Below are 515,757 nucleotides of genomic sequence, written 5' to 3'. Positions count from 1 at the left end.
GGGAGGGGGGGTGGGAAGGGGGGTGGGGTGGGAATACTGGGGAATGGTGGGTGGTGGGGGTGGGTTTGGAGCATACGCTCGAGCAACTACTTCCTGCTATATAGAGAGCGGGTGTATACCAATCGAATCGTCGAAGTCAAGCGGCTCATGTTCGGCGGAGTCAAGCGTTCCGCCGCCGTCATCACTATTACCTATATTACCCATTTCCCGCAGCTGAACACCGTCGGTTGGAGCGATGTCCATTATCTACCCCCGTTAATCCCGACCAGCTCGATTGTGATATACGGTACCAGATGCCCCACTCCCGTTCCCCAAGCCCAGGGAGTAGGTATCCCACCCGGTACCGCCGCCTAGACACTCAGATTCCGGGCATGCCACCCTGATGTCTAGTGCTAGCCACCGGTTATCCGTCCATAGGCCGATGTACTCGTCTTTGCCTTGAATTTGTATCCCAATGATCGACATGACCGAGTGCCACCCAGTGACGCTATCACATCCGCCCGCAACAGAAGTGCCTTGACCCAGTATCCATTGAATATTGTACACCAGCCCCATCCATCCAACCATTCATTTATTTCTGCGCCACCGGCACCTTCTGCTTGCCCGCCATGCCCTTCTGCTTGCCCGCCACGTCCTTCACCGCGCCCTCCACCTTCACCGCGCCCTTCACCTTCCCCGCGTCCTTCACCTTCGCCGCGGCCTCCGCAAGCTCCGCCCTGGCGGCCCTCCTCTCGACCCTCTTACTCTCCTGCTTCATCATCTCCCTGCGCTTAACCCATCCATCTACGCCCTCGGGCAGCTTTCGCTCCTCGCCCGTGCGCACAGCCGACACGAACGCGTCCACCACGTGGCGCTTGCTCTTGCTCGTGCGCAGGCCGCTGGCGATCGTGACGATGTCCCCCGGTACGCACGCGAGCGCGTGGTCGTCGCAAAGGTAGGAGGTATGGCGTGTGTAGTTCTACTCGTGCGTGTTAGTGGGTGGGGTGGGGGGAGGAGGGGCAGGGGGAGGAAGGACACACCTTCCGCAGGTGCGCGTTCCACACTTGTTTTGCGACGCGGACTTTGACGGTCGACATGCACTTATGGGCGGCGGTGACGACGCCCATGGCCGTGGAGATGGCTTGTGCCGGTTTTGACATTGCGGCGCCGGATGTGCTGGTGGTGGGGGGTGTACAACGGGAAAGCTCGAGTTCGGAGGTCGGGGCCGGAGGAGGGAGATACAATTTTCGGTCGGTTGCGGGAGGCGCGCGTGGGTGTGTGGTGTGGATGGATGGGTGGGTGGCCGGCCGTGCGGGGGCCGGGTAAGTACACTCAACCCCGCTATGAGGGGCGCACAGGGAGGGAGCGAGGGTCACGGTTTCTGGCTCGGGTTGGATGGGTCGTGAGTGGACTTTGAGGCCAGACATAAGGCGGTGATTGAAATCGTGAAGATTCTTCCGTCCGTCCCGCGGTCTACATGATTATCCCACCGTCCCACCGTCCCACCGTCCTACCGTCAGCCACCCATTGTGCCTGCCCCTGCCAAATCTATATACCTCTAAGACACCACCACTCCCCTCGTCCGTCCAAAAGGAACCTCTCCCACTCCGACTCATGAATCATGACCGCCCCCTCCCCCTCCCCGACACCAGACAGAACACATCACGCCCGCAAAGGAAACTTCAAGTATCTATAACCGCCCGTATTCCCCTTATTCCCCGTATTCGCCACGCCCACGCCCCGCTAAGCCGAACGAAAAACAAAACCGCAGTAAAAAACGAGGAAAAGAGGAAAAGAGGGAAAAACGCAGACCCAGACCCCCCTGAAAACCCCGAATTGCGATAGTAGTAGACAAAGATGAAACCAAGCAGGTAGTAATATAGGTAGGGAAGAGAGACAATGATGATGGGCTTTTGTACACACATGCAAGGAAAATGGAACTTTTTGCTTGAACAAGAGAGGACAGGACTGAAGAAAGAAAGAAAGCCAATCCCCCCACCCCTCGGCCCAACTAGTAAAAACACACAAACAGACAAAACCAAAGCCTCCCATAACAGATACCAATTCTCGTCGCAGGAACCAAGGGAGAAGAAAGGTACGCTTGTAATGATGCTGATCTAGAAAGCTGAAGTTGTAGTAAGTGCTCACAGGGGAAAGGTGGTTAGCAATGGTATCGTATCGTCATCTAGGAGGCTCTGGAAGACTCCGCGCTGTTCCGTATCAGGTAGAACTTCGCCATCTCGTAGGCAGTCCTGTATTCACAATGAGCATTTCCCCACGTCACTCGTCACCCGGGGAGAAACAAAAAACTCACCAGCAGATCGCAGTGGACGGCATAGTAGTGACGATGCGAGGCTGAAGTCCCCTCATGAAGCCACGCATCCCCTCGCGTTCATGGATGATTTTGGCGGCGTCAAAGAGTCCTTTACAGTTCCGGATGCGCTCGTCCCTAGCAGTCCCGCGGGTCTGCAGGAGGGTCTTGATGACATCCAAGGGAGTCGTGACGGATGCAGCGACAGCGCCAGCGAGTCCTCCGGAAAGACAGTGAGACATGGGATCGTATCCCCTGCGGGGGTTGAAGAACTTGCTGAGGGAGTCATATGCCGCAAATTGTATCGCGGTGAATGGGATGGTCATAGCAAGCGTTGTCGGATACGAAATGTAAAAGGCTTTCAGTCCCTCGAGGCGGTACACCGTCTTGGCACAATCACCGATAGACTTGTATGTAGATCCGTGGACCTGCATCCGCTGCTTCACGACGTCGAACGGATTCATGAGGGCATCGCTCGCGGTAGTAGCGCAAGCGCCGGCAAAACCAGCGACGAAGGGGTGATGCTCATTTCCGATGTTGCCTCCCAAGTTATGCTTGACGCTCTCGTAAGTAGCGAAGTAGATTGCGTGGGCGGGACCTGCGGCAGAAACATTAGATTAGTCGATCCATCTGATAAAGCGGGAGTCTCTAATCGCCGATCTTGAGGCGGGGGCGGGGACGAGGGACGGGGAAGCAGGGAAGCATCAAGACTTACCCGCACCGACCGCAACACTTGCGATGCCGCGCCACAACGATCTCACTCCCTCGGTCGCCGAGATCTTTCCCGCAGCGTGGGCGATGCCGTTGTACATCGCGCTCGGTGACGGGTTCATGATTTGCATCCTGGTCTGCACACAAACGATGTCAACCATCCATCACGAACTCACAACTCACAACCCACCACACACTCAATCCACAACTCCGACTCGATTGAGCGCCAGGGAAGAACGGAAGCACATACCTTGATAGCGTCAATCGGGTACATAACCGTATGTTCCTACTCACAGCGTCAGCCAACAACACCGACAACAACATCCAAGTGCGCCGAGCTGCATGCCGCATACCATGATGCCCGCGAAGGCTCCAGCCAACAGGTTCGACACGAGACTGCCTCCTCCGAGACTCTCGTAGTCGATTTCGTCCAACTCAACCGCTGGTATGTGTTCCGGCATTCTGGGGAAGCCCGGGATCTGGGGTGACGCCGTGGTTGTTTCTTGAGTACCGCCAAGTGGGCGGTGTGTGTACGTTTGTTTGGGAGGAAGCCGGAAGCTTCGGTCGCTGTCGGTCGCTTGTCGTGGGGGGGCGGGGAATTGGGTGCGACACCGGAGGTATGGCTATCTCTGGTGTTGCGGGGGAGGAATGGGGGGAGAGGAGTGCAGAGTGAAAGAAGCGGAGAGAGGAGGGAGGGGACGGAGGGGACACAGAGGGGAAGGGTGGGAAGGGCGGCCGAGAAAGAAGGGCGGGCTAGAAGGAAGGGCGGGCTAGAAGGAAGGGCGGGCAAGAACGAGGCGGGGTGACTTGTCGTATTGCGAGGCTCTTTGTGTCTCGACGGATCAAAGATTTCTCGTCGACAACAGCGCAGGAGAACACGGCGGAAGAAGTGTTGAAGCGTACGTTACAGGACGGCGGCGGTGGCTAGAAGACGTCGGTATGCGCACATGTGAGCAATGGTCTCGGCAGCATTCTTAAGTAGATGATTAGGAACAGCAATACTAACGAGTGGGTACGGGGCCGGGAGCCACAAGGCAGGTTGATGAGCTGTCGGGGAGGGGAACAAGTGGTGATTGATGAGGATGGGGAGTCCAGCCAAAAAGTCCAATGCCCGGTGGTTTTGCAGCAACAAATCCCGGTCCCGCGTATTTGAAGAGACCGTCGATGGTGACGGAGTTAGTGTTTGCTTGTGGGTGCAGGGGTGGGGAAGGTAGGGGACGGACAATCGAACCAGCCTCCGTGCGGCCATGGGGGCAGTGTGTTACGTGACGATGGTTGGACGTGGAAATGTCCATTCGAGAGCGGTCGAATTGAGTCCGAGTGGACGAGATTCCCACGGTGATCTTCCCCGAAACTCAGAAACATTACAAAAGGTTACCATTTACGAGGCTTCACGGCCATTTATCACATCGCCACAGCCAACCCACGACTGCCCTTCGCGATCGTGATCTATGTAGATATGCTGGGAGCCTAGGGAATCGTGGGCCTGGAAATCTGCACAGGTGGACCCGGACTACCTGGATCATCACGGTGGTGGCTCACATCAGATCGGAGGTAACGAACTCCTCTCTCTCGACCTTCTCCGCGGCTGGGAGGTCAGCTATCTCCGGGCCAGGAGTGAGGAAAGTATTGCAAGTCCGCGGCGGTCGAACTTTTCTGGCAGAGGGGGTGGGTGGTGGGGGTGGGCATCTGATTCTTGAGATAATCATTTTCCCGGCAATTTTTATCAGATGGGCCGAGGGTTGACAGTTGGGCCTGGGGAGGGGACTGCATAAAGTGTGGCGCCAACTCTAATAGTTTAAGCCCCAAGCCAGCCCCCAAGATATTGAGGGGGGAGGGGGGGCGGGGGCATGGCGGGGGTGGGGGTAGTGGCCACACGGGTGTCCGGGGCGAGTTGATTGATAGGTATGCGGAGTATGCAGAGTATCTTGCACCAACGGAAGGAGAGGATAAGGAAGAAACATCTCAGCTTTGGCCGAGTGAAATTGAATTTGCTCGCCTTGGGTCAGAATCCTCCACAGAGAGTCGCTCAAGCGATAGCAGCGAGAACCTTCTCCGCCGCGCTCACATCGACTCCCGTATTGTCCGGCTCGGGGAATACCTTCTTGACCGTGCCGTTCTCCACGTACATTGCGTACCTCTTGGACCTCTTGTTTCCGAAGATCTTCTCGCTGTCGAATTCCATCCCGAGAGCGGCGGTGAGCGAGCCGTCGGAGTCGGCAAGGAATCGGAATTCGCCCGGAGTGGAGTCCTTGACGAGGGTGTCCTTCCACGCCTGTGCCATCATGCGGTCAGCACTCTACATACGACGTGCTAGACGGAGAGGAAGGAAGGGAAAGGAAGGGAGAGGAGAGGAACCTTCATCACGAACGGGTCGTTGACGGAAACGACGTAGGTCGGCACGCCGGATTTCGCGCTGACATAGCCGGGAATGTGGGTGGCCGAGCAAGCAGGGGAGAACGCTACGGATGCGAGTTCAGCAAATCGAACCGATTATCACGTCGAGATTATTGGAGCTCGGGCTATACCAGCGGGAACGCCAATGACGAGAGCCTTGCCGTGCTTGTTCAGTAGCTGTGCGAGGGACACCTTGTTTCCAGGGCTTCAATCGTCAATTCCAAATGTCAGTCGAGTTGCGTTGCGTGCACGACGGGTGGCAGACAGCGTCCGGGGTTGCGAGCGGGTACGTGCCTGTCCTCCATCAGCTCGACGTCGGGAAACGCGTCGCCGGCTTTGACAGAGAGGATGCTGGAGCGGTGGAACGAGCGCTTGGCATTGGCGGTGATGGCCGTACGGAGGAGGGGCGAGATACGGTGTAACATTGTGATGGGTGGTGGTGGTGGTGATGGAGGTGGTGGAGGAGGTGGTGGTGGTTGTGGACGGTGTCTTTTTTGCCTGCTTGTGGTGTTAGTTACGGCTGAGTAGGAATTTGTGGTACATCGGAAAAGGCTCATGGCCATGCTACCACTGCTCTATCATAGTAGGTACTCGGGATATATCAACCGTAACAAGTTCCATTCCTTCCATTCTTTCCCTTCCCTCCCCTCCCCTCCCGCTCCCCCTCCCCTCCAATTCCCCACACGCATGACATCAACGGTGTGATGGTGGTGGTGGAGAGATGTCGCGGATGGCCGCTGGCATAACGTATGACCCAATGACAGCGTTAATCGATCAGGTTGCTACCGTTACGGTACTATACAGTAGAAAGAATTGAACGGAAGAGGCTGCAAATGGCACCGGTTCCTTCCCGTTGAGCTCTCGAGGTTTGCGAGAGTATACCTATTCGGACATATATTCGGATACCCACTCTAGCTGGTGCAGAGGCAGAATCACATCGAGTAATTATTATTCTGATGGATATCCGCCAGCCGTGTTGACGTTGTACACACGCAAGTCCACCACCGCTGCTGGTTGATGGTGTATCGTAGGTACCGTGGGGTCAGTACCAGGTACCTACTTTTTATGTATGGAGATAAGATGATTGGATAGGTATCTCCGTCCCCGTCCCCGTCTCTCCCTTCCGCGCACGCGGGGGTTCGTCGAGTTTGCTTTTTTTTATGCGTAGGCATGGTTGAATACGGTGCTCCGGCCAGAACGAAACGGAGCGGAGCCGTATGTATCGTCAGCGGTGAGGCGCGCACATGAGGCCGATTCTCATGTGCGCGCTATTGGGCTGGTCTCGCGATCCATAGCAGTGCTTACCTTATACCGCCATCATGAGAGTGGGAGAGATTGAGAGAGGGCGAGATAGATTGAGAGATTGCGAGAGAGAGTGAGATGGATAGGTACCGTCACGACGTGAATTAGTTAACATTAATTGATCGCATTCTATCAGCCCTAGTACGGTACTTAAGTAAGGAAGCTCTACCAACGGCGATAGTCTTCGCGACATGACCATTTGAATTTATTTGTTAAGACGAGGACGGGCGCGGGCGCGGGCGTGTCGACTCGCAAAGGCAAAGGGCAAAAGCCTGTCCGAATTGACTTCGAAATATTATCTAAGGCCGATGGCTGATGGCTGGTGACGGAGGTGCTTGCTTTCATTCAAACTTGCAAAAGTTACATACAAACTTACAAATGACTTCCTTCTCCGCTTGACAGTTAGCATCCTGTTCGCTCCATTCACTCGGGTCGATGGTGTCCGTGAACTTCACGATGTTTATTCCTCCAATGAAGTTCGTTCCCATTGAGTTCGTACGGTATGTGCAACATGCATATTCCGCAGGAAGCTGTGCCAAGTTTCTTTTGGAGTACTTGGTAAGTTGGGTGAGTCCTCTTTCCCTTCTTCGTTCTCGTGATTGATATTATTCATACTGCCCACATATACCTATCATACATACAAACTGACCGAATAGGTAGTCTGCCAGTAAAGTATTCACTATACACACACGGTACATACCTCCTGGAAATGATTTACCCACTCTGCTCCAGCAGGTATTCTACATACGATACGAGTCGAATCTCCCCCACTCCTGCCTAGCTGTCCGCGGTGTGTTCGGATCTGTCGTCTGGTCCGGTGGGCTGCACTGCAAGTATCTACTGCAAGTACTGCAAGTACTGCAAGTTCAACTGCGTCGTGCAGAACGATCGACACACACATGCACGGCAGCCACCCAGAACGGGCCAGTGTGGGTGCTGCTGTGCAGCGAAACAACGACTAGAGACTCTTCATGCTAGTGGTTACTCTAGCAACTGGTGACTGGCAGGCTGGCGGCATACTTGCATACACACATTCATACATACGCCTCCCTCTGCGTGCTGCGAAGTCAGACCGGGCTGGGCTCCGAGCGAGGTCTGGAGTTTGGAGATAGGTACTTGGGGACTTGGTCTTCCAGTAAATACAGACTTACATACATACCATCGTGTGGATGCATAGGATGCATACATGTCCTGATGGCATTGCAGACACGATTTCCGCGTCTAGATTACATCCACGGCATCTATGGATGCCGAGTGACCGAGACTCGGATCGTCCAGCCGTGAGCGCTAATCGACGGGCCACCATTATACGGCTGCGGCGTCTACGAATGTGGTACTATATTACCGTTAAACTCTAGCTCACTCACGAGGTCCGAGGCTGAGCATGAAGGGGAATTTCATCATACATAGCCTCAAAGTTTTAGAGTTGACGGGACCGAAATTTTATTTACACTCGGCCAGAGGGGGTTCCCCAAGGGTTCCCACAGGCTTCAATGGAGTTAATCATTCTGGCTGCTATTGTCCGATGTCGGTGTACAAGTATTCGGCCCAATGGCTGGACATCGCAGCTCTAACTATCCTCGGGCCTCAACAGAGTCACGTCTGCGTATTTCGTCCGGCATCTTTCCGTCCAGCATCTTTTTGTACGGCATCTTTTTGTTCAACATCTTTTTGTCCTTTTTGTCTAACATCTTTTCGTCCAGAACCTTTTCGTTCCGTCTGTCCGGCCCGTCGATTAATTTATCCCGGCCCAGGGAAAAAAAACCGAAGACCATAGAGAAAGACGGTAGGTGATGGTGGTGATGGAGATAGTGGTGGTGATACATAACATATCACAACCAACGGATCCCCTGGTCTTTCAGTCCCCCAGATAATGCGTTTCTTCCGGGCGGGAGAAGGCGGCCATCGCCAGCCAGTGCTCTCTCGCAACCAGTAAGCCAGCCCTGACGCGCATTCTGCCATATTGGAGAGCGTACGGCCATTGTTGCCGTTCGACGATACTCATATCAAAGGTAGACTGACGATCCGACCCTAGGAACGTTGATACAAAAGACAGGCACGGACCACCCGCCTCGAAAAACTCGTCCGCCGTCCCGTTGGACGTGTCGAAGCCCACGATCTCTCCACGAGTGACGTGAGCCATATTGAGAGTGATAGATACTGATAGTGAGTGTGGGTATTCACTGTGAATGTGAGAGTGTGAGACAGTGGGTGTGAGAGCGTGTGGGATAAGGGAAGAAGAAGAGGAACAAGAGCAAGAAAAAGGACGAGAAGAAGAAGAAGGAGAAGAAGAAGGAGAAGAAGGAGAAACTGACTGATCAGTATCTAGCCAGCATTGTACGGCTACTATCCTTGTGGGCCCCGTTCCTCTCCAGCCTGCTGCTTCTCCTCCTCCTCATCCGCTTCTGCCCCTCCTCCTCCTCTTTCTTCTCCTTCCCGTCTTCACTATCGCTACTTACGTTAGGTATGTGTATGCACCGTTGTTCTGCGTCGCTCTCTCACTTTTCTTCATAGAAGGTCTCATCTACTTTACGGTCAAGTACCCAGCCTCCTGGCCTCCCGCGATCGCGCCGCAGCTAAAATCGCCACCACCACCACCACCACCACCACCCTCGTTGTCTCCCGCTTCACCTGTGCCAATCCCGCTAACTAGTCTTATCCTGCCCTCTCCTCCGACGACCGTCCGCCGCAGAAAACATCGACGTTCTCCTCCCTCCCTTTTTGACCGTCCCCGTCCCTCCTCCCCCCTCCGTCCACTCCGTCCGTCCGTTCGTTCCGCCCCATCTGCCTGCCAGGTTCACCTTTCGCCGTCGCCAGTCAGCCAGTCATAATCCGAGTCCGCGGGCTTTCGCGACTTCCAAAGATAGACTAGGGGGGGCCAGAGCTGCTACTCTATTGGATGATCTCTGATCGACCACCGAACTGCGACGACGACAACAACGACACCGACACCACCGACGACGACGAAGAAGACCAGAAGAGGCTCTGTACTCGGCGACAGCCCTTCCTCCGCCACCCCTTCCCCCGATATCGATAGCGAGACATACCCAGAGCCCGTCCGCCACCGCGCCCCCCGCTCCGCGCTGTCTGGTGCGATCGAGAAAAACGCACGCACTCCCGCTCCTACACTCCCAAAACCGGATGCAGGGATCCATTGCGACTCGCTCTGCTGGGTACAACATCATCTGTCGATACCCCACGAGTCCACGAATCTAGATCACCAACCACTTCTACCGACTGAATAAGCGACACTTCCGATTCCCGTCGGCGGCTGGTGGAACCCCTGTTCGTGTCGCGAACCTCAATTCACTATACGAACCGAATCGTCGTCTGTTCGACTAGAACGACGTCCCGTTCTCGAGATCCCCTCCCCGCCTCCCCGCCTCCCCCCGTCTCCTTGTGGCTGGATATGGAACCGAGTAGCTCTGCAGGCGGTGGGGGAGCTGGAGGTGGTAGTCAGAGCAGTAGCGACTTCGTGAGTTTTGCCTTCCTTTCCCGCTCCCCTTGCTCGAGCGCGCCGCCGAGGTGCTGTTTGATCCGGCAGTCGTCAATTTCTGTGGAATGACCATTCTAACGGCGTGTGCGTGCGCGCGCGTTGACATCTCTAGGTTCGCAAGCTTTATAAGTACGTTCACTCTCACTGCCGCGATTCACGCCTCAATTTGCTTCTTCTTCCTCTTCTTCCTCCTCTTCTTCTCTTCTCTTCTCTTCTTCCTCGTTCTTTACCTCTCCTGCCTCTACCCGACCTCCGCGAATGAAAGCTCGCTCTGACAGGATGTTGCCCGAAAACGCAGAATGCTCGAGGATCCTACACACAGCAACGTTGTTCGGTGGAGTCACTCAGGAGACAGTTTCATTGTGGTGGATGTACGTTTAGTGATGCGGATGCTTAATTCTCGAAACCCCTTTGGCAGAGCTACATACCGCCCTCGTGTCGCGCGCGCGAAAGGCTAACTTTCACACTCTTTAGACCAACGACTTCACCAAGAACATCCTACCGCAGCACTTCAAACATAGCAACTTTGCGAGCTTCGTCCGCCAACTTAACAAGTCCGATTCTACACGTTCTGACATTCTGGAACAACGGCTGACTCGGTGCCAGATATGATTTCCACAAGATAAAAAACACGGACGAGGGTGCGGGCAGTGGAGAGGTGGGCACCTTACTTCTCGGACGTGCCGGACGCGATGGGCACTGACCGTCCGTGTAGGGTTGGCAGTTCAAGCATCCCGAATTCACCAAGGATAGCAAGGACAACCTCGACAACATCCGTCGGAAAGCTCCGGCTTCGCGGAAACAACAAACGCAGTTCGATGAATCGGGCTCGCAGCAGATAGAGCAACTCCAAGGAGAATTCCGACAAGTCAGGGAGTCGCAGCAGGTCCTCAACGAGCGGATGCAAAAGTTCCACGAACAGACGGGAAATGCGTACCAGGATATGCAACTAGCCATCAGCTCGCAGGCGGTATACATACACCAGCACGAGGAGATAATCAAGAGGTTACTCTCGGTACTGTCGGATCTCAGCGCCCAAGTCCGGTCGTTGAAGCAGGATTATGGCAGGAACAATAGTCACGGCCAAGAGATTCTCCACGATGACCCGGTGTCGCCCGGTCAGACTGGCGGTATGGGTTCCTCGGCTACATCCCCGGCCAACCACCAGCAGGCGCCCGGCAGTAATGGATCGCCGTTGCAGCAAGCACAGCGTCTCATGGAAGGATACCGAAACCTCCAAAGACCTAGCATACAGGCCGGCATCGACCAGTTCCCAATGGCCCACCAGGATCAACACGATGGAGGGTATGGCGGGGGTTACCAGAATGGTCAGATGATGAATGTCGTGAACGGAACGGAACAATCCGGGGAGCATATGTTCCCGGGGATCAATCACCCGTTCAACAATAATGGCCATCCTCCAGGTCAACTGCCATGGCAACATCCACATCAAGAGACTCCTCCTCCTCCGCAAGGCAGCTCCGGTAGTGTGGTCGGTGGCAACTCTGGCCGACCCACGCCGAATCGAAAGAGAAGCACGCCCCAAACGCCACACTGGAGGTCGCCGCCAAGAGTGTTGCTCGTCGAGGATGATCCTACTTGTCGGCGAATCGGAAGCAAGTTTCTAACGAGTGCACAGTGTATGGTTGATGTTGCGGTTAGTACCGTCCGTACGGTGGTGCTTGTATTTGGCGCTGATGAAGGTGTTTTTTAGGACGATGGTTTGATCGCCGTCAACAAGATGGGTCGGAAAACATATGACCTCGTGCTTATGGATATCATGATGCCCAACCTGGATGGTTGCTCTGCCGCCGCTCTTATACGACAGTTCAACACCGATACGCCCATCATTGCCATGACGTCAAACATTCGCCGCGACGATATAAACAATTACTTTAATAATGGTAAGGGCTACTTTCCCTTCGTTGTTTGTTGTTCTGGGGATGTTGCCTGATAAAAATAGGCATGAATGACGTATTACCTAAACCCTTCACCAAAGAAGGTCTTCTGCAGATGCTTGAGCACCAACTCGTGCACCTCACTCGGCCGAAGGGAGGGCAACAACCTCAGCAACAACCCCAGCAGCAGCAGCCGTCGCATGGCCAGATGTCGCAGGGATCCATACCTACGCAGCTCAACTTCAATAATCCTCAGCACGGCATGCACCACGACCAGCTAGCGGATCCCCCCAACACTGGCAACGGCTTGAAGTACTCGGTCTCTCCTGCGCCGTCAAAGAGCCCCGGAACTGCCGGAATGTACAGCACCGGTCGAAGCCCGACAGATATGGCCGAAGATGTTCCGCAACAAGTGCAACCGCAGGGGGGCATGGAGGAGCCCGGAGGAGGATACATGGGGATGATGGGAGGTTACATGCCCGACGATGCGTCAGCGCATGGACATTCGTATCAGAGTCCTGCCCAAGGGCAAAGAAGACTTGCGGAGGATGACATGTATGGTCCCATCAAGAAGCAGCAGCGGTACTAAAGATTCTTCGTTCTCATGAACCGGTTTTTGGCGCACAATCCCGCCGTCTCGAGTTTTCATTCCATGTTTATCATATTTCCTTCTGGGTTTAATGGGGGTTTCTTTTCTATCCCCTCTAAATGTGAATTTTGGTTCTTTTTTAGTGTTGATCTTTCATTCGGGTCACGCGTGTGGGGTCTCTCTAGGTTTTTCTTCGTCGCTTCGTCTGTTTTATTGAGGAGGCAAAACGCGGCGTGCTATGGGTCATTCTTGGCTTTTCTTTCCTTTTCCTTTTCCTTTTTCCTTTTCATTATTTTTTTCTTCCTTTTTTGGAATTTGGGGCGATCAACCAATTTTTTACCAAATTTCTCTCACCTGGTTTTTTTTTTTTAACAAACCAACCTTTCCCCGTTTATGCAGTGAAGTGGGCGGGCAAAACGGTTTCCTCTGAATTCTCTGAATTATGTGTGTGTCTTGCACCGAGAAAAAATGTACGAGTTTGACGTTTTTTTCTGCTGTACTTCGATATGGCACATGCCTCCATGTTCGCCTATCCGCCCAACTCAACTTATCTTGTTTGTTTGGTTTAGGGGTTTAGGGGGGGCGAGTGGATGTTCTATTGTTGTTGTTGTCGGTAACAAAGGAGCGTCTGTTGCAATGGGATGCATTGTATTGAGGGTTACTTAATCATCGTACTGCGCTGTTTGTGCTAGATGTGGTGAATGTGGTGGATGTGGTGAGTGGATGCCGATGTCCCTGCATGTGAGATCACTCGGCCTGTGGGATTCTGACGGAGAAATGCGCGGGATTCAGGGCACTGATACCCTAGAGTTCCTCTATTCCATTGATGTGGGCAGATGGATTCTACAGGTCACGGAGGAAGATGCAGCGAGTGAGGTATCCGAGTGGGAGCTCAGGGAGCGGGAGGAAAGGGAGGCGGACATGAGGCGAGAGGAGGAGGAGGAGGGTGCTGAGGTTGAGAAGCCGGGGCCACGCCCGCTATTTCTTCCTACACCTTCCTTCATGGCATCTCCTGATGAAGAGGCAGGAGGCGGCGACAAGGACTAGTGACTTGCGGTGAGGCAAGGACGAGTCGAGGGAGTGGAAGTTGTCTTTTCCCAGTGTCATTTCTTTGGTCATACATCGTTGGGACAGGCCACGGCGAGGGCAGGGAAAGCCACATCGGGCCGCCTGATGAAAGTTGGGTTGGACAGTGGCGGGAAACGGGGGGCGAACGGGTAGATATTACCATGATCTAGATAGGTCGCACGCAATCAATGAATGAACAAAAAAAAGAATAGATTGATGTGCTCTCTTTCAGGCCACTGATTCTAGGGGGATAGGTCCTAGGGAAGGCTGCGCCTGTATATTCTGCATATCGTCCCAAGGGTGTAGGTTTACGGGTATATCCATATTGCACACTTTGGAACTGTGGAATTCGGATGAGATTATGCACAGAATGTTGCATTGCCGGGGGTGACGGCGATAAGCACATTAGGTCATAGTTACTGGTACTTACTCCATAGAACTACCAGTAGCCGCGAAGGTTCATCCCGCGTAGATGGAAGCGAGTAACTTTACTTTGAGTTTTACATGGTCGGTGGAGTATCAAAGTAAATATGTGTGAGTGTTTAGGTACATAAGGCATCACCGCTTGGCTGGCCGCTGGGCGAGGCAGTGCTGCCACATGTAGGTTCAAATGCTCACCGAGAACTCGAGTTGCAGTCATTTCTGAGTCATGCAAGTAGCCTGTGAGTCAGCACATGACAGCGCGCGATGCCAAGCCCGGGAATAATATTTACAGTCGGTGCTCAGTGAGCAAGTGCTCTCTTTTTCCCCGATTGGGAATTTAAGTCGGAAACCACTCTATGCGCTCACTTGCTCGAGGTGCTTGCCGCTTGCCTTCGATCTCTCGCTTCTACACCTATTCCAGCACATTCATCGCCAGTTCTAACCCAGCAACGCTTCTAACCTTGTCCCCCACTGCTTCGCCCTCTTGTTCTCTTCTTCCTCCCGCTTCGACTTTGCTGTCGACAACATTCGTTCTCTTGTCTAACTCGACCCGCCCCCCTTGATCGTCCTGTTACTCTTCGACATCCCCACCGACTACATATAGGTTCTCCTCCTCCCTCTCCACCACGCCGGCCCTCCGTTGTTTGGTAGCGATCCAAGCAACGCAGCCACCTCGATAGCCTTCAACACGGTCTCCTCCAGCAGAAAACGAAAGGTTCAAGACCCGTCCGACGACGACCCGGCAGCCAAGCGTGTTGCCACCTCTCCCGCCGTCGACGAAACTACTCCCTCCGTCACCACGGCCATGTCCAGCGATGAAGACATGTCCGACCGCATGTCGGAGGACGACTACGACAACGATAGCTTGGGCGAGCTAGGTATGCATGCAGTTTCCCCATCTTCCCCGCTTCGCTTCCTCTACCATCTTGTTTGGTGCTCTCGGAACGTTCCCCACGCTCTTTCTAGGACCTAAGTTTCCCCGCGCGCCCCTCCCTCAAGGCTAAACTAAGCTTGTCGCGTGCTCATACCCTCCACGATGCCTACGATTTACTCCCCGTGTGCTACCCACCACACCAGACACTGACTGTGCGGACAGACTCGGAGTTCGATGATGACGATAACGATCAGTTCCTCGACGACGTGAAGGACGAGAAACCGCAGAAGAAGGCGTACGAAGTTGATTTCAAAACGTTATCGTCGGGCGAGGTGCGGGCGGAACAGGTCTCGCAAGTCACAGAACTATCGGACCTCTTCGGGTTGTCGTCGGAGCAGTGTGGGATCCTCCTGCGCCATTTCAAATGGCAGAAGGAACGGTTGATCGAGCGATACATGGACAACATGGAGCGGGTCCTGGAGGAGGCTGGGCTCGGCTCGGAGTACGCAATCACCCCGGTGCTCGAGAAGATCCCCGGGTTTTCGTGCGATATCTGCTGCGATGAGGGCCGGAGGCTGTTGACCTACTCGATGAAGTGTGATCACCGGTATTGTGCAAACTGCTACCGGCAATACCTGGAATCGAAGATCAAGGATGAGGGGGAAGCTGCACGCATACAATGTCCGTCGGAAGGGTGCACGCGGATCGTGGATTCGAAGACGACGAAGCTTCTGATTGCGCCCGAGGTCTACAAACGGTGAGTCACATCGATCGGACTATGCGGGTTACTTGATTCTTATGATCCGGTGGTAGCTACGAGGAGCTCTTGAACCGAACATATGTCGACGACAAACAGAACCTCCGGTGGTGCCCTGCGCCCGAATGCGAGTTTGCTATAGACTGTCCTGTGCGGTCAACAGAACTCCACAAGATAGTACCTACGGTCACATGCAACTGCGGGAACCGGTTCTGCTTCGGGTGTGGACAGAGTGACCACCAGCCGTGTCCGTGCTCACTGATCAAGAAGTGGCTCAAGAAGTGTGAGGACGATTCGGAAACGTCGAACTGGATATCAGCACACACCAAAGAGTGCCCGAAGTGCGTGTCGACGATCGAGAAGAATGGTGGCTGTAACCACATGACTTGGTAAGTCACGTGCAACCTCGCGTGGCCCGAAGAAGCATATGCTGACCCTGGTTTGAATAGTCGGAAGTGTAAGCACGAATTCTGTTGGGTGTGTATGGGGCCTTGGAACGAGCATGGCACGAGCTGGTACAACTGCAACCGATACGAGGAGAAGAGTGGGTCGGAAGCACGGGACAACCAGGCAAAGTCTCGGGCATCTCTGGAGCGTTATCTCCATTACTATAACCGTTATGCCAACCACGACCACTCGGCAAAGCTCGACAAGGATCTCTTCATCAAGACGGAGAAGAAGATGACGATGCTGCAATCCGCGTCGGGGATGTCCTGGATCGAAGTGCAGTACCTCGCTCAGGCGTCGTCGGTCTTACAGCAGTGCCGCCAAACCCTCAAGTGGACGTATGCCTTTGCGTTTTACCTCGAGAGAAACAACAACACGTACATCTTCGAAGACAACCAGAAGGATCTAGAGATGGCGGTTGAACAGCTTAGTGAGCTCTTTGAGAAACCCCCGGATCAGCTCCGCGAGAGCAAGAAGGAGATGATGGATCGTACCGCATACGTCAACAATCGTCGCCGGATCCTGCTGGAGGATACGGCGCAGGGTCTCAAGAATGAACGGTATGCACTCTCTGTTCCTCGCACCCTCCCCGTTTACCAAACATACTAACACCAAACCAGATGGGCGTTCACGGTCGACGTGTAGATGGAGGTCAACCTAGCTAACTCTGCAGTGCGTTTTTACTCGGTTCATTCTGCCGGATAATAGGATGTGTAGACATTGGTTGTTTTATTTATTTCTCAGTCTACGAACCTATTTTAGCTTTTGTCTTTAGTTTTTTTTCTCGATTGGCTCGGTTTGGTGCTGGATGGATGTTTTCTCTTTTCTTGCTTTTTTGCTTTTTTCTATATTCTTTTTCTCTTTCCTATTTCTAGCGTGGGAAGACGGGACGGCGGGGACGGCGAAGTGGGGGATTGGACACGGGGGATTGGACATCGGGGATTGGACACGGACAGGGGGATTGACGGTGAATTCTATACTACCTATACTGCTACCACTTTACTACTCTACCTACCTTACCTACTCACCTACCTACTTTACTACCTATTACCCCCGTTGGAGCGCTATATGGACTACTGGACTACTACTCTTGTTTAGCATGCGTGTTGCGCTTACTTTTTCTTTTCTTTATGTTTAGTTTTACTTGGGGGTCTGATTTGTTATTTGTTTTTTACGTGTGTGCATTTGTCTTTCGTGTGTGCATTTGTCTTTCGTGTGTGCATTTCATGTGGTTTTGAACTTGGTATTCGTAGTGAGAGACTGGGGGTTTGCATTGCTTGCGTTGCGTTGCGTTGCTTGCGGGGTGGGGTTAGTTTGGTGGGGGGTATTGTTTTCGAGGATGTAGGATGGTGGGGGATTATTGTTTTTCGAGGTTGTTGTTTTTCGAGGATGTAGGATGGTGGTTGCTTCTATGGCATATAGAGGGTGGAATTGGTGAATTGCGTTTGTCGAATTGTCTTTGTGAATTGTGCTTGTTGAATTGTTGAATTGTCTTGTCATGTTTGTCTAGTCATCCATATGGATTTATTGCGAATTTGGAGTTTAATCGAGTTAGGTTGAGGACTCGGGAGTCGTGGGGAGGCGAATGAGATTATGTGATTGTGTGATTGTGAGGTGATTGTGGTTGTGGTTCTATCGGCGGTTGTGGTTGACGGAAATACCTACTGCAGTAACCTACAGTACCATAGTGGAGCACTCGCAACGGTTAGGGGGGGGGGGGGGGGGGGGGGGTGGAGGGGGGAGATAGAATAGGAATAATGTGAATGGCAATGGCAATGGCAATGTGAATATGAATGTGAATGGCAATGGGAGGTCGTTACACTTTGGATGTATCTACTGGTGAATACGCAGTAGATCCAGAGTAACTAGATCCAGATACTAGCTAGTAGGTAGCTCGCTACTGAGCACCGAAATGATTTAGGTTACCAAATCCACAATAAGGAAATTGTATATACGGAGGAACCCGGAATACTTCTGCCTTTTGTGGTTTCTCACTGACTAGAATGCCGCCGTCGAGGACAAAGGTGATTGAGCCGAGAAAGTCGTCGGGTATCCATGCCATGTCTATATTTGCAAGACTGGCCACTGGAAGAGGTGTGATGGATAGTCTTCAAGCTTCACCAAGCTCGGCAACGGTTGAATGCAGTAGGTACCATATATACGGCGAAACAAAACAAAACAACAGCAACAGCCAAAAGGGCAACCAAAAAAGACCGAACTAAGACCATATGTAAATCCAAGACCATATGTAAATTCAAGACCATATGTAAATCCAAAATCCAAAATCCACAGAAAAATACAGAAAAAATCCAAAAATCCAAACCGCAGGCATATCCAAAACAAAAACATAACATGTACACAAGCTGTAGGTATCATACCATATAGGTTCCAAAACAAAACAAATAACACCCCAAGAAATCAGAAAAGAAAAGGAAACTCCCAACTCACCCCGAACCTCGAACCCGACTACACCCGATCATTAACCATGGTCCCATAGCCCATTGTCGTCTCCTCCTCCTCCTCCTCCTCCTCCTCCGTATCCTCGCTCGGCACCAGGTCCATAACATCCTTCGTCCTCGGGCCGGTATATACGCTACCACACCCACACCGTCAGTAAGAGATCCCAAGAACACGCCGGATGTGGAAACATACTCTCTCGCGCCGGCCCACCACCATCCGACCGCAAACACGACCATGAACGCGGCTACACAAATGGCATAGTTCATATTCTCTGGTGTGACGGGCTTCCTAGGCGGGAAGAACAGTACGACGCTGATGAAGCAGACCCAAGTAATCGCGGTCCAATTGAGTGCGCGGCCGTACTTACCGAGGGTAAACGGCCCATCAATGAATTTAATCTCGTCCGAGTACCAAATGCGGGCAAAGATGACGGCGACGTAGGAGAGGTCCAGCGCAGGGGCGGTGATGTTAAAGATCCCCACAATCGTCTGCGTGCTGCCCAGTCCGATCAGGTCGAGACACACGCAGCAGCCCACGACGAGCCACACGCTGTTGATGGGCGTGTGCGTTTTTGCGTTGATGCGCGACCAGAACGAGGAGAACGGGAATGCGCCGTCCCGCGAGAACGCATATGCCATCCGTGTGCATGCCAGCATCGCGGAAATGCCGGTGAAGAATTGGATCAGGATTACGAACGACCACATGATAGTGGCCCCGCGCACGCCCGCCGCGTTCAGGAAGATCTGCGCCACTGGCATACCAGTGGGCGAAGCGATCGTCGACTCCAGGTCCCCCAGGCAGAAGCAGAAGGTTATCGTCAGCATCCAGCCGATCAGCCCGCTGGTTACGACGGCGGTGTTGATCGCGACGGGGCCGCGGATCGCGGCGTCGTGCGTTTCCTCCGACATGCTGGGCGGCGTTAATGAAGTGTCGCGAATGAGTGGAGAGGACGACTTACTGCGTGGTCCCGTCGTAGTCCGTCATGGTCCAGGCAACCGACAGGAATCTGCATTCACATTGGCATCAGCATCCAGTCTCGCGGCATCCCTAATCCATCTCGATGCATCCCATACCCGAGTAGAAACGAGAAGGCCTTACTACCCCAGCCCGAGCCATCAGTCGTATCTATCCGCCGACCTCCACGTCAGCAACAGCAACAGCAACAGCAACAGCGGACGAATCTGGGTGGTGCCAACATACGAGTGAAGACCCACTTGGCATCGTGCTTATTGGGTGTCATGACCAGCAGCGTGATGCAAATCCCAATCGAAGCGAGCACTAATGTAATGCGCGTCAGACCCCGCGCATAAAAACAAGCGCTGTTGGGAGAGCAGAGCACAACACACGACGAGTCACGAACCATTAATTGGCGCGAACCATATCACGATTTTGTGTAAGCTGCGGGTGGTGAGCGAGCAAACGCAGCCCATGGCGCAGAGAAGCGCGAGGGCTAGGAGCACGGTCTGCAGTGCCGTCCTGAAAGAGGGTCAATACCGATGACTGATATGTAGGAGGGGGAGACGCACGGAGAGAAGGCATATTTGTCGCCATCGAACTGAGAGTGCATGCTGATCATAGCCAAAAGCATCTGCGAGATCGAGTATGCCAATGACGAAACTGGGCATCCCTCAGCATCCGACCTCTGTCCGGGATAGATATTGAAGCCTTACCACCAGCCGCCTGTCCGAGAAAATTGCACCAGCCCACGATCCACGACCATATCGGGACGTGCCGTTCCGGTACCACTTGCTTGGTGACAAAATACATCCCACCAGCAGTAGGATACGCCGAGACCAACTCGGAAACTGCCATCCCACCTGGTTAGAATAGAGCTTCGTCGGCGGCAGTAGTAGTGATGGTGGATGCGAACCTGAAGCTGCTATACACATAGCCATGCAACTACCAAAGAACCAGCACCAAACGGCTGTAGCCGGGCCTCCAGAAGCAATCGGAACATTGAAGGTGGCAGGGACTGAGCCCAACACGCCCAGGATCGAGATGGCGTACGAAACCGTTGACCACCGAGTGAACTCGCGGCGCAATTCCTATCAAGCGTCAACACCAGGACCCGGGATTACGAAGGGAGGGAGTGGCTGGCTTACCTGCTTGTAGCCGATACGCATGAGCATCCGCTCGTCGTCATCTTGGATGGTTGCCATCCTTCGTAACCGCCGCTCGGCGATCGATGTGCCGAGTGTTTTTGCTTCAAAGTCTGCTGGGAATACTTCTGAGGAGGGCGAGGGTGGTGATACTGCCTTCTCTGGACGCTGGGGTAATCTTGAGATTGCCATGTTAGTCGGTTGTAACTGGATCTATTGCGAGGCAATGCAAGGCGGGGCAGTCAATTGCGAGGAGAATGAGGCCCTTCAGGTCAAGCCGGGGAGGTATGGGGGAGAAGATATGGCTGGCTGGCTGGCTGGCTAAGTAGGGAAGGCGAGCGGAGGAGGACGGAAGGGTGGAATATATAAGGATGGACCACATAATGGCAGAATCCATATGAATAAGGTCCAAAGACCCGGAGTGTCCAACACAGAGGCCCCCATGGATGCTCCTCGAGAAAAGGGAACAGTGGAACCTACAACCAAGCCTACGGTACGGTACGGTGTCCGGCGGGCAAGCAGGCAAGCAGATCTGGACCCGATATGTTTGTACCGCCTGTGCACTCAAAGAACGCACCAGCACTTCTCTGGGAAACCCGACTCTTGAGCAGAGTAGCTGCCGCTGATAGACTTCTCCCCTGCAAGTCGACTGTTGTTGCTGCCTGGGGCCAATTGATTCGTACAGTCTAGTCCCACAGTCAACGAGTCCGTTTGCATCCGACCTCGAAGGGAAGGCTGAGGTATGTACAGGTGGGGTTCAAGTGGAGATACGAGTGTGTACGCTGCGTGTACGGCGTGGCGCGGGGGGGATCTTCTGTGCGGGGGATGAGTGCGTGCGTGCGTGCGTGCCTTCTGCTTTGCTTTGCTCTCCCGGTGGCTTTTGTCGGGACTTTTTTTTTTCTCTTTCCACGTAGGTATTAGTTACCCCAAGTTGCAAGGCACCGGTACTCGGATCCGATATCGCTGATAGTCCAGATCTGCAGATAGACCACTGTCAGTGCCGTCAGATTGACCAGAATGTGTTTTAACTTTCTTGCTACTGCAAGTTGCGTCCTGCTCGCAGATAGGTACTGCGGGTTTGTTTGAAGGCCTAGGGACAGAGTGCATATGTCAGGCCACGCAGCTGCTGCGTGGTAGGTAGTGTATGTACTCTAGGTGGTGGTGGAGTCGAGTGGACCAGCCATTGTCGAGTGGGCTTCTCGGCTCTAGGATGTCCCACTCGACTCGAAGTCACAATCACACCCGAGACATATATATCCAACAAATCATCGGGTTCTCACCCACGGGTTCGGCCTAGCACGGGGATGGATGCACGGCGCTCAAGATACTCGCCTCACAACGAGGCCAAACAGCCGACGTACGAAGACAGGCAGGCATCTGTGAGCCGAAAAGAAGCGGTGAAAAAGGAAAGAAAGAAAAGAAAGAAAAAAACAGCTGTATTCACCATGGCGATCCTTGCGGTACCGCTTGATAATCCGAGACAGCAACAAGAATAACAGTCTGAACCGTCTCTCTCCTGTGCGACAATTGCTGCGGGCCGAGGAAGCAATGGGTAGGGAAAGGGAGGAAAAAGGAATGAGAGTGCTCGAAAAAGAAGCAAGAAAAAAGAAAAACGACCTATGTGTACCTACTTTCTTTACTAGGGCATGCGCACCGATGAAGTCCTCAACAGATTCCAGAAATCGGAAAAGTCTCGAAGGCAAAAGTAGGGCGGTGGATACGTTATGCGGGCGCCCGGCGTGACGTCGTCAGGTAGGATCGAGAATGCGAACTACTCTAGCAACGTAGGTGAATGGATACTTGGGTGGTAATTACGGCTCCTTCTTGCCGGTCTGTACTATGGAGCAGTCAGTTGCGGTAATGTTATGTGGTAACTGTGAGGACTCGGTTCGTAGATGACCCTACCTATAGTAGAGTACCTATTTGGTCTCGATGGGTCATTCGGGGGCGGGGTATATTCGTTGTAGTTCCGAGTATCGGGAGGGAGAATGACGGAGAGCTCTGATGATTTCTCTGCGCGTGAGTTTGATACCCGTAAAGAAGTGTCCCGAACGGAGAAATCCGTGATGTGAAGTGGTTACTGATCTGACCTGTCTTTCAGCCCACGCCCGCCCCGCCGATTTCGCAGCACGTGTCGAGAGATCGTCGGTAGTTCTCGACAAGCAAGTGGAGGCGGGTTCCAAGACCTTGACGGCGAGAGCTGTATTTTCTTTTCTTTTCCTTTCTTTTCCGGGATGGTGAATGAGACTCGTCAGTCGATGGGCGGGGGGGGGAAGCAAGCTCGTGGGTGGGCGTGTCTGTGCAGCGAGAGACAGAGTATGGTTCGTTTGAAGGAGGGAGAGGGGGGAGGCGATAGACACTTCCCAAGCTCCTCGTGGATTTCGGGGGGGGGGGGGAGGAGCACCTGCATGATGCGTCTCCACCACCACCGCTTTCGTCAGACTTTGGGTTCGTCTCGTCCGTCGTCCGCACTTGCGAGCCAACCCGCCTAACTAAGCGGAGCTGCTGCAAGGATGGATGGCCATGTTGTTGCTGGCGGGAGCCGCCAAGGGAGGGAGTGGTTAAGAAAAAGCATGGTCGGGCGATCAGCACCGGCACTCGCGGAGACACTTCACTCTGCGCCGATGATGCTTCACTTCGCACGTCGGATCCTGCCGATTTGCGGGTTGCAATTTACGGTGTGCGGTGTGCGATTTGCGGTTTGCGGTTTGCAATTGCCATTGTGGTTTGCGGTTTGCGGTTTGCGGTTTGCACTTTAGTTGATCGAGTGGTGCACTTGCTGCATGCCGCAGAATAATTACCGATGCGGATCGACTTCACTTCAGCTGCTGCTGCTGCTGCGGAGAAAACGATTGCGATCGCCGAGAGCGCAGGTTCGGCCCGGCTTAACTAACCATGCGGAGGACGTGATGTGAGGATAAAGTTCCTTATCGTAGCACGCTTCCGTGCTGGCGTCCCAAGCAAGCCCTGTAACTACTACGGTAACTAGCACTCCACCTACCTACTACTATATGCGTAGGCCGTCCAACACACCGCGCTCGACCAAGAGAAAAAACTTCCGTGGAAATGCTCCTGTACTCTACTATTGCGATACTAGGTATGCTACGGCCTACGGGCATTTTGTCTATACCAAGAAACATCAGCAGATCGGGCGTGTACCTACCGAAAGCGAATACAAACCTACGACTTTACAGCCCTAGCACGGGCCGGGAGGAACGAACGAAGACCACCGCTGCCAGTCGGAATGGCCGGCATTGTCACGGTCTGATTGTCCAACTGGAACTTTGACGGGATCTGCCGTAGAGGTGTGGCCGACTACTGACTGACCAGCTGGAGGAGAACATATCATACCACAAGTTGGAGACTGCCTGCCTACTAGCTGCCAGTCCGTCGTGTTTTCCAGAAATGGTTCGAGACCGCATCTTCTCTTCTCTTCTCTTCGGAACAGTCCGCCCACCCTGGCGGCCGTGGAGGACTCAAAGGACCGGACGAACATCCTGCACGCCGACGTCACTCTGCTCCAGCGGAGCATCTGTCGGAGGTTCCGAAACATCCTACATATCCTCCCGCAACCGCAACTGCAGCATGTTTCCCCGCTCGGCCATATGTGCTCTACAAATTGTGAGTTGTGAAATGTGAGATCAACCAACCAACCGTACGAATTGGATCGTGCAGTCCCGCAGCAGGCACGAAATGAAGTCCAGATCTATCTTATGGGGTAGAGGAGACGCTCCGGCACAATAAACCCCGCAGCAACCCCCTCTTTGTACGCTCGCCGCAGTGTTTAATAAACATGTATCTGCCTACCACCGCGGCCGGCGAGTGGTCATGTTTGAGGATTTTGCACGACAACATCGCCACCACCACCACCACCCCCACCACCACCATGTGTGTGCATCGTGTTTGGGACACGAGGGTCTGGTCAGCATCATCATCACCCGCCAGCATCATAATCGGCAGCATAAGTAGCGGCAGTATTAAAAGCTTGTATCGAAGCGTCCAGTCAAGTCAAACTCATGTCCGCCTTGCCTACCAGCGGATGGCTAATAGGTACCGATGCAGTGCCCGATATGCTAGGTTGACGGTACACAGTGAATAGTCCGATGTGCTCACTGCGAGGTACACTTTACACGGTAGACAGTGCACAGTGAATGGTGTACAGTCCAATGTACAATACACGGTAGGCCGTTTCCATCCGTCTCGGAGAACTTTACCGACCCGACACCGCTTGCGGCCGGATGGAAATGTCTGGAATGTCTGAAAGGTCTGAAATGTTTGACCAGCGGGCGGGCTCGGGCTGTCTTGGGCTGTCTCGGGGTGTGTGGACATCCCGTGGGAGAGGAGATCGCCACTTCTACTAGTATCTACCTACCGTACGCTTGGGTAGTTACAGGGCTAATATTTGGAAATAGGGGGACGGCAAGCTCGAGGTCTTAAATCCCGCATTCGAACATCAACTACCGCGGAAGTGTTCGATCGAAGGCTACCTACTAACTATACATAGGTGAACATAAGTATGCATAACTTTACCCTGGACTCGACAACTGAGACTTCATAGAGCCCGTCTCTGCCATCCTCTAAAGTGGGCATATAGGTATATACCTAGTATCTAGGCACTCCACATCGGGGGACCTCTCATCCCGAATTGGCCACCAGCGAAAGCCCCCACTTCCCCTTCGGTGCCTCATGCGCACGCACTCGTACTAGATATTCCGAGTCCGGACTCTCAAGCTCCCCAATGCAGTCAGTGCAGATAGTTGTACCCACTGTTCAGTTCGCCCCGCCCACCCGCCGAGAGAGGACCCGAGACGTACAAACCAGTGAGTACGCCTGCCCGACGAAGGACCCAGGACCTAGGACCTACATACCTAGAACACTCCCCCACTCCCACAAGGGCGGCAACCACGCAAAGCCACATGCCAGACTTTTGCCAGACTTTCTTCACCGCCGCCACCAGCAGGCAAGCGGGCAGACAGACTGCGCTTGCACCCCCTCGGCGCCCCACTCCCCAGAACTCCCGCCCCACTCCCGCCCCCACACCGAACCACACTGACCATGTTGAACCACACTGAACTACGCTGAACCATACTGAACCACACACTGAACCACGCCGTCTACACCGACTACACCGTCTATGCTGACCGCGCATAGCAGCGCATGGCAAGAAAAGGCGAGAAAAGGCGACGGATGGCAAAAGACGAGGGTTGGGGAGTATGCATGCAAGGTAATGCGGCTGGGCAACGGCCAGCGATTCAGCGATGCAGCGATTCGGAGACCGGAGACCGCGTAGTTCCCCGGACCGGAGCTTTCGTCCTCGACTGTACGATTCGGCATGGCGTGGAGGTATTATTATACCTACTACCTAGTGCTATGGATAGGTTCTCCGTGAATCTACTATGGATAGCGTGGTCCTCCTTCAATCCATATTCGATACATCTTGCGAGTGCCCCTTCCCCTTCCGGACGATGTAGTTATTGGCATTCAGTGCGATCACTCGCTCGCTGGGCTCCTCCTCCTCCCCAAGAACTTGCATTTCTTTTCACTTTTCACGAAGGCTTACGGCTTCGTCGTTAATGATCTACTGAGTCTACTCCGTCACCCATCCTGCCTTGTTACTCTCTCATCGATCGATTAATCTATCACTCTATACTATGGTATATCCTCGCCGAGACCGAACGTCGCCATTATTCTGAGCGCCATGTAACCAAAGAAGTGCCATTCTCAGTCACCGATGCATGATATCCCCAAACAAATGTCACTACATCTCCAAATCCCCGGGCTGTTCCACTCCCACCACCACCACTAAATTCTCCTCACTCCTCACTCCTCCCCCCGCCTCTCCCCCTCCTCCTCACTGCTCCGCCCCCTCTTCCCCGCCCAGTCCACGCCCTTAACGCCCAATCTCCCCTCCTCCTCCCCCGTCCCCACCCACCCAGTGCCATCAACCCTTTCCTCAACCAACACCCCGGAGTTCCTATTCGGATCCGCGTCGACACTCTGCGCCTCCTCCTCATCCTCATGGACGGTCATAACCGGCAGGGCGGGGGCAGCCGCGACCCTAGCCTGTGGCAGAAGGGCCTCGACGATCTGCGTATCTGGCGCCTCCACCTCCCCCAGCTTCCCGCGCGGCTCGATCCTAATCTCGCTGGTCCACTTCTCGATCAGATATCTCTTGCAGCGATTCCACTGGCCGATCGGCTGGTCGTCAGCCGTATCAGCGCCCGCAGCGCGCGGAATCGCGTCGCCCGTCGTCCACCGCTTTATGAGCGCCCACTTCCAGCGGCTCGCGCGGCCGCGCGGGAGGATGTACTCCCGTGGGCCCTGCCGCGTCCAGATGTCGGGGCGGCGGGATTGCAGCGACGTAAATAGCGCCTCGTAAGCCCCGCGTTGTAAGGGCTGTTGTCGAGATTTGGCGAACCAGTGTTTTAGTGCGTACCAGAGGATCAATACGAGGATCATGAAGGGGACCGCCGTGATGAAGTACCATGCTATGCTGGGGTTTGAGGCGAAGGTGTCCACGTTCATGCCGAAGAAGGAGACGAGGAAGGTGCTGCGGTTGTTAGTGGTGGTTCTTTCTAGGGGGGGGAAAGGGACGGACGTACAGTGGGAGGAAGATGAAGGTGATCCACGACACTAGAAGATGGGGTTAGCAAATCCGAGTGGGCGAATGGGCTTGCTGTGGATACTCACATCGCCACATGCTTGCGCCTAGTCGCAGTGATTCCCTTGAGTCGCGGATGCCTACGGATTTATACATCTATATACGGGTTAGTGAGTGGAATAATCGCCATAGGGAACGATGGGAGTACATACGAGCTCGGATAGGTTGTTGGTGCGTTTAGCCAGATCATCATCGATGAGTGCGCCCAACCTGACAAAGTCGACGGGCGTATCCTTAAGCCACTGTCCTTCATCGCCAGTATCGCCGTCGAGCTCGGCGAGGTATTTCCTCATGTCGTTGACGACGTCCTGGTGGCCATACATGAGTTTTTCGTACACCACTACCAGCCGTCAGCAGTCGTCTCGAAAATTCGGACAGAAAGCCACGCACGCCACTTTGCCGCATTCTTCCACAGCTCGCCGGCCCGCGACTCGTCCGCCGGGTTCTCGTAGATCTTGTCCTCGAGGATGCTCACGTGATCCCAGCTGGCGTCCAGCAGCTCGTCCCAGTTCTCCGCGACGGCCTTGAAGAAGTCCTGGGTGATGGTGCGCATGCAGTCGCCGGTCATCTGCTCCTCGGACTGCTCGGGGTCCGGGAGGAGCGTGTTGATGTAGAACGGCAGGCGGCGCCACCGCGACTCCCACTCCCCGCGCGCGGCGATCAGCGTGTCGTAGATGCTGTGCGAGTCCGAGTTGTCGAAGATGATGATGGTGTTGCCGTTGTCGAAGCGCTCGGGGATGTTGGGGCCATAGGGACTAACCAGTTCCGGGCCGGGGGTCTGCAGGATCGTGTGCGAGTACTGCACGTAGATGGCGGTGCGCTGCGCGAACACGTTCGAGTGCAGCACGGGCTGGTCCTCGGCGTCGAACCCCATCAGCCCCGTCACGCACGTCGGCTTCTCCGTCTCCATCTGCGGGTTGTCGAGATCCCCGCACGGATACCGCTTCATGATGTCCAGGCCCGCCGCGCATTTCGTGACGCGTCTCCACGGATCACTCGAGACCTTCCAGGCCTTGGCCGCGAGCAGCGGCTTTCCCGCGCGCCGTCGCGGCTTCTTCTGCAGGATCCACTCGGCCAGGCCCGGCTGGCCTGTCAGCGCCTCGTCGTCGTCGAGCCGGAACTTGCGGATCATGAATTGTGCGGCCTGCGGCCAGTTCTGCACGTGGAATAGCCGCAGGTCCGTCTCCTCGTTTCTGCCGCCCTGCTGTTTCCGCTCAACGCCAACCCCACATCCCCCTCGGCTGCCGGACCAGAGTAACTTACCCGCGAATACACCCCCTTCAGTGCCGCCATGTCCTGGATCTCTTCCGCGATGACCTTCCGCGTCCTGCCCCCCGCCTCTGTTGCCAGCCATCAGCCACCCCCCTTGGCAATCCACACACGCACACATACGCACGCCGCAACAACGTACCTTTCCGCACGTAATCAACCATCAAGCATCGCGGCCCCTTACACGTTGCAGGCGTGTACTCTCTATGCCACTGGAGCCCTGGACTGCGATCGCGTCCGACTACACCCCATTATTTAGCCCAGCCCACACCGCAGCCACACATCGGGGGAGGGAGACCCACGTTTCGTCGGTAACGACAGCCTTGGCTTGACGCCGCCCATATCTGCCTGCTGTCAGCGGTGCAGCTCACCTAGATTCGGGGGATCTGGGGGGTTTAGCTCGGTGAGCCATACCGACAGTGCTGCGAGTCGCGAAGGAGCTGGTGCGCGACAGTCCGCCTCCGCCGGCGCCGCCGGGGCCGTCGAGCGTGTTGCCGGTGCTGGTGCGGGTGTGCATCGTGTATCGTGTCCGGAACAACAGGAGTCAACGTCGTCGTGTGCGTGTGCGTCTGTGTGCGTGGGTTGCGACCGACGGATGAGGATGGACGGAGACTCGGAGGGGGTGCGGGTTTTGTCCTGCGTTCTCTCTCGGTCACGCACGCGACTACTTCTATGTATTACTTCTACGACTACTGCTGTGCCTCTCCGTCCGCGGATAGCATAGGTAGGCAACCATCAACGTGAGCCTCACGAACCCTGAAGGCGCGGCGCGGCGCGGCGCGGCATGCATATCGTTACGGTTTTTGGGGAGTGGTGAGCGGGCGTCATGCAGGGTCGGCAGGGATGCGGGGCACTGGGCAGGGTGCGAAGAAGGCTTTTGTGTTGCTTGTCTGCCTTTCGCGTCATGGGATGGGAAGTTTGGATGACGGGTCCGGTGAGGATAACCGGGGGAGAGGGGCCATTACGTAGTATTGAGGCGTAGATGGGATGGGGTGGGATGGGATCGGACGGCGGGTATATTGACGGTAAATACTCTGCTTGGATGTGGAGTGGTTATGGGACGCAAGGGCCGGGAAGCAACATCGATAGAATCTAGATAGGCGAGGAGCAGCCGGAGCAGCAGGAGGTAGGTAGTTGTCGCGGCTGTTTGGGGGTACATGCGAAAGCGCAGTAGTGACAATAACTACCGGTACTATTGTCAAAGCTTCCGGCCGTGATTCCAGAAGTCGCAGATGTGCAGTAACCAGTTGCCAGTGACAATCTATAGTATTTGCACTCTCACATGATACCTTCCTATATAACCATGGTACAGCGAAGAAAAGACCACCGTAATCGTACAGCCTCCACAATGAAAACATAACCTCATAACCTATCATTCTCTACATATTCAGACGGTGTATTTATATCTCGGCCTAGACATCAACCCATTAGCACTCTGGATCCTCCCCAGATCTCGATAGACAGCGAGCAGGTAGACGTACGACTCATCACCCATCTCCGCGACCTCCTCCCACGTCTTCCCCTCGAGCTTCCAGTCCTCCTTCCCTTGTTCGCGGTCACGATTCAACTTCGCGAGCGCCGCCCATAGGATGGAATACATGACTGCGGCGAACCCGACCATGGCCAGGCTCACCGCGTGGCCCTTTGTGAATCTTGGGCCGTCGGTATTCGGATATAGGAACGGGGCCATGACGCCGGCGGCGTTGCCGCACGTGAGCTGGAACCCCGTGGCGGCCGTACGCTTTCCGTACCGTGGGGAGTTGTTCGGCAGCCAGGCGAGCGGCAGGCCGACAGCTACGTACAGCCCCATGGCGACGAGGAAGCAGCCGAAGTAGTGGACGCCGGCGGAGGCGTCGGCGAGGAGGACGCCGTAGCCGATCATGGAAACTGCCGCGAAGATGATGGTGTATAGCCCGCGCTTTTGGTGGCGGTCGGAAAGCCGCGCGACGATCAGGTAGGTGATTGCGCCCAGGGCGTAGCAGGGGATGGTCAGCGCTTGCACTTGCGCGTTGCTCCAGGCGGTGCCGCCGATGCTCTTGATGATGGTTGGGAGGAAGGTGGAGTAGCCGTAGAGCATCGTGTCCATGCCGAACAGGGCCGCGGCGAAGAAGTACGTTTTCCAGTCGGTGAAGCACTTCCTGACGTCGGTCCAGTGGAATTGGCGGGCGCTCGCGGTGGCTTCGGCCTCGCGGCCCAGGCGCTTGATGCAGAATTGGCGCTCCTCTTCCGTCAGGTACCAGGCCGTGTCCGGGTCGTCGGCGAGGATGAAGAACGTCACCACCCCCATGATCACCGTGGGAATCCCCTCGATGATCAGGATCCATCTCCAGCCGCGCATTCCGGCTGTACCGTCCATGAAACCGATGGCGTACGCGAGGAGGCCGCCACAGGCTCCGGCGAGCGCGGCCGAGACGAAGAGGTAGCCTATGCGTAGCGCCAGCTCACCCTTCGTGTAGAAGAGCGTTAGGTACACTGCCAGGCCCGGGAAGAGCGACGCTTCGACGACGCCTAGCAGGAGACGACAGGCAAGCAGTCCGCCGTAGGACTGTACGAGGCCTGTGAAGGTTGCGATTGTTCCCCATGATAACGTGATGAACGTGACTGCCGCAGCATGTCAGCCATAGCATCTACTGCACGGCGGCGGAGGGGAGTAATAGGGGACGGCACTGTAATATCTCGGTGTGAACTTTTTGAGCACGAGGTTGCCAGGAAGCTCACAGGCCTACATTCTCGCTGTCAACTTCTCGCAGTCAGACCAAGCCGAGGGACCGGTAAACCCACCAAGTAAGTTACGAAGAGAATCGAAACAGCCTACAATGCGGCCCAAGCCCAAGTCAATTAAGTTCCGATCAGCCGCCGCCACCACCGCCGCCGCCTAAACTTCCCTCACCCTCTCGCTCGTTCGAAGTCAATCTCACCAACTGATACTGATTCCCGACCAATCCCAGGTCCTCCTCGAGGCCATACAACCTAGCCGAGCCAATATTGACCCTTCCGTTCCGCGCATCCCGTCAGCGCCCCATTCCCCCCACCCCAAAGCGCAGTCTCCCAGGTCCCGGCCACTCACCGATCCAGGAACGACAGCAGATACAGCAACATAACGACCGGGACGATGTTCATATCGAGCTTGCGGACGAGCTTGCGTTCGTACTCTTCGTCCTCCATTCCGCCGCCGACACTGGCAGCTGTATCCGTATCCATCGTCGTCGGCGTGGCCGTCTCGTCTCGCGCGTGTTCTTCCGGCATCGCGACTCGGCTCGGCTCGGAAGCTCTCCGGTTTAAAGTTTAAAAAAGTATATCGCGATATCGCTATATCGAGTCGAGGGTTGTATAGATGTATATATGTGGCGCGTGCGTCGATTCCGCGTGCGGCGTGCGGGAAAAAAAGAAGCGAGCTATGGGCCTATGTACCTTATGCTTAGATATGCTTGCTTACGCCTTCTCGCACTCCACCGACACTGACACTGACGAAATCCCGCAGGGGCTGCAGATTATTGATTTGTATAGGTATGGAGATAGTGATGTAGGTAGTACGGATATAGCGGATCGATAGATACGGTATCGGAATCCGGATATCCTGAGATTCCTGCCCTGGCCTGGTCTGGTCTCAGTGGTCTGTCGCACGAAAGATTTTCGTCTCGGTCTCGGCTCTCGAGTCTTGAGTGGCTGCATGGGGTGGTTGGAGATCTTTCTCTTTCTTTCTCGCCGAGCTCACGCGATGCACGAGCTAGTTGCTGCTCTGCAGTCCCGTTTTGTCATCTTAGCACCGGCACAGGCATCGGCACCGCGCGGGCCGATGCCAAGCCAGCCTCCGCGGCCGGGGGCAGGGGCAATGATCTCGGCCCGAATAGGTACGGTAGAACCGTAGAAGCGCTTCCTCGGGGAGATGGTCGGAACGGGCGTAGTCAATCGTTAGATACATCTACAGAGTAACGGAGTTGAATCACCGAGGATATATGCCTACCTGGTACTCATGTATGATGTATATACTCTAGTAGCACACGGCACCGTGGTGGACTCGTGGTACCCCACGCGATAAGAGTAAAGTATAATCCCACCAGCTTATCATACTGGTGACTGAACCCAGACACGGTCCTCACACCGTCCATACGAGGATGCAGTCCACCCCAGGCCTTATCTAGAGTACCTTTTCCATCAGAGCGACATCCCCGCCCCGACCCGGGCCGTTGACTGCGGCGCATCCCCCATCTCGGCCCGAAGACCAAACCTCCGGAACGGGCGTGATCAATTGCCGATGGAGCTGGATCCCCGGGATACACGGCACGGCAGCGTTGGGGTCCCCACATGGTGAAGGTATGTACTCTGGTACATACACACCTTCCATCACGAGCAGTTCCCTCGGTATTTCACAGCTGCACTGGGCTGATGCATCATCCGCATCCAGCAACACATGTCACAGCCCCACTCACTCCTCACTTTTTCGATCTGGAAACGGCTTGAATCAATCTCCGAGCACCTAGGTAGCAGAGAAGAGAAGAACACACACACAGAGAGAGAGAGAGAGAGAGAAAAGGGCAAGTGGAGTAGGTACTTTCGAAGCACCTCCTCTGCGCCAGAAGTGCGGCGGACTAGCTGCGTTCACAAACTCCATGCGAAGAGTCCCCCCCTACTCCGAAAACAATGACGGACATGTCATAGTAAAAGGACAGACAGAAGCCAAATAAGGAAATAGGTACTAAAGAAACAGAAACAGAAAACTCCATAGCCCAACCATAAGTTTAAGAAGGAAACCCAAGAGAACGAAAGAAAGAAAACAATCCTGAAACCATGAAATCAAAACCCAATTCACAATTTACTGAAGAAATAACCTCCATCAAACAAAAAAGCAATCATGTCCCTACACGGTTGTAAAACACACATACAGGAAATACTGCTGCTGTTGCGCTGGTTCTGGTTATATCGGGAGACAGCCATCCAGATTAGGAACGTAACTTCTTCGCAGTTCGTCCACCTTCCTCTGTAAATTCTGTAGGTCTACCAGAATATCGTTCGACGCCATCGCCTCGCGTTCCTTTTCTTCACCTAGCACCGGCAAGTGCACATCGGGCCTCTGTGCACTTTCGGATCCATCCATCGAGCTTCTGGATCTTCGGTGAGGTGGTGGTGGAGGCGGCGGGGATTGGGTTGGGGATTGAGTCGGGGATTGTCCGTCCTTAACACTTGCCCCGACGGTGGTGCGCACCGAAACGCTCTTTGCCCTCCTCATGGGAGGAGGAGGTGGTGGTGGTGGCAATGGTGTTGACGATCTAGGTGTCTTAATGCCCTCACTTTTCTCCGCTGCGGCAGGTGATCGCCGCTGAACAGACTGTCGTCTGGACAGCGGTGGTGGTGGTGGGAGCGGGGATGGAGGTGCGTGTCTCTTCTCCGCTTCAGCGGGCCCCGTGGAGGACAGAAGCGGCGGTGGTGGAGGTGGCAACGGTGCTGGCAGATGAGGCCTGTCAGGCTCTTTGAATGAAGAGGGCCGATTGGTGGTGGCGGTGGGGGACGATGGAGTCGTCTGGGAGGGAGATGTGGATGTTGACAGCGAAGACTTCCCACCGGAACGGGTTCGCGGTTTTGGTGGCGGCGGTTTCACTCGAGTAGACGAAGATCTCGAGAGAGATCCTGGCGTTGCCATACCAGGGGTCGATTCAGCAATCACAGCAGTCTCATCGCGTTTGGCCCCCTCCACTATGGGTTCAGAAACAGATCGCCGGCTATCAAGAGACACATTGGAGCTGCTGCTACCGTTGACGGTAGCTATTGGTGGAGCCTGCATGATCTGCCCCGTCAACATCAACCGTTTGAAAGCATCCACATCCAAGGACTGCCGATTCCGGCGATCGGTTGTTTCGTGTGCTCTGTTGGCCACGGAGTTCGAGTGGGCTTCTGTCATCGGTAGCATATCCGACGACCTCCTCGATTGGCTCACCGACTTGGCTCGGTGCAGGAAGGGGTTCGGGAAAGCCGATACGATTTCCTTCTGCATTTCTGGCTCGTCATCCTCCTCGCCATTGAATGGGTCTACCAGCTCGACTGGTAGTGGCGGTGGTGGTGCAGGGCTATGCGGTGCGGAGGTAGTGGTAGTGGTAGCATCGGGAGTATTGGCGACGGCTGTGAGAGGTTCGATGCGAGAAGCGCGTTTTCGGGGGTTGACAACGGGCGGCGGCGGTTTCGACGACCGTGCACGGTTTGGCGGCTTGAGGGTGGAAGGAGTAGATGAGGGTTTCTCTGATTCTGCAACTGGTACAGGAGCTACAGCTGAAGCTGCTTGTGCGAAGACTGTACCGATCAGGGTTCCGTCGTCAGCAGAGGAATCACTAGCGGCAACGACTCCCTCAAGTGATTACCGTCGTCGTCGACTCCGGCCAACGGGCCGCCAGCGTCCACCACCATACCACCAACACCACCAACACCAACAGCAGCACCAGCAGCACCAGCAGCACCAGCAGCACCAGCAGCACCAGCAGCACCAGCAGCATCAGCAGCACCAGCACCAGCGGCGCTACTACTCTGGTTTATCCAAGATAAAGGCGACCCCGCAATTTCATTCTCCAGTGAGCGGCGGGCATGATCGACTAGCGGCGGCGGTGGTAGAGGTGTCTGTTGCCTTCTAAAAGGATTGGAGGGTGCGGGCACCATTATTGCGGGGTAAATCACTCTTTCTCTCTCTCTCTTTGTCTCATACAAGGCCGACGTGCGGAGGTCTTGGTCGTCGTCGGGGACAGGCCGGAGTCGCGGGCGGAATTACCTGGCCAAACAGACGAAACGCGGCACCCGGGAGTTTAATTACTGTGGAAACGGTAAGAGGTACGGATGCAGAGATGATGCGATGGAGAAAAGACGATTGGTAGCTATGGCTAACGGGGGTGGTGGGTTGGATGGGTTGGGTGGGTATGCGGTTGGGTGGTGGGGTGCAGTAGAGTACCAGGTACGGGATGCGTAGATAATGGCGTGCTGGGGGTGGGCTTGGGTGGTTGAGGTAGAGGAGGAGTATGAAGAGGAGGAGGTGGTGGTGGAGGTGGTGGTGGTGGAGGTGGTGTTGCAAGACGATGAAGGGATCAACAAGAGTGAACGCGAGGGCGAAGGGAGACAAGTACCCCACGGGTACGATGTCAGCCATAATAATAGCCCGTTATAGTCACAATAATCCCTGCAATAATCCCCCATAATTCTACCGAAACGAGAGCAATAGGTACCCAAGTAAGTAACTTGTACTCAGATAGGTAAGTAGCATGGAAGATAAAGCAGCGCCGGCCGAGGCTGTGCGAATCGCGGGACTGCATGATGTTGTGAGTCTGTAAGTGAGTAAAGACGGTAGGTACTTGGATACCGTAGTTCGACCGCGCGCATGTCTTTTTTTTGTTTGGCTTGTTCTGATTGATCGAAATGGAGGGGTGGTGGCATGTGGGGCAGGGCAGGGCAGGGCGGAGAAAGCAAAAGACGGCTGCACCAAACACCCGGTTCCGAGGCGCTATGGAGCTTGAGCTATCCGGGCGTCACGTATGTAGAGTGAGATGTGCATACATAAATGCTACCTACTGTATACTCTACATAGGATTTGCAAGCACGCACTCTACGTGCTATATACTACAGTATTTACGGATTTCCAGAGTGTGCTATGGTTAAAGGTGTTTCTGCTTTACGCTGAGCATTATCATGTATGTGGAGTATGTACCTCGGAGGAAGCCGTCGGGGAATCCGCTAGTTAACCACTGGCCGTGACTCGTGAGCTCGAGACGGGCCAGAAGGATCGGCCCCCGAACGGGCTGACATTCGGGCTGGCGATTCGGCTGGCAGTCTCGACCACTCGGACCAGCTCCGGCGCACGCAATGGCGCGACAACTCGTGTGCATACCATTCAGTGTTTCGCTTTGGCTGGTATCCTGTACATAACTAGAGGCATAGGTAAAAGGTAGGTATCTACCTTCTTAGGTAAGTCCTTGGGTAATAATCCACTCGGTGCTGGCACATCGATTCTCCACAGGGGGTTTTATCTCCAGTGACGGGAGATGCTTTCGGCCTGCAACTTTGCTTCGTTTTTCTGCTGCGGGAACACCCTCTTCACTGGCCCTTCCCCCCTTCCCCCCTTCCCTTGAAGGTCCGTAAGGATGGCGATTAACTACTTACCAAACTTACCTAGTATACGGTAGATTCACCGCATGTTGAAACTTGAAACAGCACGTTGACCGTTGTCCACCATGCTGAAACACTCAAGATCCTCATCCGATCGATCGTCGACCTTTTTCTAGCAACAGTGCAGTACCGTAGCACTGTATGTAGCACACGGTGCTTGAATTGGGGAGAAATCACTCCCCTTCCCAGTGGAAGATCTACTTTGCGATCTTACATACATGGGGGGATTGGAGTCTTGCAACTGGGGCCGTCACCCACCGGCCGTCTGACTGCAGCACATGTACTATACAGTACTGTATGTACTATTGTGTGTACTAGGTACTATATACGCATTACTTATGTGTACCTACTATATTGTTAACTAGTATGTGGTTAGGTACCTTGATATCCGCTTCCACGTATTCCCTCCCATGTATAGTACGGTATGGGGTTGCTGCCGTGTACATGCTATACACGGCTCTCCCCTGATCGGTGTGTCCACGAGTGCGAGCTGCTCTTAGGCCGGGTGCCAATTGGTGGGACGGTCAGTCTGCAGCCGATTCGGTGGGACAACTTCCGAGCTACACACGGCCGGAAAGGATCGAGGAAGGATGTACATGATGGCCTCGGTGTCAGCGAGGTGTTCGGGTATGTAGACGAGGCGTGTGGCGAACTAACTACTAACTTCCACCTAAGTATAGGTGCTGTAGTAGGTAGAGCATATATGTATCTAGTACCTAGGCCGCCAGAAGGCCGGTGCCAAGGTGAGGCAGTTAACCTATGGTATGTAGAGTACCGAGGAGGAAGATGGATGCTAGATTCCTAGTACTTTACCTGAACCTCTACCCCAAACCTTCCCGGCTGTTCGACGAATACAATATTCCCCGCATTGAAGTTCTTGACATGTATCTTATCCTATGTATCCACCTACGGAATACCGGTCGGAGTAGTCAATAAGTACGTACTCTATCCGACATTAGTACATGCATACACCAGGCACTCACTCGAGCCCGTGACTCGTGCAGAGCTCCTTGGTCCGTAGGTACTAACCATTCCTCTAGTTAGGCCACCGGTACTCTAATAGGTACCTAGGTCGAGTACCCATGGTATATATCATACGAAACATTTCGACCAACCCTTCATCCTGGAGATATTCATCCTATCTCGACACACCGCTTAGTAGTATGACTAACGGGCAATGCTGAGTACATATTCGCAGCACACGAGCCTGCCAAATGGGATGGCGGTCCTGCCAATCGAATCCAGGCCTTCCGATGCCCTATCTGCTTCCCATATTGCGGACTTCACATCTCTCACCGCAAGCCAGAAACACCATCAGGAAACAATGGAGAGGACAGCAATTTCCTGTCCGACGGGTCGGACGATTACGGGGGAGAATTGACACCTTCATCCACCGGATCGACTTCCAGTGACGACTTGCTGCGAGAGAACAGCTGTCCGCTGGTACAGCTTCCTCCGCATGGGCAGCAGCTGAGCGTGGGTCCGCTCCGATCGTTACCTACACATCGAACGCCCGATGACCAAAAGTCGGTGAGGAGCCGACTATTGGGGGCCTTCGCAAAATCCTATCTGGCATCAATTCCTCCCAACCCCCCTCCGCCAGCGTGAGCAAACGGCCCCTTCAGGAGATCGGTGTTACTGCTGGAGCCTATGGTGCATCAGACTTCTCGATTCCTCCTCGTGGTTCACGGGGCAACCTTCTCTCACCGCTGTAGCTGGCAATTCATTCTCGTGGTGAGCATACTGCACCACTCCGCCGCTCCACCGCTCCCCACCACTCTACCTGTGGTTCGGGAAAAAGGATCGCTGTGTCCTCAGTCAACACGTAGCCGGCAGTGGCCAGCTGAGGACAGAACGAGCAAGATTCCAAAAGTTGGGTCCGATGTACCGAGATGCAAGCGTTCGGTGAGATGGCTGCAGCAACAACAGCTGTGCCTAACGTTACTCCACTAGGCGGTGGTTAATGAATGAATGCCAGCTTTTTTTTTAGATGTTGGAACGGCCACTGGGGCGAGATGTCCTGCAGCCAACGGTTTCGTCCCGGTGGGCGTGCTCGTGTGTCTGTAGCTCGACGCTCGTCGCTCGTCAACCTCGTTGTTGCTTTTTTTCTCTGCAGGATGCAGCAGTGGTTAGTGAGCCAAGTGCAGCAGCAGCAGAAGCAGCAGCAGCAGCAGCAGCAACCCACTGCACATCTTCCAACTACTCAATCGCAGAGTCGACGGTCGGTATCGTCCCACCCACCGCCACTCACCACCACCATCACCACCCAACCTTGCATCTACCTCTACCTAAACTACTTGCCGTGATCAACATGCACTTCTCGCTTCACCGTCGGCTCGAATGTGACGTCGACGACGTGAGCAGCAGGACGGAAGAGCGAAAAGTCGCGGCAGAGCCTCAATCGACACGTGCTGCGGAATCTCCCCTGAACACGCACTCTGCACGCCTCAACCCTACAGCGCATACGGCAATTGGCTCGGGATTGCTTGGGATTGCTTGGGATTGCTTGGGATTGCCCACGATGGTCGGTCGCAGGGCTCCATGCCGCATCCCCGAGGCCGAATGTCGCCTGTGCAACAGCAACATGAAAATAACAACGACAACAACAACTACAACAACTACGATTACTACTACCAATTACTACTAACTACAGCACCAGACCAGAACTAGCAATAATAACACCAACAGCAACAATAACACTAACGGCGACAATACCACTAACAGCAAACTGCCCTGCGGAGGAGGAGGGGAGGTCAATTGTCCGGCCCATGGTAACCAATGGCCATACTCCGGGGCCTGGTTGGCGATCACCCACTCGCACAACATGCTGGATTTCTCCGGCAGTCCGGAAAATGTCAGTGTCGTCTTAGCTCAATTGCACCGTCAGAACCGCGCTAGTTGCTCTACTGACATGGACACTACTCTTCGTGGCAGTTTTCGCTTTCCCTTCCCTTCCCTTCCCCTTCACGCTGCGCACTTCCCAATCGAACAGCCACTCACTCTACTCTACTCTACTTTACTCTACATGCTCTGCTTTAATCTGCTCTAATCCACTCCACTCGAATCCACTCTACTCTATTCTACATCATGGTGGCCTGTAAATCGCGAACCGCCCTTGCGGATCTGACTGAGTTTGCAGGGACGTGGTTTGCAATGCATGAAGACAGCTCATGCGGCCTAGAACGCCTACTTCCACTGCAAGTGATGTGGCCCAGTCCGAGCTACGATATTCTTCGCCCCGAAGCAGACAATTGTCAACGATGCTGCATTTTTTATGACTGGCCCCCCCTCAAGCTTACCATTGGCCGAGGGGCAACGCCTCATGTGTCTCTCCGTCTCTGCCCTCCGAGGCCCAGGGCATCGGTTCGCTAGTGCCGTCGTCGTTGTCGATAAACGCTCAGGAAACAAGCTGTTTCACCGTTTGGCAATTGTCAGAGCGGCGTTGTTCACTTCTAAACTCCATCCGTCCTGTGCATATTCATCTGTTTACTGCAATGCGCCGCGCACGACAGAGTTGCTGTATCATCTGTCACTGCAGCTCGCAGCACGCAGCAGGGCAAGCAGCAGGGCAGGCAGAAGCAGAAGCAGAAGCAGAAGCAAAGCAGAGAAAAGCAGCGCAGAGCAAGGAAATGCTCGAGGAGCGATGGCCCTACCGCCTTGGACGGAGGGCAGCGGGGATATTGCCTGGCGAGCCGCCTAACGATTGGTGTCGATAGCGAGCGCCCCACCCCCCCCCCCCCCCCCCCACTCAGGCCGATGGAGCAGCTTAAACCTCACCCATTATTGAGGGGGGGCACAGTACGGAGGTCCCGGAAGGAAAGCCACCATCTTTTTTTTTGTTTGCAATGTCGTAACGGCTTTAATCCTATTGAGCTTGGGCCAATATCGAAAAAACACGCCAGCACGCAGGCCCTTAGGTGGGAGGGAGGAGAGCGCAAAGAAGGATGGATCCACTGCCTGGCTCTCGCTTTCCTCTCGACGAGCGAGCAGAGCTCTAGGGCCAGCTCTCTGCCATGATGGGGTGTCTGTTAGGCCTACCGAGAAGGCGGGGTTAGCGTCGCATCTGGCAGCAGCAGCAGCAGCAGCAGCATCAGCCAGAGTGCTGCTGTTTCCGTGATGATGGATGGCCAGCTCCCATGGCTTCGCTGTGGGAGTGTTCCTCTATATATTCGGAGTTGAACGCTCACATTTCAGTCTGGACCAAAGCATTCCGAACACACAAACCAGACCGACCTGCAATACACCAGTACAGCAACCCACCACACGCCAATTCCCCACCAACCTTTTGCTCCAAATCTTATATTGATCAACCCACCATCCCTCCCTCACTCCTAAATACACCCCCCCCTCCCTACCCATATATATCATATCACATTCTCTGCCGATATGCAGTCCGTGCTTGATATCGTCAACTATGAGCATCTGAGAAGCGTGCAGGGGAACCACCCTCGGGCTCTCATCATGGTCTACGTCTACAAGAATGGGATTGCACAGGGGACCCTCGAGTAAGTTACTCTATCTCATCCATGCCTCGCATGAAGAGGATCCCGAATCAAAATCCCAAGGATGGGAACAATGGGAAAAGAAGAAGAAGAAAAAAAAGACTGATAGTCCTCGGCAGCCTGTACAGGAACATCGCCTCGTCTCCGCGCGCGGCGAGCTTCGGGCCGCGCCCCATCATCTTTACGCGCAACTCGATTGAGCCGGACGCCTCGATACAGCACGTGGGAAATGTGCTCAACGTTCCCTCGCTGCTGTTCTTCATGGATGGCCGGCTGGTCAGGAAGCTCGAGGATCTCTCGGAGCACATGGTCTGGAAGTACATCGAGAGGCACGCCATGCAGGAGGCTCGCCACTGATGGCAGCGGTGGCGGCTTTCCTCTTTCAGGTTCGTGGTGTTGTTGGGGCGGCGGCGGCAGTTTGCGCGGGTGGCAGTTTTTTTTCTTTTCTTTCTTCTTTTCTTCTTTACCTTCCATACGGTACTTCATTCACACCATCCTTCTTGAGACGCTCGAGGTTACGACAGATTGTTGCTTTTTTTTTCTCCATGATTTTGCTTTCTTTTTTGCGTACTAGTTAGTGGGGGATTCCCATCCGGAGCGACGAGTCACAGCATGGCATTGCATTTGTTCGGATTGATTGATTGATTGCTTGCTTGCTTGCGACTTTGATTGCTTGTTTGCCTGCTTGCTTGCTTATTTTTGTCTTTTATTTTCTTTACTTCTGCTTTTTCGCACACGTTGCTGTAACTGCGCATCTGTTAGTTTTTTTTTTTTTTGCTTTTTTGCTTCTTTCGCAAGGGCGTTCTTTTCCCTGGGTTGAGGGATCTCCGGTCGTTTTATTGTTCTGGCATTGCATCCTTCCCTTCATTCAATTCATCATTGCATCTTCTCTGAAAAAAGCCCCTCATGTAATCGCACTACCTGTGTTTTTCGTCTGGTGGTTGTTTTTCTCTTCCTCTTCCTCGTTCTCTTCAGCGTCCGTCCAGCGTTTTTTTGCGTTCTTGGCCTGCACTGCACCGCATTCGTCATTCTCTTCTCTTAGTATAACTCTGCTTCGGAATCAATGCTATTGGCTCGACAGAATGCGGGATTTGTGAGTTGACACGGAGAATGTGATTGGTGATCGGTAACTGGGGGCGGGGGGGAAGGGGGGGAAGCCCGCCGCTATTGGACGCCGTGATGTTCATCCGAAGGCGAGGGCGTATACAGAGGACGTTTCTACAGATGTGATGTGATGTGATGTTGTGATGTTTGTGATGTGATATGAGAATGCTCCACCGGGAGCCACGACGGGTACATATGGTAGAGATGATGGGTGGACGGCTCGAATTCCCGCTCCGAGCGAGACATACGGACTCTGCGTGTCGTGAGACGGGAGCCCTACCCTACCGCCGTGTCTCTCGGGCTCGCCGGCTCGGACCTCGGTGCGGTGCGAATCAATCTCTACTATATCTACGTGTCGATAAGTATCTGTGTCCTCCCAAGCCGGAGCAGAACGATGTCTCACGATCCTGCCTCCCCGCACGGGACTGCCCAGCCACGGAGGGGAGTGAAAACCAAGATCGTCCGTCGTCGTCGGCGGCGGCGGCGGCATTACCATGGCATCATTGGTATGTGTGTGGCTACGCTACTAGTGGTGGTGGTGGTTCCGGTGAGGTGGTGCGCGTGGTGTGTGTGGCAGTGGTAACCAGAAGTGTGTGTGGTGGTGAAGGTGGGTAGTTCGCATGAGTTGTCGTCTGCATGCATGCAGTGGTGGTGGACCGGTGATGGTGGTGGTGGTGGTGGTGAGGGTGGTTCGCAAGGGTACTTACTCTAACTACGAGTACATGGATGCCGCCTCTTTTCCTCGCACCCCTCGCACGGTCGTCCCCACCCCTCCCATGTCTGTGTGGTGGCATGCAGATATCATGCGGCCTAGTACAAAGCTGGGTGGGCACTTGGTTACTTGGTTACTTGGTTACCTGCTTGGTTACTACGAATCTACATACGATAGGATGTGTGCCGACCAAACGAATCAACCGCAGTGGCTACATATCATACTTCCTATATACATCCATATCATATGTACTGTAAATACATCCAGAGCACATCCAGAGCACCCACCTAATACCTCCCCAGTACCTACCTACCTAGCTAGACAAGGGACTGTAGAGTAGCTGCGGAACAACTGTCACGGGAAGCAACACCCCGTTTCTGTACATACATGGAGTTGAAAAAAGCAGGTGTTGATGATGTTCCCGCCCGCATCCGCCCCCACTCCCGCCAACTCTACTTTTCCCCGGCGCACGCCGCACGAACACGAGGGGTGGAACGGGAGGGAGGGACGGGGGGACAAACACTCCCGCGACTGACCGACCCTGTTGCTATACCTGGGCAGTTAGTAGGGATAGGTAGTAGGGATATTTCACCTATGTACTGGATGTACCCTGGCGCTGGCGCACCACCACCACTATAAACCTACTGACAACTGGAGAGTTTCAGCTTCTGGGCCGACAGCGAAGAGCGAAGAGGAAGCCAGCCAGCCAGCCACCGCCACCGGATGACACCGCATCTTCATCCAGACTATCCAATTGACCGGGGGTGAGGGCATGGCTGTTTCGTCCTGGCCACACCACAGTTCCGGATCCGTCGCCGCCGCCAGCAGTGGTGCCTGGCGAGTGACGAGCCATGAGCTCGGCAGATATGTTTCGTGGGCTCTAGGTTCTGGGTTCGGGGTTCGTCGTCGCATGGCAAGATGACAGGAGCCCAATCCCAGGTAAGTAATCCCTAGGTAATCCCTAGGTAATCCCCAGGGCCAACCGGTTGTTAGCCTCCCTCCCTCCGCCTCCGCCTCCGCCTCCGGACTCCACATTGCGACCTGTCGTTTCTCCCACTCCTGCCAATTCCTGGCCAGCTCAGCGCAACAAGCTTACGCTTACTTCCACAAGCTTACCTCAGACTCGCATCGTATCGTATCCATGATAGATACATTGTGCGGGCGGAAAATCCGGGGCAAAACCCCCCGGCTCTGAAAAACAAATAACAAAAACAAAAAACGATAAAACGATAAAACGATAAAACGATAAAACACCAAAAACGATGCAGACACATCACTATGCTATTTAACGCACTACCGTAGTGAACTATGTACCTAGTGGCCAGACATTTCCAGGCAACGCAGCGGTTCATCCCGCTTCGCTGTGTGGTGGTTGGTTGCTAGGTAAGTATGTAGCATACCACAGGCACAAGCACAAGTGGAACCGTTTGTTTGTCGTTTGTTTACGGCATGGTGCGATCGAGTCCGGCGGAGTTGTCAGCAGGCATACCGTATATGGAGGTAGGGTAGGTAGCCTCCTCGAATCTCTTCGAATCTCCCCACCCGTTCGTGAATACGCCAGCGGCCACTGGCTAATTATGTATTAGGTAGGTAGTTATTCCGAACCGGCCCGCCAGGCCTCCAGAGGTATAGCTACTACGTGGCCTGGGACCTGGGTAGCTCTGTCTCAGCGTGGGGAACCGCGAGGGGAAACGGCTGGCTGGATGGATGACTGGATGGCTGGTGGGTGGGAAACATGTGAGCCCGCCGGTTAACTACTCTACACACATGCACGGTGAGTCGGTGACCACGGAATAGCTGTTTATGTATGTATGATAGCCTGTGGAGAAGCAGCTCCCCGCAGATCACCTGCAAATCATAGTGCTGGGGGAAACATCACCTCCCTCTCACCGCCCTGGGATATTTTCCTATGGGCTGCAAGATAGGTACAAAGTACAAAGCTTAGGCTGCATAAGCCAGTGGATAGTGAGGTACACGGAGTAGGCAGCTTTGTTTTTTGTTTAATCAGTAATTGCTTGCGACCTATGTAGATCATGGCAATATACGGAGTAGGCAGCCATACAATTGCCAATCCCGAGAGTGAGTGAGTGGCTCGTGAGTGAGTGAGTGAGCAGGAGGCCCCACTGCCCCACTGCCCCAGATCTCCGCAGACTAGCTAACCTCAAGGTAGAATTCCGACCAATAACTTCCCGCTGGTACTATACATTAGTTATGTACGTATGGTACGCAGTATGGCACGCAGCAGTTGGGTATGTACATACTACGACACAGACAACTACATAGGTAGTTTTGGAGCTACGGGTTCGGCCTATGCGCACCACACACACCGAACCAGCTGGCGGAAAGTCTGCGTTCGTACGTACATAAGCACGCTTAGTCCTTGGTCGTCCTTGGCCGACTTGGAGGAGCCTACTCCACACTCAGCGTGCTCCTCCGGTAGAGTACCTACATACCTCCTACCTACCTTCCTACCTGCTACTACTACTGGTGCTGCACACATCGTACTGCACACATCGTACCTACCTCTTATGTAGGTATGTAGGTATACTTTAAATACCCCCTCGGAACCAAAGCCCTGGGAGCAAACAGCCCCCCCTTCACCTCCCCCCTCCCCCCTCCCAGGGGCTGCCCCGGTATTGTAGACTGCATTCTGTATGTATGTATATCACTCATGATCAGCAGATACTATCTACCTACCCACTGCTACTGCAGAGGCACGTTAGAGTTTCGCGTGCTACATAGAGTGGGAGGGATGGATGGGAAGCGGTAGGCACATATGGCAACCACAGTGCACAGTGATCAATCTGATCGGCGAGACAGAAGTCGGCGGGTGTGTGTGTGGAGGGGTGGCGGTCGTGTGGGTAGGTGTTCGTCCGGGAACCCCGGGCGAGTGAGCGAGTGATTGATGTGTATTGATGTGTCAGGCGGGCCTGCCTACATACATTTTCTGGAGAAAGAATGGCCAACCACGAAGTTAAACGTGCACATACATTATACCTATGTACATACCTACGTACCTACATACCTATCCCCGGAGACCCCCGGAGAAGCAGTTCCCAGAACTCGAGGAGGAGGATGCTTTGGGCAATGATAGCCTCATAGGCCGATAACTAGCTAGCATATGTACAGAGGGTGATGGATGGCTGGCTGGATAGACTGGCTGGATGGATGAATAAACGGGGTGAGCGGCCGGCCGTTTCATCTCGATTCGTTTCATCTCGTTTGTCGTTTTCCGGGACTGTCTGCCTGACTGCCTGACTGCTCTCCGTTGCAATTGGGGGCACAAGGACGGAGACGAGGATGAGGGAGGACCGGACCGGTGCGGTTGGAAACTACAGTCTATAAGTATGTGGTTACAGCTGGCCCGGCGAGATTGGTGAGATTGGTGAGATTGGTGAGTGAGCTGCTCGCGGGACGTATAGGAGGAGAGGGGGAATATGCTCCTCCTCCTCCTCCTCCTCCTCTCCTCTCCCCCCGGGGCCGTGAGGGACGGGCCGAGGGAGGGACGGAGGGAGGTATATATAATCCAGACTATGGTTTGTGCTCACTGCCCACTGCCACTTTTTCCGTGTGCACTGTGCGAGTGTTTAAATACCGGCATGGAATTCCCACATACCTACTTAGACCGATGGCCCAGTGGCGGGCAGGACCTGAATGATTCCGTGCTGGCCAATTCTGAGGAGACTGGCGGAGTAACTTTTAACTATCCGTGAGTGTCCACCTATTCCTTCGGTTCGTCCGTAGTTAAAGCCAAGTATAGGGCTTGTTTTGAGGGGACCTTTTAGGTAGGCACTGAGAGACCCCGACTAGTACGGGAAACTGGTGAGACTGATTCATTTGACTAGAAAGCAACAAGAAAAGAAAGCAGCCTGTGTTCTCCAGGCCCAACAACCTCAAAGTACCTCTGCGGTGTTGATAATAATGTCTACGGTGGTAGATAATGTCTGATGTGTTGAACAAGAGCCATGACACCTTTGTCCCACAGTACCGAGTACCGAGTGGTTCTGCGCTATACCCGTCGGACCCGATGTGATTTTCCCCCGTACCCGACAGGGGGTGGGTATACCAGCACGGGATGCCGGTACTGCTCGCAGGAACAGTAAAACAACAGTCTAGGTGAGTACCGAGCGGTTCCGCGCTTTATTGTGATTGACCACCTGCCCTCCGGTACCGGAGTCATGGGGAGGTAGGCTGGTCTTCCCCTACTCTAGAACCCGGCCGCGGCCGCTGGCGGATCCGAGGCGAGAACACCGGGAGACTCGGTGATCTCCCTCTCTCTCGGAAATACCGAATTGCGAGCTGTTAGCTGTGAGCTGAGCGGTGCCGGGGATGCATCACCGGAGACTACCGTATTCGAAGCGCAGGCATCGGACAGGTACTCAAAATTCACAGCCGTTCTGAGATTAAAACATGTCCGTTGCTGGCGGACCTTCGATTGTACATGCATTGTATGGCGGCGTATCCAACAAAGCTTCGTGGATTGCGAAGTGAAACATGTCATGTTTCCCGCGCCTCAATGAGTATGTTTTCTCAGAGCTTGGCGTACGTCAAGCGGTGTGAGGGGTTGCCGTTGCTGCAGTCCACCCCACCCTACATATCGGCATTAACCACCTCAGAATCGAAACCTCGATTCTCGAACCATGTGCATCTCCACATCCACATCCACATCCCCGTCCACAGAATGAACACCGCCCTCCGCACCCCCCTAGTCCGCACCGTCGTGAGCGCCATCCAACGGCTGTAAGCCCCGCCCCCTAAGCCCACAGTACTCCCTTCCTGACGCCTGCCATAGCTACCCTCTCGCGCTCGCCGACAAATCCTGGGACAACACCGGGCTTCTCCTGGAGGCACCGCATCGATTCGACCTCGCCGCCTCACGTCCGTCAAAGCACGTAGTCCTGCTAACGATCGACCTGACGCGTGCGGTGGCGGAGGAGGCGATCGCTCTGCGCTCCTCGTTCGTCGTTACGTACCACCCGATCATCTTCCGGCCGCTCAAGAGCCTTACATTCGCCGACCCGCAGCAGGAGAGCCTGCTGTGGCTCGCGCAGGAGGGGATCAGTGTGTACTCGCCGCATACGGCGGTTGATGCTACGATAGGTGGAGTCAACGATTGGTTGGCCGATGGGATCTCGGGTGGCACTGCGTGCGAGACGGCGAGGAAGGTGATCCAGAAGGTGGACGGCCCGGAGGGGTTCGAGGACAGTGGCATGGGGAGGGTGCTGGTGCTTAAGGAGCCGGTGACGTTGGGCGTGTTGGTGGATAGGGTCAAGAAGCAGCTGGGGATGGAGAGGTTGATGGTTGCTGATGGGAGTGGCGGGAGGAAGATTGAGAGGATCGCGCTGTGTGCGGGCAGTGGAGGGAGTATGTTGAAGGGCCTCGATGTGGACCTGTACTATACTGGGGAGCTGAGCCATCATGAGGCACTGGCGGCGAAGGAGATCGGGATCAGTGTCATCAGCTGTGAGTTGCCGCCACCGTCGAGTTGTGTATCCCTGCTTGGCTAACCGGACGTAGGCTTCCACACGAACACTGAGAGAGGGTTCCTGACTGCCGTCATGAAGCAGAAGCTCGGCGATGCGTTGGCTCGGGAATGGGAGCAGGTGGCAGAGGCGGAGAGGGAAGGGAAGGAAGGCTTTGAGGTGGTTGTGAGCAAGAAGGACAGCGATCCGTACAATATCGTATAGATCTTCGTCACACACAGACGATTTGTACATGTCCTGGGTAATAGTCTAGAGTACCGAACGAATACATGGTACATACCAGTCCTTGACTCACAGCGGGTCACTCATCTCATGGCGCATGGAGGCGGCGCTTGTCAGGATCGGCTAGCGTGGGGTAAAGATGGTTCCTGCAAGTGTCACCAAAAACTTTCTTTGAAGCAAAAGCCCAGAAGAAGCACTTCGCGCGACCGACGTGAAACCCCCAGCAATCGCGCAATCTCTCCCCACGACACGAGGCTCGGAAAACCAGATATAAATGGCGCCCTCGCAAGCACTCAAGACCACGTTCAAGCCCGCACGGGTCATCCAGCCGTATTACAGCGGAGGTGCTGGCTGCGTTGCGCTCGACCGCTCCGGACGTCTGCTCGTCACCGCGTACGGCGATGAAGCCGTAATCACCGATATTGAGAGCGGGTCGGAGGTGGCCCGTATCGGCGGGGTACGTTCGCCACATCTTCACCATCATCGCAGGGAGAGCACAAGCACTGACATCCCGTTGCCGCGGCCCACAGCTCGAAGACGAGATCTCGACGCTCGCCCTGACACCCGACGGCTCGCACCTGATCCTCGGGATCTCCAAGTCCTACCAGATGCACACGTACACGCTGTCGCCGGATTTCTCCGCGTCGCCCATCACCGTGACACCCGAGCGCGAGCGCTCGGTGCGGCAGACAACGCCCATCATCGTCTCTGCGGCCGATCCCACCGGAACACTGGTCGCCACTGGGGGCGCGGACGGCATCGTCAAGGTGTGGGATATCCGGAAGGGTTTCGTGACACATAACCTGCGTGGACATGGCGGATTGGTGTCGGCGCTGGCGTTCTACATGGCCGAGGGCGAGACGGATGTCGCGATGGATGGGAAGATGAAGAAGGGGAGTGCGAAGAAGGGCGGCATGGGCAGGTTCATGTTGGCGACTGGGGGTGAGGATACGACGATTCGTGTGTGGGACCTCGAGACGACGAGGAATGTGGCTACCCTCCAGAAGCATGGGAGTGTGGTGAGGGGATTGGATTGGAGTCCGGATGGGAGGAGGCTGCTCAGTGGTGGTAGAGACGGTGTCATGTGTCTCTTCGATACGACGACTTGGAATGCTGTTATAACGCCTGCTGGTGAAGAGGTGGAGGTGGTTGGGTTCGTTGCTCCCGGCATGTTTGTGAGGGAGGATGGTGAACAGGTAGATAAGCTTGTGTTTGCGGCGGGAAGGCAGGACAGAGTGCGGATATGGGATCTGGCAGCGGGAGAGGAGATCACCAAGCAGGCGAAGATTGATGAGGATGAGGAGAAGGGAGTTATCCAGATAATGTCTGTATCATCCAGCGATGAGTGGAACGAAGGGGAATGGTTACTGACGGTCCTACAGATACCACAAGAACCTGCCGTCGTTACTCTCCATCCACCACGACTACACCCTCCAGATTCACAACCTTCACCTACCCTCGCCCGCACCGACTTCCCTCCCTACAAGCCGGCACATCACCACCAACTACGACCAGATCCTCGACATTCAGTACCTCCCTCCAGACTCATCCCTGATCGCCATCGCCACGAACTCGGAGAACGTGAGCCTTGTCTCTTCATCCACCTTCCACGACGTGGCCATACTTCGCGGGCACACGGAAACAGTCCTCGCTCTCGACGTTGACTGGTCTGGGAAATGGCTAGCTACAGCTGGCAAAGATAATGATGCACGGCTATGGAAGATCGACCCAGAGAACAACTCCTTTACATGTGCCGCGGTTTTCACCGGTCACGCAGAAAGTGTAGCAGCGCTCTCCCTGCCGCGCCAAAGGCCCCAAGAGGGCTCAAAGGCGGCGACAGAGAAGCTGCCACCGAAGTTCATGCTCACCGGAGGTGCTGACCGTACGATCAAGAAGTGGAATGTCTCGGTGGAATCGGGCAAGAAGCCACGGGCCGTCTGGACCAAACGTGCCCATGAGAAGGATATCAACGCCATTGACGTCTCGCCGGACGACGTCCTTTTTGCTTCCGCATCCCAGGACAGACTCGTCAAGATTTGGTCGGTCGAGGAAGGCGAGACTATCGGTGTGTTGCGCGGCCACCGTCGTGCTGTGTGGTCCGTTAAATTCGCACCTTCCACTGTCACTGCGAGCGCGGTCGGCGGAGAAGCTGGGATGAAGGGCGGTAGGATGGTCGTCACTGGGTCGACAGACAAGACGGTCAAGCTGTGGAGTTTGGTGGATTACACCTGTCTCAAGACGTTCGAGGGACACACCAACTCGATTCAGAGGGCGCTGTGGATTTCGGGAGGACTGCAGGTGATCAGTGGTGGAAACGATGGCCTCGTCAAAGTGTGGGACGTCAAGAGTGGAGAGTGTTCCGTCACCTTGGACAATCACGAGCAGCGGGTATGTAACTTTCCGGTCCCTCGAATCGCATGGCTCAACAGAGACTGACAAGTGCTAGATTTGGGCGCTGGCCACACGTCCCGACGAAGAAGATACCGGTACGACTATCGCCTCGGCCGATGCCGAGGGTGTCATCACTTTCTGGCAGGACGCAACCAGCGCCACCATCGCTGAGGCCGACGCCAAAGAGCAGGCCCTCGTCGAGGAGGAACAGAAGTTGCAGAACTACATTGCCGTCAACGACTACCGCTCGGCGATCTCCCTGGCCCTATCGCTGAACCATCCCGGACGCCTGCTCAACCTGCTGACATCCGTCACGGCGACCTCGCCAGCCGAAGCCGACTCACTCTCCGGCATCGCCGCTGTAGACGAAGTCCTCGCCTCGCTCTCGGACTCCCAGCTCTCGGTACTGCTGTGCCGAATCCGCGACTGGAACACCAATGCGCGCACCGCGGTAGTTTCACAGAGGGTATTGCACGTGCTGCTAAAGAGCTACAGTGCGCAGCGTCTGGTCGAGCTGCGCGGTGTCGGTAGGGATGTCTGGGATGCGCTGAGCAGCTACACGGATAGACACTACAAGCGGATGGAGGATCTCGTGGAGCAGAGCTTCATGGTCGAGTACACGCTGCGCGAGATGGAGCAGGTTATGGGCGCCGTCGACGGTATGGAGATTGAAGTCGTGTAGGTAGGTGTGATGTTCCTAGGCAGTTGCTCCGATTATGTTGTATGTATCTTTCTGGTCTTTTGGATGGCGTTAGGTATACGAAAAAGTTCTGTTTAAGTAATAGAATGAGGGGCCTTTGCGAGCCGAGCTGAGTCGAAACATGTATTAAAGCACTAAAGCTCGCAACGGTGTTACGGTATTACGGTGCTGCTTCCTCACCTTGTATGCCGATTTTTTCGTGGGTTATGTGATCCATCGGTTGAGAAGTAACCTTTTGGTTGGTTGGTATTTCAGTAACGAGTCAATCCGTTTTAATGACAAGCCCCTAGATTAGGTGTGTCCATAACATGTAGCGAGTCAGTAGCTTTTATGTCTACCTCAAGCGCAAATTCCACTCATCTGGTCTGCGCAGTCCTCAACGCACGACTAGAGACCAGTGCTCCCGATAATCCAGTCCGGAATGCATCAGTCCAGTCCAATCCATCCCGTCCGGACCCATGGAAGGGAATATATAGACGACGGTGGATCTAGAGCATCGAGAAAAAATCATCCAGTCCGTCCGGAGGTGTCTGGTGGACGGACGGGTTGATTATCACGTGTTTGTGTCACAGTGTATCACTCGCTTGATCACTGCTTGTCAGTCGTTTGGTTTACTGGCATGTTCTGCTATGTGCCTTGCGTCTATAAAAGTACGCTCTTTTGCATTCTTGTATCCTTCCTTCCACCAGTGCACCTATCAACTTCAAGACCACTTTCCTCTACCTATGTCCCCTCGGACCTCCAGACCGCACTTCTTTTCCACGGACATCTGTACCTGTCCTTTCCGCCTCTTCATCTTAACTGATACCTCGGCTGGTCGGTTTGTCGTGCGAACACTGTACATACAACGAAACGGAACAACAAGACCACTTCGGTTCCATCCCCCCGAGACTATCACAAAATGTCACTTGACAGAACCCGATGTTCGCGAATAGGTACCTTCCATAAGTACTGTCGCCGGTCGAGTGATCTGCAGACTGCTACCGGACACTGATTGGCTAAAGGACGGGGGTTCCAGATGCGGGGTTTTTAACCCCCGTTCGCCACGTCATGCACAGAAGTCGAACGCGAACATCGACTTCTGCTAATTGACATCTACCGCGAACGCGACCACACTCTTCGACCGGGCAGTTACTATAGTTACCCTTCATCGAGCAATCTTTAAGCCCCACTGGACGCACATCCCATATCCCGTCGCCAATGGCAAAATTCTTACGGGCCATTGACCAAGGCGCGAGTAAAGTCGGGCGGCTGATCGCCGCGAACCCTCTTGCCATCAGCAGCGCCATCAGCGGCGCGACCATTGCGCTGTATCCCGATCTCACTCTCGGGACGCTCCTCCAGCCGCTCGGATTCACCGCCGATGGCGTAGCTGCAGGTAGGTAACCTACTTCCCTACCTACCTACTCCAACCACACCACCGCTGACAGCGGCCGGGGGGCGGCGCGTACTATACAGGCAGTCTTGCGGCGTCGGCACAGTCCGCCCTCGGAAACGTAGGCGCCGGCGGGATCTTCGCGTTCTGCCAGAGTGCTGCCAGCGGGGGGTCCGCGACATCGACGGTTGCGGCGTCGGCGGGTGCTGCGGTCGCCACTGCTTTCCGCGTGGTGGCTGCTATGCGGAAAGAGTCCGCCAACCAGGAGGAGGAGGAGGAGCAGGAGGAGGAGCCTGCCAACGTCGACTATGAGGCCGAGTTCCGCAGGGAGCGCTCGGCCAGCCCGTCACCGCCTGCGCAGGCGGCGGCGGCTTCTAGAACGGAGGGCCGCGGAGGTTGGGGCCCAGGCGGTCACAGCCCTATATTTATTGATCACAGTAAAGTGTGCTGGCTGTGTCGGCTGAGGTGGGGTCCTGAGTGTCCGGATCTGCCAAAAACCACCTGGGCATGCGAACGCTGTGACACGCCGTTATGTCTCAGCGGTGAGCGCAACTGTTTTCGAGAATTCCACGATCACTAGGTAGGGAGATGATCTTGGTGGCTGGAGGAGGGGAGCTGCCCAGGAGGCGGTGAAGTCGAACAAGCACTGTTTGCTGGAGAATGTGGTGGGAGGGTTGGTATGTACTGCATGCGGAGCATTCCTTGGTTGCGTTGCGGGTTTTATGATTGAATTGCATTTGCTTTGTGCTTGTTCCCCTGTTTGTATATTGGAAATTATTGATGGTCCGACTCAGAGAATAGGTTGAATCTCAGATTGTTGCCGCTTGGATCTCCGGAAAGCCCGCGTCTGATTCTTTCTCTACATACCTTTCTTTCTTTAAGATCTACTCTTCTTCGATTTGGGTTTGTGTTGGTTTTGTTATCGTTTGTCATTGTGTTTGTAGGTACCTATTCGGCCAGTTATGACAACATTAAACACATCATGATCCCTCGTTGGGGCGCCTCCGTCATCCTCCCAAATTCACACCGAAAGGGGACGTCCCACGCAACATGAGCACTAAACATGAACCGACTCCAGCCTGCCGTTCTCCTTTCGCACCTCTCCTGAGTCCTCCTCCGCCGAGCTCTTCGCGAGTCGTCGCTCCGTCCTGCCACCCTCCCAAATGGCAAGACTATCCTTCCGCCATTTACGTCTCCTCGAAACTCCAGACCGCACTTCTTTACCGTAGATACTCTACCGTAGTGCGTATCTAATACCGAGTGCCCGGCACATTTACTTCAGCTCTCGATAACCCACCACTAGTAGGAGTGGCTGAGACCCCCAATGCTTCATTGCAAGAAGCAGCAAGGACATCTTCACCTTTTATAGATTGCGCTACCTACTACCTACTACCTACTACCTACTACCTACTACCTGTATATTCCGATTCCCCCCCACCGCGCTTCTCCCCACCACGAGTGACATCCCATGCGCCAAGCACATCCGTTTACCGACGCAACCTGCCATCCCGTATGTGTGTGCGCAGCGCAGCGGCGATCACCGCCGTGGGGCGTGGGTGCACTGGCTCACTGGCTCACTGGGCAGTGGGTGCACCGTAGGAACTTGGAAGTCGGCGACGTCCCCTAAATAACTAAATAACCAAGTATGCACGGAGCACCTCCTCCGTCACCTCCTCCATCACCTCGTCCGTGTGGTGTGTGTCTATGGGTGTGTGTCCGTGTGTGCGGGGAAAGCGAGCGGTGCTCTGCAGTATAAATATTCAACGATGCCTTGCCTTTGCCTTCCATAACGATGCACTATCTACCTATTGCGTGCCCGGTGCGATGCGATGCTACACAAACGACTGTGACTCCGACTCCGACTGCGACGTCACAGCAGACACGATGACGACGACGGAACAAAACAGAACAGAACAGATACATCATACCGATATAGGGTTGTATCAATTCCTACTCGCACGCTCAAACAGTCAAACCAAACTCCTCCCGCTACAGCAAAAAAAACAAAAAACAGAAACAAACAAAACTCCAAGCCCAGCGCAACGAAACGACATCTAGTCTAGTCCAGCCGTACGCGACCCGACTCATTACTTCTTATTGAGCAGCAGCTGTCCCTGCGGCCCCTTCCGCTCGAAGCCCTCGTCGGTCGAGTAAATACGGCGGCCGCGGAGCCACGTCTCGCATACGCGGCCGCGAAGGGTCTTGCCTTCGTACGGCGTCACTTTGTTCTTGAAGTGCATGTCTCTAGTCGTGACCTGTTCCGATGTTAGGATGTGCGAGGAGCGAGGAGCGAAGGAGGGGGAGGGGGGGACATACAGTGAACGAAGCCTCAGGATCAAAGACGCAGAAGTCCGCATCCCAGCCCTGGACGAGGCCACCCTTAGTGCCGAGGAGTCCGACCTGCTTAGAAGTTTTCCACGCGGTCCACTCGGCCATGGTTGCGAGGTCGACGCCGCGCTTGGAGCCCTCGGTCCAGAGCACCGAGAGGCCCAGGCCGACGGTGGAAACGCCGCCCCACGCCTCGAAGAAGTCGCCGTCGCCGCCGTTTTCGGCGAGCATCTTGAGATTGGGCGTGCAGGGCGAGTGGTCGGACACGACCGTCTCGATCAGCCCATCCTTGAGCGCGTCCCAGAGGTAGTCGCGGTTGGCGCCCTCGCGGATCGGCGGACAGCACTTGTGGCGCGTGTCGCCGTCCGCTATGTCTTCGGCCGCGAGGGTGAGGTAGTGGAAGCAGGTTTCGGCGGTGAGCTTGACGCCGGCTTCTTGCGCTTTCTTGACGAGGGGGATGCCCTCCGCCGCGGAGAGGTGGACGATGTGCAGGCGCAGATCGGGGGCGATGTGGGCTTGCTCGAGGATACTCTCGATGGCGTACGTCTCGAAGGCGACAGGACGGGAGTCGAGGAAGGTCTTGTACGAGTTGACAGGGCCGGTGGGCGCCAGAGGAGCCTCACCATGGAGGACATAGTCGCCAACAGACTTGGTGATTGGGGGGAGCATCTCAGCGTGGAACATTAGCAGCGTTGGGGAATCCTTCAGCTTCTCCATTGCCTTGGAGATGTCGGCGGCTGTCACAGCGGGGAACTCTTCAACCTGAAGAAAGATGTCAGTTTCACCAGTCATGACGTCGGTGGTGGTGGAGGAGGGCGGGAAGAACATACACCACTGTTGATCAGGAAGCACTTGAAGCCACGGACACCAGCTTCCACTAGCGGAACGAGGTCATCCTCATTGCCGGGAATGACACCACCATAGAAACCGACATCGACATAGCACTGGCCTTCAGCCGCCTTGACCTTAGCGTTCAAGTTCTCAACCGTGGTGGTGGGCGGGATGGCGTTTAACGGCATATCGATCAGCGTCGTCACACCACCAAAGGCGGCAGCCCTGGTTCCCGTCTCGAAACCTTCCCACTCGGTACGCCAGCCTGGCTCGTTCAGGTGGACATGAGCATCGACCAGTCCGGGCATCAGATACTTGGGCGAGACATCGTGGTACTCGGTGCCAGGCGGGAAGGTCGAGGCGGGAAGGATCTCAGCAAAGATATGGATGATCTTTCCGGAGGTCGGAGAGACTACAATGGTTGCCGGTGTGCATCGCCGTCCCGGGAGGATGGTGTTGATGGAGCAGAGAACCGTGGGCAGCTCCTCCGGAGGGGTATATGGCTGCTCAGGGAGAGTGAATGGTTGCTCAGGGAGAGTGTGGAGCTGGACGATAGGAGTTTCCAACAGAGGAGCCATGGCCGATTGTCGTGTGGTAGGATGTGAATGGGATCCGGGGTGGCTTCAACGAACAGTGGAATGTGTGGGGGTTCTGGGGTATCGGTATTAGGTTTAGAGAATGGAAGGCTGTGAGTGAATGGAAGATTGCGAGAAAGAGCGGAGTCCCAGATGAGATGAGATGAGGGGAGAGGAAGACGGTTCAAAGAGCGGTGGGAAGAGTGGGAGGGACTACTCTATGTATAGGCCAAGGGAAAGCATCTAGATACCGGACAGGATGGCAGTTTCGGAGGAAGCGGAATGGACCGATAAGACCCGATAAGCCTTCAGACAAGCTACCTGCATACATACACACTTGCGCCAACAGCTACCACTGCTGCCACTGCCATCGAAAAAGAAGACAGGTTAAGAAAGTTGAGTCGGCCGGAATGCGTATGCGTAAGCGGCACAGAAAAGGGGAAGGTGGCGGGATCCAGAGGGAAGCGGGAACTCGATGATCCAAGTGAAGTTCTAGTGCGGAGTGCTGTTTAGTGTCGGATGGTCTACATACTAGTGACTAAGGCCTCTCGACGGCGGGACTACGGACCATTTGGCAGAAATCCGGGGTAACTATGGGACATCGGATTTTTGTTGGTTTTGGTTTTGGTTTTGGGCAGACCCTTATCAGCGCCATGTGTATCTAGAGCAGATATGATACAGAGAAGTCGATGGATAGCCGCACTTTACTGTGCTGTGTCGGCACACAACCAGGGTCCACTTTCAGCCTATCTAGACAACCGGTACCGGTATGGCCCACTGCGACGGAGCGCTCCCGTGTGCCTATATGATAGTATGCAGGTATCTATTGCGAGCTCCTTCCAATGGTAGCGATTGGAGCTGAGATGGATATATAGCTGTATATCTCCCGGGGTTTGGCAGATCGGTCCGATGCTTTACTTTGCTGCCTACCTGCCACGCCTGACCATCGCATAGGTTTCTTTTCTTTTCTTTCCCAAAGAGGTTTTTTCTTCTTTTTTTCTTTTCTTCGGGTGCCTGGCATGACGAGGGATGGATGGATGGATGGATGGGACCGATGGGGCCGTTGGGGCCGCAGGCTGCGTGCGCATAGTCTGATAGGTGCGCTAATCCGCAGGGTCCGATTTTCGCGGGAAAAGCCGGTTCGTCGGAAGAGGGGGGGCCAGGCGTGGCTGACAAAGGCTCGCGCAGGGGCTTTCTTCTTCTCCCTAGAGTTCGAGAGAGCTCCGAAGCTTCCACGACAGCTTCCAGAACGATTCCCTGTGCTAGTTAAGACCAAGCGAAAGTCTCGGGAGTACAAATCTGGACTCCACGAAGGGGTTCCCGAGACAGCGCTTCGTCTTCCCGTTGCTTCTCCGCCTCCTGCTCCTCCTCCGCCTCCTGCTCCTCCAGCTCCTCCATCCTGCCGCCTTGTGGGTACATAGAGTACCATGTCGCCCATGCGCCGAGCTGCCGACCGTGCTGAAAGAACCCTCCCCTCCCCCTCCCCGTGGCGTTGTGTGCGCTGTATATGCTGTAGATAACTGCTTTCCATTACTCGACCAAAACTCCCCTCGCCGCATTATTACTCGATAGGAAGTGCAACACGCCTGCACCCAACCCAACCCAACACAACACGACGCATACATCTACCTACCTAGGCCTTCGTTATTACTCGATCAGAACCGAGAATCCGGTATGTTGTCGCGCGCCCGTCGCCCCGCCGCCCCCGCTGCCCCAGCGCCTTCTACGAACTTCGATCTGGTGCATCGATTCCTTTTTTTCTTCTTTCGCGGGCACGTGGATCGATGGGAGAGGAAGGCGAAAGAAAGAGAAAGAAAAAAACAGTTGGGGTTTTCTTTCGAAGGCGGCGTTTCGTTTCGCTGGGGATGGAACGGATTTGAAATGTCTCTGGGTAGCTTGTCCCGACCGCGGCGCGTGCGGCAAACCGGAGACGGCCGACCAGCCGACCGCCTGGCTGACTGGACGCTCATCTGCTGTCACTCGGCTGTTGTGCAGAATCTCAACGGAATCTCGGCGGATGCAGAGAAAAAACAGCGGCACTCGGCGGAGGCGTCAGGTTGGTGTCAGGTTCGTCGAGCCTTGCCAGCACAGCACATAAAAGCACAGCGCAGCGCACGGTCGAGCCTCCTCCGAAGTTCGAAGCACTCCCAATGGCGCCGTAGAGGAGTGCTATTACTCGATCGAAGTAAAGAAACCTGAACACGTTGGCCAACGTTAACACTGGTGACTGCAGACATTACATTTTTGCAGCTGACCTTTCTTTCTTTCATCCTCAACTCTGAGGAGTGGCCAGTAGCCTGGCACGTAGGAATTTCGTAATAGCAGCCCGTTTAGCCCCGGGAAAGGAGGGGGCCGCCGGGAGCCGGGCGGAAGCGGCCTGCGCGTGGTCATTGGTCGCTGGTCAACTGGTCGCTGGTCAACTGGTCAGGTGTGTTCGCTCCAGTACATAGCCAGGGTTGCGATTGCGATTTCTGGATTCGGTCGGCAGTCGATGTGGCTTCGTTTCGTGCGCGGGGAGGGAACTACCTATAATACACAAGTCAGAGTAGGTATTTAGAGTACAAAGTGAAGCCACTCCCGACGGACGGAGTGATGTCCCCGAACGAGTGCGTGGACGTGCACCTACGGACTCTGGAGCGCGAGAACCGAACCGAGACATAGCAGATGGGATGGGATGGAATGGGAGGCGAAGTCTCGGCTGCAACTGCGACTGCGACGGCGACGGCGACTTTTTCCGAGCGTGCATGCTGATTGGCTGCACCGAACACATTATGCATACCGTATGTCGTCGTTCGGCGGGGTGGACGAGTCCTCCTCCTCCTCCTCCTCATTCCGCCGATTCAGCTCAACTCAACTCAACTCAACTCGAGTCGACAAAGCCCGCCCGCGAGAGTGAATGTCCAGACCGACCTTCGATCGAAACTGGAGCGCATCAATTAACTGCATGTGAATAGGAAACCTAATAGGAAACCGAATAGGAGCGTGAAACGCTTCGTCGAACTGAACCGGTTCGGCCGTTTATAGTGGTTAGCGCGCAGTACGATGACTCCAAGTCCCGGCGGCGAAGCCACGGAGGTTTTTGCTACCCCGGAGGCTCCCAGAGGGACGCATGCAGTGGCTCCCGGGAGACAAAATAACAGTCTGCAGGGCGTGCCGCGTCTCACGATCCGACGTGTGATAGATAGCCGGGGCCGGGAGAGTCGAGAGCGTACCTGCGACGCTAGTGGTTGTATGAAGGGATGAAAGGCATAACGCGAGTGAGTGAGAAGTACTTCATACTGCCCACAGCTAGGCTGCAATTACCTAACTTTTTCGAACACCGGGAAAAACGTCAGTTCAAACAGTACACTCAGCTCACCAGCTCACCAGTTTATGGCAGTTCAATAACCAATCGAAGAATTGAGAAAACTGCACCAATTGCCTTGCCCTTTCATGTCCCCGAGTTCCAACCCAATCGAGCTGCCGAACGAACAACTGCAAAAAACAAACCGGTCGGCGTCTACCCGGTTAGGTACTTATCTGCACGTCTGGTCAGTGGTCTGTGGTCAGTGATCAACGGTGACAGCAGGCGGCAGGCCCCCCATACATGTCAACCTAGGTAGGTAGGTAGACGGCGTCTGTGTGTACGTACATAACATACGAACCGTAAAACAGCGGTTCATATTAGTTATGGCCGAGAAGAAGAAGAAACGGAATAAGTACCGTATTCGAGATCGGGGACGGGTACATCGGGTACGGGGACGGGGAGCCCATCGCAGCAGCAGCATCAGCAGCAAAGTGGAGCTGGCTTGAGGTATATACCAGGAGCAGCCAATAAGTCGTGCCTCACCACAATGCCGAACTCTAAGCGCAAGGTGAGGCACCACTTACTATAAGTGCGTTATTGCCAGTATGTGAATGCGCGAATTCTGCTCAAGCCTTTTACTCGCAGCCTCGCAGGTGACATAAAGTGCGGTAGCGTTAGGTAACAGCGCTTAAGGTGCAAAAGACATGATTACTCACAGCGGTCTCAGATTACGGCGAAGTTGGTACCAGAATGCGCCTAATTTTCAGAACCGCTCTGAGTCGCATATATATGACGTATCATACAATGCGCAGAGTCGATGAACACACGCGCACAATGCGCAACGCATATATACATACTACACACGCGCAGCCGTCTTAGAATACGGGGCAGTGTAGGTACTACATACGGCGGCGAATGCGCCTATCACGCAGCAGCATCTTACTTAAGCTTGCAGCCGTCTCAGAATGTGGCAGAGTCGGCGAATGCGTCTAATCTGCAGCTGCTTCTCCCTTGCAGCCGATACAACGTGCGGTAGAGTTGTTTTGTTTAATCATCATAGCATTCGACCTTATCAGATCATGGCTGTACAGACGTCCAGACGTGCGGTAGAGTCAATCAGTTTTGGAGATGTACTACCTAGTAGCCGCGCCAGTGATGGTGATAAAGAATGCAGCAAACTCTCGCAGCGCCATAAGTCGCATGTGTAGGTGAGTGACGCATGTACAAAGTACTCATGTCAGTAAGCGCGGGGAACGTGCAAACAAAGAAAACGTAGTGCCTAGACGCAGACCACTCCGTTTAGCCCAAACGTTTGTGTCGGAAACGTTCAGGACTGAACCAGTGGGGATGGAGCGAGCTTGAGAGGCTGTCCGAGAGGCCTCTTCTCCCCCTCCCCCCCTCTCTCTCCCTCTCTCATCATCATCATCATCTACAGAATAGACAATCAACCTCTACCTCCTCTCTCTCTCCAGTCTCCACTGTAACGAGAGTGCCATATCCACGGCGAGAACAGTTTTGCGAGAGCTCTCTGCCAACTTTGCCTCTATAGGTCGACAAGCGTGGCGAGGAAGGGAGCAAACACAGAAGAAAGAGCGGAGATTGGAGGTTAGAGATGACGATCAAGAAAGAAGAAGAAAACCCACGGGTGCCAGCTTAAGTCCCCCCTCCTTCGTCAGTGGTCGACCGTAGGCCCCGCCATGCCCACCAACGTCGATGTCACTACTAACCACATTTATTTCCTCCCGCCGACTGCTCCTCCTTCACTCTGTCACAACAGTGTGCAATCGGCGGCGAGGCAGGCCTGATACTGTGGGACGGCATAAGAGGACAATGCGTACCGACTGTAGCCTGTAGGAAGACCAGGGGCTGCCAGACGGTGAAGGACGGTGAAGGACGACGATACCTACCGGCTGTAACTTGCAGAACGAGCGCGGGCTGTAGGACTCGGACCGGCTATCGACGGCGAGGTCAGCGGCTTGGTTGTGGGGAGGAGAGTGTGGTAGGTATCTGCGGGGAGGACTCCAGCAGCTGCTAGTCAGTCACGCGGTCAATCGGCAAAACACGATGCACATAGGCAACACAACAGCTAATGGCAGGTCGGAGGATAAACTGAGGGTGTGCTTCACCGCGAACCTGAGGGGTTGAGGTTGAGGGGCTACTGCTTGGTCGGTCTGCACTTGCTAGAGTTATTCGCTGTGGGGATACTCTAGGGCCGGTCTTATTTCACGGTGGGATACTGCGGGGCCAGTCTTTCTACGGTGATACTGCAGGGCCGGTCTTTCAGTATGAGGATAGTACTGCATGATCGGTCTTTCAGTATGAGGATAGTACTGCATGGTCGGTCTGAACATGCTGGAGCCATTTTCGCCGTGGGGATACTGCGGGGCCGGTATTTTACCATGGTGATACTGCGGGGCTGGGCTTTCACCTGCTGGTGTCATTCACTGTGTGGATACTGCGGGGCCGGTCAGCACTTGCTCGAGTATTTCACTTTGGTGATACTGTAAGGCCGGTCAGCATTTGCTGGAGTCTTTCACTATGGTGATACTGCATGGTCGGTCTGAACCTGCTGGAGGTTTTCACTGTGGGGATTGTTGGAAGGACTCGTGGAGGTGATTCGCTGGAGCGATAGATGGACTCTGGAGAGAAGTGGAGTGGTATGTTCGGGTGTAGGAGGCACTGGTACAAGAGAAAGAGAAAGAGAAAGATACCAAGCTTGGACCCGCTACCGCACCGAATATTCCAACCCCCACCATCGGTCCTCCGGACGGCTAGTGGATGGCTTACCAGAAACACACTCTTTTCCACGGGGATACTGCAGGGCTGGTATTTCAGTATGAGGATAGTACTGCATGGCCGGTATCTCACTTGCTGGTGTCATTCGCTGTGGGGATATTACTGCATAGCTAGTCTTTCACTTGCTGATGCCATTGGCTGTGGGATAGTACTGCATGATCGGTCTGAACTCACTGGAGTCTTTCATTATGTGGATCATGCGGGGATGGTCTTTCACCTGCTGGAGTCTTTCACTGAGGGCATACCGTGGGGGCGGTCTTGCACTTACTCGAGTCTTTCACTTTGGTGATACTGCATGGTCGGTCTCAGCTTGCTGGAGGCGTTCACTATGTGGATAGTACTGCATGGCCGGTCTCTCACTTGCCGGTATCATTCGCTGTGGGGATAGTACTGCATGGCTGGTCTGCATTTGCTGGAATCTTTCACTTTGGTGATACTGCAGGGCCGGTCTGCATTTGCTGAAATCCTTCACTGTTGTAATACTGCATGGTCGGTCTGCATTTTCTGGAATCTTTCACTGCAGAGATACCGCGGGGCTGGTCTGAACTTGCTGAAGTCTTTCACTATGGGGGTACAGCATGATCGGTCCGCATTTTCTGGTGTCATTCGCTGTGGGGATACTGCAAGGCCGGTCCTTCAGTATGAGGATAGTACTGCATGGTCGGTCTGAACTTGCTGAAGTTATTCACTGTGGTGATACTGCAGGGCCGGTCTGCATTTGCTGAAATCCTTCACTGTTGTAATACTGCATGGTTGGTCTGCATTTTCTGGAATCTTTCACTGCAGAGATACCGCGGGGCTGGTCTGAACTTGCTGAAGTCTTTCACTATGGGGGTACAGCATGATCGGTCCGCATTTTCTGGTGTCATTCGCTGTGGGGATACTGCAAGGCCGGTCCTTCAGTATGAGGATAGTACTGCATGGTCGGTCTGAACTTGCTGAAGTTATTCACTGTGGTGATACTGCATGGCCGGTCTACATCTGCTGGAACCTTTCACTGTAGGGATACTGCGGGGCCGGTCTTTCACATGCTGATGTCATTCGCTGTGGGGATACTGCATGATCGGCGTGCATTTTCTGGAGACTTTCACTATGGTGATACTGAATGGTTGGTCTGAACTTGCTGGAGTCTTTCACTATGAAGATACTGCGGGGCTGGTCTTCAACTTACCGGAGCCTTTCACTTTGGCGATACCCACTGTATGGCCGGTCTGCATCTGCCGGACTATGCTGAAACTGCATGGTCGGTCTGAACTTGCTGGAGTCTTTTGCTGTTGATACTGCATGACCGGTTTTTTAGTTACTAAAGTCTGTCACTATGAGGATTTGCATGCAGCGTCAGACTGCCGACGATGGGTGCCCATCGTGATCCGAGATTGAGCGGTTGGTCGGGGTTTTTTTGCGCTATTTGCCGCTGCTAATTGAAATAACTCGTCCCACCAGCAAGACGAATGGCATTGAAGGTGCTCCGGCCTCCAACACGAACAAGACGGTGTTCCTATCGACTAACTGGTGAGAGCCTGGCCTACTGCTCGAATCAATTAGCATAGCCGCTCGGCATGATGGATGTAGGCAGGGTGGTACCGTATGCAGAGGAGGAGGGCAACAACCACTTTCTCTGCCGTGGGGATATCGGATGGGGACATCTCGGTCTTGGACTCTTGGTCCCTCTTGCCAAATCCCGGCGGTAGGGAGGACTCCAGCCAGCCAGCAAGTCCAGACCTACATAGACCCAACGCTGAATGTCAATCTGCAAGGGAGGGAGCCGTCGATCTGCGGGGAAGAGGGAGGGGGGTAGACATCGCCATGTCGGAACAACTACATTGGTCCTCGATTCCAAGCGTCACCGGCCTAGGCTTCGGCAGTACGATCCCGAATCCGAACCGAATCCCCGCGGTACGACGATGATGATAATTATGTAGGCGTTTGGTGACGGCAATGCGCTGGCAACACTCTCGTAGGCTCTTGGACCCTGGAGTCCGGACCGAGTCTTCGGGTCGGGGAGGTGGAATGGGAGCTGCTGGACTCTTACAAGCTTGGACCTAAACCGTGTGGTGGAGTCGGTATGCGTCGCGTCGGTCGGTTGAAGAAGTCGACGAGGTAATGATGATGTTTCAGTCGGTACAAACGCGGATCATGTCCGTAGCTTTTCATGCTGGCCTTATTCACTCACCGGGCCACGGGCCCCCCCTCCCGGCGCCGAGTCCGAATCGACTCCTTCCGGCGGTTTTCGGTGATGAATCCGAAGAGGCCTGGATCCGATCCGGATCCACCTTCACCACTATCATCTCCACTACCATCATCACCACTACCACCACTATGTACCACCATCACGCACTGATACATACTCACGGGTTAAAGGGGAAAGGCGTCCACAATCGGCCCCAAATATAGTAACTAGCACCTACCTAAGTACCTACATACGTCTTCGGTACGTCCCGCGCCGCCCCGCCGCGCCCCGCCGCGCCTCCAGTTTTCTAGAATCCGAAAGAAGACAGGCCACGTTTTTTTGTTTTGCTTTTTCCAAATCCAAAATTCGGGTCTATGCTGATCCGCAGATTTGTGGTTGGTTTTTTCCAGAAAGGCTAACTCAACTAGCGACGGCCCGAACGACGATATGGTTTCACAGGACATCACTCGCATCCACCCATCCTCGCTCGTCGTGAGCGCCCATGAACCGGGTGGGGGTTCGTAGCATGTGCGTATCCGAGCATGTACGGCGGTTGGAGCAGAGCTGGAATTCAGCGTCGACTTTGTTGGTTACGGTCATTTGAGGCCGGAAAGTAGATTTTTCCCCGGTGGGGGGAGGGAAGCGTACGGCGCCTCGCGCGACGATGTTGTTGTTGCAGCCGGCGTAGACGTGGATTTTGCGCCATAGACATCTCTGGGGATGGGGGGAGTCCCATGAGCTCCATCACCGGCTTACTCAGGTTTCAATACGCCCTCAGCCCGGTCTCTAACGCTTCATCAATGCTGTATGCTGTACTCTAGATGCAATCGAGCAAGTGTGGGCTCTGACCAGCCTCAGCCAGCCAGACAGCCAGACAGCCCAGTCGTTGTGGGCCTGGGCGGGCCCTCTGGGTGGCCCTGTCCTTTCTTCTTCTCATCATATGTATCTAGCTGTCTAAATATGAGTGTCGATTGTCGGATAAGGGGGATGGGGTACTGGATCGGTCCCCACTTTTCCCTCTTTCCCCCCCGGCAAGGTGCCTGCCTGCCTGCCTGCCGCTAGTTTTTCTGGGAACTGGAATTTGTGGGAGAAAGTCAGGCCACTTTGTTTATTTTTATTTGCTTTTTTTCTCTGGGGAGTATCGGAGGAAATCTGGGTCTGTGACGATCCGCAGATTATTCGATGTTTGGAATTTCCCCGATGCACGTGGTGGTGGTGGTGGGAGATTTGGGGGGTGGGGAGGGGATGGGATATTTCGTTTCTTCACGCGCAGTCATTCGGGGGGGGGGGAGGCGTGACTACTAACACCCCGGATAACGGATTTTTTGGTCCGCAATTGATGTTCACCAATTTTTGTGGACGGGGGGTGGCTTGTTGTGGCGCTGGCATGGCGCTGGCTTGCGCCAAATCCGATGTTTGACGTTCAATGTCCAAACATTCGGTAAATAGCGGTTGGTAGTACGATAACCCGAAGGCTGAATGCTGGAGCCGGACTTCTGTACTTCCGTAGGGCCAGCGGTATAGTAGGGGGAGGCTCATACCTTACAAATGTCTCCCCTGATTATCACGGCCCCCGACTAACTACCATACATACACTGTGACGAAAACCACTCTAACCCCCCGTCCCCCGTCCCCCGTCCCGTCCTCTAGTTACCATGCTACCGTTACCCCCGCTACTCGTCACGGAGGATCAGAGTAGCTACTACACTAGTTATACTAGTAGTAGGCTGTTCTTTCTAGCATCGCACGATCCATCCACTCGCTTAACGGAAAAACACTCCATACCGTCCTGGCGGGACCATAAACCCTCCCTCACCCACCCCCCCGCCCCCCGCCTCCCGGCACCACCACCCACCACTACCACCCACAACCCACCACCCTCCCCCGCCTCCCCGCCCCCCCGCCTCCTCCTACCCCTACTTACAGATTTCCGGCATCCATGGTCGAGGAATGGAGGGAAGGGAATGCCGGTAGGTAGGAAGGTAGGTAGGTAGATTGGTAGGTAGGCAGGCAGGTAGACAGCTAACCCCTCCGATTCCCCGTGGGGTGTCCACAGGTGACAGTGACAGGTCCACCATTACCATTGCCGGATTCTGGACGGGGTGTTTCTTGTTTCCGGTATCATGTATGTAGCCTGTAGGAATGTAGAGTAGGTGTTTTGTTTGGCTGCAAGGTGACTGGCTGGAGGCACTCAGTCACACACTCTCACTTTCAACTCTATTTCGAGAGAGAGAGAGGGATCGCTGGTATGTAAGCAATAGAATGATGCACCTGATGTACGGCTAAGTCTGCTGTCTGGTGTCTCTGTCTGGTGTCTCTGTCTCTGTCTCTGTCTAGTCTCTGGTGTCTGATTTCTAGTGTCTGTCTGATGTCTGGTGTCTGATGTCTGGTTTCTTTTGTCTGTCGGGTGTCTGTCTGGTGTCTGGGTGAGCACTGGCCACAGGGCGCGGCGGTGCAATCTTATAATGACCCGCATCGAGGACCACCCGCGTGCTGACTGGTTCCGCCGGTTCGGCCGGTTCGGGTGCGGTTATCCCTTGCATATTGCATGAATGATGTTTCGCTGTAAATAATGCACCGGTAGTTAGTTAGGTAGGTGGGTAGTTTATTTAGCTAGGTAGGCAGCTGGGGTAGCTGGGGTAGCTGGGAGGGGGGGGTGGGGGGCAGCAAATCGCCGAACGAAATGAAACGGATGGATGGACGGACGGATTGCGATTGCGAATGCGATGGATGGGTGGATGGATGGATGTCGGTTGTGTGTGTCTGTCTGTGTGTGTGTGTGTGTGTGTGTGTGTGTGTGTGTGTGTCTGTGTGCATGATGGTCTGCTGTGATATGATGATATGATAGCTCGCTGCTGCGGGGAGGTTGATATTGATATCACTGCCGCGCACCCCCACCACCACGACCACGACAGCTGCGTCATAGATTATCACCATCACCACCACCCCCCGACACACATATCACATATCAGCGGAAAAAATACCAACAAACTCGCTCGATTGTATATTGTAAATCGTAGAGTACATGCACACTTTAATTTAAACCCCGGAGCCGAGCCGAACCGTATCGTATCGTATCGTATCGTATCGTATCGTATCGTAGCGGACCAACATAAGGAAACCAACCAACCAGCCAACCAAGTACATACCAGCCTAATAAATAAGGAGTCGTAAAAAAAAAAAAAAAAAAAAAAAAAAAACAGACAGAGATAAAAACCATGACCACCCGTGTGTATGACGCCCGTGAACCCATTAACAGCAAACAATCCAAAAGCCCAGCAAAAACCGACCAACGAACGAACGGCAAAATCCAGCGGAAAAAAGTAGAAAACCCCGTCCTCCCAAACAGAAATGAAAGAGAAAGGGAAAAAAAACAATGAGACATGGTGTGATGTGTAAGTACTCATGTCATGTACCCGGTGTACAACAGCGCGGTACCGATCTACTCTAACTAACGGCGGTCGGTGGAGAAATCACAGCTGCACGGATGTGTTAAAGACTGGTTGGAACAGTGGTATGGGGAATCCTGCAGCTTACCCAAAGTATTTCCTGAACTCTCTCTGGCCGCCGCCCTCACCGCCACTGACGGCAAACACGGCGTTGGCAAAGTAGCCCCGGAACTCCGGGTCATCGAACAGCAGTTCCTTCCACAGCTTGCAGACGTCCTTCAGGGGGTTCTTGTAAGCGCTGGTAGTCGCCGAAAGCGCCTGACTCCTTGGCGGCGTGTGGTGGTGATCCGCGCCGTAGCCGTGGTTGCCGGTCAAGTAACCATCAGCGCCGATACCGATGCGGCAGGATCCGATGCCGGGCCCGCACGACCCGAACCCGCCCAGCACCAAGTTGATATGTCCGTTCTGCGCCGCGATGCGCAGCACCGTCTTCATCTTCTCCTTCTGCAGCTCCTTCTCCTCGGCGAAGCTATAGCGCATGCCGGTCTCGTCCACCTTTGGCCTGCGCACCGCCGCGGCCGATATCACGCTGATCACCGTCCAGTCCCGCTCGTCATACAGCGCGTAGTCCTTCTCGTGGCCGCCGCGCAGCACGACCGTGCTGGGCGAGTAAATCCCGCCGGTCTGCGGCAGCGGGTAGTAGCTCGTGAGCTGCTGATTCCTTGGATCCGTGGCGGTGAGGCACTGCACGAGGTTGGAACGGCGGGCAAGCGACTCCTCCGCGCCCAGCCCCAGGAACCCGCCCTCCCAGTCGCCGCCCGCCTTCTTCTCCGAGCACGTATTCAGCACGACGATGCGCTTGGTGGGCGCCCCGCCGCTGGCGCTCTTGAAGAAGCAGGGCGGCGCGCGCTCGCCCGCAGTCGTCCCCGCCGCGTCCGGGAACATGTAGCTTTGCCAGTCCAGCGCGATGTCGAAGGGGTCGCCCTCCAGCACTGCGGAGCGCAGGTGGAAGCGCGCGTTCTCGGGCATCCGCGGGAGCGGCGCAGTGAATGGATAGAAGTAGCTGGTGGGATCCGTCCCGCTCAAGTGCGGGATAGACGGGAACAGCGCACGGGTTTCCGCGGCTGCGGCCGCGGCTTTCTGGCGGTGCGTGGGCATCGGGCCGGATTGTTGGTCGGCGCTGACGGCGGATGTGGTGCTCGGGCCGGCTCGGGAAACGGCAGTGTTGTTGCTGCTGGGACCGGATGGATCGGCGGCAATGCTACTGCTGCTCGGGCCGGATTGGGAGGAGGAGGATGCGAATGGATCCAGGGCTGGGAAGCTTTGGGGAAGTGCGTGTGAGGATTGGCTGGTAGGTTCGTCTACGTATTTATGTATCGGGACGATGCTACTACTACGTACCGTGCAAGAGTGCCACGGGGGAGTGCAGGACCAAAACTGCCGCTGCAAGGGGAGACTGGGTGGACTAGTAGGTAGTCCGAGGGTGATGTGATGGGCAGGAGAGCTGGTGGATGAATGATTCGAAGCAGAGACTGGGCGAGGGAGATTTCCAGGAACAGCTGAGGCAGATGAGGAAGATATGTAGATGAGGAAGAGGGAGAGGAAGAGGATGAGTATCAGTATGGGGAAGACTATGAGGATGAGGAGGAGGATGATGAGCTGCTGTTGAATTCTGCTCGACATGATTGGAACCTGGACGGGATATATATACACACTGATGAAGCCGGCGAGTCGCGACCCACCATCCCACCTAACCCGATTCTAATTCGACTCCCTCTCTCCCTCTCGCTAGTTGGGGAGCGGATCGTGGTCAGGCAAACTCCCATAGATCTGATCCCACGGCGTGCCCCTCCCTCCCTCCCTCCCTCCCTCCGTCCCTCCCTCCCTCCCTCTCCCTCTCTCCAAGCGTCCTAGCCCTCTCTCCTCACTGCATCCCCATCCCCATTCTCATCCCCGAGCCCCGAGCCCCAATCGACTCCTCGGACAAGAAGCGCTGCGATCTACACTGTGAAACCAGTCAAAAAAAGCAAAGCACCAAGGATCGATATGTAGAGAGGAAGGCGAGCGAGCTTGCGTGCGTGCGAGAGAGAGAGAGAGAGAGAGGTGCAAGAGAGAGTCCGCAAAGGCTAAAGTAAAGACCCTTTTTCCCTAGGGTGGTCCGTAGTAGCGGGCACATGAGGAAATCGGAGGTTGTTACACTGAAGGCTTTCCTCCGCTGGATGTTCCAATCTCCAATTAACGTCGTTTCGTCGTCTACGTCAGCAACTGGGCTGTGACCCCTAGGAAAGGGCATGGTCCGACGGTAGACCCCCTCCGAGCGATTTTGCCGGCCACATGGCTGACATGTTCTAGATCTGCCCTTACGTTTTGTTTTGCAGCCATCGGGACGTTGTTTTCTATTTTTCGGTGTTTATTTTTTTCTGCTTTTCTATTTTTCATTTTATTCTTCGTCGTCGTATGTGCTGAGTACACTCGTAGGGTCGGCCGGAGACGTCAGATGGGCAGATGGGGACCGCCACCATCGACGTCGAAACATCCCTGGACGAAGCAGCAGCAGCGGCGGCGGATCCGTCTTCCCGGGCAGCCATGTCGGACGGGATTGTTCGCGGGACGACGACGACGACGACGACGTTCACGGTTCACCGCCATCGACCGCTATCCGCCGCAAAGGGAAGACGACGATGCGTACCTGGGTATCATGTACTTGCCTATCGACCGAATGCTCCAGGGTTTTCTTCTTCTTCCCTTTTCTTTTCTTTTCCTTTCTCTTCTCTTCTTTTCCTTTCTCTTCTCTTCTCTTCGTTTCTTTTCCTTTCTTTCTTTCTTTCTTTCTTTTCTTTTGCAATCGAACCAGCAACGGTGCCGGTCCGTCATACGGGGCAAGAAGGACAGAGAAGGCCGCATGCGGCAAGTCACGGGCCGGTCCATGCGTGATCCCATAGGAAGTGATGTTAAGGGCACGGGAGTGTCGATGTTGTTGGTGGGGCACTGGAGGAGGGGCTGGGTCCTCCCGAATCGTGACTCTCGACGCAGCCGTTCACGCCGGCAATCTACACGGCTTGTTCCTTTTTTTTTTTTTTTTTTTTTTTTTTTTTTTTTTTTTTTTTTTTTTTTTTGCTTTCGCGAGGATGGATGGAGGATGGATGGAGGATGGATGGAGGATGGATGAAGGTGTGTGTCATCCGGGGTCCCGGTAAACAGATAAGCGAAGAGACAACATGAGATGTGACGGCGGGTAGCCGTGCTGTAACTGTGGGAGCCAGTTCCGATGAGAGGGAGGGGGGGTGGTGGTGGTGGTGGAGGAGGGTTCGCGAGGACGAGGGGGCGGAAGGGACGTACCTAGGCGGTTTCGGTGGGGTTGTGAGAGGGATGGGGGGCTTTGGGGGCTTTGGGGGTTTGGGTTAGGGGTCTGGGACATGGTTACCTCATTTCACGAGGCCAGGCAGCGCTTCTGGCCCTAGTTGCAGAGTAGTGTTCCCGATCGCCATGGAGAATCCACTTCGTCGGTGATCAGGACCCAAGACTGGGGCGGTGGGGAGGTCCTTTTGGTTGTCTGTGTCGGGGGAGATTTGGAGGGTGAGAGGGAGGAGGAGGGGAGAGCGAGGAAGCGAGGAAGCGAGGAAGCGAGGACACACAACGGAAGTTGTTTCCGGGGAAGAAAAAAGCAACTGGAGGGGGAGGGGGGAACCAGGAGCCAGTCCATTACCGATTCGGATGTGCTGGTTTCCATCTCAGCGGCGGCGGGCTGGGGGGGTGGAAGCGGAGGGGGAGGGTGGCAGAGGCAGGCAGAGTGAGGCAGAGTGAGGCACAGGGAGGAGGGCCAAGGTCTTGGTCGGATGTGCAGCTTCACTGCTTCAGACTTCAGTGCTAACTTAGTCAGTGTGTAGTAAGCTGCTTCAAATTCAAAGTCCACGCCTAAGCAACAGTCTGACACCAGGGAGAGTCGCGGACAGTCTCGAAATAGCGTGACCAATCGCACATGCAGCCAAGCCCGCCGAAATGCCATGTTCGACCCAGCGCATCGCCAAGCCCGAGATTGGCTGTGCTTCCGTGGTGGGCGATGTGCATGGGCTGGTGAGACTCCGAACTGCCGGGATGTGCACCGTGAGTGGGTGAGTCGGCGAACGAGTGCAAGTCCGGAACACCCCCCCGCGGGATGCGCTGAGTGCTCAGCTGTGGAGGAGTGTCGATGTGTCCGAGGTGTGTGTGTGTGTGTCTCTGTGTATGTCTGTGTGTCTGTGTGTCTTCGTGTCTTTGTGTGTGATGCGTCCGATGTGTGATGCGTGTGTGATGCGTGATGTTGTGATGCGTCGGATGGATGTGTGATGCGTGATGTGTGATGCGTGATGTGTGATGCGTGATGTGTGAGGCGTCTGATGTGTGTGTGTGTCTGATGTGTGTGTGTGTCTGATGCGGCCGCGTCCGATGTGTCTGATGTGTCGGCATTGTGGCTCTCCAGCTATGATACAGTCTCTACATACAACTCATCCGTCCCCCCGATTGTAGCGACCAGTGGGGACCCGGCATGGTATCGGCCCCACGCCGGACGCCAACCCGCCTTCTCTGGTCGCGCCGTCGTTGTTGGTGTGCATGAAGTCGATGATGCTGATGATGCTGATGATTACCCATGGTGTTTGTTGGTGCCGTTGTGATGCGATACCTACTTTCCTAAGGTATCCATTATGTGATGAACTTGAACGGATTCGGGTGCATAGGACGGGAGCGGTGAGTCATGAGGTCGGAGGGTGCTCTGCGCGTCAAGGGCACTCCATGCGGACTGTCCGAGTGGGCCACGGCCGAAGCCGTGCCAGTGCGTGGATGGGCCTTTGCGCTCTTGACCGCCTCGAGATGCGTCTTCGGCGTATTTGCGGCTACATACTCTGGCGGGCCTGGTCGGGCTTGGAAACCCACGGACGACCGGGTGGAGCATTCAGTCGCAGCCAACCGATTGGCACGGCACCGTCGACAGGAGGGAAGATTGGATGGACGGGAGAGAGAATGCACTCGATATTCTATCACATAGATACGGCACCATCGACAGGAGAGAGGATTGGATGAACGGGTACACTCGATATGCCATCACATAGGTATTATACCGCCACTATACCATCGGCAGGAGAGAGTATGAGATGAACGGGTACACTCGATATGCCATCACATAGGTATTATACCGCCACTATACCATCGACAGGAGAGAGTATGAGATGGACGGGGGCACTCGGTATGCCATCACATAAGTACAGTATCGTCGACAAGAGAGAAGATGTGATGGACGGGGGAAAGGATGCACTCGATATGCCATCACATAGATATGGCACTATCGACAGGAGAGAAGATGGGATCGACGGGGCGGCGGGTGGATTTGACATACCTATGCTATGCTGGATGGAATATCACGACAGCGGACATCCGAATACTCTTACCGCCTCTTGTCCTTTCCTTTTCCTCTTCGGTACGGGACGGGCCCTCTGTGGAGCCAGTGCGAACCCGTACAGGTTCATGGAGCGAACGAGTCTGCGCGGCAATCGTTTGCCTGTGGTTGAATGCTCTATTACGAAGTCCGTGGCGGCCGCAGTGGACTCGGCCGCCTCTGAGCAGTTTGCTCGAAGGTCAAACTGCTCTCGCGGTCCTGATGCAGAAAGTTAATGCCGCAGTGGACTCGGCCGCCTCTGAGCAGTTTGCTCGAAGGTCAAACTGCTCTCGCGGTCCTGATGCAGAAAGTTAATGCCGCGGCCGACTCGGCTACCTCTGAAGAGTTTACTCGAAGGCTAAACTGCTCTTGCGGTCCCGACGTGGGAGCGCGGTGGACTCGGCTACCTCTGAAGAGTTTACTCGAAGGCTAAACTGCTCTTGCGGTCCCGACGTGGGAGCGCGGTGGACTCGGCTGCCTTTGAAGAGTTTACTTGAAGCCCAAACTGCTCTCGCGGTCCTGATGCAGAGATTTGGTGCCGATCGCGAATTGTCGGATTGAGCTTGTGCTCGCATAGACCCCTGGCCCATTTACGTAACTCGCATCTCCTCGGGTTTGCGCCGAGGATATGTATCGGAAATAAGGGATAGCAGTCGTTCCCGTGTTTTGGGGCGGTGACTGCGCTGCCTTGAGGTTGGCTTGATCGTGACCATGTCTAGTACCGTCGGCCTCGACATGGCTCGGCCGCTATGATTGGCTGGGCCACTGAGACATCCCAACGTCAAATCCTTTTGGCCTGTGCCCTTCCTTTCTTCCCCACCAACCCTGCTCGGCTCCGCGAACGACCCCCGCTGCGTGCCTCCCTCCACGCTCCCTCGCTCCCTCCTCCCTCGCTCCCTCCTCCCGTCCCCACCGCTCGCCATGCCGATGTGCGCGCGTGCTGCTAGGCTCTCGGTCCCGTCCACACGGCAATTCCTCTGCAGTCGCGCTTGCCCGCCGTCGTCGCGGCGCCCAATCATCAACCCGCGTTTCTCGTCATCATTACCAACGCCATCGTCTGCGTCGGCCCCGTCCCACTCCAGTCCGGCGCCTGAGCAGCAACTCCCACGGACCATCGCGTCCCTTCTACACCCTGGTTCCGCTGCCAACACCACCACCACCACCACCACCACCACCACCACCTCCACCTCCACCGTCACCACCTCCACAACCGACGCAAGAAGTGATCAGCCGGACATTGGCATTGACGTTGGCACCGGCACTGGGACTGGGACTGGCAATGGCATTGGGGCGGATAGCACCAACGTAACGGTGCACGGATGGATAAAGTCGGTCAGACGTATGGGGAAAGTCAGTTTCGCAAGCGTCACCGACGGTACCACATCTACGCCCCTACAGGCTGTTCTGGCGAAGCCTCAAGTAGCAGGGTGAGTGCGTTGGATTATACCCGGCTATCTCGGAGCGATGCGATATATCGAGTAGATACCATGTCCGTCCACCTGTAGACGTTCCAGAGTACATTGTGTGGCGGACGGAGCGCGCGCGGTGGGGGGAGGGACACGGGTTTATGCGGTGGACCCTGGTAAACATGGCTGACGTCTCTCTGCTGGGTGGAAAAAAGGTTATCGACAGGTTCTAGCGTGCGGATCTCCGGGGAATGGAAGCAATCTAGATCGGGCACTGTACAGCAGAACGAGCTCGTTGCTGCGGATGTCCAGCTGCTCGGAGGGGCAGATCCTGCAGTATGTTGAAGTTACCCCCGCTCTCTCCCGCGGAGCTACCCCCGCTTGAGAACTTGTCGAGCTAACCGATCCCCGTGTAGACATACCCACTCCAGAAGAAGTACCAAACCACCGAGTACCTTCGGACTCTCCCTCATCTGCGCCCGAGGATACCCTTCAACGCCGCAGTGCTGCAGTTGCGGTCGTTCATGTCCCAGACTCTGACATCTTTCTTTGCGGAAAACGAATTCGTGCAATGTTATCCTCCCATCATCACTTCATCGGACTGTGAAGGCGCTGGAGAAGTCTTCACGGTTTCGTCCAACGAAAAAGGCAATGGTCATTTCTTCAGGACGCCAAAATACCTCACTGTTTCATCTCAGCTTCACCTGGAGGCGTTGGCTGCGGCCTTACCGCGAGTGTGGACTCTGTCGCCCACGTTCAGGGCAGAGAAATCCGATACGTCCCGTCATCTGAGCGAATTTTACATGCTCGAGGCGGAGTTGTCGTTCATTGAGACGCTGGACCCCCTGTTAAATGTGACTGAAGATATGATACGTCGATTGGTATCCGCCCTGAAGACATCAAGGATTGGCCAGGATATACTGGCGCTCTCGGGCGACATGATGCCGGAACTAGAAGCACGGTGGGAGGGGCTAGTCCAGCCGGGAGGATGGAAGAGGTTGACGTACTTGTCCGCCATCGAGGTTCTCCAAGCGGCAGAGGAGCAGGGCAAAGTCGAGTTTCAGTTTCCAGCGCGATGGGGCGAGAGTCTCCAGAGCGAGCACGAGAAATATCTGGCGGGCCGATACGGCCCTGTATTCGTCACCGATTACCCCCGCGAAATCAAGCCGTTCTACATGCTGCCGTCGCATGGCGACGCTAGGACTGTTGCATGCTTCGATCTGCTGTTCCCGGTCGTCGGCGAGCTAATCGGCGGCTCGCTCAGGGAGCATCGCTACGAAGAGTTGGTGCAGAATATGCGATCGCACGGGTTAATATCCGGTGACGGCGACGCCGGCATCGAGCAGTCCGGGTTGCGATGGTACACGGATCTTCGCAAATATGGCAGCTCGCCTCATGGCGGCTTTGGTATGGGCATGGATAGACTGATCTGCTACCTCAGCGGTGTGGGAAACATCCGAGACGTGGTAGCTTTTCCGCGGTGGGTGGGGAGGTGTGATGCCTAGGCTGGGTTTGGCACCCTTTGGATCGCCGGGAGACGGAAGCACGGCTATCTGCCTCAGTCGACTCTCCCAAGAATGCATCCGATTTGTAGAGATCCGTAATCTGGGATAGGCAGACAAGTGCAGTGTTGCGGCAGCTGAGCATCAAGTGAACCGCCCGCCAACCACGGGATGCCCCCCACCACCACCATCACCACCACCACCACCACCACCACCACTTGAATGTGCATATCTGTGGCGGATGGTTAGTGAAAGTCACCTTCTCCAACCGGGATCGGATGCGACAGCCTCAGCTTCACTGGTTGAATTGGCATATTCCATTTGCACCGCTTTCCCGATAACTGACAAATGCCGTCCACTGCAAACCCGGGCCGGATCACATACTCAAAGAGGCCTTTCCTCTCGCACGCACGCATGCACGCCCCATTGCGAATACGAGCAGTAGTCCAGCCTCATTTCATTCGTTGCGATCGTGGGAGGATTGCTTGGCGAGCCACGGTCCTTGCCTCTGAGTCTCCCCTTCTCTTTCGCTGTCCTAGCGGCCGTCGCTCGCTTTCCCCCCAAGCCTCCAAGCCTCCTCCAAGCGTTGACAGGATGGCGGTCGGCTTGTTCCGCAACTCCAAGCCTTTCGTATAAGCGAGCCCAAACAAACTTTGGAAGTGCGCGGCTTTAGTGACAGCCGTTGGTCAAGCCCAATGAGGCGTGGAGAGACATCCGTCCGATGAGGAGTGGACGAGGGGGCTAAGGACCGATGGCTTGCCGTCTCACGGCAACGATATGCACCTCCAGCGGACATGCCAGAGTGTGGATGCATAGGTGGAGTACTTTACGTAGAGGAAAGATGCAGGTGCATCCCGGCGTGGGGCGGGACCAGCACAACTCGACGCATCGACGCAACTTATGCACTGGGGGTGGCACTGCCTCGCTGCGCGTTGCTCGCTGCTCGCTGGTCGCAGCAGTGGCGCTGTGGCGAAAGCAACCGGCTGGGCCACAGCTAATCCAACCCCCTCCCTCTGATGCATAACCCCAACCCCAGCCCCAACAAAACCCGTCGATCGCGCGTCCATACTCACCATCGGCTTCAGCCCCAGCCTGCCCTGGACGATCCGCGCTGCATAACCCACGACCCCAGTCCATAACTCCCATGGTTACATACTATACTTGCACAGCGCAGCGCTCACCGCCGCCGACGCCGTCGACCACGACGACCACGACACCGCCTGGCAATCGAAGCCCCCCCAAATTGGCGTTCTCGATCCGGCCGGGTGCGGGAATGAGACATGCATTGGCGTGCATTGCCGCACGGTGTAACCTTCGCTAGTTTTTTAAGACCCCTCCACCTCCACGAGACGGACTGGACTGGACGACTGGGCGGGACTGGACGGGACTGGACGACGACGACGGTGGCTTGCTTGCTTGGGCACCCTTCCTTGCCCTTGCCCTTGCGACAGACAGACAGACAGGGGCCCGGCGGTGAGAAGCTCCCGACCCGACGCCGCTCGGTCGCTTGCCAATTGCTTTTTTTTTGGGTTCTGTTCGTCTGTTTCAACTTTCCCCGGACTACATAACACCCTAGAGTATTCTACATACTTTGTTGGAAACCCCAAACCCAGCATTAACCCAAACTACTGGTCCGCGGGTGGAGATGAATGACGAGGCGGCGTTTTGCGTGGCTCATTTCACCGTGTTTCTGCACGCATATTTGTTTTTGCTTTTGTTTGTTTTGTTTTTTTTCTGCCTTCCGACCGGTCACTGCCGAAACGTACACAGAGTACAGCATCTAACTACAGCATCTACTATCTATAGTATAGCAGCCACTACTACAAAGAGTAGGCCTTCCCCTCCCGCCGCCGGTCCGCCCAGATGGATGGACGATGCATCTGCGGCACTTGAGATGCGTGTCCCGAGCAGTCTCGATGCTTCTAGCGCAAGAACGAACGAGGGCCGTAGAACGAATGAATGAATGAATGAATGAACGAATGAACGAACCTGCGGCGCGGCGCGCCTCCCGCCCCCTCCTCTTTCTCCCGTAGTTGTAGTTACATAGCCGTAGTTACATATGTAATTCTGTGTAATTCGAGGGCTTCGCGGTGGCTTGCCAAGGGCTCGTCACGGCTTGGAGGAAGGGCTTGGGGTAGGGGCTTGTCAGTTGTCAGGGCTTGGAATATGGGCTTGTCAGGACTTGTCAGGGCTCGCCAATGCTCGTCAGGGCTCGTGTCCAGCGTCCAGCATCTCTCACCGCTCCGCTATGTGTGTACGCTCGGCGCTCGCCATGCCCATGGCCATGACGTCAGGCAGGAGTGTTGCCTGTTACCTGCCTACCTGTGCAGACACCTACCCACCTAGCAGCTGCCTGCTGGGGATGACAGTGGAGGGATGACAGTGGAGAGATGACAGTGGAGTGGAGGCCGATGAGCGGGTGAACCTCGAACCCGCTGGATCGGTGCGCAGGTGCATGGTACCTACCTACCTGGGTGCCTGGGCTCTACCTAGATACGTGGTGCACACGGGTATCGTAGAGATCTTGCTGGCATCTACTCTACCATGCCTCTACCATGCCGCTGCAGTCTGCAGTGCTGCAACGCGGGGCGGACGGGGAGGGGGGGCGGAGGACCGGGGGGGGGTGGGGGGACGGGAGGACGGGGGGCGGAGAGGCGCCGGAGAGAGGAGCCGGTGTGCAGGGCCTGCAGTGGAGTGTTGTGGAGGAGTGCAGTGAACTGGAGGGGGGCTGGATGGCTGGCATGCAGGGCGTGCGTAGGTGTACTCGTTGGTGGGTGCGTAGGTGTGTGGTGGATGCGTGGCTGCTTGGGTGCGGGTGCGTGGGTGCGCGGGTGCGTGGACACTGGAGGGCAGGTAGGTACCTATACTATACACCATCACTACCCATCACTCGCCACCCAAGTCCAAATCCACCAGTGGGACCACGGATATACGCAGATATCCGTTGCAGATCCTCAGGTCGCAGACATATCCGAGACATATATAGTAGGGTGAAGACTTCATGCTCTACGTAGCTTTTATACACTATATCTACACTAGGTATATCTACACTATCATCTACACCATATATACACCATATATACACCATATCGTAGCGGATCTAGGACTAGATCTGGGGTAGGGAGGGGGGCCGGGAGGGGGCTGGCTCACCGACGGTCCTCCTGCTCACCCCCAGAGCCCCCAGAGCGGGGAGTGGGGCGGACGGGGCGGACGGGGGAACGGGGGGGGGGGCAGGGGGAAGGAGCGTTCGTGAATGGTGACAACATGATGATGATGAGCATGATGAGCATGATGATGAGCATGATGAGGATGAAACGAAGCCTGCAGCTGGTGGCCGTGGATGGTTGGATGGTGCATGTGGGGCTCGTGGGGTTCGTGAAGTTCCTGGAAGTGCGGGATGCACGCAGGCCTGAGGCACGCACGCACGTGCGGTATGGATCTCCGGGGAGGATGAGGGGGGGATCAGCTGTTTCCCGGTTCCCCGGTGCCAGTGCGGGTGCAGGTGCGGGTGAGGGATCGTGGACTATACCATCATGCCTACCTACCTGGTATGCTGGTAAGCTGGTATGCAGATACCCAGTAGATATCCCAGATCCCAGGTTGCATCTTGTGCTTGTGCTATGCTATGATGTATGTAAGATTCCCATGGGATGCCACAGTCTGGGATCTGGTCTGGTCTAGGATCTGCTCTGGGGGCCGCGTCTGCGCTTTCGTAAGTGTCGTAAGCGGCACTCGAGTGGTACTTGATCCAAGACACGATTTACAATGCGGAGGATGGGGGATGGGGGATTGGGAAGGGGAGGAGGGGGTGCGAGGGGGAATGGAGGGGGGAGGGGATGCGTATGCTGCTTGCCGTTGGTGTTGGTTGGTCACTCGTGTGCTGTCACTTATAAGTTGGGTACGGACGGTATTGGTATTGGTGCATGAGGTGTCACTCGAGCTACTCCGGCCGACAGGTGGATAGTGGACGGTTGACCGTTGGCTATTCGTGTGGAGCGGTCCGCTGAGGAAGAGGCAGAAAGTACAGCGTCCTTGTGGGAGTGGGAAGATTGACATCCTACGGACGCTGAGGTCGACTCACCCGAGTTACTCCCTCCTCCTTCATAGCATCTCCCGATGAAGATGAAGACGCAGAGTTGGAATGTGTGAACAAGTATTGTAGGTATTGTGAGAGTCTGAAAGCCTCGAGAGAAGACGGAAAAGAGTGGTGGTAGGCGGCCAGTGCTTCTCGCCGTCATGGCCGGATAAGCGACTAAGCAACGAAACGAGTGAGATATTATAATAGGCAGGAAGGAGACGCGGCCGAGTGACGAGGCCTACATTCTTTCCCAGGCTCTACTATACCTGTTTCATTAGTGCTCTACATGCGTACGTGTGTCTCTGGGAAAGGCCATGGTGGAACGTCGGATTGGATAGTGGACAGTGGACAGGAAACGGAGTGTTGGGTAGGTAGATATCGCCATGATAGGTACAGATAAGGTACCTCGGTCGTAAGCAAACAATGAGTAAACAAAAAACCCCTCAGCTGTGTGGAGTGGAGTGGGGGGGAAAGCTGAGAGCTCATTCGGTTTGGGCAGTAAATGGAGAACTTCACCACACTACACTACACCCTTCCCGAGTCCCTTCCGAGGTGTGTATTGATATAGGTAATAGGTATTTGCTTTATTGCGATAAGATGAACTCGCTCCATTCTAACGGTTAACCAATCCAGGCAAAGGATAATCGGGTTGGCCTCAATAGCAGGATGATATGTGCATGGTGTGATACTTAGTGTCGCAAACCATACCGGTAAACGTCTAAATGCCAGTTTTTTCGACGTTTCAAACCCACCACCACTCAAACCCACCATCACTCAAAAACCCATCTCCTCTACCGGTACTCAAGGAATTTTTCCATATGCGAAAATAGCTGCTACGCAGAGTTCTTCCGAGCAGAGTTCCTCAGAGCACAATTACTCCGCGCATAAACCCCAAAAACCAAAAACCAAAAACCAAAGGCAATCACCAAGGCAGCGTGGCAGCTCGAATGGAGAATACCTACCTAGATACCTACACGCTGAGCAAGGCAGAGTAGGTATTTGGGCTTTTAACTGGATGCCTAAGGTAGTCATCCTTCATAGAACCATAGAATCATAGGTGGAAGCTGGCTATCAAACAGAAGTTCGACGTGTTGAGCATCTACCTCAGCTGAGATGGAGTACCGTAGGGGAGGACCGCGTGGAGCAGTACATATCAGCAGCTATGTACCAGACTGGATATACCTGTCGACTAAGGGCTACGAATCTGAACACCGCCTATACGGTTGTATGTACGTGACCCTGAGACCAGGCGACTCCAACGTATTCTCATCTGTCCCTTCACATGTTCTCTAGCATTTCGATATTTGCGTGGGCTTATGGCAGTCGGTGGCACATTCATGCTTCATAAGGGGGAGAGGTGCTATTACTATAGGCACCTGCTGACCGTCCTGCAGTAACTTAGGTACAAAAACATACAGTCGAAGAAACTATGGAGACCTTTTCCCGAAACTCTGGTATTTCAGACTAGGTACAGGGCCAAAAACAGGTAGTATAAATAGGTCTATCCAAAGATTGGGCACATCTACTCACAAGCAGCATGAGCCAGAATCGAAAAGAAAGCAAACCCAGGAAAACTCCAACCGCTACCGCTGCCCCTCCCCTACATGTAGAGCACGATCTTGCCACTCGCAGTGCCACCCGCAACCCACGGACGACTCGGGTGCATCTTTGCGGCCGAAGGGACAGCGGTGATGCGGTCGTCCGACAGATGAGCCAGCTGCACGCCGTCCTCGCCGTAGACGTCGATGCCCCTGTTCATGTTGGCGATGACTAGCTTCTGCACGCCGTCGTCGGGCTTGTCCTGCCAGTTCGCCTTGAGAATCGTCACCCACCGGCCCGTCTGGTTGTTGTGGCGGATGACATGCTCGGGCTGCATTTCCTGGATCGTGGCGCCGTCCCCTTCCTCGGTCTTGATTTGCTGGAAGGTGACATCCTCATCCTCGTTCTTGATTTCGTTCTTGATCTTGACACTCTTGGTCTTGACGTTTTCGGTCTTGACGCTGGTCTTGAACGGGAGGGTCGGGTTGTAAATCTTGACCGTGTCGTCGTAACTAGTGGTTGCGAGTTTGCCCGTGGGACTCCACATAGCCGAGGAGACCGAGAGTCGCGAGCCGTGCTGAGCCACCGGACGGTCCATTGCGCGGATATCCCAGATTTTCACCGTGCGGTCGAGCGACGCAGTAGAAAAGTAGTTCATATCCTTGGGGAATACATGGCATCCGCCGATTTTCTTCTCGGAGCACTCCCAGGTATCCGCCGGCATCTTGGCGCGAGTATCGATGCGGCCGACTGTGCCGTCCAGCGTCGCGAACAGCAACGTCTGGCAGCCCTCATCCAGCGCATTGATAGCGGAGAACTCCACCTCGTCGGGATGCACGTAGATCTCAACGCTCTTGCCCGAGTTGAGATCCAGCTGGCGGATCGAGCAGTCGTAGGAGGCTGTGTATAGCGTCTCCGGCGCCGAGGGTGATACGAAGAAATTGGTGATTGTACGAGCATGCGGTTTGAACTGAGTGATATCCGGCACATCGCCTTCATCTGTGGCATTGAGGATTCCGAAGTTGCCAGTCTTATCGGCCGCGAAAACGAGCGGTTTATCTGGGCTGGGATGAAATTCGAGGTAGTAGATTCGCTCCGGGGTGATTTTGAGCTCTGCACGGTTAGCATGTTTCATGGAACACCGGATGGACGAGACAAACCGTTCGGCTCAAACTTCTCCCACAGCTTCAATCCCATCATCTTCTTCCTGACCTCTTTTAACCCGCCATCTGCCGTCTTGTCGACATCCTCCTTCGTGAACGTCTCCGTATCCCAGCTCTTGCCCGCAAACAGTCCCCTCTTAATCTCAAAGCTCAAATCGCCCGCGACCCTCTGGCGCTTCGCCTTCTCAGCCTCCGCGACCTTCTCGTAGCTCCAACCCTCGGCCTTCCTCTTCCCTCCGGCGTCGTCGTCAAGATTAGCAGGAATTCCAGCAAGCCTCGACGAAGTCCGAAGCGGCACACGCGGCTCGTCTTTAGACTTCTTTTCCCTTTTTGTGCGCGGCGCTCGAGCTTTAGAGGGGGTGCTCTCTGCGGCCTTGCGAAATGTCGCGCCGATTGTGTCGAGTTCGAGCGACTTCAGAAGCTCTTGGTTCTGACGGATGTTCTCGAGGCGTCGAAGCTCGTATTCAGACGGTTCTTCATCCATTGTTGGTGATGTTGGAGTGGGGATTGCTCTGGGAGTGCTCTGGGAGTATACGGTGGTAGTTGGCTAGTGAGTGATGGTATTTTGTAGATGACGTGACAAAGCTCCGACGGATCGTGTTAACGTTAGATGAGAGAACGCGATCTACATACGCGCCACACATAAAGTACTGTAAAGCACGCGTACAATCATTAGCGCGAAGGTACAGAATGCCCGCCGTGGAGCTAAAAAGTTAGCCGAGCCCTTAACTTTACAGTACGCGATGCTCTCACCAGCCACAGAAATGCTGCAGAAAAGATGGTACATCTTGCAACGAAGACAATGTAACATGACAGAAATTGAGGGAGAAAAAGAATACGCCTCGGAATATTGTAGTACCTACTATCATCGAAGTAATTTTACTGAGGATTTGCTGGCATTTCATGATTGTGGAATGGCCAATTTGTCTCCAGCAATGCCTCCGATAGGCAGTCCAGTCCAGTCTATTTTTCGACATTTTTCGGACTGGAATTGTAGTCAGTCTTAAGGCTTGGACTGGACTGGGCAGTTTGCGCGGCTGGTAGCAGGACTGGACGGACGGCAGTCGACTGCCGAATGTCTAAAAAAATAATGACAGAAACAATAACAAAACCAAACCGAAAGCCAAATCGAAGAAGATAGAGAAAGGATCAAAGGCCCAAGCTGCAGCATTCTGAGATTTGACCTGTTCTCTGAGTCGGACCATCATCAATAATTTCCAATATACGGTGTACATATAAACAGGAGAACAAGCAGAAAGCAAATGCAATTCATTCATAAAACCCGCAACGCAACCAAGGAATGCTCTGCAGTACATACAAACCCTCACACAAACATTCTCCAGCAAACAGTGCTCGACTTCATCGCCTCCTGAGCAGCCCCCCCTCCTCCAGCCACCAATATCATCTCCCTAGTGGTCGTGGAATTCCCGAAAACAGTTGCGCTCACCGCTGAGACATAACGGTGTGTCACACCGTTCGCAGGCCCAGGTGGTTTTTGGTAGATCTGGACACTCGGGTCCCCACTTCAGACGACACAGCCAGCACACTTTGCTGTGATCTATGAATATGGGGCTGTGTCCACCCGGGCCCCATCCTCCGCGCCCATCCGTTCTAGAAGCAGCAGCAGGAGGAGGAGGCGGGCTGGACGAGCGCTCGCTGCGAAACTCCTCCTCGTAGTCGTGGGCAGGCTCCTCCTCCTCCTCCTCCTCCTTGTTGGCGGCCTCCTTCCTCATAGCAGCCACCATCCGGAACGCAGTGGCGACCGCAGCACCCGTGGCCGCCGCAACCGTCGATGTCTCGATCCCCCCGCTGGCGATACTCTGGCAGAAATCGAAAATCCTGCCAGCGCCTACATTTCCGAGCGCCAATTGCGCCGACGCGGCAAGACTGCCTGTACCCGCCGCCCCGCCCGCTGTCAGCGGTGTGGTTGGAGTGGGGTAGGTAGACGTGTGGGTTACCTGCAACTACGCCATCGGCCGTGAATCCGAGCGGCTCGAGGAGAGTCCCGAGAGTGAGATCGGGATAAAGCGCGATGGTGGCGCCGCTGATGGCGCTGCTGATGACAAGAGGGTTCGCGGCGATCAGCCTGCCGACTTTACTGGCGCCCTGGTCAATTTCCCGCAACATTTTTGCCATTGGCGACGGGATATAGGATGTGCGCTCAGTGAGGCTTAAAGAATGCGCGATGAAGGGTAACTGCCCGGTCGAAAAGTGTGATCTCGTTCGCGGTAGATGTTGGTAGAAGTCGATGTTCGCGTTCTTCTGTGCATGACGTGGCGAATGGGGGTTAAAACCCCTCATCTGGAACCGCCGTTCTTTGGCCAATCAGTATCAAGTAACAGATCACTCGACCGGCGACAGTACTTATGGAAGGTATTTGCGAACATCGGGTTCTGTCGAGTGACATTTTGTGATAGTCTCGGGATGAAACCGAGGTGGTCCATCGGTTATGTAGATTATCAAACCAACTCTAAATCCATACTAGGTAGGTCTTGACAGCCCAGAATGTGGCCAATTGTCCGTGCGAAGGATGATAAATCCAACCGGGCCAGAGTTGCCACACACGTGACTACGCGTCTGAGTCACCCCTCATGCTTCCATTTGCTCTATCTTCCTCACGTCCACAACATTATTCCCCGCTTCAAGCTCACCAATTTCCCATTTTTTATATCAACACAAATCACCCCGATGATTCGCCCCCGTGGCACTGCAACTCCCACTCCCAAGAAATCCGACCCTCTCGCGCGTCTCTCCACACCCTTCAAGTGCCCCGGCTCCGCCGCGCCCATACGCAAAACGGTCCTCCCACCGCGTAAACGCCGCAAAGTATCGTACAAAGACGCGGACGCGGACGACTGCGACGATGATGGCGGCTTCAAGCCGGACGGCGACGGCGAGGACCGCGAGGTCTTTGGCAATCTCCAGGTGAACAAGGCGTTTCCCGTGTTCAAGCCCAAGGATAAGGATACGGTGTTCCGGGCCCGGTTTGCCGTTCCCCTCGCGGACAAGAATGCTGGTGGATACAATCCGCATCGCCCTGCGCCGGCCCTGGGTATGCGTAAGAGTGTTAACTTCATTGCGCGGCCGCTCCATGATCCCAGTGGCGAGTTCGCCATCGTCCTGTACGATCCGACTGTCGACGATAAGAAGATCGAGATCATCGAGCAGGATGGTGAGGCGCCGAAGCTGGAGGTCAAGCCCATCAGTAAGGTTCACAGGAGCTTGAAGGAGATTTTGGGCCTGGATCAGGCGAAGGAAAAGGAGGTGCCAAAGGTGCCGGTGGTTATCGATCCCAGGCTGGCGAAGGTCTTGCGGCCACATCAGATCGAGGGTGTCAAATTCCTCTATAGGTGTACGACAGGTCTCGTGGATAGTGATGCTAAAGGGTGCATCATGGCTGACGAGATGGGTCTCGGAAAAACAGTAAGCCCCCCCTCCCCCCGCGCTTGCATGGGCATCATTAGCTTGAGCTGTAGCTGATTGACTCGATGATAGCTTCAATGCATTGCCCTCATGTGGACACTGCTCAAGCAGTCACCGGAACCCGGGAAATCTACCATTCAGAAATGTGTCATTGCTTGTCCTTCGTCACTCGTTCGCAATTGGGCCAACGAGTTGGTGAAATGGTTGGGCAAGGACGCGATAATCCCTTTCGCCATCGACGGCAAAGCTACGAAGGCGGAACTCACTTCTCAGCTCAAACAGTGGGCCATCTCGTCGGGCAGGAGTGTGATCAGACCAGTGATCATTGTCTCCTACGAAACGTTGCGGCTATACTCGGAGGAGCTGAGGGATGTGCACATCGGGCTTCTACTCTGCGATGAGGGTCATCGCCTCAAGAACGCCGAATCCCAAACCTACCAGGCTCTGAACGAGCTGAAAGTTGATAGAAGGGTTATCCTGTCCGGAACACCTATTCAGAACGACCTCACCGAGTACTTCTCGCTTCTCAGTTTTGCAAATCCTGGTCTACTCGGTACCAGACTGGATTTCCGCAAGAAGTATGAGAATCCCATTCTCAAGGGTCGCGATTCGCTGGGATCAAGCCAGGACCGCGAAAAGGGTGACACCTGTCTGAAGGAACTTCTTGGCATAGTCAACAAGTTCATCATCCGACGGACGAACGACATCCTTTCGAAATATCTTCCGGTGAAGTACGAGCACGTTGTCTTTTGCAAGCCTGCTCCGTTCCAGGATGCTCTGTATCGCTATTTCATCTCCTCGCCCGAAATCAAGTCTCTCCTTCGAGGGAAGGGCTCGCAGCCGCTCAAAGCCATCGGTATGCTCAAGAAACTCTGCAATCACCCGGATCTCCTCAACCTTCCCGACGACCTCCCAGGTTGTGAGCAATTCTTCCCCGAGGATTTTGTTCCCAAGGATGCCAGAGGCAGTCGAAACCGTGAGGTCAATACCTGGTATTCCGGCAAGATGCAGGTCCTCGATCGCATGTTGGCCCGCATCCGTCAGGACACGAACGACAAGATCGTCCTGATCAGCAATTTCACGCAGACCCTGGATGTGTTCGAGAAGCTGTGCAGATCGAGGGGCTACGGCAATCTACGCCTTGACGGAACGATGAATGTCAACAAGCGTCAGAAGCTCGTCGACAAATTCAACGATCCCGAGGGATCCGAGTTCATTTTCCTTCTGTCCTCCAAGGCCGGAGGCTGCGGTCTCAATCTCATCGGCGCCAACCGACTGGTCCTCTTCGATCCCGACTGGAATCCCGCCGCCGATCAGCAAGCTCTAGCTCGTGTCTGGCGTGACGGGCAGAAGAAGGACTGCTTCGTCTACCGATTCATCACCACCGGCTCGATCGAAGAGAAGATCTTCCAGCGTCAATCGCACAAGCAGTCGCTTTCCTCTTGCGTCGTGGACTCGGCCGAAGATGTCGAGCGCCATTTCAACGGAGAGGACTTGAGGAAGTTGTTTGAGTACGTACCGGAAACCAACAGCGATACGCATGATACCTTCAAGTGTAAGCGCTGCAAAGATGGGAAACAGATCATCCGCGCGCCTGCTATCCTATACGGTGATACTAGTACTTGGAATCATTTTACGAACAAGAAGGGAGGGGGACTGGGTAACATTCAGGATCTGCTGTTGCGGCAGGAGAGCGGGCAGGACATTGTCAGTGCTGTTTTCCAGTACATTTCGCATTAGAGGGGCATTTTGATTTTGCGGTTAAACTCTGACCCTTGATATTTCTTCTTTTTCGTTTTATGAGCGTTGATTATATGGTTATATGTGGATTGCGGGAGTTATTGGCATGCGGATGGATGGTATTATTGCTGTGAGTTGGATTGGTATTATGGAGTTAACTATTAAGGGCTTTTGTTTATTTCTAAGGGCTTTTCGTGTACCTTCGCGAGTAACTATAGCGACCAGAATAGATGACTAAACGGCCGGTGATGAATCAGAATCAATGACATCGGCATCGATACCCGATAATCAGAGTGATAATCTGTGATGTCTAGCGTGCATTCTAGCCCGCTCTAGGCGTCTTGGCATTCAGCCGACGACGGTTTTTTCTCCACACCGCACAAACCCACTCTTTCCATCGCCGTGTCATCACGTCTTCATCATTACCCTCCACTTCACACCCGCGCGCCCCGTCGAGAAACAACCCAACACCTCCACCTACCCTACCATCACACACCCCCGCCCACCCCCCCGGCGCGGTCATAAAAAAAAAATCGACAACGCCGGAAATTCGGTTACCCGCCTTTCACGGACGAAAAAAGACAAAAGCCACACGCTCGCGCTCACTTTTCGTGCGACAGACTCCAGAGAAATTTATAAGCGAGTGCCGAATGGACGGCGACGTCGCGTCCCTGGGCCAGTTTGTCTCTGATATGGGCAATAACGAGTCGCGGGAATCCGAGCATGAGTATAACGGGGAAGAGGAAGAAGAGGAGGAGGAGGAGGAGGACGTTGGGGGGGAGCGGGAGGACAGTGTAAGAGGTGACGAAGATCACGATCATGTACCTGCAGGACTAGTCGTCGATGAGCTGGAGGTTATACATTATGCTGCGGCGGCCGAACAGTTGCTCGCATCCAATGCTGCCGCTGCGTCTGAGCCTCCCCCTCCTTCCCCTCCTCCTCCGGCGGTGTCGAGGAAGGCTAGGGGGAATAAGAGCATGCCTAGGGAGGAACTTCAAGTGTCTTCGCCAGCCCTGCCGATTGTTTCCCAGCCTCCACAGGAGATGTCGGTCGCTTCGGCGGTTGCTGCGGCTGCGGCGGCGTTGAAGGCTAGGATGGCGAGAGCGGAGGAGACGGCTGCAGTGGTGGTTGCGGCTAGTCCGACTATCCCACCAACGCAGATGGAAGTGGAGCTCCCCGCAGCGGCGACGGAAGTCACAGAGAAAGGGAAGAAACGACGGAAGAAGAAACAGCGACAGACCAGCCAGGAGGAGGAGAGTGCGCAGGCGCTTCTAGCATTGAATAAGGGAGGATTGGGATCCGGAGGTGTCGAAAACGAGCACGCCGTCGTGGACGACGACGAGGATGCGCCAACGGCGGTCGACTCGGTGACTCCAACGAAGAAGGGAAAGGCCAAGAGAAAGACAAGATCGAAGAAGGCCACGGTCGAGGAGGTGACGGAGGAGGATCAAGCGAATCAGTCGTTACTCTCTCTGGATGAGAGCTCGAGTGCTGACCACGACCTGACCGACGCCTTCACCAATTCCATGGTTGCTGCAGCCGGCATACTACCTTCTTCTGATCCTCCGATTATAAGTCTCAACGAAAATGCAACCGCAGCTACTGCAACCGTGGACCAGACTGGACTACCCCAGCCGGACATTCCGGACCAGCGGATCCTCACGGAGCATTTGGCTGCCCACATGGCGAAGCTTCCACCACCACCACCACCAGAGGCTGAGGAGGAGGATATGATGGTGGTCGAACAGCGACTCATGACCGAGTTGCAGAGCATCCACCCGCCTATTCTAGGAGCTGAAGGCTTTACAGCTGTGAACCAGAACAGCGAGGGTGACCATCATCACCAGATGCTGGGCGGTCCTATCCCTATCAACCAGAAGCCGGCTCGGGGGAAGCGCAAGCGCCAGGGTGATGTTTCCAACGCGATCACCAATGATAACGAAAACATGCCCATGAACGGACTGGTCGATCCGCAGCTAATGCAGCTCGACGAAGCCGCAGCTCAGATCGCCGGAGAAGTTGGGGGAGATCAGAGCATGAAGTCCAAGAAGCGCCGCCGCGTACCGAATCCGAATATTCCCGAAGCAGAAGAGATCCCCATCGACGAATCCGAAGGGAAGCAGCAGCAGTCCGTAGTCCGCCGCGAACAGAAGATGAGTTGGGGAACCACGCCAGTCTCTGGCATGGGTGAGTCCATTAACGGAGGCACTTTTTCACTCGATGAGCGCTTCGCCATCGATAAGGCTCTTCAAGACTATTGCCGGGTTCAGAGCATGACGATGGAGGAGCTCAAGGATCGCGTGTGGGGTAATAACCGCCGCAAAGATGAGTTCTGGGATTCCATCTGCAGTGCTGTTCCGAACCGCAGTCGCGCCTCTGTCTACAAGCATGTTCGACGATCCTGCCACATCTTCCAGCAGCGCGCCAAGTGGACTGCCGAGGAGGATGCGGAATTGGCGGAACTGGTCAAGTCCAAGGGCAACAAGTGGAAGGACATAGGAGAAGCTATGGGGAGGATGGGCGAAGACTGTCGTGACCGTTACCGCAACTACGTCAAATGTGGCGATAGTCGTGGAACCGATCGTTGGACCGAAGAGGAGGAGGAGTTGCTCAAGAGGACGGTTCGGGAGCACAAGGAGCAGAACAGACAGCTTATCCTCCAGCAGGGCAAGCCGAATCCTGCGCCAGAAGAGGAAGACAACATCCTCATCAACTGGACCACGGTTTCGGAGCAGATGGAGAATAGACGGTCGCGGATTCAGTGCCGATACAAGTGGAAGAAGATGTTGGCCCAGAAGGAGAAGGTCAAGCAGGCCCCGATTGGAGTTACGTATGTGGGCGGAAAGAAGAAGCGTATCAGTTTCGACATCAAGGATATGCTGCCTGGTGATGAGCAGTGGCTACTTTTCTTGTGAGTCCTTTCGTAATCGCCCCGGTCGACGTTGGAGGCCGACACTAATGCCGATGAACAGGATTCGTGACTGCGGTGCTACCCAGGAGAATGAGATACCGTGGGACCAGTTCGCCAAAAACGATAAGGACGTTGGAATCTGGTAAGTTCTCCGCGCATCACCCAGCACGACACATACTGACCCGTCACCAGGACCCACAAGGATCTCAAGAGCGCCTACAAAGAGTTCCGCAAGCACATACCGCACAAGCGGCGCCCGCTCCGCGAGATCATAAAGCAGCTCCTCATAGAGATCCAAGAGAAGTACACGGTCGAGCAACGCAGCATACGTTTCATCCCGAGCCAAAACGCCGACGGCCAGCCGATCGACGCCGCCTCAATCGCCTCGCACAACACCATCAGCACGCACTCCCCCGCCGCGCCCCACGCCCAGCAGCCCCAACAACAACAACAACAACAACACCCGCCACCCCAGGAATTCGTGCACCACCTGTACACGCTCACGCCGGACCCGTCGCTGCCCATCGCGCCCATCGCGAGCATGGGCCCAATCCCGATGGCCGCGCAGCTCTCCGTGCAGCCGCCAGCACCCACTCCCAGCCACAACAACGCCGTCAACGCCGCCGCCGCTGCCGCTAGCAACGCCATGGTCGACCCCGAGCTGATGGGCCAGGGCATGGACGAGGAGCTGCAAAAGATGGCGGGCGAGGCGATCGCGCACTCCACCGCTATGCACGCGCACGCACACTCGCAGCAGGGCGAGGACGAGAACGAGCGCGAGCTGCGCACGCGCCTGGGTGGCTTCATTGGTGGTATTGGCGGTGGTGGCGCCGCCGGAATGATGCATCAGGGTGCCGCTTAGGAGAACGCACCCCCACAATTGCTGGCTGTTGATTACCGCTACTATCCCTATCACTACGGCTACGCTTATGGATATCCCTACGGATATCCTTACGGCTACGGATATGGATATGGATACGACTACGACTATCGCTGGCAGGCGTTGATGTGATGTGAGGATGGTGATTGGCAGCGCTTTTGGTGAATAGTGTCTCTGTCTGTGTACGATGGGGAGGGGAGGGGAGGGACGTCTGTGCTTTTCGCTTTTTGCGTCATTCTGGGTTTTGGGTTGGAGTAGGTTGGGTTCGAGTGGTTTGGATGGGTTTGGTGGTAACTCCTACATCTACTACTTCTAGGTAGTTCACATAGATACATAGTAGGCTTTTGTAGTAAATCAATCCAATCACACCCAACTACCGTAGACACCCAGTCCAGCCACGATCAAGTCCAGTCCATATCGAATGATCATTTCTTCTAAGTAGCAAGTAACAAGTATCAAGTAGCAGCACAGCACAGAAACTAGAGTAAAGTAAAGCAGCGAGTAGGAAAAAAAGTACAATAACACAACACGAGCAAGCAGCAGCGCAGCAAACGGCACTATCATACATACAAAGATACAACAATTCGAAGAAGAAGAACAGTACAGCAATGAAATCAAAACACAAGAACACAAGAACACAAGAAAGCAAAATTCCAAACCATATGAAGAGAAAACGAAGAAAAACGAAAGAAAAGAAAAAGATGTTCCAGCCAAGATACAATTCGGGGGGGAAGTACAAGGAAAGAACGGGAGAGGGTATAGTATGCCAAAGTATGCCAAAAATGGGATGCATTGAGAAGAATTGAGAGAAGAAGTGAGGATGACTTTGGAAAAAACAGGACATAAGAGAGTTTTTCAATCCCGTGTTTGGGGTTGTTGTTGAGCTCGGTTGGGAGCAAGAGCAAGAAATAAAGGAAAAAAAAAGGAAGAATAATAAAGTAAAGAGGGGGGGGAGAAAAGAAAATAGGAAAATATCCGGTAATGATTGTTAGCTATGATATAAAAAAAAACGCAACAAAGACGGAAAGACAGGAATGAGAAGAAGAAGTTAAGAAAAGACACACACAAACAGCACCCCCCCAACTACAAACCACACGCCGCCGCCACAGCCGCACTACCCACTAACTGTCGTCACCCTGATTGCCATCTCCTCGGTGTCCGTCCGCTTCCTGACTGCAGTATTCCTCTTTTGAAACATCCCCGCGCGTTCGTCCCCGCCGTGGCCACCGTTACCGCCATGGCTCTCATCGCTGCTGCTGCTTCCTTCTCTCCCGCCCAGGCCAGAGTCGTTCTTCACCATCGGTGCGCCACCACGGTAGCTCTCGACGCTGCGGGCACTACCGTTGCGACTACTGCCCTCGCCCGCCTCCTCGACGACGGGCAGGATAGTTCCTGTGGCACCACCGGTGCGCTCGGCGCTGGGAGATCGTACGGCGGCGATGGTTCGGTTGGGAAGTTGATCTTCGCCTCGGGCTGTTCGATCGGTCCGCTCGGCCTCGCCGGCTACGGCCGCGTCAGACACTCCTGTGCCTTGGTTTCGTGTCTCCTTGTCCCTTGCCGCTTCTTCGGGCGATTTGACGATGCTCGTGATGAAGGTGCGGAACCGTTCGCCGTAACCGTGCGGTGGGATCGCGGACACCTGGTCTTTAGGATGCGAGAGACCTCGCCAGAAATGTTCCAGACGTTTGATGAAGCCGTACTATCATGATGTTAGCGCACTACCTATCACTCGGAAGAGGTACACCTACGTGAGTCAAGCAATCTATTATCCCTAGATAATAGATCACTTCGCCAGGCTCATCGGTCTCATGAGTAGCCCGGAACCCCCCATCGTCACCGTAGAAGATGGTATTCTTTTGTCTATTAAAGGTTAGCACCGAATGCCTCGTGTAATAGCAAGTTGTGAGGAATAAGTACTCTAAGAACTCTTCCGGTAATCTGTTCGCAACACTACGATCCAATGATATCGGAACCTCGTTGTTGATGACCCGCCTCAGCTCCCTCGCTTGCCGTGCCTTCTCCATCTTACTCGGCGTCCGCTGCAGCGCATGGCCGTGTATGTCGTCGCTTTCGGTACCCCCAGGTTGGAACACTTTCAGCGCACTATTCCGAATGTCGTCGCGATTCCCTCGTGTCAGATCGTGAATTCCCAACAGCAGCGAGTAATCCATAATCTCCAGCCTCTGGAGCAGAGCCACATCCCGTTCCACCTGTTGTATGAACAGATTCTTCTTGTGTGGGCCAAAGTGAAGGTGCATATCCCTCCGCAGCCAGTTCAGATCCTTCAGTGTGGCCCGCGGGTTCTCGCTGAGGTTGTCTTCCTTGTAATCGCGACCGATAGTTGACCCCTTTAGATCGAAAGTCTGGTGGATATCGCGGTGCGGTGGGAACAGGTTGTTCATGACCACAAAGTGAATCTTCCTGCCGAACGGGGTCTTGACGCGGTGGAGGCCATAGAACTGCGAGATCAGTGTGTTGGGGTTGTCCTCAATGTGCTTGTAGTAATCTCGCAATATGTGCCTCAGAAAACGGTGCTCGCCATGGTGAATGGTCTTGATGATGTACTTGTAGTCCCTCGAAAAATAGAAGAAACTGCCACTCTTTCCAGGCGACCCCAGCTCCGACAAGATGTACTTGCTCGTCAACGACATCAGGTAGTCGGCCGGATCCAATCCGAACTTTGTCCGCAAATGTCGAAACACCCAGGGCGAATAGTCCTTAAACTTGAAATCGTATTTTGCCGAAGGTGTGAGCTCATTGCCGGTACTATACGTATGCGCCGTCAGACGAACGTTCCACTTCACTTCACTTCTACCGCCACTGCAACACAACTCACATGTCAAACGAAAACTTGTGCTTCGCATCAAAGTCGGCATCCGTCAAGGGCCGATCCATCTTTGCATTGATCCGGGACACACAGAAGCGAATTCCAGTAAGCATGTTGTAGGCGGTGACCCAGTTGGCGTGGTTGTGATCGACTTTGGTGCCCACCACCACCTTATCGTCATCAATCTCCTCTTCCTTCCGTTTCTTAACCGCCCTCTTCGCCTTGATAGCCTCCGTCCACCTCGCAGCATCCTCATCCGGAGGCACTTCTTCCATGTGGTTATCTGAATGTATCGAACGCGTCGGCCGTCGGCCCATAGATATGGAGTGGCGCCGTGGCGTCGTCGACGACGACGTCGGTGAGAACCGACCACTCGCGACCACTTCGGAACCACTTGTCGCCGTTGAAGTTCTACTTCCTTGTGACCCCTTTGGAACCTGCAGTGTATGCCGTTGTCGCAGAGACCCCGGTTGTGGTGGTGATAGATTTGGTGGTGGTAGAAGCTGCGAACCGGGCCCAGCCCCTGTTGTTGTTTGAGGTGCCATACGGGGCGATAGACGCGGCGAGGATGAGGACAATGTAGGTATAGGAGTATGTTCGGCGGGTTTCGTCGATGTAACGGACACTGGAATCGACGAGGGTTTCACGATGCTTGGAGCGTTGTTGAAGTTGTTGTTATTGTTGTTGTTAGTAGTGGTAGTGGAGGTAGTGGTCGAGCCGTTCGAGTATGGAGGGAAATAGGACCCGTCATCCTGCGGCTGCGCCTGGTACATCGCTTCCTTTGCACTCGGCCGGATGTCCCGATCGGGAGAGGGCGTGTTCAGACTTCTCTTCAGCTTTGGCGGCACTGGTGGTCTTCCCCCGTTCGCGCCGTCAGCAGCCTTTGGTCCCTGCAGTACACCGTTGGGCCCGATGTGTCCACCGACAAAGCCACCTCCGCCACTTCCGTTCGATAGCCCGTTCGACAGCGTATGGCTACTATGCATGGACGACGCGGAACCGGGCGGGGGATGCGGTCTCGAGAAATTGTAGGGGGCGGACGGAGTCGCGGCGGCGGCGGCGGGAGCGGGTTGGTAATGCGGCGAGCCGGTGGAGGTAGTGGAGTCGTCTCTAACGGGGGGCAGGGTCATAACAGCGGTACCACCAGAAGATCGCAACATGTATGCGTGTGTAGTATTTATCCGCACACTTTTCCGTCCACTATCTCTTTCTTTTTTTTTCTCTCTCTGAGCGAGCGTCGGTCTCCGATCGTGAGGGTGAGGAGGGGGGGGGGGGGGGAGGTTTGGGTGGTAGATTTGGCCCAAGGGCGACGGCGACGACGCGGGTTTAGTGCAGAGACGGGAAATAATGGGGCGGTGTGCTCAGCCCTTTTTTTTTCTTCCTTCTCTCACTCTCTCTTTTCCAAAGTACCTTGAATTTGAGCAACCCGGACAACAAATGAGTTTCTGACAACACCCCCCTTCTTCTTCTTCTATGGGAGCTTGTTTTTTTTCGCTTTTCAGCCTGCAGATTTCTCGGCGGTGGGCTCGGCGGCGGCGCAGGCGGCGACGGCGGTGGTGGTGGGCGGTAAAGTATGCGTGATATCGGCAGACACCGTAGCGAAGGAGGAGGAGGAGGAGGAGAAGGAGATGTACGAGCGCAGTAGGTACGTGTATGTAAGTGAGTAAGTACGTGAGTCGGTATGTAGGTAAGTGGATGTATGTATGTGCTATGAGTATGTGCTAGAGTGAGGTAGGATGGTGTGCGGAGGAGGAATTCGCGGGGGGGGGGGGGGGGGGGGGGGGGTGGAGATTAGGATGGGGGGTGCTGAGCGGTGTGAGGTGAGTAGAGTAGAGTGTGCGTGAGGGGGGCTGGCTCGTGCTCGGCTGCTGTTGGGGACTGACGACGACGACTGGGCGGGTAGGCTTGGGAGGAAGGGGAGCAGCCAGCAATTAGGCGTGTAAGCGTGGAAATCTTGTGCTTCGACTCAGCTATGTTTCGGCCTGCGAAGAAAAGGACAAACGAGTGTTGGGGGAGTGGGGGAGGTGGTGGTGGGGAGGATCGGAGGGAAGAGGGAATTGGTAGAGAGCGACGGCGGTTGGGAGGGTGTAGTGATGTAGTTGGGAGGTAGTTGGAAGTTGGTGGTGGTGGTGGTGGTGTTGGACGCGGAGAAGGAGAGAGGGAGGGCGACAGACAGTGGCCAAGGCGCTCAGCCAGAGTTGCGGTTACAAAGAATCAGCCGTCCCGTTCATCCATTCACCATTCATTCAGCTGCAGTCCGCGGAGAGACGATTACGGTATTCGGGACGGGTTTATTTTATTATTATCATTGTCGACGCTTGCGATTACGGTATTCTTACAGCTATTCGCGGCATCAGCAGCATCGAGCAACAATCGCAACACAAAGGGGGTTGAGCATTGAGGACACTCTGGGTACATGCGGTACTATAATATTCAGGGGAGGGGAGGGCAGGCCAGGGCCGGGGCGGATGTTCACCTCTTCCGCACAGCAACCGTGATCCTCTGAGGCGCAGCAAATAGCCAAGTACCTACTCTACTGCGTACCAAGATTGTGGGAGTCTTGGAATCATCAGCCAGCTTCCGTTCCCTGCAGAAGGGGAACAACGTTCGAAGCTCTCCACGTCTAGCGCGGACAGGGCCAGCTACTGTAGAGCCTAGAGTAGAGTAACTATTCTGAGTTATGGATGTCTCGTGGAGCGGGTGCGGGAGTTGGCTTGGCTATGGCGCGTGATATGCGGTGATGCTGCCTCCGATCGCTCGTTCGTCGGTGCTGTTACCGGTACAATTCGCGCGACAATCAACTTCAAGACGAAGTAACATGGGTGGTGCCAGCGGAGATGCTCTCCATCACTAGTTGCGGCCTTCGTAGCGTCCAGCCTCGAAGAAACGACCGGTGGTCAAGATGCCGACTCCATCCCCATCCAGAATCCATCGGCTTTGCTCCGAACCGATCGAAGATCGTCGGCGTTGGCTGCAGACAATCCCCCCCGCTTTTCGAATCTGACAACCGGCAGACAAGCCCTTCAGACGTCGCAGACATCGCAGGAGAAGATGGGTACATCATAGTAGGTAGGTATGTACCGCCGTACCGCAACCCTGCACCGATCCGCCGCCGCTGCCGTCGCCGGAAGCAACCCAGCCAAGCAGAATATGTACATGTACACATCATATGTACCGGATCACGAGACGATCCACCGCTACCTAAGCACCTAAGCACCTACCTAAGCACCTACCTGCCTACCGTACTCGTGTGGGGCGGGAAGACCTCCGGGCTCAAGGGATAGGGGATAGGCATAGGGATGGGCATAGGGATAGGCATACTTGCCTACCCGTAACAGATCCCCCCGATTGTTCGGTCCCGGATCTTACTGGGGAGCCGCGAATCCGAGTACTTGCCAACTCTATGTACCAGTACCTGCCTGTCGATGATTCGATGACGGTTGCCGCAGGCTCCAGCTCTAACTCCAGCACAGCCCGCAATGTGAGACATCCCGCACGTGCTGACAGAAACTCGGCGTGCCGGATTGCCATGGTTCGCTGACGTCGTACTAGGTATCATATTAGGACGGTATCGTACAGGAAACAGGAGTCTCCCACCCCGCCCGAGCCGAGTCGCTGAATTTTCCTCCGAAAGGCGACAGACCGCCAGTACTCTACTCTAAAAGTAGAGAGTAGATCTGTTTGGCTCCACCCATTACTCTACATACATACAGGGTCGCAGCCGCCGCGCCGCGCCGGGGCGCTCCGGAAGCTGGTGGTCCGCTGCTGGACCGTACCTACCGTACCCTACCAACATGGAACCCGGTATTTCTGCACGCATACGGTAGGTATACCTAGTACCCCTTCCAGGCTTCCCTATTTACACGGACGTCGGCACGAGAGCAGCTACCTACTCTAGGCAGATGTAAGTAGAGTAAGCAAGCACCGATTGTCCGGCGCACACTCGCGTGCACTACAGGTCTGCGACTGCGACTGATCCTCCTGAAGTGATTTCCCCGAAAATACTACCTACTACGGTACTACAGTATGGCGACATGAGTCAGTTGTGAGGATTACTACTATATAGTTTGTGAGCACTGAGGATACCGGTATGAAATAGACACTTAGGCATGAGGTAGGTATTCAGGCCCGCTTCCGATCCCAAGTTTTGGTATGTATGGCCATGAAGGCCCACCTGCTCCCACCAAAACCTCGCTGGCGAGAGCATTGCACTGTTCTTCGCGATGGTAGCAAACCCGCCGGATAGGTACCGGTATGTACTCATATGTACCAATGCGCGGGCGATCAAGATAATCATGGAGAAGATCACGGCTCCAAAGATGCAGTTACGGTGGGCTTCTGTCGCGGCGTTGTCGACGACTGCTTCTACTTGTTCGGATTTGCACGATTTGCACACGGTGGTGTTGATATGCACCTACTTCCTGTGTACCCCGATTGCAATCCCTAGTACGGATATATAATACGAGTTACCTACTACGAACAATAATGGCGTCTTCTTTTTGCATACGATATTTTGTCGCGATACTTCGCTTTGCAGCATCTCCTCCTCCTCACCGCCCGGAGACGACCATGAAAGGTCCAAACTCGACGTTTCTCTCAGTTCCTCAGCAAGCCCACTCCTAGGTACATACCGTACTTGATGTGCATTGTTTACTAGAATTCCTCCCAGGGTACATAACTTGAACTCCTGATTCCTGAAGCCCAAGGCTGAAGCTGAGGAAAAGTCAACTTCAAGCTCCATCATCGAGTCAAGCCCTTCCATCTCGCAGTCCAAGGATATGAACGCTTTCCCGCTTACATATGAACGGCTCCCTTCTCGTTTCTGTACGTTCATACTGCCGCTGCTGCCGCTGCGGCACTGGCAATTAATGCACCGTGTAGATGGCGCTGTTTCCCACTCTGAGGTTCACCCTTGCGCCGTCTATGCCCTCTGAGACTTTGAGCATGGGAGGTAACCACCTACTAGCAACTGAGCCCGAGGAAAGGAAATTCAAGTCAAGTCAAGTCAGCGGGATTGACGATCTCACGTATATTCTCATCCATCAACGCTGATACCGGTATGTACAGCACAGTCACCCGCTTGGATGGATGCGTTTCATGTATGATGTATGAAATAGGCAAGTACTTACTTACCCACCGGCACTTCAACGGCCGTTAACCCGGAAACGGCAATCGAATACTTACAGGCTACAGGCTACAACCTTTGCAACACACACCCATGGTCTATCATGGGCAAGCACTCGTTAGTCGTGGCTGAGAGCGCCCGGCTTGTGTACATACGGGACTCTTGGTATCGGACCGAACAGTCATGGGGTCAGCTGACAGGCCGCAGAGTTCACTGAGAGTTCTAAAGTGGGGGAGTCTTTGTGGCGAAGAGTGAGAAGGTATGAATGTACATACCGTACTTATGAGTGGAAATGGCGTCTCCAAGGCTCCACTTAGTCTTTACGGCAAGATTCACACAGGGCCGGGCAATGGAACGCTCCCAGGCCACCGAAAGACCAATCGGCAGATACCCACAGTACCTACGGCACCCAACCTGACTCCAAGTCATTGCCATCGAGTTCGGTCATCGATTTGCACCTGCCCACCGTACCGCGTGATCCAAGTCTGATCCGTCGGCCCCCAGGTCCCTACATACCAAGAAGTACTTACCATAGTACCGTGGTAGTGTAACCTTAAACCCAGGACATTGTTTCCATACTTACTTAGGTGATGTCATCGCCGGATTCATGAACCGTGTAGGGTGGCGGGTTTTGGGCTGCTGTTCGCCCTGCCAGGTGCCTGTTTGTTCACGACTGATCCGGCGGAGGAGAGGGGGAGGAGAGGGCTGCTGGTTGCAAAATATTGGAATTTGGCGTCGACCGTGTCGAGCTTTGAGCAATGAGGAGGTGTCGGATACCTACAGGCTACGGTACTGAAGTATCTATGCTTAGCGTTCCCGAGCATCCCGACTCCTGAGCGCGACATGCGACATGCGACATGCGACATGCGCCCTATATATATGGTCACGACTTTGCACTTCCCATGCATAGCTCGTGATGAACGTGGAGTGCATAGAGTATCTTCGCTTGATAACGCAGCACTCGAGCTAACATCGTTTCGGAAACGGAGTAAGTACTAGTAAACGTTGATACATGCCGACAGCCCTGCATTGAAAAATAGGTACAAGGGAGAGCTCCGAAGCCTTACCAGTAGCTCACCTGCTCAGATACTGGTATGTATCCGTAGTCTAGTTTAATAGAGTGCCTCCTTATCGGAAAGGAGTTGAGTGTGAGTGCGACGGCAGGCCGGAGTTCTCGCCTTCCACGAGTATCCCGAGCATCCCGACTCTCTCACTTCTCCTTCCATCCAACGAACCGGCGGAACCCGATCAAAGCCGTGAGCAGCCCGCGCGGCAGGCCATCCCACGTCTACCAATGGCCGTATCATACATGGATCCTACCAAAGCCTCCAACCGCAAAGAGCCAAACAGCCTACCTAGGTACATACCTACTCTACATAGCCGTCGCCATCTCCTGCAGGCTGATGTAGGATATATGTTTTGTGGGAAAGAACGCAGCACATAACCACCGAGATACTCTAGGTATGGTATCATCGCACGCTGCTGCTGCTGAGTTTGCCGTGATGCCTACCGAATCCAATCGCCGGTCCGGCACTCTCCGGCTCCACCGCCGAAACAACCACCGCCCGGCGCCGAAACCGCCGCCGGATACCCTCGGCGCAGAGCCTCTGCGCCCAACCGGGCCAACCCGCCATGCCACGGCCTCGGCGCAGGAACTTGGAGCGAGCACGCCGATACGCCCGTCGCCAGCACACCGCGAAGCCATCCGCACCGCAGTCACCGGAGGAGGACACGCAAGCCCGAGTCCGACAAGAAGCGAACAATATCCGCCACGGAGTGCATGGAAGGAATCCCAGCCATCGCAGCGGACAGCGAGTGGCAGGCTAGAGTGCACGAATTCCTCGAGAAGCCGGCTGCTGGTGGAAGATATCGCCACGATCCGCGAGATGGGAGATGCGGATATCAGTGTTGCATTGGCGTTCGCCGTTCGCTGCTGGCCGATTCCACACCCCCGCCCCCCTCCGATTCCGATCCCGATCCCGAATCGCCACTGTGTTGTAGCGATGAGCCCCTCCGTGTCGGTGCATGGCCAGCCCTCCGAAGTCTCCAGCACACACGCCAGCAGAATCCGCCAGCTCATCCCCGGACCTCGTACTCTTACCCCATTTGCTCGCTTCGGCCATCAATCGCACTTCCCCATCAATTGCAGAGCACTCTGCTTCCCCCTCCCCCACCAATAACGTTCCAATCGGAGTATGGTACGTCAGAGCTAGTACCTACCGTATGCATAGCTTGGTTGTCACGTTCACGTTCGCTTTCCCCTGCCTACCTTCGCAAGCGAGCACCGCTCTGTTCCAGCTCCAGTTCCCGCGTACCGTGCCGTACCTAGGGTAACGTTGCTCCCACTTCTCCTCCCGGTTCCAGCCTCAGGAGCAACCTCACCTCACGATTTATGAGATCACCAGTCACAGCGCATCACGCGAATATCGAGTCAACTTTTCGCAATAGTGAAAAAAACCTACAATTGAACCGCCGACCTGTAGCAAAGAAACAATACAACGAAGAAAAAAAGACAGTAGACCCTACGCGTTGATGAAAAAATAACACCCACTTAAAGAGGAAAACAAAACACCCAGCAAAACATTGAAAAGAAGAAAAAATGAAACCCCATAGACCCGAAGAAAAACTCCCAAACAATAGAAAAAGATATTGTGCCTCTCTCGCGCGCGTGTGTCTGGGTGGCATGGAAGATGGTGAGACAGGTAATTCAGGACAGAGTGAACCAAACTTCCAATTAACCAAGAGAAAGAGGAGGAAAAAATGTGAACTTAGAACCAACCCGTTTAAAGAAATGCAACCCAGTACGTAAACCTCGTAGAAAACAAGAGCTCCAAATCGCCGCGCTGTACAGAAGAACCAGCGAGGAGGTGATTAACGATGAGCTTAAGCAGAGGTAGCTGCAGCCTCCTCCTTCTTCGCCTTCTTGGGGGTGGCCTTCTTCTTAGGAGCGGCAGCAGCCTTCGCCTTCTTGGGGGCAGCGGCCTTAGCGGGCTTGGGGGCCGGCGCCTTGGTCACACGTCCGGACTTGGTCTTGGTGAGGACAGTAGCCTTCTCGACGACAGCAGGAGCGGCAGCGGGCTCCTTGCGGGGCTTCTTGGCGTTGGCCTTTGGCTTCGCGGCGGCGGCCTTCTTGGGCACGGGCTTCTCGGCTTTCTCGGCAGCTGCAGCAGCCTTGGGCTTAGCTGCGGCCTTCTTGGGAGCGGCCTTCTTGGTGGTGGTCTCCTTCTTAGCAGCGGTCTCCTTCTTGGCGACAGGCTTCTGTGCGCCATGTTAGACATCTGCGCGACTCGCGAGGGTGAAAGAAAAAATAGTCGCGTACCTTAGCGGTAGCCGGCTTGGGCGCAGGCTCCTTCTTGACGAGCTTGACGGTTCCCGAAGGTCCCTTAGGGAAAGAGAACTCCTTAAGCTCTCCACCCTTCTTGATCGCAGCGTTGAAAAGACGGTCGAACTGAGCGCCATCGACACCCTTGTAGTTGGCCTTGATGTATTTCTTCAAAGCGGGACGGCTAAAGGAAGAACGTTAGCTGCGAATCCAAGTGGCAGTTGATCGGGCAGAAAGGGTGGTTGGGGGCTGGGGGGTATTGTGCGCGACCGAGCTTGGACGCGGCGCGCACGGTAGCGATGCTATCGTACCTGGAACCATTGCGATCCTTCAACTATATTGCGCAGAACAATTAGACACAATTCCCTCGGTGATAGAAACGCAGCGAGAGAGTGAGCTTACAGAAAGAATAGCCTCCTTGACCATCTCCTTGTAGGGAGGGTGCTCCGGGGGAGAAGACTTCTTCGCAGCAGCAGGCTTGCTGGCGACGGGGGTGGAGGTGAAAGCTTTGGGGGCCATTTCTGCTGTTTTGTTTTTTGGGTGGTGATAAGGTTTCGTGTGGGGAGAAGTTGTTGGTTCGAGGGAGAACGAGCGCCGGAAGGTGAATGTAACAGAGGAAGAGTGCGGGACAGGTGGGTTGGTTGTGATAAGGAAGAGGGAGCGGGAAAACAAGAGCGGGAGGGTGGGAGAGGTGGGGAGGGCGACCTTTTAGAGCGGCAGCGTCTGAAGCGTGGATCATGCCGACCAGGGTGGGCAGGGTGTGTGGGCAGTCGACACTGGAGGGTGTCCGATCCATTCCCTCTCACTCTGCGCCCTCTCCCAACTCTGATGCTCCCTCCCCGAGCCACCCCACCCCTGCCGGATGGCTGTCTTTTCAGAGTTCTGTCCGTCCCTCCCTTCCGCAAATCCAGCACACCCCCAGCGCCAAAAAAAAAAAGCGAGCGAGCGGACCCAACGCACCGCGCCAAAATCTCATGGTGTGATGCCATACCAACTGGAGAATCCCTAACCCAGCAACAAAACTCCCCCCGTCGCCCACTTCTCTTTCTCTTCTCTTTCCTCTCCGCCGTCCGCGCAACGCTACAATTTCCCACATTCTCCGAATTCCTCATGGCCAGAAGGAAAGGCCGCTGGCAGTAGACCATCTTGACCGTGCAAGTCTCTGATTTTTATTGTCGCTGTGGGCGTAATTACAGCGCAGAAAAGAACGCGAGGAGAGCAAAACCCGTCGCGGTCGCAGACTCCCGTCCGCCCTCCCCCATCCCCCACCACAGCACCATATCGCAATCGATATCCTCCCGGCGGCAACCGGAAGGACCAGACCATGGCCGCAGCCTGTTTTCTCTAGCCATCACTCACTCTGTCATGCTGTCGGCTCGTGTTGCAGGCCCGGAAATCCTTCCCCTCACTCACTCTTGCTTCGGGGCCTTGTTTTGATTTTCCCACCTTCCACCTCCCCCCGTCCACAACAGAACCGCAAATCTCAGGCCTCTTCCTCGGCCAAGTCGGGTGGTCGGACTCATCTTGCGTTCTATTGCGCTCTCTCTCTCGCTCTCTCTCGCTCTCAGTCGTAGCCGAGCTTCACTTCCGCTGAGTGAGTGAGAGAGTGAGTGATTTCAAGTTTGTTTTCATTTGATCACTTGACGTTCCGTCGTCAGTCGTACCCCCGCCGCCCGCCCGCCCATCCACATCGACTATTCAAACGATTCAAACGATTCTCACTCCCCACTACAAAGTCTTCACTACATCGCATTTGCTCTCGCGTAAAGACAAAAAAAATCCCATTCAAATGAAACCCATCAATGCGCAGGTAAAGTAAAGCGGCTACCGTATATCTTCTCTCGCGTGCGGTGCGTTGTCGAAAAGGGAAGAGGAAAAGGAAAAAACAGGCAAACTACATGTGAAGCAACAACTGCGAACTACGCACCACCCAACTTCGGTTTCTTGCCACCACCGCCCTTCTTCGTCTCGGCTGTGGACTTGGCCTTTCTCTTTTTCTCGGCTGCCTTTGTTTCGTTCTTTTTCTTCAAGGCCTCCAATTCCTCCGCAGTCTTGGGGATCGGTTTGAAGAAGTCGCCGAGACGAGCTTTGTGGAACCCCGCGTGTCAGCATTGCACAGAAAGCGGCGAGTGGTGGGACTATTGCTCACCCTGGGTCGATGTCTTCAAGCCCTTCGTCAATCTTGCAGCACCGCTCCTAACACGGTCCTCGTTGAAGCCCTTATCTACGACCAAGAACTTGACTAGAGCCTCGATATCCGGAGCCTCCCACTTGTAGTCGAGATCTTTCGGATCGGTCACGGAAGGTTTGTGGAAGAGCGCACGCGCATCGAGATACGGCCAGTTCTCGGGGACGGTGTATTTCTCGCCCAGGTTCTCAATGACTTTCTCGAGCGACTTGTGTTCACGTATCATCTTCAGCGCCGTTGTAGGCCCGATTTTCGGGATCGTGTCGCAGTAGTCGCAGCCGAGGAGAATACACATGTCGATGAACTGGCGATGCATGTTAGTCTAGCTCTCCTCTTCCGTGACGTGTTGATTTCGCTCCATGCGGGGGCATATGTATGTGTATGTACCTGGTCGTATGTGAACTCCAATCCGGCGAGAGCTTTGTCCAGATGGATCTCCTGGATGGGTTCCTTCCTCTGCTCGCTGAACGTGAGATGTCTCAACAAAATCGGAGACCTGAAGCAGAGCGTGTCCATATCCTCGGAAGCCGCAGCGAAGACCTACGCACGTCAGCCAACCAGCGCCTACCCCACCGCCCCCCGCTCTGTCGGCCACTCACCGAACCCTCTCTCGCAAGCGTGGCGCATTGAGCCTCAGCCTCACACGGCGCCTCGACATACGGAATGCCCATGAGCTTGAGCAGCATCTTACAGTCGTCGTTCTGCTCCCTGGTCACCCTAACCGTGCGTCTCGCGTACTTCTCCATTTCCTCGGCATTGCCGGACTCCTTCGCCTCCGCGAACCCGGCCTCGGCCTGCGCCTTCCGAGCCACACGCTTCGCCAGCTCCCCCGACTTCAGCATCGGCGGCTTTCCATCGAAGACATACAGCGGCCTTTTTCCCACACACACACACACCGATCAGCCCGCCCAGCCCCCTTCCCGATTACCCAAGGAACAACTCACTTTATGCCATTGTCGACCATGCGGAGCGTGCGATAGAACATGCCCATGAGGTGCGAGGTAGTCTCGCCACTGTCGGACATGAGTTGCTGGCCCTCTGAGCGCACAGCGATCAGGAATTGGTAGATGCTCATGGACGCGTCGATGGCGACCTTGCGGCCGAAGTGCTGCTTGATGTCGCTGTTGCGGACGGCATTTGGAGCGTTGTCCGAGATGATCTGGAAGAGGCCTGCGGGTTACGGGGGAGACATTGCGTTAGGAGAGACCCCGAATAGGAGAGGAAACGGGGGGGGGAGTGTACTGTACCTTTAATACCCATCTTGAGAGCTTGCTTGTCGCTTTTTTCGTGCGGGTTTTGGGGCGTTGTGGTTGCGGTGCTGAATTCGCCGGCAACGTTCCTTGCAGGCAATGATAGGTTTCGAGAAAGATGGAGGGATGACGCGACGTGAGGTGCACTGCTCACATTCGCGTCGGCCAATCAGAGTGCACCATTGGAAAACTCCCACTTTTCTGTAAAGATCTCATTGAATGGCTACTGCATCATTGAGAAAAGTAAACTGCTACGCTTTTGGGGCAAATTTATGTATTTTCCATAGATTCCTACTAGAGTCTCGCGCTACGTATTCATGAGGATGCACTCGTTTTCACGAATTGGGAAGAAATCGCCGTTTACAGCGAGTTGTGGAACGTATAAGACTCGAGTATATGCAGGACGTACAATGCCAGCTCCCGGGGCTATGGCCGGCCATTTCTCGGCTTCCCAACGTAATCTTGTCAACCACAGTGACTTTCTCCAGAACTCAACCATCCATTCAATGACATGATCCACATCTCACCCCTCAAACGCAACACCAATACTCAACCCAAGCGCAGGCCACCCAACTACACCCACAACATCCCATTCGCATCCATACCAACTCGTGTACAAAACCCCACCCTCCCACCGCGTCCCAACGCCTCAAAATCCCCCACCCTGAGATCACATCCTCACAGCTCCTCACTCGCTAAAATCCCGTGTGCGATCCCATGACGCACCCACCCCTCCCCGCCCCGCCCACCCCCCCACCTCGCACCACACAACCACCACACCACACCCACAACTTCCTCCAGCAGGTAGATGTGTGGATGGGGTGGTGGGTGGATGGGTGGTGGGTTCGATAAGCGACCCGGTTCCTTTCCTTTGCTGGGCTGGACCCATCCACCCACCGCCCATCCATATCCATCGCGACGGATCCGGCTGTTTCCTCTCGCAGCTCAAACGGCCGGGACAGGGAAGGAGCTGGCGGGGGATAGGCACACAACTTACCAACATATGACGTGAGGGATTTTTCTTTCTTTCCCACACCACCACACGCAGAGTGCCGATATCTTCCAGTGCTGCGGGGTAGCTAGCGACGTTACACCACACCGCTCTGTGGCGTGTGCGTGTGTGCCGGTTCGGGCGGGCGGTCGGATTTCGGACTTCGGGGTTCAAGAGGAGTTAGAGTAGGTGCCGAATAGGTAGAGTAATCGACCGGACGTGTGGGGCTGGGTTGGCTCGCGTGGCACATGTGGGATCACTCGAGTTCTTGGAGCTCGGAGATGAAATCTCCTGTGTAATGCCGACGAATGTAACTGGTAATGCTTGGCCATGTTGAAGAGCTCCGTCGACAGTTACTAGGGTACCGAATGCCAGGTCATTCACTCCGAAACTTTGTAACCGTAGTCCCCTCGTGATTACAAGTTGACAGTGAAAAGTATGTACGTGAAAATAAGACACAAACCTTGATCGAGACAGTCCGAGAAAAAGGAAATGCAAGCGCCATGAACTTACACTGTATTCTCTGACAGAAGTAAATACTAAGACCGGGATAGACCCAGACTCAGCAAGAAAAGGCACCGATACCCAGGCCGTGACTGTGCAGAGTACGGCGTCATGGTGATAGTCGTTCAACCACAACTCATCACTCGAATTCTCAACCGCAGATCCCCACTCCCGCGTCCCCACTCCCAGGGACAAAGCATACCGATATCCCATAATACCCCACAAGGCTTGTTTCAACTTCCTGGTCTTGTCTGTAGAGCGTTTCATATCCTAGCCGCGCGGGTCGTAGACTTCCAGCATCTGAACCAGAACAGAGTTCTGACTTGGTGATGTCTACTAAACCCTGATATTTGTATGAATGAGAGCAGTCTTGATATCTTCAGTGAACTCAACCCCTAAACGCCTCATTAAACTGATCGTCTAGATTACTGCTATCGTGCGCGGCCTTATCCCTCATTCCCAAAGATAGGATCTCCAAATTCGCAGTCATCTGGCCGCACAACACAACACGACAAATCACTCGCTTTCCCCAGCTTCAGGCCTCTTTCAACGTTTCGGATTCTAACACTTGATCCACAAAGTTATCAATGACTTTTCGCACACAAATTTGTATGCACTCGCGATCACCAAATTTCCTGAAGAAGTTGAAAGAAATGACTTGACCGTGGGCGCGACGCAAGGGGGTTTTGTTCACCACCCCACCACAGGATCGCTTCCGCAGACCACAAACGACAAACGGGCGGTAAGGCAAGCAAACAAGCAGACGCCGTTTATGCGACAAGCAATGGGATTAGACAGACACGTGGGAGTCGCGTGCAAGACGCGCTCGACGTCAACGACAAGGACACGCATCACATCGCATCCGCGGGGAAAAAGTTAAGCCAAGCCAAGTCAATCAAAAGGTGATGACAACTTCTCATTGTCAAACAGGCAGCGAAAATTCTGACTCCGGGAAGTTATTGTACATGATGCAGAAAGAAGAAAAAAAGAACATTTAAGAAAGAAAAGGAAGAGAACAAAAAAACAAACAGAAACGAACCGAAACCCCGACCAAGAGAAAACCGCATTTAATTCGTCACCAATCCGGAAACAAAATTACCGAAACCGCGATCACCCAAGTTGCTGCGTTAAAAGGAAACCCGAAAGAAACAAAAGCGCGAGAAAAAAGAGCAACCATCAAATTCGAACCCCATTTGCCCCGAAACACGCCATGAGGCCACAAGATTGAGCAGCTGTCGACTTTTTTCCTTTTTCTTACAACTCTTGGGAAGCACCGGCCTTTCCGGCCTTGCCAGACTTCTTGGGCAGAAGGTTCTGGTGAATGTTGGGCAGGACACCGCCCTGGGCGATGGTGACGTGACCGAGAAGCTTGTTCAGTTCCTCATCGTTGCCTGGTATTGAAGTCAGAATCCGGTGAACCTGGATGTGAAATGCGATTCGGAAAAACTTACGGATGGCGAGCTGCAAGTGACGGGGAATGATACGGGTCTTCTTGTTGTCACGGGCGGCGTTACCAGCCAACTCGAGGATCTCGGCGGCGAGGTACTCGAGGACGGCGGCGAGGTAGACGGGCGCACCGGCACCGACACGCTGAGCGTAGTTGCCCTTTCTCAACAGACGGTGGACACGTCCGACGGGGAACGCGAGACCGGCCTTGGACGAACGGCTATCGAAAAGAGTCAGAAACAGATTTTCAAACACAAAAACATGCGATCCGAAAACATGCGACCAAAGAAGTCGAAATTCAAAAGTCGAAAACAGGATTCGAGTCGATTGTTTGATGGATGTGGGTGATGGATCTCGATCGCGACCGACAGACGAGGGGAATCAAGTTGCAAACTAACCTCTGCGACGGCTTTCCGCTGGCAGCCTTTCCACCCTTTCCTCCGGAAGACATTGTTTGATTTGGTTTGGGGGGTTGAAAAAGTGGGAGAGGTGAGGGGGTGCGAGGGTCGAGTTTGTGGTGGTTGAGAGTGGTGGTGGTGGTTTGGACGGGTTGTTGGTAGATGAAGAGGAGGAGAAGGTAGAACAGCGTCGGGTGGTGGGAGCAGCTTGGTCTTTATACGAGCGATGGTAACGAACGCGACTTCGCATCAACAGGCTTGGCTTCTTTTCAGGGCGTTGGGGGCAGCAGCCAGGGTTAGGGGTTACTGGTGTTGAACAGAAAACACTTTGATTTTCACGACTAGCCGAGCAGCAGCTAGCAGGCCCATTAGTGGCAGAGAATCCGAGAGGAAGGCGCTGCCACCAGTCTGGCCATCTGCAATCACGCGTCGTCGTCGGCTCAGAGCGAATACGCAGCACGCAGCAGACAGCACGCCGCACGCCCGACTCCTCTGGTCTCCCAGCGGCGACGCGTAAGGGACAGATGGCCAACATCACGACAGGTCTTGCTGCTGCGAGGAACGGTGGATCCGTGTAGCGTCGAGCAGAGTAGCGGGTTCGTACTTGGAGTAGCAGCGTACAACAAGAGGCTGGGAATGGCGGCTGCTAGAGCAGTTAGAGGGAGGTTGTAGGGATGGAAGAGCAGAGAACAACAACAACGCGTTGCGACCAGCCCCAGCTAACCCACCCCGGATGTTTTATCAGCCCCCTCCCCCGAATCCCAGCCGCACCACCCCAATACGGCAAATGCACGTAAATTCCGAAAGAAAACCCTACCAGCAAACCCGCGACGCTTGGCTGGCGTACTCCCTAGTACGCTGCGCACTTCCCAGCACGCACAATCGCGCTGCGTGATGCGACTCCGAGCCCGTTGACACTATAAGAGGGACTGGTCTCCCACGTCGCCCTTTCTCTCCCACCTCCACTACCACAAACTTCTGCCATCCACTCCACCACATCAACCACCACCACAACCACATCCAACCTCAATACCTCCGCAAACCACCCACTTTCAATCCCCAATCCTCACCACCAAAATGCCTCCCAAGCAAGCCGACAAGAAGCCCGCCGTCGCTGGCAAGACCCCGGCTGCTTCCAAGACTACCGAGAAGAAGGTACGATTTCTCCCCCAATCATAACAAACACTTCCGATCTCGACACGTCTCATCAAAATCGAATCCAATTTTTCGCTCACACTTTTCTCGTCTAGGAGTCCAAGAAGCCCGCTGCCACTGGCGAGAAGAAGAAGCGCACCAAGACCAGAAAGGAGACCTACTCTTCCTACATCTACAAAGTCCTCAAGCAGGTTCACCCCGACACCGGTATCTCCAACCGTGCCATGTCGATCTTGAACTCCTTCGTCAACGGTATGCGATTCCGATTCCTTTTGGCCCGAACTCGATAACTGATGGTTTCCAGACATCTTCGAGCGTGTCGCTACCGAGGCCTCCAAGTTGGCTGCGTACAACAAGAAGTCGACCATCTCCTCCCGCGAGATCCAGACCTCCGTCCGCCTCATCCTCCCCGGAGAGCTTGCTAAGCACGCCGTTTCTGAGGGAACAAAGGTACGTTTCTCGCCATTCTGACTCGGATTTTCGCACAAAAACAATTCGGTTTCCGAGTGGTTTTTTGTCGGAATTTTCTGGGCTCCACATCCGATCATGACTAATTCTTTTTCCTTGATAGGCTGTTACCAAGTACTCCTCTTCCACCAAATAAACGATCAACTTTCCGCTCTGATGTACGGCACTTTCGCCTTTTGTTCTCACATTTCTATACGCGTTTGATCGCGTATTGATTTGGGAAATGAACGAAGTAGGTTGTGTTGGGCTGCAAAGTTTTAATGTTTTCGGGTCTTGGATGGAGGTTTCTGTTTTGCTGTGCATTCATTCATGATTTTTGTGTGCGTGTCCAACGAACTAAAACCTTTCTTTTACCTTTACCTTTTTGCGGTTTTTGTTCCTTTTCCGGTTTCTTCACGGTTTCCTGCTCTTTTTTTTGTTTTTTTTTTGTTCACGGGGTCAACGTCGTTCTTCCTTCATTGTACTATAACGGATTGCTGGGTTCGAATTTGAGGGAGTTTTTCTTTATTATTTTGTCTACCGCTCGCTATACTGTCGGTATCGGATAAATTACTAAAAAGGCGCCCTTTATACCACGGCACACATGCCCATTGGGGTTTTCTCGACGCGTCGCGTGAAGACAGACAGGTACATAGATTACGCGTGCTCATGCTTTGCTGATTCGGTGATGGTGCGGCGTGAACGCGCGCTTCGTTTATCGATTGCGATTGCGATTGAGATTACCGTGCTGTTGGTGTTGGTGGTCGGACTTGACCTTCTGACGTGCCTACTGCGGCGATCAGTCGCTAGAGTACGGTAGATGAAGACGTTGCTTCTTGGGGTCTTGGGATTGCGATTCGGGCGGGTTTATTATTTTATTTTACGAATGAAATATGACATAGCGTTGGTGATCTTGCACTGTTTGGAGTTCTTTTCGGCGTTTTCGGCGTTTTACTCCAGTACTTGCAGTTTTTTTGCTCGATTTTAACCGACCGGAGTCTTTTTTGATTTTTTTTTGGGGGAGAAAATAATCCTCGAGAAAATAGAGAAAAGATTGCGGTCTCTGCAGCACGAGCGACGGGTGATTCTCGTGTCACCTGTCCCTTGCAGAGTGCGTCAGACTGGGCTCAACAGTTCTGATGGGTTTTTTATTTCTGCATTTGATCAGTGCTTGCCATGGCAGCTCTTGACCTTACCATACCTTTAACCAGGTATTCCGTTGCAGTTCTCAAATTTTTTGTGGTGATCGCAGAAACAATCTCTGCGGAACGAGCGACGAGTGACCTACCGTGTCCTTGTCCCTCCCTCGCTCGCAGACAGACAGTTTCTGGAGCTGCGGACTTCGTATATAGGGGAGTCTACAGTGGCAGTTGCGGTCTCTGCGGAACGAGCGACGAGTCTGAAGTTTCCCCCCCGAAACCCAGACTTGTCCCTCGCAGAGGAGGAGTTGTGGACTGGACTCGTCTGGCTCCAGGCTCCTCGGCGATAGTTAACGAGGCCCTGGTTGGGAGACTGAAAGTTTAAAGTTTGAACTTGCGGTCTCTGCGGAATGTGCGACGAGTGATCTGTAGGTAACGCCCTTCTCGCCCAATTCGCACCTCCGCTCAAGCTTACAGTCGAGTTTTACTCTAGACGTCACTTGTCCCTCGCAGAGGAGGAGTGGTGGACTGGACTGGCTCCGGGCTCCTCGGCGATAACGAGCATCAAGAAACGCCGGAGTTGGGAGCAGCGTGCTGGGGGAGCCACAGTATAGTTGTGTGGTGGGATCGATCTCGAGACTGCGTGGTTTCTTTGTATATTCTCAAATGTATAGTACAAAGACAGCCCTGGCTTGGAGACTTGGAGTTTGAAGTTTGAGTTTCAACCTGCGGTCTCTGCGGAATGCGCGACGAGTGATCTGTAGGTAACGCCATTACAGCCCAATTCGCACTCTGCTCAAGCTCACAGTCGAGTTTTACTCTATGTAGATGTCACTTGTCCCTCGCAGAGGGGGTCTTAATCACCCCGGCGATTGTACTGAGTAGAAGGGGGTCTTGGATGGATGTATGTACGAGGCTGCGTACCTATCGTCTCTGTGGATGATGCTCATGTCTGGATGAGCCGTTAGGTACTCTGAACTTGAAATTGTGGTCTCCGCGGTACCCTATGAGCGACGAGTGATCTGAATGTAAGTAACGGCCACCCCGTCGATTTACCCCCATCCCCGGCTGTTCGCTCACAACCGCTGCTTATAGTAGATATCACTCGACCCTCACAGAGTGGTAGTTAGTGGTGGGTCTGGTTCCTCAGCACCAACAGCTAACGGCAGGACGTCGAGCTTGCCGTACTAAGTGCAGGAAAATATCGAGGGTGTTTGGTGGTTGTAGGGGAGCAATGCCGAAACAAAGAACACCGCGCACGAGACAGTATCGATTTCAATCACGAGGACGAGAACGAGGATCACTGCCGACGTTTATATAGTAGAAGGGGCTTGGTTTCACCGTACTATTACTATCACTTTCATCGTAAGGTCGCTCAGGTTCTGTGTTCATAGCATATCATTCATGTATCGAGTGACGAGCAAGCAACAATTCCATCACAACATTTTTTTCTTCTTCGTCCAGTAAAGTGACGCACAGCGGTGGTGGTGTCGATGCCATTGTGCACGTAACTAAATTCATCATCGTATGAGTTTTCAACTCCATCACCAAGCCTGATACCTACACCTATGGTATGATGAACCAAAAGCCGGTACCTTACTGCCCGCCCGCCACAGCATACCGTACGATTGCCGATGTCACAGTCACCAAGTACGGAACACCTCAAGGCTTAAGATACTTCTGCATCCACCAGTGTAAATTCTCGTAAGTAAAGCAGCCCGCTAAATAACAACATTTGTGCGCCCAGTCTCCCAGTAGTTCTCCCGAGTCTCAAACGAATCGCACTGTACTGTACTAAAGGTACTCCCGAACCGAATCCCGCTTGCTTGCATGGCTGCGTATCGAACCCAAGCAATTAGAGAAAAGACAAGTAAAAGACAAGTAAAAGACAAGTAAAAGACAAGTAAAAGACAAGTAAAAGACAAGTAAACGCAGAAGAAACGCAGAAAGTAAAGTGCTCAAGTGAAAAGAAAAGAAAAGAAAAGAAAAGAAAAGAAAAGAAAAGAAAAGAAAAGAAAAGAAAAGAAAAGAAAAGAAAAGAAAAGAAAAGAAAAGAAAAGAAAAGAAAAGAAAAGAAAAGAAAAGAAAAGTAAAGTGGGATGGAAAGGTAAACCCCATCCTGTCCTGATCATCGACAAAATGCAAGCAGAAATCAGCGCGCGCGCTCTCTCTTTCTGTGTGTCTCTCACACACTATCCCGCAGAGTAATCGCACATTACTCCTCCTCATCCGAAAACTCATAACTAACCACCTTCTTAGTCTTCGCCTTCGCCTTAGTCTCCGTCTTGGTCTCCTTCTTGGTCTCCATCTTCTCCCCCGTCTTCTTCTGCACACTCTTCACCGGCTCCTCCACGACATTCGGCGCAATGTTTGGGGCAATGGCGTTAGTCCGACCGCTGACCCTGCGCCCACTCTTGCCGTCCCACACGCTTCCATGCGACGCCAATATCTCGCTCGGAATATTGTACAGCCCGTCCTTACCCTCCCAACTACCCGTCGACCTGCGCGGGATACGAGATTTAGTCGACTTCTCTTTTGGGGGTGGGGGTGGGGGTGGGGGGGTTTCGGCCGGCGGAGGATGCGAAAGCGGCGAGAGGACCAGGCTGCGGCGGGGACGGCCTGCGGCGGGAGTTGTAGTTGAAGTTGCAGTCGCGGGGATGGGGCTTTGGATGACGACTGTTGGCTTCGTACTGCTGGTGGCGGTAGTCTTCTTGCTGGAGCGGGAGGTGGGGATCTTGGAGGTGGTGGGGGTGGTGGTGTTGGCTGCCGGAGTTTCTGGGATTTCATCTTCAGCAACAGCGACAGCAGTTTTCTTGCCGCCGGAAGAGCGGGTTTGACGTGCTGGTTTGCTGGTGGCCGGGGTGGCAGCGTCAACTTCGACCTTGGTGACTTTACGCCGAGTGGAGGTGGTGCGCTGTAATATCGCTTTCCTGGCAGCAGGTGTCATCGTGGAGGGAGGAGGTAGTAGTTCCGGTGATGCTATTCTTTGGGGTGTCCCTTGCACCTCATCCCCTCCCACGACGGCGACGGCTTTGAGCTTTCTACGCCGGGGCGAGGTAGTGGTCGGCAGTGGCGGAGACCTCCTCGTGGCTGCAGTTTTGGTAGCTGGCAGCCCAGGAGATCCCGGGGTCTCAGGTATCTCTTGGTTCTTGTCCACGGCTGTGCGGCGAGACGAATTGGTGCGTCGTGGAAGTGATTTCTTGGGAGTCGGAGTCTTGGAAACTACTGGCTCCAGGATATCTGGATGCATTTCATCCTCCTCGACCGTTTTGTTCTTTATTCGACGAGAATAGGAGCTGGTCTTCTTCAAATTTGGCGTCTCTTCAACCTCCGAAGCCTCCGATGTCTCGATGACCGCCCTACCGGCTTTACGAAGCGACGATGGGCTACCCGGTGGTAGCAATGTCTTCCGCGAAGTTGCAGCTTTGATTTTAGTAGCAGTAGGAACTGGAGTGTCATGGTTGACACTCTTCGTCAAACGTGGCTCGGCCGGAGTCTTCTTCTGGGCCGTCGAGCTCTTCACGGCAGAAGCGATGGGAGCAATGGCAGGAGTTTCCGGAATCTCTGGCGCACCCCTCGTCTTCCTAGTGGTACGTGGGGACGTGACGGGAACTGGAAGCGACTTCTTTTGCGGAGGAGACACGGGTTCGACATCGACAAAGTTGTAGATATCTGTTTCATCGAGGGTCTCTTCACCCCGGTTTCTCTTCCGGGAAGATGTAGCGGGCTCCGGTGGTGGAGGCTTCTTCTGAGTGGAGGTCTTCGAGGTGGACGTTGGGATCTTCGAGTTTGAAGCTGGAGATTTCATTGTGGTAACCGGGGAGGACCTTGAGCTCGACTTGAGTCGAGAAGATGATCGTGTTTCGGGCAGTGCAGTCCCCATCGTTGGAGTGTCGTATGTAGTTGATGCTTGCTTCGCGGACCTGGTAGCAGGAGTCTCTTCCGTAGCTTGGGTCGGTCTCGCAGATCTCGCAGATGGGGTTCTCGTGGTGCTCGATCCTGTAGCTCTTGACAGGTAGGGTGCTCTTGAAGTGATTTTCGGAGTCTCCGCCGGCGCTGTGTTGGCATTCGTCTTTCTCCGCTTCTCTGGCGGCGGAGCTGATTGGATTTCCTGTTGAGCCGCGTCGACGTCCTCCATTTGCGCATGCACACCTGCATCTGCTGACAGAGGCACGTCGATATCCATTGACGACGACTCGGGCAACGACAATTTCTCATGCTGCTCCATTGCTTGCCCAAGAAGCGACTTTCTCTTCTTAGCGGATGGTAGCTTCTCTGTCACGACCTTCTTCATCTCGGGCGCAGCGGTGATGGGTTCTTCCTCACGAGCACGTTTTGCAGTAGCTCTAGCTTCTCCTTCCTCCGTCTCCCTCTCCAATTGAGCAGCCGCCGGCTCGCCAACAAACGTCTTCCTCACCATCTCCCGTCCCTTCTCCTCTACCTTCGGCGGCAGCAGCACATGTCTCTGTAGTATCGGAACCGGCCTCGGCAGCGCAGTCGTCGTAGACCCAGCACCGAATCCGGAGAGCACACTATACCCACCGACGGGTTTCTTTGCCTGGGGACGCGAAGACTCGTAAGCAGCCGTGATCGTGCGCGGAACGGGCGAGGTGTGCAGGAGCTTGTCGAATGCGGCGTTTGGTTTGAAGCGTGGGGCGGGGGGACCAGGAGGTCGAGGAGGTGGCTGCATGGAGCAGAGGTTTTTGTTGGGGTTGTGCGAGGTCGAGGAGTTGGTCGAGGTGCTGGGTGAGAATGGTGATGCGGAGGAGGAGCGGCCGACGAGCGGGATTGGTGGGCTGAGGGTGTCGAAGGCGCTGCGGAGGGGGGCGGGGGTCGGCATTCTTGGATGCGGGTGCGACAGGCCTCGGCGGGGAGAACGTTTCGAGGGGGGGTCGTGGTGCCGCGACGTCGTTCTTTATGATCGTTCTGGCCGTGGCTGTTGTCGTGCGACGCGGAGAGTGCTAGCATGTTCTGGTATGTAGCGCCTCGCGAGGGTTGTGGGCGAGGCTCTCCTCCACCACACTACTATACACCCCGGGTTGATCCGAACGAGCACGTACAACAAATTCATATCTCACTCGACGTGTGGAAGAAGACGATATCTAGAGGAAGGAAGAACAAGATCAAAGATTGGTTGTAATTCTCCATTGCTGGCAACCAGTTTGCGAGTGCTATGTAGTATATACACCAGCGCATCCACTCTCCTACAGTCCTCACCTAGAGCGCATCGACCATCTCCTTGGGCGGAGGGGTAAAGAATGGCGCCGGCATGTTTCGCTCGTACTTGGAGCCTGTGGCGCAAATATGCATGTTAGATCGAGAACCCCCGCGCGTTGGTGTTTGGGAGGCGGAGTAGGAGGGGAGAGGGATGGCGAGAGCGTACCTCCGGGAGCTGTCGGGGCAACGTAGGGGTCGGGGTGCTTCCACTTCTGGAGCGTCTTCTCGGTCTCTTGGAGGAGTTTCTGGGAGCAGAGTCGAGTGTCAACGGATGTCCGACGGGAACGCAGAGGACGGGGCGGGGAGGGCTACGCTGAGCTGGCGAGGATCGGTCACGTCCCGGTTGGCCTCGAACATGTCGCGGATGTTCAGCGCCTGCACACGCCAAAGGTCGCGACGAACGGTCCAGTGCAGCGACGTGTTGAGTGCCCGCCGGTAGAGCGACCTGTCGAGCCCGCACCCGTGAGATTAGCATCGCTTCGCTGGAGGCACGGCTGCAGGATTGGGATGCGATGTATACATCACGGCAGATCGTGTAGCGGACATCTTGCGGGTCGGCGTGGTCGTAGGTGTGATCGTAGGTGTGGCGAGTGATAGCTTTAGCTGGACGGGGGGTTGGAGGGGGGTCTTGATTCTTGACGGGATCTAGCAGCAGTGACGATTGGAGATTGTTGCGGCTCTTTCTCTCGTCTAGTTACGCTTGGCTCGGCTGTCACAGGGTGGCCTGGCTGAGTAATGCCTTGATGCACAGCTCTCCCCACCTGCCCGCGATCATCAGGGTCATGCGGAATGTCTATCCAGCAGACAGAGTCTGCCCAACAACAACTGTTTTTGAGATTGAATGAAGTCAGAACAGCAGCCGAGTGAGCGGCCATGCTCTTCCGTTCCGCTCCCCTCTTCGGGGCATTCTCTTTGATTTTCTTGACGTCTCCCTCATCATCGGCTGCAACTCGGCATCATCGGGTAGTTGATCCGCGATATTTTTTCCGGTGAACCCAGCACTGCCAGCCTACCCAGCACCGCCAGCCAACCCAGCGCTGCCAGCCAACCCAGCTTTGCCTGTTTCAACGGCGTCTATAAGCCTCATCTCAACCTCTCCCGTATCCCCGTAGCCATTCGCTCCCGCATCATACAAACACCCCATCCCCCACCCTCCCACACACCCTACCATTAAACCACCACCGCCACCCCGAAAACCACCTCCACACCGCAAGCAATCATGGCCTCTAGACTCGCCGTGCGACGTCTTCCTACAATCAGCACTCGCTGTCTGAGCTCGCGGGCAGTAGCTCCGGCCGTCCGCTCGTTCTCGAATGTTGCCGTCCGCTCTCCTTCAAGCACACTGATCTCTGCGGTCTCGAGGTAACTTTCGCTGATCCCCCTCGCCATCACTCACTCATTTCCCTTCCATTTACTAACACCTCACACAGGAAATCGGAACGCTTCGTCAGCGCCGCCTCGATCCTGCGTGTCCAGACTCGGTCGTATGGTACGCAAAACGAAAACATCCGCAACCCTGCCTGACGACCCAAGCTAACATGCACTTTGCGCACACGCAGCCGAAACAATCGTTAAGGTCCCCCAGATGGCCGAGTCCATCTCGGAGGGCACCCTGAAGCAGTTCTCAAAGAGTTTGTTTTGCCCTGTTCCGACAGTGGGTATGCGGGATTTATGCTGACGGGCTTGTCTTCACTACAGAGGTTGGAGAGTTCGTGGAGCAAGATGAGGAGATTGCTACTATTGAGACCGACAAGGTGCGTTTTCTGTGGAACTTTGATACTTGCTTGCTTGCTCCCGCGGAGTGGCCGCTAACTGATGATGATGATGGTACAGATCGACGTCGCCGTGAACTCCCCCGAGGCCGGTGTCATCCTTGAGTTTTTGGCGAACGAGGAGGACACAGTAGTTGTCGGGCAGGACCTTGTCAAGATCCAGCCTGGCGGCCGCCCCGAGGGAGGCGAAAAGCCCGCCGTCGAGGCAAAGGAGGAGGTCAAGGGACCCGCCGAGCCCAAGAAGGACTCTGCCCCCGCACCCAAGAAAGAAGAATCGGCACCCCCGGCGCCCAAGCAGCAGCAGCAGCAGCAGCAGCAGCAGTCCAAGCCTGCCGCGCCGGCACCCAAGGCCGCCGCACCCGTCCCCACCTCCAGCGGCGACAAGCCCTTCGGCAACCGCGAAGAGCGCCGCGTAAAGATGAACCGCATGCGGCTGCGCATCGCCGAGCGCCTGAAGGAGTCGCAGAACACGGCGGCGTCGCTCACCACCTTCAACGAGATCGACATGTCGGCGCTCATGGAGATGCGGAAACTGTACAAGGACGCGGTCCTCGAGAAGACCGGCGTCAAGCTCGGCTTCATGAGTGCCTTCTCGCGCGCCGTCATCAAGGCTATGGAGGACGTCCCCGCCGTCAATGCCTCCATTGAGGGCCCTAACGGCGGCGACACTATCGTCTACCGCGACTACGTCGATATCTCCGTCGCTGTCGCGACCCCGAAGGGTCTCGTCACCCCCATCGTCCGCAACGCTGAGGGCCTCGACATGATCGGCATCGAGGCGGCGATCGCCGAGCTCGGAAAGAAGGCGCGCGAAGGAAAGCTCACCATCGAGGACATGGCCGGCGGAACGTTTACCATTTCCAACGGAGGCGTCTTTGGGTAAGCCTCCTCCCCCCCTCCCCCCCTCCCCCAGTTTCACCCCCCCTCCCCCCAGTCTCACTAACAACCGACCCCAGCTCCCTCTTCGGAACACCCATCATCAACCTCCCGCAGACGGCGGTGCTGGGGCTGCACACGATCAAGGAGAAGCCCGTAGCCATCAACGGCGAAGTCAAAATCCGTCCGATCATGGTTGTCGCGCTTACCTACGACCACCGTCTGCTCGACGGAAAGGAGGCCGTCACGTTCCTCGTCAAGATCAAGAACTACATTGAGGACCCCCGGCGGTTGTTGCTCGGTGTTTAAGTTATTTCTACTTCAGGGGACGGGGAGGAGGGGGGGAATGAAGGGGGAATGAAAGGAGGAGGGGGGTGAAGGGGGTTTGATTTTTGCTATGTTGCATTTTCTTTTTTTTTTCTCGTTCTCGGTTGGGTTCGACTGGGTGTTGTTGTATTACCAGCGGTGTTTGGTATAGGTACAGGGCAAGCATGGCAATGGTATTGAGATGAGATGAGATGAGATGAGGTGAAGAAAGATGTGCGTGGGCGAGGGGAGGGGAGGGGAGGGGAGGTGTACTTTAGGTGTGGTGTGAAGTGTTGATGATGGGGGGAAGGTTGCGTTTTGATTTGTTTTCACGCACGATGCCTGAAGGATACATATCAGATGTGTAGGTTAGGTGTATGGCGGTCGGACGGTCCCGTTCCATTCATCATCATACCCATACCCATACCCTATCCATTCATCATCATACCCATACCCATACCCCATCCATTCCATCCATTCCATTCCAATCCATTGAAGTAGAGTACCTAGCGGTTAAGGGGAAAAGAAGAACAATTTCAACGAACGTTAAAAGCACAGCCAGCGGAGTAGTAAACAGCACACAAATTGAACGCCCGCACAAATCCCCTCCAGATTCCCCTTCCCCTGCCCACGCCATATCCAGATCTAGGTAGCTGGTTTACTTAGTAAGGACTATCAACGATCGCATTTCTATTCCTCAGCTGCCTTACGGGGGTGCTGATGCTCTCGCGCGACGGCTTTGAGAACGTCTGTTTGCGGACCATGTCGACCTCGTTGGCGAAGGCGACGACGACGGACTTATCGGAGCCAAAGCGGAAGTTGTCAGCCTTGACCTCCTCCTGGTAGCGTTTGATCTGGTAGGGATCGCGCTTTCCGGCCAGGGCGCGCTTGAGGTTCCAGGTGACGACGAAGGGCCCGGTAGAGGTGATGATTGCCGTCTCGTTGGCGTCTACGCCCGTGTTGAACTTGGCGGTGGTGAAGGAGAGCGGCGATTTGGTTTCCGCTTGCATTTGCGCCACGTGCATGGGGTTGAGGGTGAGGCGGCGCGGCTTGGGCTTCTCGTCTTTCGGGAAGGCTTTTTGGAAGCCGAGCTTGCCCTCGTTTTTACCGGTCTGGAGGGTGTCGATGAGGAGGAGGTAGGTTTTGCAGGTGGCGAGGACGTAGCGGCCGTTCTTGGAGACGTCGAGGCCATCGATAGCCTCACCGAGGGCAGGAAGGAGCGTCTTTGCGTTGATGCCCAGGCGGTCGAAGAGACGGATATCACCCTTGTTGGAGGCAACTGCGATGTAGCCGTTTTCGGTTGTGGCGGCGGCGGAGAAGTCATTCTTGGTGACGTATTGCTTGAGCTCGGAATCGACAAGTTTGTCGCCGGAAAGACGTGGGTCGATGCGGAAGAGGGCGTTGTTGGATAGTCCGAGGAATGTCTTCTCACCTGTCATCTGAGAGAACTTTTTCTCTGGTGCGAAGACTTTGACTGGGATGTCGTCGTGAATCTTCCAATCGTCGACGACCTTGCCGTACTCGAGGTCCATACGGTATAGATTGTGAGGGTTCGTCTCGTCCTGCATGATCATGCTGCTGTCGCCCTCGTGAAGCATCACCTGAAAGAAATATGCATTAGACGACGATCACTATTGCTACACAGCTGGTTGCTGAACTCACCTTGGAAGGCACAAATCCCTTGCCCTTGGGCGTTTTAACACTGTTGATGGTGGTGGAAAACTCTAAACCGTTATCACCAACGTGCTTGAAAACGCCAATCTTGTTTCCACGGACGACAAAGCTCCGATCATGCTTGAACCCGACGGCCAACTGGCTGTTCTCGTCCCCATCGTCATTGATGTTGCGCACATGCTTATCGTCCTCATCCTCGTCAGTGTCGTACTCCTCGCTCCGACTGCCTTCATCGTCCTGAAGCTGCTCTTCGTCCTCATTCTCATACTCATAGAACTCGTCTTCATCGGCCTCTTGCGGCGCATCGTCCATGGTGAGATCGTTGAACGCATCCATGACGTACTCGCGGTCCTGGTCTTTGAATTTGGCCCACTTCTGCTCGTTCAGCTGTTCCCAGAGCGCGCGCATCAAGCCCTCCTGGAAGCGCTCCTCAGTCTCGTAATCCTTGAAGCGGAGAAGCCACGAGAAGGCGGAGCCATTCTCGAAGTCGTACTGGTTGAAGATGAACGATAGGTATTCGAAGTTGAACACAGGGTTGATGTCTGCGATCACGGGTATTCCAACATGAGCCTGCTCAGGACCCTCAATCTGTAACCAATCTAGAATCCACTCGTCAGTTGGAACGATCGAGTTTGCTCCAGACAGAATAGCTTACACTGCCACTTCCCCACCTCGCTGACAACCGCTGTAGCCTCGGAGTCTTGGAGCACGAAGGTTCCGCTTGCAAGATCAAAGAGATGCAACTCCGCCTTCTCCGTACAGAACACATCCAAGGCCTCAGGGGCGGACTTTGTCTTCGGGGTGACTGTGGCGACAACCTCGGGAGTCACCGTTTCCGGTTGCTTCGGTCTCCTAGTGTTCCTAGCGGGAGCAACGGGGGCAGCGGGGGCAGCGGGAACTTTGGATGCACCAACGGGCGACCCAGCATTTGAGGTATTGGGCGGAGTGGCCACCGGTGAAGCTGGGGGAATCGGACTATCCCTAATGGATCAACCACACCGTCAGTTCCCATCATCCACGCCGAGTAGTGTCTCGAGTTGGTAGCACAAACGTGAAGATGAACTGGTTCAACTCCTTCTCGGTGGCGGTCTCGTAGCTGCGCTTGTACTTGCGCTCGAACTGGCACTGCATGGAAACAACCTCGAATGTCTGGATCGAGCTCGGCTGAACGGTCGTATCGCAAACGAACTCGTAGACGTCGCCTGGGTCCTGCAGACACGATCAGCACCAATGCCTCCGGTATCAGCTCGCTATTTTTCTTACACCGCTCAAGTCTCGCCATGCGAACACAGCGTGGCCGTCCCTCACGGCCGATCTCATGTGCAGACTCTCGTCCAACAAGAAGGTCTTTTCGTCCCTGGTGTCATCCGAGTCCTCGGCATCATCGATCAACTGCTCCTCACCCTCTTCGAAGGCGCGCTGGATGACAAGCTGGTAGTGATACTGGGTCGACGTCCGTCGGATGGTGGCTTGCGCATCTTTGAATCTGTATCGTAGGCGCAAAACACATCAGTCACGTAGGGTTTGGGGGAAGAGACATCACCAATACTAGAATATTGTATTCCACTTACATGCACTCGCTATATCCCTTCACGGAATGCGGCCGGACAATATACAGCTGTCCCTGGTCGAGCTGTATGATATCCTGCTTCGTCGAGTCGCCAAAGACGAACTTCCCCAGATTCCTGAGGACGAACATGGCTTCGCTTTACGGTGTCTTTCTGTATGTCTGGGAAGGTTCGTACGCGTATGGAGGAGAAGAGGGGTCGAGGTGAAGTGGATTGGTTTGGGTCTCAGAGTGGCTCTTTGTAGTTGGGCGGTTTGATGCGGTGCAGACAGACGCGGGGCAAGCGAAGCGATCACAACAAAGGTTAGCACATACCTCTAAAATTGCGCCACAAACGTCAGTGGTTGCTGGTGGGTGGGTGTGGCTGGCGAACTCGAGTGAGCCACTGTCTCAAGTCTCTGGCTCCTTGTGGCCAATCGAATGGCTTCAACTTTAACCGGCCACCGTACCAATAGAGTTATAATATCTCCAGGATTCTCAGTGTATGACTCTTTCTCCATCTCCGAATTACTCATATCTCCCCTGTCCCGTCTTAGAGTTACCGGAATACTGTTGGTGTGTTTCGGACCGGGCAGGCTGCCGCGCAGTACGGTACCTAGGGCACGGTGAATGCGCTTCAGCCATGGATCTAATCTTTGATCCAATCACCTGGCTAGTGGACAGTGCTGTGGACCACGGCGGCGCCCACGACGGCCGCTCATCTCGATGTCGGCTCTCGGACACATGCTGGAACTAGCTCCTACCCAGCATCCGTCGTGTCGCAATACCGTAGACATTCACCATGATTGGATTTCGCTGTACCAGGTGAAACGATGATGGCTCCCGCCACAGTTTTCACGGTTGATCGCGACGGTATTATAAGGACAATCACGTCGTTCGCTCGCTCGGCCTTAGCGGAATATCGAATGACTGTACTTAGAGTAGTTATCGGTCGACAGGATGCGTCCAATGGCATAGGTATCCTCTCATCCGATGGTCCATAGTACAGTACCTAATTTGTTTGCAGTGAGGAACTCCGCGCCACAGTGTGGCGCTATGCGGCGCTTTTGACGGGGCCCAGAATCACCGCCGCGGAGTCCAGCAGAAAGGTGACCGCCCCAGATCAACAGCCCGAGGGAGCAGAGATGCCTGCTCGATCCCGTCGGCTGGAGCTCCGCAGAGACACCTCCCCCGCTCAGCGATCCCTTGTGCTCCGATCCGGCCTTGCGCAGCGCAATAGTCTCCGCTCAAAGTCTCAAGCTCGCCAACCCCTGCAACCCATCCTATTGGGCTCCGCACGCGTGTTGTCCCGCTTTTGAAAGTCTTCTCCACTTCTCTGACCCCACCCCCCCCATAACTCGCGTCTCCCGGAAAGCTGCCAACTCGAACCCGCCAACTGCCTCCCACGCAAACCGAACCCCCTGGAATCACCAATCGCCATCCATCGCGCTTCATTCCTTCATCCCTTGATTCTTCACAAAAAGGAAAAAAAATACCCATTCACCCCGAACCCGCGCATCCCGTCATTAATCGTCAGAAATCCGAAGCCGCCGCCGCCAAAGCTCTAGAACCTATAAACAGCGCCGTGCTCAGTGCAACCCCACTCGACCAGCCCCACTCAACCCCCCATCTTGCCCCGTGCCTAGGTCGCTTTACGTTCTCCGCGTCGTACCCTTTTTCCGTCACAAAAGAATCCCGCCCTTCTCTCGATACCATGAACGGTGGTGGTGGTGCATCTGCTGCGCCAACGACGGAAAACGGTGCCGGAGGTCAACAGTCGCAGCCCCTACACCAGCTCAAGCAAGCCTTACATATCGTCTACAGCCCGCAGTCGAGCAACGATGACCGGAAGCAGGCTGGAGCCTTCCTAGAGGCTGCAAAGAGCGAAAAGGAAGCGCCGTTCCATGGCTTCAAACTCGCGCACGATAAAACCCTGGAACCGGTAGTGAGACATTTCGGCCTGCTGCTACTGGAGAATGCGATCCGGTACTCCTGGCCTGACTACACTGTCACCGAGAGCATTACGGTTAGAAACTGGATCTTGTCCCTGGCCGAGAATATCGACAACAACGACCCAGTCTACCTGAGGAACAAGATCGCGCAACTCTGGGTGGAGGTGGCCAAGCGGATGTGGGATAATGAATGGCTGGATATGGACGAGTTGCTGGTGAGACTTTGGGACAATGCCGCAAGACAACCAAATGCTGCACAGAGGGACCTCGTACTATTCATTCTGGAAACGTTGGTAGATGATGTCTTCAACCGTGAGGATTCGGTAGCTGGGTTGAGGAATACACCGTTGAGCAAAGCCTGTTTTGACGTCTTCACGCCTCTGAGTGTCTTCGATACTTATTATCCTCAGAGAGAACCAAGCACCGTGACACGCCGCGGAGACGATGGTTGGCTCGTGAGACTTGTCCGTCTGCTGGATGAAGCCCTCGAGGCGGGTGTGAACAAGGATTCCGAGGCGGAAGCATGCTCCATCAAGATTCTGAGCGTACTGAAGGCTTGCATGGGATGGTCCATACCAAAGTGCGCATGCGCCACCCCTGACCGTCTTTTCCTGTGAATTTACCCATAGCTGACCATGAGATTGCTTTCCCTAGGGCTGTATCCGCATCTAAAGTCGTCGAAACCGTCGGGAGATCACTGATGGTTGAGAGTACGGCAGTACAGATGGTAGATACCCGGCTCACCTAGTCCACCATCTCCTTTTCTCCTCCGCACTTCAAAAGCTGATGGTACAGATCGCCACAGAGTGTCTTCACACGCTTTTTTCAAAGCCTTTTTTCGAGGATGATGACTTTCAGAGCCTTGTCTGCCCAATGTATCATTCTCAGACTGTAGACCTTCTAAAAAACATCTTCAATTGGGTACGAGTTGATGCAAGCGACATTGACGAAGAACGGTATCTGTTCCTGAAGAAATTTTCCGAGGTAGACAGTTCCATGTGATTGCGACTGTCGTGGTGGAAGAGCAGATGAGGAAGTCCCAGAGAAAGCTGACCTGGTAACTTTTCTCACAGATGATTGCCAACCTCGGGGGTTTTATTGAGGATCGGGCTAACTCGCTACCAAATGAGCTCGATTTGCCTGGTTTCCTCAACTTAGCCTTCCTGATCTCCAGCCACGACAGTCTTGCGATATCTATCCCGGCATTGAATCTCTGGACTAAGATCCTTAGGTCGGAGACTCTAGGCCAGATTGATGTCGTACAGCCTTTCACCGCTCAGCTATTGGAACTGGCAACTTCCAGGCTGATCAGGGTGTGTATTTTATTCCTCGCCCTCAAGATCGCGAAAATATTAAACACAACATTGCTGATTGGTGACATTTCAGTACGAAAATATGGAAGAAGACAGCAAGATTCCCAGTGTAGTATTCCTCAATGAAGACCTGGACACGATTCCGGAGCGCCATGCATTCCTAGGGAACTACAGACGCTTCTGCAGTAGTATAGTGGAGAGCATCACTAGACGGAGACCCTTCGAAGCGTTCCCTTTCATAATGGGCAATGTCGATAACACTCTCGGCTCGCTTTATGCATCGGAACCACCGTTTGCCTGTAAGATACGCAATTCTACAACGTATGGCTGTCGTCTAATCTGTTTCATTATGTAGTTGACCGGTACAAGAAGAACTCTATGGAATTCCTACGGGTGGATTCTCAGTTTTCTGTTGTTGAGGCTGCACTCAAAGGCTACATGAAATGGGCTGACAATAATGCGCTCGAGCCCGTACTGGTAAGTTTGATCGAAACGTATGTACTTCCTTTGGACTTTAGTGGGTTAACCTGCCGTATAGGACAACAACAAGGAGCCCCTGGAACGGAACCTGGAAACCTGGTGTGAACAGCTTCTGGCCAAAATTTTTGAGGATCCAATGATAAAACGACGAGTTATCCAATTGATGGTTACCTTTTCCACAACAGCCCTTGATAACAGGCCAGATCTCATGCTGAAGATTCTTGAGCACATTCTGCTGACACGACCGGCCGAGTACCCTGCTAACCATGGTTACACGGATGCGCTCAAAGAACTCATGAACATCTGCACGACGGAGATTCAACGGTTAGCGATGAAGATGCCAGATCATCTCATGGTCGTTTACGATCAGCTGCAGAGCAAGATCAACGAGATTGCTGCGGGTGATGGCGTCGACGACCGGACGAAGATCGCTTTTCATACATTCCTCTTCACTATCAAGTAGGTGGGATTTTGTCACTGCCGGAAATCGCGCTGACAGAAGTCATAGCCATCGCACAAAGAACATAGACCCGGAAATACGGAAACAAAGACTCGAAAGTTACATCGTGCCAGTGAAACAAGGCTGGTCAGATCCTAACTTGACGGAGGCTTTGCGGTCTTTCCAAGGGTTCTGTCAACTACTGGGGTTGGACAAAGTTCAGGAATATCTGATATCACGGCGGGTGCATGAGATTCCCGACTTTTCGAACCATCCACTAGATACTGAAGGCCAGGCACTGCAGAACGAGCTCACAGAGAAGTTCAAGGTATGGCTTCACCACCATGTATTCAAAAATAGTTGGTGTGCTTACAATGATAGACACTTCCGATCCGCGCTACAAAGGCATTCATCGCTGTATCCACGGAGAAACTGAAACGCCCGTCAAACGCCTACAATATCTCTTGCAGCTTGTGGCATGATGCGATCCCTATGATCTTGCCGAACTTGTTGAGTTTCATGAGGTTAGTTTCCTTCGATCCTATTGCGTGAGGCGATGTTGACTTGGGCAACAGTAATGCACATGGATTCCATAACCCCCAAAATTGGCAAGGCCTTCCTCTAGAACTTCAGCCAGTCGTGAAGAAGATCCTTACCGATCGGTTTTGGCAAGCCGGTATCTCAACCGGCAGCAGAGACGACTTCTACGAGAATGTAACAAAGACCAAAACAACCATGGAAGGTCTTGCGTCCTCTATCAGGGGCGCCATTCGCATGGTTCGTGAATCGTGTTACTCAATTCTCTGGTGTATGTCGCGGCTTGACGTGCATTTCTACGGGTTGGAGGAGCTTCCCGGGCCTCTTGCTATGGCTCTATTCTCCGATGCGCATGCGCTGAGCTCGCACCAAATGTCGATTTTGCTCAACATGACGCGATACATCATCGATGACTGTCCTGTACCTTATCGACAGCACTTCCTGACACCCCTACTCGCCAGTCTCTTCACCCAAGTTGACGCAAAAGTGAGCGGGGAGTGGAATGAGTTGATCGAGAAAGGACAAATATCGCAAGGTGGAGAGGCGCAGCTGGCCGAGGAGATGAAAGAGGAGAGTATCCTGCGGCAACTCACCTACACGGCGGTATTGATCGTGGCAGGATTGCTGGATCCTCAGCGGCCTGGGGAAACGAACCTCGCAAACGCGAATATGCTGCCCCACCTTGCGCTACCGGAAATGGAGGCGAGCCAGTCAGGAGAACCAACTATGCGGGAATTCATCCTCTCCAGTGATGTTGTCTTGGAGCCGCTCATCCTGTTTTGCACCCACGCCCTGCGCATGCGCGATTCAAGATGTTGTGGTATCATCATTCGCGTCTTTAGGTCTATCGTGCCAGAATTCCGCGCGGACCGTGCGGATATCCGAGAGTTTATCTGCCGTGAAGTGCTGATGGCGGCTGTAGACGTGAGCCCACCTTCCCCCACCTTGCATTTCGACAGAAGCTAATAGCCCCGTTTCATAGTCACTCCATGAAGATTACTTCGTCGATGTCCAAAAGGACCTCGCGCAGTTGATTTCCACCATTTGTCTCCTCTACTCCCCCGCATCACAGACACCCAGGAATCTCCTACTCTCCCTCCCGGGCATCACAGAATCTAAAGTGGACTCCTGTTTTAAGCGCCTAGCGGTAGCACAGAGCACGCGCCACCAGCGAGCGCTATTCTTGGAACTACTGGATGGCCTCCGCGGTGTGCCAATGAGCGAGAAGGGGAAGCTGCCTCGGGCCAGCAAACAACGCGCTGCGGTGGAGAAGGAGAGGAGGTCTCAGCAGCAGCAGCAGCAGCAGAGGTATGCCGAGGAGAGACAGAAGAGCCCAGATTTGGGAGGCGTCGCGGATATGTTCGCGTGATATAGATTTCATGTGTGATTGATTGTTTTCTGTACATTTTCATTTTCCAGGGGTAGTTGGCTGGTAGGGACTGATCACAGACAGCCTTCATAAAGCATACTCCCCCCTATCCTCTTGATTTTTTTTCCTTTTCCTTTTCCATTTGTCGTTTTCCATTTTCAGTTTGTTGAGTTGATGGACATCATGGGCGGATACCTATCACGGGTGATCATAATTGTTGGAGAATGGTAGGGTACTATTATGTTGATGATTATTGTGTACTTTTATAGTAGGGATCTGCTTTGGTCGTAATGGCAATGGCAATGGCAATGGTACTTTCTACCGTGTGTGAAGAATTCGTCATCCAGTGATAATTTATCTATGGTTGGGCGATATTCATTTTGAGTGGCCAAAGCAACGCTAGTGTTTGTGTATCAGTATAGGTATACGCATTTGAACTACCTATCTACATAGACTGCGACCACAGCCCACAGCACTTCCCCACAGCGCTTCTCCCCAACCGTGGGTCCGTGACAGAACAACCATCCCCCTGCGCTTACCTACATACATACACACAACCATCACCTGGTATATATATCCATAGCTATCCTCTCATCTTACCAGTGATACACCAGTAGCTAACTCTATCAAAGTTCCAAAGCCTGTACTCGCCGTCTCGGCCCCCGTACTCTAAACGGTATCTATTGAACTCGTCGTCTCGAGCTCATTCCTCGTCGCATCGCCGCTGCAATCCGACACGATCTGAAACTGCAACTGCAACTGCAGCAATGGCACGCGCAAAGAGTCTGAAGCGTATGATAGAGCTTGGTCGTGCAAGGGCTGCAAGGAGGGCAAGGGCGAAGGAACTAAAAGAGAAGAGAGCTGCTCTTGAGGCCGCAAAATTGGCCGCTTCTTTACCTGCGAGGACTGGCAATGAGGGTGGAGAGGGGGCACAGCTTGCGGGTTCCGGGAATAGTGCTCACCGCCAGAGTGATGGCGTCAAGAAGGGGGGGAGGACGAAAGGGAGCAGCATCAGGTGCCCGGTAAACGCAGATCGAGCAGGATAGCACAAAAGCAGAAAGAACTGAAGGTGGATGCTGTTGGCACTGCGATAAACCGCTAATATAAACGTGGTGAGGCGGTTCTGGAGGCCGATTCGGATGGAGTGGTACATGGAACTCAAGAGCTCACGGAAGGTGTGTAAAGGACATCGACAGGTTGCAGATAAGAATAGAGAGGACATGCAGTAGTCGAAGGCGGTTGGAAGTGTTTTTGTGGATCTCATCTTTTTTTTTGTGCATTCATTGATTGAATGCGAATTTGTGGATCTCCTACTGCTGAGATGTGGTTGTGGAGTGATATTGGATGCAGCCATATGTTGTGTAAATTGTAATAGTTAGCACCGGTCACGCCAATCATGTCAGATGGGCGTTTCAATCGCCAGCGGTCAGTGATGTGAGGCCTGATACGGCTACTGTTTACCCGTGAACTGTGTAGGTATTCGCCAGACTAGTAACATTCCATGATGCCTTCTATGATACGACCAAGGGTACTGGGTATCCCCAAAAGTAAAGTACATCCAAAAGGACCAAAGGACCAAAAACCCAAAAAGTCAACCCCCTACGCAACGCCAAAAGAATCTAAGTTTCCAAACCCAAAAAACCGATGACATCCAACAAGAGACAGTCAGTCCTGCTCCACATAGACTAACCAGCCCTCCCCCCTCTCTCCCTTATCCTCTGTCTCGTCTGTCTCTGCCTTCTCCTTTCCGTTCTCCTTATTCCCATGGACCTCCCTCAACTCCCCCCACCACCCCCTCGCCAACGCCGCACCACTCTCAGTGGGCTGGCTAAACGCAACCAACTCCCGGCCCACCTTCAAACCATAGACAAACTCCTGCCTTGCCTCCTCGAGCAACCTCCTCGCGACGCCCCGCCTCCTCCACTCCCCCGCAGTCCAAATCCTACATACGCCCAGCAGCGCCGGCCTCTCCTCCCCCATGACCACAGCGCCGGACGCGCCTCCGCGCGCCACATAGCCGCGCTGGATCCTCTCCGCGAGGAGAAACCCGACGACCCTACGCGACGAGGAAAAGAGGTATGCCTTCCATCTGCCAGCGCGCCACAGCGCGTCATCTGTGATCTCCGCAGCGCCAAGCTCCGAATCCACGATCTGCAGCATCTCACGGACCTTCCTCTTTTCCGCCGGCGCCGACTCGCCCGTGACCACCGCGACAGAGTCATCCCCCGTCGCCGCCGGCGCCGCGCCCCGCCAGATCACGCGCGAGAACAGCGATGCTGGCGCTTCCACGCCCGCGAGCGACGCGCGGTGGAACCGCGTGTGCACACGCACGTCGTCCGGCGACGACGGGTGGTACGACATCTTGCAGAGCGCGCAGGTGTGGCGGAGCCGCTGTCCGAGGTCGAGGGTGAGCTGGGTTAGTTTTTTGGGCGGGGCGGCAGCGGCGGGGCGGCGCCGCCGGGTGCTGGTCGCGCGCGAGGCTTGCGTGCTGGTCGGCTTGCTGGTTATTACGAAGGGGTGGGGAGGTGCGGGATGTGCGGCTGCGGCGGTGGGAGGCGGCGTGGACTCCGGCGGCTCCGAGGACGGCTCTTCAGAGGGCGAGGCAAGCCGGCGGCGTTTACTCGGAGTGTGTGAGTACGGAGTGGTTTTGCGGGAGTATGTGGTTGGCGCACGACTGGCGACGGATTAGCTGGTGATACCGAGACGTTCGGAAGAGGAACATACCGTCGGGGCTGGATCGGCATTGTGGAGCGCCGTATTCGTATGATACAGTGGGGTATGTGGGGTATAGTAGAATAGAGGCAGGAGGAACGCGTCCAAAAAGCAAAGTGATGTGGATAGAGTTTCTAAAGTGGTTGGGAAGACGCGTCGCGTCGTGGGGTTATTGATGTTACATGGTGGGAGATGCCGTGTTCACGTGCCCTAGTGAGCGTTTTAGTGGGCGCCCTCTCAGTCTCATGTGTGGTTGGGGACTCCTTATACCGACACTTTTGAGACACTTTTGAGACCCAATTTGACCCCGGGCTCTTCTTAACCACAACAGCTATGCAAATCTAAGAGCGAACGTAGGAAGGTATAGCAGCCCTTAAAGTAGGTCGTGACAGTGCTCAAAAAACAGTATTGATCGTGGTTAATTAGTATGGGAGGCTTTAGACGGGCATTTTGTGACTTTTGTGTACTAGCCCAGAGGGGTAATATTTTTTCCTGTGGAAAAAGCTGAGTGCTCAACTATGATTTGCCACCACCAAAAACCAAAATATACCATTGAGAGACCTTCGACGGGTACGGGCAACTGGTGAGAGTAATTCAATTGACTAGAAAGCAACAAGAAAAGAAAGGTAGCCTATGTCCATCAGGCTGAACAATCTCAAAGTATATCTGTGGTGATGATAATAATGTCTGCGGTGGTGATAATGTCTGAAGTCTCTTGTGTTGAACAAGAGACCGGCCGACTAGACAAACATAAAAGCAGCAACAGAGAACATCTCAACATTGAGGTGACCGCATCGGATCTGGTCCCCGAATCTCATACCATTTAACTAGAGAGGACGTATTGAAACCTCTATGAATCCCGACTTAAGGAGCTCGTTTCAGAGATCCAGATTCTCACGAGAAGACAATCGTCAGGTTTCATGCCCCGTGTTCCGCGCGAGTCTCTATATGAAGCCCGCCCAGACCTAACTATATGTTTAGTTGCTGGTGACCGACAGCTCGCAAGACTGCCACCTTACTTATACATATCCCGCTTATAGAAAGTCTTGCTATTGTTCTTCTTAACTGCGACTGGGAAGCGGAGATCGCGCATGACCACCGGCATTCCAGCACAAACGTAACCACCAAGTGACAAGAATCGCAAGTCCACCACAGTTCAAGCTCGCCACAGTCCAAGCTCGCCACAGTCCAAGCTCGCCAGAACGCAGTCATATGGCCCAAAGTACAGGATTTCCTTTGGCGGAGCGGCTGGTGGTACTTGGAAGTTAACGGTAGGTACCATCAATTGACAATAATCGCAAGCCCGCTACAGTCCAAGCCCGCTACAGTCCAAGCCCGCCGCAGTCCAAGCCAGCCAGAACGCAGCAAGATGACCCAAAGTACCAGATTTACTTTGGCGGAGCAGCTGTTGGCCAAGCCCAGAAACCACGATTATCCCAAACACCATGAATCACGATGGAAACTTCACTTGAAGATGCGTCTGGACTCTGGATAGAGGAATGTTGTGTATAAAGGACGAGCGTATCCTCCCGGTTTCCAGATCCCCATCCAGCCAACCAGCAATCCGCCTTCAAGACCAATACAAACCACATACATACAACACTTTCCTCGCTATCCTACCTACCTAGGTGCCTCAGTCAATATGCAGCAATCATCCATCAAGATCGCCTCCACTGCTGCCCACGAGGAATTCAACACTCCCGTCAACTACGAAAATGAAAACTGTTGGTTACCTTTCCTCGCTCCTTCCCTCCTTCCCTCAATGGTCCCGATCAATAGAGTAGTAACTGACGACTGATAATATATAGTCCACATGTGCATCATCTGCTAGGTAGTTAAGTGCCCGCTGGATCCTTATATAGTGCGCCGGCTCAGGTTCCACCTTCGACATTCCCTCTCTACAATCCACCCACATTATTATCGCTTTTCCTTCGAGTTTCCAACGACTTTCCAACGACTTTCTCTCGGGGGTAGTGAGGTACATAGGAGGAGGTTGTGTCGTTGGTGATCCGATCAAGTGGGCTGGGATGTGCTAATCTGGGGGTTTTATGTGTTGAAGGGTTATGTGAGACGGATTAACGTACTTTGTTTTTTCTTTATGCTTTATGTCGCGGTTATGGGGTTGGCAGCAATGATGGGATTGTGTATAACCACCTCTATCACCATTCCAAATTCTGTATATAGAGGACCTCCGGACCGGACCGGAGAGACTGGAAAAATAAGAGAACATTAGGTGTCAGCCAATACGGTAGATCTTCTTCGATCTGACATCATGTAACTCACTCGGTTCGAGACTCGTCATTCCCGTGAATCCGTGATATCCGTAACTCTGGAGAGCTTCCAGCCCACGTACCTACGTCAGATCCCACTGATAGATACATGATCTCCTGTATGGCCCGGAGTATATGATATATCCGCCTAAACAGTTGGAGTAATCGCTCCGGCAGAAGATGGTGCCACCACTGCCTATGCCCCTCGATGAGCGTGCACGGGACCCTCACAAGCTCTTACAGCGAGAGTCGTGATGACCGCGAGGATCGGTCTATATGAAGCAAGACTAACCGTCTCTTGTTAGATGTCATCGTATTGGAAGGGTTTGGATACTTAGATTCTTTTGGCGTTGCGTGGGGGTTGGTTCTTTGGTTCTTTGGTCCTTTGAGATGTATTGTACTTTAATTTTGGGATACCTAGTACCCTTAGCCGTATCATAGAAGGCATCATGGAGTGTTACTTGTCTGGCAAATATTTACACAGTTCACGGGCAAATAGTGGCCGTACAGGCCTCACATCACTGACCGCTAGTGATGGACATGCCCATCTGACATTATTGGCGTGACCGGTGCTATTACACGACATGGCTGTATCCGATATAATCCCCAGATGCTCCCGCACAACCACATCTAAGCAGGAGGAGCTCCGCCAAAGCCCCTGGCCATCTTTTTGGCGTGTCCCTCCCGCCTATTATGGTTGCCCACTCTTCCCTTATTATGCTCCTTCTTCGCCCTTCCTCTGCCCTCACCACCAGGTGGACCCTGTTGGCCACCCTCACCTCCGGTTCCACTTGTGCCCGGGGCACCTCCAGCCCTGTCCATACCGCCCCTGCCCCGGCCCCGACCCCGGCCCCGACCCCTTCCTCTGCCCCGTTCCGTCTCCGTATCTCCTGCGGTCCACCTCGTCCGTTCCAGTTGCACCTGCTGTCGGCCCGTGGCCATTTCCTGATCCACAAAGCGCTTCTCGAGCCTGCGCTGTCTATCTGGTTCGCGGTGCAACATGCTCGCCCAGCCTTCCAGGTCCTCGTCGGTCTTCGCCGTGCTCTCCTTCAGAGCCTTCCTTGCATTTCCGCCTCTCGCCTCACGGGAGAAGACTTCCGGAGAGCGTTTGTAGACCATCCACATTTCCATATCCACGTCGTCCCGAGTGTTGATCTCGCCGGTCTTTCCACTCGCCTCGCGGGAGAAGCCTTCCTTTTCTACCTCGTCCCGAGTGTTGATCTCTTCGGCATCTCTATCCACTGCGCCACCAATATCGGCAGAATCGTATGTATCGTCGCGCTCGTCATCGTCTGCATCAAAAGCGCTGAGAGCGGACAAGATATTGGATTTGTATTCACTCGCACCCTTGGCGATGAGAGCGTCGGCAGTGGTGTTGTTGTTGCGGCGGCCGGTGGTGAGTTTTGAGACGGTGGAGGATTTAAGACGGTCAAATTCGTCGTTGTCGTAGATGTTCTTGCGTTGGGGCTGGGGTGTGGTCGATCGAGTGTGGGTGGCTGGAGTGACCGAGGGGCGTGCGAACTGTGTCTCACTGGGGATGCTGCTTGGTGTTAGCCTGCGATCACTATTGAGGGAAGATCGATGAACATACTATTCCTCGTTCCGGTCAACGCCGTCCAACCCCGCCGGCAAGTTTCCATCCAATAGGGCCATGGTGACAGCTTCCGTATCTCCGTCCATTGCCTTCAAGCACTTCCGCAGGAAGCCAGTGCCAAAGTCTGGGAGTAGATCTCGAATGGTATCTACCTTGCTCGCAATTTCCGCCTCCTCATGGCTATGGGGAGTTACTGCCGCCTTGCCCTTACCTTTCGTGTCCCTCTTCTTCCTCTTCACTGGGGCCCTCCCGAATGGCTGTAGCTTCTCCACTGCACCGGCAACCCGGCCTTCATAGTCCGTTCCTACTGCTAGCTGCTCGAGCTTAGCCCCTACCCCCAATCCCATCAGCTTCTCCAGGAGCGCCTTCTCCTTGCTGCCACCGCTTGGCGAAGTGAGCGAATATATCCCATCAATAACGACGCTCCAATTGACTCTCGCGGCCTCACACCAAGCCTTAGCAAACAGCTTCACTGTGGCCTCACCGCCATCCATAGCAACCTCGACAAACTCATCACCCGCAAGAAATGTCGCCGCAACCTTCGGCGACGCTTGAAAGAGCTTTCCCAGCTCCGCCGCATCATCATAGCTGATCGCCGCCTTCTGAAACACCGGCAAGTGTGTAGTCTTCAGCGCCTTAACCGCCGCCTCCATCTCCACCTCACGGCTCTTCCACAGCTCGTCGAGCAGCCGCTGCGCCTCCGCGACACGGGCGTACACGCGGGCGAAAGCCGTCAGGAAGCCGGGGGTGGTCAACAGCGCCGTCTTCGGGTGCTCCGACAGCACGCGGTGGATAGTCAGGAAGACATTCTTGCGCAGCGATATCTGCGGCGCGTCCGTGGCGAGGCCCGAGCCGGCGAGGTAACTGAGCAGGAAATTGGTGGTGTTTTCGGAGCTGCCGGCAACGGCAAACTTGCTGGCTGGGAGCTGGAGGAGCACGGAGAGTGCCGCGCTCCAGCTGCTGACGATTGCGGACCATTCGGGCGGTGGGATCGAGGCGCGTAGAGCGCTGGATGGGTACGGCGCGAGAGGTATGGAGGACATTGCTGGGCAGCGGGTGATTGTACTCGCGGAAGGGTGGACGAGGTGGACGGGTGTTGGTGAACACTCGGGAAGTTCTTTGAGCTTCATTGCGGCTTAGTGCGGGGCACTCTATGTAATGCAGGGATGATGATTCATGTCGGCTACAACGTCATTTCAAGTAGAGTATGAGTAGCTTCCAATCCAACCCATTCAATCCACTCCACTGTAAACGAAGAGCGATCTTCAATGCTCGATTACTCTATTTCTTTGGTAATGACTCGTACTGACATGAGTGATGGTCGATGCAAGCCCCACACCGTCCAATCCATCTCTATGTGAATAAGCATGTGTCTACGTGTGTGGATCTACCCAAGCCACACGTGACATTGAGGGGCTTGTCATTGATGCACCGGTGGTCTTTGCTGGCCCGGCTTCCCCTCTCCACACCTCAGGCATCAGCGCCAGCCGCAATGCGAAGAAAGATGCGCATCTCGGGTATCCTGCATATCGCCGGGGCACTTGTGCCGACCGTTTCACGGAAACCACACACCCAGAACCTCGGCCCGTAGGCCGGTAGCGGGACAGCAGTGCACACGTTATGTCTCAAATACTGGGACCATGGAATTCCCTAGTCAGGAAGCCGGCATACCTGCTATCACGGAGAACTGGGGTCGACCAACCCAGTTCTTCCCCCCTCTCTGCCTCCGGCAAAAGAACGTCTCGTCTCCCCAGTTCTCGGACTTCCTAATGAGCTCTTCCTCAAAACCCTCCAAAACCCCCCCGTCATTCGGCGACAGAAACGCCCTACCTACATGTTACTCCGTAGCAGTCGTCGTTCCTACAATATTCTAAACCGGATACCTGTTGGAAGCCGGCCTCACGTTCGATCCTGAGCTTCGAAGGGATTAGTCGTGGTATTGCTGTCTACTCCCCTCCAAAGAGTGTCCATGGTATCGGCTAAAGACGGTAATGGAGGATATAGGCTTGTGTTTGGGCCTTCGTAGCTGGAGGAACTGCAGTTGGGCAGAGTGCGATAATCGATTTAGTGGGGGTAATTGTAATCAGGAGTGTGCCCACTGCCATGGTTCCGGAGAGTCGGAGAGTCGGAGACTCTAGACTCTAGACTCCAGAGCACGAAGGTTACCTATTTTTATACTGGCAAATCACAAATCACAGTTCCCCGAATTCCCGTGTATCAAGTATCCAAGCCACACGGATCTCTTTGGCTTGCGATTTGCGGGTCCGAAATAATCGAGAGGGGCAGCCAGAACAAATCGCAATTCAGGGCCCATACTGTCCACGCGATGGTGGTTTGTGCCCCGCTGATTCGTAGCGAACCGGTAGATGGCGACATACCATACATCGTTTGCTAAACTTCTATGGCTGTTCGCCACTAGAATATGCACACTGCTGGTGCCTTCTTACTGCGCAGCAAGGACTGTTCTGGATTCTGGAATACGATGATGGAGGTATCAATATATCTACAGGCTACCGTATCCCGAGCTCTGCTGCCCTCTCCCCCTCCCCGCCGTGAACGAAAGTAGGTGAGTCCTCCCGGGAGCTGGCTATCATAGTTATCACTGGTCGTGGGACAAAGCCCGTGCCTATCACTACCTGGTATCTGCACGGTCGTTGCTGGAATACGAACACAGTCGTTGGAACACGATGATCCCTCCATGGGGATTGGTAGGTAGTTTAACGAATCTCACGTTTGCCGAGAATTCCCTTGACCTGACATCCAGAGATGATGCGTTGTTCTCACGGTGGTTCTAGATTTCCAATACTGCCACCGCATGAACGATTTGGTTGGAGAATGGGGATATCTCTGGTAAAGCACTCACTGGCCCCCCACTGCTAGTGCTCTGTCATTGCATCAATTGTCACTTACCTAGGAGTCTGCGGGGGGATGCAAGACGCCATCCACGCCGCTCACGCAGTCTCACTCGCGGCCTGAAACATGTGGCACCAGTGCACCCAATTTTACTCGCTCGTAGCCTGGGGGCTCGGTAAAGATACTCTACGCAGTCAGTTGACTGGGACTGCACTCCGGCTCACGGACTTCGCGCTCGAAATAGTTGACTGGTTGGAGCAGCGGGGCAGCGGGGCAGTGGAGCGGCTGAACAGAGACTCTTGTGGCGTCCAATGGGCTCCTCCCACCCACCCACCTAGGGACCCTTGGATTCACTACTATGACTGAATACGAAGTGCGAGTCGCGACAGTTGCTTGGTATCGTACCGTATACGATGGGGACTTCGTTCTGCGTTATCTACCGCATAAAGGCATATAGGGAGAGGGAGTATATAACCCCCCCTCTTACCCGCTCCCATTCGTCCCCTTATCCTCCTCCCCCCAGATCATCAACAAAATGACCCGCCTCACCCTCCCCCTCACGATCGCGCTCACCCTGCTTTTGGCTGTGGCCTCTTTGGCCGCCCCGGTCCCCGCCGCCATCCCAGCCGCCGTCCCCGCCGCCGTCCCCGCTCCGGTGCCAGGCTGCTCAGACGGTATGCCATGATCCCCCCCCCTCCTCTCCTCCTCTCCGACCCGTGGGCCGTGGTGAATCTGGACTTACTCTCTGTGGGTGCGTGGGAATAGGACTCTGCGAGCGCGACTACAAGCCGCCGTACAAGCCAACTTCGGGGGGGTATAAGCCGCCGTACAAGCCCACTTCGGGGTATAAGCCGCCTGTTAAGTATTATACCTAAGCCATCAAAGGACATATGGGAGACGGTGCGGTGGTGCATAATGAGGGGGGGTGGGGATGGTTGGAAGTTGGGTTCGGAGAGAACAGAACAGAATGGACTGATGCAAAGATGCAAAAATACTGGTGTGGATGATGTTCCGAGTGATCTCATGTGTATATTTGAAGCGTGATTCAAATGGAATGAAATGGGTATTTCCGCCTTCTCAATTCAGCCGCCCCTAAATTCTAGCCAACCCCACCCCCTCTGTTGCGATAGTCGCAAATCCGACCCTCCTCTTCTCAAAATCAAAGACGGTGACGATATTATCGAGAAATATCCCGCCAACAATCCACATCTGTTCCCTCCCCCTGAACACCTCCCTCCCCTCATCCCCGGGGATCTGCACAATGCTCGCGCACATCCTATTACCAGCCTCACCGACCCTGATCTGTCCGAGCCCAAAGTCCTGCCGCCGCAGCTGCATGCTGCGCCCGCCAAAGACGAACTCGACACTGCGCAGGCTCGCCGAGGGGAACGAGAACATCGCGCTCTGCTTCTGCTTCCCCTTCCGCTTCTCCAGGTCCTTCTCCACGATATCCTCAGCCCCCGGAATCGCCGCCTTGACGGCCCTAAACGCCGGCTGGCTGGCAACGATATACGCCGTGCCCGTATCGATGAGCGCCTGCTGCCCCGTGGCGACCGTGTGGCCATTAACCCTGATCTCATCCAGCCTCACGAGCCACATCTCCCTGCCTCCTTGAAACACCACGGGACACCACGCGATCTCACCGGTATAAAACCTCCTCTCCACAGTGCCGAGAACAAGGCTCCCCCGTGGCTGCAGCGTGCGCTCACGATCAATCACCTCCGCGAGCTTCGGATCGTTGCGCGGGCCAATGAGCGCGATCGCCGCGTGCCGCAGCTGGCCCTGCGACTTGAGTGTTTGCACGAGATTTTTCCGGCCGAAGTCGCCCAGCCCCAGGATCCCGTGGCTCGCCCCGCCCAGGAACGCGCCGCTGATGTTGTGGGTCGCCGCGGCGCCGAGGGGCTGCGAGAGCGCGCGGAGCGTCCCCACCTGCACGACGTCTGTAAACAGCGAGGCGATTAGGCTGCTGCCGTCGGCGTAGGTTACCTTTGTGCGGGAGTTTTGTGAGAGTGAGGTGAGCGAGCGGGTGGGGTCGTAGGCCGGCTGCGTGGGGAGAGGGAGGTCGGTAATGGGCGACAGGACCGATTGGAGCCAGAGAAGCGAGGAGCCAGTGTCGAGGTCTACGGTGAACGGGACGGGAGGCGTGCCGATGTGGATTTGCGCGTGCTGGTGTGGGAGTGGGTGTGTTAGAGCAGTGCGGACGGAAATGCAACGTGCGTAAAGTGCGTACGTAGTTTATCGGCTCAGAGCCGTTCCACACATCGGAGATGAGGTCTATGACTGTCGACGGCGACGGCGACGGTTGGGCTTGCGCTGGCTCGGTGACGCTGGTGACGCTGGTCTCCGTGGTGATGCCTACGGAGTTCGTTTGGAACTTGATGGGTACCGGTATGGCAGCCCATGGATCCTCGACCGTCTCCGGCTCCAGCGCGAGGAGGTGCAGCAGTCGTCGACATCGCGGCGCGATATCGTGCTGGATTGTGGCCGCAACAAGGTCTGTGTCGCAGATGCCATCGTGGCAGATGAATTTCGGCTCCGTGCAGTTGGCCATGGTGGATACCTACCTTCCTATGCTAGGACTCGAGTTCTGCCCGGTACTCGAGTTCTGCACGGTAGTCGCGGATACTTAAGTCCCGCCGACGAATCGACGAGGCGGCATGTCTTGCTTCGCCTCAACCAGTCGCCAGTCACCTGGAGTATGTAGATATGCATGTAGAGTGCCATGACTTCAGCTCAGCTGACGGTGACACCAACAAGCTTTTTACCGAGCTCTACGCCGTCGATTCCCGGTTCAGCCTTACGACATCCTCGACATCCGCCCCAAACCGGACAAGCCCCTGGAGGTATTCATAGGAACTCGAGCCGCACACCCGTCAGCTATTGTGAGTGGGTGGATGCCTGGGGCGGGACACCCGGACCAACTGCATATCAAGCTGAGGAATATAATGCATGACATCGAGTCGGGTCGTGTTCGTGTGTGCGCCCGCGCGCGATCGTAAGTGGAGATTCGAGTCCGAGTCGCCTTAAATACGCGGCGAAGCCCAAGTTTTGCAGCTGGGTGTTTTTGCCAGCCAGAAGTTCACCTGTCAGCAACAATGGCAGATACGCAGCGCAGATTCAGCGGGGTGCGCAACCCTATCAAGTTCGAAAGTGCGTGGATCAGGTCCTGTCAGTATGTGGATATGGGCTGCGTTTGCTGATTTCCCGCGCAGCGCTCGAGCACGCGTCCATCGGCGACTCGCTCACTGTCACCGCCGCGACGGGCGCAGTCGGGGATGCGGCAAAATACGTTCTCAAGACGGTAGCGGGCGTGGAGTTGACGATCGGCCAGGTGATCGGGTTGGCCGGGGACTACTATACCGGCCCGGGGAACCATGCGATCACTGGCGACTACGGGAAGCCGACCCCGTCGTTCGAGGAGGTGAAGAGGAATGCGAAGGCGGCGGCAGACACGCTGAGTGGGAATGCAGGCGGGTATCTGAAGGCGATCAATGGGCTGTTCTTGAAGGAGGAGGAGGCGATCAAGAAGGCGTTGGAGGAGGGAGAGGCGGTGTCGGTTGCGGTATGATCCTGCTGCTGTCCGCTCGTGAAAGGAGATGCGGAAATGCTGATTGGATGGCAGTACGGGAAACATATCAAGGGTTGGCGGTTCTTAAATGCCATTGTGCCATCACGCCAATCTGACGTGTGGACTAGGACTACCAACGGATGCCGACTACTCCCTGGCGACATGGCTATACTACCCCCGGATTGCATGGAACAACTTCGATCACTTCGGTTCGGCCCACCCATGGCTAGCTGCGTAGGGACATCCATGCTGATTTCAACCGCCATGTAGGAACCGACGCGCGCGCAGCATACACGGCCTGCCACGCGGTAGCACTCGACCTGGCGGCGGCAGCCGACGGCAACGAAGAAGCTCTCAAAGCGGCCTACCTGGTGGATGCTTTCGGGCTGCACTTCTTGACCGATACCTTCAGCAGTGGACATCTGCGCGCCCCGAGAAGGGCTCTGCATGACGGTAGTGCGTGGTCAGCGTTTCCTTGTGAGCGAATACCCCCTGCGGGAGTGTGGCTTCACTGATGAATGACTCTGCAGCTGGCATCGTGGGTGCGCCGGTGTGGGACACGCAGTCGAGATACATGCATGACGAGGACTCGGCATGCGGATTATGGGTGCAGAATGAAGAAGGACAGGAATGGATTGCGTACGGAGACAAGCAGTTATTCGATGGACACTGCCGTATAAATCGCGTGCGCTGGTGGGCTCCTCACTTGTCACTACTTGTATCCTGGCTGAACATCATCTAGCATACAAGCATGCCAAAGCAGTATAAACGAAGTCTATGACGCATTCGCCTCCAAGAGCGTCCCCGAGGTATCATCCTACTCGGCAGTGAAGCAGGCTCCAAAGCCACAGATGGCACTCGTCTCACCTTCCGGCCCAGGCTGGACTCACGACAACTTTGCGCCGCTGTGGGTGCACGATCCATCCGCTCCCAAGGACGCCCGCTTCACCATCCGCAAAGCTCTCAACGACCACTCGAAGCACGAGCGTGCGGTTGCATATCCCGGCTACATCCCGCTGCAATGGCCACCTCTCACGCCGTCCAAGGAGGCAGCAGCGGTCAAAAAATCGGTGTACAAAGCTATTGGCGAATTTCCGCTCTCGATCCCCATGGAACCGCGCTCGGGCGGATTCGTCCAGATCCAGGAGTATGCCGGAGACACAGACGGGAGACGTGTCACTTCCGCGAACGTATGGGGCCCCATAACCGTCGACATCCCGAACCTGGGCCCACGGTACACCTTCACACTGCGCAACCGCTTCCGTAACATCACCGAGAACCTACCACCGGACCGTACATTGCACTGGAGCAGCCACTTCGACGCCACCAGCGGGAAAACCTCACTCGTCCGGTTCAACCTCAAGGGCGACGGCGTAGTCGAAATCGACGGCTGGAGCTTCACGCTTCACCAACCCGACACGTCCTCGCAGCTAGTCGACTTCTTCGACCTCGACGCCTCCCCGCTCGTGCTCAGCAGCGACTTCTCCCGCGTCACGCTGCTGCAAGACTTCCGCGGCCACGGCCTCTCCAGCGCCCGCTTCTTCATAGCCCCGTGGCTCAACCCCTCCCCCTCCTCAAACCCCGACGTCATCTCCGTCACCTTCGACCCGACCACCTGGCAACCGCGCATCACCGCGCTGACCTCAACCGCCCTCACCCCCCCGTTCACCAGCAAACTCGACTTCACGGACACCACCGCGCCCAAGGTGGCATGGTCAACCGTCAAGCTCCTCTTCGGCCGCCTGCTCCTGGCAGGCAGCGTCACAACCCCCGACCGTGCCATATCCCTGCACCTCCGCGACTACACCTTTCCCCCCACATCCCCACCCACCCTATCAGTCCACGAAACCATCCTCGCCCTCCCGGGCGTCGCGGGACAGACACTGCAAATCCTTATCGGCGACGTCCTATCCACAGGCGCAGAAATTCTCGTTGTCGTGATCGGCGCGAGGGTGCAGTTATACACCGTCACTGGTGACCAAGATGGGGGGCTGGCGTACTCCCCCGCCGTCACACCCGCCGCCACCGCCGCCACCGAGCCGGATCGGAATCATATCCTGACCGCGCTGGTCCCCTCGTCTTCCCCGGATGAAGGTGAAGGTGGTGAAGGTGGAGGTGAAGGTGGCGGCGAAGGTGGCGGCGAAGGTGGTGAAGAAGGCGGCAGCGGGGGACTGGATATACTAAGCATCCACGCGCCCGTGGGCACGCCGCCTAACGCGCGGACGCTCGAGTTTACGCTGTCTACGCGGGGCGGGCCGGGGGTGGTACATACCGTTGCAGACCCTTTGGCGTCAGCGTCAGCGTCGGAGGGCTACGTCTCGCTCGGATGGCACCGCGCCAGCTGGAGACATACGGACAACGCCGTGTTGCAGGTGTTTAGCTGGTTTGGGATGCTGGGGGGGAGGGTTTTTGCTCAGGTACCCGCTGAGGAGGGGGTGGGGGAGGGGGAGGGGGGGAAGGGGATGTGGGCTGTTGTGGGGTTGGCGGCGAGTTTAGGGCAGCCTGCGCTAGGGGCGGGGCTGGGGACGGCGGGGGTGCTGTCTTGGGGACCAGCGGAGGGGTGGGTCGATGTGGTTGAGGGGTATGAGCCGCGGCCGGAGATGTAGGATGTAGGGGGGTGTATGTAGGGGGTGTAGGGGGAGGTGGAAAGAGGTGGAAAGAGGGTGGTGGGAGGCAGATGGTAATGGTAAGAGTTATTTAGGTTACTTCCGTATGATGAAAGCAATGATAGCATGATGCCCACATGGCACAGCATACCCTCAAAAAGAGCTTCAAGTCAGTTCAATCGCCATCATTCGCAATATGTACAATCCAACCAAAAGGTATATGTAGTGAGCACACCAGCCTCACGCCAAAAAGACACCCCAACGCCGTCCCAACCCAACCCATCCCACGTCATCCGTCTATATACACCCCCACCCGTTTCCGTACCATTAAACAACCCCCCAAAGTGGCCTCTCCCCCGTATCCCACTCCACCTTCTCCTTTCCCAGGCTGAACTCCATCGTCCCGCCATGTTTAAAGACATCATCCCATTCCACCCAGCTCCTATCCCACAGCCTTCCATTCACTTTCAATGACTGCACGAACCAGCCTCCCCCCTCCTCATCCGCGCCTCTCGCTTTCACCTCAAACGTCCTGCCCTGTCCAAGATCAATAGCTAAATAACTGATCTGCGGCGACCCGACCAGGAACGTAGTCGTGCCCGTGATGGGATAGAGGCCGATCAGCGCCCACAGCAGCCAGCTCTGCATCGCGCCGGCGTCGGAGTTCCCGGGCAGGCCCTTTTTTCCGGAGTTGAAGTAGTCCCGCGAGACCTGCCGGCTCCGTGCGACTGACCGCCACTGGCTGCCAGGCACGAAGTTGTACAGGTACGGCGAGGCGAAGGAGGGCTCGTTGCCGGGGTTGAAGATAGTCTTTCCGAAGCGCTTGTCGCCGGCGGGGTTGGCGCCCGGGGAGAACAGCTTGTCCAGGCGGGCGACGAAGGCGCGGTCGCCGCCGCACAGGGAGATGAGCGTGCGCATGTCGTGGTGCGCGGAGAAGCTGTACTCGAAGGGGAGCGCTTGGTAGTAGGGATCCGACCAGTAGCAGCCGCCGCAGCTGAGCGGGTTGTGCGGTGTCGCGGGGAAGGAGCCGGAGGGCTCGATGGGCGACAGGAAGCCGGAAAACCCGTATACGCTCATCCGCGCGTCCCAGTGGTTGCGCCAGTTGCGGGAGCGGTTGAGGTACTTCTCTGTGTCGTCGAGCGTGCCGAGGGAGCGGGCGACCTGTGCGACGGCGAAGTCGTTGGCGGCGTACTCGACGGCGCGCGAGACCGACCGCGAGTATTTGCGCGTGATGAAGCCCCTCTCGAGCCAGTCCGGGAGCGCGCCGCGGCCCTCGCGCGTAGAGCTGTCGCGGTTGGATTGTGCGTCGTGGTTGTTGGGCGGGACCTCCTCGGCGTTGGTCAGCATCGCGGCGTAGGCGGCGTCCCAGTTGACACCTGTCACCCCCTTGACTCGGGCGTCGGCGAGAACGTTGTCGGCGTTGCTGCCGCCTTGCACTCGCCCGTTGTAGTTGGAGCTGCGCCCGTCCGGCAGCCAGCCGTCGTGCCGCCAGGTGTCGACGAGTGACCGCAGGAAATCGACGTAGCGCTGCGGTTGCAGGATGTGGAACAGCGGGGTGTGGCTGCGGAATGTGTCCCACAAGGTAAAGATATCATCGTACTGTAGCACTCATTAGGATATGTGCAGAGGAGAAAATAGGTGCAGGGCACACACGTAAGGCTCCGTCGAGTTACACCCCGGATTTTCCCCCGTGCGATCCGACGGAATGAGGAACATGCCATATATCGAAGTGTACAGCAGCCTGAGCTTGGACTCATCATTCTCCCTGACCGCAACCCTGGCGAAGACTTCCCGATTCCACGTTTCCTGGACGGAGTCGACGACCTGCTCAAAGCTCTCGCTATCCGGAATCTCGCTGTCGATGAACCCGCACGCCTTCTCGGGTGAGATCCAGGAAATGCCTATTCTGGACTCGACCACGAACTTGGCACCGGATCGGCCCATCACTCGGCTCGACGATCCAGGAGCGAAGCTGAAGAGGGCCCCTACCCTTTTGCGGCCGGAGATTTCTTGCTTTTCGCCGAAGGACTCAAGGTTTTCTCCGGTTCCCTCGAAGGCAGCGGCCGAGTGCGGCGCCGAGAACTTCCCGCAGAAGAAAATCTTCCAGTCGATACCTTCCCCGTCCCCGAAAAATTAACGATAGTCCAGCAGAGCGGACGCTAGTTAGAGAGCATACCATAATTCCACCCGCCATTATAAACTCCATACCCCGAGTACCTCCCATCGTCATGCAATTTGATCCCGCCCTCGACATAGTTCTGCTCGATGCCAATACCCCTCGAAGACGGCAGGAAATGCGAGACATCGACCAGGACATGTTTTCCCTTCGCATCGTTCGGAAACGAGTGCCGCATGATGCCCGAGTGCCGGCCGGCGGTGAGTTCCACCGTGATCCCGCCCTTCAGACTGGACTTGTACCAGCCCAGCGCGGCCGTATCTTCGCGTTCTCGCGGTAAGGCCCAGTCGGCCAAAGGATTCTCGACATCGCCCGCCACGGGCATCTGTGAGACCACTCCGTATTTTGGCGCTCCGCCAGTGCCTAGGTGAGAAACGTTTAGACGGCTAGAAGATGGATATCGAATGCGTGTGCTTCACGACGGCGGATGCTTACCGGACTCGTGCATCATCGAGAAGCCGGTGACCTTTCCTGACGGGTGGTAGCCAGAGTATGGGTCGCCCTGGCCTGGTGGAGGCCTTAAGTCGACGCCTATCTTGACCACGCCGAAGGGCATGGTCACGCCGGGGAACATGTTCCCGCCATTCTCGGTGCCCATACTGTAGTTTGCATTGTATCAGAGATGTACCTATCTCGAAGCAAAAGAAGAAGAAGAAGTTACTTACAAAGGGTTGACATAGGCCGCCGGCCCGCCAGGAAGCATCGCTCTGGGTTGCAGCCAAAACATAACGCCAAACAAGACGGAGAAGACTACCGCGAGCGGGATCAGGAAGTAGTAATACCGCAGCTTGTTCATTGTGTATTTAAAAAGCCTTTCTCACGGCCGGAAGCCGGCCTGGTCTTATACCACACCATCCCTCCCACCCCCCCCTCGCCCACAAGTTCTTGACTGGCCTGAACCACTGACCCACCCTGGTAACGACAGGAGTCCCCGATGGCAAGTGCGGGTTATGCACATATGTAGTACTTTTGGCTGTGGCACCAGACCACAACAGGCAGCGGCACGTCTCCGGAGCTTTTCTTCCTCACGGCGGTTGGCCCGCAGAGATACATACGCCTTCGCCTTCCCGCGTGCATCCGCTCGGGCGGGCGTCATTGGTGTCCGTTGGCAGCCCGCCCGCCGCTGGCTGGCTGGGCTGAGGCGCCAACCTTAGTTATGACGAGTGGGCTGAGTCCCGCCCAGCAGCTAGAGCTGTTAGGTGCATCTTTGGCCATGGTTTCGAGGCCGATCTGCGGCTGTGTGATGGCATGGCAACATACTACAACAACCTCTTGCCGGTTTTGTTTCCGCGCGAAGCAAGCTGGGCGATGAAGAGATCGGTCGGTGCATACGTCGGGGAGGTGTGTGTGTGGCGTACCTGCGTCTCTTTTGTTGTTGCTGCTGCTGCTGCTGTCGCTGTTGTCGCTGCTGTCGTCGTTGTCGTTGCATACCCGGTGGTTGGATGGGCTGGATGGGCTGGATGGGCTGGATGTTCAGCTGCACAAGTCTGCGCCGGCTGCCACTGCACGAGAATTTCCACGCCCTGTGATTGGACGTCGCGCGACCAGGGATTCGTTCCGTCTCACATGGCTCCTCCGATAATCGATTCCCCCGCATGTGTGTAGAGTACTCTACGCCCACGTGCGGGCATCCGATACACACCTGAGCAGTGAGAGCATCGGGTCCTCTGTTCTTGTTCTTGGTCGTTCGGCGCCGGGCTGGAGGGTTTCTGTTGGGGGAGGATGTATGTGCACGCACGATTCCGTTGGATGATGGATTTAAGTTAGAGTTGTATGCACCTGCACAGTGCATGGGGGCCAAAATAGCAACCCCGACCCTGGCCGGATACTCTGACTTTGACTCTCGACACTTGACGTTCAGCTGAGCTCTGTCAGGGAAGTCGCGCTCTCTCTGTGCGATGCATGCGACACACGTGCATCTGCCAGGGCAGGATCCGCACCCCCGGTCCACCGGCGCGACCCCGTGACCCGTGGCCCCGTCAGCTCAGATCAGATCACAGCGACTGCTGAGTCGCTGACATGGCCCGGCGCCGGCCATAGTGTAGGTGATTAGTGTCAGGCATCCAGCCGCCGCGACTCGCGATAGTTAAAGGGAATAGATGCGTCTATGAGGTATGTAGTATGAGGGTCAGCTTACTACAGACTCACCAAAGCTTCATTTCCACAGCAGCCACAGCAGCCACATCTGGTATGTAGTACCTGATCTTGCATCCGGACGCTTTGCTTTGGAAGTCATCTGGTACATACCTCATACGGTACATAGAACACCACACCCGAGTTGTGCCCATTTGTCCGTCCCCTCGAAACAGCAGACACGAGCCAACTCTGCTTCTTGGTGTGTATGGACAAGCCGCTCGGCATTGAAGCACTAGGACCGGGGAGACCCTTTGGCAACTTTGGTGATAGCTAGCTCGAGAGGACCGATTGTATTTCACGAGAGAGGAAACGCCACGTAAAGAGAGAGAGCCTCCTGTGTTCTTCGGGAGATCCTAGAACCTCGCGAGTTGAATAGGTAGCGAGATCGGGACAAATAACAACGAAAAGCACACTGATGAGAACGATATCTAACGAACAGATGATAGAGAACGATGAGACAGACAGACGACGAACAGACAGACGGACTGGCCGACAAAGTATACAAGAGCTTTCTGAACGTTTAACCCCACCGAATCTGGTCTAGCCAGGTCGGCGAAATTTCACCGCTCGTGCATCTGCCATGCCCGCCGTTTCCACTGTGTCCCACAGCATCTATGTGGACATCAAGAAGAGTACATGGCATCCGATGATCCCAGTCCAATAACTGGTCTTAGTCATCGTCAAGACGGATGCCGAGGCTTGGAGGCTGCGAGACGTTGTTTCCCTGCAGCTGGCTGTGCAAACACTACCGTGCCAGCGGTCATCCAAGACATCCAAGCCATCCAAGCCATCCAAGCTCGGGGAGACGAAAAGGCCAGGAATCCAAGAACCAAAGAACGAAAGAACGAAAGAATCTAATCCAAGAATCCAAGAATCCAAGAACGAAAGAACCCAAGGATCCAAGAAGCGAGAACCCAACCTCCCAAGATCAATCCAAGATCAATCCAAGAACCCAAAATCCCAAGATCCCAAGATCCCAAGATCCCAAGAAGCCGAGAAACCAAGAAGCCGAACCACGATCGATGGAAAGTCGGAACCGTTAGATAACTAAACGCATCCCTGCGTCCGGCCCATCTCGGATCGGATCACTTAGAATAGGTAGTATTGCATAAGTAACCATTCCTGCGCTATCCACAGATCCGATACCCCGAGTCCACACAAGTACATAATCGCCCACAGCACTCGTCACAATCTTTCCAATTGTGATAAGCTTCGCTAAGATGTTGGTGCACGGCCCGAGTGCAGTCGCGGCGCAAGGCGCAAGAGGCGGAAACTCGTGGATACATACAGGGTGGAGTGATGCACGTGACCCCATACCACTTCATCACTCGCTATGGGAGTGATTGCTCATGTCTAACATCTTCGCAGCATACCAAATATTGATCGAGAAGGCTTGATTCTTATCTTTCCTTTTCATCCTCAGAATCTCTCCGATGGCTAGTAGCATATGGGAGCGAATAGGTATAGTAGCAAAAAGTGGGGTGCGACTCCTTCCGCAGGTCATGAGTAGAACCACCGTAAAGGTAGAAACCTAGCAGTTTTCCGAAAATACAGATGTATTTTGAAATTTCTTTCTTCCCATAGTCCCAACTCTACGGTATCGAAAATCTTTACATAGAATTGTAAAGATATGCATACCAAAGAGTAGGAAGAACCACTGCAGTTCTTCTAGACGCAAAATCTTACGTGGTGTCGGGAATACCAGAGACATACCAGAAAACTACCTTGTATTCACAACAACGTAGTGCAGAGAGCACCGTTGTAATGTCAATCGAATGGTTTCTGGACTGCAGTAAAACTACAACCACAAGGGATCTACGGAAGAAATGCGTAGAAACCCTCTGGCTTCAAAAAAATACGTACTGTGAGTAAGACGTTGTACGCAAGCAAAAATGCACGACATTCTGGCAGTTTTCAGGTATTACTAGTACTATTACTACTGCTACTACTACTACTACTACTACTACTACACTACTACTACTACTACTACTACTACTACTACTACTACTACTACTACTACTACTACTACTACTACTACTACTACTACTACTACTACTACTACTACACTACTACTACTACTACTGTAGGCGGCTCGTGCTTCCAATCCAGGCACCCTGCCACCGGTGCCCTTCTTACACTGTCTGTGGGCAGGTTGCAGTGGTGTCGGCAAGATAAAGAGAAACTGTTAGCGAGGAGTAGTTATTAGTGAGGAGTACTTGTTTGCAAGAGGAGGAGCTATTGGCTAGAAGGTGGAGGAGTTGACAGCGAGAAGAGCTACTAGCGAAAAGGATGAGTGGCCAGTGAGGAGGACTTGTCAGTGGGGAGGAGTGGTTAGCGAGGAGGAGTGCTAGGGAGGAGGACTTACCAGCGAGGGGGAGCTATCAGTGAGAAGGAGAAGCTGTCTTCGAGATGAAGAGGAACTGTCGGCGGGGGGTAGTAGTTGCGGCAGGAGTGGAAGCTATATGAGATATGAGCTATCAAGTGGAATAGAGTTGTGGCAGGAGGGAGATAGCAATTGCAGCGGGAGTAGCAGTTATGGCGAGAGCAGGAGATACGGCAGGAGTAGAAGCTATATCAGAAGGGAGGTATCAGCGGATGTAGTAGTTGCGGTGGGGGAGAAGTTGTGGTGGGGGAGTAGTTGTAGTGAGAGAGGAGTTGCGGCGGGAGAAGGGGGAGGAGTTGCGGGGCGGACTTAAGTACTTCTCCGCACTTGGTCGACCCCGCCATGCCCGCCAACGTTGAAGCCCACTACTAATCACATTCGATTTCACCCGCCGACCCCCTCCCACTGCAATGGAGGCAGTACTGGTGTCGCCCAGGAGACCCCCCCCCCTCACCCTCCGCGTGCGGCCATACAGGTAATACTGGCGCCGATGACTAGTCATTTCTAGGTGCCTAGAGTCATTCCCACTCGGTTGCTAGAGTCATTCCCATTCATTGACTAGTCATTCCCACTCGGTTTCTAGAGTCATTCCCATTCGGTGGCTAGAGTCATTCCCACTTTGGTGACTAGTCATTCCTGCTCGGTGACGAGTCATTCTCCCATCCTGTCTCCCATCACTCTGCAATGGAGCCGTCTGCAAATCCGTTGTTCTGCTGCAGATACCCAACCCTATGATACTCCAGAAGATCGCATTGTACGGGCCCTAAGGGTAGTGGTGAGCACCGGCTTTTGCAAGCACGGAAGTCTTTTGGTAGATATATCGCAGACATCTGGTGAACATCACGTAGTACCATCGGAAGTAACCCAACACGCAATTTTGTTTACCATATGGTTCTACAACTATGCAGGGTTTATAACTACGTGGTATACTGCAAATGTACTGCAACGCTGTATAACTCTCGTTGTCTGTAGCAGACGTATTTTTTTGATACGTGGTGTGGGAAAGATGGCAGCCCTTTTTTCTATGTGAAAATACGTGCCGTCTGGTTCTTTTTGAAGAGAAAAAATACGGGTTAAGTAAAAATCTGATAGTTCTTTGGTATTGCGATAACCCTGGTATTTTTCAGGTAGTAATCGCACCCCACTTTTTGCTACTGTACTTAAGTAGTCATAGCTAATGCTCGGAACCAATCCACGCTAGGTACTATGTACTGGACAGTATTGCCGCCTCCCAATATTACCTTTCTAGAGTACATTGCGACAGCACCTGGCCAATATAGAAGGCTGTCGGCGGAAGAATTTATCTCTATCCCCATATGTGAGGTTTTATATACTCGCCCATGGTCTGGCAGATTGAAATTGCAATTCACCATGGGTAAATCTATTGATCCCGTGCTTTGTAACGTTAAACAACAACCGAGACATTGATAATCACTGAGTAATTTTTCGGTACGCATCCTACAGCTACATACACCCGACCCTTCACAAATACCTTACGTACGACCAATCCAGGCTATGGCACACTCAACAGCCGAGTGCCCCATCGCAACGAAAGTGCAGGTAAACACACCGAGTGCAATTCTGTGACGAAAGCCAACAATGTTATCTATGTCCCGAGAAAGAACGACTACTCTTGCGTCCAGTACTTCCTGCGACCCAAGAGAAGGGCAGACTAGTAAGTTGATCGTATTTAGCCGGGAAAGAAATCACCAGGAAATCGTTCGGTTAGTTTCTGAACCGGATATTTTCGTGATATAACACGCCGTGCGGAATATCCATTTTTTCCAACAAGTCTTCTAATACAGTACACAGCCTCTCCGCCACCGTCCTAAAACTACACCGAGCACCCCCTCCCCTGCCCTCTCAACCAACCCTCATTCCCAGCAACCCCCTACTTAAGAAGGAGGAGCACCACCGGGACCACCAGCACCACCGGGGCCACCAGCACCAGAGTTGGCGTTCGCAACGCCTCCATTCTCCGTCAACGTAGACGCAGAGCTGACCTCATACTCAGCGGTGGCATCGATACCAATGGTGATCCAACCGAGGAGTCCATCGGCAATATCGTCACCAAGGAGGACATACTCCATGACAGGATCCATGGACGCCGCCTCCTGGGAGAGGATGCTATCCTGCGCGTTCGTCGTGAGCGCCTGCGAGTTGCCCGTGTACGGCGCGACCGTGTCGACCTCCGCGATCAAGCTCTGGTCGAAGAAGAGCTGGCCGACGTGGGAGACCGTACCGCCGGTCAGGGTGTTGTTTGCTTGTACCGTGGCGTCCTGTGTCGCCAGGATGTGCACGTGTGTTGCGCGCCCGGTGTAGTGCCCAGGGAAGATCGTCGTCAGCTGAGCGACGCCGGAGTCGTCCGTGTTGATCAAACCGCGCAGGAAGGTCGCGTCGATGTTGCTGGCGTCGCCGCTGTTGCCGTTGCCGCTGGCTACGACTCCGGAGTAACTAAGAGTGGGTCAGTGATTGTTGGGTTGGAAAATAGGTGGGGATGGACTTACACTCCGGTGCTGTTGCAGTGCCAGAAGTCGAGGTAGACGTTCGGCATCACCGTGCAGGTGTTGACGTCAATGAGCTGGACGTCGGCGTACAGATCGATACCGGGCTGGTCCTCGCGCATATCCGCGCGGATGAGCTCACCATCGACGTCTATTTAATCCCGTCAGCAAAAGCACCAGCCAAAGGGCGCATCATAACCACTCACAGTACGGGCCCTGGGTAACCTCCGGCTGGAGGACACACTTCAGGTCACCAGTGAAGAGGACGCTCGGATCACTGCTCGCCGTGAGTCCGGTCAAGCTCGACTTATGATCTGTGTTCAAGACGTCGTCGACATCGCGGCGGACACGGTTGTATCCGGCCCTCTTCTTGATCTCGCGCTTCTCGCGGAGCGAGTCGGCCAGCGCCTGGCGACGGGCAATGGCCGCAGCCTCGATCCCCCGCGTTTTCAGCTGCTCGGAGCAGTCCGCCAGGGACCGCTTGGCGTTGCCGAGGAACGCGGTGCGCTTCGCAATGTCGTGCCCCTCGTGCGCTCCCGGGTGCGACAGCGAACTGCCAACCACCGAGAGGAGGAATAGGATCTGGGAGAATTGCATGGTAATTGCGAGGGGTGTAAACTGAAGATTGGATCTGAAAAGATGGATTGAGGGAAAGGAGGCCGGCTTCTGCTGGTTGAGTGAGTGAGTGAGTGGGTGTGTGAGTGAGTGATGGTGGTTGAGGATATGGAAGCAGTTGAGGGGATACACCCAGAATCTTATATATCCCGATTTCTCGAGCTCCATCAAGCCCATGATCAGTATCCTCCGCAGTAACTACAGTACGACGGGCTGTTCTCGCTAGCAAGCAAGCAGGCATGTACCTACTATACTCCACGTAGAACGCGAATACCTCTTCGTCACTTTTCCCTCGAGGGCCAGTGCCAATCTCCATCCTGGCACCTGGCTCCTACTCACCTACATACCAGCCACAGTTAGAACTTGGCAGCGGCGCAGGGGGGAGTTGAATCTACATACATAGAGAACATACGCGTCTCCACAGTTGCTCGATATATTCTCCCGGCCCCGGTAACTTCCAGACAGACAGACAGACGGACATATCCCAATGTAACCGTCAATCCCGCCCCTAACTAACGAACAGCAAAGCAAGGCAGGAGGGATCCTCATCGAAGAAATCTTTACACAGCAGCATGTGCATAGATGTCCAGGTTCTCCAGTAAGCAAGCAAGTGGCCTTTCGAAATTCCGCTTGCTTTCCTGCTTGCTTGCTTGCCCGCTTGCTTGTAACAAGTATGATATGCATGACATGCAACCAGGCAACGTTGGTCCTCTGGAGCAAGTCTTCCTCCCTTCCTCGACAGAACTTTAGTCTTTACCCAGATTATGGCCCGCAGCTGCATGCATCTACATACCATCATCTTCCCCCGTCCATAGTAAAAAACAGAGTTCCCTCGACTCGACGTCGAGCCAGCCAATAGGACGTTTCACTTTAGACAGCAGCAGTGCATTGCCGCGTAAGCCTCCGTCAACTTTGTACTCTATTCCCCGCAGCCTTATATTCCATGCATGCATCGGTTGCCCCCATACCCTGCCCTCGGGAACCAAATCCCACCAGGGGTCCTCCCTCCCTCGCGCGGCTAAGATCTCGAAGCCACGCGTATCTAACCTTGTGTTCTGGACCCGGGCCCGGGCCGGCCTACCTACCTGCCTACCGTTCTGCGTTCTGGCGGAGAATTCGGGAGCAGCGCGCTCCGGACGAATCACAGGTGCGCAATTGCATTCAAAGCGAGAAGCTCATGGCTCTGGACGACGATCAATACCCTAATACCCCCCGCCCCACAAACAAACACACACCACGCCCCCAGTCGCTCCCCCAGTCGCATCTTAACACGACCGCCGTTATGTGTTGACGTGGACTTCTCCGGCGCTAGGTAGGTAGGTAGGTAGGTAGGTAGGTAGTTGGACGTGGGAGCGCATGCGTACATACTCAGGTATGTAGTAGCAGGTAGCAGTGTAGTAGCAGGTAGCAGGTACATACCTGCTCAAAACTCCGAAAGCACGATCCCGGTGCGGTGTATGTGGTATAAGATGGTTCCTGCATTCCTGCATACCGTTCTCTTGGCAGAGATGTATTTACCAACTTTCATACCTAGGACTCTAGGAGGCAGCTCGAGAAATCCGGTACGCACCTCCTACCTCTTGCCTACCCTACTAACCTCCCCTACAGACAGACGAATCCACCGCGCTCAAACCACCAGTCGAGGAGGCGGATTGTGGGTGGTGGCCCGGAGTGTCCGTCGGACCGCTGAGCGGAGGTGGGAGGCGGGAGACGCGTGGTCTACTCTAACCACCGTGCATACCTACTTTTACTTGCTACCTAACAGTAGGTAGCTACTTCCCGCATTGATATCATTGATATCGAGTATTGGCGATGCTTGTTTTGCTGCCAAGAGCCAAGAGTTGCTGGAGGAATCTTCGGATTCGATTTCCCCGGTGGCCGGTGGGGAGTGGACACTGTAGGTGGTGAATACTTCCTACATAGAGTATTATTATTCTTCTCTCCCAGTGCGGTTTTTACCCACCACATCTCTCCGTCCGGTTAAAACACGCCAAAGTCCCCAACTCCCCGATACATACAACATACAACATACAACATACAACATAGGTCCATAGGGTATAGAGCGGCCGCTATGAGTCTATGACCGCGCGGGGGGGAAGGGAGTCATCTCGATGGATGGGTACATTGTAGGTGTGTAGGTACAAGCTACTTATCAAGTTCATATCAAGCCTCGCTTGCATCCTCCAAGCGATGTGTGCACTTTCGGGAAGGGGGGAAGGGAAAGGAAAAGACTTTTCCCGCCACTGGGAATGTCAATCGTGATGATTGATCTCGGCTCTGTCCGTGAGTGAGCTCGAGCATGTGCCCCCCCGCCGATGAGTAGAGTAGCTCTCTCGATGCCATGTCTGAAGGGAAAGGAAGGAGGCGAGTCTACCGTCTAGTTACGTGCTCCACCTATGATACCTACACATTTATCAGCCGCCAGACAGGTAGACCTCTTCACATATCCTACCCCAGCGAAGCTCAGTTTCCGCAAGGGTTGCCTGTCAATTCACCAGCACCAGCACCATCACCAGCACCAACCACCCACTAACTAACTCCAGTCTCCATATGAAAATTATACCCAATACCGTACCCTAACTATACTTACGTACGTACGTACAATCCCGTCTCGTCCTCAAGGCTCGGAGGTCTCCACCGCGTACAACTTCTTCTCGAGTTCGCCTACTACCTTGTACCGTATACTACAGTTACTGGTAGAGTGCGGTCAAACGGGCCGGAGGGGGGGGGGGGGGGGGGGGGCTTGGGGGAGACCGCCTCGATTGAACGAAAACGGGAGCAATGGCTGCCCGGGAATACCCTTCCCTTCCCTTCCCTTCCGCTCGGTTGAATAACGTAATGGTCGGGCGGGCAGGCGGGAAGCTACCTACCTACCGGAGTACTCAATACTACCTACTCCCATGAAACAAAGTCTTGGTGCTTCCTGGCCGTATGTACCCGACGGCGAAGCTCAATACTCCATGCTTCTTCCTACCATCCTACGTACGTATTATCGGCGGTCCTATCAACCGATGGATAGTTGGATGGTTAGATCTAGATCACATAACCAACCAAACATTCGCGTGGAGAAGGAGAAGCAGACGGAGACGGTTCTCCTCTCCGGAGTCCGTATGGGCAGCAGATGTGCATGTGATGGGTGACGGTGTGCGTGGCCCGTGGTCTCGGAGGCCATGCAATCTGTGCTCGTTTATACCTGTATGTACATTAAGTAAGTATGTTAATGGAGGGTAGTTAAAGGAGTCTTCAATCGATCCTCGTCAAGTCGTCGTCGTCAACGACGACATTGGGCTCTTGGCAACCGTGGACGTGGAATTCTCGAATAATTTTCCGGGTGGTATGTACTTAATGTAAACCTGATTTACAGCTGTATAGGAGATTCCCTTCCTTGTGAGTTGTAACTTCCTCGAGCAGAGCAAAGCAGGTCCGGACACTTGCCCGAGTGAGTGGCAAGTGGAGCCCGCTCAACAGATAGCTGGTAGGTATCGGGATTCCCCACCACGATTCTCGCTGGTGGAGTAGCCTGTTTTTCTGAGTGACATGGCTACGGGGGGAGGGGGGTTTCTGCTATGGCTACCAGTCTGGGGGAGCTTCGGCAGCGTTACATAACAGGTAGTTAGGATCTGATGATGTCCAGAGTCCGAACGCCACAAAGACAAGCAGCTGTCGGGAATTTCGTATATACTGTACAATATACCGCCAAGATCCGAAGATACGTACGTACGTAGGTATTACCTTCATATGTAACGCCTTCTTCGCCGCCCTGGACATGACCCTGCGAACAGGTATGTAACTCTATATACCTGAGTGACATAGCTACCAGTCTGTGTGAGCTCCGGCAGCGTCTGTTGATGCCGGGACGCCACGAATACGAGCGGCCGTCGGGAATCCCGCACATACCGCCAAGATCTAAAGATACGTAACGCATTCTTCACCGCCCTGGATAAGGTCCTACGAGCAGGTATGTGCTCTCAGTACATGTACACCTGCTACTACTCTACCTATGATACCTATGCCTGCAATATGTGGATGTGGGAACATACGTGGCGAGCTTCCTGACTAGTAATCTACATATCGAAGTCCATCGCGGCGGTTTATGCGTTGCAGCTGGTGGCGAACTGGCTCTATGGTTATTGAAACTTGATCGTCTTTTGGTAATCGTGTAGATAGGTAGTTCGAGGCCATCTTTCTCGACTGGCAAATAACATGGCTGTTCGCCGGATTTGACGGATTCCATACCCAGCGCGGTCACGCTGTGAACTGGCCCGCACAGTGTACAATAACAGAGCCGGTTCGAACATCGGCCAGATCGAACTTCGGCCAGATGACCGAGTAGACACTGAAAACCTGATCTGCAGCCTGCGGGATGTGGGATGTGGGATGTAGAGGCCGTTGGCTACGATGAACGGTGTGGCATGATTAATTACCTATGATCTGGTGGGCCGGTGGTGAAGCCTGGCAGAAGGAAGCAGCGGTGGTAAACTACTCGGGTATAGCAAGGAGGATTTAGCCCGAGGATCTAATCATCACGATTCACGACGACTCGAACGAACGAACACTGGTTGGTGAAGTTCATTCTTGTAGGTACCGTATCCAAGTATCTATCCAACCTCCACCAAATACCTACCAGCAAGAACACAAATTACCTAAGTATCAAGTATCTGTCCCACGGGCTTCATATCCCATCAACCCACATGAATAATCACATACACTCGGTAGTCCACAAAGCACATACATACGATTGACCCATCAGTCTGTTTCACCAAACAATGACAATCCTCTATGAGGTAGGTACAACATTCCGCCGCCGAATATGTCTGTATGTAGCAAACACGAACAACCCGCGAAAATCCAGTACCCAAATCCCCAAATTCCACACCCGCCCGCCTTTCCGCTCATCGACTCGTTACTAGAGTACCAATCATGATGAACCAGAGATAAAAAGTAAAGTAAAGCACATTAGCAACTCAAAATCAACCAAGTCTCAGCACGTAAATTCGAGTTTCCACGCAGAAAGAAAAGAAAAAAGAAAAAAGAAAAACCGCCAGACCAGCGAGATAAAACAGAAAAAAACTTTTTGTTGCCCCCATAGAGTGAAAAGAAATGGCAACATGTAAAAAAAAGAAAAAGGGAAAAAAAAAGAAAGAAAAAAGCAGAAAACACAAACAGGTAAACGCCCCCAACCACACGCCCCCTCCAAGTAGTCGCCTGTAACGCCCGCCTCATCCGAAAGAGATGTGGCTTGTAGGTATCGCCGAAGGAATGAGAAAGGAAAATATGCCCAACGCCAACCGACATATTTGAAGAGATAACGCCGTTAAAGAAATGCCAGTCCCTGGTCCGTCTATTCAGCCTTTCGCTTGACGCCCGCGAGCAGAGGTGGGAATCCCATTGCCTTGATGCGCTTCTCGTCTTCTCCGCTCTTAGGTCTCGCGGGGAGAGGGATAAGAGGGAGCGGCGAGGGAATCGGCGCACTGCTTGCCGAATGCGTGCTTCTAGGGGTTCCACCACCAGGTCTGTATGGCGGGGGCTTCATGGCCATCAATCGCCGGTTCATGTCCTCGGTGTTGCCAAAGCTCGCGACGTACGCAGGCGAAAGTGGCGTTGGAGTTGGCGAGGGACGGATGATGTTGGCACTGCTCTGGACGATTCCCTGAAGTTGGTTGACCGCGCTAGGGGCAACAACGTTGGGAGATGGACCGCGCGGACGCTTGGCAGGCGGAGGAGGAACATATGAAGCTGACGACGGACGCTTAAGAGAACGTGGCATCTCTTGTCGAGCTGGTACGAGCGGGATGCCAATGCCACCGAGGACAACCGTCAGGATGGCGCGAAGGTTCTCGTTTGTATATCCCCCAAAGTTATCCCTCGCTGACGACGGAGCCGCCACTTCCTGCGGTGTCTGTGTAAAGACTCGATTCTCGAACGGCTGTTCAAGGGGGGCGATATTGACGCTGGGGCCTTCGGATTCCGAACTAAGCTTCTGCAGGAGAGCGTCGATGTCGTCTACCGACATGTTTTCGGTTATCTCGGGACTCAAATCCTCGATCTGCTCATTCTGTTCGCTCTGCTTGGCCCCCTCTCCAGTAACGTTGGTGAGGATGGCGTCAAGATTCATCAGCTGCTCATCGGTTAAAGTCCCGAGAGCCACACTCGTCGGATCGAATCCGCACTCCTTGATAATCCTCTCAAGTGCCTCTTCTGTCATCTCGTCTTCGTTTTCTTCCGAAGCCGCCAACTTTCCGTTGCTTTCTTCTGAGGCCGCCAGCTCTCCGAGCAGCGCCTCCACATCCACGCCATCGTCCGCTATGGACTCATCGTCAGCCAGGGGTTCATCGACCACTGCTGTATCAGCCACGAATTCATCGGAGATGGAATGTTCTTCCATGCCGTAGCCGTTAAGGATTTCTTCCAGGATTCCAGCGTGTTCGTCATTATCTTCGCCAGCTGCCGCGAGAGCTGCAAGGAGCTCGTCGACGTTGACATCAGCAAGTTCGCCACCGGTTTCTTCGGGAGATCCTGCGCGAGATCCTGTGGTCTCGGCTTGAAGTGTGGACTCCTGGGTCGCGGATGATTCTACAGCCCCAAGTATCGGTGCAGATCCTGGTACTTCAGGAGGTCCCGGGTTCTCGGCAAGAAGCGTCGGCTCTGGAGCCACGGAAGCTTGTCTGGTCTCAACCAAGGATGGCGGTTCAGAAGTCGCAGGTGTCGATTCTGTCACAATCGATGATGGCTCTCCAGATGATTCGGGCTTGGGCACGGCTTCGGATTGAAGTTCGGTGGGAACTGGCTCAGGTGTGAATTGGGACTGGTGCCCGGTTTGTGACTCGAGCCGAGACTCGGGTTGGGGCTGGGCGATTTCCTTGGTCTGTGCCTTGGGTACTTGCTGAGACTGCAATTGGGTCATCGGCTGGTGCTGAGTGATTTCCTCGGTCTGTGCCTGGGGTACTTTCTGAGACTGCAATTGGGTCATCGGCTGGGTCTGTAATCGAGGTTCGGGCTGTGGCTGGGGTTCGGGCTGTGCTTCCTGCTCAACCTCTGGAGTGGACTTTTCTGGCTCTGCCGCCAACTCGGCAAGCAGCAGGTCGAAGCCTTCGGGAACTTCACCTCCAGCAACAAGACCTTGGAGAACGCCCTCCAGTGTAGTAACAGCCGGCTCGGGCTCTGGTTGGGGAAGGGGAGCGGGAACGGAGCCGGGGGCCGTGTCAAAGGATCGGCCGTGCATTGTTGGTGGAGGTGGTGGAGGAGGAGAATGAACATGCGGTGTGTATGACGGCTGTTGCTGATACGATGAAGCTGGAGGTATCTGGGATGACGTCGGGTTCCGTGATTGTTGCCCCATCCGGCTCCGTCCTAGTGGTAGTTGAGTTCCAGTGATGTCGTTCGCAACTTGATGAAGCTCGGCGACAAGCTCTGGTGGAGCTTTCGCCAGTAATTCGACGAGGCTTTCCATCGTGATTTCATCTCCGCACCCACGGATCACTCCACTATGGTCGCCAGAGCCTGCGAACGCATGTGGTTGAGAGGATGCGAACACACTAGACAAGTTCAGACCGTCTCCTCCTTTGGTCTTCTCCTTCTGTTCTCTCTTCTGTTTCCTTTTGTTGAATTCCGCTGCGACCCATGCAGTCTTCGTTGCAGAGGATCCCAAACCGAAGAGCCTAGCTGCCCGTTTGGTGACTCGACATCTCAGATCATTGTCCTTGTCTAGATATTGTCAGTCAATACTCCATAGAATCAAGCATTGTATCACTCACTTCGATCTTGGTTTACTTCGCGCCATCGCTTCTTTCTTTCTCGATTCTCTTCTCGAATTCTCTCGCGCTCCGCATGCTTGGAGGCATCGTCGTAGTCTCCCATCTGCATACTCGCGTCCTCCTCACCGATTTCGGGGGAGTAGCTCTCGCCCCTGGTATCTCCATTCTGCTGACGATACATCTCATTGGAAATGAGAAGCCCAACTTGTTCCTGGCGCTGCAACAGCATTGACAGAGTAGCGTTCCCCTGAGCCTGGGGCTCTGGGGATTGGCCTGTCGGTGTAGAATCCGAAGAAACATTATGATTATTGCTGTGTCCATCTTCCTTGAAAGCCTTCTGTAGAGCGTTGATGAGCTGGTGTTCACTGCTGTCCTCCTTCGCTCCCCCGGGCGCACTAGTCGCTCCTACGGCGTCACCTCCGCGAAGAGCCCGTGCAATCTCCTCAAGCACAGACGGATCGAGGCGCAACTCGTCCGCACCCGAAAACTGCTCGGTCTCGCCAGTCGGTACGGAAGGAGAGAGGGGATGATCCGGTTCACCGTCCTGTGGCTGCTGCAATTGAGCGAGCAACGAGTTAAGATCCTCTTCACCCAATTCTACGACCTCGGGGTCGCCTTCGACGGGATCCGTCGTAACTTGTTCAATTTGCCCAACGGGCGGGGCACAGTCTTCTTCTTGAGTTTCAACGACAGACCCAAGGGCCGCCTTGAGCATGCGCAGCTCCTCTTCATTCATCTACAGTAAACATCCGCGCAGTCGTCGACAACTCTTGTCGCACTAACCCCTCCCCTCTCTCCTCATGGGGGGAGATGGTGGGGGGTCAATGACGACGCGAGAGCGACGACGATGGGCGCGACAGGAGCTTAGCGATATTCAATTCCACAAGAGCCACACTCATTCAATCAAGGGAAAGAGTGAAGCGTTGTTGGGGTTGATGAATTGTGTATCACCAACCTCCAATATGGGGGGGTTGGGGGGGAAGCGGATCACGAACCTTTGGTGTTGCCCTGGTGGGGGTGGATGGAAGGGCTTTGTGACTGCGATGGAGTGCCAGAATGATTGTGCGAAGTGGGAGGGTTGGGTTGGTCGAATAAAAAAGTGTCTGCGCTAGCTGCAATAGTCGGTGTGGCGCAAGCTTCCTTAGCGTGAAGTGTAACCGAAGGCTGTGTGGCTGTGCGGTCTAGTGGCGAGGGGAAACCAGTGGTGTCGTACGGTACCTACTCAAGAATGGAGGATCACTCGCTTCGATCCGGATCAAAGGCAGGTATGCAGAAAGGATGGATGAAGGGTATTGATAGAAGGAAGGACGGTATTGATAGAAAGGAAGGACGGTAGATGTTGATCTGCAAAGCATTGCGAGTTACTGGTGCTGGTTACGGTCCAATCTTGGAGAACTTTGAGGTTGGAGAAACACCGACCAGCGTCAACAGGTACTCGAAAGCGGTGCGAGGCGATGTTTGCTCGCAGCTCGGCTGAGGCACTGTGCACTGTGCGATGGTTTTCCGGCTAAGTATGTGCTGAGATAGCGCTGCACGCTTACGATCGGAACGTGATAGGTAGACCACGATTCGGCACGGGAGCTTCGAGGTCAGGTCGAGTTCGGGCCTCCGGCATTCGGAGCTGAATCCGCAAATCTACACCCTCGTAACAAGGCAAGCACGAGCTCCGTATACACTATCCAAGATATCTCGAGTCCCGAGTCCACCCGGTGTCATACCACTCTGTCAGAAGCTACTAGAGTAGGAAGTGCGTCGTAAGCCTTTGTCGTCAAAAGCATGGGACCGTTTATACTTCGGTTGGGCCCCAACTGATTGCCTAAAGAACTTAAACTACCTAGACACTCGACGCTCGTCGTGGTCATAAACTCGACGGTAATCGTTGACTGAATTTGGAAAGGGGCATCACATTGGTTATCCTAACCTGCTCTATTTACAGGCCTTTCGGCGTCTCTGCTCTCGCTGTTTGGAATTCTGTCCAAACAGGAAAGCAGCTGAAGTCCTTTACATATGCTTGGCCATTACTTTTGCCGCGCTTATGCGTGTAGAGCACGGATCGCGTGGTACTAACAACCGCCAAGGTACGGTGGATTGAGGCGCGACGTCATCAAACTACCAAGCCGTAGCTACGTTGATCTCGCCCGCCCGGTATCACCAGCATCACCGAACCTCATCATCAACAACAACGCTTACGAACAATGGCATTCCGACTCTTTGCGCCTCCCATTTCCGTTCTCGGTGCCGCCGCCGGCCTCGGGTATCTCAGTCACGGTGGCAATAGGCCGTCGAGTCTGTTTGCGACGTACCGATGCGAAGCTCCCAGCTCGGCCTTCGGCGGATTCGGATTACCCTGGGGGACGAGCCGCAAGCCTATGGCCCCACCACCAAGGAACCGGAACGGATACAATCCAGCGATCTATCGGCAGATCTCGACGGGCAGTTTCGTGGGCATGGGGCTAGGCCTGTGTGTCTCCCGTTTCGGGAAGACGCTGTGCTTGATTCTTGGGGCGTTGATGTTGATAGTTGAGGTGGGTTTCCTTCGGCGATCCCCGCGAGGGGTCAACCAACATTCACACAAGACCCGAGATTGCCACAACGGGGATCATGACTGACTTTGATGTGCCCGGTAGACTCTCGCACGGCAAGGAATCGATCTCGTGCCTGCTGGGAAGCTTAGGCGTTGGGCGGAGGAGGTGGATGTGAGAGGATTGATAATGAAGAACACTGCATTCAAGTGGGCCCCCTTATTTCGTTTGGATTCGCCATGCCCTCTGATTCCTCGTCGGTGGAAACCCTCTTGGAGCATCGATGATACAGAAGCCCGCTTGGTTTGTATTGATGGCATTATTGATGAAACTTCAACTCTCGGATTCTGTGCATTACATGAATGGCGTTGAATGCTGCTATGCAACACGCAATTTTGGGACAAAACACCGCCTCACTTCCACTATCATTCTAGTCACAGAGACGCTTGTTCTTCGCAAATTTGAACAGGATGACATTAACTGACTGCTTGGTGCTGCTGAGTAGGGTGTCTTTCGGAACCGCCTTCATTCTGGCTTCCATATACGGTTAGATGATGGAGTTGGTGACGGGGCGGGCCCAACTTCAATGGTATCGAGATGTTGGTGTTGCTCGACGCTTGTGGTTTTCAATAGCATCGATGGAAATATCAGGACTTCCACATTCTTCGACTTTGGATGCCCCGGACTGTGATGATCCGCGTGAGGTGCAAGACCACCTGTGCAATATCGCCTCCTAGGGAGGGAGAGCAGGACGAACACTTTGAAAGACCACTTTAGCCTGGCACTGGTGGACAGTCTCATCGCCAACGCCGGTGGCGACGGACGGCGCGGCGGGGATTGCGATCGAGAGGAGTTCTTCGCCTATTGGAGTCGAGATGGGGGCCAAGTTACGAGGCTGCAGTTGAGATGGTTCTCGCCAGCTTGGCCCTATCGCAGGAGTGAATCTGGAATCCACCATATTCAAAGCCTCTGCCACATTGCAAACGCTATACCGAGAATGCACTGTGAATGAGCAAACCAAAATACATCCGCCTGCCTCTCCTCACATCGCATGTAATCAACACTCTTTCGTTTCTCGAACGCCGTCACCCTACTTCTCTCACCTCATCGAGAGATAGTAAATTGATCTATGGCGCGACGGGGTGCGCCATAGACGGCCTCTCGCTTAGCTACACAGATAGAGTATCTTTACCTCTCCATACCCGTCCAGCCGAAGCTATCCACACGGCGTGGGAACCATACGTTACACTGTGCGTGATAGTCAACGAAATCTTACCTGTTGGCTTCAGCGTTTGCCTCATGACCTTACATGTTTTAGGTAGGCGGAACAAAGAAGTTGCCATCACCAAGGACGTCGGAAGCGCCGGAATTGAGTTCTGGCACTTCGTTCAGACCCCGTTTGGGAGTTAGCGTATACATTTTTGCTGGAAATGACGAATCATAAATTGTGTCCCCTCAGCACAGAGAAACACACTAATCCTAATAGGGGTCTGAATGGAATCATGAAGGAGTCCCACATGCGTACCATCCACCTCCTCAATTTTCTTCGGCGCATCTAAGCGGAAGCGAGCGTTACGCCGCGATGCAAAAGGACTTTTAAGCACGATGGCTATACGTATCTCATGGCTAAGAACCTTCCAGAACGGACATTCCAGACGGGCGTGTCCGGACTAGGGCCTCAAAACTTGGTGGCGGCGGCCATCCTCTGGACGGTGAAGAGAGCACTAGATTTCACCCTTTTAGCGCCTGACCTAAGATACGATGTCAAGCTCATGGAGATCCTCGTCCTCCCTACCGCTTTCGTTGGGTTTTATTTTTCGGTGAGGGCGGCAAAAGGGTGGTGTTGACGCCACCACGAGTGATGTCAAGTGATTGTGTGGGACCTTGGACGCTCCATTCAAACGGCCCGCCCGTGGAGATCACGAATGTCCATTAACAGACAGGCAGGCCGACACCCACACTGCTCCTTACATGAGAACAGTTATACCACATGGCCCACCGTTTCCCTCCCACCTTCACCACGGTGTTTCCCTTGAAAAGTACTCATCCCTCCCAACTGGAAACTTTATCCTATAAAGACAGAAGATATCCGACCTTCTACTCACATTCCTCACCAGCAACATTCCTCAGTCTTTCACTCTAAAGACACAGACCATCTTCCTCCGGCGCTCATCTTCGGCAATTCATACCGACCGCATTCATTGCTCTCTCCGATTCGTCTCCGATTTCACACTCGATAACGGCCGTTCCTTACACCCGACAAACCATCGTTTCAGCATGCGGCCTGAGGTATTGCTTCTCGCTCTGTCCTGTGCCCCTGGCATTTTAGCTCTGCCCGCCGCAGAGCCCGGCTGGATCACATCAGTCGGCAAGCCCCCGAAGCGTGAGGCCGCCCCCGAGCCTGGGTGGATTTCCACAATTGGCAAGCCCCCGAAGCGTGAGGCCGCTCCCGAGCCTGGGTGGATTAGCACCATCGGCAAGCCCCCGAAGCGTGAGGCCGCTCCCGAGCCTGGGTGGATTTCCACAATCGGCAAGCCCCCGAAGCGTGAGGCCGCTCCCGAGCCTGGGTGGATTTCCACAATCGGCAAACCACCCAAGCGTGAGGCCGCTCCCGAGCCTGGGTGGATTTCCACAATCGGCAAACCTCCCAAGCGTGAGGCCGCTCCCGAGCCTGGGTGGATTTCCACAATCGGCAAACCACCCAAGCGTGAGGCCGCTCCCGAGCCTGGGTGGATTTCCACAATCGGCAAGCCCCCGAAGCGCGAGGCCGCTCCCGAGCCTGGGTGGATTAGCACCATCGGCAAGCCCCCGAAGCGTGAGGCCGCTCCTGAGCCTGGGTGGATTTCCGCAATCGGCAAACCTCCCAAGCGTGAGGCCGCTCCCGAGCCTGGGTGGATTTCCACAATCGGCAAACCACCCAAGCGTGAGGCCGCTCCCGAGCCTGGGTGGATTTCCACAATCGGCAAGCCCCCGAAGCGTGAGGCCGCTCCCGAGCCTGGGTGGATTTCCACAATCGGCAAACCACCCAAGCGTGAGGCCGCTCCCGAGCCTGGGTGGATTTCCACAATCGGCAAGCCCCCGAAGCGTGAGGCCGCTCCCGAGCCTGGGTGGATTAGCACCATCGGCAAGCCCCCGAAGCGTGAGGCCGCTCCCGCCCCTGGCTGGATCACCTCTGTTGGCAAGCCCCCGAAGCGTGAGGCCACTCCCGAGCCTGGGTGGATCCCCTCCGTCGGCAAGCCCCCAAAGCGTGAGGCCGCTCCCGAGCCTGACTGGATCCCCTCCGTTGGCAAGCCTCCCCGCAATTAGACCGATCAATACCGACCAACGAGTAAGTTTATTCTCTTCCCCACTCGCTTCCAATCTAGTTACAACCGATTAACCCCCAGCCCTTCCAGTACACCTAGCGGACCGACGAATCGACTACCATGAACGAATATTTTCTTTCCCTCTTCCACGGCTATTACCATACCTCGATATATCTAAACGGCGACCGAATCCCCTCCGGCAACGCAACACACAGCAATTTCGGGCCGTTTCCAGTATCGAGATCGACCGACTAAATATTCGATCCATGTCCTTATTTTTTGGGTAGTTTTTGAAATCGGTTGACTTTGTAATGCATTTTTTTCTTTTCTTTTCCATGTATCATTAAGTACTACTTTAAGTACATACCATCGCTGTGTTGTATACGGAATGGGTGCTGCCTACCTTCATTTCCGGCAGTCGATGGTCTTACAACTTTCTTTTTCTTTTCTTCTACTTCAGGGTGTAATCTACTATGGTACTTAACTTACATGGACATGAGGGGTTGCCTTTTTCTTGTATTTTACTTTACTTTTTGAAGTAACGGGTGACGGAACTACCTACTGGGACAGACTGGCAAAAGGAGGGGGTTTTGCCGGTTTTTCTTTTCTTCAATGCATCTGTAACATTCTTTAAACATCTTTTGTATCATCATTCTCACTCACTACGTCGGTGTGCTGTGTGTACGTACTTTGTGGAGTTACATGGCGGCTTCACTTATAGAAAGTATCATACTTCGTTCCGGTTCCTTGTAGACATCGTCGTATCATCAGTGTTTTACCTCCAGATGGGCCAAAACACCATTGTTCCCCAGGTTGCCAACCCACAGCGACTCCAGTATTCACTCGCCGTATCCAATCCTGCCAGCCCCTCTCCCTCCAGCCCCTCCAGTCCCTCTAGCTCCAGCCAGCCAGCACCCAGAAACCAGTTGCTCCCCTCCCTCCCTTCCTTCCCTCCTAGTTCCTTCCTAGTTCCCTTATGAAACCCCTTCGACGGGGCTGGAATGTTGCATCCACGTTTCCAACATTCCTGATACCTGCTCGTCACGAGTGACACAACATCATCGAGATCGCAGTACGCACAGCACCGGCTTTTGATTCCCGGCGGTGGGGGGACTGAGGGACCGACCGATAGGGTGGCGTGGGATGGCGTGGGATGGCGTGGGGTGGGGTGGGACAGGGTGGGATAACTACCCGCCTACATACGCCGCTACGCAGTGTGCAGGTACGCGGAGTGCAGGTACGCGGAGTGCAGGTTTTGCGGGTCGACGTGAGGGGGCGGGGTGGGGGGGTGATAGCTGTGGTGACTGAGAGGGGCGTGGGGGCGATGGGATCAAGGCAACAAAGGAACGGCGAACAACCAATCTGGTGATCGCTGGGAGGTCGCGGGGGGGAAGGCCGGTGCACGGCTGGGTGGTTAAAACTTAAAACGTGGTTGATGGCCGGATGTCTGAAGCTTAATACTCCGCCCACTGGGTAGGTCACACGCCCGTAGGTATTGGGCCTTCGGCATTTCCTCCGATGTCACATACATCATACATTCTTCTGTTGTGATAGGTACATACGACTCTATATCATTCGGGTGCTTAGCATGGAATTTAAAAGATTTAAGAAAGTACAGTACGTTATAATAGTTGCTGCTATCCCATGAATGGAGGCGCGCTGGAGTTCCAATTTCCAAAATCGCCTCAGAAACGGCCACTCCTCCACCCAGCCGGACCCACCACAAACACCCGGATTAAGACTATGGCTACTTGGATAGAGTTGTTCTTTAGGTGCTAATGAAGGGTTTTGATTTATATCATGGTGGTTCTAATGATGGTTTAAGGCACACTTTCCTCCAGCAGTACAAATTTGTCAATGTCGCCTTCTAGCGAGTGATATCCTGTGTCACTGCCCTTTTTCATGCGTATTTTGTCTTTCGAGGAGCTAGTGACGCCAGATAGCTTCTACTATGTATACCATATCTTTACTCTCCGAAGTCTCCACGATGTAGAATACTGTTATTGCGCTGAACCAACCAGCTTTCTGTCGGCAATTTGGGCTCGCCGGAACGCGAGAGTCCCGCTGACCTCATGCCTCGTTTCTTTTATGAAACCAGCCAGAAGGGTGGAGACTTCTAGATCGCACCATAATGTGGCCAGGAGGTAGAAGAAAACCCTCTCCTTAAACTCTCGGGGCTTATGCGGCCTACGTTTCGAGATTGCGTACCTAGTCGTTTTGGAACTCTGAGTCTATAGTAAACTTACGAAGTTACGATCCATGGGCCATCATAGAGATCATGGTGGCGTATGTACCTGCAATTTTCCACGTCCTTCCCACAGTTCAAACCACTGGCTCGGTGTATTAGCCCGTACCCCACCTAGACCCTGCGTCTTGGGCAGTTGAAAGGCAGTTGAAAGGCAAAGCAAATCCCTCGACGAAATCCCCCGGCAAACTCATCGGGCCCGTGCGAGTGCGAGTGCCACTCCATGACCCCATCAACAGAAGCTCACCACGCTAACTTTGTAGGTACGCTAACTAAACCAAAAGCACACATCCCTGTGTCAATCCCCAAAAATTCCCAATCCGATTTAAACTTCCACCACCTCTGCGCAGTGCCATCCCACCTTCCCGCTTTCCACGGCTGCTCCTCCTCCACCTCCACACACAGACACACAGACACACAGACACACGCACACACCCAACCATGGCCACCCCACCCGCCCCCTCCTCCGCCGCACCCCCCGACCTCCTCACCCACCTCAGCACCCTCGCGGCCTCGCTCAGCAGCACGCACACCTCCCTCCCGTCCACCTCAGACAGCGCCCTGATCTCCGCGCCACGCAACGGGATCTCCCTCCTCGACGTCAAGAACGACGTCCTCCTCTCGTATCTGCAGCACCTCGTCTTCCTCTCGCTGCTGCGGCTGCGCTCCGCGCCGCTGCAAGGCTCACCCGCCGTCGACGCGCTGGTCAAGCTAAGGCTGCTGCTGGAGCGCGCCGTCAGGCCGCTGGAAATGAAGCTCAAGTATCAGATCGATAAGGTCGTTGTGGCGGCGGGGAGGGGTGAGCGTGGGGAGGGCGAGGGCGAGGATGGAGAGGAGGAGGGCGGGGAAGAAAGTGATTCCGGCGACGAGAGCGCAGGGTCGGAAGACGAGGGTGCGGGGCGTAAGGCGCTGCTCGCCACGGCGGCCGCTACCGCGCCCGCGGATCTGGCACACCGACCGAACCCGTCTTCGCTGCTGCGGGCTGGCGGGAAGGCTGGTGCCGCCGCCGACGACGAGAAGGCTGCGGACGGAGTCGGAGTGTACCGGCCGCCACGCATCGCGGCCACGAGCATGCCTACGACCGTGGGGCGCGAGAAGAAGGCGGAGCGTTTGCCGCGGGCGCACCTCCTCGACGACTTCGTCACCGACGAGCTGAGCACGGCGCCACTGGCGCAGCCGTCGATTGGCACGACGATCGTGGATGGTGGTCGTGGCGGACATAAGTCGGCGCGCGATAAGCGGGTGGAGCATGAGCGCCAGGAGTTCGAGGAGGCGAATCTGGTGCGGTTGCCGAAGCCGAGCAAGAAGGAGGCTCGTGCGGGTAGGCAGAAGGGCATGCTTGCGGCCGCGGATAAGTTTGGTGGTGAGGATTGGAGGGGCTTCGCGGGTGATCTGGATAGGATCACCGCTAGGGTCGGAAGGAGTGGGCGCGGTGAGAAGGCGCTCGACAAGAGTAGGAAGCGGCAGAGTGGCGAGGGCGAGGGGAAGAATATCGGTGAGCATTACGAGGGCAGGAAGGGCATGGCCGCCAAGAGGAGGAAGATGTGAGCTGTGGGCGAGAGGGATATCAAAAAAAAGTTGTTTTTTCGGTCTCTGGAGGAGTTACTGGAATTTGTATATAATGCTATCAAAGACACTATTCTGCGAGATGGCCGTTTTGTGCTCTCGTTCTGCAGTTGAGAATGCGAGTATTCAGAAATGCAAAGAGTTGATTCCATTGTGAGTGATGGCCGATGCAAGTCATTTCCACAATTCTCACCCGCCCAGACTGAGAAGACGAAAGTATGAAAAGGTGTAAATTCAGAGCCACGCCGAGTCTACTGCCCCACCCAACCCCATAAAAAGCCAGCCTTGAACACCAATCAAGTACATGTAACCAGCCAAATGAAAGAAAGACCTCCGCTCATCCCGCATCCGCAACTTTTTTTCTATCACACGAGCAATCCAGAAGCGTCGAGGCGTTTACATGAAGTCGTCACTACCATGAGTCAGTCTCAAAGTTCTGGGACTACGTGGCTGGAAGTGGGATAAAAGAAACTCACAAATCGTCGTAGGCATCAGCGTAAGACCTAGTATCCGCCGTGTCCATGGATTTTCCAGACGCCGCCAGAGCCGCCTTTTTGGGCGCCACCTTCTTCTTGCCGCCCTTCTGCGCATCCTTCTCCTCCTTCTGCTTCTCATTCGACAGGACCGTGAGCTTGCTAGCAACAAGTCTGATCTGCTCACTGTTCATGTCCTTTGCCAGAGCCTTCGCAAACTCCTGCAGGAACATGCTGTAGTGGCCCTTCTTAACATTCTGGGCTATCAGCGGCGTGATGACCTCCCTCAGCGCATCGAACTGCAATTTCGTCGTAGGCTTGAAGATCTCCAAGCTCGAGAGATCGACCACCTTGGTCGGATCCTTGGGATCGACAATCGCGGCGGTCTTAACCTCTCTTCCACTCCCCGCACCAATGCCCACAGCACCAAACAGATCCTCAGCGTGCGCAAGGTCCGCCTCGATTTCGCGCGCCTGCATGCGCGCGCGCTTCTCGGCCGGCGTCTCGTTCTCGAGCGCGTCGCGCGCCGCCTCCTCCGCCGCCCGCTGCACCGCCGTCATAGCCTTCTTCTCCGCCAGCCGCTCCGCAGTGCTCTTCTTGTTCGCGAGCGCGTCGGCGGCGGCCGCCGCGGCCGCAGAAGCCTTCTTGTCCGCCTTCTTCCGCTCCTCTTCGGAGTCGTCTGCTGCGTCCCAGGAATCAATTACCTAAGGAAGGAAGAGTGCGTTAGCAGGAGCAGGAGCAGGAGTGGGAGCGGGGGGAGGGGGCGCCAACGTCGTCGTCGGATTCCTCGTCGTCCCACTTCTTTTTCGAGCCCAGTGCGACGGTCTTGCTGGCTTTCTCTTCCTCCTCGGAGGACTCGTCCTCCTCGTCCTCTGTCCGTGTCGTCAGTCATCACCATCACCATCGCCGTGGAGTCACAGAGGAGGGACACACCCCAGGTCTTTGGCGGCGGCACCATGATTTTCCTGTGCTTTATTTTTTTCTTTTTCTTTTCGGCGAAAGGAACGCTGGGGCTGGGCGGCGCGGGGCGGGGTATCGACAGTGGTGGTGGTGGTGGTGGTGGTGGTGGACGTGGAAGCGAAGGTGGGAAATATGGCGGACGGACGAGGCGATGTAGGTACTTATCGGGAGAAGTGGTGGTGGTGGGGCAGATGGCGGGGCTTGTATTTGGGGGTCACGGGGACTGGGGACTAAAAGAATCACGTGCAATTATATGTAGTTCTAACTTCTTAGCCGCCACTTCTTTTGGCGAATAAACTTGTGCAAGTACATAGAAAGGCTGGACTTGAATTGAATTGAAGCCTCCGCCCCGCCCCCATCCAGGTCCCGACTTCCCGACTTCCCGACTTCCAGGTGCAAAACCTGATCGCTCACGGTAATAATTTACATAGCACCACCCACCACTACTAGTACTCGACAACCTCCAGCCATTCGTCCATAGCAATAACTGCTGTCACACTACATACACACATCCGCATTCCCAAGCCAGCCAGCACTCAGTCAGCCAGTCATCCAGCCAGCTAGCCAGCAGAAAAGTCGGTCGGTCGGTCAGTCGGCACGCTGCTCTTCCGTCCGCAACCCAACCCAACCCAACCCCGCAAAGCCGAGGATCCGTTCCGTGCTGACCTGGGCACTCTCGCGATCGGTCAATCAAACAATCAATCATACTCATAACATCGTATCTCGTTTTTGCGCAACCCGATTTCCAGCAAACCAGGAAGGGAAAAGAAAAGAAAAGAAAAGAAAGAAAGAAAGAAAAAACAGGAATACGCCCCCGCCGACCAAAGCCCCTCGACCCGACCCGATGCTAATCAGCCCCAAAAAAAAACTCCATGCCCCGCCCTCCCAAAGCCAAAGTCAAAGTCAAAAGTCCAATCCCACCCACATCCATAAAAAAAATAGTAAAATAGTAAAATCGTGGGCCGAACGAGTGGTGGCGGTGGTGATGGTTTGTATCATATCATCAATCCCGCGATTAGCACGCTCGCCCCGCCGATGAACAGCGTGACGTAGATCGGGCTGATGGAGTATTTGACCGCGCTCTCGGAGTGGGTGTGTACCGAAAAGCGGAAGGAGGGGGCTGACGATGCTGCTGCGCGTTAGCCTATGTGTCTGCGGGTGATGGGGAGACTGTGAAGGAATGCGTACTTTGTCGCTTCTCAGCTGTCTGCGAAGTTGCGCTGGCAAGGCTGATGTACATTGTCAGGCCGAGCAGGACCAGGAGGAAGATGAACGCGGTCTGGCGCGGAAGACGGATCGACATTTTGTGGATGGTGGACGGTGGACGGACGGGTGGTGCTTCGGGATGGCTCGTGAATGGACGAGAAGGAGGGACGGAGGACTTATGAGCGCTCGAAGTGCGTGGTCGGTCGAGTTGAAGCGCGTACGTTTGTTCGATGTTGGTCTGCTGGGTAGGAGGTAGGCTACGATCGAGTGGGGTAGAGGCGATATGGTATGGTATGTCCGACAGTGAGGCGGATAGTTGTTTGTACGTCTGTTGTTTGTAACGGGCTGTAGGACGCGGTGGTGGTAGCGGTGGTTCGTAGAGTGTCGTCGAGGGTCTATCGGTGTCAATTGTTATTTCTCCTCACACGGGCCGAGTGGGGGAGGGAGGGAGAGGGTCGTAGAAGTACCTTTATGTATGCCGCCTTTCTTGTCGGTGTCGCGGTCTTGTATGTATGGCGTTAGGTAAGGTCCAAGACAAAAAGTTGAAAGTTGAAAGTTAGAGTAGATGCAGGCAGGATGGGCTCGTCATCACGCGCCCGATCTGAGCCAAACCACATGTAGGTAGAGTTCGAGTACGCAGAGGTGGTTGCTGGCACCCTGCAGGCTTTAGATGTCTGATGGGTGGTGGTGGGAGGGTGTGTATGGATGGCGGGTTTCGCCAGCCGCTGACTTCATGGCACCTGGGCCTGCACAGGGGGAATCGGGATTCCGGTTGCTATTGATGATTGGCTGGAGTTGGGATCACCAGATGCTGTAACTCCGGCAGCGCTGCCTCTAAAGTTCCAAACCTGACTTCTCGTGAATCGTTCCCTTTCCCTTTCCTTTTTTCCCTTTCACATTCTCTGTCCCTCCCCCTCGCTCGCTTCTCATTGCCCATCTGCCCCTCTCCGTCTCCGTCCCCGTCTCCGTCTCCTTCAAAGTTCACACCATGTCTCGACTCTGAGCCTCGGACCCTCGAACCCTCGAACCCTCGAACTGATCCGTACCTATTTTTATCTTGCACGCATTCGCTCGCTCGCTCGGCACTACTGAGCACTCCATGGTTCAACAAGGAAAAGGAAACCAGAGTCCAGACGGCCCGGGAGCGCGAGCGAGCGAGCGACCTTCGCACTTCGGACGTCCCAACCCCAGCCCGGTCTTTTTCTGCTTCCCCGCACAACTAGGTACCGTGTGTATCCGACGGTCTCGCCCCGCCCGCTAACTATCATACCCTAGTTGCTAGGTGGTAGTTCGCATGTATCCAAGTATCGAGTACTCTTATCCAAGTATTCATCCAAGACTTCAAGTGACTGAGACTCAAGTGCCCAAGTGCCCAAGTGCCCAAGTGCCCGAGAGTCTGAGACTTCACAGCGCACCGCCGCTGCACCACCGCCGCACCACCTCCGCACCCATCGGCGACGGTGGGACTGGGCAGGACTGGGCGGGCGGCCACGTTATCAGAACACCCAGGATCAGCGCCGACGATCGAGAAGATTAAAGCTCTCCATACATACGTCCACATACATACACCCGCTTCAATCGGCGCTGCATTGAGTCAACCTAGAGTGCATCACCGCGCTCATCGGCTTACCATACTCGATTCTCGCGGTCCCGCAGGCTGCAGGCACGATGAAGTCCGGGTCTACTACCCTATACGTGCAGCAGCAGCAGGCGGACTCCGTCGTCTCTTGGGATTAGGACAGGACAGGACAGGACGGCCTCATCACGCGACGAAGGGGAGCGGCGAGCCCATCCAGGTCCGGCGGGCATGAAGGGTTCCTGTATGGTAGCATCGGCGCTGGCTGGCTGGTCGACGCGTCTATAGGCCGCAGACTCACTTAACTACTTCGTACATAGACGAGAATGATTTCACGCGAGAGCTACCAATCTCAGTACTGCTTCGTAGGTACATAGTCGGTGTTCTCGCGGGACCTCGGTGAACAACCACCCCAAAACGCCATCCATTCATTCCACTTAACTACATACACAACCAACCTGCACGCACAACCCGCAAACATAGGTACATAACATGACGCCCTCCCCGTCCCGCTCCTTCCCATGCCAATTCCAATTCGCAATGAACAAGATGTATAAAAGAAAAAAAGTAAAAGAAAATCTAACGTACACGTACTTCACGTACAGAAGCCACCACCGCACAGCACGGCAGCACACCTTTAGACCAGGTACCCAGAATACCTACAAAACCCACAATAACGGAAAAGGTATAACAAAAACTTCGTATGTAATTAGAAAAACAATTCGCCCCATTCCCCCTCCCACTCTCACTCTCACTCGATAAAAAAAAAGCCCCCTCTTCCTAATAATCAAACGGCGCCAACCTGCACCCACTGGCACCGGTATACACCGCGCACGGCGCCATCTCATCCTCGTCCTCGTAGCCCATATCGCCTCCGTAGTAATCATTGCACCACTCACTCCGACTTGGCACGTTGTTGTTGCTGCTCCTCTTCGCCGCAGCCAGCATCTCCATAGCACTACAGTTCTCGCTCAGAGCCACGGCCCCTCCCCCTCCGGAAGAACCCATGAGCACCTGGTGGCGCCGCGCGTTCTCTTCGAGCTGCGAGCGGTGCGTGTAGGATTCCAGCGAGCGCTGGTACTCGACGGGGGAGATTATTTCGTGCGCAAGCGCGATCTCGAGTTCGTTGAGCGAGTTGGGGGAGCTGAGGTCCGAGGACATCAGGTACTCGGCGTATTCGCGGTCCGAGGACTTGACCTGCTGCTGGTGGTGGTAGTAGGATTGCTGGTGCTCATGCAGCAGCTGCGCCGATGCGTCGTCGGCCATCTCGTCGTCGTAGGTGGCGGTGGTGGCTGGCGGCGAGGGCGGCGAGGGCGGCGGCTGCACCACCGCCGGGTGCGACGAGTGGTGGTAGTGCCGCGATATCGAAAATGTGGCGGCTACGGGGCTGGTGAGGGGAGGTGTGGGCGGCGAGGCCGCCGGTGGGTGGCTGAAGAATAGGTTGCGGTTGAAGAGCGCGACGAAGTCGTCGTCTGCGCTGGACATTTGCGGCGGTGGCGGCGGGGCAGGCGTCGGTGTGGATGTGGGTGTCGGCCCCGAGAGGGGACCTTCGGGGACGAGGCTGTTGGTCGAGGCGCACTGGGGGATCTATTAGCTGTGGATAACGAGCTGGAGGAGCTCGGGGGGATGTGCCTGTGAGCAAAATGGGACCTGGTCGTAGCTGAGCCGCGGGAAGGTGTCGAGGTTGTGGCAGTTCAGACAGCGGACCGAGAGGAAATGCATGATGCGTATGTAATGTGTATAATTGTTGGAGCTATGTACCTATCGACAACGTACGGACGGCAAAATCAGCAGGCGGACAGGCATGGAGGATGAGATATATACGGAACAGCAGAGGGAGAAAAAAGAGAATGGGGAAACTGGGAATGAGATCAAATGACGCCAGGTGCGTGCCATCTGTCCACTCGTGGGCAGGTAGGTAGCATAGCATGCATCCGGCTTCCAGGTCGTCACTCCTCCCTCATTCCCTCCTCCGTCCTCTTCAGATTCTCCACACCCACAGACCGAGGTGAAGAAGGGAAATACGTACTAGCTGTAGAATTCCAAGTCGCTGTGAATAATAACGCTCCGAACGCCGACGCTGCTGTTTACTGAATCCTGAAGCTCGGGGAGGAGGAGGGTAGCAGCTGTACTTGTACTGAGTTGTCTGGTGATACCTGTGACTTCGCAAACATTTCTTACCGCGGCGGAGGGCGGGGTAGGTAGTAGAGGTAGGTATGATGCACCTGCATCCCTGAGCTGCAGCTGCTGTGAGTGCTTATTTCTCCCCCAGGGTGATACCTTTGGTAGGTAGAGTATCCGAGCCATGCGATGGCGGGAAGGCCATAGGTATGATAGAGTACTCTACCTTCGCATCTAGAGCACCGATCATCGGCATCACCATAGGTATTTCATGACTCGAAGGCATGAATTCACTCATCCATCGCCGCCGCAGCGCTGGTTTCCGCGCGCCCAATCACCACCGAGCATTCTCCCCATTCTCCTCAAAGAAAAAACACCGCAACGCTCCCCCCCTCTCCCTCTCCCTCTTCCCCCTCTTCCCCGACTCCTCGGACAAAACAACAACAACAACACAACATCGCGTTTAGCGCCACCTCCCCCGCCCCCTCCATCTCTGCAAACTAGTATGTAGCACGGCCACGCATCGAACACTGATAGGTCTCACGCCCACTAGTTCCCGGTGCCCGCGAGGTATGCATACATATATCGGAAAGAAAGAAAAAAACTTCTTGGTTACATACCGATGGTGGTGGTTGTCATGCGGGCACATAGTTACTCTATACTCTAGGCGGGGTACCAGGTAGGAATTCACCGAGGTCGGACGGAGCGTGCGAGATCTGATTAGATAGGTAGATTAGATATGTAAATACTGATGGTCGCCGCATGGCGTGTCACTCGGATTTGAGTGGGAAACGGTGATGGATATGGCTGTGCAATGTTGAGAGATATGTTGCTTTGTAACAGGTGCGGGCGCGAGTGCGGGCGCGGGGGCGATATATTTTTGGGAAAGGCCACGACGGGGGCAGGGAAAGCCACATCGGGACGCCTGACGAAAGTTAGGTTTGGACAGTGGCGTGGAAACGGAGGGGTGACGGGGTGATATTGCCATGATCTAAATAGGTCGCACGCAATCAATAAATGAAAAAAATTTGCGAGATTGGTTGCTTTGTAGGTACTATAGATGGAGAGAAGAAGGCTGAGCGCCCCCGAGGGTGGAGAGTAGGAGACACCACTAGGTATATGGTAACTGAATGCGAGTATGTACCGATGATTTGACCAAAAAAACCCAGTGCCCTTCAACGTAAAGGCCTACAAACTGATTAACGCATGGCTGGCTGAGTTTGAACATGATTCCCAGAGCCTCTGTCCACTACACAGGTTCTCCACGGTTGGTAGAAGGTCCTTCTCCACCAGTAACACAACTCCCACCTCGAGACCGTACAAGCCGTGCCATCACGGTATCGATAAGGATCCTACGGGCCATCCGCATCACAGTACATCACACCGCATCAACCACATCATAGCACAACCCAATTCACCACGAGTAAGGAAGTATGCATAACGAAAAACGAGTATACATGTATTCTACACAGATACCACAATTCCCCACAATTCCCCACAATTCCTCTCATAAACCTCACCACAATCCTCACCATAATCCTCACCATAATCCTCACCAAAACCCACACCCACACCATACACAAGAGAAAAACCACAAAAGAAAAAAACCACATTCGCACGAAGAAGAAAAACACAATGGGCGATTAAGTAAGTAAAAGCGGTAAGAAAAGAAGAAGTAGTAGTATGTAAGGTCCGCCTCCATCCCTCCTCCCCCCAAAGAAGAAGAAGAAGAAGAAAAGAAGAAGCCGGGAATCGAAAATTATCTGGGCTGCCCCCCCACCACTACTTCTTGTTGACGAGCGTAACCACGACCGCGATGACGACGATGATGATGATGATGAGCACTATAAGGTTGATTAATACCATTACATTTTGCCATCAAGTAGAGTAGATGCCGTGGAGTGCCGGCGAACAGGCATCGAACAGGAACGGAGAAGGGCGCCTCGGCATGGTACCAAAGGAGGCCAAATCAACGACAAGAAAACCAGGGAGTACTCACGAGCGATCAACAAGCACCACCACTTCTTTCTCCTAGCGGAGCGGGCCTTTTCGACGGCACCACCGATCTCCTCCTGGGCCTTATCGACGTTGTGGGTGATCTCCTCGCCGCGCTGGTCAATAACCTGCACCATCTCGTCCTGCTCCGTGACCATCTGCTCCATCTCGCTGAACAGCTGTGCCAGCTCGATGATGGTCTTTTCGATCCGCTGAATCTCCGTGTGGCGCGCCTGGACTTCTCGCAGCGCCGAACGGGCTTCGCCGCGGCGGTTGCCGGAGAGGAGCTGTATGTGTCCGTCAGTACGGTTTCGGGTGGTGGTCGAGCGGAGCTGAGCGCGATATACTCACAGCCTGAGAGAAGACCTGCTGTCCCTGCGAATCCTCACACGCCTGTCGCACTTCATCCTCGGAAGCGTCGGGCTTGACAATCCTGTACTGCCTAGCCATCTGCTCCCTCGTCCGATCGGCAAAGCTCTTCTCGACGAGCTGGTACTTCCTCAAGGAATCCTTGAAATTCCGATCCAACACACCGACCTGAGGGGCCTTGGTGGGATCCCTCGAAGCCTTCCCCTTGAGGGCCTTGATCCTGGTGGCCAGGTTGGTGTTCAACGCGCTCGTCTCTGTAACCAGCGCCTCGAGGCGATTAGTCGTCATCTGCTGCGCGGCCTCGTCGATATCGTTCAGCGAGCGCTGGTGCAGGCTCTCGATCTGCGCGATATTGGCATTGACGGATTCGATGCCACCACGGATCTGGTCGACCTCGGCGTAGAAGTCCTGGACATTGTCTTGCGGCGGTGGCGCGGTGTATCCTCCTCCGCCATTCAGGTTGCCCATCTCATAGTTTCCTGAATTCAGAGGCGAGTACGGTTCAACTTTAGTCTCTGAAGCAACAATTACACGGTGAAAAACAGGATCAACCTCTCTCCGTACAACTGACTGGGAGGGGAGAGAGTGATGGGTTGGAGGGGGGGGAGCGAACCTGCGGGCTCTTGGTTGTAGGCTGTGGTTTGTCCGCCGCCATATGGGTTGTAGCTGTCTTGCTGCTGCGCATACGGGTTCGACGACGCCGCGTGGTTACTGTTGCGATCGGGTCAGTTGAGCGCGAGTGGACGTGCGGTGCGAATTGCGGATCGAACATACCCGTAACCTCCCTGTTCAGCGCACGGAGTTTAGCTGCTGGACCGAACGCGCCCGGCCGGGGAAGGGGAAGGGGGAGCAACATACACTCATTGTGATTTATCTGGTCTGTAAATATCGCCTGGAGAAGGTGTAGAGAAGTATTGACTTTAAGTAGTGTTCGCGCGCTCAAAAGTGGGTTTGCCAGGTGGTAGTTGGTATTGAAGTATGTAGGGTGATGGGTGAGTTGTGAGGCGATGCAAGCGAGGATGTCTGGTAGGGAGGAAGCGAACGAAGAAGCAGGAGGCGGCGGCGGCTTCGTTTACTATGCAGATGATGGTCGAGGTGCTAATGCGCCACCACAGAAGAACGGCGGCTACAAACAACAACAAATGAACAATAACAAATGAACGGGCAAAAGAGTGAGGGAATGACGGTGGGTTTTGGGTATGAAGTACGAAAAATGGCTGGGCAGGAGTGCAGAGAAGAAGAAGAAGAAGAAGAAGAAGAAGAAGAAGAAGAAGCAGTGCAGTTGAAAGAAGAAGAGGAAGGCAAGCAGGGGACTGAGCAGGCAGCTTAGAAAGTGGAATGAATTTAGGGGTTGTGATTATGATGTGACAAGGGGGATGTCGGAGACGGGGGGGTTTCTCGCTAGTTTCAGACAAGTGACAAGTGGGAAGTTCTGCAGCTGTGTCTGCGTCAAGAGCGAAGAATCTCGAGAGCAGTCTGAGGATGAAGTCGAAATCGTGAAGAGATGATGTTCGCTCGTTCTATGTAAGACGGCTCTCGCGGACTCGCACATGTTCACTTGGCCCGCCCAGCCCGAGAAGAGTCGGTCTTGGGTGTGCATGATGCTCCGCGCGCCGCGCAACACGTTAAGGATCTGCCCCGCCACTGCCCGGTTCAAAAATAGTGGTCAGCATCTCTGCAATCGCTTGGCCTTAAAGCTGATGCGAGCCAGCTTCGAGAGTGACCCCAGGCGGCAGCGGCTCAACATGCAGCCGCATTTCATACGGAGGAGAGTGCGGAGGCCAATCCGCGAGATGGCGTCCTACACTCGGAAGCTGCGGGACTCTTCAAAGGTAACGACTGCAGAAAGCCGCGTATGCTACGCTTTAGCTGTCGAAGAAGCCTTGATTCTTGAGAGATCGTCTTCGGAAGCGTGTTTGTCCGGAGTTCGCGATGGATGGTCATGGCTGTGCACTATATGTAGACGTACGAATACGACTGCCGTGGCGGGATAGCGGGAATATCAGGTGACATCTCCCGGTCGAATCTGCACTCTTCAGCCCCGACTGTGTGGAAGTTGGTGGCTGCGGGTAAAGATTGACGACAAGCTGAAGCCCAGATGCATCTGCACACACCTTTGCGTTAGGTAGTAGGTTACGATGCCGCTCCTCGGCCGGCTCTGCGGCGACGGCGACGACGACGTAAGCCAACTAAGCAAGCACATACGACCCAGGAGCCGAGTGCTCCGCCATGGGGCACGCCAGTGCCATCGAGCCAGCGAGCAAGCCAGCGAGCCGCGTCGGCCAAAAAAACCCTTCGTCTTGGCGTCCATCCCCGCCAGCTATAAAAGCCCCTCCTCCCCCACACCCCACTTTCTTCGTTACGAAACAACGCAAAATATCACATCACCACCCATTCTCAGCAGGAAACCAAGTTTCGGGACAACCGGTGCGAGACCGACCGTGGCAACACGCGTTGGAGTCCACGACCCACGGGATGTCCAACCATTCCTGCGTGATCGCGGTGGTGACGGAGAATAAAGACAGGATCTTGGGTGCAGTAGGGGGAGTTTTTTATACTCGTTCTCAGCAGCGTCGAAAGACGACTGGGTGAGCCCGACTGCAAGGATCGCGTCGACATTTTTTTGAGAAGTTCATTTTGGTGTGATATTGGATGTTCCGCTATACGTCGTGACCGCATGTGGTGGATGGATGTCTCTTTGATGTCCAACACCATGATCCATCAACCCTCATCCCCATCATATCATCTATCGGGGTTATGTAGATACCCCCCTTCCCCTCCGCTCCCCCGTGCGGATCCATACTTCACGCAGGTCCTCGAACGTGCGGTACTTATCTAGAGTACATCCATCCCCGATAGATACTCCAATAGCGCTGTCACCAGTAGCTTTCGAGTCCGTGTACGGTGGAGAACTGAGACCTTTGAAATTGTGTGCTTGCCGGATAAGTTTCCCTTCCTGGCCCACCACCAGTCAAGTCAATCCAAGTCAACACACGGACCTTGGACATTGTTTTATTTGTGGGTTGGTTGGTTGGTCGGGTGTACGACGGTGGTGATGATGGCAGTAATGGTGATGATGGCAGTGATGCTCCAATGCATCCATCCATCTACCTATGCGACAGACTTCGTCTGGAAAACTCTCGCCCTACAGAATTGCCCGAGGGCAACATTCCGTGCAGTGTAGATAGAGTGTACCCATCATATGTACCGACGCATATATAACATCCATTATCTGTTCCATCGGAACCATCCCGCCGTCTTCACGCTCGTAGGCTGTACCTATGCCATATGGTGCATGTGCCCGCCCGCACAACTCCGACTCCCCGACTCCGAGTTCTTCGGAATATTTCTCCCGCCAGCAGCCAGCCAGCAACTATAGTATACATAGTACTATACACACGTGCCCGCAGATGCACAGCGGCTGCAAGCTTCTAGAAACTAGAACTGTCCATTAGCTACCAAATGACTCCTACCAAAGATCCTATGATACCAAAGACGACGGTGTACGTTGGGCGGCGATAACGATATTCCAGTGGATGATGATACAAATACATTCATTAGCGTACCGTACCGTACTCCTATCCCCCGTGTCCACGGCGCCGTGTCCACCGCCTAGTGCCCATCTGCATCAGCCAGCGATAATAATACACTCCCGTCCAGTCCAGTCTGTCCGTCCAGTACCATAAACGCAGAGCAAAAGTAAGTGAAGTGAAGTGAAAAAAAAACCTTTATAGTTACCGGGGAAAGAAGCGAAAAGTAAAGTAAAGAACCATGAAATGAACAGAGCAAACAGCAACACACACACACAGAAAATCGCATCGCACCTTTGCTGCTGCAAGAAGAAGAAAGGAAGCAGGAGCCACACAGAAAATCAAAGCAAACAAACAAACACCCAGTGTAATAATGTCAAAACAGTGAAAAAATCTACTCCATATCGACATCGCCGTCCTCATCGCTCTCCTCTTCCTGTTCGACCGGCACCTCGGGCGGCGCGTCCCCCTCCTCCTCGTCCCACACCCCCTCGTCTCCCTCAGCGTCGGCGTCAGCGTCAGCGTCGGCATCGGCATCAGACACTTCCTCGCCGACCTCGTGGCGGGCATCAACAAGCTCCCAGCGTTCGAGCCGACGTTTGGTCCTCCTGATGGCGGCGGCGATGCTCATAGCCTCTTCGCCGAAATCGTCGACGTCGTTGGCGAGCTCTTCGTCCTTTCGTGGTATGAGGCCGGCCGGGCCACGCATGTATATGGTGGTGCGGTGTGTGAGTTTCGAGCGCTTGCTGGGATGTGTGTCGTCGTCGCCATTAGTGTTTGCGTCATCGACGACGATTTCGGCGGTATGCTTGAGCGGGTGTTCGTCGTCATCGGACATCTGCAGTGGGTCTTCGATATCCTTGATACGGGACCAGGCGCGGATGAAAGCTCCCTGCTTGAGACGCTGCCGTTTTTTCCGCGCGTCCAGACGCTGCATCTTGCGGTCTATAACGTGGTTGACGCGGTCTTTGCGGTTTTGTTGCACCGCAAGCTGGTGGGATGTCATGCGTTGGCGGGGGCCGGTGCTGACTTGGACGGGGCTGGAGCGGTCCATGGATTGGAGACGGCCGACGTTCAGGTTTTCGGGGGTTGCGAGGGGGCGGCCGCCTTTGGTGAGAACGATGCGTTGAGCGAGCGGCTTCAGTTCGCCGTCGTACGTGCGCTTGGCGGCGTTTCTGGGTCGTCCACCTTTATTCTTTGGTGTTTCGATGGGTGACATGGCATTCTCGCCGTTGAAGATGCTGGTGAGTTTGATGATATTTCGACGAGCGGATTTGTTGCCAGCGGGCGTGGTGTACTGGCTTTCTGGCGAGACGGAGCGGGTGCGAGTGTCCGATTCATACTCGTAGTGGAAGCGCGTACCACCTCTTCGTGCCGAACCTGATCATCAAACATCAGCCATGTCGCTTCTAGTGATCTCCGCATAGGATATGACTCGTACCTCCAGGAGAAACGTTGGGCGATTGTGTGTCCGGAGAAGCTGCTGTAGCCACTACAGACGCATGAGTTAGAAACCATTCGAACATTGTACTGAAGGGTGATTGTATCGGACTTACAGCTCTTCCTTCCACGTCCTCTCCCTTGAGGTACCGGGCCATTATGTATCTCACCGAGCAAACCTGTAAACTTACTGTTAGTATCCTGTGGGTTCCCGCGTGGGCTGTTCCTTGTTCCAGCTGCATGGCAATGATACATACGCTTTCTCTCCTCACGCTTGGCCTCTCCAAACGCTTTCTCCTCTTCAGTGTCAACATTCTCCCTCTGCGCTTGCTCTTCGGTCAGGTACTCGAACTCCGGGACGCACATTGGCTTCGACTTGTCTCTGCCAAACTTCCCTTTTCCGAACGGATTCTCAAGGCACTCCTGGTCCGTGAAATCGCTCTCGAGGTACAACCACATCAACCAGAGGAACGCCTTTGCTCTACTCTTGGACGACAGCGTCGTCCTCATAACCAGATCGTAAAAGTCCATGTTCTCCGGAAAGTGCGTTTCCGACACCTTCGGCGCGTAGGTGGATAGGACAAAGACGAGATTGATCGGATTAGTTCTTGGTAGCGGCGCGTTCATGATCTGTTCCAACGTCTGGGGTTCTTGGCGGTCCTCGCATGCTCCTTTCAGGATCGACTTGAGACGCGGCGCATCTTGGAGCTGCTTGTAGGCGTTGCTGTCGGTATGCGCTTGTAGCGACGGGATCGCGTGGTAGGTTCTTAGCTGGGCCTTCATCTCTGGGAAGACTAACATCGCGACGTCAATCAGCATAGCTCTTTAAGCACCCAAGAACGCAAAACGACATACAGTTAAGTGTGGTATTCATCCTGCCGACATTGACCAGTAAACACACCATCGCCATGTTCAGCGCATTCTCCCTCTCCGACAGCAACTTGTCTCTCAAGATCTTGCTCGTCTTACTACTCCTCGCCATTGCATCGATGTATATATCCGCGAACGAATGTCCCTTCTCCTTGGTATATGCATTCGTGAACACCGGATCCTTATTGTGGAACACCGCGCGAAGGAACTCGAACTGGATATCGTTTCGCCACAGTGGGATACCATCAGCTTTCTTGAGATGCTTGATCTTACTTCCCGAGAAGAAGCTCTGCGGCCCCTTCTTCGCCGACAGTGGCGCGAACGCCGCCGGTATCGTCTGTCCCCCACCAGCACCACCACCACCTCCTCCACTTCCTCCCGCATGACTGTTCCCCCCCGACACACTCGAGGATCCCGATACCGTGGCACTCGGTCCATCTTTCGCACCATTCTTGTCCCTATCCTCGTCTGCCGACGAGGCTCGCGTACCTGCATCGGGGGCAGCGAGGAGGCCTCCGCCGTTCTGTGAGCGCTCGGGACTAGCAGATGTGACGGACGAATCCGGGGGTGCGGCGGCGGTGATGGCGGCGGTGGCCGTGAATCGGGAGGTATTTACTTCCGTCATTGTATCGCAACCGACTCCGACTCCGACGACAGGAAGGGCGTGAGGTAGTAGGGGGAAAGGTAGACTGCACTATTATAGCGAGCAAGTGGGTTGTTGCTCGTGATTATTTCTTCTTTTGGACCCGTCGTCTTCCTCGTGCCCTTTCTTTGTTTCTTCTTTCGCAGCTTGAGTGGGCGAGCTGGTGCTCGGATCGGTTCGGCGCAGATGGGGCTTCGTGATCGTAGGCTGCGGCTTCGTTCGTCCGGTTCGGTCTTGTGGTTTGGGGGGGTGTTGGGGGAGTGACGGTGTGTAGTTGGTGTCCAATGACGAGCGACAAGCGAAATCCCATAAAGAAACTTCGGTTGAGCTATCGCCGTTGAGGTGTTCGCATTGTTCGTCCGTACTCGTTCGTGTAGGAGTGGATTCGGTTGTGCCGGGGGCGCAGGACGAAACGACACGCACACACCAAGGCGCTGGCAAGAACGACGCTTTTTAAAAGATTTCTTGTTGTGTTGTTGTTGCTTGCTGCTTGCTGCTGCTGACTAGGGGCAGTGAGTTGTTTCGTTTGTTCGCGATAGTTGTGGGCGAGGTGTGGGAAAAAGGGGAGAAGAAGAGTTTTTCCCCCGCTGCGGTGAGATATGTGCTGGGTGTGAGTTTCTTTTTGGGATGCGGCGGGTGACGGGTTGAAGCTTGTCAGTTGCGTTGCTCGAGGCTTTCGGTTCAAGGTATCGTTCAATTTAGAGGTTGTGGAGTACAGTGCTGGTGGTGGCGGTGAAGATATGGTGTGGTGTGTGGTGGTGGTGTTCAAGATAGGTACGCACTCCACCCAATTTGGATCTACGCTTTCTACAGTATGACGATTAGAATTCCTCTGCTCGGAGGAATCGTATGCGATTGTAGGCGCATCATGTGCCGACCTGCTCCGAATGCTGAAGCCGTCCGCAACGATCAAGCACGCAACAATCACGTCGATTCCTCTTTCTCGTTCTCTAGCCTCGCGTCGCGCGTCACTTTCAAGGGGCTGCCATAAGAGCCTCATAACTACTTGTATGGATGCCCTCGAGTCGCATCCGATCGAGTGCCCTTCCCTGTCAGAAATGGCAGCACTCAATCCGGTCGACGGTTTGGCGATCACGAAGGTGGATATTCCTAGCGCATTAACCAGCGAGGAGTGATACCTTGTGGAGGCCGAGTCGAAACTCCGAGTCCTGATTCGCTTTTGGACCGATCGAATTCTCGCAGCAGAAAGATGCTTCCTTCAAGCGACTTTTGGCTTTAACTACTAACATTGTTCGTCCGTCTGTTTCTCCGTTGATAGCATGTAGCCCATTGAGACTATGGCGATACTCTATACACCTTCTTCCTAATCCTATCTGCGGTCCAGATACCTGGCTCGATGTAGCAATCTAACTACAGACACCGTTAAATCGGAATGGTGGGTGCAAGAACAGGAAACTCAAAGAACCAGCCAAATTGCCAAGTTATCCAAGAACAGATCAATGGCTATTATCTCATTTTACTGGGTACACCATCGTAAGGATGCTTCAACAGCAGGCACCACTATGTCAAGCTACTGCCAGCGAGATCTATTCACTACGAAATTCATTCATCCACTACATGATCTCAAATACGAGTTACGGTTCATGACCATCTTCACATGGTATCACCCGCCAAAACTTGAGGGCATACCCATTCCCCTCCACAGTTTCAGTAACCTGCATCGACACTCGCGCTGCGGTACAGATGAGTAACCATAGCATTGACAAGCCCCACACCAGTTCCACCTTTGTATGGCATATCCTATCCTATCCCCATAGCAATCCGTCCTACCGGTCACCGTACCCGTCACTTCACCCATTTTCACAAACCATCCGATCGAATACACTTCCATTCTCATTCTCACCTCCGTCCCTAACCTGATCTCTGGAATAGATACTATGAACAAACATACCCGGTACTAGTACCTATGACCGTCCGCCCTACGTCGCCCCCAGCCGAACCGCTTTTTGTATCATCTACCTTGCTTCCCACCTCTCCCCGCCACGGACATCGAGGCAAGCACAACACAACACATGAACACGACACACAAATCGAAAAAAATAAATAAGAAGTAGGTATTTTCGGTAGAGCCTTCGAAGTTTTCGTTCATACGGTAACTCCGACTACTCCTAGAACGACGAGAGAAGAAAGAAAAGAAAAAAGAAAGAAAAGACAGGCAGGCAGACGGATAGGTGGACAGGAAGCAGACAGCGCGGCAGAAGGGAAGGGCTAGAGTAGTGAATCCAATCTCGTAAATACGTTCAATACCGCCGCCACGACCTGTTCATGTATCGTTAGTGGATGGAAGGGGAAAGAGATGGATGGGGTTTTCAAACACACCTCTAGTTGCAATTCCTTGTCCTTATTGTCACCCACTTCCTCCGCTGTAACTTGTCCTAGATTTTGCCCCACACCAGAGGTCATATTCCTCCTTGCAAACGGCCACTGCGAGAACTCATTGAGTAGTTCGTCGACGTTGGCAAATGCGCGCTCTCGCGCCTCGTGACCGAGCGTACTAAGCGCGTTCTCGAGGACGTTGGCAGCGTAGGCTGCGCATACCATCGCCAGTGTCCGAAGGTATCGGTACTCCATGTCTTCGGGGAGGAAGGGGTTTGCCGGCAGGACCACAGTGCGAGAGGTGAGTACGTTGCGTACTCGGCGACGTATCTCGTCTTTGGCACCACCATCGACTACCGGGTGGGTCGCCATGTCGAAGAGCAAGAAATTGCGCTTTTCGGTGCGCAGGATGCCTTTGTCGACTAGGCCCTTTGCTAAGCGCTCGCGTACTTGTTTGAGCTGGTAGCCGATCTTCATCAGGTTCCATGTCTCGCCTGGATTGATGTCAGTGCGGAAAGGGCGGGAGGGCGTGGTGGTGCGACATACCACTCATCAGGTCAATCCATGCGCTAACGCTCATCTTCTCACTGGTCTTCATCATCTTCAGCGCCTCATCCAGTAGCACTTCGCCAGTCAACGTGTCATCCACCACCTCGATAACGCGGTCGGCGAGCGGGTACCGGCGCCGCGACGAATCCTTCTGCATGCTTATACGGCCACGGAAGGCGAGTTCGAGGACGATGCAGCCGCGAAGGGCGTAACTGATGTTTTCGTTCCAGAAAGAGAGGTAGCCCTATTTCCCGTTAGTCAGACAACCGACAGCTCGCACAAGTAGCAGCAGTTCGCACCTGCTTATCCTTCAAGCCTAGCAACAATATTTCCTCCATAAGCGTCAACTTGGGCAACTTGTTCCTCTCCTGGTTTTCGCTGATATCTCTAGGATCGTACGCTGTACTCGATAGCAATCAGTCCCATGCTCGTTGTCTCACATCTCCACCCCCCCCCCCCCTCCACCCCCTCCCCCCTTCCCCGTAGGTGTAGCGGAGGTGATTGTGGTGGAAGTGGTGGCTCACCAATCTTGTGTCCATTCTCGGTGGTGTACGCCGTCTCTCCGGTTCCTATACTGTCGCGCTGTTGCGGCCGGGGGGCAGCAGGACTGCTACTCCTTTCTCCGTCTTCCGTCGCATCGGCACCACCGCCGCCACCTCCTCCTCGTCGCCGCGTCAATCCGGCCGTCGATGCCATCTCGTGAAGGGTGCGTGTGTAGTGAGGGTTGTGCGAGGGTTGTGGTGTTAGGTGGTGGGTTGTTGCGGTTGAGGCGTGAAGCTAGGGGTAGATAGAGTAGAGGCGTTGGTGGTGTTCTTGGTTGAGGTGCTTGGGTGCGGTTGCTAGGTACTCTCGCTAGGAGAATTGAACAGTTTATACCTGGGTAGACGCGCGGAACCCAGTGCTAGTAACTCCGGATGTCGCTCTCTCTTTTCTTCTCTCTTTCTCTCGTCGATCAACGTGAGCGTTGTTGTAGGTTGATGGAGATCGTAAAAAAGAAGGTTAGCTTTAAAGGTGTCCAACTCCAACGAAGGGGCGATGTCTGGCCAGTCAGCTGGCTTCGGGAGTGAACGGCTGGGTGCGTGGCTGAGTGGTGCAGCGCATTCAGGCATTCAGGTGTCTGGCGTCCACCGGTAAGAAGTACCTGATGAGCCCATGTATTTCACACACGTGGGGGGGGCTTGATCTCCACCAAGTCGGAATTCGGTTTGATTGGGGAGAAAGAGAGAGCGTTGATACAAATACGATCACCACGATATTTGACCATGCATATACGTCTGAGACAAGCAGAGCAGAGCAGCAACATCGCCGGCGTTTCACAGATCATATACAAGTTGCTGGAATACAAGTTATTTTCCCCACCCAACCATTTTCCCCTCTATGTGTGGCACGCATACATCCCGTAATCCCGACAATGGACGATGCAATTAGTGGGCTGGCAAAGAAAGAAGGAAGAAATGTTAGCCACACCGTTCCCGGTACGGAATCAAGAGTCGGGAAACTGACCATCAGGCTGCGACAGGATGTACTTGACAGCTTGCTCGACGCTGTGGATGTTGTCGGCGTCCTTGTCGGGGATCTCAATGCTGAACTCCTACGAAAAAGTCAATATTGAGCTCCTCACCGCCTCACTCCGCTCCGCTGAAGCCATTATACACATACCTCCTCGATGGCCATCACAACCTCAACAGTGTCCAGACTGTCCAGACCGAGATCCTTGGAGAAGTGGGCATTGCCGGTAACCTGCCGCCAGCAATCAACATCAATACCCGCCGCAGCTGCCTGCGTGTTTGGCCGAAAACAATCTACGAACCTTGGCCTCGTCGGTAACCTACAATCGCCACTCGTCAGTCTATGATCCTGTCCTGCCCAAAGCGGCCATGGAAACCCACCTTGTCGAAGCCCTTCAAAAGGTCCTTTATTCTTCCCTCGACCTCCTCCTTTGACAGCGAAGCCGGGGCGGAGTAGTAGCGGACACCCATGGGGTAGGCGGTCTTCGCCGGGGCGACAGCGGCAAGTCGGGGAAGAGCCATGGGGTGGATGGCAGCGGGGCGAATGGCGCGGGACGCGCGGAGGACAACCGTTCTGAACATTGCGTGTAGGTGGGTGATTTGTTGATGGGCGGAGCGGTGGTGGGGTTGAACTGGTGGTGGTGGGTGGATGTTGGATATGATCGGTGACGATTTGAGTTCCCAGCAGAAGTTGGTGCGCCGGGAAAGATTTGAGACCCGAGGGTGCCGATGCTGACACCGCCACCAGAAAAATGTATGGAATCCTTCAATCTTCTGGAAATACGATGGGTCTGATTTGAGAACTCTAAATTCCAAATAATACTTCTATCTTCCCGTTGGTTCCGGTTTTGCTCTGTTTCTTGCTGTCTCGGCCGTGCGGCTCTGCCTTCGCTATCCCCGCTATCCCTTTCGTCGGCCACCGCTTCTTCACGAAGCATCACCAGGTGCCACACACTAGGACTTGCAGCTTCACTCGGGAATCTCTCGTGGCAGAAGCTCTTTCCGACTGCCGGGAGGAAAATGTATTGTCATTTGAACTCCAATTCAACTCCTGAATCTTAGGTCTGTACTGGCCCCTACATACTTATCCAACTGGACATTTCAAAGCTCCGTGGAAGGTAGAGTGCCACAGTTCTCCAAGTGAAGGAGTGGCCAAGAATCAAGTTGTGTTCCCTTCATCGATCCGCTGTGTAAACTGCTTGGCCGTATGCTTATTCACTGCTGTCCATGACAACAATTTTCGCGACTAACTTACTGCTTCCTAATATTGTCACGGGATTAAATGGATCAAGTGACTTCCCGTCTCGTCTTACTTGATCTCGGATTGTTTGGTATTATTTCGTGTTTGCGGTTAACGTCGTCACAACTTTTCTTCCTCGCGGTAAACGGGTGTGGCCAATAGCAGTCGAGTATTATAAGCAACCTTCTTAGCCGCAAGGTGCAGCCACCAAGCAACCCACCAGACCCCAACACCTCCACCACCACACGCCCTCACCTCCACCATCGACGTCAACCTTACGGCCACCACAGCAGACACAATGGCGACGTCCCTCCGCACGCTGCAACTCCGCGCCGCCCCCAGCGCACGCCTCGTCGCGCCCCGAGTCGCCGCATTCTCCACCACCTCCCGCACGCTGCAGGCCCTCCCGCGGACACCCCGCATCGGCGCCGCCACAACCTGGGAGAATGGCGAGTCTGCGCTCGACAAGGCCGGCAAATTCTTCCTCATGACGGAGATGTTCCGAGGAATGTACGTCGTCATCGAGCAGTTCTTCCGACCACCGTACACGATCATGTATCCCTTCGAGAAGGGCCCCATTTCGCCACGGTTCCGCGGCGAACATGCGCTCCGCAGATACCCCACCGGCGAGGAGAGGTGCATTGCTTGCAAGCTTTGCGAGGCGGTGAGTTCTTTGATGTGTGAGGTGCGGGGGGAGAGAGACAGCGCTTATGGGATTGGGTGATAGGTCTGCCCCGCGCTGGCGATCACCATCGAGGCGGAAGAGAGAGAGGATGGGTCGAGGCGGACGACCAGATACGATATCGACATGACGAAGTGTATCTACTGCGGTTTCTGCCAGGAGTCATGCCCCGTCGACGCAATCGTTGAATGTACGCCCCCAAACACCCCCGACATACTCCTTCGCATTTACTGACCATCTCCAGCGCCAAACCAAGAATATGCCACCGAGACCCGCGAAGAACTGCTCTACAACAAGGAGAAGCTCTTGGCTAACGGAGACAAGTGGGAGGTTGAGTTGGCTGCTTGCATCAAGGCGGACTCTCCCTACAGATAAATGCTCGCTCGCGGATGGAAATCTACATGCATGCGTTGGGGTACGGAGAGGTGAAGCTGTTGTACTTCTAGATTTTAGACTAGACGGGACAGCGGTGCGGCAAGGGAGGTCGGCGACGGTTTTGCATCATCCAAATTTATCTGGCGGTTCCACACAAAAAACAAATGAAGTTGATATCCCGCATTGTCACCGTATATCCATCGTGAAACGTTTCCCTTTCATGAAAGCAATCTGTCCATTCACCATCGTTGAATCATATCGTACAATACCATTCCCATCCATCTCCTACCCACAGGCAATCGGCATCCCAAACCCAACCCAGCTTTTATACACACAATCTATAGCACCAAATCCCGAAATGCAAATCAAGCAAACAGGCAAGTAAGCAAGTATAGCGGGAAAAAAATCTAGCATATCGCTGCCCCCTACTCCTCCTTTCCTCTGTTCCATATTTTACTAGCATCTTGTCTTGTCCGAATATCTGACGCCGAAGCGCGGCCGGGGAAATTCGGTTTCCTTCCGGTGAGTCCTCGCCTCCCCTCTACTCTACGTCCCTCCTGCTGCCTATCATCTCGACCCGCACCCCGTCCCGCACCCGCCGCACTCCGTCCGGGACCTACATCCAGCCTCTTCACAGCACTCCGCCCCTTGAGCGCAGACATCATTCTAGCAGTCCTAGTTTTCGCCCCCTTCTCCAGAGCGGCAGCCTCTCGTTCCTCACGCTCTCTAGCCTGGATCTCCGGCGGCTTGTCGAGGGTTCCGTTAACCTCGAGTCTCCTGGCCCTCTTCCGCAGGTAGTCCACGCATTCCATCTCCTGTCGTCCGACCATCATAGCGGCCAGCTCGCCCTTCTCCCCAGAGAAGGTAGAATCGACGTTATCGCAGATCTTCTTGAGGATCTCGGCGGTATGGACGTCTCCACCAACGGCGTTGACAGTCATCTCCTCGACGAGATCACGCACACGCATGATATCGCCGAAGCCATCCCACACTGCGGCGAGTGTGCGGTTATAGACCGCACTGGTACAACCAAGGACGTAGGACTCTGCGCCGAGGGATTTCGCGCGCTCGAAGACGGCTACCACGCTGCCGAGGTCGTTGTAGTCCCGCCGGAAGATATCCATAGCCTCAGCCAAGAGCTCTGCGTAGAATGACGCTTCGGGAGCAGAGTGGTCGTTAGGTAATGGGTAAACATGTGTTTCCATCCATTGTAGGACTTTGACATCGCTGAAGCAAGCGCGGAGACTCCGTTTCTTTGCTTCGAGGGCTTCGACATCGATCTGTGCCTCGAGTTTCTGCACCGTCGCCCAGTCTTTGAGACCTGCTGCGCGTGCTGCAGCAGCACGCAACGAGGGTGGGTATGAGGCGAATGTAGAGACTAATGCCATGGCTGCGGTTGCTCCTTCACGCTGACTTGCCAGCTGCTGTGGCGCAAAACTGAGATTTCCCCCCGTGCTCTGCGGGCCGATGGTGCTCGTAAAAAGATCGGTCAGCGCCGGCGGCGGCGGGAGTCCACGGGCTCGTGGCGTGGCATCGAAGGATTTTGCGAGAGGAGAGGTTCGGTTGGATGCTGATGGAGTGTTGAGGATGCTCTCGAAGATACGGGTGAAGATTTCGCGCTCTCGAAGGGTGATTGAAGACCGTGGGAACTCGGCGTCGTGGTGAGGTCGCTTTGTCCGTGGAGCTGCGGCGAAGATCGGGGGTGGCGGACGTCGGTCAATTGGCTTTGGTGGTGGGGTGTAGAGATATGCGAAAGGATCCGATGAGTCCTCTACATTTAGTGATGCGTTTTCGAATGGTATATCTTCGCCAACCATGCTATCTCTACCACCATCGCCGTTCCATCCTCCGCCTCCTCTTCTAGTGCTCTTATTGTTGCTGTTGGCGGGGCTGTAGATCGAGCGAGTTTGGTAGAGGAACGGGAGGGATGGTGGTGGGGCGGATTGGCGAGCGGCGGCGACTGGGTGACAGCACCGAAGCGGGAGTCGACAACGGCTCATGAGAGTGTGATGTATTATGTTTCGTGAAGACCTGGTGATGGTGGGCTCATGGTGTTGTCTTCGGTTTTGACGGACGCCTGCTTTTTTGGTGGAGGGTTTTGCAGGCGGCGGTATGATGCCGGGTTAGTCAGTAAGCAGTTAGAGGAAAATAAATTCTATGTCACGTGTCGCATGTCTCACTGTTGGCTTCGATCATGGCATCGACCCCCCGAATTGATTGTACGGGACCAAATTCCAAGCTCAAACTCAGTGCAGTGTACGGAGGAAACTAAAAAGAAGGCAACCTGAACTGCAAACCAAATATCACTTGAACCAATCAAGACTTCCCGCTTGAAGACTGGCCCAACTTTATTACGATCCCCAGTCTGCGCAATAACCTCATGAAGCGTTTCGTACCGCTAGAGGAGCATAGTTGGGGGGAACCGACTCGGGAATAGTCGTGGCAAAGCCCCGCCGAATTCTCCCTGGCCCACAACACTCATCTTTCCAAACTCAGCTCTGATAGGTGCGGAAAGGCAAGCCTTGAACACAGCCTCAACACTGGCATCCGAGAGTTTAAGGTCCCCCGTTATTGTGAGCAAGGTTTGAGTAGGTGCCCCTCATTGGTTGTAACATCTCATCCCGAGAAAACCCGTTCTTTCTGGGTACGGTCTCGCGAACCTGGGGTTTAGGAGATGTCTAGATATTGCTCGTGATTATTGCGCGGTTGGCTGGATGTGTGTGTGCATGTTCAAGTGATTCGATTTTTTTTGCAAATGAAAAGAACTGATGCGTGGACTGGTGGGTAGGAGGGAAGTTTTACACTGTCAGCAGCCCCTCTGCTTCTCGTTGAATGCAGATATGCAGCGTCGCTTCTATATGTGGGGCAGCGTGCAGTCTTCGGTTCCATTTTGCTGCGTGCTCGGAAGTGGGATATTGTGGTGGTTCATCTCACGATACATCCAAAGCATATACCCTCGTTGCTGTTATCCAAGATACTGCCGCATTGGATGACAGTGTATGGATGATTGTTCGTAGCACACTCTCAACCCACAGTATTAATCGCCCTACGTACATGTGTCACTTGCAGTACCTACTTTTTAAACAAGGCGCGTCTTGTTATTGCAACCATACTGTGCTCTCAAATCACAAACAAAACATTCACCGTTTACCGTCCTTGGTAACCGGGGGGTGGCGGCGGGAAGCCTCTACCAGCACCAAACCCAGGAGGCGGCTGGTAACCAGGCGGGGCAGCACCGAAGCCAGGGGGAGCACCAGGGAACCCGCCAGGAGGGCCAGGGGGACCACCAGGGGGGCCTTGTCCAAGTCCAACACTCCTCATCGGGCCCTGCAATCCAGCCATCTGACCAGGAATCCCACCAGGTCCTCCGGGTGGTGGCGGTCCTCCCATACCGATTATGGGCAAACCACGACCGGCAGGTCTAGCAATACCAGGACCAGCTCCTCCAACAGGGCCGCCGGTCGGGGTGGCTCCGAGACGTGTCGACGGGTCGGCGGGCGGCGGGCCCTCGACGGACAGAGAGACGATATGCAGACCGCGCAGGATGATGAGACCGAGGGTACGCTTTTCTTCCGAGATGGTAGGGGCCTGCGAGGCGGCGGCTTTGGCGGGCTTACGCTTGATACGGCGGAACTCTTCGGTGTCGGCGAGAACGACGTTCATGTGCTAAGGGACAATGTTAGCATTGGTTATATGATAATTAGGTGTGGGTGGCTTGTACCTTATCGAATGCCAGCAAGGTGCCAGTGAGCTGACGGCCGTCGGCCATGGTGACCCTCATCCGGTAGTTGATCTATCCAATTCATCAGCTGGAGTTCGTTCTATCGCGACAGCATTGGTCGGTGGGCGCGCTTACGAGGTTGGCCTGCGGAAGGGTGTATCAGCATCTTGCAGCTCTTGTCAACGAAAGATATCTTCCTGGGGGCAGCAGCAGAAACTCACCATTTTCCCTTGTTGCTTCGACATGATTGTAGCTTGGTAATAGCCCTGAGTTCGTGTAGGTGGGGTGGGGTATCGAGAATTATCGCCGTCCAACGGATGATGGTGCGGAGCGTTGAAGGCGTGAGGTTGGGGTGCTGTGCTGTTGGCGAAGAAGGTTGCTTCGTGTTTCGCGCTAGCTCGTAATCACACGACTAATTAGATGAGAAATGAGTCAGCTCGCGATTGCGGCTCAGCGGGACTCACCTGGCCCTAAGCCCTGGTTCTGCTGACAGTGACTGATGTTTATGCCCACGCACACAGAATTTCCGCACTATCGCGAAGTTCCGCAAATCCAACAAGGCGCTTTGGATCCACAGCGAAAGACGGTACGACAACCCCCCACGACGCCCAACCCTACCGACCGACACCCAACACACCGAATTCCCCGGCACCGGCAGGCATACCCAGATTCAACAATGGTCAGTTCCGAAAATCTATCCGTTCTGTTCGTCGGAGATTCGTTTCTCTGCTATTGAGATAAATCCGACGACGCCGGTTTCAGAAACGAGAAGGCAACGGATAAACTGACTATGCGGGGACAAAAAGGCCGAGACTCAGACTCAATCGAAGGAGGCGAACCCCATGAGGGAGCTCCGCATCGAGAAGCTCGTTCTCAACATCTCCGTCGGAGAGTCTGGTGACAGACTTACCCGTGCCGCCAAGGTGTTGGAGCAGCTTTCTGGTCAGACTCCCGTCTACTCGAAGGCCCGTTACACCGTCCGTACCTTCGGTATCCGTCGTAACGAGAAGATCGCCGTCCACGTCACCATCCGTGGTCCCAAGGCTGAGGAGATCTTGGAGCGTGGTCTCAAGGTCAAGGAGTACGAGCTGCGCAAGCGCAACTTCTCTGCAACCGGTAACTTCGGTTTCGGTATCTCTGAGCACATCGATCTCGGAATCAAGTACGACCCTGGTATCGGAATTTACGGAATGGACTTCTACGTCATCATGTGCGTTTCCAGAGCCCCACCAGGTGAAAGTGTGTGTTGGACGATTGCTGATGATGTTGATTAGGTCCCGCCCTGGTCTCCGTGTTGCCAAGCGCAGACGCTGCCAGTCTCGCGTCGGTCACTCGCACAAGATCTCGTCCGCCGACACTGTTAAGTGGTTCAAGGCCAAGTACGATGCCACCGTCCGGTAAACTTGCCATTGAAGGGGGATTTGGGGGGAACGGCGCATAATAAAAGCATGTGTTTCTATCAAGGTGCTGCTGGGATGACGCTGGGTGTTCTGGTTTGATTTTTTTTCCTTGCTGGGATCATTGCCTGTATTTATGTGCAAAACGAACCCCTCTACGGCACCACTTGGTGACGGCCACTCTTCATGATTTACCTATCTGCTTCTGCGGACGGAATCGTGATATGTGAGGATGCCTTCGGGTGTCGCCGGCAAATCGCTGTGTTACTGTGATTTTGAATTTGCCAAACCCGAGTGACAGTAGCGGGAAGGACTAGAAAAGAGCGGACGATGTCACCTTTTTTGCGGATGCAGCGGGTATTCTCAAAATCTCAATGAGCGTGGAGGTACGGCAGAATCACACTACGAAGAAACAAGCCTCAAGCAAATCCCACTTGACCAGAATTCGTGCATACAAAGTATGAATTCGACAACATGCACGGCGTGGCTTCATTCCAGTGGGGGGGGGAATAGGTAAGAACCGAAAAACGTTCTGGCAGAACATTGCCGTGCACGAACTTCTGCAATCAAACAAAACCCTCTTGAGCGACGATTCCCTAGAATACCCCTGGGCGTGGGGAATCCTCACAGGAGAAAATGCTAGGGCGGATGGTCAGTGGGGACCAACGTCCTCGACAGACCCGATGAATCCATCACAGAATCTCGTCAAGCTTCGTATGAGATTGGGGAAGCTCAGCAAGTGGACAGGTCTGACTTCTGAGCTCGCCGTCTCCGTCGCATCTTCCATCGACGAAGCTATGAACCTGCTTAACTTCAGTGAGGAGGGAGCTACCGTATTCACATAGTCGGTAAATGTGCAATTAGGCGATAGGAACGAGCGAATCGAATTTACGGTCAAAAGATCCAGCGTAACGAAGCCATGGGCAGCAAATGCGGCCGAGATCGAGGCCGCACTCTCACTTTGGATATACCACACCCGCGAGACGGAGCGGAATTCGTGGAATCGAAACAATTTTATGGTGACGCAGAATTTAGATCCCGAGGACTCCGAGGAGGACTGGCTGAGACACGGAGAAACGGCATTGCAGCGGCAGAATCCACAGTTCCTAGGCCCGTATACGCCGTGTCTTCTTCGCGACCTCAAGTGGTGGACACCGCGCAGATCGACTCTCTTGCGAATCAACAGTATCACACCAGTAGCATCATCTACACTGGTTAACCACTTCGGCCCGAGTCCAGGAACGGTAGCGATAACCGCCACTGGACCCCCCCACACACACAAACACCGTATACTAAGATCACAGGATTCTCCAACGTTTCCAACACCAGCGGTGATGGTGCGACCGAGCCAATTGTCCTGAATTACAATGCAGAAAAAGTGGCCTTTGATGAAATCGAGGCCAGTGCAACAGCCACAGGTTCTTTAGCTGTCATGACGGACAACAGCCTCGAGATCTCATGTGGGCAGCAGCTGCTGTCCTCGTTCATGTGGGCAATCTCTCGAAAAGTGTCTAGAATCGAAAACCAAGCCAATGCCCGGCAACTGGATATGTTCAACAATCCCACTGCATGGAGCTCCATTGCAATCGACCACGATACGCTCGAAAAGATGGCTCGCGCGGTGCAAAAGTCTGGGCTGGGAACTCTTGAAGAAGGATATCTGTGCATCATACCGCCCCTCAGCATGGCAAACAATCTACCAGCCGCCGCTGCTGTGGACTCAATCATTCAGACGATGAAGGTCCGCGAGGCGGATAGTACCCTGCCAGAGCTCAGCACGGTATATATAGAGTTGCTCCGCTTCGCTTCCACGTTTCATGAAAGCCCCGAGGGCGCTTTATGCCCTTTCAGCTTTAAGGCTGTCGCCGCGGTTGTAGGTATGAAGATTATAAAGCATACATGAGGCCAGGGCATCACATTCTGACGAAATTCGTTGATATAGAGTACTACCGAACCCTCGTCCTCGCGACCGAACCCAACACCAAAAAACTTCGAGATGCCACAGCGTTAGTCAGTCTGAAAGACGACTTGAAAGCACAGCTGGAAAAAGTTGATGAAAAGACTATGACCTACCTCCATGTGCTTTACGAGAATCAAGACCGGATGGGAGGGCTCGAAGACCTGCTGCCAGGCACCAATGACAGAACACAGCTAGATGATGTAGAGATCGCGATGTACCTAGGTTATACGCCATTGCACCAAGACGTTATTTCCGGCAAGTTCACCAAGGTGGAAAATCCGAGGTTCCTGGACGAGAGAAATCTGTTGGGATTTACTCCACTGCACTATGCTGCGAACATTCCGGGGCGGGACAATGAAGCTTTAATCAGGTACGTACAAATATCCATAGCCGTGACTTGTTGAGCTCTCCGATGGCTGCTGACCGCTGTTGCTCAGTTCATTGCTAGATACTGGTGCGGATGTTAACGCCTAGGACACCATGGGTTATACTTGCCTGATGTATGCATGCCTCAAGGGGAAACGCAAGCAGGCGACGGAGCTCTTGAGAAGAAAGGCCGACATCATGCTGCGCGGGCGAGACGAGTTGACAGCACTGCACTGTGCGGCTATGGGCGGTGTACAAGGGATCGTTCGGCACATTCCCGAGCAGAGAGCCGCGAATGTCGATGTGGCCGATCGGCACCAGCGTACGGCGTTGCATTAGAGTGCGTTTTTGGGAAATTGCAGCGTGGTGAAATTGCTTTTAAGGTATAAGGCCTCGCGGGATGCAAGGGACGACTTCGATCGAACTCCGCTCCATGCTGCGTGTCTCTGCGAGGAGGAGTGGCTTCGGATGGAATGCGTCAAGCTCCTGGTGAAAGATTCCGACGACCTAAAGGAAGCGAAAGACAAGGACGGCAAGAGGGCGGCGGTGCTGGCAGTGGTGAAGAAGCACATGGACGTGATGGGGCTTCTCGCACAAAACGACCATGACGCTCAAGTGGCCCTGAAATCTTCAGCAGAAAACGGCGACCTAGACAACGTGAAGGTTCTAGCAGAGAAGGGAGTTTACATTGATGCCCGAGACGAGGAGAACGGCCGCAATGCCTTGCATTTCGCTGCTGCAGCCGGGCATACCGAAATCGTCGTGCATCTCCTCGAGAAGGCAGGCGAGAACCAAAAGTCCTACGTCAACAGCTCTTCCACGGACAAGCGGACAGCACTCCATCACGCCGCCAACGGAGCAGGCGATTACGAAGATACCGTGCGGGAGCTGATCTCGCACGGCGCGGACAAGCTTCTCAAAGACGACAGCGGCAGGACTCCTTTACTCACCGCATGTCTCCGCCCCGGCCACCCCAAGATCGTAAAACACCTCATACACGATGGCATCGACGCGGTGACCGCACTCCACCGCACAATCGAATTCGGCGACGAGCCCACCACTCGGGTCCTCGTTGGCCTCGGCGTTGACCTCGATGCGCCGGATACCCACTACGATTCCGTGAACCCTCTCAGGTGCGCCGCGAGATTCGGTCGCCACGAGATCGTCAAGCTGCTGCTGTCCAAGCACGTCAACTTGAGGGTGCCCGGTGGGGAAATGGTCGCACTTCATTGGACGTGTGAGTGCGGCCATGCCGATATTGCCCGTACGCTGCTCGACGCTGGTACGGATATTCAGATCGCCGAGTCCTGCGGGAATACAGCGCTACATTGGGCTGCCGCTGGCGGACATGTTCAGGTCGTGAGGTTGCTGTTGGAGCGGGGCGCAGATAAGAACGTGCTCAATGCTGGGGGAGAAACCCCGCTCGATGTGTGTAGAGGGCATGGGACGGAGAAGCAGACGCCTGAGGGAAAGAAGGCGGTGTAAGAGTTGTTGTTGGCCGATGACGCTGCAGGGAATACGGGGAGTTCGACGCCAATCGCCGGCAGTCGCACGCCTGGAGCTGTCGTGACGGATGCTTCTCAGACATAGTTGGTCGCAGGTGTGGCGGCGTAGAATGGCCGAATTTGTTAATATCTGACCGAGGCGCTGGAGAACATCAGCCCACGAAGCATGAGTGATCACCGATAAATCCTCAAACAAACACAAAGTAGAAGATAAACCGGCTCTAATATACCTAGCAGAGCCGTCTATTCCTTTGATAAAACATGCGCACACGCACTACAGCACTCTGGCAGGCCCAAGTAATGCTCCTCTAGTAGACCGAGGCGGAGACTAAGCAGGACTGAGCAGGACTGAGAAGGATCGAGAGGAGACGAAAATAGGTGTCTACCTTTTTCCACCTGAAACGGCCGAACGCAACACGACGAAAAAAAAGAAAACCCGCCGTCGATAGCTCTTGACAGAAGCGGGTAGCTAAGTACAACCTTTTGAATTTAGTTCCCATGTCTTCTCTGCCCACAAAGATTCAAGATTCGAACGTGAAAGTGCGAGGACTGGTGCTCCAAGCTCTCATCTATGACCTAACTATAGAATGGTGGAAGACGATGCGCTGGGCGGGCAGTCGGCCGCGGGGGGAGTCAAGTTATGGAATTCATGACCAAATCCGTGAAACCCAACACCGGCACTGGCACTGGCACTGGCACAGGAGGGTTGGAAATCGCGAGCTGTGCATCCGGTGAGCACTTCCTCCCAACGGCTAATCGGCCAGATAGATACCTACCTACCTAGCACCCGCCACCCCGTATGAGTGAGTGGGGGAATCCAACATTGAACATTGAACATTGAACATTGAATATTGAACATTGAACTTCAACTCGAGCCCTGACTCTGAGCCGCGCAGGCAGCCACTATTACTATTTAACAAAAGTAGGTACCGATATCGAGTATCGTGGTGGGGGATCCAACTTTCAACATTGAAATCTAGCCCTGATTCTGAGCCGCGCAGGCACCATTGACTATTACAACCAATATAATAGGTATCGATATCGATATCGAGTGAGTCACACGTAAGTTGAGGTCCTGCTGAATCGTCGAATCGCTGAATCGCTGATTGAATTCCTGGATTCCTGGGATACTGTTCTAGTTATAGAGTTATAGAGTGCAAAGTTCAAACATGCCAACACGCCCGTCCCGTCCGCAATGTGCGGTACCTACCTACATACATACATACCTCCTAGTTATATCTTCACTTTATACCCGCAGTGCCCTGCAGGGCCCAGGCAGCTTCACCGGACGGTATGTAGGCCCCTTACTCTAGGCACTCTGCTCACTCGCATGTGTCATGTTTCATCCTCTTTAAATACACTCGACTTCCGCACTCCGGTCCAGGCCGCTTACTCGGCTTCCCTCCCAGTGTCCCTCCCTCCTGCGGCGGCCCGGCGAAACGGCCGGACGGTGGAGAATGCGGCGGAGAGGGCACATTCCTACGGCGTTGTTCGTGGCCCACTACCGCATATCTAGCGCATGTCCCGCGTGGAATGAAAATGTGCAATGTGTAAATAGCTGTTGAAAGTTGAAACTCGCGATATGGATACCAGCTATTACCTACTTGTATATAGTAAAGCATATACCAACTATAGAGTAGGTATACCAACTACTACCAGCCCCTCCCAACCTCTTCCAAGTTCCACACTTCCACCCAAGAGGTCACTCGTCTCCGAGCCCAGCCCACCAAGTTCCAACCAAGTTCCAACAGTAATAGAAGGAGGGCGGCGGTTCGCCATAGTCTAGAGTATATACTCCAGATAGATATGTCTCACGCAATCAATGAATAAACAAAAAAAAAAGCCGCATCTCGAGCCTCGCTTCCAGCCTCCCTACATCGTGCCCTGACACCGTGCCAATCACGTTCGCCGGTGGTGATTGACCGTCGCGATTGACCGTTCACTCAGCCTTCCACCCAAGAACCAACTGTCCGTCCGACCGTCAGACCAACCGACCAACCAGCGCGCGCAGCCCTATGCACAACACGACCAGACGGTATCTAAGTAGAGAAGTACCCCGCACTCAGCTCCCAGCCTCCAGAATTGCGTACATACCTACTCAATGTGCATAAATTGGATTATGTTTGCTTGTTGCCGTGTCACAAGATGTTCAAACTTCAGCCCTGGAGGCTTGACTCGTCACTCACCAGCCGTGATTCGTGATTCAAATGTGGAAGCGGAAGGTTGGTGTAGCGAGTGTGCATAACGAGTGTGCATAACGAGTGTGTGACTTGTGTGCATAACGAGTTGTAATCGAGTCGGTCGATGCTTAATCGGTCGTTGCTTAATCGGCCGTTCAGTCGATCGTTCCAGTCGGTTGTTCCAGTCGATTGTTCCAGTCGGTTGTTCCAGTCGTTCGCTGCTTAATCGGTCGTTCCAGTCGGTCGTTCCAGTCGGTCGTTCCAGTCGTTCGTTGCTTAATCGGTCGTTCGTTGCGTAGTCACTTACTCGGTCGTGACTCGTGACAGCGGCAGGCACTGACCGAGACTCCTTCAATAGTTACAATAGATACCCGTTGACTACAATTCAAAGTGTGTGTGTAGATGCTTCACATAGACTCCAGAGCACTATCTACTCTAATAGTAACTAGAATACACAGTCAGGGTATCTACACAATGTACTTACCCAAGCATGCACCGTATTTCGTCCACGTGCCCCTTTCCCCACGGAGCCAACACTGCCAACACTGCTATACCAAAGCAGTAGCCACCCACCGGTCCACTGGTCCACCCACCGCTCGGTCAGTCAGTCAGTCAGTCGGGAGCTCGGCCGCTCGGTCAATCGGTCGGGAGCTGACGCGTACCATACTACCATCCGCCGATCGCAGTCGCAGTCGGAACCAGAGCCAGAGCGCACGGCGATCTTCATGCCCCTCTCCTCTCCTCTCCCATCTTCATCCTCCTCCTCTTTCCTTCGATGATGATGATGTGCACTGCTTACGCCCCACCCCCCTTTCACCCTTTCACAGCCGTTAGTTATGCACATATGCACATATGCACATATGCACATACACACCGGTCGCGATGGCTGGCCTCCCTGGCTTCCTGCTCCTGAGTCCTTGTTGTTTACCTCTGCCAGCCTGCCAGGATGTGTGCTCTCCATAGAGTGGATACTCTAACTAGGACTCTACTTAGAGTGGGTAGGGGCTTTCAAGCTTAAACCCCTGCCTTAGCCTCTCTCCAGGCTCCCCCCACCGGCGTGGATGGCTCGGCACTGGGTACTGGGGGGCACTGGGCAGCGAATACTGGTCGGTGGGCACCCACCACCCACACCTAATTACACGGGATAGGAGAGAGCTCTCTCTCTCTCGGGCACTTTCACATCAAGAAGCGATCATGCGAACGGTGACTCGTGAGGCCAAGGGAATCAAGTTTGTGCGTATATTAAGAATTAAGTTGCTCAAGTAATGTATCCCAGACACCGCAATGTTGAATGAAAGGAGCTGCCAGTGCCCAGAAAAAAAAAGAGACGCAAAAAGAAAAAAACAGACAAATGACGCCTGCCCGGTAAAAGAAGATGAAGGTATGCACAAAGAAGTTTCCCCCTCCTCCTTCCCATTCCCCAATCGAACCGACTACCCCTCCTCCTCCACGCGATACAATCCCCACCTCCAGAACTGGCAGATGAAGTTGTACACACGGATAAAAAAAAGTAGCGGAAAGGGAAAGGAAGAAAGACGGAAAAAAGAAGAAAAAAGAAGGAAAAAACTCCAGGCCCAACCCGATATCGCACTCTAGAAGATCGATCTCATCCATTGTAAAAACACACTGTCTCTAACCAATCATATCCCTGAGCACCCTTGTTTCTCCAATGAATTCATCATACCACAGTCTAGAGAGCCATCATCAAGCCGGCGAACAGACCTCCTACAGCAACCAGCGAGCTGATGCCGAACGACGACGCGGAGCCGACAAAGGTCTCCTCGGGGGAGGCCGGTGACGACGGCACGGTCGTGTTGGTCGCATTGTTGGAGGGGGATCCAGTAGTGCCGGGTCCAGCGGTGACAGTCGAAGACGGGTAGCCGGTGACTTCATCCGCGACGATGTTCACACAAGCAAGACGGGTCTTGTTCGCGTCATTCCTGTGAATGACGATAGAACGGTTTCCCAAGAAAGCACCGAGACCCTCCTTGGTGGAAGCATAGAGGTCGTTGTACGAAGTGCTGTAATCTACGGCACCTGGGGGGATATTATTAGCTAACGATCAATGGCTTCGAAGCGAACGATAACATACCATACTCAGCAGCCGGAATCTTGCCATGCTTGCCAGCAAGATCACCAACCTCGCAGGTCTCGGGCTTGGTAGCGTCGCAAGGGGTGACCTGGCCACGACCGTACGGGTCGAGGTGAGCCTTGGTACCAGTGCAGTTACCGTCGGCAGGGACGGGCTGGTCGTGAATGTGGTATCCGAACGGGCCTTCTTCACCCTCGAATCCAGAAAGCTTGACGGTGATGTCACATCCCTTGCCGTCGGCACCGGCAACGAAGGTGAGAGCACCAGTGACACCCTTGGCACCATCGAAGGTCGCGGAGTAGCTAGCAAAGGAGAGATGTCAGCAAGATGTATCCGGTGGAAGCGACAACTCAATGCCAGCGAATTGGGACGGGAGCTCGTCGACACGTAACGTACCTCACACCAACGGGGTTGTCGAGGATAGCCGCAGCAGGTTCGGGGTTCTCAACGTTCTGCGCGGAGGCAGCAACGACGAGTAGGGACGCAGCGAGAAAAGCGGTGAACTGCATCTTGTGTATGATTTGTCTTGAGAAGGTTGGGTGATGTTTTGGTTGCGGGATGGAGAATTAAAGGTGTAGTGAAGTTCAGTAGAGAGTGACTGTGGAAAGTAGAGGGAGAACGCGAGGTTATAGCGACGGAGAAGGGAGGCGGGAAAAGAAGGAAGTTCGAGTTGACTGAACGATTGGAGGATGGTGGGAGGGATGTCTTATATGCGTGTCTTATAATTGTGGTTTGTGGGACGCTGGGCTTTCAAAGGCAGGGCGACCTTCAAGTTTAGAGCGTCACACACACCGAGTTCAGTGGGTTGGATGTGGTTGGTCGGATCCGTGGGCTCGGCATGTCAAGGATGGCTTCGCTCTAGCCCTTGGGCAGGGCAGTGCAGTGCACGTCTTCCCTGTTTCCATGAAGTTTGGGGGGCACTAAATACGCTGGACCGTCTTGGGAGGACAAGCACGGTGTGGCTACAGCGATGGACCGTCTTGGGGGGACATGGAGAGGACGGTCTGGCTGTGTAGCTACATACAGCTATGGACCGTGCGTGTGCGTGCAGCTGCTCGGTGGAGTGTTGTGTGGACGTGTAGTTTGCTGAAGGAAAAGTAAGCAAGAGCCACAACAGAGCCTTCTTCGTCAATGGTAATAGTACGTACTGCTGACGATGTCGTCTTTGTTGTAGCTACATATTGATGCGAGAGTGTGTGTGCTGCTCTGTATCCCGCGGCACAATCATCACCATCATTATCCAGTCCCTCGCAGGGTGAGCTCGGCGACAGTGATTGTTCATTATCTTCACCGACTTCACCGACTTCACCAGCACGACTACATACAATCACTATCGCCGACGGATTTCACCATCTCACCCTCGACTCTTCAGGAACCAGCACTCCTGGCACATCCCCCACCCACCCACCCAGTCCTGTCATCATATCCCTCCGCGGTACGTTTGTATGAACCAAGTCATTCTCGCCTGCGATGTACTCTACTTAGGCTGTCCGTTGCTAATTTGGGCATCACTGGGAGATTGCAAGCGTCAGCGACTCTCTCGCAATACTCGGCAACTGGCAGCAGAGTACCGTATTACAGAAGAGTCTCTAGGGATCTAGGAATGCGGCAGCGGCACCCAGGAGCCGGTAACTATCTGCGTACACACATACCTTCCGTACAACAGGAGTGCAGTTCCACCCCCCGACACATAACTGCACATACACAGAGCTGACAAAGGGAAGTGGCATTCGATTGCCGTGTGCATCTGTCTGTAGGCACACAGTTCACGAACATGAAGGTGTGGCGCAGAAATCTCCCGGTTGCGGTAGATACTCACTGCGGATCAGTCGGAGTATTCTACATACGGCGGAGCCGATTACTGGAGCACAGTACTCACTCCAACAATCACCACCCAGGATTTTCTCGAACATCTCCTTCCTCTGCTCCTCCGCAGCTCCACCGTCAACGGTCAAGCCAAAGCCACACGCCCCAGGCTCCGTCTGCTGGAGCCTTGTCCAGGAAGAACGGGCAATCGGATGGATTACACCAGTGGCCGCCTCCTGTGGCCCTCCCAGGCTCCCAGGCTCCCACCTATGTACCCGGCAAAGAAGCGAGGTTTGCCTGCTACACACATAGAGTGGAGTACCTGGCATCCTAGGTAAACATACCTGGGTACAGCGCAGACTAACTCTCGCTCTGATCGGCGCCGCTCGCTCTCACACGCCGCACGCGGGAAAGAAACAGCCAGCACCCCGGCGGGCAGGGAAGGGAAGGGAAGGGAAAGCCCCGGAAGGGAAGCCTGGGAGGGGGATCAATCATCACACCACCTGCACCTGCACCACCACTGCCGCTCACGCTCACGGCTGTCCTTAAATTAACCGCCACCACCGCCGCCACCACCGCCGCCAGAAGCCTGAAGGCCCAAGGGTCCGCGCGATGGCCCATGGGGGGGATGGATGTTTGGATGAAACAATTCCTTTTTGCTTCGGGGTGGGCACTGGGGTGGCTTGCTGCTCTACCTATGTTCGGAGTGCACCGGTGAAGTCGCACCGCATGTGTGTGTGTGGCTGGTTTCCGCGTGGATGGTGGATGGTGGATGGTGGATGCTGGGTGCGTGCGTCTGTGGGGTGTGGCTTGTGATGTCCATTGCCCTGCCCTGCAGATCTTTTAATAGGCGATCTTGAATGATGACACTGGAGTCTGGAGGCTGGGCAGTGGAAACTGATCACGAGCGGCTGTAGCTGGCAGGCAGGCAATGTACTCTGCGTACGTACAGACAAAGCCAGCCGTGTTTTGTCATGTCGCAGACTCGCAAGCACCGACGTCGCCCATAGACTCCAATGTCCATACATACATAGACCCGGATCTTCGGCGCAGCAGCAGCAGGGCGCACCCTTTGTCTCGAAAAAAGTTCTGACCGTCTGACGGCGCCGCCCCAGAATATTCTTTCCTGCTTTCTTAATTCCGCCTCAGGCTCCTCGTTCTCGTCTCCTCCATTTGGAATTACCCCGGACAAAGCCACACCCACAGCCCAGTGCCCACCACGTTGTCATATGCATGCAGATATGCTGCAGGCTGCAGCAGCATTACAGAAGCAACGGAAGCAACGGTTATCATGGTCATGGTCATGATCTGTCAAGTCAAGTCAAGTCGGACTGAAGTATCTTTTCGCTTTCTTTCTTTCTTTCTTGCAAACCGTGTGGATAACGTCAGTATTACAGTTCTGTACTGCAAGAATAGCATGTATAATGAAAATTGTAGTGGGGGCACAATTGTAATTTGCACTTTCGAGCCCAGGACCTACATAGGACCTAGGTGTGTTGTCAGAACCGTGTAAACGGCGAGCGCAGACTGGCAGACTCGGAGAGTCGGGGTACGTATCATAGGAAGTAGGTATCATAGGTATAAATGTATCATACACACATCTCTTGCGCATCGACATCAATCACAAACCGTGCCTACCTACTGTACGGACGTTTGTCATCTTCCATGATCCATGATCCATTCACCGAACGCTGGAAGCTGGAAGCCTGGAAGCTGGTAGCCTGGAAGCTTAAGGATGCTCGTTTGGTAGACCAACTGTCACCGGCACTCCGCTCCACACTCTATTGATAAAGAAATTTCGGCTCCGACGGCTGGCTGAAGCGACTGGCTGCTTCCCATAAGTTCCCAACGCAATCCACAGGCAAACAAAGACTCAAAGTCTAAAGATAGAGTGATGGATGAGAAATGATGTAGCTTGAGAGGTTCAGATGTCTTCCCCCCATCGTGTCCTTTTGTCCTTGTTCCCATGTCCTTATGTCCCCCGGTTGAGCTGTTCGAGCCGGTCTGGTCTAGACGTCGACGACTTGACGATGTGACTTGTGGAGATTGTTGATTGTTGGCAGGCCTCTCTTTCTTCACTGGATATTGCGATTCTAACCGAGAAGGGTGCTCGGACTGACAACGGGGGAGAGGGGGATGCGAGCGGGATGAACTGTAGGGAATAACCACCTAGATACAGAGTTATATTCAGGAAACGCGCGGTCCGACGTCGGCAGTATGATAGCATAATACTATTATAGTTAGTACTGCAGAGAGGTTCGTGAGCAGCTCTCGAACAGAGCTGGCGATGGGGAGGGGTAATCCAAAGCTCGGTGGCCGAGGTTTCGTCTTGTGTGAGGGAGATGATGGTGATGATATTGGTGATATTGGTGACATTGGTGAAGATGTTGGGGCGCGGTGGTAAGTGGAATTGACCGATTAACCCGATTAACCCGATTAACCCGATTAACCCGCATCGTAGTTAGGTACCAGCTGCTGGTGGAGCTGTTCGTTCGAATAACGAGCTGTGTTTCTTTCCCCTTCCCAACCACGAAATCGCTCGGACCGGTTCGGCCGCTTCCCACTTCCCGATGCATACCTGGGACCGACATCGACATCGATACCGGTACCGGCACCGGCACCGCCGCATCGACGGAACAAACTATATATCCGCGCCCTCCGGTACCTGCTATACCGGTAGGGCTGGGTGCCAGTCGAGGCCCGAGCACTCCCTTTACCGCACCGAACGCCAGGCTCCAGTACAACGCAGCCACCCATGGTCCATGGAGCAGAGGCACCTCCCCCCTCCCCCAGACCTGGCGATACTCCGCTTATGCGCCTAACAGTGCAGGTTGCAATGCATCTACACAGGTAAGTACCAGACTCTAGCTGTAGGTGCTATGCCGAGGCTTCTACCTGTTCCTGCTGACTACATCGATACTTTTACCTAGGCATGTCAAGGTACACCTACCGACTCCTCCACCGAGTCACCGACAAACACCGGAGCATCAGCAGCATGAGATGAAGGGATAGCACATGCACCCGTGACCGTATGTACAAACGTGGCGCGCAGTGACTTGCCTGTGACTGCATCGATGCCGCCGAATTCTTCGTCGGTGCAAGTACTCTGGTCTATGTAGGTACTCTACTTCCGCAGTCTGGAACAACTACCTAAACTTACTTACTGAGGTTACATGCACAGATGACTTCCTGTTGCCAACGCTGGCAACGGACAAAAAAGCCTCTCCGCCGACCTGAGCGACCTCTGCTGCTCTGCAGCGTCCCGAAGATTGGTTGTCCTGACTCCTTCAGGCTTCCTCCGTTTTCTGGGTGCTCGTACAATCGTTTGCAGCGGCACACACTCAGCAGTTGGCGAGATCCACGACATTCCACAGCACCTATTTACGCTACAGTGCTGCAGTGCTGCAGGAACCCGTTCGTTGTTCGATGGCTGCGACTCTGCGAGCGATGGCCTTGCCAACACACCCCCATCCCCCATCCCCCATCCCCCATCCCCCGGCCCAACGGCAACCGACAAAACAACGGAGAGAAATTTCGGCAGCCTTTACCGCTTTCCTACTCTATTCTACTTTACTATTATACCGGCACCCATTTTCCGCTTGATGGGTTTTGGTCTATCGGATACGAACGTCAATATAAACGGTCGCGGCGTTAGTTGCGAGGATTGATGGATACACACCTGCCTACATACCGGTACTTACCCACCGGGCGGCCTGGCGGCCGGGCCCCCTGTTTAGGCACTCCCGGCGCGCGCGCGCGCCATGGGACTGCGGGTTCCCGCTGGGCAGTGGGCTCCGTTCGTTCGTTTAGAATCTGATGATTACTTGCTGCCTTGATGAGAGATATCTATCCATCTACCAGCACTTACTCAGATATCGATCATATGTACACACTCTCATCCGCAATCCCCGTCCCTGTCCCCTCCTCCCCGCATCCGCTCCGAGATCCGCAAATACCTACCTAGCACCTACCTACCTACCCAGCCCTGCAATCTGCGTTCATTTGTTTCGAAACATCCGGACGTCATCCATCCATGAATCCATGATCCTTCGGTTTCAGATCCCCCCCCGTCCGATGATCCAGCCGACCCTTTGAACTGAATTCTCGGTACCGGCGACCGCTTCGGTGGCGGTTTCAGCCTCTCCGGATCCGAGCTCTCGCTCGCCTACGCTGTCGTGCAGGAGTGAGGTGGGAGGTGGGCGGAGCATGACGACGATTATGATTTATGATTTTATCGAAGGGATCGCACAGAGGCGGCGGTGGTGGCGGCGATGAAACAACCTACAGCCTACAGGGCGTGGCTGAGTATGTACACGAAAAGATCTGCACGAAACGAACGAAACGAGACGGAACGGGCGAACAAAGAAGAAAGAAGAAAGCATTGAATGGTTCCAATTAGCCGTTGCGATGAGCGGTATTCCTGCACGTTCGGATTTCGAATGGCTGGCCGTTTGAACTTCGAGCACCGCCGTTGTCTTGCTCTCGACTCTCGAACGCCGCTAGAACAACGCAGCGGCGCAGCGCAGGACAGGACAGCACAGGACAGGACAGCACGCAACGACAGCATAGCATGCAAAACAGCATGCGAGACTGTGGTGAGGTGCCTTACGTCCAATGGCTCCTTCAAATCCCACCAGCCACGCTGCACCCGCCCCACTGCTCACCGCTCACCGCTCACTGCCCTACCTACCTACTCTACACGCACCTCCTCCTCTCGCAGCCTCGCTGAGTCGCCTCTCGCTCGCCGAAATCGTGGCGCCCGCGAGTTCGCGACCGATCCAATAGATAGATATAGAGATAAAGATATCGATTCGCGCGCGCTACGAGATTCCCGAACGCGGAAATTTATAGTGGTATGTAACTGGGTAGCACGGTAGTAGTCCTACGCAGTGGCTGTGCACTGCACAGTACCTGGGCAGGCGCTTAGGGTAGATAGAGTGGAGTGGAGTGGAGTACAGCAGCCCAAGCAAGCCCGGGGGCCGGTCCATGTAAACTCTAATGCTACATACCGTACCGTTTTCTCGCGATGCGACTCGCGAAGGAGAGGGGAGAGGAGGAGAGCGGGTGTTTTGTGGGACTAGCTACGGGAGATTGAGATAACTGCCTGGTAGGTAGAGTATTGGCGGGGTAGTTACGTACGTACGTACCTACGTATGGTGAATTGGTAGGTATTGGTATTGGTATTGGTATTGGTATTGGTATTGGTATTGGTATTGGTATTGGTATTGGGAGAGGTGCGTCACGATGATCACTCGAGCTGGGCTGTCAGTAGGTACATAATTTGCACTCCGTATGCGCATTGGATCTGGCTATAGTCTTGGATTCTTGGTGGGCGGTACGTGAATAACGAGGAAACGAAAACAAAGACGAACAAAGTACTCGCAGGGGATTGCGTTAGGGGGGAGGAGGGAGGGCTGCAGATGCATGAGTGCCACTGTGCGAATGTGCGAGTCCTGCAGAGAAGATTCATCTCTTTATGTACCTACATTCTAGGTACTCTACTTAGGCAGCGAGTGGACGTTTGACGCTTCGGCGGACGGGGATAATACATGCAACTACCAGGTAGGTAGTCGGCAGCCAAGCTCTTGGGCAATAAGCATGTATGTAGATTACCTCCTACATACCGGTAAGCATAATCCATCCCGCCAGTGCATAGAGTATGAAGAGTACCGGTAGATATAGTAGAATCTAAGCTCGCCAGACCCCACTGCCCACTACATACAAACTGCAATACATAACCCTCCCCCCTGGCCTGTATGTAAGACTGCACCCCCTCCGCAGTCGTACATACTCTACCGATAGCTCCGCTCGGCCGGAATCGAAAAGTCCGGTGCAATCCGGTGTAGATATCACTGATCATACATACCTTGAACCGACTCCGGCTGGATGGGCGGGCTGAGGTTTGTCGCTGCACTGCGCGCACTGCCGACCTCCCCACCTGCGGACCCGCGGACCTGCGGGACGACATTGCCTCTCACTCGTTGACCGAGTGATCTGCGCCGAATCTCTGCGCCGAATCTCCAATGAGCGGTCTGCACCCTACCTATAGTTAGTAGAGTACTCCCGGCCGATATCGGAATTCTCAACGTTAAATGCAGTAATGGGTCTATGTATGTGATTACCATTTGCTATGGACGTATGTTTGGTAGACACTGGGCGGAATTGCGGGGACGGAGTACGTAAATGGTAAGCCTACGTATATACTGTTGGTAAATTGTAATGGTCGCTGCCTGCGCGGCTCAGAGTCGGCGCTCGAGTTCAAAGTTCAAAGTTGGATTCCCCCCCCACTCACACACACGGGCACGGGTACTGGTAGGTGGGTATCTGACCGATTAGCCGGAGGAATTTGGAAGTGCTCACTGGATTCGCAGGCAGCAATACAAATATCGAACATCCACAGCTCGTGCTTCGTGATTTCCAATCCTCCCTCCTGTACCAGTATCGGGTTTCACGGATTGGGTCTTGGATTCCACGGCTTCCTGTCCAGCTGAAGCCCTCAGCATCACGTATAGGTATCATACTGTTGGCAAGTAATGGTGCCTGCGCGGCTCAGAGTCAGCGCTCGAGTTGGAGTTCAAAGTTCAAAGTTGGATCCCCCACTCACCCACACACTCACTCACACGTGTACTATCTGGCCGATTAGCCGGAGGAACTTGGAAGTGCTCACCGGGTGCATAGCTAGGCACCATTCACAGCCCGTGATTCGTGATTTCCAATCCTCCCTCCTGTGTCAGTGTCGGATTTTCACAGATTTGGTCTTGGATTGTGTGGACCACGACTCCTCCCGCTGTCTACTGCCCAGCCCACCGGACCGTCTCCCACCATTCCACAATTACTATTTTATAGTTAAATATTAGATAAGAATATCTTGGTAGCGGACCATCACTTCACGAGTACTCACCCGAGGGCAGCCCGGCAGCGCAGCGCAAACACTCGAGTCCCGCAAAGATCCTGCCAAGATCCCGCCAGGATCTCGGCCGCACACACTCTCTCCACTCTCTTTCTTCCTCTCCCTTACTCTCCCTTCCTCCCGGATCATCACATCCCAGCCGTTCTTTCGATTCCACGGCTTCAACCTCCCTGTCCAACCGAACCCCCCAGCACTTAGCATTCATCACTCAGCAGCACGCATATCCATTCCGATATCCATTCCGATCCCGATTACGATTCCGATACCGGCAAACGCGAAGTCAAACCCCGAAAGCGAGTTATAGCAGTGAACTAGGTATTACTACTTTAGATCCGAGTGATATCCTAGATGGATTTCTCACAGCCTACAGGAGTTACTTCCAGACTTCCAGATATGGCTGCCTACATGGCTGCTTAATCCAGCTTACCAATGGTGATTCGAAACTTGAATTCTACGTGCGGACGGGCGGTGCCTACTTCCAAACCCCATCCTTTCGACGAGCTTTTCTCAACTGTGGGGGTCTTCACGCTTCCAACTTCCCCACCTCCTTCCCCACCTCCTTCCCCACCCCCCACCTCACCCACTGGTGTCTACGTAGCAAGACACGATATTTGTGGAAAACATTACTCATATATTCCATACACCTCATACACCACATCAGCTCATCATGATATCGATACGCATACATATCCACAACCGCCCTCACACCTCACCGCCCTCACACCTCACCACCACCATCTCACCACCATCTCACCACCATCTCACCACCACATAAAACCCCGCCGCCATCCGAATCCAAATGTGACAGAAAGTTGAAACGACCAGATCCCGCTAGAGTAACTCCCATGCGCCATAGTACAAGACAAGACAAGCAGATACGAACCCCTATGAAGCCCCCATGAAGCCCATGAAAAAACGAGCAAGAAAGAGCAAGAAAGAAGGAAAAAAATACCCCAACGGAAACTAACACGCCTCGTCACGCTCCGCTCTCTGGACACCATACTTCTCCAATTCCTGGTCCTCGATGGTGCCAACGAACGCGCGCTTGACGAACGCATGCCACACCTTGTCCTTAGCGGCTCTGCCATGCTTCTTCTTCTTGTGCTTGTTCTTGTGCTTCTTGTTCTTGTTTGCGTCTGCCTGGTCATCTTCGGCACTGGCATCGTCATCAGAGCTATCGCCGTCATCCGAGTGGTCCGACTCATCTTCCGCCTCCTCCTCCTCCGAGACAAGCGACTTCCCCTTCTTCGACTTCTTCTTGGAAGCATCGACGATCTTGCGGGCGAGCTTGATGTAGCTGCGGACGGTCAGGTCCTTGAGTTTGTAGATCTTATCCGTTCTGGTGTCATATTCCACCTCAAACTTGAGGGTGGCCTTTCCTCCCTTCCGCTGCTCTTCGGCACCATCATCGCGCTTTCTGAGTTCGGTCGAAGACCCGAGACCGCTCGGTTCTTTCTCCGCCGGCGGGGGCTGGGGGGCGCGGTTATATTTGGTGAGGTTAAGGAAATACTGCGTGTATCCAATGAGCGTGTATGGCTGCATCGAATACGCGGGTCCGGGCGGCGCGGTGCGGGCTGGAGGGTCCGGTTTCTTGTCCTTCCTCCAAGGGCGCATCTTGTGGCCATTGCCCGACGACTTCGACTCATCCACCTTGCGGATACCCTGGCCATCCACCAAGCCGGTGATGTTGTATTCGACGACGCGCAACGTAGGGAAGTAGTTGGGTACGATGGACGGGCTGACAAGCGTCATGACATATCGCTCTCCCCACTTTCCGCCGAGATGTTTGTTGCTGCCCGCTCCTGCCGCGTTCATCTCTTTCGTCGATACCATCTCCGCAAATGCTTCGCGCAGCGAGTTGAGGTAGGTTTCGGCGGACGATATTGAAAGGTTCGGGTCGTCTTCGGGATTGAATTCTCTGACCGCCGGACAGACATCGGCTGCTGAAGCGCTCGATTTCCGGCTCTTCCCTTTCCCGTTTCCGCCCCCTTTCCCTTTCCCCTTCCCCTTCCCATGTCCGAGGTGTGGCGGCTTCAGGGTATCGCTGTCGAGTAACATAAAGTGGTCGAGATTCATGTGGCCGTACAAGTGGGCGACGATGACATCTCGATATTGCCGGGACCAAAGAACGTACTTCCTCCAGCAACTGGGAAACAATCAGCGTCTCGCATCTAATGGTGGGGAATCGCAAAACTCACGATTCGTCCCAGTTCATCTTGGCATCGGTCCAGGCGGGCGGCACATGGCCAATAATGATGGCCTTCATCCCCCGTTGCCTCATGTAGTCGAGCTGCACATTCAACCATTCCATCTGGTCGTACCCGGGCTCCGAGGGCGTGTCGCAACCGTCCACAGCGGTGTTGGAATTGTAAAAGTACCTGGAACCTAATCAGCAGGTACCCCCCCAAACGCGCCAAACAATCAACGCAAACATACAAGGTATTGAGCGAGAAGACCACCAGACCGCCTTCACTGCTGGGCCCCATCTTGCCGTTTGACCCGGCGATAACCTGCTGCCAAAAGTATGCACCCTTGTGAAAGATGTGGTACTGGTCCTCGGGGATGAACGGTTTCCACAGTTCCACGTATTCCTTGGTGAGCTCACTCGGGCCGGCCTGCATGATGTTGTGCGGGTAGATGTCGTTATTCCCGAGTGTGGGCACGATCGGGACCGTAAGCGGGTACTCGGCGTCGGGACTGGTTCCGAAAACGTCGATCATCTTGTTGACGGTCCTCTCGTTGAGGTCATAGATTTCCGCCGAGGTACGAGGGATCCTGATGTCGTTGTCGTGTCTCGCCGAGTCTCCGGTCCAGATGACGAAATCGATTTGCTAGATCAGGCAAAAACCGTTAGCATCCTCAGTCTATGGGGTCGCGTAATCCTGGGGGGCGGGGTAGCCGCCATACATCTTTTAGGTTCTCGTCGATCCATTTGAACGTCTCGTTCACCAGTGTCCAAGGCGTATCGCAAGAGGACATAGGAGTTCCCCATTTACCGGCTGATCCCTTCGCATGGTGGCACTTGAACTCGGGACTAGATCCTTTTCTGTAGTTGAGGTCGGGGTGGATATCTACGCGAGCAATCAGCATATATCCTCCTCCGGCCCGCGCACAAACGGAAGGACAGCTTCCAACGAACCGGTGATATGTAAGAATCTCCCGTGTAGTTTTCGCTGCACACCGTCCTCGGGGGTCCTCTGCTGCTGCTCTGTAGTGTTTAGGCCGAGCGGCGTCTGGTCCTGGACGGTGGCCGCGGACACGGCGGCCGTGGCGAGCAGCGTGATGGCGGTGAGAGGTAGCCACATCATGGGCACGGCCAGCACAGCCAGCTCTGTCTATGACGGTTATCGTACAAGATCCGATTCAGATGGCCACCATGCAAGTCTAAGAAGGACAGCAGGAAGACAGTGGGTGCAGTGGCAGGCAGGCAGGCAGGAACAAAATCTATTACGGAGGCGAAAGAGATGTATAGTAGGAAGACGCGTAACAAATAGATCGGAACGAAATATAGCGGGGTGGGGGAGGGTGCGGCGGGGTATCTACACAGTGGAAACGAAGGAGGAGGAGGAGGAGGGGATGGAGGTTGGGAGGTGTTCGTAGCAGGTACGGCCTGGGGGGGGGGGGAGAAAGCAGAAGCGGGCTCAGACTTGGCCGTTGGTGTTGGCTGAATGGAGGTAGCTGAGAACCCTGGCGGGTGCGCAAATCGATGACATGACGTCGAAAAACCGCAGCTGGTCCGAGCGTTCTCTGCAGGCGAGCAGCAGCGAGTGGCCACGCCCACCTGCCACCTGGCTCCGGCACATAGAAGGAGATACCGGCATCACATCGGAAAAAACGGAACAAGAATGAGGATGACCATCGCTGAATTTCGTCCGGTAGTTAGTTAGGTATTCCAGGCATCCGGAGAGAAGCTCTGCTCTGGACGCGCGAAAAAAGCGCCACGAGTCCACGACCTCACGATGTCTCTTCCAGCGGCGGTCAGCTGCAGCCATATGATACTTATCTCGCTCTCAGGGCCGTGGGGATGGGGCGGGGGGACGCAACAGTCCGCTGGTCTGGTCGCAGGAGGGGTGCGGCTCGACATCGGCTCGAGCCATGCACACGACCATAGAAAACTCGCCGCAAAAGCCGCAAAAAAGGAATTCTCCATGCACCCCGAAACTTCTCCACGATGCACGCTCCCGCATAGAGCAAGAGGTCATGCGAGCTGTCATTTGGGCCTTGAGGAGGAGCGGCACCCAATCTACCGTAGTATCTATCCACCAATATCCTACCATTCACAGTATACCCCCTCCCCTCTGTCTGCGACGCCTCAACTCGTGAAGCACTGACGCCGTGCTTCATCTCAGACCCCCGACTCTGCGAGACCGACCACGGTAGTTACCGGTGCCTATCCGTCGTGATCGCCACCGCGACCAACGTGCGCCAGCCGCGCAACTTCACTGGCTGCCCGGTTGTCGGGTCCGGACGTCGACGTGCGCCGTGTTGCACAGCGGGGCTGCTGTGGCGTTCGTTCCCCTCTGCCGGATCCTTGTCGGCGGCACGGTGTGCACTCTGTCGTTGCATAGCAGAACAGTCATCAAGACCTTTGGTGAGACCTCTGAACCGAACCGAACTGAACGGTCGGCAGCAATCAATCACGATCGCGCATGAGCGATTTATACCCGCAGGGAACATGCGTCGCTCCGACTCGCTCGCTCGACTCTCGAGCTCCTGCGCCGTCGAATTCAATTTTCAACCTCTCTCTCCGCCATGACCCGTCTCTTCGATGTCTCGCTCTCTCTGTGATTCGAAAGCCACATCCACGTCGGCGTCCCCTAGCTGCGAAGCTTTTCTTCCTCCCTCCCTGACAGCAGCAGCAAGCAAGCAGTAAAGCCGCCACGAACAACCCGGACCACACACCGCAGGGAGGAGGAGCCCCATGCTGCGACGAGATCGAATCGCTGCCGCCCAGGGGCCAACCCCGGATGCCGACAACAGTGCACACACTGCGCGGGTTCGCGCGCCCGGCATGGGATCGACAGTCGAGCTGCATCTGCTTGGACGTTGACATGAGCTTGGTTACGGATGATAGTCGGTATCTGTTAGATAAAAGAGGATACCGATGCGACAATACTGATAATGTTTAATTTCAGCGCAACCTCTTCGAAGTTCGGAGCGGAGGTTCTCTAATATACAGAATTTCGGCTCTCGAGTCCCTCCCAATTTCCCAAAGGCCATGGTATATGTAGCATACCGATGACGACACGCGCTGATACGTCGTCTGCCAGTGCCAGTATTCCTGCGGTCGTCATCGATACATTCCCGACGTCCAACTCTAATAGTACCTATCGACAGGAAAGCGCCTCGCACGTGATGGCTTGCGTACTGTTTGTTAGACGCCGCAGACTACCTACCCGCGGAGACTGGCGGCAACCTTGCGTCTACTCGCGGTAAGGTGGAGTACATCACTGTGGAAAGCCACGCGGGCGCGTCTAGAGTAGTTGCCAGTGCCACGGAAACACCTTCTGTGTGGCCCACAGTCCACTCCGAACACGCCTCATCACCGCCACCGATGCATAATCGGGCGTATCCCAGGCCCATGGGTCCACTTCACCTCTCCAGCACCCGACTTCCAGTCATTCCGGTTTTCACAGCCAGTGTCCACCGTCACGGCGCCACTACCGCCGGGAATGAGAATATATATAGTGCAGATCCTATTCTCCTTCAGAGTCCACGTCAAGTTCGGACGGGAGTCGGGACCAGACGGGATGGAAGTCAAATGGCTTCCACGGACAACAGTCAACGCTGCGGCCACACCTTGATTATGTTGCTCTTCAAAAAACTGGTTCTTTTGTCGGTTCTATGATCTATCAATCCATGTAAACAATTCAAATTCAGTCTGGTCGGGTGCTAGCCTTGAATTTCACTACAAACATGGAAGCATAAGCGTGGATGATGGGCAAGCTTAGTACTCACTTTCAACCAGGTATGTATGATACTGACGTCAACTTTGCGCCTTTCAAGACTTGTTGTCAATTGAAAATTCCAGCTATGTCATCTGTCAGAACTGGAACGCACCGTGTTCTCTGAATCTTGAGTGCAAACGGATCATCATAGATCACCGTCACTCACTGCACAGTCTGCACTCTGGTACGGTTAAAGCTTTGGAGCGTCTGTGAAACTTCCACTGCAAATAAATACTAGTACTGTTCTTCCGCCCCGCCGGCGAGTTCTCTTCTGCATGCCCTAAGTCCATAGCTATATCATGTGATCATCTTTTTTTTCCAATTACCTATTCAGTTTGGGCCCTTCCATAGCCGGTTTGCACTGTTGGTTTGCAGGTCTGACCGACTGAGCGTATCGGCTGACTCGTTTCGGGCGTATGACTTGGAAGTTGGAGCACGAGGAATAGTTAGTTGGTAACTTGGCATCTATTGGTGCTTGAAGCCGTATTGAATGATAAAGCTGAATGGCACCCCCAAGCTCCAACTATTAATGCCGATTTCCCTCTCTTTTTATGATCAAGCCACGTGCCGTGTGTGTTGGTCTTGGAAGTTCGTAACTGTGGTGAAACTGACATGTCATTCATCCTCACGAACCACTTCACTTCACCATCTCAACACTCGGCAACATTGTTTCTTGGGGGGGGGGGGGGGGGGGGGGGGGGGGAGAAGTACTCAACTACCAGGTACCTAGGTAGGTAGGCAACTTCTTTTGAAGAATGATCCTAACGTTTCTTCCCTCGAGTCTCGATTTCTAACACTACTATAGATCTACCTACTGGTACTACCTAGTTGAAGTTAAATGGCACCCCCCAGGCTCCAATGTCGACTTCCCTCTCTTGAGTCTTTTCACCTCCGTATTCAATGATCTCGATTAAGCCATGTGCCGCGTGGGTTGGTCTTGAAAAAGTACTTTAGTGACATGTCATTTATCCTCACCAACCACTTCACTTCATTACCTATCTCATCACTCAGCTACATCCTTTCTTTGGAGGAAAAAAAGTACTCAACTGGGTAAGTAACTTCTTTGAAGGAGGTTCCGAACGTTTCTTGCCTCGATTGCTAACACGCGACCTAGTCATACTGCATACAACCGGTGAGCGGCCGTAATGGGGACGAAGAATCGAAGATGGCTCTCATGATTCCTCTGTACGGACTGCAAGGAGACGCCGTATTGGTTTGTCGGTTTGTGGCGATTGGGATTAAAGCTCGCTCATAACCGTTTATACTCTCTCGAGTAGGTAGTAGACGGGTTGGTCGTTAGCATTCGTAATTTCTGGCTGGCTCGTTCGGCTCTCCGCTGAATTATCAACAGTATGTCAGTATCAAAGCGACGGCTCCTCCTCTCGCCGACAACACCCCCTACGCTTCAACTTGTTACTTACCCACAGCAAGGTCGGCCTATGTACATACAAGCGACGTCCATGCTTTGACGAACCCACCCTACCGGGTTTACCTACCCAGAGATACATCATGGCTTCAATGTGGCCTGGGCCTTCATGGTATGTATGTAAGTCTTGGATGATTTGATCCAAACATTCAACATTGCCTGAAATTCTGAGTGATAATAGGCTCATAGCGGGAGCGGTCGTTTCGAGGCGAGCTCATAATTCAAATCACATGGATTTTATGCATAATTTATAGGTACTCCATTCGATCATCCTAAGTTGCATATGTTGCGTGGTGCGTGCTAACCTTTCACGCGGCCCGAGTCGACTGAGAGTATCTAAACATAGGTAGGGAGCTTTGACTGGAAGGTTTGCCTGTCCGTAAATATCCGATTCCCCGGGATAGCGAGAATAACTCTCAATTAGCCTTCCAACACCACGCTTTAGATAACTATACTCAAGGTTGGGTTCTCATTGCGGAATTGAATCGCATGCACATGCGGCACGTGAGCTTCGCGAGGACGTTTGGTATAAATAGTAGGTGTATTGAAGAGACTACTGCGACAATATGTAGTCAAGGAGGGAATGTCTCCACCCTCCGTCTGTCTCTATGGCCTACGCGGCTGAAGGAAACCATGGCGACCTTCGAGAAGGACTGGAACCGCTCCAGTTGTGGACAGGCCAACCCACGACGCCGTGTGCAGCTTGAATTTAAAACTCATGTATCGATTCCCCATCCCATCCGATCAGTTGACCTTGCCGCATGTGTGTACGTGGAGACTCGAGAGGTCCAAAAGAAAGAAAAGGGTACGGTACGCTTAGGAGTGACAACGCTGTGAGCTTCTCCTCCTCCTAGTTGCTTCGGCTCCCTACCATACTCTAGAGTACCTAGAGTACGGTAGTTAGTGCTAGACGGCCACGGTGCTTAGTAGAACGTCTTCCAGCATTCGTCGACCTCCGAAACTCCGCCTTTCAGCCTTTCAGGCTACACGTTTGGACAAGCCCGTTGACGAGCCCGCAGACGATAGTTACATACAGTACCGGTTACCTACCTACTCGGCTAGAGGTTCGAACTTCGGACGCAGTTGGCCGTGGCGGCTTCTACCGCTAACTATATAGCTGTACTGTACCGGTACTGCACTTATCACACGCAAGCCTTGAAACTTCATCGTTTGGCCAAGCGAATTCAACTTCCAATAACCGACTGTACTGTAAATACGCGATGGATTTTGCCGGCGCTAGATACTAGGTCTTAGTAGAAGAAAGTCAGGGAACTGGGTATTCGCAGGGGCGGGATGTGGGGGACGGAACGCGGAGTCGGACGTCGGCGGGAAAACCTAGGTATGATCCATCATCCCATGTCACTATGTGCGTGGAGCGTGGAGCGCGGGGAGGGAAATCAGCCTTCAGGACGCGTGGGGATAGCTAGTTTTCGTTTGACCATTGATTATTGGATGCGACCTAATAATACCCATTTGAAGTTGGTTGAAGGCCTTGACTCGGGGCGCATCCACTCACAGCACCAAATGACCGCCCATGAGCGGCACAGCACCTTACCGCACAGCACGCCGGCCCCCGCCCAACCTTCAACGTCCGTCCAACGTTCGCGGGTACCTGCCTTCCAGTTCGTGCGTATAGTAAATTTACCGAGGTACACACACACCACTCCGCAATAATATATCACCGAAGCCCGGAGTGGATCGACTCCGACCTCCACAATTTTTCCCCACAACTTCGTGCGTACTGCGTGCATCCCGGCTGTTATGCGAGGAATTTAGCCTAGGTATGAACATACACAAGTTTGCATCATACAAAAAGTCACCAAGTTATGCATACCCAACCCGCTTGCTTGCTCGAGACCAAAGAAAAAATAACTATCCTGAAGATCCTTCCCATCAATGATCAGCCTTTTCTCCCGGGTATGTAGAGAGTACTAGTACTCCATGTTTGTATGTATATACGTTCGCAAGCATACGTCGCTACCATGGATGGTGATGGGTTAAAGTCGGGATTGTGGAGTAACCGACTAACGAAGTACCCACCTAGTGCGAGTCTCCCTTTGCCGAACGGATTCCTATGGTATGTATCATGGCACATGAACCTCCAAGAATTCCCCGTTCCGGGGGTAAAAACATCATTACGGGTATAGGAGTCGCCTGGGAGCCCACCGACCCGGACACACACTCTCTCCCTCCCTCCCTCACAAGCTCGCCAGAGGCGGGAGAAAGCTGGAATTCAACCGGTGATCTGGACTTACCCCAGCTTTGGAATACTCACAGGGAGGCATTACACCGTTTGGCGGGGCCCCGCCCGCGCGACGGTGATGTCCACAGGGTGGAGTACCTGGCACCAGCCGCAATATCACGGCTATCACCGCGCGTTGCACTATTTGCATGGGCACACGTTGCCGGGTGAATACGATTCTCTCGATTGCATACGGTATCCCCCTCCCATGGTTCATGGATCGAGTCGACCTCAACCGACGCAATCCAGGTTTCTGGGCTCCGAGCTGCTGTTGATATAAAGGGCGTGGAAGTCCTCCGGGTTTGGAAGGGACATCCACGGTACCTCCCTCCAAGCGGCTCATCAATCAGACTTCAATATGCGGTTTCTCAACATCCTGTACTCCTCGCTCATCCTCGTGTCGGCTGTCTCGGCGGCGCCGTCTCCAAAGGGTGGGAACGATGTCTTCTCGCCCAGCAAGTGGCCGCTGCCCAGCAAGGTGTGTCTTCGCCTCTGTTCCTGTGGTGTCTGATGTTGTGAAGCTTACACCGCCGCCAATTGCAGGTCTACGGTGATACTGAGGGATGGGGCACAGTACACGTCCACGACCCTTCGATCGTTAAGAAGGGCAAGTACTACTACTCGTTCAGCACACATTTGGGAATCGCCATTGCACGTTCGCCGACACTGAACGGTCCCTGGAAGCACCTCGGCAGCGTGATCGACACCCAAAGCATCATCGAGCTTACCGGTCGTGACGACCTCTGGGTTCGTACATAGCTCCCACTTGCTCAATTCCCCGGCAACATCGAACTGACCAACGTCTTGCAGGCTCCGGATGTGATTGAGCACAAAGGCATGTACTACTGCTACTACAGCGTCAGCACCTTCGGCAGCCAAAACAGTGCCATCGGAGTAGCCACCTCCAAGACTTTGCTTCCAGGCAGCTGGACGGACCACGGCATGGTGATCCGGTCCTACGACCCGACACAGTTCCCCGACGCGCCCAGCCCCAACAACATCACGAACGCGATCGACGCCAACGTGTACATCGACAAGAAGACGAAGGAGGTGACGTTCTCATACGGCAGTTTCTGGTCGAACATCTGGGCGTTCCCGATGGAGTCGATGACCTCGATTGCCTCGGACGCGGTAGCGACGCACTTGGCGCTCGACCCCGTGGCCCCGCAGGCGGTCGAGGGCCCCTTCGTCCACAAGCACGGCGACTGGTTCTACCTCTGGATCTCGTCCGGTATCTGCTGCGGCTTCAACGCCTCCATGCCAGCCGAAGGCACGGAGTACAAGATTAAGGTCGGAAGGAGCAGGGCCGTCACTGGCCCGTTCGTTGACCGTAACGGAACGGATATGAAAAACGGCGGAGGCGATGTCGTCTTTGGAAGCCACGATTGGGTCTACGGGCCCGGTGGCCAGGGCGTGCTCGTCGATGGGAAGAAGGATATCCTCTACTACCACTACGTCGACACCAGGGTTAGCTACGTCGATGAGGATAAGTACTTGGGATTCAATGAGATCAAGTACGTGGATGGATGGCCAGTGTTGGTGTAATGATCGGTTGCGAGATGTAATGGGTTGTGTGTACCTATGTAATTAGAACACGGATTACGGTGGATTGCATGTATGTATGTAAATGAACGTGTGAGTTTTCTGGATATCGTGCGCAGTTTGTGAGTGAGTGAGTGAGTGTGGAATAATCTACTCGGCCCGCAATGGCTAGAAGTAGAGCTTCCAGGCCTCCCGTCCCGAAGCGACCTTCGTAGGCGCAGCCGAACTCTCGCTGACATCTGCGGGGGAAAATAACTGACTGCATGCGTTATCGGTTTTCTGTCAGGCCATGTAGGGCTGAAGTACTCCGACCCAACACTCGGCCCCCACGTCCGGCTCCGAAAGACGCCGATCCGAGTAATATCCGCGTAACCAGTTACCACTCTATGGTACAGCCACACCCCACGGCGTGCTGAGTGGCATGAGAACTCGCCTGTTCCCTCATACATCCCACCTACATACCGTCGAGCGATCCCCCGTCGTGCCGGAGTCCGCCGAAACACTGAAGTATCACGCAACAGCTCACCACTGAAAGCTATCATGACATGTTTTCCACTCCACACTGCTCCAGGCGAGCGAGCCTGATGCCACGACCGCAGCCCACAGGAGGGGAGCAGATGATACCAGCGGGCGCTCAGCAGCTACATAGCTATAGCTACAGCTCCGTATTTAACCCATCCACAGCCGCCGTCACGATCCCACCTCTCCATCATCATCAGCATCATCACGATCATCGCCACTCACCGCACTCACCAGCACTCGACTTCCATCGAAGTCCACACATCTCCACTCAGAAACTCTCTCCACTCACCCAACCAACCAACCAGCATGTTTTCCCGCCCGCTCCTGCGCGCCGCGCCGTCCGCCGCCAGGCGCACACTCGTGCAGCCCGCTCGCCGCCGCACGATCTTCATCGCGCCCGGCGACGGCGCGCGCCACGCCTCGCCCGGCTTCGCTTGGATAGGAACAATCACCAGCGCTAGTATTGTGACGTACATATTAGCCCAGGCTGTGGTGAGCTTCCCCCTCCCCTCCCCGGGATTATGGAGAGAGCTGGGATTATGGAGAGAGCTGGGATTATGGAGAGAGCTGGGATTATGGAGAGAGCTGGGATTATGGAGAGAGCTGGGCTGATTACTGGCTGGCAGAAAGTTTCTCAGAAGTACTGAGCGGTATCATCACGAAGCGGAGACGCCCATGTGGCTGCGCGCGCTGAGGGAGCTGGAGTATTAGCACACTCGGTCTTTTTTTGGTCTTTTTTTGGTTTGCGAGTTGGAACTTGGACGGAGTTTTCGTTTTTCGATTCGGATTTTTGCTCGGCCTCTGGCGGAACTTGAGGGGGCACGCTGTATATATCATGACTGGTGGCTAGATTGTAGATGGTAGATTAGGCTTAATCACTACTTCTTCTTCTTCTTATTCTTCTTCTCTTCCAGGTTCCGAGTGCTATCATCTGTGAATAAAGTTGTTCCTTGCTCAAAATTACCCAGTGCAGTTTCTCCGGTCCCAGCGTAGCCTGTAGATATATAAACAAAAAAGCCCGGGCCGATCCTATGCCATTTACTGGCTCGGTCCACGGCATTGCGATAGGTACAACCATTCCACTGGATTCCAGGGTGTAGTTATCCTAAATAGTACAGAGAGGTATGATCCCCTCCGTGAGCCTCTGCTCTCCTCGCACTAGGTATTTCCTTTTCCCACCAGATTCCTCTCTTCCTAGAGGGTAGAGTACATACCAGTAGAGTACAATTATCGCCATATACAGGCCCGCCGATAGGTATTCTTCTCGTGTTGATCCCTTAGAGCCTTAGCCTACGATATCGCTACTCTAGAGCAATCCATAATTAGAGGAGCGTCTATATAACGCACCCGCCACCCCCTGGCCGCCATCTGCTTCAATAAGCGCCATATAACGGTAAGGGTTAGTGCATGGTCTCATGGAGGGACCTCACAGTGTTTTTAAGCGGCGTCATTCCCGGAGGTTGAACGATAGTTATTACTCGAGTAGTTATACGACGCATTTACGATAGATATTTCGAGTTTGTACTTAACTCCATGGCTACTCCCCCGCCCAGCCCGCCGCCCAGTCCCCCGCCCAGTCCCCCGCCCAGTCCGCCGCCCAGTCCCCCGCCCAGTCCCCCGCCCAGTCCCCCACCCACCTCCAAACTCCCACGAGGCGGCCGAACCTACCGCATATCCGGGATCCCATTCTCAACAACCACCGACGACTTCCGAGCCGGATTTAGCCAGCTCATTAAGGACCATGAGTTCACACTGTCGCTGGGCGACTCCGGGAACGGCTACAAAACTGCGACTGTAACGTTCGAGGAATCAGTTCCGCCGCCGTTCGACACATGTAAGCCGCGGAAAAGGGCTTACTTCATTGTGGAGGGAATGGGGAAACTCGTGGTGGATTGTGATTTCTTTGGGATGACGTCCTTGTATTGCGCTGAGGATGGGGCGGAGGTTGAGTATGCACCCATTCCCCCACGAATGACATGCATCGAGGTGTTGACTTGTGGCGCAGCATAATCGCGGTCACCGGTCTCGCGGGCCACGCCTACGGCTCTTGGAGATCACGAATGCAGAACCAGATGTGGCTGCGAGACTTTCTGCCGCCGGATATGGAACGACTCGGTCATAAAGTCAGGATTCTGACGTATGGCTACGACTGTAGCCTGCAGGATAGTGACTCGTCGGCGGGGATTTGTGATTTTGCCAAAAGCCTTCTGGTGGAGATTAATGGTGCCCGTACGAGCAAAAAGGTACAGGTTTTTTTCCCTCCAATTATCGTATGTAGGGTTGGTGCTGGATCGGTAAGAGGCGGCGAGTACACCCATATTGAGCCTGCTTCAGTTCACTGCCGTGAGAAGGATGTGAGCCACCAGGGCCAGGACAGACAAGGAACTCTTGAGTAAATCCTATGAGAACTCAGTTTAACAGCTGGCCGCATGTAGGAAAGGCACCGTCCAATAATTTTCATTGCGCACAGTCTCGGCGGCCTAGTCGTCAAACAAGTAAGCACGCCCACTTCAGCGTGTCACTCCATATCCTGTATTCACCGCTCGAATCCTAGGCCCTCGTGAGTGCACTGAGAGGAGACCAAGACGAACGCACCATCCTCAACGCAGTGACGGGCCTGTTCTTCTTCGGCGTGCCCAACTGCGGGCTCGACGTGACGAACCTGATGACGCTAGTCAAGGACGCAAAGAACGCCCGGTTCATCGACGAGCTGGGGGTGGGCTCGCACCTGCTGAGGCACATATGCACACAGTTCTCGCGGGGGCTCTCGCTCAACGATTGCCATGTCCAGTCATTTTATGAGCTGAGATACACCGGCGCCGTCATCGTAGGCCAAACTTATCCGGTGTGCGAGCCTGCTGGATCACCGTGCACTAACACACACTCTCGAAGGTCCAACCCGACGGGACCTGGGCACGCGGCGACCACGGGATCCTTCTGGTGTCGCAGGAGTCCGCCACGTACGGCCTTGTGCGCAGCCCCACGTGCCAGCAAATGGGGATCGACAGAGATCACTCGGGCCTCGTCAAGTTCACCGACGAGTGGGACCGGTACTACATGCTCGTACGAGACGCGATATGCGCATGTGCGGGGAGGTCGCCTGGCGTTGTTAGAGCGCGGTGGCGGGCGATGGGGTTGGATAGGGAGGGGGAGGCGGCGGAGGTTGGGTCGCCGACTTGGTGGTTCGAAACGTCTGGGATGTTTGGGTGGAATTGAGAAATGGGCGAGCTGGGACTGGTTCGCAGTTGTTCCGAATCTGCGATCCGCATCAGGGCCCAATCCGCCAAACATGCCAAATGGGGCCCCCTAAATACTCTATCGGAGTACATAGAGTAGTAAAAAATATAGGCTTTTCGGGACCAGAGTGCAACTTGAATTATGCAATTTCCATGTTGCTTCAGTACCGTGCTAGAATTTAGCACCCAATGTAATGCAGATTCATATGAATGCGTCGTGCCCGAAAGCCTGTCACGCTGTCGTAGTTGTAACACTATGTACCGGTTTTACAATGCCCATTTGTCTGCAATGCTCATGGCAAATGCCCGATCGTATGTATACGGGAGCTTATCTAAATACTGCATTTGCAGGCGGGATGCGCGATGCCAGTACCGTCATTCGACGTATTTAATATTTTTTAAATATTTCCGATGCTTTTAATACGTAATCATTTACCCTCTGTAGTGCGATGGCTATCATAATACTAGGTAGCGAAATTACCTGCGGCATTCTTTTGAATGCCGTTTTCTCAACATACTAGGTATTACTATATAGAGCCAGGCAATAAAGTCATCAAGCTTGTGGCAGCCTGGTATGGGCACGATTTTGACACAACCCGCATGAAAATATTTATACTTATATTTGTATAAATTCTCAATAAGCCTATTCGTAAAAAAAAATGCTTGGTCAGGGTTTTCAGATTCCAGGGCATTTTGTTGAATAATCCTTCCTCAATCCGGGCGCTGTGAAAATGATTCGCGACTCCAAAGCTTTCTGCAAGGCTTACTCACCGCAAACCTTGTGAGCTCATAAGGCTCTATAAGGATGCCATAAGTCATTTCAATAAATAAGGGATAGTAAGGCTTATACGCTCATAAGGATTCTTGAACTCCTAAGCAGTACATGATGACTTCTTCCACCACAAGCCTCTTCACTTGGAGATGCCTATCACTTATTGATGCTTTTATTCTGTACCATTATATACCTAAACTACTCTCCTTCCCCGCCCCCGCCCTCCAGTCCCCCGCCCCGTTCCCATACCGTCCCTCACTCACCAGCCTACCTAACGCTGTGATGTGCATAGATTCACAACGGTTGTACTACCCACTCCACCAGTGGCCCCACCGCGGATACTGTTGTGGAGGAGCGATGGAGGAGCTGTCGGCGAGAGGAAATGAATGTAATTAGTGTAAATTGCAAGGGCAGCCAGCGGGGAGGGAGCGAACTTAAGAAGCTGTCAGCGAAAATGGAAGCTGTTGGCAAGGAGAGGAAGAGGAGAAAATGATGGATGGGCTATCAGCGAGTGGAGGAGCTGTTGGCAAGAAGAGATTCCAGCGAGAGCAGGAAGTAATGGAGTAGAGGATGGAGGAAGAAGTGATGGAAGAGCTGTCCGAGAGGCCCCTCTATCTCATCAGAGTCCTCCACCGAATACACAATCAACCTCTACCTCCTCTTTCTTCTGTGTGTGCTCTCTCTTCGACCCACCACTGGCCTAGTGAGGTGTTAGCAAAAGAGCTGTCTGCAAAACTGTCTCCCCCTACTGCTCCTCGCCGCGGATACAGCACTGGAGGTGCAGCGAGTTAGTAGTACCTAAAGTGAAGGAAGTGATGGAGAATCTATAGTAGGCGAGAGGAAGGATATCAGAGAGAGGTGAAAGTTATTGAGAAGCCGTTGGCAAGAAAAGGAGCTGTCTGCGAGGAGTTGTCAGTGAGATGAGGAAGTTATGGGGGAGCTGTCAGCAAGAGGAGTAGCTGTCAGCGAGATGAGGAAGTGATGGGGGAGCTGTCTGTGGGAGGAGGGTAGTCAGCGAGATGAGGGATTGATGGGGGAGTGATGGGGGAGTGATGGGGGAACTATCTGCGAGGAGTTGTCAGTGAGATGAAGAAGTAATGGGGGGAGCTGCCGGCGGGAGGAGGAGTTGTAGTGTAGGTAGTGTAGTGGGGAGGGTTGTGGGGGGTCGACGGCATAAAAAATTTCGGAGTAGACTCAGTGCACTGGGAATGACATCCCTTACTACTGACTCGAAGTGCCAGTGCTAGATGAACATAAGGCCGATGTAATGATTTTCGTGTCAAGCAGTCTGATCTTCGCATATGCGCTATGGATCCGCAAAGGCAGTAGAACCCATAGTTTCTAATAAGCCTCATCGAACGCTTATATCTTACTTGTGAAGAAATCCAGCGTGTGGCGCTCAAAGGATTTTCTTGGATCAGGCTGAGATATCTTATAATGCTTCCCAAAACCTGCTACCTAGTCTCACAGTCATTATCATACGTCAGGGCTGTGCATGTCAACACTGACTACATATCCCTTAGGATGGCCTAAGTCTCACAAGGTGAGAAGGCTGATTTATGAACGGTGGTTTCTGTTGGGCCGGCAATATGTAGGAGCCATGAGAATTCTAGGGTTATGGGAACATATGCCTTATTTTGGCATTCCCCTTACAGAAACCTTACGGGGTTGCACGTGCTTATGACTGGCTTATATAAAAATTATCTGAATACCTCCCTTATGATAAGGACGACATAATCTTGGTGACTTTGTTGCGTGCCTCTATGTGATAGGTACGGCACCGTACGAATGGTTACAGCATTCTTGACGATTACCAACATAAAGGCAAATGCTCGGGTATGATAACTGCTGCATAGAATTAGGATACCGTCTCCTCCTACTGCTACATACAGGAGTCACCGATCATGCCACGGACAGCTACTCCATCACTTCCTCACGATGATAACTCCTCCTCTCACACCACCCCTCCCTCACCTTCCCTTCACTGACAACTCCTCCATCTCGCTGACAGCTCCTCCATCTCACTGACAGCTCCTCCATCTCACTGACAGCTCCTCCATCTCGCTAACAGCTCCTCCATCACTTCCTCACGGTGACAAGTCCGCCTCACAGACAGCTCCTCCATCACGCCCCCCCTCACAGACAGCTCCTCCATCACTTCCTCACGGTGACAAGTCCGTCTCACTGACAGCTCCTCCATCTCGCTAACAGCTCCTCAGCCTCACTGACAGCTCCTTATCCTCACTGTTAGCTCCTCCTCTCGCTGACAGCTCCACCACAACCCGCCGCGGATGCAGCATTGACTGGGTAGTGAATACCCCCTCCCTCTTCCCCCTCTCCTCCCCCCCCCCTCTCTACTGTTGCTATTTGCCCTGCTAATTACCGTGCTTCGAGTCCCGCTGGACCCGCCGCGGATAGAGCGCTAGCTACACTGTGAGTACCGTCTCCTTCCTACTGCTAATACTCGTTGCGGATGCAGCACTGGATTTGCCCTAGAGGCTAGAGATGGCCCTCTCGCTGCTGTGGAGCAGTACTGGCTGCGCTGTGAATATTCCCCTCCCTATTGCTTCTAATCCTGCTAATTTCCGTGCTTCTAGTCCTGCTGGACCCACTCTACTCCCGCCGCAATTGGTACTCACCCCTCCCCCACAACTACTACTGCCGCTAATAGCACCTCCATCTTATAGCTCTCTTCGCCGCCACTACTATTCCCCCTCCCGCCACAATTGCTATTCCCCCTTCCGCCACCACTGCTGCTCTCGCTGATGCTTCTCTTTCATAGCTTTTCTAGCAGCAACTCTATTTTCCATTCCCCTCGGCGCAATACATCCACTTGGCACAGGCTAGAAAGAATATTAAATAGTGAAGGAAGTAGATAGAATACTAGATAGAAGTTCAATGCGAGACACTGGATTACTGCATACAAACCGGTCCGTAGTGATATAAAATCGGCATTCACCCCGGTACTACTATGAGAGTTGTGCAAAGACGCATTCATTTGAAAGCCAGCATTCATTTAAATACCAGCATGCTGCCATAGCGCGACCAAAATCAAATAACAGGATGATTCACATCTATCGGTACCGACGTGGCAATGCGCATTACTTTTCTCAGTATAATGATTTTTTGGCCGCAAAGATTCCGCTGTTTTCGGATTGCCTCCAACCATTCTACTGCCGCCTGGCTCTGGTACTGCCTCCATACCGATCAGCCCTGGTTGTATACCACTGTACCGTACCGTATCGTCCAACGGCGCCGGGATGCCGGGGAGTGCGGCAGGTTTGAAAGGGACGTTTCGGGCACATGGCGGCCCGAGCTTTTACTTGATGCGGTCGAGAAAGCAAGATCATTAGGTATTATATAAATACAGCGTACAGCCCATACATATATAGCGCCCCCAAACCAAAACGCCGTTCCCAACACCATGTGTTACATCCTCTAAATAAAACTAAAAACAAACATCAATCGCCCATCACTTCATGCCTCTTCGAGCCTTCTCTTAAAATTGTAACCCGTTTCTGTACTCCTACAAACCCCGGGCGCATCTTGCGGGATGCTGTGAGGAGGGGGGGAGGGTGGGGTATGCTGTTCCGACGGAAATTCGGAATCTGTTGAACTCTGGCTCCGCCCGCCGCCGTCGCCGTCGCTAATGCTCGTTTTTGCTGGCTTCGCGGGGACAATTTCCTCGGTCGACTCGTATTCGGACTCTATGATGGGACTTCGGCGGTTATCCATGATGGCGGAGGATCTTCGCAGTTGGATGCGGGAGTTGCGGATAGCGGCGCTGACATTGCTGTTCGAGTGGGAGCTCGCGCCGAGGATGTTCGGGAAGAAGCGCCGGATTATCGGCCGCAGAGTCGGTATCGTGCTGCAGGTGATCGCGACGTGCGCTTCGATGTTGGACCACATGAACATTATTGCCGTGTGGTCTGGATATCAAGATTGTCAGCCGCGGGTTTCATGTGGCTGATCATAGCGACGGGAAACTGACATGATGAATCGTGCCTGTAAGCCAGCAGATTCCTAGCCCTGGAGCCGTATGCTAGGCGGGTGATGGCAGCGATCCAGACACTATGCACATCCGACACCGTCAGTCAGTAATCCCGAACCACGTCCATCTTCGCATGCAAGAGTTCAGGCCAAACCCACAGTCCGCCAATCATGAACACGATCACGAGCCCGACCTTCTGCCTTCTCACCGGCAAACGTATCATCCAGATCAACCTCAGTGGAGCCAACCATACAACGACATCCACAAGGATGCTAACGACGGCCATAACCATCTGCAGCAAGGGAAAGTTCACGCAGCGGTCCCCGCGGGCGGCAGGAGGCGCCCAGGCATATGTGATCGGCCAGCACACGAAGACGCTGGCGAAGAAGACGGCGATCGAGAAAGATACCGAGAAGCCGAAGATGCACCAGATGACAAGCCGCATTCGCGACATCGGTACGAGCCGCGTGATCTGTAGTAGGATGGATGCCCGAGAGAAGCCGAGCGTCACGACGTAGAGTGCCGTGAAGGCGTAGGTAAGCTGCAAATGAACGTCCACACATTAAAACATCGTCAGCCAGTGGGGGCGGGGGCGGGTGGGGTGCGGCGTACTTTAAAGATCTTGGTCCTACTTCGGTCACCATCAAAGTCCCACATATGTTTCCCCACCCCGAAAGAGGCACCTCTGAACGCGCAGGCAGTCATCGTAACAGCAACCAGCTAATACTCCAGACAGTATCAGTCAGCCCGTTGGTCCGTCCATAAACATCATTTCACTCAAGTTCCAACCCTCGAAAACCAAAACCCCCAAGCATTTTTCACTTCGGTCCGAGTGAAGGCCAGGGATTGCACGTCACACGAGAAGCCACCGTCCCTCGCCGCCATTGGTTCCAATTAGTGTGCATCCGTACCTACCGTAGCCACGAGCATGCAGAAATCATCCCACCAGAAGATCCGCAACAGCACCGCCCTTCCGTAGACCCTCCCGGCGACCAGCAGCACCGCCAGCACGGATAGAACGCCGGATGTGATGGTGAGTGCTTGCGAAACATCGTCATGCGGGAGATTAGCCATATCCATGCCGGCGGGCCCGTTGAACTGCCCCATGGCAGCTATGGGTGGGGGGCGATGCGATGTTGACATCTAATCTCGGTGCGACGGTACCGGTACTATGGTTAGTGGAGATGCGTCGGCGACTCGGCGGGAGCAGTCGAGATGTAGGTACCCAGGTAGGTATTGACTTGACTTGCCAGTTAATCCCCTGGACCGTTGACGGGACGGATAACTATGATCTGGGGAACCGAAAGGATTAAGTTAAAGGGCGACGGGCGACGGGACGAGACCCCGATCCAAGAGCCAGACCCCAGACCCCCCAGATGTGTTGGAGATCGTCCCCCGCCCCCGCCCATAAACTCTCCTCCCAGTCAGATCTAGTTACGCCCCGTCTGGCTATGGAGGCGAATCTATAAACTTGTGAAGCCACCCCAGGGCCCGTGCAGAGGAAGATGCAGCAGATTTGTCATTGTTCCCATCCCGAGTTAGGGGGCCAGGGGCACAGGATTTGAGCCATGAAATACTGTCGCATGCACTGTTGCAGGGGAACACCAGTTTTCTGTCGTCTCTCGATGGCTAACTATTGGCACTTGCGTATGTACATATCGAAGTAGATATGCGACCCTTCACCCACGTTTGTCGTGTGGCTGCAGTGCCCAGTGCCCACGGACTCCAGCTGCCAGCACATTAGGCCAGTGCATGTGCTAACATAATGCAGATGCACATCGCCCACGCGGCTGGCGATGAAGCTGATAGATTACATAAAAGTATCCAATACCTATTGCGGTGAAGAACTGGTGAAACAACTTGGGTCGGCTCTATCCGTGATATATACTCTACCCAGGAGGAAGGAGCAGAGCAATAATATAGTAATCCCACTTAGCCACCAATACCGAGCTCACCGGTAACCATAGATACGTCCTGCACCGTAGGTATCGTATCCTAAGGCTCATCCCCGTCCTCTCTACTGCGCTGCTGCTCTACTACATACTCGGCCTCGAAGTCTGAAGAAATTCAAGCAAGTGCGTTGATAGCGTTCCTTGGCCGCGGGGTGGCCGGGGGTGGCTGGGTGGCGGTGGGGCCTGCCAAGAGCCCCCTTGAGATGTGGAGTGTAAGGTGGAGCCGAAGAAAGAAGGAAGGAAAGAAAGCGTTGCGTGCGCCGTGGGTGTGGTTTCCGGATGGGAAAGTGGATTCGGGAGAGGTGGATTCGGCAAAGGTGGATCATGGAGTACCCGACGGCTCCTCCGGTTTCCAGAGCCAAGGTCAAGGTCCCGAGACAGTGGGAACCACGGCTCAGCACTCCTCTGGCAGCTAGCAGCTGCAGGCTGTCAGAACTCAGAACGGACAAACCTTGAACGACTGGTTACCGGTTTCAAATCCAGTTAGATGCCCGTTTCAAAGATACTCAAGCTTATGGTAGCGAGACGATTGATACTATGCTGATAGACGTTTGGACTCGCCACATGGAATCCCTGGGATACGGCATGGGCTAGGTGCCAGTAGCTTGTGCAGGTGTACAGGTACCTATCCAGCTCTCTTCGGTACCGTTGCTTCCCAAAAGTGAAATAGTTGAACCAGGAATGATCTATGCAGGTACAAAAGACGGGCAGATACACCATACATCCTGCAAATTAGGTACTCTAGCCTCCACCCAGCCGTCCAAAACTCTCTATGATATCTTCCTCATCCCCCAGACCCAGACCCAAGTAGACTGACCCGCCCGCACACCATTGAAAACTCGTCCCCGTCTTGAAAGTACTCGATTTACACTATGCATTACTCATCCAAAAAAGTAGGTATCTCATCCAAGAAATCGCTCCAAAAGTTATAACTCCTCTTGTATGTATGCTGCATGCACCTCTCACTCACCAGTAATCACTCCACCTTCGCCACGACCACCGCAGGCCTTTGCTGCTGCTGCTGCTGCTGCGATCCCTTCCTCCTCTTCCTATCTCTATTCTTCTCTAGCCAACTAAACCAGACCTTCTTGACGCCGCGCCACATCGAATCGAACTCCATGGTACCCGTGCTCTTACCGACGGTATACAGCACGATAATCGTCAGTGCCATCGTGACACCGGCGGAACCCCAGAACGTCCGCTGTCCGTACTTATTCTGCGTATCGACGAGCTGCATAGAGAAGTACCCCGTGACCAGTGTCAGCGGGAGGAACACGAACGTGAACCCGGCGAACCAGATAGTGACGCGCGTGAGCAGCTCGACGGTTGTCGACTGCTTCAGCGAGATGAGGTTGAACGTGAGTGTTTCGAGCTCTGCCTTTTCGGCGAGCAGCGCCTCGAGCTCGCCGAGCACGTAGAGCTTGATGCGGTCGCGCAGCCGCTCGAAACGCGCTACTGCGAGCGGCTGCAACGGCACCCCCAGGATGTCCGAGTCGCCCATGGTCTTGGCCATCATCTGGTTGGGATCGTGTGGGTCGGCTTCGGACCACCCAGTGGCAGAGGTCGGCGTGAGGGGCCTGTGCTTGCTCGCGCTGTTTTCTTGTCGGTGGAGGATGTTGTCCACGATTATCTTTTTGGTCTCGTACATGCGCTTCAGCATGGCGAGCTGTCGGGATAGCCGGTGGAGCTGGGAGAGGTGCGAGAGTTGTGGGTCTTTGTGCATTTGGTTGCGCAGGTTGCGCATCTGCGTGCTGTATGGCGCCCCGCGGCCGAGAACGAACTCGTAGGACGAGTGCCAGTCGTCGAAGAGGTAGTACAGGAGGAGGGACGGGCCGCCGTAGACGTTTTCGCTCCGGGGTTGCTGTCGCCGGAATGGGAGGTCGTCGAGGCCGCTGCCGAGGGCTACTGTCGATGCGTTTGCGCGCACGGTTTTCGCCGCGGGGGAGAGTGAGAGCGAACGGAAGACTGTCAGCATGTTGCGGCGAATGGTGAGGATGTCCTCCGGTTTCGAGATTGTGTCCAGAGGCTCATGGATTGAGATCACGGTTCCTATAAAAGTTTTCATATCAGTGTATTGCAGTTTCAGTGGAGAGGGAGAACAAATACCGTCGTCGCAAAGGACGAGCCAGCTCCAGAGACGTTTTCCCTCGGGATTGTAGTCGCCCGTATCGAAAGGCTCTTCCCCATCTTCGTCCAGCTCTTCTCCCGATTTCTGCTTTCTATCCCACGTCTCCGGTGACGTCTTATGATGGTGATTGAACCCTATGCAAATAACTACAGCACACATATTATCAGCATCACTACCCCCTCCCCACTTCCCTTCCGCCAACAATAGACAACTTACACCTCCCGCCCCACTCGACCGCATGAAAATGCCAAACATTCTGCACCAGATTCATATAGTTCATTTTCGGCGCAGCCGGACTCGCCGCGTTTTCCATCTCGACCATTTCGAGGCCATCACCGACATGTAGGGGCTGATTCGTATTCGGCTGTAGATACATCGAATGCGGCGTTTCCTGCTGGTTTTGCTGCTGCTGTTCCAGATCCCTAACCATATCCTCGAGCCCACTGCTCCCCGACGTGCGGCCCAGGAACCGATCACGCATGCGCGACGGCGGGCGAATCGACGACGGCGCCGGCCGCCGCCGCGATACCGGCGGCGTAGTGATCACTTTGCTCAGCCGCGGCGAGAACCCGTAGTACTCCGTGATGGCGTTGACGAGCTCGGCCTGGCCGTAAGGATCGAAGATATTTCTGCCGCGCACACACCCTCATCAGCCCCCCGCCACGCCCCGCCCCTCGCCGGGAAGATTCAAGACAACCCACATCCACCTCGTCCTCAACGCAACCTGCCTCCGCTGCTCTAGCAGCGCGCGCACTCCGGTAACGCCCACAACATTCAGCGCGCACCACGCCTCGCCGCCATCAACCGCGGCGCCGCCAAAGTCTGCGATGAAGTTCTTGGTGCTGCGAGATTTCAGCGCGCTCTCGCACGTGCGGTACGCGTCCGTGTCGTCGAGGTCCTGGAAGTTGAACGACGGGAAGTGCCGGTAGTAGCTGTGCGTGCTGCTGGCGGGCGCGAGCGGTGGCCGGGACATGGATGAGGGTCGGGTGCGCGGGGAGAACGGTGATGGACTCTGGGAGTCTGGGGGGCCGGACGAAGGGGGGGTGTTTGCCTGCGACGATATAGAAATATCTACATACAAATGTAGACAGCTGCACAGCGGCACAAGCACAGGCAACAGCTGCACAGCTGCCGCCGTGGATCCCTGCCGCTGTTCACCATGCTGTTGGCTGATTCCAGCGCCGCGCGCAGGACCGCAGGACCGCAGGCCGCAGGGCTGGGTGTCCGGTGGTAATTGGCAGTTATCATATGTAACTACGCCGCAAGCTAATGTCCTTATGCTACTCTGCGCCATTCGCCCGCACCGTCCACCGGTCCGGAGCGTACGTACTCGAACCTCGCGCCACGATGATTCGCGCACGCGCACAATACCTGCCTGCGGGTCATGCATCATGCGCCGCCTCGCAGCCGCCTCGCGGTCGCGGGGGAGGTTGATTTAAGGTAGCACTCTACCAACCCTAGCCCTCCGTACGAGCGAGCTCTTTCACTCTATATATATGTGCTAGGTAGTAGCTCCGACGTTTCCCGCTCCACCGCTCCGGCGAAGTCATCCCGCTGGTCCAGCGGGTAGTCGGATGCAACCCACGCAACCCACGCAACCCACGCAACCTACGCAACCCACGCAACGCAACGCAACAGGGCGGGGGGGTGCGGGACGGACCTCTGCGGACCGGTGATGGGCGGTGGTCGTGCTTGATCGGCTTAGATAGATAGATAACTGAGGAATGGCCGGGTCGGTTTTCACATGTGATGGGTTTCGTACATACACATGCATACCCGGTTGCGTCTCGAGCCATCTCACTCACTCACGGGATCGGACGGTTCGAAAGAGTTTGACGGATATCCCTTCAACCGAAATTAAACGACTCCCCGGGTAAAAAAAAGAGCCAAAAAAGCGAAAAAAGAGCCAAAGAAAAATAAATCGCATGTACATACAGCAAAGCAAAGCAGAAGAAAGAAAGAAGCCCCAGCCCAAACACAAATCAAGACAAGGAAAATCAAAATGAAAAAGAAAAAAGAGAAATCCACAAAATCCCGGAAGTTTTCATCAGTCGTACAACATTCGCCCAGTCCATCCGATTTTATACAGAACCCGTGCCTCGACTCTAATGTTTGGCGAAATCTAGTGTTTAGTGAAGCCCTCGAACTGTGACTCGGTGACCTCCTTGCCCATGGCGGCGGTGGAGCTGACACCTCCGGTGACCATCTTGAGCATGTTGTCGACGTAGTTGGCGCCCGACCATTTCTGGTGCGTTACCACGTCCACGCCGTTCTCCATCTCGGGCTCTTGCACGAGCGTGCCGTACGCCTTCATCCCCTGGATCGAGTAGGCCTTGGCGAAGGTGTCTGTTTGCAATCGGTTAGCATATAATTGTGGGAGCGATTGAGGAGGGAGAGTCATGTATGTACCTGAGATGAGCGCGGTGGTGTGCAGTCCCGCAAGAGTGATGAACTGCCAGCAGTAGCCCAACTTGGCGAGACGAGTGATGTACGTCTCCTGCTCCTCGGAGCTCATGGCGGCTGCACGGTTCGTTAGCCGGAAACTCCGAAAGGAAAAGAGAGAGAAAAGAACATACCCTTCCAGTTGAAACTGGGGGAGAGGTTGTAGGACAGCTTCTGCTTGGGCCAGACGACGTGGACACCCTCAGCGAACTCGACCGCCTGCTGGTAGTCGGGCTTCTTGCTCTCCATCCAGATCAGGTCCGCGTACGGGGCGTAGGCGACACCACGCATGATTGCGCACTTAGTTCCACCCTGGTATCTGTAGTAACCCTCACGGGTCCGGGGGGAATCCCAGTCGAAGAAGAGGTCGGTTCCGAGGTACTTCTTGGCGATGAGGCGGGCCTCGGGGTTTGACTTGGACTTGGCCTCGGCGAGGTACTTCTCTACGGCGTCGGCCTTTCCGGCATCCTTGAGCGCGGCAGCGACGGCCTCGTCGAAAAGCATGATCTTGGCCTGCGCCATCCACTCGTCCTCGATCTGCTGGAGGGCATCACCGTTCTTGCCGGAGGCTTCGGCAACGGCGAGGATCGGCGCGAGGGCGTTCAGGTTGGGGTTGGTGGCACCGAGGATGAAGGGGTGATCCCGGACATCGACGCTGGAGGTGAGGAGGGTGGCAGCCTCGGAGTCGGTACGGGCGACGGCGATGAGGTCGGTTCCCATGATATCGGCCTGTGCCCGGATGGCGACAAGTCTGTTGATGTGCTCGCCGACCGGCACCAACACCTTTCCGGCCATGTGACCGCACTTCTTGGTGCCGGGAGCCTGGTCCTCGACGTGGATACCGGCAGCACCGGCCTCGATGAAGAGCTTGGTGAGCTTCATCACGGCGGTGAGACCACCGTGACCGGTGTCGGCATCGGCAATGATGGGGCGGAGGTAGTCAATCTGGGGCTTAGAAGCGCGCTTGTCTAGCGGGGTTGTGAGGCGCTCCTCGCGCTGCTTTCGGTCGTGGAAAAGCTGTGCCTTGAAGAGATGGTCCACCTTGTTGGGCACGGTGTTCTAGCGCAGCGAAACTCGTCAGCGAAAGCTCAATCAGCGCCAGGGAGTGATGGCCCGCCAATGCCTAGCACAACCGACAGCCCATGCCGACGTTCCCGGCACATCCGAAGCTTCCGAAGCTTCCGAAGCTACGTTCCCGAAGTCCCCGGCCAAAACAGGAAAGGACTGCAAACAACAAACTCACCATTGGGTAGTCAGCCAGATCGGGACTGGGCTCGTTGGTGCTGCTAGCAGTCGACGAGCACTGCCATCCCGACACATACACGGTATCCAGGTACTTCGCCATCTGGGTGACCATCACCGGATCCAGACATCCGTAGGTTGCGCTGACCTCGCCGCTGGCGAACCGGCCCTCGAGAATCTTCCACAGCTTCTTGCTCTGCGCGTTGGAGGGGTACTGGATTGGGAGGGTGCCCCGCTTGGAGACAATTGCTTCCGCGGTGTAGGGACGCTTTGTCTGGCGCCAGCGGTCCTCTGACCACCATGCTTTGGTGGCCTCGACTTCGGCCTGGAAGGCCTTCTCTTCAGCTTCGAGAGACATATTGATATCGGTGATGTAAGAGGAGGAGTAGGAGGATGTGGGGTCCGAGGTGGAAGCTGTAGCTTGTGTAGATGTGGTAGGAGTAGGAGGAGGAGGATGAAGGATGAAGTTGGTACGGTTGGCGGGTGACGGCACCGGTAGTCTGAGGAATGGAGGAGAATATAACTTTCCAGAGGAGGAGGACGGCTTCAGTTATATGAGTCAACCAGCTGCCTCGGAGGAAGGTCTTGCCCAAGCTCGAGTTAAGTATTCCGTCGGTCCCATCTCGGCCCAGCGGGAAGGACAAGCACTGGGATGCGTGCTTGTGGATGCAGGCAACCAAGCTGATCGATAGCCATGGCCGAGAATTGTGAGGGAGCAACACCCCCCCAGCCAAAGAAAAAAAAGGTTGCCGCTACGGCTCTGCCCTGGGGGCGAGATGTGTACACGAGCTAAGAAATACCCGAACTGACGAGTGAAGTTTGTGGGACGAGACGAAACCCTGGCATGTGAAGGGAACAAATAAAAAATTGGAGCATGACTGGGGGAATCATCATCACGAGGCGAAGCGAGGGGGCATTCTCCGAGCACATGGAATTGTCCTAATAGTAGTTATCGAGAAGAAGAAGCAACCATCGTGCTCTCTCTTCTCCACGAGCAACCGTTGTCGAGAGTCCACTACGACGAGATGTAGAGTTCCGTACCGGTACACACCTTTACTTCCCCGCGAACGCGGAAGCTTAGCTCGCACAGCAAGGTGTTGCTCCAGGTATCCGGCCGGCCATCCAGCCACAGCACAGCTCTCGCATACCTCCACAAGCGTACCTTTACTCCGAGAGCTGCACTTGGGGAAGCAAGTCGTGGTGGTGGTGGCCAACGCTGCTGCCGGTCATGGTACGGTAGGCTCTGGCAGGGCCAGTGGGGAAGGGGAGGGATCACCTCGGGCACACGCGCTGATGTCATATTGGCCCGTACGCCCGCGCTGCAGATCAACCTCGGCAGAAGGGGAACTCTGGGGAAGATGTCGGAAGAGCTTCACAAGGTAACTGTCTGACTCAGGGTAAAAAAACAAAGCGCTCTCGTTAAATAGTGCCTGCCACTGGGCTAGGTAGGTAGAATTGTTCATCCGAACCCGCACTCGGGTGTCTGCGCGAAGGGGGTACATAGAAGTGGACGGAGTATGTAGATTGCAGTTATATGTAAGGTACGCACGCGACAATTCGGGCGGGGAATGGGGTGTGCGGAGCCTCAAGAATGCTCTCCGCTTATCCTGGTCTGCCCCAACGGATGCGGAGAAACGAACCGCCTGTCACACATGCAAATGGCCCAGCCTTACAACATCCGCAGATCCAATCCGGCCGGCCGAGACGTGCATCAACCTCCAGAGCCGTTCAGTCCCGAGTGCTGAAACGTGAGCAGACATTCCATTCTGTCACCACCGCTCGAGGATACACAGATAAACCTGGAGAAATGCTTTGCCGCACACTCCCGCCTTCGACCTCATTTCACAATACATCGTAGTGTACAAAGACATAAACCAATCTGAGCGATCGCATAGGTACTTTTCAAAAGCAGTCCAAAAAAAAGGCCATCAAAACGAAAACATCAACCAATTCCCCCCGAAACGCCAAAGTAATCGTGCCCAAAAAATAACAATACCATCAATTACCTCCTCTTCGAACGGTCAACCAGCAACTTGGAATATTCCTATGAATCCACGGAAGCACTGACTGTCGTCGGGGGAGCCGCTAAGGAAGCGTTGTCTCCATGCTCCCTTTCCTTGCCTTTCTCCTTCGAACTCGCCGTTGTCCTGGGCGTGCGCCTTTGGGTTGTGACATCTCCGCGGTCCGTCCGCTCGCGACGGCTCTTCTTATGAACGACTGGATAGAACTCGTTGAAGCTGAGTAATACTCCGAGCAATCGCAGATCAGCATCCGGTTGATATGTCAAGTCCCCGAGAAGCACTACGATCCTAGCACTGAAATCGGAACTCAGACTTCTCAGTCTGTGTCGCAAGTTGGGTAGAGTCTGGTCTTGGTAGGAAGAAAGGTCATCGTCCTAACACCCCGTCAGTGCCCTGTTCGTCCCTGCATGAAAACGAGGAACATACCGTCTCTCTCACACCCCAGTCACCTCTTCCGGTTCTTGCCTCGATCCTTGCACTATGCTCCTGGCGGCGAGTAAACTCAGTCACCGAATAGCCATAGAGTCCGTCAACCACATCCTTATACTGGAGCATAATCTTCAAGATCTCGTGGAGTTGGCTCAGAAACGATTCGTCTCCGGTGTCTGCAGCAGTTCGCTTCTTTCCATTCCTAGTCGTCGTGCCGCCCAGAAGACCCTTGTGCGTAATCTGCCGAAGATATTCGGCGTGTGCATCTATCAAATCGTCGAGAGTTACATTCGGCTTCTTGATGGCAAGTATGAGGTCGCCCCAGGATGATTCGATGACCTATTATGATGATGAGCGCTTCTTCCACTTGACTGACTTTGAACTGGCTGAACTGACCTCGAAAAGGATATAGTACTGCAATTGATTGACGAAGTGGACCATCTCGGCAACGACACATCTAGCCTTCTTCCAATCGGGGCCCACAATGTCATCGACCGCTTTGAGAACACCTCTGGCACCAGTCATGTACCTCCTCCAGCTGCTTCCAAGAGCATACTCGACTCTTTTGACTCTCCACAAAAAGTTGAAAAGCTTGAGGTATTGTTTACTACTGTAGGCAGTCACCACGACATCCACTGGCGCCTCGATCTTATATTCGAGAGTGAACACATCCCATCCAACCTCACCGTGAGACAGCTCCAGCATCCGGGCATCAAGCCTGGCCAGAATATCTTGCTTCTCGAATTGCGCATTCGACCCACGGATTGCATGCTCCAGTTGAGCGGTCAGGTTGTGGCGATACAACGTGTTTGCGGGGCGATCCAGACTATTAGATAGAGACTCCATGAGCAGCGCGATGAAATCGCCTTGACCGAGCAGCAAGAATTTTTTCAATGCGACTAGATGATCGTAGAGCTTGAACTTATTATCCATCAAATCGATCAATCGTGCCATAGTTGTCTTGTATGCTTCGTCGATGCTCATCTCCAAATTTGCCGTATCTCCATATCGAAGCTCTTTCGAGGTCGATTTGCAGTATTCATCGACCCAATCGCTCTCGGAGCATCCGTGTCGAATGAAGTTTAGAGACTTGCCGATCAAGAAAACCTTCTTTGCGAACCCTTCCGTTATGATGGTAGGAACCTGAAAAGCGTGGAAGTGATATTTGTCTTGCCAGACAGAAGTTGCACCAGGCTTTATGGCGGCAGCGGCGGCGGCGGCAGCAACTGCAGCGGCAGCAGCCTCGGCCTTGTTGGCTTTAGACCCGGCTTTGTCGCCGCCCTGTGCAGCCGGCTCTGGCGCTTCCTCGGTCACGAAGAACTCGACGTAGGGATCGGTCAGTTCTCCTTCATAGATCCAGTGCCTGAGCATATCGTAGAATGGCCGCGTGATCTGGGCAAGAATACGTTCCGCGAATGCACGGACGAAAGGATCTCCGTGATCGGAGGCAAACCCGTGGATTGTCGATATGAGTTGTCCGCCTTTTTGGCCTCTCGTCTTATCCACGATCAAACTCATCATCCTCAGCCCCATCGTTGCCTCCCGCGTCCACACAACGCATCGTTTTAGCGTCACCCCCGACGAGAGAATGCCCTGTCCCCGTTCCGCTGCCGCGATGGCCCTTCGGATCTGACTTTCCAGTCCTCCGACTAGCTCCACATATCCCCGCAGCTCGTTCCCGATGGCTGACCTCAACGATTGTCCGACCAGACCTCCGCCTTCAGCCCCATCGTTTGGATCCTGGACAAAATCGTCGAGTGATTTGTATAATAGTGACGGCTCAGCCAACGTGTGTAGCAGCGATACGAGGGGTAGCGGGAGTGTTGGTGGTAGTGACACCACATATCTCGAAGCCGTCGTTGATTTGAAGGGCAGTGATCCTGAGGACAATCCCAGAAGTGTAAACGGAAGGGCGGACAATAGTGTTTGTTCGCTCGGTTCTATCCTCAAAGTCAGTGTCAGCTCTCCGAAGGGCAGATGAGAGTATGAGTAGTACCGATGCCGTCACCCCTCTTCAACAATAGGTCCGCCTTTGTAGGCTGACCCGTCATATCGGGTTCGGTAGAAAAACTTCCACCACCGCTGTCCTGCGGCGTCCCCCTCGCCGGCAACCTATGAAGTCCCTGCCCACTAAACGCCGTGGAGAAGATTTGTTCATCCTCCGCTTCCCGTTCAGCAGAAGGAAGCACCGCATCGGGAGTGCGGACGGCGACGGCGGTAGCGGCCGCGGCGTTATCCTCTTGCCCGGAGACCTCCAACAAGAACTTCAAAACACCCCATTTCTGCGCCAGCACCGACTGTGTGAGGAGTCTAGTGTAGAGGGAGCTGAACTTTTTCGCCTGTTCCGTCGTGGGGTTGTCGCGAATCACTACCGTCCGTCCGTCAGCTTGAGCCGGGCCGCGCGCATCTCGGGCCGTACGTACACTTTCCCCTGATCATATCGCCCACATGCTGTATATCCATGACCGAATCGGCCGATCGGTGTCTAGCATCACCACACCCGTCAGCGTGGCCTTCCTATCCGCTGCCGCCGTGGACGCAACCCCCCACGCACCCATTGATCAGGTCGTGCACCCGCTCCAGGACCTCGTCATGGCGAGCTTCGATTTCGGCTTCATCTTCGTAGTCGGTGCCGGGGAGTAAGTGCTCGACGAGCTGGGTGAGCGCGGAGTCGACGCGGTCATCGTGCGAGTGATCCATGGGGAGGAGTGTGGTGGTGGTTCGCTTGTTGTTTTGCTGGGCCCCACGGTATGTTCGTGTCGCGTTGATCGGTTCTCACGTGGGGGGACGTGTTATGGTGTTTGCATCCATGTCCGATGCGCCAAGCCGATGCGATCATCGTGGAGCACTCGCGATTGTTCTAAGGTGTGGCTTCCAATTCGGCGTTTCGGGAGGTTCCGACGATTCCAAGAGCCTTGGAGTCTTGGAACCTTCTAGCCATGCTGTCGAAGTTGAACCAAGCTTGAACCGGATGCGATAGGTATTGAAGTTGAATGGCACGCTTAAACGCCATGCGGTTTGCTCCACGGTTGATGACTACCCTGTCTCGACCGTAAGAGGAATTTCTTAGTTGGTCCTGATATCGAAAGCCTTGATACTGGTATCGGAGGAGACGTAGTCTGAACTTGAGCTTAAGTCGACAAATTCCCTCCACCGTTATCCATGGTCCATTACGAACGCTCACCATCCCCGTCGTATCACAAGCTAAAGGCGGGACGATGCCGGTACTGCGTGCGCGAGTAGGTAAATTAAGCCTTTGCATTAAGTGGAGGTCCAATGGAAGGGACAATTCGATCGGCGTATGGTATATTCGGCGGGCGATATGGGTACTCTAGAGTATACCTGCTCTATGGTTCTTCCTCGGAACGGGCCCTTAGGAGTTTTGGCGGTTTCCATAGAGTACCGAGTACCGCATGTACGTCTTTCCCACTTCACGGCTGTTGAAGACGAACCCTCAAGGACTGACCATCCGGCTCCATTTTTCCTTTTAGATTTGCTTAGACAATTGATCTGACCGAGCGTAATAAAAAAAAGTCAAATCCCCGCGCCTCTTCAAAGTTCAGAATACGGTATCTAGTATTAACTTTCTCGTGCCCCATTCCCCTGGACAAGTCTCCTCGGAGGAACCATCGGAACGGAGTACCATACCCAGTTCCCACATGTACTCCCCACTTTCCACCACCCCCCACTCGCAGCAAATTGTAATTCGGCCTGCCAGCGCCGTGATCGTATTCATGCCATATCACTCGCTGATGGACACCAGTGATCATGCGCTGAGACCTGGATGTCGATCTCTCGCCCCCATCCCTTCCCCCCCCCGCTTTTTGAGGACCCATCCAAGCTGGCAGGCTCAAGGCCTGGAACACAGGCCCGTTGACCTATCGGAACGTACTTCTGCTTCTGCTTCAGCTTCTGCGTCCACGTCTTGAGCATGAAGGAAGGGCAGTGGGTAATTCCCTTACCGGCCGACACGGCACGACACGGCGTGGACAACATCGTGCGATGAACTGTAATTTTTAGTCACAGTTGTAACGGCAACCATGGCAGAACTCAAAGGCCCGAAGGCTACCGTACCTACTCCACTCCACTCTAGATGTGCGAACTTCCGGAACCGATCTCCTTCAACCTAAATACAAAAAGCAATACCGGTACCTGGCTTTGGGTTCGACCTTCGAAAGGTTACCTACATAAGCATAATCTACCTACTCTACCAAGGCAGGAGCTCCCCGTACCCCCCAACCCGTAACCCCAACCCGTAACCCCAACCCGTAACCCGTAGGTAACCCGTTAGCCGACGGAGCTGACCTCCAACTCAACGATCGATCTCTGTGATCTATCTCTTCCGTGGGATTTCCGTGGGTGGGATGGATGGATGGATGGATGGATGCAACATTAGGATTGACAAGGTCCGATTATTCGACGATTCGACGAGGCCATTTGCACACCACACCAGCCTCCAGGTGCCGGTATGGTATGCAGAGTAGAGTATACAGGCTCGTTGCTTGCTTCCTTCCTTTTGCCACCTCACCTCAGAGAAGAAGAAGACGAGCGAAAAAAAGAAAAAAAGAATTATGTGGGAAAAGAAGCTGATCAATACCATACCCGCTCACGAGGATTAGCTTCGTAGGTACGGAATTCCGTACTCCACACACACCTCCTCTGCCTCCTCTGCCTCTTCTGCCGCCGCCGCCACGCTACTACATAGAGAGTCACGCTCTGCTCGCTTTCTGCCTTACCGGGAGGCAGTGGTGTGGCAGTGGGGTGGAAGTGGGGGGGGGAAGGGGAGGGGGTGCGCATTGAATTACTTACCTTGTATGCATAGTTGCAGCGGAGCGAGAGGCGAGAGGCGAGAGGCGAGAGAGGCGAGAGAGATGTGTGATGTGTGTTGTGCGTGTTTTGCGGCTTGCCCGCAGATCAGACCACTTGGCGTTGAATTTTCCAAAAATCGTCACGGATGGTTTTGGGGATATGTACGGTATGCAGAGTACTTGGAATGGATACCAGTATCGGGTCTTGGCTGTCCGTTTCCTGCAGCAACGCCGCTCGCGGCTCCACTTGTTTGTCTGTCTGTCGGCCGCGCTTTCTAGAAGGGAGTTCAAGAGATCTCTCGCAATTGAAAAGTTCCGCCGGGATACATATGTGTCTAGGTAGTTGGTGATGACTGCCGGACTAGGTACGGTACGGTATGCATAACTACCGGTATTCGTAGGCGTTATCTGGCCGCAGTATCCACCGTACTACTGCTACTACTACTACTGTTCTCTAGGTATGTATACCGGGGCATCGCAGTGGCCTGTAGGATTACCGGCAACTCATGGTCGGGACGGTATCTGCAGGGACCACATGAATCCACGAGTCCAGACTCCAAACTCCAGACTCCAGGAGAGCTGGAACGAGAGATACCGGTACCGGTGGATAGGAATCCACTACCGTCTGGACCGCACACGCACACTCACCGTGCCCCACATGAAGCGCGCGCAGCAACACGAGCAGTTGTCTGCACTGCAGATATAAACACGTACATAAAACTGACGTCGTCGTCATCGGTTGTGGATCAAACCCCCCCTCCCCGGTCCCCCCTTAGAGAGGACCCGAGTGTGAGAGCGACGTTGAGAGATGTTGAATGCCGAGCCTAATTCCCACGGATCTCTATGTACCGGTATCGTACCTGCGTGGCCGATCAAGTCGACTGTTGGCTGTATGGATCCGGCAGCCCGCTCGCCCGACGGAATCTCTCCGCACTTGGCGCCATCTGCCACTGCTGCCGCGCACATACGTAACGCAAGTGCCGACAGCGGCAGCGGCATACGTATCGCGGTGCGGTGTGGTGTGTAGCCGCGTCCCCGCAGTTACGTACCCGGGCGGCGGAGGCGGGGACGGAGCGGAGGCGGGGACGTACCGTATCTACTCTAGCGCTCCCGTGGCCGCGTCACAGTCGCAGTCGACGTTGGAACTTGGGATTCCCGGTGCAACCGTACATATCATACCATGCATACAGAAAATACGAGAGTGAAAGTACAAGAGTCTCGCAGGTTCGCAGCTGATGCGTCCTGCGCCGACAAGACCAGACCGTTCCATTTCTCTTCTGCCCCGCCCGGGAAGCTCTTCTCGGTACCGTACTGTACGTACCGGCATGGTTTCGAGTTAACTGCGCTTCGTGTTGAACTCTAGAGTAGGTACATGCCCTTGGGGATCCAGAACGTTAACTGTCCATCGATCCATCGGCAACTCTAACGCTCCAGTGTTGTCGGCAGGCAGGCAGGCAGGCAGGTCGCCTCTCGACTCCGGCTCTCCGAGGACACAGGAGCCTGATTTGCGCCTGCTGCCTGCGGGGACATCCCGTCCGAACTTTCGACACAATAGGGTGCCGGTCGCGCACGCCGCACGCCGCACGATAGTGAATATTCGAGCCGACAACCTCTCTTTTCTCTCTTTCTCTCTTTCTCTCTTCTCTCTTTTCTCTCTTTCTTTGGTTGGACCTGCCCGTATCCAACCATTCCTGTTGGAGGTGGGAGGTGATTTTACATATTTCGCTTCGGGCTAGGTCGGTAGTTAGACACTTGAGTTCAGGATTTATGTAGCGGTATTCGGGGCAGGGTGGGCGAGAGAGACAGAGAGAGAGAAGGTCAGGCACCTGGAGGTCCGTGGTTCACTCGAACAATCGCATTGCTCTCATAAGCGACCAGCGCGCGATTGGACGGCCAACAAGGACTAGAGTTTTCTTGCCGGATGAAGACGTCATCCTACAGCCATCGTCTAGCCGGTTGGGGCAGCAGGACTTGACAGCGACCCCCGGCGACAACGGTGGCCAGCCTGATCAGTTGCGAGAACCTCCATACGGCCACAGGCCACACAACACAGGGGGCTAATCCGCTGCTAGAGTACGAGTATGCAAATAATTGTGGCCCACCTCTCCCCCCCCCCCATGGTCGGCTAGGCCTTGGGCCTAGAAGAAGGCACTCCACCGACCCCCTCCCACCCACCCCCCGGGCCGTTCAAATTCTCCTTCCAGCACAGTTGCATCATTTCTCTTCCCTCGTACGTCACATCCTTCGGTTTCCACACTGTCGACCTTCCCCCGATCTTCCACCCACCACTACCTTACCACGCTTCACCCATCGCCTTCGGCTTCTCTGTCGCCTTCTCCCCCCTCTGCCGCTCCTACCACTGCTTCTCGCGCAACACAGACCGAGAGGTTCATATTACTTCTTCCTTGCCGCCGATACACATAATTAAGGCCACGCTCCCGGCGTTCTCTGCCCATCTGCCAAAAAGGCCCCGGAGTTGTGTCTCGCAGCTGCTGCTGCTTCGTGTCCGGGGTGTGCATCGCTTAGAAACTGCCACCCCACTGCTGGCTGGCTCTGGCTCTTGCTGTTCTCTGGCTGGCCCCTTCTCTCCCGGTGGGTTTGACCTGGCTGCTGGTGTTGCTGCTGCTCCTGCTGCTGGCCATTTTCCCGCTCGTTCCTATTGCTAGTGGTCGGTGTATCAATCGTACTTTGTGCCTTTTTCTGCCCTCCCTCCTCCAGCTCCCCCGAATCTCTCCTCACCCAACACCAACAATCCCCACCACCACCACCTTCTGCTTCGGAGGAGACCAGATATCAATTCGCTGCAAAATTTCATTGGCCCCTTCTTCGCTCCGCTTCGACTTGCGTGCTCGTTTAGCCTTCGCTTTCCGAGAGAAGGCGAAACCGAAACGGAAGGAAAAAAAAGACGCGCTCGCCCAGAAATTGCATCAGTCATCCGTATCAGCCTTTCCCTAACCACTCGCCGATTGCCGACGAAACCCAAGAGAAAAAAAGGGAGGACGAGACACAACTTAACTGACCCAACACCCCATCCATCCACTACGTCACTCCTCCCCCGATTCAACACCACGCACATTCCCCCACCACCCACCCCCCCCCATCTACCGCACACCCACCCACCCAAACCCGCCCCCCTTTCCCACCGCCGCTTCCCCGACGGAACCTGCAGACCTAGAGCCTCCTCTGATTTACGCCACATCCATATTGGATTCCCGGCCGCCTCAGTATCTCGAAGAGGTCAAGGATTTCGAGAAAGAGAGAGAGAAAGAGTCGACTCTCTTTTCCGCTTTCACCGCTCATCAGCGCCTACCACGCCTGATCTTGCCGACAGCCGACCGTGCGTGCTGCTGCCGTTACGTCTCGCGATAAAAAAAAGCGAATTGGTAATTTCCCGCTCCTGCAAATGGTCCAACGTGTCGCTCGTCAGTAGAGTGTCGGTCAGTCCGTCGGTGTCGTCGAGTGTGTTGCGTTGGTGCTGCTGGAGAGAAATCTCATCTTACTCGCTCGCCTCGAGTGGTTGATGAATCCACAGCAACACCACCTACGTGCGCTCTGCCCGCGTGCCCACCACCCCCCTCCCCCCAATACCAATCCCCCCCTCTGTCCCAGTCCCCTTTGCCACCCCATTCTGCCCTTCCGAGAGTCGTTGCTAGTGGCGATCGTACTTCTCCCCACCCCCCTCCGACAGATCCCCCACCAGGGGAATGACAGAGAGAAAGAGAGAGAGAAAGAGAGAGAGAAAGAGGTTGGTCTCGAGTGCTGACAGTCTGTTGTTGGTTCACGTGTAGATAGGCCGGCTCGTCGCACGTCGATTTCTTTTGCCCGCCTCCCGCCCGGACCCGTCGCCGCCGCCCCCCAGAGTAGTCATCCCATCTCCCCCCGTTAACGCTTTGCGACTGGCGTCCCCTCGCTTTTCTGTTGCAACAGAGTTCCAGCCGCCGTAGTCCCTACCCACACCTTCCTTCATCAACACTCGTCATACCTCCCCAGCGCGCCGTCATACCTTCAACATCCTAGCTATGTCAGCGGCGGTGTCGGCCATGCAACAACAGCAACATCAGCCCGGAGGTGTGTCGAATCCAGCTTCGAGGATGGGAACCAACTCACCCGTCGAGAACAAGAGGCATCCCATCAAGATCGAAGGTATGCTCTTACCCTCCAGTCCAACAGCAGCATCCTCCTTCCCATTCGGCTGGCTCCTTTCTCCCTCTACCTATATTTGCGCTCTCATGTCGCGCTGCGCAACACGCATGCTGGCCGATTTATATCTGCCCATCGTTATGCGACACAGTCGATGCCGTTGGGACTTTTTGATACCTCTCGCATGAAGCATATTTTTTGGGGTGCGAAGCTGGCAACGTTTCGCCTCGTTGACGATCCTCCTCGCATCTATCCACCTTGACCGTTGCCGTGGCTCTGTCGGGCGGACTTGAAGAATCCGACTCTGATAACTACTCTTCTTTAGACTCGCGCCCGTCGATTCCACCCGTTCAGCCACCACCGCCAGCAGCAGCAGCAGCAACAGCAGCAGCAGCAGGCGCGTTGCAGCCTCCTTCGGGACAGCAGCCCGAGTCGAAGCCCGATGGAGGCCAGCAGGATTCCCAGAAAAACACCCAACCGCAGGGCGATGTACAACTCGTCAATACCCCCGACTACTTTTCATTACCGCGTCCGAGCCGGCTTGATCAAGAACCAAATCCGTTTGAGCAGTCCTTTGCCTCTGGCGGCAACTCGAACGGTGCCGATCCGCTAGCTACCAAAGCGATTCTGCCACCAGTCACAGCTATGACGTCTCCTGCTCTTGGCGGTTCCGGCAGCTACAACTGGGGTCCCAATTCACTCCGTTCGGGACCTCTATCACCTGCAATGCTCCAGGGTCCTACAAATCCTCTGGGATTCGAAACTCTCCGTACAGGTCTCACCCCAAACGAGTCGGGCATCCGAAGTGGTCTTACGCCAGGCGGATCTGGCTCTATGTTCCCAGCAGCATCGCCCTCAACATCACAATTTTTATTTGGAGGTTCGACACCAGGTACAATGGAGTTTCAAAAGACGGCTCTATCAGCTGCGCGAAAATCCACACACTCACAACCTTCCTTACTTCCTCCGCACACCGAGCTAAAATCCGAAGATAACCATCACCACGATCAATCGAAGCCACGACAAACCTCCGACTCGTACGGCGTCGACCCCGCGCACAATGCGGCCAATGGGCTATACCTTTTGGCCCAGATGGGCGCCCCACCCAATGCCTACCAGTCTCCGCATATGACGTCTGGTATCCCTCCGAACGCTACTAATAGCATGGACTCGAGCCTCGCGAAGAGAGCCGCCATGAACAGCGCGTCTTCAGCTGCAAGCCGCGCTGCTTCCCAGAATCCTGTGGTATCGAATGGCGTGAGAGCTGTCAGTGAGATGAGCCCTCAGCGCAGCGACTCGAGCGAAGAGCCCGAGTCCGGGCGCAAGGGTGGCAGGAACTCGAGAGGAAAGACAATGGGTGCTAGCACGAGCAAGCGAAAGATCGACACCGGCTCCGATGGCGGTAAGAGTGCTAAGAAGGCGAAGAGCACTCAGGCCATGAGTGACGATGGAGAAATGGAGGACTATGATGATGATGGACAGAACGACCTTAGAAAGGATGGAAAGAAGATGACTGAAGAGGAGAAGCGCAAGAACTTCTTAGAAAGGAATCGGTATGTTCAATTCGATCCCCCAGATCTCGCAATCCAAAAAAAAAGAATAGCAGCTGTGGCAGCACCCATCCTGGAAGACAATGACGATGATGACTAATGACGTCATGCAACGATAATAGTGTTGCCGCACTCAAGTGTCGTCAAAGAAAGAAGCAATGGCTTGCGAACCTCCAAGCCAAAGTCGAAATGTACGGCACTGAGAACGACGCCCTCAATGCCACCGTTCAGTCACTACGAGAGGAGATCGTCTCTCTCAAAACGTTACTGCTTGCCCATAAGGATTGCCCGGTTGCCCGTGCCAACGGTGTGCAGCTCGACATAGCGACCCTAGCGGCTGGAAGCGGAGACTACGGCCACGTTGGAATGATGCAGCCGTACCAGAGCATGATGAGCGGTGTGATGCGTCAGCAGCAACAACAGGAGCGGCGATTCTCGTAGCCCCACGCCCTCATCCTCGCTCCCTCCCATCCCGCCCTCCGCCCTCCTCCGCTATGTACCTCCAACCCTTTTTTTTCTTTTCCACGGCGGGCCCCTTGGATTGTGCAGCAAGTGACGAATTTTACGACTTGAAACGTGGCATTTTTAAAAATTGGGGGGGGGGGGGGGGGGGGTCAACGGTGTTATTGAGTGCTTGACTTTGCTTTTTTTTCTCTTTTTTTCTTTCTTTCTTTCGTTTTTTTTTCTTCTTTTCCAAGTCACTATCCAGTGGGTTGGTCTGGTTGGCCAGTAAGGTGGGATGGATGGATGGATGGATGGATTGGATGGATGGATGGATTGGATGGATAGCTGGATAAGATAGGATAGCTGGAGCGGGGGATGGTTGGTCGGTGGAAGTACCTTACCTACGGTAGTTGGCTGGCTTGCACGCTGTTTGCTTAGAAAACTTCTTACATCTTATCGTTGATAACAGAATTTTTTAGTGGGAACTCTTTTTCTTTTTCTTTTTATTCTTTTCATTTTCGTTCGTTTTTGCAATTCTTATTATTGTTGCGTTTTTCATCCCCCTTGTTTTTTTTGTCGCTTTTTTGTTGCTTTGTTTTTTCTTTTATCTTTGTCTTTGCAGAATCATCCCCCTTGCATGTCTTCACTGGATCACAACCGAATCCGAATCTTCGCCGGGAAGAACATGCAAGTGCGCGTCTCGCCTTAAGTGTGGTGGGAGCAGTAAGAGGAGGAGAATGCGGGGGAGGAGGAGGAGGAGGATATGGTGGTGGTGGTGGAGGAGAGCTCTTGTCAATACGTCGTCGTCTGGACGGAGAATTGGGGGAAGAAGAGGAGGATGACGGGGACGGGAACCGGGAGGGGGGGAGTGTTTTATTTGTCCGGCCATGGCGCAACGGGTATATAGCGCCACAGTGTTCTGTTCTGTTCTTTTTTTTTCTTTCCATTTCATTTTCTTTGTTGGCTTTGAATGAAGCTCAGTTGTTGCTTGCTTGCTGGTTATTGGTGGGTTGGTTAGTTGGGCGGATGGGTTGGATGGGTTGGGGGTTTTCTTTTCGTCTATCTGGAGGTTGGTGCTGGAGCTGAGTGATGTGCGGTGTGGATGGGAAGATGGATGGATGGATGGATGGAGGCTGTGTATTTACTTCACTTTTTATTATTTACTTGGCTTCACAATGCGCGGGTTTCCTTCTTCAGCGAGAATGGCAAGTTGCACCAGAACAGAGCATTTATCACATAGCATCTCATCTACTCCCTCCCTTCCCTTCACTTCCCTTCCCTTCCCTTCCCTTCCCTTCCCTTCCCTTCCCTTCCCTTCCCTTCCCTTCCCTTCCCTTCCCTCCTTTCCTTCCCCCACCTATGAAGGTAAGTACTACCTCTTCCGCCGTTTCCTCTCGCCCTCGCCCTCGCCAAAGTCAAAGACGTAACCACCCGGGCCCTCATTGCCACGCTTCATTTCGACGGTGCGCTTAACCTCCTCATTCCTGATCTCGGGAAAAGTCTGTACCATCTCGGGCTTACACGCTGCAGGCTGCTCGCGCGTGAAGTAGGCATGTCTCAGGGCGCGCGGCGCGGATGGGCGCATGTCGGGATCGTAGGTGAGGAGCTCGTTGACCAGGTTGATGCACTCGCGCTTCTGGCCGTGCAGCTTCTTTTCCAGAAGGTTGACGGTGTTGCGCGGCAGCGGCGGCGGCGTGTGGTTCGGTGGGAGCCCGGGGAGCGACGGCATGCGCGGCCAGATTCGCACGCTGGGCGCGCCCAGGAGAGAGCAGATTAGGTGCCATTGCTGCAGCTCGGTTTCGCCGGGGAGCAGCGGCGCGGAGGTCAGCAGCTCGCCCATTATGCAGCCGGCGGCCCAGAGGTCCACCGAGCTTGTGTAACGCGTGGCCGACAGGAGCAGCTCCGGACTGCGGTACCACACCGTTACTACGCCTGGGGTGAGCGGCCGCGAGGACCATTCCCTGGCGAGGCCGAAGTCGGCTGGGAAGGTTAGCTAGGCGGAGGGGAGAGGAGGAGGGACAAACCGAGTTTGAGGATGCCGGTGCGCGTCAGGAGGAGGTTGGACATTTTGATGTCGCTGGTGGTGGTGATATTAGTGGGTACCACTAACCATGTTGAACGGGGGTTGTGTACGAACCGGTGGATTATGTCGTGACGATGGAGATATTCCATTCCTTCGAGGAGTTGCTTCATGAGGCACTTGACTGTCCGTCCACCCTCTCGTCGGTACATCATCCAAGCAAAATAGCTAGGACAGGTAGGGACAGAGCACATACCCTCACTTTCCGAAAACCTCACTTTCGCATGGTCCAGCAAATTCGCCAAGTCCTTAACACCTAACAGCGGGCAAGGAAAGCCAGCGACGATGCGTCCCAGTTCTTTCCACAACCCACACGTCCTCCCGGGGTACCCACCTGCTCCGCATACTCCTCGACCATATAGACGTCATCCAGATCCTTCGTGCTGACCGCCACGTCCAGGACACTGATGATGTTCGTGTGCCGTAGCGACTTGAGAATCGAAATCTCGCGAAGCGCCGTGATCGGGATCCCGTTGCCGCGGTCGGAATCGAAGATGCGGACTTGCTTGAGCGCGACGATGCGGTTGGTGAGACTGTCGAGGGAGCGGTGGACGACACCGTAGGCTGTGAATTGTCAACACCTGTGAGAGCAGAAAGGGTGTGGAGAGACGGCTACTTACTCCCTTCACCCAACCGGTTCAGTTTCTCAAAGTCGGCGATGTCGCGGCATTTTCCTAGTATTCGCCCGGTAAATCAAAAGCTATTCCATTTCTCGCATTTCTCGGAGATCCGTACCAAGCACCGTCTGTGCCTCCAAAAGCCCCGGCAGCGACTTTCCAGAGACCGAAAGGAATTGCGGAACTTGGGGCTGCGGCTGCGAGGTGTGGTCCGACATCTTGTTGCTGGTGGTGCTGGTGGTGGTGGAGTTAGAGTAAGGTGTCGTTCGTGGTTTGGGTTTTGCGTGTCGAGTAGTTAGAGTATATAGAGCTACGGTATGTAACGGCACGCGTTGTGCCAAGTCATGCAGGCTGCAACCAACGGCTCGGGTTTCTTTTTGGGCCTGGGAGCGCATGCGCAGAAGCGCGTATAGTTACATAAGCTGACAACTCAACTTGTGGGCCGAGTGTGTGTTATCACCATATCAATGAGAAGCTTCCTCGTCCATTGTAAACCCCTTTAACCCAATCTCTCATTCCCGTCATAAACACCGCCGATCTTGGATTACCTAGGGCAAATATCCTCCACTAAACGCCCGTGCAGCGTTATACCGGTATCCATACCAGCTGCCCATCAGAAACCCCGACGTATGTAGCATACCTGCCTCATATACATCAGCAGCTGCCAGTTTGACGGTATTGATCGCAGGAGCTTAAAAGTTAACGGAGTATCGTCACCACAAATCCACTTGACTATGGTTGCGTAACATCTACGCTGCGAAACCCAGTATTATTGTGCTGATTCAGTCTCTTCGTATTCCTATTCAAACAGGCTTCCATAACTGTAACTTTCTTCACGAGCAGCAGAAGGTTACTTTGTGGCCCGAACAGCTGCCGGCTGGAGACGATGCAGTCTCCAGGGCTCTATTGTACCACAGACAACGCCAACGACATGTTGAGGGGGATCACCGAAGTGGCGAAGCCCAAATAGGGTATAAAGCCGCACCTGTAGAAAAGTGAGCGAGTCTCAGGGAACTATACTGCCAAGGGCTGCGTTGGTGATGTATGAGCTTTCGTAACCCCGAGTCTGGCCAGTGTGCAGAACCGCAGGAACCAGATAGAGTATGATACCACCGGTCTGCGCACCCCATTCAAAATACCCCACCGTCCCACCCGCCCTGCCTACATACAAGCACCCATCTCACCCCATCGACGCAGGAACACCACTCACGCGAGACATTTCTACATTTCTCGTCTACGAATCACTTCGCATCACTCGAGTGATCGGCCGAGAGAGAGCGAACTTTCAACTCCCCGTTAGTTAACTAGCGCGCCTCAGGGTGCGGCTGAGAAAAAAAAACTGGCGGTTTTTTTTATTTCTTTGCCCGCGCGATACCCAACTTTCTCCCCACACAGTTCTCTACACCCCTCACCGCCCCGAGACAGAGACAGGCACAGGCACAAAGGAATCGACCCAGCACTCACACACACACTCACAGACACGCATAGGATATGGCCGAGGATACAGTGATGAATATCACTGCCGAGAAGAAGGTTTCGAGGAAGCGGAAGCTGGAGGACGACGATGTCGTTGAGGAGGAGCCGAAGAAGGTGAAGAGGAGTAAGAAGGAGAAGAAGGAAAAGAAGGAAAAGAAGGAAAAGAAGGAAAAGAAGGAAAAGAAGGAAAAGAAGGAGAAGAGGAAGAACGAAGATACCCAAGAGCAGGACCAGGACCAGCGCCAGGACGCAGACGAAAAGACCGTGAAGAAGGCCAAGAAGGAGAAGAGAGATAAAACCGACAAGAAGGAAAAGAAAGAAAAGAAGGACAAGAAAAGCAAGAAGAGCAAATCCTCCACCAGCACCGATCCTTCCGCCACCAGCACCACCGCCATCACCGCCGGCGATCCCACCACATCCACCACTCCCACTCCCACCATCCTCGCCACCCCTGAGCCCACTTCCACCAACCTTCCCACCCCCCTCCCATCACCGACCAAATCCCTCCTCAAAAAGAAACTCGCCGCGGCCGCATCCCCGATGCCCACTCCGCCCACATCATCGCGCCGGAAATCCGTAACCTTCGCGCCCGACGTCAAGGCCACCGACGGCGACAGCATAAAGCAGCTATACCTTGCGCTGGACCCGTTCGGCAAGAACCGCACGCGGGGCGGGATTACGCCCGCGAAGGCGACTCTTACCGCCGCTACTGCTACTGCTACTGCCACTCCCGCACCCGCACCTATCGCCGAGGAGCCGGCGGCGGAGGCGGCCGAGGCGGAGAAAGAGAAAGAGAACATCGCGCCCGCGCCCTCTCCCGCCGCCGCCGCCGCCGCCACCACCACTACTCCCACTAGCACACCCCCCACCGCCCCCGCCTCGGCCCCCAGCGCGAAATCTAAATCCAAACCCAAACACGGCGGCTCGAACAGCAACGGCTCCATCTTGCCTTATTTACACTACCTCAGCAACTTCCACCTGCACCGATCACTCTGGAAGTTCGAGAAGTCAAAGCAGAACTGGGTGCTCCGGAACGCCCTGGACGTTGCCATGATCCCCGCCAGCAGCGATGCCGCGCTCGCCGCGTATGTAGCCGGCCTCCAGGGCGTGGGTGCGAGGGATAGACTGCTGGTTGAGGTTAAGAAGATACTTAATGAAGCTGGGGTGGGCGAGGCGGCGAAGAGGGAGGGCGTGGTTAGGGCGAAATTGGTGGCGAAGGCGCTGGGAAGGAGGGATTTGGCGGGCGATGAGAGTGATGATGAGGCGGAGGTGGAGAAAGTGGAGGCGGAGGTGCCGGCGAAGGCGAACGTTGTGGAGAGCAGTGAGGACAGCAGCAGCAGTGAGGATAGTGACTCGGATAGCGATTGAGTCTGGATTGGCGAAGGAGGGAAGGCTAGTTAGGATCGGAGTTTCGTTCTGTACAGTGTTGATGATTCCACATATTGGAATTGGGGCTGTGAATATTGCTCGCACTTTAATCTGCGTCATGTGTTTACCCAGCTAGTTGTGGTCACTTCATTTCAATCACCGGGCATGGTACATAGAGCACAAAAGCGAATAGTTCATTACAATCACAATCCGTCATTCGCATGCAGTCATTGAAGAAACAAAAACCACTACAGCAGCGTGCAGTCCATCGATTTCCTCGCCGTTTTCTAAACCTGTGGCTCACAAGCGGCATAATGCAAGTAGGCACCGAGCAGCTTAGTTCCCTCGATGTAGTTCCTCTTATCGAGTTTTTCATTGATGGAGTGGGCGCCGTCGGTCGAGCTTCCCATGGGCAGGAGCAGTACGTTCTTCCCAGTGGCCTGCTCGAACGTGAGGGTGACCGGAATACTGCCACCCTCGCGCGTGAAATCGGGCTCGGTGTTGAAAACGCTCTGCACGGCCTTGCTGGCGGCAGAGAAGTTCCAGTGCTTGGGCGAAGCGACCCACCACTTTCCGGCGTGCATGAGCTCGCGCTTGATGGTGTTGTTACTGCCGAGCTTGGCCCACTCCCGGTCGAGGTGCGCGAATACCAGGTCGTCAACATCCGACAGCTCCATGTTGGGCACTGTGCGGATCGAGAATTTGCCCGAGACCGACGCTGGGATAACGGTCTTTGCTCCCGTGCCGGAGAATGCACCTTCTATTCCGTGGATGGAGAGGGAGGGGTAGCGCCATCTTTGCATGGTTAGCCTTTGAACACTTGCAGAGGAAGGAGGTAAAGTACCTGGCCATGAGGATTTGCTCGGTGTTGTCATAGATGGTGGTCTTGGAGCCAAGGGACTCATAGATATCGTCCATGGTGAAAGCGATGCCGGGAAACAACGCCTTCTCCTCCTCGGTGAGCGGAGCAACAAGCTTGTCGAGTCCGTCGATCAAGATCTTGCCCTTGTTGTCAACCAGTGTGCCCAGGAGACTGACAAGATCCGTCATCGGCTCGGTGACAGTTCCACCAAAGACTCCCGAATGAAGGTCTGCACCAGGCCCGGAGATGTTAATCTTGTAGTAGGAGCAGCCGCGAAGGCCGTATGTGAGACAGGGCTTCTCGGTTCCGAGCCAGCTGGGAAATCGTTAATGGTGGGAAGAGCGGGAGCGAAGGGGGAGCGATTACTAGTTGTCGGATATGCACACGGCATCGGCCTCCTTGAAAAACTTGCTGGCCTCCTCTTTGATCAGATCGTCGAGCCCCTCGGATCCGTACTCCTCCATACCCTCGAAGCACATTAACAGGTTCACCGGGAAATCGATGCCAGCCCTGTACCCGAGTCAGAACATTGCTGTATGGAAAGGGCCTCCTCTATCAAGACTCACTTCTGATGCGCCTCGATCGCATTAATCCATCCCAGCCTAATAAACACTCATTAGCACACACATTCACTCCGTTAAACAGGATATCACTCACACAGGGCCTTTGTCATCGGTACTCCCCCGTCCAAACATGCGTCCGGTCTTCTCGTCAACGCTCAACACAAACGGCTCAGTATTCCATCCGTCCTCTTTCAGCGCTGGCTGCACGTCGTAGTGACCGTACACGAGGATAGTCCTCTTCTTGGGATCGCTACCGTATCGGCCCAAGATGACGGGAGGAAGGTCCAGATGCGGAATGTCGGGCTGCTTTCCGAGCTCGCGGAGCTCAACGGTTGCGCCCAGAGCCTTCAGTTCCTTCTCGAGGAACTTGCCCATGCGGACAACCTCCGGGCGGAGCTCGGGGTCGGCTGAGACAGACGGGATGGCGACAGCGTCAGCAAGACCTGCGGGGAGGAGTCAGGTGGAATGCATCTAGATGTGTGGATGGGTTGTCTACGCTTGATGAAGGATTCGGCCATGTCATCTACCCTGTACTACGTTAGGCCTCAGTTCTGCACGCAGAGGCTGGAAACTTACTGCTTGAAGAAGCCATCGAGTTGAGGAGCCATCTTCGATGATCGATTGGTGACTATGTAGTTTCTGAAATGTTGCTTCGCGATGAACGGTCGTTTGTGGGTTGGTAGTGCTGGGCAGAACGAGGAATATAGTGCTCGCACTGGAGAAGGTTTGATGGAGATCTGGGTGCGAAGAGGAGAGAGAGGGAAACAGAGACGCATGGGGAGCTTGGTGGGGCAGCGTAACACGCGCAGCACCTAGGAGGGGTTGCCTACGCCTTGGCGCTTTTGTGGTGGACGCTTATCACCGGCTCCGGCCGTTTCCAAAGTGGGAATTTCTGCATCCGCTACAGCCCATGTATGGTACATGTAATGGTCACGGATATCTACATGCGATTCCGCAGTCAAACAGTGCGGTTTGAGGTTCATGTTGGAAGTATTGTACTGTACAGCCGTTCGAACTTCGAAGGAACCCCTCCAAACCTTCCCCGCCGCGTGGACGTCCCGCCCCCTTACAGACCGTCGGCACCACCCCATCCAGCCCGCCGCCTCTGCCTGTCCTCTCTAGCCGTGGACCTCTTGGTACCCCATCTGTTCTTGACTCCCTCATCCCTCGCCTTCATCTGCTTGATCCTACCCTCGGTCGCCTGGCAGACCATTCCAATGAACAGCGTTGAGCAATCGAACTGCTTCGCCAAAGCAGTCCTGTTATTCTTCACGGGATCTACCGCCCTAAGCCTTCTGATCTCCGCGAAATCCTCTTCAGTCAGATGATAGGTTTTCTCGTACGGCTGTCGCACTGGTGGCGGGAGGTTCGCGGCGGCATCGGCGGCAGCGGCGGGCTTCGGGGCAGCAGCGAGAAGTTCGCGTCTTGAATCGTCCTTCGGCAGGAATATCGTCGGGGTGATGAGAGGCGTGGGCGCCGACGAGGGGGGGTTGTAGATGACGTGCGAGGTTCGTGGGGAGTCGGCGGTGAGCTTCATCGAGGGGTGGGGGTGCAGCCGGAGCTTTTTGGTGTGTCGTCGCGACGAGGATTCATGGCGGACGAAGCTCTTCTGGAGGCTTGTGGTCGGCCGGGAGAGAGATTGGCGCAGGGCGCGTGTGAAGGAGTTCATGGTGCGTTGCGTGCCCGCGACTGTTTGGGATGGCGGATTGAGCGGTGGAGAGGCTCAGTTGAAGAAAAATGGTGAGTGATGCGCGGCTTGGCGTGGCGGGGCTCGGTAGGGAGACTCATGGTGGATCACTCATCGCGGGCCGGGATCACTGTGACGCCGGACACGGTGCAGGGGATTCGGACTCTACTCTAATGTCTACTCGGAAGAAAAGAAGCCTTTACTCCAGCCAGCCAAGCCCGGCGGCTGTCTCCCGAAGCGGAGGCAGATCTTTATCGTGCACTTTCCGGCGCTATCAATTTTGTGGTATGTAGGCACATCCTCGTACGGCGATGTCGACAGATAACGTCGCGCGATTCATTGTCGCTCGCGAGTGAGTGGAGCTTCCTATTCAAAGAAGCAAACCCTCTATCTGCGGCAATCAACAATCGACAAGCAAGGCTGGCTGCGTCCTGCCCACCCTCCACCACCACAACCACCACAACCGTCCCCTCTGGGAGTACCCACCCGAATGCTGCGATTCCGAACCTCAACCTCGATATGCGGCATCCTCCGGCCCCGCCCCGATCCGCAGTTCCTGTTGCTTTCCTGCACCTCTCGGAACGGTCGTCCGTTTCCTCACGTGAAGTGGTCTACGAATCAAGTAGGACGCTGCGGGCCTCGCATGCTTTGCTTCTTGCCGCTTGATTGATACAGGCCGGACACCCACTACCCCCACCCCCACCACCACCTCTACCACCACCTCTACCATAACTGCCCTCTCCGCTTTTCCTCCCGCCTCTGATCTACATCTACGCCTTTACAACGAAAATCAGCTTCGAATATAACCTACGAAAAGTCAAGAAAGACAACCCGTCGGCATTCATCGCAATGACTCGGGCGCTGGTATATGCGTCCTCACTGGCCGCATTCGTCGCGGGTACGTAACGAACGTCATGGGTACCTTGCTTGATTTAGCCCCGCAACTCCCGCAAGCCCCAGGGCAGACGGCGACGGCCCGTCCAACGAACGACGCCACTACTCTTCAACCAAAGTGCTGACATTGTCCGTTCACTGTCCAGCATCGGCTCTCACTCTAGTGTCGATTATCATTCCGCGGTGGATATCCTATCGCGACACATTCGTACGGACCCATCCCGCACCGCACCCCTTCCTCTCCACCACTGACATCCGCACCTAGGTCGACGGTACACCCATAACGTATACCTACGGCCTCCACCGGCGCTGTTCGAGCACAACAGGAAAATGCACGCACTTCCCGACGTATGAAGACTGCCACGGCAGCGACCGCTACTTCTGCAGTATGTGGCGGTCCGTGGGCTTCCTGATGTCCCTCGCGGTCGTGCTCGAGGGCGTAGTGATCATTGCGTTTATCGTTGTCCTCCTCGGCGGCCGCGCTACGAGGGAGAGGGGCTGGAAGCTCATGAGCTTTTTCTTACTCCTCGTCGGTATGTAACTACGTCCTCAACTTCGGCCTTAACGACCCTTCCAAAGCTGACACTCAATAGCGGTCCTCCAGTGCACGTCAATGTCCCTGGTCGCTTACCTCTACGACTGGGACGATAGATTCTTTGTCGGGTGGAAGCTGGATATCAGCTGGATTCTTACCACCGTCTCGTGGTGCATGGCCCTGACTTTGTCGGCGTGTCTGGCGCTCAGCGCGATGCTGTTGCCGCCGGAGGAGGGGTACGAGCTTATCAAGTGATGACGGTGGGGTTATGTGCTATGATGTTGATGATTGAGAATTTGTGGTGTTTGCTGCCGCCTGATTGCTTGCTTGCTTGGTAATTGGTCATTTGGTCATTTTTTTATTGATTATTTGGCTGTTTTGTTATTTGGTTATTTATGCCGCGGTGTGATCACTGATGGGTCGTAATCGGAATCGGAATTGGAAATCTCATGAGACACGCTCGGATAGCTATAGAGGGTGCAATGCACGGCATGGCAGGTACGGGTGATGTCATTAGCAGCCGAGAGTACTATGTAGTAGTGCTTACATTGATGTTCGCGGGTGTGAATCTGCTCGCTCATCCCCACTAAAGCCGATTACTGCAAAATCTTTATTGGCGAGTGGTGAACCTACAGGTAGCAGGTAGCAAGCGCGGTGGTTAGACACTCACGAGTCACGAGCTATCACTCAACCGCGCGTGAGATTCGCCAAAAAAGGCCATCAACCTTGGTCAAGAATCGATGCAACGGAGTGCCTAGTCGAGGAATGGGAGTCGCGATTGTTGCTGGTGGGTTGATGCCTGCGCGGCGACGCGGCGACCATGGCAGATCGCTCGGAGTTGTCAACGGTCGTCATGGGTGATGATCATGTGAGATCACTCGCATATCACGAACATCGCCACGGTCTACTACATCTGCAGTCACTAGTACATGGTCTAGTAAGGCCGTATGTGACAGTGAATTGATGTTCTATCCCTCTCTGTAATCACCAGTAGGTACATATGACACTAGAGGGGTTGGCCGGTTCGGATTTCATCGGTAAAGTTTTCCAGGTCTAGCTACGGTAAGGGTACTATCGCCGCGGTTTTTTCTAAACCTTTTCCTAACCTCATCCTACTCTCGTCCGTGCCCGTGTCTGTGCCCGGTTAGGTAGTCAAAGTAAAGGATACTCTTCGCAACTTCCAGCAGCCGTTCCGCGTTAACGTTCCGGAGAAAGCCGATGCCGGCTGACCAACCGGTCCCGAACGCGCATGAATCGGCCATGGCTTCGAACATTAAACATTCTGCTCGGGGTCTTCTGGCTTGCTGAATATCAGACTGAGAGCGGGCCGTTGCAGCCTTACAGGATCCCATATGGCTGGTGTGTGGTCGGTTCGGCGAACCCACGCTCGGCTTAGGAGAGTAATTGAGTACCTGGACAATGGATTAAATTTGATATCAAATAAAAATCTACAAACGATATCACAACACATGAAAGTCTCCCCAGTGCAGCCGTTGCGTCTCATGCTCCAGTTCCTTCTTCGCCCAAAGCTCCCCCATCCTCCGCACCCCCCTCAACCGCCGCCAGTAAATCTTCATACTCCGGAAACCACAGCCTACACCCTCTTTCCACATACCTCCTGAGCGGGTTCCTCGCGAGGACCATAGCCGCATACTCCCTATTCCCCGCGTTCTCCGCGAGCGCATTCGCCAAGAACGCCCAAACGACGACATCCACGAGCGCCGGTTTCCTCGTGGCGAGCAGCCAGTGTGCGCCCTGCTCCTCAGCCCATGCCAACTTCGCCTCCACAGCATCCACATACTCCTTCATCAGCACCTCGATCTCGCCGTCACTATGCCTTCCAATCCCGGCGGTCCACAGCGCACTAGTGATATTCCACCTGAGCCACCACGCCAGCACGCCGCGCAGCATCGCAGGCATCGGCAATCCCGCCGCCACCACGGCAAAATTATGGTCGCGCGCCCAGCGCGTGTGGACTACCGCGAGGTAGACGAGCTCCTCAGTCCACGCTATGTACGCGCGGGAGTCAGCGCGCTGATGCGGCGCCAGCACCGCGTCTTCGGCGTCGATGTCGCGGACTATGCCCGTGGCGAGGAGGTGCTGCACGATGAAGTGCGAGTCAGAGTGCGTGGAAACACCCGAGGCGGTCGTCAAAGTTATGTACGGAAGCTTCTTTTTGGGCGCCGAGGACGTCGTCGATGAGGATGCGTGCACGTAGTTCGTGAACCCTGACGCCCGCAGAAACGTCTCCAGCTTGTGGCAGTACCCTGATAAGCTCGGCGCGTTGGCGGACTTGGGGAAGCCGTGGAGCGTTATGTGCGGTAGCGAGGTAGGTGGGGAGGCGCTCATTGTGGTGATCTAGATTCCTAGTGCTTTGGAGAATTGGATCCTGGATGCAATAGTGAAGCCGTTGGGAATGCGATACCTACATGCTTTATAATAATCCCGTGCTCGTCGAGTTGCCCGATAGCGCCATGGGACCACGCGGTGCTCACGATGATATGTAATGGACCCCGCACTCGGATGAATTCAGTTCCAGAGGTGACTCAGACAGAGGTTGGGGGAGCTGAGCGATTCGTTGCAATATGCTCAATTGTGCTCGTATGGATCTGCATTCACTAGGGTGTCGTGGTGACAGCTGCAGCCATTCTCGGTACGGCTTCTTGGCCCCGGTAAGTTGTCTCAATGTCCCGGAATCTCGTGTAGTTCGCCGCAACTAATACGAGAAAATAGTCTCCTGAACGCCAAAGTTGTCTATTTCACGGCGGCCGGCTTATTAATCATGGTATCCACCCACTATATGAGTGCGCCTTACGGCAATGAGGAGTATAATGTCCGACTTAAAGGTGCTGCGGTGATGTAGGCATCGAGTCGATAGTACTGGTAGTAGGGACGCGATAGGTCTTGAAGAAAGTCGCCGAGCTTAGCAAGCAAATCGTTGAAGATAATTTCGCCGTGGTTAAAACCTGAGGTGCTACACCTACGGTTGTTGTCGGAGCCTAGCGGCTAGATGATTCTACCGCCGAAAGTCGAGGCTGTGGACCAGGATGCCGGGCCGAGTGGCGATGAGGACGATAGTGAGGATGAGGAGATGGGAGATGCACTATTTTTTCCTGCTGTTGCGGTGAGGTAGAAAGAGGAGCCGGAGGTTGATAACGAAGGGTTTGGGACGGTGCGAAGGAGGAAGAAGTAATAGGTAGCAGTAACGGAGCTGTGATCTAAATTTTGCTGCGAATAGAAACTGGTGTTTCTATGGATGTTATTCAGGATAAACAAAAAACAACTTGAATAGAGATCTACTTAGGCGGGTGTAGCCTTGTAGGTGTTTGCGATACCTATTCGCTTCAGAAACTCGAGCTACCGAGATCCCAAGGACCCTGCATCAGGCATCACTCGACATGGAATTCTAGTACCATGCAAAACCAGATTCTCATCTTTCTGACCACTACGGACGTAGGAAGGCGAGTCCCACCATTGGGCATGAAAGAGAGGTGACAAACACCGAGTCAGACGTCGTATAGCCGACCAACGGGTCAGAGGAAACTGGAGCCAGGGCGGAGACTATGAGACGGACCGAACAATGGCAAGAAGAGAGAGACATCGAGAAGGAGAGACGGGAGGAGGAAACGCTTTTCTAACCCCCCACCCTTCAGCCAGGCATCGACGACCAGCCCACAAATCCTAAGCTCGCCAGGCCCACCGATAGACTAAAACGCGGCAAGAGCCAGCCTGGCACTGACTCTCCCGAGAAAGAAGGAAGAGGAACGAGAGACTCTAGAACCTGAAACGGCGGAGAGAGACGAGAAACTAGGCAGACATGTTGGTGGCAGCGAGTTGCCGGAGGAGGCTGGATAGGGCTGGATTATGTGGGTACTTCTCCTTCATGTAATTTCCTCTATGCAGGCAGCACATGAAGGGGTGAGCGGAGAGCGATAGATAGGGATTCCACATCGAGTCCTGTGGCCAGCGGTCGGAGACTTGTTCCATCAGCCATGATTTAATAAGGTCGGATGCAAAGATGATCCAACAGAAAAACAAAAAAGTCAAATTCCAATCTAACACCAAGTGCGGTCCGCGGATGATGCCGGTACTTTACTAGATGTGGGAGCACACTCTTTAGGTGCTGTCCCCAGCGGAAAGGCCAGCGAAAAATCCTGCGGGTGTAAGCGTGGAAGGAGGCGGGGAGGGCGAAGGCCGATTCAAGATCCGGGACCACTTCGCGGACGAGCGGTGCAGCCCAGCGATCCTGGACTTCCTGGCTACCACTGGGGCATGGGCAGACGGGATTGGAGGTAGCTGAGGAAGACGTAGCCAGTGAGGTAGGTAGAAACTCCGAGCCAGTGAGTAGGAAGAAAGAAGAGAGGAGACGGGGGGACGAGATTGAAGAGCGGGGAAACCCAACTAGATATCCCCCACGCCCTCCTTCATAATATCCCCCGAAGAACGGGCGGGGGATTAGGGGACGAGGCGCAGATGCGGGCTCTCCCGTTTCCTTTGCAATTTCTTTGGTGCGCAGTACACTTTTGTGGATGGTCATGGCGGAGGGTAGAGGGAGCCACAACAAACCGGCTGGAGACGGATCGAGGTTGGGGTGGGATATGCAGAAATGGGGCAGAGAAATCATGACGAAATTGAGTGAGAATCAGGTGATCGGAATCTTCAGAAACTGCAGAACAGGGCACATACATAAGCCCTCATCAATAGTGCAACCGCTCCGCTTTTTTCCTGGCCCCTTTCTACTGCGCAATACCTAGATCCTAGAAAGTTTCAGCCTCCAGAAATCCTCATTTCGAGCAAGTAAAGAATAGTTATGCATACCTGTTACCAAGAAAATAGCCCCCGTGACGTGCAGCTCAAGCCTCACAGATTGAAGCCTGCACCCGCAGTGCGCACACGGGTCCCCTGAACCTTGAAGTGCATCAAAGAAATACGTGCATCTTCTAATAGTAGTTCTCCGGTTGCCGTTATGTGTATCTAGAGTATATGTATACACTTCCACCAGATGTGGTCTCGAAATTTGACGTGAGGATTTACCCCCGCTTAACTACTTTTCAGCCGTGGGGATTGGTGATAACTAGACTTTACTGGGCCGCAGAGTCGCAGACGAGTGAAAAAAGCTTTTGGAAGCTAAGGCGCTACGTTGTGTCTAGAAACGCTCGTCACCAATCTGGCCGGCCCCTTCTCCGGGTGACATGATGCGATAGATTTCCACAATTTTCAGGGGAAGGGGCGATAACTCCAGGGGGTATGGGCTTGCTGCTGGTAGGCCTTGTGCTACCTACAAGGCTGGCGATGCTAATGAAAATAAGCTCCTCGCTTGTCTCTACTTTACCCCTGTGCGGGTATGTAACAATGTGAATCGAACCACAGCCAAGGGATTCTAGCTGGGAAACATGGAACTTGAAGACTTCACGTTGCGACTTTCGGCCACGACATTAGTGTGATCGAGGTGGAGAGCTCAGAGGTCAGTTCACCACCGCCATACCGTAGTTTCGACTGGCGGCTATTGGACGTTTGTTGCGTTTTGTCTGACCTTCCACTGACTACGGCGGCCCGAATGCTAACATATCGGACGGTTATGGCCGGCGAAATCCGAATGTTTGGTTCCAGAATAGTCGAAGGCGCCCAAGTCGGCTTTCCCATGGCGCTTCCCCATCGACCTACATATGTAACACCCCCTCCCCTATGCCAATTCCGCTGACCGTGCCTGAGTTGTGTGTACCTGCATGCTCGAGTTCGTCAGTGCAGTCGTCTTAGCACTGGTCAATGACTGCCCCTCCCAAAGGCCGCTAGCTCGCCAAGTAGCCCAGCCGCCATCTCGCTAGCGAACCAAAGAAAACGCCAGCAGCACCACCGATTCGCCATACGATACGTCAAAAGTGCGCAGGAACTTCTGATGTCTCACCCCTTATTCAAGCCACAAAATCGCACGGCCAGTGCCATGGCCCATACATAAAACCTATCCTTCGTCCCTCCCAGTGAATGCTCTCATCTAGCACCACTGTCCGTCGTCATTCATTTTTGGTCACCGTCACTCATTCCGGTCACCATCTGTCACTCTTTTTTGTTTCTTCATTCGGAATTTCCGTCACACATTCGCTTTTTTCCATCCGCTATTTCGCCATGAAGTTCACCGTGCTCGCTTCCCTGGCCCTTGCGGCTGCCGCTGTTGCTGACGCGGCTGCCGCTCCCCAAAGGAACGGTTGGTGTCCAGTGTAAGCCCTTCTTTTCTCCATAATGTAAAACAAAACCAGCAACTAACTCCACTTGGAAACCAGCTCGACTAGATGGGTTGTTACGACCAGGAGGGTCTTCAGAACCAGAACTGTAACCAGTACTAGGACCGTCGTCCCTTCGACGAGGATCATCACGATCCGACCCAGCCCGGCCACCCGTACCAGTACCACAACTGAGAGTATCACTCTTGATCGCCTTACGGAGACGGTGACCACCGTCCAGACTTTCACCCCGGTGCCGGTCACTGTCATCGAGACCGAGACTTCTACTTCTACTCTGGCGCCGATTACTGTCCGCGAGACCGAGACTTTGACTTCGACTCCGGCGGCTGTCACTGTCAAGGAGACAACGACTTTGACCCCCGACGCGACCACCGTCACCGTCACGGACCGCCTCACACAAACGGTAACAACCCCCTAGCCTCTAGTATGACGCCCAACTAACAACATGCAGGTCAACAGTGCTGGCGTCTGCACCCCAGGACCAGTTGTCCCCACCACCTGCACGCGCACCTCCCCCGCCGGCAACGGCGGATTCGAGATCCAGGACGACAGCGACCCCTGGGAGGAGATCAACTTCAACGGTGGAGCCGGCGGTAATGTCCTCGACACCTCATCGACGAACCCGTCCCACAGCGGCACCTCGCACTTCCGCGTCCGCATCCCCCGCGCTGCCCCCGGTACATCTTTCTACACGTTCGGGCAGACCATGCAAGTCTGCCCCGGCTCCAAATACGATCTGTCCGCGTTCACCCGTCGCCCGAATTTCATCAGCGGGTGTATCGCCACTTTCACCATTGGCGGACAGCAGGTTGCGCAGAGCGCCAGTACCATAGAGACCACCTGGTTGGAGACCCGTGGTACTTGGACCGCTACTGCGGCCCGCGTCAGAATGGTCGTCAGGGTCGTCTGCTCGGGCTCCGTCCCCGCCGGCCAGCATAGGGATTTGATGTTTGATGATATCAAGCTGACTCTCTCTGGCACTGGCACGCCTGCGCCCCCGACTGTCCCTGCGCCGCCAACAGCCCCCGCGCCCCCGACTACTCCCCCAACCACCCCTGCACCCCCAACCACTCCCCCGACTGGCCCTGCACCCCCGACTGTCCCCGCACCCCCGACTGTCCCCGCACCCCCGACCGTCCCCGCCGGGGATGACGCCGAGGATGTTGAGGATGAGGAAGTTGAGGCACCGCACATTGAGGATGCCGAGGTGGAGGATGAGTTTGAGGGGCAGAATTGATCGCGAGGTTTTGTGCTTTGTTTCTCGTGTCTGTTAACCCATGTATCTGCGGTAGTTATGTAGTCTAATCATAAAATGATAATTAATTGTTGTGCAAATATTAGTGATTGATTGAGAGCGTGCTAGATACGGATTCAACCTTGGAAATGTGATGTGAGGTAGGATCTGGAATGGGTGCTGAACTTTGAAGCGAACATCGAGGAGGAAGCCAGCAGGCTTCGTGGCGACATGGTCCGATGAGAATCATTGCCGATGCATGGGGTATCACTCTTCTCTTCGACCCGCACACTCGCGAAGAAATTGCCGCATGATCGGACACGAGTGGGGTTGCGCTGGGAGGTGGTTGAGCGGGAGGTTGAGCGGGAGGTTGAGCGGGCGGGCGGTTGAGCTGAGAGGGCTGGGCGGGGGTTATGCCGCGAGGGCTGGGCGGCGAGCATTAGGGAACCGGTATCGAGCTCGTGGCCGTTCAGCGGTCCGGGAGAGCCGGGTGAAAAAGGATACGTAATCTGCCATGATCTACCAAGGTCGAATATACATGGGAGATTCTGCTGATGAAGTGTTGCAGTCAGCCAAGGAACTCTACCTACTCAAGTGCTAGTCGGAGTGCAGCCTGAAGGCGGAACGAGGCTGCACCTACATACTTCAAAGACGTAAACAAACACCTCTGTCAGGCTCAGCCTAGAAAAACTTTCACGCCATAAGCTGCGGGGCGGGACAAGGTCGAGTCAAACAAGAAATTGCTTTGGCACTATTCATCACTCTAACTTTAACCCGGGTTCTAGATCATGATTTATGGCAGTCACCAAAACCTCCCTTTCACGCGGCACCCACTAATCGTCATTTGGAATAGGCCCAAGTGCACTCAGGGATGGAGGAGCTGTCGGCGAGAGGAGGAAGTCGTCGGGGGATACCTGTCGGCGGGAGAAAACGAATGTGGTTAGTAGTGGGCATCAACGTTGGTGGGAATCAAAGTTGGCGGGCATGGCGGGGTCGTCTTCTTCTTCCTCTTCTTCTTTCTCGATCATCATCTAGGTATCGAATAGACGGCCAACCCCCAATTTCCTCTCTCTCCTCTATATACCAACCGCGCCTTGCTAGTTTTTTTTTTGATCATATCCTCCTCACATTCCCCACAGACTCCAGAGTCCCCTCTAAGCATACGAGAATCAGCATCGACACCCAACAGCCATGAAAACTCCCTTTCATCTGTCGACTACTCATCCTATCGGTGATGTTCCTGAAGACCTTCCGGCTCAGACTATCGATCCGATTACTGCGGTCGTTTCGGAGGCCCCATTTTCCGATGTCGAAGCACAGAATCTTGGCCCGAAATCCTTTGCTCGACGTGCTTGGAGTAGTTTCTAGATTTGGTTTGAAAAAAGAGTGGCAAGCCCGGTAGGTTGGTGGCCATTCGATCCACCGGAGTACACGTGCATTGGGGACTCCACGGCTCAGGCACACGGGACGCCTCCTCCTCCCATCCGGGGCCTCGAAATACCTTCGGTTTCAACGGGCAATGCGGCGTCTCCGCACATGCCATCGGTAGGATCGGCGTCCCCCATCACTGCAGTTTCCCTTGAGAGTTCGCCCGCACGTCCATCCGACGACGCCGCCCAACATCGGCTTGAGGAAGGGCTTACTACAGCATCCGATATGGACATAGTCGGCGAGCCACGATACATCTTGCTGTGTTTCGATGTGAGCAAGCTTCGGATCCATGGCCGGTTCACGACCGATTGTCATCTACACCAAGTCCCAATCATGGAGCCAACTTCTGATCGAGAAGTCTTTGATTTGTTCCGAACAGAATACTATAGCAGGGCCAGTCGGCTTAGCCGTAGCCTATCTCCGAAGACACTAGCTCATATCACGTTTGTGAAGGCGAGCACAATCCTCACTTCTTGGGAATTTGAGAAAATATTTTTTAGAGTTGACCTGTGGCTTTTCTAGTTCAACGTTTACGATGGAGATTACGTCAACATCATTCGACCAGCGCTTCCCGAAGATCAACAACGGTACATCTTCAAGAATGGGGAGGCCGGAACACAGCCGTTGAGCGATACACTCCTCGTTCGCCACTTTCATTCTCGAAAAATGGGTCGAACAAGTCAAATTTTCGAATACATACCGAGAAGGCTCCTTTGAATTGACTCTGCCGGCCAGGGGCCGGACTCAGTGGTTCGGAATATGGATTGCATTTTGTCGAAGGATTGAACGTCTTTGGTGTTCTCATCGTGTTTGTGTTTGGAATGGTTGCCAGTATTGTCTCGGGCATCGTTGTTGGAGTGGTTTCGAAGAACTTTGGCATAGGTGTCGCTGTGGGTGCCATATTCTTGTGGGCAGCTGTGGTGTTCACATCGTTGGTGAGCATGGCTTAATGTTATGGCATATCTAGTGCGAATAGGCACTTGGTATGGGAGTTGTATGCGCGCCATGGTTGAAGTTGGTGGAGCCGTGTGGCGGTGTGGAAGTCTGTGTTATTGGATGGGCGGAAGGGTTGTTTATATTTGACGGGAGAAATCGGCGGATTTGAGTCATAAGCTCGCTCAGGTTGCGCGATCGGGAAAATGCATGTACTACTGATGGATGAAGTGGGTGATTGATTCACGGGTGCGATGGGTTTGTGAATTATGTACTTGTAGTAGTGATGTACGCCGTAGTCGTACACGCGAAGATAGGGAGGAAGGAGGACACCCGTCGGCGGGAGAAGACGAATGTGGTTAGCAGTGGGCATCAAAGTTTGGTGGGAATTAAGGTTGGCGGGCCTGGCAGGGTCGTCGTCTTCTTCTTTCTCGATCATCATCTATCGAACAGACAGCCAACCTTCCATTTCCTCTCTCCTCTCTGTGTGCTTCCTTTCTCCTCACATTGTCAAAAAGCCCTCGGAAAAGCACTCACAATTGATGCGTCTGGTTTGATGGATGCCAAACGATCGTCGCGAGTGGCTTGTCCTATTCGATAGCAGTCAATGCAGATGATACTATCGGCCGACATCCGAATCGGACGACGCATCGAGAAATACAGCTGTACAATTGCCGCAAAGACTACAACTGCGACTTTTCCGTGGGGAACTGCCCGCGTTGCCGCATTGAGTGCACCTGTCTCAGCTGCGACTTTGCGGAGCTGTCACATTTGATGGCCGCATTGAGCGCCGAATTTAATGGACACGACCAGTGCCGCGATGACTGCAACAGCACCAAGTTGCAAAGTCGCACCCTGCCGCATCAAGTGCACAACTGATAGGCTGATGGCTGATATTCTTCTTTAGTTTGCGCTTCTAAGGGTGTTTTCGGATGATACCTATCTGTCTCAGAAGTAGTCGTTCGGAAGGCCTCATTGGAGGTTTCAGCCTCGTCCCGAGTCCCGACTCAACCGTGGCGACACCCGGCCAATGGACTTTCTCCAAGATTCGGATGTACGTCAAGAAGCACCTAGCCTCACGGCCGAGGGATATGGTTACATATGCCCCATCGGTGGCCAAAGCGGAGACCTGTTTTGCCCATGCACAAGCCATAGACTGATCACCGCAGCGGTGAAACCATCACCACTCTCATTGAAGCACCGAAGAGGATGATCTACCTGATCGTCCTTCCAGTGTTTGATGTAATCTAACCAGACCTCTTACAGAATCCTGCAGAATGACTACCTATTGATAGAGAGCCGCATAAACTCAGCTGAAGGCCTCCACCACCATACAAATCGTCCCTGTCCGCCGGTTCTTCCTTTATCGTTTCCTCCCTCCCTCCCACCCCGTATGTACTCTCTTTGAGCATACGGAAAGCAAAACCGACACGTCGCAGCTATGGATCACATCCACCGGTTCACGTCTGATCCTGGCAAACCTCCTGCGGACGGGCCCATGATAGACGCGGGCGACATAGAACCTCTCAGCCTTGGAACGACGAGAACCCGTCTCGGCACGATTCTTGACGAAATGAAGTACACGGAAGACAGAGAATTTGATCGAGTCAGGGAACGATTACGGACGATCCTCCACAGGATGTCACGGGATGATATGCCACTGAACGACCTCCTCAGCTTCTGTGATCATGTTCGCAGGCTGGAGGCAGACTACCGGAGTTGCGAGGCTTCGCAGGTCCAACCAGGCGGTTGGGTCAAGAGAAAACACAGGTCGAAAAAGGCCCCGAAACGGCTCTTGAAGACGATGCAGACCCTCGCAGAGCACTTGGAACATATGTTCCCTGATTCCCTGAAGCTCAACCTGGACGACAGGAAAAGCCTCGGTGACGTCGTGGCCAAAGTTTCGGAGACGGTGGTGGATTGCAACCCGCCAGCGGAGCGCATTGCGAAGGCAGCCCAACCCATCGAGGACGAGAGAGGGGCGAAGACGGTGACTGCCCACAAAGATCTTGAGCCCGGGGAGCCTCGAGAGAAGTCGGCCGTGTCGGTGGAGGAAAAACCCCAGCTGCGAGAGGTGATGACGCCCGATGGTAACTTGTAAACTATGCCTCGAAAATCCTTCCTACTGTCTCCCTGCCCTCACAAATACGTCCTACCCTCGCTACTTGGTGGTTACTATGATACATTAAATCGATTGACTAACGCATACATCTAGACTGAATGGTGGACGACAAGTTCTGAAGCGGCAGAATCTTCGGAAGAGGAACATTTGCGATCGTGGCTCGACGATTCAACTGACTCGGGGGAGGAGCAATTGCAATCGTGGTTCGATAATTCATGTGACTCGGAGACACCGCCCACGACCTGCAATGCGGCCACCGAGGTTGAGCTTGCACCACTACCTGCAACCAGCGATGAAGCCGTCGAGGTTGAATCTCTAGTGCCGCCAACCCGCAATGAAGATTTGAGTTCGGGGATATATCGCAGAATGTTGACGACTGATGGCGAGTGGATTAAAGGGAAAACTCAGCTGCAGGGGTATGAAGATATAGAGAATCACCAAAGACCAGCGACGAAAGCATACGATCCGGACAATTTAGAAATGGAGGATGCAGATAACTACCCGCAGACATTTTTCGCTGAGGAGGAAAGCACCATTGGTAGCTTTGCGAAGATGAAGCTCGAGACTGCTCGCAAAGACCTGCGGACTCGGTTGGGCCGAGAGGGCCGGGAGGTGATGATGATGCCGGAGGAAGAACGATTGCCTGCAGAGGTGATATTACCCCCAGAAAACCCGCCTAAATAATGCCCCACAGAAGTTTCCATATGTTTCCGTGTGCATGCTACGGACCCGAAATTCCGCAAAGACAGCCCTGCAACTGACTATCGACCATATATACCCATCTTTGCTAACGCGAGTACCTAGAATTCGTGCTGTGCAACCAGTTCTGGAGAGACAGCTGGGCTTGGACACACCTTGCTTCCAACGAGGAACGACGATACCGCCAAGATTGAAACCCAACTCCAACGCTCCCTGTCAGATGTATCGCAGAAACATAACCATGAGAGAGTCCAGGGCACGACCAGTCCGGAATCTAGCGGTGGCGTTTCAATCGACCGACACGTTTCATTCAAGATTGTGGATCGAAGCATCGGGATTGTTGCAGAGGTCAACCTTTCCGACGTCGAAACCCAAAATCCTCATCCCCCGTCTTGTGCTCGACGTACATGGATTAGATGTCAGCATGTGCTGGAAAAAGGACTACCGCTCCCAGTGGCTTGGTGGCCGTTCGATCCGCCAGAGCTTACATATAACGGAGATTCTGTGGCCCAATCCCAAAGGATACCGCTTCAATTGCCTTTGGATGCAATGGCCGATGCGGTGTCTTCAGAGACGACATCGGAAGGATGGTCATCTTCCGCTACTGGAATTGCCGGCCAGACTCCTTCCATTACGAGTGAGTCCGATGGGATCTCCAAAGCCGCACAGGATAAGGAGACTAGGACTTCACCCGATACTACAAACGTAAACCACGAGTCGCAATACATCTTACTGTGCTTTGATGTCAGTAAGCTTCGGTTGCGGGACGGTTTTCGGCATGAGTGTCTACTGCGGCAGATTCAAATCACGGACCCAACTTCTGATCGACAAATCTTTGATTCGTTTCGGAAAGAATTCTATAGCATCACTGGTAGCATCAGGCGTTGCATATCTTTGAGGATGCTGGCTCGTATCGAATTCGTGAAGGTAAGCCTTACCCCATCTCTCCCGGTCCTAACAATACCCTAGAGTCCACATGACTTCACCATCCTAGCTCTCGGTAGCGTATGGGGTTTTCTAAAGGCCGCATTTTCATTAGAGCAAATCATAGTTCTCATCGACACGCCGGGGGAATTTCCTATTAGGGATTCCGAAAAGGAGAGTAACCCTTAAACTAACCTATGGTTTATCTACTACCTAGTTCGAGATATCCGACGGCGATCACATCGAAATCACCGCCCCAGCGCTTCTAGAAAGCCAAGAGCACTACGTTTTCCGGGAAGATGCCGCTGCCGCAAGATCACAGCCATTAAGCGGCACATCCATGCTTCGATATTTCCATTCTCGAGAGAGCCGGGGTCAACTCGGCACCGATTTCGGGTATATACCGAGGAGGCGAGCCCGTCTTCGACTCGACGCACCGGGGAGCCAGGGGCCGGAGTGGGGATTGTATTTCGTTGAAGGGTTGAGTTTCTTGGGTATCTTGGTTGTCGTGGCGTTGGGAATCACTACGGGTATCGTCGCCGGTGTTGCTGTGTCTGTGGGTTATAAGGATTGTGGTCTCGGCGCTATTTGGGGCGCGGTTTCTGCCGTGAGCGTCGCGGTTATGGTGGTGGTCGTGGCATTCGCGAGCATGGTTTGATGGAATGCTCTGCCAGAATCTTTCACCAGGGTGGCATGAGAGGGTAGGAGTTTCGGAAGGAAGTAGTGCTAGAGGGGAGTGGGGGGTTGAGGAGTTGGATCGTGTCTTGATACGCTCGGGTTTCTAGCTTGAGAAGATAATACTAATAGTAGTCATACCAATTCCGAGTGTTCTGTAACAGTAGGGGAAGCAAGAATCGAACCTTGACAGTCAAAACCACAGCCCTGAGTCCTGTGCAATGAAGATCTCGAATACCTAGCTAATCTAGCAACCACGGCCCATCACAGGAACGAAGCACGAGTCACATCCCGTGCACCATACCTAAGTAGGTCCAAAAATTCCGAGAAAACCCCCCAAAACCCCCCAAAACCTTCCGATACCCTCAGCTCCCAGCTGGCTCAGATCGTATAGGTAGCTGAGTGTTGCTGCCGGTCACAAGTATTTAATGTACTCATGTACTACCGTCCTCCTCGCACATGTGCCTCGTCTCGAGCATCACTGTGCGCAGTGCGTCGTGAGCGTGCACGTGCAGGAAATCACATTGTCCGTTCCTGCGGTTGAACTCAAGCCCTCGATGGCGTCATACATAGATATCGAGACAAAGCTCTGCGACGACGGGGGCGGCTTGGACCGTGGCACTGGGCCCAGTGAGCATAGGTACAGTTTCTGCCGCATTCGGAAGGGCGTTGTGGGGAAGTTGCCCTTCATTCCTACTTAGGAGGAATGTAGTGGGTACATTGGGTACATATCAACCGTCAATGGAGAAAAGTACTACCGGTAACATGTGTGTACGTCCTTTATGGTCTCGCTTGCGCTGGATATGAGGAGGATCAAACAGAACAGTAGTCCATCTGCTGACTAGGGGATCCCCCGGTGCCCACGGATACGGTACACTACGATTTCATGCTGGCGGACAGCGCTTGGAAAAGACTCCCCTCCCCCAAGTGGACTTCATCAACATCTACTCTACATGCCTAGGTGGATGCTGAAGAAATGTGCGTCGCCACAGCTAGCCTGGCAAACTCAAAAGCCAGGACACGTAATGTGGGAGAAGATATATATGACACGCAATGGCCATTCGCAATGTGGGAAGAGAAAGCTCGAGGATTGGAAGACAGGTGTTGTTCTGTATAGCACTGCATGCATCTCTGGTTTTTGTCGTATATAAACCGTGCGCCCACGTTGTCCGCTCTTTTTACATCTCTAGATACCAAGCAGACAGTCAATTCAATTCCTTGCTCTCTCTCTCTCTCTCTAGCAAGCCTTCCGTACGTACGATCCGAACTTCCGCACCGCCCAACCTACAGATGCTAATACCTAGAGTTTCCATGTACGGCCAAACATAATCGTTTCATGGACTCGGCGGTAGTTAAGTCGGGTTTTGGCGTTTCGCTACGTTTAGCGAGCATCGAACGATCGTCAACAGGCATACCGCATCTATGTAGTGCCCGGGATATATACCAGGCAGCAGGGTAGCTACCCCGCACTCTCTTAACACCAGCATTTATGCGACTTGAAGCCTAACTAGCGACTGCTTGGGATGCTGTCTGCTGCATACCTACTATGTATAGGGATCGGAACTTGAGATTTCCTGGGGAATCTCCCGGAGGAGATCAGAGTAATGATGGCGGCTGCCGATATCACACCCGCCCGCGGGCGCACATAGGTAGCATTGCCTCACGTTGCTGATGTGGGTATGTAGAAATCCGTGCGCAGTGCATGCATCCGAGAACGGAGAAAACCAAGGCAGACCTCAAGTCTGAAGTTTAGATAAAGTATGCTCGGCACTTCTTGTATGATTCGCTGTCTCCAGTCTTACTGAATAATGTGGGACTGACAACACGGGTGCGGATCAGCTGCCTACGCGATGGTTGGTGGCCAACATTAACGTTTGCTTTTTTCCCGGCAGCTGCGCACAGCGGCGAGTGCTCAGTCAGAAAAGCGCGCACTGCCTCGTAAACGCAGTGACTCGCTCGTTTTCTTCGTGGAGTAAAGAGGCATATGTAAAGCCCGAGTACCCTGGTTGTCGCGTCGTGGAGACTCATGTCGCATTCCTCCAAACCCACCGGATCCAGCGATGTCAGCACTCTCGACAGCCAGCACCCACCTCCTCTGGGAGGCGGCCGAATGCGTTTACCAGGAAGAACCGGATGAAGACCACCCAAGCCTCTCCTGGTGCAGCGAATGCAAGGCGGTGTACTGCGAGGACTGCTGGAGGGTGCAACCGCTCCACCGCCGGAGGAAACCCACGGCCGAACAACACGAGAAAACGGAGCTGGGCGTCGCAAAGCTCATCCATGATATACTGCGGCCCGAGGAGGATCTGGTCAATCAGACCGAGCGGCATATCGAGAATATTTCGACAAAGTGGTTCGGAGTCACGGCCGATGAGAGCGGGAAGCGGATGTTGCAGGACTTCAAGCGGTTCGATGATCTCGCGTTCAGTAAGGAGACTGCAGCACGGAAGCAGTATCCGTGCATTGTCACTTTCGTGGGTGCTACGGGAGCCGGGAAGAGCACATTGATCAACGCTCTGATGAAGGTGCGAAATAGGCGATAACCACTCTAGCCTCTGCTGCCGAGGAGCATTTCCTGTTGACTGACCGCCATATCGCATAGTTGAAACACTCCTCCGAGGTCACGCCCGTAGTTGGAGCCAACCTTCATATTCCAACGAGCGGCGATGTCCATCTGTTTCCCGATCCTGAAACGTACCGCTCGAAGCGGCCGATCTACTACGCCGACTGCGAAGGACTACAGGGCGGGAACCGCAAGCCCATGGAAAGCGACATTCAGGACGGATCCGCAGTGCAGCCATACCATTACCCGCAAACGTCACGATCATCAACTCCTATGCAGCGCCTGCGGGGTGTTTTGTCGTCGGCTGCGCTACCGAGTGGCAGCGAGCCTTCGCGGAAGACAAAAAACAACACTCCGGCGATTTACGAAAGCCGGCAAACGCAGGTCGCGCCGGCTGTATGGTCGTCGCCGATGCAGCAGCGTAAGATGATGTACGCACAGCGCTCACAACAGTATGAGATCAAGTGGGCGGACGGGAAGGTGACGAGAGAGAACCTGGTCGCAACACTTTATCCGCGAGTCCTATTCACTTTCTCGGACATTGTCGTCTTCGTGTCGAAGGAGCTCCGGTACATACTATGATCATGAGTTTCCTTCTCCAAAGACCACATCGGAGCTGACACCGATAGAACACTCGAAAACCACATCCAAACCCTCATCGATTGGGCAGAGGGTGCCTTCGAACAATCCGTCAACCAGCCCACCCTTCCCCACGTTGTAGTGGCGGTCAACGCGCTAGAAAACCAGGCATGATACTACTATTTAAGTCCGAATTTTGGGCGAGAATGCACTCACTGACAAAAGTTACTAGAACAATACCACCCATTCTCTCAACTGGTGGGACACTGACATAGCAACAGCAAAGGTGCTTGGTGACCTCAGCGCAGCAATCCACGAGCCCGGGTCATTGAGGCGGCTGGCGGAGCAGTGGAAGGAAAGGGGGAAGGCGATTAACTCACTCGGAGACCTTCTTTCATGCTATTTCAGCAGCGTGAAAATCGTCTGTATTCCGCGCTCCGACAGGCCGCCGCATCTCATCTACACTCAGTACGACAGCTTGTACAGGGAGATCAAGCAAGCGGCATGGGACTCCCGGAAACGGCGGGAGCAGTCTGGCATGTTGTTCTCGAGCTCCGAGCTGCAGCAATATCTTCGGGCGTCCTTTGAGCATTTCTGCACGCATGCAAACAGGCCGTTCAATTTTTTGAGGGCTGCCGCCCGGAAGAATCGAGTCGGGAAGACTTTCGAAGATCACATCATCGAGGCGGCCACTTTGTTCATGGAGAAAGAGCCGCATTTGGAAGGAGAACAGTTGTCCGTGGAGCTCTCTCGCCTGGTGGCATCCAGCATGTTGCTGAATGCGACAAGATTACTTCTTCCGGGTCGTTGTGAGTGCTACTACCTTTTGCTTGAATTACCGTTACTATCTAACCAATAGACACAGTTCATATGGAGTCCGTCTTCCTTCGCTACAAGAAGATCTGTGCGAAGACACTCACTCACTTTTACAACAACCATTGGCGTTGTGAGAAACGGGACAAACGTGGAAACCGATGCGTCAATGTTGCCGTATGCCATGACAAAGGACACCAAGACGAAACAGGGAAGGTCTTCGAAAAGGGCGAATATATTTCGTCTTTCCATACGAACGAGGTACAGCAAAGGAGGGACTTCCTGGTGAAGCTCAAGTATCGCCTCTCCAAATTCCTGGACCTGAAGAGGAAGACTTATATACCCGAAGGCTTGGATGAAGACGAAGAAAAGGTAGTCGCCATGTTGCACCGCGATCACACGTTACGGAGCTACACACATATTTGGGGAACAGGTGCGACCGGGAGTCACACTACTTGCTTTTCATGCTTGTATTGCGTTCCGATGCACATCCTGTATTGTGGCCATATCATCTGCGACAGATGCTTTGTTAACTACTCCGAAGCGATCAATGGAGGCCGGAGAGAAATCACCGTCTGTCCCCTGTGCTGCAACGTGGACTATCCATGGCCGACCCCTTGGATAATCGCGTCGAAACCAGCAACTGCGGGGCTGCGAATTCTGACACTCGACGGGTATGAGCAGCTATTCCATCTTCAAAGAAGCGGAGCTGACACAATCTCGGACACTAGCGGTGGTATGCGGTCTGTTGTGCAATTGGCAATCTTGGCTCAACTTGAGCGGTGCATCGATCTTGGTATACCGATACGACAATTTTTCGATTTGATTATCGGAACCAGGTAAGCTCGACAGGTTTCCTGCCCGGCCGGAAGGCTGACATGAGAAAAGCGGCGGTGGAATAGTAGCGTTTGGCGTGGGAATACGGCAAGTTGAAATCGAAGAATGCCTGGAAGACTTCAAAACTCTCGCAGCAAAGGCGTTCACGAAACGTGTGCTCACCGGCACCCCTATTCTGGGTACATTGATTGAAGGATATTTCCACAGCAGATACAGAACTGGGTCACTGGAAAAAGCCCTGAAGTCGATATTCGGCCAGGAACCACTCTTCGGTGCTCAGGCTTCCAGTTCACAGGCTTTCCCGGTTGCAACCCGCGTGGGAGTAACTACGTGTGTAGAATCCGACCAAACGGCTTTTCTGCTCGCCAATTATAATAGGGTACGGACGGATTGTGGTACGTTTCTCCCCAAACTGATGGTTTATGGGCGATACTAACCGCGATTCCACCTCCCATCAGACGTCGCAGGCACTCCATGCAAGTTTCTGAGAGCGGCCAATCGGGATAAGGAGGTTAAGACGTGGGAAGCGTAAGGATTCGTCAATCTTTTCCTGCATCACTCAGAAGCGCTAACTTTTTTTTCCCCATCAAGACTCCGAGCCACCACCGCAGCGCCGACGTTCTTTAGACCGTTCTATCATAAATCCAGTTCTCTCTCCTTCATCGATGGAGCCATCAAATTCAACAACCCCGCGGAGTTGGCAAACGAAGAGCGCAAAATGCTTTGGCCGGAATCCAAGAATCGAGACCCAGACATACTCCTGTCCATAGGAACGGCGTTCGATTCATCCGTACCACCTCCGCCCGTAGTACCTAAAGCGGATCAGCGGGGGATCTCATTGTTCGTTAAAAGAATGCTCAAGTTTGTTAACACAGTCATAGAGGACAGTACGAACGGCCAACGGGCTTGGAAGAGTTTTATTGGAAAATTGGCCATCGAGAGAGGAGACCAGGATAAGCAGAGAAAGTATGTTCGACTAAACCCCGATCTGGCCGAAACTGGCATTGGCCTGCCCAAATTCGACGAGGTCGAGAAAATGGATCAGCTCTTCGAGCATGTCAATACCTCGTACTTGCCTAGCATATCCGCTGAGCTCCAGGTCGTGGCTAATACCCTGGTCGCGTCGCTTTTTTACTTTGAGGAGACTCTGATTGAAGTGGACGTAAACGGACATGTCACAGTAGAAGGTAGGTGGAGGATGATGCACTGGATTCTGGTACATGCTTATTCTAACCAACACTTCTGGCAGGATATATACTGTGTCGACTACCGCCGGACTCCCGAGCACTGCAAAAGCTAGCACTTCGCCTCTACCAATCAGCCTGGCTTCTCGGCATCCCGCACGGCCAATACGCACGCCTCAGCCGCAAGTCACATCCGGACGTATACCGCAACATCATCACGCCCGGCAACATGGATCCTTTCCAATTGCCCATCGCGTTTCGATTGCTGGGACGTTCGGCGCGCGCGCGAATCTATCTTTCGTTGACGGGAACATCCGCCGATAGTGTTCTGATAAGTGGATTTCCGCGAAGAATGGGTGAATCGCTGGCAATCCCGACTACTTGTGAGTACCTATATCAATGCCTTGAAACGTAAAACCAGCTGGCTGATTAAAGTCCAAGATCGTAGACCAGTAGTTCAGAATAACGGCTACCGGTGAATGAAATAGGCGGAATTCCCGTGGAGGCGACACGCTTTAGTGTGGAGATTTTGTTTGGAAATTCTCTTCTTTTTCTTCTTCTTCTTTTTCTGTTAAAATAATCTAATCATAATCCCTACGGGATGTTACTTCATGTCCGTGTGGCGGTCCGCCGACACCGATCGACTTTGAAAATCACTCGCGTAGATGGCCGGATCCTCGGAACTCTACATATCTCTTCGAGAGTTTGGGCGGCAGGATTACCCGAGCGGCGTCGGACGCGTTGGTGTGTATGTATCTTCTGGGGCCAAACCTAGGTCTGCAGGTTTTGAGTTATTCTAAAATGCAGTCCACAAAATTGTTGAGTTACATATAGAGAGCCTCCAAAAAGTAAACTTCATGATGTCAGACGTCTGTGGGTGGATCTAGAGTGCTCTGTGTTGCACAAGATTCAGAGTGCCCAGTGTTACACAAGATCCGGAGTGCGTCATGGATTATCGTACCGTAGATCACCGGACGATGCCAAGAGATGGAGCGACGAGGCTTGAGATCGGACTTGAGCAGGAACCACCTCAGGGTCCGAGATGTACGACACGCATCTGACGTAGGCGCGAGAATTACTTTCATACAAAAACGCTTCGTCGATGGGTTCTACATACGCTTCACCAAGCTCACGCATTGCTCCATCAGACAGACAGACAGACAGACAGTTACATACACACAATGGCCTCGATTTTCTCCTCTACGCCGACCTGGAGCTGCTCCACAATCCCCCAGCTCGTGTCGAAGGTCTTCCTCGTTACCGGCGGTACTGCCGGTATCGGCTTCGGTATCACCGCAAACCTCCTTTCCCACAACCCCGAGCGTGTGTACATGCTCTCCGAGCTTCCCGAGCACGCCACGCTTGCCAAACAAGAGCTCCAAAAGTACGGCGATGTGTCCAAGATCGAGTACATCAACTGCGACCTCCGAGATCTCCGACAGGTCGATAAGACTGCGAAGGAACTAAGCTCGAAGCTTACTCGACTGGATGCGCTGGTATGCAATGCCGGCTGTGGCGTGGGCGTTTATAATGTGTCGAAAGACGGTCTCGGTATGTAGATACCCATCGGTCTGGCCTTCCTCCGTTTCGAACCCAGATGTTGACCCCCAGATATAGACACCCACTTCCAGATCAACCACCTTGCCCAGATGCATCTGATCCTGACGCTCCTCCCGCTGCTCCGCAAGACGGCGAAGGAGCACCACGACGCCCGCATCGTCGTCCAAGCATCGAGTCTCCACAGCTCCGCACCGTCCTCCGTCAAATTCGCCAGCGTCGACGAGATCAACACGGACATCGGCCCGTCGTATCTCTACAACCGCTCAAAACTCGCGCAGATCCTGTTCATCCGGGGGCTCGTGCAGCGGCTCAACGACGGAAGGCTCGGGCCCGGCGAGGTGGCTAATATCTTCGCTAATGCGACGCATCCGGGCGCCGTGAACACTACGCAACCAGATCAGGCTGAGGAGGCGTATGGTCTCCTCGGGAAGGTTGCGACGCCCATCGTGAGGACGTTCATGAAGGACCCTATCACCGATGGTTGTCTACCCGCGCTGTTTGCCGCCACTGCGGAGGATGTCAAGAAAGAAAATATTACCGGCCAATATGTGAGTGATGCCAGGTGCCTGGGCTTTCGGGGAGGGAGGAAAGGTGCTAACGCCGAGGTCAACAGATTACGCCTCCGAACAAGGTGACAGAGCCGTCAAAGCAGGCGCAGGATCAAACACTAACCGATAGTCTGTGGGCACTGAGTGAGAAGATTTTGGCGGAAAAGTTAGCGTAGGAAGCGCACGAGAGCATTCGTATACATAAACAGGGCGGCGTTAACTATGGCGGCACCCGCCGGAATATAAACTTAAATGGTGTCTACATATGTGTGAATTTCAGAAGCTTGTTCGTATGTAGGTTAAGATTCAGCCAAACGAACTCGTTTATGAGGGCAGAGCTTGGCATGAACACAAAACACGTCGGCAACGGCTGATACTCGGCTGATACTCCGCTGCATACATAGCAAATTAAACATCCGGCTACCCGGCACACGATGTAGATACGATGGGTATCGCAGAGATCTTCATGGTGGCGGACACGTGGAAGATGCCTACTCCGAACCTTGGCACCCCCAAGCCACGGCGTATGCATAACTCTGCCCGACGTGAAACCGGTCGGAACGGACCGTGATGGAACGCCGCCTATCTGTGTAGCTGCGCTCGGATACCCACCTATTCCCCGGCACCCGCTCCAAGTGCACTACTCTATGCATACCTAGACGTCTCCCGCTCCGCCCTCTCGTTTTCGGAGCCCGCGCGTCGAATCATGTCAGATCCGTCACAGCTAGCATGCATTATCCGTGCTGTTGTGGGGTGCGAATTGAGCTGGAGAAACCCTTATCCTGATGTCGCACAAAGACCCTGGCGGAAACCGAGCTGCGGGCGGAAGCCGAGATGCTGGCGGAATCCGCTTCCCCAAGCTGTCACCATCACGAACGGCCGCTGGCCCTGCCTTAAGGCCCGGGTTTATCTGCCCTTTTGTCACACCCACCCCCAATAGCTTTCTCGAACCGTCCATCTACATTTATTCATTCGCTCCTTCAAGGTGGATGTCGTCACGTCCCTCGTTCCTGTTCTGACCATCACGCCGCATTCCCGTTTTATTCGGTTCATCTGTTCGATTATTAAAGCCAGTTCAATTCCCTTCGGTGCAGCTCCTGATCGATAGAAATTACCGGAATCTTGACGCAACATTTCCCTTCGAGTCTCGCTTCACCGGCACGGTTCAGGGATCCGCAGCAACCATAATCACATAGCTGGGACGCCTTGGATATTATCCTGCTAACCAGTATTTCCTCACCGCCCCCCACCTTGCATCGCCTGGATTTATAAGATCTTTCACCTTCTTCCGTCCTCCTTCGGAGAGTGGAATGACCATGGATCGTACGAACGAAAAAATCCCCGTATCTCCACCACAGACAAGCTCTTCCACCATGGTCGACCCGAACTCATCCACCAGTTCGCTGGCACATTCAGTGGCCCAAGGTAGCAGCGGTATGGAGCTTGAAGAGATCAAACCGCAACAGTCGCCGCTCGCCCATGGCAAGGACCTCGAACACGGCCGATCACTTGAACTCAAACGCACCTCGACTAACAAGAGTCACAAGTCGCAAGTCGAGGAGACCAATTACGAGCACCCCCTCACAGATCTTTCCCGGAATATCGTGGGATGGGATAGTGAGGATGATCCGGAAAACCCTCGCAACTGGACGGATAAGAAGAAGTTCTCTATGCTTAGTCTGGTTTCAATGATCACGTTCATCAGGTGCGTTGCGCAATCCGGTCACCCCGCCGTGCCATATTCTTCCGTGTTTACTGACTTGCAGCTACCTAGTCCTCTGGCTTCCGCCATGTTTGCGCCGGGAATCTCGTTCATGAACAAAGAGTTCAACAATCACTCCAGCGAACTTTCCTCGTTCGTCGTTTCGGTTTTCGTTCTAGGGTGGGCCGTAGGTCCCCTACTTCTCTCACCACTGTCGGAGATCTACGGGCGGAGACGCGTGCTAGATAGTGGTAACATCTTCTTCGTAGTCTGGCAGATTGGGTGCGCCCTTGCGCCCAACCTAGGATCACTGATTGCGTTCCGTTTCCTTGCTGGAGTGGGTGGTTCTGGATGTCTCACTATCGGCGGTGGAGTCATCTCGGACCTCTTCGCACCCGACCAGCGAGGCATGGCAACAGCAATGTACTCCCTTGGCCCACTATTCGGTCCCGTTGTTGGCCCCATCGCCGGTGGATTTCTGGCGCAGCGGGCCGGATGGAGATGGGTTTACTGGGTTCTCCTGATTGCCGGAGGACTCATCACTACGCTGATCTTTGTGGTCAACGAAGAGTCCAACCCCCACGTCCTCATCGCCCGCAAGACTGCTCGTCTCAGGAAGGAGACCGGTAACCCGGACCTAATCAGTTGGTACGACAAGAGTCACCCCGGCCGTACGCCCCGTCAGGTGTTGAGAAACGGCTTGACGCGGCCTCTCAAGCTTATCGCGCGCTCGCCCATCAGCGCTCTGATGTGCATCTACATGTCGTTGATCTACGGAATCCTGTATCTCCTCTTCACCAGCATGACCCTCGTCTTTGCGCAGCAGTACGGCTGGGAGCCCGAGATCACCGGCCTCGCATACCTCGGCATCGGCATCGGATTCTTCATCGGGCTGGCGATCATGGCTGTCACAAATGACAGGATGGTGGTCACGTTGGCGAAGCGCAATAACGGCGTCGCCGAACCGGAGATGCGCCTGCCGCTGTCAGCCGGCTTCGCTTGCTTGATCCCCATATCCCTCTTCTGGTACGGATGGTCGGCCGACAAGGCGACGCACTGGATCGTTCCCATCATTGGAATCATGCCCTTCGGAATTGGAATGATGGGTATTTTTGTGCCGGTTCAGGTTAGTTCTCCCTTCATCATTATTATCGCCCCCCCTTCTTTACAAAAACCTAACGGATGGAAATGACAGACCTACATGATCGACGCCTTCGTTGAGCACGCCGCCTCCGCCGTCGCCGCATTGACGGCAACCAGGAGTTTGGTCGGCGCAGTCCTCCCGCTTGCTGGAGGTCCCATGTACGCAAAGCTCGGTCTCGGATGGGGAAACAGCTTGCTCGGCTTCATCAGTTTGGCCCTCGTGCCGGCCATCTGGTTGATCTACAAGCACGGCGCGCAAATCAGGAAGAACCACCCCATCAACTTGGACTAAGTGCCCCGGAGGGGGGGATAGATCTAGATCTATTGGGTTATATTTGCGGGGGTGCAAGGGTGGCATCGTGGGAGGGATATTTTCGATTCGTTGCAAGATCTTTTTGGATTATTTTTTTGCGGTTTTTATGGCGACATATTTGGAGGTGGCATTATAGGCACTATAAATCAGTGGCATCATACCCTGTATCGGTACGGTTATATAGACGGTGCGTGCTTTTGTTTAAAAGTTTTAATGAAACGGCAGTGGTTACTTAAGAAGTACTTGTCCATAATTTCTCTTCACAAAGCCTAGGAAGTGCCAGTATGAGCGAAAGATGCGATTGCCATGGTTGCTTCCACCAACACAGCGGGCCGCTGCCGCGTCATATCGGGCATGCCGATGGGTTTAGAAGATTGAAACGATTATTAAACATGTCATTTGCACAACTCGCGTGCCTACCCCGGCATTGTCTATCACCCGAGCCCATCTGGATCCCATATTTCTACGGACTGCATTATATCTACATATCAGTCGCTCGCTGTTCCAAACCTCATGGTAGAACTTTATTTTCTATATCAAATCCTGTTCCGTCGTCGGTATCCACCGGACTACCTACCACTCAATAGACCATGTAGGTAGCAGGCAGCATGTGATTAGGTAGGTACCTATAGGCACCTATACTATAGTGATATATCCAGGCTTTCCACTCTCCGCACAGGCCGTATTCGTTCTCCTGAAACCTGCACAGGACGTATTCGTTCCCCAGAAACCTGCCCTAGAAACCCGCCCGTGACGGCCCCCACCCTACATCCAGTCCCCTGTTCTATTGTCCGGACGGACGATCCACCACCCGGACAACAGCTCACTTTGTCATACTTTATCATACTTTATCATACGGGTTCCAGAGTCAAGAAGCTTTGTGGGCCGATTGTGCGGAAGCCCGTTGCTATGTGCTAGGTAGTACGGACATGCTGACGGGAAAGTCTCGCCACAAATCACAATCACGTGGTGTCGGTTGGCAGATGTTGGAGAGACCGATTCGGTACCAGGACTGGGCTATCAAAGTTTGAAGAGTGACTCCGGATCTACATCGAAATCCCGCCAGGAGGAGACGAGTGGCGCTGCCGCTCATGGTCGTCCGTCGCGCACTATTGAACGTCATTGAACGGCAGCCATCACTCGGTCGACTCGGCTTTCTGCACGTAGGCCCCGAGTCCGCGGGTTGGTTCTTGCTGGCCGAAGTATCGCCGAGTGATAATGGCGATAACAGAGGCGGAAGGGAAGAGGTAAGTCGAGTGATAACCGGTGAGCTGCGTAACTCCAAGCCTATATCTATATCCACTGCGTCTCACTCTGTTATGCTTCGGCCCTTCGTTCGAGGAAGAAGAGAATTTACTGCAGCAGAGCTTGCGTGGTTGAATGGAGAGGGGAGGTTGAATGTAGCGTGTGTGGCTGAATGGGGAGCGGAGGTTGAATGAGGGTTTGTTGTTGAATGGGTGGTTGAATGGGGTGGGAGTGGTTGAATGGGGGGCTGCATGTCAGGATGGGATCACCAGCGCTAAAGGCTGAAGGGAGGTGGGCTTGCAATGCGGTGACGGATGATGGGTGGTGCGGCGGTAACTCTTGTTTGCCCACCAAGCTCACCGCAGCACTCACCATCACTCTTACCGCACACCCCGCACTGCGCTCTCCCGTCCTCTAAACCCCCAGCTTCAGTCACCGTAGTGCAGAGTTCCAAAGACAATCCAAGGGATCCAAGGGATAGACGGCGGTACATCACGCTTTATATACCCTCACTATGACTACAGTAGCAAAACGTGGGGCCGATTGATGCCGAAGGTCTCCAGTTACTAGTAGTACTACCGCACGGATTTAAATCCAATAATCTCAGGAGAATACAGAATACAGATTTATTCTGAATTTTTTTGGTTCCTATAGCCTCAATTCTACGGTATCGAAAAATCATACGCAGTGTTGTCAAGATACACTTACTACAAAGCCCGAGGAACCACCGCAGTTCTTCCAGATGCAAAATATTTCGCACTGTCCAGAATACCAGAGAACCACCATCGAACCACCATATTCGCACGCCAACATACCTGGTGCAGAGAAGCCGTTGCCATGCTAACCAAGTACCCAGTTTCAGTAATCGAATGGCCGAAAGCAACACATATGTAGGCGGACTGTGAAGGTGTTAAGCACCTCGACGTCGATTCGAATTTCATGGAATATCACGGCGGCCTCGAAGGTGACATCGTGTGATTGTCCACAGTTCGCCAGCCCGAGTACGACAAGGACAAGGCTTTTTTACCGACTGTAGTAAAACCATGACACCATGACGACAGGAGGCCTACGGAAGAAATGCCGTGCTGAGTAGAATATTCCGGTCACTGAAAAGTACTGTGAGTAAGACCTAGTGTACGCAAGCAAACATTTACGACATTCGTGTAAGGCAGGAAGTGCCGTAGGCCTGCTAAATAAATGCTGCAGAGGAAACTATACGGATTGAGCTGAATACAGAGCTGTCGAGTCACTACAGAACTGAGAAGTTCAGACAGTGTCTACACTACGTAAATTGTACACTGCTGTACCTTTTTTACGTAGTATATGGCATGGACGGTCAAATCAAAGCAATCAAGCCAATTCTCTAGCTAATAATAATACCAAGCAGCAAGTTGCAACAATTGAACACCACAGAAGACAGCATATTCCCATCCCATCCCATCTCATCTCATCTCATCGCCCTAAAACAAATGACAATTCCATCCTACGTATTACCAGAAAAAAAAAACCTTCCCTTCAAAAAAAAATGACAATCCCATCCCACGTATTACCAGAAAAAAAACCTCCTTCGCCCTAAATTATACCAGGAAGAAAGTGAAAAAAACAACCTATTACCACCCATTGATCTCAATCTGCCTCGTAACCTCCTCCTCCGCCGCAATTCCCGCCAGAAACATGGGATCGTCCTCATCCCATCCTGAATTGAATCCGAACACTGCGCCATCCCTCGCCTTGGACCTGAACACCAACGCCGTCTCAAGTCTACTAAACAGACCTGTCGACTCGACATCCCCGCGCGGTCGCCATGCATTGACAGGCTTAGATTTCCCCGCGGATTGAACGGAAGCGTAGGTTTTTGGTGTGGCGCAGGCAGAAGTGGCGGAGGAGGAGGCGGGTGAAGCCGAGAGGTCGGGAGTGAACACCTTCTCCTTGTGCTTGGCCCTGGGGCTGAAGTCTTCCTCGGAATCAAAGTCGACGGCGTCGTGGCGCCAGGCGAAGCTCATCCATTCCCGCCAGATGCTGTCGCGCTCAAGGATCCACGGGTTGCCAATGACGACCAGGCCTTGCTTAGCTCGGGTTAAGGCAACATTGGCGCGCCTCTCCTCGAATATCAGGCCGGCGCCTTTCTCTCTGTCATTCTTGAGGAACCGCTCCCTGGCTCGCGTAGTGCAGATGATGACGAAGCGATATTCGGCACCCTGGTAAGCCTCGACTGGTCCGACGTTGACCTTATTCAGATCCGCTGCCCTAAAGGCCTTTCGGAGGCGCTTAACCTGTTCTCGGAAAGGCGACATCACGGCGATTTGGTGCGGAGTGATGGGCACTGTATTTTTCCCGTTTTCGTCCTCAGGCCAGAAATCGGGCGACAGAAGGGACTGAACGGTTTCAACCGCAAGCTTAATCTCGCGGAGATTGTAGAATGAAATGGCTTCTTCGTGAGATTCGTCAAGGCCGGAGTTGAGTATCAGCTTTACGGGCATGACGGGGGATCCTTTCCAACCGGTCCAGCCTTCCAGGGCGCTTGAATCCGTAGCTTCGGGGATCAAGGTGTCGTTGTAGAAGAACGCCGAAGGTACCGCAAGGATGGCTGCGTGAGAGCGGTAATTCCGGACCAAGTTGGTGAACGCTGGGTAAAGACACGGCTACACCTCCGTCAGTAACCACAGTTTACATGGAAATGATGGATAACCTACTAGCATCTTTGCTCGAAGATCTGCCGTCACCTCCTCCGAACGACCTTTGATGCCACCAAAAGTCGAATATAGCTCCCTTCGCCACGGGTGTTCGCTGTAGATCGGCCTAGCAAACAGTCTCTCGAAAGCACTTATCCTCAGCTCCCCATCCTTCACGGTGATGGGTCCGAGCTGACGCTGGTCCCCGACCATGACCACGATGGGTTTATCACTGCTGGCCTCTTCTGGTGGCGCAACAACCGACAAAGGAATGACAATCTCAGGCTCCATTCCCTGAGCAGCCTCGTCGACGAGTAGAGCGGACCAATGGAGACGCACACTCTCCCCGACCTCCACAAAATCCGGCGAGTCCTCGGCGACTCCACGCAACGAGTCTACCACGCTCTTCTCCCAACGGCCGAGATCGCGATTTGTACATCGCGCCTGGACCAGGATATCCGCATCGCGGCATGAGCAGACGACAACCCGGAATCTCATGAGCTTTTTCCACTCCGGAATCGAAAACATGTCGTTCTCGATGTGGGTGTAGGTCATCAGCCTGATGGGGACCTCCGAGAACGTCCGGGTGTTCGATTGCAGGCGGAAAAGCACCGTCGGGTCGAGATGCTGGGCTAGCCGGAGGGCAAGAGTGTCAGCAGCCTCCTGCGAAGGGGCGCAGAGCAGTATGTGGTGCCTTGGAGTTCGAGGTGCATAGATGAGCTGAAGGACTATTCGGTATCAAGTCAGCCGATTGAACGATGCATCAACGGAGGGTGGAATCGAGATATGTACCTGCTTCGACGATCGTCTTCGTCTTTCCCGTCCCAGGAGGACCGGATATTATGAAAGGAACGCTCCCGTAATCCTGCCTCAGGATCGAATCAACAGCTTTATGCTGCAGGACACACACACGCGGTTTAGTACACATCTCACTTCGTACCAAAACCAGTAAAACTCGATCATCCCATTAACTACCAAATACATCCATGACCGTCCAACAAAAAATGTAGTCCAACAGTCAAAATACCATTGACTCCTATGGAATCAGTTCAAAGAGAGGGGTAGATTTTGTGCACTTACCTGCTCGTAATTCAACTCCCTATCGATCCAGTGCGTCTCAAATACCCCTCGGGTGAGCGTGTGCTGCATCTTCCCATCCGACTTCTCCGGAAATAGCATCCTTTTCAAGTACGGACGCTCGGCGGTATCGGTGCCATCCTCGGTTTTCTTCTGGCCGGGAATCGGCAGCGAATTCCCAATGTTGGCAATCGCCCGCTTGCATCCCTCCCACCGCTGTTCCTGAACTCCGAAAATCACATTGAACTTCCCTCCCGGCTCCAGCCATAGCCCATCCGCCCTCAGGACCACATATCCCACCGTCTTATCGATTCCGTAAACATACGTCTCGTGCTCGTAACCCGTAAACACCGGATAGTACCCTGGCATTCCCGGCTTGACCTGCCTGAGTTTAATCAGATCTCCAAGCTGGACCATCGGTGTATTCTCCCTTAACCCCGGCAGCTGCAGTTGAAACAGAAACTGGCTAGGATCCTGCGGAATGATCGTAGCATTGTACAGATTATAGCTCTTACTGATCGTATCATCCGCCGCGATTTCCTCCGCCAGGAGCTTCAAGAAATGTGCCCCGTAGTTTTCGGAATCAAGCGCGAACGGACCGATCGCGATCTCCATTCCGGTAGCCGGTGATCTGATAGAGATCCTCTTATTCTTCCCCGCTCTCTTGTCGCCCCCACTGCCACTGGGGCGACTATTAACCGCCACAGCGTTTGTCGCCATCTCCATCGGCATCACAGCGGGCACCCATTGCGACAGGAATCCCTTCCCCGCGAAGTTCTCAACGAACCGGGCGAAGTCCACACGCGGTGGCGGCTGGGCCCTGACCGTCGACGCGGGGTAGATATTGATGGAGCGCTCATGATCCGAGATGAAGGATTTCGAGTACACATCCGGGTACCACTGACTCCTGTGGGGCGACGATTTCGGATCCTCCTGGTGGTGGTCGTGGTTGTGGTGGTGGTTGTGGTCCGGTGTGGGCAGGGCCTGTTGGTACGGCATCCAGGCGGGATTCATCGGCATCGTCGGACGCAGCATGGCTAGTTGATGCGAGGGCGGTGCTGCTGGTGGTGGGAAGTGGTGGAGCTGGTGGTGATGATGATGGATGTGCCCCGCCGCGGGGACCGATGAGGAGCTTTCTGGATACAGAATGAATGTTTGGCCATTGGCGTTCACCCCAGCAGGGCCAGCAGTGGCCGGGTAGATAATTGGCTGCCGGTGGGGCTTTGCTGCGGCTGGTGTGGTGGGAAGCATTGGATTGGGGTGGACGGTGTGCTGCGGGATCCGTTTCAATGCCTGCGGCAGCAATTCGTGCGCATAGCGGGGAAGCTAGGCAGGCAGCAGCGGGGAGGGGGAGATACGAGCTGTGGGGGGCGAAGGCGGGGGGGATATGCAGAGAGATGATTGATAGATGGGAGGTGATAGGTAAAGCGTATGTCGTGTGGTGGTGGTGGCAGAAGGAATGGTGTTTCGATTGGCTGGACCGGGGGCGGCGCGCCTATCCCTGTGAAGGTGTGGTGATACGAGCGGATCCATGAAGCAAAGCGGGACGATCAAAACACCAGTACAGACCGGTCCAACCGAACCGGCAACGGTAAAGGGCACTTCTTGACACACAACCTCGCCCATATGTGGTTTGCCGGCTCGGGGGAAAAGCTGTGGACATTTCGGCAACGGCGATGTATTGGGGGCAAATCTCTTCACGCAAACTGTGGTCCGTGCGAGAGTCTGATATAAACTGTGTTCCACTTCGCACATCCGTCGAACGGTCCTCCCGGCCGAAGAGCACGGACAATCAGTTACATCAACCATCTACAAAGACAAGAGAGACTATTCGGCGCCCACCGATCCGCCGCCATAGATCCTCAGTATGAGAATAGAACAACAGAACAAAGTAACAGGACAAATACACAGGGTAAATCGTAAAGCGTGAAAAAAAATGAAAAACCAACTTCCTGATGTCTAGTACAACTTGCAAAGTAAAAAAAGAAAGAGCCGAGAACGAGAACAATGTATAGCAAATGCGTCCCTAGCTTCTGAAAATGACCAGAGAAAATGCGTTTCGCGAGAAAACAAAGCCGATGATGCTGAAAAAAGACGCCGGAATGTACAGAACAACCTTTTAATCTCCAACCCGATACCACCCCCACTCTATGCTGCGATTCCCCTCAGCTGCTCAATCGGATTAATGTGCTCTGTGACTGGCGTAGCCTGATTGGACTGCGCGAGGATGTCGAAAGGATCAACGACAGCCACCACAGCCGGAGTGAGAAGATCTCCGTCGTTGAAGGGGTTGCCATCGCTCGCACCAGGCGTCTGTGGAGGACTGGCGCCGAACTCGTTCATCAACGCCTCCATCTCGGCCGCAGTGGCGTTGAAGAACGGCTCTGGCGGAATACAGGCACCTAGGGCGCGCTTCGCATGAGAACCAACGATAGTCAGTCCTAGTTGGTACGACGCATTCACCCATCCGAAACTGGATAAGGACGTTAGCATAGGCGGAAGGGCATAAGGGAAGTTTGCGATGCATACCCTTCTCTCGCAACGCCACGGAAATCCAAACCCTGGTTTCCATATTCGGCGTCGACTCTGTGTGGATCGACCGGCCTTGTCACGTCATACTTCTCGACGACGACTCCGTGGTAGTCGACGAAGGCCTTCGTGATCATGAACAGCCAGCGGTACGCCAATCGCTTCGCTTCCTCATGATAGCCGTATCGCTCCAATCCCACCCACGCGAGCATCTGCTGTGGAGCCCATCCGCTACATGCATGTCAGTACGAAGAACACTCGGGGAATTGCAGCAGGGCCAACTCACTATGGATAGTCCCATTGCCTGGTGGGTCGATCGATGCCCAGCGGACCGCGACTCGCTTCGGTCCCGCTCGCGAGACCGCCGAGCTCTTCGAACTTGGGGATGGCCACCTCTACCAATTTGGCGGCCTGGCGGGGGGACGCGACGCCAGCCCACATGGCCCAAAAGACAGTGGCCGACTCGTAGTTCATCTGCCTCTGGTTTATGGTGTCATAGTCGAAGTACATTCCCTTCTGTCCGTTCCAGAGGTACCTGTTGATCAGGATTTTACGCTTCCGTGATCTACGATCCCATTGAGCGGAAGTCGACTTGGTTCCCACTCGCAATTCGGGGAAGCCGGGCACAGAGAACTCGGCCGGAATGATCAGACTATCGTTGAAATGCTCATGGATAACCTTCGCGATATCAATCTCGTACTTGTAGAGTAACGAGTTGAGATCGATCGTCGCTAAGTCGGCACAGCATCCCTCCAGCCGGTAGGTCGTGTCATGGCCCGACTCCCGGACAGCACGGTCATGTAGGAAGTATTCGTCCAGGGCGGGTTCTTGGACGTGGCCCTCGTTGTAAGCTGTGATGAACTCGTCAATCGTCATCCGGTACATCTCAGCATATGGCTGCAAGGTGGAATCAAAGTGGCTTGGTTCGGTTTCTGGGGGAATTCCGATGCCATCCGGACGATACCGACTCAAACCAGTGGCCGGGTCGTAGCGAGGTGCCGCCATCCACACGGTAAAATATTCCTTTATCGCGGCAAGGATGCTGGTCCTCAGGAACTCCAACGCGCCAGGCTCATGCTTAATTTTCCTGTACACGCGGAGGGCCATATCGGTCAGGAACGGCGGCTGAGAACGCGACAAGTAGTATGACCTGTTCGCGTTCAAGATCTTTCCGTAATGCTCAATTTCAAAACAGAAATTGATCACCATGGACTTGGCCAGTTGCTCCTTGCCGTCGAGCAACAGTCCAAGTGAGATCATGTAGGAGTCCCAGCCTGGAAGATGTTAGCACGCCGAGATTTGGTTTTGGAAATAGTAAGCTGAAGGGGGCAGCGAGACATACCATAGAGCTCATTGAACCGACCGCCTGGAACGACGAAAGGCCATCCCTTTAGTTCTTCTTTTCCATCGGGACCAACGACCTTTTCCATTGCGAGCGCCAATAGACCGGGCTTCTCATTGATGCCTGGGAAGGAAGGTCAGCCATCAATCTATGTGGTGCTTGGGGAACAACTGACTGTATGTGAACTGGGCATCGATGACTTCCGGCAGCTGAACGACGTCGAGATTCAACTCAGGATAATCTCTCGCCACATTCTGATAGTATATCAGCTGCTCGGGCGCCCGCTTCGGCACATAGATCCTTGGCCGTGGGTCCTCCATCCTCTCTGCTTTCGGATCTTTGGTGACTGATTCAATCACACTTCCGTCGATACGGCGGGTCAATCCGTTCCAGAAAGAGGTCTTGATTAGACGGCTCAACCGGGAGACAGGATTTTCCGTCAGACGCGCCTCATCGAGAATGATGTGCTTTCTGCCGAATTCCTCCGCAATCGTCAACTCCTGCATTAGATTGGCTAACGCATAAGTGCCTCGGAGTTCGTGTCGTTTATATCCGCCGCTGTTTGCCGTTCCCAAAGATATCACCTACAATACACCAGTTCAGTATAGGGGTGGGGTGGAGGAAAGCTTCCAAGACGTGTCACGTACCTTTGGACCACCGTCTTCAATGGTGATCTGGAAATTACCATCCGTGTCTTCTGCTGCAATGAGGCGAGCCATCGTCTCCGCGACATTGATTACAAATTGTCTCGGGTGGTGATGCGAGAATGCATCTGTCAGATGTCAGCAATAGTTACGGCCGAAACGCGGATGGGTCTCCTCTGGGTGGTCCGCACCAAGTGATCCTCGTCGGTAAGGCTTGTGTTCGAGAGATGTGGTTCTCGGAGGACCATTGTACTCGTAAGCCTGAAATTGAGAATTGAATGTCAGCCAAACACTCGAGATAACGAAACAGATAGATTGAACTCCAGGGCCCCCAGCTCGCGAGATCGCCTTTAGCTCTTTCAACTCGTCCCGAACTTCATTTGCACAGGAACAAGGGTGTTTCGTGTGACGGCAGCACAGAAGAGACAGGAACTTACTTGTGACAATCCCCTTCGGGGCAACCCGCCATTTGAGTTACAAGGTTCAGAGCCATAGTAGATGTGTGCCTCGGAGAAGGGGTCACGTTCCTCCTCTCTCCACGACTGTGACGACATGGCAAGAGGGACAGATGAGACTGGTGTTTCCGCCAGTTTGTCCTTACGTGTGCCTGGTTATGAGTGAGGTAGTAGTCGGATTGTGTAGGAGTGAGGTGGTGGAGGGGTGAAGGTAGGGAGTGATGATGGTGGAGTCCGAAGAGAGTTGGCGCTATCTTTCAGCTCGGAGAGTTTAGCAGAAGCTCTGTTGAAGGTCGGGTAAGGTTGAGTTGAATGTTCGAAAAGAGAAGGAATTGAAGGAGGGGAGGAGAAGGGCGATGACGAAGATAACCAGTCGAAGAACGGGGCGGGGGAGGACCGGGGGTTAAGTACTCGACGTGTTTGCTGCAGAGGCGAAGTGACTACTTGATTGAGACGGGATTGCAGTCTTCTTTTTTTTCTTTCTCTCACTTTCTTTCACACCTCAAGAAGTCCTGACAAGTTGGTAGAGTAGCTCCAGTAACCACAAGTACTTGCGAGCTGCGTGTTTGATACCGGGCGCGGTCGCACAGACGAGCTATGACGGAAGTCCTCGCAGGGATGCTGCAAAGCAACCAGTCGAAGCGAAGGAAGGAGGGAAGCCAAGGGACGTCACTACGTTGGGTAGTGATGGACGGCAGGTCAGAAAATGGGTGGGTGGCAGGGTGGGTGTGCGAGGAGGGGTTGGATAAGCTGCCGCGCAGAGCAGAACAGATCAAAACAAAACAATTGACAGAGCAGAGCAGAGCAATCGACAGAGCAATCAACAGAGCAGAGCAGAAACGTCGACAGGCAGAGCAATCGACTGAGCAATCGACTGAGCAATCGACTGAGCAATCGACTGAGCAATCGACTGAGCAATCGACTGAGCAATCGACAGAGCAGAGCAGCAGAGCAGAGCAAAACAAAACAAAATAATCAACAGAGCAGAGCAAAATAAAATAAAAAAGCAATCGACAGAGCAGAGCAGAGCGGCAGCTCGGTGGATGCTCACTGGTGGGGGAAGGGGTGGAGAGGGGGAAGAAACCTAACATGCACCTCTATCGTTCCCGACAGTGATTGCACTGGCCCTTCTGCTGCGATGCCGTTGCCCTGCCCTGCCTCCTGTTGGCTGCGGTCTCTTCTTTGACTTCGGAGCGCGGACGACCGTTTGGCTCTCGTTATTATTGCGTGTGCCACCGTTGAATAATCTGCGCGCTTCGGTGGCATGGTCATAGATCTTCGGAAAGCTGCCCCCCCTCACCAGGGTGCAGAATCCCTGGCCAGAGACGTCGTTCTTGTCCGCTTCAGAGATGGAGATTAACTCTCTAGGTACCAGTGCTCATCGAGAGTGCTACGGTAGTTATGCCGCTGTACATACATCATCAGGAAACCCCAGGTCGACACTCTCGACATCTCGATTGCTTTGCATTTATTGCCACCACGCAGGTTGGCTCCAGATACCGGTACCTCCTCTACCTACTCTACCTATAGTACCTGCAGCCAACTGACCATCCCCGAGGGACGATGAATCCGAGGTGCCCGATGGTCTAAACTCACGATGTTTCAGCGCCACGCCCTCGAAAAGAAGCAACTCTGCAGGCTTTGTGAATGGCATTAGAAACACAAATACCTACTTACATACCTACCTAGCCTGAAGAAACCCCCCCACCACCACCCCACTTTCCCCCGCAATAGCACGGACCACGAGGCAGCCGCGTCTGGAGACTTATCGTCGGCTCCTTCCATCCATGGCCGGGGTCCAGAATCGTTGGGGTCCATGGCTATGCGGGCGTGCGGACGATTGCCAGGCATTTCCGCTTTTGCCGCCGGAGCAACGTCCGTACCCTTCTCCCGAGTATATGTGGTACCTACACTCGGTGATCGTCGAGGAAATTGATAACCGAATGCAGGGACTTTTGCCGCAGACCGCCATTCTCCTGTATACAAATTATGCCGGGAGAGATAGGTAGATAGATAGATAGCAAACACTTTTTCCGTTTGCAACCGCACGTATCTACCTATCTTCCGTGGCTTCCAGAATCCAACTTTCTCTCGAAAATCTCGAAAGCTTGAAATCACGTCGCGTACCGCGCGGAAAGTTTTTAAACTTTTCCACCACGCATCTACTCTAATTTCTGCAGTGCGCGCGGAGGGATGCGCATCGCAGATTCGCAGCCCCGGCAGTTCGATGGGATGGAAGTGGGAATGTGAATGTAATGGCGAAAAGCGAGGACCCGAATCCCCGCAACGTCTGAGGACGTAGTTAGTTATGCACCCTGTGCGGCCCCCATCTTTGAGGAGATAACTCCTTGTGTGTAGGTATGTACCAAGTGCCACCGGGTCGGATGCGGAATTCCCGTTCGAGTGGATCGTGGTGTAAGAGCAGCAGCGCCATCGCCATGTGGCTTTGGCCCTTGGGTTAAACCGTAGGTATGCAGCTACCACCGCATCTCTGACTTCCACAGCTTCCCCACAGAAGATTCGGGACGTACATACTAGTTAGTACTCAGTTACCTCGTGGGGAAGCTCAAAGCTTGGTATGGGGCACAGAGTACTGTTCGCTCCAACCCCCACGATGGACGGTCCCACATTGCACCCGCACTCCCGCAGGTTACCCTCCTTCCCTCGGCTTTTTCCGACCGCTGCAGTCCCCGCAGCCCAGCTGCCACGACTCACGCAGCCAGTTTCGCCAGTCTGCCTGCCATGTCTCCTCGAGCTCGCCCAATCCAAAAGAGCCCAAAAGAGCTCAAAAGACCCCGAGGTGGAGAAGTAGTCTGGTACATCAGGTAGGTGGGCCTTCCGGTCGTAGGACATCTGGTCCGAATAATACTTACCAACTGACATCTGCTAGGTAACTTACCGTCCTGGTTTGGGAGCTCCCCGCGCACATTGCTTGCGGTATAAGGATTCTAATCCGTAGCGGAACGAAACAAACAAAAACGAAAAACGCGGCGGACCACGGTTTCATGACCGCAGTCGACTCCCACCCTCGGTCCCCGGGTTGCGGGTTACGAGTTGCGGGAATCGCCCGAAGCGTTCACCCACCTTGCCCGCCCCGGCCTGAGTCCTCTTGCCAATCGTTACTCTACTTACTACCGGTATACTCCGGTCCTGGCTTGCGTGTTTGGTCCTAATTGTCCTAGGTATATAGTAGGGAGCGAGTGAAGCCTGCGAACAACCGGACGGTTCGTGTCCTGTACACACTACATGCCAGCTGGAAATTATGAACTCGCAATCGATCTGCAACATCTATGTGCATTGTGCACTGTGCGTCCGCGCGATCCCATGCAACGATCCGTCTCAGCCCGCTGCCCGTCCCTTTTCGCCACTCCCCCGACACCAACAACCGACACATAATACAGACAAGCGGTATGGGCTATCTTTAGCTGGTGCATTGTGCAGTGCAGTGCAGTGCAGCTCGGGATCCTGCCGCTGTCGACTTGCGCAGCTGCGCTCGCGGCACCAGTGTCCACACGTTTCCGTCGCTGGCCTAGCACAGGAAACACAGGAAACACGGGAAACACGGAGCGCGGAGCACGGAACGCGGAGCACGATCGGATACCCGCCGATTCGATTTCGATGGGGGTGGGATGCTACATGAGCGCCGGCACATGATCGGAACCACGGCTCTGGGGGTTGGGGGTGGTGCAGAGTTTGGACGAAGATCGAGGGACGAGGGATGCAGGATGTGCCGAAAAAGAAGAGGAGGAATGGGAAGAAGAAGAAGACGGCGACGAAGCGCAGGACGGATGTGTGCTGCACCCTGCGGCCTGCGGTCGGTCCGAGTTGCATAACGACAGCGCGATCCGGTCTCCAGGGCGTGAAGCTCTTCTACCTACTACGGTATGTACTTACTCAGGGATAGAAATTAGATGCTTTTACCACGGGCCCGCCTGCCTGCGGAGAGGAGAGGAGATGCAACTACCTACCTATCCGCTGATGCCGACACTTCTCAGTCAGAGAATCCCCCTCGGGCCTCAGCAGCAGCTATCACTACTACCGGTACTAGGTAGTATACCATACCATTCACCGCGCCTCTCTCCGCCTCCACCCATCTGTTCACATCCGTGCCGCAGGCCCGCAGCCTTTGAAGTTTGCAACACAGCTCTCGCTCGCTTCCCCACCCTCCCACCCTCCCAGTTCCACACGTGGCACCCGCACACGCACCCGCACAGCACACCCGACCGCCCCTGCCCTGCACCAGTGCACCGCGCAATCTACATCGATATCGCTAGTTATTGATTGGTCGTTGTCTGCCTATGTGCATTGTGCATCGTGCACCGTGCCGGCGTACTTATATATGTAGGGCATCGTCCAGTGTCCACCACGAGCGGCGCCGGCAACACCGATGGGGATGGCCGGCGGTGCTTACGGGTAACGGATGCGTCTCATGGCTTGCAATCGATGCATGTATAGTATGTGGCGGCCTGCAGGGAGCGGCGACGCGGCAGAGGTGCGTTGGAGAGGAGCTGTGGGTTGCTGAATGGCTGGCTGGCTGGCTTCGGTGCAGATATCCGCTCAAAGTCTTGGTAGGTACATTTGTTATCTGCGGCGAGGCCAGCGCAGTATCCAGACTCCAGAGCAACGAGCCCATGGATGGTGCGGGAAGGACATCGGTGGTTACAATGGCAGGTTCTTGGATTCAAGCATGAGTCGCCAGCCCCGCGGGCAATACAGATCCCGTCGTAGCGGCGGTGGCAGCCATCGTGGCGGACAGAACCGACGTGCCCTCCGGCCTACAGTAGTCAATAGTAGTATTAGTAGTAGTTATTAGTATATCTGAAATGAGACGAATACTTGAAAGTTGAAACCACACATGGTGCATGTTGTGACAACCATCTGGAATTCACAAATACGTGAAGAATTTTGCCACTGAAATCCGGTAGAGCTACAGCAGTGTACAATTTACGTAGTGTAGGCACTGCCTAATACTTCTCGATTCCGTAGGGACTCGACAGCTCTACTGTATTCAGCTCAATCCGTATAGTTTCCTCTACGGTATTCATTCCGTAGGCATAGCACTTTCTGCACTGCAAGAAAGCCGTAAATATTTGCTTGCGTACAGCACGTCTTACTCACAGTACGTATTGTTGAAACTGGAGAATCTCTACCGTATGCATACCGAATTCAGTGACCGGTGCATTCTGCTCAGCACGGCATTCTTTCTGTAGGACTCTTGTCGTCATAGTTCTACTACAGTCTAAGAACTACTTGATTGGCATAGCAACTTTTTCTCTGTACTACGTTGTCGTGCGAATACGGTAGTTCTCTGGTAGTTCGCTGGTAGGTCTCTGGTATTCTGGACAGTGCGTAATATTTTGCATCCGGAAGAACTGCGGTAGTTATTCCGGCTTTTTAGTAACACATCTTTACAACACTGCGTATAATTATTCCATACCGTAGGATTGAGACTGTAGGAAAGAATAAAACAAATTCCAGAGTAAATCTGTATTCTCCGTGACTGCAGGATTTAACTCCGAGCAATTGTGGTACTACTGGAGACCTTCCGCATCACTCGCATCCCACTTTTTGCTACTGTAGTCAGCGTCAAGAACACTTGCATACAGGTGCTATTCTATTCTATTCTATTCCTTCTATCCGTGACCAGAGAGAAAGAGAGAGATTCAGTTTATTTTCGCATAAGTACGGCCTTTTACGGACTATGGCGACTACACAGGTGTCCTTGCAGTGCTATCCTACTAGCTCCGCGGGGGTTATAGTAGAGTAGAGAGGGAGCCCTATCGCCTTTACCTACCTAATGTATATACTAAAGAGATTCCATCCGTGACCACGGATTGCGCTGGTTAGTGGTCGAGCTCAAAGGCGGATGGTCGAGTCACGAGTGATCGCTTGGTGCAAGAATCCGTGCAGTCTACCTACAGTAGAGCAAGTTGCGCTACTATCATAGGTCTAGGCTGGAACCAGCCCATCCGCCGGGCGATATATCCAACATCTAGAGTATGTAAATAGAGTAGCTATCGTCCAGCCGAAGGGATCTCACCGGTGGAACAACCCGTGGTTGGATCCGGGGCAAGTACGGGTGCAGGTGCTCCCCTCCCTCCCGTCCCACAGTTAGTTGTTGTTTTTCTCGCCCGAGAGGCGGGACCGGACTCAGAGGAGAACTTGAACCGGACTAGTTGCCGGGTCGGAGGGGTTTGACTCAAATACGGGACGAACCTGGAGTTCATAATTGTTTCATCATCTTGCATTCGACCGGTTCCGCCGGCCGGCCACGGACACGGACTCGGAGGTTGCCTAGAGAAATTTCATCCCCCCATACCCCATTCTCTGATCTCCCACACACCCCACACAAATACCCCACATACCTCGAGCGAGGGCGGGTTTCCTTGTGTTTCATCCGTTGTGTAGGCATTGGGCCGTGTTCGGCCATAACTGTTTAAGTACCACACTCCGCCTCCTAATCATATGTAGCCCTCTACTAGACAACCGATGTGCCTACTATTTTAGTAACTATTCCGACGGGTTTCTCCTCTTCCCCTAAGTTCCAACTAACCCCGAGGACCAAAAGTCAAGTACTCGGCTATGCAGGGCCATGTACTGAGTGATCCACCATGGCCATGCGTGCACACAGGACGGCGTCGAGTACAAGTCAAGTGTACAACTACCGTAATCTTCTAAAAAGCACAGAACAACGAGCCGTAGAGCTGCTCTGAGCGCTCTCATCAGTCATCAAGTGTAGAATATTGTGGCCATCCATCGCGGAATCGCTGACCTCGCCCGACCAGCTGGGCACCGATCAGCGGCGATATCCAGCTTCCTTCACGAGCATGTATTCGGGCTGAGTTATCGCGCTCGCCCATTCCATCCAACGGGCGCAATTCCCTAGAGTAGACAGGCCAGACGTACCTATTGCAATTTTCAACCTTTTCCCGCCACGGGGACCTCGAAGGAGCCCAGCCCAGTGAGATTCCATGAAGATTCCATGAACGCCTGTCCTGTCCTGTCCTGTCTCCGCCGGGCAGGGGGCGGAGCCACAACAGAACAGGCCAGGCCAGCTGCGGACCGTGGATGCAGACGGCACCGTGTGTATAACGTGTTATGTATATGTATGTGTATGTGTATACTGCCACGATACAGATACTACCTAGTACCATGTTGTTACTTACATACTTGTGTCGCAAGCACTCACTCACTCACTCACTCACTCACTCACTCCAAATCCCCCCCCCCCCCCAAGAAAAATAAACAAACAAAAATGAGGCTACATAGGTATCCTGCCAGCTTCTTCTCCTGCCATCTTCTCGGGGAAGGGAAGGGAAGGGAGGCAGTGTTACATAGCAAACGACGAACTCAAGTAGGTAGCCCAGTATCCCAGTGGCCCAGTATCCCAGTGGCCCAGTATCCCAGTGGCCCAGTATCCCAGTGGCCCAGTATCCCAGTGGCCCAGTATCCCAGTGGCCCAGTATCCCAGTGGCCCAGTGGTGGGGCACCGAGGTAGGTAGGTAACAGGTTGCCGCTGTGTGATTCGTTCGATCTCGGATCGGATCGGATCCGTTTGGCCATTGATGAGCACGAAACCGAACCGTGTTGTCGCATGATGGATCACGCCGGGCGGCGGCGGTCACTTGACAGTTGACTGTAGTTGCGAACACGATACATACGTACCGGTACCTCACTACATAGGGAGCAGAGCCGGACGGGAACTTGGAAGCTGTGCAGAGTGGAATGGAGTGGAGTGGGATCAAGCCGCACCGAGACTACAAGACTGGCTGGATGGATCGCTGGGGTATTTGGTTGGCATGGTGGTGGTGCTGCCATCTAGCTGATGGTAAATTCGCAATCGCTGGTATGTAGTCAATCTCTCCAGAGATCTCCGTCAGCCTCCGTCAGCCTCCGTCAGCCGTCAGCCAATCACGTCCCATCACTCTTATGTCTTCCAGCCCGATTTTCTCGCGAGGTGTCATCAAAATTCCGCAACAAAAAAAAGATCATATCAATTGTATCAATTGCTCTCTCCTCTCTCCCCCGCCCGCTCGCCCCTCTCACCCTCTCACCCTCACCCTCACCCTCACCCTCTTCCTCCCAACCACCACCTCCCCTCCCCATCCCCATCCCCATCCCCGCCCCAGACAGAAATTGTTGTTGTTTAAGTAAGATGTAAGTAAAGTATGCGCGTGCATGATCGTTGTAATGTTTAATACCCCCAACCGAACCAAACCAAACAAAAGAGAGCCCCCCTCGCCCACCGCACCCCACCGCCACCCACCAGACCCACCAGGCCGACCAGGCCGACCCAACCTAGTATGCTGCCCCCCACAAAAAAAACACCTTCAACCATGGTTTGCTATCCTGCTTGTCTTAATACGGAAAGGAAATGCGGAAAGAAAATAGAGAATGCAGGCGAATATGACATGGAAAGAAAGAAATAAATGGAAGGAAGAACAAGGAGAAGAAAAAGAAAAAGAAGAAAAAACGCCGTGATATACTCGTGCTTGTACTACTGTCAATGGCCGAATGGAAAAAGAGAGAAAGAAAATGATCCGATGTTTGGCTTTTCATGAAATGGGAGGTAAGGAAAGAACTGTAAAAAAAAAGAATACAAAAGCAAGAATGATATCGAACTGTGTATGCACGTCTCACTCAAACGGCCGTCAGCGATCCTCCAAACGTCCTTAGGTCCAATTGTTGCGGTCCACTCGATGTGGACGGCTGTTGATGGGGGGACGCCAATGAGCGCATTATGTATTCGCCGCGTTGGTGATGGTGGTGGTGATACTGGTGTGGGAATGGGGGGCTATTTGCGTTTCTCCCACCCCAGGACGAGGAGCCGTGACTATCGTCGGACGAGGGTGAGTGGCTGGTATCTCCTAGCAGAGGGGGCGATTGGTATTCGTTACTGCTGCTGAAAGAGCGGTCGTAGCCGTGTTGGGTGAAGGGATCCATGGATGTGGGCGTGCGGGTTCGGGGACTGATGGAATAGTTCGAATCGGCATCCGAAGCTCGTTCCTTGTCTGCTGCTCCCCCTCGCTTGTCCGATCCTCGGGCCTTTTTGCTGGCCATACCGCTGTTGCTGTCGCGAGTGCCGCCATCGGTAGGTGCACGATGTCTCTTCCGGGACCTGGGTGACCCACCACTCTGGCCACCCGCCGCGTCCTGCCCGCCATCATCGTCGCCAGTGTCCCCGTCCGAGTGTGGCTTATTTTTGACGCCTATCGATACCGCCAGTGCCAAGTCCACGTTCGGCAGTAATTCGACGTCGGGGAACTTCCCGCCGTTCTGCTGCACCTCGACTTCGATTTTATCCAAGAGCTTATAGACGTCTTCGATCGTCCTCTCGGGGCCAGTGTACTTCATGAGCCAGTTCGAGCCACCACCGGCGGAGCTTCTTCGTCGTGTAGGTGTGGCGGTCGAGGAGCGTCGGCTGCTCTCGCCGCTGACCACGAGCTCGCTGTTGCCGTCCATCTCGTCGTCCACCACCACCGCGGCACCATCATCACCCTCGATATCCTCGACGTCGTCGATATCCTCTGCGTTGTCACCCTCCCGGTTCATCCTCAGCTCCTCCCGTCGACGGACCTTGATCACCCACTGTCTGACGCCGCCCCACTGCTCCAGCCGCTCACACTGCCGTCGGACCAGCTGTACTTGTTGTCTGGCGAAGCCCCGAGGGTTCCGGTATCGTGATCGTTGGTAATGTTTTCGGCAGTAGTAGACCCACACGTTCTTGGGGATTTGCCGCGTCGAGAGTTTGTTCCGGCCGAAAATGTGAGAGACCACTTTTCGGAGCGGGGATTCCGTCATGCAGCCGGCGCAGTAAGAGCATTTTGGCTCTTCGTTCAGGAACTCGTGGGTGGCTGACGAACTACTACCGCCAACTGCTGGCGGTCTATTGGCCAGTGTGGGGGCTTCAACGATTGTTCCGGACGATGATGAGCCGGTGGGCGTTGAGGGCTCCGGCGATGGACGGAACAGCGGTGCATCATCTACTGTCTGCGTTGCCATTGATGAAGTGCGTGCCTCTTGAGTGGTAGCCATCCTCAATGCCGGACTGTACAACGCTCGTCAGCAAGGTCGGAACAGAACGTGCAAACAAAAAAGAAGAAAAAAGCTGAACCGTACTCTATATTGATGCTGGAATTCCTTCCACCCCGTTGCTTCCGTCCCTCATCAATGCATCCCCCAACTACACCCCGCCCCGTGAGCACCTCCACTGCCAGTACCTCCTCGAGGCTCCGACGACCTCCAAGCGTAGCATTCTCCATCGCTACATCGGCAAACCGCATCAATGGATCGGCGGTCCCACCGCCACTCCCGGAGGACTGGCCGGTTGGTGGTGCGTACGCATGTATCGGGGGTTGGTGTTGTGGTTGATATTGAGGCTGACCATACGACCTGGGTCTCGATTGAGCGTATTGCGGCGCGTACGAGGTGCTGGGGAAGTAACTCGTGCTTCCGGCTCCACCAGTTCCCTGGCCACCATGGGGTGGTTGGTGAGCAGTTGACCGTGGAGATATCGAGCCTTCGACCGGCATTGCCGGCTGTTGTTGCTGCATGTTTACGAAAGATGTGAAGGGCGGCAATGCCCTCTGTTGCTGTTGACGAGGCAGTGACTGTTGCTGCTGGTGGTGTTGTTGCTGATGCTGATGCTGTTGTTGCTGATGCTGATGCTGATGCTGTTGTTGCTGATGCTGTTGTTGCTGCTGTTGTTGTTGCTGTGGTTGTTGCTGGTCTCTGTTGCCATGGCCAAGAAAGGTCGGGGCTGCTGAAGTCGTACCACCACCACTCGCAATAGCCTTTCCCCCGAACCACGTACTGTTGGGCTGGTGTTGCTGCAGCATGGATTTCTCCAGTGAGCCAGCAGCCGCCGTCGAAGCGGCGATGGAAGGTTCACTGTACGGACTTCGGGAAGACGCAGTGTGCTCACGATACACAGTCGGAGCCTGTTGGTATGGCGAATACGGCAGGTTCGACATCATGTGGGGGTTTGAGGACGAAGCTGGCACAGGCGAGGACGTCGAAGATGGTATCGATGTTGTACCGTTACCATGGTGGACGAGAGGCTCCTTAATAAGGCCAGTGGCTTGACCCACGAGCCGACGTGGCTCGGGATTCCTAGCACCAGTTTGGTGGGAGGAGGAGGAGGAAGAAGTGGTGGTCGATGGAGGGTGAGGCGTGGCAGAATCTGTGGCGGGAGCAGTGATGCCCGTCGGCGAGGGGGGCCCATCGTTGAGAAGGCTACCAATTCTCATGGTAGGTTCTGCTGCGCTGGCTAACTAGCTGTAGGGGCTGATCTTCCTTTCCGTGTTGTTGTTGTTGTTGTTGTTGTTGTTGTTGTTGTTGTTGTCGTTGTGGCTATGGTTGTTGTTATTGTTGTTGTCGTCGTGAAGCTTGTTGATAAACAAGATGGAATAGAATGGGAAGGCCTCTGTGAGATGGCAAGTCGTTTTCCCGGTGTTTTGTACTGCGGCAACACAATTAAAAAGGAAGACCGCCCCGTTCGTCTCCTTCCCTGGCAGATGGTCGATGGCAGATGGCAGATAGCGGATGGAGCTTTGCCGTGTGGTCCCCTGGACAGCGAGCTTCCTTTCGTTTGCTGCGGCTAGTATAGCTCTTGCGGACGTGGTCGTGTGTACACGGGTGGCAAGTTGGTCAGTTTTTGTTTCTCGGCCACGCGACTGATCGGTGATTCGCCGAAATAACGGGAAGCCGTAGAGTGGACGAGAGAGAGGCTATCAATGAGGAAAAGGTGCGGAAGAAGAGCGCGGGACACAGACGGAATATATAGTATCAAATCTGCAGGGCGGGATGGAATGGTGGGGAATTCAATGGCCCTGCTTGGTCTTTTTTTTTTTTTTTTTTTGATTGGCGCCAGGAGCAAGTAGTTGGAACAGCGTTCTCTTCCCTCCCAATGCTGGAGACGTACAGGTGCAAGAAAAGGCCCCCCGATGGAGCTCCGTACAGCAGTATCTGATTCAGAAGACTGAAGCTGGAGGGATTCTTTTGCAGTGGGGATGGAGGTGGACGGACGAGACGGACGAGAGGGACGAGAGGACCCTGTGCTTTCCCAGTGCTCGCTTGCTGACGGCGAGGGAAAGAGATGAGGTGATGCTAACAGCCAGATAGGGAGATGATGATGAGGACTGTCATGCGGGAGCGGGAAGACCTCAACGCCGCCGTAATCACTGTGCCAACCTCTGCTATGTCACCCCTCTCCCTCCTCCTTCACCGACTACGTGGATGGTCGAATGGGAGGATGAGGCAGATGGCGGGGGTGTGTGCCAAAAGGGTTGTCCGTGTGGAACTCTTTGGGGACTTTTGGTAGGAAGAAGAGGGGTGGGAGGGGAGCTGGGAGGGGTGGTATCGGGAAGCACACTGCACCTGATGTCGTGTCCCGTCCAAACGCTTCGCCCTGCTTGTGATTCTTGCTTACCAAGGATGATGAGCCTTTGGACCTCTACTAGTGGGTTGGATTACTTTTGTGGAATTGACGGTGAAATGATGGTATGGTATCCGAGTAGGGGTGGTATGGGAGGAGGGGCGGAGGGCGAGGAGGAGGAGGGCAAGGAGGAGTACTAGGACTAGGACGAGGACGAGGACAAGGACGAGGAGGAGGTGGGGTGTATGGGTATATCTGACGATGGTGGTGTTGGATGATGGTGATGATGATGGTGATGATGATGATGACGGGACGAGATGCGGCCTGAACCAACCGACAAACAAAGATGGACTCACAATTATGGCTGGATCAACGCGGTGCACTCGTAACCGACTTTTGCGCACTCCCTTCACCGGCTCATTCTTGTTCTTCTCGTTCTTCTTGTAGTGGATTGTGACTGGCGGTCCTTCCCTTATTTCCTTTCTTTTTTCGCCGCAGTTGCAGTTGCAGTTCCAGTTCCCGACCCCTTCTTCTTCTTCGTCTCCTTCTTTTTCTTTTCTTCTTCTCAGAGATCCTCCGACAGCTCTCGCGGCGGCGGGAACAAACGAATCCTTATAACGGCCTTCTTAATTCCTTGCTTTTTCTTGTGTTTTTCTTTTCTTCTTCTCCGTCTTCTTCTTCCTCTTCTTCTTCTGCTTCTCTTCCCTTCTTCTTGTTCGTTTTCTTCTTCTTCTTCAGTTCCTTTCCTTTCCGCCTTCTCGAGCCTTTCGTATAGTAGTCCTCCTTCCCCGATAGACACCTTTTTTTTGTATATTCTTCCTATATCTTCCTATTTTTTTTAATAAATTTAATTTTTTTTGTTTATGTTTTGCACACACCGACCGGCGTGAAAAGCTTCCTCGTTGCCGCCAAATCCCTGCGCTTGGTGCCTGGCTGGCTGGCTGGCAAGGTCGTGCTTGCTTCCTTGCTGGCACGTCCACCAGAGACTCAGACTCAGACTCAGACGAACTATGTCCACGCGGCAGAAAGCCGAGGGCAGGCAGGGCCAGTGAACCTTTTGAGTTGAGGAGGAGAATTGACTGGACTAGACTGGGCAGGGCAGGACTGGGCAGGGCTGGGGGGAGAGGTCAGGCCTTGCGGACTACTATGTACTGGCCAGTGTGGGGGGAGGGCGGCTGTCCCTTACTTGGGGATGGGAGGGAGGGATTGGGGGGAGGGATTGGTGGGAAGGAAACGTTACGGGAACGACACACAAGGCGGAGGAGGGAGCCGGAGGCTCAGTGACGGACGGATCGGTAGCCTGTGTGGCCTGTAGCGCTCGGCGAGGCGGGGCTGAAACGCAACGCAACGCAAGCAACGACGATGTGATTGGATGATTGGATGATTTGATGATTTTGTCGATCGGGGCCCCCCGGGCGTCCGCAATAAACAAACGAAACGAAAAAACGGCTTCGGATGATGACGAACAATCAGAGGCGAGGCGAGCGAGCGGGTGGTTGACAGGATTAAGCTTGAGACAGGCAGGCGGGCAGGCAAGAGGTGAGAGGTGTAGGAAGGTTACGGAAGAGGGGCGGGGCGGGGCGGGGCGGGGCGGGGGGTGGTGATGGTGGGGAGGGGAGTGGGGGGGTTACGGTTACGTGGGTGCACAGTCAAGGCGAGGCGAGTGGAGGAGGCATGTCGTCGTAGTCGTCGTCGCTGGGGACAACCAACAATCAGACGAAGAGGCTAGGGTATTGGGGTTCTGGGTGTAACGACGAAAAAGGGACAAGCTCGAATCGGAATCCCTGGATATGATGATGCGGGGGGGATGGAGGGATGGATGTGTGGATGATGGATGGATGAGAGGGCAGCTGGGGCACACGAGCGAGGGCAAGGGCGATCTACTCTACATACTCACTGGAACTAGGCTGGGGGCTGGCCGGCAGCATCCATCCAGGGCAGTGGATTGACTGCCAGCTCCTGCAGTCCGTTTGAGCCCCCCCCCCCCCCCCCCCCCACACGAGCGGTATGTAGCTGGCAGAGCAGAGCAGCCGCAGCAACATCTGCAAGCACTCTGTTGAATTGCGTGCAGTCCAGTCAGAACCGGCGCTTGGATTCGGTTCCAAGCCGTTCCTGGGGCTAATTGGTTGGAGAGGAACGGATGGACTGGCGACCAGAAGACCAGGAGGCAGAAGCGGATTCTATTCTCTGTCGAATGGGCATGTAAGTTGGTTACTCTACTCTGGTAAGAATACGCCATAACTGACTATCTAGATGGGCAAGTACGATACTATGGAACGGCAGCGATAGGCACGGAGAAGCAGATGGATGGCGTATGTCTGGCTTGATGGCTTGATGGGCGTGATGGGCTTGATGGCTTGCCGGATGGCTGGACGAACCGCCGAATGAATGAGCGCGGGGCAGAAGGCTTTGGGCGTGGACGTAAGCAAGAGTCCTGTCCATCATCCATGGCAGCCATCCCTCACCCGCACAGTCACTCACGCGAGCTCGCTACTAGGTCTCCGGTACTAGTAGCTTTATCTACCTATTCTCCTAAGTGTATTTCCAAGTGTATTTATCTCACTCCCTCTCTCTCTTCCTCGCTCACATTCACGGCCCCGGGCCTGCAGATTCGTGCAGACCACTTGGACTTTCCGCACGCAGAAGCAGTGTAGTTACAGCGGATCCGCTCTGGGCCTAGTTAGTCAGTCGGGCGCTGCAGTTGCTTTATGCGTGCAGCGCAGCAGCAGCAGCAGGGCGGGGTTCATCAGAATTCCCCGCCCAACAGCAAACCGATATTACTTGTATGTCCCTTTCCCATCCCATGGACCCTGATCTTTGCTGGGTTCCGTCTTCTTGCGAGGCCGCATGGTTTTGTTTGTTTGTTTGGGGGGAGGGGGCGTGGAGAGGGGGGATGTACATGCTACATACATCCACCTACGGCCATTGCGAGGCGGAGATGCAACGGAGCCGTCCAGTCTCTAGGTCTGCGAGAGAGAGGGTGTGTGTGTCGGATCTGCAAGTGGGTGTGGAGTGGGTATGGGGTGAGTGTGGGTGAGGAATTCGAGGATGTGGCCATGGCTGTATGTGGCAGCACTGGCCGTGGCCGGTCATGTTGAGAGCCGGGTGTGCGTGTGAGTGTGTGTGCTTTTCTTGTGTGTGTGTGTCCACACCCCTCATCCTCGACGGCTCCGCGTCCTTGCCCCCGATTCTGGTGATCCAGTCTCTGATTCTGGACTGTAACTAAGTCTGTGTCCTCTACTTTTCCGGCCAAACCCTCGAGAATCCGATTGTGCCGCGAATGGTTCGCAATCGCTTGATTGATTCGACCGGCAGCTCGCCCCACCACCCCTCTCATGCATCCCTCCGTCCCTCCCTCCCCCTCCGTACTCTCCCCCCACCCACCATCCCACCATCACACCCACCATCACACCGATAATAGCCCCGCCTCCTGGGCGTGGTGGTGGTGGTGGCAGAACCGTCGAAAGCAGCGAACCAGCCGAGAATAACTAACGAAAAGTATGGTAGGTATGCGAGTGTAGTGTAGTGTAGAGATGGGACGAAGCAGCAGCAGACCCAGCAGCAGCAGCAGCAGCAGCAGCAGCAGCAGCAGCAGCAGTGGTAGTAGCAGCAGTCCAGGCAGCCGCGAGGCGTGAACTGTGAAGCGTGAACTGACGTTGAGGTCTACATACGTTACCGCGTGCCGCCCTTGAGGCTTGGAACGAACCGGACCGAACCGATGACAGTAGTGCACAGTCCACTGGTCTGTCTATCTACTGGTTTCAGGGAATGTTTGCTTTTTTTTCTGGCTGGTTGGCTGGGCAGTGAACGGTGAGGGGTCCGACGGAGTGATGACCGACTTCGACTGCGGGTTTCTTCTAGACTGGACGATCTGGAGTTCTGGAGCTCCTCTCTGCTTTCGCGAAACATGTGTACGCAGATAGATAGGGTGGATGCCAGATGCAATGAATGATGCAGGCGCACTTTATGTCTACGACGTCTCGTCTTCGCCGTCACCGTCGTCATCGTCATCGCCTTCGCCTTCGCCCCCTCTCGCGATGGCATGGGCAATGTATGTAACTAGTGCAGGACAGACAGATGTGATATCGAACGGTGTATATGCTACATACATCTGCAGACAAAACACCGGCCATGCAACGCAAAGCAAAATGAATCCTGGCTCCCGATAGCTAAACCCGTGGGTAGGTGGGTATGTCGGCAACTGGAAGCATATGTACATGCGTTCTCCATACCATACCTTGAGACTTGAGAGTGGAGTAGAGTAGAGTGCGGTGTGCATACATGGTACCTACATACAGACAGACATACATACAGTACGGTACAGTGCAGAACAACTTATCTCATCACTCCGCCCCCACCGCGGGCGTGATGACTGGCTCACTGGCTCGCTCATTCGGACGGTGGGACGATGGAACGATGGGATGATGGGACGGTGGGGTCCACGATTACATTGCACGATGGGGGGTGCACCGTGCTGATCGCGGCGGCGGAGGATTACAAACTCTTGGGGGCGTTCGATCGGTTCACCGCTTTTGCTTTGCTTTGCTTTGTGTTCGTCCGAGCCCCTCCTTCCCCATCCTCCCCTCCATCATCCTCCCCTCCATCATCCTCCCCTCCACCATCCTCCCCTCCTCCTCTCCTGCCCCCGCACGTCCCATACCGTACGGCATCGACGGACGGACGGACGGACAGACACGACACGGTGGTGCACACTGCCGAAGCACATACCTCATACATCGCAAAGCAGAGCACCACCACCACTATCCACACCGCCGCATCGAAGCGGATGCCAACGCCAACGCTAGACGTTTGTATGTACCGGTATGTATGTAGGTCTTGCGATTTGCGATTTGCGATCATGATACCTCCGCATTGCGTTGGTGATTCGCTACGTATCATACGAGGAGGCCTTGCATTCGTTTTTGTTTTGTTTTTTGTTTTCTTTTGGTTTCGCCCTTCCCTTTCGAGTCTCTTCTTTCCTCCATTCCTCCCTTCCTTCTCCGACGCTCGAAGCCTGGCGGCGGTGGAACATACATACGTACGCGGATTACTTACTTGGACGACGACTTGAGTCAGTCTTGGATCCGGCTGGCGATGGATGTGCGTTGCCGCCGCGCCCAGTGTCATACAGATTGATTGATTGATTGATTGTACCCGTGGTGTACTATACCTTACTATATGATACTCTACAGCCCCAGAAACAGAAACAGAAGTAGAAACAGAAACAGAAGTAGAAACAGAAACAGAAACAGACGGAGACCCGAGGACGGGAGAGGGGGGAGGGGGGCGTCCCATGCTTGGTTAGCTCTGTACGGTACGTGCAGCACGCAGATGATAAAATTCCATCGCAACTTGAAAAATATCGTATGTGAACTACATACCCGAGCAGGACAGGACAGGACAGGACAGGACAGGACAGGACAGGACAGGGAAGGATAGGACAGGACAGGACCGAAATACGTTTGGCAGCCACTACGGCATTATCCTCTACTACGGTATTACCCAGTAGAGAGTCAAGGCTAGAGTGTAGTAGGCTGGCTGGTCCGGAGTTCGGATGGACGACCCCTCCAACTCCTCTGGCCCTTTCTCCTTCACCCCTCCTCCTACGCTACGGTACGGTGCTTTCCTCCTCCTCATGCCTGTCTTCTTCATCATAGTTACTACTCCTACCCTACTACTCTACCATACACACCACACCAATCTACAAGGTATATCAATACGCAGCTTGTGTTCGCCTCCCTCCCTCCCTCCCTCCCTCCCGTGACCCCCATGTCTCAAAAGCTTGGTGATATAGTATATTATAGAGTGCTTCCCCGGCTTAAGCGGCGGCGCCGGCGGTTCGGGGGTTTGGTAGTAGAAGCGATGCGGGTAGAGTATATGTACTGTACCTAAAAGTACCAAAGCGTGTACCTGAGCATGTACCTGCCTTTGTATGTATTCGGAGTAAGTAAGTCGAGTACTCAAGGCCACATCTACACAGCTACCAGTACTAGGTAGCGGCATCTATACCTAGTAGTAGAAGTAGTAGTAGGTAGTAGTAATTACTTGCTTACCCACGCACTCCGCTGTACTTACTAGTAGTACGGGAGACATGATATATCTCTGTAGTTATGACGGCCCATCACACGATACCTACCGTATTGCAACTCGCAGAGAATGTGGAGAATGCGACAAACTACCTGGTTGCTTAGGTACTACTACCGGTAGTATATAGTAGACCCGACCATGATCGTGGACGGTGGCCCCGGCGAAGCGGTGAGAGCGCACTCCTGTCCGTTCAACCGTAGCTGCCCACCCACCCACTCACTCACCCAATCAATCATCCACTCGATCACTCACTCACTCAGCGGACCAATTGGGCTGAGTACCTAGGTAGTTAGTACTCTCTCCGTCCTTGATTATTCCATTCCAACGGCAGGGGAAGACTCGCGAGTAAAAGTAATGGGCATCCGCATCCGCAGCAATCGCTACATACCGTACTAGTAACTACCGGTACTACCGGTACTACCGGTATGTAGTATCGGGACTCTTGAGTCTTGTCGGTGCAAGAATTCGAACCAAAAGGCTTGGATACTTTCCCCGGGGGCCGGGTGGCGCTTGCGGTCGCCGTCGCCGGTCACGCCAAACTTGTTCCGCGTTTCGCTGCATGCTGGATTGCTGGATATGCTTAGGTCTTACTGTCTTACATGTTCCTCGCTTCCTATGTAGAGATATATGTGCCTGGAGGGTGGAGGATGGATCCGCTTCCGCCCTGGCTAACTCATGGGATAGGGATACTTTCACTTCTGCTTCCTACTTAGAATAACCAAGTAAGTAAGATGTACTTACGGTACTTGGGTCCGCCCCCGATGCCGTTATCCAGCGCTCGCGGGAGAGCGAGAGGTGAGGTGAGGTGAGGCGACTAGCCGAGGCCGCCGCCGCCGCGGAAGAGAAAAAAACAAACCAAAAAACGGACCAGAAAATAAAGAGCCCCCATCCCCTCCCCTCCCCTGTGTGTGCGCGATATGTAGATGCGTGCGCTCGATGGACGTGAACCCCAGTGTCCGGTTGGCTGGGGATGTCGCCATATATCATACTAGTAGGTAGAGTAGAGTAGAGCAGAGGCCATGCACTACTAGTATCTACTACTACTAGTTAGGGGTATGATATTTACCACTAGAGTACCCACATCGACTTCCGCTTCCCCCTGCTGCTACATGAAGTGGCTCTATATACTGGTTGATATCCATCTTTCCCAAATCCTACCATTCGCATGTATGGTCCCTGCACGTTTGATTCGCACCGTGCGCTTAGATACTAGTTAGTACCCAGTTGCCTTACCTTACTGGCAATCCGAACACCACCAACTACCTAGCCGGCCGATGTCTAAAAGACTGAAACTCCGAGTGGAGCTACCTACACTACCGGTGGCGACTCGGCGCGAGGTGCGAGGTGCGTGGTGGCGGTCCGGGTTAACTGGAGAACAGCGGTTGTTCTCCACTTCCCATCATCCATCCATCAAGCAGGCAAGTACCGGACTTGAGTAGTTATCAATCATTTGCAATTGCAATCGTCAAGTGTGATACGCCGCCACGGAACACTTTGATTCTTCAATGGCCTAAGACGGTAGACTCCGGGTAGAGTACGGACCACTTGATCGATCGGACTAACTAACACACGAGCCACTTGCGCGCATGGGGGAAGGGCGGATGGTAGATAGAGTACCTATAACTACGACTACTACTACTACTGGTACTTCTACATATAGATATACCAGGCCCTCAGAGTCCCAGACAAGGCTGCGTCGATCCCGGCCGCTACTCTAGATACAGTACTCTACGGTACTCTACGGTATGCGGACCAGGCTTCGGAGCTCTCCTCCTAGATACATATCATACCTACAGTGTACACACCTACCTACTCCAGAGTCTGCGTAAGTGAGTACTTCTTACCGTCATGTAGGTAGTCCAAGTATGTATTGTACAATACATACAGAAAGCCTCCCCCTCCACCCGCGGTCCCGCGGCGGCCGCCACTCGTGCAGTTCGGTGCAGTGCAGTGCAATTATACTATACTACGGTACATATACTCTACCAACTACTCTACAACAACAACCAGAAAAACAACCCTACCGGCAGATGTATCCGCCGCCCACAGGCTAGGTACGGGAAGTAGGTACTCTACAGGCTCGAATCGATAGCCTTAGGTAGGTATCGGGGGTATATACCGTACCGTGTGCAGTGTGCGCCGACATGGCTGGCTGGCGAACTAATAACTACTAGTAAATAAGTAGAGTAGAGGATTGTAGCTTTGTGGCTTTGTGGCTTTGTGGCTTTGTGGCTTTGTGGCTTTGTGGCTTTGTACTACCTAGGTACAGCAATCTACGGAACGTCGTCGTCGTGTCGTCGAGTGCAGAATTTAGGCTCCCCTCCAGAGTGGAGAAGTCGAGTCGGTAAGTACCTGGGTAAGTACCTGGGTGCGTACTTGGGACTTCCTTGGATGTATAGGTACCTGGTATATGTGCGTATCGCTCAACACTGCAGGTGCTTGCGGACCGACTGATCGGGCGGCCGACTGACTGACTGGATGGATGCCCGGCCGGACTGCGTGCTACTGTTGCGCACTACCGTACCGTATGTTCCATGGCCCGTGGTGGCGAGGGTGGTGGTGGTGGTGGTTGCGAGAGCGTGGTCGGGCGTGTTGCTATTGGTAAGTAAATACCTACCTCATACTCGATGTACTCTTCAAGCCCCCTCGCAAGTCAGTCCGCGCGGCTCGGATTTCTACCTAGGTAGCTAGTAGATCCGTACCGAGGCCAGTACGACTCGGGAAAAGTCGACGGACGGGAGCACGGGAGGAGGGTGCGTATGTACGGTGTTGTGCACTATTCGTGAGCTAGTTAATGCCGCTTGCAGGAATGATATCCAGACTGTAAACTCCTGAAGCTCCGCTCCGTACCGTAGATTTCCTATCTAGCTGCTCGGCGCCACCACCACGGCCCATTAATCAATCCATCCATCCAAGCAACATCTCTGTGGCGGCGCCGCATGATTTAGTATGTAGCGGCCACGATCTCCCGCCCCGCCCCGCCCCGCCCCCATAGCTCCTCCTACGGTACACGCACGCACGCACGCACGAGTACGTACATACATACGAGATAACGTACCGTATGTACGAGATATTTCGAAAGTTTGGAGAGCTTTTCGGCGGGGCCGCGGGGGCGCCACTGCAAGTCTGCAACCGCAAGTGCACGCGCGCACAGCGATCCCGAGATCAACATGAACATCCCAAGCGTCAGGTTCCGGTTCCGGTTCCATGTTACAAGTTCGCATTCTGCACGACATACTGTAGGTACAGTAGGTCTGCGTCCGCAGCCAACATGTATTGTACATGCCTATCTATCCGGTGCCGTCCCCATGGTGTGCGAATGATGGACAGTGATGCCTCTCTCCCATCCGAACAAAAAACAAACGCCACCCCACCCACGCGTCTAGACTTGGACTCGACCTCGGATGGCCCGCCGAAGCGACCCGCTCCACTGGTCGGTCGTCCCCCTAACTATGGTACTCTAGCTAGCTGGCCTGAGACATCAACGTCATAGGTACTTCGGTGGCGTGGGCGTGGGCGTCGCCGTCGCTGTCGCCGACCCGTGCGTGCGTGCGTGCGTGCGCCCACAGATAGATACGGTACCTACCATAACATTGTGTGGCTGTAGGTTTGTAAGTAGAGTGGTCCTCCATCTACCGGGCGTGTAACGTGGCCCCGAGGGAACACGGTTGGAAGTTGGAACAGCTGGTGTTTTTTCTTGCTCTCCACCGGGGATATCCAAACTACGCAGGTAACTCCGTAGGTATCGTGGACATCCCATCCCGTCCCGTCCCATCCCATCCCATCCCACGCGCTCGACGTACGTAAGAACGTGCCGCAACGCAGCGCAGCGTCGTGTGTACCGTACCGTACCGTAGTCTCAGCCACGCGAAGGTCGAAGCCGCGCTTCGAGAACCGACCGAGCGAGGATGTGCTATTCCGCAAATACGATGGTGGCCGGAGAAGGTGGGGTGGACACTGGAAAGTGCATCGGGATGGGAAGTGCAGGATTCGCGAGATTATGCCCGTTCCGAAGGATCCATCCGCCGTGGCCGGCCCGGCTTCGACCGAACCGATCGAAGACTGATGTGATCGACGCGATAGTGGCCCAGCCACTCGTCGCTGTGCTGCTCTGCGGGAGAAGGAGGAGAAGGAGGAGGAGGAGGAGGGGACGAATGACTGCACGCCACTGCGCTACGCTACTGGTGGAGAGTAGATCATCTGGATGGACAGGCTGCTGCTGCTGGGCGGGGCGGGGCGGGGCGGGCGCACACGGCAGTGCGTTCGTCTGTGTTCTGTGTTCTGTGCTTTCGTCCGTTTGTGCCGCGCCCCTCCCCGCCCTTCTCCAGCTTGGTTTCTTACGTGTTTCCTTGCATGTGCTTGTGCTTGTGCTTTGCTCGCTGGCAACTGGCCAGCCTCCCTGCTTGGCCGTCACTCACTGGCTCGCCTACCGACCGACCCGGGTCCGACATGATGTTTTGTTTTTGTTTTGTTTCGCTTTTTTATTTTTTGTTAATTATTTCGTTTTTTTTTTCTTCCCTTGTGAAGTTCGAACCCCTCCTCATGAGCGAGCGAGAGGAGCGGAGCGCCACGGCGCTCATCTCGGTTGGCAGCTGCAATGCGAAGCACCGATCCCCCGCCTCTCTTCCCCTCTCGTCCCCACCCTCCCACCCACCCATCCACCACCCACCACCCACCACCACCCCCCCTCTCGCTTCCAGACACTATCTGCAGCGATGGCAGTTTCATATCCTTGTGGAGATCCCCATCTGAAAAGAAAGAAAGAAAAACTTCGGACACCGCACGCAGGGTAAGGTCTGGGCGGAAATCGTAGTGAGTGTATGTAGAGTACTCGGTGCCCCGCCCCGCCCCCGTGACCAATCCAACCCAACCCACCCGACTCCGACTCCTCGACCAGCTTGCTCCTTCGAACTCGGCCTGCGTCTGGCTCTGGCGCTCGGCCAATGGGTATGCAAGTAGAGTAGCTACGCTGCAACTAAAACTAATATGCATAGACAGCATAGGTAGACAGCATACATAGCAAGACGGACCCGCTTCCCCAGTCCCCAGTCCCCACTGCATCATCTCATGCCTTCCAGACTTCCAGTTATTGTCAGTTTTGGGAAAGAAAACGAACCGGCGGCGGCGGTGGCGGCGGCGGACTACGCACTGCGGACTGCGGACATCGTTGCTCCTGGCGGTGCTTGCTTTGCTCACCTCGTGCTGACTGCCACGCGATGATGATGCTGATGTTGTTGTTGTTGTCGCTGCTGTTGTGTTTTTGTTTGCATCCCGATACTATTTCCCGGGGAGTGCCGGGGAGAAAGTACTCTACTCTAGAAAGAAGGAAGGAAGAAAAAGAGAAAAACAAAACAAAACCATGGAAAAGTCTCACCACGCGTACGGTACTCCACATACTGTACGTTTAAAATGTAAGGTATCGTTACATTAAATCAAATATCATATACCTACGGCAATATAGCGACTTGCGCACTGTCCAGGTAGGTACCGATTTGCCCAAAAACCCCGCATAAGCAGTAGCAGTAGGTAGCAGTAGCAGTCGGTACATGGCCGTCGGTAGCAGCATGTAACTGCTAATTCCGTCGAGTTGGAAGGGAGCGGGGGTTTCGCCTTGGTATAATACATGATACTTGGTCTAGCTCGAGGAGAGGAGAGGGGAGGGTCGGAGGCGACTCTGCTGATCTGCTTGCGGGATTCCTGCGTCGACAGTTACTCCACATACCTAGTCCATGTATGTACCTCGAGTACGTACCTGGTAGATATGGTACCGTATGGGGCTGACCTCAAACTTACCAGCTGCGTAAGTAAGAAGTAACGATGGACTTCTTTTCGGGTTTCCGACTTTTGAGAAATCTGGATGGGGACTGCGCTATACATGCGCCTACATACTCTACATACATGGCACTTCTTACTTACATACTGCACATGCAATGCGCATGGGAGATGACTCGGCCTTGGCGAGCGAAACGACGTCGGTGGGCCCGCTCGCTCGATCGAATGGACGGGCTGCTGTGTGAAGCCATTAACTACTAGCACCCGGGGTAAAAAAAAAAGGAATAAAAAATATCGAGGTGGGAAGGGGAGGGGGATGGAAGCCTGTTGGCTCGACCTTACCGCAGGTTCGCAAACTGTTCTGTTCTGTTCTTTTCTGGCAGTTGTGGGTAAGACAGTTTTCCTGCAGCCCATGATGGCCGTTTGGATGGAGGATTGGATGGAGGAGGCGTTCGCGTTTCCTTCCATACCCATTCCCAACGATCGATTCGAGCGCATAATTTTCGCTATATCGGCCCCGCCCCCCTCTCGTCCCCTTCCTGGTAGATATCGGGAGAGATACGGTAGAGAGAGGGAAAGAGTGTGAGCGTGAGAGAGAATCCAATCGACAGGTCGACAGCATCTAATTCATCCCAAGTGTGCGTGCGTGCGTGTGCACTGTGCAGCAGCGGCAGTTGGACGGTGGATGCTGGATGGCGGATGGTAGGTTAGCATGGCAACTGTTGGAACCGTGGGCCCCACGAGTGGTTCAGGCGTGGGGGGTTCCGTCTATGGTACATAATCGGCGGCGTGCAAGGTGCAAGGTGCCGACAGGACGTGATGACCCCCCAACGGTACCAGTAGCTATCGGTACATAAGTGAAGAGTTACAGCCGCAAGGCATGTAGGTAATTGATCATGATAGTTACCGATCACGATGGGGCCATGGACTTGGAAGTTGGGGCCACGGCGGACAGAGCAGATAGGAGCGAAAGTACCGGCCGCAACATAACACACATACCAGTAGGTACTAGCAAAGTACATGTCATCCAATCCAATCGCGAATTCTGCATCTTATGTCGCGCCACACCTTTTCCTCACCGCCATGGATGCACACCGGCATCATCCCCACTCCCACCACCACCATAACCAGCTGTCAACCCAGCCGACCGACCGGCCACTCTAGTATAGCCAGAGTACGGTATAAGAACAAACGAACTCGAATTTCAACAGCCCCCCGCAAGGCGGGGCAATGTTGGAATCGTATGAGTGTGCTGTAAGTAGATTAAAGGCCCCACCATCATCATCGTCATCATCATCAGCATCATCATTACGCATCTTGTATGTATGTAGGTCCGCCATCATCATGGATTCATGGATTCATGGATTTATGGATTCCCAACAGCAGTAGAGCAGACAGTAGTAGACAGCAGCAGACAGCAAACGCTTCTGCAGAGTAAGCACTTAACTACGACGGTAACCATCTACATATACTAGGTATATGTGACCTCTAGCATGTTCCCAACACTCGAAAAACTAGGCTGAACGAGGCGAGGTGGGGGGGGGGGAGACTGGGCGATGCCTCGCCTTGGCGAGTGAGTGCCAGTGATGGAGGGAGCATTTCCCCAGTCCCCAGCCCCTCCCCATCTTCATCCTCATCGATATCGATATCCAGCCATTCAGCGAGACGGACGCCAGCCTCGAGTTGGGTAGCAATATCTAACCCGTCCACCCCCCAATATGTACCAAGATCCAGACCGCGGCCCCCCCCAGTGGCTGGACTGGACTGGACCGGACCGGACCGTCGCTCACGGCGGTGGAGTGGTGGAATCCTGTGCGTCTATAGTACATAGAGTAGAGTGAAGCACTCCACCAAGTACCTAGTACCGGTATGTAGGAGCGCCCCCGGCCACACGCACATCCAGACATCCAGACACCTGCAAGGCAAGGCGTGCACTGCGGCGTCCGGATGGGATTCCTCAACGTTTGGGATGTGTACAGTATGTACCCTGTGCCTTTGCGGCGGCTGCTGCTGTTCAGTCCGTCAAGTACGTCAAGTACGTACCTACATGTGCGTCGAGTCCACCCGGATATCCCACCATCACCTTACCATCACATCACCACCACTATCACCATCACTGGCTATCATCACAACCCGTGGGGGCGACCAGTGATGCGATGCGATGCGATGCATGTGCTTAAAAGCCTACCTGCGGCTGGCGGCCATCATCATGTCAGTCCTCCCTCCCCCTCCCCCGCCCGCCCGCCGAGTCCCAGTCCCAGGCAAAGTATAGTACCTACTAGTAGAGCACTCTCCAACTACTTGGGTACGTAGAGTACTCTACGCATCGCACGCATCGAAACTCGTACACATGCGTACCCGCAACACACACCCCGGTCGCCGGGGGGTGTTGGTGGAAAGCCCGCTCGCCATTGGCCGGCTCGGCGGGGGGGCGGGGGGCGGGGGGCGGGGCGGTTCGAGGCTTCATCACTCACTCAATGCCTTCTCGGTTGGAAGTGTGTGTGTTTTATTTTAGTTATTGTTTTTTTTATGTGGTGGTTTGCTCGCTGAGCTCGGTCCCTCGCCCTCGCCGGGCAAGCCGGCATCTCCGAAGTCCTGGTCCTCGCCTTGCCAGCTGCTGTTGGAGCGGACGGACGTGGGGTGACGGTGATACGGTATCTATCGATCGTATGTACCGGTATGTAAGCACAGCACATGGGAATACTCTACCCAAGTGTGTTTGTTGGGCTCGGTGCGGTGCAGTGCGCAGCGGCGCGTCCATGTTGTTTCAGCGCCGGAACGGAGTTGCGAAAACCTGCGTCGCCCCTCACCCCCTCCCGATATACAGCTGCCTATGTCTCGATCGGAGCGTAGGGAAGACACGCCTCTAGATCGTGGGAGCTCCCCCCTTCGGATCTCGCTCGGACAAGACGCTAACTAATCGCTCCTCGCTCCGAACCGAGAAGGGCCCAAAAATACTCACCCCTCCTCCTCCCGGTACATTCGACGTATCGTATGTCCGTATCGTACCTCCATCCGCCACCACCATACCCCCCACTTTCTAGGTATTCCGCATTGAATAAATTCCAGGGTTTTGCGTGGAATTACCCACTTTAGCCCTAATTCGATAGATAAACCCTCATCCCGCCGCCGGATTTCAGATTGATTAAAGAATTATTTCTGTCTTTTTTTTCTTTCGCGGCGGATGATTATTTCTTCTTCCCAGGATTCGAATACATACCATGTTGTTCCAATCGAATAGAATCGAATGAGCTGTCCCGTGCGGCGGCGGCCACACACACATACACGTGCCCCCAGGTGCTTGCACTTGACTACTACTCTACCGCCCCGCAATAGCCGCGTCCAATCATCAACCTCGGCGCCCTAAAATTCGCAAACAAATCTCCCACTTTCTCGGCGCCGAGATCCCTCCATATCTATAGAGTCTCGACGCAGGGCGGGAGGGATGTCAAGGGGATCGTTTGTACATACATACATGCTATGTCTATAGTATGTATAGTATGTACAGATATATAGTATGTATAGTATGTACCTGGGAACCGACCGACCGACCAACCGACCGGGCCTCATATGACAGCCTCGTGATGGGGCGCAGATCACCGTATCTATCGTACATACGGAGTTCTGACTGGACTGGACTCCGCTCGTACACAGCGATGGGTAAGAAGTGCAGAAGTGCAGAAGTAGGCAAGTAAGCGGAAGGCCGAGCCTCTGCTCACGGGCGATGAGTGATGAGTCGTAATGCACCTTCCGGCTGGCGGTGAGAGTACGAATGCGAGACATCGTAGATCTGCGGCCAGATGCCTCGCTCGCTCGCTCACTAGAGCGCACATAGAACCGGGGTGCTGCGTGATTGTTCGCAGTGTAGGTATCATACGTGCGGATGGCGCCTGGTAAACATCATCCGGTTCGGTTTCGTACCTCATGCTCCGGACCTCCGGTTCCACGGTCCACCTCGTGTAATTTCGAGAATACTTCCAGATGGAAGCCCAAGCTCGGTCACATGGCTCTGGTGGTCTAGATACTCCAATCTACCCAAAGCCGCGTCCCTCCATTTCACAGTTACCGGAATCGAAATTACCGCCCCGTGATCCCAGCACCCAGCACCCAGCTCGTAGCTCCCGCTCGCAGCTCCCGCCGCCGCCAGTGCAGACTCAGCGCAGACTCAGTCGACGATTCCCAGGCTCCCAGGCCTTCTAGTCACCTAGTCTTCTCTCCCCGCCTTACCCGCGAGAAGAATACGAATCCGCCCCTCCCCTTCCCCCGTCCCGCCCAAGTACTCCCAATACTCCCCATGTACCGTGGTTAATTTACCAGCATTACCCGAAACGGCAGTGCCGATCCTGTTCCTGTCCGTCCCATCCGGCCCGCGTCTCGGCCACGGCAGATGGTCCTAGGAGCAGCGCCCGAGTGACGCCGAGTGCACCCGTGCCGTCGACACGTTGTCCCAACGCAACGCAACGCGGCAATAGATACTAGTAGATACTACCTGGTACATTGAGGGCACTTACGCAACGAGGTGGGTGGGGGCGGGGAATGAGTGGGGGGTGGGAAGGGGGGGGGGGGTAGGCGGTCGAGTGAGGCTCCGTGAGCTTTCGCGGCCGGCGAGCTGGCCGATCGACTTCGTGGCGGTGAAACATCATCAACCCACATAAACCATAGTTCGTCCACGCGGACAAGGGCGCGGGAGTTGGCGTTTTTTCGACAAGGGTCGTGGCGTGGCGCACGAACTACCTAGACATAGACACAGGCGTAGACGTAGACGTATGTAGACGTGGACGTGAACGGGATGCGCTGCGCAGCACAGAACCGCGCGGTTCCATGCGAGATCCCGTTCGCCTCCGCGGTGGGGCTGGCTGGCTGGCTGGCTGGCCGTGGGCCGTGGCTGCGGAGCGGAGCGTTTTCCTGTGCGGGCGGGCTGGGACTACTGCGGCTGCAGTGCGAGGGGATACCTAGCAGCGGTGAACCAGCTCCGTGGGCTCGAGGTGAAGCGGATTCCCCGCGGACCTCAAGGAGACAGGACATGAGCCCGACATGGAATCTCACTGGCCTTCTTTGATCTTTGAAGTCGCGGCGGGAAAAAATAACAAGGAAATTGCAAGAAGTGTGGCCAGCCTGGGAAACTGGAAACTGCGCCCGTTGGATGGGAATCATGGGATGGGCGAGCTCGATAGCTGAACCCGAATGCAAACTCGTGAAGGAGGCTAGATATCGGCGCTGATGGACACCTACCTCCTGTTAGGTATGTACCGGTATGTACCCGTCAAGTGACCGCTGCCCGGCGTGATCCGACAGACAGAGCTCGGGCTCGGGCTGAGGCCCGTCAATGATCAAACGGATCCGATCCGATACGATCCGAGATCGAAGGAATCACACTTGGCACATGGCACATGGAAAGTGCACTGAATGCGCCGCACTGGAGCCGGCGTTTTTTGACACAGCTTCCCCTCCCCTCCCCGAGAAGGTAGAAGGAGAAGACGGTAGCAGAAAAGTCCTACATGGCCTTATTTTATTTTATTTTTGGGGGGATTTGGTCGTTGATTGAGTGAGTGCTTGCGACATAAGTAATAGCTAACTATCCGGATCGTAGCGGTATATACACGGTAAGATAGGTATACACGCCGTCTGCATGTCCACGGCCCGTCCTCAATCAGTCCGCAGCAGGCCTTTTATGGTTCCGCCCCTGCCCTCCGCCCAACTCCCGCCCGCCACGTCTTTCCCCCAGCGACCAGCGACCTCCGGGACCCCTTCGGCCATATCGTTGCCCGCCAGAAAATCCCCGATGGTCTAACAAGGTTTCCAGGGACCTAGATTGGCCACAGTTTTCAGGCAGTCGGGTGATCCAAGATGAAGTGAGAGGATGAGTGATGACTCGTGACTTCCTCTGCAATTTCGCAATGCCGAGGGTTCTCGTAGTGGAGGTTTCTCGTTCTTCGGAATATATACCCCCATTTGTGATCCTATCCGGCCAAGATAGGTACAAGTCAATTCCACTCTTATTAAACTTAGTATGTATGTAACCCAACTATCGTACAACATCCTTTTGTCCCTCCTCCCTTCACCATCTATACATCCCCCTCCTCCCCCACCACGACCGCCACATCCTCCGTGTCCATAATATCGAGATCACTAAGCCCCGACGACTCCGGATCCATCAGTGATGTTGGGGGAGGCGGGTGCACAATTTCCTTCGCGGATCTTCCACGCCTGGGTTTTTCGTTTGTGTATGGCAGTGTGATGAGGGTAGAGGTCGATGTAATGGACTTGGATGGGCCTGCGGCGCGCTTGGACTTTTTTGCTGGTGGTGGTGCTGTCGACTGCTGTTCGCCGTCAATTTCCTTCTTGACGCCGTTCTTCCGCCTGGCTTTCTTTGCTGGCATAGGTTCCGGCGCTTCTTCGCCATCATCCTCCTTCTTAACGCCGTTCTTCCGCCTGGCTTTCTTTGTCGGCATCGGTTCCGGCGCTTCTTCACCATTATCCTCCTCCTTCATAGCTTCTTTATCGTGGTTCTCCTCCTTCTTAACCTTCTTTCCCCTCGTACTCTTCACCGGCGCCCCATCCTCCAAATCTTCAACCTCTTTCTTCTTCAGCACCCTCTTCCTTGGTGTCAGCCACTCCTCCTTCCCAAGCGGCCAATACACCCTTCCCTCGGGTCCACCCATTCCCAGCTCCTCCTCCGGCACCTCCTCCCTCTCCGCCTCGCCCTTCTTCGGCGGTCTATTATCATCACTCCTCTCATGCGGCGCGACCTCCTTCGCCCCTCCGCCGTCCTCAATCCCATACCTCCTGTACAGCTCAAACACGGCCTGCTCTTTATCCTTCGCCTCGATCATGAGGTCCATCGTATCGTCGCACGGCGGAAGGTTAAGGACTCTAGGGGAGTGTTTCCGCATTTCGCGGCCGGTGACGGATCCCTCGCAGGGCTCGGAGTAGTGCTGCTTCTGCGTGATGCCCTTGCGCGTCCACGTAGCCTTGATCCGTGGGAAGAACTGCTGGATGTCCTCGGTCCCCGCCCGCATCGACTCGTCGTGGATTATGTTGTTGTGGTGGTAATCGAGGACGAGCGGGATGTTGAGTTCCTCGCAGATCGGGAGGAGGTCGTGCACAGACCAGATCTGTGTTTTCAGCCACGTTCCAATTCCGAGGGCGGCGGCGGGAGGGGGATATACATACCACATCGTCGTTTTCGAGCACCAGGCGGGCTTTAACATCCTCACTCAATCCCGCATAGTTCTTTCTAAATCTGTCGAGCGTCTCCCCTTTGTCCCCAAACATACCGCCCATATGCAGGATCATCACTGCGTCTTTGTCTGCCTGCCCCTCCATTCCCAGCCCGCTCAGTAGCTGCGAGTGATACTCCAAATCCTTCTTGCTAGCCTTGATAACCTCGGGCCTAGGACTCCCCAGCTGCGTGAACTGCCCCGGATGCGTCGTAAGTCTATGACCAAACTTCATTGCGAGCTTCCCGGCCTCGCCCAGTGTCTCTCGGGCGAAATCGAGGTTGTAGCCGTACTTTGCGTGCGACGCGAAGGGAAACATCTCGGAGGAGATACGAAGGAAGCGGATTTTGTATTTCTCGTTCCAGCGGATCAGGGTGGACAGGTCCTTTGCGTTCTGGAGGGCGAGGGATTGCACGAACGGAAGTCCCGCTGTCGTCCATTCTCCCTGCTTGAGAATCGTTTCGATACGACATGTGCGCGAGCAGAAGACGGGCGGAACGCTAGTGCGGAGGTAGGTATTCAGACACGCCTAGACAGACACCGTATCAGCATATGTGTATCCGATGATTCCTTAGGTAGCGAGAGTGGTGTCTCACATATCCTATCCGTCCCTTGAACGGAATAGGCACGTAGGAGCTATTAAACTCCGGCGCCCTAACACGGGGCTCGTCGTCCTCTTCTGGCTCCTTCTTCACAGGCTTCCGTTTGGCTGCTGGTTTCTTCTTCTCCTCTCCTTCACCTTCACCGTCCCCATTCTCCTTCGCCGCCTTCGGTGCCTTCTTCTTTGTAGCCTTGCCCTTAGGCTTCACGTTCTTCCCCCCGTCCACCTCCACCTCCATTTCTGGCTGAGAGTCCTCCGACTCCGATTCCTCAGGAACAAACCCATCGCTATCACCACCCTCACCACCCTCACTCACGTCGCTCTCGATCACAGCAGCGACGACTGCAGCGGCGGCTTTGCGTTTCGGCGGCATATCTACCACACCATTAGCATTCCCTCCCTACAACCCCACCCGAAGCTTCCACAAAAATACACACATTGAAACCGTCTAACCTGTGTTCGGGCTTTCAATCGTGATATCCAAAAATTACTGAGGCTGTGGCAAAACACCGGTGATTGTGACAATATCCTCGAAACTGTTGTGGTCGACGGTACGTGTAACAGTCGAAAGATCATTCCATCGATAAGTAGAGTAGATAGAGTGTATACGAAGGAGACGAGGAATAAAGGAGTACAACTTTGGTATGTACGACGAGGTGAAATAAAGTAAAGTAAATGCAGAGGCGGGAAGGTGGAAGGGGGTAAGAGGTAGGGGTATCTGCACGATCTGAGCGGCAGATCATGACCAAGTAGATCCTCCGCACTCGATCGATGACACTAACATTGGAACTAGATGGACGTCATGATGATGGCTTTTGGTTCGTTCACAAGGAAAGGCGCTATGGCCCCACTCGATTCAGACGACATCCAACCCAGATGTATCTCGCGCTCACTCATCAACATTACAGAAATGCTATTCTGCCCAACTGATACCCAAACGCAACCAAGCACCGCTCCCCATTCGAGAATCAGAATCAAAAAAAAGCAAAACCAACACACAGTAGAACAAAAGAATAGAAAAAGTACAAGTCATGAGATTCCCAACCCGAAGACATAGAAAAAAAGAAACAGTATAGTATGAAGATGATTTCCCTGTCCGAAAATCATATGCCCCCGTGCCCATCCATTCGTGATAGCCCAGTATTCCCCTTTGGTACAGTATTTTCGTTTTATCGACAGGTTGGCTCTTCATTCGCTTGTGTGAGGTGTCCGTTTACTGTTGCACGATAAAGGTCCTAATCAGCTTACTATTCCCCACAGTGTAGCTGGTCCAGAAGCGGTCCGGATCGGCGACGGAGCCAGTGTCTTGTTTGTGGAAGAGGTTTCCGACTTCCAGACGCCGTTATCAGCCGCATCAAATGATCCGCAAGACCGATCCGGATTTCAAAGGTCAGAAAATCAAGGTGTACCAACCAAAACAGCATCATCATCCATGCCATCTCCTCCGTTGACAACCGCGACGGGTGCAGCAGAGGCAGTCTCGTTACCACCGAAGTAGTCGGCCATCTCCTGGTCAAGCTGCTCGGCAGTCTTGGGCTTGGAGCGACCACTACCAGCACGTCCGACACCACCACGAGCACCGGCGGTCTTGTTGCCACGAGCGGTTCCGCGTCCACGAGCAGTAGAGACGACAGGCTTGGGGGTCGTCTTGGGCCTAGCATCAGCCCTAGGCCTAGCTGCAGCAATCTTGTTGGGCGCACTAAATACGTGTCAGTGTTGTGCGATAGGACATGGTCGAAGATCTGGGACATACCCAACGCGATCGGCAAAGCTGGCGGGAGCATTGGGGTCAACGACCAATTCAACCTGCATATTCAATCAGTTAGAACCCATAAATCATAACAACTATGCTACTAACCTTCATGGGCCTGCTGTCAACCTCGACACCGTTGTACTTTTGAGCAGCAAGGGTGGCGTGCTCAGACTTGTGGAATTCGACGGTGGCGACACCGCGAGACTGTCCAGTGGGTCCATAGGTGAGAGTAGCGCGCCGGATCGGTCCAACGACCGACTGGAAGTATTCCTTTAAGAAGTAAAAAAGCTGCGTTAGAAAATCGTCCACAACATTCGATAGCTCCAATTTCCGAAAATCGCCTTCATGAGGAGACGAGAACGGAAGCAAGGGTGGATTCTATGATTAGCCATGGGCCCAAAGGGAGCCTGCAGAATCCAAGCGAATGAGCCTTCCCTAGATATACCACATGATGCAATCGTGAAGCATCAGGCGATTATCGGATAGATTCTGCTGCGATCCCTCTGGCGCCCGTCCGTAAAGCAACCGGTGAAACCACTCCGCGATGGTCCACCGCCCTCTCGATGTGATCCCAAACCGAATCCAAGTCGATAGAGGTCATCTCGATCCTCAAGGGTGAACCAAACGGTCGGCATCATGACATGTGCCCAAGGGCGCGTGCCAGATCGTGCCATGTTACGACATGTCGTAACGCGCGTGAATAACTCGAACGCTGGCGTAGATCATCGACAGGAGGGTTGCCTTCGCGGCAACACTTTGCATCAAAAACTTGCTTTATGGCTCTCGATTCCGTTCTGCAAATGTACGCGTTCTCGTCTCCTCGAGACATGCTTGGCATGACTCAGTCGTACAAGCGACGTACCTTAATCATCTGCTCCGAAACATCGAAAGGCTGTGAAGACTGTTAGAAACTGTCGCGTCGCAGGAAAGTAAACAGGACGACATACCAGGTTCGAGACAATGATTTTAGAGGCCGAAACCTTGCCAGAGGGTCCAGTGGGAATGCCCTTAGCTCTGGTGGTGGTGGGATTGGTGGGGGTGACGATAGAAGCGTTCGCCTTCTGCGCAGCAACTCTGGAAGAGCGCTTGCGAACACCACCGACGACAGCAGCTGCGGCCGGCTTGCCTCCACGGCGACCGGCACCACGAGGGCGGGTAGCGAGGATCTCGTCGAGCGAACGGTCAAGGTTGGAAGCCATTGCTTATGATCGTGGGAGTGAAGGAATGCGAGAATGTGTTATATTGATAGGATGAGTGGCAACGAAGACGCGACCGAGGAAGATAAGGATGGTTCGGAGCGGGAAGTAGGATGTGGTAGTTAGAGGAGTTGTGAAGGAACTTATTATTTCGCGAGGTCGTTGGTGAGGGAGTTGTCAAAGGTTCTTGTTGTCGCGCGGTGGTTGTTGTGATGAGAAGGAGGAAGGGAGAGTTGGAAGGGGGAGTTGAGGTTAAGGGAGTGGCGCTAGTGTGATTTCGCTGCTTGAAGGCTAGTGCAGCGTCAGCGTTTGTTGTCGTCCTAGGGCTCCGCCACATTTCGCGCAAAGCCAAGCCCTAAACTGCAATTGAAACAACTAGACAACGAGAGCTCCAGCGAGTGAGCATATCCTACGCAGGTATATCGGCACTAGTTGCGGGGGAAACCAAGAGTGCTTCACAGATGCGCATAGGCATAGCACTTCAGTTGAAGCTTCGTCTCCCTCTTCCACCCCACGGTGCTTAACGTGGAAGCTCTGGACCCATGATTTGCAACTCTACCTTGAAGGGTGCGCACTACCGTATTGAATGTATATTCTAAAACTTGTGACGGCACGTACGTTGGGGCATATTGGTGCAGTGTCAGTGGATTGTTCTCTATCTTCTGGACGCATCTCGAGGCATCACTCGAGACACAGCCGCGGTGAGATGTGGCGGTGCTTGATCTCTTGCTATCACTGGCGAGCAGTTGGCGAACTGGACACAGACCAACCAATGGCGTCATTGTGCATACTCGGAACCTAGCTTGATGGTTTGAGCTCAAGAGAATCTTCCATCAGGGGTAGCACACTTCATAGAACCCGTTGCTTCAGATCTAGGATGAAGCCGAACACCTAGATCTTGCTTAGAACGGGGCGCGGAGTTCCGTCACAAAACAGATCATAGAAGGTGGAGAGATATTGCAGTCAGCACTCCGACCTCTCTTCAGACGAGAACTCTCGTCTAATCCCCCATTAACCAAACGAAAAGCACAGGGCGTAGAACAGAGCATTCGGGTAGACCAGTTTCAAGTATTCAATCACTCTCCACTCATACGGTGAACCTCCCAGTCAAAGCGAGGAGGGTTAGGATAGTTCACGACAGACAATATTTCGGTGAAATATCACACCTTTCTATACGTGTGACGTGTCCCAGGTGAACCAGTCGCTGTCTTCGCAGCTGCGATACTAGTGCGAGAAAGAAACCTTCGGCTAGCCAGAAGATACATAGATTGCTGAAGATTGTAGTTAGCAGCAGCAAAAGAGGACGAAATGCATAAACGATCGTGAAGAGACACCTGCTGACAGAAATCCCGTTAGACAAGTCCACCTGTCTCTCGCTGTTCGTCCGCCGTACATGCACCTGGGGCTACAACACAACATACACAGCGTGTACATGTACTCGACCTTTATCATGACTTCGCGGCCCGGAGACAGCAGATGTGCATGTAAATGTCATGAATTGTATAGACGGCGACAGTATAACGCAAATGGACCACACACGCGGATAAAGGGAAACATTAGAGCCATAAAGAAAGCAACAGACGAAATGTAGTATACGCAGCAAGTAAAGGAACCCATAAACGCGTAAGCCCGCACCCAACGCGCCGATACCAACGCAACAAGACTCCAGCCGACTCATACCCTTAGCTTTTCAGGATTGCCAACCTCTGCCTCATATCCTCCAGACCAGCTTCGTCCTCCTCCAATTGCTCGGGCTCGACCTCCGGCTCAGTGAGGGGCGTGCTAGGCACCTCGCCAGTCTTCTGCAGCTTGCCGGCCATGATCTCGCTTAACACCTTATCCACCTCACCCTCTACCTCCTCGTCCATATCGAAGTCCTGTTCGGCAGGAAGAGTATCATCCAACATCTCCTCTATGATCCCTGCCTTAACCAGCTCCATACTCAACTCCCGCATGGTGCCCGTGAGCTCCGGCAGACGGATGAGGGAGTTCACATCCTTCATGACCGAAGTACTCGCGCGGATCGAGCCCTCAATCTTCCGCACCGAGAATGCCTCTTTGACCTGCATCATGACCGACTGCAGTTGGGCACGGGACGTAGCAAGACGCGTGGATTGTCGACGGATCCGCACGAGTTCGACGGCGAGCATGCGTGTCTGCTGGGCCGCGTTATGGCGCGACTTCGAGGCTTGGATGATGAGGCTCCGTGTCTTCGTCTCGAGGAGTTTGAGGTCGCGGATGTGGCGGTCCAGCTCGCGCGTGTTTTTGCGGATCAGTTGGTCGCATTTGCGGAGCTGGAGTGTGTGTGTGAGTCCTTATGCGACAAGGAGGAAGAGGATGAGGAGGAGGGAGGCGGTACTTGGGCTGCTGGATCAGGCTTCCAGAACATGGCTTTGATGGACTCCATGACTGTAGATATATAGTTTCGGGTCTGTCGGGGAAGAGAGGAGGGGTTGTAGAGGCACCGTTTGAATTGTACTAGTTCTCCGAGGAGGGTGGTATCGGTTTAAGCTTGGTCCAGATAGGCGCAGCTTGCGAGAGATGAGCTTGGTACTCGAGCTCCATGGAAGAGGGCTCGAGAGGGTAACCACTCATCGTGGGTCACCCCCGGCCATTGGTTACGGCATGCCCCGCGATGTTCTGTTTTTGGCAAATTATACCCCGCGCGGGATGAATGCGAGAGAACAAAGGGTGCAGGTTTTAATAGTCGAAATCCACTGGTTCGACAGATGCTTCCTTGATCAATCATCACCTTGATTTTCGGTGCATTTTAGATGGAATGTTCTATAAGTTTCGCTGCGCTTCTTCTGCTGTGACGCAGGTTCAGCGACGGATCCGCCCGCTAGTTACTCCTCTCTGCCTGCCCCACCGAACTGAAGGAATACACCAACCCCAAATCAACTAAGCAAAGCATTGTTCTTCCCATCTTCTTCTCGCCCACACCTCCTTCCTACCTACTCCTACACAAACCCACCATCCCCCCGTAATCAACAATCCCCATCGCCGCCTACAACGACATAACATAAACTCCACATCCTTACCTTTACAAATATGTCTGCACCAGTTACTCCCGAAGGTACGTTCCCCAATCCAAATCTCCTACCCCGCGGTCCTGTCGATTCCCGATCCTTGTCCCGTCTCTGCGATGTCGCTGTATTGAACTGCCCGTTTCAACCGCACATATCCCGCCTGCCCCATTGACACGCAGCATCTTCATCCAATCCTATCATTTTCCGAGACGCACAGCTAACACGACCTGCGCCTCAGTCCTTTGGGCCCAGCGCTCTTCTATCGACGACGATGAGAAGAACGTCGTCTATCTGACCATAACGGCGGCCGACATTCCCAAGGACTCTTTGAAGGTTGAGCTCACAGCCACCAAGCTCAGCTTCTCCGGCGAGAACAAGTGGAGGAAGTACGCCCTCGACCTCGAGTTCTACGCCGAGATCGACGAGAAGCTCTCCAAGACCCATCACTCTGGCCGCGGTGTCGAGTTCGTTCTGCGGAAGAAGGAGATCAAGGCTGAGTTCTGGCCGAGACTCGCGAAGGAGCCCAAGAAGCTGCAGTTCATCAAGACCGACTTCAACAAGGTTTGTGATCCTTCCTGTCTATCTGCCCGTTGCGGTGGTAGTGTGATGATTCCCGTGCTGATTGGCATTCGCTGTAGTGGGTCGATGAGGATGAGCAGGATGAGGCTGAGGAGCCCGCCATCCCCGCCGGCAACGACATGGACGGCGACATGGACGGTGGCATGGGCGGCATGGGTGGCGGTATGGGCGGTCTTGACTTCGCCAAGATGATGGGTGGTCAGGGCGGTGCCGGCGGTATGGGAGGCATGGACATGGCGAGCATGATGCAGGGTATGGGCGGTGCCGGCGGAATGGGAGGCATGGACATGGCCAGCATGATGCAGGGAATGGGCGGCGTTCCGGGTGGCGACGACGACGACGTACGAAATTCCCTCCCGAATGAATCGTGAAGTGCGTGAGCTAATGGTTCAATAGGAGGACATGCCCGAGCTCGAGGCCATTCCTAAGGATCAGCAGAAGGAAGTCACTGAGCAGGAGGAGACCGCCATCGAGATGGACGCTAGTGTCCCTGCCTCAAAGAAGATTGAGGAGGTGAACTAGATCGTCGCGGGCGTGTTGTAAGTCTACTGAGCTATGGCGAAAGGCGTAGTGCGGGTTTCTTTCAAGCATATTGTCCTGCACCTTCTAAATCGATGGATTTCTGGGTTTCCTTTTTGAATCTTTTTTTTTCCCGCAAGCACGAAGAATGAAAAACGTCGAGTTGCTGTTCCAGCGTCGAGTGTCTGTGTGTGTGTCCGCAACCATTGCATGTGAATGATGGTGGGATAGACAGGCAAACAAAAGGTATCAGAAAGACCAGACCCGTGCCAATGACTCCCAGAAACCAACACCGAGCTCAAAATCTACCCATCCAGCCAGCCAGAATTACTCCCTCCTAGCTGTCTTTTTCCGTCTGGAAACTTCAAGCTTCCGCTTCCACTCCCGCTTCCACTCCCGCTTCCACTCCCGCTGCCCAAATATCGTACATAACCGGTAATAATAAACACGCGTGTATTGAGCGTCGCACCTAAGGATGTCCAGTTAGCCTCTACATCCTTCACCTCCAGCAGCTCAGTCCGACATACCAGTTATTTTGCAACAACTACGGATACTGGCGCACCCTCGAGCTTCTTTCTGCTGCTGTTCTTGTCGGAATTGACCGACAGGAAGTGGTACAGCACAATGAGTGACATTGTGAGGGTTCCGAGGAAGATTGCGAGGGAGTTGAGCTCTTTGTCGGTGATCATTGTTGCTTTCTGTTGTGTTGTTTGTTCGAGGTGTTGTGTTGCGTTGCGTAAGGTGTTGATAGGTGTTAAGAAGCTGGGGTGGTTACGTGAGTTGCCTGCCGCAGGGCCAGGATGACGGCTACGTGGTACTCGGATAGAATGCAGCACGCCAAGAAGGGCGAAACTTGCCCCGCCGACCGCTAGGGGGACTGCACGAAACCGCAGTCTACACCCCACCGGTGAAGTTAAGTGAAGTGAAGAAGTTGAAGCCGTGAGTTCTTTGAGTACATCTCCTACTATCAATTGGGACGACCAAGCTGACAGTATCCTCTAAAGATAGATATACACACCCGCACCACACCTTCTTTGTCCACACGCACACGACACAATGCCTCCAAAACAGCCCAAGGGCGGCGCGAAGCCGTCGACCACCAAGGTGGTCGCTGACAAGGCCTTCGGAATGAAAAACAAGAAGGGAGGAAAGGCGCAGAAGGAGATACATAAGTTCCAGACGCAGGCAGCAGCAGCCGGTACTATGGAGGAGAAGCGGAAGCGTGAGGAGAAGGAGCGGAAGGAGGCGGAGAAGAGGGCTGCTGAGGATGCGAAGCGCGAGACTGCGGAATTGTTTAAACCCGTTCAGGTCCAAAAGGTTCCCTTTGGGGTTGATCCCAAGACTGTGCTGTGTGTGTTCTTCAAGAAGGGAGGGTGTGAAAAGGGTGAGTTTACCAACTTGACGTGGGATGTAGGGTCGTTGAGGTGTGCTGATTAAAGACAGGCAAGAAGTGTAAATTCTCCCACGATCCGGCGGTGGAGCGGAAACAGGAGAGGAAGAACCTCTACGAAGACGCGAGAGGGAAGGATGTCACCAAGAAGGAGGACTCTATGGAGAACTGGGACGAGGCGAAACTGCGAGAGGTCGTTAACAGCAAGCACGGAAACCCAAAGACTACTACCGACAAGGTCTGCAAGTTCTTCATCGAAGCTGTGGAGAACCAGAAGTACGGATGGTTCTGGACTTGTATATCGTCCCGACTAGCACCAATTATCGTGGGTGGATACTGATGGTTGAGAGTGTAGGTCCGAATGGTGGTGACGAGTGTATGTACAAGCACTCGCTGCCCCCAGGCTTCGTCTTGAAGACCAAAGAGCAGAGAGCGGCGGAGAAGGCGCTCATGGACAAGTCACCGATGGCCACTCTTACACTTGAGGACTTTTTGGAAGCCCGACGGTATGTCCTTCGATTCTCCCTGGCCACTCGCCACTAACCCGTTTTGCAGAGCCGAGCTCACCGGAGGTGGAACCCCCGTCACCGAGGAGAGCTTCAACAAGTGGAAAGCGGAGCGCAAATCCAAGAAGGAAGTCGAGGAGGAGGCTCGCCTTGCCAAGGAAGCCACTGGAAGAGCCATGTTCGAGAAGGGCGACTGGCAGAACGAGAGCGAAGACGAGAGCGAAGACGACGACGCTGATTTCGATCTCACCGCACTCCGAGCAGAGACCAAGAGGCTAGAAGGAGATGACGACGAGGTACAGCTCAAGCATTACGGTACCACGTAAACTCAAAACAACAAAATTGGTGTATGCTGTGTGGTGTTTATCATGCTGGGTTTTTTGCAATTTTAAAGGTTGCGTCTTCTTTCTTTCTTTTTCCTTTAGTTTTGCTGCGCTTTTGGGTGGGATCGTACATTACTTAAGGAAGGGGAGTTGATGTGATTTGGAACCCAAAACTTTTCTTTTTGTCCATGGGCTGGTTGGGGATTGTGGGTGATGAACATATGAACGAACAAACTGATGATGAGGAGGTGTGGTGTATGTATGTGGCGGAGGGGGGAGGAAGGGAGACTGCGGATTCACTCGCTTGCTTGCTCAATTCGATGTTGAATTTTAATGTTGCCATTAAAGTTGAAATGACCCTCTTCGTCAGATATGTAGAAGATTTCGGCGGTTAAGGTTGTAAGATATCGCACTTTGTGGCAATACAAGCTGCGGCTATGGGTAACCGCGTGAGCGGCGATCTTAATATCTGCTGTTATCTGACCGGGAACCAATGGGGGAACATTAATTTATCTCGCATATGGTCTTTCCCAAACTATGGCGAACCAAACTAAATTACCTCTTCTGCTCGCTCTATTCAGGTACAGGTAAAAACACCACTACCGTACAGTTCGTTACTACCTGTCCGGGAACTATGTCCGCGGTCAAGAATACAGCAGCGCCCACAGTGAGTGACATTCGCAGAACCTATCCTACCTACTGCCGTTACCGCACCCGGCTCTTACTTTTTACCGCGGGGGCGGACTCTTGGACAGAAATAAGATGTCTCTGGATCTGATAGGCTCCGAAGAACAAGCAAAAATCACCCAAGCGATTCTACCTTTCCTTTTTGTTCCATCATCCGAAAAACGTCTCCACCGCATTTACACCGAACTACCTATTCAAACTCCTGGCTTCCAGAGAAGTGGATCCTACGCAGACAGTTGGGTTCACTCTACTTGAAATCATGTACCTGAATTAATGTCGGGGCGCTTACTGCGCGTCGGAAACACCACTTCCACCACCCAGTACCTCGTCTTGAGAAACCGAACAGCCGTTACGCACTCACGCGGCGTCACTGCATTGTGGGTAAGTGGAACTCCGGGAAACTATGGCATCGTATTCTAGCCCAGGGGAAGTCATCTAAATCATCGGGTGGATGGTAGATGCAGTACACCGCAGCCGGGGCCTGCCGAGCGAGACTACAAGCTTCGTGCACATGCCTTGCAGGAATCTCCGAATCGCCTGGTCAGACATGATATTTCACTCGCTTGCCTTGGGGTTTCCTTGTAGCTCAACCTTCTGCTCACGGCAAGCGTGGTTCGTACCTAAACCTGGTCCAAACAACACCCTGGAAAATGCCACGATTCCTCTAACTATTACAACCGAAGTCCCAACATGATCCGATTCCGCGTCCGAGGTGGGGCGGTGGTATGTACGTTCCTTGAGGATTTTAGACCGGTTCTCTTGGCCGCCCACATAAACGCATGCAGCATGCAGCGTGCTTCGGCTCAACGCAATGATGGGGGAGAGAATCGGATTTATAACTTCCCCCATAAGTGTGATGTTGCCCCATCATCATCCCCGGAAAAAAGACACTCCCTATCGATTCAATTGCAATTGATATCCTCCACAATTCGCAATGCACAGCACCAAGCCCACTGTCGTGATATCCCCTGGTGCGTGGATGTACCCGGACATCTTCGGCAAGGTGATATCCCTCTTCAACGACGCCGGGTTTCCCGCCGAGGCCCTTGCCCACCCCACCATCGGCGCAGAGCCACCAAACAAGACACTTTACGACGACGTAGCGAGCTTCCGTTCGCGCTTGGTGAAGCTCGCAGACGAGGGGAAGGACATTGTCGTTGTGTGTCACTCGTACGGCGGATGCGTGGGTGCGTGTGCGGTTGAGGGCTTAGGAGCGGTGCAGAGAGCTCAGGCGGGAAAGAAGGGTGGCGTGGTTATGGTCGTGTTTATGACGGCGTTTGCGATTCCGAAGGGCAAGAGCCTGCTGGATATGCTCGGCGGTCAATGGTTGCCGTGGATGAGAATCGACGTACGTAGTTTACACCCCCCTCCCTCCCGCCGCCGACAATTCGCAGTTGGTTAACATGAACACAGGGAGATTACGTCCGTACCGGTCCGGAAACGTTTGAGTTTTACTTCGACCTCCCGGAAGCCGATAAACAGTACTGGGGTAAACGTCAAACACACACCTCTCGGGGAGCATTCACCAATCCCGTGACCTACGAGCCATGGAACGACATGCCATGCATGTACATTATCTGCGAGGTAGCTTTTCTTCCCTCTCACTTCCTTTTTCTTCCGCTGACTGTGTGGATAGGGCGACGAGGGTCTCAGCCAACCGGTGCAGGAACATATGTCCACGTTGTTGGGACCGGATGCAATTTTGTTCAGAATCCGCTCAGGCCATTTCCCGTTCTTGAGTGTACCTAGCAAGATCGTCGAGGGAGTTGCGTTGGGCGCAAAAACCGGGATGGAGAAGAAGGCGATTGCTTTGGGTAGAGGCGGACGGTTGTAGATATTGGGAGTATGTGGTAGCCAGCCGTTGTTTATGTTCTGTTCTGTATGTATAATCTAGGTGGAAATTATTGATCGTGAAGGAGATTTACGCCTCGCGTTATCAAAATTCATCGGTCAGCCAGTATGGTTCGTCTATTATCATTACTTGAAGTCTATCATGGAAATATTTACAGTGCGCCTGCTGAGAAAATATACAGAATTCCCACCCTATATGGGAAGACCCGGATTTCCCACGGGCCAAAACACAAACAAATAACCCCCTCAAATCGATCGCTAAAATGTAAACCCCAAACACCAATTTTCTCCAAGTGATCACAAACCCACCTCCCCTTTGTCGGCCACTCCAATCGAGCTCCTTTCACTCCATTCGACATCGGTTCTCACACCTATCGCATTGAGCGGGATCTCATCGCTGTGACCCCCCGCGCTGCCCAACTCTCCGCGTTCAATGGTGCTCGTAACGTTGCGTTCATTGCAATCCGGCCGCAGGACCATATCGTCTATCCGCTTAAAGTGCCGCTGCTTGGATTTATTCCCGCTGCCACCTATCGTCGGGACGTGGAGTTGTGCGGGACCATATGTTGGTGCCTGTTCTGAGTTTTTGTTGGTGCTGTTGAAGCCGCCGGCCACCAGTTTGATGAGGGGCCGAAGGGTCGGGAGACACGCGGAGATCACGCCGGCGGAACATTCGACGAGACACCAGATTACGGCTTTGGCTAGAGTCCCTGCGGTATGGTTAGTATGTGTTGGATGTGAGGGCACGGAGGAACCAACAGGAGGTATCGGAGGTCTCGAAGTCGAAGATTGTGATGAAGCGGTAGATGCTGGCGAAGACTACGAAGCTGCCGAGCGAGAAGATGAACAGTAGCGATAGTCGTCGGGGCATGGTGGTGTTTAATCCCCATACTAAGGGTGCAGGCACGCAAAGAATGAGGATATCTATCAAAGTATCAGAACACGGCACCGGCCATGCGAGAGATTGAGGAGACTACCTGTAACGATATTCGGCACACCCGTCGCAATGAACGCAGTCTTAAGCGCGATACATTCCCCCGGCATGAAAGGATTCCATGCTTTTCGTACGGGGTTGCACTGAAAGACCGAGACGAAGACGATGGAGCCGCTCCAGCCAACCGCGAGGAAACCGCATACTAGCACCGGCCACTTGATTCGTTCGAAGGTAAAGATCCGGCAGTACATTAGAAGGAGGGAGACCTTGATGAGGCCGTTGGTGGTGACATAGAAGACCTCTTGGGCTACTAATGTCTATTTGGACTCCTTGTCAGTAACTGTCCAGAATGTGCCAGAGTACCGCCATTACTTGTACATACCTTCAGGATTTGTGTCAATTCGTACGGGCTCAGCGCTCCAGCATGTAATCCCATTCCATAGTGTATTACTGTAAAACATATCAGCCAGACTTTCACTTCTAGGAATCCCCATAACTTCATACATAGTAGGCACAGAGAAGCAAGACCGAACAAAAACACCTGTTTACAAGTAAGCAACTATCCGTCTCCAGTCCCAGTCTACTGCGGCAATCGAATCCTCACCAGCGCTACCACCAGCATCCAATCGTCGATTCCAAACGTTGCACCCCGCTGAACTCTTGCGGCAAACCGTAAGGCCACAAACACCGCGGCCAAAATCGTGATGGAATAAACCGTCGTCCTGAGCTCTCCCTGTCTACTCTCCGAGAGGTCCACTTCGGAGGCCGTGTCATTCGTACTCATCGCGTTTCGTGATTCGGTTCTCGACGTGGCCGGTGCGGGATGGTGATATCGTCGGTTTTTCACTGTCTTGGGCGTCAACTTCCTGCATCCGATTCGCACTCCTTCAGGAGTAAATCCCAGCCATGGGGAATGGGGGAGTAGAGATATACTATAGACAATCCACCGCACGAACTGATGGAGTAGGGCGCCATATTCCGCATCCTTCCTAGTGCGTACCAATCCAATCGAAGAACCTCTCCCCACAATGTGCACCACCAAGATCACCTACCCTGGTTTGGTGCGGTCACGGCGAGAAAAAGTAATGTACCTCCGTCCGCGGCCGGGCCCCACAGGATACGACACAGCGAGTCGATCCGTGACATGGAAGCCGATGCTAGCACTACAGTTTCGTTGCAATATCACGTTGCATTATCGATATTTGAAACCTACGTTCGCTGAAGTCACCACACACGTGTTCCCCAACCAAACTTTCGTTCCTGGTGGGTGTCAGTCCGTGAAGGAAAAATTCAGAGACCGCCACATAAGCTCGCTTCGCTGACATGACCACCTACATACATAGGTCCTGCCCCTGTGGGCGCCCGCTGAAGCAATACCAGTTTCCACATAACGGATGGCTAGCTTGGCGTCAAAGGACCGAGTCCCCAACCTGAACCCGCGCTTCTGGTTCGGGGAGATCTGATCGCTCTGACCTAATCCCATGACTACAGATCAACTCCGAGAGTCAAAGCATTAAAGAGGCTGAGCCTGTGTGGTTGACTGGAACTCCGTATCCACGACCATAGCAGTCGCTCGCGTTCCCTCATCCATTGTCGTGTAGTAATTACTCGTGGAAAGCAATGCCTCCAGATCAAATTCAGTCCGTGGCCGGGCTTAGGGTGGAGGGTGGAGACAGCTCCGATATAACTACCACTGACAGCTTGTGTACGTAAAAAGGAGGGTCGTGCGCTAGCAGATCAACATGATCTTCCCCAGTTCATTGATAACCGTATGTAGTTCGAATACCGGTGGAGCGCTTCCTCGTATCAGGATCCACAGGATCCACAGCAACACCAATCCACCGTCCGTTCCGTGGTTATAGGCAGAGAACTGTCTCGGCTGTTCCGTATAGACAGAACCGCCTCATCAAAGAGGCCAACTCTCAATCCCGCCCAGAGACAACAGGAAGAAAAAAGCCATTCGGAACACCCGGATTCCCAAAAGCACCTCACGTCGTCCAGAAACCCTCAACTTTATCAATCGGATGGACGGTTGAAGGAGCGTCTACTCGAGACACAAGTTTCTACAGGCTACGGCAGAATGTGCCGGTATATATATACTTGGCGAGGTATATAACTCTTCCGACTGGCGATACGCGCTGAAGTGGGACCACTACGGATATAAACCTTCCCATACTCGATTTCCGTCAGGCACGGAATGCTGTGATCTCGGGGTCCAACCGATTCCTGTTGGAAGGTAGTTAACGGCGTACTATCTATAGTAGCGCCTCCCCCAACCGTCCGCGTGGATCTGGATCCTGTGAATTATTAAAAAAACTGGTGGTGCCAAACCCGGTGGTTGGTATGTAGGCGATGTCAGGTACCTACGTTGGTACAACAGAAGAGAAGCAAGATCGAAAGTTCATGCCGCGTTACCGGAACTGGCCACATCTTGGTTGATTGGTGCCACTCTTGAGGTTGTCAGTTTCTTCTCTTGAAGCACTGAAACTCACAAGTCCTGATGCTGAGGTAGAGCAGTACCGGCCGGCAGTGTAGCGTCAGCGTCACAGTTTGCCGGCATACCGGCATGCCGTATAAGTAGAGGGCCAAGCCTGCCATCTCTGACGATGTATGCATACGGACCCCATGCATTGGAAGTCGCAGAAGGATGTGTCCTTCCTTCCGTCAGAGCCGGCAGATAAGTGCTCTACTATGCATACCGGTACATGCATAGAAACACCTTGATCGGTAGTTAACTAGCGATTGCCAGTCTGGTATACTATAGCTACCGTCCTAAGGCGAGCAAACATGGGCTCGACAGGACCGCGAGAGGAATGATAAGTGGTGAAGCCACCACCCCATTTTCGGGTTGATTCGCACTCGCGCGGACCATAGCCGTCCATCAAGACCTCGCTTGCAGTCTCCACACGAAAAAAACGGCCCTTATCCCCGCTTCCGAGATTCCTTCCACGGAAGACACCCTACTACTATCTAGTAGTAATCTTCAGATCTACGGCGGAAGAACTTGTTACGGCAAGTTTGCGCTATGGTTGGGACCGCCCTGGGCCAACATGAAGTTAACACCCCGCCTTGAGCCGCTTATTTTTTTTACATATCAAAAAAAAAAAACCAAATTGTGAAAAAAAGAACTCTGCCAATTGCTTCGATCTTGATCGCTGTGTCATGTGGCAGTCTTCGGATTGCAATCTCCCCTCGAGTTGGGAAGAAAAGACACGGGTTTTGTTGGACGCGATGTCGTTTGTATGGTCAAAATCGAACCAATCATGCCAGTCACTCGGTACGTGTAGGGATATTCTGCAAGTGTTGGTAAGCAAAATGCAATGTCGCGAGGTTTCGGCTCAAGGTGTGCCCAGCCAGACCGTAACTACCAATCGAAATGTCTACTTCCTATGGTACATAGCTAAAAAATAATAATACGATGCCATCCCTGAAGCATCTTCGGCCCCTACATAGATACAGTAATTACTATAGTAGTACGGCCTCAGACCTCGTCCGGCGGCCTGACGCTGCTTGGAAACCTATCTGCGGAATCCTCTGTCGAACATACGACCAACGCTCCCGAGCGCCACGTTCCCGACGTACATACACATGTAAAAGTGCGCTATACTCCCTAGTAGTACGTAATGGTTTTAAGTGCAACTAGGGCCGGAGGGCCTCCGTCCCAGTCAAATGCTAGTCGATGATTCGCTAGATGCAAATACCGGCTTGGAATACGAATCCGTGCTATATACTCCGGCGTGGTTATGATACTAGCTGAGTTTTCGGGAATCCCGAGATCAGACGGACGAAAGCCGTAGTCTATGTGTCTCTCCTATGATCTTTAACCTATATAGAAAGTATTATACCTATGCATAGGTGCATAACTCTGCTTAAAGAGAGTTTGGTAATCACGGAAGCCATAACGGAAAAGGGTCACGTTCCTGAAGATCGTCGATACGATCACCCTACTAAATCAAGCGACCGAAACGACGGAAACATACATATAAGTGAGAGAAGGAGGTAAGGCCAGAGGGCGAATGGGGGGAAAGGTACAAGCAGGCAGAAGCCGTTTCGCAGTCGACATCCTGTGTAGACCCAGGTAAAGGTGAATGATCTGCCATGATGCCTACCCATAACCAATAGTTGGCCACTGGACTTTGCAGATGTCGCGCATGATATCGTTTATCTTTATACTCGCCTATGTACCTCGTCTATGTATCGGATTGAAAGCGAGGAAAAGGGAAATTGGAATTAGAAAGAGCATTCCGGTAAGGAATTCAAAGAGAGAGAAGAAAAAAAGAACAGTCCTCGGCCAAATTAGGTCACATGTCGTAGATTCCCGAGGGACTGGAGTGGCGTTCAGACACGCCAATGTTTCTCGGACCGAACCGACTCCAGACCACTCCCATCGCTACCAAAATACGAACCCCGGACAAAAACGGCTTCAACCGTAGTTACAGCCCTATGTACCGTGGGGAAAACCTGCTAAGCCCTCGGGCCGATGCTAGACTACTTTTTCTAGGGAACGCAGGCGGGACTGGATCACTAACTACCCGACTAACTAGTATTGGTGCCGGTCGAAAGCCGAGTGGCGAATCATGCCCGATGATCTGGATCCGACATCAAAGTTATATCCGACTCTGGTTTTTCCTCCAAAGCCTGGGAAATTCTGCATAGTGGTGCGGATATTCCGACCTGGACTGAGTTACACTCTAATAATCCACTAGGTAACTGCGGGGACGGATGATTGTGAACTTCGGAGCTGGGGACTCGATATTATCACCCGATATTATCACTCGAACATTAGACATGAAGAGTGCGCAGGCAACGTGGGCTATCCCTCGACACCTGTGACATCTAGAACAAGCTTCCACTAAGTCGAGCTATATTAATAAATAGTAGATGGATGACTGGCGACCGGTGGCTCTCATGCTGGACTCCCAAAGACTTGTGATCGTAACATCACATCTCATCGTGATTCATAGAAGCTACTGGTGGGATCATCTCTATAGTAGCGTCTATGGCTACGGGGAGGAGTACTAGGGGGACATTAAAACACGAGTTTTCCCTAGCACCCAGCTTTTTAGTGAAGTTTCGAAAATTGAAGTTTTTTCTTTCTGTTTAATCATCATTGCATTCGATTATCGATATTATAAGAATGTCGTGAATGTTTGCTTGCGTACAGCCCGTCTTACTCACACTGCACAGTGCGTATTCTTGAAACTAGAGGGTTTCTACTGTATGCATACCGGATTCAGTGACCGGAGCATTTTGCTCAGCACGGCATTTCTGCCGTAAGACTTTTGTCGTCGTAGTTTTACTACGGTCTAGGAACTGCTTGATTAGCATGACACTGTATTCTCTGAGACTGCTGGATTCAAATCCGAGCGGTAGTACTAAATAGTGGAGATGTTCGGCATCAATCGCACCCCACTTTTTGCTAGTGTAGGTAGATCATGGCAGCCACAAAGCCGGTTGTACAAAGCCGGTTCTTCCCCATTTTCCTACCTCGCAAGGCGGCCCGATGGCCGAAAATTGAAGTTGTCCTACTCAACAAAAAAGGATACTTAAAGCGAGTGATAACCATGTAAAGCGCTGGACGTTAGAGCTACAACTCGAACGCACAGTGCACGTACTATCTTCACGGCAGAGAGGGGCTGTGTAGAGGTCGCAGTCTTGAGCGTCAACCGCAGTACCTGTATATACCGGACTGGTGTTGACACTTGCGTCTTTCCCTGCGGTGCTGTTCGAGAGGTGATCGAAGTTGACCGTATGCACCACACAGCCAAAGAGTATTCCAAGGCTATCGATCACGAATACGACCTGACAGTCACTAGCTATTCATCCTGCAAGGCTCTGCGCCCAATGGCCATTAGCACCTCGATTGAAGCGGAACGTATTATCACTCATCTCCCACGCACGCACCACGAGTGATATACCCATGCGCCAAAAAGCAAATGTCGAAATCAAAAGCAAGGCATGCATATATATAGTACGCCCGCGCATAAAGTTAAAATTCGAACTGTCTCACGCAGCGGACGTCCTCCGCTCCGCACCCACATGCACATCCACATCCTCAGCCTCAGCCCCCCCATGGAAGACCCTCCGGTCAAACAATCACAGCGAATCACTCCCCCCACGCGGGGGACGGGGGGCGTATCGTGTCTCCCTCCCCTGAACCCAAAAGCAAGTTCACGTCGAGTTCGAGCTCCCCACAGCTGGAGGGGTAGCACAATACATACATGGAGCACACGCACGCACAATGACCGCACCCCGCGCCCCGCGCCGGCCGTCTCGACTCGGGGAACCCCCACACCGCTAATTCTCACCCGCGTCTGCTCAGCGCGCGTGGGAGCATTATCACTTCCTCCCTCCATCCCTCCGTCTCCCGTCGGAGAGGAAGAAGAAGAAGAAGAAGAAGAAGAAGAAGCAAGTGTCGGTGCGTATCTATTTACGTGGAGTACGTAAGTACCCACGAGTGCACGTAGACGGTCGAGTAGATAGTATAGACCCCACAAGCCCAAGCACGCCCAGCCCGACCCCAGCCCGACCCCGCCCGCGTCTCCTCGCCTTCGGCATAATACCAGCAGCGCGGCCCGAGGTCCCGTTAGCAGCCAGAGGCAGTGCGGGGGGGCGCCGTCGAGTCCTCGCCGCACCGATGGAGGGAGAGGGAGCGTGCGGATCGGTCACTCGAATCACCCCACAACCACTTAAACTGCCGCGACCCTCCCCCTTCCCCTGGGGCTTCTCCCTCCCTCCTTTGGGGAAAGGCCCGGGCTGGGCGGAGGGAGGAGGGAGGGGGAAGACATGTCGGGCCGCCTGACGAAACGTTGGGTTGGACAATGAGAAGGAAACGGAGTGTGTAGTTATTGCCATTGCCATGATCCAGATAGATCATGGGTCGCAGGTAGTTAATGACCAGACAAAAACAAAAAACAAATGGGCATCCTCCTCTGCACTGCAAGTCGGTGTTGTCCGTGCCTCGCGAGGAGGTGGTGGGGAACGGAGAAGTATCTAGAACTATGTAAATACAGTGCGTTCCATAACAGAACCCTGACAACGGCTGTTCTGTTGCACCGCACGCCATGGAATCGGGGTGATCTTGGGGATATCGAATCAACCCGCACCGCATGTGTGGGCTGGCTGGCTGGCTGACATGCTAAGTCCACTCAAGTCGAGTGAAGTATAAGTTCATGCAATGCAATGCACAGACAGAGCCCACCACACATTACCTGTCGTGGCACTGAAGACGTGTACCCTCCCCCGTCACCACCCCCTCATCCACCACCCCCCCCAGTGTCTTCCGCCCCAACATCTGCCGCAACGAACCCAGCAAACCGGGAAATTCTGCCATGTGCGTGTCTCAGCACTTGCACACTTGCAACCGAGATTTGCAGCCCCGTGCAGCATCGTAATTATTCTGTGTATGTGCGTGTCATATCAGTGAAGTAAATGGCAGTGCAATGTGCCAAGTGTCGGCATTGAACACCTTCATTCGGCCCGGCCTCTTCATAAGTTCGACCATAAAACGTATGTCGGAGAAGTTATATGTACATATGTGGCGAATTGCCACTAAAATGTCCAGCCAACCGCCAGCCAACTTCCAACTGCCAACTATACTGCCAGCCGGTGAAACCGGAACCCGATGTATCCGTGCATGAACGAACGCAACAGCCGGCAGATTCTCAAACATTTGATACCTATGTGGTTGCGACGACGATGGCGGTGGGTGCGGCGTAAGCGGGCTCGGTACGGCGTGCGTGGTCTGGTTTCCTGAGTGCCTAGGCACGAGCTCTAGTCCTCTCCCCTTTTATGCCGATATATCTCATCTCGAGCCGCATTTAGCCAGTAGAGAGGCAGACAGGCGCTCGCTCATTCGCGCGTCCTGGGATACCGGTAGTGCGTAAAGTATCTAGGTAGAGCACCGGCAGCCCGCCGAAACAGCTGTCAATAACGAAGCCTCATCCCGGCGTGCAGCCTGAACGTATCCCAGTTGACACAAATTTTCACGCAAGCAGGCACGCAGGCACGCAGGCAAGCAGGCAAGCAGGCAAGCAGGCAAGCAGGCAAGCAGGCAAGCAGGCAAGCAGGCAAGCAGGCAAGCAGGCAAGCAGGCAAGCAGGCAAGCAGGCAAGCAGGCAAGTAGGCAAGTAGGCAAGCAGGCAAGGCGGGCTCTTCGGATTCCCCGGAGGATGAACGAAATTTCCCGGGAACGGGAACGGTCGTATGAGCGAGCAAGCTGCAAGCAAGCTGGATGGATTGTTGGATGACACCTGTACCGGTACGTACTAAGCAGTAAACCAGCTGCCCCTCCCCCCCGCGCGCGCCCCCCAAGGTATCCACCCGCGCCCCCATCCCCTTGTGTTTGCATGAAAGCGAGGTGGAGATGGTGGGTTCCCAGTAAAGAGGCTTATCACAGCGCAGCGGTTCCCATCTCGCTCTCGTGCTCTCATCCCAACAGCCTCTTCGGGGCAAGAGCGATAATCGGTGGGACGCTGTCACGCAAGCCCGATCGGCTTCACCGGACGTGACACTTCCCTGACAGGAATGGGCAGGGCAGTGGCGGCGGCACCGGGAGAATCGCAGGCGTAGACTGTCGAAAACGGGCGCTAACAACGAATGGCGCCTGTCACTTATCGGTTGAATCCGATGTCAAGGAGGCCTCGGCGAACAGTCATTCAAGCCTTCCCTATCTGATAGGGCTCGCCTCTCTTTCCGCCTCCACCACCACCAGCACAAACGAGATTAATTGGAGCGAACAGAGCTAGAGCATGTAAGAACCACATAGAAACGTCGTTTATTCTTTTGTTCTCGCACCTATGTATCATGCAGTCTTGAGAAGATCCATAAGATCGAGTCCAAAGCCCCCACGCACTCCGCCGTTGCCGTTATTACCCTGTTGTTTCTGAGCAGCGAGCATCTTTGACAGCGATGCTTTGCCCCCTTTTCGCGATTTGCCCTTAGTCTTCGAGGATGTTTTGCTGTTGCTGATCGGCGGAGTGTTCGCTTCAGTGGGTATGGATGTGGATGTAGATGTGGTCGGTAATACGGTAGTTGCCGAGGAGATTATGGCAGCTGTTGTGGTCGCTGTGGTCGCGGTGGTGGCGCTAGTAGAGGTGGAGGAGAAGGCAATCTTTGAGCGCTTTGGGGGCGATGGGATATCGGCGTCATCGGCGGTTATCTTTTTGCACGCGGGGCATGTATACGTCCCATCGTCTCCATCGACATTGGTCTCTTGATCCCTCCTTGTTCTCCTCTCTGCGGTGTCTGTAGCGCTGCCTGGGTTGCGGATGGTGCCGCAGAAAGGGCATGCCACACCTCGTCGACTCGCAGCGGAAGTGGAGAGGTCCTCGGCGGACAGCAATTGGTAGCGGGACATCAAATGCGCGGATACCGCGGGGGCCGTAGTTGCAAGCGCATGTGAGGCCTCCCACAGATGTTGTAGTCGAGCGGCGTTCTGAGAAGTCGTGGTAGTCATGGTGGAGATATGTGGTTAGTGGCAGAGCTGGTGGGGAGGAAGTCAAATGCTTTATTTTTCGTCATAAGCGGCTCTGCGGCAGGGCTTGCAGGGTTCAGCCTTTGGAAGTTGGCTCGTGGGAACATTATCAACCCAATCACGCTCTTATTATGTACATGCAATCAATCCAAGATATTCTATCATGTCATTTTGAAGGAACGAGTACTCAGTAAGCCAAAATCGGTATCTGATATCTCTCGCATGCTAAGAAAAATCCAATCACAAGTGTATCCAACTGCCAACAGCTACAGAATATTCGCCCATTACATCAAACAGCCATTCTTTTTTGAGGAGTGGAGGTCAGAGCTACCAAGTCTGTATCTCTGGGCGCCATTCGTCACAAACACCTCGACAATCCACTCGTACCAGACTTTACGCTCGCTTGACTGCCTCCACATGGAGACGTCTATCTCGGCCTGATCAGGAACGTACAATGGCGTCTGCGGTTGAGAGGTTAGCCCGTCGGAAAAAGTTCTATGGATTGCTATGGGGAAACATACCTTCAAGGGAAAGAATATCGGAAACCAACTGATCATGTCTTTGCTCTTCTGATCAATGGTATCCGGCCTTGTGCTAAGCTCGACATTGCCGTACAGAACACTCTCGAAGTAACCGGCCAGTCCGTGAACCACTCCTCGTCGAGGTACTTTGAAAGAGGCTTTGCAGCTTCGCAAATTGTGGTCATTTCCGCCGTCACCCAACCCGACGAAACCCCCGCACATGGAGGCAGCCTCGCCTAAGACATTCGAGGGTACTGGATGCGAGAAGTCCCACATCCTCTCAATGTGATCGTTCTCTGCCAGACTCTCTATCGACTGTAACATCACCACATAAGGCGTCTCGGAGGCGTCGGGATCGTGCTTTCGGGTGGAGATATCCGCGAAGATTTTAGGCGCCATTATTGGTGTCAGATGCGCCGAGTAGGACTGTGGAATCATCACACCTCCATCGGCTATATTACTGTTAGCGCAGATTCGCGCATTGCGGGAAAACCCGAATAGATGCGAGGATAACTTACGATTCAGAACCCTTTGAACACCGTCCAAACACTCTGGACTCAGCTCGTTGTCCGCAAAGCTTCCTAGTAATTCCGATATCAGGATATCGACCGTAAAGCCCGGCTTCCAGGACCTCATGTCGCTCCTGATAATCGTAACAACGTTGTTCCATCGCTCGGCATTTTGTCTCTGGAGGTGGACATAGGCATTGGGATTCTTTTCAACCGCAACCATCTTGATTGTCCGCCGGGAATTCTTCGCAGCCTGTAAAACCCTGGATACGAGCGGGCCACGACCAGCGCCAACGACCGCAACAACACTAGAGTGAAATGTCAGTTGAAGGGGTTAGAGGGTGAGCAAGCAAGCCCACAAGGGTGCAAGCTACATACATTTCTTCTCCTAACTCCCTGTCTTCCAAAGCCAGCTCGATGGCCTTCTCATATTGATCGTACTTGACAGGATCTTTTTCGAACACTTCGTAAGTGATACTCTCCAGATTGTCGGCCAGAGGCTGCAGAGGTGCCTGGAGGAAGTCCTGATAGCCTGCGCCGAACCTTTCCACCGTAGACTGCGTCGGCTGATTCTTTTGCAAATGCCGGATGTAAATGAGATACGCATCATGCTCGTGCCGTACCCTTGAGGGGAGACCAGTGCTTCTGACTACCAGCGGGGCGCTGGTTTCGGTCAAGAGAATGTATGGAGTCGGCCGAAGCCTCATGTACTTCGTGAATAAACCCTGGTGGAGCTTGGATAGGACGGGGAATCCTTTGTTATTCGGGCAGAAGGTGGATGACGATACGATCAACATCCGCAGCGGCTCCGCAAACCACCGCCGTGTGACGGAGGGAGAGGGTAGCCTGGACGGTATTCGTAGGGCTGGAACAAATAGTCAGCGGGACTGGCCCAACCACAGATATTAAACTACAATTCACCGTACCAATGGCCAATTGCGTATTGTACCGACAGACCGTCCGTATTGTGTTCCAAGCATCCCAAGCTGAAAGTGGATCATACAGCGCGTTCTCCGATTTATTGTCCTCGTCACCTACCCATTCATCGACTGAGAATTGGACCAGAAGCTGCATATACGCTGAATGAGACAACGCGGTGCTTATTGCCTGAGCATATGCTGCAACGTCTGACCGAACCTTGGGGCCAGGAATGACGACGTGACCCAGACCGCAGAATGCCGCATACGCAAGTTCGAGATCCAGCACTTGCTTGGAAATATGAGCAATTAGGGGATCCGTAGATTCGATCTCAATCCACGGTGACACCAGCGCAATGACACCCGAGATGTGAGCTCCGGGTGCGAGGTTGACCTCGTCAGCCATTAACCCTTCGATATGGACATGCCGGCGGCGTTCCGATCTCGCCTGCTCGATTGTTCTCAGGACACGCTTGTGAAACCGGGAGTTGCTGATACGTCCAGTGACCATGTCATACTAAACCTCGCAAATATCAGCTCAGTGGGACGAGTAGCGAGTGAACGGCTATCAACTTACGCCAGAGTTACCCTCCGCATCAACCAGACTGGCGTCGACATTCCTGTCGGGATTCTTGATCTGATGTCCCACGCACCACACGGGAACGTGATTATTTTCGGCCGGTTGAGTCGTATCTGGTTCCATTGGGCCGAATCTGTAGGTGGAATGTTGGGATTGAGTAGGGCGATGCGACCGCAGATGGAGGGAGTCAGCGTTTGCGGTTGGAGGACTTCAACTTTCTCGCGATTCGGCGTTGGCGGGGGTGGTGGATCTTGGAACGAGAACTCTCTATCGCAGTGCAGGATTGGAGGGGTTAGAGGGGTTGGAAAGTACGCTAGCCATTTACACGCATCGCCGGTGCTTGGTGCGGCGTGTCTAGGCCTTGGCAAGTCGCGTCACGAACACGTCCCTTTAAACCCTACTCTAGGTAGCTCCTCTCCTCCCTTCCCGTTCCCATGTCATCACCACCTCTGTTTTGGATCCACCACAACTCCGATTATCCTCCACCCAATTGTCTTTGCGGATTTTCAAGCTCTTCTCCTATTCGGTTACCCGAAACTGCAATATGGCCCTCCACCCTCCTCTGTTTCCTACCTGCAACGCTCGAGACTCTCGTCCCACATGGGCACGAACCCCCCGCACATCACCCTCCATAGTTTCACGGCATACTGGCAGGACGAAAGTCTTGATGAAAATATACACGGCTCTTGTGGGGTCCCGGCCACTTCCCGACCTCTGTCGTCAATGGGAAACGAGCTTCCGGTTGACTCCGCTAGAGTTCGTTTTTTCGCCCAGTGGTGTCGGAACTTAACCCTAAGTCTCCCCGTTCATGTCTCGCAGATCTGCTTCCCAGCAAGTCCAGGAGAGCTTCCAGCGCATGTGCCAAGAGGTCGTACGCTCGTTGCCCCCTTCTGTGGCCCGGTCCTCGGTACATATGTACAGTTTGTGAAGGATACATGCCCTCCCTGAGGGTGTGTGTGTTGATGCATGGGACTTTGGCATCAGACGGGGTGGTATTGAAACCATTGACGGATATACATTCCGCTAGGTACTGCGAGTTGGGGGTTGGGTTTCCCAGAGCACGAATTGCCTTACCAACGGATTGCAACGCGCTTCATCCATCATGCCTGGAAGGACCTCGTCGGCACGGCTCTCTGCAATGCAGAAATGCGCAGGGCCCAGCGAACCTTGCAAACTCTTCCATGGAGAGTCCAGGTTTACATACGGAAGCGCGGACGCATATCATACTCACGGGCAAGACGTCATATTCCGGCGTGGAAACTCAATGCCAACTCCGACTCGCACCCCCTTCAATTGGTACTGCCCCATACATCTGATCGTCATCGGAGAGCCCGCTCCCTTTGCCCGAGTGGAAGATCTTGATTCCGCTCGGTTTCCTTCGGGAAAAAACTCGCCGGTCTGCGTTAATCGTCTCTCTGTTTATTTCCTCTGGAGAGACTCAGGCGAGACGAGCATGGGCATCAGGTCAAACCCATTCGTCCCCTCCCCGTTCCCGGGTCGAAGGGATGGCGCGGTGAGGCCACTTCAAACACGGCTTTTGTGGATGTTCTATTTGTCCGTGCTCCGTCTTCTGGCGGAGAAAACAAAAACTTGTCCCAGAGGGTTATGCGGTCACATACGGAGTCTCAGAGTTGCCAGCGGTCTCAGGTACGGAGGAGGGGGTCATGGGTAGGTTGAGAAGGTATGTGAAGGGATCCACAGGCTTATGGAGAGGTTATCCGAGTCGCCACTTGGCCGTCTTGGAAGTCCCGATGATTCTTGGAATGATTTCACGAGTGGCTTTTCCGTCCACGGGAAAAGCTTGTCCGAGTTCTTGTTGAGGGCAACTGCACGAGTGGGAACCTCCCCAGGAGGCTTCAGAGTTTCGTACTCGTCCGCTTTGCTTTTTGTTCCCATACACCTCGGGTAGGACTGTCTCGTGGAAAGGGAACAGAAGCCGTGATGATGTGACTCTCCTTGATATTAACGACTGAAGAGCTCCATGGTGGCTTTTGTGTTTGATGCTGGAGTAGGGGGGGGGGGTGGAGGGAGGACTGCTTTCGAGCAGTTCTCCCTATAATTTTTTTACCATAAGTCATCCCCGTCCCTTACTGAAAAGGTACCAGCTAATGTCTATAAACAGGCACGAGTCTGCCTGTTGTGCTACACCTCGTCTCGTGTTGTTTCATTTTTTCCTGAACGCCCGACTGAATGAAACATCGAGGCATATGCGCCATCTGCGTCAATATGCAACACCAATCCAAGTCCGCATCGTGTTACTTAAGGGGGAGGAAAGGGGAGCCATAGGCGAGCGAGTGAGCGAGCGAGTGAGGACGAGAGGATGTATATCACGAACTTGGAGAACTACTGCAACCCCACCTGAGTCCGAAGAAAGGGGTCGAGTGTGGGCTGTGAAACCAACCAAAATAGACGCACAGAAAACTGCGCCAACAGTCAACTGGGGAGGGAGGGGGGGATCCCTCCATGCCCACATGCCATGCAATCCGACCAGCCCGGCAGATTATTCCATTCACGCTACGTATAATTCGCTTAACCGCTGCTGCCATACTCTCGCATTCCCCCGTTGCCCTTCCGGGGGGCATATGGGCTCTCGTGGCCATCGACGGACGGCTGCAGTGCTCGTCAAACGGGAGGAGGGGGGGGGGGGGGGCGGAAGGGGGCATGCTACCATACTAACCACATGGAAGCATTTGTACTCTACTGTACTGTACTCTACTCTACAGTTACTCACCCTTCACCCAACCCATCCCATCCCAGCGCAGCGCATGCACGAGCCATTCGTCGGAATGAATGAATGAATCCCTTTCCACGGCGGCATGGGGGCATGGGGGCCGCGCGATCTGTACAGTGCAGTGCAGCCGATGTGGAGTGGAGTCGATTTACCTGTCCCCCGGTCAAGTCAGTCACTGATCGATTGATGGCGGATTACCCGCATCCCCGAACCGGTGAGAGCGGGTGTTTCCGTGTGGATAGTAGTAGTAGTGCTTGCGTTGGGTTGGGCTGGGTTGGCTGTGGTTGGGTTGGGCTGCGCTGGGGGAAATAAGGTTTCAACCTCGACCTTGTAATGTATTGTACGTACATGCCACCACCACATGAGCTGAGTGGTGGTGATGGTTCTGCTGCTGCTGCTGGTGATAGTGCTGGCGATAGTAAGGGTAGAAGCGATCGGTGCAACGGAAGGAAACTGGGAACGCGGGATCATCGCCAGGTCGTTGCCAGACCGAGGTATGATACATACTTCCTACATACATACCTCATACATACGTGGATGTGCACGGAGGAACTTGAGTAGGAGGAGAGGTAGCAGAGGCAGAGATTTAGGTAGCCCTGGCGAAAGCAGGCGGGACCGCCGCGCGGTGCAGTAGGCAAATGTCACTACCTACGGTATGTACCGTGGTGAACTTTGAACCTGTAGCTGAAGATCACCGGTTTGATCACCAGGGCCTGGCCTCATCGGAGCTTGCGATGCGAGACATCATACAAAGGATTCGAAGCGGTGAATAGAGTGCTCCCGGGAGTGGGTGGGGAAGTGGAGGGGGGGGTGCTTCTGGACACGCGGATTGGAAATCCGAGTGAGTGAGCGGGAAACGGTGAATTCAGCCATGGTCCATGGCCCATAAGCTCTTCAATCTATCGCGACCTATCCAGAAATCCCCCCACATCCCCCTTCCCCCCACATAGAATCTGCACACACACCCAGCCGGAAACGGGTGGCCTGGAACTACTTACCCCACAACCCCACCGTCCGTGGGTCAGCCAGCCAGCCTAGGTACCCTCACACAAGCCTGCCTCACCGTTTCAGCCCGCAGTCTCAGTCTCAGTTATCAATTCGGCTGATATCCCACCCTTACTTTAGACGAGTGCGGGCCGGTGGGGCGTGGCGGGCGGGGCGGGGCGGGGAGGTCAGAGCTTAGCGTTAATAGACGGGCATCCGTTTTTGGTATTTTTGTCTTTTTGTTTTGGGTGGTTTAGGTGATTTGGGAGTAGAGTAGTAGACGGACTTGGAACCGACTCCCACCTCTTCCTCCTCCTTCTCCGCTTCCTCCACCTCCTTCTGCAGCCAGTTGATCCAGCCAGTCACCGCCGGCCCCCAATAAACCGTCTCGGTAAAGAACCCCCCTCCCTCCCTCCCTCCACCTTCCCCCTAGCCCCCTCCCCGAAGGGAAATGCTGCAGTCATGGTCCGACAGATCAGGACTCGCGGGGCGCGTGCTCAGGGCCTACTTCTGGACGATGTGTGCATCGTCCCGATGCGGCGCGGACGCTGCTATCTCGTGGCTATGTATGAAGAATTAGGTACCTACCATGTGTACCACCCTCCTTGGAGCTCAGCCATCATGGTGTGTGTGTGGTGTTTATGTGTGCGTGTATGTGAGTGTGCTTGTGTCCGTCGATGTCAACGATTCGATTCCATCGCCGTCACCGCCTTATACGCTACGTCATCCATCCAGCCAGCTTGAAAGTTGAAACAATGCTCGACACAACACAGCTGGATGTACACATGTAGGGTAGACGTGTGTATAAACATAGTACATATCATCGGCGCCGCCATCGAGCTGGCCACGAAGGGAACTGCCACCAATGTTTGAGCTGGCGAGGCCGGTGTTTTGCCACCACTATTTACTATACATACCATCAGCAGGAAAATGGGATCGCCATGATGGTCGGGTCGGGGTCGGAGTTTTTTTTTGGTTTCTAGACCGCCAAATCCTCGCTGATGATGATGTCTCGAGCTGAACTATCCACCCATCCACCCACCTAGCTACCTACCTCTGTGATTCTTCAAGTGCCGGCCTACCTAGGGGAACATGAAGTTACGGGATGTCTCCAGCCAAAACGCCCTAGATATGGATTCCGCATACATACATGCGAGTACGAGTAGCTTAACTACCTACTCTAGATACCGAGCTCAAGCAGGGACCGCCGGGAGACACACCGCAGTAGTAGAGCTCAAAGATATATGTAGGTATGTAGGTCTGTATGTAAGTCCACTGCAAAAAGCAATACGATGACAAAGGCTAGTAGCCTGCAGATGTTCAACTGGCTCCACCGCTGTTGCTCGAGGATTGGGAGGGGGTGAAGGGGAGGGGGAAGGGGGGCAACGCGGTCATCCACAGGCTCCCCCATGCCATGAGCTTGTTAGAGTACCCCACAGTACAGGCTGCAGAGTAACAACTCCCTACTCCCTACCATACCATACCATACCATACCGTACCATACCATACCGAACTCCACTTTACGTGTTGGCGGCGGGAATGACTGAGTAGGTACCTACATCCATACATACATCCATACAGACATGGAGTACAGTACTATACATACAGCCATCTGAACCTGAACCTGGTCGCAATCGAGCTCCAGCAGCTTCCATCGATCACATATGATATATATTATCCACCCGCTGCGTCAGTGCGGCTACCTATACTTAGTACTGAGGAGTAAATACACATGGTACACATGGCACGCATGGCACGCATCGAACTGCTTCCCCGCAGCAGCAGCAGCAGCAGTATGTATGAAGGTATGAAGGTATGTATGTATGAAGTGTGTATGTATGAAGTGTGTATGTATGAAGCATATATGTGTGTGTGTGTGTGTGTCTGATGGACAAGTAATTCTCGCGCGGTTGGCCCGGCAGAGCTCGAAAGTGCTTTTCCACGTGTTGGTATACAGGCCTACAGACCTACAGACCGGTATACCGTCCACCCACCTAGTTGATCCGTCGAGTTCTCCGATCTCTGGTTCCCAAGCTGCCGCAACTAGGGTGGGTAGCCTGTAGGTAATAGGTGTGGAAGCATCGTGAAGCGCCTATAGATTACTTCTGGCTGCTGCGTTGATCTGTATGTATGTATCAGTAGGTATACCCAGTAGATACGTAGCTCGACCTGCGAAGCATGGATGCACGTTCGGCCGGGGGCGAGAGAACCAGAGGGGATGGGAGGGGAGGGGGTACTTACTTGGTTGCTTTGTGGAATGGATACCTACATACGGTACCGGTAGACTCAGGGGGGAACACACAATACACGGTGGGGTAAAAAGCTCGGGGCGGGGGGGAAGGGCGAGACGGACTGCCGGGCCAACATCACCGGTACCCGCCGTTCATTTGCTGTGGGGCCAGAGAGCGAGGCGCGACTCGACTCGTCGTAAGTAAGCAAAGGTCTAAGCAACGAAAGCGGTCCGCCCGTGCCGCGAATGACTGTACCCAGGTCGCAGGGCGCTTGATCCCGAGGAAAAACCAAAAACCTCATCTCCTACTGCTCAACCGACCAGAGCCAGAACCAGACCTGAGCCTGAACCAAATCCCGTGGCGGGCGGCCGGAGTTTTCGCCGTTTTCCAGCTCCGGCACATAGTTACATCTCCATCCCCTCTGTTCTAGAGTTCTCCATACCAATTCCACCGCTCCACCGCTCCTACCAACTAGCGCCGCGCCGCCTCCATCGTCGTCGTCCGTCGTCGTCGTCCGCCGCAGAACAGAGCAGAACAGAACTGCCGAGGACGCAGCCGAAGCCTACTCTACTAGTTAGTAGCACCGTTTATACGTTTAGCCGGAGGGTCGGGGTCGGCAGAGGTCGGGTGAGTCCCACTGTAACTAAGGCCTTCGGCCAACCCCCCATTCCCTGGTACTCCTGGTACTCTAGAGTACCTACACTACCGTACATACACTACTTGACTATGCGTCAGTGCTTACATACCACTCCGGTCAGCGCTACTTACGCATGTGCTAGTAATACTGGGTAGTACAACCCAAGCACAACCCATGAGTAAACAAAACCACGAAGGGAACAATTATTTGCATTCGTCTTCTGTACGGGGGTTCCCAGTGCTGTTGAGGTTTTGTCTATTTATTTATGTTTCCCATCTATTCCCTCCCCCCCTTCATCCTTCCACCCTCCACCCCCCAGGTCCCCCCTCCCCCGTAGAGATGGAGATGGAGATAGAGATATGTGGGGAAATCGGGTCCCGTCCTCCCCCCAACCCCAACTTCCAAGGGATCGTATCGGGGATGTGCGCGCAGCAGTAGCACCAGGGCCATGGTACACAAGCTACAAACGATTGCGGGCCCGGCCGTGAGTGAGATGTAAGTAGGTAGGTAAGTATGTACATAAGCAGCTTCCTGATGTGACAACCGCCGTCCGCCTGCCGAGGGGTGATTGATATGTATCTGACATGTATCTCCCGCGGCGTTGAAGCCGGCGTTGTGGGCACGGACAGGTACGGACAGGCACGGACATGGCGGGGACATTGGCGGAGATCTTGTAAGACCGGACCGTATGGGAGATCAGCCGGAAGGTCTGGCTGGTGCAACTTATTCCATTAGTTGGTTAATTTTGCGCGGACGAGCACGAGATGCCCCCAGTGTATGTAAGTATTCGGCCCATCCACCCCCGAGACAGACCGGAGAGACCGGAGAAACCGGGCCCTCTCGTCTCTCGTCCTACGCCTTCGGCCCATCTAAATCTCATCTCAAGTAACTACGTTACGTATCTACGTACGTACGTACTTAAGGGAGAGATTACTAGATTAGATTGCCTATCTACAGCCTACATACACTGTACAGAGCTCATCTCCCCCCTTGCCCACGTGCTCTGGCCGTCGGCATATCACTAAGCAAAGCAAAGCAAAAGACCAGGCCAAAGACTCTCCCCGTAGTGTACATACGTCGGGATCGTCACCAGAGACTCCAGAATCCAGAGTCCGTCCCCGGCGGACAAGCTGTTGGAACTGGTATGTACCTAGATAATAGCTTCCTGGCCGTGACAACTAACCAGGTACCTATTTCCTAGGTAGACGGGGGTTCTAATAATACCGCGTTTGATATATCTACAGGTCCTATACACATCTGCAATGCGGGAAATCGGGACCTCCCATTACCCAACCCCCGAAGCGCCAAGAGTCGTCGGTCGGAGCTCGCGGCCATGGGTGCCGATACTGGACAGTCGGGCTGGGGAAACGCACAGCCAAACCCTGGGTAGTAGGTAGGGCCATCAGATTAATAGCTCTCATGTACGTAAGTAAGGGGGAAGGATGGGGAGGGGATGGGGATGGGGAGGGTCTGGCCAGTCGAATTATTCAGGGGGGTTCGATGCCATTCTCGACCAGCAGCTGCTGATGCTGCTGCTGCTGCTGCTGCTGCTGCTGCTGCGGGGCGCTTACCTACTTCTTTACATTTGTACCTGTGGAGCCCTGTCGAGACTCGAGAATGTGATAAGTATTTTTTGCCTCGGGCCGTATGTGCGTGCGAAAAGTGATCGTCAGAACCTCAGGGCTTTCGTTCGGTATGCGCCCAGACGGAGGATTTTCGGGTAGGTAGTTAGTATGTATCATAACTGCTTCTTAGCATAGGCCTTGCTGTGCCTAAGTAGGTATGATGTAGGTGGCATATCAGCCAGGAACGGAATTTCTGGTGGCGTCCGAAGGGCGCTGGCTGCTGGACGGAGGGAGGGATATCTTGCATCAGGTATGCATACACATGTACCAGGAGCTGCCAATAAGTGGTGGCTCACCACCATTACGAATTATAAGTACTAGTCTATATTAGAAGCGCACTAAGCCAGATACAATGAAATGAGTGAGTGGTTGTGACTAAATTGTATGGGGGAAAACGCTAAGTCGTATGGGGGAAAAACTGGTGAGGCAGCACTTACCCTTACATCCGAGTACATACACATGTACCATATGCACCGTATGTATTCCACGGCATCGACGGAATCGACGGACTCCAAAGTCCTACGGCCATTCCATAGCGGCGGGAGGCATGTATAGTAGGTATAGCACCTATAGTGTCTTGATAATCGAATGTCTCAAACACCCCATCGCCGACTACTTAGGTACCCGTGGTAACAGGACCGCGGGAAAGCGGAAAAGAAAAAGAAAAAGCAAGCCGTGAAGAAGATAGATACCTAGATGGATATCATTTTTCCATGGCGACGAGTAACTGCTAGTAGATAGGTAGGCAGCCAGCATCAGGCTCCTGTTGAGCTCCCCGTGGGAACCGCGAACTATAGTATGAAACTCTTAGGGATGCCTGATTACCGTAAAGTATGAGCCGTAACGGTAAAGTGTCACGTAACGATGTAAGCTTGGCAGTGCTGGGTGGCTGGCGCCGCTTGAACCAGCCAATAGCCGGCCGGGGCGGGCAGTACCAGCCACCCAGCGACCACCACCAGCCACACCAAGACCAAAACCAGCCATCACTAGCCGCCTTGGCAATAACTTTACCGTCACGACTCATGCTTTACTGTAATATTACGTGACATTACGTGACATTACATTACTGTAAAGTTACGGGCGGCATCCCTAGAAACTCTATAGCACTAGATATGCCGTACTGTAGTCTGTAACTCCCCAACGTCAGCAAAAAAACAGTGGTGGTAGTAGAGAACGCAGGGGGGTTGTGGGATGAGAGCTGGAGCTGGGGCTTATGCAATGCAGTTCACACATCATAAGCGACCAGCCGCGGGTGGGGCGTGGGCGGCGGCGGTGGGCGGGGTTTCTTACTTAGACACTGCTACGCTATACAGGACTAGTAGTTAGTAGTAGCCCTGCATAAGTGCACGAAATTCACGCCCCAAATCAGAAAATCCTCAAACCCTAGTACCGTAGTTTCTTTTTCTTTTTCTTTTTCTTTTCTTTTTTCGTTTGTGGCTGCTGTGCTCTGCAGACTGCGGTTGTGGTGAGGCTCGGTAACGGTTTTTGTATGTAGAGCAGCAGAGGGGCCTTATTTCCCATGGTGAAGATCCGCATCGTGCTAGTACGGTACCGGTAGTTTTTGCTGGCGACGGATTGTTACTGGCTGAATACCTATGAACCGTGGTCTTTGGCGGGGGAAAGCAAGAATTATCCGGTCGGTCGGCGTGTGGACGTTTTGGAGCTACGTACGGGGATGAGATAAGTTTTGAGTCTGGTCTGCTATGTAGAGACTACTGGTTCGCCGGAGGAGGAGGATGGGGAGGATGAGAAGGACGGGGAGGACGGGGAGGAGGTGGCGGGGTGCAGCGGTTGAGTTCGATGCGGAGGAAGCGACGGAGGACCTCCGTCCCAAACGCAAACGCGTATGTACGACCGTAGAAGTGGCATGCCCAATCACGATCAAAATGCTGAATACCCACCGTATATGCATATGATGATGGCCACACCGACACGACGCTACCGTATAGTTAGCGGAACCCGTGCGGCGTGGACTGCACATGCCACAACCCGCCTCAGATGCACACACAGCCTCAGATGAATCTCGCGCATCAAATGTACCGGTATCACTATATGTATTCTATTCCAACCTCCTACTCGAGCTTCTGTTTTCAGCATTGGGTGTGTGGCAGACCACAAAACCTGCAGCTGTATTGCAGCTGTATGTAGAGTATGGCTGTGTATGGGTGTGTGTGAATGTATTCCTCGAGCTTCGAGAAGCTCATATATACGGTAATAATGAACGCTCTAATGTGCGCCACTTTGTCTCACTACATCATACATAGAAGCCCATTCAAGTCTTCTGGAAAAGAAAAGAAAGAGGGAGGAGGGAGAGAAGGGGAAGGAGCGAGTTGGAGGACTGGAGAAATGGAGAAATGGGGGTGGTTTTGCTTTTCTTCTTCTATGGATGTTGACGTCTTCTCGACCTCGTGTTCACCATTGGGATGTGGGTGCCACCCTCCCCATCCCCCTCTAAACAGCTGTGGCGGAGCGATGGGGGAGCTGTCGGCGGGAGCAAACGAATATGGTTAGTACATAGCGGTAGGCATCAACGTTAGCGGCCATAGCGAGGTCGACCGAGTAGGCTCGGCGGGGTCTTCTTCTTCTTCTTCTCCTTACACACTCGATCATCCTCTACTGAATAGACGATCAACCTCTATCTCCTCTTTCTTCTGTGTATGTGCTCTTTTCTCAACCCCGCCTCCGGAAGAACAAGAAGAACAACAAGAAAAAGAAATCTCGTGAAAAAGAGCTCGTGGAGGCCAATGCCCAAAGCCCGAAGCTCACGGCGTCAGCGGCAGTCGATAACACACACACACACACACACACACATATGCCAGGTACACTCTACCTATACCGCCTATAGGTACCACCTATACCACCTATCCAACCATGTAAGTGTATACATACACCGAGGGGTTTAGCAGATCTGACTGGGTAGTACGAATCGACGGAGATCCACGAAAATGTGGCGAACGAACGAAAAAAAATGAAGATGCATGCTCTCTCCTCCGGGAAACTAAGCACTCGGAGACTCGGAGTTCAAATTCGCATTCGATCCCCTGCTCGGTCCGTCCGATCATGCCCCCTTTTGTTCCTCTAGGGGAAAAACGGTGGCTGACTTGAGGGGAGGGCGGGACCGCGTGCTTTGGCTTTGGCTTGTCGGCGGTGAGCGGCGGACGGCGGGCGCGCAGACAGGGGATAACATCTACCGACAGAGCCTAAAGGTTCCCTCATATCCCGGGCAGAAGAATACTTACTAGTATGTATACCTACTCTAGATCCGTTTCATCTGATGAAGTGACTATTTTGGTGGGTGGCAGACTGGCAGTGAGCACTGGTGGTGCACTGGTGCTCGCTCGTGCTCGTGGATCCTCGGGATGGTGGGTTTGCCTTTTGAAACGGGATTTGTATGTATAATATATACTACCATATGACATATGATATGACCCGGGCATGCTGGCTGACTTTGGTGAACGTTCAACGTAGTGCGCACAGCTCGTGACAGCGGCTAGCCGTGTCTGCACTCTGCACTCGTGTCGTGCGGTGGATAGGTACTCTACACACTCTACATACACGCACCGTACATACATACCCTCCTCGCGTGGTAGGTATCACTTCACTTCGCCCCGGGGACCAAACAAAGACCGTCAAGCGATGTCGACGCCGGCGGATCACTCTATAGTACTCACTCTATGCACCCTGACTTCAAACCCATGTGTGGTAGATCACGTCTCGGGCGTTATATACATCGGCTCTCCGAAACCAGGAAGTAGGGGGGTGGGCAGCCATAACAACCGGTGGACAGCCGGCATTAACGGCACGGACAACTCCTTCTTCCAGTCGGACAAGGAGCACGAGGAGCACGAGGAGCACGAGGAGCACGAGGAGCACGAGGAGCACGAGGAGCACGAGGAGCACGAGGCGGGGACCGACAGAGGGACACCAAACCTTCGATTGGGTCTGGCCGCCTTCCCGTTTCCACCTGCCGTTTGTGTGTTGGTCAAGCCGCCGTTACTCTACTTTACACACCATACTCTAGCTGACCAGTGGACAGAAGGATTTTCGGAATGTTCTTCGCTGATTTTGATTGCGATTGGGAGGGGGTTTCCTTCCCATGCAGGCTTGCGTCCGTCCGATGTTCCCATTCGTCCAGAGTTCAGAGACGGAGCCACACCCGAAAGTGTATCTGGTTACTTACAGAAATGAACATCAGACACGTGCTCAGATCAAGTGCGTATGATGTACCGTATGCACTCCAAGTACTCCAGGTAGTTAACCGCCGATGATGGCTGACATTCGATACCTATGCTACATAGGCGGTGCCACCAATCTGCTAGTTAGCGCGCATCGTGAAGTGTGCTCGGCCGTCTCAGCCCACACTTCCTCTAGGTACTCTAGTGAGGTCCGGGAGGAGTGGGGTTGGAGGTTTCAGGGGAGTGTGGCCCGGTGGTGCGGAGGAGGAGGAGTCGAGGAGGAGGAGGGTAGGAAGGGTTCGGGCATTCTCTTCAGTCGCTCGGTCGCTCGGTCGTTCGGTCGGTCGTTCGGTCGTTCGCTCCCTGCACATCATCCTGCTTGACTTTTCTTTTTCTTTTTTCTCTTTTCTTTTTCTTCTTTTTCTCCAACCTCCAACGTCCAATCCCTTTATCCCTGCCATCTTTTTTTCTTTTCTTTTTTCCTTTTTTTCTTTTTTCTTCCCGTGAAACCCATTCGGAGGGGAGTGGAGGGAAGGGAAGGGGACTGGGACTGGTACGGTCTCGATAGCATCGAGATGGATGATACACTGATACACTGATACAGTGCTCTGCGTTCATAGGCACACACATATGCACAACAATCCTCTCTTTGTTTTTCTGGCTTTCGCACCGGCATCATCACCCCCAGCATCACCATCATCATCGTGCGTGCGTGGGTGGGTGCGTTCGGCGGTGTTTCCACACCAAAACACCAAAACATCCCTCAGCGGTGGGGCAGGTAGAGGCAAAGTTGGAACCGTAGGGTAGGTAAGTAGAGTGTGGAGCCTTTCGTTGAAGGGGAAGATGGATGGGTGGATGGGTGGATGATCATGGATGATGGCTGCTGCTGATGCTCATGCTGATGCTGATGGCGCCGGACCGGAGAAGGCGACAAGTCGTTTTTCGTCGTAGTAGATAGATGGAGCCCTCGAGATCCATCCTACTACTCTACTCCATTCCACCCTGGCTCTGCCGCTGTCGACGGGGGGAGCCTGGAGGGGTGGGTTACTGCTGGTGGGAGCACAGCATGGAGGATCCTCAGATGTCAACCAAACAAACCCCCCTTCAACCCACCCTTCCATACCCAACCTACCCAACACACCCATACCCAACCCAACCCACTCTATATTTCCACTTCCTAGTCCAGCCGTTAGTGATTTGTTATATACGCGCAACGGAACAGCACTCCATCTATCTCACTACCCTCCCCCTCCACCCCTATGTTTGCGCGCCCGCCCGTGGTTGGCGTAATTATACGGCTGTCATACAGCGACGCACGGTAAAAGTAGAGTAGAGTACTCTACTTACCGTAGAATACAGTGCGTGTGTGTGGGAGGGAGGGAAGGTTTAGCGCCTGCGACGACCGACGATGTGTGTGTGTGGGAGGGAGGGATCGAGAGAAGTTGAGAAGGATCATGCCTTTTTGCGTGAACCGGTCGGTCGGAGGAGTCGGAGGTGTGGCCGTTGATACTTCGGCGTCTCTCTCTCCACCACAATCATCATTATCATCATCAAGGGCCATGGGCTATGGAGGGAGGGCTCAGAGAACTCGCGCGATCCAAGTTCACCGATAACTAGAACCGCGCGTCGTGATTGGCCGGTCGGTGCAGAAGTTGAGTACTAGTAAAACCCACACACCCACACAAACCCACACGAGCACGAGCACGCACACACGCAAGCACGCAGAGGAAGAGAGAGCTCCAGAAAGGCACGCACGCAGGCAGGCAGGGAACAGGGCAACTACATAACTTACCCGCTGCTGTCTCAGTTGACGGAAGACGAGGGATGATGTATGTTGTGTGCTTTGCAGCCAGCCAGCCAGAAGCCAGCAGCCAGAAGTTACATAGAAGCCAGGAGCCAGCCGCAGTAGCAGTAGGAGTAGGAGTAGCAATAGCAATAGCAATAGCAATAGCAATAGCAATAGCAATAACAGTAAATTTAATAGCAGTAGCAGTATGAATAGCAGTAACAACTAACAATAGCAATAGCAGTACCAATAGGTAGCAGTACCAATAGCAGTAACTAGCAGTAACTCTAGCAGCGGAATCGCAGTAGGCCGGCCGGGCTGGCTGGCTGGCAACCCTGTGCCCCTCGTTTTCTCTCCCTCGCTCTCTCTCGCATTTCCGATCGACCCTGAAGAAACGAGCAGTTCGTCTCGACTTTTTTTTTAGTTTTCTTTTTAGCTCCAGAGTACGTGCCCCATTCTAGCGCTGGTATGAATGTCTGAGACCCATTGGCAGTATGATACCGTACTATGATAGTACCGTACGAGCGAGTATGTACCGTAAGTAACGGTGGATACTCTACCCTCTTTGGCACTTGGCGAGTAGTTATCCAGTGTCCAAATGTCTCTCGCAAATACAAAGTAATTGCTTTGACAGTGCCGGTGCCGGCCCGCACGAACGCGGTTGGTTGGGCGGAATCTTTCCGGCAAAGTCGAGTGGTTCGGCTCCGTCTGTCGTGATGATACTCTAGAAGAAGCAATCCTTCAGGCTCCGACAGCTGCCAGCACCGACCGGCGCAAGCTAGTAGAGTTAACTTTGCAGCTCAATCACCACGACGACGACGGAGCGGGCCACGACGACGACATACCGACCACATCATGTAGTGTAGGTACAAACGACCGACGCAACGCAACGAACGAACGGATGAACGAACGAGCGTGCGAACGGACGGACGGACGGACGGGCAGACGGGTGAACGAGCGAGCGACCGAGCCATCCATCTATCAACGCATCACATCACGAACCGCACGCAAGATCCATCTACTCTAGTTACTCTAGTTACTCTACCTACACTACGCTAGGGGCCACGCCGGGGGGTTGTACTATCAATTCACCGTCCGCACCTCCCCTGCCCCTGGCCTTTTCTCTCCCTCCCTTCATCCCTCCCTCTACCCACCCTAGGTGTTCTACTTTGCCCCCCCACCCCACAATGGTTGGGCTCTCCCTTTCTCACCCCTCCCTCCCTCCCTCCACTTCCTCTTCACACATCCGCCGGCTCCCACTCCCTGTATCTCTCCCTAACCTTGTCATTCACCCCCTCCCACCCCGGCCCTCCCACCGCCCCCCCCCCCATCCGGCTCTTCACCAGCCGTGGAGCGGTAGGGTATGTTGAGAGGACTTGGTTACTCGGGTACTGGTACGCAGAATCTCCATAGCAGCGGCAGGCAGAGTGTAGGGTAGCAGATGATGATGACAGGGCTTCGGCCGGCCTAAGATTTCCACTCTATGCTCGATGCAACGGTCACTGTTGCGAGGGAGGTCGGCTCCCCCCGGCCCCGACCATGCTGCACCACGCCCGCAGCCATCCATCCAGCCAGACGGCCAGACGGACATGGTCTCTGGTCTCTGAGGGTACTCTATATACAAGGGTCGGTCGGTATCACGGTCAACTGCGACAACCTACTCTACCTACTCTACTCTACAACCTGACCCCTCCCCGGATCGGCCGTCACCACGGAATCATATGTATGGCATGGATGGCGTGTTGCGAAGGGGGGACGACTTAGCGAAGGGAAGGGAAGGGAGTGAAAATTGAACGAGGCCTCGCCAGACAGACGGACGGACGCCGAGAGCAAGCGAGACAAATGAGCGCGCGATGCAGACGGAGGGAGATTGATTGATTGAGTGTGGCATGGTGGACATGATGGGTACGATGGGCTGCTTGACACGGTGACAGGCCGAACCCGATACGATGATCTCCTGAATGGAGGCTGCCCGCACGCCGGCCTGCCCGCCCACCAGTTCGTGGAGCGTGGAGAGCACATGTACTCTATGTACCCATTGCAGTGTACTCTACGCTACCGTGTGAGGGATTGCGAGTGCGGGTTCTTGGAGCATAGAGTAGGTAGAGTACAGTACCGGCACAGTACGGTGCAGTTCTCACGTTCACACCCACTCTCACACTCGCACTCACACCCGCCCTCACACCCACACACCACACGTGCTGCCCTGTCCCATCCTGCCCTGCCGGCCTGCCCCTGTGCATGGCAGCAGCCGTCGGTAGCATAACGAGCTCTACTACAACCCACTACCCTCCGTACCGACCAGAGTAATAATAACACCCACAACATGCCCTCCGCATGGTCAACCGTAGACGAACGAACTCGAACGCCTCTCCCTCCCCGTCCGAGTCCCTTTCTCGATTACCATAAGACTGCCACACCCCTCCACGTCCAACCCATACCATACATACATCGAATCTCCCCTCCTCCCCCCTCCTCCCCCCCCTCCCCGCCCTCCCACCAGTCCTGCAGACCCCCTGTCTCTTGCACATCTCGTTTTATTTCAAGAAGCCTCCCCCCCCTCCTTCTCCGCATCACTTTCAATCCCTCGAATTCTGTTCGCCAATTCCAGGAATGAGAGTGCTGACATCGACTTGTGTTTTCCACCCCTCCAACCAATAACATCGGCCTTGGATCTGAATTCCTTCTTGAGCTGCCCCCCCCTCCCCCCCTACGCCACTCCCGCCTGCAACCTCAAAGTCGCCAATCGCCGCCGCCACAGCCGTCATCTTAAAGAAGAGGTTCCCTCTGCAGCCGCGTCGTCAGTCGTCGAATCGAGCCTTCCATCGAATTGCGTGGTGCAATAGCCCTTTACATTCGTGCCCTCTGCAATATCCCGCCGTGTATCCATCCCGAGACGCGTTTGGAAGGAAAGAAGAAGGAAAGAAAGACGAAAGAAAGAAAGAAAGGAAAACACACACGCTCACACGCTCACGCACACACACATAACACGCACACACGCACATACACACAAGAGTTGGCCCCATTTCACTGGATTTTTTTGTTTTTGGCAGTTTGTGTGTTTTGATACCTTGTACCAGCACATACCACACCCACCCACATACATACATACATACCCACATATCACATACCCACCGCCGCCGGAACATCTTGTCCGTCCACTACTCCTCCTACATATCCCCCACGCACTCGCCGCTGTCGTCTTCCTCGTCTTCCTCGTCTTCCTCGTCTTCCTCGTCTTCCTCGTCGTCCTCGTCGTCGGCCTAGAAAATATACCACTGCTCCGATCAACACTGCGATAATCACCGCCGATTATATGTCCACCGTAATGCTCACACAACCTGCTGCCGCAGCGATTGCCATCCCTACAGCCGCCATGGCCGCATCAAGTACCCCGGCGTCCCCAACCAAGAAGCGCAGACGAAGAGCTCCTGCAACCGGAGCGGCTGAGGATTGCTTTAGCTGCCGCTCCGCCGGCATCAAGTGCGATAGGCGACGGCCCTACTGCGGGCCATGCCTCGAAGGCGACCAGACATGCAAAGGCTACCGAACTCAACTTACGTGGGGTGTCGGGGTTGCGAGTAGGGGAAAGCTCAGGGGCTTGTCACTGCCGGTGCTCAACGCCGTCACCGAGCAGCAGAGGAAGGACAGGATTTCGAAGCAGAAGGAAGGACAGGAAGGGAAGGCAAAGAAGGCTAGGACGGCAGGCGCGGGGACTCCGAATTACGGAGCAAATCAGAAGCAGCAACAGCAGCAGCAGCGCACGTCACCTCCGTTGACGGCAAGCGTCAGCAAACTCAGTGTCATCACGAGCTATGATTTCGTCAACATGGAACCGCCGTCGAACTCTGCAGTATCCCGTGCACCATCATCGGCGATGTCTGCGACACCGCAATCAGCGATCTCGGTGCATAGTCCGGCGCTCTCCGCCAGGGGTGGATTGCCTTCTTCGAGATCCCCGCCATCTGGGATCTCATCCCCCTATTCCGCTGTATCACAACCATCTTACCGCTCGCCCGTACTGCCGCACCCGACGCAGACTCCTCCGCCATCACACCAGCAGCAGCAGCCGCAGCAGCCGGCGCACCATCACCAGCAGCACCAACAGCAGCAGCAGCACCAACATCACCAGCACCAGCATCAACATCACCAGCAGCAGCAGCACCATCACCAGCAGCAGCAGCAGCAACACCATCATCATCAACATCCCCCGGCGCCGCAAGCCCAACAGCAGCATTACCAGGCATCCTCCCCTTCCGGCAATGCGCAATACCACAAATCCCCTTACTCCCATGTCTCCCTGCCTCAGCAACAGGCCCCGTCGATGCTGCTGTCGCCGATGTCGGAGTACGAGCCGAGCTTCAACAATGGTCCCCATCACCACCATTACCCAATCTCCTCCGCCCCTGCGTCTGCCCCAATGTATGAAATGGTCTCGGGGGTGACGAGTGCATCATACCACGGGTCACCGTCCATGACGGCCACTAGCAGCGGTGTCTCTTACGCGCCTATGACTGCCTCGGTGCACGCACCGGCGCCGCGCATGATGCACAGTGGTCATGTCCACCCAAACGGACAGTCGTGGAATGGGCCAAACATGGGAGTAGGCAATCTTCATCACCAACATGTACCCCCGGGCCACAACAACCTGTCCGACCTGTTGTACGATGAAGATATGCTCGGTACGTTCTAACGCTTGGTTCTTCCAGCTGCTCGTATTTTGCTTTTTCCTACTTTTTTTTGTATATTGTCTGCATCCTTTAGAGGTCCATCTCAGCGACAGTTTGCGCGCCTTCTCTCTTGCGGTTGATTTACACCGTCCTGTACGACTATTTTTTCTTCTTATTCTGCTCTGTCCTATCTGCGGCCACCTTTCTGACTCGGTTGATTTCGGTCGTGGTTTCAGCTCCCGCCGGTTCGGATATCACTTTCAGCGTGCCCGGGTACCGTCAGTCCATTCCAGCGCATGCGCCGATTAATCCGTCCAACTACCATCGCCGGCATCGGGGAGATGTTCGAGAACTCTCCCTAGGCCCGGTTCTTCCACCTCCGCAGCTTGCACATCTTGATCCGTTCCTGAGGTTCCTGATCGACTATTACGACAAGTCGGTCTGTGCGGCGGTCGTTGTGTTTGACGGACACAACAATCCTTTCCGCCGCCAGATCCTACCGATGGCCTTTGAGAACCCGGCACTGCTCGAGGCGATCTTTGCGTTGTCCCGGAGCCATCTCCAGTCCCGTAAGAGGATGGGGTTGCCGACTGTCAGCCATCCGGAAAGTCTCATGCCGACATCACCGCATTCCCCCTACCGGAATTCTGATGACTATCCTTCGACAACGACGCCGCGCGATTCGTCGGGAGTGCACGAGACATCCGACAGCGCGTTGCACCACAAGAACAACTGCACCAAGCTCCTCCAACACCAACTCACCGACCCCGTGTTGTCGAAAGAGGATTCGGTTTCGGCAACCCTTCTCATCTTGCTACTGTATCACATCTGCGACACGGGTGTTGGGATGTTCAAAACCCATCTTGCAGGTGTGAAGCGGTTGATGATGATGAGGGAGGTTGGCAAGGAGACTGGTCGGTGGGGGTGGATGGAGACCGTCTTCTGTTGGCTGGATAACATGTGCAGCTCAATCAACAACCGGGAAGCCCAGCTTCGGGGTGGCTATCTGGACATGATCCATGCTTCCACCGACGAATGGAGCCTCGAGTCACTCACCGGATGCGATCGCGATCTCTTTATGCGTCTTGCCGGACTGGGGAGGATCAACATGCTGAGCCAAGAGCCGGCGGGGCCCGCAATCAAGAACGAAATCGATCCTGCCGACGAGGAGGATGATGGAGAGTCGGAACCCGCACGGAACGAGAACGACGGGAGGAGCGACTTCTGGTTGGCTTGGAATGCCATGAAGTCAGACCTGTACGAATGGAAGCCGACCACTCAGTACGCGGCGACCTCCTCTCAGATAAACCCCGTGGAAGTCAAACGCGAGTCTTCGATGAGTCCTCCGGCGGCGTCACCGCCTGTTTTCGCGAGGACACCACCGAGCGCCCACGTGAGAGCCCTGGAGGCGGTCGAAATGAACCACTGGTTGCACGCCTGCAACGTCTATCGCTACGCTGCGATATTATATCTCGACAGACTCGCCTACCCGCATCTTCCGTCATCGCATTCGATATTCCAGAATACCGTCCGCGAAGTCCTCGACCACGTTGCTTGCATCCCCTCGAACGGGTTGGGCAGCAGACTCCTATGGCCCTTATTTATCACCGGGTCCGAGTGTGTGATCGACGCCCACAAGACGCTTATCCGCGAGAGGTGTCTGGAAATGCAACGCGACGTGGGATTCTTCAATAAATTTTCTGGCCTCGACGCCCTGGAACGGATCTGGAAGGAAGATGACGACGATGATAGTGCCAGTGGGTTATTTGCTGGATCTCGAAGGACCGGGAGGGCCGAGAACCGCAGCATTGGTGGCAGAGGTCTTCGCTGGAGAAAGATCATTGCCTCGGACGAGATGGAATACCTCATGGTCTAATGGCCAACAAACAGCCTAATGTCTGGTTCTAATCAATCACCTGCCACAACTATTCGCCCTTTGCTTTCTCTTTGATTCCTGTTGATGTTACTTTATGTTCCTTTCCGAGCTCATTGATTGACGGCATTGCACGCATCGGATACTTGCCTGTGTTATGAAGCATTGTGGGCGGGGTCTGCAAAAGATTTCTCTTTCCTCTATTCATCTCCTTTCTTCGGGCACGGTACATACATCTATCTCTCTCTCCATTACAGGCGGCGGCGGCTTTGTGTATTGTTTTTTGTCTCTGTTTTCTGTTCTCTTTCCTTTGTTTGGTTGGCTATATATCCCGGATACCTCTCCTCTTTTCTTTTACCTTCAACATTTTACCGTCTATTCACTCGCACTATCGCTTTTACCTTTCCTTTCCTTTTCTGTTCCCAGTTGATGTATTGCTTATTGGTGGCTTCGCACTATCTTTTCTCTCTCTCGTCTCTCGTCTCTCGTCTCTCGTCTTCGCGTCTGCTTTTTATGTTTTGGAGTTAGGTCTGGTTCGGTTTCGTTTCGGATGGACTGGTTGGTTGGTTGGTTGGTTGGTTGGATAAGGGGGGACGGGGGCCGGGGACGGGGCCGGAGCGGAGGGGCTTCTATTCTACCTTGTGGGTTTTTTGTTGCGGTTTTTTTCGTGTTTTTGTATAGGGTTCTTTCTTTCTCTCTTCTGTGGTTTTCAAAAATGGATTCTTACTTGGATACTTACTGGGTAGGGTTATTGGAATTTGGGTTGACGGGGGGTGATGGGGGAACTTGGAAGGGATGGGATGCGGTGGGGTGGGGGAAAGGGGATGGAGGGAGGGGATGGGGGTGGAAATACTGAGGTTGTTACTACTACTACCTACTCTCGTACTGCTCTGGTGCTTGCTGCTTGATCGTGACTTGATTTGATGTGATGTGATAATGCAATGGTGGATGTGATGTCTTGTGATGTGATGGCTCATGGGGGAACCTGGAGGCTGGAGGGGGTAAGGGGTAAGGGGTGGTTGTTAATTTTAGCTTATCGTTCTGTGTTGGTTGACGGTCGACCGGGTCGGTCATAGACTTATAGCACCTTGTTGGACTTATGGCACCTTGTTGGATCATACGGTAGGTACTCGCATTAGGAATCTGGGACTGGGAAGACTGCTCCCTATCCACCGTCCGGGTTCCCTGCTCGACGTTCCTCCGACTGGGCTCGCGTCCGGTTGCTATGTAGTTACTGGCTAACGTAAGGGAAAAGAAAGGAAAGAACAGCGGCAAGAACAGCGGCAAGAAACCGATCCCGATTCCACGGACCACGAGCGACCCTGTACAATACTGTACCTACTATACTATACTGTACTGTTCGGTACTGTTCGGTACTGTACTGTAGGGCAGCGCCGGATCCCTGCTTGCCGCCGCCTCTCTCCTCCTCCGCCTCTGCGTCCGCCTCTCTACCTGTGCATCCGCCTCCTCCGCCTCCCCTCCTCCGCCTCCCCTCCTCCACCACTGCATCTGCGTCTGCGTCTGCGTATGCGTCTGCCTCTCTCGCTACCTAATGTACTCTATCCGCTCGCTATCCGCTCAAAGTAAAGCCACTGCATCGGACCTACTGGTTCGAACGGGGGCCTCGGCCGCTTCTGACGGCCGGGTCTACTCCTACTCTGCTGCCGGGAGTACTCCAACGGAGGCGGAGTTACACAGGAAGCTCGGAATTGCCGGCCTACTCCCCTCCCCCTATCTCCCCCCTTCTCGGGCCGGCGGAAGAGGGTCTCAGGGTGCTCACTGCTCATTGGCCATCCGAGTGCTCATCCGGGTGCGGTGACGGGCTCGAGTCCGAGTTCGAGACCGAGTTGACCTTTAGTCCTAGTTGACCTTCTGTGGCTCGCTCTAGAGACTTTTGCTCCGATATTCATCTCTGCCGGTCACGGTGCGGTGCGGCGTGGGGCTTGAGCGGATGCTGCCTCGTCTGTTTGCCGTGATACGATCACCACCAGCAGCAGCACTACCACCACAAGCACCACCAGCAGCAACCTGTCGTCTGCGTCTGCGTCTGCGTCTTCTAGTTGTCCGGTAGTGATAGATGCTCTCCGTTGGGAGCAGGGCCGGACTGCAACTGATACTCTACCCACCGTAGTAGTAGTGCGAGACCGTCGTCCGCTTTATTGCCTTTTCAGGAACCGGACTAGGTAGATCCCCGCTGTCTTCGCTGTCTCCGCTCGCAAAACGAGTGTGATACCGTATGCCGCTGCGGAAGCGATGATTGTGAGCGAGTGATCCGCCGTGGAGACCGTGAGTCGTAAACTCGACGTTAGTCGCCTCCACTCCCCCCTTCCCCAAGGTAGCTGAGTAAAACATCCCCACGAGCCACCACCTATCCCAAGTACTAGTTTGCGGGCGGGTACACTCGCGCTTCCATCCCAGCACGTTTTCCAAGTTTCACACACAATCACTCACCCATGGAACATGATCCGACAGAAACACTAGATTTTAAGCGCCGTTGCCCACAAAAATGCAAAATCCCAATCTCAATCCCAATCCTAGCCTAATCCCTCCCACCTCTTCCTCCCCCTCTCCCCCCACCTCTACCTCCTCCTCCACCACCTCCCCCCCTACCTCCCCTCCACCCGCCTCTCCCACCGCCAAATCCACCACCTCTATGCCCCCCATGCCCTCCAACCGGCGGCATATACTTGGGCGGATTACTCTTGAGCAGCTCCTTCTTTGCCTTCCACTCCTCGTCGGTAACACTGACCCAATCCGTCATCTGGAGGAGCTCGCAGAACGCCTTCGTCTGAGGGCTGCGATAGTTCGCGGGCTGACCGGTGACCTTCTCGCCCGGCGCGTATGGTGGCGCAGTGATCGAGAAGTTCTGCGGGATCTCCAGCTTGCCGGCGGCAACGATGTTTTCCTCGATCCATTGGCGCTCGCGCGCAATGCCCGCGCGGATCGAGGCGGTGCTTAGGGATTGCAAAGTGGTCAGCGTGTCTGCCGATGAGGCGGGGTATCTGTTGATGAAACGTGTTATCGCTAGGAATTCGGGGTCGTAGCTGAGTGTTTTTGGCTGCGGCGTCGCGGAGGTCGACGGGATCGCGAGCAACTGGAGGTATTCCCGCCCAGGCATGGCTTTGTCTAGCGCGAGGAAGCGGGTGAGGTCGTTGGTCGGGGGTGGGGGTGGGGGGAGTGTGTCTTCGGGGATGCTTGCTGTGGGGGCTTCTGTTGTGGTGGTGTCGATGTCGATGTCGATTTCTGCGGGTCCCTGCGCCGCTGTGGGCGCGGCCGCGGGTGTGTCGTCGAGGTCTAGGTCGAGCTCATCGGGGTTGTTGACCGCTGCCGCTTCTGGGGGAACGTCGTCCAGGTCTAGGTCGAGCTCGTCGGGATTCTTCACCGCCGCCGGGGCATCCTCCAGATCCAATTCCAGCTCGTCGGGATTCTTCGCCTCCGCAAATACCCCGCCTTTCCCATCCTCTTCAGCCTTCCAATCCCCCTCATGCTTTACTATCGCCCCAAACTTGCAATGCATATGCCCGGAGAACCAGTACCTCGGCCTCAATTTCTTCAGCAGCCCCTCGGCAGGCGGACTGCCCAGCTCTCCCTTCTCACTATCACTCTTGAAGAACGGCTTCATACGCCAGAGGCCCTGGGTATCACCAAAGTGCTCTATATTCGCGGGCCAATCATGGGAGAGCATGACATCGACGTCGCCGGAGAGCTGGTGGAGCTTGAACACGTCGTAAGCGCGCACATGGTAGATGCTGCGCACCTCGCTCGGGTAGAACGGGAGCTTCTCGGAGTGCGGCCGGTTGTAGTCGTGCGATTTGTAGATTCCGCTGAGCCCGCCGATCCGGATCCCGCCGAACTGGATCACCCCCGACGCTCCGAGGTAGTAGATGTTCGGTGCTACCCAGCCGCCGTGGAAGCTTTATGCAGAATCATCATCCATCAGCACACCCGCGCACGATACTCTCCACCACCCCCTTCACCCCCGGGATGTATAACCCACAGCTCGGCGTTGTGACTGCTCGCTTCATGATTCCCGCCAATAAAGATTGTCGTGACGGGCGCCACGCGCTTGCCGGAGTAGTACTCGTGGAAGTCTCCGATCTCGCGGTACTTTGGCGGGCAGGACATGACCTCGAGGTCGGTCATGTTTCGTACCGCCTGGAAGTCGCCACAGATGATGAGTAGGTCCACCGCAAAGTTCGAGTCTGTTGAGGCTCGCGCAATCGCGTCGTACATCACGTTTAGTTTGCCATGGCCCTAAAGCAGCAGTGGGTGGGTGGTTAGCGGTGTGAGCGTGTTGGGGACGGGGACGGGGACGGGGAAGAATGCGTACGCAGCCGTCGACGGCGACGCGGATGCGATTCGCGGCCCCGTTCGGAGGCATCTTGTGCGACTTGTGCGGCGGGAAGTCGTAGGATATTCTTGTGGCGGCGGGGGCGAGAAGGGTGGTGCTGAAGAGGCGGCGGGTGGATTTGGTGGTGACGGTGGAGCACCAGAGAGGTCTGCGACAGACACTCGCATACATGATATGCGTGCAGTCGTCGTATATAGGAAGTTTGATCCACCAAAACTCAATTTGATGCGCTCTGCAGGGAAGTGTTGAGCCGCAGTTTCACGTGCCCCCACCCTCCCCGCTATTGTAGTCCAAGGTTCTTTATCTAGGCAACAGACTTCCGACACCCCGCCTTGATTGGCGGGGCCATCGTACATACACACTCTACATATCGAAGCGCGTCGAGATGTTAGACATGGAGATGCGTTCGGCCGTGGAATTTGCTTTCTTTCGGACGGGTGAGACCGAGGCCGAGAAATGGGATGACGACACGTCCATCGCAGCCAGGCCGGTCAGCTTTGAATGAAGCCTTAGATGCGTGGCCAACTAGGCCCGCCGCATCGCTCGCTCGCTGGCAGTGGACTACGATTTACCGAGCTGATCTGGGAGCGGGGCGATATAAAGTTGGCTTGCGCTCTGACTCTGACTGACCACTGCAAGACTGGCTTGAAGCAACACCACCACCACCCTCACCACCACCACCATCTACAGGTACACCAACCAATTCAGCTTCACCACCACCGCAACCACCCACACTCCATCCAGATACCCACTCAATGGACTCAGCAATCGACCTCACCGACGCCTCGTCGGCGCTCGACCTCTCCAACATCCGCTACCAACTAATGTACCTCCCCGTTCCCCCACTGCGCACCCCACCTAACCAAGCAGCCGCCTTGAGGACACGATAATCTTCCACCTGATCGAGCGGGTGCAATTCGCGTACTCGCCCTCAATCTACACACCGCACGGGGTGACGATCCCCGACTTCACCGGCTCGTTCCTCGACTGGATGCTCTTGCAGCAGGAGCGAGTGCACGCGCAAGTGCGTCGGTACGAAGCCCCCGACGAGTACCCATTCTTCCCGGGGCAGCTTCCACGGCCGTTCCTAGCACCACTATCGTACCCGCGGCTGCTGCACCCGAACACCGTCAACATCAACGAGAAGATCAAGGCGGCGTACATCGCGCACATCCTGCCGGCGACGTGTCGGCCACACACCGACCGCGGCGTCGGCAACGAGAACTACGGCTCCGCCGCGGTCATGGACGTCGCTTGTCTCCAGGCATTGTCTCGTAGAATACACTTTGGGAAGTTTGTGGCGGAAGCGAAGTTTAGAGAGCGCCCCGAGGAGTTTACTCGCTGGATCAGGGAGGGCAATGTCAAGGCCCTCGAGGATGCCATCACGAAGCCTGCCGTCGAGCTACAGGTGCTTAAGAGGCTCGAGCTTAAGGCCAGGACGTATGGCACTGATCCGAGCGCGCCGCCGTGTGAGGAGGGGAAGACGGCGGTGAAGATTAATGTCGATGCCGTGGTGGCGATGTACAGAGTGAGTATAGTTTGTCCCGGGTGAATGTTGAGTAGTTGAGCTAACAGCAGTAGGATTGGGTGATACCCATGACGAAGGAGGTCGAGATCGACTATTTGATGCAGAGACTGGATCCGGTGGAGGAGAATGGCGTGGAGGCATAGCTCGATTTTTCAGATAGTGGACCCCATATATAATAGCAGGCCTTGTTTCTTCATCCTTGTGGTTCATATCGGGCAGAGAAGCATCATGACCCGTCACTCCATCACTAGTTAACGTCGGAAAAAAAGTTGGACAGTGAGATCCAGATCACCATGATCTACTAGAGTAGTAGATGGGCCGCACGCAATATGGATTATCACCACCAATAGGTAGTGAGGTAGTTACAGAGTGAAAGTGCCACAGCTGTGATCGACACCTTCCAGACTTCCAGTGACCGACAACATCTCACCCGTTGCACTCCCTACGTACCGTGGATTTCTTCCAATCTATTCCATCTACAGTGGACTACGGCACGATACTGCTCCTTACCTTGCGGTAACATGACGCTGAAGCCGCGGCTACCGGACTCCCGGAACGAGTGATCGTGACCGTAGTGGCAATCCACGTACTGTTTCTTCATCTTTCTTCATCTTTTGTCTGGTTTTTGTTTAATCATTACATCCGACCTTACTAGATGATGGCGGTTACCGGTAATCTACAGAGAGCCCAGCCCAGCCCTCTTCCGTTGGCAAAGCACACACATGTCATGTTGCATACGGCACCACTACCGAGTGATCGCGATGTGGAGGTGGGTCCCGTGGGGTTTGCTATAGCTACTATGATAGTAGGTAGTAGGTATTGCTTCCAAGCCTCGCGCGAGAGGACACACATTCGAACTGGAACTTGAACTGGAACAGGAACTAGAACAGTAACTAGGAGTCATTGAGCCTCGACTTCCGCGGTGGATTGCGTATGTCCTTTCAACCTTGACGACTCCAGAGCCTCGCATCGTGCCGTGAAGACTCGCAGTAGATACCCCTTCGTATGTATCGCTGCCCACCCGGCACCCATCATACGTCTATTTACACCGATATATCTACGCCAACAATACATCCCCTCTAACTACGCCGCGCAGTATGCTACCCAGTACAGTATGCTGCCCAGTATCCAGTATGTACACATAATCAAAACCCCCATAGATAAATCAAGAAGCTACATGTACTCTACTCTACAAAACAAAGTACTGGTCCATCCATCCAATTTAACCCCAGCGCCATACATACATAATACAAGACCCCCCGCCGCCGCCCTGCCACTCCCGCTCTCACTCGGTCCCCCGAGCATACGCAATCAAATCCGGTTTCCAGCCCAGCGGATAAGCCGCTAGGGTATCCTCTTCCGGCGTGTCCGATTTCGGCGCCTCCTGGGAGATTAGGGCCTCGATGTTGTTTGCGATTGTTATCTCCTCTCTCAGGGCCGCCAGACGATACGACAGTATCTCGCTCCAGATCTTCGATCGCTCCTCATTCGGTTTTTGATCTGGCGGGCCCGCCTCCTCAGCGCCCTTCAGCGGCGGGAGTAGGACTTTTTCGAGGAACTCGTCGTCCTGGGCGACATTCTTTGGTGTGTCGAGGGTGTTATAGGAGTCGAAAGCGTTCTCTAGTAACCGCATGAGGGCGTTTCTGCGGGACTCGCCTGGGTCACGGGAGCGGAGGTTCTTTCGCTTGTATCTTGCGTAGAGCTGCGTGAGCTCCGCGAGGCGCGGGACCTTGACCTCGGAGGTGACGTGGAGGCCCTTCGTCTTCTGCGGGCGCACGATGGAGACGCCGTCGTGGACCCATCCGCGCACGCGCGCCTCCTCCAGGATCTTGGCCGCGGCGGGCTCGCGCCCGCACGACTTGCAGAACTGGAACATCTGGTAGTACGCGCGGAGGTCGGTTGCGGGCTCTTCCCTGCGCACGCGCGCGATCCGGTCAAGGCGCTTCATGCGCTTCCATACCACTTTGCCCTCTTTCCAGTTGCGCTTCTGTGTCCACAGGCGCAGAAGGCTGGTCAGCAGCTTCATGCTGAGGAAGGGTGAGTCCGGGAAATGCCGCTTGATCGCCCGGATCAGGAAACGGATCCGCTCCAGGTGCCCGAACTTTGCCGCGCCGTGGATCATCGCTTCGTACACCATCTTGCTCCGCCGCACGCGCTGCCCGCCTTCCCGCGCTTGCGTCTGCAGGATCCGGAGAACGCGCCGGTAGGCGTCGTAGTCGGCGGATTTGACGCAGAGGTTGACTACCGCTACCACGCCGTAGTCGTCGAGCGGCATGCCGAGGTCGACCATGCTGTGGAAGACCATGTGCGCGAGAGAGTTCTGGCGGTGGATGGTGAAGCCGCGAAGCAAAATGTTGTAGGTCTTGGCGTTGGGTGCGCAGTTGGATGTCAGAAGGTTGTAGGATATTTTAATGAGAATTCGGGGCGGAGGGGTTCGGGGATGAAACAGGTTCAGCATAGACTTGTTGAGAGCTACGGGGGGAAGTGGTGAGTCGTAGTGAGGGAATGGCGGTAGGTATGGCATGGTCGTTGAGTGCGCAAGTGGCGCAACTCGGGATTGTGAAGCTTGAACGGCTTTCATGACTAGGGCCACGACTCTAGTGTCATAATAGTGTGTTGCTATATGGACGTAAACTTTCTGCAGCGACTGCACTTCTTTGGCATGTACTTCTTTCTCGGTGGCCGACTGCGCTTCCCGGTACAGCAAATTCCTCCGCTGAATCTCCGTCTCGAGGGCTCTGAGCAGCCGGTCGTGGTCCTCCAATCGTCGTACCAGTTTGTAGACCGATACTTCGATGTTGCTGTTGGGAGGGCTATCGGCCGGCAGGCCAGGTTCGAGTTCCCCAGGGCCGTTTCTGTCTGGTGCTGCCCGCCCCCGCACCCTGCCCAAAGTCGGCCGACTCGGCAGGTATCTGAACGAGTGTATGTGCGCCGATGAGATGCTGGGTTGTCGTCGTCCTACGTGGACCGGAGGTGCGGCGGCGGCGGCAGGGTTCGGAGGTGCGGCAGCGGTGCGCACGGGCTCTCCCCCCACGCCTTCCCCAACGGAACGGCCGCCGTGGACTACCGACCCGCTGCCGCAGATATTACCCGTTCCATTGGGTGTAACTGCATTGAACCCCCTCGCCGGTCCAGCGTTCTCCGATACCGTCGAGTAGAACCGTTTGTAGAAATCTCCGAACCTCCGGAACAGCGAAGAGCTGTCGGTGTGATTTTTCGTGGTTGTAGTTGTGGCGGTGGTGGTTCTGATGTTCGTATTCTTCGCTGTTGAGCCATTGAGCACAGCCGTGCTCTTGGATGTTGAGAGGAGAACATTCGACAGAGAACAAGTGGTGGTGCCGGAGGTGCGGGATGACCTGGTAAGAAAAGGCTGCATTTCCAAGCGTCCCCAACCTCCATGTCACTGTCTTCGAAGCCGATTAGATGGGGACGAGGAGGAGGAAGCAGGACGGTGGGGGGGCAGTCGAAGGAGTCGAGTCGGCAGCCGTGCGGGGGAGGTGGGGTGAAGGTGCTGCTGCTGCTGGATGTCGGCGAGGGATGTCTTTCGCCGCAGTGGCCGTTCAAGTCCGTCAGTCCACTCCCGAAATTTTGTGCTTAGTCATTCCGTCGGAATTTTAAGCCGCATCTCACCTGACAACTCCAATTCAACCTTTGGTTCCACGTTCGATGATTTGTCCGCCACGCCACCATGGAAGTTCTTATTTGAGATTTCGCCGGTTGCCGCGGATTTTCCCCATGAAGAAATCGATCGACTTGAGGTGAATGGGATAGAGTAGAGTGCAGTACATGGAGGATTGGAGCAGGGACATCGATCTTGTACATCCATACGATTCAAGTTTGGACGATGTTTCATTCTCTCCACCCTTTCAAGCCCAGGCGTCCGTTGGCCTTTAGGTATATACATTGGGTACATGCTTTACATGCTTTACATAGAGTACTCTACCAACTGTAGCCCAATCATAATAACACTCGTCGTATGGCGACCATCCGCGGACACAGCAACCGACCCAGAGGCCAGCACAACGACTGGAGCTGGTGTTGCCCAGTCCGGTCCAGTCGGGTCGTGTCGTTTCGATACATACGTCGACTGGATAGAGTTTGCTCGCACATAGTTTCGCTTCTCGAATGGACGGGAGAAGCGTAAGACAAAGCCTGCATTCTCCCTATCTTGCAGCAACCAGATGAAACCGCAGTTGTGCACCATGCCACAGCAGCGAGGGATAGGCATGATGGGTAATTCGAGAAGCCGTCCGGCATCTACCTTGTATGATGTCGATAGAGTAGAGTACTCCACGAGCTGGATCTCGGCGTCAAGCGGACGGATGCAGTCCGCTGTTGGAGATTTGGAGTAGCACCGCCGCTACCGTATTCGGGATCGAAGAAGTCACAATACAGCTCTACTCTGCTCTATTACGGTATCCTCTGGAGTACAGTGGCCGGTAACTCTGAAGGAAGAATCCCACCAGACAGCTCCAACTGAGGACCTGCTCACAGAGCTCGAGCAGAGTACGTATATTGTATAGCACACACCCTTCGATGTCCATCGTCCAACGCATGCTGGGAGGTACATACCACTACGAGGTATATAGCACCGTATATGTACATGTACCACTCCGCAGGCACTTGTATGATTGGCAAGCCCGCAATTGATCGTCAGGCTGCATCCCGCATCTGGGCCCTTACACATCGCCTCCACATGCCAGAAGATACTGCTGGGCCAGGGATGCGGCGATAGCGACGATACCTACTACACATCTGTATGTACCTATCTGGAACCGGCCGGCTCGCGCGACGGATTACCTCGTTCATGAGAGTCGATTAACTATGGCACTCTACGGCGTTCGGATGTCCGTCACCGCTCACGATCCTTGTAATAGTACTCGACTCTATGTAGTAACTCCGGCGGTGTTTCCTTTCTTTTTGGAGGGGTTGGTAGGTTGCGTTTGGACTCACGTGGATGCGCTGAGGACGTCATGGGAGCGGAGAGGGCACGAAGTGTTGTTTTGCCGAAGAGACACGCGCGTAGGTTCCGTGTTGGGAGAAGAGAGGGCGGCGATGACCGAGAAGACCATTGGTGCGGTGGGAGCACGATGACCCACCTGCACTGGGTGGACTTCGAGCTCGCGAGCATTCCGTGTCAGTACCCAAGTGGGTCGTAGCTCAAGCCCCCAAGTACTCTGGTTCGCCGTTTGCACATCGGTATCGTTCCACCTTGCGATCTGGAAGCCATCGCATGGAGCTTCACAGCGAATCTGCTGCAGTCTGCCGGCGGGACTGAGGAATTCCCCATCGCCGCGTTGTTGTTGGCTGGTTGCATATGCGAGTGTGATTGTGGAGTGCGGGCTTCAATGCTTGCTGGGGGAGGGGGGGCGGTTGATGTCGCACAGCTCATGCGTAGGGATGTCTGGACACATTCTCGCAGTCGGCGTTCTGGAAGGAGAATGGCCTGCTGGAAGAACCTCTTGAGGAAACAGCCGGGAGCCGCCAGCCACATCGTGAAGGGTTGAAGCGAGACCGAGTGGAAAGAGGAAGAGGTGGTGGAGGTTGAGGTGGAGGAGGTGGAAGAGGAGGGGAAGGAGGAGGAGGGGAAGCTTGGTGTGGGGTCCCTTGACGCACAGTGTTTGGGATTGTTCGATTCGATGGATCCGGAGGACGTGCTGCCGACGCGCTAGTGGAGCTCAACATGCTCGGTCACGAACGCTGCGCAGGGTGCCTGCTTGCCGCACAGAGCTTTGGCGGCGACGGGCGAACCAGACGAGTCCGAACCCACCTCGTCAAAAAAGAAAAGAAAAAGAACAGAAAGAGAAAAAAGCACAGGGCAGCAGCAGCTTCGCTCCCCCTCTAGTTGCGAATTCTGCAGCAAAGCCCGGCCAAAAAGTAGGGTGGCCACCACCTCCATCACCTGCCGTCAAGCCGTATCGATTTCGACTTCGGCCTGACCTTCACAGGTCGAGAAGGTACCGTACCTATGCCCCCCCGTACATAAGCCCCGACTCGAGCTCTCACCTTCGTCTTGCCACTCCTCTTCAACTATTCCCCGATTCAATCCGACCTCTCCCTTTCTATTGCCTTCTGACCGGGCTGCGGGAAGCTCTGCTTGCTCACATATTAAAAGCCTAGTTCCTTCCCCCGGACCCGCCCCCCCATCGCTATCTCATCGCCCCTCTAAGAAACGCACGTTGCTTCCTGAGAGCTCTCTGGTTGGCTGGGGACGACGACCCTGACAGCTTACTGTTCTGTGCAACGTCCGCAATATCAACAATCGGCCGCCCGAACGTTCGGTGATCGCCCATCAAGGCATCATCCCCTACCCCCCATCTGCTGCCAGCCAAGAAGAGCTCTATCTTCCCGTCATAAGCTGCTCCCGGCCCTGTCAGGATCCAAAAAAGAAATAGAAAGAAACCCTTCGAATGGCCATTGACCTCTGTCTCCATACCATACACTCCCAGAATCCCATACACCCGTTCAACCAGCTCTAACTTGCTCCCCAAACACACTTTGAGACCCATTGAACTCGATATCACACAGTACAACACAACAACACGTACACCTCAACACCCCTCGCATTGCCATCATGAAGTTTGGAAAGAAGTACGTCATTGCACCCTGCCCAGATGCTCTTCGGTTCTAACTGGCCTTTAGCTTGTCTCGGAACCAGGTACCGGAATGGTCCGCCAGTTACATCAACTACAAAGATTTGAAGAAGCACATAAAAACAGCAGCCGACGAGAAACGGGCTGGAAAGACTCTCGACCTTGCGCGTACGTGGAAGGGCGACCCCTTACGAATATAGGGGATTCATCGTGCTGACATCCAATGCAAAGTATTTCTCTTCGCACTTGACCGCAATATCGAGACCGTCGACACCTTCTTCAATAAGCGCCTGGCGGATGCACAACGCCGGTTGAAGTCGCTGAGATCCCGATATGAAGACCATTTTGATCTTTCCCCTGCGTCGGAAAACATCAGCACCAATGGTAGTGTACACAGCGAGGATTTCGGCAGTGACTCCGCCACCAGAACTCTGGATTGTTATGGACTTGATCGCGACGAGATGGAGGAGATCTTGGGAGCTCTCTTGGAGCTCCGGAGTATGTTGAGGAAGATCCAGTGGTACGGCGAGGTTAATCGGAGAGGATTTATCAAGATCTTGAAGAAGTAAGCGCCCGAAACACCCACGGCATATTCTGGGATTGCGCTAAAAACAGTTGGATCGTACAAGGCTTGACAAGAAAACGAACTCGGCTGTACAACGGACATATCTTGAGTCCAAGGTCCTGCCGAAGCCGTTTGCTTCGGCAATTGAGGCTTTGACGATGATGCAAACGGTCAACCTTTGGCTCTCAAAGGTTGGTGGCACGGAAGGACTGGATCCTGAGAACAGCCGCGCAGCCGATCTCTCCAGCCGTCCTCTTCTCAAGCGCGTGTCTTCCGGTGCTGCCGCCGGTTTGTCTACGGACACTGTGGAGGCCATTGACCAGAGCATTCGTGACGACACCGTATCTGCCCTCGCCGATATCTTACAGGGCTCGCAAGGCGAGCTCATCTCCCGGAAATTGGTGCAAAACCTGCTACAGCGGTGCATCACGAACAAGTCTCTCAAGTGTATTCAGCTGCTTCTTGGTAAACTAGATACCTTGGACGAAGAGGATGATATCAACGGGCGCAACATCATCCACAGACTTGTGATCTCGATCGGCAGGACCAAGGGATTGATGATATCTCCGGAGAGCGATAGCTCGATGGAAAATGCCTCGCTTAACGTGGTGCCGCCGCAGCTCTTCATCACTCCAGCCGAGTCCCCAATCCAGGCGCCTCCACCATCTACGGGGGCAGTTGAATGCGATGGAGTACTCCGTCTCTCCCCGGACGACGAGTCGGTCAAGCTACTCGATTATATCCTGTCGAGCCTACTTCCTGTGCAACGTGGAGCTCTGGCTGCTCGGGACCAGTACGGCCGCCTGGCACTGCATTACGCCGCTCAGTATGGATTCGTGGTTCTTTGCAAGCTCATCATCAAGCACATGCGCGAGTGGGACCAGTTCGACGTGTCCGATGGCATAGATTCGGCGAGTTGGCAGGATGCAGATGGATATGCGCCATTGCATCTGGCCGTAATCGGGGAACATCCGAAGACTACCAGGACGCTTCTGCAGGCCGAGAACTGGGATGGGGGTGTGGGCACGACCGAGCAAGTTGTTTCGGCTCGGAAAACGGTCTCAAAATCTTCTGCTGTGCTGGTCATGGCTGCGAGGCGTAACTGTGTTGCAATCGTGCAGCTCTTGGTGGAGGCTGGGGTGGATATCAACTATCAAGACGAGAATGGCGAAACTGCTCTGCACCACGCCGCTAGGCTTGGACATGTCGAATGTGTCAAGGCACTTATGGCTGGTAGCAGTAGCCAGCGGCCCGACCTTGAGCTCACCGAAAAGACCTACGGATGGACGCCACTATTCGTTGCGGCCGTCGAGGGAAAGAAAGAGGTGGCGGAAGCACTGATCGATATTGGTGGATGTGAGATTGACAAGGTCGACTCTTCAGGATGGTCTGCACAGGAGCATGCCGTTCTGAGAGGACATCTTGAACTGGCAAAGGTGTTGATCGCCAAGAGCTCGAAGAGTCCCAGAACTGGCTATGTCTCTTCTCCGTCACCGTCTTCCACTCCTCCGTTGTCCTCTAGTCCGCCATTGACGTCTACTCCTTTCGAGAAGAACATCTCCACTGTTTCTCTAACAGGTTCTCTGGGACCCACGGATTCCACGCCTGCAGTATCCACTGGCCATCAGCAGACGGTGAAGAGCTTTGGCCATCGTTATCTCAAGCAGGGACAGACCATGATTCTCATCACTCTCGGCAGCATGGACGTGCGGAAGAACATTCAGGCGGTGAAGCTGGATCAGATTCCCGTTCACGAGGCGCACACGACGCAGCTAGATACCGCGCTTTCGTTGGTTGTTTCCGCACAGAATGCGACCGGTGAACCGACGATCGTCGATCTTCCGGTCCATGCCAATGTTACCACCGACGATCCGATCCTGTTCGAGACGACCGATGCTGGTAAGGTCAAAGTGATGTTTGACATCGTCCCGACGTACGCAGGCTCGAAAGACCGCATCGTCGGCCGTGCGGTTGCTCTGCTGGGCGCCGTGAGACCGGAGCTCGGTAATAAGAGGGCTTCTTTGCAGGGCGGAATTCAGGTTCCAATCCTGGCCGTTAGCACTTTGGAGGTCATTGGCTCGGTCAATTTCGAGTTCACCATCATTACTCCATTTGAACACCCCAATGTCGGAGTTACCAAAGAGCACACATACTGGAAGAGCTTGACAACACCCAGAGTTAGTACTATATATGGCGCGATCCCGCAAGATTTGCAGTGCTGATGTGTATCGTCTAGGTTATCGGGCACCGAGGTGATTGGCGTAATAGAGTCCCCGTGTTCGTGGCGTTTTTCCTAACCATCATAAAGGTCTCGGCAAAAACTTTCCTGCGAGAAAGTCATTGCAGCTTGGCGAAAACACTCTACTGGTATGAATTCACCATTCCCACAGGTCTTTAGGATGTAATGCTAATCGATATGTTCAGTCGTTTATCCATGCTGCGAAGCTAGGTAGGTTGCCCATCGTAGGTTTCTGGCTGGATGGTGGCTAACGTAGGGATCGCAACCGATTAGGTGCATCGTATATCGAAGTAAGAACCAGTTGCCTCATCTCTAATTTGATCGATGCTAACAGTCAATAGTTTGGTATTTTTGAACCGTTTCCCCAGGAGGTCTTCCTCGCTAATATTAGCCATCAGATGTTCAACTTACGAAGGACCATGTTCCGGTCATCTACCACGACTTCCTTGTTGGAGAGACTGGCATTGACGTCCCGGTTCACACCTTGACGCTGGAGCAATTCATGTCCATGAAGGATGAGCCCGCTCACCTCGACTCCAGATCTGGTTCTCCGGAACGCGTCTGGGGCAGCGACAACAAGAACGTCAACCCATCCAACGAACCAGAGGGCGTGCGCACACCGAACCTCCGACGAATCCGATCCATGTCTCTCAACGAGCCCGACGGGCGCCAGAACGATATCAACGAACGCATGAGACTCTCTAGAGCATTCAAGCTGAACGGTTTCAAGGGAAATAGTAGGGGTCACAGCATTCAGAGTCCCTTTGCTACGCTGGAACAGACCTTCAAGGCGCTGCCGCAGCACGTGGGATTCAACATAGAACTCAGTAGGTTCATCCGGAATTGGGATCTAAGGCATGGCTAATGCAGTGGCCAGAATATCCTTCGTTGCAGGAATCCGAAGAACATGGCATGGACGCTACCGTCATCGAGATGAACGCTTGGGTCGATACCGTCCTCAAGGTTGTTTACGACCACATGAAAGGACGCAATATCATATTCTCTAGTTTCAACCCTGGTGTGTGTCTGTTGCTATCTTTCAAGCAGCCGTCGATACCGATTCTCTTCCTCACCGAGGGTAGAACCCACGAGATGTCGGATATCCGTAGCACCAGTCTCCAGGAGGCGATCCGGTTCGCCAGTAGGTGGAATCTGCTCGGAATCGTTTCCGCGGCTGAACCGCTTGTTTTGTGTCCACGCCTCATCCGGTATGTTGATGCACCTCGACGCACCCTGACGTCCTCACAATCAGCTAGCTAACCCGGTGCACAGTGTGGTCAAAGAAACCGGGCTGGTCTGCGTCACCTACGGCACGCTGAACAACGAGGCGAAGAGCGTCAAGGTATGTTTCCTCACTCACTTCGAAGCATCGCTTGTTCATCATGTCTAATCACCCTCCGTTTTTAGGCGCAAGTGGAACAGGGCATCGACGCGCTCATCGTCGACCGCGTCCTGGCAGTGGACAAGGAGCTTCGCCGCTCCGATGAGACCAAGGAAGTCGCCGCGACTTCCCTTGCTAGTGATGAGGTTGCGGTTGTCGTGTAAGGATACGGGTTAGATTGGCGGTGTTTTGGCGTTTTGTTTCGTTTCATTCTTGGGGTTGGTACGTACTACGTACAGTAATGGGCTTTCCGTTCTTGCACTCTGCACATAGCTTGAGCGGAGGATGGGGGGATGAGGGGATGAGGGGATGAGGGGATGAGGGGATGAGAAGAGTGATGTGATGTCGGAGTGTTGTTTTTACCGATTGTTGCGTATTTTCCTTGCTGCAAGAGTTACTATAGACTACTGCTTGTTACTGGTAGGCTTTACTTTTGAAATACAGCTGCAGTTCGTACTTTGTACTTGTGTACTTATGTGCGGGAGAAATTCCTGGTTATTCTTGAGACAATGTGGACTTACAACCTACAGCATCCTAGGGTCGCCATTGCGTGAGCATCTTGTGAAAGGTTGTCCGAGCAAGATGTTTGTGATGTCGTCGACACAAAATGGGATACGGCAAGAGACGATATTGTACCTTTTAGATAGGTAGAGCCCTCGGTCACTCGGGATTCGGGAGCTGACAACCTTCGCAGACATCATTCGCCGAGTGCATCGCCGAGTGTCAGTGTATGATACCGGTATGACACAGTCCGGCAGGTCCACCATGATTCATCTACCCGGATTGCGGTAGACGTATCATGTGTTCGTTCAAGGCAAGGCAAGACACGACAAGACAAGAACCCCGACTGGCTACTCTCTTTTTTTCCTCGAAGGACTCTGAAGGACCGGAGAATCCGAGATCCTAACAGCTTATTCGTACGGTACTGCAAATAACTGGAGTCGAGTATTTGGTCGAGTTGTAGACCAGCGTTTTCTCTACAGATTACAATTTACTTACGGAGGAACACCCTTCAAAGTTCAATATCCTAGACCATGTAGCGGTCTTACAACCACGTGGTGTGACGTTTTTTTTCCTATTAACGTCACGTTGCAGCACGACACTGGCAACCACTCATCGCTATGCTCAACCCCCGCCGACGTGTTTTTTTCTCCAGGACGCGCATTTCACGTGTGTAGCTTTCCGGATAACATGATCTACTACTCTTACTCTAAAACTCCGCCGACTCTTCTCCCTCCCTCCCTCAATGGCATCGGTTACCCTATCACCACCGGCGAGAACTCTTCAGGGGGGAGAGGGCGGTCTGCGAAAAGCGGCTCCGCAAAGGTGCAATAATGAAGAAGGTTCGTCTAAGGTTGCGGACAAGTCGTTCCTCACATGCAAATGACCATGTATCGTGTAATACGATATGAGCCTGATATGCTTTGTACCTACCTACTCGTCACCAGCTTTTCGAAGTTCTCACTCGGTCACGGTGGACTGGGAGGTAGGTACCTGCATACCTATCCTGGATACAGATTTTTGTGAATGGATTATCCTAGATATCCGCGCCGAAAAGTGGATCACCGTATGTAGATAAAAGCCAAAAAAATTATTCTTCCGATTAAGATCCAAATAATAGCACAGAAGGCCCGGAGTATGCACCGAGTGTTGCGAAACGGGGCCGATTGATCCGCCACGGCATAGTTGTCTGAAGAGGGTACCATATGATACCTCTTACACGTCTCGAACCTCGCGGAATTACCACTCGCATTGACCCGGATGATGGATAAAACACCGGTACTTGATGCCAAGGGTCGGTTCCGCCTGGCCCATATTTATGGAGTTGCTGAAATACTTGCTTACGTGAGTAAGAACTTATCCAAATGCATAATAAACGAGGAGCGAAAAGCGCTTGGTTTTGTTGATTCGTTTACTTAATTCCGATCGAAGCGATGGGAATGTGCGTAGCTTTCGTGGGGGTCGTGGTTTGATAAGTTCCCGCGGCAAAAGTCACCCCTCCCCTCTGGATCACTCACCCACCACCCACCGTTTCCCCAGCTGACCTCGAGTGAGCCCTAACCACAAATTTAGTCTGCCAAGTCAAAACTCACTCGCTCACACCACCTTGTTAGCTCCAACCTCCCCTTCCCACCATCTCCGCTCTCTCCTTCCACCCGTCATCAGCCATCACCATCTCTTTTTTGCATCACCCGTCACTCTACCCCCCATACCCCCTCCAAGAAAGCACTCGCTCTCTTTCGCGTCATAGTAATGGCAGACGATATCGAGGCCCGGTCGGTCTCTGTCACGATGGGCGAGGAGGAGTCGCGTTCCGTAGACGAGACTGTCGCAACCGAGACCACCACCGTCGAGCAGCCGACCATCACCACAACGAGTGACCAGATTATGGTCGAGGCCACCATTACCACCACTACCATCGAGGCCGATAACAACCTCATCGAAAATCACTCGATGGAAATGGTCGATGAATCCGCGCCCGTGGCGGGTGCTGCGACCGACGAGGTGCCGGAAGTTCCTACGGAAGAAGCGGCTGTCACCGAAAATCTGGGTGGTGCAGACAACAACACCACCACTGCCGAGGCCGCCGACGCCGCCGCTGCTGCCGGACTCGACGACGATGGCGATGTCGAGATGTCGGATCACCACGAGTACTCGGACGACGGCAGCGAGTACGAGCCCGAAAATGATACGCCTCCGCCCGCGAAAATTCCAAAGACGCCCAAGCAAAAGTCGCCTACAAACGTCAAGAAAACCCCCACTACCAATCACATTTCGACCGGCAACAACAATAACAACAACAACAGCGGCATCATAGATACGGCCTACGGTGGTGAAGCCTCCAACACTGCGACCCCCGAACACCTTCAGGACCCACAGACGCCGCAGGGCACGAGGATTCCTAAGACGCCAGGTTCACGCGTGCGCTCGGGTAGGGTCGAGAAGTCGGGAGGATCACCTGGCCCACAGGGCAACCTGCGCTGTCCAGTCAAGGGGTGTGGACAGACTTTCACCGGTCGGAACCCGAGACAGTCTCTCTGGCACCACCTTAAGTACTATGCTACGCGCGGACTTCCTGACAGGGCCGAGTTCGAGAAGTCGCACGGCGAAGCTCATGCTGAAATGAAGCGCGACGCGGGTAAGATACATGGTACCTAAGTCTCACATCGCGTCTCTTTTTGTCTGACACGCGTCTTATCTCTAGAACCTAAAGGAACCCCCGTTGAACGCAACAGAATCTCGTCGTCCGACTACCGCAAGAAGAATCCCGAGAAGGCGAAGACGTCGGCGCGTCTTTCGAACTTTAGAGCCCGTGCAAGGAAGAAGGGTCTCACTGATGAGAGGGAGATCGAGGAACACGTCCACAAGTGGGAGAAGGAGTGGCAGGAGAAGCAGGCCAAGGAAGCCAGCGAGGTGAGTCATTTACCACCATCAATTCCGCAAACGACTTCATTAACTCACGAAACTCTAGTATTTTTCGGGCATTCTTCTCTCCGCCTTCGAGTAACCGCTGGGTGTGGATTGTTACCTGCCGGGTTCGTGGACATTTTTACCGCAATTATACGCTGCAAAATGTCGACCTAAACTAGTACTGCTGATGGTTTACTACTTGGATATTTCTTACTACCTCTAGCTGTTTTTCGCTCTCTGTGTGTGCGTTTTCACTCCACCTGTGTTGTTGCTTCGCTGCCCTTGTTACTTGAAGGCGGGGCGAGCCGTGGATTTTTTTCCCCTTTCTCCTTCTCATTCTGCTTTTTCCTTCAATTGTGCGCTGTTTCTGTGTTGGTTGGGAATTGCGCAGGTGTACGGTTTTTTTCTACTCTTTTGCAGGCTAGGCTGTATATTTCGTTACTCCCTAAGTGAGTCGTGACTAAGTGCGTGATGTTCAATGGGCTTGTTAATTTTATTGTTCGTGCACGGATAGTGGTTCGCCAATGTGATGTGTGATGGCCCGTGATGAAGGATCTTTTACACACATATCTTCGTGTGAATGTACTGGGCCTGGGCCTGTATCTACCCGAACACTACGCGTCTTTCTCGTGCCTCGCTGACTGCTGCCATTGCCTCGAGAGAGAGAGAGGGCGAGAGAGATCGGGTTACGTAATCCTCCCTCCATTCTCCTGCGCGTATCCACTCCTACCAGCACTCGCCCGTCTAACCAGTGACCACGGCCTCCATACGCCACCCAAAGAAGCCTAGTCCCGCCGCGTCCCGTCGTGTCCCGCCGCGTCCAACCACGGTCCACTCCACAACACGTCCCCCCCTCCCCCTCCCTCACTCTCCTGCACCACACCACACCACCACCACTGCCACGACATAACACGACCAATGCCCCTCGAAATCCAAGACTCCGAAGACTCCGGCGGCGACGGCTTCGACGGCTTCGACGACGCCGCACCCGCACCGACAAGCGGCGAAATGCGGCTGTGCGCCATCGAGGCGGCGAGGATGCTGATTGCGCCGTCTGTGTATGAGACTGTTGCCGATAGGGAAGGCGAGGGGGCGAGTGGCGGGGAGTATGCGGCGGCGATTGGCGGAGAGTATGCGGGGGAGTACGCGGGAGTTGATGGCGGACAGGAAACGATCGGCGTGGATGTTGCGGGGCAAGGAGCGGGGCCGATTGAGGGGGGCATTGCGGAACAGATCGCGAGGGAGGTGGGTGAAGGGGATGTGCGGGTCAATGGGGACGCTCAGGCGGAGGGGGATGTCTACAACCCGCCCGACGACGACGACGACTTTCTCCCGGCACCAGCGAAGAAGACGAAAGAGAAGGCGAAGAAGTCTGCCGCAACGGAAGCGGGACGACCGCGAACCATGGGCAACGATTCGGACAGCGATTTCGGCGCCCCCAAGAAGAAGCCTGCGAAAAAGACGAAACCCAAGCCCAAGCAGCGCTCCAGAACCGCTCCACATCCGATCATCATCTCCGACGACTTTGCCCCCGCCACTACCGGGAAGCCGCGCTCCATAACTGCTCCGCATCCGATCGTCATCTCCGACTCCGACGTTGCCCCCGCCACTACTACGAAACCGCGCGCCAAAACCGAGATCAAGCGAAAGCGAGATCTGACCAGGGAGCTGCAGGATTTCCTGCCGTTACCTTCGCCCCCCTTTGCCATAGAAATCCAACAGGGTCAGGTGCAGGCTACTGGTGCGCTGCCTGATTATATGGGCTTGGGCGATGGCGGGAGCCCGATGAGCACCATCCCCGATCCGCCGGAGATGTGGGCGGGATTGGGTGTTGGAGAGGTTGGAGGTGGTGTGGATAGTGATGGTGGTGCTGGGGGCATGCGGATTGCGTCAGAGTGGAGGGCGGCGAAGGCGAAGGGACGACAGAATCTTTCCGACAAGCCTGTGAGGCAGTCGCCAGTGCTAGTGCCAGTCGCGGATGGGAATGCGGAGCAGAAGCAGAGAAAACCTACTCCTAAAAGGCCTACTAAGGAGAGGAAGAAGAAGGAACAGAACGAGGATCCGCCGCTGCCCGTCGTTGATAATAACATTCTCACGACGGAACATGAAGTCACGATGGAACTCAATGTCAACCCTGACCCTGCACCCGCACCTACAGCTACGATGGTAGCTGACTCGGACGGTGATATGGATGCACCGTTGTCTTCGCCGCCGCTATCGCCTGTTGAGCCCTTGAGTAAGAAGAAATCAAAGCCCCCCAAAGAAGATGAGGGATACGGAGATAGCATTGCGGTTGCTCCTGCCGCCGCGCCGGTGAAGCGGAAACGAACGACTTCAAAGAAAGACGATGCTCCGGTTGATGACGGAGATGGCGGAGAGTGGAATGGGGAGAACCCGAAGGCTACAGCGAAGCGAAAGCGGACGACGGCTGCTGAGAGGGCACAGTCACGGCTAGAGGCGAATGAGCCCGAAGAGAAGATGGATACCATTGAGCAGGACCCCGCCCCCGCTCCTGAAGCCATTGAAGACGTCCCTGCTGCCCTCGCACCAGAGCCCGCTCCCGCCAAACCCAAAGCCGCGGCTAAGCGTAAGCGCACCAAAACTGCTGATCCTCCAGCTGATCCTGAGGACACCATTCCTCCTCCCGCCCCGGTCGAAGAGGAAGAGCTGCGAACCCCCATCCCACCCCCAGTCACCCCAGAGACCAGCAAGAAGAAGAAGCAGCTGCACTCGCCACTGAAGAGCGGGAAGGTGCCATACCGCGTTGGTCTCTCCAAGCGCGCGAGGATCGAGCCGCTGCTTAGTGTTCGGCCGAGAGAGAAGAAGCGAGATGCGTGAGTGACTTGGTTGACTTGATTGACTTGAATGATTTGTGGCGTTTACTCTTTACTGGTGTTGGGTGCTATATTTACTGGCTTTTACTGGCTTTTACTCTGCTTTTGCTATGCTACTTGTTCGGGAATTGTGATAGATGGATGCCATGCCATGCGATGAGATGCGATAGGAGTTGCTTGGTGGTAATTACGCGAGTGCATTTCGTTTGGCGGGGAGCTACTGATTTGATGGAGTTTACTTCTACCTGCTAATTTACATTACTCTATATGGTGTGGTAATGGTAACTGGTTGGCTTTGATGGCCGTTGCTTACCTAGTATGTAACGAATGCCATTTGCTCCCAGCCTTGATCACTCGCTTCAGCGATTCTCGAGCAAGATGCAAACAAAGATCTGCTCGAGCACACGTGTCTTCTGATGTGCGAGTTTTGAGCATGAGGGTTCCGACAAGTCTTGACAGGACAAGGCAGCATCGGCAATGGCAGTGGTGTTGGCGTTGAATTGGGCGAGTTGAATGTATCTTTCAAGATCTTGTCTTCGGGTTGTAGTGCTACATACCTACGAGTCTCCTCATCGCCTGTTCAAGCCTCGAGGAGCGCCAATCTCTGTCTAGTAATCCTGATGGAATCTGCAGTAGATTGCCAATCAGCGTGTTTGTTTGTCTACCTTTTCAAGTGCGTTTCAAGTGCGCACCTGCTCTGCAGTTGGTAGATACAGCCTCGTTCAGACTTCCTTCAAGATGCACTCCGGCTGGCACTTCAGGTAGGTAGTGCGCCTGGGCTGACTGCAACAGGTACTAATCCCTCCTGTTGCTGTAGAAACCCGCTACTGGAGTGCCCACTTCATCAGCAGACTACAAAATCATGGGAAATGAACGGCCGGATACACATGTAACTGCAACGGATGTAAGGCGACCGTACCGGCGAGGGTCAACAAATATAAGAGTCATGATTTTGTTTGTTGGGCGGCCGAAGTGCCTACACTGTGGACACTCTCGCAGGTATCTTGAATCGGTCTACTACAGGGCCTCGAGTCATGCGATATCACCTGCTCGGCGAACTTGACTCCCACGTCGAAACCTCCACATGAAACCGAAAAAAGAACAAATACAGAAAGATGGACAAGGAAACCACATGTAGAAGCCAACTATCAATCACGCCTTATTGTATGTTTCCCTGGTATCTTGTCGTTCGCTACACAAAGAAGAAAAACATTTAGAGTCCACCAATCGCCCTGGGGCCAAAGGTGAGGTTTCCCTCCGCCTGGTGCTCCTTCCACACCTGGTCCCAGTTCGTCTTCAGGTCGCCCTCAAGATCATCCCAAATCTTGTCAGCTCCCATGTATTCCTTCTTCTCACCCCACTTCTCCACGCGGTCCTTCCACACGTTTCTCATCACCTCTGTCAGCGCCAGGAGTCCGCCACCCGGGCCGTTGACAATCTCACGCGTCCACGGGTTCATAACCTCCTCGAGGATGTTCATGTCGGTGGGGACGTCGTCGGGCCACTGGACCATGGGGGAGCAGATCATATCGGGTTCTCCGCCGGCAGACGTTCCGAGGACCTCAGCAGCCGCGTGCTTTCCCGCGTGGTTCTCGGGGACGGCTTCGGCGGGGATGAACGGGATGAAGAAACCTGGGGACTTGGTTGCCATGTCGCGAATGATCTCGAAGTCGGCGAGGTAGTAGCCGCCGCGACGGACCATGCTGAAGATGGCGTACCAGAGGGCATTAGCTCGCTCGGGCTCGTCGGGGGGCATCCAGGCGGCGGCGGTGGCGTAGTGGATGGCTGCGACGCCGAGACGGCTGGGACTGGAGGCGATGGGGCCACGTGCGCCGGTTTCTTTGGAGTTGAGGGCGACGTGCTCGACGTCCATGCCGTAGCGGAGGTTGGCGAAAGCGAAGAGATTGTGCGCTTTGGCTAGCGGGGCGACGTAGTGGGTGTAGTATACCGTCCACCAACCGGGCTCGCCGGCGGGAGTAGTATGTTTCTCGTCTTCTGGAGGGTGAGGGTTGTTCTCGAAAGAATGGATGATCCACATGGTTATCGAGATGATTTCATCGAGAAATTTGATTCGGTTGGGGTCGCTGGGATTCTGCATATACTTCCTAGCGAGGGACTCCGCGAGGTGCACTTTAATCTGGGTTGCCCGTGAGTGTTGGTGGTTTTGACGGGGACATCAAGACACATGCTCGAGTACTTACCTGACGAAGAAAGGTCTCCTCGAGAGTCCTACCACGAACACCACCACTGACATCAGGCCATTGAGCTCGAGCCTCTTCAATAAGGTCCACACAGCGACGGAACTCTTCGTCCCCTATCTCACCCTCGGCGAATACATCCTTGATGAATCCGCATATAAGGGATGAGCGAATGCTCAGCTGCAGAGCCGGACGAACATAGTCCCAGCCAACAGCCATTGTGCTGCCGGTGCCTGCTCCGGTTTCAAACACTTGCCTAGATGATACTGGCTCGGTCAACCTACGCAGATATTCTTGGATCGTGTCCCTGGGTGACATGTTGGGTCCTATGGCATTCCGTCGCTGCTGCTCGAGCTGGAGACACATGCGAAGCTTACCGAGAAGCACGTGATCCATACGAGCCACGCGGATATCCTCGGTCATTGCGGTGGTGAGTTCTTCGAGTGTCTGGAGTTGTCCATAGATGAGTGGCTCGGGCTGGTCCGAGCGCGGAACCATCACTTCGACAGTATTGTACTCATTCAAGTGGATGAGAGCGTTGTGAAACTGCATTTCTCTGCAATAATCAGCACGATGGATTGTAGTGGTCTTGGTGGGGAGCCAAACGCTATCCACAACCTCCGAAAGCAAGATCCGATAGGAGGCCAGCTTCCGAACGGCACGCCCTGTTGCGCGCGACGCTCTGCCTCTCTCACGATGAGAATACCAGGAGAATTCTCTAGATCTCTTTGGGTATGGAGAATTCCAGGGTGCTCCGGTCTCGCGTTAAGCTTCTTGCTCAACGCTATGCGGGCCGTCAGCAACCAGACAGAACCAACCATAAATCACCCAGAAACAAACCTATCATCAGCTTCTTGACTTCGACCTCCTCCTTCTTCTTCTGATCATCCGAGAGGCTGTCGTCCAACCTGGTCACCGCAAGGGCCTCCTCGTAGACCACAAGAGCGTCCCTATACCTCTTCATGGCATCCAGAACCGTCGCCTTTCTTCTGTATCCTTTGGACCATTTAGGATCCAGCTCAATGGCACGTTTGGCATCGTTGAGGGCCAATGGATGCCGGCCGAGAGAAAGCAGAGCCGCCGAACGGTTGGAATACAGAAAGTGCGACGTCGGATTCAGAGCAATCGCCTCAGTGTAACTCGAGAAAGCTTCGGTGAAGTTCCTGAGATTACAAACCTCAGCTTTAGATCTTGCGAAATGAAACGCAAGGAAACCTACTTGAGACGAAAAGCGGCGTTTCCTTTCTGTTTCCACTCCTCGGACTGTTGGAGTTGATGCTCAGTCGGCGGGGGGCGAGGTGGAGCCATGGTGAGTGGTTGTTTGTTTGTTATGAGAGAGACGAGGTGGATTGAGAGCTTCGGAGCTATTGGGATCTTCATGAGGTCAGGGGTTTCCTACGGCACGAAGAATGCCGCTAACGTTTCTTGGCACGAGTGATCGGGAATGAGCTCCGTAGCTCCTGTTTCAGAGATTTGATACCTCCGCCAATTTTTATTCAATTGTCCCGGAGAAGGCTTACCAGGATCCTTAGAAGTTCAGAAAGTAGGACAGCCTCGCTGCGAGGCGTCTAAAAGATTGCTCCGGCAACAGAATAGTATGATATTTGAGAGAAATGGCAACTAACGCTTCAAAGTTGACTACCGGTATAATTCCTCCTAATCCTCGTACCCACCCGCACCATTTGTAGCCACTCCAAATCCTTCTTTCCCTCCTCTTCTGTCTCCATGTTGCCGGAAACCATCCCGCACACTCTAGAGGTTTGTGCTTATTTTTGTTTCCCTCAAACTCCTTCGACCGTGTGAGATTGACAATGTACCGGGCCGTCTGACGATGATCGGTATCGCACCCCCGGATAATCCATTTACGACCTAGATGACCAGCTAGATAAGACGGCTTACTCCCCTTACCCACCCACCCACCGCCTGATCTCATGCTGGACCAAATATTCACCCATGACAGGTGCGCAGTGTGACATAGAGTATGTATCGAGTGAGAAGATGTACATAACTTTGTGAGACAATCACGATCAGCCACGCAATATAGCCGGAGGGGCCCACTAGTGGGCACGTACGTACATGCAGGTAGCAACTGTGCTCCATTTCCAGCCACTCGGATTGTAAGCGAATCCTACTTGTAAGTATATAAATACCTGACTGCATCTACGGATTTAAACTCCTAGACTGGGTGGGTGTTGTCTCCGAAGAGTACATAAGGTCCGTCGGGATGGTCAACATCATGTATGACGTGCGTAGAGTGCACTACTTCTTTCCAGGGGCTGGATACATCCCGTTATTACCGTGCGCTGTTAAGTATGTAGATAGATAGACTATCTACCGGCATAACTTGCACGCTTCGTTAGCTATACATATGTCCGATGGTAGGAAAACGTGGTGAACGCAAGCGGCGAGAAGACAAGGTCTGGAGAACACCTACCAGGCCGAAGGAAAAGAGATAGATATGGCTGCCACGAGGCTGGTTCGATAGGCGAACCGAAAATGTTAAGTGGGAGCTCGACGAGATGGCGGAAAAAGAAGGCGGGCCAGAGAGCGGAGCGGGTATGCGTAACGGAGCGGCGATACAGGTGTGTATAAACCTCAACTCTCCCTCACTCATCACCACCAAAACCGGCAGAATCGTACATACTTATGTATCGCTAGCAGACCGCTCTCCGTCTGCAGTTTTCATGAAAACGGAGTTTAGCCTGGATGGGAGGATAGTTAGTATAAACGTGTCCACACACATAGCAGGAATAGTACCTTTCAAGCATTCGATATGGATACCTTGTAGTATTCGAGATGTCGGCGTAGTATATAACCTTCGAAAGCAGCCCGCCGGCAGCACGGGCTCTGATATTCAGGAAATCCGGGCCCCCAATGGTTCAACCCCCATGGATTCGAATACCGCAGCACGATAAATACTGCAAAGAACCCGATACCGGCGTACGTTCGATGGCGGAGGATTCGGACGAGGGACTCGTAGATTTTGAGACTGTCAAGCTCGAACCGTAAGCATTCGGTCCGGAAAGGGAGGGGGTTTCGAGTAAGTACAAAACTAATCGACGGGCATGACGGCAGGATCGAAAACAATGGTGGCGGGTCCGCGCCAACTTCGCTCTCGAGCTGGCGAACAGGAATGATCTCGTGTATCCTCTGCATGTCGGTGGGGTTCCTGCTCAATCTAATCATCACCATCTGGGCGGTGGCAAAGTTCTCGATCCACGACGGACTCGGAACTGTCTATGAGGGCTCCTGCGCAGAAGTTAAGACGCTGTCGGTGTGGATTCATGTCTTGATCAACACACTGAGCACCCTGGCATTGGGCGCCAGCAATTATGTTTAGCAGTGCTTGATGAGCCCTACTCGCGAGGAGGTTGATCGAGCCCACGCAAAGGGAGAGTGGCTCGACATCGGCGTGCCGAGCGTCAGGAATTTGTGGAGCGTCAAGCGGAGACGGATGATGCTGTGGTGGTTCCTCGCATTCACTTCAGTACCGCTGCATTTGCTGTAAGGCACGGTAATCGATGGCACATGACTGGACACTGACATGGAAATCGTGCAGATACAACAGTGCAGCGTTTGCAACAATAGCGACAACCGATTACCTAGTGGCTGTTGTCTCAGAAAATGCATTATCCTCGGAAACTCAAATCATAAATGCAACCAGATTTGATGTACCTGACGAGCTTTTGGTTTATGCGCCAGAATACGAAACATATGTCGACGATGCACGGCGCGGATGGTTGGAATTCCTCGGTCAGGCTCAAAACTGGAAGGCAGTCCCGGCCCGAGAATGCTTTAGCGCCTACGACACAGCATTTGTTTCCAGAAACCGAAATGTCGCTGTGGTTTTATACGGCAACAGCAGTGAGGCACTCTTGGATGGCTATATGGTCGACGCATCGGCGCCCACTAGCCGGGAGTGGCTCAGCCGTCCGGTGGGTTGGAGGTATCTATATTTCGGGAATATAAGCGATCAAAGGACGATCGACAGGATTCGATCCGGTGGGGAGTGGCAGGCTCGTAATCTCGAAGGAGAACTCGTCGCAGTTAAGGAATGCCGTACGGAAGCTCGGAAGGAATCCTGCAAGCTGCAGTTTTCGACATTGATATTGGCGATCGTTGTCGGGTGTAACGCGGTGAAAGCTATCTGCATGACCCTCACGCTGCTCGATCCAAACTTCATCCTGCTGGTCACCAATGGCGACGCAATCCGGAGTTTCCTGTTGAAGCCGGATCCGAACACTGCTGGAATATGCTACGCCGACAAGCAGTACATCGTGGCCCAGCGGAAGGCTGGAATACCGTGGAACAGCGGAGATTCGCGGCCGCAACCATGGAAACGCCACTCATACCACTACCATTGGCGGAATGCCGTCAGTCTCAGGCGGTGGGTTGTCAGTGTATCCTGTATGTGTATCAGCCTGATGGCCGTGGGGATTCTGCTGTGGCGAGCCGTCCAGGAGGATAGGTTCAACTATACTTCCAATACGATCAAAGACATCTGGAACCGTGGGTTCGACCAAGTCAGGCTGGGTTCCGTGGTTGAGCTGAACCCCAACATGGGCCTGAGCCTAACCGCGGCTGTGCTCCTCGCCAACTTGCCTTAGACGATCCTCTCCTTCCTCTACCTCCTGTACAATGCACTTTTCACGAGCATGCTATCGGCCCTCGAATGGAACAGTTATGCCAATTCTCGAAAGCCACTGCGAGTCACCAACCCGCGGTCGGGCCAGCGAAGCTCATACTACCTCCAACTGCCGTACCGCTTCGCCCTCACTCTCATGCTTCTCTCGGGGATCCTCCACTGGATCACCTCTCAAGCGATATTCCTGGCACGGATCGAGATATACCCCGTCGATCTGCTGAAGCTGCAGGCGGTCGAGGCCGGGCACTCCACGCTCTCGGTGGCGTGCTTCAGCACCGTTGCTATAATCGTGTCTCTGCCCGTAGGGTCCCTGACGGTAGTCGCAGTGATCCTCATGGGCCTGCGGAAGTATCGTTACCACATGCCGATTCCGAGCGGCTGTTCGGCGGCTATCAGCGCGGCTTGCCATCTGCTGGACGCGGACGAGATTATGAGGGAGGAAATCGTATCGAGCCCGTTGCAGTGGGGGGATGTCGATTTTGGCTCTGTGAATCGAGAAGGAAGAATAGGGCATTTGACGTTCTCGGCCCATCCAGTCGGCGAGCCGGTAGAAGGGAAGGAGTACGCAGGGTCATGGGCAAGACGGGAAGCGCTGCGGTGATGGAGGCGGATGATCAGAGGTAGCGGAACAGCGTGTTTGGTAGTAGTCCGTTCGGACATCGGAATCAAGTACATACGACTCGGTCTTTAAATGGAGCGGACTCGATTGGATCACTCGTAACTGGTTGTGCCGTCCAGCAGCTGATCGCGGCCAACTTCTGAGTCCACACGGGTGGCATTCCTGCTAGTACAGGAGGCCTATGAGACTTGTGGCTCTGAGCTTCTGGCTTCAGGCGACGATGATCCGCATTCACGATAGACTATCGTATATGCCGCCGGACGCACATACATTCGAACCACGGACCCTCACTCGCAAATGTCATTTCAGTCTAATGATGTGTCTTTTTGGTTCTATATAGGTGCACATAAGAGACGGGGGAAGGAAAGGGCTGGGACTCGCGGCCGGGTTGTCATCCAAGCAAACGTTGCGGAGACGATGGGTGTGGGGGTGGGGACACTGCGGAGCTATCTAGGTACGTTGTGATGGATGAGTTTGCAGACTCGCAGTGCGAGGAGGTCGGTCGTTCCGCAGACGAGAGCTTGGGTCGGGCTGTGGTTGAAATCTATAGGTAGGCAACGTTAACCATCTGTGCAAGTAAGCAGACGAGACCCTCTCGGTACGCCCGTGGAGTCGTATGTATAGTCAGCACCCTGTCGTGGAAGAAGCGCATCTATGATGGCGAACATCACGGCCTGGACCTGGCCGTAGAAATGCGTGGGGTCCGGCTACTGTGGAAGCAACATACCTGGTACTATTACTACTAGTATGTATGTGCTATTTACCTGCCTACATCACAGCTAGTGCTCACTCATGTCGCCCTATAGATATGCAATCTACTATATTCAGCCCTGAGATTCCACACGACTAACTAAAGCTTAATATTCGTGCCCAGCAGATGTGAGCTCCTGATATCTACACGACTCTGAGGCAAGACGGTTAACCATCGGCGTAGTACTCCTTCGCAGGGAGTACTTAGGTAGCTACACCGGTTGCTGCTGCGGTATTCAGGATACTTGACGGTAGTCTTCACGCTTCGTTGGATACATGGCTGATGTCTGATGGATGGTCAATTGGCTGGAAAACACCGTGCACATCCTCTCCATGCACATCCTCCCCGTGCAGACCGTCCCCGCTTTGTACCTACCCTCCCCGCATCATTGAAGATCTCTCCCAGCATTGATTGTCGCCATGCAACCGCGACACGATCCCACTGCGAGTACCGGAGACGGCGAAGGAGGCCTGGGAACGAGGGAATGACAAACGACCGCTCTGAGAAGGCAGCTGCGGCAATTGAGAGTCCTCAGAACGGCCATCGAGCTGAACAAAAAGAAACACATATTACCTACCCCCTCGTTAGCGACCGTCTCGATGCTGGGCGACCGAGAGCCGGCAGGTTAGTGTAACGAGACAGTGCGAATGTGGACGATCGAGAGCTGAAAATATCGCTTAAAGGCGGCATGCGTGGCGGTGGCTCATGCAAGTGGGAACGCCAAACCAGTAAGAGTGTCTCCTCACCCTACCTCCCCCCACTTCCCCCTATCAGAATTGTGAGTAACGCAACTGGTTGTCTGATTCCGAAGAAGACGACGAGCACATTGGGTACTCCACTAGTACCTCCAGCCAGCATGGAGCCGGCTGTCTCGCTGTGTTCAAATACCTCTACATGGAACCCGAAAATGCTACCTAGACGGCACAAGTCGATACTCAACAATTCTGGCCCTCAATGCTTGATCACCTCCCGTGGACGCGAGCACAGCAACACGATGATGTCGGCGAAAAAACTGACGCCGTGCACCCACCGGTGGATCATTCGAACGATAAACTTACAACTCTCGAGGCGGTTGAATTACAATTGTAAGCATCCAGTCCGAGGGCGGGTTGCGGATGCAAAATATAAACTAACCGGTGGTAATGGCGGTATGTAGGATGCGAGGTGCTGGCGGCCGTTCGACGAAATACTCGCCCGACTCTGACGATGGCGAGCTGTGTACGCGGGCTGCGGCACCACGAGAACCGACCTCGGGCTGGCGGATAGGATTGATATGGTGCATCGCCAGTGTGTCGATGGTGTTCCTGCTCAATCTGTTTATCACCATCTGGGCGGTGAAGACGTTTTCGGTCACCAATGGACTGGGGGTTGTCTTTGAGGGCCCCTGCGCACAAGTGAAGACGCTGTCGATATGGATTCATGTCCTGATCAACGCGCTGGGCACGCTGGCATTGAGTGGCAGCAACTATGCGCAGCAGTGCTTGACGAGCCCCACTCGTGAGGAGGTCGATCGGGCCCATGCGAAGGGAGAGTGGCTCGACATCGGCGTGCCGAGCGTCAAGAATCTGCGGAGAGTCAAGCGGAGCCGGATGGTGCTGTGGTGGTTCCTCGCAGTCACGTCGGTACCGCTACACTTGTTGTAAGTCCCGATCATCGATTACAGGCGCATGGCTGTACTGACATGTATATTGCGTAGATACAACAGTGCCGCGTTCACAACGATAGCATCAAACGATTACTTGGTGGCTGTTATTCCGGAGAATACGTTTTCGTCGGAACCTCCAACGATGAATTTCACCAGATCTGAAATAACAGAAGATACCTATTACCCGAACCTAAACAACTACACGCCGCAGTCGTGGGTAGAGTTTCTCGCCCATGCTCGAAACTGGACGGCGATCTCGCCTCGAGAATGCTTCATCGAGTACGACAAAACATTCGTCTCCGGAAAAAGAAATGTCGCCGTGGTATTACAGGGCAACAGTAACGAAGGGTTCTTGAATGGCTTTATCACGTCCCAGCCTTCGCTTTTCCCCCGGCAATGGCTCTCTGATCCAGTGGGGTGGAATGAACAGTATATTTACATGGATCTTGGAGAAGATGACAAAATAATGGGTGTTGTTCGATCGGGTGGAGAATGGAGGGTTCGAAACCTCGAAGGACAGGTCGTTCCGGTCAAGGAATGCCGTGCCGAAGTCATGGACGAAGCCTGCAAGCTGCAGTTCTCAGCATTGATACTAGCGATCGTTATCGTGTGCAATGCCGTGAAAGTTGTCTGCATGACCCTCACGCTGTTTGAACGAAACTTCATCCCGCTGGTCACCCTCGGCGACGCAATCCAGAGTTTCCTGTTGAAGCCAGATCCGAATACTGCTGGGATCTGCTACGCCGACAAGCAGTACATCGAGGCCCAGCGGAAGACGGGAATACCATGGAATAGCGGAGATTTGCGACCGCAGCCGTGGGAACGCCGCCCATTCCACTGGCGGAATGCCGTCAGTCTCAGGCGGTGGATTGTCAGTGTGTTCTGCATGTGCATCAGTCTCGCCGCTGTGGCATATTTGTTATGGCTAGCTGTCCGGTCGGATATGTCCGTCTACCCTTCCAATACCTTCAAAGATATTTGGGATCGCGGGTTTGCGCGGGTCAGTTTCGGCTCCATGGTCTTTGCGTTGGGGTACAAATTGCCCCTGATTGGGGCTGTTTTCCTCGCCAACTTGCCTCAGACGATCCTCTCCTTCCTCTACCTCATGTACAACGCACTTTTCACGAGCATGCTGTCGTGCCTCGAATGGAACAGTTATGCCAATTCTCGAAAGCCACTGCGGGTCACCTACCCGCGAGAGGGCCAGCGGAGCTCATACTATCTCCAACTGCCGTACCGCTTCGCCCTCACTCTGATGGTCTTCTCGGGGATCCTCCACTGGCTCACGTCGCAGGCGATATTCCTCGCACGAATCGAGGTATACTTTACCAAAATACCGGGCACACCGGAATTCGATGAGATTGAAACACTCTCCGCGGTGTGCTTCAGCACCATGGCCATAATCTTGGCGCTCGTGATGGGGGCTCTGACAATAGTCGTCATCATCGTTATGGGCTTGCGGAAATACCGCCACGACATGCCGATTCCTAGCGGCTGCTCGGCGGCTATCAGCGCGGCTTGCCATCCTCCCACCATGGACGACACCGGCAGGGAAGAGATCATTTCGAAGCCGCTGCAGTGGGGAGATGTCAGTGTCGGCTTCGAGGAGGGCGGAACGGGGCATCTGGCGTTCTCGGCTTATCCGGTCGGGAAGCCGATTGTCGGGAAGGAGTACGCGGGGTCAAGGGCGAGGCGGAAAGCGTTGTGATGTCTATGCATGGGCAGATGTTTGAGTGAAAGAGTTTATCGATTTAACTAGCTGGAGTACATAATTTTTATTAGAGCGGGGCAATGGGCGGTACGGCAGTCTATCCGGGCATCGGGATCCTGTCCGACTCGGTGATGTCTGTTTTTTGTTTTTTTCATCATTCTGTGTTCCGCCGTACAATACATACAGCCTCCTCAAATCACGCAGCGTATGCAGGATCATTATTAGTGAACTATCGCAAGCTTTGGGTATTGCTCTCGAAGAATCTGTCCAGTATCACCGGCCTCCGAGCCGTCGTATCAAAGTCGCTGACGCAGCTATCCGCTCCTCGACGGGTGATCTGCACAGGATCTCATTCGCGCCACAGGAGGAGTCGCGACGAAGTTGCAGTTCGTAGTTATACCCTACATACATGCTCTGCATTCCACAGGCTCGAGTACTAGTAAAGTACGAGTACTGTAGGTGTGCCACTCGCACCGAGCGTCATGGTGTGGACCGTGTGGTTGTGTAGTGGCTTGGACGCCCGCCCTCCCGCCGTGGCCCGTGGCTGTTGTTGCGAGTCGTAACTGCGAGCTCGATCCGTGCGGGCAGGCTGGCGGGCTGGCAGTATTTTACTGACGAGAGGGTCCGTTGGCATCCCTAGGACCTACGGCAGAGGGCTGCCACTTTTTATATTTTTTTTGCACCGGTCTTGAAGTTGCTCGGTCTGGAATCCCTTAGTGGTAGTTAGAAGCACTCTGGGAGAACTGTTGGGGTTTGGTGCTGTAGATAGATACCGTGATCGCCTACGGGCTGCGGGGCCTAGCATACTCGTGATGTAGTTCAAACTTTGGAGCGTGCCGTAACTAATGTCTCTGGCCCTACCGAGACGAGACGGATTGCCACGCCGGGACTCACATAGAGTAGTGATGGTAAGTAGAGTAGAGTACGTGCAGATATCTCGTAACGAGAGGACTTCGACATGGGTCCCTCCGATTCGATTCCTGCACATCCCATTGGCCGGGGCTGCTATGAGTGTGGGGACATTTCATTTGAACTTTGGACATTCTCAAAAAGAGGCCCTGAAAGTTAAAACCGCTCGCAAACTTATCGCGGCCTATGGTGCGGTAGGTTGGGAGTTACTAGTAGTTACCATGTATGCGATGTTTCTCGTCGAGCAGGGGGCTTCTTTGTGTTCGCGAAATGCGTGCTTCGCTCGCTTGCTTCGTGGGGACGGGTGGCAATTGCGGTTCCGATTCGCTCGTGTGCACTATCGACGGGGCTGGCAGTTAGATATATGAAGCTGACGAGGGCACTGCATCAACACTGAACAGTCAGACGGGCTGGGTTCTCGCTCTGGCTCTGGAGGGGGCAAGCGTCTAATCGATGGCTCAGTGTGGGTCGCTTCCTTCGAAAGCCATCTCGTTGGGGCGGCGGCAGTGACGAGACCTCATCGTGGTCGTCAAGATGCTCAATCGCTGCTCGATGGAGCTATTCACTCTGAAAGAGCGAGCGAGCCAGCGCGAAAAGGGACGAGGCGAGAAGTATTTGGAGCCCAAACAGCCTCCCACTGTGTTTCACCTCTCACCCCTGCTCGATCAGTTTCCCCTCCATCCATCCCCGACACAACCAAATCCAATCGACCAACCAACAAACAGCTTCCCCTCTCTCCTTGTCATCCCCCATCTCCTTCTCTCTCCTCCTCATCTTTCTCCTCCTCCTCTCTCCTCTCGTTATCATCTCATCCTCCTGCTCCCTTCTTCCTTCCTTTGCAAATCCACAGCATCATCTTCCAGGTAAGCAATATTCCATCCTCAGTCATCTCCTCTCCTCCTCCCCGCAGCTGTTGTCGCGCGACAGGCGCCCACACCGCCGTCCAGCAACAGTCTCCCTCTCGGACAGCTGCTCCTTGTTCCCCGCTCCATTTCCCTCTTCGTTCCCGTCAGCCCCACCACATCCCTCCCCTCCCTCCCACAACGGCACATTCTACTATCCGAGAGCTTAGCTCAGGTTGCGAATTGCTTTGCACATACCCATTCACTCTGCAGCTGGTGGTTGACGATCTCAGCAGAATCTGCTTCAGCTCACCAGGCTTCCGTGTCTGTCGCATCTACGATTCGCAGACGCGCTAACCGAACCCCTCCCCCCCATACCACCTTATCTCAGCTTTACGCGCGCGCCCTGCCCTTTACCTTCTCCCGAGTCCGATCCTTTGTCTGCTCATCACCTCACATCGCATCCCTAGACCATCTTCACGACCGTGAGCTGCGACGAAACTGAAACATAAGCAGCAAATTTCTTCTCGGATATCTTAGACGGAAACCCCCCGTATCCATCGGCCAGAGGAAACCTCTGCAAAGATGTCTCAACGACATGGCTCGAGAAAGATCAGCTTCAACGTAAGCGATCAATATGAGATCTTGGACGTTGTTGGAGAGGGAGCCTACGGAGTTGTCTGGTAAGCTTATCCCCGTACTGCTTCCTGCATTCGAGAAAATGCATCGGAACTGATGTGGAGATTTTGTGCGCTCGCAGTTCGGCTCTTCATAAGCCTTCGGGACAGAAAGTCGCTATCAAGAAGATCACCCCCTTCGACCACAGCATGTTCTGTCTCAGAACCTTGCGCGAGATGAAACTCTTGAGATACTTCAACCACGAGAACATCATCAGCATCCTCGATATCCAGAAACCCAGGGATTTCGATTCCTTCACCGAGGTTTACTTGATCCAGGTATGCCCGTGCGCCCTTGTTTCGGTGCGGAAAGGAAGAAGCGACTGACTCGCTTGTAGGAGCTCATGGAGACGGACATGCACCGTGTGATCAGGACCCAAGACTTGTCGGACGATCACTGTCAATACTTCATCTACCAGACGCTGCGCGCGCTCAAGGCCATGCACTCGGCGAACGTTCTGCACCGCGACCTCAAGCCATCGAACCTCCTTCTGAACGCTAACTGCGATCTGAAAGTCTGCGACTTTGGTCTCGCCAGGTCTGCCGCTAGCACCGAGGATAACTCGGGATTCATGACGGAGTACGTGGCGACTCGTTGGTACCGTGCGCCGGAGATCATGTTGACCTTCAAGGAGTATACGAAGGCCATTGACGTGTGGAGTGTTGGATGCATCTTGGCCGAGATGCTGAGCGGCAAGCCTCTATTCCCTGGAAAGGATTGTAAGTTCAATTGTGAGCTCTGCCCAATTTTGGTACATTACTGACATTGGGTTTCGTTTAGACCATCACCAGCTCACGCTTATCCTCGACGTCCTCGGTACCCCTACCATGGAGGACTACTACGGAATCAAGTCCCGCCGCGCCAGAGAGTACATCCGCTCTCTGCCATTCAAGAAGAGGGTCCCGTTCGCCTCCATGTTCCCCAAGACTTCACCGCAGGCTCTCGACCTGCTGGAGAAATTGCTGGCCTTCAACCCGGCCAAGCGTATCAATGTCGAGGATGCCCTGCGACACCCGTACTTGGAGCCGTACCACGACCCCGAGGATGAGCCCACTGCGCCCCCGATCCCCGATGAGTTCTTCGACTTTGACAGGCGGAAGGACGATCTGTCCAAGGAACAGCTCAAGAGTAGGTTTTATCCGTCACCCATCGTGTTTCGAGATCGATACTGACAATATTTGCAGCCCTCATCTACGAGGAGATCATGCGGTAGGGGGTGGTTTTATTTGGTTAACCTTGATTTGGTGCCTTTTTTTGTGGTTGAATACCCAACATGTGTATTTTCTTTCTTTGTTGATGTGTAAATCGAGTGTTTTTCCTATATCCTATTTGTTTTTTTTTTGCTACGGAAATGTGGGGTTCGGATCATGTCGGGATGTGTCGACGCTTTGCTTCTATACGGCTGTTGGATGGGGTTATGTCAAAAGAGCAACCGCTTTCAAAAATGTGGTGTACCTATCGAATGGATCGAATGGTAACGAAGTAGTTTGAATCTCTTGTGAAGAAGAGAATGGCAGGCTCCTGCCGCGTTCTACCCAATAGATCGTCACGTCCTTCTTATACCTACCGTCGAAGTATATGCAGCTTCCATACGCAGCTGTACCAGTAATCGACTGAGCGAACATCTAGAGTAGCCCGCGAAACTCCTCAGCCCAACTGCCCTGGCAGATCTTCCGTGATACGGTTATACATGCGCTAAAATGGGGTGTGGATGTTGTGGGTAGGAGTATGCGAGGTGTTGTGACGGCTCTGCTTGATGAGAGGGGCGTTTATTGTCTGTGAGGAGGGAGGGAGGTAGGTATTCAAAAGAAGCCCCGAGCGTCAAGAGGCGGATCAACAGCAACAGCTACCTATCCAGCTATCCAGCACCACCTTGGAGACAGGTGTCGAGGGTACCTATTCCAATACAATCACAGAATATTGCTCATATATAATATCCGAACTACATTGAGTCCCATTCATCACATTGTCTCATAACATGACTATATCGCATAGCATCGCATCCCACCCTATCCCCCGGTTTCCAGGTACCTACACACACAGACACACACAGGCACACATAGACAGGCACACGACGATACACGACGTAACAAGCTATCTAGTCAGTCAAAGTATTAACCCAACACCTCAACACCAACACCTCAATACCCTTCCAGCGCCATTCGATTCCATTCAGTTCCATTCCATTCGATTCCATTAAGTCATTACTCCCCCCGCTACACCCCCTTCTTCCCGTGCCATCACCGATCCACGACGAGCCGATCTCTGTGCAGTCTCGGGCCGGAACTGACTCGTTTCTGCAGGCGATCCAACTTCTCCTGCGGGATAGGAGGCACCGCGTCCTGGCGGAAGCGCTTTGCCGTCTTGTGGGCGACGTATGATCGTGCGGCCTCTGACAGTCCCTGCTCCGTGCTGGCCGCCAGTGGGAACGGCATCTCGCCGCCGTTTTGGAGGAGCAGTTCGGCTAACGGGAAGGGCGTGGTGGTTGTTGTTGCCGTGGGTTCGGTGGGAGAGGTTGGCGACATGCTGGGCGAGAGCGGGCTGGAAGCGGCCAGCGCAAGGATTACGACGTGCATACCCGTTGCCGGGTCGACGGTGTTGGCGCTCCCGTGGAGGGCGAGCGCGTAGAAGGCCGCGGGAAGATCCCCCTTCTTGACTGCCTCAAGGAGGAGTTCGTCTGGTGAGTCTGTTATTGATAGTGTGGGACTTAGTGGAGCGACGAAGGCGCGTTGAACGTATTTGGCAGTGATAAACTTGAGCCGTGATTCGCGAGAGGACTGTGGGCCTGGCCGGAGGGCGGGTTCGGCTTTGGCTTCCCAAACGCTGTTGGCTACTCGGTTGCCGATTTGGCAGAGGAGCTCGACGAGATCGGGTGTGAAAGAGGTAACGTCCAAGGTTAGTGAGCGAACTTTGCTTATGTGTGTACCAAGGGAACGGTGGAGGCCGCTGCATTCTGCTGGTAGTCAGTGTCGTGTAGGCGGTAAGTGCTAAATGGATGGATAGATCTCACCAATGCAGAGTACAATCCCCAGGTTGATGGAAACCCACTCGGTCTTGACCTGACTTCCACAGTCCGCACAACTGCTATTGCTCGGATCCGCATCTCTGATCAACTGCAGCAACTTCTCCGGATCCTCTCCGAAATTGCTACTGTTCCTCCTCGCCGCATTAGTCGGCGGCCGAGCACCCACCGTGGTCCGGCGGTAGATATTATTGGCATTGGCTGAATTGCTGAGCGGATTGCTGCCATGGACGGAGTGATGGTAGTGCGGACTTTTACCTGTCAGGGCGGACTGAATATTCTTCAACTGGACAGCATCACCCTCGTTCTCTATTGGCGAGGCGTCAAAGTTTTTGATTGAGCCTCCGCTTTCGATCGTGCTCTTGACCGCGTTGTGGATGGACGATATCCAGTTGTTCATGTCTTCCTCTGACGTTGCTTGGTATACCCGCTTGTACTGTGGCGTAACGACCTCGAAACAGAATCGGCGGTCCGAATTGCGCGCTTCTCGTACGGACGCCATCTTGAGGTTGATCGGGTCGTTGTGTAATCCTAACTTCTGCTTCCAGTTGGAATATTCGCACAGCTGCCCTCCGGCAAGAACAACCCAGTATCTGTCGGTCATGTCAGCTAGGAAAACACCCTTGACTTCATTGGTTTATCGTACTTGTGCCACGCTTGCTTGTTCAACCCCTTGGGATCTACGTGACTTCCTGGCCTGCTGAGGGCCCAGAGAAGTCCCTCTTTCCTGCGCTCCGTCTCCTTATCCACCCCCAGTCCGCCTTCGCCGATGGCGATGCCACGGTACTTGAGGGATCCCGAGTTTATCTTTGCCGGCGCCGAAGCCGAAATCGGAGACAGCACGGTGTTGTCCTGTTGTGGGCCACCTTCACTGCCGGAAGACACGGCCCTTACACTACTAGTGCCCATGCCCAAGCGCTCGAAACCGGTATTGAATCCGAGGATATCACTGCTGGAAGGCCCGCCATTGGGATTCGGTGTTGTCGGCGGCAAAAACGGGGGAATGGATTCCGGCTCGACGTAGACCAGATTATTCTTTTCCAGCACTCTCCGCCGTTCTTCCCGCTCAGTGCGCTGTATCTGAAACTCCTTCGCGGTTTCCTTCACCTCGTGATCCAACGCCTCTAGCTCTGGAAGGAGATCCTGGACCTTCTTCGCGGTGGCGAGGAATCCGCGCGCTTGCGCATCCGCAAACTTTGTGAGTTGTGCCAGAACCTCCTGTTCTTTCCGACCACCGTGAAGATCCTGCATGAACGTGGAGTAGTCGAAGCGCTTGAGCTCAAAGTTCTTTCGTTTGGCCTGATATTTGGACTCGCTCTCTGCCTTCTTCTTCTCCTTGCTCGGGTCGTTCCGGATACCGAGGTAGCGGCTAACATAGTTGTAGTAATCGCGGCTCTCCTCCTCGAAGTCCCTCTTCTTTGCTTCAGCCTGCTTCAGGTCCACCTGGTAGAGCTTGGTAAGCGGATCGATAATCAGCTTCTGGAGGTTTGTTCCGTTCAAGCGCTCGTACGCCAGGATCTCTTGGAATGTCCGGTTGAAGTAATGGTCGAGTGCGGGTTGGATTCCCGGGGCATTGCCGGTAGTCGAGACCTCGCGCAGAGACTCCTGGAAGGCAGCGAGCGCATCGATGCTAGTGACCTGCGCCTGACGGGCCTGCTCCGCGCGCTTGAGAACCTTCTTCATCTTAGTGCGAAGGTTTCCTGTCTTCTGTTCCAAGCTTTTCATCGTAGCTCTGAACAATGGGCCGTCGTCCGACACGGAGCTGTCTACCGGCCGGGGACAGTTATCAACCCTTACCGCGGGGATGTTCGTGATGGAAGGTGCAAGCGTCGACCCGTCGAAGTTGTCAATCAACGGTGATGGCAGCTCGCCATCGGTGTAGTCGCCCAACATCGCCATACCGTTACCGACGCGCATATCCGTCGATCGACTCGAGCTCACTCGAAGTTTCGGCGGTGAGTTGAGCAGATACTCGGGACCGATCGCGGGCGATGGAGGCCATGGTGCAGCTCGTACGGATCCTATAATTCCTACCGTCAGCTTTCCCACCAAACTATACCGCCTTCGTCGGTCCGAGAGTTGCTCACGCGGCACCCAGAACGAGAACTGTGCCAGTGTCGATAACTTGTGCGCCCGCTGATCATATTCGACAAACTATACGCGCGCCGACACACAGAAAAGATATCAGTCCTCAGCTTTACTTTTCCGCACCGAACAAGAACAAGAGCAAGAAGGGCGTTGTATGTAGGTATATGTACACTGCAGGTATTCCTCCAGCCAAAGTTACTGGCACCCCCATCCTGGCCCTGTGGTGGTCTCCAGCGCCATTTATAGTCGAACTGCACCGCATTCGAGCCGTCGGTGGAATAGTCGCCGACGAGATTGACGTTCGGGTTCTTGTGCAAGTTCGGGTCGGCGTGGAACTCTCGGGTGACGAGGTTCTCAATCTCGCGCGCACTAGAAGCAGTGATAAAGGTGAGTCCGTTGATGGTCGTAATCGTGCTGTTGTTGCCGTTTGAAGCTGTTCCGGCAGTCTCCTCTCGGCGGCGAATGGTAAATGTAAATATCAGATTAAGCTCGTCCTCGGCGGGTGGCAATTTAATCAAGAACGGTGTCGTAGAATTCGGGTCCGGGTCCTATTATTTTGCATCGCCACGGATTACCATCATCACAACCACAGCAACCACCACAGCAGAAGCACCCCCGCAACCGCAACCGCCGCCGGAGTTTCCACCCACCTGCACAAACTCAACCAACCCCTCATCGCCGGGCTCTCTTCTGGCGGTAACCCTCGAGCACGGAAAGGCGTTCGGAGCGATCCGCAGCAACACCCGATTGTGAGAATTCACCACTTGGATGGCCGAAATCGATACTAATCGCACGCATCAGCGCCCCTGCCCCTGCCACTGCCCCGCGCCCAACTGCTCTTCAATTCGCGCCTGAGGTGGTAGTGGTGGTGGTGGATTCGTACATCTCCACTGATCTCGCAGGTACATCGTTGCCCCATCCTCCAGTCTCCCGCTGACGTTGCCCATGGTCTCTCGGTGGTGGGCGTGGGCGTGGGTTGTGGGTTGTGGTGTGGTTGCGATCGCGATCGTTGGGGGGTGAGGTGGGTTATGTGGTCGTTGGAGTCTCGCGCGCCGCAGGGTCCACCGGTCTTATCTCCTCTCACGTTTACCTGCAAAGTTACCTACCTACCTACCTCCTCGAGATCGTTGCGTCGCGGGAACAGGAAAAGGCAGCAAGTAGAGTGTGTAGATGGTGTTTAGGTAGGGTTGGTAATTACGGCTAAGCTGTGGTCGTTGTCGTCGTGTCGTTTAGCATGCGAGCGAAAGGAGCGGCGGCGGCGGCGGAGGTGGGTGGTTGATGGGGGGAGAAGTGGAGGTGGAAGGTGGAGATGTGGAGGTGTGTGTGGGTTAGGCTCAGGATACCTAGACGGAAGGAACGACGATGATCTCTGGACAAGGGCGGCAGTTGGAACTCGGGGGATGGGGAAGGGGTGGGGAGTTGTGAGTTGCTCGATGGCGATGAGTGCGCGGTTAACGGTCGGACAGACGGGAGGGCAGCAAACAAACAACAGAGAGTACGATAGTTACGGATATGGAGGGAGGCAGGTATAATAAGACGAGACGCGAACTGAAATGGATGCTTTACGGTTCCTGTGACGATGATTTGGTAGGTATATGCCTATTTGGTGAACAAGTGTGCGTGGAGGACACTCGTGATAACTATCCTTCACAGGCACATACTTCCGCTGCGAACCCTTTTCTGTTTGGGTGTTTCTGTCTCGCTTCACTCTCATCGCATCCATCCATGGCCACTCTAACAACTGACGGACGGAGACAGCGCCGCGACCTGCTGTGGGCGATGAGATAAGATGATCAGACAAAGATGGCAGATGGATAAGATAAATCACCGGCTCTGGCTCTCACTCTCAATCATCGCTACCTATCCTGCAACTCCAACAGTTCCTTACCTCTTTGTTGGCATCTCTCAAAGACGAGACCGTTGTTGTCATCCTCTCTGGTCCGATGCATTCATGGCCCCTCACTCGGATTTCCTGGTACAAGCTGTAGATGGGTAAGTACATAAGCAAACGGTGCGCCAGCCAACGACGATACGGGAGCTTGGAGCTCGGAGCTTAAGACACATGGCCAAGTCACCACTCCTGAATAGAATGTTCACTAGACGTCGCGTGCGAATGTCACCGACGCGTGGGTGAGCCGTGGTGGAATGGTGTCTGGCCGGGATGAGCACATTGTGTCACGACTCCAAGCCCCGCATCACCACTTCCCAGCTCGAGCAGCCCCACCACCATCACCATCCCACCACCACCATCACCACCACCCCACCCCACCTCGCCATCACCTCCAGCCACCATGTCCTCGACCGGTCTCCCCCCCGACTGGATCGTTAAGCACAGCAAGTCCAAGAACGCGCCGTACTACTTCCACTTGCCCACGGGGATGTCGCAATGGTCAGCGCCCGACGGCACCAACGAAGACCTGCTAGCCGCGCACGTCGCCACGCTGACGCAGACGCAGAAGGTGCGCGCCGCGCATCTCCTCGTCAAGCACCGCGACTCGCGCCGTGCGAGCAGCTGGAGGACCCCCGAGATCACGCGGTCCCACGAGGAGGCCATTGAGATCATCAAGGGCTATGAGAGCAAGATAAGGAATGGCGAGGCCTCGCTCGCGAAGCTGGCTGAAACCGAGAGCGACTGCTCCAGTGCCAGGAAGGGCGGTGATCTGTTTGTCCCTCCCCCATACCCCATACCCCGCACCACAACGGGATGTTCTGAGGGCGGGGGCTAATGTAGTGGAAACAGCGGGTTCTTTGGGAGAGGTGAAATGCAGAAGGAGTTTGAGGATGTGGCTTTCTCACTCAAGCCCGGCGAGATGTCGGGTCCCGTGGATACTGGGAGCGGCGTGCATCTGATTGAAAGGTGAGTCCCCGTGAAGGAAGAGACGTGGTGGAGAGGCAGGGCTGACAATAGGATAGGTTGGAGTAAATATAACAAATACGTCGTATGCATGCACTAGGTATCTAGGCACGGCGTGGAAGTGGTTCAGATTGACTCTGATAGAATAGAACTATTATATGACACGATCCACATTGGCACGAGGGGGGCTATCGGGAAGCTGCAGAGAGTGACAGCCTGGTCGTGCAGTGACGGATGCCATCTCAACCAAACTTTCCAGTTTTCTGGGAAACGGTCTGCTACACCAACCCCCATCCCTCTAACTTAGCGATGGTGCGGTACGGGCCTTCGCGAACGCCAAGATGGTGACTTGTTCCGTTCGTGTCCTCCAACATACGCCTGGCGAGCGTGACGAAAGAGGAACGTCCCCCGCCCCCGATGTGAACCTCCAACCAACCCCGCTCAAATCATTCTTGGCCCAAACCCCAATGACGGGCCGGTTGTGATGCTATCATAGTACCTACACTCTGCCGTACGAGACATTCAGGTTTGTTTTCAGCCGCACATTGCTTCAACGAGAGTTCTTACTCGTGCTGAGCGGTTTGCACATGGCTGGGCACTACTCGAGTAGACAAATAGAAGGTGAACATTGGGCCGTCTTCAGTTACAAACAACTGGATGCCGTTTGATACGGAAATTACCATCAGGTCTGTAGGAAACAGCACATCAATCATCCAATCAATCCGTTAATCCATCGGTCTATCACCCCACCAATCCATTAACTCATAAACCAATTACATCCTATAATCGGTGGTTGGGGCAATCATTTCAGCGGCTGCCCAGCACTGTTCTCGGAGCACAGACAATCGCGATTCCATATTAATGTCCTCCCGCGATCGGTGAGAAGAGCCAAAACGGCAGTACATGTGTATAGTAGTAAACCAGTCACCCGTGTGTCTTTGGGGGAGTACTTACGTTCGTACCAATGTTCTACCTCACTGTGGTCGCTGGTCAGAAAAAGCAACCACTGGGTATCTACGGGGCACCGCACCTATGCGCAAAGCGGGTGGTGGTGGTGAGAACTGCGTTGTGCTTCTAGAAAACGATGATTGCATGCCACATCAATTGGCATGTACGATGAGCAGTTTATCCAGCCTCAGCTCAAAGAGTGCGATGGCCGATTCCCATATTCCCATCTTCGCCACTTTGGGCAACCGCGGTGTGTGTTGCTCCCTATTATGGGTTGATCTAGACCACAAGGCTCCAGGTGCCATGTGGCCTTGTTGGTTTGGGTATGCATATGTCAATTGGAAGCCATCGTTCTCTGATCGGGTCGGAAAACGCCGCTCTTGAAATTGGGAGGAATGACTTTGGGAACCATACTATAGTCTTCCCTCAGGCCAAACATGCTCTATGTCGTTCGGTGAATTCAATGGTCAGGCTTGTAATTGATAATTTGACATGTATCTCGACGTGCGGGGCAGCGTTTGTGAAACTGTGGAGTATGTACTGACGAACAGTGTACTTACAGTAGCGGCCCAAGATAAGCGGTTGGGCCAATACCTATGTGAGACATGAGACACAAAAGTGGCGACTGCAGCTTCATACATAGCTGCCAGTAGTATGCATCGCCAGTGTTGGTGGCATCTCCACGTTGGTGATGGTAGCTTCTTGGCCGAATGATACATCACCTTACAGCACTGCAATATAATGAACTGGAACAACGAACATAATTATACAGGCTGCTATGTATCCCCTCCAATGCAATAGCCATCCAAGCCCACAGATCGTGGATATAACACGACAATACAAGGCTCGACGAAAAAGAAAAGAAAAAGAGACAAAAAAACATAAAATCTGGCTCATCTGTCCATCGAATGTCGAAATTCACCATTGCCCCCACAGCAGACTTACGAACGACCCCTCGTGCGCGGGCACTTCTTTGTCTAGTAGCCCATTGCTCAGGTTAGTATCCATAGCCTCAGGCTGGTCCTATCCCACAGGTATTCGGGCACGCGCAAGTATGTATTGACATTCATCCGCCGTCAGTTCTAGGAAACTGACCAATTGCTTGAGACTTTCCACGGAGCCCACTACGAAACCACACGATGGCATCGTTAATCCGATTATCCGCTCCATGGCCGGCCATGATCACTATCATCGCGTTATTCCTGGTCTCTCTCACGTCCGCCGACCATTCGAACCTCACCGCGGGGGTGCAAGTGCACAATCACAGCACCTCGCTCGGGCCGATGACCTACGCCAAGAGCCCCGAGGGCCGCGGGACGTGGAACATAATCCTCAGCTGCACGGCGACGTTCCTCTTCTGTGTGTGGACGACGGTGCACCCGGACACGATTCCGGCGTTGTCGACCTGGCACCGGTTCTTCTACCGGAGCTTGCTGATGGCGATTGCGGCGATCAACCCCGAGGGCATTGCGGTTCTCGCGTACAGACAGTGGCGCGATGCGAGAATGGTCAGGAATGAGTGGCGGGATTACTTCAACGGGAAATACCCCACCAAAGACAGTAAGCCACAGGACCGCATCGTACGGAAGAAATTGAAGAAGTGGGCGAATCTCAAAATGACCACGGCGTTCTTCGTCGTCATGGGCGGGTTCGTCATCGACAGGTCTGAAGCCGTGTCGAAGAAACCTAGCAAGGAGAATTATTCTGGCAGGTTCAAGAAGTACAAGCTCAATCCGGACGGCGCGGTGGACGATCCCCATTATTTTGACGCGGTGGGCGATCCCGGGCATTTCATGGCGACTCTCACGCCGAAAGGCTTTGTCAGATACCTCAAGGCGGGATACTTTGACGACTACATCAACCCGCCATTCCAAACAGATGATATCAAGGATAAGAACAAGGAGGATTACTTTGGGAAGATCTTGGCTTCCTCGCAGGCCTTCTGGCTGCTGGTTCAGTCGCTCCAACGATACATCCACGGCCTTACAATAACGTAAGTAGGTATTGAACCACCGCCACTCGGGAAACACCGCTAACATGAGTACTAGTCTACTGGAGATACACGTTCTGATCCAAGTAGCCTGCACCGTCCTGATATTTCTGTGCTGGTGGCAGAAGCCAATGGACGTCAACGAGCCCATCCCGCTCAAGCTCAAACTAAAGCGCCAGCCCGAGAACGAGCAGGTAGACAATGGGGCACACGGGTCTCGAGCGGACACACCCAGTGATACCGGCTCGACGGAGGAATACGAATACGTGCAACCGTTCCTTGGTCTCACGGAGGAAGAGCTTCTCTCGAGAGAAGCGATCGACATCGGGCCGGGCTCGCCACTGCCACTGGACCGGGACTACACAATATCCCGCTCCCCAGCGGGCCTCTCCGCCGTGACCAACCGGGCCTTCTACGACATAATCGTGTACATCACGCGGGTGGACAAGCTCACCTCTACCGGCAGCACCAACCCGCCGCTGCTGCGGCGCCTGATCTCCGCGCTGATCAACCCGAACATGATGTTCGTCGAAGGGCTGTTCATCACGATTCTCGCGGGACTTCACGCGGTAGCGTGGAATCTCGATTTTCCCACGCCGACGGAGCGGCTGCTCTGGCGGCTGTCGTGCGTGGGAATGGCGGTGTTCCCCGCGGCGACGATCCTCGCCGCCGCAATGAACTCGTATCATACGGACCTGACTAAAGTGCTCTGGCGAAATAGCATGGTCGGCTGCAAACCGCTCGAGTATCTGCCCCAGGCGCTTATATATCTCTACGAGATCGCTGAGGTCAGTGCGCAGAGTCGACCTGCACCCGCCGCCGGTGCCGGTGCCCTCCCGACCGCACAGGAAAACAAACCCCAAACTGTAGTAGTCACAGAGTCTGCTACGAATATCGAAGCGCAGACCCCCGCTGTCGACCAGCCGCTCCCAACGTCGAACTGGAGGATCCTCCTGCATGTGTTCCTGCTGATCCTGTGTCTGCTGCTGCTGGCGGGATATCTGGTCTGTATCCTCTTCATCACTGTCGAGGGGTATATCAGTCTGCGGTCTCTGCCGGATGATGCGTTTGTGACCGTGGGTTGGACGGATTATTGGCCGCATGTTTGAGCCTGGAGGGGGGGTGTGTGTTGATATGTATTTTTTTGAGGGAGTTTAGGGTGGGTTTGGGGTGGGTTTGGGGGGTTTGTTTGGTCAATGTTGTCACGATCTTTACTTTGCAATTTCTTTTTCGTATGGGCTTTGGATATCATAGGCAGCAACAGCAATCGAGAATTGGCATCTGGGGGGGGGGGGGTTTGTGGGAGATCGGAAATCTCATCTCATTGGAGTTGGATTTGGACTTGTATTTGGGGGCGAAAGCTTATTCCCGCGGAGAGGGCCAACACACTGGTATGTGTAATTATAGTAGTCTACCTATAATAATTCTTCGATCATACCAATGATTATCTGTCTGCCCGCGTGTGTATGTGTGTGTGTGCTTCTGGCGACTCCGAATCCAACGATCGGCCACCCGGGCATTTGTTTGAAGCCAGCGACTCGGAACCCATTCTCCTCGGTCTGTCAGGCCAATCACGACCGACGACTCCGCCCGTTCTTTGTGTTGAAGCCTGAAAAAGCGGGAAAGCGTAACTATCTTCAGTGAACGTTGTAATGTATACTCTATACAAACATTCATACCTAGTCAACGATATGGACGGAACGGCTGTCGACGGAGACGGTGACGGTTTGCCGCCGTGGCGCGTGAAGTTTAAACCATATTTTAGCGCGCTCGGCCCGACCACGCAAGCGCCGAGCGAGCGGGAGCTGGAGTCACGGAACAAGATTCCTGGAGACTGGAGACCATGGACGGCGAAGATCGTGCTTGCGGCGAGATTGCTCCCGCGGGTGTGCTCGTCGAGTCGTCTCTGGCGAGTACCTACCGGTACCTAATGTCGAGACTCGATGCCGTCGAAGATCAGAGTTGCGTGGGTACCCGTACATACATATCAGAATGGAATTTTGCAGCCCCAGGTACCGGTACGGTACTCAGGCGAGCCCGAGCTTCGGCTTCTCGTGGTAGATGACCATATACATGTAGTTCTTCGGAGAGATATCTGGCAAAGCCCCACCCTGATCACTTATGTACGGAGAAAGTTGAAACGTATTGAGAGTGTGGCCCGTCTTCATCTTCATCTTCATCTTCATCTTCATCTACTCTACTATTAGTACCGTGATACCAGCTTCTTATGTCCGTCCGTCCGTCCATCCGCCACCCTCTCGTCGCCGTCGTTCCTCTCAGCTCTGTATGTATCTCCTCTCTTCCCGGGATTCAGTATTTCTACTATCCTTTGGCCTTAGCCTCGCTCCATTTTTCGTCTTTTTTTCCCAAGGGGGTTGGAGCGGGAAGCCATCGATCGTTGCATTTCTTCCAAGTTCTAAGTTCCATGGTCCTCGTTACCGTATGGTGCCTGCAATTTTGAAGGGCCCTCTTTTTGCGGTTAATTGTTCAAGCCAGCTAGCAGCCGGCAGCAGCTATGAGTGACGGAAAGTGAAAAAGGCACAGGTTATGTACCTCCCCCCATCACTAGATTCCTGGTCCGATGCTGGTGTGAATATCTTTTGCAAGATGTAACATCGGGTTTTGTATGGAAATCATCATCGTGTACACTAAACCCCCACGTGATAGCAACTGATTTTCACTCTAAAGTAAGTGTAGTGGTCACATGCACTCGGTTGGAGAAAAGCTCGGAGAGATTTTCGGACCCGGAACTCAGCTCTTCAACTACCATCCGAAATACGGGCCGCCATCCAGACTCTACCACCGGATAGCCTGTCCCAGGATATGCATAGCCAACCACCGGCAGTGATTGATTCTCGTAGTGGAAAGGAACTGGTGTATACCAGTCATCGCCGGCTGGTGAAGTTGCATGTTTGAGAGTTGTCAGGTGATCTTTTTTGATCTTTTTGGTGGGGCCGGCTGTTGCCATGTAAGTTATCCGGGTGCAAAGCTCAAAACCACTGTGCCGTTATATACTGTAGGCACCATACCTATGGCCTTGCATTCGCTGTAACTTTTCATACACTTCCTAGTAAACCCCGATGTACCCAGTGCCATCTTATACCCCGAATGAGAGGGAGAACATCAATTATTGTCGTATACGGCCTGTCTAGCCTACCTATAGCGACGACCATATCCAACTGGCCTCTGTCCCGACACCGGCCCCCACGCGACTGACACTGAGTGACGTCTCGTGTTCGAAATCACCTCACCTCACCTCACATCACGTCGCATCGCATCACATCAAGCACGGGAAGAGAACTCTATTCCACTTCATCAGATGCCAGAGAGCGGCATATGTACCTATTATCATCACAAATTTTCCCCCAGGGAAAAAAAACCCCCCATCCCCATCCCCATCCCATCCCATCCCATCCCAATAACAAAAGAAAAGAGGAAAACACCCGAAACGAAAAGAAAAGGAGAAAGAAAAACACCAGAAAGATTACAAAAGATTTAAATGTTGACGGCAGTCCTGAAGTGCTCACCAGCGTAGACAGCATTGGCACCGAGCTCCTCCTCGATACGGAGGATCTGGTTGAGCTTGGCGAGACGCTCGGAACGGGCGGGAGCACCGGTCTTGATCTGGCCGGCACGGAGTCCAACGACGATGTCGGCGATGGTCACGTCCTCAGTCTCACCGGAGCGGTGGGAGACCATGACACCCCAGCCAGCGGCGTAAGAGTCCTTGGCGGCCTGGATCGACTCGGTGAGGGTACCGATCTGGTTGACCTTGAGGAGGAGCGAGTTGCACGCCTTCTTCTCGATGGCGGTCTTGATGCGCTCGGGGTTGGTTACGGTCAAGTCATCACCGACGATCTGGAAGTCGGAGGTCTTGAAGAAGTAGGACCAGGCCTCCCAGTCGTCCTCGGCGAAGGGGTCCTCGATCGAGACGATGGGGTACTTCTCAGCGAGGCTCTTGTAGAGGGCGGCCAGCTCCTGGTAGGTCAACCACTTGGAGCGGTCGGAGTCAGGGTTCTACATAATGTTAGCTACATAAACTCCGATGGTAAGATGGGGTGTGATCGCATACCTTGAAGTCCAGGTCGTACTTGCCCTCACGGTAGAACTCGGAAGAGGCAACGTCCATGGCGATCTTGATGGTACCCGTGTAACCAGCCTGCTCGATGGCGTCGGTGATGAGGTCAAGGGCCTCCTCAGCGGTCTGGATGTCGGGAGCGACACCACCCTCGTCTCCGACATTGCCGGCAGACTGTCCGTACCTCTTCTTGGCCAGAGACTTGAGGATCTGGTAGACCTCGGCACCCTGACGCATAGCCTCCGTGAAGGTAGGGGCAGCAGAGGGGACGATCATGAACTCCTGGAAAGCGAGACGACCACCAGCGTGGGATCCTAAAGCATAGTCAGATCAGCTACCGGAGAATACCGGACGGACGTCAAAGGTCCGCCGAGGGAAAGCAGCTAACCTCCGTTGAGAACGTTCATGAAAGGAACGGGAAGAACATAGGGCTTCTTGGTTCCGGCAAGGTCCGCGACGTGAGCGTAGAGAGGGATACCCTAAAACCGCGCATAAAGTATACCAGTTAGCCGGGTTGAGTCGAAATAAGCACGAGCAACTTGAACACCCGACGGACCCTGGTGCCCATCATCCGACGGCAACGGAAGACATCCCCCCGGATCGTTCCGACCCCAGCCCGCCAACCCGACCCAGCCCAACGAGCTTCCGATCCGTCACCGCTACCGAACTTCACCCGAAGACGAAAACCAGCATGCGAGGACGAAAATACCCCGGGGCTAATGCACAATGGCGCCGGATAGAAGCGAGGGGTGGAGGGGATGATGCGCGCAGCATGTATGGGGTAGGTAAAGTAAGGTAAGGTACTTTGGGGCTAACTAACCTTCTCAGCGGCAGCAGCCTTCGCGATAGCCAGGGAAACACCGAGGATGGCGTTGGCACCGAGCTTTCCCTTGTTGGCGGTGCCATCGAGGGAGTTCAGGAAAGCGTCGACGGCGGCCTGGTCCTTGACATCGAGGTTCTTCTTGATGACAGCGGGGGCAATGACGGAGTTGACGTTCTCAACAGCCTTGAGAACACCCTTTCCAGCCCACTTGCTCTTGTCGCCGTCACGGAGCTCAACAGCCTCGTGCTGACCTGTACATTGTGATTGTTTAGCCCCTCTGCTGCTCGGCTCGCGGGATTGCCATTCGCAACTTACCAGTGGAAGCACCGGAAGGCACAATAGCACGGTGAAGACCGGTCTCGGTGACAACATCGACCTCGACGGTGGGGTTACCTGTTCGTCATAACATCAAACACATCAGCATCAACAACATCAAGCATCCCACCACCACCAGCAGTGGCATCACCAACTACGTGCTCCAGCAAAACATACCGCGAGAGTCGTAGATCGAGCGAGCGTGGATCTTGGTGATGGCCATTTCGATTGTGTTGGTATTGAAATGTGCTTTTTTCGGTGCTTGTATATTGTGTTAACTTGCGATGAGAGGAGAGAGAGAAGGGAGAAAGGGAGAAAGAAAAGAAGCTCACAATTTATCTAGCACGGCGAAGAAGATCGGAGAAGACTGGGCAAGGTTGATGGTGGGATGGTGGGACGATGGGATGGGTGGTGGTGGGTTGAGCGAGGAACGAACAACGGCGACTTAGCGGACAACGGAGCTAGGACCAGAGAGTAAACACTGATAGATAGACCGGAAACGGGTGGTTGGTGAGTCGGCAGGGCTAGAAGACGAGCAGAAGCGGGGGGGAAGAAGGAAGAGGGGTCTCTTTTTTTTTCCGGCGTCTTTTCAAGTATGTACGTAAGATGAGGGACTTTAGGTGGCCAGAAAGATCGCAATTATACGCGATATCGTCTGGGTAAGCCCTGCTCTGCCCCAGCCCAAACCTCCAGGCTTCACGCAAAAGTTCGATGTCCATCTAACTAGCCTTAAATCGCAACTACGTCGATAAGACCAAGCACGCAACAGGAGTCAATATTTTATCAGCGGAACGCAATTGGACCATCTGAACCTAGTTAGTAGCCATGAGTGGCCCGTGGGTGGATGACGGGCTGGATGAGAATCTACATATTAAAGATGAGGGTGGGGCGGCGGATCCCTCTGTCGCCGAAGAGTGGGATGTCAAATGGAGTGGTGGCCGATGAGAAACAACCCCGCACCTTCGCCGATGACGTTTCGTTAGTGCAGTGTGGCAGAGTGGTGGGGTTGCCTGAGCCGAGCGCCACGTGGGTGGGGGGGAAGAACCCGGATGGTTTTCACTGGCGTGGCGGTGCAAGCGGTCAATATATTAACATCACAACATCATCGGTGTATTCATCACGAAATCAACAACTGCTGCGAGCATCCCAATCCCGCATTAAAGCCCAAAGGAACACAAATGAAACACAAAGGAGACTAGTAAACAAGACCGTGACCACAGAATAAGCACAAGCAACAGCCCCAAAGCCTGAAGAAACTCGAACAAACGATGCACAAACACCCCGAAACCAGCCCAACCCAACCCCAACCCCATCCCGTCGCATCTACAAAGTGCCCTTTCACTGCATGTCCTAACAAGCCTAAGCCTTGTGGATCTTGCAGACTAAGTCCTGGCCATCTACGGAGTCTCCCTCCTTGACCGCGAGATCGTGGACCTTTCCGGAGTGAGGCGCACTGATAACCATCTCCTATATATTTCAATTCGATTAGTAAACATATTTCGGAGACAGGTGGCAAATTTAGGGAGGATATCTTACCATCTTCATGGCGCTGAGCACAGCTATCGGGTCACCCTTCTTGACATCCGTGTCGTTCTTGACGCGGACCTCAACGACAACACCAGACATGGGTGCACCGACGTGAGAACCGTCGTTAGGGTCAGCCTTGGCCCTGCTCAAGTTCTCCACGGCAGCGTGCTTGTCGTCGACAGTGACCTGTCTGACCTCTCCGTTCATCTCGAAGAAGACCTCCCTCTGACCTGTCTGCTCGGACAGGGGTCCGACCGCCAATAGTCTCAGAATCAAGATCTTACCCTTCTCGATCTCAACACCAAACTCCTCGCCTATGTCGGGTCGGGACAGGAAGTACTTTGTGGGGAGCACGCTCAAGTCTCCGTACTTGCTGCAGAAGTCCTTGTACTCCTGGAAGACCTTGGGGTACATGACGTAACTGGCAACGTCGCACTCGGAAGCAAAGCCGTACTTGGTCTCGAGCTCTGACTTGATCTTGGCCAACTCGGTGGGAGGCAGAGACTTTCCAGGGCGCTCGGTCAACTTCTTGCGGGTGTTGCGGAGCACCTTGGTCCGGAGAGGCTCGGGGAAGCCTCCGTATGGTTGACCCATCAGACCCTCAAAGAAGTCGAGCACGGAGCCGGGGAAGTCCAGGGACTCGGCCTTCTCGACGACTTGCTCGGAAGTGAGCTTGTTGGAAACCATGAACTGTGCAAGATCTCCGACAACCTTCGATGTGGGAGTGACCTTGACGATGTCGCCGAGGAGGTAATTGGCCTGGTGGTAGGCCTTCTTTGTCTCCTGCCACTGTGTTCCCAATCCAAGCTGTGTGGCCTGGAAGATGAGGTTGGTGAGCTGTCCTCCGGGGATCTCGTGTACGTACACCTCAGGGTCGGGTCCGGTAAGTCCGGCCTCGAAGCAAGAGTACATGAGACGAAGCTGGGCCCAGTACGTGTCGATGGCACGGATGTGGTCGATGTTGAGGCACGGGTCGCAGTCGGATCCCTCGAGGGATGCAATGACGGCACCAACACTGGGCTGGGAAGTCATACCCGACATGCTGTCGGTAGCCGTGTCAACGGCGTCGGCACCAGCATGTGCGCAAGCAGCCATGGAGGCAACACCGGTACCGGCGGAGTCGTGGGTGTGCACGTGGATGGGGAGATCGGGGTACTTGGCGCGGATGGCACCGATCAACTGAGTCGCAGCCTTTGGCCGCAAAACACCAGCCATATCCTTGATACCGAGGATGTGGGTGCCCATGGCAACCACCTTGTCGGCCAGATCCAAGTAGTACGCAAGGTTGTACTTCTTCTTGGGGTTAAGCATGTCTCCGCTGTAGCAGATAGTAGCCTCAACCACACCTCCGGCCTTCTTGACGGCCTTCACACCAACCTCGAGCTGGTCGAGATCGTTGAGCGCATCGAAGACACGGAAGATGTCGACACCGTTCTTCTTGGCCTGGTCGACGAAATGGTCGATGGCGTTGTCAGGAAGCGAAGAGTAGGCAACACCGTTGGCACCACGCAGCAACATCTGGAAGGGGATGTTGGGCACGAGCTTCCTCAGCTTCCTCAATCTGTCCCAAGGGTCCTCGTACAAGAATCTCATGGCCACATCGAATGTGGCACCACCCCAGCACTCCAAACTGTAAGCGTTGGAGTACGCCCAACTGGTGTGCTTCGCAATAGCAACCAAATCGGTGGTACGGACCCTAGTCGCCAGGAGCGACTGGTGGGCATCACGCCAGGTGGTGTCCATCAACAGAGTACCGGTGTTCTTACGGATGGCCTTGGCGAAAGCCTCGGGACCCTCCTTGACCAGGATATTCCTCCATCCGGTCGGGCAAGGCTCCGAGATGTCGATGAGCTTTCCTTCCGCATCGTAGAGGTCGGGGAAGATGATTTCACCCTTGAACTTGGGCTCTCCGACTTGTCCCTTGATGCTGCTGCCGTTGACGGCAACATCTCCAAGGTACGCCAAGAGCTTCTGAGCACGGTTCTGAGACTTCATCAGAGAGAACAACGAGGGAGTATCGTCGATAAAAGTGGTCCAGCAGTTGCCGGTGATGAAAGTCTCGTGGGTGAGCAGCGAAGCCAAGAAAGGAATGTTGGTCTTGACACCACGGATCCTGAACTCGACCAGCGCACGGAGGATCTTTCGTCGGGCGACCTCGAATGTGGAGCCGTGGCAAGTGCACTTGACCAACATGGAGTCGTAGTGGGGGGTGATGATAGCACCGGCGAAACCGTTTCCACCATCGAGACGGACTCCGTTACCACCTGCAGAGCGGTAAACTTCGATCTTACCAGTGTCGGGCTGGAACTGCTTGCTGGGGTCCTCAGTGGTGATACGGCACTGGATGGCGTAACCACGGGTGGAGATACGGTCCTGGGTCAGACCGAGCTGTTCCAGAGTCGCACCGGCGGCAATCTGGATCTGCGCCGCAACGATATCGATACCAGTGATCTCCTCGGTGATGGTGTGCTCGACCTGGATTCTGGGGTTGATCTCGATGAAGTAGTATCGGTTCTGCTGGTCGACCAGGAACTCGGCGGTACCGGCGTTGCGGTATCGTACCGACTTGGCCAATCGCACGGCGTCGGCCAGGATGCCCTGTCGGACATGGTCGGGCAGATCTTTCGCGGGCGCAATCTCGACGACCTTCTGGTGTCGTCGCTGGACGGAACAGTCACGCTCGTACAAGTGAACGACATTTCCGTGGTTGTCACCCAACAGCTGGACCTCAATGTGCTTGGGGCGGTCGAGGAAACGCTCAATGAACACGGTGCCGTTTCCGAAAGCCGACAGAGCCCTATGTGCGAAGCGTAAGCGAATGAAACATCCCTACCCTGCTGGCAGGGCGGGGTACTTACTCGGAAGAAGCACGAGTGAACGCGTCCTGCAGGTTGTCTCCCTCCCTCACGACACGCATACCACGTCCACCTCCACCGAAGGCAGCCTTGATGATAACCGGGTATCCGTGCAGCGCGACGAAATCCTCGCACTCGCTCAACTTGTCGACGGGACCCTCGGTACCGGGAACGACTGGCACGTTCTCCTTGATAGCCGCTCGGCGTGCAGACACTTTGTCACCAAGGGCATCGATGACCTGGGGCGTAGGACCGATGAAGACCATTCCGTTCTCCTCGACCTTGCGAGCGAATTCGGCGTTCTCCGAGAGGAATCCGTAACCTTTCGCCATCAGCCAAGCTCTCCCGCACAACCTTTGGAGCGCCGCTACTCACCGGGATGGATCATGTCGACGCCGTGCTGGACGGCAATCTTGACAATCTCGTCGATAGCGAGGTAGGCCTGGACAGGTGTGTACTGTCCCCGCTTTCCGATCATGTAGGCCTCGTCCGCCTCTGTTGTCCAATGAGTCAGCCAATTGCCCCCTCCCTCCTCCTCCTCCCTCTACTGCGCCGGAAGCTACCCACTTTGACGATGCATGCTGAGACGGTCCTCATAACTGTAGATAGCCACAGTTTGCAACGACAGCTCGTGTGCCTATAAAGCGTCTCAATTAGCCTCTCTATCGCCTATATCGCCTCCATCGCCCCCCCCCCCCCCCCCCCCCCCCCCCCTCTGGCATAGGTTCAACGTACAGTTCTGAAGATCTATTCACGGCGCCACAAGTCCTAGTCAGCAAAGCCATCCCAATTGACCTCCTCAAACAGCCGAAGGTTAAACCAGCATAGATAGGCGATGCATACACGAATAGCTATTATCTCAATCAGCCTTCCACCTAACCAATCGCCGGTCACTCAGAGTAGGAGAACTTACGAATCTCTCCACGGTTGGCGACTGTTGTTCCACACGCAAGCGTTACCGTCAGCATTCACATTCACTTTTACTTCCACCCCGCTGTGTAGGAGGTGCGGGGTGGTGGGGTGGATGGGCTAGGCGGAGGGGTGTATGGGTTACCCAGAATCTTGTTCAGGTGCATGATGGTCGAGTTGGCACGGACGCGGTGGATGGTCCTGACGGTGGACGAGTCGGCCGCATCCTCAAAGACCTCGTTGTACTCGGTAGCCATTGCTGCGTTTGTTGCTGTTGTAGGTTGTTTGTTTGTGTGTATGGGGGTGGGAAACAGTGGATTCGGGCGTGGGCGGAAGGGCAACGCCGGCAAGCCAGTTCAAGCTAAAGGTCCCTTCTTTTTTGTGTCGTGGTGGTGAGTGTGTAGATAGGCTGGCAGGCTAGCGGATGGGAGAGGTGAGGTGAGGGAAGAGATGGAGGAAGGGACAGGAGGAGGAGGAGAGGGAGGAGGAGGAGCAGGTGGGTGGAAGGGAGGATAATATATCGGGAGTGATGGTGGGGGGAGGGCGGGAGGGAGGAGGATCTTATGTTATGTATGTGCAATAGAGTCATAGACCAACGATAAAAGTCCAAGTGCCTTGCCTATCTATCTTCACGGACGCAAAGATGGGGGTTGGGTCGGTCTACGGTCTGGTCTGCGTACGGTCTTGGGTCCAGCAAGCAGCAGCTGCTGCTGCTTCCTGGGCAGCGGCGGCGTCACTGCACTTTTCCCTACCACCACCACCACCACCATGTGCGCTAAGATTTTTTGTTTCCCACAGCCACAGGAGGGGAAGAAGGTTCGGCTGGGGTTTGGGTTGGCGGGGTTACGAGATGGAGGGGTAAGGAAGAAACGAAGGTTAGAGCGCAGTAGTGACACTAGATTACGGACTTTAACTAGAGTGTGCTAGGTAGTTTTCCAGTGAGGAATCGAAGCTGCTGCTTGGTTTCGGTTTCGGTTTCTTATCGCAGCGCACACCCAAATTTCCAAGAGGAAAAGGCAAAGGTAACATCACGGCCGGCCGAGCAGTCCGATCGGATCAGATCAATTCTGCACTGCACAAGGCGACTGACTTGGGTGCAAATAACCATTTTTCCTGCACACACACACCCCACCCACCCACTCATTCCAAGCCGCTCCATCGCCCATCGACTTGGAACTTCATCTCCATCCATCTCCACGAGCTTCAACCTCTCCTCCCACCCCCGCAGCCCGTGGTCAATGGTCATAGCTCTGATCCCAGGACGGAGCACCCATGCCCGCCAAAGGCCAAATTCCAAACCCCCAGCCAACCAACCCTTCTGTATGATAGACTGTCAGTCCCGAAATATCCACGCAGGTACTCTACTCTACTTCTACTCTCCGGGTATGTGTGTAGATAGATAGACCCATACCAACATACCAACATACCAACTTACCCAGAGTCCCGACCCACAGACCCACAAATCCACAAACCCACCGAGTCCCGACGCTCTCTCTATGCTCTATACCCATCCCATCCCCTCCCCCATACAATACCCAGCACGAGCATCATGTAGGTACGGGTGATTGCCCACCGCACTCAACCTCGGGCCCATCGCATAGCCGACTTCGCCCGCCCACTGCCATCCACTACCATTCACCACCCAGCATCCATCCAGAGCTCCCCCGTACTCTACCTATCGTATGTTCTCCTACAGCTCAAGCTCTCGTAGACCCTCTGGACTTCCTCCTTACACGCTAGGCGGGGGAAGTAGTGGCTGGCTTGCTGGCTTGTGAAACCCGCACCCAGCACGCGGTGTTTCGGGTCAATTCCCCGGACACCAGACGCCGACCTCTCCCCGGCGTCCGCCGTCCGCCCACGAGCATGCCCATGAGCACTGCCGAGTTATACGCACTTGCGTCTCCGCCTAGTACTTAAGAAACTACGTACGCACCTTGATGGGGTCCGGTCTTCAGCCTCCTCCTCCTCTTCGACGCCCTGCGAGTCGTGGTGTATAGTCCTGGCTGTCGTCGTCGGCCCCCGAGACATGTCCTGTCATGTCATGCAGCATCTCAAATACGCACATACATACAGTGTGTATCTACAGATCGATAATCGATTAACGGCATGCGGCGGCGACCTTCCCCCATCCCCAGTCCAGCCCATCCCTCATCGCCGTACATGATAAGTTCAAACAAAAAAGTCTTAGAACTAGAGGGGGGCATTTTTCAAAAGAGAGGAAAAAAAGCAATGAAGTGTGTACCAATCACACTTTTCTTCGTCGCCGCTTTACTCTATCTACAGACTACAGTCTACAGATCACATCATCGTGCTGCTCTTTATGCTGGCTGCCGCGCAAAGCAGAAATAGAGTATACCGTAGAGTAAGAGTAAGAGAGTAAGAAGCGTCTATTAGAGTAGGTAGAGTGTAAACCAACCCCATCGCCAACCCCATCGCCATCGCCCATCGCCATCCTCATCGCTACCTATCATATCGCTACCAATCATAGGTAAGGAAATTTATCCATGTCATCATCAAAAAATTCGTAAACAAACGAACGGAACAAGAAGATCCCATTCTGAAGTGTCATACGAAGCGGAGTGTAGAGGAAAGGTCATCAAAATCGCAAAGGTAAAAAATACTCACTTACTTAAGCAAGCAAGCAAGTGATAAAAAGGAAAGAAAAACCAAAGAACAAGCCAACCCTTACAACTACAGCAGACCCGCGAATCGAATGGACATGAGTTTGAAATGACAAAGTACTTAGGTACGAAACTAAAAGACAACACCCCGCAAAGAAAGAAAAAAAGGAAGAAAAGAAAAAAAGCTAAGAACCCACCACCCCACCTGGACTAATTCCCCCTTTTAACCCTTCCGCTCGAAAAGAAAGAAAAAAAAACAAACGGAATTTCCAAATCTCAAGCCATCCCTCGCTCGATCCGCCCGATTAGAACCCCATGAATCCAGTAGCCTGGGGGGCAATGCCATTTCCATAAGGCTGACCAACGCCACCGGGAGCGGCAGTGATCATGAGTGTTCCCTTACCCAAGATCGGCGTGTCGTCCTCAATCTTCTGTTGGGATGCTTCGCGAGCCTTGCGTTCCTCGTTATCCTTTTCGAGCGTGATGATCTTCGTCGACTGCTCGCGCATGACATTGATCATGAAAGGCATGGCGTAATCGGTAAGGCCGTACCGCCATGAAATCTCCATGACCGTGTGCACGGGGATCAGATCGTAACAGGCGTAGAGCATCGCCGCGTAGCATTCCCGATTTCCGATATCGACGAACTAGAGAATCTCCACTTAGTGGATATTACCCGGGAACACAGCCTAAATGTGGACGACTTACGTATCGCAGGAGGTCGTCGACAACCTCCTCGCGGCCCGACACGGCAGCAGTTTCGATCGCATCCTTGAAAAGCTTGTCTTGTTTCGACAGAGAAATCGATTGGCTCCAGCGTTTGTGCTTTCGGTAGATGTTTGCTGCAACCTGCCGGAAGAAGACAAGACTACATGGGATCGTCAGTTTCACCGTGACCGCATGTTGACCAAGCGATTGGCTGTGCTGGACTGTAGGGACTTACTCGTGCTTCTCCAGTCTCTGGGCGAGCTCAACGGGATCGTAGTTGTCGTAGTTCTCAACCGAGTCACGCAGAGTCTTGTAGTCCTCCTCCTCGATCAGCAGATCGTTGATGGCACTGTTGACGACCTTGTTGTTCTGCGGCTGCACGTTGAGCAAGAAGGGCTTTATCAACGGAATGTTATCCGACTTCTCGAACATGCGAACCACCCTGCATGCAATCAGTATCCATGTCCATCAGCTGATTGCGGGCAACATACCTGGCGACATCGACGCGGGGCGTGAGCACCGTCAACAAGTCCGTCATAAGCGAAGGCTGCTCCTGTAGGTAGAAGTTGAGCGCCCGGTAGTAGATCTCCAAGTTCGCAACCTTGACGACAATATCCTTGAAGGACTGGTGCTCCCAGGCATCCGCGGCCCGCTCCATCATGGCCAACGCAGCATTGTCCCACTCGTCGTAGTGGCAATACAAGAAGATAAGCTCTGGCCACAGGTGTGCTTGCTCGCATGCACGGATCATCTTGGGGATGTTGATGCGGCCCCAGAATAGCTTGAGATGCTCCATGACACGCTCGGGGTGATACTTGGTGAGTGCGATTCCGAGCTCGGTGAACATGCCCATGTGCGCCCTCTCGAGACCGAGACCATTCTCAAGCAAGTGGATGAGCTCGTCGAAGTAACCGTTGCGCTCGTACTGCTTGACAATCTCCTGCAACTCCTCGGCGTGAACGATCAGGTTCAGACCACAGATCTGAGCAAGGCGGAACTCCTTCTTGTGAACACAGGCCTCATGAACCTGCTTCCAGACCTTGGTGCTGTTGGCCTTGCGGGCGCACTCAACGGCATTCTGGTACTCTTCCAAGAACACCAGGGTCGTCGCGAGCTTAGCCCAGTTGGAGATGCTGGTGTAAAAGATCTTGGCAGCCTGGTGAAGGCCCTCTTCGTACGCCGCGTCTCCGCACTCCTCGATGTTGGCGACATTGGCTGCGTTCAAGAAGTCCTCCAACTCGTGAAGCTTCTCGACACGAGCCAGGCACAAAGCCATACTGCTGTCAATCGGTGGCTCCCGTAGCGTCTTGCGGCACATCTGAAGGTACTTAATAAGGTCCTCGAACTTTCCGGCACGACTAGACATCTCGATGACCTCGGCGTAGTTGCTTGGGTCGCCGGCCCGAATGTACGACTCGATACCATCGGAAATGCGAAGGCCATCGATTTGGGCCTTACCCAGGCGGCTCCATACCTCCGGCAGGTCAACACGATCAGCATAGGCGTATGCGCGGTCGATGCTGACGATGTGCTCGATGAGAACATTAATCGCCTCAGCGTGTGCATCGCTCTTCTTGTACACCTCAAGTGCTTCCTCGAACAGACCGTTCTCGATACAGATGTTAGCGATATCGGGACCGTCATAGTTCGTCAGGCGGTTGATGTAGTCCATCACGCGAGCCTTGTCGGCGCGGACAGCGGTGAGAATCAGCAGGTTCTGCAAGTTGTTGTTTTCGCTGAACGGGGAAGCCTCGAGTATGATCTTCTCCAGTAGCTCAATGAGCTCCGTAGGCAGATCATTCTGCAAGAACGACTGTACCGCGGTCGAGACGTCTTCGGGATCGGTCGACTCCGGAACGGCAGTGGCAACAACCTGGTCAACAAGGGGACGGCGATGCAAGTTGTTCGGGCTGAGGACGAAGTTCCACAGCTCGGGATCACGTCTCGCAACGAGATACCTGGCCTGGTGCTTGAACATCGAGTTCTCATTGGTGATCTTAACCAGCTCGAGGTCGTTCTGGCCCTTCTGGTAGGCGATGAAAGCCAGGTAAGGATCTCTCTTCTCGCAGTATTTTCCGACGATAGCAGAGTCGTACTTGTCATTCTCCTTCAGAAATTTCTCGGGATTATTGTTGCTGTCGATGTAGATCTTGGCCAAAGCGTTGTAAACCGCAGGCTGCTCGTTGCCGGCGTTAAGCATGTCCTCGAGGAAAGGCAGGAGCATCTTGAGCCGGTTCCTCTTTTCTACCTCGGCCACGAGCTCGTCAACAGGAACAGCAGCAGCCGGAACCGACTTCAACAGGCCCTTGATGATGGACTCTTCGCAATCCACATCCAACAGTCCTCCAACAACGGCGGGCGTCCGGCTCGGGTTGACGCGCTGGACATAGACCTCAATGGACTTGAACTGTTGGTTACGGTAGAGGTAGAGGACCAGATCATGGATGAAGTTGAACCGGTCGCACACAACGATCAAAGGAAGCTGTTCGGTCAACTGAGCCTCCTTGAGGAAGTTCTTAACCTTTTCGGGGTTGTAGTGGTTGTTGTCACGGCAGATGCGCTCCACTTCGGTCATCTGGCCCATCCGGGTGGCAGCCTGGAGGTATTTAAACACTACATCGCCATCCTCCGTTAGGTTGACAACGGTTCCCAAGTAGTAGTACAATCCCTCGAAAGTCTTGAACTGCTCGAAAAGCTCAATGAGACGGTGGGGTCCCAGAAGATCCGAGTACTTGGTGGCGATCTGGATGACAATCTGAAGGTTCGCCCGGATGTTGACGCGCAGCATTTCCCGGAGGCATTCCAGAGAGTCCTCGACCGACATGCGTCCGAAGTACTGAACTACGAAATCGGCGTTCAAGGCAGCCGCATTATTGCACAGAACCCGCTTGATGGCCGCAGGATCCTCGTAATGCTCGAGAGCCTGGAAAAAGTTAGGCTATATCCGGCGAACGGGAATACGGGGAGTAAAAACCTGCTGGAACAAACCGGCATTCTCGCACAACTGCGCGACCTTTGCCTTATCATAGTACGAGAACATGTTGTTGCTCAGAATCGCAGCAGCAACCTGCGGGGCATTGAGGAGGTTCATCTCGAGCAGACGAGTCTGCTGCGCTCCTTGCTCAGGCTTATTGCCCTCCAAAGCAGTAAGCAGGAACGCAGTAGCCTGCTGGATCATGCTCTGCGAGAGGAAGACATCTACAACGCGGTCGATATCGATCAGAGCGCCGCCCTCGTGGCCAGCAAGCTGGGTAGCGAACTCGGCTCCTTTCTCGGGGTTGATCCGGACAATGTGCGTCAAAAGAGCCGTGTAGTCCGGGTTATATCCAACCTTCTGGGCGTATGGCAGGATCTTGTCGAACTGGCCGGTCTCCGCGAAAGACGCAACGACCTTTTGCGAGGCGTTTGCCCGCAGGTACACGCTCAAGGCCAGGTTGATGTCGTGAGGACGCACGATGTCTCCGAGCTCCTCGGTGCACTCGAGCTTGTTCTCCTTCACCCACTTCTCCAGAAGGTACATCCTGTTCTGGGCCAATACCGGCCTGACCAACTCGATCGTCTCATGCTTGTTGAGTGTTGTCTTATCGAGCAACATTCCAAAGTACTGAAGGATGACGGACAGCTGCCCCGGGGGTGCAGGGACGGCCTTGAACTTCTCGATGGTCTGTGGCGTCCGCAGGAAACCACGGGGAGAGTTTGCGGCAACCTTGGCAGCTTCCACATAGTTGTTCTGCGACATTAATTGGTTGAACTGCTGTGTGTAGAGATCGTCGGCACCGGCAAGTCCAGCACGCGAAGCAAGATTGATGGCCAGCTGTGAGTTGGCAGGATTCTGAAGGAGGTATGGGATGATCTGGTTCTCGTCCACGCTGACCGACAGAACCTGACCCTTTCTGTTGACCGCGATTATGCCGGATGTGGCGTCATGTGTTGTGGTGGTAAAGATTGTTTCACTCGAGATTCTGTTCATGAAGATGCAGGTTCCGGTCTCCAGATCGTAAAGGTGGATGAAGCCGTATTTCGTGACAAGGTAGATTATTGAAAATCTCTGGGAGACTTGCATCGCAACGGGAAAGTCGTTGACCGCCTCCGCCGGGAAATAGACGTCCACGGCCTTCTTCTGGAAGGTGGGGTTTCCGGCGACATGATCCACCTCTACGACGTGCAGCTTTGCCCCCTGTGGCGTGCGCACCGAGAATGTGAATAGCTTCGTCGGGCTCGGGGCCCCCTCCATGCGAAGTTCGGCGAATGCCGCGGCGTGACCCTCGATAGCCTGACTGATGCCCCGATCCTTCGAATAGAGCTGCATGCTGCCGACGACTCGTCCCTGCTGCGAAGATATCCCGACAACCACCATCCATTTCTCGTCGGAGTTGACACGGTAATTGATGATTTGACTGCCCTGTAGGATCACCGTTCCATCATCAGCATCACAATTTCCCGCCGCCGCCGCCGCCGCACAAGAGGGTAGAGGTAGATGATCCGTTAGCTACCGACCTGAAGGTTCATGTGCCTATCAAACATCTTGACCGGAGCATTCTGTGAGGGGTCCAGGATATCCCAATGGTAGACACTCGTATCGGTGATGAGACCAATCGCTTTCTCGCTGATCCACTTCCAGAACACGACATCGGCATCCATCGCGTGGGACTTCAGCTTTCCCTTAGCATCCAGGTCGAAGATCTGAAGTGTGCGCTGGGCCTTGAGAGCTATGATGTTTTTGGTCCAGTGCATGATGGCACTGTCGGCCTTGATGGTTCGCCGCGTGACATTGTTGCCATTGTGAAGGTCAATAATCACAACCTGGGCCGAAGCTTCGTCGCTCTTTTCCCGCACACATATGTACCGGTCGCTCTCTAATGTCTAGACACCACCTCCCAATAAGCGGACATGCCCCCCTCCCCACCCCTCCGGAGGAGATGTCACGATCTCGAGGGATGCTACTTACGGTGGTATTGAATCCTATCGAACCTGGCTTTGAGATGGTTAGGATGGAAAAAGAGCTGGGTAACGGGGGAGGCGGGCACATACCGAGATTTCTAGCTGCGGGAGCTATATCGAAGCACCAGCTGTCAGCATCACACCCCGGACCTCCAACACGTTCCAGTGATTCAGATCATACCGAGAGAAGCTCAGTAAAGGAGATTGGTAGAGGCGCCATAGTGATTTCCGATGTTGTAAGCCAACACTAGGGGTGGGGGTGGGGTTGTTGGCGGGTGATGGTGGTGGTGCGAAAAGGAGGTGGGTTGGATTGCTCCGGGGGGTTAAGGTCGACTGCGCTCGGAACAGTGAACAGAAACGAATCGCCAAAAGTGAAGAGCTGCGTGGTATCGTGACGGCGACGGCGTTAAAGTAGTAGATAGTGGTAGGTAGAGTGAGTGTTGCGGATAAAAAGCAAGATGGCAGGATTGACGGAAGGGGATCGGTTGCTCTGTTGGGGGGTGGGGAGGCTGATACGAAGTGTTCACTCACACAGAGTTGTTCACTTCACCGTTCGACAGGAGAACAGGGTGTCGATGACTGAAAGTACGCTTTATCGCCGCACAGCTGTGAACACTTTGCATACTTCAACCACGTGCATGGTCGTACGGGAGTTTCGAACATCCTCACGAGTCACAACATTCAGAAATCTGTATACTGGTAGTTTTTATTTACGGATTTCCATCGCATTTTTGAGCTCCACGGCACGAGCGGTGGGGACGGAGACAGTGGAGACAGCGGAGACACTACTCGGCATGTCGTAGGGATCGGTAGGCACGGATTGTCTCGCTTTCCGCTCCGAAACAGCCAGGGCCCAGCGAATGACCGACCTCGAAATGTCGCAGAATGCTCCATCCACCCGCCTCACAAGTGTGGGAATAGGGAGCTGTAGGTGTAAAAAACATTGGAGCTGCTGTGCAGCACAGTTTTACAACCATAGCGACAATCACGGAAAAATAGCTTCGGGACGAGAGGTGGTAAGGGTAAATACACAGATGAGATGTTTGATGTTTGATGGCCAAAAGATCACGACAGCTCACACGACAGCTCACACGAGATACACACATATTTGCGGATGGAAATTAAGGCTTCTATTGTAACGCAGAAACGGGCAATCCACTCCCCGACATCCTCCTCCGCCATCCTCTCCCGATCATTACGCCCCCAGCAGAACAGAAAGCATCATCCTGCCACAAAGTCGTGACACCTGATGTCTCCCAAAGCAAGAAAAAGAAAAAACGGACACTCCCAGCAAAACATGACTATGAACAGAGACGCCACATATCGCCAGAACCAACCGAGACCATGCAAAGCTCAAACCACTACTCTATGAAAAGAAGAGGTTGATTTACAAGACCTGCAGGGACAAACAATCAGTAATTGCTCGAGGGAAGCGACGATCGAGTGTAGGTGTCAACATACCAAGGCGAGACCTCCAGCGATGACAGCTCCCAAGAGACCGCCAGAGACGGCGTTCTGGAACGCAGCCGAGTCGGGGACAGCGGACTGGGTGGGGACGGGGGTGGTTCCGTTGGTTCTGATGATGGAACATGTCAGTATACGATGAGCAAAGTGATTCCAGCTGAGCTGGCTGTGATGATCGAGGGGTCCTTACCCGTTGGTGGCGTTCTGGGCCGCAGCGGAGGCCACGAGGGCAGCAACAGCGAGGGAGACGAGCTTGAACTGCATTTTGATTGATTTGTTTGTTTGGGGGTTGTTTTGGGATTGAGAGTTGTTTGTTGATGGATGAGATGCTGAGGTCGTGGGGATGGAACGAGCGTGTAGTAGTTGAGCGAGTGTGTAATGGGTTGGAGGATGCAAGAGAATATGGGGGGGGCTTGGAGGGTATTTATTTGGACTGGTGCTTGTTGTGAGTTGCTGGTTCGAGGCGGGTGTGTGTGTGATGGGATGTGCTTCGGGACCATGCCCTTTGCGCACGTAACGCACGGGGAGCCACTCCACTCCACTCCACTCCACTCCACCACCACCACCACCACCTCGACCACCACCAGCACCGCAGGCCATCGACCCCCCGTTGCCACACACATCCACCTCAGTCGTCACTCATCAACAACGGACCCTTGCCCCTCCGGGAAGGGGGGACGGAGCGAGCATGAACACCATGGATTATTCGGGGTTTTCTTCTTTTCTTTTTCGAAGGCAATCAGCAGGGTAGGGGGAGATGGCCTTCTCCTGGTTGGGGCAGATAACGGGAGATTCGGACTGCACTTCCTCCTGCTCGCTACGCCCGACACGGCAAAGCCGTCTTCGGACTGGGTTGCGACGGTGGGAAGGAGGGAACGCATCCAACACAAGAAGCATGCGAGCCTTACAAACCACCACGAGTAAGCAGACGGAACAAGCAGACGAGCAGACGAGCAGCAAAGCACGCAAGCAGTCTTGCTACTGCTCACCAACGAGGCCCTGTCTGCAGAGTGCAGCGTCGAATTTCCCTCCGGACTCCCAAACTCTTCGATAGCGGCCACCCGCCATCACCGCTTCGGGCGTTCGTCTGGCGTTCGTCTGTCGTTCGTGCCGTATGCTTGTTACCTTTTCGCTATTCTTTTTTTCTTTTTCTTTCTTTTTTTTTCTTCGATGTGCGGTTCTATTATTGGAAACGAGCCGCGCAATGCCCACACCGAAAGAACAACAAGTGGAACCTGCGGGTCAAGTGCCATAGGCCGGGGGAGATTTCGGTATGTATGTGCAACGATTCCTTCCCTTCCTTCCTGCCCCCCCACCGCCAGAATCGTCGATCGTAATTGGACGGTTATCAGCAGTTTTCAAGGTATCGACGTACCTACTATCATAGTGGCTGGTGCGTACTGGGTATCTTTGCTACTCGCCATGCACCGAGTTCTCGGAGCAGAAAACTGGTATCTATGTAGATATTGTGATCTATCAGTATCTACGTCGTCCTCGTCGTCCTCGTCGTCGCCGGGAAATAGCTTCTCCCGGAGCCCGATCGCCGCCGACTATCTATCTTCGTTCCCCACCGATCCGTCCAATGTCACCCCGCGTTGCCCAAGCGGACGCCATGATAAGAGAGATACTCCGCAGTTGCTCGACTGCTCGAGCACCTTCTCCGCCTAGAGATGTGCTTGTTCTCTACATATCCACCTTGGTACTCTAGAACGGCTTGTCTGGAGACTCTAGTCGACCGACGAACATCGTCGACACGTTTGGTGGGGGCCAACCTCCGCACAACTTGGAGAGTCGCTCCTACACTAGAGTAACTAACGGCCACGAGCTTCGCACCGGAAGGGTAATCAAGTCTCCACTAGCAGAGCGACCGGCATTCCATTTGCCAGACTCTAGAGGAACTAACCACAGTGCCGCAGGCCGTCAGGCTCTGCTAGCAGCGCAAGCAGTTGACGAGGTCAGGAATTGTCCACTGCCCAGGCTCCTTTCACCCACAGGCTTCTTCGAAACCCCCCCCCCCCCCCCCCCTAGGCGAATCCCAGCCGATCCGGCCTCGTGAAACAGCATCCCCCCCGACCCCAGCCGCCGCCTTCCCCGATCCTTGGCATTAGGCAGAGCACACGTTCCTCTTCCTTCTTCCCTTCCTCCTGCTCCTCGTCCCCAGTCCGGCCCGCCCGGAGACGTCCTCCTCCTCAGGACGGAAAAGCCGGCGATCCGTTCGCCATGGCCGTTTTCGACGAAGCAAGCGAGGCCAAAGAACACGCGGCTATATCCTTCCTAGATATCCTTCCTACATACCCTTTTCCATGCTCCATCGGATTTCGCAAAATTCCTGTTTCCCCGGGCTTTGCCTTTTATCCAGCCCCAGCACGGGATATGTCACCCGAGGGGAGACTTCTCCCTAACCGGTGGCGGCGAAGGCGCACCAAGCGCCTCTCTCCCTTCTTCCCTCGCTTCTTTCCTGTAATCTTTCCGTCCGTCGCTGTCGCCGTTGTTATGATATGTTATGTTATGGTTGCAAACAAAACCGGGGGTGGAGGGGGGGCAGGCGAAGAGAGAGAAAAGAAAAAGACAAAAGAAAAAGAAAAGAGCACACATGCCCCCTATAATTGTTTTTCCGTGCGAGAAGTATGTAGGAAGGGTTGCACCGTTGCACACGGGAGCAGATATTCCTGTCACACCCGCCGACGCCGACGATCTCCACAGAAACATGGCCAACCAGACTTGAAAGGGGGGGGCGGCGGGGGGCGGCGCGATTATCGCAGCCTGCGGCTTGTGGCTTGCTTGCGGCTCTGTCTGCAAAATGTATCTATCGGAAAAACAGAGAGAGAAAGCTGAGAGAGCTGAGACACGACACGCAACCTCCCGAGTCTCGGGGCGATAGCTAGTCTACATAGCCTATGGGTAACAGCTATACAAGACAAGACAAGTTGGGCGCAAGCCTCAAGGTGAAGAAGTGGAGATATCTCGATGGTCAAGATTCAGATTTTAGATTTCAGATTCCGCATTCCATTCCGCGGCCGGGAAGAAGTCTGGCTGTCTGAGATTACTCCCATGTACGATGATGCTGCGATTTTCGACATCCACGCGTTCTTTTCTTTTCATTTCGCACTCACTCACTCCCTCACTCCCTCACTCCAGCTTCGGTTCCGGCTCCGGCTCCGGGCCTTCGACCACAACCACCAAGTTAGGTACATGCTAACCCGAGGAATTTCTATTCCCGTTGTGTTAGATGGATGGATGGATGGATGAATGGATGGATATTGGATATTGGCTCAGGGACGATCTACCATTTCCATTTTACATGCATGCATCTCTCCCTCCGTTGCTGCTGCTGCATTTCTACCGTAATTCTCTAATTCTCTAATTCTCTAATTCTCTAATTCTCTAATTCTCTAATTCTCTAATTCTCTAATTCTCTAATTCTCTAATTCTCTAATTCGCCCTGACGAAACGTCGAGACTTGAAAGCCCGCCCACCCGCCTTTCGTCCGGTAGAACCAGTAGAGCCGGCCGGCCACCTCTTCGCGAGGGAGACACTGGACAGAATGTAACGGGAAAAATTCATTCCATTCCCATTCCCAGCTTCCCAGCCTCCCGTTCGGATTCGAAATTTTGAAACAGCGAAACTGTAAGCACTGGACTCCGTGGACTGAGCAGGCATCGGATATACTGCGCTGAAACTGACAATTCATCCTCCCCTCCCCCTCCCCTTCCAAGTTCCAAGTCCCTCCGTACTCATGTCGCATTCCATTTGTTCCGTTCATGACGTACACCATCTACCATCTACCATCTACTCAAGTTACCTTCCTACCTTCCTACCTTCCTACCTTCCTGAATCTTGAATCTTGAGTACCTATGTAGAGTACCTGGGTAGAGTAGGTAGAGTAGATAGAGTACTGACCGACTCCACCTGCTCTCCACCTGCTCTATGTACTCCCTTACTCCACCTGCTCTATTCTATCTATGTACTCCCCTACTCCCCTACTCAGATACCCTACAGTACTGGCGATACCTCACCCACCCAGCTCACCTAATCTATCGGCTGCAGAAACCTGAACAGGAAGCGACAGGAAGAGAAATGAAAAATTGCGAATCGCGTCCGTCCGTCATCCCTTTTTTTCTCCGGGAAGAAGAAGAAGAATGGGGGGATGGAAGCGATATTGCAGTTGCTGTATGTTGCGGTATGTATATGGATCACATAATCCCTCGTCCTCGCCCTCGCCCTCGCTCGCTCGTCCTTGCTCGAGGTGTGAGGCGGCGGAAGGGTGGTGGGAGGCGGCGGAAGGCTGCATGAAAGAGCATGAAAGAGCATGAATGAACTCGAACCCGAACCCCCAACCCGAGCGAGAGCGGGAAGAAGTCACTTACAACCCGACGACGACTGTTCCTGCTGCGCTGTTCATATCTCCACCTGGAAACCAACGCCGAACGGTACTGCCAGTACATACTGCCAGTACATAACTGCAACTGCAACACTGTAACTGCAACTGCAACACCGAGCGGAAATGGTGATCACAGCGTTTACCTATGTCCATTGTCCATTGTCCGCCCATGTTGTTTCCCGCCCTCCCGATGCGACGTACTCTACCTACTCTACTCTACATAGGAGGAGGAAGCGGGGGAGTCACGGCTTCGAGTCGCGGCTTCGAGTTGCGGCTTTGAGGAAGCGGAGACCATCGCATCGTGCCCCAATCGGCAAACTGTCGACGGACGGACGGCGGCCTGCATGCGATGCGATGCGGAAAAGAAAGAAAGCGGTGCAAGCTGAAAGCTGAAAGCTGGAGCTGTAGCTATGATCTATCCAATGCTTACATCACACGACGACGACTCGTTGCATGTGCTGAATCATACTGCACGCTTCTGACGTGTGCAGAGTGTAGAGTAGTAAGAAGGGTGAAGTGACATGGAGACTGGTATTCACTACCTATCACTCGCGGTGGCAGGTGCGAGGGGAGGTTCAAAAGTCACTCAAGTTTCAACCACACAAGGACTGTCAAAGGACCCCACCGTTCTTTCGTATTGTACCCTGTTGCCATTTATCTCTACAAAGGACATACCAAACAAACAAAACAAAACAAAACAGGAAGAGAAAAAAGCCTTATTCGCAGATCAGTCCAAATCGCACGCACGCAGAAACAAATCTAAGCCTCGACACCCTTACAAACGCCCGCATCCCTCGGATCCACAATGCCGACACAGAGGCCGGCCGCGTCGACAATATCGCTGGGCTCGAGTACATGCCACTTTGCAGAGGTGACCTTCGAGCTCGGGCCGACGGTAACACTAAAGATATTCTTCAACTCGCCTGCCTCGCCGTCGCGGCCCTGCTCCTCGAGCTGGTTGAGCGCATCGAACATGTCCTCGTCGGTGCGGTCGTCGCCCGCGCAGAGGACGAAGCCTACGCCCTTTCCGTCGTCGCGCTTCATGGCCTTGACGAGCGTGCGCGCGATCTCGCCCTTGTTGAGCGCCTGCGGACGCACTTCGAGGTTGGCCTTGCCCTCCATGACCTCAACGGGCCACTGGCTGAGTGCCACTTCCATCTCGGCGCGGCAGAGGCTGGCCATGTGCGTTCCCAGGCCGAGTTCGGCGCGGCGGTAGTGCCACGTGACGGCTACGTTCTTCTTCTCGATGAACGAGCCGGCAGTCTTTTCCGTGTACCGTGCAAACACGTCTTCGGCGACTGCCTGCCAGCTCATGTCCATGAGCTCGGCGAGGTTTTGCCATTCGGTCTGGCCTGGGTAGCGCAGGAAACAGCCGTGCTCGGCACTGAGGCCCAGCTCGTCGATGTGACCGAGCCATTTGCTCAGGAAATTTTGGTCGCGCCCGGATACGATCCAGACTAAGTTACCAGGCTCCTGCGCAAGACGCTTGAGCGTACGAACGACTCGGTCGGCCGGGATCGCCATCTCCGGGTCCGTGACGATCGGCGTCAGCGTGCCGTCGTAGTCGAACATGAAGAGCCGCTCCTTGCTCTCCTTGTAGGCGGTGAGCAGGCGCTGCGAATCCAGCACCGGTGTGATGGGGTGGGAGGCGTCGAACACGAGCTCATCGAAGAGACAGCTCAGGAAGCGCGAGTTCCATGCCTGTGAGGTGTTGGTGGTTACGTACTCGTAGAGCTTAGCATGATGCGCTTTCTTGTCCTCCTCGGACATTGATAGGCATCTCGCAATCTCGTATGCGACCTGTTCTGTGTTTGTGGGGTTGACGATGATAGCGTCATGCAGCGACTCGGCCGTTCCGGTGAATTCGGACAAGATGACGGGACCGTGTGTCTCTTCCTGACAGATAATGTACTCTAGAGATGCCGTGTTCATCCCATCTCGCACACTGGTGATCAACCCAAGAGCAGCGACGCGCAGGAGTGCAAAGTACTCCTGAGGCTGCAGATATTGGGGGTAATGCTGGACGGGGGTGTAATGTAGCGACCCGAATCTGCCGTTGATCTGGGAAACCAGTTCAGACACCTTATTCTCAATCGCCTGTGATTCCACCAACGACGAAGGAGATGTGATTTGGATCAACACAACCTATTGAAGCGGTTAGTTACATGGCGATATGACCCGTACAGGAGGTGTGAAAATTACCTTATCGATCCATTCGCGATTCGTCTCCAAGAAACGCTCAAAAGCGCGCAGTTTTTGCAGCACTCCGCGAACACTGTCGAGTCTGTCACGACCGACAATGATCTTTCGGTCTCCATATCCGCTTCTAATCTTCGCCATGTTTTCCTCGACGCCCCGATTCCTAACTGCAGAATTGACTTTCTCATAGTCGATTCCAATGGGCAATGTGTGCACTGCGCAATGGGATCCATAAGTCTCAACTCCGGTGCAGTTGCCCTTTGAGTCCAGAGATTCTCTAAATCCCAGAATCCTCTTGCAACACGACACGAAATGTTCTTTGTAGGTCTCGGACTGGAAACCGATCATGTTGGAGGCCAACATTCCACTCAGAAGCTGCTTCCGTCTGGAAAGGATGCGGAATATTTCAGACGAGGGCCATGGAGCATGGACGAAGAGGCCGATGTGAACATCCCTCCCAATACGCTGACGGAGAATCTCCGGCAGGACTAGTAGATGGTAGTCGTGAATCCAAATGATGTCGCCGGGGGTGTATATCTTCATAATCTCGTCCGCATAGGCATTGTTGAATCGCAAGTAATCCCTCCACCAGCCCTTCTCCTCGAGCGAGGATCCCTCGGCCATGGGAAACGTCTGAGGAATGATGTAGTGGAACGTAGGCCAGAGGACTAGATTGACAGTCAGCACAAGCTCGATTTGCACCAAGACCACGAGGTTACTCACCCTTCTCGGCGTACTGCACCCACCTAGTCATCGAGGTCAGAGTGACACCTCCATCCTCCTCGTCTCCCAACCACACAGCGCGAATCTTTTCCCAACCAACATCAGCAGCACACTTTCCCAGGACAGTCTGCAGCTCCTCCCGCTCTTCCTTGGTAACCTTCGGCACCTGTTCCTCCTCAGGCCGTTCGCGAGAAAAGTCCGACGCCGTCATCGTCATTCTGTTCTGGGTTCCCTTAAAAACCGGAACCGGCGGCGGAGTCTGAAAACTCTTGGTGCGATTCAACAATCCGGGCTGGATTCTCCCGGGGATATTTCCGGTGGCAGGCGGGGGATTGCCGACCTGGGCGGTCCTAGAATTCTGTAGGTGCTGCAGCGGATTCGTCGCAGCCTTCGCCGAGAGCTCCGTGATATCGCCGGTCCATCCTACGATGGTATGATTCCACTTGCTCTCCTTCGAGGCCAAGTGTTTAAGAGTGTCATACAAGGCGGACGATCCGCGGCGCGGGGTCAACTCCCACGTCGAGCTGCCGGCCTCGCGTTCATCGACGTCTTTGGCTTTCCGTCGGTAGCCGATCGTGTACGGAGTGAAGCAGGTGACGGAGATGATGTTCCCCGAGAGCTTCAGTTTTGATGGGGCGTCGCTCGGCGAAGGAAGGACGGTGACATTGTCGTCGGCTGGGACGGCGGCGGATTTAGCGAGCGGGGAAGGCCTCGCGGGCTTGATTCCGTCTGGGATGGTCATGCTGGTCGTGGGCTTCGCTGTGATGCCGGTGGGAGAATGCAGTGAGCGACGGAGATAGGGGGAAGGTTGCGCCAATGTCCGGACGCCTTGAACGAGAGTTAGTGTGGGCCTTTTGCTCCGTACAGCTTGTAGCGCGGGCTGTTGGCGAAAGCTGTTGTTCATGTGTCAGATCATCTTCTGTCAGTAGGGGATTGGGGCGGGAGACAACATACAGAGGCGGTATGGGTGCGACCGCGGCGTGAAGGAATACAGTCTTGGTTGTTCTGTGGACGATGATGGTGAAGAGGAGGAGGAGGAGTACCGTTGGTGGGGTTGAGGGGATTAATGCCGTCGATCTCTCGGGGGCAGAATGAGGGGCAGCTATGCAGAGGCGTGGAAGAAGTCGGATAGCGAAGCGAAGCAGATGAACAGGCGGAAGAGATGGCACTGCGGGATAGATAAGTGCGTGAGCAAGACCGATTGACAAATTCCGGACTCGTAGATACACCGCGTACGGACCGCTTCTATGGGCTGTAGTGTTCCCACGCTTCTATGGATCGTAGTGTTCCCACGCTTCTATGTCACTTACCAGGCCTTCGTTCCTTGCTTCACCCTCGGCACCAAACACGTCGTGCTGTCTATCGATAGAGTGCGCACTCGACCGGCATCAAGCATGCGGGTCTTCTCGCGGATTCTATTCTATGTGGGTATGTGAATCCCTCTGGTGTACGGTGTAAGGCCCGCCACAGGGAGACTTCTTCGTTCTGGCCCTCCCCCTCCACCACTGCCACTGACCAGAGATGATGTCACCGCCCAACCGTACAGCTGAGACGCCTGATCCCTGCAATCCGGTAGAGTACCTAGAGTAACTCCATGTCTATCGTGGAAAGAAGACCCGCCTTTCTCGAGCGATTTTGGCATCATAAAGAGCGCTGCAAAAACATGCACAACGGCTGTCACCTGCAGCGGCCCTAATACCAAGATGCGACCAAGAACAGAGGCCGTCACGTCAAGTTATGGTACCTACGTAGCCGGTTACTACGGCCTCATCTGGCCACTATGGAAACATACATATCAATTGCAATTTACATACCCGTTCTTACGGACTGAGAATCGATTGGGCCGGAAGACTCCCACGGACACTAGCACGGACGATCTGACTGAACTGTGAACAGAGTTTGTCCCGCTTTGACATGTGCGTTGAGCCCGCAAGCTCCACGTGGGAAGAAATCGTTTGTCTACTGTGTTTACCTTGGCTGGGCTGCTGTGCCGCTATTGTAGGAGCGGGGTCGGAAGACCCAAGCTAGCAAGAATGGAACCAGTGGAAAAAAAACGTAAAAAGAAGTGTTGACAGAAGTGGGACTTGAACCCACGCTCAGTTTCCCGAACCAGGAATCGGAACGATTGTATTAAGGTGACCTTAACCTGGCGCCATAACCAACTCGGCCATCCTGCCTTGATTGGAGTATATAATAGCTAGGTGCTTTTTGAGCAGCAATCTGTTGAACACAAATATGCCACCCACATACTCGGTCGTCGTCACTCCATTCAGTACTACTATTTATCCCATTGTTTCTAAACTCTATGGGTTCGACCATAATTATCGAGGGCGAATCGAAGGATGCAATAAGCATGGCCAATTTTATCGCATTGTTGGGGTGAAGAGAAAAAGGACGTATGCCACGAAGGACCCTATTTGCAGTTTTTCGTCCGCCGCCTATGCGGTTGCGCACTTAAAGCCTCCCGAGTCCTGGGGAAATATATGGAGTCTCCGGTGGAGAGGCCGAGATAATCATGTGTTCGGTAGTGCTCATTGGATGCACAACTATTGATATGGCGTCTACCGGGGGCGGTTTCAGACATATCGTATCACTCGCAATTCCGGAATTCCGTCCTGGAATCCAGATGGCAAATCATGGCCGACGATCTTTCATGGCCGACGATCTTTCATGGCTGACACCGAGAGCCCAATAAACCGGAGTATGTACGCACCGCCCTCCCGGCAAACCTCGCTTTCCATGGCTCGTGATTAGGGCAGCAGATTACCGTACCGTAGGTAGTCCTTCATGCGAGCAACGGTTGAGTGGGGACAAGACTCGATGCCGGAATACTGAGATTCCGATATCGAGAGGGTGACGTCGATGGCTGCTGGATAAAGCACATATATTTGTCGGGGGGCCGCGTAACTATTCTCCTCAACCGTCCGCGCAGTCCTTCTCCACCACGGCCCGAACAATGGTCTGGAGGAGACGGACGACTGGCAACCCTCGCCTTGGACTGCCGTCCGGTCGGCACCGAAACCGGGACGGACCGTGTCACGCATAGGTACACTAGGACTTGGGACGACGATTTGAGAAGAGAATATACGTTTATATACTAGCCATGACCATGACCATGACCATGACCATGGCCGTCCCCGTCCGCGTCCGCCGTCCCCGTCCGCGTCCCCGTTCACCGTCCGTTCACCATCCCCCCGCATTACTCCCCCCAAATGCCCGTGTATGTATATCCCCCAAAAGCATCGTAAAGCAAACTCCCATACGCCGCGTGCCCGTCCCGCCCGTCTCACTACGCCCTCACACCCCCACCACCCCCATTGGGGCTAGTTTTCCTCGCGTCCTCAATCATGTTGTAGATTCCCTTCTCCTTAAGCGCCTTGTTGAGACACGTCTTGTATTCCTTGAACAGCTCTTCGCATTCCTTTGAGGGCTCGGTCGAGCCGCGTAGGTACTCTTTTCGTCCGCCAGCACACGTTAGTCCATTTTCTTCCTTCTTTCGACGGCGGTGGAGGACGAGGAGCAGGAGGACGAGGAGAAGGGAGCACTGACTTTCCGAATACCAGTTGATGAAGCACGTATCGTAGCGCTCCTTTCGCTCGGAGCATTCCTGGCATGGGAGGACGTTGTTAGCCGCTTCACGGAAGAAGTCTGAGAAGCGTGCGCGGTGGTGCGTCATGGCTGTTGGGAGGCGCGATGATGGTGGTGGTGGTGGTGCTAGGAGAGGTGCTGACGGTGGTGATGGCTTACGGGCGCGAGTGATGCCGACATCTTTTCTTCTTCTGCTTCTCCTGTGGAGTTTCTTTATATCCCGTGCTGGTGCTGGAGGTGTAGTGTGTGCTGGTGGTGGTGGTGGTGGCGGCGGTGGTGAACGGTGGTGTGGTGTTTCGATGTCGTATGATGGCTAACTGTGGAGAAAGATGGACGATTGCAAGGTTTGAGATGAGGTGCTGTCTGTCGGAGCTATGGGCTGCCGCTAGAGTCACCCGAGGCTTGCATGCCACCTCGTCTCGGCCCGATCCACCGAGCGAGAGAGAGATCAGGTCACCCATAAATCACGAACGAGGAGTGCGGAGAAATTATCGGAACGGGAGAGCGGGTAGGAATCTGCAGCCTTGCGTCGGTGCCGGCCGGACGGGCGGGGTAATGGCAAGAAGGCGGAGAGAAATCTCCTGATCGCAGCTGCACGCGTTGGGGCATCACAGCCAGCACCTCGAGACAGAAGCTTCGCTATGAGGAGTGGGTGATGGTGGACACTCCAAAGAACGCCGTGATACATACCAACTATACGCGTTTCTAACCCAGCCAACTATCGTACAAGCACACGTCCTCTAAGACTAAGATAAAAAGAAGCTACAATCAAGTTACCAGTCCGCAACCCAGTAAAGCCCACACGGATCCAGATGAAATAAAACCAAATGCACAAACGCCATCCATCGGCCCTCCTAGGCCCTAGAGCTCTCCCCGGACTTTGCGGCCGCCTGTCCCTCCTCGACCGCCGCCACCGGCACCATCTCATACTCCCCGCGGGCACCCTGCTCTCCGAGTCCGAAGCTCATCGGCCGCAGCTCGCGCCAGCGACATGCCCATGTTCCCCCGCCGATCATGAGCACGGTAATAGCAACCTGTAGCGCCCACCAGAGTACCGAGCGTGGAACTTCGTGGTCGTAGAGGCTTACCACCATCAGGTGGAGGAACGTGCTGGTGAGCGAGAAGTCGAGGACAAGCTTGGAGCGGGCGATTACTAGGAGTTGTGCTACGATCCTGTATTGCGGTATGCGTGTTAGCCGGTGCAGTGAGAGAGCGGGGAGATGAGGGGTGAGAGGGGCGAGGGTACATGAAGAGCCCGCATAGGAGCCACACGACGCCTAATGTCCACCCCACGGTTGTATCCCCGCGTACAGCACGCCAACTAAAGATCAGCGAGATGCTGAAGGGAGTGCCGGCGACGAGCGCAGCGAAGAGAATTAGGAGTGTTGCGGCGAGGTAGTAGATGCTCTGGAGCAACACGATATGCAGGAGTGTTCGTAGCGGCTGGAAGGGTTCCGAGGCGTTGCGCCGGAAGCGACGGCGCCGTTGAGGTTTCGCCATGGCACGCGTATGTGCTTCGTAGAGATGCGAAGCTGTTGTGTGTGTGGTCGCGTTGTAGTTTCGTGTAGTTCCGTGCGGTGGTAGCTGGGTATGCTACGGTATGGTAGTGAGCAGTGGTGGAAACGATGGAGGAACCTTGTCCGCTTCGCTGCGGATGACGATGATCGTATTCAAAGCCACGTTTCAAACCGTGTAAACGCCCAACTGGTACTAATTATCGCTCAGCCACAAGTAGCATCAACCGATAGATACTCCAACTACACCCGCCGGAGAAGTCTGGCGCTTTCTGGAGAGCGGCTATATTAAAGGGGAACCCCGCCACTTGCCGCCCGGAGATGATGAGGCCGGGCCGAGAATGCGGGCCAGTCTAGCATTCTTATGTAACCCTGGCCTCCGTGGGATAATAGCGTCTCGGTTACACACACCGATCACAACGTCATCCACTCAGTTCAACCCGCCCCTCCATCACCGCTCCTACCTCCACCTCCACAATCACAACCACAACCACACCGCCGACCACAAGCTCATAATGGGACTGTTCGGCTCCTCTACGCCCGCGGGCCTACCGCCTCAAAAGATCGCACCGAACCGCACGCAACGAGCGGCCTGCTGGGAAGCCCGTGACGGCTTCTTTGCCTGCCTGGACGCCAACAACATCATCGACGCGATCAAAGAAGCTCCCAAAGCGAAGAGTGCATGCGGCGCGCAGGAAGTCGCATTCGAGCGCGATTGTGTCGGCAGCTGGGTATGTCCCGACTCGACGGAGAGCGGGCGGGGTGGGGGTGGTTGCTAACGCGCGAGCAACATAGGTCGAGTACTTCAAGAAACGGCGCGTCATGGAACATAATCGTGAGCAGATGTTAAAGGGGCTGCAGAATGAGGGCGCAAAGCAGATTGATGTTCCGCAGCCTGTCGGACAGGCGCAGACGAGTCCGAAATAACGGTGCATGTGGAGGAGAGGGAGGAGGACGAGGCCGAGCCGACGGAAGTGTACGATATCCTCTGCTGCTCGACAGAGTGAGCGTACGGAGGGATAGATGATTTGATGCTTGTACAATATTTTGGCTCTGAAAAACGGTTCCTCATTGCAACGGGAATAGACAGGCCACTGTTACTATGGCTTTCTGGTTTTTGATTTATTATTATTGCATTCGACCCTATTAGATCATGGCAGTTACAAACCGGTTCCTCCCCACTGTCTGACCCATAAACCGGCAACTCGATGTGAGCTTCCCAATCCCTCCACCGGATCTTGTCACCATGGCGAGAGACTCATCGCATAGCACTCTACATAATCACCAGCAAAAACGCATGAAGTACGGACGATGTATGTAAAATTTCCTTTTCATCTATGTACCCCAACACCAATCCCAAATCCCGATCCTCCCATACCTGAGTGCCTATCCGGTGGCTAACGCCCATCCTCGGAACCAGACGCAGCCACATAACCTTGCTTGAACCCCCAAAAATCAAAATCGACGCCCCCAACCCGGTATCCCAGTATCCCAATCCAGTATCCGTCTATATAACAATCCCCCACCGTTTTTTTCCTTTTCGGGTGTTCGTGCGAATCATGAATCATGAACGGCCAGCGCAGCCAGCCAGCAGAGCAAAACAAAACCAAAAACCTTCCCATCCACCACCTATTCCGTGTATGTACCAGCACCACGCTCAATCCGACGGAAATCAACCAGTGACTCCGTTCCGGATCAAGCATTTAGACGTATTCCCAAGTAATGGCCACCCGTCCCTGATCGGGGTCCGCCAGCTGGTTGAAAGCAATCGGCGAGAGGTCGACATCATTAGGAGCCTATAGATTAGGTATTAGCCACAAAGCCCTCCATAACTATAACTCAATAGGTAGGGAAGAACTTACGCAAGATGCACACAGGTCGACAATTTCAACTTCGATTTGCTTCCCGCCGCAGGACACGCGGATCCTGTTGCCGCACTCGCCCTTGCCCCGGCCAATGGCCACCGCAGCGATCATGTCGTTCGGCCCGTTAACTCGCCCGCAGGCCCCGAGGCCCGGCTCGTAGAATGTTGCTTCGCCGGAACCACCGGAGGCCCGGCTGGTGAGCGCTGAGGCGAGGGTCTTGGGTACTGCTGCCGGCACTGGGGCGGCGAGGTTGAGGGAGAAGAGGGACAGGAGGAAGATAAGGGGGAGGAGGGAGTAATGCATGGTGGTGGTGGTGGTGGTGGTGAAGGAGGACGAGGAGGAGTGAGGTAAGGGTCTTAAAGTTTTCCTTGGAAAGCTTAAAGTAGAAGGATCGTGGTGGATGTAAGTGCTGCTTGACGAGAACCAGTCTTGTTTGCTTGCTGAAGAGGAAGGAGCTTGAGGATAGAAACGGGATTTCAAACGGGGAAGGGATAGGACTTATATACGCCTGCTCATCTACACATACATGGCGCCAAGGGGGGAGATGGAGTATATCTGCCGCATCTACCAACACCACTGCAGGTACATTCGATCCACATCCAATCACCGGTAAGCCACGATGGACAGGCACTGGTGAGACTTTTTCTCTCCTTGCGGTGGGCCCGGAGGAGTGGTGGAGGCAAAGATTAGCCCAATCCCATCCATCGGGACTGGCGCTGACCAGTGACCATGTCAGTGCACGAATATGTACACAAATCCCCTCGCTCCAACAACTCCGACGGCGCATTTTTTTCTTTCGGGCGGTACATAGAACAATTCACATCCCACCGCTGCGACACCAGGATGGAAATCATGATTGAGCTTTTGCTGTTCGTTGTCCACGGCGATAAGAAGCTTTGAGTTTATGTACATGGTTGATTTTAAGCTCAAGCTCGTATTGCTGGGTCAAGCTACTATGTTGTATAGTATGATCGGGCCATCCAGAGTACATTCCTCGCCTCTCCGCTGACTTCCCCGTCCTCATCCTCGTACTCTTCATCCTCCTCCTTGCGAACAAAACCTCTCCTCACCCCGCACCTCCAGCAGACACAGCGACCCCGCATTGTCTGTATCTGATACCTCCAAGACAGGCGGCAGCATAACGTAACGATTACAATAATACGAGAGTACATGTTCCGTTTCTCATTCTCGTCGCAGAGTCGCAGGCAAGCCCCAACACAATCCATACCTACCTGGCGGCACTTGGACCTACCATGGTATTCCACCATGTGGGGTGGGGGCGGGGGGGTGTGAGTGGATCTGACGTTGATTGGCGCCGGGGAGTTTTCCCGACCGGAACGGGAGGGAAGATCACTCAGGAACCAGGAACGTCTCCTTCCAAGCCGCTGGTCTGGCGCAGCAGTGCCGTGGGTGTGTGAAGAATTTTACGGAAAAAGCAGCGAAGCAGAAATGGACGGGAAGGGGAAGGTCGCTATCGAGCACACAAATCAGAGTGGAGCAAGGCGTCGTGATCGCACGATTATGGCCGTGGTTCTCATGAGCATGGTGAGTTGGAGACGATACCTACCTGTTACTGTGCATACGGTACCTACTTCCTGTTACTGCGCATACGGTACCTACGGCCGAGCGAATGAAGCGCTGATGCTTTCCGTTCGGGTTGCTCCTTGTTTGCAGCGTACCTATGTATGCACTCTCTCCCCCACGGCCACCGTGGTGTTCTAGCCCTCGACGAAACCGAACCGGAAACAAAGCCCTCGCTCACCAGTATACCTCGATTGGCCGCCTTGCCGACGAAGGGGAAGTGGGGTTCGTGCACTGCAGATGAAAAAAAAATTCTCCTCTCTCTCCCGACCGCCACTTGTTTCAGCGATTCGCCCGCTGACGACTTGCGCTAGTTGCCTACTCTACGTGGTCTACTTGCACGCGAGAGGAAGACGAAAGGAAGAAAAGGAATGGGAGAGGAATGGGAGGAATCCCCCCCCACCCGTGCATCGCGCGCTGCATGCAGGTACAGAATTTTCATTCGCTGTAATATCGGCCACGGTCGGTCGGTTGAACGCGTGGGTGGGCGCTGGGTGAAGGGGGGTGATACGGCGGCCGTCGCAACTGCCGCTGCCCTCGCCTCGCCTCGCCTCGCATCCGGACACGCGTCCATGGCTAGCTGCGTTGAATGGCGCACCGTGGATGCGAGCCATGGGACAATTGGGACTCTCCCAAACTCCCATTCGGCGGGGAATGTTCTCTGTCCGCAGCGGTGGTGGTGTCCGATGTGCCCGCTGGCTGACGGTGCGCATAGTAGGTACCTACGGGGTATGTATGAGCATCCTACGTGTACATCAATGCTTGGTGATAGCGACGTCGGAGGCGGATCGACATCCTGAAGGTGCATGCATTTCAGCCGTCTTCGACCTATCTTCTCCGGCTTGTCGGGTCGACGTCAATGTATCGAGTACAGCGTATATCCCTCATATACCCGACCACAAAGAGAACAGAAGCCAAGATCGATATCGGTAAGCAAGCCTTGCCATGGTAAAATGTGAAGTTCTACGACAGTATGATGTCGGCCGTGCGGGGTAGACAGTAGACGGATGCCGAGGAAGGGCACTGCCGAAATATTGCCTATTTGTGTCCGCATCGATTCTCCGCAGTGCTTTGCTTGGGAAATGGTCATGCGTGATCTCAAGACACAAGAGCTGTCCGCATCGACTTCTCCGCGGTGCTTTGCTCGGGAAATGACCATGTCCGAGTGCGAGACGGCACTTCCATCTCGCACGAGAGGATTGTTCCTCAAGTTCTGCGATTGCACTCCGCTGTCGTGTGGCTGTTTGATACCAGGTCGAGACCTGTGCCGCCATGTCATTCGGATCCAGGTATATACTCCATCCCGCATCGAAGCGACGCTTACTGATTGGTTTGGCAGTGGAAAGGCTTGACACAATACGAACGGGGATAGATAGGTATGGAGGAACCAATTCGCGAGCCCCGAATGTCCCTCCAATCTCTCGCTGTCGTGATCATCCCAGGGAAATACGAGGCTTGTGGTCGAGACCGTGCTCTACCTACTTGCATGTGGTCACACTCGCTCCCCCGGATTGGAACTGACGGATACGGGCGACCACCATGCAAAGGTGTGCACCGTGCGGTCGTACCTATCGAACCGATCGCGGGGTCAGCAAACCGCGGTACTTGATTTTGGTGCTCGGCTGGGGGAGACGAGTACCTGAATTGCAATCTTGGCTAGTTGTGAAGACAAGGCCGGATTGGGATCGATGGAGGAGGAGCGTAGTCCCACCACACTCGCTCGTGCTCGCGGTCTAGAATCCGGGGCGGACGAGTGTTGAATGTGTTGGGAATCGATCATGGTGGTGATCGTGTTGGGATTGTTGCTGTTCTTCAAGCACTGATATCAGCCACTGGATATCGGCCGTGACCGGCCGGGCCATACCGCCTAGGTAGGTAGTTCGGGATTTTATTCCGAGTGATGCTGCGTGGAGTTGCTGTGAGGTCGTGCTCCGCTTGCGTTTCGTGTTCAGCTTTGGATAGAGTATTTACTCTAGCGAGCGAACTGACGGAAAGCGCTGGGGTATTTCACCAGGCCATTCCTTTCAAGTACGCATACAAGCTTCTTCGTCCACCAATCCGACTCCAGGTGATACAGCTGGAGCCTGCAATATATGTGAGCATTCCCTGTGTCGGCCCAACGCCTCACCTATCAGAATGCCCTCCGCATTTCAAAAACACATATTTGGGGTTCCAGCAAACCAGGATTTCTCATCCCGACCCCATTATCCGTTCCAGCTTGCAGCAGCCAATCACTCCAAAACGCCTCGGTCCTTGAACCCGGAGCTAGGCATTCCAGTGGTGCAGCTCACGGTCTATATACGGACGCTCGTATCGTCTATAGTACAATGATCGAAGCTCGGCGAATCCGTGGAGTCGTGGACACCATTGGGTTGGATTCTGGCCCGACAGAGCCTCATGCCCGTGTTATAGTGCTGCTGAAAATTGAAAGCCAATGACGGCCTACGGCCTACGAGATGTTTGATTAGGTATGTGATGGTCCTGTACCCCGCTTTTGAATGAATGAGCTGGGCGGAAACAGATGGAATATGGACGGACCAGTGGAAGTGCAAGGAATATATTATACAGCATCGGAAGTTCGGACTACAGGCTTTCAGAACCCGGGGACCCAATAGTTGCGATGGCTGGATCGCATTTCACCACATTTAAATACAGGATTGGTGATATCGAGTAGATATCAATAGAGGCGATGAGATTGGGTATGAGAACTATCCAGTCAACGTGCACAGCAGGGTTGCTAGCTGCCCGCCCCGTATCCTTTCCGTCCTATGGCATAAAGAGAGCTGGATATTTCATCACCATTCTCGGCGAAAGCGTGACCGTTCTCCTCATTGCTCGTCACGACTCACCCTCTTTCGAATGACAAGCAGTACGCAGTAGCAAGTAGAGATATTCAGTCTCCTCCTTACCTCATGAGGGCTCAGGCGCTGTTCTCCCTCCCACCAGGCAGCGGTCGTCCACAGCAGTCATTAATATCGTTGTCGGCGGCCGGCGGCGAACCATAGCTGATGACCCGTCTACCTATGGCCTCGAGAAGTTTCCGTCGGGTATGTAGCCTTACTACGAGTATGATACTTCCCGGCGAACTTCTATGTATGAGCGATATTCAGATCTCCGAAGCTAAGCGGGCCTATTTGATCTATGTACTCTACTCTATATCCCACTCTAGGTCGCATTTGCGACCACCTGGTTATGTAGTTGCGCCGTCGGACCCAACAACCTGAGGATGTAGTTCGGGCGGATGATTGCCCTCTTTGCCGCCTTGCCCCGGATGGACTAGTACGATTGAAAGATGCTTACATACAGATGCTGACGGCAGTTCCACAGGCCAGTAGTCCCCGGCGCATCGATCAAGCGCTACGAGACAGCGGCAAAACCGCTCACTATCGAGCTCTGCTATGGGGTGCGAGGATAGTGCTGCTCTTCTTCTGGAGACTGGCTTACGACACCAGTAATAGTGTCCCTAAAAGTAGGTAGGGGGCTTTCTCATAGACGAGCGGTTCTTGCAACTAACTACGACCGCAGGAAACTCCACAATCGCTGGGTGCTCAAGTAACGAGTAACGTAGATAGCCAGCCGTGGGCATCGGAAGTGCCGGGAACTGTTGGGACTGGGAGAAGACTTGACTTGATTAATGGGATGAAAGAGAAAGACGAGTAGAGGAGACTTGGTACTTTTAAAGGGAAACAACGAGCTCGTGTACCTAGACTAAGGGATGAAGCCTGCCCGGTACCCGAGGCACCACGTAGATATGTAGGTATTTGAGTTGCTTGGTGGAGTCTGGAAACCCGGGCGGTCGTCTCGTCTCTGAAAAACGTTATTTCCTGCTGAACGGATATTGCTGTCGCATTAGGACATGAAGAATACGTATTTTGACCGTGTTGATACTATTTAGGTATGTCACTACCAGTTTGTCCAAAACATGGTAGGTTAGGTATGTAGCACCAGGTACCACATTTCTTACCCTCCCCTTTATACAGTAGGGGATAGGGATGGAGATGTGCTGCGAAAAATAGAAAGCGGATTGCCCATGCGATGCCTCGCAGCGTAACTATCGTAGCACATACAGGAATGAGGAATCAGAAAGCTGACGAAACCCCTCCGCGAACACGACTTTTTGCGGAGTACGCTTACGAAGCGGAAAGGGCCTCACGAAATATGTTGTAAGCCGAATTCTCTCTCGCTAGCTATCTATGATCCGTGCTGATCGGCGACTATGTATCTCCCTGTGACGGCGTTGATAGCGGCCCTGTGGCCCTTCCGAACTGCTTGCCTGCAGGGTTCGGAGGATTTCTCGGGAAGTCGCTCTGCCAATAGTACAGGCACAGTGCCTGGTGCCTGGTGCCACCGGCGAGTTAGCTGCGCGGTCTGCGTTTTGTATTTACATAGTTGTTCCTTCGCTAGCTGGCTGGCTGGCTGCGGTTGCTGGTATGTGAGCGGCGCCAGTCGTCGGTCGTCGGTCGTCGGTCGTTGGCGGCACAGCGGCTCGCAGCTGAGCAGCCACTCTGGGTTACCTAAGCAATATCCCCATCTAGCAAAGAAATACCTATGGTAAAGGATGGCCGTAGTTATTACTAGACATAAGCTACTGATGGTGACTTCTAGAGAAAGCCCGTTTCGTGTGCTATGTATCGTGTGCGGGATGAGTAATTACATAACTCAGTGGTTGCCCTTGTGAATAGAACTTCGCGGGGCATAGAGATGTACCTGCTTTCACGCCCGATGGGGCACTGCATCGTATGTACAACTATGATGAAATTGGATAAGAGGACGAGAAAGTGGGTATTCTATAATAGTAGCTGTTCTCCCGAGTAAAGTACTTGACAAGAGTGGGCGGAGAAGGTAACGAGAGTCGAGACCTGACTATGGGAAGTACCCATCTCCATGACATTTTTAGAGGGGTTCTACCGAGTCAGTTAAATGTTACATGTGGCTTAGATGAGAAGGCTTCCTTCCTTCTGGAGGCTGGTTGGTTGCCTCTCGTCCTCAAGTGAATTCGGCCTTGTATGGGAATCAGCTTTCATACCAATCCTGGACACCCTCACATTCGGACCAGGTCTCATGGAAAAAGACAAATCCCAAGAAATCCAGTGCGACAGGAATGGGATCACTTCTAGAGTACCCAATCTTGTCTCACTGAACTATTTAAGCACATTCCTTCAGGAATTCTGTCCGACATGGAGCACGTTGGCAGATCCCACCTAAACCGCAACCGCCGTCGGAGAATTGAAACCGACGCATCTTGGTTCTGATCTTTGCATGAACAGCGGATGAATCGCATCGGTTCTGCATCTTTTTCGGCTAAAGCCAGGAAGCCAAGGCGACAGGCGCCGCGGCGAGTGACAGGTAGTTCCTTGAAATGGAGCATCGAGGGGTAACTTTCACCTTGCGGCACGGGGAGCTAGGTAACGAACTGGTGACGCATGTGGTCGATGTCGCCAAAATAACCCCGCAGTTTCGGGTATCATATGTATTTTATATATACTTCCCTAATCGGGGTAGATGCTGACTTACCTATCTCTCGGAAGTGTCGTCATGCCTTCGCAGAGGTAATAATTCTCCACTGGTGAGAATTTAGAATGGGTCATCGGGCATAGTGAGGCATATTAGAATTGTATGTGGGCTTATGCCTAGCAGAGTGATTGGCTCAGGCCAGTTGGGCACAGTACATATGTGATCCAGAACGTCGTCCGCAGTGCACATAGGTACACACATGCGTAGGTTATGTCCACAGGTTCCAAAAGGCCGCGCTCTAACTTACTCCAATTTCCCACCACCGCCCACCTTGGAAGCAGGGTACCGGCCTATTTGGAGCAGATGCATATGTACCCCATTTCTGGGGCGGGAAACCTTATGGACGGATCCGATTCAACCGAAACTTGGTCTCGGTCTACATACATAAAATGCTTTCATGGGAACCCTTGACCTCCTCAGCATTACGAGTATCACGGTCGGAAGATACCTAATACTTTTTACCACCCAATCTTCCACGGGCAAGAAACACATGTGCCCATGGGATCGCTATCCTGCATTTCTGGCTACCCAGGTCGTACCGCCCATGTGTACGTACATATGGATGGGTATCAATGTTTTCTAACCGAGGGTCCCTGAGTCTGGTAAGCGGCAGGAGGGGGCGAGACCGTAGGGAGTTCCGGCCTGACGTGCATGGATAATTAGAGTATATACTTAGATACCCAGTACGAAAGCTAGAGGCCTTGCGAACTTCGTTTTCGCTCTTCGCTCTGCAGGGATGGACTCGCTGGACGTTCGGACAAGCCCTCTCCTCCGAATTGAACTTAGCTCCCGCCTTCCAATAAACAACGGGCCTCAACTGGCGATTCGGCACCCTTCGACTCTCTTGCACTCGAATTCGCACGACAATGGCTTCCAGTTACGGGCTCGAGAAGGAGACAGCTGGCAGTCCTGCCCCAAAGGACAACGACGACATCTCGAAGCTCGAAAACCCCGACATCGACACTGGCGACTGTGCACTCGTCACTCTCGAAACTGGCGGTGGTGATTACGCCTCCGATCCTTACATCTCGTTCCGCCGTGTGGAAGCCGTCAACGTCTGTGTTCGTGGCCTTGGTATCGAGGTCGTCCGGAAACCCGCAGTTTCGAGGCTATGGAGTCGGGAGAAGAAGAAGAAGAATGAGAAGGATGACGAAGAACAAGGCAAACGGGAGACGAAGATTCTGGACAATGTTTCGGCGGACATGCCCGCGGGGCAGCTCATGGCCATTATCGGCGGAAGTGGGAGTGGAAAGGTATGCAGCCTCCAACGTTATCTTGATAGCTGACGGACGAGTGTGTTGACTCAATCGGTGCCTACAGACGTCGTTGTTGAACGTCATGGCACACCGCATGCGAGGCCAAAATCTCCAGATAACCGGAACGACAACTTTCAACGAGTCCCATAAACTTTCAAGCGTCCGCCACGCATACGTAATGCAACAGGACGTATTGCTGCCACGACTGACGGTCCGGGAAACCCTTCAATATTCGGCCGAGCTACGCCTGCCGTCGGGAACAACCGCAGAGGAACGTGGGCGAGTGGTCGAGGAAATCATCCTACAACTGGGCCTCAAAGAGTGTGCCGAGACACCGATTGGAGACAGTATCCACAAGGGCTGTTCTGGGGGCGAGAAACGGCGGGTGTCAATTGGTGTCCAGCTTCTATCGAACCCATCGGTTTTGTTTTTGGACGAGCCGACCACTGGACTGGACGCAACATCAGCCTTTCAACTCGTCCGAACATTGAAAAATCTAGCAAAGAGAGGACGGACAATAATCACAACATTGCACCAGCCGAGGTCCGAGAGTAAGCAACTTTAGCTCTCACGTGTCGGGTAGTAGTTCGAATGCTGACCGAATATCACAGTCTGGGGCATGTTCGATAGGATCACATTGCTAGCCCGGGGAAACGTGTTATGCAGTGGAAGTATACATTACGTTCCGGGATACTTCGCATCGTTGGGACATCCTTTTCCAAACCACATATCACCGCCGGATTTCCTCATTGATCTTGCAGCGATCGATTACCGCAGCCCGGAAGCTGAATTCGAATCGGTTAAAAGGATAGAATCCCTAACGGCATCATGGCGAGAGCACGAGCTTCATGTTCTCACCTTCCAGAAGGAGACAGTCCCTTTGACAACCACCGTATCATCAATTTCTGCTGTAGCAGAGTCTGAAGAATTTGATGAGGACATTCATGGAGGCGCAGCTAAACCAACATTGTGGCGGCAAGTATCAGTACTTACTAGGCGTACGTTTAAAACGACGTATCGTGATCCTATGGGGCTCTCGGGCTGTCTGTTGGAAGCCATTGTGATGGGCTTCGTGGCGGGATGGATTTTCTACCAAACGGATGGCTCACTATCAGGGATCAGATCAAGGCAGGCGGCACTTTACATGGCCGCCAGTCTCCAGGGGTACTTGATTTTACTGTTCGAAACATACCGTCTATGCGAGGTCGATATCCGGGTCTTTGACAGAGAGCATGGCGAAGGAGTAGTGGGGGTGTTTGCATTTTTGGCCAGTCGACGATTTGCCAAGATTTTCACCGAAGATATCCCAGTGCCATTCTTATTCTCTGTCAGTACCCATATCTGGATCGTTGAACCTTGGCTGACCGTGGCTCCCCCCACCCCGATAGGTCATTTACTACTTCATGTGTGGATTCGACAATGATGCCGCACAATACTTCACATTCTTCGCTATTATCCTCGTCGCACAGTACTTGGCAATAACATTCGCTACCATGTGTGTGGGCTTCTCGCGTAACTTTCCCGAAGCTTCTCTCATTGGAAATTTGGCGTACACGGTCCAGGTCAGTTCCTTTCATCTCACAAGAGGGAAAGCTTTATGGACTAACATACACCTGATACTCGTAGAGCATGGCCTGTGGATTTTTCATCCAAGCGAATACAATCCCTGTGTATGTCCGATGGACCAAGTACATCAGTTACAACTGGTACTCTTTGGGAGCATTAATGGCGAACGAATTCACTGATTCGTTTTACGACTGCCCTCTTGAAGGTGGCCGTGAAAATTCTGGCTGCCTCGAATACGATGGAAACTATGTTCTGAGGTTATTGGACTTCCCCAGAAATTGGATCAGAACACCAATTTTAATCGGCCTTGCCTGGTTGTGCGGCTTCTACATCATTGCAGGACTGCTATTTCAATTCTTCACTGTCGATATGAATGTTTCCTCAGTCAAAATCAACGATGACAAAGACCGGTCAGCAGGAAAGGAGAAGCTGTCTACCGCAGAGAATTTGCAAACTCATAGGGTGGATGTCGTTCTCGACGACTACAAGCTCACATTGAATAAACCTGGTTTCTTTGGCAAAGGAAAGATGGAGCTCGAGATACTTAAAGGGGTTTCAACCAGGTTCGAAGCTGGAAAACTGAACGTTATAATGGGACCGTCTGGAAGCGGTAAGGTAAGTAACCTGATCAGCGAAGTTTTAGTAGTCATACTAAAGTTTACTCTCCGTGCAGAGTTCATTGCTCAATCTGATGGCACGGCGCCTACATAGCTCCTTTACGGCCCGGTATAGTTCCTCGGGACGCATGCTATTCAACGGATCATCACCTTCCGCTTCGGTGATTCGATCTTTATGCTCGTATGTCACGCAAGACGACGATGCGTTGCTGCCATCGTTGACAGTACGAGAGACCCTTCGATATGCCGCCGCATTGCGATTGCCTAGCACAATGTCCGCTGCGGATAAGAAGCGCAGAGCAGAAGAGATCATTCTCAAGATGGGATTGCGAGATTGCGCGGATATAATCATTGGCAGCGAGTTTCTAAAGGGGATATCCGGTGGACAGAAGCGACGAGTATCTATTGCTGTTCAGATTCTGACAGAACCAAAGATCCTACTCCTCGATGAGCCGACGTGAGTTCCCTTGATACACGTGAAATATCACTGCTTCGTGTCTCTGATTATACATTCTGATAGATCTGGATTGGATGCATTCACCGCTGGCTCCATCCTGAACGTCCTTCGAGGTCTCGCCGATGAAGGTCGTACAGTGATCTGTACAATCCATCAAAGCCGGAGTGATTTGTTCGAGAAGTTCGGCAATGTTCTCCTCCTAGCCAGGGGAGGTTTTACGGTGTACTCTGGGAAAGCCGCGCAGATGCTGCCATACTTCTCATCCTTAGGACATGAATGTCCGAAGAACTGCAACCCCGCGGACTTTTGCCTGGATATTGTGACGGTGGACCTGCAGCATGAAGATCGCGAAGCGAAGAGTCGTATCAAGGTCCAAAATCTGATCTCCCGGTTCTGTCATGCAGATGCATTGGCGGGCGACGGCGGAAACGAGAGCGGAAACCTGAGTATTTCTCTTCCCGCAGAGCTCGGACAGATGAGGCGGGACATGGCGCCATTATATGTCGCATATCCTATTCTTATGAGGAGGAGTCTGCTCAATATCAGAAGACAGCCCCCGCTCATCGTGGCCAGAATCATGCAGGTCCTGGGACTGGGTATCATAAACTGTCTCTTCTTTGCACCCCTCAAGAGTGACTATTATGCCGTACAGAACCGCATGGGATTTGTCCAGCAGTTCACTTCACTTTACTTTGTTGGCCTTCTGCAGAACATTGCGATCTGTAGGACTCACCTACCCTTTGAGATGTCTCTCTTCTGCTAACCTATCGGGAAACGCAGATCCCTACGAACGAGACGCTTTCTATAAGGAGAATGACGACCGGGCGTACAGTACAACATCATTCTTTCTCGCGTACACAGTCTGCGAGGTACCATTCGAAATTATCAGCTGTCTCCTCTTTTCCCTCCTCGCCGATCTAGCCGTGGGACTGCCTAGAACACCCGAACTGTTTTTTCTGGTATCAGCCGTCGTCCTATGCATAACAAATTGTGGCGAGTCACTCGGCATAATTTTCAATACCTTCTTCCAACACACCGGGTTCTCCATCAATGTCACTTCCACGATTCTCAGCGTCGGAGTGGTCATGTCCGGAATCATGAGCACAGACATGCCCGCCTTTCTGGATGGAATAAACTACATCAGCCCGGTCAAATATGCGGTGCAGTGTTTGGTGCCCGCCTCTCTCAAGGGAATCAAGTTCACTTGCGAGGACTGGCAAAAGCTACCCAGCGGACGGTGCCCGGTGGAGAATGGCGACGATGTAATGAGACTATATGGTATGGAGGGCTATACGCCATGGAAGAATCTGATCATCATGCTTGGAATTACGGTGATTTACCGGCTGGTGGCGTATTTGGTGGTGCTTGCGAAGAGGTCACAATGGGGGATGGGAAAGAGTACGGGAGGATGATCATAATAGCGGCGGTGGATATGGGAAGGTACATTGTAATGGTTTTAGTTACCACATCGAGATTTAAAGGAGAATCGGAAAGGGTACGGGAGGGGGAGCATAGAGAGATGGACATGAGAAGGCAATGGTTTTATTCACCTATTACAACTAGATTCAAATACCATCTCTATTTTGAAACCCCATTTTAGTTCGGGTGGTCTTGGTACTATCCTCAGATGTCATTTTTTTTATGAAGGTGAAAGATGGCCATTTCGAGCTAAAATTTCCAGTAACTACCTAAATCTCAATGGGGTTTCCGGTGGAAACGACCTTATTTGCAGTTATGGTGTCTCAAAAAGCGCCCTGATTGCCAAAACAAGGCCATTATTCGGTTCGTAAACAGTGGTGATATATTTCTTCCATGGTATTCAGTCCTCAACAGCCTGCAATCAGCAAAGAGTGAAGGTTAGAAGTCATTCAAACGCAACGAGCAAACTAGGCGGCTAATGCCGGTAAGTGGCCCTAGAACGCGCTCCCCAACCCATGTTGGATCATCCTTCTTCCTACCCTAGAAACTACATCCTTAAGCGACATCTTCAAGACAGTCCGCCACATCAAGTTCTAGTTACATCCAACCCCGCCCCGCCTTCCTCCAATACATCCACGGCTCCATCCAAAATGGAGGGTGTCACGACATCTTCGCAGCATCCCATACTTTCAATATTCGATATGAGCAAAAGGAACTCGACTACATTTGTCTCTCTTCCGCCAGAACTCATCCTCCGCACCCTGGTCTTTGTCGCGCGTCACGGAGGAGTCAAAGATCTTGCACGCCTGCGACTGACCAGCAAAACTTTCTACATCCTCCTCTCTGATTTGGGGCCTCAGAACGACAGGCGGATCTGGCGTGAAGTAGCCGTTGCCCTTCTCGGCGGCATTACGCCCACGGCCCTCACGGTCGAGAGCACCTGGCAGGAATTTGTGAAACGAATATGGGTCCTCTCGAAGCCCAACAGGAAGGAGATGCATAGCGACGGCAAGCCGCGCCACATGCGCGAGATCGGCCAAGACGAGGTGCTGTACACCGGGCACAACGGACCGTTCCCTGCGCCAGGCAAGACGGAAAATGACGGGGACCTGCTGGAGTACGAGGAGTACGCCAATTCGCTACGGTGGACCCAACGGAGAATGCATCCCGTGCCTGCGGGCGCCACGAGGATCATTGACTTCGCGCACTCCGGGACCGAAGGAACGCGTGGCGACAACGGCGGCATCGCTTATTCCGGGGCCGATTCGGGCGCTTTCTTCACCTTTTCGGACGTGCCGGAATTCTGGCACGACATGGGCGGGATCACCGGAAAGGGATACTTCGTGGCGGACATTGAGGCTGCCAAAGCGAAGAATTACTTGGTTTCTGGTGGCGTGCAGGATGTCCCGTGGCTGAGCGCTGCAAAAGCAGAATTCGTGAACGTGGAGGGATTCACAGAGTGGATCAGAAGCTGTGTACGTGAATCGGATCTCTATGACGTCAATTCTTGCTGACGGACTCTTCCATAGGTCCACTCCGATGCAAACCTGAACCTCGTGCCCTTGACCAGAGAACTGGGTGATGTTGGTCTGTCTTATTTGGCCGTTTCCAAAGTCGAGAGATACTCAACGCCGGATGTGGTTGACAAGGTTTGGGAGTTTGTACACGATGACCAGGAGCCAATATGGTCAGCTGCACAGGATTCCACCGACCCTACCGAATTGTTAGGACCGTGGGGGCCGTGGGGCAATGACTCGAACTGGGAATTCCGCTCTGCTGGGGATTACCTTGTTATCTGCGACGATAATGACGGAAATAAGGCATCAACTATCAAATGCTTCGTCCCTGGAAAATCTGTAAAACCACATTGGCAGCGCAAGATGATCCAGAGGATCGGCAACCGCACATTTTTTTGGGATAATGATGGCGTGAAGATGAATTCTGCCGTTGTTGCCTTTGCCTCAAGAAGCAAGCGAAATTTCGTCCCGTCAAACCACGTCCGCTCCGGTGCTAACAACCTCCGTGTGATGGAGTTTGTTCTGTTATCGACACAGACGGGAGAAATCTTACACATTCTCAATATGCCGCAAGAGTATGGGCCATTGCCAATGGAAGATGGCCGAAGTGTTTGCATGTGGTGTTCCTTTGCGCTCACCGAAACCCTCCTCGCTGCAACTGTTGGTGGTAGGATGCGGAATGGAGCCGATACTACTGGCCGTTATGAATATCGAGAAGCCCTTGTTTGGAATTTGACGGCTACCTCACGTACTCTTAGCCCCACCTACGCGATACCTCTGCTGAAGACGTGGGACCACGCGGAGACATTTGTGGCTTTGTCAGCTGACGGAAGATGGCTCGGCATTCAGGGCGACTGGGAACTCGCCGTCGTTGACCTAGCAAAACAAACTCCAGTAGGGGTGTGGAGAATCACGCGGTCGTCGCGGGACAGGCAGTCTCAGGAACCATGGGAAATCGATCGCACTCATGGATGGAACGGGGTGTGGGTTTCATACCGAGATGTGTATGAGGACTCTTCCTCTTCCGAATCCGAAACGCCCCCGTTAGATCCTTTGGGAACCGGGACCGGGGATCCGTATTCGCCATCTCCAATATACCATACCTCGCGAGACGACAGTGGCCGGAAGGTGAAACACCACGTTGCATACATCAGCAGCCGAGTTTTGCGCCATATCATAGACCACAACGAAATAATGAGGGACTGCGAGGTAGCATTGAGGCCGGCCGACTTTGAAGTTCTTTCGGAGGCTGGCACTGTCTCCTATGGGGACCACGAATCCGAAGATGACGATGACGACGATGGAGAATCTGTGTACGATTACGAGGACATGCTTGACGAGACCGACACCGAACAATACGATAGCGACGACATGATTCTAATGAGGGCCAACTATACTCACGATGAAGAAGACATGTGGACAGACACCGACGAGAGCGTCCAGAATGGAGAGGAAGCGGGGAATTCTGTCGGAGCATTTGAGGACGGTATGGAAGGATGGGGCTATGACCCGGTTGGAGTTCTGCCCGGTGAAGATATCGGATGGGGGCCAGCGCCTGAACCTGAGAGCATAGGGTGGGATGTTGAACCGCCGACAGAGACGACCGAGTGCGGAGACACATACGATGACCAGATCATGCAACAAGACGACGATGTAACCGTTGCCCATGAAAATACAGGTTCAGGCTACGACGATGCTGAGAACCACAACGACCACGATCACGATGTTATCTGCGACGCCATCACTGGAGAATTTGCCTGCGATGGCGGATACGAAGAGGACCACGATGTTACCTGTGACGACGTTGACGATTATGCCGGCGATAGTGAATGCGAAGAGGATACCGAAGATGACACTGACTATGATTAAGAAGGTGCACGCTACTGATGGGGAATACGGGTTTCTGTCTTCTTGATTCGTAAATTCATGCTATTCTACATTTTTTTAGGGCTGGGTTGTTTCAATGGGTTGAATCTGCGCGTTTACGATGGGTTTCACTTGTCATTACTATTAAGACCGTCACATTTGTCGTTCTTTCTTTCCTTGTGATTTTTTTTTGTCTTTGGCACAATGCGTGAGAGGTGGGAATGGGTTGCTCTGGCTTGCAAATGGATTTAATTTTCTGCAATCTGTGCTTTGAATACGACAGAAACGGGTATCCCCTGAATCGCGACCCAGCCCGGGCTCTCAAGCCTGGACATTTCATTGCACACTTATGCCTTTTAATCGCTGGCAAAACAGAAAAAATCTGTAATAGAGGTGTTTTTTTAGAGACTAGCATGGGTCTTCCTCATTTCATACCCCTTAAAAATGAGTGCTATGATACCTATTGAGAGGTGGGAACGACGTTTGTCCGCGCAGTCGGATTCAACCCGTTTATCACAGGTAGGCCTTACAAATTCTAGCTAAGCCTTAGTAATGTCGGATTATCTCCGGATCAGAGGTACTCTGTTATCTTCACTGGTTCAGTACGTGACCGTGGTCTTCGGGTTCGGAAGTCGTTACATACAAGGCCTTAGGGTACAGGGAATGGGATGAGGCCTCTTTAGTTAAATGCGAGTGTGCTTGTAAACTTGCTATTAGCACAAAGTGCGGCTCATTCTCACTGGTAATTCAGGCTTCTGCCAGTAAATTGGCCGTTTTTCCTCATAGCGTACAAGTTGCCATGTTTATTTAGGCGGAGCCGAGTCAATGGGCGGTTAGTAGTAATTGCAGCTAGTTTACGATGGTCATATTGGGCTCTTTCACCTAATTTGGCTGTCAATACTAAATGTGACGAATAGACAGAGGTCAGATTTGGTGTTGAGGTGTAAATTGACCATTGGCAGTAAATGCAATGTCTCTCCACAACTCTGTTCGGGCAACCGTTGGTAAAACGATACCTTACCGCTCATTAGGCTTTCGGCTTGAGTGATGAATAGGCCTCGATTTATAAATGGAGCATCATCTCCTTATTCGGCCGGCCCCGCCATGCCCCCCGCCATGCCTACCAACGTTGATGCCCACTACTAACCACATTCGTTTCCTCCCACCGACAGCTCCACCATCACTTCCTCACCTCGCTAACAGCCCCTCCTTCCCTTCCTCCTCTCGCCAACAACTCCTCTCCTCCTTCTCTCCAACAGCTACTCCTTTCCTCATCTCGCCATCAGCTCTTCCATCACTTCCTCATCTCGCCCTTTATACCTTAGAGCCCTTTTAATCCTTTAAGCCTGGATACAGCCTTTTCACAGCCTTTTCACAGCCAAATAGACGCTAATTACAGCCAGAAAACATATAGGAAGCCGATTTAAATGCGTGCCCATTCAACAAAACGGGCCCTGTCCCATTACCTGTACCATAGGGAGGGTTCTCAAAGGCGTTCTGTCCGAGAGTATCCGCGAGCTGCTCCCCACCCATGAAACTCGTACATACCGTTGGCAGCTTTTGTATGTAGCCGTGGGACTCGCTCCTGACTCTTTTTCTTGATTTTGCCGTATGTACATTCAGGGGGGGGGGGGGGGGTAAAAAGTACGTTGTTTCCTTCTCGACGCATATTGATTTCGTATCAGGGCATAAAAAATACGTATTTTGACCGCACTGATACGGCATCACTAGCATTTTCTGATAGATACGTTAGCACTACCATATTTTTTAACCCTCATGACTGTACAGTACATACTATATTGAGAAATGTACTAAAATCAAAAGTCTTATGGAGGCCTTATGAGTTCATCGTGCTTATGGCTGGCTTATAAGAATTATAAATTTTCTTCGGCTTATATAAGGTCTCTTTAGTATGTACTCTACATTGCTCAATAAGGTATGTACCAGTCCTGACAAAAGTTACGGTATGCTAGTTTGACGGGTCCGGATGGGCCCTTGGGCGCAGATTTCGAGAGACGGTAATGATAATTCCGGGCAGTCCTCTGGAAGAAGATGTGATTTTGCTTGGCGGCCTTTACCTACAGGTCCCAGTGCCGGTCTTTACAGATAAGTAAACACCTAGCCGTATAACACGGTCCGGCCCCAGTTGGAGTCTTCCAGCTGCTAAGTTCTAACTATTGGGTGCCCGAGGTGATATGGTTACATAGGATACCCGGGGGATGGTCGGAATTCCTGAAATCCTCCCGTTTGAACTTTGAAGTGACGGATTTCGGCCAGAAGGGGAGCTCAAGCCTCAAGGTCTATTCATAATCCAAGTGTAAGGATTCAGTAACGGAAACAGGACTACGGTGAAAGTGACCCCGTCTAGACACAACCCCTCCTTTGATCCCTGTACCAGTACCGTATTCGCACACTGCGAAACCTTAACTCTAATCAAACTACATGCCCACCTACCACGGAGAGTCCGGCGGCGAAATAGGTATGGTGCATCCGGGACCCTCGGATGTCCGTCCGCCCATCCTCTTCCATTCGGCTCGAGAAAAACGGGCCGAGAGTGAGCCGTGCCGGGCCGGCAGTAGGCCCCACCCAAGAATGCCCGTCCTGCATTTGCAGCCCATCTTCCGACCAATTCCCAAACGTTTTTTTGTTTAATCATCATTCCATTCGACCTTAGTAGATCATAGCAGATTACATATCATTTTCCACTCGGCTGTCACCGACCGCTGGCCGCGAGCTCGATATCGGTTCCCTATTGCTCTCCGCCCAGCCCCAATTCCCAAGCGTTCGATACCAGAACGAGTAGTATGTAATAAAGTCTTTAGCCACGCCGGGCTTCTCGCCATCGAGGCCTCAGTGCGAAATGGCAGTGAAGGGCCGATCCCCACCGGCAACTTGCTGGCGGTACTATGGAGTTCCGATTATCCGCCCTTGGATGGAACTTGGCCCTGGCATGCCTTCGCTGAAGTTTGAACTGCAGATTCCCGCCGCAGCGCTAGTCCCCATCACACGTAAACAGCAAAAAGAAAAACGGCGGATAGTCATGTTGGAAGGTTTTCGCGTGTCGAGACGGAATAAATTTAGCATGCCTTTTTTTGAGTTATTTTTTAATTCTTCATTACTCGCACGCAGCCCATATACTAGGTAATATACTGTAGAATTGAGACTATAGAAAAAAAACAAATACCAAAGTAAATCTGTATTCTCTGAGACTGCTAGAGACCTCCGACATCAATCACACCCTGCTTTTTGCTACTGTAGTAGGCCAATGGCAAGAAGACGCACCACCTACATATTCTGTCCGCTATCTCGGTGGCTAGCTCGAGGTAGCGGATGGAATTAAAATGTTTGGAAACTATTACTGGGAATGTTCAATGGGGAGATTTGGAATATAGAGGTTAGAGAATGGAGAATGCCTGAGTGACGGCTGGTGTCCGGGCTTGGAACGACGACGACGACCCCGGGAAACGGCGGCGGCCAAGAATTGTAGTGTGACCGATAATAGGTACTAACTGCTCTGCCATCGACGCCCGCATTAGATTAGTCACATCGAGCGAGAGTCGATGGTCTGAAATTACTGTGGTGAATTTCCCATACCACCTGGGTAGCCACCGCCACCGCTCCTCGTCCCCGCAATTTACCCCCCTCTCACTCTAACTAATCCATATAGGCCTGGTGTCACCGATGATAATGATTGTATTCTCACTGAACCGGGCAAGGCCAGGCCGGATGGCCGATTCATTGCACAAATCGTTACTCGCATGGCAGCACCTCGGGGCGAATTCGACAAATGTGAAGGCCGGTATGTACTCGAGTACGGTAGTGGACCGCACACATCAAGCCAAAAACAACTCTGGAGGGCAGTGCTCGACTAGACACGCAGGTGTTTGCGGTATTCCAGGCAGATGCATCGCAAACATGCGTAAACATCAATGCGGGAATGGTCGATGGAGATCAGCGGGGGAAAACTCCGTATGGCCGAATTCTTACTCTCAAACTTCACCTCGTCGTATGCAGATCCCCCCAGCCCCCCCTCTTGCAAAAGTGCTAAGGGAATGAGAGGAGGAGGTGTCAGATGCAGATGACAGCGGTGCAGTCCACTCCCTTCCTCCCTGCGCGCGCTGGGCGTATGGTAGGTAGGTATCCTCCCGTCTCCTCGCTTTAGCAATCGCTTTGAGACATGAGATACCGTGAGATACACTCGAGCCCAACGGCGGGATGCTACCGTAATCGGCTTTGCCAATCGAGATATTTCTGCCTGTACGCCTTTTGTTCTAACAAGGCAGCGGCGATTGCATCCGCAGTCAGCAGTGGTCACTTGAGACACCATCTCCGCTTCGCGGAGCTCGAAAGAATATGGCGGCCAGCTCTTAATGGAACCTCCCGCATCCGGGGGTGGGGACTTGGCACACGTCAGCAATGGCAGTCAAACACGCCACGATAGAGCGGGGATAGGTCAGGACTCAGAGCATCGAGAGCGCAAAAATGGACGCGCGACGAGCCGAACGCGCCTGAGGTCTGGCTGGCTGGTACACAGGGTGACAACTACAAAGACAGCTGAAGAAGACAGCTCAAGCTAAAGGCCAGCGGGAGGCGGGCATGAGAACCAATCGATCCACCACGGAATACCTATCTATCGATCCTTGCCGAACGAGTCCTTCGGAATGACCAAGACCAAAAATAATCATCTAGAACAACACGCACCTTGCTAATCGGCTACAAATCCGACCCAGCCAGCCAACCGTCTTGGCTATATATGCAGATATTCGGCGATGCCATTTTCCCTGGTCCTCCGGTGTTGGTGGAAAGGTCATCCTTCACCGTGATACATACGTACGGTATTATCCAGAAGACCACCACCAACCAAGCCAGTGTGAAACCATCCGCGCCGGGAGCTGAGGCTTTTTTTCTCCAACGAATGAGCCTTATCCGCTCTTGCCGGCAATCTTTTCGATGGGTAGGTACCGTATCACCGTCCCCACTTTTCTTGGGACTCTGCGCTTCGCGGCAGCAGCTCTGCCTGCCTCGCTCCGTACAGTTCCCCGGCCAAACGTCCTATTAAGCATGTCCACTTTCCAATAGCTAGCCGTCATCATCGTCCCGATCACATCCCACATCATCCCTCCAGCCCGCTCCTACATGTAATTTCAGCTAATGGGGACGCAAGATAACCTTAGATTATTGGCCCGGAGCTAGTTAGCTGAACCCTGATCTGGATCCTCTAGATACATAACCCGCTGTCTCAGCCAGCCGACCGACACTCGGATTTTCCGGAATAACTTTCTGTGGATGATTGTCAAATGCCAACCGTTAACAGTAGGCTGCTACCAATAAAACATAAGGGGGTACCGTAGCCATGATGGAGAAGGGAGAGTGAAACGCTCAGTAGGTACGAGACGGAACCAGGCCCCGCCCCCGGGCCCTTGGTCGTATGGTATGTATCATACATGGGTTCCGTCTGGCCCATTGTTTTTACGCCGTCCCTGGCCCACAAAAGCTATGCACTCATCAGGAGGGTTTTAGTCCAATGTGAGGGGCTCCTGAGTCCTTCATGGCTTATCAAGACACGTCCTGGGTGCGTGCCCCTACTCTGCACGACACACTCTAACAGTCTCCAAGGAGTGTTTGCGAAAAGTAAGAATCTTTAGTACCATACCATACCATAGGTAACTTGTGGGGTGCAGGTATCGCAGAGATATGGAACCAGTCCAGGCCGCGGAGGGGGGACTCCCGGACAAACCGCCTCCAGAGGTGACTACTAGGCTGCAGCAAAACCCACCCCAGTGCTTCCTTCGGTGGGGCCAGTTTGCTTGTTTCCCTGGATGACCGGAGAGGATAGGATCACAAACAGGAGCCGGGAAGTGATGGAGGATAACGGTATCGACGCTGGCGCGGGAGGTGGGCGTTGAGGTGGCGACAGGGGAAACCATGCTGCACTGCTGTGTTTTAATCCTGTTTTCTCCATCGACACAAAGGCTACGTGTTGTGAAGACCGAAAAGCTGATGGGTGGGCCCGGTACATACCAGATATTTTGGGAAATGTGTAGAAACACTGAAACAGCGGCCAGTAATACCTACCTACTCGCCATTGGCAGCCTCGTCTCACTGTACTGATCGATGAGGGGCATATCTTCCTCCCGCGATTTAACGCAAAACCTATCCAGTCTCCACGCCCGCAAAGACGCCGAAGCGAACGTCTATATGTAGTCGAAATTCCTAGGCCATCACGATTGATACGTTGACGAATGGCCATGGATAGGCGCGCTGTCAATCAGAGCTAATGCGGGTAGATTACTCGTGCGCATCCTGCGTGGTGTCATAGTCAGCGTGAGAAGGTGCACCTAGAGCTCTGATACCACTGGGGTTGCTGACAGCTGAGCAACCGTCAGCCGTATCCCGTTAGCCTTATCGCATGCTCAGAATTCCGATCGATACGTTCAACGACAAAAAACACATCAATCTTTCATAAGACATTGCGACCAATCGCTGCCAATCACAACCTATCACTCGGAGGTTCGGCTTGCGGTTATCCAATCAAGGGGGCAACGGTAGCGAGGCGGGCCGGCGCCAAATCACTGCTGAAAGCCCGGTGAACACTCGTTGCAGAAGCGCAATCCGTAGCCAGTCAAATCCCCCTTTGGGCTTTGGGGTTCATTTGGGTTGGGGTTGGGGGATCCAGAACGCTCGGGATCGCCCCCACACACAGCCATAACTAGCACCCACCTGTTCATCCTGTCAATACTACCGTATACTCCCAACGGGGGGTTCCGGTATGCGGGTCGATGGCCTGCTGATGTCCCCAAAATGCAGGTGTCCTCCCACTATGTAGAGTAGGTAGACTGCCGTCCGGAAAGAAAAAATGAAATAGAGAAGCGCACGAATAGGTCAGGAGACGTCATTATTGGCGTGATGCTGATAAGTACTTTTCGGGCCGGGCCGGAGACAGCTTACTCCATTACTAGTTAGTTAGGCCTCATTTATTGTGGGGCAATATTCATACATACATTATGTACTCGGGTGTAAGGGTAAGTGCTGCCTCACCAGTTTTTCCCCCATACGACTTAGCGTTTCCCCCCATACAATTTAGTCACAACCACTCCCTCATTTCATTGTATCTGGCTTAGTGCGCTCTTAATATAGAGTAGTACTAATAATTCGTAATGGTGGTGAGGCACCACTTATTGGCAGCCCCTGGTACTTACATATGAAGTAAGTAGGAACTTGCTCACTAGTCTCGACGATGGCAGCGACGGATGTGCTAGCGATATCTAAGCTTTGCTCGGAGTCGCCAGGCTGCATGAGGAAAACTGGGTGAGCGATGGCGACCAAGTGACTAAGGACTCGTATTCAGCAAGTCGACAAGACGACATGAAATTAACTCCGTATCAGCCTATATATCAAGATCGTGAACACAGTAGTAATCGTGGACTCCGAATACCATAGATGTTGAGTAGATTCTATCCGGAGAATCTTCCCACACTAATCGGTCCTTCCGTAGTGTTTGTCACCGCTGAGTCAGGCACATCTGATGCGGCGAGCAGTCTTCGAGAACGTCGGGGGAGTGGCGAATGGAATCGTCGATATGTGAGAGAAGAAGACTGGATAAGTCAACAAGCGCTATGTTCGCCTGATGTAGCGCTGAGAGACCCACGACCGGGTACGAGAAATGTAAAACGTGATTCAATTGAAAAGACAAGAAAAGAGGTCTGAACTTTTGATATCTGTGGTGTTGAACAATAGAGGGACCGACAATCGTAACAGAAAAGCAACAGAATACATTTCAACGTTTAACTTACCGCATCGATCGGGTCTCCCCTCCCGCACACTTGGCATCACCTCCCGCACACTTGGCATCCCCCCATAGCACTTGGTCTCACCAGGTTCCAACACGGTCTCACTCCCCAAGCACATGGTCCCAGCCAGGTCTCGACAGGGTCTCCTCTCTCCGGCATTCTCCGATGACGCCAAGTCGCCTCTGCTCCCGCGTACCATAGCGCTAATGTAGATACTCTAGCGCTTCACTCCATCTGATGCATCATGTGATCTATATCTGAGGAGGAGGGATTCCTTGCCCAAGACCGGAGTCCTCCTGTAAATATTTTTATGCACGAATTCCAATATAGCAAAGTAAACTCAAGTAGTGAGACTCATCTACTTGTTGGCCGAGAGACAGTGCGCAAAAGGTTCCCCAAGTTGCCTGATTCCGCAAAGATGCTCACGGCTCATCACTCGCGGAAAGGCATGATCGAACGCAGGGACTCCGAAAACTGGAGATAAGCTTTAGGATCCATCAATCCATTCGGTTTCCTGGCCGCTTTACGATTTAGAGGCACTGCAGGCATATAACATGGTTAGTTCATGCCTGGGTACAAGATACTACTTACATACGAGAGTGATGAGTTGACCCACTGGAGAAATGTCATCTCCAGAGTAAAACTTGCTGTTATCGAACGCCGGCTGGGGTGGTTTCCGAAATTAACCAGTTGAGTAACTTTGTTTTTAGTTTTTTTAGAAACGAGCAGCGACGCTGCAGACGGAAGGGGAAGTTGTAAACTACTAAGAGGTACATTAGGTACATAAAGTACCAAATAATCATTTACGGACCTCGGACGCGGATTGCGCATAGAGGGACATCTCAATGGATAGAGAATGTCCTCAGCGTGAGTAGAACAACACCAGTTGCAATCGTTCTCTCTCACAACGGGGCATGGTCACATAAGCCGTCTGATTGGCTGATCCTACCACAGAAACAACGGACATGATGTCGGTGTGTCGATCATGTGATCATCTTGATACGCCCACTAAGTAGTGAGGTTTCGGTGAGCGAATAGTTTGCGTATCTACATACCCGCGACATACTGGTATCTGGCAGTCTGTATCGTGGTCCGGTATTTGCAGAGACCCTTCGTCTGGTCAAGTTGATGCCAGTTCTACTGTAAATGTTTATACGGATTTGTTGGCAGCCACGGGCACTGAAATTATCACTGTTTGTCGATATATATGCCAGAATCGGGGTTTCCGGCCAAGCACGAAAATGTAGTTACCTAACAGGCCGGTGCAGGTAACGGAATTATCTCAAACACCTTACAAAAAACACTTTCCTTTCGGTCATGTTGATCTTGCCTACTCAGGTTGGCATGGTGCCAGTGGGAGTACGCAAAAAAGAAAAAGAAAATAAATTAGAACATCTCTGCCGAATAACTAATGACTGCGCACCCCATCGCTCTTTTACGCCTCTGACGAGTCTGGGGCCGCTCATCTTTACTACATATAGCGTAGGGTGCTCCCGCACTCGTTTGCCGTATTTTTCCTCCACATATATTATCAGGCCAACGCATCGTTTTTCCACAGTGCAACTTCTACTCTGTACAAAGCTGCAACCGAATGCTAGCCCATGCGCTCGATTGAACAACTACCGAGAGAGACGACGTTTGACGCGTCCTCCGCCGGTGCCCTCTGAAGCGCGAATACGCCAAATTCTGTATCCTGGTCATCTTGGGTTTCTGTTACGTACTCTACCGCCGCATAAGGCTATCACAAATATACAGGCTGCGACTCGTCTTATTGCCCCCAAACTGCATACCAACACCATTACCATACACCCCACCTTGTAAATTGCGGGCAAAGTGGAATCAGACCTCGGCTTCTTGTGTGTAGTAAGTGCCTACCTCAAGAGAAAGCGATATACCCACACCAAAAAAAAATCACGGTAGATACCGTATGTAATGCAGACACGTCCATCCGCCACATGTTGTCATCGTTGGTTCGTCTTCACACATTGGGTGAGCGGACCGGCAAGAGCTGCTGTAACGGGGAGGCCCATGGCCGGCAAGAATCTCATCCCCTTCGTCCAGTGGCTTCAATAACACACTAATTTACCTAGTCTGTCAGCCGTAGGTCATCATACCTACCGTCATTCAGTGTGGCTTGCGTGTAGGTTTCAATTGTCTTGCCAATGCTAAGACTGAGTGAATTTCGGTCGCCAAACGAAGAGATTCGTCTGATTCGGCAGTAAATCGAGACACCTTGATATCATATTGGAACGTATGTACCAAAGCTGAAAAAGGCCACTCATGATGCATCCCAGAGCCTCAAACTCAACTCCATCTCAATCAGCACGCTGAAACAATACTCGGTATCCGTCCGTTGTGAAGAAGTGGAACGAGAACGAGAACGAGAACGAGAATGAAAAGGGGAAGGCGAAGAAGGAGGAGGAGGATGAAGAGAAGGAAGAATAGGAGCGGAAAGAGGAAGGGAAGGGGAAGATGAAAATACATAAGGCTGAAGGCTCAAGGTCGAATTTTTCCTCGCGACCAATCCAGGAGAGCACCCGAACCTCCAACAAGCAACCGATTGAAGTCTACAGCCAAACTCCGCGAGCCGGAAGCTGCACTGAAATACACATACCGAGCAGAATCTGCAGTATAATTTCAGCAAGGGGAGGGGGGCACCGGGAATAAGGACAGCTAGGTATGGGATACTTGTATTGCCCCACGCCTGGTCACTCGAAATGGGCTGGGATGACCTCCACATAAAATCATACAACTCACTGGTCAAAGGGTGTTACTTGTAGATGTAGCTTATAGTTCGGCAGCCTTCTCTGGTGGAGCAACTCTTACAGTCGCTGAAAATTTCGCTCGACGGACTTGGTCTTACAGCAAAATGAAATACCTACGTAAGTATCGTACAATGTGCTCCCCTGGCCGTGACAGGTGCCTTATTATCTCAGTGTTGATGATTCCCCAAGAGGCGTCAGAGGCCACGGCACAAACGCTATTCGTTTACCACTCCGGTCCGGCTCCCCCCTTCATTGGTCAACTCCATCGATATCTAAAATATCTGGACTCTGGAGCACAAGGTGTAGCGTCGGCCCACCAAGGGTCCAATCGGCGCAATAGAATACACAGGCCGTATCATTGATCGCCGTCACTTTCTTACCAGCTGCTTTAGCGGGGGTGGATTTTGTTGTTTTTGTCACTTCTCCACCACGGGAGATCGACGGTTGCCTTTCCCTCGCCTGCTCTGCCTGATCTGGGAGCTCTGCATAGAGGATGCCATCTAGGAGTTGCGAGTCTGTCCTGGTGTCCTGGTGTTGAAGCCGGCCACCAGAGTTCAAGAACTTATTCCGTATGAACGGTCTCGTGATCCAACAGCCCGCGGTTTTGGGGGCTCAACAGGTATCGGGCGCCTCAGACGATAGAAACTGTCTAGCTGTACCGCGCATTCTTCGAGCGTAAGGAAGCGTAATAGCAGCTCTGTCTGCTTTGCGTATCCGGGAAATCTCGGTGTTATCGCCGTTTTCACATTTCTCCCAACCATCCTTAGCATTTATCTCCGACCCGGACTCTGGCCCAAAGGGACCATTGGAAGTGCGCTTGATGTTGCACCACTGCCTCCCTCCCTGCCTCATTCCCCTCCTCTCCCGCTCTCCTTTCCCCTACTTCCCTCCCCCGCTCTCCTTTCCCCTCTCTCATCTAAGCTCGGCGCTCCCCCCCACACCCGCAGCTTTCAGCTGATCTCCGATATTCCCCTACAGCGTCGACCATGGAAGCCTGGTATCGCCATGGTGGGTTCCTAGCGCCGTGAATACATGGATCCGGCGTTGGGAATTACTTTCTTGCTGCCAGCTGCCCAATCGATGGCCGGTCTCGATCCTCCTCCCCTCTTCTCGGCATCCTTCAACCCTACTAAGGGGCTTTGACCTGCAACAACAGGACTCCACCAGTCATATATCCGAAAGAATCATCCAATACTTTACTTGCAAATTGATAGTGTAGGCGGAACATAGATCCTCGGACGGCCGGCCATTCGCAGTTCTCCCCAGATCGAAGTTTCCAAGCAAATTAAATCCTCCCGCGGTCGTTTGGTGAACAACAGATTTGAAAAGACGAAGCACTATCACCCACGTCGCATCAGCTTTTCACTTACGACGCGAAATTATCCTCGGGCGAGCTATTCCCTCCATACACCACCTACCGGTTCTCATGACCCCCACCCATTTGCCCCAGCCCCTATGATGGCTGGTCCGAACCGTTCTCGCTGTCGATGCCTTTGTGACTGCTAGTTTCCTGAAGAGGAGGGCCAAGCACGTAGAACTAGATACCCACAAGCTGATGGACCCACGGGCGAGAAATGCTGACCGGCGAGTATTTCAAAAGCCAGCCTTCAACAACCAGACAACAGTGCCGAGCGCTCCCTCTCAGTCCCCAGATAACAAACGTCCAGACCCTCCTTCTCCCACACCCTTTTTCGATCATCAGCCTCAGTTTTTCGTTAAGAACGCGTAACGATCTCTCAAAGTAGCCGCTCAACGACGAAACCCACAATGTCTCGATACCCTCCAGCCGATTACGTACCCGACTTGTTCAACAAGCTCCCCCTCTTTGAGGACGCCCATCGAGCCATGACTAAGGGCCGGATAGAGAAGGCGGAAGTCTCTCACCTGAGGTAGGTTTGTCCCCATCCCTTCGGACTACCCTTCGTTCGCTCTTTTCCAAATCCGCAACATCGATTCTCACTAGTCGCTGGTGTCAAAAATTGTAGAGAAATCTTCCATCGTTATGGCGTACACACCAAAATCGGGCTCATAATGCTGCATCGGCACTTTTCGTTATCTCTCGACGAGCGACTAATAGAATACCGCGGGGTAGCCACACCGTGGTCGGTCGGCAGCAAAACAAACATTTTTGGTGGGCGTATTGTACCGCGGAGCTGGGCCTTCTTTGATGGCAAGCTGCACCCCACAGAATTCCAATTTCTGGCTCCTACAGCTCCCTCTCCGACTCCTACCACCGAGTCTCCGGAACTAGAGTTCCCCAAGGCATTCGTGCGCGAGTTCTACGATTTTGTGGCTCATCGCGGACTGGATGGTTTGTTGGGCCTGACGCTCTTTGATGCTGTCGGTGGCTTTCCGGGGCTGCGCGAGGTGGAAAGGACGGTTGGAAGGGTCAGCGTGACAATGCCGATGACAGTCAACGATGGCGACTCTGACCAGGGCATATCGACTGAGACAGCATGGACGTTCGGATGTCACGAGAGGATGGATGATTCCGAGTTGATGAATGCGAGGGTCTGTTGGGTTTGCATTAAATGCAAATAAATTGTAGACTAGAGTTTTAGATCTAGAAATCCAGGCAGATTGCATCGAGGCGAGGAGCATATTTATTTCAAAATTCAGTGATGTTCTCAAAGATGCTCTGAATGTCCTAGTCTACTTAGTTCGGATATGGAAACATCGCATGGGCAGAGTCAGCAACCGCCCCCGCGTGCACGTGCTTCTCGGACCATAGTCCATCACTACACACCTATTTTGGTGAGCCAGGGCAAGCCCTAATGGTTCACTCAACTTCCCATTCATGCGAGCTATCAACATTCTCGTATATTGCCCCCTGCCACCTGAAGAGCCCAATTGCTAAACGAGCCTTGCCTGGGTATAGCCCCACATATCCCGTCAAAAATATACCAAACCAAACAAAGCATCGTCATGGCACTGCAGTAGCTTATCGTCAGCAGTTCAGGCAATAGCCATCCACCTTTCTAACAGCCCACGCAGTGATCCAGGTGAAATCGCTAGTCACCCACAGCTCCGGATGCGGCAGAGGCGGTCAAGTAGAGCCTTGCAAAGCGTTTTCCTTCAGATAAAGAGCCAAGGCCGGTTTGAGCTCCGTCTGCAAACAGCCGCCATGTCCCATGACCAATGAAACCGAAGCTGGAGTGCAATATTGCCTTTCTGATGTTCCGCAAGCATACGGTCAGATGCGCGGAGAATAATCCTGTTGGCCATGTGTTGCACTCGGCTGCTTTAAACTGGCACTGAATACATTTCACAGTGCCTTGATCCGTGAACCACAGCTATTAGTGAGTGGAAACAGCGGGACCGATCACAACCATCCAGTCTCGCCTCTTTGAGTCATCGTCCCATAGCTGGCGGAGTATTGCGGGATCCCGGATAATCCTAAGGTGTTTAGTCAATGAGCATACACACAACGAAAAATAGTTTGTCGAGACCAGAAGCCTCCTGCACTCTTGATCCCGGCCGGTTCTCCGCATACTATACTCGGGCTCCAAGATAGTTCGCTCTTTTTCGACATTCCCGCCGTCCACAGAATCACTGGTGGGAAAGGTTCCGGAACTGTCCCGGGTTCGTCTGGAAGAATCCCGTGAACCCAAAATGCAAAAGTTACATTCCATCCAGTCCTTTCAAACCTTCCCCCCCTCTCCCGAAATTTTGCTTCCCCGTGGCTGTAATTATGGTGGGACATATACGGTAGTGGCTGAAAAGCTTCATAACCGTTTTCGCTCGACGATTATCGCGCCCACACCTCGTTGATACCAACAACGCGCAACTACTATGGCTAGGGTAGTCTAACCATGCCCGTCCATCCGTTTTCTCGCCCAGCTAGAAGGACATTGTCGGTGAACCTAAGTGAGCGGAAGCCCTTCGTTGGTTAAGTCTCCAGTACCGAAACGATAAGGTTATGAATATCCCATTGAACTATAAAGCACAGTCCACACTGCAGACTGCAGACTCGGCGCGTATACAGACGACTACGAGCTGAATCCCACCGTTGTAGTGCCTATTATATCAAACGAAAGCTGGCCTACCGCAGACGCGCATGGAATTCTCATTGATGTCTGACTTGCAACGAGGCACAAGCGGTCTCATATGATGTCCGATTTCTTGGTATATCTACTTTTTGTGTTTTGCAGATATATGAGCCACAGAATCCATTGGACACCTGCGTCTACCTTCGTATTTAATGCAGCGCAAGTCGAAATCCAAATCCTGATGCACGAGTAGTTAGCATATTGGCTTGCGCTTTTGCATTCAGTAACTTGTACCACATATGCTAAAGCGGCGGCATCAAGTCACGGAAAGACAACTCATCAGGCAAGACTCACGGCAGGGGATATCAATGACAGGCCACGTGTTTGATCAGAGACACCTATTAGCCGTTTCTTTGCGTTGAGTCATTATGGCGACAAACGCGGACGAAGGCATCTAGCGATATTGTGCGTTGATGTGCCTTGAGTAGGATTATCACAATTATCTCGCCTTTCATACCACAAAAAGCTCGTCGTCCTACGGTAACGCCGGAACAGGCAGCTAGAGGAAGAATTAGAGCCCAACGGCCCGTATCTGCCCTTCCGATACATCATACCAGACCCTGTCCCGCGGTGTCGGTACAATTGTGTCAAAGAATGATATTGATCGCTGCTTCGGTGGCCAGTCTTTATGACGGCCGTTTTTTACCGCTCATTTGAATCCGGGGATCTCGAGGACTAGCTCCACGTCTAAGTGGGTATCTCGTCTTGACTCCTGCAAGCGGAGGACGACCGCCAATCATCGGCCTCCGAACTGCATACAGATGCGCGTAGATATGTGTGGCTTCTGCACAGCGACAGTGCATAATTCCGTACGTTGCCGGGCGGACCGAAATCCCTCTGCCTAATCGCGGGCCTGCACATGTCGTTTGTCAGCCCGCGATGCACTCGAACACCCTGCAGCTGATGGGAGCGGATCGGGGTGTGGCCTGTGAGGTCTCCTGGATTGGAATCAGTGATTGGTGACAGTCCTCCTGTGGACGAATCTCATAGTGGGGAATAGGTGGGGGGAACCGGCGTAGACCGTATCTTCGATGTCACATACCCAGCGTGCCCCGCATCCATGGCATATGTTCATGAACGCATCACATCGCTCTCATCTGCACATCGTACCACAATATGAGCCGCAAGCAAAGGATCTCAGTTCAGCACACACCGTCGGCTATGCCGCTATGCTGTAGTAAGCTTGGACTCTCTGTCGTTAGCGGACACAGATACATACGAACTCACTCGTGCGCGGTGTTCGCTCCTGGGTGTTGGTTTTCCGCGCAGTTCTCAAGGTGGTTTCGGCTTACTATGGTTCCATCGGCTAACGCAGCTTCGGCACAGTTGGAGATGAGCTGGTACACGCGTACTATCTAATCAGCTCGGTACTCTAGCTACTACGTAGTCCGTTTTCCTGCACATTTATCAACAGCAGTGGAGCCAGCATTGTCCTTGAATTCCGAACAGGACCAGAGTTAAGTTGGTCTGGAGAACAGAGTGTTCGGCTGAAGGAATAATGTGATACAATATTTCGTAACTTGGAATCGAGTGGCGCTGCTCGGCATGCGAATCGAAGTCTCTGCCGCTTCCGTTTCGTTTTCCCCTCACACGCTCCTAGCGAGAGATGCACGAGGTTTCTGGAATAATTACTTATTTTGCCCACACACATAAATGGCGGCAACCGAGATGTATGGCATGCTGATTTCTTGGACGTTGATGGCTGGCCCTCTGGTTGTCTCGCGAACCAACAGGAAGCCGGCATCCGTGCTGATTCCACATGTGCGTGAGTCGAGCGTCCGAACCTGAGACATTGATATCCTCACAATGAGACAGCTCCAGAACCAGGCCACGGCTTTGCCAGCAAGTCCCTCCGCGTGTGGCCATCCAGAAGAAAGACATTGCATGGCTCACAAATAAATCCATTTTCCCGGAGAAGTATGTAGCGGAGTGGGAGTCGGCGGAGTCGGCGGCGGTCGGGATTTTGTCCTCCAAAACCCGAACGACCAGGCATCGACCAGGCATCGACCGGCGACGAATGGGTACAAGTCGCAAAAGCTCGCAACCGGCCATGCATGTCAACAAAGGTAGGTGCAACCAATTGCGCTGTGTGGCCCCTCTTCTTCCTCTCCTCCTCATGCCTGTCCAAATGTCCCTAGCGAATCGCCAATTCCTCGGGTTTGTCTCTCTGTGCGCACACAGAATGTTTATGACTGCTGAAGTCTTGCACTGGTAAGTAGCCGCCATTCTTCTCTAAAAGCATCAAGATATACGCCCTTCACCAGTGCAAACTCACGGAACTTGGCCCTCACAGGGAGCTCTTTCTCAGCAACTGAACTGCCTCGACACCGGAATCATACAGCGCGTCTCACCAAAATTGCCTTCGCCTTCGCCTACTCCCATCACCAAAGCATACCTCCTACCTGCTGACCATGGCACGGTACGTCTCCACGACGACTGCCGGTTGTTATTTCACGATGAAAGGAGAAGGGGTTTATTAACTGTAACCAGCCGACACTCCACCGCAGAATCCCACCCTCTGCGGGGGCAACAACACCCGGAGCAGGGGGAGCAGAGTAGTAATGAATGGTACGGAAGTAACAGTTCGAGATTGCGTCCGCGTCTGTGCAGCATGCTTATCGGGTTCTACGGGACCTGTACTACAAGAGCCCATACTGATACAGAATCGACCTTTGCAGGCATCGATGGAGCCAGAACCGGACTCCCAGTCCTCAGCTCTACCATCACGGCTGCCATTACAGTGCCCAAGGTAGCTCTTCGTCCTTCCCCGCGATCGCCTGCCACGAACATGCGAGAACGCGTGCAGAACCATGTCGCATATGATGGAGTTCTGGTGCTGCAATGCCACCGGTCTCGTGTCGATAGATGCTTGGGGCTTCTAGTTCTCGCATGCTGTCGTGTTCGTGGGATCTTTAGTTCAGCTGCTGAGACATACCTCTTCTCTTACGCACAGAACGGCGAGGTTCCGCGCCAGATTTCCTCAATCAGCCTTCTGGAAGTTACACTTCTACTTTTCTAACCGCCGAACCTGCTTACACGGCAACGAGTCGGGTGAGTGCCATGCGTCCGTTCTTCGAGCTCTCGTTCTGTCTGCCTATCCTCAACCAATCCTATGGCCGACGAGAGCTAGGTTGGGGTTCACTGCATTGGGTTGACTTGTAACAGCCTCTAAATCCCGGCACTGGGGTAAATCTAGCACCTCGCAGCTCCCTTCCGACAATTGAAGGATTATCAGCTCCAGATCATCACGGTACTACATGACCACTTCATCACACACCATCCTACCTTACTGATGCAGATACTCTGCAGAAGTGTTATCCCATCGTGGGCGGTCCCACAACATCGATCCTACGATCATCAAGGGTGATCGGGATCGTAATCAACAATTGCCGTCACTACCCCTGCCGACCGCTTTTGGCCCACCATTGCCCCATGAATTCCCCTCTCAGTTCTCGAGGTTCGATAACCTCTCACCGCCGTCCGCCGATGGTGAAAGCCCACCTATATCCAGCCCCCAGCACTCACCGTCATCCAGCACCTACGGCAGTGATAGAGAGGCCCTGACGACATGTGAACTCGACGAACCTGGATGCTTTGTTCTGGTTCCACCCGGCACCAATCCAGCGGAGAATCCCAAACCTACGCGGAGCAGGAATAGGGAGAACAATAAGCCGATGGCGGGAAAGGGGTCAGGCAGGAGGCGCACCGACGAGTTGGAGCGACAAGCCATCAAACGGAATCGCAAACACGGTGTCTGTTTGAGGTGTAAAATCTATAAGGAGAAGGCAAGCTCTCTATGATCCGTCCGTTCAACGTGCTGGTGATCTGACAGCGGGTGTTTGGTTCTACTAGTGCCGTGGCGGCATCCCATGCGAACGATGTCTCTCTTTAAAACTATGGAAATCAATCTGCGTTCCAGCGCAGTTCAAGGAAAAAGCAGTTTTCAATCGAGGTATTGAAGTTCAGGGCCGGGCCCGATCACTTCCTGTACTAACGATTATCTCCTAGTGATATATCGGGGCAGGGTTGTATCACTCCTCGAGAACGTTCGAATTTGGGACGTTGAAATGGCTGGCTCTGTCCCCCTTGGTGGAGAAATCTTTGAGGTTCACAACGGATACTCACCAAGCCTTCAACTGAAGGCTTATCAGTTCGTACCCCACGATGAAACATTGCTCCAGCATATTGTATGGCGGGTTTCTGGCAGTCCAGATTTCACTCGCCTTCCCTCGACATGCTATGGTATAAAGGAAGAGATATCGCCCGAAACTTTCGACGAATATCTCGACAAGCACGTTCAATCTTTCATCAACGATGAATTGAGGCCATCTAGCGATGAAGTTCCGATATTCGCAAGCACGATGAGAGCAGCCCAGGAATACGCACAAGGAAACAAAAACCTGGTATGTACCCCGCCCGGACTTCCGGATTATAGTATAGCAGGAGCTTACAATGAGAGTAAATAGAGCGTCCTAGTCCAAAAGGTATTACGTATTTGGGTTGCGCAAACTTTTTTCTTTCGCAGCTCATGGAGAATCTGTGGTGTAAACACATTGGGGATGGAACCAATCAACGACCCAGAAATGAAATTCCATGGTTTCATCCCGCTCCCGCGGTTGATCAACCAGCAGCTAGACGCCCAGCTTGAGCTCAGAGTTGCTACGATGGAGAATGAACTGCTGACGGAACTTCAAAATCATATCTTGGATCGTAACTCGACCGATTGGTTTGGAATTTTCTTGACGATCTTCGTGCACCTCAGCAGTATTGAGCGAGACACTTGGGGCTTGAACACTTGGGAGCACGATGGCCCTACTCTACAAGAACGGTTTCTCCAACTGGTAAGTTTTATCCGCAGCTAGTACCCTCCCCAGAGCCTGTTGCGAAAGTGTCGCTAATCTTCGTTGGGGTATAGAATATAAAGAATTCCCAATCCAACCCAAGCAAGGCCTTCTTGTGGCCCCTCGGAGCGTCACCCTCTATGTTGATTGGGAAAAACGCACGCCTTGCGGAAATGCTTGTATCGCATTTCCGCACGGTTTCCCGGGGATTCGTCCCGTTCGCGGCCGATTGGGATCAAAATCAGGCGAGCCAGGTGACCGGCCATGAGAAGGAAGCGGTTGAGTACCTGAAGACGATGAGCCAGCAAGCCCCCAAGCTCGGTAAACTCACCCCTGTTCGCAAAAGACGGATGTGGAGCTAAACTGCAAGAATCAGAGCAATACCTCGCGCTACGTCAGGCAGCACAGTATTCGAGGGACGACTGTGACAGCCTCAGCGGCAAATTCACGTCAAAGCTCATGATCAGTGATCACTTGGATTCTTGAGGAAAATTGAGCGGGGAAGGGTGAGATGGATGTTGGTCACGTTTTCTTCGTTACGATTTCACGGAATTTTGGGCGGCTGCATCATTTCATACCATCGTTTTTAGGTATCACGTCGGGTTTGGTTGGGTGGAGCTTGATTTGCTTATGCCCGGGTCTTCGGTCTGCGTATGTATGTTTTGGGTCTTTGCTCATCGGTTCTTGGTTTCTTCTTACGGTCCTTCACCTAGGGTTTTCGTCTGTTCTAACTTTCTTTTGGTCTGGCTTTCCTCTTGCTCGGATATATGGTACGCTTCAGCAATGAAGACCCTCCGGGGCTGACGAGAGGACTTTGTGTGTTATTTTTTGCTCATCATATTTTCACTCTCTCGGAGTAGTCCACGGTGACCTATAAAGTGAATTGCAAATAATAGTCTCGATCCTCGTGTTCACCTGACGTCCAAACCGCGGCTGCCGCGGCTCCACCACCGGCCCAACTTACCCATTCCAGTCCAAGTCCAATCCGAAACCACTTCGGTTTCTCATTCGCTTAGGTGTTCACACCTTTTTCTTTCTTCTTCCTTCCAACTAATAATAACTTACCAGAGAAACAATTATATAGACAAATGCTATTGGGCTCACAGTCCTAAGAATACTAGTACTATGATTGTTCTATTCCGGAACCGAGGTCAACCGAACGTTGTGTAAGCTCCCACTCTCACTCGAGCTCAGAGCTTCGGTCCCGTTATTGCTTCCAATCGCGTGGAGTAAGGCCCGCTTCCCGAGCATACAGGGCATCGGACTGGATATAGTACCCCGGCCCAGCCTACGCTGGTACTAACACGCAGTTAGCCCACGAGCCCTATCGCCTGCCAGGGAGGCGACCGCGGTGCGAAGCGGCGGGAGTATGGTCATGTGCTTCAGCGCACGCCGGCCGAGGAGCTTGTGCGGATGTCTATTCCCCATCATTACTAGTTATGTCCGAGTGAGCCTTGGCCAACTACGGACGTTTTAGCCATCTTGAGATATCACTCTGCATTCTTCCCCAGCTGCTGTTGAAAATATGAGTGTGATGTTTTTCAGTTGCTCGATTCGTGCGCAAAACACAGCGGATGGTCAGCTAGACATACCAGAGAGAAGCAGAAGCAAGTATGAGGATAAACAGGATTCTCGAGGCGCATATTACCAATATGACAAATGTGCAATATCTTAGACGGTGCCTGCCATAGGTAGTTAGTGCAGTCCAGTCCGTCGATACACACTCTCCGACAACCACACCAACCTTCCAGAAATGCCAAGACTATGTGTTGGCACACCAAATGCCCCGCTCACTTTGGCTTCAGGATTCATGTGGCGTGTGTGTCCACTCTTTCCGATCGCGGATTGAGTGCTCCGACCGACGAATTCAACGACGATGAGCATGAAGCGATAGAGATCAATCGAGCCTCGGTCCCTGACCGGAGAACTGCACCACCACGGGTACTACGTCCGAACCTCTGAAGAAGTCTCACCATCGCTTCCCCGCACATCATCATCGATTTCATCACTCTAGTAGAGCCTGTTCAGCAGGCGATACGGCGACGGCGGGGAGGAGAGTGAACTCCAGGGGGAGAGCTCAGGGCTTGGCCCAGGACCACGTTGACCACGACGACTGGCATTTTGCCAACCCCGCCTTCGATCCAAATCTCTTCGCTGCTATTCATCGAGCCCCGGCCTTGATAGCTATGCAAACCCCGAGACGACGATTCCTTTCGAGCATCATGCCGTGTGCGCTAGACTGGTTATGTTGAGGGTAGTACCGAGTGGAGGTACCTTTTGGAGAAGAGGAGGGCTACGACGCGCCGCTACAGCGCACAAACCGACAAACCGAGCCTCTTCGGAGGCTCAGTTTTGAATATTGCGACGACGAAGGGATTTGCTGTCACTTCTGTATGGATTTGGTTGTGGAATTTCTTTGTCAAAATGTTGTATTGTAGATACCTCTACCGGCCATAACCTTAGGGTTCCATGCTATATGAATAATCAATCAATCAATCAATCAATCAGTCCAGTCCGTCTTTCGGCAAATGTCGGACTGGACTGATAGGTTCAGTCTGGCTGGAGGCGTAGACTGGACTGGGCAGTCTGCGCAACCGGAAGGGCTGGACGGACTGCAGTCGACTGGATGGACTGGTACTTTGAACGGAAAATATTTGAAATCAGTAATGAACTTTTTGTACACGGCTATAGGACAGCTATTGCAAATCCTCGTCGCACAGAGCATTGGGCATAGTCTCCATCTCCTCGATACCGTCCTTTGTAGCAGCTACATGACCAGCTCGTTGCCAGTTTTGAGACATTCCAGTGCCTCTAGTGCGTCGTCACCCATGCTGCAGCGGCGATGAGAGAGTGTGATTTTAGCCCCACTAAACCCTCGTTCCGTCTCTGCGCTCATGGCGGGAATGCTCAAATAGGTACTCGAGGGCCATTCTCGCGGGATCTTTCCAGCCAGGTTCATGTGATTGATCCGCCCATTACTGTACCACATTGTCGATGGAATCGCATGGAGGCGGTTCCTACTAGAAAACCTCCACCATATATATCTCGATGCTCAACACGTTGTAATGTACGGCGCTTTTACGAAAAGAGAACAGATGATACGTTAGAAAGTTGCGAGAGTCATGTCCGCTAGCCCAATAGTTCGACCCACAAATTTCAGAAAGTGGCAGTCTGTCAGTCGACTGTAGTCGACTGCAGTCCGAGGCGGGAAAACTTTGGGACGGACTGAACTCAAACCGTCCTCCAATTTTATGGACGGGACTGGACTGATGCAGTCAGGACTGGACTGGACTATCAGGAGCACTGATCTTGGACGAGTGACGACGTCAGCAGCACGGTCCCACCGGAAGGCGGCGGCTTGACAGGACAGAGGGCGGGAAATATTTCGGGAAAGAAATCAGGGAGTAGAAGCCGGAGCTTTTCTTTCGTCTCCAATAACATGTATACCTAAAGCGGTTTTTCTTCTGCCGGGGAGTGATGAGGGTGCTCCGGCCCTCTGATATAGAGGAGGAGGCGGGGTTAGAACTCATATGTCTGATACCGGTAGCTGCTTTGGCCGAAACCGCCCGAACGCAGCAGAAACGATGAAACAAAAACAAGCCACATATGTTGACCTCGCCACTTCTCAGTCTTCCCGCTCGGAATTCGGAAAGAGTTTATCCGGGCCTGGCCCAATCTGACTGTGCTGCTGCAGTAGTTAGTCTCCAGCCGAAGATAGTGTTGTCCGATGTCTGCCCGCGCCGTCGTTACGGGCCGTCCATCATAGGGCATCATTCCCTACCGCGGTCTGTTGCTGTCGGTTATCAGGCGTCTATTTGCCTATTCCGGTCACTGGTTCTTTGTAGTGTACTGTTCTCTGTCCTTCCGCATCGTCGCCGTAAACATAAGCAGCCTTTGTGGCTTCTTAGTATTGTCCCTGGCTTCTCACCAGAATCAGCCTCTTTCACCCAGTCCGGCTTATTTTTCTGTCGTATGTAGTATCCTCTACCTATCTGAGGCTCGGGGAACAAAACGTATGCATGTACCTAATTGATGGCCGACGGCCCTATGGTGCATACCAAGTACCTGGTAGGTATGTGCTTGAATCGTGTCATCCCTAAAGCTTACATACACTGCCACACTTCTATTTTCAAATCTCGATGGCATAGAGCCATAGACCCACCATGATCCACCACCGTGTGCATAGTACACATTGGGAGAGTGCACTTGATCACTCGAAACCGACTCGAGACTCGAGAGGACACAGGGGCCGGTACTCCAGTGCTCCTGGACAATTGAAAGAAATTGAAAGAGCGGGCAGACGGTGTGAACTCCTTGGTTGGGTAGATGAGTGGTGAAAACAGCGCCTTAAGTTCGTGGGCGGATGGATCGGGAACGGGTTGGATGGTGATGCACTCACCCTCACTTCATAGCAGGGGCGGGGCGAAACACCTAGGCGTCTGTGAAACCTATCCGTCCCCCAGCGTCAACTACGGACTGTACACACGCATTCACTATGCGTCACTCGCACCGTTCGAGGACGACTCAATTCCTCAGTCCCCACGGCCCCCAGTTGGCACATGATTTCGATCGCACAGCATCCATCAATGGTATAGGAAGATCCAAAAGATACAATCCAAGCGATACAAAGTACAATGGGGTAAGTAGATAAGTACACAGCTTGCTAAAGTACACGATTCACCACGTCTCCCACCGCCGCCGCCTATTTGCGATCACTAGTGTACGCGCAGCTTCCGAGGTCCATCTTCGTGACACCGCCGTTCTTAGACGCAAAGGCAGGCGAGATATCAAAGTCGAAGATATCCATGGGCAGGCCCATGGTCGTGCAGGCGTTGGGGATATCCACGATGCCGCCGATGTGGCCCTGCACGGGGGCGCACGAGAGGAGGAGGTAGATTTGCTCTGCCCACATGATCAGTACCTGTACATCCGTCTTACTCGGCGGGAGGGAAGGAAGAAAGAAGGCAACTCACCACCACTGTACCCAAAGCGCTTAAGGTACTCGATGACCCTGAAGCAAGTCTGCTTGTAAGCGACGTTGACGTCGAGGTAGTGCTGCTTTCCAGCGGAATCGACCGAGAAGCCCTCGAACGTGAGCATGCGGCCGGGGCCGAAGTTGGGCTCTACCGGCCCCGGGATGTACACCGGCGACTTCATCCCCAGCGTCTCCATGCCATTCTTGACGATGTCGAACTTGACGGTGATCCGCCCGGCCATCTCGATCGCGCCGCAGAACGAGATCTCACCGTCGCCTTGAGAGAAGTGGAGGTCTCCAACGGAGAAGCCGGCGCCTGTGGAGGACGTGATCAGTTCGGTGGCAATTCAATGGTAGGGGTAGCGGGGGTAGTTACCCTTGATGTGCACAGGCAGGTAAGTCTTCGATCCACGCGACAAGTTCTTGATGTCGCAGTTACCACCGTGCTCAGGACGACCGGGGATAGTCCTAGCACCCTCGGCACCGATCTTCGCCTTCAACTCGCCGGTTGCCGAGCCGGCATGGATGCTCTTTGGCTCGGGCAGCAGCGCGACATCACGGGTCTTCGCAAGCTCGCTGGTAGCCACGAGCTCACTCTCCCGACGGGTCCACTCGGCCAAGAGCTCGGTCGACGGCGCACACCCCATGATACCGGGGTGGATCAATCCCGGGAACCGCACACCGGGAATGTGTCGCGAGCTGCAGAAGATGCCCTCGAAGTCCCAGATAGCTATAGGGTCACCAGTCATCAGCCATCCGCCATCCCCCCCCCCTACACCCCCCTCCTCGAGGTCACATACCCTTAGCAGCCTGGGGATACTCCTCATCCAAGAACCCACCACCATTCTTCTTATCAAACACCGCGCAGAAGCCCCAGGGTCTTTCCGCGAACGGCTGAACATCCTGGATCTCAACGGTGAGGATATCTCCGGGCTCCGCGCCAGGAATCTCGAACGGCCCCGAGAGGAAGTGGACACAGCTCAGGTCGACGTCGCGGACGTCGTCGGCTGAGTCGTCGTTCTTGATCTGTCCGCCGGTCCAGTCTACGCACTCGATCGTCACTACCTCGCCGGGCTGGATGGTCGCCGCGAAGGGAACTGCGTTATGCTGAGTCAGCGAGGAGAAAGGATACTTGGGGACGAGGGTACTCACTGTCCGGGTGCCACCGGTTGTGGAGGCCCGCCTGCGAGGGCGCAGGCTTGTCGAGGTCGACTTTGAGGGCGGTGCGGATGGGTCCAACAGGCATTGTGAAGATGGTTTAGGTAGGAATTTGGATATGAAATCAAGGATTCGATATAAGACAAGACAAGATGAGATGAGATGAGATGAGGGATGGGAACTGGATATCTCAAGGCATTGGAAGCATTAAGTACCCTCTCCTCGAGCTGTCGCTGGGCAGCGATCGACGGTTGCCCAGCTCGCAGATATCCGACATGATAGGTAGGGTACCGGCAGGATGTTGATCTCCCCTCCATCCATTAGCCATAGCTTTCACACAACCACATGTGACGGATTCAGATGCGGGGCAGGCAGGCAGGCAGGCAGGCAGGCAGGCAGGCAGGCAGGCAGGCAGGCAGGCAGGGCGTATCGTGGTTGCGGGGTGGGCGGAAGGCTCGGCAACGCCGTACCACGCGTGCAACGGATACAAGTCACATACAACGATGGTGTGACATGCCTTGCCTTGGAGCGACACTTAACGAGGCGTAACGTGGTGTTCGGTCCGGCGGGACAGGACAGTAGCAGATCCATTCCGCCGGCGCCATGACGACGGATGATACAATGGCCACGCGCCGACGGCTACGCAGAGGGAATTGTATAATGGCAAGGTCTAATCACAGGCCGATTATATGTACCCGTCTCTTGTGTGCCTTGAGGGATTGTATCCGCGTCGCGTAGATAAACTCGAGATAGTTACTTGTATGGTGAAATAGTTTCGTGCTACTCTAGTTACCGGACAGCCTTATTCGATCTGGCCCCTGCGTTCTCCGCGGGGTGATCCGCCTTTATCGATAACTAACCCGCTTATCAGAGGTGGGGGCGAATCAGGCGGGGGGCCATCTCGATTGAGATACCTAGCACAGGTGTCTCAGAGATGTGTCAATGATTGCCGACATATACGCGGGCAGCTTCACGGGGAGTTCGACGGAGCTTCAGCTCCAAGTTGGAACTTGGATGAACTCGCCGTTCAATTCTGTACAAAAAAGAGGCGTTGCCAAAAGCCACTCCCAAATGCAGACCTAACCTGCAGCCAAACCCGGCCACTAGGAAACCTGCGCTGCCATCCCCACACCCGTCAACACCTAAAGCATTAGCAACCGCAACTGCGTATGGACAAGCCTCGGACACCATCCGTCACAGCTATTCCGCCAGATGCACCTCTCCCAGCCACCACCTGACAGTCTCCCGGCTCTGCCTCACGGTTTCCTTGCTCTTGCTCCTCGAAATGCTGCGTCCCCGCTCCAACCGTCTGCCTCGGCTTCTCGATCTCCGCCGTTCAGCTCTTTCCACCATCAACTCCCGCCTCGTTCCTCGTAGAGCCTCCAAGATCTCTTGGTATTCTCTCTCGGTCCTTGTCAGTTTCTCCCCTTCGCTACGGTCTGTCCCGCTTAGTGAGTCGACTCTTTCCAAGGTGGTGGTTCTATTCGAGCGTAACGTAATCTCGGTGACTTTCGTAGGCTCCTCCTCCTGCGGCGAAACGGCCATCGGCGCAGACGGCTGAAGGGAAGCGGCACCTCGCTTTGATGCCCAGGGAAGACGTTTCTGGCCATTTGGGAACACGCTTTTGAAAGCGGCTCGAAACTTGCGCAGTGTTGGATTCCCGGAACCCATCGAGTTGCTGCTCGAGGATGTCTGGTTCGTCGTGGATGGCGTTGTGATCGGGGATAGGCTCGCGGCCAGGGCTATTTGCTCGCTATCGGTTGTCGCATAATTCGAGCTGGATTCCTCGGTGGTGGTGGTGAATGGAGAAGTAACCGGCACCGTTTTCGGTGATACGGGCTCCGAAATTGGCCGGCGATACGCTGGTATGGATAAACATTCGATCGAATCTTTTATGGTGTGGGTCCTCAGGAACCGATCTCCAGACGATACTACTGCGGTGGTATACTTTTCGTTCTGAGGCGGCGGTAGCCTGAGCGTAGGTATGTCCCAGCCGTCGTTCCAATTGGGATAAGTCCAATGAATGGGCTCCGGCCGTCGAGGGAAGACGAGGATTGGAGGGCGTTGGTCAACAGGTAATTCGGTCTTACTGTCGTTGCCTCCATACAGGAGAGGAAGGTTTATGCCGTTGGGTTCGTCCGAAGTCACCGCAGCTGCGAGTTTCGCCCTCCGCCTTCTGGACCGCTCCAGCTCTTCCTCAGCCCAGGTCTTCTGCCTTCCCTCCCCCGCCTCGTTTCCCCCATCGTCCCTGCCCTCCTCCGCCTGCACGGCACCACCAACATCACCATCATCATCATCATCATCATCATCATCATCATCATCATCATCATCATCATCATCATCATCATCCTCAACCGAAGACGAAGGTTTAAGTTTCCACTCCCTCGGCGGCCCGCGTTTACTCAGGGTCTTCTGTTCCCTAGCACTCGCTCTAGCCTCCGCCGCCCTAAGCCTTCGTCGCTCACAGACGCGTTCCGCCAGCTCAATCTCCCTATGCGGCTGCCAGCCCCACAGCGAAACCTCACTCGTATTCCTAGCCTCGGTACCTCCAGCGGGCGGATGATTCCTCCGTGGCTGTCCGGCCAGCAGCCGCACAGCCGCCAGGATCTCGCGGCCTCGCCGCACAATCTGCTCGGCCCGCTTGAGCTGCCGAGGGCAGTTCAAAGCATTCTCGTATAGGCGGGAGAGGTAGGCAAACATCTGCGTTATCATCAGCGTCACACCACCCATATATTAGAAGAAAAGGAACGAACCTCCCCATACTGCCTCAACTGCGCCGCCACCCCCTCCTCGGGAAACGGCTCATCGGGGGAATCCCACAGTCCCGTGTCCCCACCCGCAGCCGCACAGGCCGCACCCGCAACCCCCTCCCTCCACATCGGATCCCTCCCATCCACCGGCATACTCTCCAATATGGCGTGCGCATACCTGCGCTGCGTCGCTCTCGCGGTGAGCGTGGTAGGGCGTGACCTCATCCTTGCGTTGATAGTCCCCAGGAACGCGCCGCTCTTGCTGCTGTAGTACGGCAGCCGCTCGGCGGGCCATAGCAGCTGGCGGATGTCCCCCGGGTCCTCCAGGTGCGGGTGCGGGTGAGAGTCGGGAACGATGGGTGGGATGGGTGGGATGGGCGGGTATGCGGACTTGGGGTAGGAGCGCCGGAGGTGGGAGCTGGATGTGCCCGAGGCACAGGAGGCAGAGGAGGCGCAGGAGGTGGAGGAGGCGCAGGACGCAGTCACGAATGAGAGCTGTGGGGAGGGGGAGGACATTGCTCTGCACTGCGGTGGAGTGGACGAAGGAAACAGGAGCAAGTAGACGAGGAGGGGGGCTACAGCGGACCGGCCGCTGTGCTTTGGAGAGGTAATAATAGTGCCGGCGCTGGTGGTGCTGCCGGTTGTCGTGGCATGGAAGTAAATACACTGCAGCGAGAAGGCTCAAGGCTTAAGGCTCAAGGCTCCTCCCTGGGCTGTTCCTGGCCCGAATCCATCAAGGTGCATGCACCCACCCTACGTACACTTATGTAATAGCGGCCATCTTCCCTCCGCCGTCCGCTGTGTCTCCACGCAACGATCGGCGTCTCGTCGACTTGCGGATAGTGTCATGCAACGTCACTCGAACCCGTAGCAACGAGCGGCCACGGCTCTCGCCATATTGATGAGGAATGGGCCTGGGAATGAAGACGGTCTTTGATCAGGGCCTTACGGGACCAGCCTTCATGCTCTAGAGTCTTTGAACTGCGTATCTATAGCCAATCCTCTACCCCACTCAGCACATCTCCCGCTCGCCGTGCAAGTGCCATGACCATCACCTTCCACTCAAAACCTCCATTTTAAAAACCCAAAACGCCGTATAATCCACAAAACCCTCTCCCTACTCCTCCCTCACCTCCAACACGCCCTCAAGCGTAGCCACAACCCTCCCGGCCGCCCTGCCGACCTCTCCCCCCTCCTTTGCAAGCCCATCCAGCCCCCTCCTCAACCTCCTAACCGCCTCGCCCCCCTTCTCCCTACACCACCTCCTCCTGCCCTCCGCATCCTCCGGCCCCTCTCCATCGCCCACCTCAAACAAGCCCAAGTACCTAAACTCCGCCGCCCCCGCCCTCCTCAACTGCACTGCGGCACTCCAATGCAATCCCCCCACCCCCCTTACCCTCCCCCCGTCCCCGCCCCCCTCGCCCTCGCCAGGACAGCCCACCTCCAAAAACTCCCTCAACACACCCAAATGCCTCAAGACAGCCTTCGCGCCCTTCGACCCGGCCGCAACGGATGCATCACCGAACCCCATAAGTCCCACAAACATGATCAGCCCCTTCTCCCACCCCCCGTGCGCGAGCGTTTCCCTCGGCGCCGCACGCAGCGCCCACTGCAAGAACCCCGTCGAGTCCGCGCGCACGTCCGGCTGGATATGTGAGATCGCGCTCCAGATATGCAGCAGGATCGGCGGGAGGTGTAGGCGCGCGTCGCGCGCGGGGAGGGTGGTGAGGAGGGAGAGGAGCGCGGCGCGGACGCTGGAAGAGGGGTCTTGGATCAATGGCGCGAGCTTGGGGAGGAGGATGGCTGAGGGGAGCGGCGAGGAAGGGAGGTGCAGGGAGAGGTAGTGGAGACTATCCTTTCGCGTCGCGGGCGTGTGGTGCGATAAGAGGGTTACGTGGTGCTGGAATTGCGCGGTTATGTCGACGACGTGGTGCACGTTCTGCGAGGCGAGAACGATCGCTTTGGTGCGGAAGGAGGTCGGCGTGAAGTTGGCGGATTGAGCGGGCGTCTTGCCGACGCGGAGCTTTTGTTTCTACACACGGCGGGTTAGGGACTACGGGAGGGAGGGAGGAGCGCCGCGGGACGAGGGGGGTACCTTGAAGTCAGCGATCTTCGCACGCTTCTTTTTGTTGGAGGAGGTCATGGCTGCGACTCTGTTCGTTCGTTGGAGATTGTTCGTTGGAGATTGTTCGTTGGAGATTGTTCGTTGTCGGAGGACGTAGAGGTAGAGGTGGCGGCGTCGTCGTCGCAACTTTCTTTCTTCTTCTTCTTCAACAAGCATTATTCTTCCATTCTCGCTTAACTAGCAGCCCTAACTACCCCCGCCGCATCGACCAGCATGAGTGCGGCTCTGTGTTGACACGGACCACACCTCCAGACTCCAAACCAAAAGCAATGAACGGCTCACCTGAGCACAAGCACAAGCACAAATCCTCACTCACCGACAATCATCCCACTATCCCACCATCGAACCGAACCCCCCACCAAGAAAACCGCCATATTTGAAACACCCCCGTATCGTATCTAGGCACACCTCCATCAAGCCGCAGGCCGCAGGCCGCAAGCCGGCAGCGACGGCCGGGGATGGGATGGCAGACGACCCCAGAGGCACTCTACTATACACAGATCATGTACGCAGCGACAACGACCTGCATCCGCAAAGTAGCAACCCTACCAGTTCTCGACGCCATCCACATCCCCGCCATTAACCCCACACCACCATCAGCACCACCATCACTGATCAGATCAAATAAAAACGCACAGTTTTCAATTCCTCTTATGGTAGACAGGACAGAGATATGGGGCAGGAACAGAGGAATAAGAAGAAGAAGTAGAAAACAAAAAGCAAAACGAAAACAAAAAATCCCATTTGACGCCGGTAAACCAAAGAACCAAATCACAGTCTCCCCAGGCCCTCCCCTAACCGGCCGTTTCCTTGCTGTGGCCGCCGGTCATTCCTTCCGTACCTCGCCCAGACCATCATATGCATGCAAAATAACAACCAGACAGCAGCGCAGTAAACATGAGAGATCAAACATGCAGCGTCCTTTCCTTTCCTTCCCAGTTCATACCAAACCCCCCAATCCAAACCGAACGCAGAAGGAGATGTAAAAAGTGATAGTCGTAGTCGTAGTCGTAGTAGTAGTCGTCGAAGCCATTCGTAAATCTTTCGTGTTTCGTCTCTCCTGACAGTCCTTAGAAATAAGCAGACTGTGTTGCATGGCCCACCGTCGATGCAGATAGGATAGAGCATGGTCGTATGTAAGTCCGTCACCCCTCCCTCCTCCCCCTCCCCCCTCCATCCCTCTCTCTCTCTCCAACCACAAAAATGGAGATCAGACAACACAACGACCGTTGATGGAGGTAAAAAAACAAAAACAGCCCTCCGCCCCGATAGATGCGCCGGAAAATTCGAAACCCTACAAGTAGCGGTGAGAGAAGGTAAAATGCACAAAAACAAAGCAAGAAAAAGCTCCGAATACGCCACACAACCTCCGCGCCACCGCCGCCTCGGAAAGGAAAGGGGAAAAAAGAAAAAACAAGAAAGGAAAAAAAAAAACAGATAGACGGAGAAGAGATGGAGAGAAAAAGCGAAGGTGTTGTTTGTACAGGACACGGCAAAAAACAGATTGGCAATATCGAGAAAGGTTGATGTACCGGAGACCGGACGATAGCAGCCTTGCACCGGATGGCGCAGGGATGCGAATGTGAACCCTATGAGGTGTGCTGGCCATTGTACGACGCCCTGAAACACGTCGCATCGACTCGTACTCCAAGACAACGCAAAACAAATAAACCGGCGATAACATCCCCCCGAGCCGTCGGATGCTGATAAGAGGAGTGTTGCTCATATCTTGGCCGCCACAGCCGCAGCAGAAACCAGGGCATCGAGTCGGGATACCGGAAAGTCCGGTGGCATAGCGTGTTGCTCCATGTTCCCCGCGTTTATCCGCTCGTTACATGTAGACGGTGATTGACCGGTGGTTTCGACGCCGGTCATCTCGCAGGAACGGTCGATGTAGTCCTTGTCCGGACTCTGCACGGAGTCAGCAAACGGTTCGTCTCCCTCGGGAACGGCCTCGCGTAGCGGTTAGACGAATAGCCGGATTACTATCTTACCTCTGTATGGAACACAGCATCTCCGGGTTCGCCCAGTATCCGTGGTTGCGCACGTAAAGGTGCAACTGGGGTCACAAGACCCTCGCTGACACTCGAGTCCGAGCTCCCAAACGAATGTCGGTGCTCCCTCGGGCTTGGTATATTGGAGAGAACTCCTCCAAAGTATCCCGAATGCCTATTGGTCTCAACCGGCAACTGCGTATTTGGCTGCAGCGAAACCTCACGACGATCCCGAGGGTCGCCACCCCAAGGTCCCGAGAATGGGTTGCTCTGTCCACCTCCCCATCTCCTCGTCTCGATGTTACTGACGGACCTACCGTGGCTCGACCTCACTTGACCGGGTGCCACACGACGCCCGGATACGGCGGAAATACCTTCGTGGAAGGGCCGCTTGAGTTCCGATGTTCCCGGTCTCTCCAAGATATCGCCAGCCCACGATGCTCGCTGATGCTCGGGAGTGGACGGCGCGAATTCCTGGAGGACATGATGTATACTGGGCAGCCTATCCGTATGTGCTGGCCGGGGTTGACCGATTGGCGGGTGGCCGGGCTCCGTAGGACTATGGATCGTGGTTCGTGCAAAGCTCTGAGTCGTGGGCGATACGATGTCCCTCTGAAAGTTCAGATTGACCTGCGTACCCATGTGCCAGGTTCGTCGACGGTCGTCGTCGATGACGGAAGTGAGCGAATCACGTCGCGACCCAGGGGCTGCGGAGGGGGTGGCATAGCCAGGACGAGGTAAAACTTGGGGCGCAGCGAACAATGACGGCGTGGGCGGGTGCGGCATGGAAAGCCGTCGCGCGGCTACCGACGAACTCGTACCATCGTACACCACGGAATTCCTATGCGAGTAGCCGCTAGGACTGCCAAACGGACTGTCCGTAGTGCTTCCCATCCGACTCGATGTGGGCGTGGCAGCTGGGGATTCCGCGACGGCGGGATAAGTGGCAGTGCGATTCCTGTACACGCCGCCAAACCTGAATGTGGACACCGACGAGATCGGCGAGTCTGGGGGTGTGTGATCTCTGTACTGGTTAAAAGCGCCCTCGTCCTGGCCCACATCCTGAGGGACCACGATCGGATCCGGTCGCCTTCGCGTCCGGCGATCCTCCATGGGGGATCCAAGCGCTGCTGGTGGCGTTGGCTGCAATTGCTGCTCCGTCGGTGGTTGGATGTCACTTTGGCTCTGCGCCCTCGACCTCGGGCGCACTCTTTCGGGGCGCCCATGGCGTTGATACCGGGTTCCGGTCGCGGCGAGCGAAGTGGACGGTATCTCCTCGTCGGCGTGCACAGTCGACGAATGCTGCCTGAGGTTGTCGAGTCGCGAGAACCATCGGCCGCAGTGACACATGAATGGGCGCTCGCCGGTGTGTTTACTAGACCAACCATCAGGGTCCGCGAAAGATGCGCGCGCGCACGCTGGCAGTCGCGGCGAAACGCTAGGCAAGGAACTCACCGTATGTGTCTGGCTAGATGTTCGCTCCTCGTGAATGCCAGATTACACGAGCCAAACCCGGTGCAGTGGAACTTTGTTCCTTTCTTTTTCTTCACCCGGCCGGAGCTCTTGCCACTACCCCCGGACTTTTCGGCGGGTTCGAGGCTGTCGCGATCCTCGTCATGGTCGTTCGCTTCGTCGTCCTCCAGCGTGCAGGACATTCTCGATGGCGAAGGATTTTCGTCCTTTATCGTGGGCGTGGTATGCGACCGAAAGTCGTAAGATGATGATGTGGTGGTTGTGGTGGTGGATGTGGTGGTGGTGGTGGTAGCTGGCGGGGCTGACGGCGCTGATGGTGGTGGCGTCAACCGACTACGGGGTGTTGCCATATTCCTTGCAGATACTTCGGTCGATGCGAAATCCACCGTGTTGACTGCCCTAAACGAAGGAGTTGCTGGCCGTTGAACAGTGGCCATCGGGTCGAGAAATCCTCAGCGATCCAAAGAAGCACGGAGGTGGGTGGGATAGGGTGGTGTATAGCAGCCTGGCCAAGCTGGAAAAGGTTGCCAAAAAGTGAGGAAGGGAAGCGTTGTGCTTATGTGCCAGCTGGAAGCTGCAAACCCCAGCTACATACAGCCCCTCGGATCGGCACAGAAACACCGCCTAGGAACCAGGCACCACAGTCAAGGAGCTGTGGCGATGAGTGCGTCTCGTAAATGCTGTCACTGGCTGGAAGCAGGCGGCCGTGGTGGGTTGATTGTGCAACCACCAGGATATGGGGCCAGCCGACGGGACCGGCGCTATCGGAGAAAATGCGAAGCGCAGGCAAGCAGCTGTAGAGTAACCAAGCAAGTACTTTTTTTTGCTGTGGAGGTGGAGCTGTTTCCTTTTTGGAAGAAGTGATTCGGAGGATCCGAACAAGAGTGGTATGGGGGGTTAGGAAGAGGAAGGGGGAGAGCGTTTAGGGAAGACTTGAAGGAACAGCACGAGGGGCAGTGGGATGTGTGGATTGTTGTTGTTGTTGTTGTTGTTGTTGTTGGAGGTGTACGGTGTGAGTACGGTGTGAGTACGGTGTACCTAGTAATTGTGTAGAGTAGGTGGTGGGGTCATTCACACACAGCCAAGAGGGGCGTTGTCTGGGGGGGTGGTGGTGGGGGGGGGGGGGGGGGGGGGGGATGAGGAGGGGGGTGAGGAGGGGGGTGAGGAGGGGGGGTGTTCGAGTGGATTGGGGGGGGGGGGGTATTCAGGTTCAGGCTCAGGTTCAGGAACGCCTCTCTTGCCTGGGCTGGGGGAGGGGGAGGGGGGTGCTAAGGGTGTCTGTGTGTTTGCGTCTCAAGCACAGAGAGCCCAATGCAGGGAGCAGGGATTCAAGAATGGCTCTCTTTCTTTTTTTTCTTTTTTCTTCCTCGCTACAAGGGCGAGAGCCGTGCACTTTTGTTGTCCCGAGATCTCTCTGGCCTTTCTTCTTCTCTGCTCTGTCTGCTCTGTCTGCTCTGTGTAGACAAAGAACGACAACGCTGTCAGTATGGTAGTGATCGGAGACGCTGCGGAGGGAGTGCAAGAGAGGGGGAGAGAAGGAGTGAGAGAGGGGGGGAGAGGGGGAGAGGGGGAGAGGGGCAGTGAGAGAAGGAGTAGAGGTAGTGGGGGAGAGAGAGTCCGGCGGCCACTCGAACCACGGCTCGCAGCAAGGTACTACTCTATACTTGTCCCTATGGCAGAAGACGGCGAGGGCGAGGGGGACGGTGAGGGCGAGGGCGAGGCGAGGCGAGCCCGGTTCCAGGGGCCAGGGCTTGCGAGGAACGCAAGGATCCGCACGCAAGGTGGCCAGTATAAAAAAAACATAAACCAGGCAACAGACGGACAGTGGACACTGGACACAGGAAGGGGAAAACCCTCACTCGAAGGCTTTTTTGGGTGAGACGGTAAGGTAAGTTCAGTATGCGCATACATCTTTGACCATTCTACTCTACGAGTACTCGGCCAGAGAAGAGAAACGAGGGTATCCAAGGCAGGCAGGCAAGCAAGCATGCGGGGGCGGCGAGTGTGCTGTGTGGATGTGTCGACGACTGCGGGTTGGGCGAGTATGAGTGTGTGTGGGTGCGAGCGGTGTTCTGTTGGTGGACGATGGATGAAGAAGATTCAGCGCAGCAGCAGCAGCGGCGGCGGT

The 515,757-nt window shown here is 54.0% G+C and overlaps 131 protein-coding genes and 1 non-coding gene across 132 annotated transcripts in view; 54 read left to right on the top strand and 78 right to left on the bottom strand.

Annotated features, from left to right (window-relative positions):
- BZA05DRAFT_386083 (bola protein) overlaps window positions 1–8 on the top strand; it is a 528-nt gene extending 520 nt beyond the window's left edge. The window contains exon 2 of the mRNA XM_051482460.1: window positions 1–8. This exon is cut by the window's left edge and continues 194 nt beyond it. The gene's annotated coding sequence lies outside the window, so the exon portion shown is untranslated.
- A 563-nt stretch (window positions 9–571) lies between these two features.
- BZA05DRAFT_441410 (uncharacterized protein) lies at window positions 572–1,139 on the bottom strand (the record flags this gene model as incomplete). Its single annotated transcript, XM_051486659.1, has 2 exons — window positions 572–958; window positions 1,020–1,139. The coding sequence occupies 2 exons, from the start codon at window positions 1,137–1,139 to the stop codon at window positions 572–574; spliced, it is 507 nt and encodes a 168-aa protein (XP_051343878.1).
- An 895-nt stretch (window positions 1,140–2,034) lies between these two features.
- On the bottom strand, window positions 2,035–3,683 carry BZA05DRAFT_116506 (mitochondrial carrier domain-containing protein). Its single transcript, XM_051478638.1, has 5 exons — window positions 3,355–3,683; window positions 3,252–3,287; window positions 3,006–3,138; window positions 2,294–2,888; window positions 2,035–2,231 (listed from the first exon to the last, which is right to left on the bottom strand). The coding sequence occupies exons 1-5, from the start codon at window positions 3,460–3,462 to the stop codon at window positions 2,165–2,167; spliced, it is 939 nt and encodes a 312-aa protein (XP_051343877.1). The 5' UTR covers window positions 3,463–3,683; the 3' UTR covers window positions 2,035–2,164.
- Window positions 3,684–4,974: 1,291 nt separating this feature from the next.
- BZA05DRAFT_386075 (thioredoxin-like protein) lies at window positions 4,975–5,961 on the bottom strand (the record flags this gene model as incomplete). The annotated part of the gene is made up of 4 exons (XM_051482459.1): window positions 4,975–5,276; window positions 5,360–5,463; window positions 5,530–5,603; window positions 5,693–5,961. 4 exons carry the CDS (start codon window positions 5,959–5,961, stop codon window positions 5,031–5,033), a joined length of 693 nt encoding a protein of 230 aa, XP_051343876.1. The 3' UTR covers window positions 4,975–5,030.
- Window positions 5,962–10,124: 4,163 nt separating this feature from the next.
- On the top strand, window positions 10,125–12,802 carry BZA05DRAFT_116315 (uncharacterized protein). The gene is made up of 7 exons (XM_051478637.1): window positions 10,125–10,175; window positions 10,309–10,567; window positions 10,671–10,750; window positions 10,803–10,854; window positions 10,912–11,853; window positions 11,911–12,100; window positions 12,160–12,802. The coding sequence occupies exons 2-7, from the start codon at window positions 10,496–10,498 to the stop codon at window positions 12,681–12,683; spliced, it is 1,860 nt and encodes a 619-aa protein (XP_051343875.1). The 5' UTR covers window positions 10,125–10,175; window positions 10,309–10,495; the 3' UTR covers window positions 12,684–12,802.
- Window positions 12,803–14,858: 2,056 nt separating this feature from the next.
- On the top strand, window positions 14,859–16,979 carry BZA05DRAFT_116256 (uncharacterized protein). The gene is made up of 5 exons (XM_051478636.1): window positions 14,859–15,052; window positions 15,271–15,805; window positions 15,862–16,194; window positions 16,255–16,812; window positions 16,873–16,979. The coding sequence occupies exons 1-5, from the start codon at window positions 14,980–14,982 to the stop codon at window positions 16,895–16,897; spliced, it is 1,524 nt and encodes a 507-aa protein (XP_051343874.1). The 5' UTR covers window positions 14,859–14,979; the 3' UTR covers window positions 16,898–16,979.
- Window positions 16,980–18,718: 1,739 nt separating this feature from the next.
- Window positions 18,719–20,871, bottom strand: BZA05DRAFT_331684 (amino acid/polyamine transporter I; the record flags this gene model as incomplete). Its single annotated transcript, XM_051480601.1, has 10 exons — window positions 18,719–18,845; window positions 18,905–19,621; window positions 19,671–19,718; window positions 19,786–19,837; window positions 19,913–19,990; window positions 20,073–20,188; window positions 20,239–20,329; window positions 20,383–20,517; window positions 20,583–20,757; window positions 20,815–20,871. 10 exons carry the CDS (start codon window positions 20,869–20,871, stop codon window positions 18,719–18,721), a joined length of 1,596 nt encoding a protein of 531 aa, XP_051343873.1.
- Window positions 20,872–26,508: 5,637 nt separating this feature from the next.
- BZA05DRAFT_116018 (uncharacterized protein) lies at window positions 26,509–29,142 on the bottom strand. Its single transcript, XM_051478634.1, has 8 exons — window positions 29,044–29,142; window positions 28,884–28,982; window positions 28,736–28,812; window positions 27,863–28,676; window positions 27,625–27,812; window positions 27,502–27,568; window positions 27,414–27,444; window positions 26,509–27,361 (listed from the first exon to the last, which is right to left on the bottom strand). Exons 1-8 carry the CDS (start codon window positions 29,081–29,083, stop codon window positions 26,632–26,634), a joined length of 2,046 nt encoding a protein of 681 aa, XP_051343872.1. The 5' UTR covers window positions 29,084–29,142; the 3' UTR covers window positions 26,509–26,631.
- An 821-nt stretch (window positions 29,143–29,963) lies between these two features.
- BZA05DRAFT_116092 (major facilitator superfamily domain-containing protein) lies at window positions 29,964–32,080 on the bottom strand. Its single transcript, XM_051478635.1, has 6 exons — window positions 31,809–32,080; window positions 31,660–31,732; window positions 31,523–31,552; window positions 31,409–31,463; window positions 30,223–31,342; window positions 29,964–30,153 (listed from the first exon to the last, which is right to left on the bottom strand). The coding sequence occupies exons 1-6, from the start codon at window positions 31,985–31,987 to the stop codon at window positions 30,129–30,131; spliced, it is 1,482 nt and encodes a 493-aa protein (XP_051343871.1). The 5' UTR covers window positions 31,988–32,080; the 3' UTR covers window positions 29,964–30,128.
- Window positions 32,081–33,192: 1,112 nt separating this feature from the next.
- BZA05DRAFT_386019 (uncharacterized protein) lies at window positions 33,193–35,228 on the bottom strand. Its single transcript, XM_051482458.1, has 2 exons — window positions 35,092–35,228; window positions 33,193–35,023 (listed from the first exon to the last, which is right to left on the bottom strand). Exons 1-2 carry the CDS (start codon window positions 35,135–35,137, stop codon window positions 33,657–33,659), a joined length of 1,413 nt encoding a protein of 470 aa, XP_051343870.1. The 5' UTR covers window positions 35,138–35,228; the 3' UTR covers window positions 33,193–33,656.
- BZA05DRAFT_433489 (uncharacterized protein) lies at window positions 35,201–39,547 on the top strand (the record flags this gene model as incomplete). Its single annotated transcript, XM_051486267.1, has 18 exons — window positions 35,201–35,855; window positions 35,937–35,944; window positions 35,976–36,041; window positions 36,137–36,244; window positions 36,300–36,402; window positions 36,481–36,589; window positions 36,650–36,656; window positions 36,923–37,016; window positions 37,243–37,294; window positions 37,378–37,504; window positions 37,558–37,565; window positions 37,598–37,639; window positions 37,837–37,894; window positions 37,949–37,962; window positions 38,076–38,353; window positions 38,868–38,932; window positions 38,994–39,098; window positions 39,337–39,547. The coding sequence occupies exons 1-18, from the start codon at window positions 35,691–35,693 to the stop codon at window positions 39,545–39,547; spliced, it is 1,620 nt and encodes a 539-aa protein (XP_051343869.1). The 5' UTR covers window positions 35,201–35,690.
- A 7,024-nt stretch (window positions 39,548–46,571) lies between these two features.
- BZA05DRAFT_115852 (uncharacterized protein) lies at window positions 46,572–47,122 on the top strand. Its single transcript, XM_051478633.1, has 3 exons — window positions 46,572–46,904; window positions 46,956–46,980; window positions 47,041–47,122. Exons 1-2 carry the CDS (start codon window positions 46,633–46,635, stop codon window positions 46,978–46,980), a joined length of 297 nt encoding a protein of 98 aa, XP_051343868.1. The 5' UTR covers window positions 46,572–46,632; the 3' UTR covers window positions 47,041–47,122.
- A 754-nt stretch (window positions 47,123–47,876) lies between these two features.
- BZA05DRAFT_423895 (GTP cyclohydrolase 1 type 2/Nif3) lies at window positions 47,877–48,882 on the top strand (the record flags this gene model as incomplete). Its single annotated transcript, XM_051485886.1, has 3 exons — window positions 47,877–47,935; window positions 47,988–48,658; window positions 48,713–48,882. The coding sequence occupies 3 exons, from the start codon at window positions 47,877–47,879 to the stop codon at window positions 48,880–48,882; spliced, it is 900 nt and encodes a 299-aa protein (XP_051343867.1).
- A 176-nt stretch (window positions 48,883–49,058) lies between these two features.
- BZA05DRAFT_347777 (WD40-repeat-containing domain protein) lies at window positions 49,059–52,103 on the top strand. Its single transcript, XM_051481218.1, has 4 exons — window positions 49,059–49,357; window positions 49,431–50,224; window positions 50,283–51,288; window positions 51,347–52,103. Exons 1-4 carry the CDS (start codon window positions 49,175–49,177, stop codon window positions 51,971–51,973), a joined length of 2,610 nt encoding a protein of 869 aa, XP_051343866.1. The 5' UTR covers window positions 49,059–49,174; the 3' UTR covers window positions 51,974–52,103.
- An 880-nt stretch (window positions 52,104–52,983) lies between these two features.
- BZA05DRAFT_433485 (uncharacterized protein) lies at window positions 52,984–53,830 on the top strand (the record flags this gene model as incomplete). The annotated part of the gene is made up of 3 exons (XM_051486266.1): window positions 52,984–53,369; window positions 53,450–53,761; window positions 53,805–53,830. The coding sequence occupies exons 1-3, from the start codon at window positions 53,192–53,194 to the stop codon at window positions 53,828–53,830; spliced, it is 516 nt and encodes a 171-aa protein (XP_051343865.1). The 5' UTR covers window positions 52,984–53,191.
- Window positions 53,831–55,438: 1,608 nt separating this feature from the next.
- Window positions 55,439–57,519, bottom strand: BZA05DRAFT_115821 (uncharacterized protein). The gene is made up of 4 exons (XM_051478632.1): window positions 57,352–57,519; window positions 56,525–57,176; window positions 55,683–56,456; window positions 55,439–55,621 (listed from the first exon to the last, which is right to left on the bottom strand). The coding sequence occupies exons 2-4, from the start codon at window positions 57,101–57,103 to the stop codon at window positions 55,454–55,456; spliced, it is 1,521 nt and encodes a 506-aa protein (XP_051343864.1). The 5' UTR covers window positions 57,104–57,176; window positions 57,352–57,519; the 3' UTR covers window positions 55,439–55,453.
- Window positions 57,520–63,913: 6,394 nt separating this feature from the next.
- On the bottom strand, window positions 63,914–66,064 carry BZA05DRAFT_415478 (uncharacterized protein; the record flags this gene model as incomplete). The annotated part of the gene is made up of 7 exons (XM_051485311.1): window positions 63,914–64,008; window positions 64,354–64,462; window positions 64,796–64,879; window positions 64,909–64,955; window positions 65,356–65,499; window positions 65,603–65,659; window positions 66,001–66,064. 7 exons carry the CDS (start codon window positions 66,062–66,064, stop codon window positions 63,914–63,916), a joined length of 600 nt encoding a protein of 199 aa, XP_051343863.1.
- A 1,640-nt stretch (window positions 66,065–67,704) lies between these two features.
- On the bottom strand, window positions 67,705–68,986 carry BZA05DRAFT_115789 (uncharacterized protein). The gene is made up of 3 exons (XM_051478631.1): window positions 68,890–68,986; window positions 68,337–68,831; window positions 67,705–67,915 (listed from the first exon to the last, which is right to left on the bottom strand). The coding sequence occupies exons 2-3, from the start codon at window positions 68,757–68,759 to the stop codon at window positions 67,883–67,885; spliced, it is 456 nt and encodes a 151-aa protein (XP_051343862.1). The 5' UTR covers window positions 68,760–68,831; window positions 68,890–68,986; the 3' UTR covers window positions 67,705–67,882.
- On the bottom strand, window positions 68,886–69,686 carry BZA05DRAFT_330815 (uncharacterized protein; the record flags this gene model as incomplete). Its single annotated transcript, XM_051480554.1, has 1 exon — window positions 68,886–69,686. One exon carries the CDS (start codon window positions 69,684–69,686, stop codon window positions 68,886–68,888), a length of 801 nt encoding a protein of 266 aa, XP_051343861.1.
- Window positions 69,687–72,515: 2,829 nt separating this feature from the next.
- BZA05DRAFT_115705 (uncharacterized protein) lies at window positions 72,516–73,239 on the bottom strand. The gene has a single exon (XM_051478629.1). It carries the CDS (start codon window positions 73,185–73,187, stop codon window positions 72,657–72,659), a length of 531 nt encoding a protein of 176 aa, XP_051343860.1. The 5' UTR covers window positions 73,188–73,239; the 3' UTR covers window positions 72,516–72,656.
- Window positions 73,240–74,982: 1,743 nt separating this feature from the next.
- Window positions 74,983–77,273, top strand: BZA05DRAFT_385981 (uncharacterized protein). The gene is made up of 3 exons (XM_051482457.1): window positions 74,983–75,578; window positions 75,773–75,893; window positions 75,974–77,273. The coding sequence occupies exons 1-3, from the start codon at window positions 75,073–75,075 to the stop codon at window positions 77,060–77,062; spliced, it is 1,716 nt and encodes a 571-aa protein (XP_051343859.1). The 5' UTR covers window positions 74,983–75,072; the 3' UTR covers window positions 77,063–77,273.
- Window positions 77,274–82,485: 5,212 nt separating this feature from the next.
- Window positions 82,486–84,452, bottom strand: BZA05DRAFT_115605 (WD40-repeat-containing domain protein). The gene is made up of 2 exons (XM_051478626.1): window positions 83,837–84,452; window positions 82,486–83,789 (listed from the first exon to the last, which is right to left on the bottom strand). The coding sequence occupies exons 1-2, from the start codon at window positions 84,321–84,323 to the stop codon at window positions 82,738–82,740; spliced, it is 1,539 nt and encodes a 512-aa protein (XP_051343858.1). The 5' UTR covers window positions 84,324–84,452; the 3' UTR covers window positions 82,486–82,737.
- Window positions 84,453–85,302: 850 nt separating this feature from the next.
- On the bottom strand, window positions 85,303–86,316 carry BZA05DRAFT_115607 (uncharacterized protein). The gene is made up of 2 exons (XM_051478627.1): window positions 86,204–86,316; window positions 85,303–86,154 (listed from the first exon to the last, which is right to left on the bottom strand). The coding sequence occupies exons 1-2, from the start codon at window positions 86,244–86,246 to the stop codon at window positions 85,451–85,453; spliced, it is 747 nt and encodes a 248-aa protein (XP_051343857.1). The 5' UTR covers window positions 86,247–86,316; the 3' UTR covers window positions 85,303–85,450.
- Window positions 86,317–86,464: 148 nt separating this feature from the next.
- BZA05DRAFT_433479 (P-loop containing nucleoside triphosphate hydrolase protein) lies at window positions 86,465–89,250 on the top strand. The gene is made up of 2 exons (XM_051486265.1): window positions 86,465–87,262; window positions 87,335–89,250. Exons 1-2 carry the CDS (start codon window positions 86,528–86,530, stop codon window positions 89,000–89,002), a joined length of 2,403 nt encoding a protein of 800 aa, XP_051343856.1. The 5' UTR covers window positions 86,465–86,527; the 3' UTR covers window positions 89,003–89,250.
- A 402-nt stretch (window positions 89,251–89,652) lies between these two features.
- On the top strand, window positions 89,653–93,171 carry BZA05DRAFT_470929 (uncharacterized protein; the record flags this gene model as incomplete). The annotated part of the gene is made up of 3 exons (XM_051487927.1): window positions 89,653–91,913; window positions 91,975–92,055; window positions 92,106–93,171. The coding sequence occupies 3 exons, from the start codon at window positions 89,653–89,655 to the stop codon at window positions 92,773–92,775; spliced, it is 3,012 nt and encodes a 1,003-aa protein (XP_051343855.1). The 3' UTR covers window positions 92,776–93,171.
- BZA05DRAFT_115564 (uncharacterized protein) lies at window positions 92,944–93,772 on the bottom strand. Its single transcript, XM_051478625.1, has one exon. It carries the CDS (start codon window positions 93,635–93,637, stop codon window positions 93,167–93,169), a length of 471 nt encoding a protein of 156 aa, XP_051343854.1. The 5' UTR covers window positions 93,638–93,772; the 3' UTR covers window positions 92,944–93,166.
- A 348-nt stretch (window positions 93,773–94,120) lies between these two features.
- On the bottom strand, window positions 94,121–96,273 carry BZA05DRAFT_313354 (uncharacterized protein; the record flags this gene model as incomplete). The annotated part of the gene is made up of 4 exons (XM_051480347.1): window positions 94,121–94,492; window positions 94,542–94,653; window positions 94,711–95,559; window positions 95,630–96,273. Coding segments are annotated over 4 exons (1,977 nt in total), but the record flags the coding sequence as incomplete, so codon positions are not given.
- Window positions 96,274–103,163: 6,890 nt separating this feature from the next.
- On the bottom strand, window positions 103,164–104,793 carry BZA05DRAFT_385967 (linker histone H1 and H5 family-domain-containing protein). Its single transcript, XM_051482456.1, has 4 exons — window positions 104,470–104,793; window positions 104,379–104,401; window positions 104,065–104,251; window positions 103,164–104,003 (listed from the first exon to the last, which is right to left on the bottom strand). Exons 1-4 carry the CDS (start codon window positions 104,584–104,586, stop codon window positions 103,629–103,631), a joined length of 702 nt encoding a protein of 233 aa, XP_051343852.1. The 5' UTR covers window positions 104,587–104,793; the 3' UTR covers window positions 103,164–103,628.
- Window positions 104,794–105,746: 953 nt separating this feature from the next.
- On the bottom strand, window positions 105,747–107,696 carry BZA05DRAFT_385964 (PIN domain-like protein). The gene is made up of 6 exons (XM_051482455.1): window positions 107,503–107,696; window positions 107,200–107,425; window positions 106,855–107,128; window positions 106,643–106,795; window positions 106,217–106,559; window positions 105,747–106,153 (listed from the first exon to the last, which is right to left on the bottom strand). The coding sequence occupies exons 1-6, from the start codon at window positions 107,513–107,515 to the stop codon at window positions 105,987–105,989; spliced, it is 1,176 nt and encodes a 391-aa protein (XP_051343851.1). The 5' UTR covers window positions 107,516–107,696; the 3' UTR covers window positions 105,747–105,986.
- Window positions 107,697–110,254: 2,558 nt separating this feature from the next.
- Window positions 110,255–110,668, bottom strand: BZA05DRAFT_331670 (histone-fold-containing protein; the record flags this gene model as incomplete). The annotated part of the gene is made up of 2 exons (XM_051480600.1): window positions 110,255–110,391; window positions 110,452–110,668. Coding segments are annotated over 2 exons (354 nt in total), but the record flags the coding sequence as incomplete, so codon positions are not given.
- A 1,133-nt stretch (window positions 110,669–111,801) lies between these two features.
- BZA05DRAFT_385957 (histone-fold-containing protein) lies at window positions 111,802–113,047 on the top strand. Its single transcript, XM_051482454.1, has 4 exons — window positions 111,802–111,999; window positions 112,095–112,251; window positions 112,304–112,449; window positions 112,571–113,047. Exons 1-4 carry the CDS (start codon window positions 111,922–111,924, stop codon window positions 112,601–112,603), a joined length of 414 nt encoding a protein of 137 aa, XP_051343849.1. The 5' UTR covers window positions 111,802–111,921; the 3' UTR covers window positions 112,604–113,047.
- A 2,667-nt stretch (window positions 113,048–115,714) lies between these two features.
- Window positions 115,715–116,532, bottom strand: BZA05DRAFT_433472 (uncharacterized protein; the record flags this gene model as incomplete). Its single annotated transcript, XM_051486264.1, has 2 exons — window positions 115,715–116,204; window positions 116,277–116,532. The coding sequence occupies 2 exons, from the start codon at window positions 116,530–116,532 to the stop codon at window positions 115,801–115,803; spliced, it is 660 nt and encodes a 219-aa protein (XP_051343848.1). The 3' UTR covers window positions 115,715–115,800.
- Window positions 116,533–118,416: 1,884 nt separating this feature from the next.
- BZA05DRAFT_385953 (NADH dehydrogenase 1 beta subcomplex subunit 9) lies at window positions 118,417–119,476 on the bottom strand. Its single transcript, XM_051482453.1, has 4 exons — window positions 119,323–119,476; window positions 119,115–119,247; window positions 118,969–119,047; window positions 118,417–118,876 (listed from the first exon to the last, which is right to left on the bottom strand). The coding sequence occupies exons 1-4, from the start codon at window positions 119,346–119,348 to the stop codon at window positions 118,803–118,805; spliced, it is 312 nt and encodes a 103-aa protein (XP_051343847.1). The 5' UTR covers window positions 119,349–119,476; the 3' UTR covers window positions 118,417–118,802.
- Window positions 119,477–119,611: 135 nt separating this feature from the next.
- Window positions 119,612–121,787, top strand: BZA05DRAFT_347739 (dihydrolipoyllysine-residue succinyltransferase). Its single transcript, XM_051481217.1, has 6 exons — window positions 119,612–120,164; window positions 120,233–120,291; window positions 120,362–120,433; window positions 120,501–120,556; window positions 120,636–121,453; window positions 121,531–121,787. The coding sequence occupies exons 1-6, from the start codon at window positions 120,022–120,024 to the stop codon at window positions 121,757–121,759; spliced, it is 1,377 nt and encodes a 458-aa protein (XP_051343846.1). The 5' UTR covers window positions 119,612–120,021; the 3' UTR covers window positions 121,760–121,787.
- A 367-nt stretch (window positions 121,788–122,154) lies between these two features.
- BZA05DRAFT_385949 (VID27 cytoplasmic protein-domain-containing protein) lies at window positions 122,155–125,470 on the bottom strand. Its single transcript, XM_051482452.1, has 6 exons — window positions 125,002–125,470; window positions 124,694–124,916; window positions 124,482–124,639; window positions 124,086–124,411; window positions 123,419–124,029; window positions 122,155–123,357 (listed from the first exon to the last, which is right to left on the bottom strand). Exons 1-6 carry the CDS (start codon window positions 125,127–125,129, stop codon window positions 122,419–122,421), a joined length of 2,385 nt encoding a protein of 794 aa, XP_051343845.1. The 5' UTR covers window positions 125,130–125,470; the 3' UTR covers window positions 122,155–122,418.
- Window positions 125,471–126,322: 852 nt separating this feature from the next.
- Window positions 126,323–131,381, top strand: BZA05DRAFT_385945 (armadillo-type protein). Its single transcript, XM_051482451.1, has 11 exons — window positions 126,323–127,508; window positions 127,583–127,655; window positions 127,724–127,912; window positions 128,002–128,241; window positions 128,315–128,540; window positions 128,597–128,718; window positions 128,780–129,180; window positions 129,230–129,488; window positions 129,542–129,684; window positions 129,736–130,621; window positions 130,680–131,381. Exons 1-11 carry the CDS (start codon window positions 126,691–126,693, stop codon window positions 131,064–131,066), a joined length of 3,744 nt encoding a protein of 1,247 aa, XP_051343844.1. The 5' UTR covers window positions 126,323–126,690; the 3' UTR covers window positions 131,067–131,381.
- Window positions 131,382–132,525: 1,144 nt separating this feature from the next.
- BZA05DRAFT_385943 (ESCO1/2 acetyl-transferase-domain-containing protein) lies at window positions 132,526–133,311 on the bottom strand. The gene has a single exon (XM_051482450.1). The coding sequence runs from the start codon at window positions 133,224–133,226 to the stop codon at window positions 132,732–132,734; it is 495 nt and encodes a 164-aa protein (XP_051343843.1). The 5' UTR covers window positions 133,227–133,311; the 3' UTR covers window positions 132,526–132,731.
- Window positions 133,312–136,678: 3,367 nt separating this feature from the next.
- On the bottom strand, window positions 136,679–138,685 carry BZA05DRAFT_441377 (uncharacterized protein; the record flags this gene model as incomplete). Its single annotated transcript, XM_051486658.1, has 2 exons — window positions 136,679–137,588; window positions 137,640–138,685. 2 exons carry the CDS (start codon window positions 138,683–138,685, stop codon window positions 136,679–136,681), a joined length of 1,956 nt encoding a protein of 651 aa, XP_051343842.1.
- Window positions 138,686–141,030: 2,345 nt separating this feature from the next.
- BZA05DRAFT_456945 (uncharacterized protein) lies at window positions 141,031–141,462 on the top strand (the record flags this gene model as incomplete). The annotated part of the gene is made up of 2 exons (XM_051487566.1): window positions 141,031–141,169; window positions 141,261–141,462. The coding sequence occupies 2 exons, from the start codon at window positions 141,031–141,033 to the stop codon at window positions 141,368–141,370; spliced, it is 249 nt and encodes an 82-aa protein (XP_051343841.1). The 3' UTR covers window positions 141,371–141,462.
- Window positions 141,463–141,478: 16 nt separating this feature from the next.
- Window positions 141,479–143,326, bottom strand: BZA05DRAFT_115270 (aspartic peptidase domain-containing protein). Its single transcript, XM_051478623.1, has 2 exons — window positions 142,726–143,326; window positions 141,479–142,661 (listed from the first exon to the last, which is right to left on the bottom strand). The coding sequence occupies exons 1-2, from the start codon at window positions 143,044–143,046 to the stop codon at window positions 141,588–141,590; spliced, it is 1,395 nt and encodes a 464-aa protein (XP_051343840.1). The 5' UTR covers window positions 143,047–143,326; the 3' UTR covers window positions 141,479–141,587.
- Window positions 143,327–143,590: 264 nt separating this feature from the next.
- Window positions 143,591–146,669, top strand: BZA05DRAFT_441374 (uncharacterized protein; the record flags this gene model as incomplete). The annotated part of the gene is made up of 7 exons (XM_051486657.1): window positions 143,591–143,645; window positions 143,708–144,057; window positions 144,118–144,136; window positions 144,192–144,272; window positions 144,334–144,540; window positions 144,594–144,756; window positions 144,806–146,669. The coding sequence occupies 7 exons, from the start codon at window positions 143,591–143,593 to the stop codon at window positions 146,667–146,669; spliced, it is 2,739 nt and encodes a 912-aa protein (XP_051343839.1).
- Window positions 146,670–146,828: 159 nt separating this feature from the next.
- On the bottom strand, window positions 146,829–149,699 carry BZA05DRAFT_470913 (glycosyl hydrolase family 92-domain-containing protein). The gene is made up of 5 exons (XM_051487926.1): window positions 149,511–149,699; window positions 149,281–149,444; window positions 148,846–149,208; window positions 148,323–148,783; window positions 146,829–148,268 (listed from the first exon to the last, which is right to left on the bottom strand). Exons 1-5 carry the CDS (start codon window positions 149,639–149,641, stop codon window positions 146,997–146,999), a joined length of 2,391 nt encoding a protein of 796 aa, XP_051343838.1. The 5' UTR covers window positions 149,642–149,699; the 3' UTR covers window positions 146,829–146,996.
- Window positions 149,700–155,259: 5,560 nt separating this feature from the next.
- Window positions 155,260–156,465, bottom strand: BZA05DRAFT_331298 (Intradiol ring-cleavage dioxygenase; the record flags this gene model as incomplete). Its single annotated transcript, XM_051480583.1, has 3 exons — window positions 155,260–155,818; window positions 155,872–156,019; window positions 156,075–156,465. 3 exons carry the CDS (start codon window positions 156,463–156,465, stop codon window positions 155,260–155,262), a joined length of 1,098 nt encoding a protein of 365 aa, XP_051343837.1.
- Window positions 156,466–159,653: 3,188 nt separating this feature from the next.
- BZA05DRAFT_415454 (uncharacterized protein) lies at window positions 159,654–160,816 on the top strand (the record flags this gene model as incomplete). The annotated part of the gene is made up of 9 exons (XM_051485310.1): window positions 159,654–159,691; window positions 159,721–159,817; window positions 159,856–159,870; window positions 159,905–159,922; window positions 159,952–159,958; window positions 160,209–160,265; window positions 160,297–160,399; window positions 160,429–160,441; window positions 160,754–160,816. The coding sequence occupies 9 exons, from the start codon at window positions 159,654–159,656 to the stop codon at window positions 160,814–160,816; spliced, it is 411 nt and encodes a 136-aa protein (XP_051343836.1).
- Window positions 160,817–161,824: 1,008 nt separating this feature from the next.
- On the bottom strand, window positions 161,825–165,204 carry BZA05DRAFT_456911 (uncharacterized protein; the record flags this gene model as incomplete). The annotated part of the gene is made up of 2 exons (XM_051487565.1): window positions 164,238–165,204; window positions 161,825–164,187 (listed from the first exon to the last, which is right to left on the bottom strand). The coding sequence occupies exons 1-2, from the start codon at window positions 164,971–164,973 to the stop codon at window positions 161,825–161,827; spliced, it is 3,099 nt and encodes a 1,032-aa protein (XP_051343835.1). The 5' UTR covers window positions 164,974–165,204.
- A 1,023-nt stretch (window positions 165,205–166,227) lies between these two features.
- Window positions 166,228–167,539, top strand: BZA05DRAFT_115144 (uncharacterized protein). The gene is made up of 3 exons (XM_051478621.1): window positions 166,228–166,762; window positions 166,865–166,968; window positions 167,265–167,539. The coding sequence occupies exons 1-3, from the start codon at window positions 166,433–166,435 to the stop codon at window positions 167,308–167,310; spliced, it is 480 nt and encodes a 159-aa protein (XP_051343834.1). The 5' UTR covers window positions 166,228–166,432; the 3' UTR covers window positions 167,311–167,539.
- A 4,833-nt stretch (window positions 167,540–172,372) lies between these two features.
- BZA05DRAFT_115142 (uncharacterized protein) lies at window positions 172,373–173,998 on the top strand. Its single transcript, XM_051478620.1, has 2 exons — window positions 172,373–172,522; window positions 172,573–173,998. The coding sequence occupies exon 2, from the start codon at window positions 172,751–172,753 to the stop codon at window positions 173,855–173,857; it is 1,107 nt and encodes a 368-aa protein (XP_051343833.1). The 5' UTR covers window positions 172,373–172,522; window positions 172,573–172,750; the 3' UTR covers window positions 173,858–173,998.
- Window positions 173,999–174,010: 12 nt separating this feature from the next.
- BZA05DRAFT_385916 (eukaryotic translation initiation factor 3 subunit J) lies at window positions 174,011–175,417 on the bottom strand. The gene is made up of 4 exons (XM_051482449.1): window positions 175,282–175,417; window positions 175,120–175,220; window positions 174,352–175,052; window positions 174,011–174,287 (listed from the first exon to the last, which is right to left on the bottom strand). The coding sequence occupies exons 1-4, from the start codon at window positions 175,304–175,306 to the stop codon at window positions 174,272–174,274; spliced, it is 843 nt and encodes a 280-aa protein (XP_051343832.1). The 5' UTR covers window positions 175,307–175,417; the 3' UTR covers window positions 174,011–174,271.
- A 3,453-nt stretch (window positions 175,418–178,870) lies between these two features.
- On the bottom strand, window positions 178,871–179,815 carry BZA05DRAFT_331436 (uncharacterized protein; the record flags this gene model as incomplete). The annotated part of the gene is made up of 3 exons (XM_051480590.1): window positions 178,871–179,314; window positions 179,417–179,668; window positions 179,696–179,815. Coding segments are annotated over 3 exons (816 nt in total), but the record flags the coding sequence as incomplete, so codon positions are not given.
- A 1,721-nt stretch (window positions 179,816–181,536) lies between these two features.
- Window positions 181,537–183,455, bottom strand: BZA05DRAFT_385900 (t-SNARE). Its single transcript, XM_051482448.1, has 5 exons — window positions 183,434–183,455; window positions 183,350–183,360; window positions 182,558–183,286; window positions 182,211–182,493; window positions 181,537–182,055 (listed from the first exon to the last, which is right to left on the bottom strand). The coding sequence occupies exons 3-5, from the start codon at window positions 183,041–183,043 to the stop codon at window positions 181,994–181,996; spliced, it is 831 nt and encodes a 276-aa protein (XP_051343830.1). The 5' UTR covers window positions 183,044–183,286; window positions 183,350–183,360; window positions 183,434–183,455; the 3' UTR covers window positions 181,537–181,993.
- A 3,044-nt stretch (window positions 183,456–186,499) lies between these two features.
- BZA05DRAFT_415446 (uncharacterized protein) lies at window positions 186,500–189,040 on the bottom strand (the record flags this gene model as incomplete). The annotated part of the gene is made up of 5 exons (XM_051485309.1): window positions 186,500–187,485; window positions 187,547–187,597; window positions 187,662–187,724; window positions 187,803–188,339; window positions 188,401–189,040. The coding sequence occupies 5 exons, from the start codon at window positions 189,038–189,040 to the stop codon at window positions 186,500–186,502; spliced, it is 2,277 nt and encodes a 758-aa protein (XP_051343829.1).
- A 2,061-nt stretch (window positions 189,041–191,101) lies between these two features.
- On the bottom strand, window positions 191,102–192,768 carry BZA05DRAFT_114952 (vacuolar protein sorting-associated protein-like protein 74). The gene is made up of 5 exons (XM_051478619.1): window positions 192,469–192,768; window positions 192,244–192,344; window positions 191,942–192,188; window positions 191,399–191,889; window positions 191,102–191,338 (listed from the first exon to the last, which is right to left on the bottom strand). The coding sequence occupies exons 1-5, from the start codon at window positions 192,638–192,640 to the stop codon at window positions 191,288–191,290; spliced, it is 1,062 nt and encodes a 353-aa protein (XP_051343828.1). The 5' UTR covers window positions 192,641–192,768; the 3' UTR covers window positions 191,102–191,287.
- A 327-nt stretch (window positions 192,769–193,095) lies between these two features.
- Window positions 193,096–194,130, bottom strand: BZA05DRAFT_385884 (putative acyl carrier protein). The gene is made up of 5 exons (XM_051482447.1): window positions 193,834–194,130; window positions 193,755–193,772; window positions 193,604–193,684; window positions 193,448–193,535; window positions 193,096–193,376 (listed from the first exon to the last, which is right to left on the bottom strand). Exons 1-5 carry the CDS (start codon window positions 194,032–194,034, stop codon window positions 193,369–193,371), a joined length of 396 nt encoding a protein of 131 aa, XP_051343827.1. The 5' UTR covers window positions 194,035–194,130; the 3' UTR covers window positions 193,096–193,368.
- Window positions 194,131–194,909: 779 nt separating this feature from the next.
- BZA05DRAFT_385882 (NADH-quinone oxidoreductase 23 kDa subunit) lies at window positions 194,910–195,931 on the top strand. Its single transcript, XM_051482446.1, has 3 exons — window positions 194,910–195,356; window positions 195,420–195,564; window positions 195,619–195,931. Exons 1-3 carry the CDS (start codon window positions 194,991–194,993, stop codon window positions 195,747–195,749), a joined length of 642 nt encoding a protein of 213 aa, XP_051343826.1. The 5' UTR covers window positions 194,910–194,990; the 3' UTR covers window positions 195,750–195,931.
- Window positions 195,932–195,964: 33 nt separating this feature from the next.
- Window positions 195,965–197,938, bottom strand: BZA05DRAFT_385880 (uncharacterized protein). The gene has a single exon (XM_051482445.1). It carries the CDS (start codon window positions 197,747–197,749, stop codon window positions 196,175–196,177), a length of 1,575 nt encoding a protein of 524 aa, XP_051343825.1. The 5' UTR covers window positions 197,750–197,938; the 3' UTR covers window positions 195,965–196,174.
- A 720-nt stretch (window positions 197,939–198,658) lies between these two features.
- Window positions 198,659–199,852, bottom strand: BZA05DRAFT_385879 (small nuclear ribonucleoprotein). The gene is made up of 4 exons (XM_051482444.1): window positions 199,692–199,852; window positions 199,606–199,614; window positions 199,471–199,542; window positions 198,659–199,415 (listed from the first exon to the last, which is right to left on the bottom strand). The coding sequence occupies exons 1-4, from the start codon at window positions 199,713–199,715 to the stop codon at window positions 198,897–198,899; spliced, it is 624 nt and encodes a 207-aa protein (XP_051343824.1). The 5' UTR covers window positions 199,716–199,852; the 3' UTR covers window positions 198,659–198,896.
- Window positions 199,853–200,017: 165 nt separating this feature from the next.
- BZA05DRAFT_385877 (60S ribosomal protein L11) lies at window positions 200,018–201,319 on the top strand. Its single transcript, XM_051482443.1, has 3 exons — window positions 200,018–200,149; window positions 200,277–200,680; window positions 200,745–201,319. The coding sequence occupies exons 1-3, from the start codon at window positions 200,147–200,149 to the stop codon at window positions 200,869–200,871; spliced, it is 534 nt and encodes a 177-aa protein (XP_051343823.1). The 5' UTR covers window positions 200,018–200,146; the 3' UTR covers window positions 200,872–201,319.
- Window positions 201,306–204,678, top strand: BZA05DRAFT_433446 (ankyrin repeat-containing domain protein; the record flags this gene model as incomplete). The annotated part of the gene is made up of 5 exons (XM_051486263.1): window positions 201,306–201,683; window positions 201,795–202,052; window positions 202,172–202,744; window positions 202,810–203,197; window positions 203,577–204,678. Exons 1-5 carry the CDS (start codon window positions 201,551–201,553, stop codon window positions 204,676–204,678), a joined length of 2,454 nt encoding a protein of 817 aa, XP_051343822.1. The 5' UTR covers window positions 201,306–201,550.
- A 4,004-nt stretch (window positions 204,679–208,682) lies between these two features.
- On the bottom strand, window positions 208,683–209,479 carry BZA05DRAFT_319817 (superoxide dismutase; the record flags this gene model as incomplete). Its single annotated transcript, XM_051480430.1, has 3 exons — window positions 208,683–208,915; window positions 208,971–209,272; window positions 209,367–209,479. Coding segments are annotated over 3 exons (648 nt in total), but the record flags the coding sequence as incomplete, so codon positions are not given.
- Window positions 209,480–213,740: 4,261 nt separating this feature from the next.
- Window positions 213,741–214,512, top strand: BZA05DRAFT_114792 (uncharacterized protein). Its single transcript, XM_051478617.1, has 2 exons — window positions 213,741–213,891; window positions 213,945–214,512. Exons 1-2 carry the CDS (start codon window positions 213,851–213,853, stop codon window positions 214,429–214,431), a joined length of 528 nt encoding a protein of 175 aa, XP_051343820.1. The 5' UTR covers window positions 213,741–213,850; the 3' UTR covers window positions 214,432–214,512.
- A 3,999-nt stretch (window positions 214,513–218,511) lies between these two features.
- BZA05DRAFT_114748 (Metallo-dependent phosphatase-like protein) lies at window positions 218,512–221,160 on the bottom strand. Its single transcript, XM_051478616.1, has 5 exons — window positions 220,826–221,160; window positions 220,594–220,757; window positions 220,123–220,517; window positions 219,885–220,064; window positions 218,512–219,832 (listed from the first exon to the last, which is right to left on the bottom strand). Exons 1-5 carry the CDS (start codon window positions 220,992–220,994, stop codon window positions 218,650–218,652), a joined length of 2,091 nt encoding a protein of 696 aa, XP_051343819.1. The 5' UTR covers window positions 220,995–221,160; the 3' UTR covers window positions 218,512–218,649.
- A 6,709-nt stretch (window positions 221,161–227,869) lies between these two features.
- Window positions 227,870–228,847, top strand: BZA05DRAFT_331110 (glycosyl hydrolase; the record flags this gene model as incomplete). The annotated part of the gene is made up of 2 exons (XM_051480575.1): window positions 227,870–228,049; window positions 228,113–228,847. Coding segments are annotated over 2 exons (915 nt in total), but the record flags the coding sequence as incomplete, so codon positions are not given.
- Window positions 228,848–230,975: 2,128 nt separating this feature from the next.
- BZA05DRAFT_385833 (uncharacterized protein) lies at window positions 230,976–232,803 on the top strand. Its single transcript, XM_051482442.1, has 4 exons — window positions 230,976–231,315; window positions 231,372–231,609; window positions 231,802–231,861; window positions 231,921–232,803. The coding sequence occupies exons 1-4, from the start codon at window positions 231,239–231,241 to the stop codon at window positions 232,674–232,676; spliced, it is 1,131 nt and encodes a 376-aa protein (XP_051343817.1). The 5' UTR covers window positions 230,976–231,238; the 3' UTR covers window positions 232,677–232,803.
- A 4,048-nt stretch (window positions 232,804–236,851) lies between these two features.
- Window positions 236,852–238,472, bottom strand: BZA05DRAFT_441351 (uncharacterized protein; the record flags this gene model as incomplete). The annotated part of the gene is made up of 5 exons (XM_051486656.1): window positions 236,852–237,303; window positions 237,366–237,445; window positions 237,524–237,906; window positions 237,978–238,085; window positions 238,281–238,472. 5 exons carry the CDS (start codon window positions 238,470–238,472, stop codon window positions 236,852–236,854), a joined length of 1,215 nt encoding a protein of 404 aa, XP_051343816.1.
- A 1,391-nt stretch (window positions 238,473–239,863) lies between these two features.
- On the bottom strand, window positions 239,864–242,675 carry BZA05DRAFT_347692 (uncharacterized protein). The gene is made up of 4 exons (XM_051481216.1): window positions 242,147–242,675; window positions 241,662–242,074; window positions 241,424–241,591; window positions 239,864–241,366 (listed from the first exon to the last, which is right to left on the bottom strand). The coding sequence occupies exons 1-4, from the start codon at window positions 242,416–242,418 to the stop codon at window positions 240,294–240,296; spliced, it is 1,926 nt and encodes a 641-aa protein (XP_051343815.1). The 5' UTR covers window positions 242,419–242,675; the 3' UTR covers window positions 239,864–240,293.
- A 729-nt stretch (window positions 242,676–243,404) lies between these two features.
- Window positions 243,405–245,815, bottom strand: BZA05DRAFT_114632 (isocitrate lyase). Its single transcript, XM_051478614.1, has 4 exons — window positions 245,131–245,815; window positions 244,022–244,946; window positions 243,855–243,965; window positions 243,405–243,791 (listed from the first exon to the last, which is right to left on the bottom strand). Exons 1-4 carry the CDS (start codon window positions 245,485–245,487, stop codon window positions 243,568–243,570), a joined length of 1,617 nt encoding a protein of 538 aa, XP_051343814.1. The 5' UTR covers window positions 245,488–245,815; the 3' UTR covers window positions 243,405–243,567.
- A 1,265-nt stretch (window positions 245,816–247,080) lies between these two features.
- Window positions 247,081–250,359, bottom strand: BZA05DRAFT_114559 (Spc98 family-domain-containing protein). Its single transcript, XM_051478613.1, has 6 exons — window positions 250,134–250,359; window positions 250,003–250,064; window positions 249,576–249,947; window positions 247,976–249,519; window positions 247,577–247,918; window positions 247,081–247,524 (listed from the first exon to the last, which is right to left on the bottom strand). The coding sequence occupies exons 1-6, from the start codon at window positions 250,277–250,279 to the stop codon at window positions 247,174–247,176; spliced, it is 2,817 nt and encodes a 938-aa protein (XP_051343813.1). The 5' UTR covers window positions 250,280–250,359; the 3' UTR covers window positions 247,081–247,173.
- Window positions 250,360–256,406: 6,047 nt separating this feature from the next.
- BZA05DRAFT_331540 (uncharacterized protein) lies at window positions 256,407–258,518 on the top strand (the record flags this gene model as incomplete). The annotated part of the gene is made up of 4 exons (XM_051480594.1): window positions 256,407–256,548; window positions 256,823–257,645; window positions 257,703–258,080; window positions 258,200–258,518. 4 exons carry the CDS (start codon window positions 256,407–256,409, stop codon window positions 258,516–258,518), a joined length of 1,662 nt encoding a protein of 553 aa, XP_051343812.1.
- A 1,323-nt stretch (window positions 258,519–259,841) lies between these two features.
- BZA05DRAFT_347684 (kinase-like domain-containing protein) lies at window positions 259,842–261,465 on the bottom strand. Its single transcript, XM_051481215.1, has 7 exons — window positions 261,337–261,465; window positions 261,222–261,275; window positions 260,936–261,165; window positions 260,798–260,849; window positions 260,659–260,725; window positions 260,546–260,598; window positions 259,842–260,501 (listed from the first exon to the last, which is right to left on the bottom strand). Exons 1-7 carry the CDS (start codon window positions 261,434–261,436, stop codon window positions 259,894–259,896), a joined length of 1,164 nt encoding a protein of 387 aa, XP_051343811.1. The 5' UTR covers window positions 261,437–261,465; the 3' UTR covers window positions 259,842–259,893.
- Window positions 261,466–262,616: 1,151 nt separating this feature from the next.
- On the top strand, window positions 262,617–264,206 carry BZA05DRAFT_114188 (uncharacterized protein). Its single transcript, XM_051478611.1, has one exon. It carries the CDS (start codon window positions 262,710–262,712, stop codon window positions 264,060–264,062), a length of 1,353 nt encoding a protein of 450 aa, XP_051343810.1. The 5' UTR covers window positions 262,617–262,709; the 3' UTR covers window positions 264,063–264,206.
- A 48-nt stretch (window positions 264,207–264,254) lies between these two features.
- Window positions 264,255–266,086, bottom strand: BZA05DRAFT_385795 (glutamate carboxypeptidase). Its single transcript, XM_051482441.1, has 6 exons — window positions 266,064–266,086; window positions 265,582–265,979; window positions 265,491–265,526; window positions 265,291–265,434; window positions 264,907–265,239; window positions 264,255–264,857 (listed from the first exon to the last, which is right to left on the bottom strand). Exons 2-6 carry the CDS (start codon window positions 265,860–265,862, stop codon window positions 264,350–264,352), a joined length of 1,302 nt encoding a protein of 433 aa, XP_051343809.1. The 5' UTR covers window positions 265,863–265,979; window positions 266,064–266,086; the 3' UTR covers window positions 264,255–264,349.
- A 228-nt stretch (window positions 266,087–266,314) lies between these two features.
- On the bottom strand, window positions 266,315–267,419 carry BZA05DRAFT_114161 (mitochondrial ribosomal protein subunit L20-domain-containing protein). Its single transcript, XM_051478610.1, has one exon. The coding sequence runs from the start codon at window positions 267,154–267,156 to the stop codon at window positions 266,554–266,556; it is 603 nt and encodes a 200-aa protein (XP_051343808.1). The 5' UTR covers window positions 267,157–267,419; the 3' UTR covers window positions 266,315–266,553.
- Window positions 267,420–267,934: 515 nt separating this feature from the next.
- BZA05DRAFT_114195 (uncharacterized protein) lies at window positions 267,935–268,925 on the top strand. Its single transcript, XM_051478612.1, has 4 exons — window positions 267,935–268,072; window positions 268,215–268,276; window positions 268,334–268,601; window positions 268,662–268,925. The coding sequence occupies exons 1-4, from the start codon at window positions 268,024–268,026 to the stop codon at window positions 268,856–268,858; spliced, it is 576 nt and encodes a 191-aa protein (XP_051343807.1). The 5' UTR covers window positions 267,935–268,023; the 3' UTR covers window positions 268,859–268,925.
- Window positions 268,926–270,103: 1,178 nt separating this feature from the next.
- BZA05DRAFT_331033 (uncharacterized protein) lies at window positions 270,104–270,952 on the bottom strand (the record flags this gene model as incomplete). Its single annotated transcript, XM_051480570.1, has 1 exon — window positions 270,104–270,952. The coding sequence occupies one exon, from the start codon at window positions 270,950–270,952 to the stop codon at window positions 270,104–270,106; it is 849 nt and encodes a 282-aa protein (XP_051343806.1).
- A 3,325-nt stretch (window positions 270,953–274,277) lies between these two features.
- Window positions 274,278–275,903, bottom strand: BZA05DRAFT_385784 (uncharacterized protein). The gene is made up of 3 exons (XM_051482440.1): window positions 275,294–275,903; window positions 274,882–275,245; window positions 274,278–274,818 (listed from the first exon to the last, which is right to left on the bottom strand). The coding sequence occupies exons 1-3, from the start codon at window positions 275,500–275,502 to the stop codon at window positions 274,717–274,719; spliced, it is 675 nt and encodes a 224-aa protein (XP_051343805.1). The 5' UTR covers window positions 275,503–275,903; the 3' UTR covers window positions 274,278–274,716.
- Window positions 275,904–277,442: 1,539 nt separating this feature from the next.
- BZA05DRAFT_114069 (uncharacterized protein) lies at window positions 277,443–278,342 on the top strand. The gene is made up of 2 exons (XM_051478608.1): window positions 277,443–277,960; window positions 278,030–278,342. Exons 1-2 carry the CDS (start codon window positions 277,613–277,615, stop codon window positions 278,222–278,224), a joined length of 543 nt encoding a protein of 180 aa, XP_051343804.1. The 5' UTR covers window positions 277,443–277,612; the 3' UTR covers window positions 278,225–278,342.
- A 1,444-nt stretch (window positions 278,343–279,786) lies between these two features.
- On the top strand, window positions 279,787–282,419 carry BZA05DRAFT_114080 (uncharacterized protein). The gene is made up of 4 exons (XM_051478609.1): window positions 279,787–280,514; window positions 280,656–281,213; window positions 281,367–282,188; window positions 282,301–282,419. Exons 1-4 carry the CDS (start codon window positions 279,882–279,884, stop codon window positions 282,310–282,312), a joined length of 2,025 nt encoding a protein of 674 aa, XP_051343803.1. The 5' UTR covers window positions 279,787–279,881; the 3' UTR covers window positions 282,313–282,419.
- Window positions 282,420–284,676: 2,257 nt separating this feature from the next.
- Window positions 284,677–289,612, top strand: BZA05DRAFT_113934 (uncharacterized protein). The gene is made up of 11 exons (XM_051478607.1): window positions 284,677–285,385; window positions 285,463–285,992; window positions 286,053–286,170; window positions 286,235–286,811; window positions 286,868–287,489; window positions 287,547–287,654; window positions 287,704–288,047; window positions 288,111–288,180; window positions 288,244–288,839; window positions 288,902–289,219; window positions 289,278–289,612. The coding sequence occupies exons 1-11, from the start codon at window positions 284,921–284,923 to the stop codon at window positions 289,313–289,315; spliced, it is 3,786 nt and encodes a 1,261-aa protein (XP_051343802.1). The 5' UTR covers window positions 284,677–284,920; the 3' UTR covers window positions 289,316–289,612.
- Window positions 289,613–289,878: 266 nt separating this feature from the next.
- Window positions 289,879–291,308, top strand: BZA05DRAFT_367810 (uncharacterized protein). Its single transcript, XM_051481574.1, has 3 exons — window positions 289,879–290,387; window positions 290,454–290,944; window positions 291,010–291,308. Exons 1-3 carry the CDS (start codon window positions 290,018–290,020, stop codon window positions 291,118–291,120), a joined length of 972 nt encoding a protein of 323 aa, XP_051343801.1. The 5' UTR covers window positions 289,879–290,017; the 3' UTR covers window positions 291,121–291,308.
- A 1,009-nt stretch (window positions 291,309–292,317) lies between these two features.
- BZA05DRAFT_415417 (major facilitator superfamily domain-containing protein) lies at window positions 292,318–294,081 on the top strand (the record flags this gene model as incomplete). Its single annotated transcript, XM_051485308.1, has 3 exons — window positions 292,318–292,649; window positions 292,719–293,772; window positions 293,842–294,081. The coding sequence occupies 3 exons, from the start codon at window positions 292,318–292,320 to the stop codon at window positions 294,079–294,081; spliced, it is 1,626 nt and encodes a 541-aa protein (XP_051343800.1).
- Window positions 294,082–296,654: 2,573 nt separating this feature from the next.
- On the bottom strand, window positions 296,655–300,095 carry BZA05DRAFT_367805 (P-loop containing nucleoside triphosphate hydrolase protein; the record flags this gene model as incomplete). Its single annotated transcript, XM_051481573.1, has 5 exons — window positions 296,655–297,989; window positions 298,041–298,747; window positions 298,812–298,914; window positions 299,100–299,705; window positions 299,796–300,095. The coding sequence occupies 5 exons, from the start codon at window positions 300,093–300,095 to the stop codon at window positions 296,958–296,960; spliced, it is 2,748 nt and encodes a 915-aa protein (XP_051343799.1). The 3' UTR covers window positions 296,655–296,957.
- A 979-nt stretch (window positions 300,096–301,074) lies between these two features.
- Window positions 301,075–304,358, bottom strand: BZA05DRAFT_113816 (alpha,alpha-trehalase). The gene is made up of 8 exons (XM_051478606.1): window positions 304,049–304,358; window positions 303,803–303,872; window positions 303,615–303,739; window positions 303,143–303,551; window positions 302,968–303,090; window positions 301,912–302,899; window positions 301,626–301,856; window positions 301,075–301,569 (listed from the first exon to the last, which is right to left on the bottom strand). Exons 1-8 carry the CDS (start codon window positions 304,163–304,165, stop codon window positions 301,245–301,247), a joined length of 2,388 nt encoding a protein of 795 aa, XP_051343798.1. The 5' UTR covers window positions 304,166–304,358; the 3' UTR covers window positions 301,075–301,244.
- An 8,348-nt stretch (window positions 304,359–312,706) lies between these two features.
- Window positions 312,707–315,315, bottom strand: BZA05DRAFT_441331 (uncharacterized protein; the record flags this gene model as incomplete). The annotated part of the gene is made up of 2 exons (XM_051486655.1): window positions 312,707–314,114; window positions 314,186–315,315. The coding sequence occupies 2 exons, from the start codon at window positions 315,313–315,315 to the stop codon at window positions 312,707–312,709; spliced, it is 2,538 nt and encodes an 845-aa protein (XP_051343797.1).
- Window positions 315,316–322,211: 6,896 nt separating this feature from the next.
- Window positions 322,212–326,595, top strand: BZA05DRAFT_415413 (uncharacterized protein; the record flags this gene model as incomplete). Its single annotated transcript, XM_051485307.1, has 20 exons — window positions 322,212–322,235; window positions 322,338–322,372; window positions 322,634–322,648; window positions 322,926–322,952; window positions 323,243–323,251; window positions 323,453–323,520; window positions 323,581–323,582; window positions 323,829–323,873; window positions 324,190–324,272; window positions 324,348–324,354; window positions 324,384–324,392; window positions 324,540–324,583; window positions 324,799–324,873; window positions 324,929–324,941; window positions 325,082–325,130; window positions 325,224–325,282; window positions 325,773–325,777; window positions 326,023–326,074; window positions 326,137–326,140; window positions 326,387–326,595. 20 exons carry the CDS (start codon window positions 322,212–322,214, stop codon window positions 326,593–326,595), a joined length of 834 nt encoding a protein of 277 aa, XP_051343796.1.
- A 631-nt stretch (window positions 326,596–327,226) lies between these two features.
- Window positions 327,227–328,405, bottom strand: BZA05DRAFT_385731 (uncharacterized protein). Its single transcript, XM_051482439.1, has one exon. The coding sequence runs from the start codon at window positions 327,922–327,924 to the stop codon at window positions 327,622–327,624; it is 303 nt and encodes a 100-aa protein (XP_051343795.1). The 5' UTR covers window positions 327,925–328,405; the 3' UTR covers window positions 327,227–327,621.
- On the bottom strand, window positions 327,781–328,896 carry BZA05DRAFT_113646 (uncharacterized protein). Its single transcript, XM_051478605.1, has 3 exons — window positions 328,644–328,896; window positions 328,323–328,538; window positions 327,781–328,226 (listed from the first exon to the last, which is right to left on the bottom strand). Exons 1-3 carry the CDS (start codon window positions 328,797–328,799, stop codon window positions 327,969–327,971), a joined length of 630 nt encoding a protein of 209 aa, XP_051343794.1. The 5' UTR covers window positions 328,800–328,896; the 3' UTR covers window positions 327,781–327,968.
- A 5,333-nt stretch (window positions 328,897–334,229) lies between these two features.
- Window positions 334,230–336,794, bottom strand: BZA05DRAFT_113608 (UV-endonuclease UvdE-domain-containing protein). Its single transcript, XM_051478604.1, has 4 exons — window positions 336,576–336,794; window positions 336,118–336,497; window positions 335,475–336,050; window positions 334,230–335,416 (listed from the first exon to the last, which is right to left on the bottom strand). The coding sequence occupies exons 2-4, from the start codon at window positions 336,493–336,495 to the stop codon at window positions 334,367–334,369; spliced, it is 2,004 nt and encodes a 667-aa protein (XP_051343793.1). The 5' UTR covers window positions 336,496–336,497; window positions 336,576–336,794; the 3' UTR covers window positions 334,230–334,366.
- Window positions 336,795–336,924: 130 nt separating this feature from the next.
- On the bottom strand, window positions 336,925–339,333 carry BZA05DRAFT_367796 (putative mRNA export protein mlo3). Its single transcript, XM_051481572.1, has 6 exons — window positions 338,823–339,333; window positions 338,738–338,767; window positions 337,981–338,145; window positions 337,876–337,928; window positions 337,536–337,821; window positions 336,925–337,451 (listed from the first exon to the last, which is right to left on the bottom strand). The coding sequence occupies exons 1-6, from the start codon at window positions 339,072–339,074 to the stop codon at window positions 337,362–337,364; spliced, it is 876 nt and encodes a 291-aa protein (XP_051343792.1). The 5' UTR covers window positions 339,075–339,333; the 3' UTR covers window positions 336,925–337,361.
- A 946-nt stretch (window positions 339,334–340,279) lies between these two features.
- Window positions 340,280–341,616, bottom strand: BZA05DRAFT_385714 (Snf7-domain-containing protein). Its single transcript, XM_051482438.1, has 2 exons — window positions 341,431–341,616; window positions 340,280–341,365 (listed from the first exon to the last, which is right to left on the bottom strand). The coding sequence occupies exons 1-2, from the start codon at window positions 341,476–341,478 to the stop codon at window positions 340,754–340,756; spliced, it is 660 nt and encodes a 219-aa protein (XP_051343791.1). The 5' UTR covers window positions 341,479–341,616; the 3' UTR covers window positions 340,280–340,753.
- A 127-nt stretch (window positions 341,617–341,743) lies between these two features.
- BZA05DRAFT_385712 (HSP20-like chaperone) lies at window positions 341,744–343,368 on the top strand. Its single transcript, XM_051482437.1, has 3 exons — window positions 341,744–342,147; window positions 342,339–342,661; window positions 342,739–343,368. The coding sequence occupies exons 1-3, from the start codon at window positions 342,123–342,125 to the stop codon at window positions 343,048–343,050; spliced, it is 660 nt and encodes a 219-aa protein (XP_051343790.1). The 5' UTR covers window positions 341,744–342,122; the 3' UTR covers window positions 343,051–343,368.
- BZA05DRAFT_385710 (Oligosaccaryltransferase-domain-containing protein) lies at window positions 343,369–343,940 on the bottom strand. The gene is given in 3 exon segments (XM_051482436.1): window positions 343,369–343,599; window positions 343,612–343,667; window positions 343,726–343,940. 1 exon segment carries the CDS (start codon window positions 343,885–343,887, stop codon window positions 343,729–343,731), a length of 159 nt encoding a protein of 52 aa, XP_051343789.1. The 5' UTR covers window positions 343,888–343,940; the 3' UTR covers window positions 343,369–343,599; window positions 343,612–343,667; window positions 343,726–343,728.
- A 109-nt stretch (window positions 343,941–344,049) lies between these two features.
- On the top strand, window positions 344,050–345,905 carry BZA05DRAFT_385704 (uncharacterized protein). Its single transcript, XM_051482435.1, has 4 exons — window positions 344,050–344,582; window positions 344,642–344,884; window positions 344,944–345,094; window positions 345,144–345,905. Exons 1-4 carry the CDS (start codon window positions 344,255–344,257, stop codon window positions 345,418–345,420), a joined length of 999 nt encoding a protein of 332 aa, XP_051343788.1. The 5' UTR covers window positions 344,050–344,254; the 3' UTR covers window positions 345,421–345,905.
- A 977-nt stretch (window positions 345,906–346,882) lies between these two features.
- BZA05DRAFT_428497 (Alpha/beta hydrolase fold-1) lies at window positions 346,883–347,999 on the top strand. The gene is made up of 3 exons (XM_051486096.1): window positions 346,883–347,452; window positions 347,518–347,688; window positions 347,741–347,999. The coding sequence occupies exons 1-3, from the start codon at window positions 347,039–347,041 to the stop codon at window positions 347,936–347,938; spliced, it is 783 nt and encodes a 260-aa protein (XP_051343787.1). The 5' UTR covers window positions 346,883–347,038; the 3' UTR covers window positions 347,939–347,999.
- A 70-nt stretch (window positions 348,000–348,069) lies between these two features.
- BZA05DRAFT_470865 (uncharacterized protein) lies at window positions 348,070–349,798 on the bottom strand. Its single transcript, XM_051487925.1, has 6 exons — window positions 349,494–349,798; window positions 349,394–349,430; window positions 349,272–349,339; window positions 348,933–349,206; window positions 348,715–348,879; window positions 348,070–348,665 (listed from the first exon to the last, which is right to left on the bottom strand). Exons 1-6 carry the CDS (start codon window positions 349,671–349,673, stop codon window positions 348,253–348,255), a joined length of 1,137 nt encoding a protein of 378 aa, XP_051343786.1. The 5' UTR covers window positions 349,674–349,798; the 3' UTR covers window positions 348,070–348,252.
- A 7,424-nt stretch (window positions 349,799–357,222) lies between these two features.
- BZA05DRAFT_385696 (uncharacterized protein) lies at window positions 357,223–358,438 on the bottom strand. Its single transcript, XM_051482434.1, has 2 exons — window positions 357,686–358,438; window positions 357,223–357,632 (listed from the first exon to the last, which is right to left on the bottom strand). The coding sequence occupies exon 1, from the start codon at window positions 358,344–358,346 to the stop codon at window positions 357,693–357,695; it is 654 nt and encodes a 217-aa protein (XP_051343785.1). The 5' UTR covers window positions 358,347–358,438; the 3' UTR covers window positions 357,223–357,632; window positions 357,686–357,692.
- Window positions 358,439–358,458: 20 nt separating this feature from the next.
- BZA05DRAFT_470863 (PRMT5 arginine-N-methyltransferase-domain-containing protein) lies at window positions 358,459–361,300 on the bottom strand. Its single transcript, XM_051487924.1, has 6 exons — window positions 360,889–361,300; window positions 360,321–360,828; window positions 359,773–360,259; window positions 359,404–359,702; window positions 358,886–359,337; window positions 358,459–358,825 (listed from the first exon to the last, which is right to left on the bottom strand). Exons 1-6 carry the CDS (start codon window positions 361,012–361,014, stop codon window positions 358,649–358,651), a joined length of 2,049 nt encoding a protein of 682 aa, XP_051343784.1. The 5' UTR covers window positions 361,015–361,300; the 3' UTR covers window positions 358,459–358,648.
- Window positions 361,301–372,310: 11,010 nt separating this feature from the next.
- Window positions 372,311–373,623, top strand: BZA05DRAFT_113293 (uncharacterized protein). The gene is made up of 3 exons (XM_051478603.1): window positions 372,311–372,488; window positions 372,568–373,327; window positions 373,398–373,623. The coding sequence occupies exons 1-2, from the start codon at window positions 372,459–372,461 to the stop codon at window positions 373,285–373,287; spliced, it is 750 nt and encodes a 249-aa protein (XP_051343783.1). The 5' UTR covers window positions 372,311–372,458; the 3' UTR covers window positions 373,288–373,327; window positions 373,398–373,623.
- Window positions 373,624–374,068: 445 nt separating this feature from the next.
- Window positions 374,069–374,747, top strand: BZA05DRAFT_113288 (uncharacterized protein). The gene has a single exon (XM_051478602.1). The coding sequence runs from the start codon at window positions 374,233–374,235 to the stop codon at window positions 374,605–374,607; it is 375 nt and encodes a 124-aa protein (XP_051343782.1). The 5' UTR covers window positions 374,069–374,232; the 3' UTR covers window positions 374,608–374,747.
- A 593-nt stretch (window positions 374,748–375,340) lies between these two features.
- Window positions 375,341–376,131, bottom strand: BZA05DRAFT_385661 (uncharacterized protein). Its single transcript, XM_051482433.1, has 2 exons — window positions 375,906–376,131; window positions 375,341–375,838 (listed from the first exon to the last, which is right to left on the bottom strand). The coding sequence occupies exons 1-2, from the start codon at window positions 376,036–376,038 to the stop codon at window positions 375,348–375,350; spliced, it is 624 nt and encodes a 207-aa protein (XP_051343781.1). The 5' UTR covers window positions 376,039–376,131; the 3' UTR covers window positions 375,341–375,347.
- A 1,409-nt stretch (window positions 376,132–377,540) lies between these two features.
- On the bottom strand, window positions 377,541–378,208 carry BZA05DRAFT_385658 (uncharacterized protein). Its single transcript, XM_051482432.1, has one exon. The coding sequence runs from the start codon at window positions 378,180–378,182 to the stop codon at window positions 377,862–377,864; it is 321 nt and encodes a 106-aa protein (XP_051343780.1). The 5' UTR covers window positions 378,183–378,208; the 3' UTR covers window positions 377,541–377,861.
- Window positions 378,209–378,436: 228 nt separating this feature from the next.
- Window positions 378,437–381,606, top strand: BZA05DRAFT_331085 (fungal-specific transcription factor domain-containing protein; the record flags this gene model as incomplete). The annotated part of the gene is made up of 4 exons (XM_051480573.1): window positions 378,437–378,685; window positions 378,737–378,967; window positions 379,247–379,746; window positions 379,995–381,606. The coding sequence occupies 4 exons, from the start codon at window positions 378,437–378,439 to the stop codon at window positions 381,604–381,606; spliced, it is 2,592 nt and encodes an 863-aa protein (XP_051343779.1).
- A 2,536-nt stretch (window positions 381,607–384,142) lies between these two features.
- BZA05DRAFT_423848 (lariat debranching enzyme, C-terminal domain-containing protein) lies at window positions 384,143–385,984 on the bottom strand (the record flags this gene model as incomplete). The annotated part of the gene is made up of 3 exons (XM_051485885.1): window positions 384,143–385,517; window positions 385,601–385,857; window positions 385,934–385,984. 3 exons carry the CDS (start codon window positions 385,982–385,984, stop codon window positions 384,143–384,145), a joined length of 1,683 nt encoding a protein of 560 aa, XP_051343778.1.
- A 560-nt stretch (window positions 385,985–386,544) lies between these two features.
- On the top strand, window positions 386,545–387,815 carry BZA05DRAFT_385648 (chorismate mutase). The gene is made up of 3 exons (XM_051482431.1): window positions 386,545–386,780; window positions 386,825–387,482; window positions 387,536–387,815. The coding sequence occupies exons 1-3, from the start codon at window positions 386,710–386,712 to the stop codon at window positions 387,623–387,625; spliced, it is 819 nt and encodes a 272-aa protein (XP_051343777.1). The 5' UTR covers window positions 386,545–386,709; the 3' UTR covers window positions 387,626–387,815.
- A 574-nt stretch (window positions 387,816–388,389) lies between these two features.
- BZA05DRAFT_470858 (uncharacterized protein) lies at window positions 388,390–391,022 on the bottom strand. Its single transcript, XM_051487923.1, has one exon. The coding sequence runs from the start codon at window positions 390,856–390,858 to the stop codon at window positions 388,768–388,770; it is 2,091 nt and encodes a 696-aa protein (XP_051343776.1). The 5' UTR covers window positions 390,859–391,022; the 3' UTR covers window positions 388,390–388,767.
- A 2,859-nt stretch (window positions 391,023–393,881) lies between these two features.
- BZA05DRAFT_113145 (Glycerophosphoryl diester phosphodiesterase family-domain-containing protein) lies at window positions 393,882–398,513 on the top strand. The gene is made up of 13 exons (XM_051478601.1): window positions 393,882–394,073; window positions 394,125–394,243; window positions 394,307–394,640; window positions 394,705–396,817; window positions 396,877–396,892; window positions 396,949–397,007; window positions 397,065–397,089; window positions 397,153–397,169; window positions 397,221–397,224; window positions 397,278–397,706; window positions 397,757–398,087; window positions 398,152–398,221; window positions 398,287–398,513. Exons 1-13 carry the CDS (start codon window positions 394,057–394,059, stop codon window positions 398,422–398,424), a joined length of 3,672 nt encoding a protein of 1,223 aa, XP_051343775.1. The 5' UTR covers window positions 393,882–394,056; the 3' UTR covers window positions 398,425–398,513.
- A 2,000-nt stretch (window positions 398,514–400,513) lies between these two features.
- Window positions 400,514–401,768, top strand: BZA05DRAFT_415398 (uncharacterized protein; the record flags this gene model as incomplete). Its single annotated transcript, XM_051485306.1, has 3 exons — window positions 400,514–401,399; window positions 401,475–401,674; window positions 401,733–401,768. 3 exons carry the CDS (start codon window positions 400,514–400,516, stop codon window positions 401,766–401,768), a joined length of 1,122 nt encoding a protein of 373 aa, XP_051343774.1.
- A 470-nt stretch (window positions 401,769–402,238) lies between these two features.
- Window positions 402,239–404,859, top strand: BZA05DRAFT_385633 (uncharacterized protein). Its single transcript, XM_051482430.1, has one exon. It carries the CDS (start codon window positions 402,590–402,592, stop codon window positions 404,507–404,509), a length of 1,920 nt encoding a protein of 639 aa, XP_051343773.1. The 5' UTR covers window positions 402,239–402,589; the 3' UTR covers window positions 404,510–404,859.
- Window positions 404,860–405,450: 591 nt separating this feature from the next.
- BZA05DRAFT_347627 (uncharacterized protein) lies at window positions 405,451–408,057 on the bottom strand. The gene is made up of 5 exons (XM_051481214.1): window positions 407,923–408,057; window positions 407,544–407,866; window positions 407,310–407,487; window positions 406,707–407,259; window positions 405,451–406,642 (listed from the first exon to the last, which is right to left on the bottom strand). The coding sequence occupies exons 1-5, from the start codon at window positions 408,009–408,011 to the stop codon at window positions 405,719–405,721; spliced, it is 2,067 nt and encodes a 688-aa protein (XP_051343772.1). The 5' UTR covers window positions 408,012–408,057; the 3' UTR covers window positions 405,451–405,718.
- An 870-nt stretch (window positions 408,058–408,927) lies between these two features.
- Window positions 408,928–412,252, top strand: BZA05DRAFT_433407 (uncharacterized protein; the record flags this gene model as incomplete). Its single annotated transcript, XM_051486262.1, has 10 exons — window positions 408,928–409,013; window positions 409,064–409,081; window positions 409,189–409,285; window positions 409,512–409,708; window positions 409,779–409,977; window positions 410,047–410,207; window positions 410,368–410,638; window positions 410,798–411,090; window positions 411,124–411,226; window positions 411,311–412,252. 10 exons carry the CDS (start codon window positions 408,928–408,930, stop codon window positions 411,947–411,949), a joined length of 2,064 nt encoding a protein of 687 aa, XP_051343771.1. The 3' UTR covers window positions 411,950–412,252.
- A 1,623-nt stretch (window positions 412,253–413,875) lies between these two features.
- Window positions 413,876–416,071, top strand: BZA05DRAFT_331044 (uncharacterized protein; the record flags this gene model as incomplete). Its single annotated transcript, XM_051480571.1, has 2 exons — window positions 413,876–414,357; window positions 414,415–416,071. 2 exons carry the CDS (start codon window positions 413,876–413,878, stop codon window positions 416,069–416,071), a joined length of 2,139 nt encoding a protein of 712 aa, XP_051343770.1.
- A 2,152-nt stretch (window positions 416,072–418,223) lies between these two features.
- On the top strand, window positions 418,224–419,817 carry BZA05DRAFT_112978 (kinase-like domain-containing protein). Its single transcript, XM_051478600.1, has 5 exons — window positions 418,224–418,508; window positions 418,586–418,781; window positions 418,841–419,222; window positions 419,284–419,631; window positions 419,688–419,817. Exons 1-5 carry the CDS (start codon window positions 418,411–418,413, stop codon window positions 419,714–419,716), a joined length of 1,053 nt encoding a protein of 350 aa, XP_051343769.1. The 5' UTR covers window positions 418,224–418,410; the 3' UTR covers window positions 419,717–419,817.
- Window positions 419,818–420,723: 906 nt separating this feature from the next.
- BZA05DRAFT_456802 (uncharacterized protein) lies at window positions 420,724–424,560 on the bottom strand (the record flags this gene model as incomplete). Its single annotated transcript, XM_051487564.1, has 7 exons — window positions 420,724–421,456; window positions 421,514–422,118; window positions 422,172–423,546; window positions 423,613–423,679; window positions 423,784–424,161; window positions 424,264–424,397; window positions 424,497–424,560. The coding sequence occupies 7 exons, from the start codon at window positions 424,558–424,560 to the stop codon at window positions 420,744–420,746; spliced, it is 3,336 nt and encodes a 1,111-aa protein (XP_051343768.1). The 3' UTR covers window positions 420,724–420,743.
- Window positions 424,561–425,828: 1,268 nt separating this feature from the next.
- On the top strand, window positions 425,829–426,683 carry BZA05DRAFT_385612 (peptidyl-prolyl cis/trans isomerase). Its single transcript, XM_051482429.1, has 3 exons — window positions 425,829–426,275; window positions 426,354–426,470; window positions 426,527–426,683. The coding sequence occupies exons 1-3, from the start codon at window positions 425,905–425,907 to the stop codon at window positions 426,534–426,536; spliced, it is 498 nt and encodes a 165-aa protein (XP_051343767.1). The 5' UTR covers window positions 425,829–425,904; the 3' UTR covers window positions 426,537–426,683.
- Window positions 426,684–428,350: 1,667 nt separating this feature from the next.
- On the top strand, window positions 428,351–430,554 carry BZA05DRAFT_470848 (uncharacterized protein). The gene is made up of 3 exons (XM_051487922.1): window positions 428,351–428,411; window positions 428,496–429,408; window positions 429,464–430,554. The coding sequence occupies exons 2-3, from the start codon at window positions 428,555–428,557 to the stop codon at window positions 430,512–430,514; spliced, it is 1,905 nt and encodes a 634-aa protein (XP_051343766.1). The 5' UTR covers window positions 428,351–428,411; window positions 428,496–428,554; the 3' UTR covers window positions 430,515–430,554.
- A 2,185-nt stretch (window positions 430,555–432,739) lies between these two features.
- BZA05DRAFT_385606 (phosphopyruvate hydratase) lies at window positions 432,740–435,284 on the bottom strand. The gene is made up of 7 exons (XM_051482428.1): window positions 434,954–435,284; window positions 434,799–434,882; window positions 434,622–434,699; window positions 434,304–434,557; window positions 433,872–433,962; window positions 433,478–433,797; window positions 432,740–433,422 (listed from the first exon to the last, which is right to left on the bottom strand). The coding sequence occupies exons 2-7, from the start codon at window positions 434,842–434,844 to the stop codon at window positions 432,901–432,903; spliced, it is 1,311 nt and encodes a 436-aa protein (XP_051343765.1). The 5' UTR covers window positions 434,845–434,882; window positions 434,954–435,284; the 3' UTR covers window positions 432,740–432,900.
- Window positions 435,285–435,707: 423 nt separating this feature from the next.
- On the bottom strand, window positions 435,708–439,693 carry BZA05DRAFT_385600 (carbamoyl-phosphate synthase L chain, ATP binding domain-containing protein). Its single transcript, XM_051482427.1, has 4 exons — window positions 439,609–439,693; window positions 439,007–439,453; window positions 436,158–438,945; window positions 435,708–436,088 (listed from the first exon to the last, which is right to left on the bottom strand). The coding sequence occupies exons 2-4, from the start codon at window positions 439,333–439,335 to the stop codon at window positions 435,981–435,983; spliced, it is 3,225 nt and encodes a 1,074-aa protein (XP_051343764.1). The 5' UTR covers window positions 439,336–439,453; window positions 439,609–439,693; the 3' UTR covers window positions 435,708–435,980.
- A 2,911-nt stretch (window positions 439,694–442,604) lies between these two features.
- Window positions 442,605–448,113, bottom strand: BZA05DRAFT_112661 (armadillo-type protein). Its single transcript, XM_051478599.1, has 6 exons — window positions 447,739–448,113; window positions 446,216–447,643; window positions 443,733–446,164; window positions 443,477–443,683; window positions 443,242–443,401; window positions 442,605–443,180 (listed from the first exon to the last, which is right to left on the bottom strand). Exons 1-6 carry the CDS (start codon window positions 447,973–447,975, stop codon window positions 442,839–442,841), a joined length of 4,806 nt encoding a protein of 1,601 aa, XP_051343763.1. The 5' UTR covers window positions 447,976–448,113; the 3' UTR covers window positions 442,605–442,838.
- A 1,176-nt stretch (window positions 448,114–449,289) lies between these two features.
- BZA05DRAFT_385592 (uncharacterized protein) lies at window positions 449,290–450,197 on the bottom strand. The gene is made up of 3 exons (XM_051482426.1): window positions 449,837–450,197; window positions 449,644–449,758; window positions 449,290–449,578 (listed from the first exon to the last, which is right to left on the bottom strand). Exons 1-3 carry the CDS (start codon window positions 450,144–450,146, stop codon window positions 449,536–449,538), a joined length of 468 nt encoding a protein of 155 aa, XP_051343762.1. The 5' UTR covers window positions 450,147–450,197; the 3' UTR covers window positions 449,290–449,535.
- A 4,353-nt stretch (window positions 450,198–454,550) lies between these two features.
- Window positions 454,551–458,000, bottom strand: BZA05DRAFT_112560 (glycosyltransferase family 20-domain-containing protein). The gene is made up of 4 exons (XM_051478598.1): window positions 457,904–458,000; window positions 456,950–457,842; window positions 456,230–456,894; window positions 454,551–456,172 (listed from the first exon to the last, which is right to left on the bottom strand). Exons 2-4 carry the CDS (start codon window positions 457,689–457,691, stop codon window positions 454,787–454,789), a joined length of 2,793 nt encoding a protein of 930 aa, XP_051343761.1. The 5' UTR covers window positions 457,692–457,842; window positions 457,904–458,000; the 3' UTR covers window positions 454,551–454,786.
- A 1,018-nt stretch (window positions 458,001–459,018) lies between these two features.
- BZA05DRAFT_t29 lies at window positions 459,019–459,126 on the bottom strand. The gene has a single exon. It is a non-coding gene; the product is annotated as a tRNA-Leu (tRNA).
- Window positions 459,127–459,957: 831 nt separating this feature from the next.
- Window positions 459,958–460,876, bottom strand: BZA05DRAFT_385581 (distribution and morphology protein 35). Its single transcript, XM_051482425.1, has 3 exons — window positions 460,697–460,876; window positions 460,499–460,556; window positions 459,958–460,402 (listed from the first exon to the last, which is right to left on the bottom strand). The coding sequence occupies exons 1-3, from the start codon at window positions 460,715–460,717 to the stop codon at window positions 460,239–460,241; spliced, it is 243 nt and encodes an 80-aa protein (XP_051343760.1). The 5' UTR covers window positions 460,718–460,876; the 3' UTR covers window positions 459,958–460,238.
- Window positions 460,877–461,194: 318 nt separating this feature from the next.
- On the bottom strand, window positions 461,195–462,214 carry BZA05DRAFT_112509 (integral membrane protein S linking to the trans Golgi network-domain-containing protein). Its single transcript, XM_051478597.1, has 2 exons — window positions 461,784–462,214; window positions 461,195–461,710 (listed from the first exon to the last, which is right to left on the bottom strand). Exons 1-2 carry the CDS (start codon window positions 462,035–462,037, stop codon window positions 461,392–461,394), a joined length of 573 nt encoding a protein of 190 aa, XP_051343759.1. The 5' UTR covers window positions 462,038–462,214; the 3' UTR covers window positions 461,195–461,391.
- Window positions 462,215–462,566: 352 nt separating this feature from the next.
- BZA05DRAFT_367733 (cytochrome oxidase c subunit VIb-domain-containing protein) lies at window positions 462,567–463,211 on the top strand (the record flags this gene model as incomplete). Its single annotated transcript, XM_051481571.1, has 2 exons — window positions 462,567–462,782; window positions 462,847–463,211. The coding sequence occupies 2 exons, from the start codon at window positions 462,567–462,569 to the stop codon at window positions 462,976–462,978; spliced, it is 348 nt and encodes a 115-aa protein (XP_051343758.1). The 3' UTR covers window positions 462,979–463,211.
- Window positions 463,212–463,754: 543 nt separating this feature from the next.
- On the bottom strand, window positions 463,755–464,120 carry BZA05DRAFT_315168 (riboflavine-aldehyde-forming enzyme; the record flags this gene model as incomplete). The annotated part of the gene is made up of 2 exons (XM_051480365.1): window positions 463,755–463,847; window positions 463,914–464,120. Coding segments are annotated over 2 exons (300 nt in total), but the record flags the coding sequence as incomplete, so codon positions are not given.
- A 7,602-nt stretch (window positions 464,121–471,722) lies between these two features.
- BZA05DRAFT_385566 (P-loop containing nucleoside triphosphate hydrolase protein) lies at window positions 471,723–476,501 on the top strand. The gene is made up of 8 exons (XM_051482424.1): window positions 471,723–472,264; window positions 472,332–472,818; window positions 472,879–473,594; window positions 473,656–473,829; window positions 473,894–474,448; window positions 474,507–474,907; window positions 474,971–475,629; window positions 475,688–476,501. The coding sequence occupies exons 1-8, from the start codon at window positions 471,878–471,880 to the stop codon at window positions 476,317–476,319; spliced, it is 4,011 nt and encodes a 1,336-aa protein (XP_051343756.1). The 5' UTR covers window positions 471,723–471,877; the 3' UTR covers window positions 476,320–476,501.
- A 352-nt stretch (window positions 476,502–476,853) lies between these two features.
- BZA05DRAFT_112455 (uncharacterized protein) lies at window positions 476,854–479,758 on the top strand. The gene is made up of 2 exons (XM_051478596.1): window positions 476,854–477,801; window positions 477,856–479,758. Exons 1-2 carry the CDS (start codon window positions 476,977–476,979, stop codon window positions 479,710–479,712), a joined length of 2,682 nt encoding a protein of 893 aa, XP_051343755.1. The 5' UTR covers window positions 476,854–476,976; the 3' UTR covers window positions 479,713–479,758.
- Window positions 479,759–492,130: 12,372 nt separating this feature from the next.
- BZA05DRAFT_385560 (uncharacterized protein) lies at window positions 492,131–492,862 on the top strand. The gene has a single exon (XM_051482423.1). The coding sequence runs from the start codon at window positions 492,296–492,298 to the stop codon at window positions 492,803–492,805; it is 510 nt and encodes a 169-aa protein (XP_051343754.1). The 5' UTR covers window positions 492,131–492,295; the 3' UTR covers window positions 492,806–492,862.
- Window positions 492,863–498,099: 5,237 nt separating this feature from the next.
- BZA05DRAFT_112320 (uncharacterized protein) lies at window positions 498,100–500,033 on the top strand. Its single transcript, XM_051478595.1, has 5 exons — window positions 498,100–498,265; window positions 498,322–498,716; window positions 498,780–499,154; window positions 499,229–499,475; window positions 499,531–500,033. The coding sequence occupies exons 2-5, from the start codon at window positions 498,381–498,383 to the stop codon at window positions 499,638–499,640; spliced, it is 1,068 nt and encodes a 355-aa protein (XP_051343753.1). The 5' UTR covers window positions 498,100–498,265; window positions 498,322–498,380; the 3' UTR covers window positions 499,641–500,033.
- Window positions 500,034–503,657: 3,624 nt separating this feature from the next.
- Window positions 503,658–505,696, bottom strand: BZA05DRAFT_385527 (Acetamidase/Formamidase). The gene is made up of 5 exons (XM_051482422.1): window positions 505,282–505,696; window positions 504,930–505,226; window positions 504,506–504,859; window positions 504,128–504,445; window positions 503,658–504,056 (listed from the first exon to the last, which is right to left on the bottom strand). Exons 1-5 carry the CDS (start codon window positions 505,373–505,375, stop codon window positions 503,857–503,859), a joined length of 1,263 nt encoding a protein of 420 aa, XP_051343752.1. The 5' UTR covers window positions 505,376–505,696; the 3' UTR covers window positions 503,658–503,856.
- A 520-nt stretch (window positions 505,697–506,216) lies between these two features.
- On the bottom strand, window positions 506,217–508,398 carry BZA05DRAFT_385526 (uncharacterized protein). Its single transcript, XM_051482421.1, has one exon. It carries the CDS (start codon window positions 508,015–508,017, stop codon window positions 506,488–506,490), a length of 1,530 nt encoding a protein of 509 aa, XP_051343751.1. The 5' UTR covers window positions 508,018–508,398; the 3' UTR covers window positions 506,217–506,487.
- Window positions 508,399–508,918: 520 nt separating this feature from the next.
- On the bottom strand, window positions 508,919–510,511 carry BZA05DRAFT_433386 (putative rRNA processing protein Ipi1). Its single transcript, XM_051486261.1, has 4 exons — window positions 510,445–510,511; window positions 510,133–510,305; window positions 509,434–510,069; window positions 508,919–509,391 (listed from the first exon to the last, which is right to left on the bottom strand). The coding sequence occupies exons 2-4, from the start codon at window positions 510,178–510,180 to the stop codon at window positions 509,155–509,157; spliced, it is 921 nt and encodes a 306-aa protein (XP_051343750.1). The 5' UTR covers window positions 510,181–510,305; window positions 510,445–510,511; the 3' UTR covers window positions 508,919–509,154.
- A 1,373-nt stretch (window positions 510,512–511,884) lies between these two features.
- Window positions 511,885–514,066, bottom strand: BZA05DRAFT_441287 (uncharacterized protein; the record flags this gene model as incomplete). Its single annotated transcript, XM_051486654.1, has 3 exons — window positions 511,885–512,073; window positions 512,157–513,531; window positions 513,612–514,066. 3 exons carry the CDS (start codon window positions 514,064–514,066, stop codon window positions 511,885–511,887), a joined length of 2,019 nt encoding a protein of 672 aa, XP_051343749.1.
- Window positions 514,067–515,757: the final 1,691 nt, after the last annotated feature.

Source organism: Tricharina praecox (assembly GCF_024521635.1).
Source record: "Tricharina praecox strain CBS 144465 chromosome Unknown BZA05scaffold_2, whole genome shotgun sequence".
Taxonomy (NCBI): domain Eukaryota; kingdom Fungi; phylum Ascomycota; class Pezizomycetes; order Pezizales; family Pyronemataceae; genus Tricharina; species Tricharina praecox.
The sequence above is the reverse complement of the archived record's forward strand: the minus strand, read 5'-3'. Positions and strand labels throughout refer to the sequence as shown.

What these genes read in the sequence shown, in the direction of transcription:
- BZA05DRAFT_116506 (XM_051478638.1), bottom strand. Translation starts at nt 3,462, where the DNA reads ATGCCGGAACACATACCAGCGGTTGAGTTGGACGAAATCGACTACGAG. An exon ending in ACCCGATTGACGCTATCAAG is followed by an intron (nt 3,139 to 3,251) that starts GTATGTGCTTCC and finishes GTTTGTGTGCAG; the next exon opens with ACCAGGATGCAAATCATGAA. An exon ending in CCGTCCACTGCGATCTGCTG is followed by an intron (nt 2,232 to 2,293) that starts GTGAGTTTTTTG and finishes TTGTGAATACAG; the next exon opens with GACTGCCTACGAGATGGCGA.
- BZA05DRAFT_116315 (XM_051478637.1), top strand. Translation starts at nt 10,496, where the DNA reads ATGCTCGAGGATCCTACACACAGCAACGTTGTTCGGTGGAGTCACTCA. An exon ending in TTCGTCCGCCAACTTAACAA is followed by an intron (nt 10,751 to 10,802) that starts GTCCGATTCTAC and finishes ACTCGGTGCCAG; the next exon opens with ATATGATTTCCACAAGATAA. An exon ending in AAACAATTACTTTAATAATG is followed by an intron (nt 12,101 to 12,159) that starts GTAAGGGCTACT and finishes TGATAAAAATAG; the next exon opens with GCATGAATGACGTATTACCT.
- BZA05DRAFT_116256 (XM_051478636.1), top strand. Translation starts at nt 14,980, where the DNA reads ATGTCCAGCGATGAAGACATGTCCGACCGCATGTCGGAGGACGACTAC. An exon ending in GCGCCCGAGGTCTACAAACG is followed by an intron (nt 15,806 to 15,861) that starts GTGAGTCACATC and finishes ATCCGGTGGTAG; the next exon opens with CTACGAGGAGCTCTTGAACC. An exon ending in CAGGGTCTCAAGAATGAACG is followed by an intron (nt 16,813 to 16,872) that starts GTATGCACTCTC and finishes ACACCAAACCAG; the next exon opens with ATGGGCGTTCACGGTCGACG.
- BZA05DRAFT_116018 (XM_051478634.1), bottom strand. Translation starts at nt 29,083, where the DNA reads ATGGGCGGCGTCAAGCCAAGGCTGTCGTTACCGACGAAAC. An exon ending in GCTGTCGTTACCGACGAAAC is followed by an intron (nt 28,983 to 29,043) that starts GTGGGTCTCCCT and finishes AATGGGGTGTAG; the next exon opens with TCGGACGCGATCGCAGTCCA. An exon ending in TGAAGGGGGTGTATTCGCGG is followed by an intron (nt 28,677 to 28,735) that starts GTAAGTTACTCT and finishes GAGCGGAAACAG; the next exon opens with CAGGGCGGCAGAAACGAGGA.
- BZA05DRAFT_116092 (XM_051478635.1), bottom strand. Translation starts at nt 31,987, where the DNA reads ATGCCGGAAGAACACGCGCGAGACGAGACGGCCACGCCGACGACGATG. An exon ending in TCGGGAATCAGTATCAGTTG is followed by an intron (nt 31,553 to 31,659) that starts GTGAGATTGACT and finishes GCCGCATTGTAG; the next exon opens with GCTGTTTCGATTCTCTTCGT. An exon ending in TTCTCTTCGTAACTTACTTG is followed by an intron (nt 31,464 to 31,522) that starts GTGGGTTTACCG and finishes GCGAGAATGTAG; the next exon opens with GCCTGTGAGCTTCCTGGCAA.
- BZA05DRAFT_386019 (XM_051482458.1), bottom strand. Translation starts at nt 35,137, where the DNA reads ATGGTGGTGGACGCTGGCGGCCCGTTGGCCGGAGTCGACGACGACG. An exon ending in GGCCGGAGTCGACGACGACG is followed by an intron (nt 35,024 to 35,091) that starts GTAATCACTTGA and finishes TGATCGGTACAG; the next exon opens with TCTTCGCACAAGCAGCTTCA.
- BZA05DRAFT_115852 (XM_051478633.1), top strand. Translation starts at nt 46,633, where the DNA reads ATGCTCCTCCTCCTCCTCCTCCTCCTCTCCTCTCCCCCCGGGGCCGTG. An exon ending in GGAGTAACTTTTAACTATCC is followed by an intron (nt 46,905 to 46,955) that starts GTGAGTGTCCAC and finishes AGCCAAGTATAG; the next exon opens with GGCTTGTTTTGAGGGGACCT.
- BZA05DRAFT_347777 (XM_051481218.1), top strand. Translation starts at nt 49,175, where the DNA reads ATGGCGCCCTCGCAAGCACTCAAGACCACGTTCAAGCCCGCACGGGTC. An exon ending in AAGGGAGTTATCCAGATAAT is followed by an intron (nt 50,225 to 50,282) that starts GTCTGTATCATC and finishes ACGGTCCTACAG; the next exon opens with ATACCACAAGAACCTGCCGT. An exon ending in TGGACAATCACGAGCAGCGG is followed by an intron (nt 51,289 to 51,346) that starts GTATGTAACTTT and finishes GACAAGTGCTAG; the next exon opens with ATTTGGGCGCTGGCCACACG.
- BZA05DRAFT_115821 (XM_051478632.1), bottom strand. Translation starts at nt 57,103, where the DNA reads ATGGCTCCTCTGTTGGAAACTCCTATCGTCCAGCTCCACACTCTCCCT. An exon ending in GCTTCCTGATCAACAGTGGT is followed by an intron (nt 56,457 to 56,524) that starts GTATGTTCTTCC and finishes ATCTTTCTTCAG; the next exon opens with GTTGAAGAGTTCCCCGCTGT. An exon ending in ATCCTGAGGCTTCGTTCACT is followed by an intron (nt 55,622 to 55,682) that starts GTATGTCCCCCC and finishes ACATCGGAACAG; the next exon opens with GTCACGACTAGAGACATGCA.
- BZA05DRAFT_115789 (XM_051478631.1), bottom strand. Translation starts at nt 68,759, where the DNA reads ATGAGTACTTACACATCACACCATGTCTCATTGTTTTTTTTCCCTTTC. An exon ending in ACAATCGAGCGAGTTTGTTG is followed by an intron (nt 67,916 to 68,336) that starts GTATTTTTTCCG and finishes CATTATTTACAG; the next exon opens with CGAAACATCATTCATGCAAT.
- BZA05DRAFT_115705 (XM_051478629.1), bottom strand. Translation starts at nt 73,187, where the DNA reads ATGCCGACACATCAGACACATCGGACGCGGCCGCATCAGACACACACA.
- BZA05DRAFT_385981 (XM_051482457.1), top strand. Translation starts at nt 75,073, where the DNA reads ATGCCGATGTGCGCGCGTGCTGCTAGGCTCTCGGTCCCGTCCACACGG. An exon ending in GCGAAGCCTCAAGTAGCAGG is followed by an intron (nt 75,579 to 75,772) that starts GTGAGTGCGTTG and finishes GGTGGAAAAAAG; the next exon opens with GTTATCGACAGGTTCTAGCG. An exon ending in TCGGAGGGGCAGATCCTGCA is followed by an intron (nt 75,894 to 75,973) that starts GTATGTTGAAGT and finishes ATCCCCGTGTAG; the next exon opens with ACATACCCACTCCAGAAGAA.
- BZA05DRAFT_115605 (XM_051478626.1), bottom strand. Translation starts at nt 84,323, where the DNA reads ATGGATGAAGAACCGTCTGAATACGAGCTTCGACGCCTCGAGAACATC. An exon ending in GGAGAAGTTTGAGCCGAACG is followed by an intron (nt 83,790 to 83,836) that starts GTTTGTCTCGTC and finishes CTAACCGTGCAG; the next exon opens with AGCTCAAAATCACCCCGGAG.
- BZA05DRAFT_115607 (XM_051478627.1), bottom strand. Translation starts at nt 86,246, where the DNA reads ATGTCACTCGACAGAACCCGATGTTCGCAAATACCTTCCATAA. An exon ending in TTCGCAAATACCTTCCATAA is followed by an intron (nt 86,155 to 86,203) that starts GTACTGTCGCCG and finishes GATTGGCCAAAG; the next exon opens with AACGGCGGTTCCAGATGAGG.
- BZA05DRAFT_433479 (XM_051486265.1), top strand. Translation starts at nt 86,528, where the DNA reads ATGATTCGCCCCCGTGGCACTGCAACTCCCACTCCCAAGAAATCCGAC. An exon ending in AGATGGGTCTCGGAAAAACA is followed by an intron (nt 87,263 to 87,334) that starts GTAAGCCCCCCC and finishes ACTCGATGATAG; the next exon opens with CTTCAATGCATTGCCCTCAT.
- BZA05DRAFT_115564 (XM_051478625.1), bottom strand. Translation starts at nt 93,637, where the DNA reads ATGTCCTGTTTTTTCCAAAGTCATCCTCACTTCTTCTCTCAATTCTTC.
- BZA05DRAFT_385967 (XM_051482456.1), bottom strand. Translation starts at nt 104,586, where the DNA reads ATGGCCCCCAAAGCTTTCACCTCCACCCCCGTCGCCAGCAAGCCTGCT. An exon ending in TCAAGGAGGCTATTCTTTCT is followed by an intron (nt 104,402 to 104,469) that starts GTAAGCTCACTC and finishes TGCGCAATATAG; the next exon opens with TTGAAGGATCGCAATGGTTC. An exon ending in CCAAGCCGGCTACCGCTAAG is followed by an intron (nt 104,004 to 104,064) that starts GTACGCGACTAT and finishes CATGGCGCACAG; the next exon opens with AAGCCTGTCGCCAAGAAGGA.
- BZA05DRAFT_385964 (XM_051482455.1), bottom strand. An exon ending in ATGGTCGACAATGGCATAAA is followed by an intron (nt 107,129 to 107,199) that starts GTGAGTTGTTCC and finishes TGTGGGAAAAAG; the next exon opens with GCCGCTGTATGTCTTCGATG. An exon ending in CTTGAAGACATCGACCCAGG is followed by an intron (nt 106,154 to 106,216) that starts GTGAGCAATAGT and finishes GGTTCCACAAAG; the next exon opens with CTCGTCTCGGCGACTTCTTC.
- BZA05DRAFT_385957 (XM_051482454.1), top strand. Translation starts at nt 111,922, where the DNA reads ATGCCTCCCAAGCAAGCCGACAAGAAGCCCGCCGTCGCTGGCAAGACC. An exon ending in CCAAGACTACCGAGAAGAAG is followed by an intron (nt 112,000 to 112,094) that starts GTACGATTTCTC and finishes TTTCTCGTCTAG; the next exon opens with GAGTCCAAGAAGCCCGCTGC. An exon ending in CTTGAACTCCTTCGTCAACG is followed by an intron (nt 112,252 to 112,303) that starts GTATGCGATTCC and finishes GATGGTTTCCAG; the next exon opens with ACATCTTCGAGCGTGTCGCT.
- BZA05DRAFT_385953 (XM_051482453.1), bottom strand. Translation starts at nt 119,348, where the DNA reads ATGTCCGCTACACGATCTGCCGTGAT. An exon ending in GCTACACGATCTGCCGTGAT is followed by an intron (nt 119,248 to 119,322) that starts GTATACATCGCA and finishes CGGGCTCGACAG; the next exon opens with GTCGCTCTACCGGCGGGCAC. An exon ending in TGCCCCGACAGCTCCCGGAG is followed by an intron (nt 118,877 to 118,968) that starts GTACGCTCTCGC and finishes TTTGCGCCACAG; the next exon opens with GCTCCAAGTACGAGCGAAAC.
- BZA05DRAFT_347739 (XM_051481217.1), top strand. Translation starts at nt 120,022, where the DNA reads ATGGCCTCTAGACTCGCCGTGCGACGTCTTCCTACAATCAGCACTCGC. An exon ending in CTGATCTCTGCGGTCTCGAG is followed by an intron (nt 120,165 to 120,232) that starts GTAACTTTCGCT and finishes CACCTCACACAG; the next exon opens with GAAATCGGAACGCTTCGTCA. An exon ending in TCCAACGGAGGCGTCTTTGG is followed by an intron (nt 121,454 to 121,530) that starts GTAAGCCTCCTC and finishes AACCGACCCCAG; the next exon opens with CTCCCTCTTCGGAACACCCA.
- BZA05DRAFT_385949 (XM_051482452.1), bottom strand. Translation starts at nt 125,129, where the DNA reads ATGTTCGTCCTCAGGAATCTGGGGAAGTTCGTCTTTGGCGACTCGACG. An exon ending in AAGGGATATAGCGAGTGCAT is followed by an intron (nt 124,917 to 125,001) that starts GTAAGTGGAATA and finishes CCTACGATACAG; the next exon opens with ATTCAAAGATGCGCAAGCCA. An exon ending in CATGGCGAGACTTGAGCGGT is followed by an intron (nt 124,640 to 124,693) that starts GTAAGAAAAATA and finishes TCGTGTCTGCAG; the next exon opens with GACCCAGGCGACGTCTACGA.
- BZA05DRAFT_385945 (XM_051482451.1), top strand. Translation starts at nt 126,691, where the DNA reads ATGAACGGTGGTGGTGGTGCATCTGCTGCGCCAACGACGGAAAACGGT. An exon ending in AACTTGTTGAGTTTCATGAG is followed by an intron (nt 129,685 to 129,735) that starts GTTAGTTTCCTT and finishes CTTGGGCAACAG; the next exon opens with TAATGCACATGGATTCCATA. An exon ending in TGCTGATGGCGGCTGTAGAC is followed by an intron (nt 130,622 to 130,679) that starts GTGAGCCCACCT and finishes CCCGTTTCATAG; the next exon opens with TCACTCCATGAAGATTACTT.
- BZA05DRAFT_385943 (XM_051482450.1), bottom strand. Translation starts at nt 133,226, where the DNA reads ATGCTGCAGATCGTGGATTCGGAGCTTGGCGCTGCGGAGATCACAGAT.
- BZA05DRAFT_115270 (XM_051478623.1), bottom strand. Translation starts at nt 143,046, where the DNA reads ATGGCCAACTGCACGGAGCCGAAATTCATCTGCCACGATGGCATCTGC. An exon ending in GCTCTGAGCCGATAAACTAC is followed by an intron (nt 142,662 to 142,725) that starts GTACGCACTTTA and finishes CTCCCACACCAG; the next exon opens with CACGCGCAAATCCACATCGG.
- BZA05DRAFT_470913 (XM_051487926.1), bottom strand. Translation starts at nt 149,641, where the DNA reads ATGAACAAGCTGCGGTATTACTACTTCCTGATCCCGCTCGCGGTAGTC. An exon ending in GCGGCCTATGTCAACCCTTT is followed by an intron (nt 149,445 to 149,510) that starts GTAAGTAACTTC and finishes TGCAAACTACAG; the next exon opens with TATGGGCACCGAGAATGGCG. An exon ending in GTAACTCGACGGAGCCTTAC is followed by an intron (nt 148,269 to 148,322) that starts GTGTGTGCCCTG and finishes TGAGTGCTACAG; the next exon opens with TACGATGATATCTTTACCTT.
- BZA05DRAFT_115144 (XM_051478621.1), top strand. Translation starts at nt 166,433, where the DNA reads ATGGCATTCCGACTCTTTGCGCCTCCCATTTCCGTTCTCGGTGCCGCC. An exon ending in CGTTGATGTTGATAGTTGAG is followed by an intron (nt 166,763 to 166,864) that starts GTGGGTTTCCTT and finishes TGTGCCCGGTAG; the next exon opens with ACTCTCGCACGGCAAGGAAT. An exon ending in ATGAAGAACACTGCATTCAA is followed by an intron (nt 166,969 to 167,264) that starts GTGGGCCCCCTT and finishes GCTGCTGAGTAG; the next exon opens with GGTGTCTTTCGGAACCGCCT.
- BZA05DRAFT_115142 (XM_051478620.1), top strand. Translation starts at nt 172,751, where the DNA reads ATGGCCACCCCACCCGCCCCCTCCTCCGCCGCACCCCCCGACCTCCTC.
- BZA05DRAFT_385916 (XM_051482449.1), bottom strand. Translation starts at nt 175,306, where the DNA reads ATGGTGCCGCCGCCAAAGACCTGGG. An exon ending in GCCGCCGCCAAAGACCTGGG is followed by an intron (nt 175,221 to 175,281) that starts GTGTGTCCCTCC and finishes CGACACGGACAG; the next exon opens with AGGACGAGGAGGACGAGTCC. An exon ending in ACGAGGAATCCGACGACGAC is followed by an intron (nt 175,053 to 175,119) that starts GTTGGCGCCCCC and finishes TTCCTTCCTTAG; the next exon opens with GTAATTGATTCCTGGGACGC.
- BZA05DRAFT_385900 (XM_051482448.1), bottom strand. Translation starts at nt 183,043, where the DNA reads ATGGGCAACCTGAATGGCGGAGGAGGATACACCGCGCCACCGCCGCAA. An exon ending in AGCAGGTCTTCTCTCAGGCT is followed by an intron (nt 182,494 to 182,557) that starts GTGAGTATATCG and finishes GGACACATACAG; the next exon opens with CTCCTCTCCGGCAACCGCCG. An exon ending in GTGGTGCTTGTTGATCGCTC is followed by an intron (nt 182,056 to 182,210) that starts GTGAGTACTCCC and finishes TCAACCTTATAG; the next exon opens with TGCTCATCATCATCATCATC.
- BZA05DRAFT_114952 (XM_051478619.1), bottom strand. Translation starts at nt 192,640, where the DNA reads ATGGCATCGACGGCCGGATTGACGCGGCGACGAGGAGGAGGTGGCGGC. An exon ending in ATGGATTGACCTGATGAGTG is followed by an intron (nt 191,890 to 191,941) that starts GTATGTCGCACC and finishes ACATCAATCCAG; the next exon opens with GCGAGACATGGAACCTGATG. An exon ending in ACAAGGAATTGCAACTAGAG is followed by an intron (nt 191,339 to 191,398) that starts GTGTGTTTGAAA and finishes ATACATGAACAG; the next exon opens with GTCGTGGCGGCGGTATTGAA.
- BZA05DRAFT_385884 (XM_051482447.1), bottom strand. Translation starts at nt 194,034, where the DNA reads ATGTTCAGAACGGTTGTCCTCCGCGCGTCCCGCGCCATTCGCCCCGCT. An exon ending in TTGTGATGGCCATCGAGGAG is followed by an intron (nt 193,536 to 193,603) that starts GTATGTGTATAA and finishes ACTTTTTCGTAG; the next exon opens with GAGTTCAGCATTGAGATCCC.
- BZA05DRAFT_385882 (XM_051482446.1), top strand. Translation starts at nt 194,991, where the DNA reads ATGGCGACGTCCCTCCGCACGCTGCAACTCCGCGCCGCCCCCAGCGCA. An exon ending in CTTGCAAGCTTTGCGAGGCG is followed by an intron (nt 195,357 to 195,419) that starts GTGAGTTCTTTG and finishes ATTGGGTGATAG; the next exon opens with GTCTGCCCCGCGCTGGCGAT. An exon ending in CGTCGACGCAATCGTTGAAT is followed by an intron (nt 195,565 to 195,618) that starts GTACGCCCCCAA and finishes GACCATCTCCAG; the next exon opens with CGCCAAACCAAGAATATGCC.
- BZA05DRAFT_385880 (XM_051482445.1), bottom strand. Translation starts at nt 197,749, where the DNA reads ATGAGCCGTTGTCGACTCCCGCTTCGGTGCTGTCACCCAGTCGCCGCC.
- BZA05DRAFT_385879 (XM_051482444.1), bottom strand. Translation starts at nt 199,715, where the DNA reads ATGTCGAAGCAACAAGGGAAAATG. An exon ending in CCTTGCTGGCATTCGATAAG is followed by an intron (nt 199,416 to 199,470) that starts GTACAAGCCACC and finishes ATTGTCCCTTAG; the next exon opens with CACATGAACGTCGTTCTCGC.
- BZA05DRAFT_385877 (XM_051482443.1), top strand. An exon ending in ATGGACTTCTACGTCATCAT is followed by an intron (nt 200,681 to 200,744) that starts GTGCGTTTCCAG and finishes GATGTTGATTAG; the next exon opens with GTCCCGCCCTGGTCTCCGTG.
- BZA05DRAFT_114792 (XM_051478617.1), top strand. Translation starts at nt 213,851, where the DNA reads ATGCCGCCGAATTCTTCGTCGGTGCAAGTACTCTGGTCTAT. An exon ending in GTGCAAGTACTCTGGTCTAT is followed by an intron (nt 213,892 to 213,944) that starts GTAGGTACTCTA and finishes TTACTTACTGAG; the next exon opens with GTTACATGCACAGATGACTT.
- BZA05DRAFT_114748 (XM_051478616.1), bottom strand. Translation starts at nt 220,994, where the DNA reads ATGATGTGGCTACCTCTCACCGCCATCACGCTGCTCGCCACGGCCGCC. An exon ending in TCGACGAGAACCTAAAAGAT is followed by an intron (nt 220,518 to 220,593) that starts GTATGGCGGCTA and finishes TGCCTGATCTAG; the next exon opens with CAAATCGATTTCGTCATCTG. An exon ending in AAGATGAACTGGGACGAATC is followed by an intron (nt 219,833 to 219,884) that starts GTGAGTTTTGCG and finishes ATTGTTTCCCAG; the next exon opens with TTGCTGGAGGAAGTACGTTC.
- BZA05DRAFT_385833 (XM_051482442.1), top strand. Translation starts at nt 231,239, where the DNA reads ATGGGGAAACTCGTGGTGGATTGTGATTTCTTTGGGATGACGTCCTTG. An exon ending in GTGCCCGTACGAGCAAAAAG is followed by an intron (nt 231,610 to 231,801) that starts GTACAGGTTTTT and finishes GGCCGCATGTAG; the next exon opens with GAAAGGCACCGTCCAATAAT. An exon ending in GCGGCCTAGTCGTCAAACAA is followed by an intron (nt 231,862 to 231,920) that starts GTAAGCACGCCC and finishes CTCGAATCCTAG; the next exon opens with GCCCTCGTGAGTGCACTGAG.
- BZA05DRAFT_347692 (XM_051481216.1), bottom strand. Translation starts at nt 242,418, where the DNA reads ATGTCCCGGCCACCGCTCGCGCCCGCCAGCAGCACGCACAGCTACTAC. An exon ending in GGTCGAGTGGGGCGGGAGGT is followed by an intron (nt 241,592 to 241,661) that starts GTAAGTTGTCTA and finishes TGTGTGCTGTAG; the next exon opens with TTATTTGCATAGGGTTCAAT. An exon ending in GCTCGTCCTTTGCGACGACG is followed by an intron (nt 241,367 to 241,423) that starts GTATTTGTTCTC and finishes AAACTTTTATAG; the next exon opens with GAACCGTGATCTCAATCCAT.
- BZA05DRAFT_114632 (XM_051478614.1), bottom strand. Translation starts at nt 245,487, where the DNA reads ATGTCTCTCGAAGCTGAAGAGAAGGCCTTCCAGGCCGAAGTCGAGGCC. An exon ending in ATCTGGCTGACTACCCAATG is followed by an intron (nt 244,947 to 245,130) that starts GTGAGTTTGTTG and finishes TCGCTGCGCTAG; the next exon opens with AACACCGTGCCCAACAAGGT. An exon ending in CACCACCGCGCTCATCTCAG is followed by an intron (nt 243,792 to 243,854) that starts GTACATACATGA and finishes GATTGCAAACAG; the next exon opens with ACACCTTCGCCAAGGCCTAC.
- BZA05DRAFT_114559 (XM_051478613.1), bottom strand. Translation starts at nt 250,279, where the DNA reads ATGGATCACTCGCACGATGACCGCGTCGACTCCGCGCTCACCCAGCTC. An exon ending in GTGCACGACCTGATCAATGG is followed by an intron (nt 250,065 to 250,133) that starts GTGCGTGGGGGG and finishes TGGTGATGCTAG; the next exon opens with ACACCGATCGGCCGATTCGG. An exon ending in AGTACTATATCCTTTTCGAG is followed by an intron (nt 247,919 to 247,975) that starts GTCAGTTCAGCC and finishes TCATCATAATAG; the next exon opens with GTCATCGAATCATCCTGGGG.
- BZA05DRAFT_347684 (XM_051481215.1), bottom strand. Translation starts at nt 261,436, where the DNA reads ATGTCGGACCACACCTCGCAGCCGCAGCCCCAAGTTCCGCAATTCCTT. An exon ending in TCGAGGAGTATGCGGAGCAG is followed by an intron (nt 260,850 to 260,935) that starts GTGGGTACCCCG and finishes TTAGGTGTTAAG; the next exon opens with GACTTGGCGAATTTGCTGGA. An exon ending in CGTCACGACATAATCCACCG is followed by an intron (nt 260,599 to 260,658) that starts GTTCGTACACAA and finishes CACCACCACCAG; the next exon opens with CGACATCAAAATGTCCAACC.
- BZA05DRAFT_114188 (XM_051478611.1), top strand. Translation starts at nt 262,710, where the DNA reads ATGGCCGAGGATACAGTGATGAATATCACTGCCGAGAAGAAGGTTTCG.
- BZA05DRAFT_385795 (XM_051482441.1), bottom strand. Translation starts at nt 265,862, where the DNA reads ATGGGCAAGTTCCTCGAGAAGGAACTGAAGGCTCTGGGCGCAACCGTT. An exon ending in ACCGATGACAAAGGCCCTGT is followed by an intron (nt 265,527 to 265,581) that starts GTGAGTGATATC and finishes AGTGTTTATTAG; the next exon opens with GCTGGGATGGATTAATGCGA. An exon ending in GAGCAAATCCTCATGGCCAG is followed by an intron (nt 264,858 to 264,906) that starts GTACTTTACCTC and finishes AACCATGCAAAG; the next exon opens with ATGGCGCTACCCCTCCCTCT.
- BZA05DRAFT_114161 (XM_051478610.1), bottom strand. Translation starts at nt 267,156, where the DNA reads ATGAACTCCTTCACACGCGCCCTGCGCCAATCTCTCTCCCGGCCGACC.
- BZA05DRAFT_114195 (XM_051478612.1), top strand. Translation starts at nt 268,024, where the DNA reads ATGACTCGGGCGCTGGTATATGCGTCCTCACTGGCCGCATTCGTCGCG. An exon ending in ACTGGCCGCATTCGTCGCGG is followed by an intron (nt 268,073 to 268,214) that starts GTACGTAACGAA and finishes TTCACTGTCCAG; the next exon opens with CATCGGCTCTCACTCTAGTG. An exon ending in TATCCTATCGCGACACATTC is followed by an intron (nt 268,277 to 268,333) that starts GTACGGACCCAT and finishes ATCCGCACCTAG; the next exon opens with GTCGACGGTACACCCATAAC.
- BZA05DRAFT_385784 (XM_051482440.1), bottom strand. Translation starts at nt 275,502, where the DNA reads ATGCGGACGCGGAAGTGCGAGGTGCCGCTGTGGGACGGGTTCGTCGAT. An exon ending in CAGACGCCAGCACTGTTGAC is followed by an intron (nt 275,246 to 275,293) that starts CTGCATGTTGTT and finishes GGGGGTTGTTAC; the next exon opens with CGTTTGTGTGAGGCGGTCCG. An exon ending in TAACAACCCATCTAGTCGAG is followed by an intron (nt 274,819 to 274,881) that starts CTGGTTTCCAAG and finishes AGAAGGGCTTAC; the next exon opens with ACTGGACACCAACCGTTCCT.
- BZA05DRAFT_114069 (XM_051478608.1), top strand. Translation starts at nt 277,613, where the DNA reads ATGCCATCGGTAGGATCGGCGTCCCCCATCACTGCAGTTTCCCTTGAG. An exon ending in CTCATATCACGTTTGTGAAG is followed by an intron (nt 277,961 to 278,029) that starts GCGAGCACAATC and finishes TGGCTTTTCTAG; the next exon opens with TTCAACGTTTACGATGGAGA.
- BZA05DRAFT_114080 (XM_051478609.1), top strand. Translation starts at nt 279,882, where the DNA reads ATGGATCACATCCACCGGTTCACGTCTGATCCTGGCAAACCTCCTGCG. An exon ending in AAAAACCCCAGCTGCGAGAG is followed by an intron (nt 280,515 to 280,655) that starts GTGATGACGCCC and finishes GCATACATCTAG; the next exon opens with ACTGAATGGTGGACGACAAG. An exon ending in AAGAACGATTGCCTGCAGAG is followed by an intron (nt 281,214 to 281,366) that starts GTGATATTACCC and finishes GCGAGTACCTAG; the next exon opens with AATTCGTGCTGTGCAACCAG.
- BZA05DRAFT_113934 (XM_051478607.1), top strand. Translation starts at nt 284,921, where the DNA reads ATGTCAGCACTCTCGACAGCCAGCACCCACCTCCTCTGGGAGGCGGCC. An exon ending in TAGGGTACGGACGGATTGTG is followed by an intron (nt 288,048 to 288,110) that starts GTACGTTTCTCC and finishes ACCTCCCATCAG; the next exon opens with ACGTCGCAGGCACTCCATGC. An exon ending in GCTGGCAATCCCGACTACTT is followed by an intron (nt 289,220 to 289,277) that starts GTGAGTACCTAT and finishes TTAAAGTCCAAG; the next exon opens with ATCGTAGACCAGTAGTTCAG.
- BZA05DRAFT_367810 (XM_051481574.1), top strand. Translation starts at nt 290,018, where the DNA reads ATGGCCTCGATTTTCTCCTCTACGCCGACCTGGAGCTGCTCCACAATC. An exon ending in TGTGTCGAAAGACGGTCTCG is followed by an intron (nt 290,388 to 290,453) that starts GTATGTAGATAC and finishes CCCCAGATATAG; the next exon opens with ACACCCACTTCCAGATCAAC. An exon ending in AAAATATTACCGGCCAATAT is followed by an intron (nt 290,945 to 291,009) that starts GTGAGTGATGCC and finishes CGAGGTCAACAG; the next exon opens with ATTACGCCTCCGAACAAGGT.
- BZA05DRAFT_113816 (XM_051478606.1), bottom strand. Translation starts at nt 304,165, where the DNA reads ATGTCGTCACAGTCGTGGAGAGAGGAGGAACGTGACCCCTTCTCCGAG. An exon ending in CGATGCCCAGTTCACATACA is followed by an intron (nt 303,091 to 303,142) that starts GTCAGTTGTTCC and finishes CTTCCTTCCCAG; the next exon opens with GCATCAATGAGAAGCCCGGT. An exon ending in AGGCAATGGGACTATCCATA is followed by an intron (nt 301,857 to 301,911) that starts GTGAGTTGGCCC and finishes ACATGCATGTAG; the next exon opens with CGGATGGGCTCCACAGCAGA.
- BZA05DRAFT_385731 (XM_051482439.1), bottom strand. Translation starts at nt 327,924, where the DNA reads ATGTGGAGTACCGTACGCGTGGTGAGACTTTTCCATGGTTTTGTTTTG.
- BZA05DRAFT_113646 (XM_051478605.1), bottom strand. Translation starts at nt 328,799, where the DNA reads ATGCGCTCGAATCGATCGTTGGGAATGGGTATGGAAGGAAACGCGAAC. An exon ending in GAACAGTTTGCGAACCTGCG is followed by an intron (nt 328,539 to 328,643) that starts GTAAGGTCGAGC and finishes GGCTTCACACAG; the next exon opens with CAGCCCGTCCATTCGATCGA. An exon ending in ACTTCTTACTTACGCAGCTG is followed by an intron (nt 328,227 to 328,322) that starts GTAAGTTTGAGG and finishes CTGTCGACGCAG; the next exon opens with GAATCCCGCAAGCAGATCAG.
- BZA05DRAFT_113608 (XM_051478604.1), bottom strand. Translation starts at nt 336,495, where the DNA reads ATGCCGCCGAAACGCAAAGCCGCCGCTGCAGTCGTCGCTGCTGTGATC. An exon ending in TCAAGGGACGGATAGGATAT is followed by an intron (nt 336,051 to 336,117) that starts GTGAGACACCAC and finishes GTGTCTGTCTAG; the next exon opens with GCGTGTCTGAATACCTACCT. An exon ending in TGCTCGAAAACGACGATGTG is followed by an intron (nt 335,417 to 335,474) that starts GTATGTATATCC and finishes CTGAAAACACAG; the next exon opens with ATCTGGTCTGTGCACGACCT.
- BZA05DRAFT_367796 (XM_051481572.1), bottom strand. Translation starts at nt 339,074, where the DNA reads ATGGCTTCCAACCTTGACCGTTCGCTCGACGAGATCCTCGCTACCCGC. An exon ending in TTGACAGCAGGCCCATGAAG is followed by an intron (nt 337,929 to 337,980) that starts GTTAGTAGCATA and finishes TTGAATATGCAG; the next exon opens with GTTGAATTGGTCGTTGACCC. An exon ending in TGGATGATGATGCTGTTTTG is followed by an intron (nt 337,452 to 337,535) that starts GTTGGTACACCT and finishes GGCGTCTGGAAG; the next exon opens with TCGGAAACCTCTTCCACAAA.
- BZA05DRAFT_385714 (XM_051482438.1), bottom strand. Translation starts at nt 341,478, where the DNA reads ATGGAGTCCATCAAAGCCATGTTCTGGAAGCCTGATCCAGCAGCCCAA. An exon ending in AGCCTGATCCAGCAGCCCAA is followed by an intron (nt 341,366 to 341,430) that starts GTACCGCCTCCC and finishes CACACACTCCAG; the next exon opens with CTCCGCAAATGCGACCAACT.
- BZA05DRAFT_385712 (XM_051482437.1), top strand. Translation starts at nt 342,123, where the DNA reads ATGTCTGCACCAGTTACTCCCGAAG. An exon ending in TGCACCAGTTACTCCCGAAG is followed by an intron (nt 342,148 to 342,338) that starts GTACGTTCCCCA and finishes CCTGCGCCTCAG; the next exon opens with TCCTTTGGGCCCAGCGCTCT. An exon ending in TCAAGACCGACTTCAACAAG is followed by an intron (nt 342,662 to 342,738) that starts GTTTGTGATCCT and finishes CATTCGCTGTAG; the next exon opens with TGGGTCGATGAGGATGAGCA.
- BZA05DRAFT_385710 (XM_051482436.1), bottom strand. Translation starts at nt 343,887, where the DNA reads ATGATCACCGACAAAGAGCTCAACTCCCTCGCAATCTTCCTCGGAACC.
- BZA05DRAFT_385704 (XM_051482435.1), top strand. Translation starts at nt 344,255, where the DNA reads ATGCCTCCAAAACAGCCCAAGGGCGGCGCGAAGCCGTCGACCACCAAG. An exon ending in GTACGGATGGTTCTGGACTT is followed by an intron (nt 344,885 to 344,943) that starts GTATATCGTCCC and finishes TTGAGAGTGTAG; the next exon opens with GTCCGAATGGTGGTGACGAG. An exon ending in GACTTTTTGGAAGCCCGACG is followed by an intron (nt 345,095 to 345,143) that starts GTATGTCCTTCG and finishes CCCGTTTTGCAG; the next exon opens with AGCCGAGCTCACCGGAGGTG.
- BZA05DRAFT_428497 (XM_051486096.1), top strand. Translation starts at nt 347,039, where the DNA reads ATGCACAGCACCAAGCCCACTGTCGTGATATCCCCTGGTGCGTGGATG. An exon ending in TGCCGTGGATGAGAATCGAC is followed by an intron (nt 347,453 to 347,517) that starts GTACGTAGTTTA and finishes ACATGAACACAG; the next exon opens with GGAGATTACGTCCGTACCGG. An exon ending in GCATGTACATTATCTGCGAG is followed by an intron (nt 347,689 to 347,740) that starts GTAGCTTTTCTT and finishes CTGTGTGGATAG; the next exon opens with GGCGACGAGGGTCTCAGCCA.
- BZA05DRAFT_470865 (XM_051487925.1), bottom strand. Translation starts at nt 349,673, where the DNA reads ATGAGTACGAATGACACGGCCTCCGAAGTGGACCTCTCGGAGAGTAGA. An exon ending in TGCTTCTCTGTGCCTACTAT is followed by an intron (nt 349,340 to 349,393) that starts GTATGAAGTTAT and finishes TATGTTTTACAG; the next exon opens with TAATACACTATGGAATGGGA. An exon ending in TGTGCCGAATATCGTTACAG is followed by an intron (nt 348,880 to 348,932) that starts GTAGTCTCCTCA and finishes ATACTTTGATAG; the next exon opens with ATATCCTCATTCTTTGCGTG.
- BZA05DRAFT_385696 (XM_051482434.1), bottom strand. Translation starts at nt 358,346, where the DNA reads ATGACTACCACGACTTCTCAGAACGCCGCTCGACTACAACATCTGTGG.
- BZA05DRAFT_470863 (XM_051487924.1), bottom strand. Translation starts at nt 361,014, where the DNA reads ATGGAACCAGATACGACTCAACCGGCCGAAAATAATCACGTTCCCGTG. An exon ending in ATGCGGAGGGTAACTCTGGC is followed by an intron (nt 360,829 to 360,888) that starts GTAAGTTGATAG and finishes TGCGAGGTTTAG; the next exon opens with TATGACATGGTCACTGGACG. An exon ending in AGGGAGTTAGGAGAAGAAAT is followed by an intron (nt 359,703 to 359,772) that starts GTATGTAGCTTG and finishes ATTTCACTCTAG; the next exon opens with TGTTGTTGCGGTCGTTGGCG.
- BZA05DRAFT_113293 (XM_051478603.1), top strand. Translation starts at nt 372,459, where the DNA reads ATGGTGGGTTTGCCTTTTGAAACGGGATTT. An exon ending in TGCCTTTTGAAACGGGATTT is followed by an intron (nt 372,489 to 372,567) that starts GTATGTATAATA and finishes CGTTCAACGTAG; the next exon opens with TGCGCACAGCTCGTGACAGC.
- BZA05DRAFT_113288 (XM_051478602.1), top strand. Translation starts at nt 374,233, where the DNA reads ATGGAGCCCTCGAGATCCATCCTACTACTCTACTCCATTCCACCCTGG.
- BZA05DRAFT_385661 (XM_051482433.1), bottom strand. Translation starts at nt 376,038, where the DNA reads ATGGATGGCTCGGTCGCTCGCTCGTTCACCCGTCTGCCCGTCCGTCCG. An exon ending in TACACTACATGATGTGGTCG is followed by an intron (nt 375,839 to 375,905) that starts GTATGTCGTCGT and finishes TAACTCTACTAG; the next exon opens with CTTGCGCCGGTCGGTGCTGG.
- BZA05DRAFT_385658 (XM_051482432.1), bottom strand. Translation starts at nt 378,182, where the DNA reads ATGTGGGTATGTATGTATGTATGTGGGTGGGTGTGGTATGTGCTGGTA.
- BZA05DRAFT_385648 (XM_051482431.1), top strand. Translation starts at nt 386,710, where the DNA reads ATGGACTCAGCAATCGACCTCACCGACGCCTCGTCGGCGCTCGACCTC. An exon ending in AACATCCGCTACCAACTAAT is followed by an intron (nt 386,781 to 386,824) that starts GTACCTCCCCGT and finishes CTAACCAAGCAG; the next exon opens with CCGCCTTGAGGACACGATAA. An exon ending in CCGTGGTGGCGATGTACAGA is followed by an intron (nt 387,483 to 387,535) that starts GTGAGTATAGTT and finishes TAACAGCAGTAG; the next exon opens with GATTGGGTGATACCCATGAC.
- BZA05DRAFT_470858 (XM_051487923.1), bottom strand. Translation starts at nt 390,858, where the DNA reads ATGCAGCCTTTTCTTACCAGGTCATCCCGCACCTCCGGCACCACCACT.
- BZA05DRAFT_113145 (XM_051478601.1), top strand. An exon ending in TTTATCAAGATCTTGAAGAA is followed by an intron (nt 394,641 to 394,704) that starts GTAAGCGCCCGA and finishes GGATCGTACAAG; the next exon opens with GCTTGACAAGAAAACGAACT. An exon ending in ACGAGGCGAAGAGCGTCAAG is followed by an intron (nt 398,222 to 398,286) that starts GTATGTTTCCTC and finishes CTCCGTTTTTAG; the next exon opens with GCGCAAGTGGAACAGGGCAT.
- BZA05DRAFT_385633 (XM_051482430.1), top strand. Translation starts at nt 402,590, where the DNA reads ATGCCCCTCGAAATCCAAGACTCCGAAGACTCCGGCGGCGACGGCTTC.
- BZA05DRAFT_347627 (XM_051481214.1), bottom strand. Translation starts at nt 408,011, where the DNA reads ATGGCTCCACCTCGCCCCCCGCCGACTGAGCATCAACTCCAACAGTCC. An exon ending in AACGCCGCTTTTCGTCTCAA is followed by an intron (nt 407,867 to 407,922) that starts GTAGGTTTCCTT and finishes TTGTAATCTCAG; the next exon opens with GAACTTCACCGAAGCTTTCT. An exon ending in AGGAGACCTTTCTTCGTCAG is followed by an intron (nt 406,643 to 406,706) that starts GTAAGTACTCGA and finishes CGGGCAACCCAG; the next exon opens with ATTAAAGTGCACCTCGCGGA.
- BZA05DRAFT_112978 (XM_051478600.1), top strand. Translation starts at nt 418,411, where the DNA reads ATGTCTCAACGACATGGCTCGAGAAAGATCAGCTTCAACGTAAGCGAT. An exon ending in TCTATTCCCTGGAAAGGATT is followed by an intron (nt 419,223 to 419,283) that starts GTAAGTTCAATT and finishes GGTTTCGTTTAG; the next exon opens with ACCATCACCAGCTCACGCTT. An exon ending in GTCCAAGGAACAGCTCAAGA is followed by an intron (nt 419,632 to 419,687) that starts GTAGGTTTTATC and finishes CAATATTTGCAG; the next exon opens with CCCTCATCTACGAGGAGATC.
- BZA05DRAFT_385612 (XM_051482429.1), top strand. Translation starts at nt 425,905, where the DNA reads ATGTCCTCGACCGGTCTCCCCCCCGACTGGATCGTTAAGCACAGCAAG. An exon ending in GCCAGGAAGGGCGGTGATCT is followed by an intron (nt 426,276 to 426,353) that starts GTTTGTCCCTCC and finishes TAGTGGAAACAG; the next exon opens with CGGGTTCTTTGGGAGAGGTG.
- BZA05DRAFT_470848 (XM_051487922.1), top strand. Translation starts at nt 428,555, where the DNA reads ATGGCATCGTTAATCCGATTATCCGCTCCATGGCCGGCCATGATCACT. An exon ending in ATCCACGGCCTTACAATAAC is followed by an intron (nt 429,409 to 429,463) that starts GTAAGTAGGTAT and finishes CATGAGTACTAG; the next exon opens with TCTACTGGAGATACACGTTC.
- BZA05DRAFT_385606 (XM_051482428.1), bottom strand. Translation starts at nt 434,844, where the DNA reads ATGGCCATCACCAAGATCCACGCTCGCTCGATCTACGACTCTCGCG. An exon ending in GCCTTCCGGTGCTTCCACTG is followed by an intron (nt 434,558 to 434,621) that starts GTAAGTTGCGAA and finishes CACAATGTACAG; the next exon opens with GTCAGCACGAGGCTGTTGAG. An exon ending in AGGCTGCTGCCGCTGAGAAG is followed by an intron (nt 433,963 to 434,303) that starts GTTAGTTAGCCC and finishes GCGCGGTTTTAG; the next exon opens with GGTATCCCTCTCTACGCTCA.
- BZA05DRAFT_385600 (XM_051482427.1), bottom strand. Translation starts at nt 439,335, where the DNA reads ATGGCGAAAGGTTACGGATTCCTCTCGGAGAACGCCGAATTCGCTCGC. An exon ending in TTCACTCGTGCTTCTTCCGA is followed by an intron (nt 438,946 to 439,006) that starts GTAAGTACCCCG and finishes CTTCGCACATAG; the next exon opens with GGCTCTGTCGGCTTTCGGAA. An exon ending in TGCTCAGCGCCATGAAGATG is followed by an intron (nt 436,089 to 436,157) that starts GTAAGATATCCT and finishes TGAAATATATAG; the next exon opens with GAGATGGTTATCAGTGCGCC.
- BZA05DRAFT_112661 (XM_051478599.1), bottom strand. Translation starts at nt 447,975, where the DNA reads ATGCACTGGACCAAAAACATCATAGCTCTCAAGGCCCAGCGCACACTT. An exon ending in ATAGGCACATGAACCTTCAG is followed by an intron (nt 447,644 to 447,738) that starts GTCGGTAGCTAA and finishes GTGATCCTACAG; the next exon opens with GGCAGTCAAATCATCAATTA. An exon ending in ATGCCGGTTTGTTCCAGCAG is followed by an intron (nt 446,165 to 446,215) that starts GTTTTTACTCCC and finishes AACTTTTTCCAG; the next exon opens with GCTCTCGAGCATTACGAGGA.
- BZA05DRAFT_385592 (XM_051482426.1), bottom strand. Translation starts at nt 450,146, where the DNA reads ATGGTCCCGAAGCACATCCCATCACACACACACCCGCCTCGAACCAGC. An exon ending in GCCCAGAACGCCACCAACGG is followed by an intron (nt 449,759 to 449,836) that starts GTAAGGACCCCT and finishes TTCCATCATCAG; the next exon opens with AACCAACGGAACCACCCCCG. An exon ending in TCGCTGGAGGTCTCGCCTTG is followed by an intron (nt 449,579 to 449,643) that starts GTATGTTGACAC and finishes TTGTCCCTGCAG; the next exon opens with GTCTTGTAAATCAACCTCTT.
- BZA05DRAFT_112560 (XM_051478598.1), bottom strand. Translation starts at nt 457,691, where the DNA reads ATGACCATCCCAGACGGAATCAAGCCCGCGAGGCCTTCCCCGCTCGCT. An exon ending in GGTGCAGTACGCCGAGAAGG is followed by an intron (nt 456,895 to 456,949) that starts GTGAGTAACCTC and finishes CTGTCAATCTAG; the next exon opens with TCCTCTGGCCTACGTTCCAC. An exon ending in ATCGCGAATGGATCGATAAG is followed by an intron (nt 456,173 to 456,229) that starts GTAATTTTCACA and finishes CCGCTTCAATAG; the next exon opens with GTTGTGTTGATCCAAATCAC.
- BZA05DRAFT_385581 (XM_051482425.1), bottom strand. Translation starts at nt 460,717, where the DNA reads ATGTCGGCATCACTCGCGCCC. An exon ending in TGTCGGCATCACTCGCGCCC is followed by an intron (nt 460,557 to 460,696) that starts GTAAGCCATCAC and finishes CTCCCATGCCAG; the next exon opens with GAATGCTCCGAGCGAAAGGA. An exon ending in CATCAACTGGTATTCGGAAA is followed by an intron (nt 460,403 to 460,498) that starts GTCAGTGCTCCC and finishes GCGGACGAAAAG; the next exon opens with AGTACCTACGCGGCTCGACC.
- BZA05DRAFT_112509 (XM_051478597.1), bottom strand. Translation starts at nt 462,037, where the DNA reads ATGGCGAAACCTCAACGGCGCCGTCGCTTCCGGCGCAACGCCTCGGAA. An exon ending in CTCCTATGCGGGCTCTTCAT is followed by an intron (nt 461,711 to 461,783) that starts GTACCCTCGCCC and finishes ACCGCAATACAG; the next exon opens with GATCGTAGCACAACTCCTAG.
- BZA05DRAFT_385566 (XM_051482424.1), top strand. Translation starts at nt 471,878, where the DNA reads ATGGCTTCCAGTTACGGGCTCGAGAAGGAGACAGCTGGCAGTCCTGCC. An exon ending in GCACCAGCCGAGGTCCGAGA is followed by an intron (nt 472,819 to 472,878) that starts GTAAGCAACTTT and finishes CGAATATCACAG; the next exon opens with TCTGGGGCATGTTCGATAGG. An exon ending in GACCGTCTGGAAGCGGTAAG is followed by an intron (nt 474,449 to 474,506) that starts GTAAGTAACCTG and finishes CTCTCCGTGCAG; the next exon opens with AGTTCATTGCTCAATCTGAT.
- BZA05DRAFT_112455 (XM_051478596.1), top strand. Translation starts at nt 476,977, where the DNA reads ATGGAGGGTGTCACGACATCTTCGCAGCATCCCATACTTTCAATATTC. An exon ending in CAGAGTGGATCAGAAGCTGT is followed by an intron (nt 477,802 to 477,855) that starts GTACGTGAATCG and finishes ACTCTTCCATAG; the next exon opens with GTCCACTCCGATGCAAACCT.
- BZA05DRAFT_385560 (XM_051482423.1), top strand. Translation starts at nt 492,296, where the DNA reads ATGCTGCATCGGCACTTTTCGTTATCTCTCGACGAGCGACTAATAGAA.
- BZA05DRAFT_112320 (XM_051478595.1), top strand. Translation starts at nt 498,381, where the DNA reads ATGGCTGGCTCTGTCCCCCTTGGTGGAGAAATCTTTGAGGTTCACAAC. An exon ending in CACAAGGAAACAAAAACCTG is followed by an intron (nt 498,717 to 498,779) that starts GTATGTACCCCG and finishes GAGAGTAAATAG; the next exon opens with AGCGTCCTAGTCCAAAAGGT. An exon ending in CCAGCAAGCCCCCAAGCTCG is followed by an intron (nt 499,476 to 499,530) that starts GTAAACTCACCC and finishes TGCAAGAATCAG; the next exon opens with AGCAATACCTCGCGCTACGT.
- BZA05DRAFT_385527 (XM_051482422.1), bottom strand. Translation starts at nt 505,375, where the DNA reads ATGCCTGTTGGACCCATCCGCACCGCCCTCAAAGTCGACCTCGACAAG. An exon ending in GTATCCCCAGGCTGCTAAGG is followed by an intron (nt 504,860 to 504,929) that starts GTATGTGACCTC and finishes GTGACCCTATAG; the next exon opens with CTATCTGGGACTTCGAGGGC. An exon ending in CCTGCCTGTGCACATCAAGG is followed by an intron (nt 504,446 to 504,505) that starts GTAACTACCCCC and finishes CGTCCTCCACAG; the next exon opens with GCGCCGGCTTCTCCGTTGGA.
- BZA05DRAFT_385526 (XM_051482421.1), bottom strand. Translation starts at nt 508,017, where the DNA reads ATGGGTGGTGTGACGCTGATGATAACGCAGATGTTTGCCTACCTCTCC.
- BZA05DRAFT_433386 (XM_051486261.1), bottom strand. Translation starts at nt 510,180, where the DNA reads ATGACCTCCTCCAACAAAAAGAAGCGTGCGAAGATCGCTGACTTCAAG. An exon ending in CGAAGATCGCTGACTTCAAG is followed by an intron (nt 510,070 to 510,132) that starts GTACCCCCCTCG and finishes CGCCGTGTGTAG; the next exon opens with AAACAAAAGCTCCGCGTCGG. An exon ending in GGGGCGGGGACGGGGGGAGG is followed by an intron (nt 509,392 to 509,433) that starts GTAAGGGGGGTG and finishes GCCGCAGTGCAG; the next exon opens with TTGAGGAGGGCGGGGGCGGC.